General features: G+C 42.4%; 5 protein-coding genes across 12 annotated transcripts in view; 2 read left to right on the plus strand and 3 right to left on the minus strand.

Moving 5' to 3' along the window:
* Nucleotides 1-10,001: 10,001 nt before the first annotated feature.
* On the minus strand, nucleotides 10,002-105,563 carry EDAR (ectodysplasin A receptor). Its single transcript, XM_048494696.1, has 12 exons — nucleotides 105,331-105,563; nucleotides 35,082-35,150; nucleotides 34,545-34,667; nucleotides 33,299-33,480; nucleotides 26,905-26,990; nucleotides 21,012-21,098; nucleotides 19,021-19,149; nucleotides 18,776-18,850; nucleotides 18,396-18,468; nucleotides 17,249-17,408; nucleotides 13,404-13,464; nucleotides 10,002-11,387 (listed from the first exon to the last, which is right to left on the minus strand). Exons 2-12 carry the CDS (start codon nucleotides 35,130-35,132, stop codon nucleotides 11,068-11,070), a joined length of 1,347 nt encoding a protein of 448 aa, XP_048350653.1. The 5' UTR covers nucleotides 35,133-35,150; nucleotides 105,331-105,563; the 3' UTR covers nucleotides 10,002-11,067.
* A 33,341-nt stretch (nucleotides 105,564-138,904) lies between these two features.
* Nucleotides 138,905-442,490, plus strand: SH3RF3 (SH3 domain containing ring finger 3). Of its 2 annotated transcripts, XM_048494720.1 has the most exons (10): nucleotides 138,905-140,830; nucleotides 332,779-333,054; nucleotides 354,676-354,771; nucleotides 375,031-375,384; nucleotides 386,227-386,327; nucleotides 393,229-393,399; nucleotides 395,090-395,337; nucleotides 410,121-410,455; nucleotides 427,941-428,278; nucleotides 441,445-442,490. In XM_048494720.1, the coding sequence occupies exons 1-10, from the start codon at nucleotides 140,165-140,167 to the stop codon at nucleotides 441,611-441,613; spliced, it is 2,754 nt and encodes a 917-aa protein (XP_048350677.1). In that variant the 5' UTR covers nucleotides 138,905-140,164; the 3' UTR covers nucleotides 441,614-442,490. The 2 variants fall into 2 exon arrangements, with proteins under 2 accessions (XP_048350677.1, XP_048350678.1); XM_048494721.1 differs by lacking the exon at nucleotides 375,031-375,384.
* Nucleotides 442,491-480,865: 38,375 nt separating this feature from the next.
* On the minus strand, nucleotides 480,866-527,772 carry SEPTIN10 (septin 10). Of its 7 annotated transcripts, none has more exons than XM_048495287.1 (11): nucleotides 527,372-527,610; nucleotides 514,442-514,507; nucleotides 510,128-510,236; nucleotides 507,853-508,048; nucleotides 504,628-504,814; nucleotides 499,951-500,112; nucleotides 498,052-498,148; nucleotides 496,808-496,976; nucleotides 487,205-487,337; nucleotides 483,602-483,792; nucleotides 480,866-481,986 (listed from the first exon to the last, which is right to left on the minus strand). In XM_048495287.1, the coding sequence occupies exons 1-11, from the start codon at nucleotides 527,399-527,401 to the stop codon at nucleotides 481,971-481,973; spliced, it is 1,356 nt and encodes a 451-aa protein (XP_048351244.1). In that variant the 5' UTR covers nucleotides 527,402-527,610; the 3' UTR covers nucleotides 480,866-481,970. The 7 variants fall into 7 exon arrangements, 6 of the variants coding, with proteins under 6 accessions (XP_048351244.1, XP_048351243.1, XP_048351241.1 ...); XM_048495286.1 differs by having other exon boundaries at nucleotides 514,442-514,510; XM_048495284.1 differs by having other exon boundaries at nucleotides 510,128-510,239; nucleotides 514,442-514,510; nucleotides 527,372-527,609.
* SOWAHC (sosondowah ankyrin repeat domain family member C) lies at nucleotides 527,603-534,231 on the plus strand. Its single transcript, XM_048495283.1, has one exon. It carries the CDS (start codon nucleotides 527,991-527,993, stop codon nucleotides 529,521-529,523), a length of 1,533 nt encoding a protein of 510 aa, XP_048351240.1. The 5' UTR covers nucleotides 527,603-527,990; the 3' UTR covers nucleotides 529,524-534,231.
* A 39,126-nt stretch (nucleotides 534,232-573,357) lies between these two features.
* The window catches only part of CHAMP1 (chromosome alignment maintaining phosphoprotein 1), a 7,410-nt gene continuing 4,051 nt past the window's right edge, over nucleotides 573,358-576,716 (minus strand). Inside the window, exon 2 of the mRNA XM_048494788.1 lies at nucleotides 573,358-576,716. This exon is cut by the window's right edge and continues 482 nt beyond it. Coding sequence (XP_048350745.1) covers nucleotides 574,123-576,716 — 2,594 coding nt within the window. The 3' untranslated portion in view covers nucleotides 573,358-574,122.

Consider the following 576,716-nt stretch of genomic DNA (forward strand, 5'->3'; position numbering starts at 1 on the left):
TTAGAGATAAGTACTTAATGGAACATACCACTGTTCAGGTAGAGGCAGCCACAGAGGAAGCGGGCGCAGCTCCCACAAGTTATTTCCTCAATAAGATAACAAGTTCTCTTTAATGATGCAAGAATGGCAACTTATTGACTGGCAAAATAGCAGTTGATTTAATTGGAACTCTTTTTAATTCTCCCCCTAGGAACAGAACAATGGCAATGAATTACATTAAACTGTTGAAAACCTACGGTGCCTGACGGGTTACTTATCCATTTCTCCTTATATCAAGAAACCACATACTTCCAGTATGGCACCGCAAAATAAGTGAGAGTTTCCACTCTGGAGACAAATGGAGCCTGTTACGGGATATTAGAGGAAGTATGGCGGCAAAACATGTACATGGCTTTGGTTTCAATTATTACATGAGGGAGGAAATGATCTAAATTGCCAAAAAAAAACTTCCTTAACAAAATAGTATGACAATGCACAGAAAAGAAAGGAGAGATCTGTATCTGGTGTGCGCATTCTCTCAGTTGTATGACAGCTTCAATATATGCAGTGTTTTTTTAAAGATGAGTTTCTCCCCTAGAAATCAATCCTTCGTCCTAAACAAACAAATAAATATACAATGCTTTAGACATGGTCTGCCCCCTTGAACCTTTATCTGTCACCCTGTGCAGGAGGGACTCAGGAAAGATGTATGCCTTGAACACTAGTAGTGTTTTTAAGGAATATAAATCATTTGGTAAGAAAAAAAATATTTCAGTAACATGGGAAAGGTTGTCACTATCTGTCACTGCACCATGCAATATGTAGCTAACTGATTTGTTCTGTTGGGGGAATGAAAAAGTAGAGGCAGATCCCCATTTTAATTTTTGGCCCCATCAAGATCCACAGAAAAATGAACATGACATGCCTTTCTAAATTCTCTGCACCAGACACAAATCTGTTCTCCTCTGGACTTTCCCAATGAGGTCCCAGTCCACAGGCCAACCCTGTATTACGGGTAGCTGGGAGGGGAGAGTGCCACTTCTTTCTTGCATTTGAGATTCTCAGGAGAAAGGTGGGCATATAAACATTTTAAATAAATAAAAAGTTTTCATGGTATGACATCATAGATGTGGAATATTTGGATTATTTCTTTTAATGGGTTCAGGTTTCTCCTGAAGAAGTGAGAATATAGGAGGCAGCATGCAATGTGTGGATGTCAGCTACATCCAGAGACTGCTGAGAATGTTCCCTAAATGCTCATGATGGACAAGGAAGTGGCACAATTTATATGTCTTGTTCATTTTTGGAAAGGAAAAGAGTTTGTAAGCCCCTTTGAGTCTCCTTACAGGAAAGAAAGGGGAATATAATTCCAACTCTTCTTCTTCTTCTTCTTCTTCTTCTTCTTCTTCTTCTTCTTCTTCTTCTTCTTCTTCTTCTTCTTCTTCTTCTTCTTCTTCTTCTTCTTCTTCTTCTTCTTCTTCTTCTTCTTCTTCTTCCTCCTCCTCTTTCCAACGCTGTGCATATTGGTTGTGGGTCTTTAACGTACTCCTGTAGCAGAAAGCAGAATCACTTGGGAAGGTGTTAACATACAATCCAACAAATACTGACAGTTATACATATCCTTTCTCTTGCGTACTTGATGTTTGTAATGTTTTCTAGTGCCATGGTGATGGCTGTGTTTTTAACACTATATATACATACTGTTTTAAAATGGCCACATATAAACAGACATAGTGGTTGATATTATTGTTGACTGCTTATATTTAGGGTCTTCTTTTTCATTGCACATGCATGTGTGTACACATGAGTATCGTAAGACAATGTGACATCTGGAAGAGTAGCACAAACAGCCAGGAGGAGCCACAAAGAAAGTGCAATGGCCACTTGAAAACTCATTGCTGCCTGAGGAGGGGAGGGCAGCCACTGGTTCACAAAATAAATATACTATAAACCTCTTCATGGTGATAAAACTGGCTACAGCTTATTTTATTCAATGCTGGCAAAGGAAGCAGAGGCCCAGCATAGGGGGACGGATCCTGATCACTGAGCAGCACATTTGCTGAACCCAATGCACACCTTTCCCCAGCCCAGTGGTGGGGGAAGCAGGAGCAGCAAATCAGTGGGAGCCAATTGGGTTCTAGCTTCTAAGTGGTCCTCCCCTTGCTGCCAGGGGATTTGGGCCATCCAGCACCCATCACCTGGGCCCTCAATAATGGGGAGGCAGGCACACAGGCTCCACCCCCCAAAACCCCTAACCCTAACCCCCTGACAGGATAAAAGAATAACAGTTCAAATGCCTGTAACAATAGAAACCGCCACTGAGCCATGCACTAAAGGAAGGGAGGGAAGAGCTGTCAAGCGCAAGGAGAAGAGGCAGAGGTGCTGCCTCCCTCGGCCATATATTGCCCCACATGCTCTGCCTCGGCCATATATTGCCCCACATGCTCTGCCTCCAGTCCACTTTTTTGCCCTCTGGGCACCATGTGGCTGGCGTGGATGGTAACCCTTGACCTCCCCATTCCCAAGACAGCAATGGCGGCATGGGGTAAGTCCTGCACTGTACTTTTTGGAAGCTTTGGTGATTTTCTGTGTAGAAAAAAGAAAAACTTTGCTTCATATTGCTATTTTAATATGAAATTTTCTGCCTGGATAATTTGGTCAAATCCCCTGCTTATTTCTCAGTAATATTTCTGCTTTAAAGAATTTCAGAATAAGGCTGTAAACTGTGAGTTCGGTTCCCCTAGCAATTTACATCTGTTTCTAGTGACCTTCTCAGCAAGTCATCATTGTGGGAGCACAGAACAACTTTAGCAAGCATTATATAAACATAATGTTGGAAGGGGCCTCCAGTGTCATCTATTCAAATGCCCTGCACAATGCAGGGAGATCACAGTAACATCTATCCCCCACCCCAGTGACCCCTTCTCCATACCCAGAAGATGGCCCAAAAAGTCCTCCAGGATCCCTGGTCAATCTGGCCTGGTGGAAAATTGTTTCCTCATCCCAGAGTGGCTGTTTGCATTATCCTGGGCATGTAAGAAAGGGCCACAAGAGACAAACAAGAGCCTCATGATCTACCTAAGTTCACAGAATCAGTATTACTATCAGATGGCCATCTAGTCTCTGCTTAAATACCTCTAAAGAAAGAGAGCTCACCACCTCCTGAGGAAACCTGTTCATTGAGGAGCTGCTGTAATTGTCATGAAGTTCTTCCTAATTTTGATTTAATTTCAACCTGCTGGTTCTGGTTTGACTTCTGGGGCATCAGAAAACAGTTCCTCGCCATTTCTACAACAGCAAATTCAAATACTTGAAAATGGTTATCATATCACCTCTCTATTGTCTCCGCTCCAGGCTATGCATATTGAGCTTCTTCAACCGTCCTTTTCTCATAGGACTTGGTCTCCAGACCCCTCACCATCTTTGTTTCCCTCCTCTGGACATGTTCCACCTTGTTTACATCCTTTGTAAATTGTGGTGTTCATACTATTACTATAGGCTGTATTCTTTAAAGGTTTTCAATTTTCTAGTTTGCCACATTAGCCCCTACTGGGTTATCCCAGTGAGGTTTAGCCATCTCAAGTAAACTTTTTACCATAGGCAAAGCAATCAGAGTGTTGCTTTCCAGTGACATGACCACTGGTGTAATGCCCATTGGGGAAGGTGGGCAGCTGCCCAGGGCATCACCTTGTGGAGGGCATCAAAATGCTGGGTTCGTTTTTGGGTATTTTTAGTGGTTTTCCATTTTTGGCCTGCAGGGGGCGCAGTTCTTAGGCTAGCTAGCAGCACCAAATTTTCAGCGTGTCATCAATGCTGGGTTCGTTATGTGACCCCCCAAGTTTGGTGAGGTTTGGTTCAGGGAGTCCAAAGTTATGGACTCCCAAAGGGGGTGCCCCTATCCCCCATTGTTTCCAATGGGAGTTAATAGGAGATGGGGGCTACAGTTTTGAGGGTCCATAACTTTGGCTCCCCTGAACCAAACTGCACCAAACTTGGGGGGAATCATTAGGGCAGTTTCCTGATGAGACCCTGAAAGTTTTGAGATTGTGCCTTCAAAAATGTGCCCCCCCAGCCTGCAACCCCCATTGACTGCAATGCAGAAAACTCAATGCAGAACAAAGATTCTTGGGCCAATTTCAGGATGTTCTTGCAGGGAGGGCATTCTTGGACGTATCATCACCAAAATTTCAGGGTATCATCTGGAGACTGTCATGATGGCACCCCCCAGGTTTGGTGCAGTTTGGTTCAGGGGGGGCCAAAGTTATGGACCCTCAAAACTGTAGCCCCCATCTCCTATTAGCTCCCATTGGAAACAATGGGGGATGGGGCACCCCCTTTGGGAGTCCATAACTTTGGACTCCTTGAACCAAACCTCACCAAACTTGGGGAGTAGCATAAGGACAGTCACCTGAAGTTTGGTGCTGATATGTCTAAAAATACACCCCCTGCAGGCACCAATGTCCTGGTGCAAAAAAAATTGGTCATGGTGGCCGCCCATGCGGGGGGAGGCATCCAACTCAGGTTTTGCCCAGGGCTACAGTTTGCCCAGGGCTGCCTCGTTACGCCCCTGGACATGACTGTTTTGTCATACAAGATGGCCTTCTTTAGTTGCAGTCAGTCTGCAAGGCATGTTGGGAATCTGCAAGTCCTTCAATGCGATTCCCCTCTTCCTCAAGTTCCACTCTGATAATGTGGTGTTGTGTCCCAGTTTGTGCCATCTACCTAAAGTGGCCTCATGATTCTCTGTGTTGCAGGATGTCCTTTTGCCAGTGTTTTTTCCGCACCCATCCTCTGCCCTAGAGGAGGCACTGCATACTTTGGGTATCCTCTCATTACTGCTATACCAGCTGGAGAGAACCTCACATTTCTGTAAGAGTGGCAGGTTGTTTGTGTGTTTCAAGGATTTCCATAAAGGTCACCTTGTCTCTGCCCAGACAATATCCCACTGGGTGTGTAATGCTATTTGATGGTCTGTGAGGCAGCTGGGGTGGCTCATCCTTTGAATCTCAGAGCCCACTCTACTAGAGCAGTAACTACCCTCCACAGCATGGGTTTCCAGGGTGTATATCTTGGACATTTATGGGGCAGTTAAATGGTCCTCTGCCTCTACTTTTATTAAATACTATTAAATACTAAATACTACGCGTTGCTGTGGCAATTGTCCTTCTCATCACAGTCCGCAACCCACACAGATGTCCATGCAGGTCCAATGATCCGCAGTATAGCCTTTTGGGGTAGTCAAATGGAATCCCTCTTTCCCTTTTCAATTCACATTGTTATATGGTGGTGTCTTGTTTTTTTAGTATAAAGAAACCCTTTCCATTTCACAATGGAACTGTCCAGAGTGCGAATCCCGCTGTCCATGAGGCTGGTTGACACCCACAGTCCTAACTTGGGTAAGGCAGAACTGGGGCAAGCAGGCTATCCCAGTCAGGCAGCAGAGGCAGGGTGGTGAGGCGCTCAGATTGAGGCCAGCTCCCTGGGTTCTTAAAAAGCCATGTGCAAAAGAAGCGGAGCCAGTAGTGTTGGTTCGCCCCCACCCCGTGGATTTTCTTAGAAGAAAAAGGCAAACTCCAGCTTGCTTTTAGTAAAAGAGAGCTGTGGCGAATATGGGTGAGGAAGTGGGTAAGTGGCAGTTGGATGTGAGGGAGGGCAGAGTGAGGTGTGTGAGGATGAGCTGGATGTGTATGAGAGTATGTGTGTTGTGTGGTAGCAGTGGGTGAGGCACAGAGAGTGAAAGTTACCTGTGTGTGAGGGGGAGGAACCCCACCTGACGTCTCACATGACAAAGTATGTATGTGTTTCACTTCCACTCGTATTACCTAACAGTATTACCTATTTACTGTTTTCAATGCTCATCTCTGGCCATCAGCGCGAACATTCTAAGCCCTCATACCAACCCCTCAGGCCACAGACATGCTGCACGAACATTCTAAGGGTGACAGTTAAACACAGCCAGCTTCATGGCCTGGTGTGCCAGGAAAAAAATGTTTTACCTGGCTCAGGTATGGACTTTTGGCGATTTGAAGGTCCAATTACCTGCCCGCAACAGGGAGGGACATCATGTGAAAATTTGGGGGCGATCCGTCCAGCTGTTTCCACGTTAGAGCATGAGTAAAAAAGTCACTGTTAGCTTTTTATATAGCTAAAAGTCACTGTTAGCTTTTTATATAGGAGGGGAGTGAGCATCTCTTCCACTTAGGAACAGCAGCAGAGTTGAAGAAAAACGTTCTGAGTATGTGACTGTCCTGCACAAGCGCAGTCCCAATGTGTGCCTACGCAGAAGCCCACTTGTGAGTTACAGGTAAGTGCAACTGTACGTTCTCAAAAAAGGACATAAGATTAGTCTGACGTGATTTGTTCTCAAGGAACCCCTGCTAGCTCTTAGTGATGACAGCCATTCTTTCTAAATACTCTAGGACTGATTGTTTGATGATCTGCTGATTGTTTGATGATCAGGCGTAGACCTCAAGCTGATGGGTCAGTTTCTCCTTTTCCCCCTTCTTGAACATCTGGCCACCTCCAGGCACCTCACCTGTTCTCCAAGAATTCTCAAAAATATCTGTGAGTTCTTTTAGTACCCTTCGATGCAATTCATCTGGCGTTGAGGACTTACCAGTAGTTGCATTTAAAGAAACTAGGTGTTTATGTACTACTCTTACTCTAGGCTGCAACTCCCTTTCTTCATCATGTGTTGTGTTTTTCCCATGATGCACTCCACATATGATACTGGAGGACAGATGAAGTGGGTGCCAGGTGATAAATATATAAAATTAGTCTAAACTTTAGAACGAAATTAACACCATGCACATGGCAATGCTTTATCTGATCTTATTTATTTATAATGTACAACAGTAATAAGTTATATATACAGACATACACAAAATTGTTACAATAGAAGCATTTTAACAAGAAGTGCAGAACTAGCCTGTTTTCCTACTCCTTGTGGGGTGCTTTTGTTTGGCAACATGATGAAAGCTTCATTAGATGCGAAATGAAACAATTTAAAGTCAAGGGTTCATAGCGGCAACTGATTTCCAGGGCTCAGCAAACACCATTTGGTTTTCTTCAGTAAAGTGATGATATATTAATATTAAAAACACACACTAGTAGACGTGTACTTTAATTGTAAAATAACACTGTAAATACAAATTGGAGAAAGGATTTCTATTCAGGATGAAAAATGGGAAACCAAAAATTACTACAGACCATAATCCAGTAAGGCTGTTCTGAAAGCAGAAGCTGATTTATGATTGTGATTTGTTTCCAGTCAGGAGCAAATAATAGGAGGAAAGGGTACCGCCAAGCATGCAGGTGTGTGTACTGATGCACTGTGCCTCCATCACTGCTCAGCTGTTGTTGTTTTTTCCTTTGAATAATTAGGATTAAGAGGAAGATCCATGATTTCAGCAACTAGAACACAAGGACTCCTCTACAGTCAGATATCTCTGAGGGAGACAGGCAGCCCCATCCAAATCTGGAAGTGGCAGGACCCGGCACCACTGCGGTGCCGCCCTGCTGCCTCCAATAGAGTTTTCCAGCAGTGCAGGGAGCTCAGGAAAGCTCCAAAACTCCCCCACTGCCAGAAAGCCCCATAGGATTTAAAGGACGTATGCTACCAAAAAGACAGCATACATCCAAGGACAGGCGTGCCATGCAAACGACTCTAAACCCCTGGAAGAAGCCATCTAATGTCGCCCCAGGAAGTGCCCTGCCCCTCCCCCACACTGGCGTCTGAACAGGATGCCAGCACAGCTCTGTTGTGATCCAAACTTTTGGGGTTTGCAGGGGCAGTGCTGCGGGACATGCAGCCACATGCATCTGCTGTCTCCACCAGGGTAAGTGCCCCAAGGAGGGTGAATGTGCCGGCGGAAGGCTGCACGGCTCCCTTGGGCTGTGTGTCTTTAATCCAAAACTCTAAGCTGGATCAAAAATAAGAAGAGACTGACTCTGTCCACCCCAATGCTGAGGATCACCCTATGCATACAACAGAACATGGGCCATCAGATAATAATGTTAGAGTTTGGCGATTGGACCATTGGACCAAAGAACCAGTCACAAAATGGATCTTTGTTGCAGCCTCTATAATTCTCCCTCACCCCTAATGCTCCTGTGGGTTGGGTTACTCTCAGAAATCATGTACAATAAGGTGCAATGAATGGGAGAATTGATAGAAATCATTTGTTCCCTTTATGTGAGTTGTAGCTTCTTGTTGATTGTGCAGAGCAGGCTAGGATCCAGCCCAGTGACCTGCTATAGAATCTTCCTACAAATACAGTAGGCAATATTAGTAAAAATAAAAAAAAACCCACAGAAGTGAAATGTAATCAACATGCAGCTTTTGCTAATGAATGGTACGAAGAACCTCATAAGTATTTAACGCAAAGAGGACATTTCAGGGATATTAAGAGCTACTTAACTCTTTGGCTATGCAAACTGTGTACCAGAAGCAGAGATGCTAAATGGCAATATTAAATATTCATCACATTGATCCTATTATAGTGGAATCTGTTTTCTATTGTCTTTTTTTGTTGTTGTTCAGGGCCAAGGAGGTGGGGGGGTAGGGCTGGTTATTATTTCGGAGAACATGAGTTACAGTTTTATATCACTTTTGCTCAGTTGTGCAACTTGTAATTAAAAATATTGCTTTTGAAGTTATGGCATTTATTTTAATTTAATAATAACTTACTGAAATCTGTCATCGCAGCATTTTGTGATGAACTGAACTGTAAATTAAGTAACTTGCTCATTAAAACTACTACTGGCTCCTGGTCTCTGCAATTAAGAGCTTACAAGAACTTCCTGCCAATAAAACGAAATAAGGATTTCTTTTTTAAACCCAGGGCACGAGACCTCCTACCACAAGCACAATGCAGCAGTTTGCCATAAGGTTTGGTAGAGCCTGTTCTTCCTTCTCTTCTCAGTACATCCCACAGTGGCAGGGCCCCAGGCCTTTAGGAGTCTGCACACATTCTGTTTCCACAGTTTCAACCAGGACATGTTGCAAGCTCTGCTGGGGAGAGCACTATATCAGTTCCTTGGCTGGTAGACTAACAATAATTAAGTGGTACTAAAACATAAGCGTTGATATTCTGGCTTCTAGAAGTGGCTGCTTTATGCTGGATACAAACAATTGAAATTGTGCTAACATACTTCTTTTAAATACAGAAATACAATCAATATCTTTCTTATTTTTAGTAGGCCGGTATGATAGAATTTAATTCAGTGATATAACATTTGTGAAAGCAGTCATTGAACCATGAGCTCTTATAAAGTAGTTTTCTAACTTTCTATGCTAGGGAACACTTAGGGTTCCCAGGCCCAGCCAACAACCAGTAGAAGACTAGCAGGCAGATAGGAGGTGGCTGTTAGCAACACCAGGCCTCTCTAGGAACTGTTGGAAACTATGGTAAAACAGAGTTTGGGGTGATTCCTAGAGAAGACTGGCCTCATTTTCAATGAAATCCATAGGCCTGGTGCCCATTTTTATTTAATTTTTCTCCTGGCCTTTCAGACTAATGAAGGGAAGCCAGAGCTGGGGGCAGGGGATTCTCAGCCCCTACTGGGAGACTGACAACCTTCAGAACACTTGCAACAGTAATGCCTTCTGAAGAATTTCTAAACATCTGCCATAAAATTATTTTATGTTATGGAAATGATGGTATGTTTATTAGCACCCACTCAGTTCATATAAAGTATTTTCCAACTTCTAATTCTTATTCTCTCTGCATGTAAAATGTAAATGAATTTAAGGACATTCTCAACATTGACTTATGTTTTTATATTGTAGTGAAGAGTTGCAATGATGGAGTAATTGTTTTTTAATTTATTGTCAAAGGCTTTCACAGTTGGAATCACTGGGGTGTTGTGGGGTTTCCAGACTGTATGGCCATGTTCCAGTAGCAGTTTCTCCTGACGTTTCACCTGCATCTGGGGCGGCATCTTCAAAGGATCTCCTCTGAAGATGCCAGCCACGGATGCAGGTGAAACGCCGGGAGAAAATGTTACTGGAACATGCCCATACATCCCAGAAACTCCACAACACCACACTGTTTTTAAATTATTTGGCAGCAATTATTTATCTTCTTAGTGACAATTTGCTGAATAATTCCTATTATAGCTATCTCTGAAAAACTATTTTGGCTAAAATAGATCAGAAATGCAAGGAACGAAATGTATATGTATCTTTTGTCTGGGTAGCTGACAAAGTTGAAATACCGTCTATAAGACATCTGATTCTTTTTAAAAATAAAATGTAATAAACTTAACTGTACACACTTTATCTCCTACACTTAAGTACTGAATCTCCTTCCTCTGTATTGACCGAAGTCCCTCACATTCCCACCTTAAGGATTGATTCGTTCCTTTCTGAAGCATCAGAGATAGCTACATAATTATTTTACTTAATGAAGCACCATATTCATAAATAATGTCTGCTGACTTTATAATTAGCATATATTTTCATTAGTATGTATGGATTCTGTGCAGACCGCACATGCCCGAGCCATACTATGTGTTGAAATGGGAAAACTTGGACTCAAACATGATACAAATTGCAATTCAACTAATCTAAGCCACTATAACTTCATTCTCATGCCTGCTGACTTTTAAAAACCCTACGTGTTACACAGAAAATGAAACTGATAATCATGTAAATGCTAGGTATAGCAAAACTGGCAAGCTTCTTATCTGCATCCTGCAGTACTGTATCTGATGTTGGGTAGCAACTGTGGCAGATTGAAGCAAATCAAGTCAAAGCAATTAAGCTGGATATCTTCAAAGCCAGCACTGACATTGGCAGCTGATCAGTATCTGTACTTGTGAGTTCGGCTGGAAATTAATATTAATCTCTCTTTTTTCAGGCCAAATGATTCCAATTCAAGAAGTCTTCAAGCTGAGGTCCTTCAATTTGATCAGTGGCAACCAGTAACAAGACTTGGCTCACTATATTCTCAAACCAACCGAAATGCTACTGAAATCTGAAAGCCATCAGTGCTTCCAAGAGTCTGTCCCATTCTGGGACCCATGGCTCCAGGGTTCTGCATTTTCCACAAATCCTTTTGGAAATGAAGATCACGAATATGCCCATCATGAGTCTGTAACTGGGTCAGGTTTGGGCATCACTTGTGCCCACTCCAAGATATCTGCACAGAGAGACTCCACAGCATCCAACCGTTCGATCTGTACTAGTTTTGTCAGCAGTTCTGGAATACTGTAGCCGGCGGTACTAATACGGTCAAAGAGCTGCATGCCATCCGTCATGCCTCCTATTTCATCACGCTTCAATCCAAAGCTCTCGGCAAGGTGGCGCCATGTCTTCACAATGGCTTTCTCTGTGTTATATGTAGAGCTGAGCATCCGGCTGGTCTTCTCTAGGCAATCAAATGGAAGCTCTGTGGGGCTGAGGCCTGGAAAGAGAATTTATTGTAGGAGTCAGTATCCCCTCTTCCAAATTGAACATTACATACAGGTGTGTTCAATTGTGTCCTTAGTATAGTGTAGTTACCAGCCTGCATAGCCCCGACCAGAATAAATCAGAATAAAACCATACTCAGAATAAAATACCATAAAAGGAGCAATATTGTAAAAGATGGCAACAAAAACCCACCCTCCTCTGTGTCCACGAGAGGCCTAGATCGAATGGGGCTGATAACAATCAACCCGGCTGGCCAAACTCCTGGCGGAACAGATCCGTTTTACAGGCCCTGCGGAAACTTTGCAAGTCCTGCAGGGCCCTGGTCTCTCTAGGGAGCCTGTTCCACCAGGTAGAAGCCAGGGCTGTAAGAGCTCTGGCCCTTGTAGAGGCCAGCCAAATATCCTTCGGGCCAGGAACCACTAATGGGTTCTCCTCCGAAGAGCGAAGAAACCTAGCGCGGCAATGAGGGGAGATGTGGTCCCTCAGATATGTAGGCCCAAGGCCGCTTATAGCCTTAAAGGTTAAAACAAATACTTTGAACATGACCTGGAACTCGATGTGTAGCTAGTGCAGATGGTATAGGACCGGTGTAATCCGGTCTGGGCTAGATGCTCCAGTAAGGAGTCTGGCTGCCGCATGTTGCACGAGTTTCAGTTTCCAGATTACAGTCAAAGACAGGCCAGCGTAAAGTGAGTTACAATAATCAAGCCTGGAGGTGACCGTTGCATGGATCACTGTGGCCAGGTCAGAACGGGAGAGATATGGGGCCAGTTTTTGTGCCTGACGCAAATGGTGGAACGCCACCTGAGCTGTCCAAGTGACCTGGGCCCCAAGTGACAGTGTTGGGTTCAAAGTCCCTCCCAGGCTTCACTCCCAGCTGGCATAGTTCTACCCTCCCACACCCCCTCATGCTGCTTTGCACGCTTCCCCCTTGCCCTCCTCCCTGTTCCTGACCATTCCTGCTTTTTATCCCACCATATCATTTCTATTGCCTGTGGCCTCCCTGCTCCTGCATATCTTTAGATCTTTAGATTAGAAAAAATTAAATAACCATAAAAATTAAATAACCATATTGATAGACTGATAAATCAATACTATACTAAAAAAAATGTAAAGATAATGATAGTCGATCAGTCCAAACACCCGATTTTCTTGGGTTTGCAGCACATTGGGAGACAAATGATCGTGAACCTGGGAAGCTTAGCAGTTCTTCTGAGGAAATAATGGCAGTTCATGTGGTTCTTTTGCGGTTTTGCAGTTTGCACACTGCCATTACTCCTCCCCACTTCCTGCCATGAAAGACAATCAGGTGTTACAGTCAAGCCTTTTCTTTAATAGTTCACCTTCTTATGTCAATCTATCAATAGATTGATATATCAATCTACTGATGTTGATCAGTTGATATGTTGATCTATTGATAGATTATTATATCAATCTATTGATAAGATTAAAGATAAAAAATTAAAGATCATATTAAAAATTAAAGCACGCTTGTGCAATAGAAAACCCATGAAACATTGCCCCCCTGGATGTAAGCAAAAAGCCAGCTGATGAGTAATGCCTGTCCCACTGCAAGCAGGGCGGTGGGTAATAATGCAGAACATGCCCTGAAACAAAAACTCCATAGCCAATTCTCTTTGAAGTCGCAAGAACCTTGCTGTGTGTAATCGGCCTCTGTTTTCTTCCTATTTCGCCTTGCAAAAGTACGTTCTAATTGAAACCAGTAAACAACTTTGATACAGTTATAGAACTGTCCAAGTTTTCAGAAAGATAGTTGTCTAAAGGTCAGCTTTGGTACCAGAATAAATTTTAATTCCTCAGAAGTTCAGCCAAATTGCTCCCAAAATTAACTTTAAAAAAAAAAATCCCCTCACAGTTGAATCCATCTAAATCTATTGACTATGATATATTAGTTGCCTTGAAGCTCCAGCCTTTTGCTTAAGAATGGAAACAATAGTGTTATAAATGAATGTTTTTTGCTTTATGTATTCTTTTTTTTTTCACCCACCTTCTGCAACACCACACACGTTAGCATATAGATCCAGAATCTTTTTCCTCCGGCTTTGAATCTAAGGAAAATAAAACACACAAAAATTGTCTTTTTGAAAACTGGACTTAGTTGTTTCCTCAGAGATGTGTGAAGAGATAAGAGACATGTCAAGTCAGTTGTATGTATTCCTAGTTACAGAAAAGGGACAGAGATTTAATGTTAGAAGCAGAGTGCAGCTTCCTGAGAGTCTCAGGGATTTCACTTTTAAATAAGTTGGCTAGCATTTGTAGATATGCATTTAACGTGTGCAGACAATATTTGTGACATCTGAGGAGTGTTTTAACATAATTTTTGGTGGCAAGAGAGCCCAGAAGAGCTTCAGTGATATTGAGGTGTTCTGTGCATCTTCACATTGCTAATAGAGTCAAAATATACAAAATAAATAACTACAAGGCTGCAGCAATTCGTAACCTTGAGAATATTTTACTTATTCTTTTTATTGTACACAGTCCTGGACTAATTACAAAGACAGACCTAAATTAATTGAAAGAAGAGTAGCAGTAGGCCAAATAAATGTACTTGTATTCTATTATATTTGTGGCAATTTTAGGGGAATTTTATGGCAATTTTGTGGCAACTTTAGGGGAAGCTATGTATATCAAAAGAATAAGAATTCTTGTTCTAGAAGCCTCCTTCCATATTGCATACTTTAGAGGCCCCACAAAAGTTAAAATGGTGGCAGATGGACCACTAGACTTTCCAGGAAGAGTTCACATTTCTCTCACACAATATCTATCACCTGTACAGGTTATATAATTCAGTATTTAATTCTTCTTTGACTAGACATTGCCCTGAATGTTGGCAAGAAGAATATACAAAATAACATTAGTACAGAAATTCTCTGGGTTGCAGCAGGGTTGAAGCAGCTGTGCTGAATTAAGCAATTCTACCTACACCTTCTAAAAGAGGGTTCTAATCTCAGCTATTGGCCTCAATGAAAATCTGTTTTACCAATAAGCATGTTTAGAAGAACTTCTGGCTGGAGTAAAACCAGGTTTTAATTAAGCTGTTGGTTTTTAAAAATTCATTTAAAAATAACTTTTGTGGACAGATGCCAACACCCAGACCTTGACCTAAATCTGCACCGTCACTCTCACAAATACTGCAGCAGTCTCATCACGAACACTATGGCCTGTTGTGCTACAATCAACGGCTGGACTTGCCACTTTTCACCTGAAAGGAACTTGGTGCTATTAACAGTTCCAGGATAGAAAACTGACATGGTGCATGTCATGGTTTTAGTTGTCTTGCAGTGGTTTAAAGACACAGGGCAGCTGCAAGAAACAGATAGAGCAAGCTAAAAATGGTTGTAGGAAAGAAGGGTGGATGCTGATGCACAGTGGGAGAAGTATCTTATCAGAAGCATGAACTCTGTTTTGGCTCAGGCCTCTCATGATAGTTAAAAAACATACTTTCAGGAGTTTGCAGTTGGGGTGGGTAGAAATGTTTCTACAATTGAAAAGAATGAACCAAATGAAAATAAGGTGGATTTCTAGAGCTTAGCACCTATGTTTTAATCTCACTCCTTTAAAAGGGTCAAAGTTGGCTGTAGCTTGCATATCAACTTCTCAAACGATGGCATAGCTATTCCTGCTGCTGTAGTTCCTTCTGATCTCACTGAATATTTGTGGTGAAAGAAAAGGCACAGGGGGAAAAAAGGCTGACAAACAATATGGGATTTCATGAGGGACACTTAAAGGAACTTTTAGCTATGCAGAGCCTAGGAATCCACGTTTCAAATAAGGAAGTGAAGAACAAAAACAATAATTAGAAAGCAGTCTTGAGGGCTAGGAAGCTGAGTGGCTTGCCAGCTTTGCATCTAGCCCAGAAATCAAAACCAGGAAGAGCAGAAATAGAACCTTAGAGGCCAGGAGTGGTGGAAAAAGTTAGAAGTTAAAGGGCAGAGTGGAAAGGATGTTATACAGGGTTGCCAAGCATAGACTGGCAACTTGTGGGAGATAGAAACTTACATGGGGGAGGACTAGCACCTTTTGGCATGATGATTCTACATCCAGCATGGCCCAGAAGGGACATCATCACACCAGAGGTGATGCTTTAGCTACTGTCCAAGACTCTATGGTTAACCATAACATTGGGTGATGTTTTTAGTATTCACCCAAAACTAACTGATGTCACTTCCAGGTAACACTAGAAGTAGCATCATTATTTTGGGCTGCTGATGGCATCAGCTGATGCTGATAGAATAATTATGTTGGGCCGTCCATTTTGCCCCCATCTGAGCAGGGGAAGAAGCCAGAAGTATCTAGCCACCAGCAGGTAATTGGCACCCATAACGACACAAGACACTGGTTTGGCTACTTGTGCCCAAGCCTTTCCCTTGCATGTTCTCCTACCCTCCTTCCTCTTGCAATGTTGGATTCCTTTACTCTTTATCAGTAAAGCACAGTTGACCACTGTATGTAAGTTGTAATAAGTTGTAATGAAACCAGGATGACAAACAGCAGTTGAATCTCTGCTTACAGTTCTGGTCTCTAGGCACGCTACACGTTGTGTGAACAGTGGTTTAGCCATGATTAAGAGGACTGGGAATAGGGGTGGGCAAAAAAAATGGTATTTTTTCAGGTTTGGGTTTAATAGACCTGAAATTTTTTTTGAACCCCCCCCCCCCCCCCAAAAAAAAAAAAAAAAAAAGCTGACATTCCATGCTGGCTTGTTGGGTTTTTCTGAAAATTTGCACCTATGTTGCCTGCTACTTCTTAGACCCATGTGAATTCAGAGGCAGGCAAAGTTGAATGCTGGGCCCAGCCTGGCCAGATCTAGCTTTAAATTGTTGGTTCTATCTTCAAAGTCTACCTGACTTTAGAGGCGGAGCTTCAGAGGTGGAGCCAGTAGTATAAGAAGGAACTAGCCATCCAGAGGCTGATCCGGCAGGCTGAGCCCACAATTCAATGCTGAGCTTGACTTGGGCAGGTCCAGTGTTGAACTGCATGCCCCACCCCCAAACTCCATGTGGACTTTGGGGGCAGGGTGAACAGTTCAATGGTGAACTCAGCCAGGCTGAGCCTGGCCCAGTCCCTCATTCAACAGCTTGTAGCAGGTAAAGGAAGAAGGAGAGGTATGTTTTTTTTAAAATAAAAGGCAGTGGGCTGAAATAGCCCAAAAATGCTGAAAAAACTTGGATTTTTTTTTCAGATCCGCTTATATGGCTCCTCTTTATTGCTGCCTTTTTTGGGAGGAAGAACCCGGAAAATACTGACAAGGTATTTGTGGGGAAGGGGTGTTCTTATCATATTTATCAAATGCCCCCCTTTAATTGGGAGTGTTCCATTTGAATTGACACAAGCCCTATCCACATTGTAACGAACATGCATACTTTCTGCATGTATATGTGTACATCTCTTTGTAAGAAAGAGCCAATGCATTCAAGGTAGAAAAGAATCTGGGAACTAGTACCTAAATAATTGTTTCAGTCACATGTTCAGCTCTGTGTGTACTGAATGTGAATTGGGAAGTACTCAGTGTGTGTGTGAAGAAAAATCAAGTGCACACCATGCACAGATTGCTCATGTGCTCACTGTAACTTGTGAACAGGGCTCCAGAGTGATAGAAGAGCCCAGGAGTTATGTTAAGGTAAGAATATCCAGATAGAAAAGAGGCTTGGATGGATGTTTGCTGATAGTGACGAGGGATGTTGAAAGGCAAGGGAATCTGCACAACATGAAAATTGTAGGGTTTCTAATATGTCAACGGATAAAATTAAGTTTTACATTTTTCATACAGAGTCAAAAGTCCCAAAATTGACTTGTGAAAACACTTGTATTGAAAATTCAAAGGGGACTTACGCCAGTTGATTTGTTGTTTGTGTAAGATTTATCCCTGGCCAAATGGACTAGAGACAACAAGCACAGTTCTGGAGTGCCTTGCTTGTCAATCGCAGCTTCTTCATCACTGTCCATGCTACGACTTAAAAGCCGCTCATTTTCTGATGATGCATCGTTTTCACTGACAAGGAAAGCATAAGAAAGAATTGATTTCTAAATGATAGCATATAGATCTTCAGCTATGCCTTTGTCTTAACATTCATTCTATTATTATGATGACTTCTGTTATTGTTATTATGTTTATTCTATTATCATGATACAAGAGCTATACTGAGCCAGTAAAAATGTCACAGTGCCACAACAGCATCATAGCAGTGCTTTTTGCTTGAAGGAACTGGAGAACAGAAGGCAGCACAAACTTTCCACTTCAACAATCACATCCTGCATCATCTCCTAGTTTGGAAATTAAAGATGAATAAAATAAGACAAGGTACTTTTCTAGTTATATATGCCCTTGTCCTGCACAGTTCCAGATACAGAAATATGGACGCACCTGGAAAATTTCTCCTATTTGAGTGCTGTACCAATTCATTTGCTTGCAATCAAGTTTTCTATTCCTTGGCAGATATAGATTGTTGTCTTCTACAGATTCTTGTCTGTATCTAGTCATACACAAAATCTGACCCAAAAACTTGTTTTAAAGCATTCCAGCAATGGAACTTAACTTCTCTTTAAGAATGCTGTGATGCCCACTGGAGAGCCAGTATAGTGTAGTTGGACTAGGATCTGAGAAGTCAGGTTTGAATCCCCACTTGGCAATGGAAACTTGCTGGGAGCTGTTGGGCTAGTCACACATTCTCAATCTTGACCCTGGTGAGTATTTGAATGGGAGACCTCGAAGAAATACCAAGGACTTGATGTGGAAGCAATCAATGGCAAACCACCTATGAATATCTCTTACTGTGAAAGCCCTACAGGGGATGCTATAAGACAGCTTGTGACTTGATGGCAAAAAAAAAATGAAGCCCCTTCTAGATTTTACTTAGCTAAATTATGCTTAGTCCTGTTGTTGTGCTATCCACTTTAACTGAGTATGGTTTTTTTTTCATATCTGAGGACAATTATATTTCTTTACCATTTTCAGCACATTTGCTTGAATATTACATACCTTTTGACAACCTTAGCTGGTGTTGCTGTCAGCTTTCCAAATTCATCTTTCTCTGAGAAAATCACAACGTTTTCTGCAAATGTAAAAAAAAAGTTATAACTGGCAAAAACATTACATTTGTGAATATAATAGCTTTCCTTGCTTCTTCGCAAGAGCATTTCAGAAAGAATCCAGCAAAACATTGGGCTGAGTTTTAATTATTCTGAAGGAATCGAGTTAAATTCTGGCCTGCACAGATGCTTTCCCACTTATTCTTCTCCTAAATGGAATTTGTGTTCAAGCAATTAAAAAAATATAGATTTGGTGCAGGGCATTGCGTTAGAGCAACATAAGCCCCGTGGGATCTGGTGTGTAAAAAGGAATTATAAAACAGCTCGAACCTTCCAGTTCTTTTTTTTCTTCCTGCACGTTGACCTGGGCTTCCACAGTCTTCACTGAATGGCTAGTGCAGCAAGCTGGAATGTAAAGACATGCCCCTGTTCAATATTCATTCTCAGCAATGATAACACAGTACAGACCTAAAACAGAGCTACCCCCTTTCTAAGTCCACTGAAGTCAGGGATTGTGCTGAAGCCTGAAAGTATACCATTTCAAAACTGGAATTCTTTTATTGATGGGCGGTTACCTTGAGCAGAAGTTCTAGTTTTCACAATGTAAAACATGATGATCAGGACAATAGCAATAGCCATGATGAAAATTGTAGACATCGCAATGATCAGAGCAGTAGCAAGATGTCCTTGACCAGAAAGATCTCCTGGAGTCACAAAAGAGAGAAATTATTAATACACATACACATGTATACACATATATGAGAAAACTAGAAAAGATTACATAAAATGAAACCATCACCAACTTGCAGTCCAGTCCAGTTTGGAGAGGGTGAAATGGGTTGTGGGAGCAGCGTGGGCTCACACCCACCCATTTGCTAACCTTGCCAGAACAAGGGGCACCTCTGCCAGTGGAGAGAGCAAACATGCCAGTGGGCGGGCACTGCACAGCTCCATGGCACCCAAACCCGGAAGGGCCTGCTGCTCCATGACAGCACTAGGGTAGCAGAGCATGTTGATGGAGTGGGGGCGGGTGGGATGTGTTCCTGGGGGGGTCAAACCAACTCTAGTTGGCTTCCACCAGGCTTTCGGCCTAGGAGCACCCTTGGTGCAGCCCCTTAACTTATGCCATGGAAATGTGAGGCGTAAATCATTTTTTCCAATTGAGTTTTTCCAGGCACCAGTGGGGGGAGGTTCCCCCGCAGCTTGCTGCATCACCCGGAGTTCCATTAGAGGTGGCGTGGCACTGCCTCCCACTCCCCGTCCCCACCCACCATGGAGTTCCCTCTCCACCTGCATGGGCTGTAAGTTTCCAGTCTCATTCACATGTTATTGGAAGAATAAACTGCTGAATTCAGGTAGTTACTTCCAAGTAAATGGCAGCAAAATAACTCCCAATTAGACATGCATAGAATTGAGTTGATAACTTTATACTTCTCTCTGCCTGTCTAGATAAATTGCTCCTTTAAAAAAATTTATATCCTGACCATTGATTTCCACTGAGATAGATACCCAGAGCCATTTTGGGCTGGAGAAACAGCATGTGGGGAAAGGCTGAAGCTCTTTTTTCCTCTGTGTAGCAGTCTGAATTAGGACCATGTGGTGCTTGGAAACTTAAATCACAGCAGCTGGCATCTGACTGTAAGATTATGAAAGCCAAATTTGGGGAAACCTGTGGACTTGTGGAAAAAGTCCCATCTAGTTTGACTCTTTAAGCATCTGCCAGGGCTCACAAGAAGTAGCCCTTCCCTCAGTTGAAGGGAAGATGCAAATGTGTGTCTGTATGTGAAGAAACAGCAGCTGGGTACAAATATGATAAAAATGTCATGTCTCCAAAGCTCTCTCATCCAAAGGAAAGTACCGTAATGACCCAGGTAAGATGCTTCCCCTGGAATTTTGTGTGTGCGCCATACTGATTCCAAAATATCTGGCAATAGAAACTATATTCAGAAATTGCTTTTAATTGGTGTGAGGTAATCTTAATTGAAGGGTAAAGTTGTCACCAGCTTTGTACATGAACAACAAAAGCCATGTTCAGCAGGAATTCATCATTTATGCTGGAATGCAGTTGCATATTTAGACTGGGGCCACAGACTCTTGCTGGCACTGCAGGGCGGTGATATGTTTTTCATTCATTTGTTCTCATGATAATATGTTTTAGCACAAAAAAGATAGCTCCCGTGGCTGCAATGCATTTCCACATTCCAAATAAACCTCTTAGGATGTTCGAGATAAAGGAAGCAAAATTAACTTCTATACTGGAGATATTCATCTCATTTGCAAAGTTCATCAGAAATTCATCCCTGCCGAAGCACCAGTGCTCTTGGCTGAACAAATCATTTTAATCCTCATCTAAATGCTGGCATCTAGTTCCAGGGCCAATTTTAAGCCTGCTAGTGGCAGACTCGTAGATAAAAGTGGCAGACTCATTGAACTATCCTCCTCCAGAGACAAGAAGTCTCACTTATCTTCTTGTCTGTGCCCACCCCACCTCTGTGCCAAACTCTTTTCACAAGCCAGGAGATGGAAATTTGCTGAAGGTAAAAGTGAAACAGACAGGTTTTCTTACCTTTGTGCACATGCTGGAAAGGAGAACGAGTGCTTGTTCCAGAAGTACTTGGGAAACCGACTGACACCCCAGAAGTAACACCTATACCTGTGATAACAAACACATTTTCAGGGTTAACTTTGTTAAATCTCAGCCACATATTGCCATGTTGATAAGGTGACAAGGGCTTCCTTGATTAGCCTCCTTCATTTTAAAATTAACCTTACACAGTTGAAAGGCTGGGGTGGGGTAAAAATTAAAGTAAAGTAAGAACATAAATATCAACAGCTTCTGGGCAAATTTATGGTGCTGTGTTGTAAAACGAGCATTTGGCATGAATTTCTCTCTGATGCCAGCTGAATGCTAAAGCAGGAGAATTCCAGTGCCTTTCTGAGCATGTTTACTCATTGATTTTAATGGGACACTTCTGGCAAGTGTATGTTAGATTCTAGTAAATGTGCATAGGACTTAGATACAATAAAAAAGAAGAAAATCAGTGAATTTAGCTGTTCGTTAGGTTGAAACTTTAGTTGGAATTCATAAGAAAACAAATCTCTTTGGGTGACCAACAAATAACTGTATTGCATCTTTTTAATGATGCAGTTCTTCTCATGGCCAATATATCTCCTCTGTGTATACTTTTAATGGTTCTGTTTATTAGAATAATTAACAATTAGACAGAAAACCCCAAGGTTGATTTCCTAGCATAGATAGCTTTAGAAAGAGATGAGACATATGCATGCTTGGATAAGTCCATCTATGGCTACTAGCCATGATAATTAAAGGGACATTCCACATCCAGAGGCAGTAAATCTCTGAATAGTGGTGCTAGGAGGAAACATCAGGGGAAGGCCTTGGCCTTCGTGCCCAATTTGCTGATTCTGAAGGGCAACTGTTTAATCACTGTGTGTTCTTATATATCTGCAAAAGTACGGTAACTTGTTTTAAGAGATTGTTCACTTAGCTCTTGTGTTTATTGCAGCTATCAGTAGTTGCTACAGAAAATACATAAAGTGTTCAAGGAGATGTACATTTCCAAACACTTGGAAATGTAGAGCACTAGTGCCTCAAGGAACTGATGGCTGGCAAGATCTCAGTAGAGTATGTTCATTTTTTAGGTGGGGGAGCGAAGAACATCACCTTTCACACTTGATTTGTTTACTGTGGCAAGCACTGGTATGTTATGTATGGAGTAACATCGCCTCCAGTGACTGTTGCAAAAGAGACTGTCATGCATACAGTCACAAGAACAGAACAGTCCAGAAAAGAAGATGGAGCCATTTGCTGAATTCACAACAAAGGTTTATCTTGATTTTCCCAACCCTGACCCCTGAACTGCTGTTGGCTTCGGTTCCCCCAAGCTTAAAATACTGTATGGAATATTCGGGGGGGGGGGGGAGTCCTGCAGCATGCAAAGCAAGTCTAGCTAATCACAATGAGTTGGATCTTATGACTCTCTTCCTCTAAATCTTTCTTCAACAAAGACTTTTTCCAATGGAGAATTACTTATTCTGATAAAGAAAAGCTTCCTCTGATGAAGAAAACTTTGTATTTGTTGAAGGAAAACTTGGTGGAGGGAAGTCATAGGATCCAACCTAATTTATTTTTCGATTGGGACCTAAAATACTGAGTTGTATGTAGCTGAATGTCTTTTCTGGATTCCATTATCCTGACAGTACTGTTCTAACACTGGGTGGTATACACATTAGTAGCACAGCTAAGTGAAAAAGAAAGTAACAGATCGTTTATTATGGTACAGAATAGCTACATTATTCTAGCATCACTTTGGAGTATGAATCCTTGGCAAAGATAGAACAATAGTTGGAGGTACGTGGGACTGAAGAATTTATTTGGATAAATTCATGCCATATTTTTTTAAGCAAAAGCTGTTGTTTTGCAGTTCTGGAAAGTATAGAATTTTGGCCCAGCTCCACCCGACAAATTTGACAGGAAATTAAGTTCTCTAGTAGTGCGTGAAAAATGTCTCCTGAGTTATGAAGCAAAGAAATGTGCTTGCTCTAAATAAAATGTGTTTTTTTTAAATAAAATGAAAAACTATTACACAATATAAAATACCCCAGACAATGACAAAAACAAATACACTTTTTTAAACCTGGCCAATAAAGTACACAGTTCATTGACTTTGAATGAATTTTTCCTATAACTTTGGCAAAAGTAACTTCCAAGCGCCGCTAGTTCCTTAGCACAGTAAAAAGTATATGTTTTTTTTATTACATACACTTTTCATTTAAAACCCAAATTGTTCCTATTTTTATGAAACATTTTACAGAATGGTTTATTTAACTAGCCCTTTTCAATATATACATATCCTAACTGCCCGTGTTTCAAGTTATATAAATTTTGAAGAAAGGCATGCTTCCTCAGACTATTGGCAGGCATTTAATATATATTAAGTTGCTCAAATGAAACGGAATTGTTTTTTGCAATCCTTCTCCATCTTCTCTCTGTGAAAGCTCTTATAAATTCAACCTCTTTTATTAGGGTTCCCAGCTCCTGGTTGGGAAATACCTAGAGATTTTAGGGGTGGAGCCTGAGGAAGGTGGGTTTTGGGGAGGGACTTCAATGGGGTATAGTCCTCCATAGTCCACCTTCCAGAGTGGCCATTTTCTCCAGGGCGTTTTCCCCACGGCCAATATATCCTGGGATAAGGAGGTGAAATCCCGGTTCAGCCATGACTTCCGCATAATTTGGGCCTGCCCCATGAGACTTCTCTTATAACGCGGCTTTCAAAAAACAATAAAATTGGCAGTTCTTGTTTAAAAAAAAACATTGAACCTGCTCCCATGCAAACATTGCGGGAGATGTACCAGTTTATTTTTCCCGCTTTGCCGCCTGCAGCCAATCAGAATGTCAGAAAAAGGGACAGTTCGTGCATGTGCAGCAATGTCGGCAAGGAAAATGAAACTAAACCAGGGGCCATGCATAATCACCTGGAGTTCTTCCTCCCGGCCTGAACGTGCTGACGGCCTGCCGTGCGGAGGGAGGAACTGAGATAGAAACATCCCGGTATGTATGATCCCCCAGGATATTTTGTCCGTCCGGAAAACGCCCATGTGAACCGATCTGTGTTGCCTGAAGATCAGTTGTTATAGCAGCAGGTCTCCAGCTACCACCTGGAAGTTGGCAACCCTATATTTGATTCATCTATCCGTTTAAGCAGCAGTTATATTCAAGAGAAGATCTCAGTGTGTGTACACACAAAGTTATATAATTTCATCATGCAGACCACTGCTCCCTATGATGGGCTGCCCCTGCAACTGGAAATGGCTTATACTAATGTTTACGTAAACAATGTATACATTCTCCCCACCCCCCCAGTGTGATTAAAATCCTCTGTAGAGGTATTTATGTATGTGTGTATAAACAGAGGGAGAAAGACACAAGAAGAGAGGTGGATATACCCAGAAGTAGGATTCTGTATGTTGGTCTTTTTGTGATCCACATACAGAAAAGTGTCTAACTTATCCTACAAAAGGCTTTACACAAGGATCCAGTTTGAGTATCCATGGTCTTAGCAGATGTTTGGCACAATCAACTTCGACAGTCATCGCCTGTTCCCTAAGTGAAGGCACAGAATCCAGGTTCCGTCACTTCCCCAGCTCCAACAGGTGCTTAGCACTATCTAAACTGAATGTATCAACGGTCTATTGGACGCTCGTGTAGATCTCCTGACAAACCATTGTGTGTTTTAGCCCCTTGCCATGCACAGCAAATATGGATTAATGGTTATAAAGGATTTTTCTTAGGAGGGGTTACATTCAATGGTGCCAGCTTCAGTTCATTACAGAAAATAACCATAAAATGTCTATGCATCAACCTAATAAATGCATTGTAGTTTGATGCAAATAATACGCAAAGGACAACTTTGAAGAAATGGTCATCCTATTTACACATTGCTCCAGTATTCCTTGTTGTAAAATAGTATCTTCCATCTCTTACATTGTTTTCTCCTCTACTATCATCCAACAACTCCAGATTAATTCCTACTTTTTGCCTTTGGGTCATTCCTTTCTTTTTTCATACTACGTTCTAGGAGGAACGGGTGACGCTCTGAGTTATTAGTGTAGAAGGTAAATACAATACGATATTTTGAAACACACCAGAGAGCAAGGTCAACATGTCAATAGATTCCTCTGATATTGTACCTGTCTTGAGCATTTTACCCGCTGAGATTTTGTTCCTCATTTTTCAAAAGCATGGGAATGTTCATAATTGGGCTTTAGCCTCATCCATCTGACAGGCCACCGGGCTTGTGAAATTCCTTACAGTGCACTCGCAATATGACTTAAGGTAACCGAAGCATCACACAGTTGTTACAAGTTGTAACAGGTCAACAACAGTCCCTGTCCTCCCTGCTCCATGCCATACATGCTGTGTATATCGTATGCTTCTAGCAGGCTACAGCTTGTATCACTTTCAAGCAAGCCACACGATAATTCTTTTGCTTCATCCATCTGAGTTCAAGCATATATTAAGGGAATCAGTTTCTGCTTTCTTCAATTAATTTTTTTCCCATCTATTTGAACAGGTGTACACCTGTGTGCCAGAAATTATCAGGAGTGTTGCTAAGGCCCTATTTGCATTTCTCTGGAAGAAATAATTCCCCTGAGTAACGTGTATTCAAAATACATTTGAAAGCAGTGCATATTTTTATATATGAGATACTGCATGTGGAAATAAAATGTCTTCTATTCAGTAGATATAGTAAGGTTGCCTGAGATACAGCAGGGCTAGAGTTGTAGTACCTTGGAATGGAGCTTTTTGATTTACTTTATGTGAGCATCCTTGTTTACACTCAAGGATTTGTGATCACCATGTATATAGTTGTACACTGAAGTACCCACTGAACTATTCTAGCATGTTCTAGGCCTCACATATTGTTTCTATCAATATGTATGCAGAACCACTAAAGGGTATATGCTGCTGACCATGGAAATTCCTGTATTCTGACCTAAAATATGATTAAATACAGTGATGCAAGTGTTACTTTTGCACGTTTCACCAGCCATCATTAATAGAATAGGAAAGCTGAAAGAACCAGCAAGCATTAATATTGCTGAGGCCCATAATCTTATCCACTAAAAGCAAGGTTCAGTGGACAGCAGGAATTGCCTCACTATTCTCAATGTTTCATTTACTGTGGCCTCTTCCTTTATTAGCAGGAGCACGAAGTTAACATGATGGTTCTTTTTAAAATGCTGTATAAGTGTTAGGCTAAAAGATAGTCACTGCTCTGTAATGTGACCTGGTCACATTTAGAAACTGAAATGTAGCTATAGTAAATAGTTTGTTGGCTAAGATTATTAATATTCCCAATAAGTAGAATACTAAGATGCAGTGACACGTCCCTCATGAAGCACTTAAACAAATATGCAGCAGTTCATAATTTACAACCGTATGAAAACAGGATAATGCTTATGGTTTGTCTTTGTTAAGAGCAGACAGCTGTCAACACTTCCTACATGACAGGGGAAGGGAAAGAAGAGGAGGGAGGAGACATATCTTGGATTCTGGTGCTGCTTTTACGAAGTTGTGCACAAGCTTATGTAGGAAGCTTATGGTGCTGTGCATCCATTGGTGGGAAAGTGAGTACACAGCCTTGAGTCATGGCTGCTATCTTCTGAATTGCTGATGCTAAAAATACCACAGCTAAATGAAAAACTGCATCCAAGAGAAAAACCCTATTACTCTGACAAGAGTAAGCATGGCAAACTGTACTTTTCACTCAGGGAAAAATACCTCTTAATGGTCTGGTTCACAAGTGGTTGAATTTTATCACCCTGATAGTGCCAAAACCTTCCACTGTCATCTGATGTATTGCTGATGGAAGCTTTGGGCAGTATTTTAGAAGTTTCTCACTACACATTAGAATGAAAAAGTCAAGAATACTTACATTCTTTTGTGTTGGGAGGCGCCTGTGAGCATAAGAGGCAAACCATGCCATACATGTTCCTTGGCCTGTTCTCCAGCATGTAGTAACTATAAAGAAAGGACAAGACAAGACAAAGCAATATAATTAGGTTCCTGCATTTTAAGTATGGTTGAGAAGTAATTAATTACTCTGCCAGATGAAATCACTAGTTTAAATTTTATATACTTCATTTAATTAATGGCACTATCTGCTTTTCTCTTGCTTGGCTAGAAACAGCCTCTCTTTTATGAGGTTAATCGAACATTAAAGATGCATGACATGAGGCAATATCACTGCCAGAAACAACGTACATTTGTCCACTGAACTTGCAATGTAGCTCCCTGCATGCCCCTGAAATGAATCTTTCTGCACAAGGATAAAACTGAATCAAATCTAACATTTCCACTGAGGGAAAGGGGATTATTTTCACGAGTCCTCCTCAGTGGAACCCTCTGAATTGCTTTTAAAATGACTTTAATATGAACAGCCTTGTGATCTTAGGTCATGTCCTTAAACTAATACTTACATATAACGGAATGTGTCTAAATTATAAACTATATCACTGCAGTTGTGACAGCATTTTACTATGACAGGTCTTATGCTTCTGCTAATGCAAAAGGAAGAAACGTTTTGGATTTTGCTTTTACTTTTATTGTGCAATGCATTATCCTGCACAGCATCCCTTCTGGATGAAAATAATGTCTTCTCCAGGCAAAAGAATGCCTTAGAACAGTGGTTCTCAACCTTTCTAATGCCGCGACCCTTTAATACAGTTCCTCAAGTTGTGGTGACCCCCAACCCTAGCATTTATCCATTTAACAGATGGAGAACACTGATGCAAAGAGTCTTAGGCGACCCCTGTGAAAGGGTTGTTCGAACCCCCAAAGGGGTCCCGATCCCCAGGTTGAGAACCACTGCCTTAGAACTACCCCCTTGGAGTTAGTTCTAAGAGTTCATATTGTTTTTTTAAGTATTTACTTCAAAAGAGTGGTAGCAACCAGGCTAAAAATTAGGAATTAATATAAAATAAACTCCAAAGTAACTATATTTTTCACATCAGAGTCAAAAGGCAACAGGTTAGTATGTATCTATTACAGCTTTCTCATTCTATTCCCCCCTCCCAAGATAATGCACAAAGGAATGTTAAATAAGCTCATATTTGTTGGAAGTGCCTTGATTACTGGTAGTATTGGGTTTTCAGCAGCTGGTCAGCCATATGAAGGCCAGATGGAATTCCATACAACATCCCTCTTATATTTTGCGGCCATGACTTCATTCAGTCACACCTTCCTACCTTCTATATAGACCCTAGAACCTGAGGTGTTGTGCATGTGATCAAAATTCTGTCACCAAAATGCGGCTAATAAAACCAGATCGCAAGGTTTTCTGTTACTAGGAAGAGTTTATTACCAGCTACTAATTATTAACCGTCTATTACTGATGAACTGTGTACTCTCACACACACACCTTTGCTCTCTCCTACCCTGTCCCTCGCACAACATAGAAGAACAATTGAGGCGGGGAGATATATATTATAGGCTATATACAGTGGTGGGATCCAATCATTTTAATAACAAGTTCCGATGGTGGTGGGATTCAAACAGTGGTGCCGCTGCACACATGCACCTCCAGTCCCTATTGGGCAGGGAGGTTGCTTTAGTAACCCCTTCTCAGCTCTCAGAAAAAATTAGTAACCACTTCTAGAGAAGTGGTGAGAACTGGTTGGATCCCACCTCTGGCTATATAGGATGTTACTATTTTATTATTTGCCATTAATAGATTTAATGCTTAGGTTTTAGTGATATTAATTGATTGTACTGTCATGTTTTAAATTTTTGTAAGCTGCCCTGATCCTGACCCTGGGTGGGATATGCATTTAATTAATTAAATAAATAAAAGACAGAGTGCTGTGCAATAACAGTTGATTAGAGGATTAGCTTGGGTTTATGTGTATTATTTTACTACTAAACAGGGGGCAGGGGAGTTTCTTCGGCTACTATGCAATGGGTATTTAATAATTATGTTTACAAATGGCCATCAAAAATTCATCATGTACCAAAAATGAATAAAAAGTGAATTATCACCAATCCTGGTTGACCAACGATATACATATATTTTTCTAATGAAAATATGGGTACTTTGGAGCCACAGTGCAGAGGCTTTTAATCTATTCAGACAGTCATACCCAGCAGAAGAAAAACTTCATTTGTCATCATAACACTGTGTGACAAATAATTCCTTTGTTCATGTAAAAAAAAGATCCAGGCCAGTGCTAGAAGCCATGCCACTGTGCTTTTGCTTTTCAAGAGTCTTCTTCAGTACATATTTAATTCAGGTGAACTTTAAAACCTGGCTTTTTTTGCATGTGACCTGAGGCTGCACCTAGCATGTAAAATGCTAGGATATGGTTTTAAAAAAAATCAAAGTGTGAATTTAAGAAAAAAATATGGAAGAAAAGTTGGTCTGTGTGTGATTTTTATGAATTCATTTGCTCCAGACTAAAAGAATTTCCTGTGACTAAGGCGTAGGATTTTGCTATAGCAGAATTGGGTGTGATTGGCACATTGCATCATGTACCCTTTAAGAAGACATGACTTTTTCTGGAAGACCTGGGGGCCAATTTTAAAGAATTTTCCAATGAATGGTCTCAGTCATAAAAATGTTATAACTGTAATTTGTAGTTGGTAGGTAAAAACTGTATTATTATATTACTTTTGACCACTGAGGAAGGCAATGGCCGAAACACATCTATTTTAAGGGTCAAAAAAGTGTTTCATAGCGCTCTTCTGTAGATTGTGATTGTGATATTATGTGCATAAGGCAGGCTATTATGGGGCTTTTATAAATATAGGTGATTTTAATTTGTAATAAATACATATGTGTTTTTGATACTTAGCAGTTTTATATTTATTGGCCCCTTTAACTATTTCTTGCTCTTTGATGTTATTTTAGTCTTGTGAAAGGGCCTTTGCATGGTAATATCTTTAGATGTCTTATTAAGCACAATACTAGAAAGTGATTAGAGTAGTGATTCTCAGCCTTTAGTATCTTAAGTCCTACTGATCACTCTATCAAAAAACCCAAGTCTCACAATTTCAAGAACAAAAAAAAAACCTTTTCCAGAGCTGGACATTTGTGTGTTTACAAGCCTGGTGTTATTATATATATCATTGCAGGTAGACATGCATGTTGAGAATGAATGAGCTCTTAGTAATTATTATGAAAACCTTGTGTCCCGTTGGTAGTACCCATACCTCTGGTTGAGAACCAGTGTTGTAGAGCAGTGGTTCTCAACCTGGGGGTTGCAACCCCTTTGGGGGTCGAATGACCCTTTCACAGGGGTTGCCTCTCTGCATCAGTGTTCTCCATCTGCAAAATGGATAAATGTTAGGGTTGGGGGTCACCACAACATGAGGAACTGTATTAAAGGGTTGCAGCATTAGGAAGATTGAGAACCACTGTTATAGAGGATGCACACTGAGACTATTATGTGATGGTTACAAGACCATTTTACAACTTTAATACTGTGAGCAAAGGCATTCTGAAATGACTTGTCCAATCTATAGACTGGCCCTAAGAAAGTGAGGCATAAAGTGATGGAACAGAACTCATTATTTCTAATTGCTGAGCAATATATTATGAAACAAATGTGGGGGGAGGGTCAACACAATGTTTGTTTTGTAATGTTATTGAAGGTGGCAGGAAGAACCAGTAAATGAGAGAGAGAGAAAGTTGCTTATACCCCTTCCTAAGCTAACTGATCTTTTACAGCAATAGCAGCCTTGCTTTAATTTAAACTCTCCCACACACTTTTTTCATGACTAGACTTTAAAACTAGAAAAAGTAAGCAGAGTAAGCAGACTGCAAGTTCATGGGCAAAGGAAAAAAAATCAAGGGCATGGTTAGGGTTAAATCACCTCTTTATCCCACTCACCAACACTCCTATGCAATTGCAAACCCATTCATATTGAATAGCAGACATGTGTTTGAGCAAGTTTGCCATTTCTCCCCTAAGGCCCAACTGTGCTTTCTGCAGAAGTAAATCAGTTATTCTTGACAGGGGCCATATACCTTGAAGGTGATCACGAATACCGGAAGTGTATTCAGAACTATGGAGCAAATAGGGGTCATTCAGAATTTTAGGTCTTATTAAGCACAATACTTGCAGTAGTTTTCCACCTCAGCTAGAGGTGGTGAGTTTTATCCTGCCCTGAGGATAAAATCCTAGAACCTAAAGCCAGCACCTGACCTGTGAAATGTTTATAGCTTTCCCTATGGCTGATCTGTGTCATCTGATTATCTTTGTCCTTTAGACACCAAAGCTGACAATGATTGTAAGCAGGATAGGAAAAGAGGACCAATCACAAAACTATATAGGGATCTGCATGTTCTTCGGGTAAACGTTTAACGCCTTGTCTCCTTTGAATCTAACGAAGCATGGCTTGGAACGTATTACCACAGTTCTCTGAGTGCAATGCAGCTCCTGTGCCACAAGCACTTCCATTTGTGCAAGGCTAAATGAAACTATTAATCTTGTGCAAATTGAAGTACCAGAGGCTGAGGAAGTGCTGCAACCGGAGCCATGTGCATGCAGAACATGGTCGACAGGATCTAGGCCTATGGGCAAGAGAGAAATTCCATGAAGCACATCTCTCCTGATTCCAGTTTCCCCCTTCCCAAACTCTTCTATGTTGCATAGTGAGTGAGGAGAGAAACACGACTCTTCCTGCGCAGTATGCTTAGGTCTGGAGTATTTATTATTTTTATTGAATGTTTAGGCCACTCTTCCCCTTGCAGGCTCAAAGTGGTTTACAAGGTACAAAATTAAAATACTTCCAAAGCAGACGTGTGCTCTAGGTGCAAATCATGACTAACTTGGGGAAAGGAAGGCAGAAACAAGCAAACAGAGAACGTAAAAGGAAAGGGGCAGGGAGGCCAGCTCTGTTAGAAATTATCATTGTTGTCCCCAATTATAGGTCTAGTGGTACAGCTTGATCTTACAGGCCCTGCAGAACTGCAGCAAATCCTGCAGAGCCCGGGTCTCATTTGACAGGCAGGGTCCAGAGTTCAAAACACTTTTGCCCTGGTGGAGGACAACCGGACACTTTTTGGGCCAGAGACCACCAATAAGTTGTTATTCATAGAACATAACACTCTTTTGAGGGTATATTGGCAAAGGTAGTCCTGTAGATATGATGGCCCCTGATCACTTGGGGCTTTAAATCTAACCCTGACTTTCAGTATTCTGTGCTGTCAGCCATTAGCTAGGTGAACTGGAAGGTGGTGCCCTAGATTTCAGCTGTCCTGTGTCCTTATAGGCAGTTGTCAATAGTACTTATGGCTTTCTTTATTCTGCATTATGGAATACAAAACTGTACAATAATAATAACAGTTTATATGTGCATGTTCCCATGTACTGTAGACAAGATGATGATGTCTGGATTTCCTCCCAGACTTTAAATCTGTGATGCTGTTTTGAATGAAAAAAAGGTATTTGAAATAGAAAGAGCTACATAGAACAGTGACCCCAAGCCATTTTTTCCTATTCTCCCTTTCTCAGCTGTTGTTCTCTATCGCTGGAGGAAAAAAAACTGTTACTAACTCAAACAAAACCTTCCCTCCCTTAAATATCCTTCCCAAAGAGTCGGTTTTGTTATCCAGTGGACGATCCCTAGAATTGCTATTCATGAATAATGCTATTAAAATCTGTTTCTTGTACAGAATGGTCATGGTTGGGACTCTAGAATTCTTCAATACATGAGTAGCCAATCTTGTAAAACAAAAAGTAGACATGTTTTGTCTCTACTTGGTAATATTTATTTATCTGAAACATTTCTACCCTGTCATATTTCCTCAGACTAAAAAAAGTAAAAGACAAAACTTTGAAAAGATGTAGTGCATTTTAAAATGTCACAGGCATGTGCAATGCCACTGTTGAAAGAGATCTGATTACAGTAGAGTTTTGTGCACAAGCAAAGTGGCAACCCTTTTGTGGTCATGTTGATTTTCTGTCAGTCACTTAAACTGGCCAAGAAACAATATTGATTAGATTTGGTGATTTCTATTAACAATATGTAGCATGTCCATGGAGTGCTCTAAAACTCTGCATAGCTGCACTTTCTATTTGTGGGCCAACATTTCACCCCCTCCATTTCCTTCCACAAGATGCTGATTTTATATTTCATTTGCTTTAATAACATCTGTTACTTTCTTTGATTTAAAACATTATGTATGTAGAGTTAATAATCATGTACTTAATGAGATACAGAAGGTAACAAGGGTAAAAACAAGAACAAAGATGCTTATTATGGAAAGAGAGAGGGAGGGAGAGAGGGAGGGAGAGAGAGTGCGCGAAGGCGTGGAATTAATTCCTTACCCAGGAAGACAGGGTCCACATTCTGCATCATTTTCTTGATCTCCAGGGGTCAATACTGTTGCCCTAAAATACACTTCACAGTCCTTGTGCCGCCTGCATATCTGGTACCCGCCTTTGGAAAACTTTTTAGCTGGGCAAGGGACACAGCCATAGTCTTCATCTCTGGTGCCATAGCCACATGTCTATGGGAATAAGAAAGTCACTGCATTAAAATAGATGCATTTTTATTAACTTTTAAGGAAAAGAAGATACCAGTTGGCTCACTTCTCTCCATACACAATTGAGGTTTCCTCATTTGACACCTAATTTTGTGATCCATTCTCTGTTTTAACGTCAAGATTAAATGGAAGTGTGAGGGTGGGGGGAAAGAATGCCTTGCATTTCTCAGGCCTCCAGATATTTCTGCTGTATTGTTTTCAAACTCAGTAGTGAACAAAATGTGAAGCACATTCTCAGTCAACTGAATCAAGGCTCTGTCAAAATTTCCCCCTTAAGCACCTCAACTGCTGGTTCTCATACACAAGCCAAGACAATGACAAACAGGAGTGATCAGTTGAGATGTGCAAGCCAAAAACACTGGCAGGGTCTCTATGGCCAACAAGACCAGGAGAAAAATGTTAAAGAAGCCTTTGCCTCCATCTTGGCTCTCATAGGTATGAGTGGAGTTGAATTGTCGTTGGCCTTCAGCTTTGCACAGTACAAAAACATGACCCTCCCCCCCCTAAAATGTAATGGTAGCCCAAGGCTACAGAGTGTAGGCCAAATTATGTTTCTGATGCAGTATGATTATCTGAAAGTGCCTCAGAGGGAATCACGGCTTGCCTTGCTGCTTGTGCCAGCCTGCTTTAAAATTCTACTTGGAACACGATGGTGTTTATCTTGTGACAGGAATACAGAGGCCATTTTCCTAATGATGGAGAGATGTAGAATGATGATATCATGTATAAGCCTGAGAAATTGAATAATTTTCTTCACTGATACTATAGAACAGGAGTGTGTGTGTGTATGTGTGTGAATGCATTCCCTTTCTTGTTTATGCAACTGTGACTCACATTTGTGTTGCATACTAGCCAAATTTGCTTCATTCAGATTTGGTATATGGAAAAGGGGAAGTGAAACAGAATTTTTAAACTAAATTTCAATACCCAAATATAATATTGTGTGGGATCTAGTTAATGATGCCTTATGCTGCATTAATTTTCAGATTATATTCCTAGGATAAGGTGTCTAAAAAAATTCACTTTACCATATAGGGTTCTTCTCCCGGCTCACACTGTGGACATTCATGACATGTTCCAGTTGTCTGGTTGTAGTATTCATTTTCACCACAGTTAGAATATTCAGCATTAGCAGAATACACGAGTGACACCTGCAACCAATGGTAAATATTAAGTTATTTTCATTACCTAGTTATAGGTACAGCATATTTGCCAAATAAAGATAGCCCAGAAAGCAGAATCTCTGGTGTTTAGTAGACCAATATTCATGAGGACAATGCACGTACATTTTAATTCTACAAGAATGGAGGATATGTTATTGGACATACAAATTGTCTTCAAAGGAAAGAGAAGAATAACAAGAAAATTAGTTTCCAGAGAATCTCAACTTCTTCACAATGATAAGTGAATGGATGCACATTTTTTTATTAAAGTACATGAATCTCAATTAGACTTATGCAAAAACAACTGGGTACAGATTTAAAGCCCAGGTTAGTGGATTATGAATTTGATTTTTTAAATAACAGCCCTCTTTAATTTAAATTTAAATACCTTTAAATACCTACCATCAGAAAAGGGAACATGTGAGTCCATTTACATTCTCCCAGGCGTACCATATTATCCTGGTGATTTATCTGAAACAGAAAGATGAGTTAGCACAAGAAAAATACCATATTAAGCCACCATACTATAATCTGATACTTTGATTCCTGTTCTGTCTGAAGTGTCAAATTTTACAGGTATGCAGAAAAAACCCCACACTACCCCAGCTTGTAACCTGTTCAATTATTTTTTCCTGCATTCCTTAATCCATGTGTTTTACTGTAGGATATTCAATCCTGAATTTCCTGGCTCACTTTCAGTGGCTTCTTTCACAGCCTCTAGATTTAAGATTCTTTCCGCCTCTTTATTTAACGTAAGTCTCCTTCTTGATACTTCTCATGTAAAATTAAGCCAACGAGAGGGTGTCTCTATCATCATTTCATTGGCTTGCCACAGACAATTTAGGCCCATAGTTTCCTTAGCCTATGACTATTTATTTGCCTAAAGCCTAAAATGGATTTGGGAAGAAGATGAGAAGGCATACCAACATGGTTTTCAAGTTTGTAGGAGCTATGCATTCCTGTTTACAAACCATTTTTAATGTGTTCCAAGCTATCTGGGGCTGTGTGTGGTGATGAGCCTATTAATTATGGTTACAATGAATGCTTTCTGGGTGGGTAAATGAATCAAGCCTTTATTGGTAGATGAAGAGACTGGCAAGGGGAAGAAAATGAATTAATTTAAATTACTTTTAACTACTACTGACTGAATGAGAGCCAGAAATGGTGGAAGAGGCAGTGAGTCAGTAGTATGGGAGGGATAGTGATAACCAATGGTGGGGCAGATAATTCTTCCATGGTCTCTTGTATAAACTATATGGATAGCCCAATACAATGGGAAGGAGTAGATTGGAGGCTGCGGACTGTGCCGTGACACCACTCCCAAAGGGAAAATTGGTGGCACAGGTGCTGGTGGACAAAGAGAAAACACTGACCTCTCCCTGGCTAGCCCATTCCCTAAACAGACTTACACATACATTTTGCATGTGTAAATCTGTGCCACTGAACGGGACTTTACCAGGCTGAAATGCCCCTGGAAGCCAACTAAAGTTGGCTCCTCCCCTGGGAATGCCCTTGAATGCTTCTCTGGCTGCCAGTACAGGACTGAATGGCGCAGCAGTGACAGCACGTGGCCTGATTTCTGGGTTTGGGTGCCATGCTGCTGCTCCATTTCCCTACACTGCCCTAAGTAACTGTACATCACTATTGGTGTCATTTTATTCCACAAAACGGGCTCTGGTGCAGGGGTCATGCTGCATCCAATGTGCTCCACCCTCTTTGGATTGCACAGTTAAGTGCAGTTAAGGGAGGAAAGAACTCCTGGAGACTCATTTCAGTTCACAAACAACTATCTAATGCTTGGGAGAAGAGAGGAGGGTGTTCCTCTGTTCTGTGCAGTGTCCAGCAGTTAATATACATGCTTCAGTTGTTTCTGAAGATGCGTGAAAGTGAACAAATCTATTCAAAATAGAAAAAAGCTCATCTACATTGTACATTGTAATAGAACTGGTTTGCTTGTTTTTACAGTATTTTTGAAAAACAAAATCTATATAATAGATGTTAGTTGTTGTCAAGAACTTGTTTGGAAGAAGAAAACTACACAGACACTGGTTCAAAACTTTTCCTTACTGCACAGAAAAACTAAGTCGGTCTGTGGAGGACAGGGCTACCAAATGCTTTTCAATGGATCTTAAACAACCTGGAAAACCCACAACATCCTGATGGTAAACCTGTCTTCTGAGCAGCTAAGATTCTGTTATGTGTGTCTGCATAGCTATGGATAGCTCATGGTAAATTTTTTAAAATGGAAAACTGTATATTGTCGGAATCGGCAGGATCAGCTGAGTACAATGATGTACTTTTGGGGCTGAAAAGGTGCCCAGGGTCGGAGCCTGCAGAGCAAATGTCCTGGGGCAGCCTTCAGCAAATGGCAGCAGGGAGAATCCCTTCAGCTGCACACAAAATGTTGGGTACAAACTGAGGGTGAAACTGACCAGAGAGCAAAATGGTCAGGCTGGAAAAACCTCTTTTCCCTTCTGATGCTGTTGTGGTCTGGAAAACATACCAGTAGCTGTCTCTTGTTAAGACATCTTATTTTGGGTGTGTAAGTGAAAAAATGCAGTTGCCTCTTTTTAAGATGTCCCACGGACATCTTTTTTGTTCTATGCAGAATGGACCCATGGCAGTCCCAAAATACAATCTATGAAAGTTTTCAGACTCAACAGCTCAAGAACTTATTAGAGTGCTCTGCTGAGACATGGTTTGCAGCAATCACTCTGTAACTATTCCATCCTGAACCTGGACTGTCATGTTTAATGCTTGCATATTGCTTCTCAGTATTTAATATAAGCCTTTCAGTGATTTCTTACTTTAAATTAACCTTCATTAGCTCAAACCAGACCTACCTGTTTATGAGGTTACCATTTATAAATGTGCCCATTGAGATATCTCTTAAGAGCTACGCAGCCATAACTCATAGATCCATAACTCATAGCCATAACTCATAGACACGATAAAGTGTGTCGCTCTGGCCTTTTCCGCAGAAGCCCCTGAAAACATTTTGCAAACATTTGCAAAACCACCTGTTTGACCTCACTCACACCCTCAAAAATGCTTTCTGGCTGCAATTTTGTGGTTGTTCTGTTTTCTTTTACTTCTTCTTAGATTTGAAACTATGAAGGTTCAAAGCCTTGTGCTACAATTCTCTAGTGGTTGGGTCCATTTAGCTGGGTAGACACAACTCCTTAAAGTTTTTTTAAAAAATCTGACAGAAATACAATGCGAAACAGCCAAAGTGAGCTCAGAAAATAGCACCGACATAGAAGTCCAAGGACTGCAGAGAGGTATGGGAAACATATTAAATAGATTGTGTAGCAAATGAAAATCTTTTCAAAATGTTTTCAAATAAGAATTATTAGGGAACAGCATGCAAATAAAATGTTTTCAGGCAGGAAACAAAATGTTTTGGGCTAAAAACCATGCAGAATTCCATGGAGGAAATTTTTATTTCCTGCCTCAAAACGTTTTATTTTGTTTGTGCAGAAAGGACCTCTGTGTGAATTGTCTCCTCAACAGGCCTTCCTCATTCTCCTCCATAGCAACGTATGTGTCATCCATTCATAACTTTAAAAAGAATAGGGTACTCCCTACTCACAGTAAAATTATTGAGTCCATGACATGGTTGTACTTTGGGTATTGAATTTTTGCCAACTTTGTATTTTGGGAGACATTCTTAACCCTCTCAGATGGGAAAAATGTTGACATAAAAATCTCTACTTACATATAATGTATGACTGAACACTGATGAAATTCATTAATTGGCTTTTTTAAAAGGTTGTTTGAAGAAAGAGTTAAAAAAATCCTGCCCTGTAGCATAACGGAAAAAATGGTGTTGCCGCTGCAACATAGAACATGCTGTAGGGATTTAGCAAATTAAATATCTCAGATGATTGGGGTGTGGCTGTAACCGTGTGGTCCTTGCAGAACGCATTAACTACCTTCCTAAAAATCATTTTTCAAGTTTATATCACCATAAGAGCTTTTCCTGAACCTTCAGTTAAAGTACCACTGTTGTGTGTGTGTGTGTGTGTGTGTGTGTGTGTGTAACACAATGCCCAATCAAAGTCTTTTTCATCTCTCCCTCCCCCATTCTTAAGTTCTAAATAGTTTAAGCAATTATTATAGCTCTTTATCATGAAGCAGTGAACTCATATGTTCCTTCCAGCAAGAAGGCTAGCTCAGACAAGTTGCTATATGGAAAATGGAAAGGCAAGAAAGCGATATAGTTTCTTTAGAACACAATCCAACCAATGTTAAACACTTTTAAGTTCTGTTCATTTCACGGGGAAAAAAGCTATGGGATTTGCGGCGCTTAACTTTGGATGGACTGGGCCTTAGGCTACTGTGCGTACAAAAACTGCTCTTGCAGAATAAAACCGGGAACGATATTGTCCAAATACTCAGATGACCAACTTCCAGGTGGGACCTGGAGGTCTTCAAAAAGTGCAGCTGTTCTCCAGGTAACAGTGATATTTTATCTTAGAAGAAATGTCTACTTTGGAAAATGGGCTTCATGCATTCTACCAGCTGAGCTCCCTGCCCTCCCCCTCCCCCACCCATGCCCTCCACCCTAAAATCTCCAGAACTTTCCCAATCTAGAGCTGACAACCAGTGGTGGGATCCAAAAATTTTAGTAACAGGTTCCCATGGTGGTGGGATTCAAATTGTGGCGTAGCGCCAATGGGGCAGGGCGGGGCACGATGGGGCATGGGCGGGCATTCCGGGGGGCGGGGCTTTCTTGGGCAGGGCTGTGGCAAGGACGCAGCCACTGCGCCGGTCCTTGGGCGGGAAACGAATGCACGCAGGCGCAGGCTGCCACGCATGCTGGTGCACCTCCTGCTAGACTGCTTTAAGTTCTGCGCGCTACTGCTGAGAGGAGGGGCGTAACTAAGGCAAAAATCACATGGCAAAATCACCAATTAGTAACCCCCTCTCGGCACACACAAATAATTAGTAACCTACTCTCGGGAACCTGTGAGAACCTGCTGGATCCCACCTCTGCTGACAACCCTATCAAACACAGATAGGAGCCATATGAATGCTTTTTGCACTCAGAGCCTTCCACGATTACCTGAAACCAGAAATATTAATGTGGTTTCACACTGCATTTAATATAATGCTATATTCCCATTACAATTTGCACTCCCTGTCCCTTAACAAAAGTATTTGAGTTTTAATGATAATTTGTTTGATTTATTTTTTTAAACAAATATTGGGTACTTATATATTTGCATATAAAAATGAAATGAAAATAAAGCTCCCTTTTTCCTCTGTCAGGCAAGCAGATCGGCTGCAGCTGTTTTGCTCCTTGGGTGATTTTCCCAGGCATTCCTAAGCTTCTACCCACCCGGCAGATCACCTGCAGCCAGGATCTCCTTCTCCTTGGCAGTGCCAGGCATGCTCCGCTGCAGCTGTGCTCCAAGCCTTTCCCTCCAGGACTCCTGCCTGCTTTCCTGCTGCTCAGGGCTGATGGTGCTGGCATTTATTTTTCTGCCTAGAGGCAGGGGAAGGAGACAGCAGGAAAAGAATGCAGCAGCATGCCTGGAAGATGGGCAATTGCTAGGGTTGCCAGCTCCAGGCTGGGAAATACTTGGAGATTTGGGGGGGGGGGGTCTCAGGAGGGTGGGATTTGGGAATAGGTGATATTTCAGTGGACTATAACGTCATAGAGTCCATCTTCAAAAGCAGCCATTTTCTCCAGGCGAACTGATCTCTGTTGCCCGGAGATCAATTGTAGTTCCAGATCTCCAGCCGCTACCTGGAGGTTGGCAACCCTAGCAATTGAAGTTGCACTTGCCCATTTGGGGTGGGGGATGGAGAGAGCTGATAGCAATTTCCTCTTTCCTAGCTACCAATCAACCTTGTCATCTTCTTTGTGCCATTTGTTGCTCATCTAAACAAGGAAAGGTCCACCCCTCAAATGTATCTTTTTTTTTTGCAAAAAATTAAAAATCTAACCATTAAACAAAGTAATTTCATTCATAGGAAGGGAAGTGGAGGGCAGTGAAAAAAACTGAGAAATTATCAACCCCTACAGAGGGACTAGAGCCATAATTTAATTAAATGAGAGAAATCACTATGAACCATGTCTTTAAACAGATAAGAACACCTTAGGAAAACAATGAAAGGCAGCCTTTTGGCAAGTTTCTCTTCTGGATTCTGTGTAATAAATGAGTGAGCAGGTGATATTCTGGAGGAAAGAATCTACAGGAAACCATTTATCCTGAATGAAGGAAAAGAAATATGGAAGGGGAAATGTTGCTGTCAGATTATGTGAACTGTTAAGCATATTTAAATTAAGTTCCAGCTACCTGCTCAGCATTTCATCAAATGTATTCCTAAATAACGTGGTCGTAATAAGTTTTTAAAATTTGGGAAGCTACACAAAAAAGAATAAGCCCTCCAATATTTTCAATACTGTCATTTATAGAAGCTTATTATGATAAGATTGTGATGAAAAATACAGATTTTATATAGTGAGATAAGATAGATGTTCAGGAGAAATTAAACCTTAGCAATAAATAAAGAACAAAGGCAAAAAAAAATACAGTGGCTTTTATATTTTCAACTGGTTTCAAGACTAAGGGAGGAAATTAACACAGCAAGAGGGGACTGACACAATTTGAAAAGGTAATTACACAGCAATAGAAAATTTACTAGGATGAATGTATAACTATTACTTTAATTTGATATAGAAACAGAACATGTAAAAACATGCATGGTTAGATGGATGCAAAACTTAGAGAAAGAAGTATCTTACTTTATGGACAAAAGGTATAAAATAAAATCCACAGTCAGTCAAATATTAAGAGAAAATTGATATAACATGTTTTATCAGTAGTACATCACTCCAAAGGATATTGAAAAGATGGAGGGCAGCCCAATACAGAGCCTTGGGGTGGCCAGGGATGGCGCTGTCCTGCTGCCACCCTGCCATCTTCAGAGGGCTTTTTGGTGATGCAGGGAGGAGAAATACCCCCTCACTGTCCAAAAGCCCTCCATTCCATGCCCTGGGTGCCAGTATCCCAGCAGGCAAAGCTGGGGTGGAAGCCAACTAAGGACAGCTCTACCCCATGGCCATGCCTCTGGAATGCCCTTAGCCACGCTGGAGCAGCATCCTGCACCAATGGGGCTGGAAAATGGCAGCTGCTTCTGCGGTCAGACATGGCAGAATCATGCAGCTCCGGGGCACCAGTATATCTGGTCCCTCCGCCAGTCCATTTGTCCCTTCTGCCAGTGGGGTGAGCATCTGTGGCGGTGCAAAGCTTGAACCAGCTCCAGAGATGAGATCATTCCCCACCTCCTACCTGAGCTGGATTCTAGGAATTACAAGGGGAAATGCTGGAAGTATAAAAAAGTGGATGGTTCATTTTAGCATACATGGTAGATGTGTAAATTCAGAAAAAAAAATTAAGTTACAATGGATTCCAAGACTACGTTGCAAAAACCTTAGCAGAATTGTTTCAGTATTTGATTATGGCAGCAAGAGTAGCATTTACAGCAAAACAGAAAACAACAAAATGTCCAAGCTGAGAGATTTATATTTCTAAAATGCAGAGACTTCATTAATTTGGAAATAACAAGTATATTTTTTTCCCTTAAAATTACTTGTAATAGGTCTCCTGCTATGGTGGAAAGCCTCCCACTGGATCTTTTGTTGCCTATTGCACGCTATCACTTGTGGCATGATGTCACTTTTGAGAAAAACCCCGAAGTGACATCACATAACTCTTTTACCATAGCGTTTCTGGCAATTCCTAGACAGGCATGATGTCAGTTCCATGTTCTGGGTTCTCTCAGAAGTGATGCCATACATCCCCATGTCCCCACCTTGAAGCTCCCTCCAGTTGCTAGGCAACCCTATTTTTTAGCCAATTAAAGCCTAAGAAGCATGAAACATAGATGGATCTATTAACTGTTGCCGATCATTAAAAAGGCAAGATCAGCTCATGATAGCAGGGAAGAAGAGTAGCTTTTTATACCCTTTTCCCCCTCACAATCCCTTTTTTTCCTCACCAGGGGCAGAACAAGTGTGCCCAGGGCGTGCGTGAGCCCCACACCCCTGCTATGGCACCGCCCAGCCCCGCTCTGCCCCGCAATGCCCCAGCCACGGCCCTGCCCCGGGGCTCACCTAGGGCATCACGCCTCCCGGCCCCGTGGGTGCTACACCACTGCTCCTCACAACAGGCACCTTGTAAGGTAGGTGGGGCTAGCGAGTTCTGAGAGAACTATGAGTAGCCCAAGGTCACCCAGTACACTCCATGCAGAGGAGTAAGGAATCAAATCTAGTAATCCAGATTAGAACCTGTTTCTTGAAACTACTATACCACAGTGGCGCACTGAAAACTACCCATACTTAACAATCAAAGCTATGACTTCCCTCTTGTTGGCAAGAATATGAATGCCAAATGGCCTAATTTCCTTTGTGTACGTTAGGCAGAATACACAGTCTCTACATTTCACTTTCTACAGCCAGCCCTAAGGCCTAGATACATCTTTTAAAAAAATAAATAAAAAGGAAGCTGACAATGCAGACCAGCAATTTGGCTAAATGGGTATGGGGTATCATGTGAAAATTCAAGGTAAAGTCTAAACAACTAGGCAATATGGCAATCCTATGAGTGAAGAACATTTCTAGTGAGGCTTGGTATATTTATCTGGGAGAACTGGTACTTTATGCTAATGAAAGACCTGATGCTGACAGATCTACTTCAAAGGTAAATTATTTTTGGGCAGACACAATCAGGAGTTAATTGAAAGTATCAAGTGCTTTGAAGCCCCCCCCCCCCCCCCCCATTGAAATTATGGGTAAATGCTTAACACATTCTCTCTGATTTACAGACAATACTTTAATGCTTTTGTTAGTTCAATATGCAAAACTTTATTTGTGAGGAACTGTCTTCATTAGTAAGATTTTAGTGTTGGAAAAATACTGTCAAAGCATTGCCATTATAGATCTTTTGCACCCAAATTAGAAAAAAGGTCAATGTGTCTACTTTTCATCCAATCAGCCAATAGTAAATTAGTTGTGAATTGCAAAACCCAGTGGTTTAAATGAAATTTCACAAAGAAGGTCAAGCCTTTATTACTTTTATCCAAAGTCTATTGCAAGTCACAAGACAGAAGAATACAAGAGATAGGGTTGGAAATTTAAATAAAATTTAAGCATGATTGCTGTCCTCTGAATTAGTGCTCATTTTTGTTTTAGCCATGAAGTTCTTTGAATATGAGGCAGATCTCTGATTGGAGCCATAAGTGATTTCCAGGATAAACAAGAATAACTGTGCCTTCCTCCATCCCAAGCATCCCAGTTAGCATATGATAGATCATTGGTTGGTTCTTTCAATGTGGCAGGCAGATAAAGCGCACATTAATTTTCTCTTATTGTTCATTTCCTTTTCTGTTATGATTTAATTCCATTGATTACATTCCACTTCACTCATTCACTGGTCTTTCTTCAGCTCTTATTCTCCTCCTGCTTCTTTCTCTTCTCTTCTCTTCTGTGTTATCACAGTCTCAGCGTGAAGAGGAAAGACATTCTTGCTTTTATTATTTCATCATTTATGTAGTGCTTTTATTGTACAAAAGATTTATAACCTCTCTCTCTTTTTTTGCCCTCACAAAACCTCTTTTTAATAATGTTAGGCCTGTTTTTTATTCTAGGGAACCGAGGCTATCTGGTATATACGTTAAAGCCATGTGCAAATGGGATGTGTTTGGTGCCTGAAGGTAATCTAGTTGCCACCTTTTTCAAGATTTTAATGAGTAAATTTTTTACAGGTTTCAGATTGCTAATCCTCTTGTAAGGGTGTCTTTTCTCTGCAAGCTTTATGCACTTTTCTTACAGAACTCATAGTCAGTGCTATTCTGAACAAATAAATAAACCTATATTTACAAGGCAATCTGTATACAGATAATTATAGTTTCAGAAGGTACTGAAATTATTATTATTGTAAGTTTCTAGGCATAAAATAGCATCATATGAAGCTACCTAGAAGCAATGCCGTACTAGTCCCCTAATTCTTCCAGAGAAAGACATGCTTTATATTCTGAAGTCTCCCCTGTACACATAGACACACATCTCCTGTTAGTTTCTGTTGTATGGTTTTGTATTGCAAGTTACTTTGGACCCCGCACTGGGGAGAAAAATAGGTTACTCTTAATAAACAAAACTTACCCTTTAAATGGAGAAGGTCGCTTCATAAATATGAACGTCTAATGCTGAATGTAGGAGGAAATCCTCTGTGTTCGGTGAAGTTGCTACAAGTGCTTATTTTGCACATATCAGCTTCCCAGATAATGGGAAGCTGGAAAGATAAAACGTTACTTCAGTTCAAGGAGTTCACTGAACCCTTGTTCTAACATACAGGAAATAACTTTATACAATCTTTTGGGAGTCTTCGAAAACCTCCTTCCGACTGAACTCATGTCCCAGCTAGCGTGTTTGACGCTTGCCCTTTCTGGCTACTGGGAGAAAGTGGATCAGGCCATAGGAATGGTTGTGAGCGGCTCCCAGAGAGATGACGTGGCTCCCTTGAAGAGGCTTAGCAGGGCAACACTAAGCTGAATGAGAGTGTGCAAACTGCAGCTTAACCTAGGAAAGATGGAAAGTGCTGTTGCTTAGAGATTCTGCTTGCATGGCTTGTGGTTTTCAATATGTCTTGAAGAGGTGTATACATTTTGGCAGAATTTGGGGTTCTCCTGGATGTGATCCTGATCCTGGATGAAGAAATGACTGCTGAGACTAGGTAAATGTAAAGCACCAGATCATTACTGACTCATGGGTGATGTCACATCACAACCACTACTAGGTAGACTATGGCCGTTTCCATACAAACCTTGTAAAATGTTTTCAGGCAGGAAATAAAATGTTTCCACTGTGGAGTTCCATATTATTTTTTCCCCTTTGCTTCTGAAAACATTTTATTTCCAGCTTGGAAATGCTTTATCTGAATCTCCTTTTAAAATGATTCTTTGGTTTGAAACATTTTCAAAATATCTTCCCTTGCTATATGGACATATTTAAAACGTTTTATCTTTCCAGCTGCCATTTTCCACACCCCTGTGCTGTCTCCAAACTTCCTCCTTGGGGCCATTTTATTCCATCCCTGAGCTCACTCCATTCCTCACCTCTGCATTCCACGCTGTCAGGCAGGAGGCATCTTGCTTAGAGGAAAATGGTGCACTTTGAGTCCAAAAAAGACTCCTTGAGCTAAACTCAGGCATCCTGAGGACATTTTGGGAAGAAAGCTGTGCGGAGTGCCTTTCCAGGATGCCTTTTTACCATTCCCCAGGATGTTTTATTTAGGCTGTGAGGAATGGACCAGTAATAGAAAAATAAGGCAAATTTACTAAAAGGCTGCAAATGAATGCCAAGATCTTCTAAGCTGAGTCATTTTCAAATTCCAGCAACACAAGGTACTTTCATCATATGGGCAATTGCGATTCACATGACTCCAACTGCAAACATTGTTTTCTACAACATGCTTTTTAAAAAATTTTGGCAGGGACATTTTGAATGAAGGCAACCCTGACACTGCCAAGATTCTCTCCATGCTGCATTGTTTATTCAGAAGTTAAGTACCGAGGGATTTTTATGTACAGGTGTAGCATGAAAAGTATCGGAACACGCTATGCCCAGTGGACTAGGTTTCTGTATTTAATTCCTTGGTTTGAAACATTCTGTATCAGTTCTCAATCAGATGAACTTGTCTATCTAATCCAGTTGCTTGGAATCCTGCTTCCAATGAAAATCAGGTAATTTTTATCCTGGAGAGACCCTTCATCAGAAGCAGATGTGGAAAAATACTTTCTCAACAGATTATAAATATAATGGAATATTTTTACTTCAAAGCACAGTCTGTTAAAATTAACTAACCCACCTCACAGCTACCAAAGGTTTTTGAATCTCACAATTTTCCTAGTCTCATAAGGAAATTTGGATGTTGAGACAAAAAATAATTGTCTATTGATAATACAGAATATACAGGCTTTAATTTTCATTTAATTCCTTAGGGGGACCTAACACCTTTATTATCAGTATTCCATGTAAATATTACTATACTTCTTGTTTCCTTCCCTGTATTCCTAAACCCTGTCTTGCTATCCATTTCCAAATTAATTCAGAAACCTTTTACATGGTCTTCCAGGCCTGTGGGAACTTCTTTCCCTTCAGCTTCTCTTGAATCACTGACAGTACCTTGGAGTGACCCACAGGAAAGGGCAGCAGTGACTGGGTTGGGTTTATTTACCTGTTGTTCCACCTGTACAGGAGTCACTCAGGCATAAACAGCTTGGGTGTGACTGGAAAACTGTGTAGAAGGCAAATTTTATTTTAGTGATGAAGCAACCAATGCTTCACAGTGTCCCAGATCATGCAGATATGCTGATGTCAGAAAGCACCACTATTTGTTTGGAGGTAAAAAGGAAGTCTGAGATTCCTCTTTGTCAAATTTGATTAATAGGGCCCTGGAGTAAAAAAAAAATAGTTGTAGTTAAGGTGTTTGGAGCAGTGTTTCCCAAATGGTGAGCTGGGACCCAAAAATAGGTTGTGGGCCAGCCCTCCTTAATGCCCACATCTGCCCTTTCTATTACTCTCTTCTGCATTTTGGAAACCAAAATCTGACCTTGGAAACAGAATCTTCCCTGTCATACATTACCAGATTTTTTCTTCTTCACTGCAAACACGCATGGATATGACAAAATGTATCCTGACAATTACTAGAGTGATCTTCTTAGAATCTTTGTGCTGTTACAGGGAGAAGGAGGAGGTGGTCAAAGGTTGGAATGTGCCCTCCACATGCAAAGATTTAGTCTATTGGAATGCCACTTGCTTGGGGTTCATAGTGGGGGTAGCTGCACCCTTTGTGTGATGGCTGTTGGTTTCTCAAAAACGTCTTATTAGCCACTGTAGAAAATGGAATGTTGAATTAGGTGGGTGCCAAAGGCCATAGTTTGCCTAGGATGCCAAAAATCCTTGGACCATTCCTGGTCGGGTCACCGTACCAAATAAATTTGGAGTTATGGGTCACTGCATCAAAAAGATTAGGCACTGCTGGTTTAGAGAATGTCCAGTAGTTGCCCATCAAGAGAGTTCTGAGAAGTCACCATGCCTGAACAACACATGGTCACATATGCAGTCAACTTACGCATCCAACACTTCAAAAAGGACATCAGATCCTAGGCATACAGTGGGGAAGAGTACCCAATGCAACATATTGGCAGTACAGTATCTGGCATTTTTTCTTTTGAAATTACATGGCTTAAGTTGGAAGGATAGCGCTGAGAAGAAGTTAAAGACTAGATTTATATCTTGCTTTTCTCAACTATAAAGAGTCAGTGTGGTGTAGTGGTTAGGAGCTGTGGACGCTAATCTGGGAAACAAGGTTTGATTCCTCCCTCCTACAAATGAAGCCTGTTGGGTGACCTTGGGCTAGTCACAGTTCTCTCAGAACTCTCTCAGTCCCACCTACCTTACAAGGTTCTGTTGTGGGGAGAGGAAGGGAAGGAGTTTGTAAGCTGCTTTGAAGAGGTGGAGTTTGGATTTATACCCTGTTTTCTCTCCTGTAAGGAGACCCAAGGTGTCTTACACACTCCTTTCCCTTCCCTTTCCCACAACAGACACCTTGTGAGGTAGGTGGGGCTGAGAGAGTTCTGAGCAAACTGTGACCAGCCCAAGGTCACCCAACAGGAATGCAGGAGGGGGGAAACAAATCCAGTTTACCAGCTAAGAGTCCGCCACTCATGTGGACAAGTGAGGAATCAAACCTAGTTCTCCAGATTAGTGTCCACCTGCTCTTAACCACTACACCACACTGACTCCTTATGGTTGAGAAAAGCAGCTTATAAAACCAAAGTCTTTTACTCTTCTTCTTCATCATCATCATTAGAACTAGAATTTGGCAATCAGACATTTGAGGATATGAGACATGCTCATTCATGTTGTGGACAGTGGATAGTGTACCAAAGAGATCACTTTTTTATTGCAGTTGTAAGAGATACAATAACAACAACAAAAAGGTAGAATAGGTGTGCAGCAGTAGAGAAAGAAGCAACCTTGGAAGGTCTACAGCATTTAATCCCATTCCTGTGCCAGCTCACAGGCCTGAGCAGGATCTCGAGGAATCCGAAGCCACACAGGCTGCAGGCAGAATCCACGTATGAGCTCTGAAAGCAATTGGCTGTGCTGAGAAGAATCACGTGCCCTCCTAATTGCACAAGACAGGCAATACCCTCTCAGGCGACTCAAGCTGCAGTTGAACAAGTAGTAAATCACTGCTGGCAAAAGCTGGAGACACAGACCAGGAGGGAAGACTCAAACTGTAGCGGCAAACAAGGAATGTAGAAAGCAGGCACACCTGACTGCTCATCAATCATTATTCTTAAAGCCAGCAACTAATACAAGGATCCCAAATGCCACTTTTATGCGTAGATATATCACCTTTAAAAATTAACTGCCGGGCAGCTTAATAATTTTTCCCCAGATGCTCAGAACCTAATTATTCCCAGGTACAGCAAAAACTAGAGCCAATTTCACTACTAGGTGTCTCTAGATAGCCTCATAGAGCAGCAGGGGCTAGTGGGGTGTGTGTGTGTGTGTGTGTCTCCAGATAGAGGAACTGAACAGGAGAGAGGCCACAACATCTGAACAATTGGGTTTTGGATCCACAGGGGAAGGGTGGGGATTAGCTCAGAGATTAAAATAGTCTCAGCTCCCTTCAAGGCCTGGGAAATAGATCAGTGTCATATACAATATCCTGCACTGAACAGCCACAAACATTCCAAATGAAGTTTGTAGTTGCAATCTAACTAGTTTTGCTAGCCAAGCAAGAGATGTTAATTTGATAGCAAAACATCCCCCCTAAGTAGAGCTGATGTACTGGCACAAGGATCAATAGATTCTAAATGAGCTACAAAGCTGCTGGGAGTAATGAAGCAGGGAGCCCCCCCCCCCTTCTTAATATTAAATTTGTTGAGGGTCCCCCTCCCCCCCCCCCGAGCCCTGCAGGAGCTGTGAGAAGGTTTGATGTTCATCTGGAGAGTTGTCAAGATTGCTATAGCAATTTAATAGGCTGCCAACATGGGTGGTTGTTGCTCGGAGGCATACTGATGTGGCGAGGTATATTTTTTCTTTCTTTATTTTTGTCTGCAAACCAAAGATGTCTGTCAATCAAATTTTGTGTAGAACAAAATAAAAAGTGGGAAACACATACTTGTCAGTACAACAAATGTTTAGAAAATCCAACACAGGCTGCTTTTGCTGAATATTAAAACGCATGTTCTGACTGGTGAATATATTTACTGTAATGTGAATTATAAGAATTAGTGAGAAGGGTGTGTCTCAAAATTGTGCACTGAAGTGTAGAAGAAGGGGGGGGGTGTTCATCCTGGTTCTCCTGGGCCTTAGGGCTCAACTAAATATGGAGGTAGTAGGAAGACTCAACCCACCACAATCCTTAGTAGAGCTATGCCCTTCTCAGTCAATTGATTACAATGGACTTAGGAGGGCATAACTATGTTTAGGATTGTGCTGAAAGTGTGTCAAGCAAAGATAAGAGGAAGGAGGTAAATTCTCACCGGTACATTTGCTTTTTTTAAAAAAAAAGTAAGTAGGATTGCCAGGAGTCTTAGGGGCTGAAGACATTGAGGGAGGGGGCATCAATCAATAGCATTATGTCACTTTCAGGGAAAACTCAGAAGAGAAGTCATTCCACTCTAGGAATCACCAGAAACTCTATGATTTACCATACCATTTCCAGCAATTCCTAGGCCCTTTCTGCACGAGCGGAATACAGCGCCCTAGTGATGGCAAAAATGCTGTCCCTGGGGAGCTGTTCGCACAGCTGGCGCGCCAGTCGCACCGGCCCCAAGTGGCACAAAGACGCCACTTTTAAACCTCGCTCATGGAGCGAGGTTTTCCAAAAGCGGCATTTTCCTGCTGGCGCGGTGTGAACCGCACTGGCATGAGGGCACCGTTTTTGGCCCCTGTGCTGTGCGACAGGAACTTACCTTGCCTTCTGTGTGCAGCTCGGGACAGCTGCAAAGACACGCCCATGCTGCCTTCTGATCTCTGGGGGTCGGAGGACAGTGTAGGCATGTCTTTGCAGCCGTCCTGAGCTGCACACAGAAGGCAAGGTAAGTTCCTGTCGCACAGCAGAGGCGGCTCCATGTGGAGCACCCCCTGCGGGCAGCAGCAGTGTCGGGACTGCCCGCATGGATCCGTGTGAGCAGTTCCCGATGCTCCACCGGCTTACTTTAAGCCAGTGGAGAGCTGCTGCCTTGGCCGTGCGGAAACGGCCCTAGAATGAACTGACATAACTTTCAGGTTTTTCCTGGAAATGAAATAACGCCAATGGCCAAAGACAGTTCTTTAAACATTTTTATCCTGCCAGATGCTTCAGTGGCAGTGGGAACCAGGAGCCAGGAGATGGGCATCTGTCCCCTGCTGGAAACTGGCTCTGCAGCAAATGATTACTTTTGGTCTCAGAGTCCCACTAAAACAGGGGTTTGCAACCTGCGGCTCCAGAGCCACATGCGGCTCTTTCAGCCTTATACTGTGACTCGGCGTGGCCTGGAGGTCGGAGGGTAGCGTGGGCATGTCCCTCCAGCCCTCCAGAGCAGCGCTGGAAGGAAAGGTGAGTGGAGGGGCTGAACTGGAGGCGTCGTTGTGTGTGAAGGCGCTGCTTTTTACATCCCCTCCACTTACCTCTTCTTCCAGCGCTGCTCTAGAGGGCTGGAGGGACACACCCATGCTGCCTTGGAGGTTGGAGAATAGCGTGGGCATGTCCCTCCAGGGCAGCCGACATCCCCCCTCTGCCCCACAGAGCAGGCAGCTGTCTGCTATGTCGGGCAGAGGGGGTTTCCTTGCCTTGCGCCACTGTCTCCAGCAACTAGAGAGGTGGCGGCACCAGGCAGGTTGCAGCCGCCATCCCCCCTCTGCCCTATGGCTGCCATCCTCCCTCTGCCCCACAGCTGCCTGCTCCGTCGGGCAGAGGGGATTTCCATGCCTGGCGCCTCCACCTCCCAGCGCTGGAAGGAAAGGTGAGTGGAGGGGCCGAACCGGAGGTGGCTCCGTGTGGAGCCACCTCTCCGGTTCGGTAGATCTTTGGGGCCATGGAAAAAGGGTCCAAATGGCTCTTTGGGTGGTAAAGGTTGCTGACCCCTGCACTAAAAGAACAACAAAGCTATAAAAGTGTGGGTATTTGTAATGAGTAACCACAGATCCTGATGATATGTGTATTTGGCTCTGGATCTCAGTAAGGTCCATAGTTGCTCTACCTACACCTACTAATACCTTCATTGAGTAGCTGTGAAATCTTTAAAATACTTTCCTGGTAGTATAGCCCATTGAATAGACTTGTGGAAGATGTGGAGCAAACCTATTTAGAACTGCCCTCTAGAATGTAGCACAGTGTCCTTAAGGGCTATCATTGATGAAAACTTGCTTAAAGTAGTGCAAACTTTTATACTTTGGAACTACTTTTACACTTTGGAATAGTGTAAACTTTTATACTTTGGAACAAGCTTGTTCCCAGATTTTATTACAATTAAAGACACTGAATTATAAACTTTAATTAATAATGGGGATAAGCCAGACTCACTCTCTGGGATACATGCAATTAACAGATATTTATGATCGTTTTATGAGTGTAGAAAACATTTTGTGACCAAACAACCATACTGGACAATCAACATGCAATTTTTTTCTTTTGCAACACATGGTATAAGCACGCTCAATATTTTTTACATTATTTGATTTTTTGGTCGCCAAATGTATTTCAGTTGAATAAATAACTCTTTTCAACTGGTGAAACTGTGCAGGAGTGGAAGAGAAAGCTCTTCTCCCTCAATACAGCCAACATAAGAACTGAGACATCTAATTACATTCTAAAATATTGGAAAGATCCTATCACAGCTCTGCCAGTGAACCATCTAATTAGGCCTTGAGATCTGCCAGGTTTCTGCTGTTGGGAGGGCCACCAGCTATGGTCTAGAACAGACAATTCATTGGCCAGCTTTGGGAGTGCTGTGATTATGAACCACGAACTAGCCATTTTCTTTGTGATGACTAACACATGTATGAAGAAAAAGAAAAAGAGTTTGGATTTATACCCCTTTTCTCTCCTATAAGGATACTCAAAGGGGCCTACAAACTCCTTCCTTTTCTCTCCCCACAACAGTCACCTTGTGAAGTAGGTGGGGCTGAGAGAGTTCTGAAGAACTGTGACTAGCTCAAGGTCACTCAGCAGGAATGTAGGAGTGGGAAAACAAATCTAGCTCACCAGATAACAGTCCGCCGCTCCTGTGGAGGAGCAAGGAATAAAACCCAGTTCTCCAGATTAGAGTTCTCTGGATTAGAGTTCACTTTAACCACTTCACCACGCTGGCTCTCTTGTATTCCCCCCCCCTCCTGGTAGTACAGCTGGAGGATGACTTACATGTGTGAATGTGCCAATTAGATACTGCAGTCAGGTTTCTCTGTAACGTCAGGTTGGTTTAAATTGACAGGCAGCCCTACAGGAGTGCCATGGGAGTGTGCAGAGCCTCTGATGAGCTCACAAGCTGACATGACATTTGTTTGAACCAATGCCATCATGAGAACTGCACATGCTATATTTGAGTTTCAATGGCAGCTGCATACACAGTGTCGGTTCACACAAACAATTGTTTTACATGAGCATAACATGATGGTGTCCCTGCTCACTCTCAAGGAGCTTGCATGGGTGCTGCTGGCAAGTCTTAACAGGTCTCCAGGCGTCTGAACTCTGAGACATTTGACAGTGGTGTCACATTGCTTTATTTCCATTTAGGGTCTTAAATTCTGAGCCCAAGAGTTTCTGCTAGAATGTCATTTAAACTCTGGGGTGAAGTGGCTTAATAAACATAATTTCATTTCTGATTTATTTATTTATTTTGCAAATTACCCTAGAATTAGCAGGCCTTTCTGGGAAGCAGGATGAATGGTAGCAGAAATTTGCAAGACCTTAGGACTTAACTAGAAGGGTTACTGGGACTGCTACAACAGGATCTTTCCAGTGTATACGATTAGAAGTAATTCAGAGTCTCAGTTCCTGTGTTGGCTGCATGCAGCATGGGTGGAGTGGAGGTTTTTGTTTCACCACTGCAAATCTTCCCCTACGTCATCAATCATACCCAGAGGCATAGCAAGGGGGGAAAGCGACCGGTACACTGGTGCGCCCTCCGCCCTGCCCCAGAACACCCCGCCACACCCCAGAATGACCCGGAACATCCTTGCCACACTCCCACAGGGGTGAGCGCCTGGTGCGTCGCCTACCATCCCCTTGGAGCTACGCCTCTGATCATACCCACATATGCCCAAGCGGGGCCCCATGATACTCGGATCCCTTTCTCTCTCTTAACTTTAACCCCCTTCCGATCAGTATCATTCCCACCCATTGTTGCAGCCCTGAGATGAGCCTGGTATATCTCCCAGCGTCTACTACCAGGCCACTGTACTCAACAGTATACCCAACTATACCCAACAACATTCATGCTAGTGAGCCCAGCACAGTACCAGGCCTCCATCACTGGGCTGAGACTCACTACAGTTCCAAAGCCCCTCCACCCTCAGTGAGGCTGGTTCAGCTTCTGTCCCACACACCCCTCTTCCACTGACATTGAGGCCAGCAAATCCAGCATGGCTCAGGTCTCCACCACCAGTCCCACTGCAGTTTCCAAAGGCCATCCACCTTCACAGTTTTTGCCAGTGCCCTTGTTATGGGTCCTGCCCAACAACCCTCCACCCCTGACATTAAGACACCCCATACCAGTAAGTTCAGTTCAGTTCTGGTTGCCACATCTCAAAAAGGATATTGAAGAGATAGAAAAAGTGCAGAGAAGGGCAACAAGGATGATTGAGGGACTGGAGAACCTTCCCTATGAGGAGAGGCTGCAGCGTTTGGGACTCTTTAGTTTGGAGAGGAGGCGGCTGAGGGGGGATATGATTGAAGTCTACAAAATTATGCATGGGGTAGAAAATGTTGACAGAGAGAATTTTTTCTCTCTTTCTCACAATACTAGAACCAGGGGGCATTCATTGAAAATGCTGGGGGGAAGAATTAGGACTAATAAAAGGAAACACTTCTTCACGCAACGTGTGATTGGTGTTTGGAATATGCTGCCACAGGAGGTGGTGATGGCCACTGACCTGGATAGCTTTAAAAGGGGCTTGGACAGATTTATGGAGGAGAAGTCGATTTATGGCTACCAATCTTGATCCTCTTTGATCTGAGATTGCAAATGCCTTAACAGTCCAGGTGCTCGGGAGCAACAGCCGCAGAAGGCCATTGCTTTCACATCCTGCATGTGAGCTCCCAAAGGCACCTGGTGGGCCACTGCGAGTAGCAGAGAGCTGGACTAGATGGACTCTGGTCTGATCCAGCTGGCTTGTTCTTATATTCTTATGTTCTTAAGCCCAGAGTGGTTTCAGGTCTCTACTCCTGGGCTGCTGTGGTTCCTGAAACCTCTCTATTCTTGCAGTTGATGCCAACAAGGCTGGCTTAGCTCCTGGTTTAACCCATCATGGCTATCACTAATACTGCTAAGATTCTGAAAGAGGTAGGTACATTGCCTGTGCATGAGCAAACAATACTTTTGTTTGGGGGAGATTACCCCCCCCCCCCTCAAATTTCATTTCTACAGCTTTCAGATTTTTCTGCAAACCTGGGGAGTTCACCAAGTTTGGAGAAAAAATTATTTTCTCTCAGTCCACTGGTTTAGATATCAGCAGATTTGCCCACACTTGAGAAAGATATATAGATATATCTTTCAAAGCTACTAGCTTTGCATATGAGGGGAGGTCAACTAAACAGGTGGGAAGTGTTAATCTTGTTCTATCCCTGATCCATGTTGGACGCAGTCTTTATCCATATTGAAGCCTCGAAAGTCAGGTCTTTAAAAAAAACCCCTACCTTGAAAGGCATATCTCTAAAAAAAAAGAGGGAGGAAACAATCACAACCCCCCAGAATCTCATGTTATTAGAGCCCCAAAGACCAGGGTAGGCACAGTACAAAGTCAGTTATCCAAAAGGCTGAACTATTCAGATCTCTCTGGCTGATTCCGCATGGGCCAAAAACAGTGGTGTGAAAATGGTGTGAAAACAGTATAAACCCTTTTACACTGTTTTAAACCCTTTTACACCATTTTCACACTGCTGTTTTTGGCCCATGAGGAATCAGCCCCTCTCTCTCTCTCTCTCTCTCTCTCTCTCTGTACTACATAGGATTAGTCAGAGTTCTTATGGAGCTCATCAAGGTCACCTGAAAATGTGAAAACTAATAATGCACTTCAGTAGTGGGTTGATATAAATAAGGTTCTTTGAGTTAAATTATTGTGCTTAGTCAAGCCTGTGGCTTTGAAGCATTTTTAAATTTCTAACAGACTAGGGATCTGCTGAAGTAATTCATAAACTAATTCCATAGCTGCTTTTTTCCCACCGCGAGGATTAAGAAAGCTTCTATTTCTACATGGTGGACACTAAATACACATAACTGTGGATGCTATTTGATTATGTTGGTGACTGGGATGTTCAGAAGTTATAAATAACCATGTCCTCTCTGAAGAAGCCATTGAAAAAATCAAATCAAACACGGCATAAATGGAGTCTCTTTCCTTGTTGTACTGGTCTGTTTTGAAAGGAATAGTGTTGTCAGGGTTATCTTCTCTCTCCCCAGAGAGTCCTGAGAAAAATAAAATTATTTTTTTTGTATATTAGAAATTCTCCGTGAACACTGGAGACATCTTTTTGCCATTTTGACATGAGCTGGCGAAACATGCAGTTACTGTTTACAGAAGAATAGAGGCTAAGGAAACATTTGAGAATTACTGGGATTCAAAGTTAATCCTTTTATTAGTGTCTTAATTTCAAAAGTAAGGATTACTGCTATTGAAAAGCAAGATAAAAATGTGTTGTAATTTTTTTAAAGCCATCAGGCTTTCTTATTCTGTAAAGAGACAGAAAAGCATTAATTGATTCAAAGGTCTTTGAGAATACTGTTTTAGGAATTTTTGGAAGATGCTGCCAAGGTCTGTGGTTTATTAAGAAAACTTTTAAGTAGTATTCCTAAGTGCTGTTTTGTCTCTCACGTGTGTTTATACTGAATATCTTTTATATTGTTTCTGATACATTCCTGGCAAGTCAGATCCTCAGTATGTACATGACCTGAGTAGAAAAGACTTTTCGTAAACATCCCTTTTGCAGATTTGATATCACTTTTTCCTGCTTACTGCCCACTTTGATTGGAATCTGGGCGTAAATTCTGTGGAGGGTTAGAAACTTGCATCAATCTGAGACCATTGTCTCAAGCTTCAGCTTTTATTGTAGAACATTTAATATTTGACCTACCTACTATATTTGAAACCATATTTTCTGTCTTACAGCATATAATAGTGGTATCTGACATTTGATTCTCATATTATAAAAAATTTAAATAAGTAAGATGTGTTGGATAACATCTAAAAACTTAATATTCACTATTTTATAACTGACAATTAGCTGTTATGAACTGTTTGTGTTATTAATACTCAATGTGATTTGAAGCCACTCATACTGAAAATTCATTTCTACAGTGAAAAATGCTGGGACTCAAGTATGCATAGAAGTTTCACCTTGTATAGTTTTGCTTCCTTTGCTTTTATAGTTTCACTAGGACTTTCTGTCTTCCTTCTGCCCTCTCTCCCTCTCTCTGGGCATACCATGTAGCAGTATGCTTCCAATTTCAGTGATGAAAACGCTGTGGAAATTATGGGGGAAAGGCTGTGAAATGATGATTAAGCCACATGGCAAAGAGTATGTGCAGTTCTTCTACCCAGGTAGGTCCCATCCAGTTTTAAAGATTGCTCTCTAGTCTGTTTTGAATTCCTGGAGCTTACAAATATGTGACCTACATAATACTCAAAGACAAATTAGAGGGAGGGGGGAAATGTGCAATTGATCTGGCCCAGTGCCTGAGATCAATAGTTTTGAGTTCCTGATGACTTGCTACTTTTGGCCTGATTGCAATAGTTTTAATGATCATCTGGGTCCATTTATGAACTCTATCAAACTGTGGCTTGTTTTGTTCCAGTGTTAAAAAAACAAGTTTTCAAAGCAATGTTCCAGAAATACAGAACATAGCAAAATTAATACCCCCTCCTTGCTTTTTTTAGAGGTAAGGCTTGCCAATTTCAATAGCTCTGGGTTGGATCCAACTGGCTTTTCTGCTGGTGAAAATGGTAGGATAGGTCCATAATGACCAACAAAATGGCTCCACTGGGGATCATAGGACTATCCTAGACAAAAGGCATCTGTGACAGAGACTGAGAGAAAGGGGAAGCATTAGGTGAGACTGAATGAAAAAGATGGCTGGATTCAATCTGCTGTCAAGAAATCCTTAATGTTTTCATTTGACCCTCTGAAGTAAAAATTATTCTTGGTTGCTTAACTGGATAGAAATTTACTGATTGCATATATGTTCCTGGGTCCCATTGAAAGTACTAGTTTTTAACATTTAAAGCCCTTCATAGCTAGGAGACACATATCTGGACCTGTGCACCAGTTTCACTCAACTTGCCAATTTCTCTTTCTACTTCTTGTTCATAAGGAGGAAAAAAGAGTGGTGGCCCATTATTGAAGTGACGGCTGAGTAGCAGAGCGCCTATTTTGCATGAAGATGATACCTGGTTCAGTCCCTGGCATCTCTAGATAGAAGGACCAGGCAGTAGATGATGTGAAAGACTTCTACCTGATACCCTGGAGAAGTGCTGCCTGCCACTCAGAATAGAAAGACCAATGATCTGACTCAGTATAAGGCACTTTCATGGGGCTTTCTTTGTATCAGTGCTGAGTAAAGCTATTATACTTCTGTGATAGATAAATAACTCCCCCCATCAGTGTCCCTTGCAGGTATACCTTGAAACTGAAACAGATGATTGAATTAAAGATACCCAAATTTTGCCAAGCAATACCAAAATAACCAAGGAAATGGCAGTGTTTATTACAAAATGTCTAGCAGTAAGTCAAAGTACACCGCTGGCACACCTTTCCCTGCTGTAGCATTTTTTGCACAACTCTGACTGGAGCTTTACAGGAAGATAAAGGAAGGCTTCCATAACCCATTAAAAAGCCACTTTTTTAACAGGGCTGTGATATTTCTCTTTGTATAATTCACTGAACAGCAACTAGCATTAGCCTAAAGCAGCATGTAGCTTTAAAGGACTTCCAAAGGAATGACAGAAGAATTTGACAGATGCTGACACTGAACCATAAATAGCAGTCTTAGAATGTCCTAGGCATTCTGTATACTACTGAATCCTACTTCTTGACCTGGAAGAGAACTACAGAGACCCGCCCCTAGGACAAATCAATACTTGCATTAAAATGTAATATTTCCACCCATTCAACAGTAAATCATCAAGATATTGGAATCCTATTTAGATTTACTTTAAACCTCTGAGTTCAGGCACTTATCTTCTTTGTCAGTATTTAACTGTTTGTTCTCTTTGTTCTTGGGTATTCTATTTCTTGTTCTTGGGTATTCTATTTCTCCATCCTTTCTCCATTTGTGCCCCTTTTGTATGGAACATACTGCTTCCTCTGGGCATTCAATGCTAACTTCCTCAAAACCCTTGCAACAGCATCTGAACACTTGCCTCTTTTCACTTGTTCCTCTTGTGTCCCTCCTACTCTGTTTCTTCACCTTACTTTCTGGCCTTTTTATTTGTAAATCTGTGAGCGGGGTTTGTTTGTTAGAACTTTATCACTATACAGCACCTAGCTCAGTGGTTCTCAACCTTCCTAATGCTGCGACCCTTTGATACAGTTCCTCATGTTGTGGTGACCCCCAACCCTGACATTTATCCATTTTACAGATGGAGAACACTGATGCAGAGAGTCTTAGGTGACCCCTGTGAAAGGGTCATTCGACCCCCAAAGGGATCCCGACCCACAGGTTGAGACCACTGACCTAGCTTGTGAGGTGGTTTAAATAAACCACACAAAACAACATCTCTATTGTTAGCTATTAAAATGAACATAATCAAAATGAACACAATCTTTTGGTGAGTAACAAAGTAGTATTTATGCATGTGTGAATCAGCCCTTCAAATTCCCAGCTCAACAAAACCTTGAATATTATGTAAACTTATGAGTTTCCCCCAAACTTTGAATGTTTGGGGGGAGTTATTGTGCAAAATAAAATTGGTCTAACATCCTTCTCTTTTGATACCCTTACTTTTACAATAAAATAATTATATATACATTTCCTAAAACAGTTTCCAAGAAATGGGCCATGGTGATACACAATAGTACAGTTAACATGAACTTTCAGCAATCCTGCCCTCTTTTTGGCTTCGCAACTGCAGACTAAGAGAAGACAAAATATTTTCTGGCAGTTGTGACGCTTCTAGGATTTCCTCTTGTGTCACCTCTTGAACAGGCTGCCTAAGAGACATCATGAGAATCATGCCAAGGGGCATAAAGTTGATGACAAATGGAGTGGCTGAATGTTTCTCCCCATTCTTATGGTACATCATCATACATAGTACACAATATGGAATAATGGCCACAATGACTCTTGGCCTATAAGTAAATATTTCTGTTTGGCTCATTCCGCACATGCAGAATAATGCACTTTGAAACTGCTTTCAGTGCTCGTTGAAGCTGTGTGGAACGGCAAAATCCACTTGCAAACAGTTGTGAAAGTGGTTTGAAAACGCATTATTTTGCGTGTGCGGAAGGGGCCTTTGTTTTTATACCAAACTGTATGTATATTACACCCCTTCCTTGTTTAAGGTTTTAAACTAGCAAAATTGGAATTAGAGGATTTAAAATTGTATGGAGGCACAGCACACCACGTGGACAGCTGTTTATTAACAATGGAATGAAGTTAGTACTAGCATATGGACAACAAGTATGCTTATATGCACATATATGATTTAATTAAGAATGCTGTGCTTCTCCAGTACACAAGTATACAAATGCTTCTGAAATAAAGATTTGGGTGGAAGAATTTCCGCCTACAGAGAATGATTTTCTTATTTCCCCCTTCCTGTTGCAGCCCAAAATGTCCCCTGAAACGTTGCTCTTGGGGTTTTGAGCAGGAGGAAGGAGAAAAAGTTGTACTTCACAGGGGAAAATCTTTTTGCCGATGGACACTCTCCACTGGATCCAACACAAAATCAAAGTGTATAACTGGCACTGGGAGCGGCTTCAACAGCATCAACATTTAAACTTTTGCCTAGTTTGAGAACTATGAATTTAATCTCACATGCCAGTATAAGCAAATTGTTGATATATTTTATTCCACGAACCTCTGGTCAGTGAAATCAACAGTAGGATTTTTTAAGATTGTGAAAGAAGGATATTAAAAAGTTTGAGTCCAGAGGCACCTTTAAGACCAAGAAAGTTTTATGTTTATCACCCTAGATCAGTACATATCTATCTAAATGAAATTGAGTGCCATGTATTTTACCACTCCACCAAACCAAGTATGGAGGTTTCCTCTAACAAATGGGCCACTTGTTAAAAGTCTCGTTAAATTGGACAGTGTCTGACAAAGGGAACTTTGAAAGTCAAAACATTGTACTCTGAAACTCTTGCTACTAGACTCAGATCTAACTGTTCTCTTTACACTGGAGTAATCTCCAGCCTGCCAGCTCCAGGTTGGTTAGTACCTGGAGTTTTTTGGAAGTGGAATGTAAGGAGGACAGGATTTGGGGAAGGAAGATACTTCAGTGAGGTAAAATGCCATAGAGTCTACTTTCCAAACCCACCATTTTCTCCAGGTGAACTGATCTCTAACGCCTGGAGATCAGTTTTAATTCCAGGAGATCTCCAGCTTCCACCTGAGGTTGGCAACCCTACTCCAGCCTAAGATTGCAGGAATTTCCTCCAGCCTAATGCAGAATGCTGCTCTATTCCTGCCATTTCATCTCATTCTCCTAATATTCCATTCACATTGTAGTCTGGCCAAGAAAAAGCACAATATAAGGCTATGCAGAGGAAAATCAGGGCTATGTGGATTAAAACAGCTTAATTCCCATGAGCTGAGAATCACCCAAGGAAGGGATCAGTTCCTATCCCACTGTGCGTTGAGTGCAATTATATCTCACATTCACTCCCACTGTGGGAAATTCAATGCTGTTGCCATTCACTTCCATGATGAAAAATACATTGCTGTTCTGGAGGGAAATTGTGCCCCTAACTATAGGGTTCTTGCCCTTCTTGACTTGGACCCTGTAGATGGGAGCAATGTCTCTCTAAGCACTAAGTTTACAAACATGCCCACCACTCAAGGATCTCTACTATCCACAAGCCTCCTCTTCACAACCTGTTTACTCTCATAATAGAGACATTTTGTCATAGAAGTCTCTGATCCGATGACAGCTCCAGTAAACCCTAGGACAAGTAACTGCTGGGATGAATGCAGTTCTCTCAGTTTCATGCTCAAAAGAGCACAGGGTCAACATGGAATCCTAAGAAGAGCTACTCTAGTTTATACTCATTGATGTCAAGGATTTGTGGTGGGGACAAGGGCAATTTGTTTCATACAAACTGTAATCTTAAACCCAGGTATGTATACTTACTCCCACTACATCTTGGACTGAGTGTCAACAGGTGTTTTGTATTTCCTTTTATTGTAAAGAGAAATATGATGTGCTCCAGATGACTATTTGGTCCCTTGAAAACAGGACTCTTACCATGCCCTCAGTCCATTAAAAGGTTTATATAGTATAAGCTGGAGGCAGTACACAAGCAGAGAACGATTGAGCAGAGGCTCTGAATGAGAAATTTATTTTAATATAGATTTTTTTTGGCCAACTTATATTTATTGAGTGTTGTAGCCTTTGGGAACAATATGATAGAAATAACACACTAGAACTATGATAGATGTGGGCAAAGGTACTCTTAAAGTCTGCAAGACCTATAATTAACTTAGCGTTATGGCATCTTGGAAAAATCCTGAACAATTTTTTGTTTCTCCCTGGAGCACATATATTCATGCAGTGAGTAAATGGTGTGTGTAGGAGGAATCCATTCTATTGGATTTAAACATCTTTTAGAGATGAAAATTGCATTCAGATATCACATCAAACACTGATTAGCTGGAAGTTTGTCAGCAGCATCACATCAGCCTTTTCACCTCCCTTCACTGAAAAACTTCATTGAAATAATTGTGTCGGTGTCAGATTGTGTCAGATGGTGACAAGCCTCTAGTGAATTAGATATTTTTGTGACATCAAAATGTACCTCAAGGCTTCTAGTTTGCATAGTTAAACTGCTTAATTACCACAGAATTCAGTGATATATAAGCAGCCTGAACATATGTAGATTAAAATTCTCCCAACAGTTGTGTGTGCGTGTGCATGTGTGTGTGTGTGTGTGTGTGTGTGTGTGTGTGTGTGTGTGTGTGTGTGTGTGTGAGAGAGAGAGAGAGAGAGAGAGAGAGAGAGAGAACGGTTTGCCTTCAGATATTGGCAGGTTTAAATTTTGTGTATGTGAAGAACTGAAAGTCATTGGAAGAGTGAATAGCACCAGTTGCCTTGAGGAGAGTTTTTTTATAATACCAGTTTTTACAAAGGAGTACAGTGTAGCAAATTTTCCAGTATGTGATTGATGGGAAGGATATGTGGCTTTCTATGATAGGATTCTTTGGACTAATAATTATACAGCTCATTGTGGGTTATTTCACTGAGCATTACACATCCAAAGAAGGTGGTATCCTACTTTAGGTTGGAGAAACATTCTTCCAACAAGTGGTTCTTTACTGGAGGACAAATTTTGTTTAGTGGAGTGGTGGGATATAAACCAAGACGACCAAGTCTAGGGCTTTTACCATAATTAGTTTTGCCAGCATAGATTTCTTTTGGACATTTTTTGTTGTTCCAGTGATATTTCATTCTCTTACTACTTTATAAGCTGCATTTTGTATTGGAGAAAATAACGGTTCCTTTAGAGTACATCCACATCACACATTTAAACTCGATTATCACTCCCCTGATAGCTGCTATATGATCACTAAAAAGGAATAATGATAATTATGCTAAGTCCAGATTTTAGGGTTCTATAGCATGATGCCATAAGAACTGGCGTAAAACCAATGTAGCTTTTGCAGTACATATGTGCCTTTTTCTTATATATTCATTGCTATTTTACTTGCCATGTAGAATGCAGTTGCCTATAGTATAGATAGCTTGAACAATGTAAAATTAATTGTGCCAAAGAACTTTAAAGTACAGTAGGCTGTCTATTCATCTTTACATTAAAATACAAACACGTCTTATAAATATTAATTTTCTACTCATATATATGTGCTGCTGATTTGCAAACTAGAACATTTTCATACATGGCATTAATGTGCTGTTAAACTATTCAGTGAAGTACTGAGGTAGCAAATTTAATCTTTGTCAAAGTTACTTCTTCCTTTTGCCTTAAATTCTCATAATAGCTGATGAAAATTTCTGGATGTCCAAAATGCACCCTTGTGTCATAAATGCATCTGTTTACCATTGATAAACTTCAAATTTTATGATGATGCACACATCTTCCAAGAATAACTGAGGATTATTATTATTATTATTATTTATTAAACTTGCTATACCGCCCTATCCCCGGAGGGCTCAGGGCGGTGAACAACATAAAATCATACAAAAACATAAAAATCTTAAAACAGGTACATTCTACAATAGGGCCCGCAAGACCCATATACCACCCTCTTCCAAAAATGAGGAGGGGTCCCAATGATGTTAGGGACCCTACTAGCAGGGGGGGGAGGGCGGGGCATTATCGGCGGCTGGACTCTCCAAAGGCCTGGTGGAATAATTCGGTTTTACAGGCCCTGCGGAACTCTCCAAGGTCCCGCAGGGCCCAAACAGCTGATGGTAATGTGTTCCACCAGGCCGGTGCCAGGGTTGCCAAAGGCCCTGGGTCTGCCGTGGGTGGAGGCCAGCCGCGTCATCGAGGGGCCAGGGATCTCCAGTAGATTCGCCTCTGCTGATCGCAGAGGACGAGCCAGGACATATGGGGTAATGCGGTCCCGAAGGTATATTCAGGATGAACATTAAAAACCATCTCTTACTCAGGTCAGACTTCCATGGGTGTCTTTGTATGTGGAGCTTACAGAGAAATAGCAAATGTATGGTAAGCCTTCCTCAGATTAACCTGCACCATCCAAGACATGCTCATAAATGAATCTTGGAATCCATGAAAGTGCTATCTCAGCATAATGTCTTGATGTGGAATCTTTGGTGCCTTTTCAGCTACTCTTTATTTGTTCTGTCTTATTTCCACACAAGAAAGCAAAAGGGTGGTGCACGCCAAGAGCCTTAACTCTCTGAAGAACTTGTCCTCAGACATGTCAAATGAAGAAGAAGAGTTTGGATTTATAGCTTGCTTTTTAACTATAAGGAACAAGCTTACAAACTCCTTCCCTTCCTCTCTCCGCAGCAGACACCCTTGTGAGGCAGGTGGGGATGAGAGAGTTCGGAGAGAATTGTGATTGGCTCAAGGTCACCCAGCAAGCTTCATGTGTAGGAGTGGGGAAACAAACTGGTTCTCAAGACCAAAGTTATGTGGAGGAGTGAAGAATCAAGCCTGGGTTTTTCAGATTAGAATCCACCGCTCTTAACCACTACGCCACACTGATGTAGTTGTGTCTTCTAGGATTTACTAACCACATGTTTGTGCCTTCTAGGATTTGCTAAATACATGTTTGTGTCTTTTAGGATTTACTAACCACATGTTTCCCATTAACATGCCCTTATTGAAATCAGGTGGTTTTTGAGTAGCTCAGGGTGTATTGAACAGGAGCATTCACCACTCTGCTTTTGACACACAAGCCATCAGATTTTAGACTGAATGGCAAAAGGTATCATTTTTTGGCCAGGGTAATAGACAAGCATCCATTGTCTGCAAATAACTTAGTATGCCAATCCCACAAACTTGTCAGAAGGACAAACACATATTTTCTTGCATGCCCCATAGGTGATACATCTCAATTATATTTGCGAGATATGGCGCACCACAATGCACAACTATGCAAAGGTTAGATCCATCACAACATTTCTGCTCATTCTGCAACTCTTACGCAAGCAGAAACACAAGAAAAAGATTGTAGTAGTCACTGCTCTTAAGTCACACTTCTTGTATCTCAACTTGCATTTATACATATTCAAGATCTTGAGCCAGCTTGGTGTAGTGGTTAAAGTGTCCGACTAGGATCTGGAAAACCCAGGTATGAATCCCCCTCATGCCATAGAAACTTCCTGGGTGACCTTGGGCCAATAACACAGTCTCAGCCCAGACCCTGTCAAGTATTTGGATGGGAGATCTCCCAGAAATACCAGAACTGTGACACCGAAGCAGGCAATGGCAAATCATCTCTGAACATCTCTTACCTTGAAAATCCTACCAGAGGTTGCCATAGGCCAGCTATGACTTGATGGCAAAAAAAGGTCATGTGCAACATTCAAAAGGAACTTGCACCAGTTCCGGGTTCAGAATTAACTTGTGCAATATTTGTTGCATAGATCCCATGATTATGCTAGCCACCGCAAATAGATAGTATAGCATACTTGCACCTCTTGGCTATTGCATTCAGGTAGGATGGCATTAACATTTGAAATTGGTGATAATCTTGTTAGCTGGCTTCAATCATCAATTTGTCTTTGCTGTAAATGAAGCAGCTATTCCAAAACATGCTAACTGTGAGTGCTTTATAGAAAAACTCACAAGTGGCAATTCGAGAACTCTTTTTTTAAAAAAAAGCAAGATGTTGGTTTCCTGCTTACTTTAATGCTAAAAGTAATGAAAGCACAAGGTAATAGAAAGATAAAAGATTGAATAGAAATGGCAAAATATGAATATGCTGCTTCAAAAAACTTCAAATACATATATTGCTTCACAAATGTCATGATTTGATCTCTTGCAGATGTCAATGATAAAGGCTACTTTGTTCATGTACCACACCTGTTTTTCCTACCAAAATTATACAGCCTCTCACTACAAATGAAGATAATGCTATGAAATAGAATGTCATGATCACTGGGGTGCTACGGACACTTATTTTCATCTGCTTTAACTAGATTTCAGGTAGCAGAATTTCTCTTCATTCTCTTGTTCTATATTACATCATGAATTCACAATGTGTCTTTAGAGATCCAGTTTTCTGTGGTGATTTTTCCTGTTGCTCCTGAGTACATCTGCAGTCTGACTAAGATGGAAGCTGAATGCTGTTTGAGAAGTACTCTTCATCATGCTTTGGGGCCCTGCATGTTCCCCATTACTAAAGTCACTTCAGAGGGTTCACCATCAAAATTATATCCTGTCAGCCTGTCATACCACTGGAAGCCCTTGGGATGATATATACTACTGTTTCATCACAGTATAGCCGTAATAGCAAAGTGGCCAAGGCTGAGAACTTAAGTACACTTTCCTGGGTGTCAGCCCCACTGGTAATTGCTCCTGAGTACATCTGCTTAAGATTTGCTCTCACATAGCGTCATTCTGAGCAGACACGTCCCTATTGACTTGAACAGATTCATGGGGGTGAGGGGGTGAGGTAATTCTACTTAGGATGGCACTGCAAGAAATTGAGCTGTCAAAATGTTGCCTTGGCCATGAACTAGTAGTTTTAGGCAAGCCCTTATTCCTGCCACCAGTTTCTGATCTTTGATACAGATATAGTAATACTTGTGGAGTTGTTACAAAGATACTGACATAATATAACATACGACAAGCACTTTGGGCATCATAAAACTTTACAGATATGCTAGTTGTTATTTTTATATTTTCTGTCTTGTTTTTCAGCAAGGGAGTGCCTAGGGTCAGATTTGATGCCTCCTGCATTACTGTGGTACTGAGTACCAAGAAAGAATATCTTATTTCTCTGACTTTGTTTATAGTGGTTATCTAGTAATGAGACAGATGTTAAGCCTCATTGTGCTTTCTGCATTCAGACAAGATCCCCAGAACTGGGGACCATGATCCCTTGACTTTTTGCCATTATGACGTTTGAAGAAGAGAAGAAGGAGAAAGAGTAGTTGTTTAGCTTTATAGCCCCCTTTCTCTCCTATAGGGAGACTCATAGAGGTTTAGAAACTCCTTTCCCTTCCTCTCTCACAACGGACACCTTGTCAGGTAGGTGAGGCTGAGAGAATTCTGAACCAGCTGTCACTAGCACAAGGTCACCCAGCAGGAATGTTGGAGTGGGGAAATCTGCTTCATCAGATAAGACTTTGCCACTCATATGGAGGAGCAAGGAATCAAACCTCATTCTTCAGATTAGAGTCCACTTGCTCTTAATCATTGCACCATGAAGACAGCCTTGTTCCTTCTTATACAAACATGGGGAAATTTGGACAAACAGCTTACTGCCTACCAGTAAACAGAAACAAATCTGACACTAAAAACTGTATTATTCAGAAACCACTGGCTGAATGTTTTGATCTTTCATGGCATTTTATTGATGATCTAAAAATAATCATTTCCTCTACAAAAGAACTTCAAAGAGATAATCAAACATGAAATTGCTGGATTAGAATTCATTAATAAATTCAGTATTATTTCCCCCCAGGTGTCAACAGATTTTTTCCACTCTCTATTGGTGACAAAATGTTATAACTGAAGCTAATTAATTCAGCTATATCTCTGTAACTTTCCATTGGATCTGCTTCCTTCATATACAGGATGTGATTTTAGCAGGGGGAAAACAAGTTAAGCTCTGCCCTGATAAAGAGGTTGCTTCGAATCTATGTCATAAGGTGACATGTACAGTGACACCAGAGTTTTCTCACTGATGTTTATGGAGCATGCTGTCTTTTGAATTATGCTGTCAGTTCAAAGTCTAAAGGATCAAGGGAACTTTGATTCTTCTGCCCCAGTGAAACAGAAGAAGAGTTGCATATTCTGGAAGCATCATATTTTTAAAAACCTTTTATCTGCTGTGAGCTAAAGAAGCAGCTGGCCTTGTATCTGAGCTGTTGTTTCGTATAAACCCTTCTCCCTGGTCTTTGAACTGACACACGTCATCAATCAAAATCACTATGGATTTTTCCCCACTTTCTCTTCTGGATTTTATCAGAGTTATTGATGCTGTTATGATGTAGAAGAAAACAAAGACATGGTCTGACACTGGAAAAGCACAACTGTGGTACTTGCAGATTGTTCTCTGTGTTTATAGGCTGCAGGGCTGTTCTTCAATAATGGTAACCCATAATCAAATGTCCTGTTGATGATTCCAATTTAATACCTTCATTAAGTGAAGGGGGAGAGAGAAATAATCTGCCCCACAAATTTCCCAGTGGCAAAGGCATTCAGCATTTTTAAACATGTAAAATCATGACACTGCTGCATTTCTTTTGAAGTGGTGAACTACACATGAATTTTGCCCAAGAACTTCTCCTAAGGAGATAAACCTGTTTGTAGGCTCAGTCCTGTAAAACAACGGGTGCCGTCAGTTCCCATTTAAGCTGATCAGTTATGGTACCACCTCGCAGATGCTAAACTTTGAGACTGCAATTGTAAAATGGGTGTTTCATTTCCATAGCAATGAAGCAGTCACAACAGCCTGTTATTTTTTCCCCATGCTGTCTCCAGGCAAAGTCTTTTGATTTAAAGCCTAAATTTTCTGGATTGTGGGATGGAATCCCTGAAGAGACAGAGATGAGACATGTGCAAAACAGAGGGCAAATGCTTGGATCTGTGGAATGATCCACTAACAGGAAAAGACAAACAGCAACACCCCCTCCCCCATTCTGCCTTCTTCTGACTCCAAGTAAAAATTGAAGGCAGCATCTGAAGAAAGAAACTGCTCAGTGCCTGGGATAAGGTCAAAGCCAAATAAGGTAGTACAGGTGACCAGACAGAGGAGAAACTTTCCTGCTCAGATAATCTTTACTAGTAATTTACTTGGAACTCGGGGGTGTTGTATGCAGCAAGTGGAATCCACACTGACCTGCTTGTGAATCTCTGCAGTGTCACCAACCTAACAGGTAACTGTCAAAGGGCTGGCTTGGTGGCTGTGCATGTCCCTGAAGTAGAATACATTGTGCATTATAGGGTTCAGAATGTTCAACATCCAGTGATTTCGATCCCACTCTTAAAAACATTAAAATTCCATCATAATGCTTTTTTGCACATTGGGTTCAAGTTAGTTTGCACTTGAATACATGCTATGCAAATCAGTGTTATGCAAATGCAAAAACTATATTTTAGGATACTCTTTATAATTTTATTTCTCAGCAGAGTTTAGCTTAATGCATGTGGTACAATTAGCATCGGAGGCCCTGGAGGACGCTTTTAATGTTAAGTGTGATAATCATACCTGATAATGAATTTTCTGCTATGCATTGTAAAATAAGCCCATCAGTAGAAATCCCCACTCGGATGAATGGAGATGGATTTTGAGGAACCTATTTCCAATCATAAAATGGGGGGGGGGGGGGGTTAAACACACAGAGCTGCCTTTTACCAGTCCTGCTTACAAGTTACAGTGAATACACTTATGGGTATGCTTGATTTCTCCTTATATATGTGTTGGGTACATTCAGTGCATGTACAACTGACCATGTGGTTTAGACCCCACATTAATCCAAGTGCAGGCCCCTGTAAAGTGAGCACAGGTTGGTTCTTTCTGCTAAACAGATGCACACAAGTACATGCAGGATGTAGCTGTATTTACTGCAACTTATAGTGAGTCAAGACAATTAGTTCATCAACGTCAGTACCAGGGGTCTGCAACCTGCGGCTCTCCGGTTGTTCATGGACTTCAATTCCCATCAGCCCCTGCCAGCATGGCCAATTGGCCATGAACATCTGGAGAGCCGCAGGTTGCAGACCCTCTATGTCATGGTATATGAATTTGGTATCTCCAGATGTTATGACATTATTCATCAGTTCTCGCCAGCATGGCCAATTGGCCATGCTGGCAGGGGCTGATGGGAATTGTACTCCATAACATCTGGAGTGCCAAAGGTTCGCCACCACTGCCGCATGCTGATTAGCAGCAGCTCTCCGGGGTCTTTCACATCAACAGCCATATGATTCTTCTAACAGGAGATGCCAAGGATGGAACTTGGGACACTGCATGCCAAGCAGATGCTTTCCTATTGAGCCACGGCCCTTCCCTAAATCCCCTGATGAAAGAGATCCATATGTAGTGCAGTATTGTGAATGATTTATTTAACCCATATTTGAACTGCAGGACCACACAAAAACTGAATAGGTCTCGCGTGCACAATGGCAGGAATGTGTGTGGAAGAAGCATTTGCAAACAAGCTTAAGAATGGATGCGTGTTGATCTCCAGCTGAACATGACAGCAGGGAAAGCAACTGGGACAAGGTGATGAGCAACAGCCATGAAACTGGCACCCAAACACTATGCAGATCAAAGTTTGCAATGACAACAAAAGAAGCCCCGTGAGGACTAGTGCTTGAGGCACCACTGTAATATTCATCCACCGCACTGTTTTCACATCCCTTTAATCAAAGAGGGCAATACAGGAAAAGAATATGAGAGGAAACTTGATCGGAGGGAAGAACAGAGTTACTCTTCTTCCCCTGTGTGGTGCAGAAGCTTCCTATCTTGTTAAATGTTACATCTTTGTAACAGTTTTGATCTTCCTTAATTATAGGTCAGGGAAGCTTATAGAGGCAACCTGTCTTTTTTAATACAAACAAGATTAATTGCACGGTTCCTGCATCGAACGAACCACCAACAGCAGCCTAACGACAACAAAAAAAGAGAGTTTTCTTTAAGAAGCCCCTGGATTAAAAAAAATTTGAGAAGTTTTAACTGTTACAGGAAGTGGAGTGGCTGCCAAATTACTATGCCTGTGAGCTTCTCCCTCATTATGAGTCTAAATGAATGCACACCCCTCCACTTTCATCCTTTTCCAGGCACAAGGCAAAGAAAGGAGGGGGGGGAGAAAATCACTGCACAAAGAAGCGTCTCTGAAGTTTGGAATGCACCCCGGTTGTTTGAAGACCTGATTTATACCTGACACCTTTCTTTAAGCTCATTGTTGAGACTCGTCTGTTTTCAAATCAACCGCAGACTGACTGCTTCAGGTACTTCATCTCATGAGGACCACATAAGCAAAGATAAAATGCACAAGGAGTGGATCAGGTTAGAAAAGGGGGAGGGTGTGAGGAATCGAATCCATAACACAGTATATCAGCTTGTAGAGTTTGAAGTCAAGATGGGCAGATAAAATGTTCAAGGGAAAAAGATGCCACAGGAAGGCAAAAACAGGAGGAAAGGAAGGAAAGGGATGTTCTACAAGGAGGGCTGATCTGAAATGGGTTTGGCTACAAAAATCACTCATGTAGCCAAATCAGTTTTGTCAAATTATTACACTTAAAAGTAAAGCTGGCTGTAATTAGGCATTTTGGAACTGAAAGAAATAAGCAATCATATTTATTGTTATTATTTTATATACAGGACTATTGGACACCTGTGCCAACCTATAAATTCTCTAGAATGTAGAAACCAAATAATATATTTCATGCGCTTTAACACATTTTACACTTTGGGGCTTGGATTTTGTCAGCATAGTATCAGTAGTTTGGACCAAGAACCTCAGACATAAAACTAAACATGAATATCAACCGTTACTGAAGCACATGGAAACTTCTTTTATGTTATGAAGAGGCACTGAATCCATTGTAGGAACGAGCCCGCATCTGAATTTCCATTCACATTCTTTTTTTTTTACTTCTTTTCAAGTATATTTAAAAGAAGTTGGGTCTGCATCCAGATGCTCTGGAGAATACCAGAATCAAACATTGTTGTTCTGTAGATATTTTAAATTCCTTGCATGCTGTAGTGGTTAAGAGCAACAGACTCTAATCTGGAGAACCGAGCTCAATTCCCCACTCCTCCACATGAGCTGGGTGACCTGGGGCCAATCACAGTTTTCTCAGAACTCTCTCAGCCCCACCTACCTCACAAGGTGCCTGTTGGAGGCGTGGGGGGAGGGATTACTTCATATCACAAGGTTAACACATCAGCAATCCAAGGGAACTGCACTGCAACAAACCTTTTTGAGTGTTATATGTTCATCAGTTCTTGTTGCATGCATTTATGGATGAAATATTCCATATTGGTTTCTCATATCTGATCTGACTTTCTACTAATTTAACATGTTTTGCACTTTCATCCTGACCAGACCACTCTGAACAACAGTTTAGCAAGAGAACAGTTATATGGCTCAGATGCTACTATTTGCTCCAGAAATAATCAACTACTATCAAACCACAGGATGGATGCTAATGCAAAACAATTTTTGACAAGCTTTTGGTAATCTTACCACATTTTCATCAATATTTTAAACTGGCCAACAATTTCCAAGAGGTAAGCAACAGATTCATTCTATACTGCTGCTGACTTTACTATAAAACTTGAATGCTAAGATGAGGGCATTTCTGTGGCAGCACACACTTTCCCCAAAATCTTATCTGGAAAACAAATGCCTTCTGTGCCTGTACTCTGGACTTTTCCATACTAGGTTTTTTATGCAGCTTGCCTTAACTACATGGGATTTTCTGCTCCTTTACAGACAATATCATTTTGTGGTTTCTACTCTCCCAGTTTTTCTTCAACATTTTTCATTTTTTCTCAGGTGGTCTGTAAAAGCATGGGGGAAAGCTTAAAAAAAGGAAAGGGGGTAGCAGGTGACCAACAAATGATACTGTCTATAAGGGAATGGTAAACCCAATGCAGTCAATGGAGCTACTTCAAAAACCCAGCAAGGTAGAACATGCTGTGCTCCTGTTGCACTATAACTATCATTCACAACTGGATCTTCCTGTGAGGATCAGATATTCCAGTTTCCTGTTACAGCTATGGCATGATAGCTCAAGACTCAATAATGTGTGGATACAACCCTGATGTAGCACCATAACTTCCCTATTTCTGAATGAGATGAGGTAAATGCTGCACCTTTTACATGCATGTGCCATATTTTACAATCAGCAAACAACAAATATGAGAATTTCACTCATTCACATTTAAAACACCTCTAACTTTTCAGCATCTGACAAAGAAAAGGTTTGTCCAATTTTCGTTGTGCTGGCTCAGTGCTCTACTACTGAATGAAAACATGGGAAATATCTTGTGGAACAATATCATTTTTCTCCTGAGTAGTCCGTGAGACTCTGGCCTCACAGATTATTTTCTGTACCTATGCTACCACATAGTCTAATCCTGTTCAGGATAAAGATGAGAGGAGATTTGTTAATTCGTCCACCATTTCCTGGACTGTCTTTATTCTAGAATGCTTCACTTGAGTCCTAGTGCATGGGCACTAGGATCCAAGCAGAGCATTCTAGAACAAAGACAGTCCAGAAAATGGTGGATAAATTCACAAATTTCCTGTCATCTTTATCGTTAACAGGTATAATGCTGGGTCAGTTTAGGTTTACTGACTTCCCAAGTTTAGACTGTAAAGCCACTGAAAAATGTATTGTGGGAGAGTCCCTGATCCCTTATATATGCAAGATCTGGAATGCCTAGCAACCCAGTAACATTTGGGTTTCCCCAGTGGACCACTGGGGAAAAACCTACCTAAATAGGCTGAGAGCTGTTGTCCAAGATGGCAGTTGCTGCAACACAGTACAGGGCGAGATATTTGTTTATCTTGCTTTATTGCTTCTTCCCTGAGGAGACCTAAAGTGGCTTATATAATTTTCTTCCATTTTATTCACAGAAAACCCTGTTGGATAGGTTAGTCTGAGCATATGTGACTGGCCCAACATCACCCAGCACAGGATTTTTTTTTAATTTGGAAGGTCTGTTGTAATGGTGCTCCTGAAGGTTGTATATCTGTTTCTGTACTAAGTGAAAAGTATAACCCTCCTCATCATGAAGGCTTTAGGTGGGGGACCATTTTAAATGTGATATAAACCACATTATAAACCGCAGTTAAAATAACAGTACCCTGACAATACAAGAGCTCCAACACTTATCAGTTGCAGATATTGAGACAAATCATCTTCCCCTCTCTCCGGTCCCTTCCACACATGCAAAATAATGCACTTTCAATGCACTTTCACAATTGTTTACAAGTGGATTTTGCTATTCTGCACAGTAAAATCCAGCTGCAAAGTGCATTGACAATGGATTGAAAATGCATTATTCTGCATGTGCTGAAGAGGTCTCTGTTTCTATCAGCTTATATCAGCAGAGGAGGGAGAAGGAGGCCATTTTACCTAATTCCTCCCTTTTCACTGCAGCACCCTACATTGTGGTGGGTTTTGTTTGTGAGGCTATCCCAAGCTTTCAAGAGGCCTTTCAGAGCCACTTAGGGAAAGATCAGCTCTACCAACTCCTTCAGTGAACTTTATCCTCTAAATCCAGCCTGATATTTTATAATGAAGATTACAATAGCTAGCAATTTCCTGTACAGAAATGTCCAGGAATATCCATTCCCTTCTCTTTGTAGCAAAAATTTGCTGGAACTTAGTAGCGTTTAAGGAAATCATTCTGTACATTTAATGACCTGGATAATTCAGTTGCAGTAAATAGTGAAGATAACAGAATTTCCATTAAGAGCACAATAACCATGGGTCATGTATCCACTTCCATGGGAATACAGAGAAGAAAACATTAACTAGGTTTCTAGCACCTTGGGCTAAAGCAAGACTAAAAGGTGGTGACCCTAGAAATGGGCGAGCACATTGTATTCAGAGTCTTAGCCTGTATATTAAATAAGGTTGCCAACACTCAGATTGAGCCTAAAATTCTTCCACCATTATAACTGATGGAATACTACACAGTTACCCTGGAGAAAATTACCCATGGAATGCTTACCTTGGAACTCTTCTTCTGTGCCATGGGCTTGCAGAGGGTTCTCCTCAAGTTTCTTTGTTTACATCAGAGAAAACACTCCCTCCTTTCCCTGGAGTTGTTCTGCAGAGAGCTCTCCAGCCCTGGTTCTCTTAATTCTGCCCAACAAGTGATTCTTAAAGGCACAGATCTCATTACATCCAGTAGTCAAGACTGCTGGCTTAGTCTTTTAAGCTGCACTTATGTCGACATTACTATTCCAAGAGTAAACTTCCCCCACCCCACCAATGGAAGATGGAAAGCAATTCCCTGGACCACAGGCTGCTAAAGAAGGGAACTGTCCTGAAGCAGATATTATCTCCCCCTACCTTCCCTTCCTCCTGCTATTGCCACCAGGAGACAGAGGACTGTTATTACCAAGCTATCTTTATATCGATATCTTGAAATATCAAGTGAATTAGAGATCGATGTTGTGTAAATGAGCTTCTTTTCTGTTACATGAAGCAGCCCCCAACATGGAAGGAGAGAGGGGACAGGCATGCAAAGCAGCATGAGGGAGAGGGAAGGCTGGCTATGGGCAGAGAGAAGATCTCCAGCAAAGTTGTGTTCTCTGGCAAATTTCCTCACTGTGGCAGCAAAGCAAACTAAACATCGTGCTAAAAGTGGTCTCGCTTGCTGCAGAGGGAATGGAAAGTGAAAGCAGGACTTGAGGAAACAGATCCATACAAGAAATCTTGCTGCAATGAGCATTCATCCCCATCACACAGAAAGCACATTGTGTGTAATCAGCCAATGGCTGTTTTGAAGGGTGAACTCTATGGTTTTATATTCCACTGAGGTATCTCTCCTCCACAAACCCTGCCCTCCCAAAGCATTACCCTCCAAATTTCCAGGAATTTCCCTACCCAAAGCTGGCAACCTTACATAGGAATCCTTATTATATTTATGTGAAACACCAAACCTCCCAAATCCACAGTGAGGTAAGAGATAGATGTCTTTATCTGATGCCTCTGGCCCTCATAACAGAACGCCAAATTACAGGGACCCAACCTGTGCTTCTCTTTATACCACACCTAACCCTCAAGCAAAATTTCAGAAGTAGTTTCAGCACACACTAGAGAGCTGATAACAATATCATGTTGCACAATACAATTTGCTAGCGGATAATGCTTTGGAGAACACCTCCATGTGTGATGGCACACCTCTCTTTCCTCCAGGCAAGGAAAGAGACACTGTGCCCATACAGTTTATCAAGCTGCATCCTGCAAACGGTGGCTATACCTGTTGAGTGTTCTTGTTATTTATACTAATCTATACATACGTCATAGAGAATCGTGTGTGGCTGAGTTTTTCCCTGAAGAGTCGCTGAAAGAATAGGATTAATAGGGACGTTACTGTAAGTGTACAATGAAGCCCTAGTGGAATTTAAGCACAAGATGGGGATGGTTGGATGTAAATTATATAAAAGACAACAGTCCTAGAACCTTCCATCAAGTCTACATATGTCATTCTGTGATAGCAATAACCTGAAATATGTATTTTCCTAAAATGTTTCACATAGTGGAGTATAAACATGAACTTGTGTAAGAAAAAATAGAAAGCAGAACCTAAGCATTTTGAGTCATTAAATAATGTAGAAAAGCAGATTTATCCCCTGGCCCAGATTGCATTCACCCAAGAGTTCTTAAAGAGCTCAAGCATGAAATTGCTGATCTTCTCACTTTAATATGCAACTTATCCCTGAAATCAGGCTCCATCCCTGAAGAAGATGGCCAATGTCACACCAATCTTTAAGAAAGGATCTAGGGGGGACCCGGGAAATTACAGGCCAGTCAGTTTGACATCTGTTCCTGGTAAATTAGTAGAATCTATCATTAAAGATAAAATTATAAAGCATGTAGAAAAGCAAGACCTGCTGAGAAAGAGTCAGCATGCCTTTGCAGAGGCAAATCCTGTCTTACAAACTTACTAGAGTTCTTTGAGGGTGTAAACAGGCATGTGGACAGGGGTGAACCGGTGGACATTGTCTACTTGGATTTCCAAAAGGCTTTTGACAAAGTTCCTCACCAGAGACTGTTGAGAAAACTCAGCAATGAAGGAATAAGAGGGGAAGTCCTCCTATGGATTAAAAACTGGTTGAGAAACAGGAAACAAAGAGTGGGTGTAAATGGGAAGTTCTCACAATGGAGAGATGTCGGGAGGGGTGTCCCCCAAGGATCCGTTTTGGGACCAGTGCTCTTTAACCTATTCATAAATGACCTGGAAGTAGGGGTGGGTAGCGTGGTGGCCAAGTTTGCAGATGATACCAAATTATGTAGGGTGGTGAGAACCACAAAGGATTGTGAAGAGCTCCAAGCGGACCTTGATAAATTAGGTGAGTGGACTCAGAAATGGCAAATGCAGTTCAATGTAGCAAAATGTAAAGTGATGCACATAGGGGCAAAAAATCCAAACTTCACATACACGCTACAGGGGTCAGTGCTATCAGTCACAGACCAGGAAAGGGATTTAGGCGTCTTAGTTGATAGTTCCATGGGAATGTCAACTCAATGCATGGCAGCTGTAAAAAAGGCAAACTCTATGCTGGGGATAATTAGGAAAGGAGTTGATAATAAAACTGCAAAGATTGTCATGCCCTTATATAAAGCAGTGGTGCGACCGCACTTGGAGTACTGTGTCCAGTTCTGGTCACCGCATCTCAAAAAAGATATTGAGGAGATAGAAAAAGTGCAGAGAAGGGCAACAAGGATGATTGAGGGACTGGAGCACCTTCCCTATGAGGAGAGGCTGCAGCGTTTGGGACACTTTAGTTTGGAGAGGAGGCGGCTGAGGGGGGATATGATTGAAGTCTACAAAATTATGCATGGGGTAGAAAATGTTGACAGAGAGAAATTTTTCTTTCTTTCTCACAATACTAGAACCAGGGGGCATTCATTGAAAATGCTGGGGGGAAGAATTAGGACTAATAAAAGGAAACACTTCTTCACGCAACGTGTGATTGGTGTTTGGAATATGCTGCCACAGGAGGTGGTGATGGCCACTGACCTGGATAGCTTTAAAAGGGGCTTGGACAGATTTATGGAGGAGAAGTCGATTTATGGCTACCAATCTTGATCCTCCTTGATCTGAGATTGCAAATGCCTTAACAGACCAGGTGATCGGGAGCAACAGCCACAGAAGGCCATTGCTTTCACATCCTACATGTGAGCTCCCAAAGGCACCTGGTGGGCCACTGCGAGTAGCAGAGAGCTGGACTAGATGGACTTTGGTCTGATCCAGCTGGCTTGTTCTTATGTTCTTATGTTCTTATGTTCTTAACCAGCTTCCTTGGAGAACCAGGGTTGCTTGTTAACCAAGTAGGGACCAACAACTTCTCCTCTGCAGCCCAATAGCAGGCAGAGGAGAAGTAGGAAATGGGTCCCAGTGGGCCTTGGACATGGACCCCACCTTCAGGCCAGCAGTACAGATCATCCCCATGGCCAAAAATGCAACCCACCCTTTCACTGCTCATCCCATGAAACAGCACGGGGGAGCCAGGAGCATGGCTTGGCCTTGGTTGGAATATGGCTCCTGTCCCCTGATGTGTTCAAGTGGCTCTTACTAACAAACAATATCGACAGCACGTGATCCCCTTCAGCATAAGGGCCCATCCATACTGAGAGATATGTCGTCAGTGTGGAGGAAGATATTACTTCATCACTAAAACGTGATGCATTCTAAAGCCTTCTGATCGTGTTGACATCCTGATGAGATTTGTTCAACAATTTAAAAAAGCTCTCAATCCACGTGTAAAGCCAGCATCTGGAAGAATATTTTCCAGATTGGGTTGCTAATCTCTAGGTGGTGACTGGAAATCTCCCACTATTATAACTGATCTCCAGATGACAGAGATCAGTTTACCTGGAGAAAAGAAAAAAAGAGTTCACCTCGGAAGGTGAACTCTACCCCATAATACCCCATTCAAGTCCCTTCCCTCCCCAAACCCCACTGTCCTCAGGCTCCACCTCCAGGTATTTCCCAACCTGGAGTTGGTAGCCCTATTTCCAGTGCATTTTGTATGGTTCTAGCTTTTGCCCAGAAAATAGTTTGCTGAACATTGGGCACTTAGTACACAATACTGGAAGACCCTACCCCCCTGCTGGATTTCTGCTTACATAGCTTTTATGGGTTGGAAAAGATATATAATATGTAGAAGCAATATGAAATCAGTACATTTCCACACGCTGCCTCTTGCATTTTCAAGTAGTGGACCATCATGTTCCAGCTTAGCTCTCAACTAGTTTACTTTTAAGTCATTTCCACAAAAATTATTCCTTCATGCCAAGTGTATGCAGCATTACATGGTATTGGATCATTCTGCAAATGACATTGAAATACAGCCATAAATATTAAAGTTCTTTTAATGACCTACAGTGAACATTTTGACAATCAGGCTATTGTTCTGCTCAGCTAATCACATCAAAGTTTGAAATGTTGGTGTGCTAGGGAAAGAGTGTCTTCACCGTTGTTAACAACCTGTACGGTATGTTGTTTGCATTTGGTGCCAGGAGTTGTAATCGGAGATTTTTTAAAATCCAGCTATGATGCATATGAATGTATTTATCCTTGTTTTCATTCCAGTGAGGAATCCAGATACTCCAAAAAGTGAGGCAACTATGAAAATACTAACTGTAATCCTCAAAGTACTGTGGATGTCTAAAATTTAGCAAGCTGATACAGAATTAGAAAATCATTAAATTGTATGGAAGGACTTATGTACTGAGGCAGGAATTCCACTTTGTTTTTGAAATATCTAATGTTGGAGGTTTGGAACCTCTGACAGGCAGCCATAATTATTCCAGGTCAGTTATAATTTTGTGCATACTAAATTATGTCAAAGGACACCAGAGATACTCCTTGACATTTCTGTAGACATATCTCAGTGTTCTGCACAAAGATAAGACATGTTGTGATAAAAATAATAAATGAATTTCCAAAGAGTATATTGTCTCTAGTCCCCATTATGACAATGGCTAATACACAGAAGTGCAGAAATAATGGTTTATTTGTGCTTCCTGTGTTTATATATTGTGTTCCTTGTTATTTACCTCAAGTCCCATGCTGTTGCAAATGTGGTTTTTTTCCTGCTACCCTACTGCATTGGGGTGCATTTGTGCACCCTCCAAGGGCTTCTCTGGATGTTCTTCCATCTTTTCCAATCTAATTTTGTGTAAGACTGCAGCAAAGTCTGGTTGCTTTCTGTTTGTTTGGGAAAGTTTGTATTTTCCCAGCCCCACCAACGTGGCATTCATTTTCCCTGCCCCATCTCCTCAGAGCCCATTTCCTCCCCCTACCATCAGGGGGAATTCTTCAAATTCTATCCCTGTAATGGGAAAGGAACATTCCCCAATAAAAAGGGCTAGAGGTTTACTTAAAAAAATAAAAGCTGGGAATTCAGAGAATCTAATACATAGGGTTGCTGTAATGGTATCAGTGTTTCCAGCCTCCAGGTGGATTCTGGAGTTCTTCTGAAATGAGAACTAATGTCCAGATTACAGAGATCCATTGCCCCGGAGAAAAAAGCATACTCTATACCATAGATTCTAGGCATATTCTATGGTATACAATAGATTCTAGGTAAAATTCCTTCCCAAATTCTCGCCTCTCAAGGCTCTACCCCCAAATCACCAAGAATTTCCCAGGCTGAAATTGGCAACCCTAAATGATATATTGATATAATGATATTTAATTGCTAATTTTTTAAAAAAATTAAGCCCTGGTATCCATGAAGAGGAGGAATGGCTGCTTCCAGGGAACTGGGGCAAGGAAAGTGTGGGGAAACCTGCTATGCAGAAGCCATTGCAGCTGTACTGCATTGGTAGCCTCAGCAGCAACAGGAAAATCACACAAGCCTGTACCCATGTGGAAACCATCAATGCAATCCTAAGCAGCACTATACACTTCTAAGCACATTGGCTTTAGCAGATTTTAAAGGGTGTAACTCTGCTTAAAATGGCACTGTAAATCTTACTTCCCTTCATGCATAGTGCTGAATGATGTCTATATTCAGCTCATTCTCCTAAGATTGGCAGTGCTTCCTCATTGGTCCTTGTCATGCTCAGGCGGGGCTGCACCCAAATCCATTCCCACAGCAACCTGCCACCTGCAGGGGTATCTGGTTTACACTTTTCTTTTACGTTTTTCAAATAATTTTTCTACTGGTCATCAACAACCGCTGACTGCATTCTATCCAGTGCCCATGTTTGTCTGTGGCCCCACTTTGTTCCTTGCTCTAGTTTAAAGCATTTGAGGCTGTTATGATTTCTTGCCCATTTTTTCGGTATAACAACAGTCTTTCCTTTTGAGCAACAGAATCTTTCCTTTTGAGCAACAGAATACGCTCATCAAAAGTAATGCTCGGGAGGGAAAATCCCTTTTATATGTTTCCGTAGCAAACATGTTGCCCTTACAAAGGGTCCAAAGGGTCAATTCATGTTACATACTATACAATACTTCAGATATTCATGTCCGTAAATTTTGGCAACATGCCTTCAAAACTTGAGTTTTTGCACTTGTGTGTCTGAGTATGAAAAGAAAATATAACGTTAAAATTGTCCCTGCCACACACAAACACATGCACTAAAAGTAAACATGTTAGAATCTTTTCCCATATCTTTTCCACAAATTCTCCATACATTGTTATTGAGTTTAAAAGTTTTGTATGGTATGAACAGGTCTTTATTTCTGATATGGTATAGATGCCTTCTATAAATACATTGATAGCAAATAGGCCCTTTTAATAGGCCCCTCTGTGCCTTTCAAAGTGGCTTTCTTGAGGAAATTCTGTGTGATATATACAATAAATTACTCTGTTTCATTATAAATCTTGCACCTTCAGGGTACAAATCTTCCACTGCTGTGATGCAATGATTGAAGAATAAGATCATTTGACCCTCAGGCAGTTGAGGAATACACATCTTCCTGAAAGACCTTGGGATATATCTTCAGGAGGAAACCTTAATCTACGGAAGTCAGTAAGCGTTTGGCAGTGACTTCAGTGAATCTGGCCATTTTACAATGTGGAACTATGCCCTCCAGAGAAACCTACATTCCTGCAAGCATAAACACAAAAGACTCACTTGTATTTTCTTGATTTGCCAAGTAATACTTAAATTTCAAGTCATTAAATATATGTGGCATTTTTTTATTGTGGTAGCTTGGAATGTGCCCATTTCCTCCTCAGTCATAAATACATTATCACACCTGTGGTATTCTTTATGATGTGATGGTTGAGGGGCCAAGCTTATCTACACTGCTTTGAGTACATCCTTCATTCCCCTACATACACAATACCCAGAAGACACTGGAAACTTCAACAACAGGTATCCTTATTGCTTCCAACCATGAGATGACACTTACCAAAGGAAAACAACAACATGCTGTGAGGCCCCAACACCAAATACTAGATAAAAGTGAGCTACCCACTCTATAGGCCTTGAAGGAAAACAGAAACTAGCTCTTGCAGATTTATATATCACAGTACCTAGTAAGAAATGTATTTTACATACAAGTAGTTGTTCTTAGACTATTGACAAAAAACCTCAATTATGTTCAATTTATACAAAAATCTTTGACATCTTTAAATGCTAATTAGAAAACAATAAGGAAATTGTTGTAATGAATTGCCAAAGTCCTCCAACCTTCCTTTCATTCAGCTAAAGGGAAGCTTTTTGGAGGGTGGCCTTGATGTTATTATACCTTCCTGAGGTTCCTCCCTGCCATAAACCCTATCCTCCCAAGGTTCCCCACCCACCTAATTTTCTAGGAATTCCCAACTAGGAGTTGGCAATTTTAGAATAAATCGCATTGGTTCATAATCACTAGTTTAGACTTGAGAGCAACCCTCACTTTTAGATTCTGGTCACAGGCAATTAAGCTCCTTATGAGACTATCCGGGTTCCAGCGTATACAGAAACAAATTTCATTAGCTCATTGCATCAGGGAGAGGACAATTAACACCCACAAGTTCAAGAAGTTCTTTAAAGAGTCAAAAGCACTAGGGAACAGTGTGTATGTGTGTGTGTGTGGGGGGGGGTTCCCCCGAATTGTGTGGGATCCCTGGTGGGACAGCATGAAATTGCAGAGAAGGATAAGATACTGGAGTGGGTGGCATTTTCCTCTCTATTCAAGATTTGGTTGGACTGAAGTTTCCCTGGCAGAGTACTAACACTGATCTACATTCACTACCCCAGAGGTTCTTAAACAGTGCTCCTCAAAGAACTTGGTGCTCTGCAAAGCATCTCCAAGTGTTCTGCAAACAGACTGAAATAAATAGGACAAATCATTTTGAGAAAACAATATTCAAAGTTCCATTTTTAATGACTTTCAATGGGAAAAAATAAAGTTTAGATCAAAACAAGCTATTTAGAGTTAAAAAAATAATTAATGCTTATGCTATATATATGATAAAAGCCTAACAACTTGAAAAATACAGTTAGAGAGTCAGTCAAGAATGCACACACATGCTTTTGGCATAAGGGTGAAGACAGTGCTCTGTGATAAGTTTCTCCGCGACTCAAAAAGGTTTGAAAAAAAGTTTGAAAATATCTGCGCTACCCCATCATTGCAACTTGAGAAGAAGAGTTGAGTTGAGAAGAAGGAAGCTCACAATTATCTTTTGTTTTATTTTTACAGTAGTTCGGGGGAGTTGATCAGAGATACCCTATTCTAACTCTCCTATGTTGAGGTTAGTACTCCAACTCACAGCTCTTTGCATGCCACAGCAGGCTAAACATGCACAAATATGAGTAAGGACTTCTAGATACTTATCTGCTAAACAGATTGTTTGTGATGGTTCATCCAAAAAGTGAGTTTAGAAAGGGGGGAAGCACTGAAGTAGCACAAACACTTTTCTACTTTTTCCTCGGTACTTATTTTGTATAAATACAGATGTTATTTTACATCTAGAAAAAAGAGGTACCAGCGATATCTGCACCCTGTTATTTCTACCTGTTGTCTTCTGCTTTAAACCGAAAACCATCTTTAGACAAGGCCACATTACCCTGCCCATTGCAAGACTTACTGGCTTGAAAGGAACAATTCAACTCATCATTCACATATCTTTAGAAAAAAGGTGCAATGCATTGGAGACATGATCAGTACTACATTCAAATATTCCAGTCAGAATTAACACATATCCTTCATCGTAAGCACATGTATCCTTTCACATCAAGAAAAAAGACAGTTTCCTCTTAATTTGTGGCAATTTAGGGAACTGCTGAAGTATGCAGTAGTATATAAGTCACTAGATTCAACCACTTCTACCAGATTTGTTACACCACAAATGCATACACCTCCACCTGCATTTGAAACTACGATTCGTTCACTGTTTATAGATTAGTCATCCTTGGCTGCTGCAAGTCGGAAGATTAAATCACTTTATTTCTGGCAAAATATCAATTTTTTTCCTGGAATTATTAACAAGTATCTTAGGATATATCAGGATATAGCTTTTTCTTACCGTTGTGCTACTTTGCTCTCTTTGCCGTTCCATCGCAACTGGTAAACAACTTGCTTTGGCTGTCTTGAAGATCCTACCTAGGTATAGTGTTTGATGTTAGGAAGGTGGAGCAGATGACTAGATTGGGAGCATGTGTAAGGCTGAAAGAAGTAAATCAACTTCTTAATTTATGCCAAACTTCCTTTAAAAGGAAACCAGTCAGGATCTGAAAGCCTTACAGTCTAACCTAGAGATAGACAGTTTATTTGGTGTTGGGACATATTGAAAAGCACATCATGGCCTGGAGGGCAGAACTAACGTAATATTTCAGATACATCTAATTATAAAATTTGCATAGTTTTTCATTAACTCCATGAGTGCCAAGCCACAGAAAGTAGACATGTATGCCTTCATCTGTGGCTTTTAAAATTTATTTTGGAGCTCTTATCTCCAAATGTGAAAAACCACAAATCACTGCCTCAAGAATCATAAACAAACAAGCATAAATTAGGACATAGTTACACACCAACTGCATCTGAAAGCAGAGCTATGCCCTTTCAAATCCACTGACTTCAGTGAATTTTAAAAGGAGTAACACTGGATAGAATCGCATTGATAGGCACCAGTGGTATTTTGACAGGAAGGCAGAATAATTTATTTACTCCAACAAGTAATCAATCTGTCTTTCTGAGCTGGTATCACATTTGTACTCTTATCTTTGTTATCACTAAGGCTGACAGCCCGATAACTGAGGATTCTAATAAGAACCACCCTAAAGTATAATGGATGCTAGATCTTCTGAAAGTTTGTTTGCTGTTTTTTAAAATGCTGAAATTTGCAGTGTTTTGCCACACATTGAATGTGGATTATCTATTTGTTATTCTGTTGTTATGAATCTGATATATTTCCCTACATCTAAAATAATTTTCAGTTAAGGAGCTCCTTTTCTTTGATGCAAAATTCCTGGAAATATTTAAGCAACAGGGGGAAAACTGGTTTTTTTCCAGTGAACAATGGAAATTTAGGGTGAAATTTGGGGGAGGGGGAATTAATTATGTGAAGCACTTTTCTATCAAGCCTAATTTTTAAAACTGATTTAACAACATAAAAAGTATTATTTATAACTTAGCATGTATATTCCACTATCTGATGGTATTTATGGAGTTAAGATGTATAAATACCTTAGTTTCTATATGAATAATTGCAATTATACCCATGTAAAGAAAGCAGGGACATATTTTCCTTAGCCATTGGAATATGATTATTACTTGTCAGTTCTTCTAAATCAGTTTCTGTCCCAAACCTAAATCCGCATTGAAAAGAGTCAAGGGCACATTTGCCATCCAAGTAAACTCAGAGTTGTTCTGCACCCATCAATGAACAATTTTTTCCAGAAAGGGTAGATCTGATACAGATCTCTAGATCGATAATACCTACTTATCTGCAGCAACTTCTTTAAATAAAGAACAAATATCTGCTTCTTTCAAGAATCTTTGAGGGGGAACCATCCAGTAAAGATACACTCACAATTTTCTGAATCAGATGTCTCATTTTGGCCTGTTCCACACAGGCCGGGGAGGCAAGGTCACACTGGGGTGGAGCCCCGGGACCATTCACACACGCTGGTGCGAGTGGCCTTGCAGCTGCCGGGAACCACAGACATGCCTTCACGTGGAGGCACATCCATGGTTCCCTTCCTCGTTACCTCCCGCCTCATCCCTGCTTCGCAGGCAGGCAGGGCCAACTCCCTGGGCCATGGGGCGCCACTTTTCCCCCAGTGGCTCTGCGAATGGGAGTCGGGGAGGGGGTTATATGAGAATCACTCAATGAGCAATTCGTCTGTTTAAAGCGGCTGACAGCAGCAGCTGTTCGCTTGGCCCCGACTGTGGTCTGCAGTAAAACAAAAGAATAATTCATTGAGCGATTCTCGTAAAATCCACTGAGGCCAATGGCACGGGTTAGGGGCAGTTTAGAGTTATGTTCAAGGTGGGAACTGTGTGAAGTTCCTGCCCAAAACAATGGCCATTTCCCCACTCGCCTTTTGTTGCGAGCTACTAGCTCCAAGTAACGCGGGGTCCAGCAGCACTCCCCACAAACAGCCTGGGGGGGTGGGGTGGGGTGGGACTTTAGACAGGTCCCATCCCCAAAACAAGTCTGCCCCATTTTATTTTCCTCAACCCAGGATTTTTGAAAATTGCTAAACCACCCACACCAATCCTTTTGCAAAATCTGGTTGGAGATTCTCCCATGTGAACGGCCAGGCAGGAAGCGCATTATTTTGTTCCTTCTACTGTACTGTCCACAATCAGGGAAAATCTGTCTGCCATTGCCCTGCTGTTGCAGGGAGGCCCCTTTTTCTTTTTTAAATTTTGCATGTTGCACATGCGCAGCTACACAGGTGCAGCTGATCATATTGTGGGACGATTGGCATAGCTGTGGGGGGGGTTCATTTCTGTATGGCTGCATAGCTATGCATGTGTTGCAGAAAATTAAAAAAAGAGAAGTGTCTCTGCGCAAAGCTGCAAAAGCAACCTGGATTGTTTCCATGGACTCCATTTGCTGCCTGCACAGCATGCATGTCAATGGGAAAAAGGAAAATGTGTTTCTTTATAACGACTGCAACCCGCTATAAATTTGCTGTGCGGAATCGACCATTCTGAACATGGCTATAGATGCAGCAGGAGAAAGGTGTTTCTACAAACTTTACAAAATCACTCAGTGGTGAGGTGCACTTCAACTTTTTTCTCATTATGTGATGGTGGCACACCTTCTGGTACTTGCTGTGTGTTTCCTGTCTCCCTACATTTTTAGTCTGCTTCACCAAGATGGCAGCCTTGAATTTGACACCACTGAAGTCACAACTCCCTTGTTATATGACTCCCATGACGTTCTGTCATCTGTTGGCAGCCTACTCTGCCCCATACTTAGTGACTTCTGGGTCTGGAAAAGTCTACACAATTATTGTTAGGAAAACAAAATAAGGAAAAGTGCCTATTTTGTGAGCTATGGTGCTCCACTTTTTCAAAAGCCAAGGTTTCTTTAATTTTCTTGTTTATCTGTAAAGTGCACAGCCCTGGGCAATGTAAGCATCCTGCTTTGCACACCTTCAAAGCTCTCATATAAATTTAGAATTCCATTTCTTTTAATCTTTTTTTCCCTCCTTCTATCAATGAATAGGCTTACAATGATCTGTGTCTGCTACAGATGGTTTCCTGTTCCTGCTGCCAAATGTGAGAAAGCTATAAAACTTGAAAAGACATTACAGCAGTCACTGCATGAAAAATTACATTTTGGGAGTGAAAATGAAATATTAGCTTTATCCTTTAATTGCTGAACTTTAATCTTGTTCCATATATGAACTGTTTTACCCCAAACTTCATCTCAGAGTTTCCACTGATGTGACCTGGAGGACCATGTTACAGATATGGATATGGTTGGTAAAGTATCATGAACAATGACAACAGAAAAAAAAAAAAGCCAAAAATCTCCCAAAGGGGATAACAAAGATATACCACAAAAAAGATGGCGTATCTTTCAGGCCAGCTCTGTTGGCGTGCAGTGGCTGGTTGGGCAGTGAAACCAGTCTAAGGTTGGCTTTACCCCCTGGCCTGCCCCCGAAACATCCCCAGTGTTAGCGGGTCTAGGGAAGGATAGTAGCTTCTGAGTCAGGCACCACAGAATAGTGCAGTGCCCACCAACTCAGGCAAGTAACCCTTCTACTGGTACATTTGCCCCTTGCACTGGTGGGGTGGGCACCCATGCCAGTGCAGGGCTATGCCTGCTCCAGAGGTATGTGCCCCCCCACCTGCCTAGGCTGTTCAGAAGGCAATTACACAGAGTAAGAGTGGCCACTGAAATAACTTTAGATCTCAGCTAACCCAACAACAACTCTACAAAAGACGGCTGAATACATGCCACTGCACTGATATTGTTGGGTTTATACTTTTTGGTTGGTTCAATTACTCCTTTCTGCTAAAATAGATTCAAGGATTCCCTTCTACTCAGTTTTCCTTGGATAGAGGAAGAAGAAATTCTCAGTCAAAGGAATTCTCTGACAGAAATTCTCAAAGGAATGGTTTTCTCCATTAGGTCAAGAACAGCATTCCCATAACGGTATTAATATTGTGATGGTATATATTGCTCTCTATTGTTGCTTATACATTTGCTATGTGTCCTTATAGTCATCCACTGGATCCACTGGATCATACCTTGCTCAAATAAAAAAAGACTAAAGTCATAATCCACAGGAAAGCTGTTTTCAGATAATGTATGTCTTGGCTCTTTAACTCTTTTACAATATGGAGTACATTTAATAATTAAATAATATTTAAAGCAAAAAAATTGTGAACAAAACACAATGTTGAAAAAAGGAACAAGCCTTTGGATTTGTGTTCATTGTTTAATGTATATGGATTTTCCATACAAATCAAAGATGTACATATATGGTCTGATGAATTTACTGGAAAGAATTCACTGAAACAAATCATGGCTTTGATCTAAGTGCCGTTTAAATACATCACTGGGGATTAGATCATGATTTCCCCTTTCATTTGGGCCAATTAGCTGTGCTTATCATGCTTTTCAGATTTAGTCAAATACCACAAAATCTGAAGATCTCCTCCTCCTACCACACAAACACAGAACACACAAAAATGTATAAAGCGAAACTGTTACATACAAAATTTTCGACACCACAGTAGGCAATGTTATAGCCAATCAGGGTCTGTGCCCTCACTCTGCTCAGCCAAGTTAAAAGCCTTTCTCCAGTCTAAGAAGGCTTCCTCCAACTTAAGCGACTCTTAGACCATTTAAATTTGAGGAAGACTCTTTAGGCTGGAAGAGGGCTTCAGACTTGACTGAACAAGCCATTGTCATTTTACAGCAAGCCACATTTCTTGTTCTGGTTTTAAATCATACAGCAAACATTCATTTCATGAATCATCAGTTGTCAGTGTGTCCCCAGAGGTACCAAAACCAGCTGACACCTGGTCACATTTTTGAGGTTGTCAGGCCATGTTCTTGGAATGTGATTTCTGACAACACATTTTATTTTGTAGATGTACACTGAAAATGTGTTAGGCACTCACGAAATCGGGGATGCAATAGATATGAACTTGCATACACTTGTACCTAACCCATACGTTGAGTAGAAGGTCGGGATTAGCTTTGATTCTGTGTTATACTCAGTGGCAAGTCCTGGTTGACCGATATGGAATTTGTACCTAGCAGACTGGTTGCATGCAAATGGCAAACAGAATTTGCTGGCTCTAATGAACACCACTGTGCTACAGTCCACTTCTCCTACATATTACCAATAGTGTCAGCCATCTCTGCCTCCCAGTTTACAAAGCACATGCCTGAATGACAAGTGGAATGGCTAAATAGTTCTGGGGCCATTTGATTCCAAGCTTTAGCTATGATGCCTCTAGGCAGGTCTTCTGGGGTGCTTGACCTTGTTATTACAACCAATTTGAAAAGGATTGTGTGACTGTATTCTCATTCCTCATTAAAAGAACTGATTATGTTCCAATTAAGTGAGTGTGAAAACAATAAGACGCTTATAATCCAACAAGGAACAGATCTTCCCATTTAATGTTGCTTCTTACTAGAATAAGCAAGTATTCATTGAGAACTCGTAGCTCTGATGCTGTTGCATCCAAGGTAAAACTTTTTTCTGCCATATCAAAGTATAGACTTCATTTCTATAAATAAACGGCTTTAAATGAGGAAAGGGGCTTTTGGCAAGGAATTACAATCCTGTGTCTGCAGCTATTACTTGTCTCATTGTAACAGTCAGACAATTTCAATATAATTCTCTCTAGCCTTGACTGATCTGAGTTCCAATAGTTTTACAAAACACTTATAATCCCATGAAATGCTTTGACCTCTTGTTTATACCAGTGTCTGAGAGTTGTGCATAGGAACCCCTAGTTATTTCCTTTTTACGTGATGACAGTTAGATAGGTGATGATATATACCATCTTTTTTCTTCCACATAAATGCCTGTGTTACAGATACAGAGAAAAGATAATTGCTAGCAGTGAATGTTCAACACAGGAAGGAAAAATGATTTCACTTTTTTTTATTGCTACTCTGTTTTAATAGCAGACAGAATTTCTTTGCATGGCCTTAAACAAAAAGCCCTATCCCTTTAAGAGAAGCTTAATAGGCTGCCATTTTACAGGTGATGTTATTTACCTCCATGCCATGCAAAGCTTCAACTGCCCATTTCCCCACATCAGGCCTCCATTAAAGGGTCAGGTCATCAACCCTATACATGAAGATTGCTAAATAACCAATTAATGGGGACTAAGTTAAAAACATTAAATGTCTAGGTGTTGGATAATTTAAATATTGCCTTTTTATATATATTCAGAGGCACGTCGCTGAATGCTGCCTAAAAATGGCAGGTAGCTAGTCCAGACCTTTTCCATAAAGATGCTAAAATCAGTAAGAATGCTGCTTCACATCTTCCCTGTTAGCATTTGTCTGTTAGAATTTATGGATGCAACTGAGGTAGTTCTTTTTTTAAAGAACTTTTGGAATAATTTTACTGTTTTGCTTTTAACTGCTGATGGAGTTTTCTGTTTTGCTCTGCTTTATCTCTGATCTCATAGTTCTGTATGAATTTAACTTTTATTTTGATCTACAGATGATTTTAGCTGTTTGAAGATTTCAATCAAAAGATGGACTTTTATTCCTAAACATTCAATGTGTTTTGGGCTCTTAGACCTTTGCTGATAAGCATGTTCTTTCTTCAGTTCCTTTAAAGACATAAGGGTGATCAGTTCTTTTCTAGAGTCAGACAGAATAACCTTTACAATCCTTTGAGAGAATCAAAGAAAGAAAATCCTCCTTTGAGAACCTAAAATGTGTTGAACTTTTGTGGGAGGATAATAACAACTCTAGTTTATGTTAACCTCATTGCTTCATATCAGTTTGGTACAGCTGTCTTATTTCTTAAGAAGATTAAAAGTGCATTAAACGTCATCTAACTTTGGTTTAAAACTAGTGTGGTACGGCGGCTACAAGTGTGAGATGCCTAACAGAAAGCCCCTGGTTTAAATCGTATCTCAGCTACAAACTTCCTGTTACCTCAGGAAGCTATCTCTCACCTCTCTGCCCCAATCTATAGTATATTAGACTATCATACAGGGCTATTTTAAGATTTACTAAGATAATATATGTGAAGTACTTTGGACCAATGCTAAATAATTCCAAATATTGTTAAGACTGGAGTGAATCCAAATGCCAGTGCTGGAGATTTGGGAAAAACACTGATTCTTATCTTCACATGTGGTGGAATTGCAACATTATAAATGAGCAAGATACAAAAAGGAATAAGAAAGATCACTAGAAAAAAACGTTTAGGATAATACTGTGACTTTTGGCACCTAAGAATCTCTGGTATTTACTAATGCATCTTTTAGCTGTGGCTAAAATGTTAATAGCTAACAACTGGAAGCAGTACCCTCTGCCAAAATCAGAAATGTGGTTGTTGAAAATATGGCTTATAATGATTATGGGCAAAATTTCAATGCTGAAGCAAGACTATAACAAAAAGAATTGTGCACAGAAACTTGTTGCTCAGTGCTGGATCATATTTATCGATTTTTTTAACAAGAATTTTCTTATGGAATCCATTAAAAAAGAAAATATTGAATTTGATGTAATGCTTGGTCTGAAACTCTGGGGCAGCATGATGTGATTATAATACTAATAGAGAGAACTATTTATAAGTTTAAGACAGATAAAGTTTTATGTAGCTGTCAAAGTATGAATTTTGGTGTTTTGCACTGAATTTATTGACTACATTTTTTATACATGTATATAAAATAAGTTTAAAAAATGGAAACCACTGGAGTGGATCCAACCATCCTTCAAGAAGACTTCCTCTAACCCACTGATAGCGAACCTTTGGGTGTGGCATGTCAAAAATTTGAAAAATGCCTAACTCGATTCTGCTGGTGTGGCACCCTGTCCTTTACCCCTCAAATGAGAGAGAAACAATTCTTTACATATTCATTTATTTTTCAAAAAAATGCAATCCAATGTCAAATAATTACAAAACTGACTGAAACGCAAACAAGAAAAATAATTTTTGCCTAGTGTTGGTGAGCAGCAGCATGTCACCCAAAATGCCTTGGCACATCACCTTTGACACATCTGCCATAGATTTGCCATCACTGCTCTAGCCTAAGGAAACTCCCTCTAGCTTTAAGTGGCTCTTATTCCAAAAGATGAGTGAGTTAAGTTAGAGGAAGTCTTCTTAGGTTGAAGAACGACTTAATACTTGCTCAGTGGAATGGTATGATTCACCCCAGTATGGTGTGAAATGACTGGCATTCATATTCTGTATGGGTGGAGGATCTCCAGATCTTTATGGGTGGAGGATCTCCAGGATGTTATGGAGGATCTTTATGATTCTAAGGCCCTTTCCGCACACAGGCGGAAATGAGCCTCCACCGGCATAATTTATGCTGATGGAGGCTCTGGGACCATTCACACACTAGCGTGCAAGCAGCCCCCACACCCCTCCATGCGAAGCCGCCTCTTGATCAGCCCCCTCCACTCACCGTCATGTCCAGCATCGCCCTGGAGGACTGCAGGGACCCACCCACACTGCACTCCGACCTCCAGGGGTTGGAGGGCAGTGTGGGCGGGTCCCTGCAATCCTCCAGGGCAACGCTGGACATGATGGTGAGTGGAGGCGATGGGGGAAGCAGCGTCTTTCCAGCGGTGTGGTTCGCACTGCGCCGCTGGGAAGACGCTCCTTTGCAAAAACCTCACTTGTTTTGTGAGGTAAAAAGCGGCGACTTCATGCCACTTTCTGGTGGCCAGGACAGCGCTGCTGCAATGCAGCACCTCCTGTGCAAACAGCCACCCAGGGACAGCGTTTTTGCCGTCCCTGGGTCGCTGTATATCACCCATGCGGAAAGGGCCTAACACTATGATAGTTTAGTTTGGTCACTGTGACATGGTGTTTTCCATCAGTTCATCTGTATTACCTAGTTCACAGCTGGTTTATTTCCAAGTGCTAAATTCCCAGTGTCTAAATTTGCTTGCTGAATAAATGAGATAAAGATCAAACGCTGCATGATGATCAACACATCTAAGAACCAGTCACCTCTAATATACTGCTTTTCATCAGAACAGCTGTCTTTTTAACCCTCACTATATATGCCAAGAAAAATATTAATCAAAGTGAAAACCACTAACATTATATTATATATTGTGGAAGCAGTATAAAAATAGAAAACTGAATGTATTAATTTAATGCTTAGTTTAAAAGGATGCAGAAACAATTTATTGCTAAGGACACAATTTGGATAAGTTGTCAGGCTGCTTATCAGCATTGCAAATATGAATGAATTAAAACATGGTTGATATCCCTTTGCAGTAAAATCGTGGATTTGCCTGCAAGTGTGTGTGTGAAGTAAAAAAAAGTACAGCCAATGACATTCCAAATCTTTAGGATTATGCAGTCAGTTACAAACATTTCTAGATAAATGAGTAACAAAAAGAGATCAACACAACATAAGTTAGTTAAAAAATAGCTTCTGTCTTCTTCAGTAGAACAAATTTGTCGGATACCAGGAATCAAAGTAATAGTTCTTAGAAAGTTTGGGATGGAGATAATTCCCATTTTTACTTATTAAACTATTTATACCCTGCCTTTCAACTGCAACAATAAACTAGGCATATAATAGTATACTATTAAAATAGAACTACTTAAAATGCATAAAAATTAACACAATGTACCACCAATAACACCAGAAATAATAATCCAAATAGACATGAAAAATCAGAAATGTAATTAACCAATAAAAACTTAGTCTGGAGTTCTAGAAGTCACTCAGAGAGGTCTGATTTGAATATAGACTGGAGTGTTATCAAAGAAAGAGTGAGATAAGCATTCCAGGAGAAAATCTGTATAGCAACAACCAACTATCCTTTAAGAAGACTTCTTCTAACCCACTGATAGTGAAACCCTGTCTCTTGTGGTCATGAGTTTCTCAGGGCACTTGGGAGAAAAGCCTCCAAAGATGATATCAACATGGGTATAGGTTCATACACATTGCCTTAAGAACTGTGGTCCCAGTTTGTCTTGTGCCTGGAAAGTACTTGGCAGCCAATGAAATGGTCAAAGAATGGCATAAAATGACTTATGCAGCTACTTCCACTTACTGCTGCTACGTTCTGAATCATTTGTACATTCCAGGCACTTCAAAGACAGCCCCGCAGAGAACATTTAATAATGATTTAATCTGGATGAAACCAATGCATGAATTGCTGAATCCAGGTAATTTCCCCCCCTGAGAAACAGCACAAGCGGTACATCTGCCTAAGATGGAAAAATCTTTTTCCTGACCACCACCACCTGTATATCCAGGTGTAGGTGTAGATCAAAGAACATATACAAGTGGAGAGCCTGAGGGGAAATGCAACCCTATCTAACACAAGTGGAACACTTATTCCCGTATCAGGCACATTATCAATTGACTCCATTTTGTATTGATTAAGTAGCAGTTTCCTAAAACCTTCATCCACTCTCTCACTGACCCCTGATTCAAGACCACCACCTCCTCCCTAAAGTAAAATGGAAAGGAAAAAAAAAAGTCAGACGTCATCAGTATACTGATCCTACTGTAGCTCAACTCTCCAGACAACTTTGCCCATTACATACAGTATATGAGGCAATTCAGAGTCTGTGGCATTCCATAACCCAAAGGCAATGTGAAAGGTATATCAGATAAAAGCAAATGAAATAGTGTACATATTGTCACCCATACTGAGCCATGAAGTGTTAGTTTTTAATTTATATTTATCACGTATGCTGTAACTGAAAAAACAAACACTGAGCTAAACACTTCCAGGCAAGCTCTCTGGGTTCACTTTACTGAAATGAAAAGATTTGCTTCCTCATTTCCATTGGCAGAGCTATTCTGGTACTGCGGAACATTCATGAACATTCAAGATGCTAAAGAGTAAAAACTGGCAGCTCAGAGGGGTTTGGAAAGACATTTTGCTGAGGGCAGGAAGCAGAATTATTACAGTAGTGATGGGGTAAGAATGAGAGTTCTGTGCAAGCTGAAATGGTGTATCAGCATCATAAGAATTGGGTTTACATTGGATTAATGTGAGTGATGTGTGCACCAATGAGATGTGGGTTCAGATAATGTACAACAAACAAAAACAGCCTAAATCTGTGTGTGTCTTACTAACATTACTGTAATCAATGTCAATGTCAACTCGCACTTGGCATATACTGGAACTATTTGTCAAAATTACCAATTGTGCTAATTGGTATTGGCATTGGACAAATTATGAGAGTACACCTCAGACTTTCTTCCATGCAGTCCAAGCAAAGTACAAGGAATAATAATGCCATCATTAATAATTACTGATATATTCTTGTTATTGAGTTGTACAAGTGGGCATCAGTGGATAACAGGAACTCATCTAAAATATTTGTGGATGTTAAACAACGTAATAATTTCAAGACAGCTTAGAGAACAGATAAAGCTGTACACCATTACTATATCATCTGTGGAGACAAGGAAAGTGAAATTATGCATATAAATAAGATTATTCCGAGAAAGAATCATAAATCAAAACCAGAAACCATGCAAAAAATTGAACCACTGAGAGTAGTTCGGACACTGGACATGTATAAAAGATTAGACATCCTAGAATTTATGCCCAGGGGTACAAGGTTTTTTTAAAAAAAGAAAAGTACTGTCTCTTCTAATAGACTCAACAGTATCCAGACCTGAATCTTGACTTTCTTAATTTTTTCCCCTCAAAGTTTATCCCTTACTGTTAATTCTAACAATAAGAAAAACAAACTGGGAATGTCTGTTCAACTATAAAGAGAGTGACTCTGGAGCCCTTTGTTGTTACAAACACACACACACACACACACACACACACACACACACACACACACACACACACACACACCCCTCCTTTTTATTCCAGAAAGTTCAGACTACATTACAAAATTTTTGGTAGTTATAATATTGTATATAGTACTGTTGAGTGTCCATATGATAATTTGCTACCACACTTAACAGTGGTAATCCCTAAACTCAGTTACTTTCTTCGAAGTTTGTTTTGCCTAGATCTGATTGGATCAGGCTAGACTGATCTCATCTCAGAAGCTAAGTAGGATCTTCACAACACTTGGATGGGAGACCACCACAAGAGTCCAGGGACGCTGTGCAGAGGCTGGCAACAGCAAACCACTCTTGATTTCTAGAGTTCCCCTTTATCATGTCTGGAATAGAGTTTTTGGTGATTCCTAGAGCTACCCTTTTACTCGAAATAATGTAGCACCACTCACAACACTTGTCACTCCCCATGGCCTCACACACGACCGTCCTTCCAGGTATTGCCTGGGATCCCTGGAGGATACATTCCACAGCGTTAATTCAATTCATTCACACCAGAACGGAAGCAAATGCAAACTTGCAAGCTTAAGAAATTTTGCCAGTCCATGTGTTGAATCATAATTTATGAAACAAAATTAAAATGTGAACTTTTAAGCCCGTGTTGAAATGTTAATCCCTTAGATTCATTGTCATCTTTTTATTGTTTTGATATTGGCAGGCTTGATACAAAACATCATAAGCTGCCCACTTGCATGTTGGCTGTCAATGCTGCCAGATACTCACACGCACACACACACACACACCGCAAATTGTTTATCAAACACTATACAGTGAAAAGGCACTCCATGTTAACTATTAAATACTGTTATTACTTGTACATCAGTAACCCAATCGGGTTGAATATCAGTGACTGTCTGGTGCACTCTGAGCTCTTTAGGAGTTCCTGTATAGAACAGCTGAGCTATTCTTTCCTATCATGTGCTCAGCAATGTCGAGCCACAGGAGATTTCTTGGGTGTATTTTAGGACATAGTGGTGGTAAATTACCCTATGTGAATGTTAAACATGTACCAGTGCCCCATGAGAACATGCAATTGTTGATACACAAAACATTTCTTTAAGACAAAAACAATGAATATTTACTGTTAGGTGTGCACTATTATGATGGTCAAACAGAAAAGATCACCCCATGTCAAATATTATCAAATATAAATGGTCAGAGCAAATTTGAAATCTAATATGATTGGTTTGTCAAATACAGATATCTAGTATTATGAAATTGTTTGAAAATCCAAGGAACATACAAAGAATAATTTAACAAGATTTGCAAAGAAGAAGTCTAACAACATTTTTATGCAAAGCAGATGCATTTTCACTCCAGTCCACTGTTGTCAATGGAACCCTAGTGTTTTTGTAGTCCCAACTGACAGCAAAAACTAGATATTTATCAAGAACCTGGTAATCTACTGTATGTGGATGGTGGACTGCATTCAGTTTTGGTGATCATAAGTTGTATTGTGTGAGCACTTTCATACAGCTGATGGATGAAGGTAGTATGGTGTCCGCTGTTTTCTACAGGAAGTTTGCTTAAATTGTTGTAAGAAACAGGAAAGGGGATATTTAAACTTAGACATTTCCTCTGCTGGTATCAATAATACCACTTTGAGATAAGTGCTTCAAGAACTGAAAATAAATGACTGCAATTAAAATATTAAACTTAATTCCATCTGGCACCAATCTCTAGGAAGAATTGAGAACTGAGGTAAATGCCCTGGGCTCTTAGAGAAATCACCTAAGGGCAAACTCAAAAAGCAAGTACACAACCCTGAGCCTAAAGTTATATGAAAATATTTTGTAGAAATAGCCAAAGGTCCATTACTCATGGAACATTTACCTCAGGGCTAGTAGAGTGGTCTCCTAGTACTTCACTGTTTACACATGAGGAGGCAACACAGTGCCTTCCTCTCAGCTGCTTCATAGTCTCAACTGGCCTTTCCTTTTGCTGCTTCTCTTAACTCTGCCCATCACTGGTTCTCTTAATTCCGCTGATATTCTGTCCCCCACTCCCCTCCCCTCCCTCTTGCTGCTGCTGCTGGAAGTGAGAGAGAGAGAGAGAGAGAGAGAGAGAGAGAGAGAGAAAGGCTTATTTTTAAAAAGAGACTTGTTTCCAATCAAGTTTTTAAAAGCCCACCTGATCATCAGGGAGGGCAGAAGCAGAGTGGGGGAGGTGAGCTGGAGCCAGAAAGAGACTGGCCTATTTCAAAATCTTGAAATAAGCATTTAGAGAAGCAGGAAAGAGTTGGCAACATGGCAAGGGACTGGGAAGGGTGGAGCTAGGAGGCTGGCCCATCTGCCCGCTCTGGCAGTGAAGAAAATTAAATTCATGCTAGAAGTGCTCTCGCTTGCCATGGGGAGGCTAGAAAGTGAAATCGGGGCTTGAGGAAATAGATCCATACAAGAAATCTTGCTGCGGCAGACATTTGCCCTCATTGTACAACAGACACATTGTGTGTAATCGGCCATCGTTTATCTCTTGTGCTCTCATCACTTAATGACTCTCCCTCATATGAGTGAACCTTTTCCATTACAAAGCATAATAAAACAAGATGAAATTAAAGTTCTTTGGGTGAGGTTCATTCACATGTGCATATGAAATCAGGGATGAATCTGTACGTAGGAATGAAATTAAACAGAAAATATGATTGTTAGAAATAAACCCAAGGGTTAACCACTCCATGCTGATTTTAGATAATATAAACAACAATAAAGGTTTGTACTCAAGGACCTTAGCTAAAGATACTGAATGGCATAAGGACAAATAATTTCTACCAGTAAAGTAACCAGTGTGTTTTCAGGTCATAGAAAATATGGGAAAAACTCAAACCTCTTGCCCATCTTACTGGTGCTGACATACGATCCCTGCTTTGGGCTTTCTATGTTTTTTTCTTTGGGTGTGGTGAATCAGGGGCGTAATGCCCATTGGGCAAGGTGGGCAGCTGCCCAGGGCATCACCTTGTGAGGGGCATCAAAATGCAGGGTTGGTTTTTGGGTTTTTTTAGTAATTTTCCATTTTTGGCCTGAAGGGGGCGCAGTTGTTAGGCCAGTGGCACCAAAATTTCAGCGTATCATCATGGGACTGTCCTTATGCTACCCCCCAAGTTTGGTGAGGTTTGGTTCAGGAAGTCCAAAGTTATGGACTCCCAAAGGGATGCCCCCATCCCCCATTGTTTCCAATGGGAGCTAATAGGAGATGGGGGCTACAGTTTTGAGGGTCCATAACTTTGGGCTCCCTGAACCAAACTGCACCAAACCTGGAGGTATTAACGATTAATAGCTATCCAATCTGTTCAGAATATATCACACTAGGACTGAAAGATCTTCACTGGCAACCTATTCACTTCCAAACACAGGCCAAAGTACTGGTTATCACCTTTAAGGCCCTATGCATTTTGGGTCAGCTTGCTAGTTAAGGTCATCTGCAGAGGTGTACCTTAGTGTTCCCCATCCTCAGAGATGAAATGGGTGGCTACTAGCAAGAACTCTTTTCTGCAAAGATACCTTGCTTACAGAACTCCTTCCACACAGCTGCTTGCCTGATGTCTAGATTCTGCAGCTTTATAAGCCAAGTGAAAACTGGTTTATATCGCTTTGTTGGTTATATGCTGCAAGTCACTGTGAGTGGTGGTGGTGGTTGATTGTTTTATTATGATTTATTCTGTTTGTAATCATTTGTATGCCACCTTATAAATCTTGTAAGAGTATTTATGTGGGATATAAATCCTATATATCAGAAATAAATCAGAGGCTCCCTATCTTTGCTGTTTCACCACCACCACCACTCGCCCTGTGGCAGTGCCTTATGATTAGGCTTGCATAGCAGCTTTCACAGTTTAATAAACAGAGGGCAATTGTTCATGTTGGATTTCTGGTGCAGGCTATTGAACCAACATGTGGCTGGCTGAAGGATTGTGCCATTGGCTCATTGATTTCACTGGAAGAGAAGTGGGTATATCTTCACAGTTGCATCAATTTAAAGAAGGTCAGACTTTGGCATAAGGAATGTAATCTAAAGCCAAAAAGACTGCCGCCAGAGGTATTTTATCTCTTTTGCTCAGTGTTTTTGCCTGCATACTCAGAGCTGGAAAAAAATGTGTCTCGAGGGAATAATTATAAACATTAACATTTAATAATTATTTTCTCCTTGGTGGTGTTCTTAAATGAAATATTTCAGAATTTCTCAGCCAAGGAAGATTAAATTAAATACTGTTATCTTACCCATCTTGCTTATTTCCTTTTGCCCATTTGGGCCAATTAACTTCTCCATTTCAATGAGCTCACAGTTTGGCTCTTTAAAATGTCATTGTCTCCACAGCATTTATGTACTTACAATTTAGCTCATCATTACAATGCCCACCTTTCTTCATTATGAGTAAAAACGTTATGAAATTCCTGTTATATTCAGTTAGGGTTGCCAGAATAAAGCTGGTAATCCACCAGTCAGTTGGAGGCCCTTTTTCGGCAGCATTAGTGACTTCACCAGAGATCCAGTGACATATCTTTTGACACAACTGGAAGTGACATCACACCACTGGAAATGTGCTAGCATTTGACCAGAACTCTATGGCAGGGGTCTGCAACCAGTGGCTCTCCAGATGTTCATGGACTACAATTCCCATCAGCCCCTGCCAGCATGGCCAATTGGCCATGCTAGCAGGGGCTGATGGGAATTGTAGTCCACGAACATCTGGAGAGCCGCTGGTTGCAGACCCCTGCTCTATGGTAGCCACTGACTGGACCCCACCCACCTCCATTTCCCCCACCATCCAGCAGAATGGTAGCAGGAATGCAGAGGACAGCACAGACCTCCTAGCACCCCTAAATCTAGTCCTGTAGCCTTCATTTAGTAAAGAATAAGCAAATGTTCACAATTTTCCTGTGCAGATCAGCAGTATGCGTCCTAAGCAGTGCAATGCTAGTCAATTTGTTTTAGATGTTTTATTGCAACACTAGAAATAAAACTGATAAAGCAGCAGTAAGAACAAACTTTTAGTGCAGGGAATGACTATACAGTTGGCATTCCCCATTTTTCAAAACCAAGCAGAGATGGAAAAACTGAAGAGAAAATCATATCACCTAGCCGCGTATTGTGGGTACTTCGGAAACAAAGTAGTAGGATGCTAAAAGCATTAGCAGCAGAAATAATAGAAACTATATGCCATATCAATGTTTTAAAAAGAAACTAGAGATAAATGATGATCATTTCAGAAAAAAAAATCAGGAAGGTTTTGTCCTTCTCACATTAACTTCCTTGGGGGTTAAGAGCTTGGCACAACCAAAAGTAGGATAATGGCTAGTGAAGGAACTCAGCCTCTGCCATTTTGTCTCAGTTGACTACATGGGAGAGACTGGATGTACCTGATTATCAGGCCCTGACTGATCACTATGTCTGGGGGTTAAGAAGGAGCTTTCTTTTGTGTTACACTTGGTAATTACTTTAAGAATTGATAGGCTGATGCCTATAATGTGTTGCTGGCTTGATTGCTTTTGCAGCTGCTCAGTTTGCAGGCTATATACTCCAACATTTCACATTACATCCCTGTTTTCATGATTATCAATTGAATCCCACACCCCAATTATTAGGGGCTGTACTCTGCTGTACTATTTTATTCTGCTATAGGGCAGTATCCTACGTTTGCCTGGAGGAAGTTCATCCAGCCTAGCAGCTCTTTTCCAACTTAAGTGGCTCTTCCACTGGAGAAAGGCTCCAGTGGTTCTCAACCTTCCTAATGTCGTGACCTTTTAATACAGTTCCTCATGTTGTGGTGACCCCCAACCCTAACATTTATCCATTTTACAGATGGAGAACACTGATGCAGAGAGTTTTAGGCGACCCCTGTGAAAGGGTCGTTCGACCCCCAAAGGGGTCCCGACCCACAAGTTGAGAACCACTGGATGGCTTCAAACTTTGCTTAGTGGAGTGGTAAATCACGGATCATTGCTTGTCCTATACCTTTTTATAAGCCAGTGTGGTGTAGTGGTTAGGAGCGGTGGACTCTGATCTGGAAAACCAGGTTTGATTCCCCACTGCTTCACATGAGTGGTGGACTCCTATCTGGTGAACTGGATTTGTTTCCCCACTCCTACAAACGAAGCCTGCTAGGTGATCTTGGGCTAGTCACAGTTCGTTCAGAACTCTCTCAGCCCTGCCTACCTCACAAGGTGTCTGTTATGAGGGGAGGAAGGGAAAGGAGTTTGTAAACTGCTTTAAGACTCCATACAGGAAAGAAAGGGGGAGTGTTATGATTGCCCTATAATTTTTTTATTAACAGTTGAAAATTAGCCACACTAGCATGTGACATCTTGTGTTTGCATTTGTTATGTGTGTGTGTGCGCGCCTGCGTGCATTAGTGACATGGTGCCTCCATCTTCACTCTGTACTGTAACTTGTAGAGACCTGGGAAAGGAGAGCTGAACCTTAACAACATGAATAACTCTCACAAATGTTTAATGAGGCATCCCTAAGAGACAGAAATGACAACAACTCTTTATCTGGGACAGGAACCAGAAAACAGAGAGTCTCCTTAGTACAAAGGGGTAGCTGAGCTTATAATTTTTATGTGATTGCCCCTATGGTCTTCACTGTATTGGTTGACTGCAATAGAAGGAATACAGGGTTGGAAGAATGGTGGAAAACAGTGTTTTTTCCCTGTTCTTTCCCCTAACAGGGACCTGAAATGGCTTACTATATCCCATTCTCCTTATGTATTTTATTTTCACAACAAAATCTGATGAGGTAAGTTAGGGTAAGAGAGAGTGATTAGCCAAAAGTCACCCAATGAACTTCCATACAGGGGATTTGAACCTGCAGCTTCCAGACTTCAACCATCATGCCCAACCCTACTTTACAGGTTATGAGACTATGACCCTTTCAACATTTCCAGCCAGCTCTAGAACACATGGAATTGCATTGTCACCACACATAGTAAAAACCAGTTACATTCTTGGGTAGAAACAGAGGAAAGAAATATCAATTATATTGTCAGGGCATGGATCAGGAACAGAAGTATGCAAAGCCCATGCTCTGCTCTACCCAGGTGTCTAACATTCCACTAATCATCATGTCCTTATAACTTAAACACGAATTGTTCTGTTCTTTCCTCATCTCCAGCGTCTTGTAGTGATTACTGGTAGCCGAATCATGCTTTAAAAGGTTTCTAGTTTGTACAAGTCTTGTGCAGTTCAAATCAAATTTGGTCTCAACAGATTATTGCTTACTTAATCTAGTTTTGCCTTTCTAATCTACTCTGTACGACTCAAGACGGTGTAGGAATTTCTCCCTCTTCAGTTAAGGTTCTGATCTATAACCCTTCCATAGTTTCACATTATAGTTTCATTTACTGTCTCTGTCAGTTATTCCAGTCTGAGACCATTGGGTTTAGACTATGGTAACTCTGCATAGGGATTCTCTGTAAAAGTCTCTGCCTGCACAGTTGTAAAAATGGCTTTCTGCTTGAATTCAGGAATATTCCCTTGTACCTCTCCACTGTTAGTTAGGCTAAACGCAACATTCAAAAATCTAGTAGAATGTGATTATTAGGGAGGGGAGGGGTTTTTTGAGTACTGGTTAGTTGTTTTTAGGTATGTTTTTTAGGAATTTTTATCTGGATATGATGCTGTTTTCATTGTAATGTGGGAAGCATTTCTAAACTGTTGTAACCAGTCCTGGGATGTATTTGAAAGGCAGGACAGAAATCAATCAATCAATCAATCAATCAATCAATCAATCAATCAATCAATCAATCAATCAATTAACCAATCAAATAAATAATACAAATAAATAGTTCTCTCCTATCTATAGCACTCAGATTCCCCGTGGCTCTTGCTTAGCTGGATTGAGGAAGCTTTCCTCTGGAAACAAAACCATGCACGCTCTAAAACTTGTATTTACAGGTATGTAATTCCCCACATTCAATCAACCTCATCCCGGCGGGTGCTGAATTGCCTTCAAATAATATTCTTTGTTCTACGACGCATATAAAGTATTAAAAACAGTAGGTTTGCTAGTTGTGTTCTGTATAGCCCAAAGAGTGAACTACAATTTTGCCACACAAAAATTTTAGTCTTCAAGATCCAAAAATATATATATAGTATTTGCACACTGTTGCAAATGTCTTCCCTGGGAAAATACCCCAGTGTTTGATAGCACTTTCATTCATTACGGTATGGTTGTTGCAAAGGAACATGAGAAAACCTACTTTCCCCAAACGCTTCATCTGAGAATCGCACATAGTTGTTTTAGATGCATGTGGAAAGGGCGAACACAAAGAGAAAGTGGAATGTGTTGCTTTTAACACTAACATCATCTCTGATTTGGTATTTTCTCAGACAAATGCATGAAATATTAAATAACACATATTTTAGCTGTTCTTTTACTGCTGTGCCACAAAACTGCCATAATGTTCTCAAAGCACATGTCTTATATATATATATATAAATCTTACCTTGTGCAGAATTAAATATTAAAGACGATATCCAGCCAGACAATCAGTATGTCAATGCAACGTAAGCAATATCCAGTTTCACTTTTCACACGTGCCAAAGGTCATAAAACTCGCAGATGCTGCTAGCCATTGGGAAGATGAGTTATCATGGATGTTCCCAGCCCCACTCCAAGAGAGGGTCAGTGCGTACCCGTACTTTGCCAGTCCTACGCTTATTTTGAAGTCTCAGAGGAGTTCCCAGCAACTTTTTCCTGAGTTCCTTTCCTTCAAGTTTGAAAACGTTTGAAAACTAGAGAATGCATAAGGGGCTTCTCTTCTGTGGAAACTCACCTGCACCATCTAGAGGTGTACCACAGGACTAGAAAAGCCACTGGGATAGGACATGTGCTCTCTTTTTTGCCAGCTCACACTATAAAATCAGTTCATTTTGCTCCACTTTAGGGCTATTTAGTTAGACATAACTTATTTTTTTCTCTTCTTCGTTGTCTTGAATACCAGCATGGGATGCTAAAGATGATAGTTAAGCACAAGAACCACTTTGTGTATTACCAAAGAGACCCAAGCAATTGCAAACCCAGAACAAGGATGAATACCCACATGCCCCAAACCACTTTTCAGCCCTTTAAAATGCTGGTGAGTACAGGAGGAAAATATGAAGGCTGCTCCAAATACGCGTGTACTAGATTTCTAAATTTGTAGAAAACTGTACAGGGAAGGGTAATTTACTATCACGATTCAGCCTTCCTGAACTTTGTGAAGCATGTGTGATTTTGGTCTAAAAGAAATGTGGCATGATTTATAAAAGGAATAGTACTTAGAAAAAGTACCGTGCCTAAAATTTCTTGTGTGCTTAATTATATACTTATTTGAAGATGTTTAATGCCACTTTCCCAATAGTAATCTACCAAAACAATATACATTAGTAAAGAAACATACAGTAAAAACAGAACAGAAACACAAACGGAAGGAAGGGATGGGAAATGGCAGAGTGGTCCTTTTCCCTCCATTTTCAGGACAACTGGCATTTGGAACAGGGAAGTGGAAAGCCACCTCTATCTGCTTCTCTGGATAATGGCTGGAGCAAGGTTGTTCTGCATTTGGCTGTGATTTTCTTCCTGGAAAGGAGAAGGTAAAACCTGCAAGTGACCAAAATATTGTGAAACTGGTATACTTGAGCAAATAAAACCCAGGGCCACTATAATAACAAATATCGCAATCTGCATCACTTGAGATATTGTAGGGGTTTTTTTTAAATCAGACTGTTCAAAAGAACATTCCTATTTCAATGAAGCTTAAACAACATAACAAATGGTTGGATTCTTTTTGATTAAACAGAATAGCTTTTGACATGGTAAAATGTTCTGATACAGCAAACATAATACAAATGTGATTTTTTTCCTGCTGTTTTTTAAAAACCTAGCATTTAATTTTTACAGAGAATAAAAATTGTGTCCATGCCAGGAAAATCATGTCTGAGCAACTCAATGGCCAGCCAACTAACTTGGAATGATTTTAACATGATTTTATAACCCCAGCTATCAGCAAATTCCCATATTTTCGTACATGTATTCCCATTATGGTTTTGAATCACATGGGAAATGCAAACCCACATGAGAGTGCTGACCATTTATAGTTGCTGACCATTCAAGGAGAATTTTTGTTATTTTGAACTTTTGATTTTTGTTCTTCGCCTACTTAGCAATATAATACTGATAAAATCACATTAATACATGAATATGTACACAGAAAGAAGAAATAGTTGTAGTAGATGCAACATCTCGCTGAAGATTTACTTTTCGCTTCCTGATTCTGGTTTACAGGCAGAGGCTCTAGCAAAAGGGCTCTTGGGCCTTTAACTAGTAACTTATGGTTCATAGGCCATGGCATTGGATGAGCCAGCCAATTAGTCAAGGACTAGCACAAAATGTAGTTTGTTTTTATTGGGTTGTTTATTGTAAGTCACTTTGGACCCAAGTTAGGAACATATAAATAAATATATAAATAGTTAGGCTAGAGTGACAGACAAGGATCTGCGTGATCCAGGTTCAAATTTGCACTTATGGAAGATCTCTGCATTACTTTGTGCCAATTACACGCACTCAGCCTAACCTATCTTACAGAGTTGTGATGACAAAATGGAGAAGGCAATAATGTTGTAAGCTATTTTGGGTTCCCTTAAGAACCTCAGCACAAAGAAATGTTTGGGTGTGGCACAGAGCTGCCAACCTGCAGGTATGGTCTGGAGATCTCCCAGAATTATTACTGATCTTCAGAGAGACCTGTTCCCCTGGAGAAAGTAGCTACTTTGAAGAGTGACTGCTGTGGCATTATATCCTGCTGAGGTTCTTCTTCTCCTCAGACCCCGACCTCCCCAGGTTCCATTCCAAAATCTCCAGGAATTTCCCACACCAGAGTTGGCAGATTTGATTTGTTGTTCATATGCATTCGTGAAGCTCATGTGCCCTCTTCTCTTCTTTGCTCCTTAAGATTTCCATGTCATGTTTTGAGAATGCTCCTCTATTTATAAATGGCAGAGAAGCAAGAATTAAAAAAATATTTCTCTTCTCAATATAACATCGCATTGACAGGAGAAGGTGAACCTACTGGAAGATCCATCTCTTATAGGTAAGGCCCTTTCTGCACGGTCCATATACAGCCTCCCAGAGATGGCAAAAACACTGTCCCTGGGAGACTGTTCGTACAGGACGTGTTGCTGCTTTGCAGCGGCACCGTCCTGGCTTTCCCCGGGTGGCGTGAAGCCGCCCCTGAAACCCTCGCTCAATGAGCAAGGTTTTCGAAAAACAGCGTGTTCCTGCTGGTGCGGTGCGAACCACACCTCCGGGAAGAGGCTGTTTTCCCCATTGGCTCCACTCACCATCTTGTGCAGCGTCCCTCTGGAGGGCTGCAGAGACCCACCCACGCTGCCCTCTGACCTCTGGAGGTCGCAGGGCAGCATGGGCGGGTCCCTGCAGTCCTCCAGAGCGACGCTGGATGGGACGGTGAGTGGAGGGGGGCGACTGGAGGCGGCTCTGTACGGAGCCTCCTCTCCATCTGAGGGGGAAGTGCCAGCTATTCTTAGCGCAGACGCTTAGTGCTGTGAACAGTCCCTCGAGCCTCCGTCACCGGGCACAAATTATGCCGGGTGGGAGGCCTCGGCTCACAAGATGTCGCATCTCACCTTGGCTTTTACCTCTCTGGCAATCTCTGCTTCTTTATGATCATCATTCATGCTAAGAGTGCTCCTTTATTCAAATGTCTTGTTCAACAAAGTATAGACATCAAACCAATAGAGATGGTTGGCATCCTCTTTTTAAAAACTAAGACTTGCAAAATGCTCAGATATTTTTTCTCTTAATTTCTTTATTGCAAATAGAGTTACCAACCTCCAGGTGGGGCCTGGAGTTCTCCTGGAATTATAGCTGATCTCCAGAGATTAGTTCCTCTGGAGAAAATGGCAGCTTTGAAAGCTACTTTATGGCAGGGTTCCCAAACATGGTGTCATGGCTAGCCCTCCGTCCTGGTCAGAGAGCGAAGATGGACTCTGCCCCTTGGACTTGCTCTCTGGATTTGTGCTTTGGACTTTGATGACCTGGTTGACTGGTGAGCTTTCTTGCAAACCCTAGTCTGAACTCTGACCAGTGCTTCGACTGGTGCCTTAGAGACTTTTCAAGCTTGCTTTGTAAATGTTTGTAAATGTTTGCCAGCTGCAACCTGTCTCCTGCCCTTCCTTGGCAGCCAGCCCATGACACATGGTGCCCATGGGTTATTGGTTCCATGGAAACCACCAGCACCTTTTCTGGTGTCCACTAGGCTTGGTCAATACCCTAGAAATTCGTATTCAGATTTATTTAGGCATAAAATTATCTGTATTCCCAAATAAGACAAATAACATATTCGGATATACCTGAATATTTGGGTATACCTGAAAAATTCGGGTCTGATTTAAAAATTTTTTTGGTGCTTATTCATGTTTTGGCCTGCAGGGGGTGCATTGTTAAAGGTAGTGGCACCAAAATTCCAGGGTACTATTCGGAGACTCTCTTAATGATACCAACCAGGTTTGGTGAAGTTTGGGTTAGGAGGTCCAAAGGTATGGACCCACAAAGGGGGTGCCCCATCCCCCTTGTTTCCAATGGGAGCTAACAGGAGATGGGGCTACCCTTTGAGGGTCCATAACTGGCCCCCCTGAACCAAACTTCACCAAACTTCACCAAACTCTGGTGGTATCATCAGAACAGTCTCCAAATGAGATTCAGAAATTTTGGTGCTGCTAGCTTTAAAAATGCAGCCCTGAGAGGCACCCCAAGAAATTCCCCAAGATTCTCTGTTCTGCAGTGCCTTGGCTCCATTGTCCCCAATGGGGAATTGCTGTGCAGGCTGCACATTTTTGAATAGAGGCACCAGGTTTTCAAGGTGGCTCCAGGAGGCCCTCCTGGTAATAGCATCCAGGCTTGGTGAACTTTGCTTCTTGGGGTTCAATTTTGTGGGCCCCCAAAAGGCTTATTTTGTTTCTTTGCTTCTACACATGAAGCCTGCTGGCTGAGTTCTCTCAGAACTGTCACAACCTGCCTCCTCCCCCGCTGTCCGCAGAAGCAAAGTTCACCAAGACTGGATGCTATTACCAGGAAGGCCTTCTGGAGCCACCTTGAAACTCTGGTGCCTCTATCTTAAAAAATGTGCAGTCTGCACAGAAATTCCCCATTGGGGACATTGCAGCCACTGCAGAGCACAGAATCTGCCAGGCTCTTCAGCAAGTTCTATGGTGGGAAAAATTGATTAACATTTCCCACCACATACTTCAATGGGGCTTACTATTATGCCCAGCTGGCTCTGTGCTGGAGATTGGGGGGTTGGGGGGTTGTTCTGGGTAGGGGTGCCTAATTTCCTGAAGAGCTGCTGGTGTGAGTCTCCTGGAAGGAACCAGCCAACTTTGCTAAAGTTTGGATGGCTGGGCACTCATTCTGTGGGCATCAGGTTCAACTTCATCTTGGTGCCCACAGCATTTGCCCCTCCCAAGCAGATGCAGGCAAAACGTTAGGAACAAGATCTACCACCATGGCCACACAGCTTGGAAAACCCACAACAATCTGTTGAATCCGGTCATGAAAGCCTTTGACAACTTACATTTTTGTTTTCTTTATTCATTTTCTTTCCACACCTCAGTTATTTGGCTTTGGGATGGCTTCAGTTCATGGTCCCTTTGCAGGGCTGCCTAAAATGAAACAATTCTGAGTTCTGAGAACATTTTCTTATTTTATTAAGCAGCCATTTTTTTTGTACATTGAACAACTTCCTCTCCCCCTTTCACAAACCTGTTTATTGGGTTCATTAGCACTGGAATCATTTAGTCAGATGCTGCTGGCAGTTCAGCTAACCAACGACATCCCCCTGAGAATGAATGAGGTTTTTTCCCCTGCAGCCAAGTTTTCCCACTTCTCCATCATTTGTAATATTTTCCTTCTTTCAAACTTTTTTGATCTAATGACCTCAAGCAGCAAATAGGGAGATTTTATTTTCTTAAGGAAAATATGGTAGAGAGATACTTGATCACTGCCAGTGTAAAAAATTTAAGGCTTTACTTTCTGAGCAATAACAGGCCCATTATGCATGGAGAGCTTTCCTTGAAGCTCTTTGCTCCACAGTGGGGTCTCCTCACGTGCCCCACCACCTGCTATGCAACTTGACTTCCCCGACTTCTAGGTTACTCCTGGTTGGATGCAAGATTGCCATTTTTTAAAGAAAAAAACCTTTAATTTTTAGATCGCTATTTTTCATATCGCTATTAAGAAGGCTCGTTATAGTTATTTTTTCGTTTTTTAAAGCTAATTGTTGATTCTTGGAAATGTTTGTGAGGAGTGGGGGGAGCAGTAGATTGAAAGGAGTGGAAATCCCAAAACGATGGATTCACCCGTTCTCAGGAACCATGGGGCTTCTGAAATCTGCCACGCCATAAGTCTGAGTATTTCTGCAATCAAAACTCTTCCCCAAAGAAGATGTTCCTCCACTGCAGGGCAGAGCATCAGTGTCTAACTGTCCACAAAGTATAGTAAGTTGAAACCAGGAGGAAAATGTTGGTTTCCATTGCCTGGATAGCCCATGGTTATTATCAATTGCCTCTTGGCTAGAGGGTAGGTTGATGTTTGTAGAGCACAGTTTGATGTCGATCTGCCAACTTATGTAGAAGTTCCCACAGAGACCTTTTCAATCACTCCATCTAATATGTGTGGATGTCTCCATCTTCTATCTATTTGTGTAGACAGTTTGTAAACTGTTACAAAGTATGTCCCTGTTAGCAGCTTCTCAGGATGGGCATTCTACAGTTAAGTTCTGTGTACAGACTAACAGCATTGGGCAACCCAATCTTGGGAGTAGTCTAAAGTGTGAGCTGGAAGTTGCGTGGGCCCACACACATTTGCCTACCCCAATAGCGTAAGTGGACCTATGCCAGCAGGGAGGGCAAACAGGGCAGTGGGCAGGCACCACACAGCTCTGCAGTGCCCAACCTGGAAGAAGTGACCTCCCCCAGAGCCATGTCAGCATAACTGAGAATGCCAGCATGACTGGGGGTGGGCTAGGGGTGTTCCTGGAAGTGGATCTGACTTTAGTCAGTTCCACTGGGCTTTTGACCTGGAAGCACTCCCCTCCCTGACTGCAGACTTATACCATGGGAAATGATGGTATAGGCCTGTTTGGCCTATTGAGCTATTTGGGCAGCAGGAAGGTTTTTGGATTTCCCTTCTTCCTGTGCCACCCAAAACTTGGAAATGGCCTGTACCCTTTTTAACATTTTGGTTGTTCTTTCTTGTGCCTAACTGTTCATCAGGACTACCTAGCATGAAATCACTGAGGAGCAATCTCAAAAACAGCACTCTTGCAGAAATACTGGGTTACATTAATAGGACAGAGAAATTCTGATTATTTCCCCTGCCATTTGATATATGATGTAAACGATGATCTAAGACATTCTAACATTTTTTTACCAGGAAGGGGATGCTTATCCAGCCCTGGAAAGGATCAATCTTTTCTCTGTATTTTACAGTAGGAGTTCTGTCTTTTGCATTGCCACCGACAATCAAATAATTTTTAATGCTGGAGCATGGACCACCAAACGAACAGGATGCTCCGGGTATGAGATCCATTGTGATAGGACTGGGACTCAGAGGAAACGCTAGTGGCAGAATTTATACAAGCTTTAAGCAAGAAGAAGAAGAAGAAGAAGAAGAAGAAGAAGAAGAAGAAGAAGAAGAAGAAGAAGAAGAGGAGGAGGAGGAGGAGGAGGAGGAGGAGGAGGAGGAGTTTAGATTTATATCTCAAAGGGGCTTACAATCTCCTTTCCCTTCCTCCCTCACAACAAACATCCTTTGAGGTAGATGTGGGGAAGAAGCTGACTAAAAAACCAGACAGGAATTTGGGGTGTAGTTAGCTGAACATCCAGACCACTAATGCTAGAATCTTGCTCAAGTAAAGACGATGGTCCGACTCAAAGTTTTTATCTTCACTAAGTCATGCCAGTCCATTTCTGCCTAATCTCTATAGTCTTCAGTGGCTCACCACAACAGATACTGAACACAGATCTGGAGGCTCCTAATTTTTGTCCAGCTTGTTCCTGAAAAAGTCACTCTTCCTTGAGCTTCAAAACAAAATAGCATGTATTCCAAAAGGTAATATATTGGGGCTTGTTGCACATTTATCAAAAATATTGCTAAATATCCTCTTTATAATCTCTTTTCTTCATAAATTATTTGTCTGGATGACTAGAGACATCTTGCAGTTTTGATTAATATTTGAAAACAGGGTCATGTCACTTGTAATGTATCACCCTCATGTGCTGGAAACCTGTAGGATGTGTTGTAAATTCCAAACAAAAGGATATAAACCTCACATTTGAAATAAGAATGGCAAGTGAAGAATATAGTACTCTTCAATGATTTGGGATTCCAAATATAGTTCCCCACTTTCTTTTACATAAAATCCAGGGTTTCCTTTTAAGTGCACTAAAATATTTCCTGTAGCTTCTAGTTTCACATTAATATTGTATTGATTTAAATGTCAGACTGCAAACTGACTCTCCCCTCTGCCATGGAAACTTGCTGAATGACCTTGGGCCAGTCACACACTCTCAGCCTCAACTCTATTTGGATGGGAGACCTCCAAGGAATATCAGGGGTGTTACTCAGAGGCAGGCAATGGCAAACCACCTCTGAACATCTCTTGCCTTGAGAGACCTGTGGGGTTGCCATGTCAGCTGTGATTTGACAGCAAATAATAGTAATAATGGGTTGGATATAGCCAGATTTTCCAGTCAGTTTCACTTAACTCTCCTTCCTCACTTCTTCTTCTCCTTTTGTCAATCCAGTCCCTCGGATTCCAAGCACAGGGATGGATCTAGAACAGAATTTCTACTTGCACAAGCAGGAAGACAAGGGAAAGACCATTGCAGCTGTTTATGCCAAGTAGGAGGAGAAGGAGCTTTTCTTTCACAGAAAGAGTCCTTCTGTAAATGGAGAGCTCTATGAACTGAAGGGTATGGGGAAGAATCTGTAGAAGAACATCTTTTTGGATCCTGAATGTTTACATCATTCTAACTGAAATAAACATACATCTTAAAATCATAGAAACACAAATTTTGCAGCTCCCAAATTGGACTCGTGACATATAATGAAATGGAAGTGCAAATTGAACATTCAAATAAAGTTTTTTTCCCAGTGGAATCTTATTGCAATTAGCATTAGGTGTTAATTATGTATAGCACAGAACTAATAAGTATTTTAAATATATTTTCCTTTAATTTCATTAGAATACCATTTAAAGTTCAGTTGTTTTGAGATGGTTGGTCATTAAAAATATATGCTTTGCCAACCGAGAATTCACATCACCCAGATCTTAAAGACCTAAAACTTATACTTTCCGCTGAGTATTACAATACGTTCCAACAGGGCATTTCTGTACATTTAATAGCTGCCATGCTTGCACACAGACATGAAACAAAATTGCTCCTCAGAATTGCCCAGTGTATACTTTGATGTTAAATATCATCTGAATACCTTAAATCTGTATTTGACATCAGCTGATATTGATCGATAGCTGATAAGTAGTGGTATTTTCCATTTGATAGTGGACAGCTTATAAAATTTCATGTGACTGCATTGCTTGCTTGGTTTGATTGTGGTAGCAATAGGATTAAAACACCAAAATGTCCACTTATGAGGGAATATGTTGCATTCCAAATGTGAATTGAAATTTCATTTTTTAATTTTGAAAAGCACAGTTGTTTTGTTTTGTCAATACACTTGCATTTCTTTGGACTCTAAAAATCCTGATCTCTCATCAACCTCAAATACCCTCAATAACAAAAAACTGGGATAAATGTATTGGATTAGGAATCCAGTTTTATATGCTGTTCTAACAGTTGATATGTTTAAAGTTCTAATGTCCTGCTGACTCTGAGCTTAACAGAGGTAGGAAAGGAGGAAAATAGTAATTTCCTTGTAAATTGTACAGTGCAACGTGAGTTATCGTGCACAATCTAAAACGCTATAAAATACTGGGCGCAATCCACTTGAAACAACGCACATGATCCTTGGAATTTATATTTATATTTGTATATTTTATATTTTATCTACATATTTGGGATATTTTAATTTCACCCTTCCTGCAAGAAGCTCAGGATGGCATACACTGTTTTATATTCCTCCATTTTGTTTTCACAGTAACTCTATGAGGTATGGGGTCAGCCTGACCATATAGGTGACCTAGGCAGTTATTTAGGATGCCAGATTTTGAAGGGTGCCATATTGATCTCCTCCTATCCACTGGGCTCCTCAGATGCCCTCACCTGTGCAGCCAGTGGAACAGGTAGATGCATGCTGTACCTGTGCCTTCCAGCCAAGCCTGCCTGGGCAAGAGGAGCCTCTGCAACTGCCCTCATCCTTATGCTGCCAAGATACTGCCACCTGCAGCTGGGTGAATGTGGCTTGAACCAGCAGAGGTACAAGGGGCACAGGCAGCACTGGACTGCCAGCTGAGACTGCACAGGCGAGACAAACCTTCTTGATGCTTCCTCTCTAGACTTCAACTGTGGCAGCTTCTTGGGGGAGGTAAGCAGAGGCTGATTTGCTATTGCAGCTACTAAGGAAATGCTCTCTCTCCCCTGAAGGAGAATTTTAAATGCTGCTGGAAGTGAAGGACTTTGCACTGTCTCTTAACCTCAGACTTCAGAGGGGTACTCTACGAGAGAGTCAGAGAGATAGAAGGGTGAAACCACTGGGCATCCTTTCTCTACTGCTCTGATACCATCCCTCTGATGTGAAGACTGTTAATCTCACTTCCTGCTTCTTCCACACCTCCATTCGTGTGCGCACAAACACACTTATCCATCTTGCAACCATAAGGGCAGGACTGAGATCCTGTCTTCCTCTCTACTCTAGTTAGTTAGACTAGATTAGGAAACTAGATTTGTTCTATATTATAATATTTAGTCATGGAGCTCCTATAGTTTGAATAAATAAGGGCTCTGAGTTATTTTTGCTTCTCGCACTCACCATTTGGATGGGGTTCTGGAGTGCACACTAAATTACCGGATCTAGAATCAGAGGCCCCTTCCGCACACGCAAAATAATGCGTTTTCAAACCACTTTCACAACTGTTTGCAAGTGGATTTTGCCATTCCGCACAACTTCAAAAAGCACTGAAAACAGTTTGAAAGTGCATTATTCTGCATGTGCGGAATGAGCCTAACTGTTTCTTGAGAGACCAAGATTTTTTTAATTCCAATAAATGACTCCTCAGGCACCAGTTGCGTTCCCCCTCTCTTTTTTTAGTGTGCAATCATACTGGCTCCCTTTCTTTCTTGTGAATGCATTCCGTCATCACTACTGGCTGTTGGGGTGTGTATGGTGTACTGAGAGCCTCTGTTCCCATCCAGCAACACCTCTGCTCAATCCAAGTTAAATGTTTTTCTGGAGCACAAATACCTTGTTCTACCTCCATTTCTGGACACTGACCTCAATCTTTGCCATAAATGTACCTGTCATACCATGGGTATTGTGCCCTTTTCAGTTTAGGATGATATATATTTGTGCCTCCATAGAGTTTAATTGGATTTTTGCTCTTACATAATGGGCTGCAATTCTCCCCTTGTAGACAGAACCTATAAAGTCTGGGGACATAAAACTTAATAATCTTTGATATAATTTTACAATGGTACTCTTTTCAATTAGGTTAGAGCAGCTGCAAAACATGTGGAATAACCAGTTTTATCTACATTACTGGAATGATGAAATAATGTGGAGACCTAATGTATTTTATTGACCGCCTTCGGAGTACTCGAGTAATAGATCCTGTGCCATAACTACAAGCTAGTAATTAAATTCTAGCTGAATGGGAGGCTGAATGGGGAAAATATCTCTTCCCCAGTGCCTTTTCTTTTAATAAAACCTAAATCTCCCTCCCCTCGACCATTTCTCATTTTAGATAAGGCAAAAATGTTATAAATTATTTCATATGACACTGGGATTTTATTGTAAGGCCTAGCTGAACCTGAAGTCAATGAACAATGCACTCAACAATGTTCAGTAACTTTTCTGTGGGCTGGAAAATTAGGTTAGAAAATCAGTTGTAAAGAAACTGAAAGATGTTGCCTTCAGAAATTCAAGATTCACAGACCCTAGTCCCAATATGCTTGTAACCCAGTTTCTGAAATGCATATAAGTTCTCTTCCCCCCCCCACCCCCCACCCCCAGTTCACAGTCCAGTGGAACAGCAACACAACAACCCAGTATACATTGTTAAAGACACTTTTAAAAAGCCAATCTATGCATAAGGAAAACTCATGTGGGGAATAGTCTTTGCATCCTCATTCAAAAGTAAATCTCACAATGTCTCATGGGGCTTACTTTCAGAGAGGATTAAAAAAAACAGGTGAATTCTAATTTGCAGCTCTCCAACACATACTAAGATATGGTCTAAACAAGGCTGTACCATCTAGGGTTGTTGTATTTTTGCTAATACAGGTTGGTCTGAAAATCACAAGCTTTCCTCAAAGTTCCTTGGAAAGATAGGATCTGAGCAGCTGAGCAGTATAAGTGGCAGGCATGTCTCTTTGGCTGCTACATTAAACTACTACAGGGACAAATGTGAGAAAAATTGTAAAGGCAAATTTTGCTTATTACTCTGATTATTAGATTTTTATTCCTGGAACTCAATGCAGCATAAATTGTGCCTTAGGTACAATGATCTTCTCATCCATTGCATAATATACAAGTAGGTTTTGTGGTCCCCATCCTGTGTCTTGTGAAACAGTCAAATATTTGACATGCAGGTTCTGCTAAGTTTCTGTGCATGTGGTGCCTAATTTGGATCATGACTCCAACTGCATCATTTTCCTGACAGGAAACTATTGGTGTGAACATGCACTATTTTCCCTACTGGAGAAACTCACAAGTGAATATGTGGGTTTCCTTAGTGGACCAAATAATGCACCCTGGGAGCATTGCATGTCTTTCTCCATACACAGTGTTTGTGGTTTAATTTCCCTTATTAATGTTGGCTTAATCTGAACTGAGACATAAACAATGCGCAGGTGGTAAACATGACCCTCCACACAGAGTTCTTTGCAAACAGGGCTGGCTCTTTTTGCTGTCCCAAGCTCAAAGACTGCCCATTGCAGAATTAGGTAGTAGCGGTATGAAAGAGTGAGTGTATACCTGAGGCATCAGGGGTAGGAGTTCGGGACGAAGCGCACACATTGTACCACTGTGCCACTCCAAGGAAGACATCAGATGGACTTTGTAGCCTGCCCTCAACCCATATGCAAATCTTATTGTTTCCTTCCAGGCAGTGCCCCTACATTTTTGGCATGAAGACTGCTTTTTGAGTCACTTGGTGATGAACATTACAGCCATGTGGCCTTCACACAGGCATCCCTGAGGAAAAGATAATTAAAGCCTGTGTTTAGACAAACACCAACTTACCATGGTTTGTCAGGTGAAACTGTGGGAGAAGACAGAGGGAGGCATAAACTGGTTGTGAATATTTGTTGATCATAAAAAATAAAAGATACAAAAGTGAGGAAAAATAGACAGTTCAAAAGGCAGTAAACTGCTAGAAATAACTACCGGCAGATAAATGCAAAATCACAATTATTGGGGGAAATAAGAAGTCAGCTAGCCAAAAAAATCCTAGCGCAAATGATTTCTTTTAATGTGCTGTCAAAGGCTTTCATGGCCAGAATCAACTGGACATTGTGGGTTTTTTGGGTTATGTGGCTGTGGTCTGGTAGTTTTTGCTCCTATCATTTCGCCAGTAACTGTGGCTGGCATTTTCAGAAGTATGTCATGGTAAGATGTGTTTCTCTCCGTGGCGCCATGGAGACAAAACACAGCTTATTATGACATGCCTCTGAAGAGGCCCGTCACAGATGCTAGTGAAGCATTAGGAGCAAGAACTACCAGACCATGGCTGCATAGCCCAGAAAACCCACAATGCCAAGATTTCTTTTAAGCTAGATGTGTCCCCCCACAGCAAGTCCCTGAGTTAGAACCTTCCTGTGTGTTGTTACAAGCAAGCAGAGGAGGAAAGATAGTCAAGACAAGGAACAGGCCACAGGATTCTCAGACTGAGAATCTGATAAGAGTGTCTGAAGCAGGTTTGACACAGCTGACAAACCTGCCAAAGCACGAGCAAACTCACAGAAACACTCCTTCCTGTCCATTCGAAATCTTTCTTTTCTACACTGCATTTTAATGTTACACTTTTATCTAATTATGAAGCTACGCTATACTAGACAAATTTATGTCATGTGTCCGTACACACTTGTGCATGTACGTATTATTGTGTTAGCTGCCAGAGATCTCTATAGGGGTGCCTTTTAAGGGGAAATGTAAATATATAAAAAGGAACTGACTGTCTTAGAAGATTCTAAGATTGATTCTGTCAGGTTATCGGCCACATCTGCAATGTTGAGTCAGTTGCACAAGCGGTCTTGCAATAGCTACAGTTTTTAGGATGACCAGACTCAACAATGGTGGGGCTTTCTGCCAGGGAAAACCCAGAAAGGGTAAATGTTTTTGGAGGACTGTGTGACCATTTTTGCCAATATATTCTTGGAATGACCCTGTTAGGAGCAGCAGTGGCGCAGTGGCTAACAGCAGGTGCGCTCTGATCTGGAGGAACCGGGTTTGATTCCCAGCTCTGCCGCTTGAGTTGTGGAGTATTATCTGGGGAATTCAGATTAGCCTGTACACTCCCACACACGCCAGCTGGGTGACCTTGGGCTAGTCACAGTTCTTCTGAGCTCTCTCAGCCCCACCTACCTCACAGGGTGTTTGTTGTTAGGGGGGAAGGGAAAGGAGATTGTAAACCCCTTTGAGTCTCCTTACAGGAGAGAAGAGGGGGATATAAATCCAAACTCCTCCTCCTCCTCCTCCTCCTCCTCCTCTTCTTCTTCTTCTTCTTCTTCTTCTTCTTCTTCTTCTTCTTCTTCTTCTTCTTCTTCGCAAATTGGTAAAATCCAAGATGGGTTGTAGCAACCTGATTGTTTATTGTTTATTTATTGCATTTAATTTCTGTGCCATCATTCCCCTTGCAGGCTCAGGGTGGCTTCCAATATATAAAACACACAATTAAAACAGTATATCCCAATCCCATGAAAGCCTCCAATAGGTTAAGAAGAATCGGCAGGTTATCTGAATAAAGTATAAAAATGAGGGTCTCCAGCAGTGAATGAGTGAGAAAGGATACTGCCCACTCCTCATTCTGTCTTTCAGTTACCCACTGGAAATAACAAGTACCTTGCTAAAGGACAATGGGCCTTTTTCCTTAACCATGTTTGTGTGCATTTTGCTGCCCTCTTTTGGTGGACCAGCAAGGTTACTGTATCTTTTCTAAAATTACTATTTTATACTAGGTTACTGTTTTATACTAGGTTAAATTAAGTTGTATTGTAGGTTAGATTAAATTGTACAGCACTGTATCATCTGGGAATTTTTCTGTGGTGGGGTGCATTCTGAAAAAATTCTCATAATTAAAGAAAGGTAATGTATTGTTGAAGGCTTTCACAGCCAGATTCAATTTGTTGTTGTGGGTTTTCCAGGCTGTGTGGCCGTAGTCTGGTAGATCTTGTTCCTAACATTTCACCTGCATCTGTGGCTGGCATCTTCAGAGGTGTATCACAGAGGGAGGTCTGTTACACGCTGTGTCATTAATTGTACCTGCTGTTCTGTATGACTTAGGGTCCATGCAAAACAGAGAAGTTATATCAGTCCAGTGCCTGATTAAGCAATTTTTGCACTTCATAAACACAGTGTGTAACAGACTTCTCTCTGTGATACACCTCTGAAGATGCCAGTCACAGATGCAGATGAAATGTTAGGAACAAGATCTACCAGACCATGGCCACACAGCCCAGAAAACCCACAACAACCAAAGGAAAGGTAAAATTCTTGCTAAATCTGGTGTCTGTTAAGTGCCAACAAGTTGCTTCCAAGTCATGGCTACCCTATGTATCAATGTCCTCCAAAATGTCCTATCGTCAATAGCCTTGCTCAGATCTTGCAAACTGAGGTTTCTTTTATAGAGTCAATCTACCTTAAGTTGGGTCTTTTTTTATTTATTTATCGATCTATTTATAAACCGCCCCATCCGCTTTCAAATTTTTCCTAGGATTCTTGTCTTTTCCCATGAGTCTTGTCTTCTTATAATGTTATGAAAGTACAGTAGCCCCAGTTTGGTCTTTTTGGGGGTCCATGATATCCATAAAACTCTCCTCCAACACCAAATTTTAAAGAAATCTTCTTGTCAGTCTTGCATACCAATAAAATCTCATCCAATTAATAACCAGGTGCCCAAGCTCCTTTTCCCTGAAAATGCTATTCGTGCATAAGATTTCAGAGATCCTTCTTGAAACATATGTTTATCCCGAAAAACATGCAGGATTAATATATTGCTGATATAACTCAACATGACTATTTTTATTCAGAGATGGTTGTAGAGCAAGTGGTAGGTATTCCAATCAGCTTGCTAATATTAGAATTGAAAGATTTTATTTCTCTCCACTCTGTCCAGACCTGTACCAAGCTAAAATGTAAAATATAGGACACAGAATCCCATTTTTTTATATCTGTTCAATTTTGTGAAAAGTCAGGCTTCACAGAATTAGCCTGGGGTTTCTAAATCCTATGGCTCCTAATCATGTGTTTACTGCCTATTCCCAGCCTGAATCTAGGCTGATAATTTGGATTCCCCTCAAGTACCTAATTCACACTTAAATTCAAAAGATAATAGCAAATAGAAGAATACTGATTCCCAGAGAACAAAATCCACATTTCTAACCCTCTGGTGAGCTTGTTTACTTTCAGAGATTTTCTGTACTGTGAAAACGATCACCAGCTATTGTAAACCATAAATGGAGTTCCAGTAAACAACAGGAGGGGTCTTGGATTGAATCCTAATGTTTCCTTTTCATAGGCCGTACTAATGCGGTGACAGAATATGTATACACCCACACTGTACAGTTCTCACAAACTGAATCAAATACACAAAGCTCCTCCTTGCTCACTCTCTACTTTCATTATATTCCACTATTCCAAAAGTATTTTGTTCCACTCGATAGTCAGGCTACCAGTATTGTAGCAGACCTATTCTACTGTCATGAAAACAATTTCTTTGTACATTTTTATATACTGGGATTTAGTGGAGAACCACAGAGATGTTAGGCAATAATAGGCTTAGGCCTTGGGGGTGGGGTGGGGGGAGCTTGGGCCCCTGAAACTTAGACCCCTCAAGCCCTATTATTAAATTTTCACTTTTAGGGTTTTTTTTAAAGTATTTGGCTATTCATTTTATTTACAAAAATACAAGAGAATATGTGAAAGCCATTTATTATACTTAGTTGTTATACATGGTATGTGAAGGTGCAAGACAGTTAGCGGTGCCTTGTGTTCTAAATTAATTCCTTATAACTAGCCTCATTCTCACTGGGGTGAGACAGCTGTGTGGTATAGTGAATAGCAGGTCAAGAATAGGACTGAGGATACCTGGGCTCAAATGTCCCACAGCTCTGAAGTTCACTGAATGATCCCTCAGCCAGCCATTCTCTCTCAGCCAAACAATCCTTTACAAAGGATCAAGAGGTTAAAATATATACTGACCTGAGTTTCTTAGAAGAAGGGGCAAAGGGAAAGTGTGGCTGATAGGGCTTGGACAGATTTATGGAGGAAAAGTCGATCTATGGCTATCAATCTTGATCCTCCTTGATCTGAGATTGCAAATGCCTTAGCAGACCAGGTGCTCAGGAGCAGCAGCAGCAGAAGGCCATTGCTTTCACCTCCTGCATGTGAGCTCCCAAAGGCACCTGGTGGGCCACTGCGAGTAGCAGAGTGCTGGACTAGATGGACTCCGGTCTGATCCAGCAGGCTTGTTCTTATGTTCTTATGATAGACACAGTTTAATCCCATACAGTTCTTCCTTCCATGGATTTAATTCTCCAGCTTTTACAATGCCTTTTTCTGTTACCTTGTGCCATGGCAAGACCAATAAAGAAGTTGAGGTTTTGTATTTACAAAGTGCAAAAATTGCTTGATCAAGCACTGGCCTGAGATAACTTCTCTGTTTTGAATGGACCCTCAGTCTTGTAGCACAGCAGGTACAGTTAATGTCTTATACTGAATGCCTTATATGGAATTACATCCCCAGTCCATCTAAGCCAGTATCGTCTACTAAGGATGGCAGCTGCTCTCCAGAATCCCGGAGAGATCTTTTTCATTTTTACTCCTTTTTCACTTTTTCTACTCCTTGGCCCTTTTAACTGGAGAAGTCAGGAACTGAACCTGGAACTGGAGAAGTCAGGAACTGAACTTTCTGCATACAAAGTAGATGCTCTACCACTGAGCCATAACCCCTCCCCAAATCACCAGAGAATGTTAGATTTAAACTATTATTTCATGAGCACGTGGCACTTATAATCCAAATTAAGTTAATAAATTAAAACAATTTAAGCACAATTTACCTTTTTTGTGTTTCAAACTGACCTGTGTCCTTCTTCCTTCCCATCATTATATTGTTAGGTTCCCTCTCTGTAAAATGTCTGGATGCAAGCTGAACACTGGGTGGACAGTGGCTATTTCAAGTTTTCTGAATGCGTAACACCCTTTTGCCTGGATGAATGGGTAGGGTGGGTCAATGAAAAAAGACGTGTTGCCTTTTGGTAGAAAAGTCAACACTTTGGTGAGAAAGACTGCTAAAAGACTTTGGTGAGAAAGACTGCTAAAAGAATGGTTGGATGGTAGAAGGTGCTTTTTGAGATCTCAAAGGGATGGTTGTTTAGATCTAATACTGCTTATGTAGGTGTGCTTGGTTTTATGCTAGCTGCATTTGCAACAAAACAGGTTTTTTAGAAATATGCATCCAGTGTTCTCTCACCCGAAAGAAAGCTGACCCTGCATAAGGTTATCCTAAAATGTTCCAAGGCTCTGGGAAGTAGATGATATGAAATTCTGTACTCAGCTGGAGAGAAATTTAGAACATCGCCAGTGGCCTCCAATCTTGTGATGAATGCTGCTAAATTCCAAGCTGCAGGGAATTTTAAATGTAACCTAGCACAAACAATGAACAGGATGAACTACGCTCCGAAACAGTAGATAAGCATGGCACAGCAGGAGCCCGAGTTTGTGGCTTACTTCATAATAAAGTTTCTCTTTGTCCTTACCACAAGAACAAATCCACACATTTGCTTAAACAGTGACAATCCTGCTGAGATTACCAGTTGCTTTTCAGTTCTGTACTCTGCGGGTTTTTCTGATAATGTATTCCTCTTGCATTACTTACATCTACAGCATAAATAGCACAACATGTTTCATAACCAAGTGCTTATTGGCTATAATTGTAGTATGGAATTATAACTTTCAAAACATGGTCTGAGAACACCTACTGCTTACGTGCCTTGACAGGAGACTGCCTAGACCTCCTAAGCAAGTGGGATGATGGATGAAATATTTGTAGAGTGAAGGGAGGGGGGTGCTTGGAAGGATCTTTACTTTGTTCAGAACAAGCATCACCTTTTCTTTTCTCCTCCAGAACTGAACTCTGGAAAAAGAAAAAAAGGTTCTGCAGGTTTGCAGTAAAAGTATAGTTGCCAACTTCCAGGTGTCCGCTGAAATTACCACTGATCCTGGAATACATAAATTATTTATTTATTATTTAAAACATTTACTTCCCTTTTTTCTGGAGAAAATGGCTGCTTTGGAAGGGGGGCTGCGTGGCATTGTATTCTACGGAGCTCCCTACCCTCCCTACAGCATGGCATAGCGGACCGCGGACGGACACCACCTTATCGGGGGAGGAGTGTAGGCGACAGACATGTTGGATAAACAACCGGGCCAATTTAGGTGCCGACGGGATGGTGGTGCAAGGAATAAAATGCGCTTGTTTAGAAAAAAGAGGTAAGGAATGTAAGGAATTGTAAGGAATGTAAGGAATTCCAAAGAGCAGAAATAAAAGGCTTTTGAATATAAGTCCGTTTATTCAGACATCTTAGAAAGCACACACACACGATATGACAGGAATGAGACCTCCCGCCCAAACTACAGGTTATAACGTACCCGAGTCCTCCCCCCTCCCTGGGCCATCCGGGCCTATCTCATGAGAACGGAATGCTCATCCTGGACAGCAAGATAAGCCGTCCACCAAGGTTGTTGCTGCCGAATCTGGCCCGTCGCCCGGCTGGAGGCATTCCGTCAAGGCCAGCTGGCTGGGAGAGAACCAGGCAGAATTGCCATCCTTACAGTTAAGAGTGGGGAACTCTAATCTAGTGAACAAGGTTTGTTTTCCCCACTCCTCTACAAGAAGCCTGCTGGCTGACCCTGGGCTAGCCACAGTTCTCTCAGAACCCTCTGAGCCTCACCTGCTTAAAAAATGCTTGTGGGGAGCGGAAGGGAAGGCTGCTTTAAGACTCCTTAAAGGTAGAAAAAAGCGGGGTTTAAAAACCAACTCTTCTTATAAATCACACTCTCCCAGGGTCTACCCTCAAATCTCCAGGAATTTCTGAATCTGGAATTGGTCGTCCTAAATCAGAGCCTGTGGACATCTACAATTGGTGCAATATGATCAAGGCACCTCCCACTTCAGTCTCCAGAGCAGTTTTACCATTTATTTTAGTTTTATTTTTTAAAAGGCAATACCTAAAAGGCATGTGTGATGTTTTTAAAACAGGCGTTCAGCTTATCTCTAGAATGAGGAAGGGGTTGAATTCATCTTGACACAATCTAAGTCCAATTATGCCAACTGCAAAGACTGAATGGTACTGATCTCACAGTCTGTGAAGAGCCTGTGGTGACTTATAAATATTACATCTGTCTACATTCTTACACAGAGCTTCTTGAAGTAATAATGTTGACAATACAGACAGTCATGCACTGCTGACAATGGTCATTTGAAACATCTTGTCATACTATTCATTCCTAACCTGCCCAGTGATCCCTTTACCTATTTACTTATTTAGGTATTGATTGATACTGGGCTTTCTCTTCCAGTTGGGACCTAAAGTGATTTACAGCATTATTCTTCACTTTCTCCTCACAATAACATAGTGAAGTAGGTGATGCTGAGAGGATGTGACTGACTCAAAAACATTCAGTGGGCTTCCTTGAGGAACAATAGAAGAGTTTGGATTAATATCCCACCTTCCTCTCCTGTAAGGAGACTCAAGGAGGCTTACAAACTCCTTCCCTTCCTTTCACCACAAGGGACACCTTATGAGGTAGTTTTGAAGAACTATGGCTAGTCCAAGGTCACCCAGCAGGTTTCTATCATGTAGTCATAGCAGAACAGGGATTTGAACTGAGGTGTTCCACATCCCAGTCTTATCCTGGAACCACACAATACTTCTTTCTATCTCATACCATATCAGACAAAAAGAAGAAGCTAATATGAGTGCAAAAATTTAGGGAAAAGGTTCTTAAGTTAACCATCTCTCTGACTCCTAGTTTTCTATGTGAAATATTTCTTCTTCATCTAAGGAGCATTCTCATAAGCATCCCACCTACACTGTGAAGTGGCACAGTCCCACCAAAGATCTGCTGTTTGTTGCCTGTAAATTTAAAAAAATGTTGGGTGAAATTTGAAACAGCAAGCATCTATTAGTTTTCTTCCATCAGGGACTGAGTTTTGCATTTTTGGCTGTTGGGAACAAATTGCATTTCTATAAAAAGATCTGTGTATTTTTTATACATACATTAATGAGACTAGTGTTAGCTGCTCAGTATTCAGCTAATGGCCCATATGAATTCTCGCTTTGCTTCTGGCTCTAAGATAACTAGTAAATACCTACCAAAGAGGGGACTGATGATAAATGTTTCATGCTCATATAGCACAGGGAATCTAACAGAACAATCTCAAGTAAATAAGTTCACAGTTCCCCAGTGTACGTAATGCAGTGGTATAGTTCCAGAACTTTCGTCATTCTGTCTTTTCCCTGTCAGTTCTGCGCTCCCAATGAACATTAAAATCAGTTGAAAACATCTATATTTTATACATGGTCTTCTAAGAGCTGAACATTAGGCATTCCCCAAGGATTGTTCATGCATTTGCAGTGCCTGTCATAACTTGGTGTGACAGAATCTTAATTTGGTGACTCTTAAGTTTTTTTATATGCTAGGAATTAGTTGTATGTTGTATCCATTAGCGGGAAACCAAAGCTACTCAGGACTGCATGGAGCATTGTGCATGCTGAGGATGACCTATACGTTTCTTTGACTCAGGGATGACTTTACAAGCAACGGAAACACTCTCATATTAATCACAGTAGCGCTGTACCAGTTGTTTGTGAGATTCAATTTTTGCTGTGTAGTTACTATTTAGATGTGGGGGGAAATGTTTAAAACATCTCCCTGATGCTCATTCTTTTTTTTTTTTCCTCCTGAGCCATTTATATGTATTGTTCCTGTTATTTGTTGGGAAGATGGAATAAACCTCCACTGGCCAGGAAACTGGGCCAACATGCCATGCTTTGTCATGTAGAGCAGGGACCACTTCGTGTTATGGGGACCACTTCATTCCCCACCAGACCGGCACAGACTGTGAACAAAGAGCTGATTTTTTTTTTCATTAAACAGTTTGGCTGTTTGGAAACAGTTCGGGCTTGTTCATCTGGTTATTTTTATGTATATACAAAAAGCTCAGTACAGTACAGTCAGCAATGTTTCGTATATCATGTGCATTTTAAGCCCAGTGAGAATCCTGCTTTCCCCCTCTTTTACTTCCAGTTAGGGCTGTCTTATCAGCATTATAGGCCCCGGGCAAAGCAGTGTGTGAGATACATACACATACACAATGGTGGGATTCAGCAGGTTCGCATCACTTCGGCAGAACCAGTTGTTAAAATGGTGCTTGTAAACAACCAGTTGTTAAATTATTTGAATCCCTCCACCAGAACCAGTTGTTAAATTATTTGAATCCTACCACTGCACATTCATGTACATGGGGCTGCAGAGGTTACGATGTCCACTTGTTATCATAAATGCCAGTGCCACGTTATCATAAAAATTAACATTATTGTTCATTATGTTTATTGAAACACATGCTAAATATGCATTTTTCAATGACACATATTTATAGTTTAGTATGGTATTTATATATTGACAGCAAGTCACAGCATACATAGATTAGCATGGGGCCCCTATGTCCGTTGTCCCAGGCAATTGCCCAATGAGCCCATACATTAAGATCACCCTGCTTCCACTGTGTGCCATTCAGCTCCCAATCCTACAAATTAAAGGTCCCCAGCATAGCGCCCATGGGCACCATGATGCCTGCTGATACCCTTTCTGGCATTCACTAAGTGTTCTTTAAAAGTGGTTGAGGCACCTAGAGCTTTTGCCCAACAAGACTTCTTTGATTGACTCCTGGAGATTTGATTGGAAGGGGAGGGGCAGCATATTAAATCAAATAAATAAAAAAATTAATTTGTTTTGGCAGCAGCTGCCACCACAGCACCAGGATCTACACCAGCCATTCTCAACCAGGGTTCCGTGGTACCTTGGGGTGCCGTGAGCATGTCCCAGGGGTACCACGGCAACACTACCGCCCCCCATTTTTGTGGTGTCTCCCACCGGCACCAGCAAGGACATGGAGCTGGCCCATGGGGCAGGGCCTGCCACAAGGTCAGCAGCCACCCCCACCCCCCGTGCTTCCCTTCACCCTGGGAGGGGAAGGTGGGGTGTGTGGCAAGCAGGGGCAATGGGAGGAGAAGGTGGAGGGTGGTGGCAGGGGTACCGTGAGATATCAAGAGTGAGGTCAAGGGTACCCTGACCTCGAAAAGGTTGGGAAACACTGATCTACACTGTGGTACAGAAGTTAATTTGTGGCAATATTTTGTGGCTTCTTTTGCCTCCTGTGGTAGCAATTTTGTGGCTGTGCCCTCTATGTCGTGTCAGAATTCCAAATGTGCCTGCAGGCTGAACACCTGGTATAAACAACCAGCAAACCACTTATTTAGCCAGACATTTTTAAATACTGCATTTTAAATAAAATGTCATCATTTGAAGTTATTTTGTGTCATCAATGTTGTTTTGTATAGCCTTGTGGGAGGAGCAGTTCCCTCTTCTATCATGTAGTCAACTGACTCAACCACCCATATTGCTAGATAGAATGATGGCGCTTATTGCACAGACCCCACAAGGTCAGAAAATGAAACTCCACCACTGCAGATACTGTGCAGCTGCAAATACTGCAAATACTGCAGATACTGTGCAGCTGTTCAACAACCTGTCAAGACAGGTGGCAGATGAGTGGAAGTTCAGCTCACAGCGATTGTCAAACACAGTGTGTTCACCTTTAGGGGGAGGGTTGTTTGAATGCATAGCCCCATCTGAGCTTAACAACTATTCAGTATTCACTTAATTATAATAGAGACTTGGATAAACCCTGTTCCATATGAAAGTCTGGCTCATTCCGCACATGCAGAATAATGCACTTTCAAACTGCTTTCAATGCTCTTTGAAGCTGTGCGGAATAGCAAAATCCACTTGCAAACAGTTGTGAAAGTGGTTTGAAAACGCATTATTTTGCCTGTGCGGAAGGGGCCTCTGAGACAAAGTGTTATGTGAGTTCTAATTCAACAAACCCCCCACCCCCCCAGTCATGCTATGGCAAGCTTTTGTATTTCAAATCGTCACCTATAGATAAACTGTGTATGTGTTACCTTCCGGTTAAAATTAAAGAATCTTGTAACTGTAACTTCTTAAAGAGGAACAGATATATTGTGCCATAAACAGATGAGGACGTATTTATGGTGGCTTAAATTTCGGAAAGCAGAACCTAGTATTAAGTGAGTCCTCATTTGGCAGCTTGGTACACATTGACAACAAAAACCAAAGGCAATGATAGTAATAGAGATGCGACAGAACAGCCTTCTCAGGGGTGCTAAGTTAATTCGACAACTGTGTTTACTGAGGTCTAATGAGACAGCATTAAGCTTCCTGATAAATTCTAATTCGTCAGTTTCATGCTGGAATCCCCAAGTACTATTGTTGAAGAAATATTTTTATTTGTTCTTTAAAATCTTTCCCCCTCCTTTCCCAGTGCAGCTAATAAACCAATATGCCTCACTGATATATAATATATTCAATAAAACTAAATATAACACTTTATAACCACAAGGTACCAAACTAAAGAAAATGTCTTGGTTTTTCCCTTTATTACCTGACTTACTATCCACAAAATGCAAATAACTCAATAGCCTTGACAAGAGGTGGAACAGACTTGCAAGCCCTCCAGTGACAGCCCCTGGAAATAAAATCAATTCAGCGGCTGAAAAAGCCGGAAACAGCCAAATGGCAGTCTATAGATCTACCAGAGGCCACCATGTATAGGAACTAGTTAGACTGAGGAATGGACCTGGGATTTCAGTTCATATGAGGAGAACTGCTCCCTTTAGGCATACAGTTCTCTGTTGGGGAAGGACTGCAAGACTCAATAATGACTTCCAGAACTTCAGTGGAGGCCTGTTCCAGTCACTTAAAATCTTGTCCGGGTGTTGTAATTTTTGATCTTGGATTGGTGTCCATTAATTCTTTTGTGTTGAGACAGATTTATTTGGCTTTTGTAAGCAACAAAAAGGCAGACGATTGCATCTATAACATCAAGTGCTATTCTGGAATTTCATACAACTCAGGGGAACAGGGAGCATGAAACAATGTGGGTGTATACAAGCACACAATTACCAATGACGCAATACTAAATAGCTGTGCTATGAATAAAGTATTTCATACTGAGAAGCACAACTAAGCTGTGTAATTTTATGCATCTGATGCATCTGAAAATACTCCTTTTAAAATATGTGTTAGGAAAATAATACCGCCTAATTATTATCAGAGAAGTTTATTTGGAATTCAAAAAGGGTATAAGAGGCAAGGTTCACAAAGCATTAAACATTAAAACAGGAGCAAGGAGATATTTAATGCCTTAATGTTTACAAATCTAACACTTCTGCTATAGCTTTTTGTTAAAACAGGATCTGTTTATTATCATGACTAATTGAATTGTATTCAGTGATAAATATCTTATTGTACAAGTAATGAAAGGAGAAAAATAATCAAATTTAAGGATGTTTTATAACCCAAACATCACCAATAGTTTCTGTAAATTGTTTCTTTCTGCAATTGGTTTTGACTTAAATTTTCAGAGGAAAATTAACCCTATTAATTAAGGAAATTTAAATTATGCCTTCTTTTTTCTGTTAAGGAAAGAAATATATTTTACTTGGTGAATAACAATCTTGGTCGCCATAGGAAGTTTGTAAAATCCATGTTGAATCTTTGCTTGTTCACCTAAGAAACCAAATAAGGGTTCCTATAGCCCAGTGGTGGCGAACCTATGGCACGGGTGCCAGAGGTGGCACTCAGAGCCCTCTCTGTGGGCACTTGCGGACAGAGTTCATAATGTGGGAGGTGGGTGGAAAATCACACACACACACACACATCTAGGCTGGCCTGGGCATGATCCTTTACCTGGGAGTAAGCTCGGTTGCTGGCAATGGGGCTTGCTTCTGAGTAAACTAGGATTGTGATTCATCCATTTGAAGTGTTGCACGGTTGCTTCACCAAGCTTACTCCTGAGTAACGCGTGCCTTGGAGCCAACCGTTTTTTCTAAACTAAAACCTCAGTATTCAGGTTAAATTGCTGCGTTGGCACTTTGCAATAAATAAGTGGGTTTTGGGTTGCAATTTGGGCACTCGGTCTCAAAAAGGTTCGCCATCACTGCTATAGCCACTGTAGACCAAATTGCAATCAATTCTGAAGTTACGAGTTTTTATAGGAGTCAGGAGACAGCTTTACCCTTCACTCCAACAGCTGCTTATCTATCTCACATATTTTCTATTAGTATTCTCAGATCATTCAGCGAGGCACCTCAGACATGATGAAGGACAAAACAGGCACAAAATCAATTAAACAAACACACATACATGCCTATTCATCTTTCTTTCACATAACTCATAATCTCAATAACATTGGTATTCCTTACTAGGCTGATAGTAATGTTCTTGAAATTGAAATCCTTTAGGGAGCCCTAAAGACTTCTTCAAAATTGTGCTCCAGCAAAGAGGAAACAGGCATAAAACTGAATTTTTCCTTGCCAGCTACACAAACGAACCCTGTGACATATGTGTGAGGAGGACTTTGTAGCATATCAGTAGTGCACCACAAACAAAATTGGGAAGGAGAGGAGGAAAAAAACCCAGGGAAAACACCTGGTGTGTCACAGACAAGAGACCCGGGCCCACTGGGAGAGAACAGTGTGCCTAAGGGGGAGATTTTTTGCAAGGTAAAGGGAACAGAGATGCTAAAACCTCTCATTGATCAGACACTCCTTATTCATAAATATGAACTCTCTTTCGCTGCACAACATAAATGACAAGGAATTTCTATAAGACCCAACCCATCCTGAAAACATTGCAATGTTCATCTTTCGATATGGACTGGACCCAGAATTGATCCATTGGGGCTCTCCCCGCCCCAAGTATGTGGTTTATGCTCCCCCATCCTGTCTTTGTTTACTGCCTAGAATTCTTCAGGTTCTGACACATTCTGTGAGGGAGATCTGCAAACACAAGACCATGGAGATATCATGCAGGAAAATGGCACTGTGTTGAAATTAAAAAAAGGCAAAGGTAGTTTCCTGAGTAAGCACCAGGTCATTACTGACCTTTGGACTGAAGTCACATATCATGACATTTACTAGAAGATGACCCTGCTTTTCTCAACCATAAGGAATCTCAAAGGAGCTTACGAACTCCTTCCCTTCCTCTTCCCACAACAGCCACCTAGTGAGGTAGGTGTGGCTGAGAGAGTTCACAGAGAACTGTGACTAGCCCAAAGTCACCCAGCAGGTTTCATGTGGAGGACTGGGGGAATCAAACCCGGTTCTACAGATTAGAGTCAACTACCCTTAACCTACGCTACGTTATTCTGGCTCTCTCAGACTATATTTATGGAGTGGTTTGCCTTTGCCTTCCCCAATCATCTACACCTTTACCTCCAGCCACCAAAGAACTCATTTTATTGATCTCAGGAAGGATGGAAGGCTAAGTCAACCTTGAGCCGGCTACCTGAACGTGATTTCTGTTGGGATTGAACTCAGTTCATGAGCAGAGTTTGGACGGCAGTACTGCAGCACATCACTTTGTGCCATGGGGCTGCTAAGGACATAAAAGGCTCTGACAATTATGATTTATCTTATTTTAAGTCATGTTCTTAGATTAATAGTAAATGGAGATATTAGTGGGTACAAACTGTACATTAGCTCTAATTATTAGAGGTACTAATAAGTGATTTTACAGGCACACTTATTTTACAGGTACACTAGTAAGTGATTTTACAGGTATCACTCTTTCCATGCATTCTCACTCTCTTTGTAATGGAAAAAGCTCTAAAATGGATGTACTGTATTAGTTAGAAAATACTGACAAAGCATTATATTTATTCAGTTCTATTCTGCTTCCTACAAGGAATTCTGGGCAACTTATGTTTGTGCAATGTATTGTGTGCCTCCTCCCCCCATCTATTATTTTTGATAGGAATATCTGTTGATAAGAGTTACAGGATCTCTGCTATGGATGTAACTGTACCATTTCATCAACTTGCGAATATTAATTACAGTTTTTTAATCAGCCATTTGTCCTACTTATGCATATGAAGAAACAAACCAGGATTATTTTTGTTGAAAAGATTTGTGTCTGAGCAATCCTTCTGCTGTACCTCAGATTTTCCAGTTTTCTAACTTTTGCAAATAAGTTGCAATCCAGTGGGAAAATGTACCTCAAAAAGCTTCCTAAGTAGTGCAGTATCTGAAATCCACTGGATTTTGGAAAACTGCTAACACAGACTAAAGAAAATTGGATTTGTGATGTCAACGCACCTATATTATCAGGCAGTTGGAATACTTTTTCCATTCTAATGGTCCACTGTACATAGTCCTGCATTTGGAGGAATTTTTGAGCTTTTGAAGAACACTAAGGGAACATAGGCAGGATACTTACTGACACTGTGTCTCAAACAATACTTATCATGCAGTTTGATCCATGAATCATGTTTCCTCTTGTCATGTGCACTTATTAATTGCATCAACTTTATAAGATAAACTTTGATTATATATGTTTCACTGAGCACGATGGAATTTAACTTCTGAGGATCAGCATGTATGGGTGACTTTTTCCCAGCAGAAGACAGTATGGCCATGATAATGGGCTGATGGCACATTTTGGTTGTCATACAATGGTCATTTATGCACTTGTGGTTTGCTTCACAGTGAGCATTCATTCCCTTCAGAATAGATGCTCTTCGATATACATGCTTTAGTCTATTCAGAACTTACCGTGCCTCAGATCAGACTCTCATTGGGGTTTCCAAAACCAAGTAATCTGCCCCCTCCCAATTTTGCAGGGAAAATGTGGGGGGGGGGAGGCAAATGGGTGGATCCACATGCATTTTGCAGCTGAAGACTTCCCTGCAAACAACAAATTGGAGGGAAAACATTGTGAAACCACAGCTGTATGGGAAGTGGTCAGTTCACAAAAGTCCAATGTGGGCCATTTGGTGATGGCTATCTGCAATCATCGTTTCCCAGTCTTTCTCAATAGCTTGATGTACTGCATAGTTTTAATGATAATACGTGGAATTTTTGCAAGCATAGCAACAATACCTATGCTGTATACATGCACCTCGGTTAATAAACATCAAATTATCTTAAAATTCTAAAATTGTGTTCAGACATACAATAGACATTTGAAACATGTCTACATCAGCATCCAAGTGCAAGTAATAAGTCTGACTAATTGCTTAAAAGCAATTCAGAATAGGGAAATAAGAACAGGATAGTTTTTCTTTCTTGAGTAGCTGCCTATTCCTGTGGATGTTTAATTGTTTTTCTGCTTTCAGGAACAGTAATCAAGCTTTGTGCCTTTATAGCACTTTACAGTTCTTGAAGAGCTTTACAAATTTTAATTGAGAATTAATCATGGTTGTGTAGTAAAACAGTCTTCTAATCGTGCACTGTGGTTGGTATCCCACTGGTCTTTATATGTGTAGAAAAGTAACATAATATTTTGTATTTAGCAGAGACACAGTATAGGCATTATCTGGAGGAACTGGGTTTGATTCCCCGCTCTGCTGCAAGGATTTTAGATTTAGATTTTAGACAGAGGGTGTGTGTAGGATAGTGATTCCCTCACACACGCAAGGATTTTAGACAGGGGGCCAAGGGCGCCAATTCTCACCACGTTTTGTGTTCAGAATCAGTTAAAACTAAAATGGTGAAAGTGAGTGGGGGAAGGAGGGAGATTCAGCCAATCAGAATGCGGGAAACAAAGGTTGTCCGCACATGCGTGGAAGACATTGCGGAAGTGCTCACAGTACAAATGGAGAAGCACCAGACTCATGAAGAAACAGTTGGGGCATAACTCACTGGCCCTGCCTCGAATTCCAGGAAGAACCGGGGAGCAGTGAAGAGTCAAAAGAAGGACAAAAAGCCCCGCAGCAGGCACACTCCCAGATCTACCACAGGTCGTTTGGGCTGTGAAAAATCGGCCCTGGAGAGGTATTATGGGGGTGGCCCCTCTGCCTTTATGGGCCTTTCCCCACTTACCGTAAGCCCCACGCTACTTGAGGAGAGTAGCGTGGGGTTCCTCCTCCCTCCCCACGGCCGGGGCGGCCACAGCGCAGCCGCCCCGACGCTGCCGCTGTCGCGCCCCCTTAGCGCGCGGCATCCCAGGCGCTCTTCCGAACGGCGCCTGGGCGCACGCCTGGGATGCCACGCGCTGAGAGCAGCACGCGGCATAGGGGGGATGGAAGGGAGTGGGGAAAGGCCCTATGTAAACATAATACCTTTCCAGGTATTCATCTATTTAATGTGTTGTTAGCCTTTTCTGTTTGTGCAGTGATTGCTCCCCAGAGTCTTACTTGTGCACCAGTAGTTACACAGTAGTTACACAGTGGATACACCATTTGTATATTAAAATAAGAGCCATGTTTTCTTTCTGGGCCTATATATCACTCAAGCTAGTGTTGGGGTTGGCTCATAAGGCACTCTGAAAGCTTAGATTTTCTTGATATAAATGAGAGTGCTGCTTTGGTTGAAAATCTCGAGCTGGAAGTGCCACTTCGTTTCTTAATAGTGCATCATTTCTGCTTCATTAAAACAATGGATGTCAAGAATCTTGGTAATTTAAATCCATTTTAAGGTCCTTTAAATCCATTGTGGTGTAGTGATTAAGAGCAGGTGGATTCTAATCTGGAGAACTGGATTTGATTCCCACTCTCCTGTTCTCTGAGTGGTAGAGGCTTATCACAGTAAACTTGGGATGTAAGCTTCTCACAATTCTACATGAGTTCCTGCTGGCAGACTTTGGGGTTAGTCACAGTTTTGTGGAACCCTCTCAGCCTCCACCCCAAACCCTCACAAGGTCCTAAGTTAGGAGAGGAAGGGAAAGGAGGCTGCAGGGAAGTTTAATTTTGAGCCTCCTTACAGCAGAGGGAAGGCAACCCAAATTCTTCTTCTTCTGGATTCAGAATTATAATTGACAATGCTGTAATTTGGAGTTGCAGCGATACAGGAGATCGGTATGTTCAGGGTGGAAGTTTCCAGCTTGCTAATTCTATTTGGAGTCTGGGAGTTAAATGCAGGATAGTAAAACTGGGGTTTAGTTAATTTATATAGTCTTCAAAAGGTGCCAGATTTGTAGTACTATAACTGGAACAATCTGTATTGCAGGTAAAAGAATCCCCATCTCTTATTACAGTTCTCTAAAAAAAAACCCTGATTTTTTCCTTTCAAAAAGAACCTTACCCTTAAATGTTCTCCAGTACTATCGTTATGTTTAAGAGTGACAGTTTTACTAAGATAGTCCAGAGTCCTTGAAGTCTGCATTTTACGTTTCTCTGTACATCAGTATTATTTATAGTTTATCTTATTGGATGGTTTAGTCTCTGTCTGCCAAGGACATTGCTGAACATTACTCAGCAACACAAGATCATCTGACTGCTGAAGTACAGAGTGGCCTTATCCATGAAATGTGCAAAGTGGGGACTTCTGGGGAAATGGCATTTCACTTCGGGTGAGCCTTTGGGTGCTCCCAGCCACACATTGCTGAAGGGGGCAATTTTGCCTGCTTGCAGAACAAGTATTACTCAGTTCTCGCTTCCCTAGGAACCCTACATTTGATAGGGGGACTGTAAGGGGGGTTCTATTAGGCCTGCTAGTTCTGGAAAAACCTAGGACCAGCCAGTATGAGCAAACTGATGCTCTCAGAAGCAGCCTCCCCTCCCTCTCTTTATTTTTTCTTTCCTTTATTAGTCTTCCCTTATCTTTTGTTTGTTTGCTTAGTCCCTTCTTTTCTAGCTGGCAAAATAAGTTTTAAAGGTTTTTTTTTAAAAAAGAAATGTGCAAAGAGTCAAGCTCTCAGTGAGAGTTGTCCCGAGGAGCAAATGTTAGCCTGTTCCTCTCAGCTCCATGATTTATTAATATTTCCCTTAGAGGCAGCAAATGTCTTTCTGCGATTACAACTTGATTGTCTGCTGAGGAGTGGCTGTATCAATAATAGGTATGAAGGACAGGCAGGCAAGCAGACTGTGTGTGACTATTGCTACGTGCACACAGTCATTAGCAGATGATTTATGAAAAGTGCTACTCAAGGGAGGAGCAGAAGGGGGACAGAAAACCGCAAAATGTTTTCAAGCTCAGGAGGAGGGGATGGTAGAAATCAGGGATCTGCAATAACACAAAGGAAAAGGGGTGGCTTTGAATCAGAACCTCAGTCTTGATACTAAATAAATTATGGGCTCAAGAACTGGCTGCCTCCTGCCTGATCCCACACTTTCCTCTCTTCTGTATTTTTATCTCCTTTCGCTCTGTGTTTTGCACATTGAGAAATCCTCATGAATATTTTTCCCAATTTTTGGCACAGGCAATAGTAAACTCTGGGTCACATCAGCAGCTATCAACCTCCCCTGAGAATGCAATCGAAAAAGAAAATAAACTAGGACTAGCTCAATCATTTATGAATCTGGTTTACATTAACAGATATGAGAGCATTTAATACATTGAATTGTTTTTCTTGGCCTAATGACACATGTGTCAGACAAGTATAGGATTTAAGAGTGAAGCTAAAACAAACATTTGTCAGAGAAGACTAAAATCAACGTAGACTTCAACTTAATATATATATTCTGTTGCAAGTTATAATTTATTCAGGCAACATATTAACTCAGGAGTTTTTTTTACCATTTATAAACCTTTTCACTAGTTTAAATTGGCCTAACGGTCCCTGTCCCCATCGCCTTTTTTTTGGCAAGTGCATTGGAGAGGGTAAAGTCATTTGCCTTTTAAGTCTGCCAGAAAGAAGAGGTCACAAAAGGCTTCTTGTACAAGCAATCTAATGCAGTTTTTTAAAAGCTTGCTTCTGTTGAAATGTTTACTCGGGCTGTTTCCATCTCTAGTCTAATTATGGGCTCACTGGGTTTTATAGGTTGCTGCTGTTGGTTGTTTTTAGCAAAGAAATTATGGATATATAAACCAATTCAATTATGGATATATAAACCGATTCAATCTTAGCAAATAATTGGGGATCATTTCCTGAAAAGCAACGACAAAATGGGAACATGTATTTGTTCAGTGTTTCTGGGGAAAAGATTGAGCTAACATAGCTTGCAGGATAAAGAACTTGAATCGGTTTATACATGGCTTGTGCATTTCATTTCCACCAGATCGTTTGCAGGGCTACATATCGCCACAGTCTGCTTAGCAGAAACCATTCAGAAATCGACATTAATTTTTAATCGACGAAAGAGCTCGCCAATTGCATCACTATCCGTTTGCCGAAGGGGAGGCGGGATGGAAATCGCCCGCTCTGGGCAAGGCCACCGGCTGCTGTTCAGAAGAAGCTCCACTAGGGGGAAGCACACTGTCAGGAATAAGTTTTCCTTTACCGCCTCGTTTGATTTGCGCAAACTTCTTCAAACTTCCCCATCTTCTCGGGTTGCTTCAGGGGGACGTATTTCCGTTGCACTGACGCTGGGTCGGAGAGGCGAAAACAACATCTCCCCCTCCCTGCCAGATTATGGCCGGGGAAGGCTTCCGCGGTGTTTGCAGCCTATTCGCCGCTGCGCTAAATTGGTGCTTTGATTGCTGATATCTCTTTTCCTTCGGACCTGATTTCTGCTAGGCAGAGTCTCCAGCGGGAAGAACTGAAGTCAAGCCAGCGGCGCTTGGAGAGAGACCCAGAGGCACGCTCGTCCAGCTCCTAGGTGGGACCCATTTGGACTGGCTCTGCTTTTTCACGAGAGCGGCTTAACCGAATTGCACGGTGCAGCAGCCTCCTTTGCTTACCAGTAGCGCAGCAGCAGCAGCATCCCCGGGGAATAACTCCAGCCCTCTTCTGAGGAGGAGAGGGCGGGGACTGGGCGGCTGCCTGGCTGGTTAATTTTGACGGGCCAGCCGCCGTAGACTTGAAGCTCTCCGGCAACGTGGGGGGCAAAACCCGCTCACCCCCAGACCTCAGAACCGCGGGACGGAGATCCGTTCGGGAACTGGGCTCGCTGCCGGGGGCTGCTGGAGCAAGACCCGGGGCGCGCGCAGCCTGGCCTCTCTGCACCGAGCGGGAAAGAAGCGGCTGCAGAGGAGACCCCGGGCAGCTCCGGGGAAAGTGCGTGCGCGGCTCATCTTCCTGGCCCTTGGTCCATCGCCACCTCCCTCTCTCGTTTCGGGACACCCGCTGAAAGAATGGGACGACGCGCCATCGCGCGAGGACGGACGCCCGCTTTTTGAACAAGGCTGCTATGGAAGCGCCAGCAAATCTGCGCACCAAGGCGCGAAGAAGCGCCCAGCCGATTCTCGCTCCTCTGGCGGTCGCCTCTTGCCCCCTGCCCTCGGGGGAGAGGCCAGTTGCTGCTAACTGAGAGACAGAGAGAGAGAGAGAGAGAGACGCGCGCTCTCTCCCCCCTCTTGGGGCGTGCCAGCTGCGCCCCGTGGCGGACGGAGGGGAAGAAGCCCTCGAGAAGCGGGGCAGAAGCAGGTGCCTCCGGGCAAGCGGCGGCGACTCAGGGAGCCCCGCGGGGCATCGCCGTCACTCCTTGCCGTTTTGCAATCGCGTCCTCCGCCGCCTGAGCCCCTCCAAGGGATTACTCGGCCCTCCGCTGCCTGACGAGAAGGCGAGCGGCGCGGGGAAGGCGCCCCTCGCCGGCTCTCCGGGCCCTCCGGTCGGCAGCTCCGGCTGCCAGGCCCTCGGCGGGCCGGGGTGGCTCCAGCTGCCATGTGCTGCCGCCTCTCCCGAGGCCCGCCTCGCCCGTCTCCATGCTGCTAGGGGCGTCCTGGCTGTGCTCCTCCAAGGCAGCCGCCGCCGCCGCAGAGAAGCGGGCCGCGGAGGAGAGGCGGAGGCGGCAGGTTGCTGCAGGAGGAGGAGGGGGCGGCGGTGGCGGCGGCCACGGCGAGGGACCCCCGGCAGCCGCCAGAGCCGCCGTCGCCGCCGCCAGCATGGACGAGTCTTCGCTGCTGGACCTGCTGGAGTGCTCCGTGTGCCTGGAGCGGCTGGACACGACGGCCAAGGTGCTCCCGTGCCAGCACACCTTCTGCCGCCGCTGCCTGGAGAGCATCGTCAGCTCCCGCCACGAGCTGCGCTGCCCCGAGTGCCGCATCCTGGTGGGCTGCGGCGTGGACGAGCTGCCCGCCAACATTTTGCTCGTCCGCCTGCTGGACGGCATCCGCCAGAGACCCCGCGGCGGCGGCAACGGCGCCCCGGGCAGCCCCACCGCGGCCCCGGGCAACGGGGGGACCGCCGCCAGCCACAACGGGGGCAGCCCCGCACCAGGAGGAGGGAACCGTCCTGCCACTGCCGCTCCCCCGGGCTGTCACCCCGTGGCCTCCCCCGGCTCTCCAAGCACGGCCGCCGCCGCTGCAGCCGCCTCGGCCGCCGCCAGCTTGCGGGAGCTCGCCGCTGCCAGCCGCAGCGCCCTGCTCAAGGTAAGTTCGGGCCCGGTTATTCCCTTCCCGCCCCCCCCCCCCCCCCCCCCGGCTCTGCAAACGCACCGTGCTCCGCCCCAGCCGGCGGGCTGCCTGCACGCACCCGTCCACCCGGACCTGTCATTGCAAAAACACGCGCATGATCCCTGTAGCTATGCCTCTTGCCCAGGTCCCGGATATAGTTTTCTGACTTGGTGTGCAAGGTGCAGGCGAAGCATGCAGTGCTACAACTTGTTGACTAGACCAGTATAGTTTCTCCTGGGTGATTGGCAACTTTGTTGGATTTCTTGTTGCTTTTTGGAAGAAGCGTTTGACAACTGTTTCTTGGTACACAGGGGGTGAAATGAACACATCTTTTCTGAATCTTAGGGAATTGACATTTGTCTTTAGAAACAGTCCTTAGGGGTTATGGTACTAGGTGGATGGAAGGGAAGCATTGGAGGACTGAAGAAAAATCCTGTTCAAAACTACTTTGAATTTTGCTGTCTAGAAAAGGAAGAGTTCTGTGCAGTATGAAAGCTTGCATACTTGGTGAGCATTGATTGGATCTGAGAAGGGTATTGCTGTACTGATTCTGTGAGTCTGGCATAGGAGTGGGAACTTTAGCAGACTGAGCTTGTCGTGACACCTTACAAGCACAGCCAAGACCTGCCAAAATCCATTCTGCACAATTAAGTGGTTCATGAGTCTGTCTGTTTGCTTCTTGCTCTATAGATCTCTGTAGCAACACACATACTAGCATACTACAGATGCTTCATTCATAGAAGCTAACTTTTTACCTCTTCAGATAATGTGTGCTACACATTCTGCTGCTTCTCCTTTAGGTGTGGCAAAAGATACTACAGTCAGGGTTTGCTTCATAGTAGTAGTTTGATTGCATCATTTATCTTCTTCTACTGAGTATGTTGTTCAGTGTAGAACATCTGAGGGGTGTCACATTTAACTACCACCAACCGACTCTTTCATTTTGATGACAATGGGTGATCAAGGTTTATATAACTAATTTATGCATTTAATTTAAAAATATGGGTCAGCTTTCAATGTGAAAATTTCAGAGGATCTGATGGTTCTTTCAAGACGCGTCAGGTTATTCTGTAAAAAAATTATTCTCTCAGAAGGGACCGCGGCTGGTGGTGGTTTTATGTCACTCCGTGGCTCATCCCGATAAAACTCTGGATATCAGATGTGCTGAAAAGTGGTGTTGTGTTTAGTTGCTAGATGGGCACATGGTGAATAATGTCAACTACGCTGCCACTTGCTGATCTCTGTATAGATCTACTCAGCCCAGTTTCTTCAGACTCCAGTTGGTTTGTGTCAATGGATGCCATGTCTCTCCTTGTGAGAGGCTTCATGGTTATGCAATAGTGAATATAGATTCACAGAGAACTGCAAAAGGATATAGCAGAAAATAAAGGGTGGTGGAAGGAAAAGGGCAAGTACATGGATTTCTGCTGTAGGAATATTTCAGCTTATTAATTAACAGTAAATAATTTGCAAAATCTAATTCTGTAAATTACGTCTGTTGTCATTCATTGGTGGTATTTATAACACTGTGAAGAACCATTTTATTCTATAATTGAATCTTAGGAAAAGCTGCGAGTGAAGCTTGACCACTGTTATTGCACTGAAATGCTTTAGCTGATGGAGCATCTTTCCCTGACTTTTAAAGTCACTTTGCCGTCATGATTGATGGCTGCATTTCGCCTCCCTTGCTTGGGCTAATGAGTGAATGAGCACAAACGGTTCCATGAAACTGTTTGTTTAGCCTTTTGAATGACCTCACAGCTTTGTCTTTGAAATCAATGCTGTGTTACTGATTCCTACAAGGTTCATTACAGTGAAAGAAATCTGAACTAATCTGCTTTTAAAAAATCAGCGGGAGAGAGTAACTCTTCTCATAGTTGCTGATACTGCTGGGTTATCAATCTTTCCTGAAAACAAGTGGAGCAGCTCTGTCTGAATTGCACAGTATGAGATAACAACACAACTTGGTCATTGTGAAAAGCTGTGTACTGAAATGTAGCCTTTGTCTTTATCTTGGGCTGCAGTTGTTGCTTAGCCTTATAATTACCTCGTTGAAAGGCAGAATTGAAAAATCCCATTACATATTGTGGACATTTTTAAAGAAAATATGTGATTAGTAATTGTGCTACTATAATACCTATGATTTTGCCACATTTTCCACATATTTATTTTACTATTCCAGCAATACTTCCTTCATTTACAAGAAATTAACCTGATAGAGTTTATTTAATTATTTATTTTATTTCTATCCTACCTCTTCCCAACATGGACCAGGTTCAGTGTGGCTAACAACAATACAATGAATGGGGTAACAATATGTAGTACAATGAATGGGGTAACATTCATTAAAACACCAGCATAAAAATGTACAAACATATGAGTGATTAGTCTCTATTTAATAATTAAATAATTCAAAATGGCACTGTAATAGCGATTTTCTCACTTTAGTCTAGTTTAAGTGAATTAGAGAGGGGATTACTCTATCAGATCTAGATTGGTCCTGGGGAAGAGATAACGGGAAGACCTGAAGGACAGTGAGGAGGCATGGGATCTAATTGTTCCCAGCAAAGGTGACCAGCTGATGTAAACTGGCACTATCCTCAACCATAGGCCTGCTCAAACATCTCCATCTTACAGGCCCCGAGGAACTGAGCTAGGTCCTGCAAGGTCCAGGTTTCACTCAACTGAGAGTTTCACCAGGCCAGGTCCAGACCAAAAAGGCTCTGGCCCTGGTCAAAGATAGGAGGATATTTCTTGGGCCAGGTACCACCAGGAATTTTTTTCCAGTTGAGTGCAGGGGAACAGGTATAGATGAGTGGGGGAACAGGTATAGAGGGATAGATGGTCAAACAGTTGTATTGTTGGCTTTGCTCTTTTTGTTTGCCTTATTTTTGAATTCTTACCAGTCTGAGGAAGTACAAATGACAATGAAGCATCAGTTACAGGAGGATTTTTAGCAACTACTTTTGAGGATGCTTACACTGGACTTCTCCTGTGCTAGGATAGCAGCTTATATTAGATTATCCTCATGATGCCTTGAGCCTCATGTATCTATGAAAAATAAGGGAATACCTTCTCATTCCAAGAACCAACTTACCAAATAAGCACAAGGACTGCCAGCCATTATTGATGAAAGGTACAAAGGCACAGAACTAATTTGTTTCACATTTTGTATTTTGCATGTGGAAGTGTACTGTTGTTACTCAGTGAACATGTATTATAGCATGCAGTGATCAACAGGATGTTCTTTTCTGCAGTGCAGTTAAGAAAATATCAATTCCCAGGTGTGCATAAATATGCTAATATATTGCTGACATTTCACACACTGGGATGGGAATTCTCTCACACACAGTGTAAATTCCCCTTTTGAATAGAGAATGGCCCCTCTCCGACACAAACTATTTCACTGCCAGTTTCCTCAGTTCTACCCACTAGCCCTGCTCTTAGAACCCTAAAACATAATCCCCTTCTTGGCTAGAGTAGGGTCTCTCTTTCCCCAATACTCTCTTCCTGCCAACACCAGACACTAAACACATCTTTTCTCTCTGGAACTCAGAGCTGAACTCTCTCTATTCCGGTTAGAAGCTTTGACTCCTTCTAAAATTCCTCCTACTCCCAGCCTGTTACTCACACTCTGTGAGGGATTAACACTAGGTTCAGACTTTTCTTCCTCTGCCTGCTGATGAGGTCTGTCATAAGATCTTGTTGTTCTTTTATTGATTTGGTACCACCATGTACCTTAGTGTATATTCATTCCTGTGTTTATCTTTGTCTCACCTCCATCATAAATTTACTTGCTTAAGGATTGAGTGTTATCTTAAAGCTTCAATGCCTCATGTATAATATAGGGCTAATGATACAGATTTGTACAAGATCCCTGTGAAGACTGCTGAGCTTTTGTGAATCAAGTCTCTGAACTTTCTTAAAGGAAAGCATTATTACCTTTTTGAGTAAAAGTATATACACCGATAGTTTATTTGCTATTAGTGTATGTGCTATTTAATTTGCTGTTGCTGCTTCTTAAAAGAACCCTGCATCATTTGTAGGCTTTCTGTAAATAGATATATGTGTACACACATACAAACATCAGTGCAATGTAGGTGAAGCGCCCAACAGTTTGGCTTATTCTGCTCACTTACTGTAATCAGGGAGCAGATTTCATCAGGTGGTTCTAACAGTTCTTTATATAAATATTTCTAGTAATGTATCTGTTTTCATGCTGGTATTTGTTATAAATAATTCATTCACTCATTCATCAGGCAGTTCGACTGTTCATGAGCACATTGAGCCTATTCAGCAGATTACTTATGCGTATTTCAAACAGTACAGTACATTTGGTAGCATTTGACACATGTATGTTCTCGCGCAGCCCAATGGGATTTGTAGTTTCCTCCACACAGGCCTATCATCATTGCATGCCACACCGCAACAGTTTGACCAAAGAGTGAACAAACCAGTCACTTAGACAGTGATTTATAAACAAGTGGGAACCCTCAAGGACTTGCAAAGGGCATTTCCCCCTTTCCCACTATATTTCCTCTTTCCCTGTCCTGCAAGCCCCCATAGTGTTTTGCCTTTTCCTGATTTTGCCAGTCCTTCCAAGGTTCCCAACCTCCAGGTGGGACCTGGAGATCTCCTGGAATTACAACACCTCTCCTACCTACAAAAATAAGTTCCGCCTTAGGGTTGCCAGCTCCAGGTTGGGAAACTCCTGGAGATTCGGGGGTGGATCTTGGGGGGGGGGGCAGTTTGGGGAGGGAAGTACTTCAGCCAACTATAATACCATAGAGTGCACCCTCCAAAGCAGCTATATTCACAGCTCCAATCACTGGATTTAAATCACCTCAGATTTGACTAACCCTGGGGAGATTGATTTTCCCTACTACACAGTCACCAAAAAAAAGGGTGCAGATAATTGAAACTGCCAAAAAAGTAAGCAACCACAGCTACTGTGCAACCAAAAACTATTCAGTATGCTGCTTGATTCAGACAGCAATAAGATGAAGAGATCTATTATGTGATCATGGCTGTTGGAAACAATATGTTTTCCAGCTGAACAAATCCAGTCCAAAGTTCTTAGCATTCCTAATATATTGTGGTCTGCTTCTTGCTTGACCAACTCTTTGTTTTTGCAATTCTAGGATTCTGCAAAAATAGGAAGTTTATTAAGCCTCTAGTGGGTCATCATATATGGCTGTTTAGTTGCATTTCTCTTGATGAGTCACATGTAATGGAAGCTTGCCTTAGGAAGATGGGAAGATGGCATTTTGATGATGCTGATATTTAGAAATATGTTATAATACATAATAAACAGAACTTCTCAGGTTGGTGTCTCTATGATTGTGGAGCATCTTAGTAACAGCATTCATGTGCACTTACAGGACAACCTTTTCATTTTTCTGCTTCTCTTGGCTTTCCAGTTAATTCCTAGAGGTGCTGTGATTATTGGCTGGTTGCCCAGCTGGTTACACTAGACAGATGTTTTGACTTGTAACGCAAGAGTGCCTCAAGTCTGCGAGTTAGGTGGAGTTTATAGGTAAATCCTGCGAGGGTTACTTCACACACCTATGTAATGGATTAATCAAGGTTATCAGCAGAAATTGAAATGCTTAATTATGTGTGAGGACTCCGTGCCCTTTGCTGTAGAAAGTGTTTATTTTGGTATCATTCCTATAGATTGAACTGAAGGGAATTGTGGAGTTATGCCCCAAACAGGCCTATATCAGTTCTTTCTTAATTTGAATGTGGTTTCCACTGGATATTCTGCACTAGTGCTTGTTTAGTAACCTCCAATTTTTCTCTTACATGGCAGTGGTCTAATCTATGGTAAAATATTAGGTTCTAGGTTTCCGTAAAGCTGAAGCAGCTTAACATTCAGAAGGGACTCTGGCTGCTCTGTCTCCATGCATGGAACTGAATTCCCCTGTATGTACAGACTCAGATTGGGTTAGAGTCACAGCAAGTAGAGAGGAGGGGCTAATTGTAGTGCCACCTCCTCAGTTTGCTTGGCTCATTCAGTGACACCTGCTCTCCCCCTGCTGTTTCCCGCTTCCTCTGGCAGCTTCTTGCTGCAGCCCCACTGCCTTCCCCCATGCCCCCACACCTTCCTTCCCTGCCATCTTTTGTCTTCCTTACTGCCACACCAATTCACATTACTTCTCGCTGCTGCCTTCCACACTGCCTGTAGTGCACCCGCTTCTTCCTCTTCCCTACCTCAATCCTCCACCACAGACACAGGAAGTACTCTTCTGTTTGTTGTGGATTTAAGCCAGTAGTGGGATTCATCAGGTTTGTACCACTTCAGCAGAACCAGTTGTTAAAATGGTACTTGTAAACAACCAGTTGTTAAATTATTTGAATCCCACCACCAGAACCGGTTGTTAAATTATTTGAATTCCACTACTGATTTAACCTCCTTCCAGAGGCGTAGATCTAAGGGGACTGGGGGGGTTGCGATGCACTGGACAGGCGCCCCTGGGGGGGGGGTGTCGTGGCGGAAAACGCACCTGTGCTCTGGGCGCTTTTCTCCCTTGCTACACCTCTGCCTCCTACAATTTTTGTAAAAGTTTTGGCAAGCTCCCCAGGGGTCTGGCCAGAGTCTGGAGTTGTCATGTCCTTCAGCATTCCCTTTTAGTAGGATTGCCCTTGGAAGGGCCTCAAAAAGGAGCGGGGGGGGGGGCTTCTCTCAACACCCAGATCCCTCTCCCACTTATGACAGTCACTTCTCCTTTGAGCCCCTCTGGTGAGGTCTGGCCCTTCCTCCCTAGCTCTTCCAAGTTTCACTTTTTAAAGGGGATACTGAGGGTGGGACACATTCAGCCTTACCCAACCCTTTTATTCCAAGCTCCCCAGTGGTCTGCCAACCTCGGCTCCCAGTTTTCCTGTCCCTCCCCCAGGTTGCTTTAAAGGACAACACTCCTGGCCTCTCAATCTACCTTTTCATGGTCACCTCGGGCAGCTTGCCCCTACTTGACGCTGCCTCCCTGGTTTGCCAGCTTTCTCTGGCTGTGGTGGTTAGTGACACTACTATGTTGTTCTTTGATTCATAATCAGAATGAAATGAAGAGTGCCAGTAACCAAGAAGAAATTGGATTTGTTGGATCAGTTAGAAGTTGAGCCTTTCTTGGTCAAGTTTTCTTCTCATTACTCTGGGCCACTCCCCACTCACCATAAGCCGCGGGGTCACCTCTTTAAAAGACACGAGGAGGATGGACGTTCCCCACGTCACCAGTGCCCACTGCGCAGCTGCCCTTAATTTGCCGCTCTCCCACCTCCTTGTCGCGCGGCAAATTAGCTCCTCTGAAAAGAGCAACATTTTCAAAAACCCCGCAGGTGCCGCAGGGGGGTGGGGAACCTCGGCTGTTTACACACGGCTGATTCGCTCTGACGTGCAGCTTCCGGCCAATCAGGAAACAGGAACCGCCATTTTGTTTAGGGAGGGTATTCCCGTCAGAAAGTGCTCGGAAATTGAGACGTGTGCACAACAAGACGTGCCAACATTGCTCTTTTTTGCTCTTTTTTGCTCGAGCTCCACTGTTTTGCAGCTTGGCAAAGTGCTGCTGAGCACAGGGTTGTCGGCAGTGTAAACCGAAACCGATATTTACTTTCATTTTTCTGCCCAAGCAATTTGCAACAGGTAGTGACGTCAGCATGTGCAGACGTCTTAAAACAATGCATTCAGCTTATCCAAACGAACTTTTCGGGTCAGCCAATCAAAATGGAACCCCGCCTTCGGCTGGCTGCAACTCCCACGTGTAAATGATGCACACGCGTGCCAGCCAATCAGAACGCTCGATTGCCTCTTTGACTCTTGATGTGGAACCCCGTGCTATTTCCTGAATGGAAAATGAGTGGGGAACAAATGTCTCCGTTGTCAAAAGCCATGGAGGCTTTTCTACAAGGGGTCGCTGCGGGGTTGCACTCAGACGAGGTAAGTGGGGAGTGGCCCTCTGTCTAAAGTTCTTCCAATAGGCATGTTGTTTCAGAAACACTCAAAGGGGAGACAGTCTGTATAAAATAGCCCAAATCTTGTTTTCAAAGCCTTGTCCCTTTGCTTATTTATTTGCTGTTTATAGTTGAAAGTATTAACCTTTTGTCTTTTCCTGCTGATTTGGACATCCAGAGCACAGCATAACAGGAGAATGTATCTTGGCAGTTTAAGTAGGATAGAACAGTGCATAAAAACAGCTTCTGATAAGCTGCAGTGCTGACATGTATGTTTACAAAATTATTCTTTTTATGGAACAAACAATATTTACTCAACTTGCCACTTTTCTCCAATGTTCAGTAACAATAAAATATAGCTTTGTACATCTTTAATAGTTGAATACTGTACTGTATGACCACACAGAAAAGCATACTAATGGTGGGTTTGGTGTGTCCAACAATTTTGTATTTGTGTTCTGTTACAGGAGATTAGTTTTTCTACAGACCACCCTCTCAGAGAAAAAAGGATATTGAATGACGAATAAGATCTTATGTTACTCTCCTTAACCTTTGCAGCCACCTAATATACAGCGACTTCTTTTTTTTGTGTGTGTTAATTCTGCTGTATTATAGAAAGACCATCAATTTTAATCCAGTTTACTGGCATTTATAACCATCCATAGAGATTAAATAAACCTTAGTCTTTCAGCCAGGGCCAGAACATTTTATGCTCCGCTCTTCTCCAGCCTTGTGAAATTCTCTGTCAGCTAAGACCCAGGCCCTGTGGGACTTCGTTCAGCTCTACAGGACCTGTAAAGACAGAGATGTTCCACTGGGTTTATGGTTGAGGCAGCAACGAGTTTCCAACTAGCTGGCCTCCCAACTCCACTCATCCTCTCTTCTTTCCTTCCTTCTGTCTAAATTAGTATTGTAAATTAGTATTGGTGTGGGTGGGAGGGATCCTTTGATTATACATTTTTTAAAAAAAATTGGCAATGGAAATTTAATTGTATATTTATTGAGGATCATTATCAAACTTTTATTGTTATATGTTTTCTAATGTTGTTTATGGATGGTTTTATCAGCATGTGTATTTATACATTGCTATTTGAACACTGTTAGCCAACCTTAGCCTTGCCTTGGGTCGGGAAAGGGTGGGATAGTAAGTCAAATAAAATAAGTAAATAAAACAAGATTGCATTTACAGTCTTGTTTAATGTTAGGTGCTAGTTGGAGGACATTGATTCATAGGATTGTTGTGAATCAGCAGTGAATTGATGGCACTAAATACACATACCTGTTAATATCAGATTGTAAAGATTGGTCAGTACTGATGATATCTGCCTCAGAATTAGCCTAGAGGTGATGTGCTTATCTTGTGATTTGAGCTTCAGTACTCAATTTCACTCCATTAAGAAACTGTTCTTTAAGCACTGTCTATTGGTATGGTGTGTGTTTGTTTCTGCGTGTGTGGTCAAAAGCTGAGCTCTAAATGCTCAGGCTGAGAATGTTTTCAAGACATATTTTTGACAGCTAGGAAAATGCTGCCCAAATGCCCTCAGGTTAGATTGTTTAGCTATTGCAACTAGTACTTTGTGTGGGAAAAAGATCATCCTTTGCAAGCTTGAATTCTTGAATCAGTGCTACTGCTCAATTGCTTTGCAAAAATAAACAAGAAGAAAAACTGATAGTGGCTAGACCACTAGCTACATATGGAGTATGAGTTGGCCACAAAGGGGCGCAGACTGTTGCCAAGGCTTTTTCAAAGGTGGGAGACAACACCTAGGTTTGGCTGGTTCCCATGAACCAGAGGAAGGGGGAGGAACTTAGAAGGTCTTTGAGGAGCTATTCAAATTCCTCCAGTCCAGAGCCAAGGAGGACACACTCTCCACTGAGATAACTCAGAGAGAAGGACCTTTCCTCTGTAACCCCCCAGTCACAATCTTAGCTTTGCACCACTACTGGCAGCCCACCTTCTCACACTTTATAAGATGCATCATTAATTTGGTAAATCTCAGAAATAGGAAAGGTGTGTGAAAAGACTGACAGATTAATTTATAATCTGCTTTTCTCACTGAGACCGGCATAGTTTGACAGGTGGGGTCGTGTAGCCCCTATTAGGGCAGCCCAATTCAAAGGGGATGGTAGAGCAGTGGCAAGGGGTGGCAGTGCCCCTAAGCTACCTTCAGTGGTGTTTCAACTGGCATAAGAAGGGGGATTTTTTAAAAAGTCTGCCTGAAAAATCCCATTGGGAAGACCAATTTACGGCACACTTTTTGGTGGCTGCAGGCTTAGGGGGTGTTCCCAGACTGCCAGCTTAGGGGGCAGTCCTGGACTAAAAGTCCTTTAGTTGCCAACTAAAATCAACTCTGCACCTGGCAATGCCCCAGATTGTGCCCCCCCCCCCCGAAAGCCGGTTTAGCCACTTCCAGTGTGGTTCCAGCCTTCCCTTTTGATTATACCGTATGGAGGCTACAGACCCCAGAAAACATCTGGATCAGTGAGCGAAAAGCAAGCTGTAAATAAGAGCATCCTCCCCATAGTAGAGTCTCTCTCTCTCTCTCTCTCTCTCTCTCTGATAATGTGTGCCTGAATTTTTTCTCTTGTTAATTATGAAAAATAATATTTTAAAACATATAAGTAAGGAATTGTGTTTTAAGATTAGGGCTCCCCTTCTGGATCTGAGGGCAATGGAATCACGGAGGTCACCATGCCAGGGTTTTATTTGGAGAACATTTAGGTTTTATTTGGAGAACATTCAGATTTAAGAGGGAAAATAAGATATTAAAATTTGCTTTCTCTTACTTCTCATCTTTCCCAGTAGTTAGGTTACCTTGTCACAAGTGTTTGAGCCTAACTAAGGATTTACACACCATTTTCTTCTCAAATATTTATTCAGTAATCTAGAAAAATTCTACCATATTTGGAATTTCAGGAATTGTTGCTCTGCCCACCCCATGCCCTTCTGAGGAAGCAAGGCCACTCTTGACCCTCACTGATTTCTATGGCTCCAGCTTCCCACAGCCCCAGGAAGTAGAATGATAAGGAGGATGCTCCTTCTTTGAGGTCCTTGGATAACCTTTCTTCTAATTGTCCCCTTTCTCCCTTTGTTTCCTTTGTCTTTCTGTAGCTTGGAATGCCCGCCTTCCTTGAACCTTGCTTGAGCTGTTTGTCTTGTCTCTTGCCTGTTCCCCTTCAGTTATTTAATGATTCTATCTACATCTATTTTTCATGGTCTCTGTGCAGTATATCTGCGGGTTCTCAGCCTGAACACTTCCCAGAGCAAAGATTTCAGGCACTGATTCTGTCCTTTCCCTAAGAAGAAGGTTTTTAGTGGAGTTGCAATTGTGGAGTTGTGGTTGTGGAATTGCACTTCCTGCTTAGTTCTTTTTTTTTTGTTTACTATAGCAGTGGCAGTGTTGGGAATGTTCTCCTCCATTGAATTGTTATAGCTAATCTTAATTTTCATCTTTCTGTATTCTCTAGTTATCTTGCTTCTCTGGTTTGTAGCCATTTTTTTCTTTGGTGGAGCAGATGGTCTTTTAAAATGTTTACTGTATGTGGACAAATTGCCATCTACAGATAGTTGTGACCCCTGTATTTCCTGTTTCTGTTGACAAATGTGAAATCAACTCCTGTGTTCATTAGCAAAGGTTCAACAAGATGAACAGCATCCTCCTTTCAGGGGACTGCTGTCTTATCAAAATCAGGTATACCCAGTTACCCAAGATCTTCTTTTGAGAATCAGGTGAAAGATACACCTGGACGATGCTATTCTGAAACTAGTAGGGTTGATGGATATCCGTCTCAATGGCAGTCACTACAAACTGCAAGAGACCTTCCTACATACCAGGAAATATTAGAGATGTTTCTCCTATTCCTGAAAATAGCAAGGATTTCATTCATTTGCACTGTCCCAATCTTAGAATCCTCTTGCATATTCAGTGGTCCTAGTTTTGGAAGGTTTCCTATTCTCACAAGGTTGTAGAGACCCTTTATGCATGCAGAATTTTCCCCGAGGCTGTTTGCTCAGCAGTGGGGTTCTCCCACATTTTTTCATTTACACATTTCTCCCACATTTTTCATTTTCATTTTTCATTTACATTCCTGCCAAGCTGAGCTGCCATTTTGCCTCCCTGCACTTTCTTATTATTTCTTATAACCTCCAATGGGGAGGTTGCATACTGCCATGTGTGTGTGTGTGTGTGTGGGGGGGGGTGTTAATGGTCTATCCTGCGATAGACCTACATAATTTACATTAAAAAATAAAGAAGCTCCACTGCTTCTCCTGAAAGGCTGGGTGTAGAAATGCGTGAAACTGTTGTGAAAGGAAGTACACTTTAATTGGTTTCAGAAATTGTGTGGAGAGTCTGTTCTGAAGTGTGGAGAGTTCTGAAGAGGCTAAAACAAGTGCTTAAGTGAGAATCCAACCTGAAGGGAATGTACGCTGAACATGAAGGAGACCATAATTGTGTGAATGGCTGGAATTTCCTCAAAGTGGTCTCAGCAGTGCTGTTGTCATGGTGGCCTTTGGTGGATGGTTGTTAGCTAAACAGTTCTTCAAGAGCTTCATCTAGTTGCATTGTACCTGTTGCCTTAATGGGACATTCTGGTTCTGTGGCAACTCCTGGAACACTCATGTAAAATAATGACAATCTTTGATCTTTCTTTGATGATGCAGGTCACTTTTCTGTTAGCAATGTATTTTTAGCAAAACAGACTTACATATATGCATATTGTATTTGGAAACTCCCCTACTTCTTTCTTCATAAAGGTAAAGTGGACTCACACTCAACAAATTTATATGTAATATAGTTTCCAGTTTCCATCTCTACTTTCAACTAGTTTTACCAGGCTATTTCCAGATTATGAGAACAGAAGTGGAAATAACTGTACCCTCACTGTTTATGTTCTCTGGGCCCTTGTATTTTAACTTGGCAGGACTCCCACCTTCAGAAAACACCCAAACAAGGGTGAAAGACTGACCTTCCATACACCTGGATCACAGCTATAGTTACTCCACATGAGCTGCCACAGAAATGGTTTCCAACAGTAGTTAAAACACATTCAACCAGGGTTGTAACTACATTCATAGCCTTCAGGAGTGGCACAACTCTTCCAGAGCTATGCAGAACAGTTACGTGGTCACAGTGACTTTTGCGAGGCATTTTACATAGAGGCGAGGGACACAGCATTTGGCAAAGCAGTACTTAACACATTATTTCATTGAATTCACCTGTTTCCAGTTAGTCAGCATCTTCATCTTTTCCCATAGGTTTGTTTGCACAAAGACTACAATGAAGAAGATCAGATTACTTACCTGTAACTCATGTAATAATCACAGATAAAATGCCAGATAAATTGATTTAAACTCAAATACGTATCTTTCAAGAAAAATAGTGTGTTGAATTGAAGTATACCTCTAGTGAGAACCGATCAAGGCTGCATTCCTTAGGGCACTTTCCTAGGGAAGAACCCCTTAGAATAACATAGGACTTACTTCTGAGTATACCTGTTTATAATTACTAAGGGACATATTGGTATGAACTTGCTCATAGATACCAGTAGTGCAGGAGATGCCATTGTTAAATGGCCCGGTTACATGTTTCATGAAACTGTCGTATCTTAAACATTTCCTTTGAAATCGCTTTGACCTGTAGCTGGGAACATTTGTAGAGTTATTTAACAACTGAGGAAGTCTTTTATTGAATTTGGCAGGCCTCAACATAGATAAAACGTCCACTTCGGCATTGATGTCGTAGGAAAGAATAATACAAACTAAAGTGAGTCAGAAAGCGGAATTTAAATTGGAACGGAGTTGCATTATCTATGTACAGATATTTAAAAATACTTCTTATTTATTTTATTCTTCAGAATTTTTTTTGAAACATTCAGTGTCAACAGGTCATAAAAGAGGCCAAAAGTTAACAAAGAGGAAGATTGCATGTAGGCTTTTGATTGCATCTTGAGGACAGCATTTCTCAGTTTTTGTTTGTTCACAGTGCAGGGGTGTATTTTAAAACAAAAAAGTTTGTTTTTAAAAATTAGATCTTCAAATGTATTATGAATTTTGATTCCTGCTCTGTCAAGGGTTCCTGTTGTGTAAAAATGTGGTTTCTTTGGGGAAAAGACTCCTGTTTTTTCAAGCTACCTGTTTCGTATATTGTATGTGTTTTAGAAATCATCCTGCTTCCCTAAGCATTTCTGAGTATAGCACATTTATGTTGTCATGAATTCATTAAAATATTTCCCTTAATTTCTTCTTTAAGAAAATTCAAATATATTGAAATAGTAAGCATAATGACACAATAATGTAAGTGTGGGTTCATGGAGTGTGCTGCAAAGTAGGGGACATCAAATGTGATGGTGGTGAGTGGACTTGAATAAGAAATAACTGCACATGTTTTGTTGGATACAGACTGATGTGTTTCTGTTATTCTTGGATTCAGATATGTTTCAGTTCTGCAGGTGTGCAGACAGCCCACTGAAAGTTGCAATGGGGATGGAATTTAACTGCCTGAAAATTTCATTTTTAAAAAAGAATAAATTACTACGCATGGCTGTAAAATTGCACTTAGAATGAAATAATGTAGGTAATGCCTGCAACTGAAGGAACTACTGTGTAAGATTTCTGATAGTTCAGGGCAACGATTCAGTGCTCTTGCAGACCTCTTAGCCCTACCCTATGTCTATAAAACAAGAAGAATTACGCAAAATGAATGTAGCACAGGAATACTTATGTGGGGCTCACATCCTGTCCCACCTCACATACAATGCTTTAATTGGAATTGGATTTTAAATCTCCAGCAGACCTCAGCCGGTAGTTTCATGTAGATGCTAAATAACATAAAGACAGAAAATATAACTCTGAGGAGTACTTTAGCATGATGGCTGGCAAGAAGAGCTAAAATCCCCTAGCACCGCTTTCTAGAATCTGCTGTCCAGATTGGAACAAGACTTGCAGACAGGTTATCCGGACGCGAGCCCCAATGCGGCGCCCGTACTTGTTCAGCGGCCACACGAGCCCACAGCCCCATTCGCGGCCGAGGAAGGGGCAACGTGCTGCTGGGCCGGTCCGCCGCCACCCTGCCCCAATGGAACACCGCCGCCCCGACACAGCGATTCTCCGATGCCCGGACCGGCCGCCGTGTTGATACATTGACCCACCAAGGCTTCAACTGGGCGATCGGCCGATCCGTCAACGCACACGCATCAGGCTGAGAGACTGCGGGGGTGGGGCTCTGAGCACGGCTGGGCTCACCCAGTATCAGCTGAGCCTACTGAGGGGAGCTGACAGCTGGGACGAGGCAGGGAGATGAGGGGAGGAAGGGGATATAAGGGGGTGGGAAAGGATGCTCTGGGGCGTGGGAAGAGGGTGGAGGAGAGAGTTGTGTGCAGGCAGGGAAAGAGAAAGGTGAAGCCCAGGAGGGCAGGGACTGGGAGAGTCTGGTATCCCCATGGTGCAGGGGAACTCCTGCTGGAGCCCAACCCTGTGAAGGTGCAACAGGGGAGGGTGAGTGGGGAGCCCAGGAGGCTTCGTGAGGCAATGGAGCAAGGGGGAATAGGTGCAGTGAAGAGGTCAGGATACGCCTAACGCTGAGGTACCCTGTGGGTGAGGTTATTTAAGAGCTCGGCTGGGGAGGAAAACCCCTGGGTAAAGGGAGGAGGGACGGCACACTCGCCCCAGGGGGACGGGCGGTCAGGGGAGGCGCCACACAGGTGTTCTAGAAGGGTATCAGGAAGACTGATGAAAGTTTCAGGAATCAACAGGTTAGCACTTCATCTGATAGAGGGCTTCAGTGAGAACAGCCACAATGGAACTATCTTCTGATTGTGTCATTGTCTCAGGTCTGTGAAGTCATTCAGGAATATTAATTCTCTGTTCTGAGTGCTCACATGAATAATTACTACAAATCTCTTAAATATTTTATATTCATCTAGATCCTTGCTTATTCAGATTCTGTCTTCCTCCAAGATTCTTAGAGCTTAGGTGTACTAGGAGATACTTGTTTTATTGTTTCAGCAACCCCATGAGGTTCCAACCTTAGGTTGGAAGTTAAAGATAGATTAACCTAGAGCCACACACTGAGTTTCATAGCTAAATAAGGGTATGGACTTCAGTCAAAGCCCAGTATTTTATCCTGTATATCACATTGACTTTCTCTGTTTCTTTGCAACTTTTATTTCCTGCCTGTATTTTCTTCATTCTCCCCCTTCTGGAGAAGGTAGATATATGTTGCTAGTTCCTTCATGTCATTTTAGGCTTGGTTTAGGAAACATTTCATTATTGGATCCATTTAAGCTATAAATCACAGTAGTGATTTTCCAGTTACTGTATATGACTATATTAATTGAATTTTAAAATTAGTTCTGAAATCTTTTCAGACTTACGTGACAGAAAGTTGCAGTGAACTCAGAAGGACTTGCTACTAAGCATATATGAGTAAGATTGGGTGATATATCATATTTCTAAATTTGGCTTTACTTATTGGCTTGGATCCACCAGTAACTTAGTTTTTGTTAATTTATATCTGATTTTTCCCCCTTATGTACTTAGAGTGGCTTTTAACCTTGTTGGTCTCTCATCCACTTAACCCTCACATCGACAATCTTGTGAAGTTACATTACATTAGGTTTCGTTAATCTTAGAGATTGTGACAAGCCCAAGGTCACCTGGCAGTCTTCCATAGCTGAGCAAGAGATTTGAACCTAGCTGTCCTTGACCTTGATCCAATGCTATAACCACTACACTACTTCTGATGAAAGGGATTTCTGTCCATGAAGCACAACTTCCTTGCCTCCCCCATCCTGCTGCAGCCCAAATGCCCCCCAGTGCTGCATCTGGAGAACCCCAGAAACAACAGGAAGGGGGAGTTAAGAGTTTCTGATTTCTATTTGCAGAAATGTTTTGTGTTTCTTTCATTCTTGGATTCAAATTCTGCTTTCACAATGCTTCATGTTTCTAGTTAAAAATATGAGTAGTATGGTTGCATGAAGAAAGACCACGATTATTTATACAATTGATTTAAAATACATTTTCATTATTATAAAGATCTTAAAAGAATAATAAGCTGAAACAAAAATGGCATCATGACTGCCTCATCAGATGTTCAAATCACAAAGACTTTGGAATAATTTTCATTAAAAGTTTTTAAAATATTTTTTACTCATGAATTCTATGAAGTTACTTGTCGGGAAGAAAAAGTATGTAATAAGATGCTGGAGAAAACTGTCTTTGATAAAGCCACTATAATAAGAAAGGACAGAATAGCTTTCCACATGTCAAATTCTGATTGTAGAAGCATCATGTTCTGACTATAGCAGTGAACTTCTTTTAAAACAGTTCTGCTACAAGTGTGTGCACACAGATCAGAATTTGCATAGACTCTTCTTACACGAATAGAGCTTTTTTTGCAGCTAATTTATAGGGCCTTTTATCAGGAGGCAATTCTAGTCTATTATCAGTATATAGAGAGCAGGTGATGTGCTATTAAACCTGGCAAAAAAGGAAAGACAGAAAAATCACTACACAGCTATGAAATTTTTAGACGTGGATGATTTTACAGTATAGTGTTGTAAATAAAGTGGGTGTGTGTGGTGACTTTTTATACCAAGCTTCTCTTTCGAGTGCTTTGTGAGACCATTTCCGGCCCATTTGTGAAATCAGGACTTTGGAGGTTTGACAGTCTGGGCATTTGGGAGTTTGGAGTAGCTAATGTGTTCCAGAAGGTTAACCATTGAGAACTCCCTTGTCTGGACAGCTTCCTTTTTTCTTCTTCTTCTCTTTTCAGATGGGTTGCGAGACATACAGATTCCTCCTAGGCAGGTAATACAAATCTTTGGTCCTCTTTGTCATAACATGAAAGAGACCAGTATTAGACACTGTGAATATCCAAGCATATATATTTCCTGTCTGTCGTGTTACCTAGAAGTGAATAAAAAAGAATGACTGTTTCACAGTTATGATTTCATTTTCACGTCATAAAGATATCATACGGCTCTTACTATTTGGAAAGCTCATTTAGTTTTCCATAAAACATTAATGTGCAGGGCACAAATATATATCGTTCACACCTTCAGCAAGGATAAAGGTATTAATTTTGAACTATTAATGGAAAATGCAAATATTCTTTTTGCAAATAACAAGCATTAAAGTTTACCTTGCAATCCTAAGAGAAGTCATACCTTTCCAAGTCCATCAGTGGAATTATAATAGTGTATTGCTGGTTAGAAATTGTGGTGTTACAAAGTCAAACCAAGAGGATAATTAACACCAGAGCCTCCAAAGTCTTTGGCCCCTTCCACACATGCAGAATAATGGACTTTCAATTCACTTTCAATGCACTTTGAAGCTGGTTTTTACTGTCAGAATAGCAAAATCCACTTTCAAACAATTGTGAAAGTGGATTGAATGTGCATTATTTTGCATGTGTGGAAGGGGCCTTAGATGAGCAAACCAGCTCTGTGATTTTGAGTTGACTGTAGTTATCTGGTTACTTGGAATGCGTTATTTATCTGTTTATTTGGTTATTTATACTCAGCCTTTCTTACTGAGACTCAAGGTAGATTCATAGTGTAAACTAAGTACTAATTGGATGGGGCATGCGAGGAGGAATACAATAGGGTGTGGACTGCAGAAATCTGGAAACAAATAGAAATTTCAAACACGACTGAAACAAAACATGAGCTTTTAAACATGGTATGTTCGTGATGTAGAAACTAACAAGTCTGAAACATACTTACAGTGCTAGACAGCAATACAGTGATGTAAGGTCTGAGTCCCTGTACCTTTACCAGAGCAGCTTTCTGACCATTTCATTGCTATACTTTTTGATTTACCTGTGTGAAAAGTTAATTCAGCATGTCAGTAATACTATTTTCCCATCTCTGAAGAAAAGCAGGCTTCAGTGCGTGGCATGGCCTTCTAATAAACACCTGTAAGAACAGTATAGTGCAAGAGTTAAAAAAAACCATCCATGCTGTTTTCCACACGTTCAAAATATTATAGGATGGGGAAGTGAAATATCCCAGTTTGGTCAAGATTTTTGCACAGTTCCCGGTCCTAAATCAGGGCTGCCCAGTGATATTTCCCTTATCCTGGGATTTTCAAAAATCACCAAATTGGCAGTTCTTTTCAAATACCCCGTGCTGATCCCACTACCATGCAAACACTGTGGGAGCATGACCGGTTTATTTTTCCCGCCTCGCTGTTACTGCTGCTGCTCGGGTAACATTTAAGTGATTTCAGCTCAGGCAACGTAGTGAGGCACAGGAAGCTGGTGTTCTTCAAAAACAGAATATTTTATTCGAAAGTGATTGCTACAGCTCAGACAGGGGAATAGCCAAGTGCAGGACCTTTTATACACAAAGATCAAAAGAGGGCAAGGGGGCAGTCCCTCACCTTGCACCAATAAAGAAACATCAACACAAAAGAAAGGTACAGTTACAACTTTGTGAATGGGACCATGAGATCTCGCTGTCAGGTATCTTCCCGCGAGACTTTACTATAGTGCAGAAAGGGGTGAAGAGTGTCCATTCATAAAACTGGGTGAGGCTGTTAACACACCCAGGTATCTGGTTATCAGATGGGCTGCTTCCTTGAGTTATGTCCTGAGGCTCCTGCACCTCAATCCCGCAACAAAAGAAACTTTGGCACAACCACATCTACATGTCCTTTCCAGGCCCTGTGGAGACTTTTGGATAACACTGGTCTCTTTGCTCTGGGGTTTGTTCAGTGCAGTCCAGTGATAGGCTTAGGAAAATATTTTTCATATTTTCCTGGTGGTAACATTGCCTCTTCACTTCCTCCTGAAAGCAGCGGAAGGCATACTCCCCCTGCTGCAGCTAGCAGGCCGGCGGGGAAGAAAGGGGGCCGCTGAGAGGCTTCCTTGTGGCGCAGCTGGCTCTGGCGCAATGAAGCCGGAAGAGCTGGTGAGGCATGGATCAGGTAGGAAGGAGAAAGCTGGGGGTGGGTGGGTTCCCTCTGTCTTTTGTCAACGGGGTAAATGCAAAAGACCCGGGCCACGCGGAACAAACTGGAGTATTAAGTCCCGGTCCTACCTCTGCTCCTGGGAAGAAGCGGGGAGCCGTGCGAAGGGAGTAACCAGGATAAAATAGCCCCAGTATGTACGATCCTGGTTCTATCCCGGTGTAATGGTGCCATGGGGAAAACACTTATATCCAGTTTTAGGGACTACGTGTACTCTATTGACCCATGGAGAACTGGATCCATATACATCCTACTGCGATCATTGTTTGCTCAGTATAAGCATGTTTGTTCAGATCACCAGGTGCACTAGAGTGAGTCTAGCTTGCTGTTTCTGACAAGGATTGGAAAGTTGAGGCCATTTCTGCAGAAGGCTTTTGAATAGCAGCAGTGCTGAACCTAATCCAGCACTGGCAGATTTCTCTCTGATGTATTCAGTAACATTAAGCTCTTCCCTACGAGCTGGTAGAGCACATCTTGGAATTAAGCTGTGCACTTATTTAATTTGTTTAAGATAATTATATCCCGTGTTCCAACAATGCCGAGGGTGGCTCACAAAATATAAATGCACACAATTATAAAAAATAGTTTAAAAAACATAAACATATCAGATTAAAACATTGTCAGTGCCTGAGACATACAATAGTTACTTCTGGGAAAGGCACATCAAAATAATTCAGCTTTGCCCCTTTTGCAGAAGGAAGAGAGTGCAGGAGCATCCTGGACTTTTGCCTGGCAAGCTTGTCCGAAGTGTTGCTAATTTAGTGATGCTTGCCAGTGGCAATCTTTCCATGTTTTTAGCTGCTGCATTTTTAAACAGCAGTTCGCTTGCATCCTTGCACTGTTCTTTATTAGCCTCATTTCTGGGCTTTTGAAGATTTGTTGCCCTTGCTTATTTAGCAACTGCTGATGCATTTTCTTCAGTGAACATAACACAGCATAAAAGGGAATATTTATATTTTTTTAAATAAAAGGTTCATTTTCTGTTTTCTATAGCATTGCTTTTTGATATCTTATGATCTACCCTCCATGGATCTCATGGATAATTAAATATCGGAACTTTTGGGACCCCGGTGTTATGTAGCTGGAATAGCTATTTGCTGATTTTACATGTTTCCAAAGTTTCCTTGCTCAATAGTATCATTTTCAAACTAAAAATCATGTTCTGTAGTATGCTGATGCATTTTATTGACTTGTCATTAGATTAGATTTTCTTGCACTGCTGTGCAGTGTACTCAGCACTGAGAGAGTCACATTTTGGGAAGCTTAGCCTGTTCTTCACAATGTACTTCATAGTATTTTATTCCCCACAAGGTGTATTTTTATGCTTTAATTTGGAACAGTAAATTGTTACAATAAATTCTGTTAGTCTTGAAGTGCCAAAAGACTGTAACTTTTACTGTAACAGCCTGACTTGACTAGAGATGTAAAATTTCAAAACCATGAAGGAAAAGAACCCCAGAAACTGAGGTGAAATATATGTATTCTTAATATATCCTACACTTACTTTGCTGCTTGAAAAACTGAAAATATGTCCTTTGTAATCTAGCTATCATACACACTTTTGGGTACATTTATGGAAAGTAAAAGGACAGTTGTGGGCTTTACAACGATGTATGTCTGCACTGAACCCCTCAAAATGATTCCAGCCAACATTACGTGACCCCCCCATTTTTTTGAGTTCTGTGTTGTATCGAAGCGTCTGTGCTTCACAGCCTCGTGCTTGATGCTTCAAAAATTAGGAACCCCCCCACCCCCATATAAGAATGAACAGAGAAATGCTGGAAATAAATAGGCAAGGGGGAACTGAGTGAGCTCAGAAAATGGTGCCGAGGAGGAAGTTCATGAAAGCAGAGAAGCTTGGGAAATGTAGTCAATTTGGATCACACAGCAACTGAAGAGAATGTTTCTGAGAGATAATTGTTTTAAAAGGGGATTAATTTAAAACATTTTGAAGCTGGAAATAAAATGTTTTGGGGAAAACATTCATTTGAAGAAAACATTCATGGAGGAAACTCTGCAGGCTGGGCAGGGCTGATGTGCTGCCTAGCTCTGAAAGGCTCAGAACTGGGGCTGTGCTGACAGTAGTTTAGCAAAGCATAATTCAAGAGATACCCAGTCTGTGGGATAGTCCAGAGTAATATCCATCAATCCAAAAGTCAAAGGCCAGGCATACACAGCAACAAGGAGAAGCCAAGAATCAAGGTCAAGAAGCCGGACGGTAGACAGTGAGGGTCTGGAGGCAACTGTGGTGTGCAGGCAAGGTCAAGGAGAACACACTTTGCAATCATGACTGCAGTTCCCGTCAAAGGCCTTTTATTCCTCAGAGCTACTTGCCTGGGACTGCTCCTGCAAAGACTCTGGGTATTGCCTAACCTATAATATTGCTGAGCGGCACCTCTCCTGTAAGCCAATCTCAATGGTTATCTGCAATGTTGACTTACATCTGGAGACCCAGAGCTGGTAGCATCTTCCTTAGTCCTGCTGATTAGCTCTGAGCCAGAAGCCTATGTGAGTTCAGGCTCTACTAGTTCAGCTGGCATCTCTCTGCAAGACTCAGTTAACCCTTCCTCAGATTAGCTGTCAGCTGTAGCAGGGTGGGCCATGACAGAAACTTTTGGTTTTCTGACTCAAAACATTTTGTGCGGAAAGGGACTAAGGACATTTTTCTGAGAGGAGGACCCACTGAATTGACTTCAGTAGAACACCTCTGGTGTTCAGAGGTTTACTTCCTCCGAACGTGGAAATTCTCTTTAGTCACCATGGCTAACAGCCACTGATAGACCTATCCTCCACGAATCTGTCTAATCACCGTTTAAAGGTATCTATTACTGTGGCCATCACTACATCCTCTGGCAGTGGATTACACGTTTTAATCAAGTCATTAAGATTTCCTTTTGCCTGTCTGGAATTTACTGTCCATCAGCATAACTGACCTGAAGCTTTAGTATTTTCAGAGAGGAAAATAAGTTCTCTCTGTCCATTCTAAGTCGTTCATATTTTTTAAAATCTTTATCATGTTCTTTCTTAGTTGTCTCTTTTCTAAACTATAAAGCTCTAGTCTTTTCAGCTTTTCTCCTTAGGAAAGCTCGAAGCCTTAATAATGGTCTTCTGTACTTTTTCAAGCTCTACAGTATTATTTTTGACATATGATCACCAGAACGGCATACAGTATTCCCAATGAGCACCATAGATCTATACAGGGATATTATAATATTGACTGTTTATTTTCACTCCCTTTCCTGGAAATCCCCAGGTTAGATTTTGCCTTTTTTCACTGCTGCAGCTAACTGGTTTGACATTTTCATTAAGCTATCAACTACTGCCCCGAGGCCTTTTTCCTTCTCAGTCTTAGCAAGTTCAGACCCTATTAACGTATACTAAAATTGAGGGTTTTTTTTGTTCTAATTCTTATCACCTTACATTTACTTACATTGAACTTCATCTGCTACATTGTTGTCCACACACCCAGTTTGTGGAGATCCTCCTGGAGATCTTCAGTGTTGGCCTTGATTTTGACCAACCTGAATAATTTTGTGTCATCTGCATTCCTACCCTCTGCATTCTTGCTATTTTTAATCCATCAAATGACCCATCCTCATATCCCATGACTGACAAGCTTAGTCAAGAGATGGTACCCTGTCAAACGCTATTTGAAAGTCCAGGTGCATAATGTCTACTAGCTTACTATTAACTACAAATTGGTTCACTCTTTTGAAGAATTCCAAAGATTGGTGAGGCAGGACTTCCTTTGCAGAAGCCATGCTGATTCTCCCTCAACAAACTTTGTTTTAATACTTTTATTTTTGATAATAAAATTTTATTTTCTTCTAACTTACTTAAGAGAGACATAAGGCCTGTAATTTCCTGCTCCTCTCCAGTCCCTGAAGTTTTTTTTTTCAAATTGGGAAAATGGCACAAGAAGGAAAGTTGAATCCTCCCGCTACACCACAGTCCTGATCAGGGTTAGGGCCTCACAGCACTGTGGGTTCCCATGGGGAACCTTCAGCTGTCATCTGTATGTACATCCCCATGGTGGACTTCATGTTACATGTAATTGAAACCTCAGCTGGTGGGCTCTGTGGGGCAGAGCTTGGAAGGAGTTTGCAACTACTAAATTTTAATCAAAATGGTTTATTTTCTTTAACATATGACACTTATCAAACATTAACATTTAAATTAACGCTCCAAGGTCCTGTTCAAGTTTCATTCCAAGTCCTTCTAATTACAGTCTGATAATGCCAAGTCCATTCTTCCTGCTGGTGGTTGGCTCATGGAGACTTCAGAGGCTTGGTGAACTGGATTCAAGATGATGAAGGTTTTCAAAAGAACTCTCACCCATTACATACACAAAAACCCTGAAACAATAAATTCTAACATTTGCAATATAGCAAAAATAAACAGCTCCCTTCCCACTAGTTCCCAACAACATTGCAGTTACCTTAAACGAGGTAAGGGCTTGTAAAAATCATCAAGGTCCCAGCCTGGTAGCCTTGCTTCCTCCATCTTCATGAGTTTTGCAGCCTTCAGCTGCTTTCAGTCTCCACCCCTTACTGGGTCACCCCATTCTGAACATAGGGGTTTCATAATGTCTAACTAAAACCTGGGGTAGAACTGCAAGAGTAAATTGGTATCATTGTGTCCCAAATCATATGTTTCATTAAACTCTTATAACAATGCATTGGGGATAATTTATTTACTAAAAACTTTTTTTGGAATGGAGAGGCGTCAGTTAAATGATGAACGATGCTTAGAAAAAACGCAGACCTCAGCATGGAAATTATCTTTTGACAGAGCTCATAAGGAAAAGCAGGATACAGAAATGTTGAAAGGTGATGGTTGACGTGTTCAAGATGATTTTTGCTGCATTTTTGCTTTTTTAGAATTTGGTTTAATGAAGAAGGGGAAACATTGTATAAAGTACAGCAGTTACTTTGTGTTAGCACTGGTATACAAGCAATCCTGGTTTGTTGTCACAGAGCTGTTCGAGATGGACAGAATATCTAGATTTAATGCCTGACAATCTTATAAGAATTTGCACACACAGTGATTATTCCAGACATAAGAAGATTTCTGTATGTTATTTGTTGAACTGTTAAAGAAGCAATTGATGCTGGCTTTTCATGGAAAGTACTATTCTTATTCATCCAACCTATGTCTTCTTAGCTTAAACGATTTTCAATAGAACTGTCATCTTAAAGCGAAAAAGGATTAATAGCTGAGAAAAAGTTCCTTACTTTCTCATTAACGGCAAATTTTCAAGAAAGTGGGATTAAACTGTGATTTCTTCAGTGTAGGGACCCCCAGTTTAATAGATTTCCTAGCAAAATTGCGTATTCACTTTACAGTGTATTCATAGCTAATGTAGTCATAAATTCAGTGGCAGTTCCAAAATTCAAGCTTCTTCCTTGATTGTCAGCAGAGGATTTAGTTACTGTGCTGCCATCTGTGAAAAATAACTTTTATTACTGCCTGCAGGTTGTCTTTTTAGTACACAGACCATCTGGCCTGCTAGTGATGTGCATCTTGAATCCCCAAAATGTTGTGGTTCATTGTTCTTTAGCATTCCCCTTTCTTGTTTTGCCATATAAAACTGAAGTAAGACTCGAATGAATCCTGGAAATCTGTAACTGCAGATTGTGTCTTAATAGCTGGCAGTTCGGGGAATTGCCAAGAGCAAACAAGGGGTTGTACTTATCTTAACTTTGCAAGGTGGGTATTTGCGACAGAATTCAATATTCTATTTAGTAGAATTTTATTGATATCTAAAATGGAAGTGTAGTAGAACCATTTTAAAGCACAGTGTACTGCAGGAGTTTTCTTAACAAAGATAAAATTTGCTAGAGTTCTCATTGGAAACAGCTTCATTCATCCAGTAGAGAGATCAGCTTGTTAGTTACTACTTTCTGGAGCCTGTATGTGCAGTGAAATAGGTAGCAATTATGATTCTGTTATCTTCTGCCTTAATGTCACAAACCTGAGCTAAAATATATAAAACTTCTGTGGTGTCTATGGTTGAGAATGGGAATCTTTACCTGCATTCTTCAAAACATAGCCATGTATTCTCTGTGCTGTTTGGAATGCTAGAAAAAAAAAACTTTTTTAGAAGCAAAAAAAATGCAGAAAGGAAAAAAATGATATTTTAATTGTTATGGTCAACTGGTATATTTATTTAAGGAATTGCAAGGAAGTATAAATATGTAGGAAATATATAAGTAGAGGACAGTAGTGACACCAGTACCATACAAAATGAAAACTAAATAAAAACACTTAATAGAAACAACAAAAAGCATTAAAGTCAAACCAAAATTCCAGTTTCTACACAGATATTTGCCTATTTTGGGGAACATTCATGTATTTGTCCTGTTTCTACATACCCCCTTTCCTGGGTAATCTCTCACAAACCTGATTTTGGTTGTTGGTTTGGAAAGATCACATTCAAAGTGCCATAGGACACCATGTGGGCATGAAGAGGCACTTTTGTCGATCCTGCACTCATTAGTATAATTTTACTTACTTCAGCCCCACAGCTGCTTCTGCCATTAGGGGGCTTTTTTGGCTTTAAAAAATCACTCTAGCAATTCCTGGCTTATTCCCAGCTTTCAGGTTTTAAAAATGGGAATCTGTATCCCTTTACATTGTCGTTCTATACAGGAAAAGGTGGTGACTTTTTTTCTTATAGATCCACCACAAAAAGAGCTAGAGGCTTTTTAAAAATGAAAGCAGGGAATGAGTACATTTTTGTAATAAATCATTATAATGCTACACTGCGCTATTACAAACTTTTAAAGCCTCCTCCTCTAAAGCTCTAAGCTCCTCCTCCAGTAGCAGGAGGGGAAATGGCAGCCACAGAGAACTAAGGCAAGGAAAACACAGGGAAAACTTTCTGTTGGTAATCTATAGTAATTTTACTATAGAATTTCTGGCAGTTGCTAGAGCTATCCTTGTTACTTCTAAGCAGCTTTAGGAATTGGCAAGAACTCTATGGTCAGAACTTCCTGTAAGTAATCAACGTCTTATTTTCTTCTTAATTTTTCTTCCAGGACGCTGGCCACCTTCCCAGTCCGCCCCCCAAACAGAGTAATACTGAACTTTGGATGACTTGAAAGCTTTGCTCCCAACAAAATATGGCTCGACAGGATGTAACACAATCCATTTTGTAAATTTCGAATTACCCAGCAGTATTATTTTCTTGAATACAGTAGCTAATATTGTTGTTCCCTGATTATATGGTTGTTTGAACAGCCAATGTACACGTTACACACAAATGTGCAAGTCTAACCTAGTGGCCATTTTGTTTTAAAAGCTGGTTCGGGAAAATGTGATTATTATTGTAATAGTGGGAGAAGCATGTGGGTGGGTGGGGGGTGGTGGTGGTGGTGGTGGTGGGGCCAGTTACCTTTTTGTCTTAATATGCAACTAACACACAGAGGAAGGAAAAAGTCCATTTCAGGGGTAATTTGGAGTAGAGTAACAGTAAGGGAGCTGGAGGAATAATCACCCCCCCCCCAACCACTTCCATATAAAAACTAAGGACTATTGAACCATAGCTTTTAAAATTAAATAATTAAAACTATTGTGATGATTTTTTTACTTTTTAATTTTTGTTTGCTATCATGAATACACATTTTCATTTGTCCTTAGGGTAGTGTGACTATCAGTTGAAAACAAACAAACAACTGACCTGCTGCTTTATCCTTGATAGGAAGACATCAGGTAAGTCTTCCAGATCTGGAAGTAAACCTAGCTTCCGCTAACACCTTCCTGTGCTCGGTAAAATTCGGATTTGGGTATTTTGGGGCATAAAATGATTTGTATGCCCGAATCCGAATCATAGCCGATTCGGATATGCCCGAAAATTCGGGTAAATCTGAAAAATTCAGTTCCGTTTTATTATTTTTTTGAATTTTTGGTGTTTTTACAGGTCTTGGCCTGCAGGGGACGCAATTTTAAAGCTAGCGGCACTAAACTTTCAGGATATCATCTGGAGACTGTCCTGATGATTCTCCCCGAGTTTGGTGCAGTTTGGTTCAGGGGGGGCAAAGTTATTGACCCTCAAAAGGGGTGCCCCATCCCCCATTGTTTCCAATGGAAGCTAACAGGAGATGGGGGCTACACTTTTGAAGGACCATAACTTTGGACCCCCTGAACCAAACTTCACCAAACTTGGGGAGTATCATAGGGACAGTACTTGTATGATACCCTGAAATTTTGGTGACAGTAGCTCTAAAACCGCACCCCTCCCAGTCACCCAAAGAAATTTTCCCAGATTCTGTGCTATGTAGTGGCTGGCTGGCTCCATTGCAGCCAATGGGAAATTTCTGTGGGAGGGCTGTGGAGTGCACATTTCTCATGGTAAACCCACAAAACTTTCAGGGTGTCTTCAGGAGAGTCTCTTCATGACACCATCCAGGTTTGGTGACCATTGTTTCAAGGGGTTTAATGTTATGGGTAGGGTCCATCTCCTACTGCCCCCATAAGCAAAGTTCCTCAAACCTGGATGGTGTCATTCAGAGACTCTCCTGAAGATACCCTGAACGTTTTGTGACTGTACCTTGATAAATGTGCACCCCACAGCCCTCCACCAGAAATTCCCGATTGACAGCAATGCAGAAGTCACTGCAGAAAAAAGAATCTTGGGCAAATTTTTTTGGGTGCCTGCAGGGGCGCATTTTTAGACATATCAGCACCAAAATATCAGGGTATCATCAGGAGACTGTCCTGATGACACCCCCCAAGCTTGGTGCAGTTTGGTTTAGGGGGGGCAAAGTTATAGACCCTCAAAATGGTAGCCACCATCTCCTTAGCTCCCATTGGAAACAATGGGGGATAGGAGCCCCCCTTTGAGGGTCCATAACTTTGGGCCCCCTGAACCAAACTGCACCAAACTTGGGGGGTGTCATCAGGAGAGTCTCCTGATGATACCCTGAAATTCGGTGCCACTAGCTTTAAACATTCCGGTTTTTATGTTTCACCGCTCCTGCACATGAAGCCTGCTGGAGTGAGTGAGCGGTGAAACATGCAAACCAGCATTTTTAAATCTAGTGACACCAAACTTTCAGGGTATCATCAGGAGACTGTCCTGATGATACCCCCAAAGTTTGGTGCAGTTTGGTTCAGGGGAGCCAAAGTTATGGACTCTCAAAGGTGTAGCCCCCATCCCCTGTCAGCTCCCATTGGAAACAATGGGGGATAGTTGCACCCCTTTTGAGGGTCCATACCTGAACCAAACTGCACCAAACTTGGTGGGCAACATCAGGACAGTCACCTGATGATACCCTGATAATTTGGTGCCAATACATCTCAAAATGCGACCCTGCAGGCACCCCCAGAAATTTGCCCAAGATTCTTTGTTCTGCAGTGACTTAGCTGTATTGCTGTCAATGGGGAATTTCTGGTAGGGCTGTGAGGTGCACATTTCTGAAGGTATGGTCACAAAACTTTCAGGGTATCTTCAGGAGAGTCTCTGGATGACACCATCCAGGTTTGGGGAATTTTGCTCCAGGGGTTTTAATTCTATGGGACGCAAAATAGGGTGGGGCCCATCTCCCACTGCCCCCTGAAGTAAAGTTCCCCAAACCTAGATGATGGTGTCATCCAGAGACTCTCCTGAGGGTGCCTAGGAAAGTTTTGTGGGTTTACCATGAAAAATGTGCACTCCACAGCCCTCTATCAGAAATTCCCTATTGACAGCAATGCAGCTAAGTCACTGCAGAACAAAGAATCTTGTGCAAATTTCTGGGGGTGCCTGCAGGGGGTGCATTTGTAGATATATTGGTACCAATATTTCAGTGTATCATCAGGAGACTGTCCTGATGTTGCCCTCCAAGTTTGGTGCAGTTTGGTTCCGGGGGGCCAAAGTTCTGGACCCTCAAAAGGGTAGCCTCATCTCCTTAGTTCCCATTGGAAACAATGGGGGATAGGGACACCCCTTTTTGGAGTCCATAACTTTGGCAGCCAGCTCTTCCTGCACCAAACTCAGAGGGTCCCATCAGAACACCAGTCTCCCTGAAGATTACCCCTGTAATTTTGAATTGCCGATAATACTTTAGAAATGCGCCCCCTGCAGGCCGAAGCGGCGTGGAAGTAAAACACCAAAATAAAAAAAGCGCAATTACAGGTGATCCGAATCCCATGGAGTTTATAAGAACAGCAAGAACCTTAAAAGAACAAGCCAGCTGGATCAGACCAGAGTCCATCTAGTCCAGCTCTCTGCTACTAGCAGTGGCCCACCAGGTGCCTTTGGGGAGCTCACGTGTAGGATGTGAAGGCAATGGCCAGCCTTCCTCGGCTGTTGCTCCCGATCACCCTGGTCTGCTAAGGCATTTGCAATCTGGATCAAGAGAGGATCCAAGAGATTGGTAGCCATAAAATCAACTTCTCCTCCATAAATCTGTCCAAGCCCCTTTTAAAGCTATCCAGGTTAGTGGCCATCACCACCTCCTGTAGCAGCATATTCCAAACACCAATCACACGTTGCGTGAAGAAGTGTTTCCTTTTATTAGTCCTAATTCTTCCCCCCAGCATTTTCAATGAATGTCCCCTGGTTCCTAGTATTGTGAGAAAGAGAGAAAAATTTCTCTCTATCAACATTTTCTACCCCATGCATAATTTTGTAGACTTCAATCCTTATCCCCCCCTCAGCTGCCTCCTCTCCAAGCTAAAGGGAGTCCCAAACGCTGCAGCCTCTCCTCATAGGGAAGGTGCTCCAGTCCCTCAATCGTATTGTTGCCCTTCTCTGCACTTTTTCCTATCTCCCTCAATATCCTTTTTGAGTCGCGGTAGGAGAACTGGACACGAAGGTACTCCAAGTGCGGTCGCACCACTGCCTTATATAAAGGGCATGAGAAACCCAATCTTTGCAGTTTTATTATCAATTCCTTTTCTAATGATCCCCAGCATAGAGTTTGCCTTTTTCACAGCTGCCATGCATTGAGTTGACATTCCCTTGGAACTATCAACTAAGATGCCTAAATCCCTTTCCTGGTCTGTGACTGATAGCACTGACCCCTGTAGCGTGTATGTGAAGTTTGGATTTTTTGCCCCTATGTGCATCACTTTACATTTTGCTACATTGAACTGCATTTGCCATTTCTGAGCCCACTCATCTAATTTATCAAGGTCCGCTTGGAGCTCTTCGCAATCCTTTGTGGTTCTCACCACCCTACATAATTTGGTATCATCTGCAAACTTGGCCACCACGCTACCCACCCCTACTTCCAGGTCATTTATGAAATAGATTCGGATCTGTTAGGATTCGTACAGCTCAGATTCGGACCCTGCTCGTCCGAATCCATCCGAATCAGTGCAGATTCGGTAAAAATCCAGATTCGGACTGTCCGAATCTTCAACCCTATCCTGTGCAGAAGACACAGTAGCACAAGCTCAACCAGGAGAGTAGCCGTCCTGATCCCAACATGCTTATTTATACAAAACTGAGTTGAATCCACTTTACTTCTCTGTGAGGGTGCTGAAAAGTGTGTATTTGGTTGGGTTATTAATGTTTCTGTCTCTCTTCATACATTTCTCTCATTTGGTGAATTAATTTAACTCATAAATGACAGTTTCACTATGTTTTTTGTCAGGAAAAAGTTACATTAAAAAGTATTTCAGTGTAGTGATAGCAGCCTGGTTGGAGATCAGAGTAAAATGGCTGAGATTGTTTGCTGGGATGCCAAAACTCCCTGAGGCTCTCATCATTAATACTGGGAATGCTGTCATTTTGGCAGCATGTTCATCCATGGTTTCTGCACTGAGATAAAAAAGAAAATTCAAGTTTTCAGTTTGGCACAATGACAAGTGCAGAAATTACTAGATGTTGAATGAGGCTTCCTACTGAGCACAGCATGTTGTATCATATTTCTAAAGATCTACTTGCAGCGCAAATTGAATTGTGCTGTTGGGAGAAGGACTGAAATTAAGAACTGGTCTATTTCATTTTTGTACTGTTCTGCTCTTTGAAGCATTAATTCTGCCTATACATTTGATGTCTGCAGGAACTTGCGTACATGATGGCTTAATTTATATGGCTTCTGTTTATATCACTTAATTTATACCACTTATATTTTGTGGGTGGAGAAATGTCCCATTTCTGTAAAATAGAAAAGTATTACTTCAGTGAGATTTGAAGTGATCATTGGGAAGGTGTGAAATGAGACCTCATAATTCTTGTGCCTCACTTTTGCTCCTCAGATCAGCTTCTACATGATGTACCTAAGATGGTCCATTCTGCTTCTACCCATGCATGGGCATTTTCAGTTTCTGTTCCAACGCAGTGGAATAACCAACCCAGGGAGGTGGAACAGTCCCCAGTGTTATTGACCTAAAGAAATCAGTGCTGAATGTTCCTATTTTTTTTAAAAAAAAGCTGAAAGCATAGTGGATTAATTTGTAGCATTTTATTTCTTGTTATTATGACATAGGTGTGGTTTATAATAGCGTTTTGGTTTCAGTTTCTGCTGGGCATATTATTGGCCGAATCCCCACCAGGAAATTCAATCTAGATCAAATCAAGTTTAAAAATAAACTGCACCTTTTCATCAAGGTTTCAACCTCCCCACCGCAGCATGTTTCCAGTGAAGACATCTAGGCCTATCTCGATCGGCTTGGCGGGTCTCTCCTGATTGGATGTCATGCCGTGTTGGGGTGGGACCTTTTTTTTTCTCCCGCAAAAACATGCTCACGTTATGATGTCACCACGTCTCCTGCCCAAGTTTCTGGTTGGTTATCATGCTCTTGTGAGAACAGCATCACGTGCACTGATTGGTTGTAAGGCATTTGCGTCACACTCCATGGCGGGAAATTTGAACCAAGCTTAGACCCCCGATCCTCCCCTCCAAACTGGATCGAAGACATGTTTTTTGAAAAAGTAGTACTTTCAGGGTGAATTCCCACTACTTCCTTAGCACGGTTTCGGGTCACTTACTAACACGGTTTCATCGACGTCCTCCCCATGGCTTCTGTGGCAGCAACCGTTTCTGACGCTCGTTTCACCCATTAACAAGTGTCCCGGCAGAACCTGGATGCAAGTGGTTCGGGCCCCATTATCACAGTTTACAGCTGTTCCGAGGGGAGGGACAAGGTTTGGAACCTGGAGTCGTTCCCCGCCCCAGAGCGTGACGCGCATTTCGCGCAGCCAATCAGCGTTCCTCGACAGCCCTTACAGTGATGCTTGCGCAGTCTACTTCCGGGTTGACGGAACGATCACATTTCTGCGCTTGCGCAATACAAGTAAACGGTCGCCCGTTCACCGATTTAACGGTAAAACTTTCAGAAAATAGTTGTTGTACAGTAAATGACAACTATTCATAGAGGTTGCACTTTATCGTTCGCACGGGTTTTTTAATGGGTAAAAATGGGTAGTGTTTCTGAAGTGGCTAACAGGTCCCGCCTAACTGAACACCAACCAATCAGGTTAGGGCAATGAAGCGCGATCACATGGCTGTGGGGATTGCAACGATGCCTGCACCCGGGAGTGTCTCCTGCCTGCTCGCTGCGGTGGGGAGGGAGAAACTGCGATGAGGAGGACACGGATTCACAAGGAACAGGTTTGGATCCTCTTGCAATTTTCAAGTGGGAATTCGCCCTCAAGCAGGTTTGGCAAAGATGCAGGATAAGGGGGAGAATGAGTGCCAGAACCGGGATGAATCCTTGTTTGTCGACCAGGCAGTGGGGAGTTCTTCCTGAATCCTTGATACTTCGCGTGAGTATCACACAATTAATTGACCATGGGGAATCAGCCATTGTAAGCAACCAGAACCCTGTGGGGAGAACAGTGTGATAAATATATTTTCTAAAAATAAATAACATAGTTGTGAAAATGGTTATTAGGGATCTTGGGAGAAGCACACTATGGTTTACTTGCTTGTTTGGTTTTTGAGAACGAAACTCGTAGAGAGTCTTAAGACAGGGCATATGTTCTAGGCTAATGGTTATTCCCAGTGTTTATTTCCATACCTGTTTGTAGGGTTCTGTAATTCAATAATGTAGGAATACAATTACTGGACGATATTTGAAATCCTAAGAACTTCTGTTCTTAAAGCTCTGACTTCAGCTATGGGGGATAGATTGTGGTTATGTGGTAGTACAGAAGCACTTGTGATTTCATAATAACTTCACATGTTCACAGTCGGGTTTGATCATTTTAAAATTATTGTACGATATCACGATTTTGAAAAGTTTGCCCACTTTTCTGGAAGTTTCCATGATTTCCATGAATAGTGGTGTGGAAACAGAAATTCAGCAGTGATTTATTGGCTGAACTTTTTTTTTTCAAGATACAGGAGCCCTGACAAGAATGCACCTCTTATAACTGAATGCAGCTCTTATAACTGCTGAAGGTGAAATTATCTATCTGCGCAGTATTGATTTTAAATGTTTGTTTTTGTTTATTGTCACAGAATGCGTGCAGTTGCATCTGTTTTTCCATTGTTTATTCATACAATATAAGTCATACAATATAAGACTTTCTAACTTTAAGAAACAAGTCAAAACAAAAGAACTTTAACTGATGGAGTTTGTTGATATTAAATAATTAGACTTGTACTCAGCTGTTGTCATTATGAAAACTAGCTGTCTACAGATTCATTCACCAGCTTGCCAACGCCAGTTGTGCTTGGCCATCTGGTGAGACACCTCATCAATAAATGAAAAATCCTCCTATCCATCTTTCCGGTGAACTCTGGAGATGGAGGAGAGGGTCTCTAGTCTCTAGTATCACACCCAAGTTTGTGTATCACAATGAGCTTATCTAACATGATAAACATTTCCTCTCCAGATTTTAAGAGGGACGGTCATGTACCAGTGAACTTTGGACATATGATAGTAGCTTGAGAGACTCACCCTAGATACCACTTTATTCATATGTATAGTTTTTTATGAGTATATATTTTCATCAAATATTTATTTTCATCATAGTTTTTTTTTAATTACGGGACTACTGACATTGTTTGTGATCACACTGTTTTTCAATCTGTATTTCTCACATGATGAAGAATTCATAACAATTCCAATCACTCCTTGTAAAATGGAAATACTAAGGTAGGTGATAGTATGTTCAGTGTGCAGAGTTATCAGATTATGAAAATAAGAGGTGCCTTTAATGAAAGTATTGATTTCAATTTTGAAATGAAGCAGCACGTTACCTCTTGGAAGTGTTCCTGAGTTACATATGTTGGGAGAACGGCATTCTCTGTCCAGCGAAGATCTCCCCATATAAAAAGACCTTTTCCTCACAAAGCAGGATTGCCATGAAAACTGTGAAACATTATTTAGGGCTTGTCAAGTTGTGTGCTTTACAATAATGTCCTCATGCATACTTTTAATTAGTATGAAACAAATGTTAAAACACTATTACATGCTGTGGAGTGCCTAGAAAACTAAAAATATTCTGAGAATACTCCCTGTTATTTAGCAAAGGGAGCTTGAAAGTTTATTCCCCATCCCCACACCCCCAAAATCTTGTTGGTTTCTAAGGTGCTACTTGACTTGAACATAGCTGTCCCAGTATATGTGTGTGTGTGTGTGTCTAATGAAGAGGTCTGAACTATGCAGAATTCAGAAAAATTCTGGGTGGGAGGGCCAGAGATATAATTGTTCAGATGTGACTTTCCCTGGAAAAGCTTTTTGATGCATTTGTCTTAGGAAACATTTCCCCTTTTCAGTGAAACCCTAGAATTGCTATTTTAAGTGTGTGACATCAAAGAACTTGGAGGACACCACGTTTTAAACATGAAGTCAACTTTGAAAGGATTTCTAGATTTAGAATAAAAATGTTCCTAATTGATCTTTGCCTTTGCATTTATGGGTGCTTATAATTGGTAGTCATTTTTGCTATGCCCTGGAAGACAATCAGCATCACTGTGAAGTTTGGGAAGCTGCATGTTTAAAAAAAGAGCCAGAAAGCTATTTGTAGGAAGGTTTGTTAAACAATCAACAGCCTTTATAACAACATTCTGAATAGTCTTTTACAATATACCAATGCACAATTAAATTTAATTGTCATGATTGAACATTACCAAGTAAAAGTGCTAATGAGTCTTGGAAGCATCTGTATAGGTTTTCATTGTCAATGCATAAGAAGAAATTAGCACTATGTATGCATCTTCCTGTGACCCCCAGAAAGACAAAAGTCCTGCTTCAGCAACAGAAATACCCTTTAATGTTGCTGCTGAGCTCAGAAAGATTGTGTTTAATTGCAATATAATGCCTACACATCTTTGGAAATGAGCTTTTTCTGAAATTGACCCTGGCATTCTGCAGGGAAAGCTTTATATATGGCCAGCACTTGTTCCTTTCTCCAAGTGTACTGATAATTGTTTTCAACATCCTTAAGCCATGAGAAATCTATGGACAGTTTATAGGGTTTTACAGGGGCAAATTTGGCCATTATGGATCATAGGACATCTAATGCCTCCCTCCAACCTAGATTGCACCAGCCCAGTGGCAGAAAGTAGGGCTATAGACTGCTCCCCAGAATTTGACAATCAAAATGCATTCTGTTTCTGAACACAGATGTCCCATACAACCTGTAATAGACCTTCCAGAATCAGCCAAACTCCTTATAAAACCATCTAAACCAGAGGCCATCACTGCATCTTGAAGCAGTGAGTTTTACAAGTCAGCTGTGCTTTATTTTAAGTAGTTATTTTGTTCGTCCTTCAGTTTTATAAGGTGACCCGGATTGTTAGCACTGTGGGAAAGACAAAGGGGAAAAAGTTATCTCTGCCCACTTTCCATGAGCTTAATATCATAGGCCAGTGGTGGTGAATCTTTGGCACTCCAGATGTTCTGGACTACAATTCCCATCAGCCCCTTCCAACATGGCCAATTGGCCATGCTGGAAGGGGCTGATAAATTATGATCAAGGTATCTGGAGATATAGAGATTCGCCTCCTACTGGTCATGAAACTTAACATATCATATAATCTCCTAGCTGTTTTTTTCCTGCAGTAAAAAGCTCCAGATGCTTTGACCCAGCCTCATAGGGCAGCTAGGCAAGCTTCATCATCTTTAAGTTGCCATATCATACGGTAAGGAAGAGAAGGTAGTGTGGATCTCAGAAGCTAAGCAGTGTCAGTACTTAGAAGGGAGACCAGCCAGAAAGCCTCTGCAGAGGAAGGCAATGGCAAACCACAATTGCTTCTCACTTTCCTTGACAGCCCCTTGCTGAGGTTGCTGTGAATTGATGAGACTTTACACACACTGTATGGTTAAACTGGAGTTCTTACTATGGTGGGATGGCCAGGTTAACCATGCAACTGGCGTATACGGACAGCCTATTTTCTTTCAGGGTCATTATTCCGGGAGCAATTATGCAGGGGCCACATCACCTGCTACTTTTTAAATGAAAGATGCTGGGAATTGAACCTGGGATCGTCTGCGGGCAAAGCAGATGTTCTACAATTGAGCCATAGCATCTCCTAGTAGTTCAAGGCAGGTGAAGCCATGATGGTCTCATCTTCAGCAGCTCTTTAATGTTTCAAAAGTAATGCAGCATCCAGATTGTCAGCTGGCTACTCTGTTTCTGCAGAGAGACTATGCATATGTATGAAATTAAGCAGGGGATAATGGGGCCAGAGAGATGTAGTGAAAGGGTCGGGCGGAGCGGCAAATCTTTTCTGCTGTGTTCTATCAAGAACTCTCAGGCAGTCTGAGCGTTTCTTGGAAATTTTCTGGTAAACCAGATCCATAACTGGGTCATCTAAGAAGGCTTTTGCTTTCTTATAGCTTTGCACAGGAGGCAAAAGGGTTTAGACGGAGTCTTGGAGTAATTTGAGTACAGAATAGTCTGAACAGTCTGCCTCAGCAGTTCTATAGATTTCCCTGAACAGCAAGCTCAAAGGGAGAATGAATCGTAACTTGGCAAGGGTCATATAAAGCATTTCGCTGTACAACAATTGTTGTCTGAGAATATACGAGAGGTCTTGAAAGTATTTTAATAAGGGAATAAAACATACGTTGGACTCTTGCTGCCCCCTGAAATATTGGGCCCGTCCTACAGCAATTATTGTAGTGTGCAAATGTACTTCAATATCTCTTGCTCAATTTAAAAAAGTGAATGAAGGGCTGCTTCCTATAGGAACATTTCTGCTCCTTCCTTCCACAAATAAAAATTAGATAGAAAACTTTTACACGCGTACCAGCTTCGTAGAAGGTTGAAAATTATTATGAGTCACATAAAACTTTCAAGGTTACTTCATGTACTCTCCCTCTTTTTTTTCTGTGAAGTAGCAGCTGACATATGGCTACCCCATAGGGTTTTTAAGGTAAGTTCTGTTAGAGGTGGCTTGCCATTGCCTGCCTCTGCATAACAACCTCGACTTCCTCGGTGATCTCCCTTCCAAGTATTAACCAACCTGAATCCTGTTGAGTTTCTGAGACCTGATGAGATTGAACTAACCTGGGCTGTTCAGGTGGGATAAGGAAGAGGAGGGGCTTGGGTTTATACCCCTTTACTATCCTATGAGGAGAAGTAGTCGTTCCCCTTCCTCTCCCCACAGACACCTTAGGTGGGGCCGAGAGAGTTCTGAGAGAACTGTGAGTAGCCCAAGGCCACCTAGCTGGAATGTAGGAGTGGGAAAACAAATCCAGTTCTCCAGATAAGATGCCGCCACCGCTCATGTGTAGGAGTGGGGAATCAAACCCAGTTCTCCAGATTAGAGTTCACCAGCTTTTAACCACTACACCAAGCTGGCTCTCATGTAGGGGCACGTGCTCCTTGAGTCATAACAAAAATTGTAGTTGTACATGTGTTCCTTTTTATTTCTTCAAAGAATATGCACTCTGTCTATTGGGAAGATAGAATGGATATTTCTACTGGAGGTGGGAGACATCTTGAATGGGTGTCTTCTCCACCAATTGCAAAGAGGCAGGAACTAATTAAAAATATGCATCACTTCCTGTAGAGGTCCCCTAGTGGCTATGCCTCAGTATTTTTTCCTGCCTTGCAGGGAGTGCATGGTTTTTGACTAGCTCCTCAGGTCCCTAGCTATTGATGGCATGTGTGTGTTTTTGTTTGTCTGTTTAAACAGGGAAACAGGGAAACTAAACAGGGAAAGCCCTTTAGATCTCAGTTAAAAAAACAATGACTACTCAGACCCCCCCCCCCGGGGGGGACGCTTGACCAGGTTCAGCGCAGTTGGCAGGGAGGACATAGTCAGATGGCCCAGGGAGGTGATTCAGGAAGGTTAGATGCTAGAGTTCTAAAACTCCCCAGTCATTTCTTTGCCCCCCCCCCCCATATCGATGAACAAGCAGCAAAGGCAGCAAAGGCTCTCAATGCCATAGCGCACTTATTGGCAATTTTGGGCAATATAACCCGTCCCACAGATGGAGAGGTTCTTAGGAACATATTCGCACTTTTTACAGTCCCGTAACGCAATGGGGATTGCAGAGCAGTGCTGAATTTGAGAAATTTCAACAAATTCATTCAGCTGCCATAGTTTTGTATGGAAATCCTACGCACGAGTTCTATGGCGCTGAGACACAGAGAATCCGGGGGGGGGGGGGGAAATGACTGGGGAGTTTTAGAACTCTAGCATCTAACCTTCCTGAATCACCTCCCTGGGCCATCTGACTATGTCCTCCCTGCCAACTGCGCTGAACCTGGTCAAGCGTCCCCCCCGGGGGGGGGGGGTCTGAGTAGTCATTGTTTTTTTAACTGAGATCTAAAGGGCTTTCCCTGTTTAGTTTCCCTGTTTCCCTGTTTAAACAGACAAACAAACACACACACATGCCATCAATAGCTAGGGACCTGAGGAGCTAGTCAAAAACCATGCACTCCCTGCAAGGCAGGAAAAAATACTGAGGCATAGCCACTAGGGGACCTCTACAGGAAGTGATGCATATTTTTAATTAGTTCCTGCCTCTTTGCAATTGGTGGAGAAGACACCCATTCCAGATGTCTCCGTAGCCGACCAGTAGAAAGTAAGTATTAAATGGACCCAACTTCCAGTGTTGTCTGGATGGTATGCTGCATATGGCAGAAAAGATGGTATGCTGCATATGGCAGAAAAGCCACAGTAAGGCTACCTGTATCTATTGTTTGGGGGTGGGATATGCAGCTGTAGTAGTGATTCAGTGCTAGAGTAGAGACAGCAAGAATGGAAAAATCTGGAGCGTTTAATCATTTGGGCAGGCTCTTAGAAATGATGCAGTTAGACTTAGAGAAGCAGAATATTGCAAAATAAATTTTAACTTGCAATATTGTGCAAAATATGACAGGGGAGAAATCCAGTATGAAGCAGAAATTGATTTAAGCTTTATGAATTATATGTTGGACATGTACTTACCCATTTATTCATCTTCGAAGAGTGAATGTGTAGTGGACCAAGTAAACTTCTGCTATGTTCTGAGAGATTGGATTGATGCGTGTAAGCGACTTTGAATTTAATTTAGCAAGGAAGTATAATTTACTATAAAAAAGATAAATGACAGATAATGATCTGAATCAACGTCTTTAAAAAATTCCCCACAATCCATCCAGAAAAACAAAAGCTAAAGATAAATCAATTTAGTCTTTTTTGAATAGTGTTTCATTTAACTTGAATTGCCCTAATGGGCTTTATCTAAACATCTTCCATGAAAACACCACCTGTTCAATATGACCCTTATTTCTTGCCTTTCCAGTTACTATCTTTTTATGGGATCAATATTACTTTTGAGTCCATTTTTTCAGGGACAATTTACTCCAGCCATTATTAACAGTTCACTTAGCTCATAGATTTTTGTCTGCAGTTAGCTGAAACTTTAGGACACTTGCTCCATTTTTTTCCTGGATAAGTAATCTCTCTGCACAAGTAATTGTATCAAAAGTAGATGATACCATTGCTGGTCTTCAGTTATACTGCGTTGTACGTGCCATAACTCCTCTAAAATGATGGGGGCTGGAGACCTGAGAAAAGGTATCCTTTCTGTATCTGAATACTCTGTCATCAGAAACAAGATTATATATAAAAAATGAAGTCCTAGCTGCTAGTGCTTATTTTGGGCATCAAGGAATATCCTTGTATTTATTTACTGCAATCCCCCCTGCTCCAGTTATGTTTATCTATATTTTATGTACGCCATATGCCATCTCTCCAGGAACCTGCTTAAGTTGGCTTGCAATACCATAAATACAACAGAAATTATCAATATTTGTAAAAGCCAGGGGCCTAAAAACTGAACAAAACAATAATGGAGTGGTACATGGTAACTGGCAGCTGGTGCAGTATGTTAAAAAAAAAGGAGGCCCTTCAATTTAAAAAACTATTTTCCAACTATGGTTGGAATGCGTTGCATATGGTATCATGGTGAGGAGGGAGAAGGTGTGGACAGCAGTGTGAGGGAGTGGATGTCCGGGGCAAAGCTGTGCTCACTGACAAATCTGCCCCACTCTGGCAGTGAAGTAAATTAAAGTTGCGTAGTGGTGCCATTTGCTGCAGAGAGAATGGAAAGTGAAAGCGGAGCTCTAGAAAATATGTTTGTTCCAGAAATCTTGTATGGATATTCGCCCTGCAGCGTAGCAGACACCTTGTGCTTAAATCAGCCGAAATGTGTATATTCAGGTGTAGGTTCTTTTTGGGCCCAGAGGTGACATTTGGCAAACAGTTCAAATTGCTGGTTGTTGTGGGTTTTCTGGGCTGTGTGGCTGTGGTCCATTCTCTCTGGCTGGAAAACCCACAATAACCAGTTGAATCTGGCCATGAAAGCCTTTGACAATACAGTTCAAATTGCACTGATCAAAACTGCTGAACAACTAGTCCATGACAGAATATGACAACTTAGACCAATCTGGAGGCCTGCTCAAATATGGGCATGGATGTTTTGGTGAGATAATGGAAATGCTAGTACTCATAGAACGAAATCTGAGTCTAATAGTACCTTGAAGACCGTCAGAATTTTCCAGAGTATAAACTAGTGTGGGTCAAAGCTCCTTTTGTCAGATAAGAATAGAATGACGTTACATGAGCCCTTATATGCAGGCCAAAAGTTGGGAGGAGTGTTGCAGAAAAGGGCAGGTTGGGGTCAGGATGTGGAAGTAAAAAGCAAAATGTAATCAGCTGGCACATATTTTGCTGAAGATCCTTGGTTAATAATGATCTGAATGTTAGGCAGAAGGCAGTGTTTTTCACACAAGGCGAATTAGGGGGTCCACCTGCTTTTTGCAGTCAATGTGAAACCAGAGGGAAGCTGGTCTGGCACCATAAGAGTAAACCTTGAAAAAATGGAAGAGGCCTGTCAATTGCAGATCCACAATGCAATCTCATTTCTTTCAAACCAAGTCACCTGTGTTATTCAGCTTGTAATGTAATATCATATTTCGTCTGTTTCTTGATAAAATAGCTTATTACTAGAATGCATAGAATGTTTACTGTTATTAAATAAACTATTTTAATTTTAAAGTTTCCCTTTTTATTTTGGACAATCTGACCCCAAACAGGTGTAGTGAATGCCTATTTAAAACCCTTTGGCACCATTTTCCTTTTTCTTGTTCTCTGAACCTTTCCCAGCATTTTCATCATTATTTCTTTGGCTCATTTGAAACCTTGCATCCGCTCCAAACTGCAGTATTTGAAAATGCCTGTTGATTTCAGAGAAGATTAATGTATATGTAATGACCACTGTCCATCAAAAACGAAAGTGTCCATTGTAATCTTAGAGTTCAAGCACAAAATTCTGTGTTGTATTATGGCCAAAGTATATAGCATTACATTGTATGTCTGCTGGAAAGTTGAGTATTCTTATAGTTGAGAGACTGGAGATCTCAGATATGGTTACAGTTCTGAAAAGCAAGTAGCTTCTCTATTCTGAATTTTAATATTTTATGTATGGAGTCATTTGCTGAACATTAAACATGTTTAAACAGAGGGTTTGATAGTTTTCTAGTCCATATTTTTTGCTCAGTTTCTTAATTTTGCTCTGTTTCTTAATTTAAAATTTTTTTCTACATCATTAGAATCCTTTTTCTGTGAACAGGTCATGATTTTCATGCATTTTGGCAGGCAGTTCATACTTTGTTCCACTGGGCATATATAAGTACATCTGAATATGGATTACATTTACATGAAATAAGCATAAAGTAAAGAAGACTCTCTGAAAAAGATATTCCTAGTGCCCAGATGTTCCATGACATGGAAGGAAAGATTATCGTGTTGTTTCTTTCTCTTATAATGACAGGAATCATGAATTGATTTAAGTGAGCATATTAGATCTCATCATTTTGTGAGACCTATATACCTTGTGGTTTCCTCCAGTTCATTCGCGAAGGATCATTAGCCTGAAATTAGTAGGAGATGGAATTGTATGTGGTTTGTATGAGGTACAGGGTTATTCAATTACTTTAAACCACAAACTAGCTTGTGGGATATCAAATAAAGAGACAACTAAGATTCGATTTAATAGAAAGATTAAATGAACTGTTCCTTGTATCTAAATTTCCTATAGCCTGTAAGGCTGCTTTCCTTAGAAGTGTTTAAACGGTTTTCCATAGTTCAGCATCTGTGTAGTGTTACTGCACCCAGTTGGATTATGCGTACTCAGATGTTAACATTTTTTTTGCTCGGCAAACCAAAGCATATGTATTTGGAAGCAAGTCTTCAAATCAATGGAATTACTTCCAAGTAAACATGGTTAGCATCTCACTGTTAGAATTACAGTGACTACTTTAAATATTTCTACTCTAGGAACAGTGCTCAGATGGTATTTTCTCTGCAGCAAAGAAAGTTTAATCACAGCCTTCATTTCAGTATAAACCTAGTTTTCACTGAGGAGGCAAATATCTATCTAGCAAGTATAGACTTATTAATTTGTGAGATCATTTTACCTTGTTCAGTACATTTTGGAATTAAACTGGAAAAATTTTAAAAGGACCATTAGAATCAGGAAAGAATTTAGCCTCCATCCACAAAAATGCCCGTCAGCTTTCACACTTAGAAGAAAGCACATTCTACTGATCGGGAAAAGCTTACAAATAATGTTGAGGTGGAAATAAAGCTGGTCACATGGGATAGCTGTTGCAGCCTTCAGTAAAGATACCTCGGGGCTGGGGTCCTCAACCATTTTCATTCTGTGGACACCTTTGGAATTCTGACATGGGGCGGTGAGCAGAATGACAAAATGGCTACCACAGGAGGCAGAGCCAAGCACAAGAATGATTGCCACAGGAGGTGAAGTTTGCCAGGATTAAGGTTATTCATAACTCTAATAGTAACTCTTCAAAATTTCAGGCATAAACTCTACTTAGCAGTATGCTTTTTAATCTACACACCAAGTCAGACCTCTAGTAGCCAGACAAAAGACCTGCTGGATGAAAGTCCTACTGATCCCACCCATTTTCTCAAAGCATTGGTAGGTCCCAGGAAAGAAGATGAGTTTGGATGTATGCCCCATTTTTCTTTCTTGTGTCAAAATGGCTTACAAACTCCTTCCCCTCCTGTCCCCACAACAGACACCTTGTGAGGAAAGTGAGGCTCAGAGGGATCTGAAAAACTGTGACTAGACTAAGGTCACTCAGGAGGCTTCATGTGTGGGAGTGTCGATCAAACACAGGTCACCAGATAAGAGTTCACCGCTCATTTCCCCACAGTAAACTTCAGGACAGTATTCCATGCTTCCTAATTCCCCAAATGGTGGAAAGTTCTGAAGGGCAGTGCTTTTTGGAGTGGTTTTCCTCAAAGAAAAGAATAGAGTTGCCAACCTCCAGGTGGGACCTGGAGATCTCCCAGAATCACCACTGATCTCCAGACTACAGAGATCATGTCCCCTGGAGAAAATGGTTGTTTTGGAGGGTGGATTGGATGGCACCATATCCTGCTGAGGTCCCTGCCCTCCCCAAGCACCACCCTCAAATCTCAACCCAGAACTGACAACCCTACAAGAGATCATTCATGCCTCTTCTTCTTCTTCTTCTTCTTCTTCTTCTTCTTCTTCTTCTTCTTCTTCTTCTTCTTCTCCTCCTCCTCCTCCTCCTCCTCCTCCTCCTCCTCCTCCTCCTCCTCCTTCTTCTCCTTCTCCTTCTCCTCCTCCTCCTCCTTCTTCTCCTTCTCCTCCTCCTCCTCCTCCTTCCTCCTCCTCCTTCCTCCTCCTCCTCCTCCTCCTTCTTTATTATTATTATTATTATTATTATTATTATTATTATTATTATTATTATTATTATTATTAATTCAGTTTAATAGACCGCCCTACCCCCGAAGGGCTTAGGGTGGTTCACACACCAATCAAACATAATACAAGTAAAAAATTGAATAATCCCAATTAAAACAATAAATATGATAAAACAGTAGCAGTAGCAACAATAACCTGTCTGTAGTTAGACAATTAAACTGTTAAAACAGATGACGTCTGGTACTAAACCCCTGGAGGGGACTGGCAGATGTTTAGATAAGCCGATGGCACATAGGGCAACAAAGAGGGCGGAGTCAGCGGCCAGCCTCCCCAAAACCCCAATATTTTTGTAGTATTTGTTGTATTTACAAGTATATTTGTAAAACACAGGAGGAGGCATTCGTCTACAGGGCAGTACATCTGCTACTCTGCACCGAGAGAGAGAAGTCCTTATCAGTTGTTACGCCTGTGTGAGTTGTGAGCCACAGTCGCCATGACATGCCAGTATTTGGTTAGTGGTTTGTTGTTGTGAATTGAACTATCCATACATGTTAGGTATATATGGAAAATCTGCACATTGCTCAATTTGGACAAAACGGTGATCACCTCAGATGGATCATGGGGACTATGTACTCCCAGCATATGTGACTGAAATGGGCTGGAAGTTCACATGGAAAAGATCTGAGAGAGAAAGAAATCCTGTACTCACAAGATGTTTTGCTGAAATCACAGTTGTCTGTCTCTCTATGTGGACAGATTAATCCCCTCCCCCAAAATATATACAGCTACTGCCGCTTCACCAAGGATGTAGGTAAGGGGGGGTTCTCGGGTTCAACCCCCCCCCATTGCATGTTTCAAGCTTCGACCCCCCGTTTGTGGGGTTTTTGTATTTTAAAGTGTTTTTTCTGTTTTTGGCCTGCAAACGGGGGGGGGGGATTTTTAGGCTAGCAGCACAAAAATTTCAGGCTATCGTCAGATGAAACACCTGATGATACCTGCCAAGTTTGGTGACGTTTGGCTCAGGGGGTCCAAAGTTATGGACCCCCAAAAGGGGTGACCCCATCCCCCATTGTTTCCAATGGGAGCTAATAGTAGATGGGGCTACTCTTTTGAGGGTCCATAACTTTGGACTCTCTGAATCAAAGTTCACTAAACCTATGTGTTATCATCAGGATAGTCTCCTGCTGATACCACCCAGGTTTGGTGAAGGTTGGTTCAGGGGGTCCAAAGTTATGGACTCCCAAAGGGGATGCCCCATCCCCCATTGTTTCCAATGGGAGCTAATAGAAGATGGGGGCTACACCTTTGAAGGTCCATAACTTTGGACCCCCTCAACCATATTTCACCAAACCTGGGTGGTATCATCAGGAGAGTCTCCTAAAGATACCTTGAAAGTTTGGTGCTGCTAGCTTAACAATTGTACCCCTGACAGCAGGCACCCCACCAAATTTTCCCAGATTCTCTTTTTAAATCCACCCCCTTCGGCATGGATTTAAAGGGAGAATCTGAGGTCCCCAGTTTAAACACTGAAAGTGATGCTGTTTCAGGGTGGGGGATAATCCACCCCAAAACAGCATCACTTTCAATGATTTTTTAACTAGGGACCCCAGATTCTCCCTTTAAGATGGATTTAAAAGGAGAATCTAACTTAAACACCATTGAAAGTGATGCTGTTTGGAGGTGGATTCCAGCATCATAGCAGCCGCCCATGGGGGTGTGTGTGCAAACATCATATTTTGCACTGGGCTCCATTTTCCCTAGCTACCCCTCTGCCTGTAGGGGAGGGAGAAGGGACTGCTGGCTGCCAGATGGGAGCCCAGCCGATGGGGGGTGGGGCAGGGGAGTCTGCCGACCCTTGCCTCAGAGAGCTGCTTTTATAGGCACTGAGGCTGGGGCGGGGCTTGGGGAGGCATGGCCACACCCCCAGGGGCAGGTGAAGGCGTGGCCTCGCCTTAACCCCCCATAAAAAATCTATACCTACGTCACTGCCCTTCACTCAGCTGTGAGAGGTAATCCCTTCCTTAAGCTTTGATAGGTACTTGAATAGAGCTGTTGGGAAGTGTTGCCTTAATGTTATCTGTCATTGATGAAACATCTATGGTTGTTAAGATACATTAACATTTTTCTTAGTTCTTCATTCCAGTCCCCACAGCCAAAGCCATAACTTATTGCATTATTCCTTTAGAAGTTTTTAGATTGTTATGAGTTACTTTTGGGAACACATCAAGGAGACTTTCTGTACAACTCTCCCCTCAGTATTTAAGAAGCTCAGATCTAAGATCAGATTTCATTACGGAAAGACATTGTTGAATTTTCTCTTAATATGTTTCACTCACTAAACTTGCTTGAATGTTCTCAGAAAAAGTTTTCATGTTTCTTCTGTGCATGGAGACCTTGCACAGACATTTGGGCAACACAAAATGCATATTTTATTATCCATTATATTTATATCCCAATATTTTCTCAAGGAGACAGAGTGGCACACATAGTTTTTACACATGTGGAATGGATTTTTTATTAAAACCTCATGCACAGTGATTGTGTGGAGAAGACAATTGCTTTTGCAAGTAGAGGTCTACTTTTGCATGCAAACTAGTTGCTCTGGGCAATGGGCCATTTCAACATTATTTGATTTTTGAAGGGCTTGAAATCTGAGCCTAAAATGATTTCTCAAGGCAAGGTCCGCTAGCAGAGTCTGGCAAGAGACATAACTTGTTTTCAAGTAACCAAAACCCAAAACTACTATGTCTCACCAAAACAATAATCTTTTCTGGCTTATGCTTCTGATGAAACCTTGTCACTAAAATAAATGTTCAAGTACTTTTTCTTATTTAATTCAATGCTACATACTACAGAGAATGTCTGGAGGCAGATGGAATCAAGGCAAGAAGAAATAGACATCTATTTGGACACCATATGGTTTTAACAGAAGGATCAAGGATGCTCCTTCGTTCTGATTTCTAAACCAAATGGTGTTGAAGGCTTAGGCTAAATGCATAAAGCTAATTATCTTTTCTTAATTTACACTATAATTCCTGTCTCTTGAACTATCTGCAAATCTGTAAAGAGCTCGAGAAAAAGCATGTTGCCATTGCCACTAGTTATGATGCTGGTGTGATAAAAAGCAAATTATCTTTGTGGCATGTCCTAAAAGTACTACCCCGATCTCTCTGTTTACAATACTAGTGCTTTTTCATTAGTCAGTGGCTGCATTCATACGTGTGATTTGTCATTATGAAAATAACCTTGGACTCTTGCCCTTGTCTTCCTTCCTCTCATAGTGTGTAGTTCTGAAATTAAAGAGTTCCTCTTACCCAACAAAACCACTTACTCATTTTGCCTGACTAAGCCACAGACTAGGCCAGGCTTGTTTGAGAGGCCTGTGTGTGAGGCAAGGAAGAAAGGGGAATGTACAAGTTTAAACTGCATCCAAGGCTCATTCCTCTGACAACATCCAGAGTTACATATAAATGCAGCCTGTATTTTCAGCTGCTCTGGTAACCCATATTAAAGTTCATTTTTCCAATTTTCTGAAAATCTGTTCAGCATTTCACATTATTAGTGCAATCTCATACTGCTCAGAGGATGGTGGAAATCTCAATCCATGCTTTCAGTTGCAAAAAATGGCTTTTATAAGCCTGTCTTTAAGAGGTGTATCAGTGGACATCAGGTGTACTATCTGATAGGAGGAAAATGTGCAAAGTTCAGAATATTAAAAAAAATATTGGTTCCCTTTTAGCATACCGCTTGCAACATTTAATGTAAAATAAGGTTTTGAAATAAAGTTTATGCCTTGTTGGAAGGGGGGATGGCTGTGGAGACAGCATCACATTCCCCAGTTTTACATCCCCCCGCCCCCCGGGGTCAAGCCCAGGATACATGAGGCCCAGTGGAGAGCCTGATGCACCTTAAAAAAAGAGCTGCACGCCAGCTAACTATAAATAGCAGCTGGCCCTTTAAGACCCAGGTACCCTCTGACAGTTCGTCCTTTGACAGCCAGCTGTATGATAATCAGCTCTTGGGAGGCTCCACCCAGGAGTGGACCATACCCCCCATAAGGCTTTTGGGTAGAGGGAGACCATTGGGCATGCTTCAGGTCTGTCTAGGGCTTTCAGAAGGTTTGAGACCACACAGGACAGACCAACTCTTGACTCCCAGCTCAGAAGGGAGTACAGGAGGTGCCCTAGGGTGGTACCCAGCCGTCATCTCTCAGTCTGAGGCCAAGAAAAGACCTGCTTGCCAAATTAAACCCTGCTGCATGACTGGGGTTATGGGGGTTTCCTAAATACCTATATTTATTTTTAAAAAATATTAAAGTCTGCTATTTATTCATTTATACATAATACTGGGCTTGTGATTCTTAGAACAAACTGGTAATTTTGAAGTTAACAATATAATGCCTACTTAGCTAAAGTATGTAACCTATTCAAAATTTGAATTTGATAGTTTGTAGTCCAGCGTTTTTAGAAATAGTTCAACAGAACTTTCAAAATATACTTTGACCATAGCCAGTGCTAGTTCTTGTGTTGCATAAAAACAATTTATTAATATTGTTAAACTGAAGAAAGAAGAATAATTTTCCCTTAAAACATAATGGGTAATCTTGTGGTGTGTAAATACACATTATCTGATGGCAGGATGCATCTCTCGCACATTAACAGTGCAATTAAGGAGGTGTGGGAGACGGAACCAACTAGATGTTAAGCTATGGGACCTTTAAGATATGCCATTGTATCTTCAAGACATAACCTCAGAGCACTACAGCAGTGCTGTGCCCCATCTGGATGCCTGCATGGCATGAACTGCACTGATGGGTGAACGGGCAGATGAAGGGGTGTGGCAAAAGTTAGTTAGCTCCCTAAGCTGTTCTAGCTCAAGAATGCCTCTCCAAACTGGCAGAAAATTATGCCATAAAAACAGTGGTACAGCCCACTGTGGGGACAAAGTGCTGGCTGGCTCTGAGCTGTCTGCCTGTCCTTTGCCTCTCCCCATTGTGGATGAAATCCTGAGCCCTGGCCATGCTAGCTTTCCACTTAGATTTGGAGCAGGGATGGGTGCATTTGGGCAGCATTTTTGCTGCCAATCAGGCCCATGCTGAGTAAGGGGTGGTTGTTCTGTCTGCTGCAGGGGTGCCCTTCTCTTATAGGCTGTGGAGGTATTTGGGCCATGTGTCATAGTTGGGGTTGCACAGTTGCTGGGTGTTTCCTCCTCCTCTAGGTCTCTGAAGGTAGGGGAGGGTATTTGGGGGCAGGGGGCTGTAGCCAGATTGGTGGGTGGTGATTGCCTGTATGGGCCATGCACAAGATTCCAATGGCTGCCATTTTCTGAGTGGTTTGTCTTGCCGGATTGCTGTGGACTCCAACATGCTTGCTGTGCTGCCTGTACCTACTAGAGGGGGAGTGTTGTTATTTCCTCCTGTGGCATGTGAATAGGGGAGGTACCAGTGACAATGCTTTTGTGTCACCAACCAGCCACCTGTGCCCTTGGTGGCATTCAGAATTGCTCTGCCCATCTGTTCTACTTATCTGGAAACCTCAGAGTACTTATTGTGGCAGCTGGTTCTGCAAACCACTATAGGTTGTCTGTCACGGGAGCATTTTGTTTGAGACCTCTCTTACCAAATGCTGTTGGCAAGAAACCAGTCATTGCTGCTTCACACTCACTGTTACAACTACAGCTGTTTTTGTTTGCCAAGGAGCAGGAAAAGCCGTCTGACTACAGAAAGAGGGAAAGACAAAATAGCTCAGAAAAACTATGAACCTGCCTTACACTAAGTCAGATGATTGGTCCATCTTGTATGGTAATACTTGATTAATTGGAATTGATTTATGAGCTCTAATGCAAAGGTCTCATCTCAGGCCCCTTCCGCACATGTAGAATAAAGCACTTTCAATCCACTTTCTATGCACTTTGCAGCTGGATTTTACTGTGCAAAATCTCAAAATCCACTTGCAAACAATTGTGAAAGTGAATTGAAAGTGCATTATTCTGCATGTGCGGAAGGGGCCTAAGTGCTGTTACATGAGCTTTTTAAAAAACAAACAAATTATTATTCTTTCAAACTGGAGATGCCATGGATTGAATCTAGGACATTCCACATTAAAAGTGTGTACTTTAGTGTTAACTTGTGTCCCCTTTCTTCCTACAAAAAAAGCTGTGGTGTTAGTGGGAAGCAGCAGTGATAGCTCTCTTCTTGTATGGAGCTGTCACTGGAAGAAACTGGGAAGAGGCACCCAGTCTGTTAGTTCTGGTGTATGCCTGAGAACTAAGAACTACTTCAAGTGCTTGGGAAGTTCTATATGTATGTTGTCTTTTTAAGAAGCGAATTTGTGATGTACAGCCCATCCAAAGGGGGGAAAGGCTCCTAGAAACAGCATGACCTTGTGCTGGTACATTTGGCCTCCTCAGGGCACTTGTTTGTGCAGAGGGAGCAGATGCACTGGCGGCCATGCATCCCACAGCCACAAAACTCGGAAGTCCAGGCTGTGGTGGTACTGTGCTGGCATCCTTCTCAGATAACAGCATGGGGGAGCGGGACAGGGCATTTCCCGGGGGGGGGGGAGCCAATATTAGCCGGCTCCCTCCCGGGGTTTAGGGCTGGTCACGTTCTGCACCTGCCCTCTAACCATCCTTTTGATGGTGCATGTCCTTTCAACCTTATGGGCTTTTTGGTGGCAGGAAAGTTTGGGGGCTTTTCTGAACTCCTCGCACTTCCAGAAACCCTTATGGGAGGCAGTGGGATAGTGCCACACTGACACCACATCTTGCCGTCCCTGGGTTTGGATGGGGCTGCCCAATCCAAAAGATATAGAATCTCTAAGAGACATTTTTATGAATATGGAATATGCCCTGTATACAAACATTTCCTGGTTTGCAAGGCTGTCAGGAATCCCATTAGTGTTATTCCTGAGCCATATCCCTAGGCACATCAAGTCTAGGTTTGAACTCTGTGCCTGAGGGCCATTTCTACCAATTATGCATGATTATGCTGGTCTTTTCTCCGAGGACCGAGCTCATTATTATGAAAGCATAATAGTATACCTCTAGTGGTACTTTATTATTAAGATCTTGATTAATGTTGCCTTCTAAACCACATTTCTGAGTTATCACCTTTTCCCTCTGTTTAAAGAAAAAACAGACATTCATTGTTACCATGAGAAATATGTTTGCTTATTTCTTAGTGACCACATTTTCGGTGGTTACTCCAGTTCTGGGTAAGAAAATCCATTGCACGTGGTACAGAAAAGGTCAAACTCATTTGAGATATAAAGGCTGTGTTTAACTGGGCAATGCAGAAATGAGATTCATTACTTGTAATTAATCCTCAAGGTTCCTGAATGTCAGCTTACAGAGGCAGCAGTAGATGCGGTTCGTGGAAGGTAATTAATATTTGTTATTGCTCTCTTTTGGAAAGATTGCAGATGAAAAGACTATTCTGTGCCTGTTTATGACCAAGGCAATTTATTTTTGTGATGGTATTTTCCATAAAAGCTTAGAAGGGCATTCTGTGATAATTCTGGCAGTACTGTAGAAACAATTATCATCATTCCTACTCTTGTTTTCTGATAATTAGTACACACTCTTTTAAATTGAATACATATTTATAAATTGAATGTATGCATCTTTATTCAGTTAAAAAAATGAGAAACGCACTTTAATATTCTGTTGTTTTCAGAGTATTCAGCATTATTTTGTCAGCATATTTGTGCCCTGATGTTTTTCCAAATGATACGTAGACCACAAAAATTTCACAAAAGATCTCTCTAAGGGTATACTATCGATTCATTTATTGTCAAGCGTTTAAAAGCAAAGATATGAGTTTGGGATATTTCCTGGCTTGTTATCCCCATTAGATAAATAATACTTGTCATAAAATTGTTTCTGATGCTCAAATTAACCCACTAGGCATGAACAGGAAATAAACCTTAGTCGCAGTGTTTCCATTTTTTGAATGTGTTAATCACATTGGGTTGCACATGGAGCTCCTTCCCACATGGCCTCTGTATTTTCTCTAAAGATGCACTTGAGAGAATGCCATATGAAATGTCTCAGGGACTTCAGCTGGAGAAATCTACCAAAGTACCTTCTGCTTGTGTTGAAGCCTTCTGGATTATGTCCATTACAATGTGCTTGAAAATTTGGAACATCAACAGTATCATGATCTGTTTTGATATGGATGTTCATGAGATCGTTATGAATCCTTATATATAGACTAAAGTTAACATTAGAGAACCACATGACTATATTATGGGGTACCATTCTGTTTACTCTTTTTGGGGGGGTTTATAGATTCATTTTAAAAAATTGTTAATTGTAGGTTTTATTTACATTGAGTAGTTTTAAAAAGGGTAGCAGCTTAATAACTCAAACTACTCCAGACTTTTTAGAGCGTAGAAAATAAGCAGAGTCAGTACTTGGATGAGAGATCACTACTTATCTCATACCATGAAAACCTCTTGAAGTGGAATTTCATGGGGTGACCGTGAGTTAGTTGCAACTTGATGGCAAACTTAGTTTAAAAGAGCAAACTAAAAAAAGACAAAATGCAGTTGCTGGTTAAAACCCTGATAGCAGACTGGGGCATGAACAAATTAGAACTGAACAAACAGGTCAGGTTTGTAGCTTTGTGGTGTGGAGTTTGGGATAGTCAGTATCAAAAAATATCTGACATTTGTTTCTTTTACAGACCTTAATAGTTTCCTGAAAGTAGGCAATCAAAGATTGAGACTTGACCTTATAGCCAGTTGTGATAGTTAGCTAACTGCAGGTGCTGTATACCTGTCTGAGAACCCTGATTGACTGGGGTTCAAAAATGACTGCTGCTGTTGGCAATTGAGAGTGACATTTAGAAGTTGGCCACTTGTGGTTCTGCATATTAGAGGCCACCATTCTTAACCACCATTCTTAATCACATGGGAACCTCTGAGAGAAAAATAAAATTGTTTATGTGTTGATAATTCATATCTTCCTCTTGTGTGTCATATTCAGACCTATATTAAAGAAGGGTTAGTTAGTTACTCAGCTTCCTAGACTGGGTCAGAATATATCTGTATACATTTCATATGGGCTGGAGAACTGTCATACCTGTTTTAATTTGTGAAGTCACAGCTGATTTATGGCAACCATGTGGGGTTTTAAAGCAAGAGCAATCAGAGGTAGTTTGCCATTGCCTGCGTCCACATAGCAACCCTGGACTTCCTTGGTGGTTTCTTATCCAAATACAAACCAGTGTAAACCAACTTCATTTCTACAATTAGGGTCTTAATTTCCCACATCCAACTGCAAAGTCTTATCCCTCCACAGTATTGTTTGTGAGAATAAGGCAATTACTGCTAAGTATAGCTCAAATGTGAACAAATTGTCCTCAGTTCTTGTTAACCATGATCTTAATGCTTTTAAACTCAAATATTGTAGAACATGTACAGTTTTCTGGTAAGAGAAATTTATTTGGCAGAATGTGAAGGAATTTGGGCCAATCCATAAAATCTTTATTTATTTATTTATTTATTTATTTATTTATTTATTTATTTATAATGAGATTTATAAGCCGCCTCACCCCCGAAGGGCTCGAGGCGGCTCACAGAATGGCTGCACATTCAATAACAATCAATAAAACCTATCAAGTACAAGAGTGCAGCTTAATTCATTAAAACGTAAAACTTTAAAACTTAAAAGCGATTTCAATTACATACTGGTTAAAATATCAGAGCGCCCGGACTAGAGGCCAATGGAGGGAGGGGATAGGTCGGCCCAAGATGGAAACCAGGGCCCGGCCAGATGGAAACGGCAGCTTCAGTGGGGGGTGGTAGAACCGCGGCCAGCCCCCCCAAAGGCCCGGTGGAATAGCTCGGTCTTGCAGGCCCTGTGGAACTCACCAAGGTCCCGCAGGGCCCGGACAGCTGGAGGTAGAGCATTCCACCAGGCAGGGGCCAGGGCCGTAAAGGCCCTGGCCCGGGTCGAGTCCAACACGCACCATCGGAGGGCCAGGGATCTCCAGCAGCTCTGCCGCCCGCCCGTACGCAGCGGCCTGTTTGGGACATTAGGGGTGATGCGGTCCCGTAGGTATGAGGGCCCCATGCCGCGTAAGGCCTTAAAGGTCATTACCAACACCTTGAAAACGATCCGGAACTCCACTGGGAGCCAGTGCAGGCAGCGCAGCACAGGGGTGATGTGATCTGAATAACCACCACCTGTCAAGAGCCGGGCTGCCGCGTTCTGGACCAGCTTCAACTTCCGGATCAGTCGCAAGGGAAGGCCCGCGTAGAGCGAGTTACAGTAATCCAACCTCGAGGTGACCGTCGCATGGATCACAGTGGCCAGGTCGGACTGGGAGAGATAGGGAGCCAGCCGCCGAGCCTGGCGGAGGTGAAAAAAACGCAACCCGGGTAACATGGGCCACCTGGCCCTCCATCGATAGTGAAGAGTCCAGGCGGACCCCCAGGCTGCAGGCCAAAGATACTGGGGCCAACTCAACCCCCTCCAAGACTGGCGGCCGAAATTCCCCTGGTCTCTCCCCCCGGCCCAGCCAAAGGACCTCCGTCTTCGTTGGATTAAGTTTTAACCTGCTCTGCCTCAACCAACCAGCAACCGACTCCAAACAGTGCTGTAGAGCTACAGGGGCAGAGGCCGCCCCCCCCTCCATCAACAGAATGAGCTGGGTGTCATCCGCATATTGGTGACAGACCAGCCCAAAACTCCGCACTAGCTGAGCGAGGGGTCGCATGTAGATGTTAAATAAGAGCGGGGAGAGCAAGGCCCCCTGGGGGACCCCACAACTAAGTGGGGCCCTATGAGAGGCCTCATCCCTGCACCATACCTGCTGACCCCGACCCTGGAGAACCGAGGCAATCCACTGAAGGACCCAGTGCCCGTACTCCAGAGGTGGCCAGGCGGTGGATCAAAAGGTCGTGATCGACCATATCAAAGCGCTGCTGTAAGATCTAATAGAATCAGCAGGCGCCGATCCGCCTCAGTCTAGCTGCATCTTGGAGTATATCTGTGATGGCGACGAGGACGGTCTCCGTCCCATGTCCAGCACGGAAGCCGGACTGGAAGGGATCGAGCGCCGATGTGTCCTCCAGGAAACCCTGAAGCTGCTCCAACACCACTCTCTCAATTACCTTCCCCAGAAACGAAAGATTCGAAACGGGGCGGTAATTGGCCAGATCGCCAGGATCTAAGGATGGTCTTTTCAAGAGTGGGCGGACCACTGCCTCCTTCAACCCACCCGGAAACACTCCTTGCTCAAGGGAGCAGTTTACTATATTCAACAGGTGGGGTCGTAACTCCTCCCGGCAGGCTTTTATTAGCCAGGAGGGGCTGAGGATCCAGAAGGGACAAGTAGTAGGTCTAACAGCAGCCAGGACCCTGTCAACATCGGACTCGCGGAGCAGGGAAAACCGGTCCAAGCTTGGACCTGAAGACGGCGAAGGAGCCTCGAGTTCCCTTACTGTATCAAATGTGGCTGGAAGGTCCCGGCGGAGTGACATGACTTTGTCTACAAAAAAGCTCTGAAATGCCTCACAGCCAATAGCCAATTGAGAATTTGTGGATCCCTCCACCAAAGAGGTGAGGGACCGAACAGTCCGAAATAATTGTGCCGGGCGAGAGCTAGCAGACGCGAGGGAGGATGAAAAATAAGCCCTCTTCACCCTCCTTATCGCCAACTCATAGGCCTTCATAAACGTCCTATAAGTTGTTCGTGCCACTTCGTCGCGAGACTTCCTCCACGCTCGCTCTAGCCGTCTGAGTTCCCGCTTCATTTGGTGCAGCTCCCCAGTATACCAAGGAGCCTGCCGTGGCCCGGGAGCGCAGAAAGAGCACTTTATGGGCAGCAATTTCCTTGATGGCATTGAAAAGTCTGGAATTCCAGTCTGTCACCTGCTCATCGAGGGTACCAGAGGGCTCAGGGTCCCGCAGGGCATTCAGGAACCCGATCGGTTCCATAAGTCTCCGCGGGCGGACATAAATAGGTCCGTCGCCTATAGAGCCCGGGGAGGTTGGCCCGGCCGATCCATCCGGACCTTCAGGGGCAAAATGGTGCCGGACCATGGCACTCTGCTAACAGACGATACGACCATATCCACTCCCGCCCCAAAGAAGCCAGGTCAAAGTGTGACCCCGGCTTCATAGGTGGCGCCACGGTGTATTTAATAGGGGAGAGTCCCAAGCGATAAGCCATGGATGACACCAGGTCCACTGCCCGCTGAACACTGGCTGGCGTCCACATGGGCGTTGAAGTCCCCAAGACAATAGAATTAGAGAAGCGCAAAGCGCCCATTCAGCCACCGCCTCCAGCAGCGATGGCAGGCCGATGCGCCCGAATTGCGCTAGGCGACTGGGTACACCAAGAAGCGGCCAACCCTCTCCCCTGACAACCACTCCAACCCAGCACATTCGAACCCGGGAATTTGAGGGGCAGGGGCTGCCCTGAAAGCGATGGCATCCCGGATGAACATTGCCACACCTCCCCCCCGGCCCTGTGTTCGAGGCTGGTGGACACTACCATAGCCTTGAAACCGGGGTGGGAGCTGGTTTAGCGACCGTCCTCACCTTCTCACACCCAGGTCTCCGGTGATGCAGGCCAGGTCCACCTGTTGCGCCCGAGAAAATCCTACGGGGCATCCTGCGGTCTTATTATTGATGGACCTGGCATTAATCAACACCAGGCTTGAAGCAGAGTGTACCTGAGCCTCTCTGCCCGCATCCCTCGGGATAGGCCGGAGGCCAGAAGGGACCTTTTGATCCCTTGTTGCACACCAAATGCATCTCCTCCCCCTCCTCTCATATGGCCCCCTCCTACCGCCATATCTACCCCGTCCCCATACTACTGGGATCTCCCGGCTCCCGCATACTGCCCCCCCCCGCTGCCATCCCCTCCCATGGTAGAGACAGAATACAACTTACAGCAGCCTCACAACAACTATCTACTCTACTAGCCTAACTTATATATACATACGTACCCTCAAACATACATGATGTATTGTGTTTGAACTTCTTATAAACAGTACTTCCAGAGAAGAGTTAAGTATATTGGTCAATAATATAGATAATTGGGGAATACAGAATCATCCTGTTACGACTGGGATTATGCCTCCCTGATGGATTTTGGAGATGCCATTCACTCCATATGTACAGACTGGAACACTCAAGTTGCTCAAACTCATTCAGGGATATGGCACATCCCCATCCAAAACAGGCTGATGGTATAATTGACTAACCGACATTGCTCTTCTCTGGACTAAAGTTCAATTGATTATCTTTCATCCAGTCCGCTATCGGCTATAGACACTTGTTCACAGTGTTACCTGACTCAGCTGAAAAGGAGAAATAGAGAAGAAGAAGAGGAGGAGGAGGAGGAGTTTGGATTTATATCCCCCCTTTCTCTCCTGCAGGAGACTCAAAGGGGCTCATAATCTCCTTGCCCTTCCCCCCTCACAACAAACACCCTGTGAGGTGGGTGGGGCTGAGAGAGCTCAGAAGAGCTGTGACTAGCCCAAGGTCACCCAGCTGGCGTGTGTGGGAGTTCACAGACTAATCTGAATTCCCCAGATAAGCCTCCACAGCTCAGGCGGCAGAGCTGGGAATCAAACCCGGTTCCTCCAGATTAGATACACGAGCTCTTAACCTCCTACGCCACTGCTGCTCCTGTTGTTTGTTGTTTGTTGTTGGCCTACTGGTAATGTTGTTTGTTGTTGGCCTACTGGTAATGTTGCACACCAAATCTTCGAATGGCCTTTCCTAGAATTTTCGTATAGATATTAAAGATAATGGAACACCAGCACAGATGCCACAGAGTCAAGTAGCTTTCCCTTATGTTCACCTTCTGGTATTTTGCCTGAGAGAAGCAAAACCATGGTTGATGAGCTGTGAATGATAATTTGCTAGTAAACCTGAATTTAAAAATAAATTAGTTGAAGTGGTTTGCAAATCATGGTTTGTGCTAATTATAACTTCGTGAAATAGCTGAGTTGAAACCATAGCTATAGCTGTTGATGCACTATTGATCCACTCCAAAGGCCATCAGCAGCCTTCAAGGAAAGCCAAAATATGCACATTTACCATGAAGGTTGTTTATTATCAGCTTGTCCTCGATAGGATTGCCTTATGATTTCTCATGCAAAACCTGTTCCTCTGAGGTATATTTTCCTTAACAGATAAAGGCCATTTGGAACCATCAAATATAAATATAAGAGATGTAGTCTTTTGCATAGTCAGAGTCCCTTTGTATTATCCAATGGAATTTACTTAGAAGTAAATTGATGTAACAATTTTTGTTATAAATCATTTGATTGAATCCAGTGAGAGTTACTTCTGAATAAGTATATATTGGAGTAGGCTGCAGAATTATCAGAGGATTGCATTGAGGTTCTTAAATGCCCCCAGTTTCTCTTTGAACAGAATCGTTTTCAGCCCATGTGTATAGTGGAGTATTTTTTAATCGTCAAACAATTAAAAATATATGCCTTCAGAAGATATTAATTTTATGGGGCTTTAAGAAAGAAAGGAGATTGAAAATGTCAAGGAGTTATTTATGTCTTTGAATACCTAAATGAATGAATGACTAGCTTTGCAGTTTTTTCCTGGCAGCTAGAATTTAAAAGAAATGGAGGGGAAGAAAGGACAACAATTAGAAAAGAATGACTTGACCTCTATTCCAAGTGTAACTTATGTATGAGAAATGCTCCCTAAACTGAATAAGTCACCTGTGGATTAGAGGTAGTACTGACTGTTCAGCTGTCATTCATGAAATGGAAGGAAGGCAGAAAAGTGGCTGTTTACTTTAAGCATCTTTAGAAGAAAGAGAGAGAAGATTTCCATGACAACGCATAGCTCAGAATGAGCAAGCCTAGCAGCTAGCTACAATGAAAATCCCTATGTCTGGAATTCTTGGCAAGCTTTCTGAATGAATTTTTCAGCTCAGATTATATATTTTAAAAATTCGTTTACTCTGTTAAGCAAAAAAGTCATGGAAGGCATTACAGACATAATAAAGACTTATGGATCCAATGTGATCTGTACCCGGTTGCGAGACACTGATATTATAGCTCAGTATAGATGTCACAGAGAGCTGATTTCCATGATTTGGTGTTTGGGGATACATTATGGGCTCGTGTGTTCCCTTCTCCCTTCACATGTGTAAACTCCCTCCAACTTTTGTTTATCTTAGTCATACTTTTCAGTTACATTTGAACTGGACCAATTTCAGTTAGGCTTTGCTATGGTTGTTTTCAATATATGGGTTACAAATCCAGTTCAAACCACTATTTCAGATCATGGTTTGGAATCAATCATTCTGATCAAAGATTTGGACCTAGTGACAAATTATGGTTATAGCAAACTGGAAAAGGAAGAGGGAATCCATGAGAGGGTTGAATGAAGGAGGGGAAAGACATGTTTACCTCTAGCATGTTCCGTATACCATGGTTAGGAAATCATCTTTCCATGGAGTTGAACTTCTGTGTTAGATTTTCAGAGCTTGCTGATTGCTCGGTGATGTGTTGTAGCATACCAAGTCATTCAGGGAGCCAGCTAGTTGAGTTTCACTTGTGCCCTTTGCCCTAGAAATCACCTTTCTTCCACCTTTGTCTAAGTGACTGTCAAGTCTACCATCAGAATACAGCATAATGAGAATACTGCCTACTGAGATGGTAGACTTGTGATATGAACAGAGCACACTGGCTTTTAAATTCTGTTTTAATGTTCATGACTGTACATTTCTAGTCGAGGACAGAAGGAATTATAACTCTTTCCCCCTGCTGTCTTTGTGTGTGAATACGGATCAAAAGATTGTCAAACAAATAGAGAAGTTCCACATGGAGTATCTGTTGAAAAGCTATACCATTTCAGCTAAGGACTAAATGTTTGAACATTTGCTCACATATATAATCCCTACATACTCAAAACTAACATGACAGAGAAAAGGACAGCCTACGAGCTTCTCCTTAACACATTAGTTTTTTTATGTGTGAACTGTATTTTATGTGCTTTTTACCCATACATCTGCAATCCGAAAATGGCACATCTGAGCATGAGATGCATCATATTCAGCAGGTGTGTGCCAGTTTTTTGGGCCAACTATTCATAATCTATCAAAATGTCTACTTGTGAAGGCAATCTATAAGGAAATAGAAGGGGAGAAGGCAAAGAGTGTATTTGGACATATGCACTGATAGCAAGCAGAATCTTGGTCATATATTGTGATATATGCTTTATCTGTGGTAGGACAACAAACAGTTATAGTAATCTTTACTGTTATAGGTAGTAGAGCTAATAATTCTTACTCCAGTTGTTAGAAGCCCCACTTTTATCTTCCAGTAACTAATGAACAGTTGCAACTAGGATATCCTATTCGGTGTTTATTTTCATTGCCTATAAGGATATCTTGACCAGGAAGGAGAAGAAAAGGAAGTGAGACAACATTAATTTGTTCGCTACTCTTGATCTCATGTCATTTTCTCCTACCTTCCTTATTCACTTTATTCCATTTAGTATAGATTTGGCTGGCTTAGCCCACTTTCTTTGAAAGTTGCCCTCTTCTTTTGACATATAACTTACATTAATAAGTTAGATTGGAGACCTGGCATTATTTTCCAGCATTCAGATAAGAATAAGACTCTAGAGACCTAAGTATGGCCTTTATATTATCTGATTGCTGTTCAAATATGGGAGCATTTGCCATGGAAATTATTTTGCAGTGTCAAAAGGAAATTAGAAAATAGTAGCTCCATGTTTTTTTTTATATTTATATTTTTAGGTATACCACAATAAGTGAAAATGTTTTACTATGCATTCTTAGAATTAGTGACTTCTCTGTGAAGTGACATTTTTGTCCCCAAAGGAAGAGATAGGCAATGCACAGATGTTTGCTTACATATTGTTTCTCCACCATTGTTAATTGAGGAAAAGTAAAGGAAGGGATGTAGAATATAGAACTTCCTGTGAATATCTTATGAGACCTGGCAACCCAATTTTTTAGAGGGGAAGAGTACATCAGCCCAAGGCCTTCTTCTAATCAACAGACTACCTGGAGAAAGTATTGTCTGGATATTCTTGTCAGTTCCTAATTAGAAAACTCACAGCTCATAAAACAACTATAACATATTAATCAGCAAAGATGTTTCATATCAATATAGTAGACCTTTGCTGTTTGCAGAGAGGCTTTTCCATAATCTATACAAACAGAAAAAGGGTTGCATCCATTATTTTTGAATCTGCGTCTCTTTTTCCCCATTTTTTTCCTTCACATGGGTGCCCATTTTCCATGAAGGAATTGAGTTGAGGTCGAGGGGAAACAATCCATTTTCTTTCTGCCCCTTCTCATGAATCCGTTATTTATTTTTACAAGCATATGTAGCTACGCGGGCACAAACATCCCATTTTTCCTGCATTCTGATTGTCTGTTCCATTACCCAACCTACTTCCACCCATTCCCATCAGAGGCATATCGGGGAGAAATGGAACCTGGGGACAACACCTTCTTTTGGCACTCCCCGCCTTTGGGGGTGAGGCTCAGGGTGAGGCTTAGGGGAGGGTGCAGCTTGAATGGCCCTTCAGCGGCAGGCCGGCTCCTGGACCACACACTGCCGAACCCTGCTCCACAGGCCTCCCTGCAGACTGACTCCTGGTGTCCCCAGGGCCTGGGAAGGGCAAAAGCCAGCCTGCACAAATGCCAGGGGTGGGGCTCAGGGGGCAGGGCCACCCGCCGCAGCACCCCGCTCCCTGCGGGCTAGCTTTTGCCCTCTCCAGGCCCTGGGGACGGCAGAAGCCAGCCTGCCAGGGGGGGCAGGGTGCTGTGGTGGGCAACTCAGGAGCCAACCTGCTGCTGCGGCGCCCATCCAAGCCATCCCTGCCCCCGAGGGCCTGGGGAGGGAAGGAGGCAGCTCGGATGGGTGCTGTGGCACCAGGCCAGCTATTTCTTTAGGCGCCTCCCCCACACCGACTCAGCTCTTCCGAACCAGGTTGGTGCAGGGGAGGGGGTGGGTGGGTGGTGATCTTGTTCCCCCACCATTGCGCCCAGGGTCATTTGATTCCCCTGTCCCCATGGGTTCCCACCCTCTGCTAACGGAACACTTCTGATTGGTGGAGAATCTACAGCAACCACGGGAGCCCAAGCAGAACCTCCCCCTGCCATTTCTCCAGCGGGGGAAAAAGTTTAGGGCATTGAAACCATGATACATGTAAAGATGAAACATGCAACTCCCCCCTTAACTTTGTGACATACAGAATAATTTTTAAAAATCTGTTCAAAAATGGAGCAAAACAGTATGTCCCGTCCACATTCAAACTACCTATTTTGAGTACCAAAAAAGAAAGGAAGGAAGGAAGGAAGGAAGGAAGGAAGGAAGAAAGGAAGAAAGAAAGAAAGAAAGAAAGAAAGAAAGAAAGAAAGAAAGAAAGAAAGAAAGAAAGAAAGAAAGAAAGAAAGAAAGAAAGAAAGAAAGAAAGAAAGAAAGAAAGAAAGAAAGAAAGAAAGAAAGAAAGAAATGGGGCCATTGTGAGCAATGACCCCATTTGTTGTGAATGCATTCCTGTATAAATATGGGTGAACTGGCGCTCATAATTGCTGTCTTGGGGAGAAGAGGTGCTTGCGGCATATTTGGGAAATGTCGGGCTGTGAGTCATACCAGCTGGCATCTAAGCAGAAACGAAATGGAAATGAAGTAAGGCAAGACAGCGGGTGGTGGATAGGAAAAATAAAGTGTTTGGTGCCTGTGCTGTTCACTCGGGGGCGAGTTCAACCCGGGTTCGGATAAAAAGATTGCTAGTTTAGTGATTTTTTAAAAACCTGGGTTGAGGGAAATATAATGGGCCAATCCTGCTTTGGGGAAGGGACCTGTGAGAAGTTCTTTCTCAAACCAGGATATTTCCTTTCATCAACTCCTTATGTTTCTACTCTCCGGAATCCACTGAGAGGCTGGAATGAGATTTCCTAGAGTAGCAAAACAGCCAAGTTTCATGCAAAATATAAAGATATAATGATTAAAAAGGGCATGGTATAGCCCAGTCTCATCAGATCTTGGAAGCTAAGCAGATGCTTGGATGGAGGGACCACCAAAAGTGGTTTTGTAGAGGAAGGTAATGGCATATCATTTCTGTTTCTCATTTGCTGTGAAAAAACCCTTACTGGGGTCACTATAAGTCGATTGCAGTTTCACACACACTAGAAACAAAGAGTTAACATTAATCAAGAGAGTTTTCAGCTAAACATTAGGAAAAACTTCTTAAAAGTTAGAGCAGTTACTCAGTGGAACAGGCTAAGCACAGGCCAAATGGCCATCTGACAGCAATCCTGTAAATTTAGGCAGGTCATGAGGGGGAGGTCAGAAATGGTTGCATCAGTGGTCAGGTCTCATGGCCTTTCATATATGCCCTAGTTAATGCCAACAACCGGTTTGAGGTCAAAAAGCAATTTTCCTACAGTCAGATTGACCAGGGATCCTGCAGGTTTTTTGCCATCTTCTGGGCATGAAGCAGGGGTTACTGGGTGTATGTGCGAGAAGGTAATTGTGAATTTCCTGTATTGTTCAGGAGGTTGGACTAGCTAACTGTAAGGAATTCCATAGAAGCAGAAATAAAAGGCTTTTGGGTGTAAAAGACCGTTTATTCAGACATCCTAGAAAGCTCACGTACACGCCGTGGCAGGAATAACCTTTCCCGCCAGAAGCCCAGGTTATAACTCTATCCATCCCATCCCCCTCCCGGCTTCCCATGGGAACGGAGGACTCATCTCCCTCGCAGAGATAAGGTCTCCGCCGCAGAAGCTGGCCCATCGCCCGGGTTGTGGAATGTAGTCAAAGCCAGGCGGCTGACCCGCTCATCAACACCACTGAATCCTTTACACTCTGCCTCCCTTAAAAAAGACTTCTCCCCCCCAGGTTTGTGCGGAAAGGTGCGATGGAACGCAGAAATGAGGCGAGGGGCGTCAATATTTTCGGAATAAACCCATTGATTATACCCAGAGGAATACCCCACCCAAGAGACTAAATATTGTAAGCGTTTGCGATTAAGCGAGAGTCCAGGATGGCGTCAATTTCGTAATGCTTGTGGCCATCAATAATAGTCGGTGGGGGTCTCTCCGGCGGGTCGTGCCAGGCATCGGAAACGGGAGCCTCCTTGAGTAAACTGGAATGGAAGACAGGATGGATATTACTAAGAGAATTAGGCAAGGCCAAACGGGCAGTGACATCATTAATCACTTTAGTAATCTGAAAAGGTCCCACGAATCTTTTGCCTAGTTTTGAAAATTTATGCACGTCTCTGAGATTTTTGGTAGACAAATACACCCAGCCCTGCGCAGAGGGAAATCCGGCGGTGCTTATCAGCTTTGAAGCTTTTGGGAGTCTTTAGCCTGCTGTAAAGCAGTCTGGACCATTTTCCATCCCTCGGCCAGAGATGAAATCCACCTGCTGAAACTCCGGTGGGTCCAATGCTTCCGCAGGTAGTTGCGACAGCGGAGGGAAGGGCTGACCAGACACAATTCGAAGGGGTCTTTTTTGTACTGCTATGAACCGCATTGTTATAGGCGTATTCAGCAAAGCGGAATTAGCGCGCACCAATTGTCTTGGTGGTAATTGGTGTAACAACGCAAATACTGCTCCAGGGTTCTGTTCGTTCTCTCTGACTCACCGTCACTTTGAACGTGGTAGGGCGGCAACCCTTGCCGGGGCAGCCCCAACAAACCTAGAAAAGCTTTCCAGAACTTTTGAAATGAATTGGGGCCCGCGGTCGGAGACCACCTTAACGGGGGCGGAGTGTAGACGATAAATATGCTGAATGAACAGACGCGCTAACTTAGGAGCGGAGGGGATGGAAGCACATGGGATGAAATGGGCTTGTTTAGAAAATAAGTCCACCACCACCCACAGGACCGTGTTGCCATGACTTTCTGGCAAATCTGTAATAAAATCCATGGAGATGACTTCCCAGGGGCGGGAGGCCACCGGGAGAGGTTTCAATAGACCATGGGGTTTTCCCGGAACGTTCTTGGCTTCCGCACAAACAGAGCAACCTTTAATATACGTTTCAATGTCCTTGCGCATCGCGCGCCACCAAAATTGACGGCGGTCCAAATGCAGAGTTTTGAGAAAGCCAAAATGTCCAGCTGAGCGGGCATCATGACAGGCCTCGAGAACCTGCTTATGGAGGGGGGGAGGCACGTACCAACGGGCAGTTGGCGGCCAGATGACCTGGTCCTCCGCAGTAAAGACACAATCCCAGTCGGCGACGGCGCTCGGAGGTGGTCTCGGTAGGGGCGGCTGGGCTTGGCTTGGTGGTCGCAGTGGTGGTCGTAGTGGCGGGTTTTGGGCGTGGGCGGCCCCCGGCACGAGCGTATTCCAAACGAGACGCCACCTGGGATCCCAATTCGATCCAATCAGCGATAGTGCGGGGGATCCGAATTAAAAACACCGTTTCACGTAACTTGCCGTCGACAGCATCCGAGAAGTATTCGCATTTCATGCGCTCAGGCCACTCAGGAGGGAGTCGAGCAGCCGCCGCACGAAATTCACGGGCAAATTCTGCAAACGAGCGGTTGCCTTGCTGAATAGATTTGATGGTGCGGATAGCTTCATTTTCAGCACCCGGATCTTGGAAGCGGCCCTTAAGGCTTGGAGGAATCACGGGCACCGTGCGAGTATCTTCATCTTGCAGGTTCAAAAGAGTCACAAACCAGTCGGCTGCCGCCCCATCCAGGACTGAGCCGATGTCCCGTATTTTTTCGCGCTCAGACCGGTATAAATCGTCATAGTCCTCCATGTGGGCATCGAGTTGCAAGATGAAGTAGGGAAGTTTGGAAGCGGTCCCATCGAAACGGGCAGGTATTGGAGGTCTGTAGTATCCCCTCTCCATGGCCCTTGGCGCCCTTAGGGGCGGCGGTTGCGCCAGGGGTTGAGCAGGTTGAGGCAGCGGTTGCGCAGGGGGGGCCGGAATCGGTGGAGGTACCAACGCCGGTGCCGCTGGCGTTCCGGTGGGAGCCGGTCCTTGGAAGGTGGCAGGACCCAGCAGCGTCGCCCCTCTGGCGCCGGCTGTACCAGTGACAGCGTAGACTCCAACTTGGGTTGTCCTGTTCTGCTGCTTCTTCAGTTCCCTCTCCAAGGCAGCCAGCTCTCTCTCCTTGCGAGTCAAAGCATCCTGGTGTGCATGCAAAGCTGCTTTCTCTCGTTCCAATTTAGCCAGTTCGTCCCGTTGAACAGCTGCAGTAAGTTCACTTTGCGTACGCAAGGCCTGAACGCTTTCGCGTTGACGCTGTAAGTTCAGTTTGGAGTGTTCCAGGACTTTATCATGGACTGATAGATTCTGCGCATATTGCCGTTGCAGCGCGTCTTTGGCACGGTCCAATTCGAGTTGGATTTCTTTGCGCTGCTGTTCCCGGTCTCTTTGCAGGGTTTTCACGCTCTTGCTGCAGCTGTTCTCGTTCCTCTTCCCATAGCTGCCGTTCACGGGCCCATGCTTCTTGGGCATCTCGCAGTCGGCCCACTTCCTCATCCCAGCTCTCTTTCGATGGGAGAGGGAATAGATCTGGATGGGAGTGCAGGCTTTCTCCGGACTCCTCTTCATCTGAACGCAGGACGTCGTGCCCACCGGTGGCTCCACGGGGCATCTCAGATGCAGCCGCTGGTCCGGGATCTGGGGGTTCCGATCGGAAGACGGTACGGATACCCCTTCCAATCCCCGGTATAGTCCCAGTTTCAACGGTGGTCTTCGGACGGGCCCCAGTGCTATGCCACGGTGGATCTTTGGGAGCATCACCAAAGTACGAGTCCAGGAATCGTTCAATGGACTCCTGTGTTGCCGCATGAAAGGTGGTCAGGCCCGTCTCCTCCGTGACAGGTTGCATCTGAGGTTTGTAATCCATACGAAAACGGGTAGATATCCGATCCACAGGCGCTCGATCCATAGACAGCGCCCCAAACGACTCATGTAAGTCCCCATGGTCGTCTTCACGTCCCTCGTTCCAACGGAGTAAGGGAAGACTCGTGCTGATACGAGGACGGGAAAGAGTCACCAGCGAGACCCGTTCTCCCACCGGTTCCTCCAAATCCAGAAGGGAGAGCTCGGAGCCCTCTTTGGGGGCTACCGAACCTTCCACAGGAATATTCAACCTCTCCATGCCGAGACACCAGAGGTCCACTGCACTAGGAAGATAGATGAACGATAGATTCCTGCCACAATGTAAGGAATTCCATAGAAGCAGAAATAAAAGGCTTTTGGGTGTAAAAGACCGTTTATTCAGACATCCTAGAAAGCTCACGTACACGCCGTGGCAGGAATAACCTTTCCCGCCAGAAGCCCAGGTTATAACTCTATCCATCCCATCCCCCTCCCGGCTTCCCATGGGAACGGAGGACTCATCTCCCTCGCAGAGATAAGGTCTCCGCCGCAGAAGCTGGCCCATCGCCCGGGTTGTGGAATGTAGTCAAGGCCAGGCGGCTGACCCGCTCATCAACACCACTGAATCCTTTACACTAACTCTGGAGGTCTCTTCTAACTGTGTGTTTCTATGATTACAGTGATGATACAATGGCTGGAAACCATATCACATGATTGGACTGTGAATGAGGCTGAACCTGCACAACCAAAAAACAGCGCCCTAGGGACGGTAAAAACACAGTCCCTGGGACACCGTGCTTGCCCCCCCCTCCCAAAACTGGCATGAAGATGCCACTTTTGAACCTCACTTCCTGAATGAGGTTTTTCAAAAGCTGTGTCTTTCCACCGGCATGGTGTGAAGTGAGGGTGCCACTTTTGGCCCCTCCAGTTTCCCATTTACTTACCTTTCCTCCCTGCGCAGCTTTGGACAGCTGGAGGGACACGCCCATGCTGCCCTCCAATCCCCAGGCTGCTCTACGGGTTGCAGCAGCTTTGGGGCCACCCGCACGTTACCGTACAAACAGTCCCGAAGCTCCACCGGCATGGATTATCCCCAGTGGAGAGCCGTTTCCTGCCGCTGTGCAGAAACGGCCTAAGTAAAGCCATAAGTCACAAATAGTAAAGGTCTGTCACTACCCAAAATGGGAAAAGATGTATTTTAATTGTTTAGTCAGTTTATTGCAATTCCTTTCTGCAGATTTTCTGGGTGTTTGATGGATGTTTGCTATGGAGTAAAAAATAATGGCTCAAAGCCGTTGAGAGAGAGTTATGATTACTTATGTGGAAGTATATGATGTTAATAAAGCATTGAGCTTGAACATTATCTACTTTTTAGTGTCCTGGTTCTAAATGTCTTTGGATGTGAATCTTGGGTGATATGAGAGAAAAATATGTCCTCAAGAATTTAGGCAGTCACTGCTGTTATATTTAAGACTATGACTGCAATTATTTTGTTCTGCTGCTTTGATGACCATTAAACCAAATGTTATGTGCGAAAATGAAAATTTAATTTGCCACAACTCCAGCAGTATAAAATAAAGTCTTTAGAGAAAAGCTAGTTTATTCAGTTTAATATTTGATGAGGGAATTGACTTGAACAAAGGCAAATGGATTTGCCAGTTAAATCAAGTCAGATATCAGTTCTGCTAAGTAAACTAAAAGAACAGTGACATGAATAGTTAGTATACATTGTTAATTTAAAAAAAACACCCTTGTAATTCATATTTCAAAGGACATATCTTTATTGTAACACTCATTGGAATTTTATGGCCATCATGAAGCCTCTGTCCATTAATGGGTGTGCTTCTGTTATTGTGGTTGCCAACTTTCAGATGGGACCTGGAAATCTCCCAGAGTTACATCTAATCTTCAGACTACAGATATATGTTCCCATGGAGAAAATGACTGTTTTGGAAGGTGAACTCTGTGTCATTATACTTAGCTGAAGACCCTCCTGTTCCGCAAACGGTGCCCTCTCTAGTCTCTACCCCAAAATCTTGAGGAACCTACAACTGGCAGTCCTAGATGCAGAGGCGTAGCTGGACTATACTGCGCCCGGTGCGCATTCGGTGTTTTCCGCCCCTCCCCTCCCCTCCCCAGCACCGTGCCGCCCTGCTTCCCCCCCCCCCCCGCACACACTTACCTTAGTTCAGCCAGGAAAAGCGGTCTGTTCACTTCAGGTTGAAAATGGCCTGGTGGGAACTACACTTCCCATGAGACCTTGGGGCTCACAATATCAGTTTTACTGATATTATGGACTACCAAAAGGACAGATCAGTGAGTTCTAGATCAAATTAAGCCTGAACGGTCCCTAGAAGCTAAAATGATTGATCTGAGGTGATTGCATTGTGGTCAAATAATGACAAGACAAGACTGACTGGAAAAGACAATAACACTAGGAAAAGTTGAAGGCAACAATAAAGAAAAAATAAAGTCCCAATTTGAGATGGATTAACTCCATAAAGGAAATCATGGCCCTCACTTTTCAAGACTTGAGCAAGGCTGTTAACTATAGGATGCTTTGGAGGACATTGATCCATAGGGTCACCATGAATGGGAAGCGATTTAATGGCCTTTAACAAACTCAACATGAGCAATTTGAACCAATAACAATGTTCTGTAAGCCTATGTAATAAACTGAATTCATTTGTTCACAGAGACCTTCTGGTGTGAAAGAATTGCCAAGAAATACCTCTGTACCATTCATAGCAGATGGGAGGGAGCGGATTTCTGGCCTCCCCAAGCATTTGGACTCTGTGCCAAGACATAATTGTGCTGATTTGTGTGCAGATCCCAAAACCTGTGTTTGGTATGCAGACTGCAACGTTATGAAGGTTTGTTTGGCAGAGTCAGGAAACTAGAATGCATATGGCAAACAATATATTATTTAAGCAAAAATAGTGTATATTATGTTGTTGAGGATTTAAACTAATGCTTGATCCATCACATCACTTCTTATCTCCAAACTGGTGTGCATGCTTAGCCATATGTCTTTGCATTTTACTTCCTGTTACCACTGTGAATGAATGCTTTGCTCAGATCTTGTAGCTAAGTACAAACAAAGAAATTAACTTGCCTATACCATGTTTTTTTTAATTAATGTACCCACATCTGTCTCACACTCTTTGGCAACTAGTCCTAATTTCATGCAAACAAACATTAAGGAAACACTAGGTCTACTGTTGTAAGACCTCTTCAAATAAAAAGGCATCAGTTTTCATTGGGCAGTATATTCTGAGCATTAGCATCAATTGAAAACAAAATTGAAAATCCATTCTGATGTACCAGCCCTGCCTGAAATCTCACTCTGTGTAATCCTCTTTGAATGCCTATGATAAAGGTAGACTATAAATAAATGATAATGTCCTTTAAAAAAAAATTACAATCCCATCCAAAAGGGGGGGCTGAAAGGGCTCCGGGGAGCTGTGTGGCATTGCACTGGCGCATCTGCCCTTCCCCAGACACTTACCCTGGTGGAAGACAGATGCGCCAGTGGCCGTGTGCCCCACAGCCCCATCACCTTAGCACTCAGAAATTTGGACCATGGCAGGACTGCGCTGGTGTCCTGCTCAGATGCCAGCAGGGGGGGTGAGCAGGGTGTTCCCGGGAATGGAGCTGAAATTAGTCAACTCCCTCCCGGGGTTTAGAGCCAGTTGCACGGTGCACCAGCCCTTGGACGTATGCCATCCTTTTGGGTGCATATATCCTTTAACCTCTATGTGACTTTTAGGCAGTGGGGAAGTTTCAGAGCTTTCCCAAGCTCCCCGCACTACCGGAAAGCCCTATTGGAGGGAACGGGGCCTGTAAAGGTGTTTATTTGGTGTGGGGAGACTTGTAAGGCAAGGTTTGTTCTCTTGTTATTATACTATTGTTTAATCATAGTAAAATGATCTGTTTCAAAAATTAAAGATGAAGTGAAAAAGGTCTAATAACTATAATTATTCTTGTTTTTGGTTTTTTTAATTCACACCCTCCAACTGGCAGATCTTGGTGCAGATGGTTAGAATTAACATAGTAGCCTTCTTTTGATTCTTAATAAGGATATTTTGACAGAAGGCTGGATTGAATGATGCAAGGGTGGCCCTGATTGCATCAAATTTGCATTTTTCTCTTGCACAATCTGCTAGACAGAGCAATCCTGAGTCTGTTGGCTGTACTCTGGCTGGTAGCTATGACAGCACTAGTCTGCTTCTTAAAGGGTTTCGTTAGCAAGTGACCGACAGCAAAAAGGGTGTGTTTCTGGGTTTTGGGAGTCTCCAACTGCATTAGTATTTCCATAATTATGCCATAGCATTCTGTTCAGCTGTTGTATTGCAATGGCTGGTCGTGACAGACAGGACAGGCTGAATCAATCAGGGCTGGCAGGAGTAGGGGAGACCTAGCCCTCTGCACATCAAAGCCAAGGGGTGGGGCCAAGGATTCAGGCTTTTTGTTCATGGCAATCCCCTCTTAAAGAGACCTGGCATCAGTCCCTGGGCAGCTGAAAGAGTGGGTAAGAGCCCCAACATGCCCCTCCCAAGGAGGCCCAAGCAGGCCCTTGGCCAAAGTGATCCAGAGGCTTCCAGCACCTTTAAAGGGGACACAACAAGGAGAGTCTGTCCAGTGAAAGGTGTCCTCTGTTCACCAGCAAGCATGCCTCCCAATAGCCCAGCCACTCTGCTGATGTTAGGCCCCTGCGACCCCTCCCCTGGTTAGCCTTGCCAGCAGCAGAGCAGGAGAAGTCACCACTGGGTTGCGCTCAGATGTGGGGGCACCTAACACTATACTCAGCTCCCCCAGTAACCTTCAAGGAGCATTCTTGGACCAGAATGACTGTCATTCCACTCTGGGTGCTGTCATTCCGCTCCCAGAGAAATCTGTCATTGCCCAGAGACTGTGATTAATTCTGCATTCATTGTAACTTTCACATGCTGTAATGTATTTTAATGTAAAGAATGTATTATTATTAGAACACATAGGAACAATTAGTAAATTTGACATCTCTATATAGAACTGATTACATATATTTCTAAGTATTCATTTCTACGCTTGGTTTCATTTCAGTGCTTTCATAATAGCTCTTAGTCTTATTTTCAATTACATCTGCTTACCAACAAAACTTATTTTAAAACATTTGTTTCTTTAGTCTTTCTCCTTTTACTTTAATTCTTATCTGAGTTTCCCACCATATACGTTTAAATGGCATCCCATTTTTCTGAAGTTCTGGTCTTGATGTGTTGTATAAGATGTGCAATAATTGCTGAGAGGTAAAATGGTTAAGAGCAGCAAGACTGTAATCTAGAGAACTGGGTTAAAGTCCCCACTTCTCGAGGCGATCTCGGGCATCTTGGGTGGGTGATTTCCAACCTATACTCAGGGAGGCAGGACTAAATGATGTCACTTCCTGTGATGGGTTGGACTCTCTCTCTCCTCGATCCCCAGAATCGTTCCTGCCTGAGCAGGGAGAGCAGTGCTTGCTTAGGACTCCAAGCCCTAGACCTGCTACATTCTCTTCTTCTTCTCTTCATTGTCTCTTCGTGAGTTTTTGTCAACCCCTTTTGTCCTCCCTTGAATCCCACGGCTTTTAGAGCCTTTTCTCTGCGTTCAAGTCTCTTAACAGAGGATCCATGGCAGAGCAGCGTGGCTACGCCCACTCCTTCTCTCCCCCACCCGACTCCTTTGGGAAGTCAGCGGCGGAGAGCACCAGGGCAGCAACCCGCCGGGGTCTGCAAGAGCCCCCTTCCTCCAATGCCGGCCAAAAAAGCCTCCGGGCTCCCTCCAAAGCCGTGGCAGCGGCAAAGACCGGCAGCAAAGCAGCGCGCCCCGGCCGCATAAAGGAGCGCGCGGGGAGCCCAAGCAGCGCAGCCGAGGCAGCGCCCACAACAACGGGAGCACCAGCTGTCCCTCTGGGACGTGGCTGGCCATGGAGTTCCCCTCCGGGCCCATAGCAATTCCACGAGGACCCAGCGGGAGCCGTATTTGCTGCTGGGCCAACAGACGTCGCAAGGGAAGAACGCCACCCTTCCCCGGAGGCAGAGGGGGCGGGCCGCCATGATCAGCAGCTGGCAGAAGAGGGCAGCCGCATGAGCTCCAGGCTCCCAGGGCTCCTCCCCCCCCCATCCCAGTGCCAGGCAAGATCAGAGGGGATATGGAGAGAGGAGGAGCTCTCCCGCCTCAGTCTGCCTCAGCTCCCTAACCCTCCTGAGTCCCTTTTTCCTGGGCAAAACACTTCCCCAGAGGCCTTAATGGGTTTTATTTAGGGAAGACCTTATGAGACAGGAAATAGTGCAGCACATGACAAAAATAAAAAAAAGCTAAAGCGCCAAACAGAAGCGCCTTTCCCATTCTCAAAAGAACACACAGACATAGTCATATCACTCTAGTTCCTCCCTTTAGGTCCCTTAGTCCTTCCCCTATGGCACACTAGCTTGCTAAGGGATCCCTTAACCTCCCCTGAGGAGGAAGGGTGCCAGCGAAGGGGAGATTGATGAAACCTCAGAACTCATTTTCTCAGGACACAGAGGAACCTCAGGAGGGAAAATAAAGCAACAGTCGCGTTAGGATTTCTTCTAAGAAGGAGGATCTTTCCCTCATGTTAAAGGCACATCTCCTCCGCGACTGGAACTGCAGGGACCTGGAAGATGCTTTGAGGACCCTGAGGGCCCCTCCACTTCCAAAAAGACAGTTAAAGGAGTCCCAAAAGGGAAGAAGGGCATGTTCCCTCAATCAGAGGGAGACATCAGCTGACCTTCCCTCTTTCCGGGAATTCTTCGAGAGAAGAATCAAAAAGAGAGTGAAAGCTTAACTCTAGACAGCCAGTAAAGAGCTCAAGCCCCTCCTCCTTAAAAAAAAACTCTATGTACTTCCCAGAGCACATCCATAACATCATTAAGACCCCCTTGTCGACATGTCTGCCGGTTGTGGCCCTCCTAATCCAGGGGGGGCCTTGTCACCAAGCGCGGATGGGAGAAAGGGGACTCCTGAAAAAGGACCCGATGGACCGCCAGAGCCGTAGGTCTTCTCGGCAAAAGAATACCACGACATGATTAGCTCCTAACCATCAGGGGAGCCCTAAGCGCCTTCCTCCCACCATGGCTAGAGCCACCATATAGTCTGGCTGCGTGGCTTCCTCCTCATGCTAACCCCTCTCCAGAGGCTCTAAGGCTCATGCGTGGAAGGGGTAGAAAGGATCCTGTCCCAGCAGTATCCTACTGGGCAGACTCCACCTTTGGATGCACTCCACACTAGTCTCCCGTGCTCTGGCGCTAGGCACCGTGAGGGTTAGGATCGACAAGCCTGGCTGGAGAGCCTGGCTCGGCGGACTTCAACTCCAAGCAGGTAGTCTCCACTCTCACGATTACCATGGTTCCAGACTCCTTCGGAAAAGAACTAGATGCTGTTCTTTTGTCCGGAAACCAAGGGAAACAAGAAAACCATGCCCAGAGTATGTCAGGGACCTGGATCAAACATCATCTTCGCTTCAGGCCATACACTACCCTTCCGTTCCCAACGCACCCTTGCCCACCAGACATCCAGGGACCCGGCAAGCTGCTGGTTTCCACAGGCAGCAGCAGCAAATCCACAACAGGCAATTCCCAGAGACGTAACACCTTCTCCTTTCAGTTCCTTTCTATCCCCTACAATGCACTGTCAACAGGGCAGAGGTGAGCCATAAAACCATTTCAACCTGACAGGAACCGGCCAGGTCTCTTGGACTTGACACTTCAGATTCCGCCGTCAAGGCCGCCTCCAACATTTTCACCACTCAGTGGACAGGCGACCATGCTTTCACCAGTGTGGACCAAGGGAGGTCGCCACCTCAGGCTACCTCACTCGACGGTTCTCTCAGCTTTCCCAAGGTCCCGGGAGCTTCTCGAGTCTATCCATCCCAAATGCAATCTGGACAAATTACCAAAAGGACCTTCGAGAGGCCGTGAGACAACACCTACTTCAGGGAGTTCAGGCCATCCCGAACCGGTACTCCATCTTGGAACGTTCCTGCGGTAGTTTATTCACATTTTTTCACCGTTCCCAAGAGGGAACGAGGAGACTGGCATGCCATCTTGAATCTTTCGATATGTGAACCGCTTTCATCCGCTCATCGCGTCGCTTTCAAAATGGAAGTCCCTCTCCGATCTATCATCGTGGAGGCTCCTCCGACCAGACGTACATTACTCTAACCTCTACCTTGGACCTCACGGAGGCCTACCTCCACGTTCCTATCAACCCCTTACACAGACGCTTTCTTCGGTTCACAGTGGGGCCGGATCATTTCCAGTACAAATCTCTTCCGTTTGGGCTCGCCACTGCCCCCCGAATTTTCTCGAAGGTTCTCCTCGCACCCATCATGGCCCTCTGGGAACGGGGAATTCACATCCACCCGTACTTGGACGACATCCTAGTACGCTCGAATTCCAGAGAACAGGCACTTCACGATCTGAACGTTGTTATGAACATACTTCGCCAACACGGCTTCCTCGTCAACCTTCAAAAAAGCTCCCTAGAGCCATCCACACGGATGGAGCAGCTCCTAGGGGCCATAATAGACACATCTCTCAATCGCCTATTCATTCCTCCAGACAAGATCACCAGGATCCGGAAACTTGTGGCCAGCTTACTTCCCGCCAACAGAGCTTCCCTCCTACAACTAGCAAAGCTCATGGGACTGTTCATTTCAGTCATAGACATGCTGCAATGGGACAGGTTCCACGCACGAACACTACAACTGTTCCTCCGCCCCTACCAATACCTCATCATGCAGAGGAGAGATCGCTCCTTACAGATCTCCACAGAACTCCGCGACAGCCTCCGGTGGTGGTCCCACCAACCGAACCTCACCCGAGGAAAAGCCTATCTCTACCCACAAAGACTTCAGATCTTCACCGACGCCAGCCTCAGCGGTTGGGGAGCATCCCTACAACAAAGCTTCGCCCAGGGCGTCTGGTCCAGAAGTCAGACCAAGCTACCAATCAACGTCCTAGAGATGAGAGCCATTCTGCCAACCCTCCAACACTTCCAGACGATTCTCCAGGACCGTTACCTGCTGGTCAGAACAGACAACATCTCCGCCAAGGCCCACATCAACAATCAGGGTGGGTCCAGATCCCGCCGTCTTCATCGGGAAGCCACGGCCATTCTGTCCTGGGCGGAGAATCACCTCCTATCGCTGTCGGCAGAACACATCCAAGGAACTCTCAATACCCAAGCAGACTGGCTGAGCCGACAGTCGGTAGTGGAGGCAGAGTAGCAACTGCATCCCGAGATCTTCCACAAACTGACTCTGGAGCTAGGGAACCCCACTCTGGACTTGTTCGCGTCACCGGTCAATGCCCAACTGCCTCGCTTCTTCACCAGATACTTCCATCCAAGGGCCCAGGGAACGGATGCCCTAACCTCCCCCTGGCCGAAGGAACTTCTATATGCATTCCCGCGGTTCCCCTGCTGCCAAGACTCCTCAGGAAGATATGGCTAGAGGAGGCCGAAATCATCTTGGTAGCACCGTGGTGGCCGAGACGGCCATGGTTCTCTTCAATACTACAGTTGGCAATTTCTCCACCGCTTCGATTACCCACACCCATAGACATGTTATCTCAAGGCCCCATCATCCACCCCAAGCCAGGGTGGTTCTGTCTGACCGCCTGGCGCTTGAACGCCAAACACTAGCGAACAAAGGTTACTCCAGCACAGTGATAGCCACCATCATCGCATCCAGAAGAGCGTCCACCACACGCGTGTATAACTCCTCCTGGAAGGAATTTGTCTCATGGGCACAAAACAGTAACATCGACCCTCTCCACCCTTCCATCCCAGACGTTCTCTTATTCCTACAGCGTGGCTTCGACAAGGGCCTCAGGAGCTCAACACTGCGTAGATATCTAGCAGGCCTAGCTACCGTGTGGCCTACCATCAACGAAGTGCCAGTCACCAGACACCCGGACATTCTAAGGTTTCTGAAAGGTGTCTCCCAGAAACAACCTCCGGTGGTACACAGATTCCCGGCCTGGAGGCTGAACACGGTTCTATCAGCTCTCACCAAGGCTCCCTTCGAACCCGTCCAATCAATAAGCCTCAGATGGTTACGAATGAAACTACTATTTCTCATCGCCATCACCACTGCCAGGAGAATATCAGAAATTCAGGCCCTTTCAATCAACTCTCAGCTATGCATCTTTCACAAAGACAGGGTGGTCATGCGTCTTGACCCAACCTTCATCCCGAAGGTCGCCTCCACATTTCATCTCAAACAGGAACTCATCATTCCGACCTTCTGCCCTTCGCCTTCCCATCCCAAAGAAAGACTCTGGCATCATCTTGACGTCAGGAGGACACTCAAGGTCTTCATTATCCGTACCGAATCTATCAGGAAAACTGAGTCGCTATTCATCAACGTCAATGCACCAAATACCGGGGCCAGAATGTCCAAGGCATCTCTCAGTTATACATTAAAAAGCTGCATCACTGAAGCATACAAGGCCTCCAATATCCCGGTTCCTCCCGGCACTACGGCCCACTCTACAAGGTCCGCAGCAGCCAATGCTGCGTTCAGGCGTCTCATTCCCCTAGAAGACATATGTAGGGCAGCCACATGGTCCTCTGTCACATCCTTCATTAGACACTACAGATTACACACCATGTCAGCTAATGAGACAGCATATATTCGGAGACTAAACACCCACCCGGTAAAGGGACACTGCTCGGGGAGGTCCCATCCAAGATGCCCGAGATCGCCTCCAGGAGAACGGTCCATTGGTACTTACCCTGAAGGGGCCTTCTCCTGGACGGCGATGAGGGCATCTTGGCCCTCCCTGAGGTCATAGTCTCCATCATACAACATCACACTTATTGTTAGAATTCTAGTTAAAAGTTAGGTCTTCTTGGAGTTCGTTGTAGTTATATTATCCATGTTCTGTGTTATATTTCTATGTTGTTGTCACTATTCCTGTTTACTCCAAGATCTCTATTCTGCTTCACTGCTAAGCCATTCGGATTCTGGGGATCGAGGAGAGAGAGAGTCCAACCCATCACAGGAAGTGACATCATTTAGTCCTGCCTCCCTGAGTATAGGTTGGAAATCACCCATCCAAGATGCCCTCATCACCGTCCAGGAGAAGGCCCCTTCAGGGTAAGTACCAATAGACCGTTCTCCACGTGAAGCCTGTTAGGTACTTTAGCCAGTCACAGTTCTCTCAGAAGTGTCTCAGCCCACACAAATAACAGACCACCTCTGAACGTCTCTTGCCTTGAAAACTCCAAAGGGTCACCATAAGTTGCCTGCGATTTGACAGCACTTTACACATGTACAGTGTATTGCAGTGGAACCAGTACAAGCCATTTGGCATTTCTGGATATCAATATGTCCACTGGGCATTCCAGATTCTCCCATTGTTCCCATAGGTAGTTTTATCATAACCTCTCTCCTTATACTCCTGGCTGTCCCCAGTGTCCCTTGTGACATCAGCACCCCTCCAGGTACCTGCCAGGTACTGCTACAGACAAAGCCAACCACCCCAGGAGAAACTATTCCCAGTGGCATCCCTCAATTGCCACCCCAGGGCCCAGTAAGGATTCTGACTCTTCTACAGCATCTAAGAACTGGCTCACCCACCCACCTCCCCTAACAGTGTCCTCCCCTCCAAAACCATCACACCTGCCCACTATAATGGCTCCCCTCCCAACCATTCACTCCAGGGATCCAGCAGTTCCCTGCTCATTCAGTGACACCTCCCCTTCCTGAAGCATTAATTAATTAATTAATTCATTTCATTTCATTAACTGCATGCATTTCCCACATTTCTCCCCAATGGCCCAAGACCACCCACAAGCCTCCATGGCAGGAGTAGGGATTTGAACCTGAGGCTCTCAGACTCAGACCATTCTCTCCCCCATCCCCCAGTCATACAGCAGCCATCCAGGTGTGTGAGGAAGACTTGGAGGTTCTGCTGAACCCCTGCTATGTTTTCCAGATAACCATGATGGGGGCCCATTGGCACCTGCACAACCATCCACAGCAACCCAAGGGACCTAAGAGCCCTCCCTCTTGGACGGGTTGTCCTCTTGGACTGTCCTCGGGGGAGTCACTGATGGGGCAAGGAGGGAGTGGAGCAGGGAGAGGCACGAAGCTCTTGACATGCAGTCAGATCTAAACAGATAAAGACACAGACTTTATTGCAGTATAAATTGGGAAAATCTGAGGACTTCAGTTGCCATCTCACTGGGGCCATGGGGAGAAGGACTGAGGTTCCCCTGCAATGGCACACGTCGACTCAAAGTGAAGTAAAGTCACAGGGGGAACTTGGAAGGTTGGCTGGGTGCAATGCACTATTTCAGGAGGCAGACAGCAGACTCAGCAGAGGGACTCCCCACTGAAGACCCCCCCCCCCCCCCCCGGCAGTTCTACCAGCAGACTTTCATGGGATTTCTTCCCATTGCATGACAGGGGTGATGGTTCCTGGGGGCCATGGTTTCTGTTGTGAAATGCTCATCTTGAGTAAGGCACACAAATGAAATGCTCATCTTGAGTAAGGGAGCAAGGAGAATGGGGGAACAGGTTAGGGTTCTGAAATGGGGAGAGGTCATCCACAGAGTACGGACTTTTCTCTCCCCACTAGGTGTTAGTACTAAGTGCTCACCCTGTAGTGCCAACTTTCCTCTCTGTGCTTTTCCTGCTATCGAAGGGCCTCACCAGTTGGCCTACATCCGCATGGCAGAGAGTTCTGAAACAGAGCCCCATGTTGCATGCCCTATGTACTGAGTTGTAAGGCATCCTGTCAGAGATTTTTGTAGGGTGGGGACTATGACTGGGTGCCAGGCAGGGTATTTGGCTATCTCAATCACAAAGGAAATTGACTCCCTGAGCTCCCCCCGCCCCCCACCCAGCATTGCGCTGGCGAAGAGGAAAAGGCATTCATTCCACTGCAGTACACAGTTTTAAAAAACCCTCCAAACCGAGGGGTCAGAAAATTTTGGTTATCACCAAATTAAAAGCAAACCTCTTAGACCAAATTTGAATGGAACAATCAATCTTTCCCCCTTCAATTTTCCAAGCCTGATTGTCCAATTGGGACTGATGTCACACATTTATATGGAAATTGTGTTCCTGTTTATGACACACAAAATTTATGTAGCTGGGGTTTATTGCATATGCAGGGATATAAATAAATGCACTCTGGGTGATAGCATTAAAGCAGAGCAAAACATTTCTAGCAAAATGTTAATTAAAATATATGGCTTTTGACCAGATCACTTCCAGAATAAAAATGTTGGTGATCATTATTGTTTATAATTTTCAGTTGAAAAGCAGGACACTTCCAAATGCTTGTTTCTAAGATGACATCCCAAATATCTGGTGACTGACTAACCCAGCTGGCAACTGTGACTTATACAGAATGGCTAACATCTGACTATTAATCTTTCTGTAAACTCTTTTGAGCACTCCCAGGCTCCAAATTTAGCTTAATTTAGGTTCCACATTTCCTTCTATGCTCGCTTGCCCTGTCTCAAATTCCAGTTAATGTAGTAGCCTTGCATTTTTAGGATTTCATGACATAAACCACAAGCTATATCTTCACACAGTGTTGAATCTTTTACTACCAACTATGACTTTCTATGGAAATTGTAGAGGAAAATTAAAAACATAAGAATCTGTAATGATGCATTATCTCTTATCACTTGGTTACAATACAAGCCAGTGGTTGACCTGTTTGCAGAGCTGTAACTTAGAGTTCTATAATAGATTTCTTCAATAAATAAACTATCTGGGCACTGAGATCAGATGTCAATAGAGTTGCTAACCTCCAGGAAGTGGAGGTGAAGAGTTGGGGACTCTAATTTGGTTTGTTTCCCAGCTCCCCCTCATGAAGGCTGCTGGGTGACCTTGGGCCAGTCACAGTTCTCTCTAAACTCTCTCAGCCACACCTACCTCACAAGGTGTCTGTTGTGGGGAGAAGAAGGGAAAGGGGTTTGTAAGTCTCTTTGAGTCTCCTTACAGGAGAGAAAGGTTGGGTATAAATCCAAACCCCTCTTCTTAACCTGAAAGAAAAAACCACCAGTATGTGACATTTTGGGGAGAGAACACTGTGGTATTTACAGATATTCATGTTTGCTTGATTAATTGCACAAATTGTGGTTTCACTCATCCAGTATGTATTCGGTAGCGTTTCCTTGTCATATCATGAGCATTTACAATACTAATAATTATTGTGCTCTTTGGAGTTAAATATTCTCTTGCTTCCAGTATTTTTTTTCAGTAGTATGATGTTATAATTCCTGTCAGAAGTCGATAAGTTTAAGTTACCATATATGGTGAAATGATTAAAAGGTCAGTTTAGTGAAAATACTTTGGGCTGAATCCATCACAATAAGTGAGAAGGAAAGCTTTTTCACTTAGCAGAAGGGAATCCTTGGATCCAATCCTCTGTCTTTCAGCCCCAGATAAAATTGCTTCGGTATGCCAAGTTATGCAAGTATCTTCAAGTGCATTAAGACATGGTGTATCGAATTGGATTGACAGTGAAAACATGGTGCATGCAACAGATTGCATTTTGACAGTTTCTTGAACAAAGCTAACCCTTTCAGTCGCTAAGACTCCCAAGGAAACGTTTCTTGCCAAATTGTGGATTGCCGTTTAAATTATTTTTAGTCCTGATTTAAACCAGTATTTCTTTAAATTACTTTATATTCTTTATGCTTTTACAAATCAAGCGTAGGAGTACAAATATATTGAGAATGCTACTATTATATCTGTTTCTGTAATAGGTGCAGTAAAATAGCTGACAGTGAATGTAGAAGAAGTACATATAATCAGTCCATACAACATGGTGAAAAAGAAATGACATAAATAGAAACAAAAACTATGTGACAGCTCATCTGAAAAATAGATTTTGTATCAGTAGGTGAGGGTAAGAACCATGTCTAATAATGAAAAATGTAATGTTTAATTTGAAAAAAGTTAAATGCTTAAAATTAATTAAACTAAAAATTCCTTCCCTTTCTTCACACACTTTGAATACCTTAGCCACAATGGCCTCTCCATTCAGTTTCCTATTCTCCAGGAGGTGGAGGACATCTGCTTGGGTGATTCTCCACCCTTTCACCGGGAGGCAGGAACTTTTTTCCTGTGCTGAGCCTCAGCGCCATTTTGGCCAGTCCTTTTTCCTGCCTCTCGGGGAGAGCATGAACTTCGGATAGGCGCCTAGGTTTCTTCACAGTATAGCGTGTCTGTGTTATTTGTGGTTGTTTTTGTGTGAATTCCACTCTGTTTTTCCTTCCCCTCGTTCTGTTTTTGGGAGGGGAAGCGAGTATTTTTGTTATTTTTAGAGTCCAGGTAGTGCTGGTTCCTATCTTCCAGCCTTTTTTCTCCTTCACCTAAGATGGCGGCCAGATCCTTCTCTCCTGCCAGGGAGAGCTTCGTTCAGTCGGCAGCGGAGGCTACATGAGCTACATCGACCAGAGGCACACCAACCCCCGCCACAGGCCATGAGACTGACTGAGAGGCGGGCAACCCATCAACCTGCTCCGGAACCTGTCAGGCTGACTGAGAGCCAGGCAACATTTCCCTCTACGAGGCTGTCAGGCTTAGTGGAGGACAGGGTGACCGGCCAGTCAACCCAGGGCCTGGAGCACCGCCAAAGGAGCAGAGTAAAGAGAGGAAGTACACACAGAAACTAAAGCACTCCAAAGCTCCAGCGGCTCCGGTGCCCAGCCACCCAAAATGGAAAAAAGCCTCTGACTGCTCCAGAGCCCCAGCCATTCCTGAAGCGCTGGAGACCCCCTTTATGGATTTCAGAGAACTTGAGTGAAGGGGCTGAGCAGGAATGCCAGGAGCGCTTCTCAGATTGTGAGGATTGTGAAGCTGAGACCTCAGAGCACTTCTACAGGTTTTTCAAAGTGGAAGATCTCCCCTATTTAATCTCTAAAATTATATCAGCCCTTGATTTACAGGACCCAGCAAATCCTGTGGACCGTGCAGACTGGATGCACTGGTCCTGGCCTCTCACTCCATGGCTTCCTCGGCTGCCGCAAGACGCAATCTATGGCTCCGCGCCTGGCAGGTGGACCTGCATTCCAAGATGGCAGTCTCTGGCAAAAATATTAAATGTCTTTGGAAGTGCCAGACACAATGAAAACCTGCATTTGAAATATCTGCAATAAAAAGAAATTATGCTAACTGTTCACTTCATGTTCTTCCTTTAGCATTTGGCACGCTAAAAAACATAAAAAGAATGGTTTCATAAAAAAAGAAAAGGGGCCGCTCAAACTGAAACTGCGCTGTATAACAGCCAGTATTTATTGTGCCTTTGATAACTGAGGACAGCGATGCAATAAGAAATGGCAGGAACTGCAGACTGTAGCCAAGTGATTCTGGAAGTCTAGAGCAGTTAGTGGAGGGATTTATATACAGGAAATCAGATATTTACCAAGTCCTTTAACAAAGGCTTGACTGTCAAAATTGAACTGCTTCACTAAACTTTCATGATTGAGCTTAGATAAATGAATACAGCTTTTCAGATGTGGTATGATTCATGCTCTCTAATTAACAGAGAAGGATGCTAGAGAGGAGTGGCCTGTTTAAATGTTGGGTTCCTGCTTCGGTGGGTCTGCTTTAATGAGCATAGTTAGATTGCCCGCTGCCATCCAAAGCCTTCAAAGTTTCACACAGAGCAAAACAAAATGCCTCTTCCATTCTCAAAAAAATGATAGGAAGTTATAATGCCGATACCAGATTGCATGAAATGTGGCTAGATCTCGATCCTATCTGCATTGCGGCAGACATCAAATGAGGCAGTGGTGAAAGGTAGTCCTTTGTGCAAGCACTGGGTCATTACTGACCATGGGGTGATGCCACACCATGATATGACTAAGCAGTCTAGATTTACAGGATAGTTTGCTATTGTCTTCCCCAGTTGTCTACACTTTACCCCCAGCGAGCTGGGTAGTTACTTTCCTGACCCCAGAAATATGGAAGGCTGAGCCTTGAACCAGCTACCTGAAACCAACTTCTGTCAGTATATTACCACTTTGTACCATGAGACTCCTGAAAGGGAATGCATTTTTAAGTATTAATGTACAAAAATAAGAAGAAACTAATATTTTTATTTAATCATTCCCACTTCCCAGTACTAGTTCTGTTAACATGTTACAGGAAATTCACATATGACCTGCATGTATGTATGTACACCTGTTTGTAAGGAAGACCCAATGCATGTTCTCTTTACAAATGAAACATGAACAAAAAGTTGATTTCAATCACTCATTTTCAGCTGTATATGGGTTGAATTTAACATGAGGATTATTTAATATAAAGAAAACAAGTCTACACCTTACATGGGTTGTATATGCATTCACTTCGACTAGTGAACAGGTTACTATGACATTTGAAAGAGTGGTCAGTTTAGTTTTTAAATATAGGACGTGGCAGCAGAGCCATCGTCACCCCTAAACTTGGGTGTTGTATTCTGCTACTCCTTCTGTGTTGTGCTGTTGCACAGTTATGATTGCTAGAAGACTCAGACTTCCCAGTGAGTGTTGTTTTCATGATATTAAGACCAAACAGGATTTCTCAGAAGTATTGCTGTTCAGACCAGCAGTCTGCTGGTCAGCTGTACATTCATTAATACACTTAATATTTTATTTGGACAAAATTATTGATCTTCTTTTGAATACCTTTTCTTCCCCAACTCTAACCTCAATCTGGGCCCCATTTTGTGTTCCTTTCTCCATACTACAGGAGAATTCAGAGCTGCATTGTGTTCTTTCAGATCCATTGAAATTGATCAGCTAAGCAGCCTGTGTACGTCTTGTATAGCAGGCAGAGATTACACATTCACTTTGCTTTTTGGACTGGCCTAGATAGTGTTTAACTTATTCAAGGAAGCGGCAGGATTTTCCCCCAGTCTCCTATAAAAAGAATTTCTTAATTAGCCGGTCTTGGCATGCTGATGTTCGAGAATATGCAAATCAGCTGGGACTCAAGAGAAGTTTTTGGTGGAACATTTTTCAGATATATTTTCATCAAGTATTCCTTTGTGTATGGACTGAGATATGATATACTAAAGGAGAAAAAATGCAAAGAAAGTGAAGTTTTACCATTTCTACTATAGTCATAAAGTTTTATTACAAATTCCAGCTTCAGAAATGAGATGGGCAAGCTGTAAGATAAATACCTTTTTCACAGTGGGTAGAGAACTTCCTCTCTTCAGCTATCTATCTGCTTCCTGATCTACTGTGTTAAATGGATTAGGTTAAATCCTTTTTAAAAAAAAAAACACCCTACGGTATTTCGTTTTATTTGTTTGATTATTGGATTCTATTTCCCCTTGCCGTGTTCTCCCATATTTTGTCCAACCAGTTTGCTATTTGAATTATATTCTTTAGCATCTCTTTGGAGTTGGCTATATTTTATGTTGTTCCCTTCTGCACCCACACTTCCACTTTATTATCCTCTTTTGTTTTACTACTTTCTCGGGGTCCACAACCTGCGGCTGTCCAGATGTTCTTGGACTACAAATCCCATCAGCCACTGCCAGCATGGCCAATTGGCAGGGGCTGATGGGATTTGTAGTCCATGAGCATCTGGACAGCCGCAGGTTGCAGACCTCTGTACTGGAGTTTCCAGCATTCACCCTGGGCCTGGATATCTCCTGGAATTACAGCTGATCTCCAGAGACTACAAAGATCAATTTGCAAGGCAAAAAGGGTGGGCTGCACAGCATTATAGCCCACTGAGGTCTCTTCCCCTCTCCAGACACGGTTTCCCCAGGCTTCTTGCCCAAATCACCCGGAATTTCCCAACTTGCTTTTGGCAAACCTATTACCTACTTCCTGTGCTCATCACCTCATGGACTGCCACTGTTGTTTATTTGCCTGTATTTTATTTATCGAATTTAATATGCTACCCCTTAGGCTCATGGTGGCTCACATTATGTACATAAAACATTTTTAAAATCTACTAACCATAATAATAAATATTAAATAAATCCAAGCAGCAATTACATATCCAATCTCTTGTAATTTAAACCAGCAATAAGCACACTAAAGGGTCCCGATGGACTAATAAGAGAGTTGGAATCAAAAATTGAGAGTTGGGTTGTATTGAAGGGGGAGGCCTAGATGGCTAACTGTAGCTGCCTCAACCATAAACCTGGTGGAACAACTCTGTCTTTCAGGTCCTGAGGAACTGCATAAGGTCCTGCGGAGCCCTGGTCTCCTCAGATAGAGCATTCTACCAGGCTGGGGACAGCCAGATTTCCTTTGGGCCAAGGGTCACTGATAAGTTGATATTTGCTGAACCGAGTAATCTTTGAGGGACTTGCCAAGAGAGAAGTCTCATAAATATGCCAGACTGAGACCATTTATGGCTTTATACATTAGTACAAGAACCTTGACTCTGATTCAGGGCTGCACCCGAAACCAGTGCAGTTGGCAGAGCACAGGCTGAATATGCATCCACCATGAGGCTCCCATAAGGACCCTTGCTCCCGAATTCTGGACTAATTAGAGCCTCTGGAGCAGACCCATGGGTAACCCTGCATAGAGCGAATTACAGTGGTTTAGACTAGAAGTGATCATCATATGGATCACAGTGGCTAGGTCAAGAGAGGGAAAGATAGGGTGCCAATTGCTTTGGCTGGCAGAGATGGAAAAATGCCGCTTGAGTGGTATGCGCTACCTGGGCCTCCACTGTCAGGGAGGCATCCAGGAGCACACCGTCCTGTCCCTCTCTGAATGCCCCCTATATCTGTGCTCCCTTTGGCTGAAAGGTTTGTTTCTGGAAACTGATGAAGAAGGGAAGCAGAATAAAGTCGTTTCTGCATGGCAAAATTATACCTGTGTACCACTATTTTTTTAACCCAGGTCTATTTTATTCCGGGGTGTCCATTCGCATGGCTGCCTGTTTTTTTATGGAATCCAGTGAAGACCAGGAGGAAATACTTCAGCTTGTTTCACACGAGCCTGGGACTTCTGTATTTACTTTGGAAGCATATGTGAGCATGCCTGGTGTCCCGCTTTCTGATTGGCTGTTGTTTTTAAGTGGCAGGGAGATCAGGTGACTGGGTGGGAAAAATAAACCTGTCCTGCTCCCAATTGGTGTTTGCACTGTAGCAGGCTCCAGCAGGTTCACCCTGGGATTTTTAAAAAGAACCACCAATTTGGTGGTTTTGGGATACCCTGGGATGAGGGAAATATCGTGGAGCAAAGCCACTTTAGGCCTGAGAACCGTGCAGAATTCTTGGCTGCACATGGATATTTTTCTTGCTCAACCCGGGATATTTTGACCATGCAGAAACGAGCAAAATGTGTGAATTGGCTCTTATGGGAAAAGTTTCCAGAGGGAGTGAATCTTCTCTGCCTTTTCCTTTCCCAAACATCCCAGTGTGCGCTCCAGAAATCCTTCAGAACAGAGGATTGTGGGCAGTGCTGGATTTAGATGAAAAGAGGCCTAGGCTATTCCACTTGTTAGGCCCCTCCCAATTTCCCTGGGAACGCCAAAATCAGAACAGAAATCAATGCTAGTGACGAGTTATTGACCTAAGGCAGTATTGTTCTGAAATAGAGTGCAAGGAGAATTACTGAAGGTTTGTTTAGAGGCTAAAGTGCATTATGACAGCATGTGTAAGAATGGCCTATGATAGTGTCAAAAATATTATACACTTTGGCCAGAGGCCCCCCCCCCCCCTAGATTTTGAGACCCTAGGCTTCAGCCTGCCAAGCCTATAGGCAAATCCGGCACTGGTTGGGGGATGCTCATGAACAAAAAGTTTTGCAACTGAACTGAGAAAGGGGAAGACAGTTTCCCCCTCTTCATTGAGATTCATTTTGTTTTGAAGCTTTCCCCAGTCCTTAGCAGAGAATTTTAATTGGGATGGCGAGAAGAGAAAGGCAGAGATGTGCTCCTCAAGTTCTTTCCATAAGCTTTTCTGAAGTATCCAGTCCTATGATTTTACCCACATGTCTCCATCTCTTTAGAAAGAAGCTTTTAGCTTCAGAGAAACTTTAAGCCTAAGCCATATTTTATGTGCAGCAGCATCAAAGCAGTATGTGTTGGTGTGTATGCATGTGTATGACACAGGGGAATAGAGATACAGCAACCAAAGAACAAAGGTTTGAGGAAACAGCTGTTGGGCCAAGTGAATAAGTCACTTTGCAGCATTACTCATAACTAAGTATTTTAACTGTTCCTTCTCTCAACAGAAGCATGCTTGTGGCATAGTTGTCCGGTCTTTGCCAAAATCTCATATTTCTATACTTTTTGTAAACCCTCCCTGTTCCTTCTAAGTAGGGACAATGAAGTGCTGTGCAAAATTGCTCATTGCTATAGAGGGAAAAACCTTCATGAAATATGAAATTACAGTGTCAGTAAAGTACTTCTTACACATTTTGATTAAAATTAATATGTTCATTTTATCATCCCTGTAGCTTTTTTCCCTTACTATATAATTGAGCAGTGTGTTTCAGTTGACAAACTAGAAAAGTGAGGGCTACTGGGAAGTGAAGTCCTTGGCCATCTGAGAGGGCCCAGATTCTGGCTGTTCTCAGAGGGGCAGGGACTACAATTCCCAGCAGCCCCTGCTGTAGGAAGCCATACTCCCCCCACCACGGCTTGCTTCTCCCTGGTGGCAGCAAGCCTTTAAAAGGGGAGAAAGTACAGGGGCAAAGTACAGGCCATACTCCCCTCCTCCCTCCAGGGTATTCCTCTCCCTACCAGGACTATGTCCCTGTGGTGAACTTTGAAGAACTTCCTGCCTGAGAATACAGGACAAACTGTCAAGCCACACATGAGCTGGAGGAGCCCATTGGCAAAGTTGGGGGAGACTGTCTGGGTTGGGGGGGCGGGGGAGGGTATCTGAGAAAAGAGAGTCCATTTGCAAAGGTAGCGGAGCGTTGTCTGCATGTGTGTGTGTGGAGGAGGGAAAATGAGAAAGGAGAACCTGTTTGCAAAGTTAGGGAAGTTCGTTGTATTTGTTCGTAGTAACATCTTTACCGCTAGTCTTATATAGTTTAGTTCCCTATAATTTATACTAGTAAGATCTCCCCCTGCCCCTTATATATGTTGCTTAGGTCTTGCATCACCATGTAATGATATTAGAAACTTGGAATTTGCTGAAGTAGAGACTGAATGATGCCATTGTGAACTCTTAATATTCCATATGACAGTTTGATGATAGATATTTGAAGTGTGTACATTTGTGTAATGTGATCATCGTGATAGAAAATTGATCAGGCCTTCCCAGAAGATATAGGCCTATTATGGACTATAAGTCATCCCCGCAGTGATCATACATTCCCTTTGGGCAGATTTTCACTTACAGACACATTTTTTCCCCATCACTGAAATCACCCCATTACAGATCTGAGAAACCAACATCTTCAAAGAGTGGGCAAAGGGCAATGTTTTCCCTGCCTGTTTCGGGAGAGCAAAACAATCCTAGCTCCCATCTTTGTGTTTCCCTGCCTCCTCTCACCCACCGAAGAACAGTTCCGCTCATTGTTCTGCAGGCACTTCTGGGGAAACTGAGGCATGTCTTTAAAAAATAATAATAATTCAACACCAGTGTTCCATTTTGGCTGCAATGAAGTGCTGAAAAAAAAATTAAAATGTCAATCAAAACAGGAACCAGGGATGACCTGGAAAAAGAGGTGGGTAAACATGGCAACTGCAATCCAGGCAAGTAGTGGGGTACTTCCTTGCGTGTAGCCGGAAAAACACAAGGAGCAGAGCAGGCAGTTGTGGGGAAGGCACAATAACTATAATGGGCCATAGATGGTTTTAAGAGGGTGTGTGTGTGAGAGAGGCAACTTTTTGGAGGAAAGGTCCATCAATGATGACTAGTTATGGTGAATAAGAGGCAGCAAACCTCTGAATACCCAATAATAGGAAGCAGCATCTGGGCCTTTATCAACACCTTGGACTTTGTATCTTGCTTGTTTTACCCTCCATGGAAGCTGGTTGTCTGCTGTGTAAAACACTGTGCTGGAATAGATCAGGGGTCTGCAACCTGTGGCTCTCCAGGTGTTCATGGATTACAATTCCCATCAGCCCCTGCCAGCATGGCCAATTGGCTGATGGGATTTGTAGTCCATGAACATCTGGAGAGCCACAGGTTGCAGACCCCTGGAATAGATGAATCCAGCAGGCTGTACGTACTACGTGTACATTATAATAGCATAATTCAAGGAACCAATGCAATAGAGATGAATTTCAGAATTGCTGCCAGTACAAATTCTAAACAATTATACCCAATGGACTTTGAAAGGTGTTAACTGTCCTTACGATTACAGTTGGTATCTCCTGAAGTTTGTTGTCTTTTAACCTTGTTGTTTACATTCCAGCCGGTGTGTATATATGTGTGTATATATCACCTGAGGATATACTTTGTGTATTTATTGAAGTGGGCTTTTGAAAAATAAAACTTATACTGTGATAAATTTTAAGGTGTCACACTGGTTTTGCTGCAGTACACTAATTCAGCTACTACTGTAGAATTACCTCTTTGGCATTTTAAAGTGTTTGCAAACATGAACACACAGGATTTTATGTTCCCTGGGGTGTTCTTGTCTTCTATTGAGCATATGTCTATTCATCTGTCACTCTGTTGTTATTTAGACATTTTCTGATGGCACATTACCCAGGTATGTTGTATACATGTAAAACTTGCATTTGCAAAAATGTAAATTCTGTTTTAGAATACACTCCTTTCTGTCCTGAAAAGTATGATAGAAGCTCAGTGACATTTTCATGTCAGGTGAAAATACTCTTATATCAATATTTCTTAACTCTTTGATATGAATTAATGAATGTTGGGAAAAGTTCTAGAATAATATAATGGCACAACATTGCTATTCTACTCACTTAATTGAATTGAATAATCTTGCTCAGGAGACTATGAATGCAGTAATAATGTTTTGTCCTTTCCGGTAAGAAGCACATTTCCACTGTGATCTGAGACTTAAAGGAAACAGCATGTGATTGTAAAATACAATAGTTTTGCTGTACTGAGAGGCAGGAGTCAGTTTCAGAGGATGGCCATGTTGTTCTGCAGTAGAAGAGGTAGACTCGACTTGAGTACCTTCTGAGAAACCAACAAGATATTTGGATAGAAACTTACAAGAATCAAAGCTCCTGTCAGGTTCTGCTGGGGTCACATCTGAACCCAGGGCTGTCTCGCTTTTCAACTCCAGAACTGCTTTTAGTTGGACACGTGCTCCAGGATGGAGTCTCAGGATGGAACAAGAGGAGAGAGGTTCTCTTCAACCAATTTCTCCATCCTGCTCTATCATTTACTTGATCCTACCTGCTTTAAAATGGGTCTGACTGTTCCTCCCTGAAGGTTCTTAGGCCTGCCCTTTACATTCTTCTTCAAGGGCGGGCCAACCCTGGGTTCAGCCAGTCCTCCCTCCCCAGGCCAGCTGTGGGAATGACAAGCTCCTGGGCCAGTGGCTGTTCAAAGAAGTCCAGAGGGACAGGCCATTTGGAGTGGTGAGTTCAGTGGTCTGACCCCCTGGACTTCTTTAAATAGCTGACTGCTGCAACTGACCTTCTTTAAGGTCTGTGCTGCCTGTTCTCTCTGTCCATTTGTCCACTCTCCTGGGTCATCTCTGTTAAGAACTCTGATGGGTTGACTTCTGCTGCTGAACATGCGATTGAATGCTGGCTGAGCTTCTTCCATCTGGCTGACTCTTCAGTAGACTCTGCCAATGCAACTCTTCTGCAACCTGATAGGCTTTGGGACTTGCTGGCTCAGCATGCCTTTGGTGGGGCTTGCAGTTCCTTGGGGTAACTTCCTTCATCAGATACCTGTCAGAGCTTTGAGTCTTGAAAAGCTGTACCCCAAAAATCTTGTTGGTCTCTACGGTGCTATTGGGCTAAGTGTCAGGAAATGTTTGTTCAGGAACTAATGTTATCTATGTCTTCCAAAATGATCCCAGTATAGGAACACAGAGCATAAATGCAATGATTTCTTGATGTGCCATTCCTCTTACCACAAGTTGGATACATAAATACTGATGGTCTTAGGAAAAGGATATGAAGAAACCAGAAGTTCATTGCTGTCCATTCAGATGGCAACAGTGTATGTATAATTTGTTTACACTGAATCCTGTTTTCCATTCTGTTGCCCACTTACTTTGTTTGGAGAGAGTTTTTTGGAGTGTGAGCAGCCAAATAGCCCAGCTTAGCCTGACCTGCCTGACCTTGAGAACTAAGCAGGGTTGGGCATGGTTAGCACTTGAATGGGAAGCCAGCGAGGAAGACTGCTTCGCTCTGCAGAGAAAGGCAACGACAAACCACCTCTGCTTGTCTCTTGCCTGGAATGCCCTGTGGCCATGAATGGGTTGTGACTTGACAGCATGCACTTCTTTTTTGGAGCCCATTGAGGTCCATTTTTACTATCCTTATAAATAATTTTCTAATGGGTGGAATGTCGCAGTAATGAACTCCTTATCAGTTGACATGCAGGACTCACTCCTGCATTCCCATTGGTGGAAAGTTCATCCGCCCAACATTCCACCCACTCCCCCGCCTGCCTTCCCCCAACTCCCAAGCAAGCAAGTGGGGCAGCACTGGGTTGCCATGCACTTCCTCGCTGGTTCAGTCCAACATTTCACCCCACTCCCAGGCCTGCCCTCTTGCAGGCCCCAAATAGTGACTTGAGCCAGCGGGGCAGTGCCAGTTTGCCATGCCTCCCCAGCCCAGCCCAGCCCTCCCTACTCCCTTGTTGCCCTCGCCCAACCTGGCCCAAGCCTTCACATTTCATCCTTCCCTCCACCCCAAGCCTCCCCATTCCATCCCCCCTGCACCAAACCTCCCCAAACAAAAATCCAGCCCACCCACTCTCCCCCAATCCAAAACCTAAGCTATCCAAAAACCCTCCCCATTCCCCCACCACCCTCCCCCCCAAAGACAAAGGCAAAGACTTGCCTGACAAAAGAAGCAAAATATAAATATTGGGGGGGGGGGGTAGGAGAAGTGGCATGGGGCGTAGGAGAAGGCAGGTAGGCAGAAACAGCAGCAGCCCTCCCACCAGCCCAACCAGTCCCATGCCCACCCTCCCCCACCTCCTATCTAGAGTACATTTTATTTTAAGATGGGCTTTACTGCTAGCACTAAATAATTTGGTATCTTCTGCAAGCTAGGAACCCTTCCTTCTAATTTATTATAAGATTCTGAGTGAAAGAGTAGATCCGTTGAATTGGCTCATAGTGGAATCCTATGACAATCTCTGGAATGAATAATTGGCACAGGACTTCAGTGTTGGAATGAGAGTTAGTGTTGGAATGTTGTCAGCACTGGGAGCAGCTTCACATCCAAGCACGACACAGCCAGTTGCTCCCACAAATATGCGCTACAGGTAAAATTACCCATGTGACTGGCTGCATATGTGCTCATGCAGTTCTCATTCACCTGACTAAAATTTTCTACACTCACTGAGCTGTGAAATCTTCTTACTCTAACTACAATATACTGTGGACTTACGGTAAATGAGAATAGCCACATCAGCCCAGTTCAGCCATTACAGAACATTAAGAAACTTTTATTTATAAATGTTGGCTTGGCAAAATTCCAAATGCATAACCAGGAGATTGTGGAGGATAACCCAGTTAAGAAATTGATTTGCAGTTCAATCCTATGCAGAGTTACCCTAGTCTAAGCCTAATGTTATGGTGTGCTGGTTTTGGAATAGTGTGTACAGTTCTGGTTATACCTCCTTATGATATTGGGAAAAATGCAGAAAACAGCAACCAAATAAGCAAGGGGTTGTGACACCTTGGCCCCTTCAGCACATGCAGAATAATGCACTTTCAGTCCACTTTCACAATTGTTTGCAAGTGTATTTTGCTGTTCTGCACAGTAAAATCCAGGTGTAAACTTCATTGAAAGTGGATTGAAAATGCATTATTTTGCATGTGTGGAAGGGGCCCCTTCCCTACAATGAACTGTTAAAGGACAGAGAACTTTTAACTAAGTTGAAGGTGGTTTATAAAATAGAGAAAGAAGGTTAAGGGAACTTTTCCTTCTTTATCAGTAATACAAGAACTTAGGATCGCCTGGTGAAATTAACTTGCAGTAGATTCAGGACAGACAAAGGGAAATAGTTTGTCATTCAGTGGATAATTCATATTCAGAAGGCTTTAACAGGGGAATAGACTGTTGGAGGATAGCCATGTTGATCTGCAGTAGAACTACTAGATTCGAGTCCAGTAGCTCCTTATAGACCAACAAGATTTTCGGACATAAACTTTCAAAAGTCTGTGCTCCCTTCATCAGGTATTTCATTGACTCTCGAAACTGTACATCCTGAAAACCTTGTTGGTCTCTAAGGTGCAACTGGACTTGAATCTATGTGGAGAACTGATCTATCAACAGTTCTCAGACGTGATAGTCCAATAGACCCTCAATCTTCAGAAGTGACGTGCCGTTGAAATACCTGTTGTTGGGGGATCATCAACATAACTGCAGAGCTGTTAACCATGTTGCTCTTTTTGTAGGTTTCTTGGTGGGGGTTGTTTGATTTTTGGCCCATTTCAGCAGGGCTCTTTTTATGGTTAAATAACTAATGAATCTTTGCTTATGGATTAAGCTGTAATCACCACGCATTCAAGATAAATCCCCCCTCCCAGTTGTTTTTGTTCACAAGAACAATCATACTGATGTGTTACAATGTAAGATTGCAATGGAAGATTAATGGAATAATTAATCAATTATATAAACATTGGCCATAATCCATATAGCCATTTTCTTTGGTAGTGTGCAAGTGTGTTTATGTATCCCGTAGGATGCACCAAATTGCAAACTGCAAATTTGAGTTTAAAAAACAGATTGTCACGTAATTTAGAAAACTGCTACTCAGGCAATATATACAGGGAGCTAGTTAGTTATGCCAATGGCTGTGATCCAGTGCGTAATTATACAGAAGTAAGCCCAATTTATTTGAATAGGACCTTTGAACACATAACTCTCCTTTGGTTAACAGTCATTATTTTTATTATCAGTAATAAAAATAGATCAGTGAGCAAGGTTTCTATAACAGCCCCTTGGATTGTTTGCGATTTTAGCTGTGATGTAGCTTTTACATTTTTTCTTAACAACTGAAAAGTGATAATAATTAAACTCTGCAGATGGACACTCTCTGTGTTGGAATGAAGGACCATTGATCAGTAATTCAAGACAGGCAGTAAAACATGGATATTATAGACAGATCTTATGGAGTAATTTTTGAAAGAATGTGTGACAACTACCAGAGCTTGGCTGGGTGCCATTTTCCTCCAGCATCTTGTCTTTTTTTAGAAATGAGCAGTGGTCTCCATAATGAGCCCAAATGATGGTGGATGGCTGGTTTAATTCCCAGCAATTGCATGGTGATTGTAATAAGTTCTTCATTCATTACGGAATCAGGGGAATAACAGCCACTGAATTACTGCTTCTGTTTGCAACATTTTCAGATTTCCCAGTCACTGCTGAAGAGATTGCACACATCTTTTAAGTTCAGGAAAATTCAGATGTTTCAAGTTGAGTGCCTTCAGGCAGTGGAAGGAGGAACAGATTATTTTTCTCCCTATCATGGAAATGATGACAAATATGCATGACAGCAGTAACTTCTTTATTTATGAGGGGCTTCCAAAGATTACATGTTAATGTCTTCAGCTGACTATCAATGTACATTCTATATGCTATTTTACAAGTCATTGGAAGTGAAACAGACCAGGGTGAAATCTGAAAGTCACAGCCCATTGTAAGGTTATGACGCTGAATCATATATAAACCAATGTATAATAGTTAACTTACATTAATAACTTGCCTGAACTGAAGTATTTGCAGAAGGTTGCTCATGACAGGGAGGCAAGCAATTGCAAACCACCTTTGAACTTCTCTTGCCCTGAAAACCTTACAGGATCGCCATAAGTCAGATGTGACTTGACGGCAAAAAAAAGTTGATATAGAAACGATGTCTGTATGAATCATAAATGTACTGAAGTGGTATCTTCAAGAAAAGGTCTCAAATTTAAAAAGGGAGGTTAGAAAGAATGATAGCAAGCATGACACAAAATAATTCAAGATAACGGACACTTGTTTTTGTAACTGCAATCATGACATAACAGTTCCTTTTTATCATACGTTCTCTGCAGTTCAGCTTCATCAGGGTGGTCCGCCTTTAGTCGTCAACATTGTATAACGAAGGCCCCCGAGTCTGGGATGGCTTCTGAGAATTCCGTGTTTTACTTTTTAGGTTGTTCTGATGTAAAAATGGGAGAATGTTTTTGTCACGATATTCTTGCAGAGCAGATCACCAATGTGAATTTTTTTGCTTCAGTTTTTTTCAGTAGTCTTCAGTATAGCTGCCTTCCAGTTTAGTTCCAAAGGATCCAGAAAACTGTTTAGTTAGGCAGAGACTGTGACTGTGGTATTCATTCCCTATGAATACCGTAGGATCTAATAGGAATGCTTATGCATATAAATATTGGAGAAAGGCCGTTTTTCTTGTAGGAATTCCTAAAAATAATAGCTAAAAATAGAGTTTCATACAATGAATGGAAGGCAGTAGGATAGAAAGGTGGAGGAATGAAGAAGCGATTATGGAAGAGGACAAAGAAAGTTGGGTGATTCGAAGCAGAGTTACAGCCTTTCAAGCCCACTGGACTCAAAGGACTATAACTGTGCTTATGGTTGCACAGTGATTGTTTCAATAGATAGCATGTTCAAGTTGAATATAGTACTTTTAACATCTAAATACCTTTATGGTAAAGTCAGTTGCCAGATTTTCCTATAGGCTTGGCAGGCTGGAGCCTAGGGTTTCAAAATCTAGGGCTTGTTATTGTCATAGGTCTTTCTTACTCATGCTGTCACTTACCTCAGCAGAAGGGTGATCCTACCGGAAGGCAGTCACTGTGGCCCTCCCTGGTGCTGGAACATGGTGCCAGACACAGCGTCCCAGCACCCATGCCACCAGCATAGCAGGGGCGTGTCAGGGGAGGAGCTGACATTAGTCGGCTTCCCCCTGGTCTTTCAGACTGGGCTTCTGACTTACACCATCAAAAATGTCTATGTAGCCCAATGGGGGCTTCTCAGCAGCAGGGAGGGTTTTCCACTTTACCAGTCTTCCTGCACTGCCGTGAAGCCTCTTTGGGGGCCGCGGGGCAGCTGCAGTGCTGCAACCAGGCACACTTCCCAATGAATGAGGCTCCGCACATGTTAAATTCTCCTGGTGATTGCTGGCTGCAGCTTGGCAACCCTAAATGCAATCCTAAGAACACCTTCCTGAGGGGAAGCTTTATTCAGTTAATTTAAGTTGATTTAAGTAGAGTGGTTTATGATTGCTCTATCCCTAGAGTCCCCAGTCTTTTTGAGCCTCCAGACATGTTTGGAATTCTGACTTAGCATGATGGGTGCAGCAAGAAAATGGCTGCTGCAGGAGGTGGAGCCATGCACAAAATGGTTTGGCTGTGATGTTAGCTGCTGCCAAAGCAACATTTTCATAGGATCATAAAGTTGGAAGAGACCCCAAGGGCCATCAAGTCCAACCCCCTGCAATGCAGGAACACACAATCAAAGCACTCCCAACATATGTTCATCTAGCCTCTGTTTAAAAACCTCCAAAGAAGGACACTCCACAACTCTCTGAGGCAGTGAATTCCACTGTCGAATAGCCCTGAAAAGTTGTTCCTAATGTTTAGGTGGAATCTGTTTTCCTGCACCTTGAATCCATTACTCCGTGTCCTAGTCTGTGAGGTAGCAGAAAGTAACCTTGCTCCTTCTTCGACATGGCATCCCTTCTAGTATTTAAACATAGCTATCATGTCTCCCCTTAACCTTCGCTTCTCCAGACTAAACATCCTCAGCTCCGTAAGTCTCTCTTCATAGGGCATGGACCACATCCTGCTTCTCGGGTATTGCCATTGGAGTCAACTGCCTTTCGCTCATACCTGCTGACCAGCAAGCTGTAGGCCAGGTGGTGGCTGATGGTTTTCCCTGGCTCTTCTGGCATTTACTGAGCCTGCAGATAAGGTTGGTCATTTGATGGTGCCCCAGTGGGACTGCCACACAGAGTTAAATTGCAATGAAAACTGCTAAATTAAAATGTGTTAAATGCTTATTTGCTAGATGTGACTGTTTTGTATTACTTTTTGAATTGTGTTCCTTATTGAATGTTTTGTAATTCAATATTCTACGTAAGCTGCAGAAACATACAGATGCCATTTATTCTATCAAGAATGAAAAAGCTCTCTTAGAACCAATCTGTGTCAGTTACACATCATAGGTTTCATGCCCAAGTGACGGCATGATTCTCAGACCAGGATTAAAGGGATATTTTCCCTAGATGACAACAGTAGTTCACTGCAGTTCCATTTTCCATGCCCCATTTATTCTTGCCTGAAACATAAGCCTCCATTCTGCACAAGTCCTTGCCTGAATCTATACTTGAGAAACCCAGTGGTATACATATACATAAATATTTATGATCATGAAAATATTTTATGTTCTATCACTTTTGTAGGCATTAGATGAATACGGCCTTGGAGCAAAATTCATGGCTCGGATTAAAGTGATTTAGTCAAGTCCTCGAGTCCGTCTAATGATCGATGTGGATGTCTTGCAATTCTTCACGCTAAACAGAGGAAAAGACAGGGATGACGCTTAGCTTTCTGGTCTTCTTTTAAAACTGTTATTTAAAAGAGTGTAGTCCTGAGGTATTTGGGATCTAGTTAACGGGGAAAACACATGGTCTTCCTATATGCTGAAGGTTTGTTGATGTTGCTAACAAGTCCTAAATGTCAGTAATACTGAAAATTCTAGCAGGTAATACAGCTGTAAAATTAAATCTATCAAGTAAGAAATTGGTTTTCAATTCATAATTCACATTGTAACTCCTTTCAAAAGATACAGATTGTTTTGCATGACTCAGAAATAAAGATTCTTCCGAATTTCATGCCTATCCAGTGAATTTTACATAAAAGCAGAAGAACACAGATTGCCCCCATCACTCATTCTTTGTTCACATAAAATGATTTAGTGGGTTTGAGTGGGGTCTGGAATGTGAGGCTCCAGAAGCCTTAGACAGGGTTCCTCTTGGATGCTTCCTCTCTGGTTTTGGATAGAGGTCTTTTGGATTGGTCTCCCTGATAGATGTTGCCAGGATTGTGGGAATTGAGAAGGCCACTTACTACAAGTTAGATCCCTGCTGAATTTGCTTGATCAAATCATGTCTGAGGAAGTTAAGTTTACCAGTTGCTCAGGTAATTAATAGTTCTCTCAAAGAGGGCTACTTCCCAAAACATTTAAAGGAAGCAATTATTAGACTCTTGCTGCAAACCCCCTCTATGCTAGATAATGACCCAGCAAGATATAGACCAGACTCTAATCTGCTTTTTATGGGTCAGTTGATAGAGCAGTTTGTGGCACAGCATCCCCAAAATTTATGTGATGACAGATCTGTTGTTGATACCTTTTAGACTGGCTTACAATATTTACAGTAATCTAGCCTCAAGGTTACAGTAGTGTCGACCAGTACAGCTAGATGAGCCACATCCCAAATGGTAGCATGGTCTGCAGTATTTAATGCTGCCTACAGAACTAACAACATGAATAGTGTAGCGTTGCCTATCTCAGTCTACACGAGCAGATCACTTACCAGAGCAACTAGTGCAGTTTGTGTTCCAAAATCAGGCCTGGAATCAGAATGAAAAAGGTTAAGAACATGCCTTTGCTCAGAAACTTCAGTTAGTACAGAGTGCAGATCCTAGATGCTGATGGGAGCTATCAAATTCAGCCATATTACTGAGATCTTGAAGCATCAACATTGGTGGTTTTAATCTTTCAAACTCTTAATGGCCCAGATCCTACACATTTGCTGGACTGTTTTTCTTGGTACATTTGCTCATCACAGCAGTGGCTGTTTACAGTCCCAGTGTTGAGGGAAGTTAGATTGGTTTCAGCTCATACCCTATCCCTATCCACTGGAATGAACTGCCTAGAAAAGTGTGGTATGGGTCACCTCTGACAATCCGTAGAAATACTGAGTTATTCTAAATTTAGGTATTTACATCATGATTTATTTATATCCCCCCTTTCTCCCTATATGGGGACCCAAAGTGGCTCGCATCATCCTCTTCTCCATTTAGCCTCACAACAACTTTGTGAGGTTGGTTAGGCTGAGTGAATGTGACTGGTTCTGATGGCAAGAGTAGGAAGTTGAACCTGGATCTTCCAACTAGACCAACGCTCTTAACCAGTACAGCTCACTGGCTCTTACTTATACTCTACTATTCTCTCTAAAGTGCCTTTCACCACTCTCCCCTTAGCCATTTATCCTCACAACCCTGTGAGTTAGGTTACACTGACAACATGTACCGGTAATTGGCCTAAGGTCATCCAGTAAGATCCCATGGTGTAGTGGAGAGCCATATCTGGGTCTCTCAGTAGCTAGTCTGGCATTCTGACCATTCTACCATGTTGACTCTGCTATGGAAATGGTTCTGCTCTTGTACTAAGAGTTTTAGTCCATTGTTTTTGGTTTTAAAGTTTATGGTATCATTTTTTATGTTTTAATGCTTTATGGCATCATTGGTGTGCCCGGAAACTGCTTTGAGTGTATGACAGAAAAGTGCTATATAAATATTTTAAATAAATACGGCAGTTTAAGCTACATAAATGCCGCATTTTACATGGTTGGGAAGAAGAAAAAGTCAGCTGGAGGCTGGGGGTCAGAAACAGCTGTAAGACATACAGAAGCACATATCTGCAAAGACTGATGTTCTAGTCCAGTTTTGAAAACATTTTTAGTAAGGGGAACCCCTTCTTATAGCTGCATCTGACAGTAATCTTAGGCACTCAAAGGAAAATGCATGATATTTTTGCATCATGTTGAAGAGTGAAACAGCCACTTTCCTCAGTAAGTGTCAAAACTGTTTCCCAAATCTGGGCAGGCTGCTATCACTGGTTGAATAGTACAAATTGTAATATTTTATTGGTATTGGGATCATGATGCCTAACTGCATATCTTCTTGGCAACAGAATATAACATTGGGGATCAGACTGTATGTCTGTCCACTTTTATTTGGAACATTATCAAGGATATTTGGAAAGGTATCCATTAAGAAGAAGAAGTGTTTGAGGAGACTCAAAGGAGATTATAAACTCCTTTCCCTTCCTCTCTCCACAACCCCCACCTTGTGAGGTAGGTGGGGCTGAGAGAGTTCTGAAGAACTGTGACTAGCCCAAGGTCAGCCAGCAGGAGTGTGCAGAAGTGGGGAAACAAATCTGGTTCATCAGCTAAGACTCCGTAGCTCATGCGGAGGAATGGGGAATCAAACTCGGTTCTCCAGATTAGAGTCCATCTGCTCTTGACTACTACACCACGCTATAGCTGGATTAACTCCAAGAAGTTGCAAACCTCTCAGGTTTGTAGCTAAAGTACTACACAGCTCAAGTGGCATGTTTAGTTAAACTAATGCCTCTTTATATTAAGAACTATGGGAACAGATGGAACAGCAGATGTCAGGTGACATTATATTGGCAGATTTACTATATGTAGTTATTTGAAGACATTCTTACAAACCTCAGTAGTAAATAGCTTGTTTGATATAAGCAGGTTTTCACAAACGCACTTGATAGTTTCATGGTTAAGAAAATTAACAAGAAACCCCAATTTTCTCATGGGAATTGAACTAAAGTCCCCAGTTTCCCAATTGGAACAGAAAAGGTTGCTATCCAACACTAATGCCTTTTTCGCATGCATGGTTTATTACAAATTTTCCCATGGTTAAACCTTGTGTCTTGAAAACATTTTCTGTAAAATCATTCCACATACCTCCCCCCCCCCCCCCCCCACACACACACATTGTTTTCTCCCTTGTTTCTTCAGGTACATTTTTTTTCATGTGCTACTGCTGAAAGTGTATTATTCCTGATAGAGGTGGGATATCATCTGTGTGGCTGAGGAACAACCCTCCCCTTTTTTCTTTTGCACAAGCCCTTTGGTATTACTACACAGTTACATTGAAGCGGCAATTCAAAAAAAATGTCTCAGCCTCCATTTCTACCATTGAGAACTACCGATGTAAAATGGAACCCCCACCTGAAAGAACCACTACTGCTTTAGCTGCCCTGAGCCCATGAGGGGAAGGGTGGCATACAAAACCAATTAATTAAATAAATAAATTGACAGAACAGAAACATGTAGTTCCACCCCTCCAAAAACATTCTGGCTGAACTAGAGCTGCAGTAATGCACAATCATTACTGTGGCAATCCCAGGTCAGTTTCCTCCTGCAAGAAGCAACTATTCTTGTCAATTTCACTCGCTCTTAAATGTGAACACACTGTATCTTCGCTTTAACCTTACACTGCTAATTCAAGATTGACAAAGCTGATTCAGTTGACAAAGCTGATAAAATTGACTTGGCTTGTCTCTGTGCTCTAACATTACATTGCTAATGTGATATGACACAGAGGGAGACAATTAAAAATTCCTTTTGAAAATGGTGGATTAGAGGAATTATAGAATGGGTGCAGGGGAGGTTGGGCCAACTACATGGGGACATGGATAGAGGTCAGAAATAAAGGCAGTTTCAACATGGCAACACACTCAAGGGAAGCTGGCTCAGAAATAGAAAAATTCATTAAGGCAAAAGGGCTCAGGAAAACAACAGAAAGAAATGAAGGGAAAACATTTTGGAACCGAACAGAGGAAATAACAGTCAGAATTAAAAGAAAAAAATGTAGTATTTGACAACAAGATACTTTGTAAACAACTTGTGTGGAAAAAACCTAAGATTTGGTATCCAAACATATAATTTTCTAAGGGATGAAATGTTGCGGTGGACTCACAAGCAGGACTCACAAAGTGAGTGAGCAACAGTCCATTCACTCCCCCCACTTGCCTTCCCCTGACCCAGGAGCAAGACCGACTCTGCCGGGGGGGGGGGGCGAACACCCTCCCAGTTTTCCCCACCCTTCCACAATCTCCAACAACCCATCCTGGCTGGTGGGGCAGTGGCGCTTCCCAGCCTTCCAAAACCCTCCTGGCCCACCCCCACCCCACCCCCACCCCAACAACCCTTCCTGGCCAGTGGAGTACCTGTACCTTGGCGCATGCTGCTTCACTGCCCCTCCAAAACTCTCCCACCGCCACTCCCAACAGCCCTTTCTGGCTGGTGGAGCAGCAGCACCTTAGTGCACACTGCTCTGCCAGCCTTCCAAAACCCTTCCCGGCCAGTATTCCCTCCACCCCAAGCCTCTCTATTTCGCCCCCACCTCTGGCCTCACCTTTCCATCCTCCCCCACTTCAAGACTCAGCTTTTATCTCTCCCACTCCCAAACTACTCCTTTCTACCCTTCTCCTAAGCCTCGTCTTTCAACTCTCCCCCACCCCAAGCCACTCCTTTCCATCCTTCCCCAACCAAGCCACTCCTTTAAACACTCCCTCCATCCCAAGACTCACCTTTTCACCCGTCCCCCTCCCAAACCACACTTTTCCACCCTCCCTTGACCCCAAGCCCCAGGATTAGGTAGGTGGGAAACATTGCACAGGGAGCAGGGGGGTGCTGCTATGGCCCCAGTAAAGCCCACTGTAGGAGGAAATGCTAGCTCGTCCTCTATCCGCAATGGACTTTTCTGCTAGTACTTAATTAAAACAGAAGTTACATGTTGCTTTGAAGACTGACAAAATTTATTCCAGTACAAGCTTTCCTGACTCAGAAGTGTATTGAAGGCCTCCAATATCAGAGCATTCTGGAATCCAGTAGGATCCAGAAGTCTCCATGGGCAGACCATTTTTTTATCTCCTTCCCCGCCCCCCACCACCACACTAAAGGTCTTCCCCGCCACAGCTGCAGCACCTATGCTTTTGAGTTGTGCCAAAGGTTTGCACTTCTGGCACAAGGTTTGTTTTAAAGATTTTTACCTGATGAGAGACAAAGGAGTTTAGCTTGAATTACCCCTGCTATAAAGAAAACCCTTTAAAGTCCTATTTTAAAACTTTTTGTTGCATTTATTTTTATTGCCATTTTATTCATTATGTTATAGTCAAGAGACTTCGTGTCCCGAGTTGAACAGCCATTCATAAATTAACGGATGTCAGGAAGATCTATTGAGTAATCTTATCTATCTGCCTGATAATGGAAGTTTTCCATTCCCAATATATTATCTGACCTTAATAGAATGTGTGGCACACAAATTAAAATGGCAGATGTATACCTTTTAATGTAAAAATATAGAATTACTATTAAAATTTTGATTACAGATTTTAACATTGTAGAAATAAAGCTTTAAATGAAAAAAGAGCAATAAATGTTATCAGTGATGAATTGAAATGGCACAGATCATAACTCTTGTAGCCAGAAATGGCACATTAAAAAATCACCTTTGGAAATGTGTACATCAGCAGATATCGCACAGCTTACCTTCATCTTGCAAGGAACTTCAATTCATTGATTTTTGTGTTGCTTTGCTGAAGTCTCTTTTCGGCATTCTTGCCGAAGGGTTGATAGTTTCACCCAGAGCTCATCAATTATAAATGTGCATGCAGCCCTTGAACTTGATTTGCATGGGTATTGCTGTGAATAGACAAAAGAGTAAGCTATTAATGGGAGCTGGTTGAAGAAGGACTATAACGGCAAAGACCGTTTGGACACTGTGTTGATTTATGCTGCGAAATTTCAGAGCAGGATCTTACAGTGGAACTTTGCAGAAGCATTTGATTGAATGACACAACTTTTGAACTGCTTTATGTGTGGATTCAAAGTAATCAGAGTTTACCCAAAGTTACATTGAGTGTTCAGATGTCCTGGGTAGAAAAAATCATGTGAACAATGCCAAATTTATCATAGGCCATGTTAAATTATTGCATAGAACAGACCAGCCCTTAGAGGCAAATTATCTGTTATTTAAGGTATGTGTATTTAATATCGTTTAGAGTTTTACAGACGTCATTCCAGAATTCTCAGCTATACGAGTTTGGCTTTACTTCTAGTAGCTATTTCATTGCCTACTGCATTTGCATAAGAATCCAAAGGCAGAATTTAGTTTTAATAAAGGTATTGCAGTAGAATAGCTCAATGAATTAAGTGACAATGATGTATTTATTGGAGGAGTTGCTATGGTAATAAAAGCAAGGCCTTTCTCATTCTGGTATTACTTATGTGAGTAGTCTTGGACAGCTTGTATTAGTAAGGTCAAGTCTGGTTCCAGCATCAGAGACTATTATGTGAATAATGTGTAGTATGTTCTCTTTTTTCTTTAAGAATGCTACAACAGTATTTTTAGTCTTTATGTGGGTTCCTCCCCACCCCACCCCCACCCCCTTCATCCAACATGGTTTACTGTATTGTACTGATTGCACCATTTCTGAAATTAATAAAACAATTTCTTGCTTTAAAAATAAAGCACAATTCAGTAACCAGCTGCTGCTCTCAGTGCGCATTGTTTCAAGTCCTGTGCAACAGGTGGCTTCAGAATGCAGTCAGATTCCTCTTATCACATAATTGCAGCTAGATGAAAGCAGGGCGCAGAAGTAATTCATCACTGTACCATGAAAGAATCTGAGCGTAGAGGAGGGGCTTACGTGCGGCCTCTCACAATCAATAACACTATCCATTCTGGTCACAGGAAACATGTCTTGTCTGATATGGTCTGGCAAGAGCTGCTCAGCAAGGAAGCAAGTAGCAATGTTTCCTCTTTTTTCACAGTTTGCTACTAAGTGCAGTTGACCCCATAGGAGAGAGCAAAAATAAAACATTAATGTCCAGTGCTTGGCCTTAATCAGTTATGCATCTGAAAAAGTCAAAATGATTCTGTCTCCTTTTTAAAAATAATACACAGGGACATTCTTCATACACATTTTGTTCCCTCTTCTCCATAGGCAGGTAAAATGTCTTAGTATACACACATAAACACAGTGTGTATAGCATGGTGCATTTTTTGTGGGGAGAGTTTGCCCTTAGCTTTTAGAATTAAACTTGAACAGTAGTTGGAGAAAGATTGGGCTCCTGTTCAGTGTATTTTTTTTAAAGTAAAAAACAAACAATTTGGTGTACTCCTGTATTATTTGGTATACTCCTGTATTATTCCTAGATCCAAAAAGTCTCATAAGAAGCATCTCACAGATATGTCTATGGAAACAGTCCTAAGTGAGTCTGCTCAAAGGTAAGTCCCATGTTATTCAATGGGGTCTACTCACAGGAAAGGGCCATTAGGATTGCAGCTGGTGTCAGGAATTTCTTTCAGGGAAAAGCTAGTTCCATTAATAGCTGATCTGGATGGCGATTACAGCTGTCTAAAGTGGGCAATTTCATATATGGTCACACTAATTACAGTGTGCCACTAGTCACAGTATGCCATCAGAATAATTCTGTTAGGTCTTTTCACATGGTTCAGTGGAATGTTTATTAGAATATTGTATAATTAAGAACATTAAAAGGACTCTGAGCCCAAGAAGTGTAGTTTGCACCAGTATTATAAGATTACAGATTCATCTGTCCCTCTCTATTGATACTGTCTGGCAACCTCTGAAGAAAATTTTGTTGTTGTTCCCTTTTTTCCTGCGTGTGTTTTTAATTGTTTTAGATATAGCTATGCAATGTTATTTAAGTTCATTTTATTTGTTTTTAATTGTAAGCTACCTTGAGAGTCCAAATTGCGTGGAAAGGTGGCATAAAAATGTTCTAAATGAAATAAATAATATTGGCGTAACACAACTCTTCCAGATGATATTCATAAAGCATATGTATCCATATATGTATTTTGATATAGTCAAGAAATTACATATGTGTGCAATATAAATTCATCTTCTGATTATCATTTCAAATATTTGAGGCAAAGAGTCCTTCAGATGCTTACTATTACACTATCTGTTGTTCACTGTTGTATCTTCAGTGCAGTCCTTCATGGCACTGTGCAGGAGCAGGCCAGCTGTGGAGAAATGATCAGAAGTATTCTAGATGCTTCATAGTGCTTTGAGCACTCTACTCCCTCCCATCCAGCGCTGAGAGTGGGCTAGTTTCCCACCCAAACAGCCATTTGCAGGGCAGGGAAGAGCTTTCCTCCTCAGTTGTCTCTTCACCGTGGTGGGAGCACAATGTGTTGTGCATAGCACAATGTGTTGAGTCCTTACCAGAAGATAAAAAGACTCTGGGCAAGGTTTTGTTAGCTGAGGGTTCCAGACAGGGAAAACAGCAGTTGAGCACTGTCAGATATATGGCTGACACTGCTAGAAGAGCCATGGCATCTGGAGTGGTTCTGAGGAGACATGCTTGGCTGAGATCTTTTATAATAAAATTTGGTTATTGTTTACACTTTAAATCTATCCCTCCCTGTTTTTTTCCACTACCGTCTTTGGAGTGCTCTTCACCTCTGCTTTCAGCCAAGATTTCAGTGCTGCTCCAGAAGGTTGCCATCACTTACCTTACTCCACCTTTTTCTGTAAAAAAGATTTTATTCCAGATGTTTTCTCATTGATAAGAAAGGTGGTGGAAAGCTCACCCAATCTGGATGACTGATGGTCAGAGCTCACCCTATCTGGATGACTGATGGTTTGTCACTCCTTCCTACCAATCCTTATATCATGATTTGTTTTTCATCTCTCAAACATTAACTAACATGGGTTTGATAATCCATACAGAAAAATCCCATTTAAACCCTACAGAAACCACAGAGTTCATTGAGGTGGTTTTGAATGCCATCGTACAAAAAGCTAATTTACCACTTTCACAGTTCAAGGCCATTCACTCCTTGGTCACGATTTTTTCTACTAACAGTCTTCAAAAATGCACTCTGCATCCAAAACCTTCTTGGATTCACAGCTTCCACTACCTCTATAGCACCCGTGCTAGGTTGAACAGGAGATATGTACAAAACTAGTTCCTTAGGAAATTCAAACTTATCATAAATTCCCAATGTCATAAACTGTCCATACACAGGTCTCTTCATTGGTGGGTGGCTTGAGATTATTTAAAGATGTTGACCTAGCTACAATTCCTCATTATCTCACTATCTACACCAGGGGTCTGCAACCTGCAGCTCTCCAGATGTTCATGGACTACAATTCCCATCAGCCCCTGCCACCATGGCCAATTGGTCATGGTGGCAGGGACTGATGGGAATTGTAGTCCATGAACATCTGGAGAGCCGCAGGTTGCAGACCCCTGAGCTACACAAATGCTTCTTTACTGGGTTGGAGAGCTTCTTGCAGCTTCTTGGGTATTTGGGGAGAAAGTAAGTCCAGCATGCACATAAATCTTAGAAATCAAGATGATCAGGTACGCTCTTGTATCTCTCTCAGCCGCAATCATGGCAAAAGTTGCTAATTTCTATGGAAAGAATGGCTGCACAGTTTTACATCAACAAGCAAGGGAGGGGCAGGTTCCGTGTCTCATTGTGCTGAGACCTCCAAATTGTGGCAGTGATGTTTCCCTGTCAGCCATCCATGTGGATGAGGAGGGAACAACACCACTGCAGATGTCGTGAACAGTATTGTTCATTCACAAATGATTCCTCAACCCTCAATATTTAATTCCACCAGAAGCAATACAAAGTGTTTTCTTTTCTGCTCCAGGATAAAAATGAGCCAGAATTTGCTGGAGAATGATTTTCATCTGCACTGGTCAGCCTACCTCAATTATTCTTTTCCTTACCTTCTCATTCACGAGACCACAGCAAAGATGGACTCCAGTTGGTCATCAGGGATCCTTATAGTTCCTTTTTGGTCAAACGGGTTCTGGTTTCCCACTTTGTTCAGTATGTGTCAAGGGAATTTCAGGGCTCTTCCAACTGAGGGCAATTACCTAATGATAGATACAATTCTCCATTACGACATCCCTTCCCTGCACTTTATGACTTGGCTGATCCAGCCCTGGCACCAGATTTAGATAAAGCTGTGGCAGTGGTACTAACATCATGCAAACCCTCCATATGAAGGTTGTATAATTCCAGGTATATATATTTTGTCTCCTGGGCACAATCTCAGGTGTATGTCCTGATACCTGTCCTTTGTCTGACATTTTTTGGTATTTGTTGTACTTAAAAGATACCGGTTTGGCCTCTTCTTCTGTCAGAGCTCACTGTTCTGCAATTTCTGTGTTTCATGTTCCTGTTGGCCCTTGCTCTGTATTCTCAGCACCTGCCTCTGAAAGATTGTTAAGAGGCCTAACTAAAGGTTTCCCTGTGTTTAAACCATTTCTGCCTATTTGGAGTTTGTGGTCTTATCACAAATCATTCAAAAACCTTTTGAGCCACTGGCAATGTCTGATTTGTTTTTGTCTTATAAGGTTACCTTTCTGGTCGCTACCTCCTCAGCCATGAGAACAAAAGAGATATCTGCTTTCTGAGGAGACTCTCCATTTACCAGGTTTCATCCCGATAAAGTGGTCTTACGTCCAAGCTTAGAATTTAGGCTTAGAGTGTTGTCCCTCTAGGCCTAAATTCTGTATGTCCCAAGACAGTACACTTCTGTATTTTCCCTGAATCTTCAGTCCACAAGTGAACTGTCATTCCATACAGTTAATGTTAGGAGGGCACTCCTTTTTAATCAACCATTAACCTAACCTTTTACGTCTTTTTAACTAAGTCTTCGGTAAGTGGCCAGTGGGAGAGAAGGCAGCATAGTATAGACCGAGCTTGTCAGATCTCAGAAGCTAAGCAGAGTCGGTACTTGGATGGGAGACCACCAAGGAAGGTCCTGCAGAAGACCGCAATGGCAAACCACCTCTGCTTTTCACGTCTTGAAACACTGCTGTTGGGGTCACCATTAGTCAGCTGTGATTTGATGATACTTTACACACACAAACATGTGGCTAGTGTTTTTCTGGAGGAAATGTAATATGAAAGACCTAAAGTTTACTATGTACATAATTAGGGACTGCAGTTCATTTGCAAGGAGGTTTAGTTTTTGAGAAGCAGTTTTGAAATGCTGTAACTTACGAACAGACAGTAATAGTCTTGCTTTCTTTGAATTTGATTGTTGAAATAGTTGAAGGTTATAGAAGAGATACTTTCTTTTGATTTATTACCTTCTTGTCAGGGTTTATGAGCTCTATAATTTCTGTGAAGAAAACAATCTTTTAAAAAACTGTTAAATTTAAATTCTGTCTCATGTTCTGTTTTATATCCTATAATTTCCCAAATATAATTTCTTTGAAGTAGAATGTGTTACCTGCATTGCATACTAGTGAGCGACAGTTGCGCAGTCTTATACACCAATCAGAAAAACATCCAAATACCCACGTTCTGTACATGAGCGAACAGTGCGTCCCCTAATTACAAGGTGGGCACTATTTCCTTCCAGTAGTGATGTCTTGAGCTCCATTGTGCCTCCAGCCTTGTGTAATATGCACGTTGCAGAGGGCATGTGGGGGATTACTATTGGAAGGGGAAACTGAAAAGCAGTACTTTGGATCCTGGCCAATACTCAGAAATATTCTCCAGTTAAAAGCAGCAGCAAGTAGTAAGTTTAGTTTCACAAGCCAGGAGTATGTTTATTTGTTGTTCAGTACCCAGAAATACACAGGATGGTTTTATGAGATTGACAACGCAATCCCAAGAGCACTTCCCTGTAAGGAAGCCAGAATTATTAGGCTTTAATAGGATTCTCAGTAGCCCTGGAAGGAATTGGGATTTTTTGTTTAGTTTAAATCCCACAGACACTGATGATTTGTACTGAATCTTGACTGTTCCTTGTAGTTGCGATTGTTTAGGGCAAAGGATTAATCACCACAGATCCCTGAATATATTGTTAATATATGGTTCTTTGTATTATTATTTTTACTTTTGCTGTTTTTTAATTAAGGATTTTGTATGTTTTACTCTGTTGTTTTGTTTGGTTTGGTTGTATTTTTTTATTATAGTTGTCAAGGTCAAGGCAGTATAGACATTTCTAAACTGTCAACCAATCAGTAGAAAACTTGCTGTTCTCTTTCTCAACATAGGTTTGCATGTTTGGCTAGCTCGAAAGTGGACGTGTCAACCTCCAGAAAGGGGGCAGAGATCTCCCAAAATTATATCTCCCAACTGTAGAGATTGGTCCTCCTGGAGAACATGACTGCTCTGGAGGTTGGACTCTCTGACATTATACCCCTCTGAGGTTTCTCCCCAGACTCTGCCTCCAGACCTCTAGAAGTTTCCCACCCCAGATTTGGCAATTCTATCCAAAATTCATTTTTTAAGCTTGTGGACAATTTACAGCTCAAGGAACAGTCAGAATTAATTAATTCTTCAACATATTGTCTTCCTCCTGCAGAAAGTCTTTGACATAAGTGTATATCATAAACTGATGACACAGCTCTATCTCACACTTCAAGCTGATCCTAGAAAGGCTATAGAAATCCTGAACCTGTACCTGGAGGCCGATTTGGTGTGGACGTAGGCTAATAAACTGAATCCTAATCCTGACAAGATGGTAGTTCTACTGGTGGCCGGAATGTCTGAGCTGGGATTTAAGGTGTCACCATAGTGGATGGAGTTACGCTTCCCTTGAAAGAACATGTCTGTAGTCAGGGAGTGCTTGTGGATCCGGGCCTGCTGCTGTATAAGCAGGTGGCAGCTGTGGCAAAGAATGCCTTTTATGAGCTTTGACTGCTTAGCCAGCTGAGGCCTTTCTTGGACAGAAAAGATCAGGCCACTGTGATGCATGTCCTGGTTACATCCAGATTAGATTACTGCAATGTGCAATGAGGCTGCCCTTGTAAAGTGTTCAGAAACTTCATTTGGTGCAAAACCTTGCAGACAGGTTGTTGACTGGAGTGGGTCATTGGGAGCATATCTGTCCAGTTTTCCCACCTATACTGCCTTGTTTGTTTCTGAATACAATTCAAGGTGCTGGTCTTGACTGTCAAAGGCCTATATAGTTTGGCACCAACATATCTGAAGATTGCTAATTACTAAAGAACATTATGGTCATCTTTGGAGTCCCTGCTTCAAGTTCTCCTGCCTTCTGACATTAGGTGAGTATTAGCCTGGAAAATGTCTTCTCAGTCATGGCACCAAAGCTCTGAAACTTTCCCCCCAATGAGATTCAACTGTTGCCATATTCTGCTAGCAGGTGAAGATTTGTTTGTTTTGTTTGGCATTCCCTCAATGATTATATACATACATAGGCCTTTATTGGCATCGTTCCCTTAACGATCCCTCTTTCCTTGCCAATTTTTTGTTTTATGTATATTTTAACAGTTTCATATGCATTTTAATTCTGTTTTAAACTCTTTTTAAAGTTTTATATGTTTCTAATATAATTGGTGTATAATGTATCCTTTTTATTATAATGGTTTTATAGCGTAATTTTATCATGTATTTTTTAATTTGTTAGCCACCTTGTCAGCTTTTTGTAAGGATAGAAAGATGGAACATGAATTTTGAATATTAAGAAATTCATTGTTTCTTGCTGGTCACATGACTCTGCCCCTAGTTATGGTGTCATCCTAAGAAATGCACTGAAGAGGACTCAATCCACTTGGGATGTCTTAAGTAGTCACTGAGCCGTACAGCTCCATACCACAGCACAGCAAACAAGTTAGTCCATTCTGATTATTTTGAGATGTTTTGCATTATCTGTGACTTAAACTGTTTCAGAAGAAATCAGAGAAGGTCCTCTAGAATTTTAGAAGCCTAAATCATTGTTGTTTTTTTATAGGTCAGAGTTGTTTTTCCAACCCTGATACTGGTTTAAATCCAATAAAGCAAGTCAAACTAATGTTGCTTCAGTGAGAAAGGGAGGGGAGTACTGAATCTGTGTTCCAAAAATAAAATATACAGAGCCAACGTTTATGTAAACCAACTTCACATTTTCATGCATAGTAAATCTGACCTAGTGTAACTCCATGGACTTGGAACAATATAGTGTGGTTGTTAATCATAATAATCTTATGGTGGAGGTTGGGGATACTGCGGGAGAATGGAGCCCACACCTGCTTACACAGAATATTTTGGCAGTATAAATAAGCATGCCAGCTGGTTCTGAATCAGCTGTGATCACCCTTACTTGTAACGTACATTGTTCATGATCTTCAACATGAAATTTTGGACTAGCCAAGTTTCATTGTATACTGTACTATGGAAACACGGGTGAGAAATGGTCAACACTGGTGTTGGGCAGATGCTACCTTATTAAGGAGGAGGAGGATACCCACAGGGACATTTTACTCAAGTCAGCAACATGTCACATATTAGCAGATTTGTTTATAATGTGATGTTAATGTAAACTATGTCATCGCTGTAGTTGTAATCCACAAAAAATATGTATTGTGCTAGACTTCTAGAATTAATTTTGCATTATTTTCATGTGTCTGGAACAGTCCATTAAAGGTTTATATCTCTCATGAAATATGGATACATTCATATATGTATATGTCATGCCCCCACAGAAAGCTTTGTTATTTTTATTAAGTTTAAGTTTCCCATAGATAGCATGGGTTTAGTCCTCTGTATAGTCTCCGAAGGGAGGGAATTTTAGTTAGCCCCTGTCCCTTTAAGAAGTTTTCCAAGAGGCAGTCTTTCTGTTATCTCCCAGCAATGCCCCTGTTCAGTTCAGTTCAGTTCATTACAGGTGCCCAAGGAGTTAGGAGGCAGTAGTATTTTTCCACATCAAAGGTGTACTGAGAGCACAAAGTTGAGATTTACAGAGAATAGTAGCCAGATAAAGACTTAAAGAACTTAAAAAAGTGGACTTTCCTGGTAGCAGTCAAGGAAAGAATAAAAGTCTACAGCTTCTACTGTCCAGTGAAGCAAGTACTTTATTTTAAGCAGACCCTGGGAGCAGTTAGGGTCTCCATTCTTCTAAATATTAAACCTTTTATTTGAACTATTAAACCTTACTTGTGACTCTCCCACTCTGTTCTGGCTGGGCACAGGGCATCAGAAACAGTTTTGGTGGGGAACAGAACAATATATGTACAGATATATGCACAACTGTATCTTTTTAAGCGTTTAATCATTTCCTGTCCTCAAAGAGTCTAGAAAACTGTAGGTTGGTGAGAGTGTTCGGAATTTTTTATTAGAGGTTCCTACCTGCTCTTCAAAATACCATCTCTCACTACAGTTTGTCTGTAGAGTAACAGAAGTGTATTTATAATGACTCAGGATATGACTGAGGTTGGTTTCACGTGGTGACAGCAGATATTGGAAGGGAAAATTACACAGTATGTCCAGTTTTGTCAGATCTAGGAAGCTAAGCAGGGTCTGTACTTGGATGGGAGACCACCAAGGAAGATTCTGTAAAGGAAGGCAATGGCAAACCATCTCTGCTTCTCACTTGCCTTGAAAGTGCATTACTGGATCACCTTAAGTTAGTTGCAGCTTGATGGCATTTAAGTATTATGTAGCAGCAAGCAGTATGAGAGCAAGTGTAAACCATCTCCATACACCCCATTCCTTTGCTACTTGCCGCTGCCACTTCTCCATCACAGCTATGCAGAGCACAGTGGTAGAGATTGCATGCCCCTCCAGTTTAGCAATACACTCCTTATTAATTGAGCCATGGTGTAAAGAAAGCTATTGCGCATCTCAGCTTGGACAATAAGAAGCCCTTTAGAGGGGGCAAAATTATAGAACTTAACTCTGGTATTTTGATGGCAGAGTTCATTTTCTCTCCTTCCTTTCTTTGGCGGTGAGTGGTGTGCTCCTACTGTAGTTTTTCCACAGTTTCCCTTTTGAACCAGATTGAAGGATGAGGTTTCCCTTTGATCTAGCTTAAAGGGGAAAGTACTGGGAGATAAAGGACATTGTGTAGGATGTTCCCATTTAAATTTAAATTGAGTGCTTCCTTCTAAGTGGGGAAAATTTGCTGTGCAAAGGCATCAAAAGATCATATATAATTATTATAGTTTTTACGGCTAATAAAATAATGCTAATAAGATGTTAATGCTGCCAAGTGCAGGGAGGAGGGATTAGGAATTGCAGCAGTGGGAAGAATATTAGGGAAATCCTTTCTGATCTGAACCTGTTCCTGTAGGATAAGCTCTGGGGAACCTGAACAGATTACTTTCCCCATCTCCTTCGGTTTGTTTCTCTTTGATTATCTTTCATGTGAAGTCAGCATTCTGAGAACAGTGAACCTCCTCAGTCCTTGACAGGCTCTGGGTGGAGCAAGGATTTTTTTTAATGTACAGATGAATATTTTTCTAAGTCACGTGCCAGCCAAGTATTCAGAAACCAGGTGTGCCCTTTTCACTTTTTCACAGTAGACATTTAACCATGATGTTTATGATATTTTCATTTGAGGGAACAAACTTGGAGAAGATATGTTTAACTCAGTTAGATGTTCACACAAAGGCATCCAAAAGCCACTCAAACTTTTCTTCTCAGATAGATATCCTCCACCCTTTAAGAACATAAGAAAGAGTCTGCTGGATCAGACCAGAATCCATCTAGTCCAGCACTCTGCTTCTGCAAAAATTGAACCTTTCTGTGCCATCCAGTTGCTACACCAATCAGGGCGCAGGCTCACAGATGCAATCAGGTTGTTTTCCCTGTTCCTAAATAATTACTCCCGACATTGAAATGTAAATATCAGTGGCTACAGACAAACCTGTAATTTTTAAACTCTCTTTTCCTGTGCAGTCCCTCACAGTTATCAATTCTGGACTGGAAAATTTCTGGAAATTTGGGAGCAGTGCTTGGGGAGAGCAGAGTTTGGGAAAGAGGGAACTCAGCCAGGATATGATACCATAGAATCTATCTACCAGACAAAACTGCCATTTTTTTTTCTCCAGGGGACTTAACTACGTATTCTGGAGATCAATTTTAATTCTAAGAGAACTTCAGGTACTACCTGGCGGTTGGCAACCTTGTGTACAGACCGCAGATTTATAGTGGATTCATAATCTTCTTTGGGATCAAGCTCTTTCCTCTCAGGCAATATTTCTTGCTAAAAATTTCCAGTAGTTACAGTGCCATATTAAATTTAACACCTTCTAAGCCCATAGCCCATGGAGTTCAATAGACTTAGAAGAGTGTGTGTCTCCGTAGGATGGTGCTGTAATCACCTTGAGGGAAAGAAATACACATTTTACACTGACCCCAGAGAGGAGTTGGTTGGCTGTCCATTACTATTTTGTTGTATGCATCTTTAAAAAAAAAGATATTTTAAGCGTAACAGTTTTTTTCTTCTGGGATATTTTGTTTCAGATCATGTCTCACTGATGTGTTTTCATAAAGATTATCCAAGCTTTGAGAAGATCTCTTAATTATTGGGCATGCATTTTAGATGACAGGCACATGGTAATCTCTCCCTTTCTTCTCTATCTCTGTCTTAGTGTGTGTTTCAAATAATACAGCGATACGATATTCCTCTGAGGAAAAGGCTAAACGAGAGCTTGAAATACTGCCTGAAGAAAGGTTAGACTTCCCTAACAGTGGAACTCATTTGTACATACATAATTGCCAGAATCTAGTGTGTGCTCATTCACTTTGATTCACTTTTCTGTTCTCATGTATCTGACTGGCAACATACTAAAAGAGCAGAATGTCACAGCTGATTAGAAAGAACAAATATTCCAGGCAGCATTCTAAATTATCTTTTAGTAGTGGCAATGCTTGCTCTGGGTTCTCTCTGGGGCTATGAAGATGATTCAGTGAGCTCTAATTGAAACAAATACGTGGGAAAGAAAAATATACTTTCTGGATTAATGGTGCACAGAGTTATATCCTTAACCTGGTTTCCTTTGGGCTTTCATTTTAAGTATATACACTCAGCGGATGATGATTCCGCAAAAATAATTTTCCTCTTTCTCTCATGAATTAAAAGACATGAGCAGCCACAGAGGTATTTGGCTGAAGAGGATGATTAAGGTAATGTTTATCTAAGACAGTTCATTACCCATATTACGTTTTTAAAGTAGTCATTACAAGGTAATTTCATAACATGTATATTATGTTTATCGGGTGGGGGGAATTTCAGCAGAAGTCTTCAAATGCATCTCTGTGGAGGCCCCTGATACTTGTAAGTTGTTCATGTTTAAAGTTAGATGCCAGTCCTGTTTTACATATAAGGTAGCATTCCTGCAAGAATAGGGTTGCCAGCTCTGAGCTGGGAAATACATGGGGGGTGGGGTGGAGCCAGGGGCAGGCAAAGTTTGGAAAGGGACCTCAGCATGATATAATTCCATAGAATCTATCCTTCAAAGCAGCCGTTTTCCCAAGGGGAACTGATCTTGGTTGTCTGGAAGTCAGTTGTGATAGCAGGAGATCTCCACCTGCCACCTCCACCCGCCACCTGGTGTTATCTCATTCCAGAAATTATCTCTCTCCAGGAATTATCTCATTCATTTGGGCAAAACACAATCAGAAACTGTGCTGGGTAAGGAAGAGATGGAAAATAATGAGTATGGATTCAGTCAATCAAGTAATCTCACTACATTTCAGGGAATTTTTCTCTATATCGTTTTATAGGGGCAACCCGTTTGAATAAACTCTTAAGGCCAAACTACACACTGTATTGCTGCAGTTACCTGAATGTTTTTAACTAAGAGCAACCTGTGAGTTCCAGAACTAGGGTGGGGGGGTTGTGTGTGTTGCTTAACCTGACTGTTTTCAGCTCAAAATTATCCCTGTAGCTGCTTTTAGTCCCACAAGGAAAAAACTATAGGCAACTTGTAATATTTCTGGATCCACCGATAAACCAACAGAATGGGCAACAATTTAAAATAATTCTAATATCTAACAACTAAAACATTTTATACACCAGTCTCTAAGTCTTGTTCTAGAACAGCAGTTCTCAATCTGTGGGTCATGACCCCTTTGGGGGTCGAATGACCCTTTCACAGGGGTCGCCTAAGACTGTCGGCATCAGTGTTCTCCATCTGTAAAATGGATAAATGTTAGGGTTGGGGGTCACCACAACATGAGGAACTGTATTAAAGGGTCACGGCATTAGGAAGGTTGAGAACCACTGTTCTAGAATAAATTGAGATAGTCTGTTCCTTATCATTGTAAAAATAAAAGCAAATGTCTCTACATCAGGGTTGCCAGTCCTCCATCACCGTCTTCTGTTTCCCACCGTCTTCTGTTTAAAAATGGCTGTTGAGCCCACAGTATGATGTCACTTCCATGGATGCCCAGAAGTGATGTTAATCCTCTCTTGGAATCAGTGGAAAATTGTGGTTTTATCACAAAGTTTCTGGAGACTCCTAGCAAGCTGTGATTTCACTTCCAAATTTTCCCTGGAAATAAACTCATGCTGTCTCCAATGACCACCCACCATTGTCTCCTCTCCAGTCTCTCAGTGGTTGTCAGGCTGTTCCTATATTGTACATTTTGTCACAATATCACCATCTCTTCTACCCTTTCATGGGGTGAAATCAGCCTGGAGGCCATTTTGCGCAGAAGCAGAGCCAAAAGGGAGCAGGTTATTCTGCCCCCTACTGTTCCTTCATGAAAACCTTTTGCTTGCAAAGTTTTCTTTCAGTTAATAATGTATTGACGTTGGAGAAAAAATAACTAGTGATTGGATGAAGCATGCTGCTTGGCCCTATAAAAGTTTAATTTAAAAAATCAACAGGGTTCCTCCAATGCTAGAAGAATTCCGTAGTCTGTTATGAGATTATTCAAGGACTGCATGTGTGCTCATTATTTGTCTTTCAGTAGTTGCTACACAGAGGCCGTTTCTGCATGGGCCAAAAAAGCCAGCAAAAGGACTGTAAAAATAGTGTTATAAGCAAGGACTTACTTGCTTTCACATCCTGCATGTGAGTTCCCAAAGGCATCTGGTGGGCCACTGCGAGTAGCAGAGTGCTGGACTAGATGGACTCTGGTCTGATCCAGCAGGCTCTTTCTTATGTTCTTATGATGCCGCAACGCTCCAGCAGGCCCACAATGGTTTATTCGAAAATCGCTGACCGAGTGAGTCTTTTCAGCAACCATGCTCTGCAGTTGGTGTTGTGCGAAGCGCCCGCCAGGAATTGGTGCCGCAGAACTTGCTCCCACAATGACGACCCACACTGGCCAATCCTAGCACCGAATGCCTGTGATGACTACCCTGGGAAAAAAAGAACACCGTTTGCACAATGCAGCCATGCAAAGCTCCGGGATTCAGCCGATGTGCTACCTGTCTATGGAGCGCCCGCCCATGCAAACGCTCCATTTCTGTAGCATTTCCAATAACACTGACAGCACAACGCTGTAATTGGCTGTGCAGAAACGGCCTTAGTAATTCACTTCTGATTCCCCTTTGTCCAAATAATTAATAAAAGCATCAATTGAGAAAAGCAAACTTGTAATCATGGTTAAACTTGACTTTGTATGTGAGCACACTTCTTGTACTAATCCTTCACAAAGATACATCACTGCAAATGTGTGTTTCTTATTAAAAATTATAATATGAATTGTGGTGGAAAGCTTGGGATCCCTCAGAGTAATCCATGAAAGAGGTGAAATCTCACTCTCTATGCCTTCTAAAATAGGACATTAAAAAGGCCACCATGAAAAATAAGGGCCATTATAGGGGAGGCAGAGTTCAAGCACTCATATGAGACATTTTATAAGTAATACAAAATAGAATAAGTGCCTTGCTTCAGCAGCACAGTTCACAACCTATAATGTTCCACTTGTGTTGCAGGCTGATCCAGAGTATTGCACTAATGTGGTATGGGTTGACATTGCTGACCCTGTCAGATGTGACAGAACAGTCCTTCGTACAGGAGCCATGACAGAATGAGGTTAAAAATGACTCAGCTGTATACAGTTGTGATCAGATAATGTTTAGCTGAACTACTGTAACCCCACATGTCTGAGGTAAAACTGTGGGATTGAAACCAGCATACACCCCAGTCCATTAGGCTTGCTTGTACAAATGCTGATGTGGTTGCACCAGCATGTGTCTTGCTGTGCTTTGTTGCAGCTGTGCATATCTATAATTCCAGGCTGTTTGTGTCCTGCACATGACATTTGGGAATTAATGCTATCTCTGTAAATGCGGTGTTACAGAATAGCAAATCTACAACAATCTACCCAGCAGCCTCACTTACTTCTTTACATATCTTAATTCTAGAGGTGTGTTTCTATATGTGTTTCCTTGACCCTCTGTTCATCAAAGGCACACACACTGAATGGCATTTGGAACGGCTGGGAATTAAGATGAATAGTAATCGAGGTATCAAGATTAAAGAAGGTGCCAACAAGCTGGCATGAATGCAGAGAAGTACAAAGCTGATGAAAAGGATTGTGTGTGCCAAACCTGGAAGGGCAAACTGATTAAACTAAGCTTGTTTAGTCCGAGGGACGGGAAGATGAAGGGAAGGCTATAAAGACATTTTTCAAATTCTTCAAGGGCTCTGAAATAGACATGTGGGCAGTGGTGGGATTCAGCAGGTTTGCACCACTTCAGCAGAACCTGTTGTCAAAATGGTGCTTGTAAACAACCAGTTGTTAAATTATTTGAATCCCACCACTGCATGTGGGTAACCTCTATCAAGAGAACAAGAAATGATGGTGTTAAAGCATAGAGGGATAGATTGAGGTTGAGTTGCCCAGAGTAGTTGTGGGATCCACTTTTAAAATACAGTTTGGACAGGCTTCTGTTAAAAAGTGCTTCAGGCATGGGGATATCCTGCCTCAAGTCAGGGTGCTGTGATAAATTCCATTCGTGCAACTGCATGATTTGTACCTGTTTTATGTACCAATTCCACTTGAAGCTGTTTTCTGAAAACATTTTTTTTCGCAGTGTAGCAGTCTAGGAAAGAATATAAAGTGGGTCATGTCAGAAGAAATTTCGTTCTGTTCTGATTTTTTTTCCTACTGCATAAACCAGAAAAATGCATTAAAGGGAGCAGTAATGCTGATGGAATGCAGGAAAGCATCTTCTTGGTGCTAATGAAGCATCAGAAATTTAATCAGAGCCTGGATCATTTTTGTACAGTTCTTTTCCATCTGCCAAGTCTGTGCTACAAAAGCGACTAAATCTGCTTTCTCCATATTTTTTTGTTCTGTTAATTATAGGGTTTCACGTAAACAATAGCTTTGAAAGGATCTGCAAAATTCAGGTGGTTTGAAAATCCCTGTAATCAAACTGTCATCTCATTTTGTTCCCCCTGTTATTGTGCTTATGTCAATTCTGTATCACATTTGTGATAGTGGGAATTATTTTTAAAAACATTTTTTTAATCTGCCTTTCTCATTGGGCTCCAGGCATATCACAATGTCTTTGTAGCTGTTTTTGAAAGATCTTGGAGCCGGCATGGCGTAGTGGTTAAGGAGTTGGACCAGGATCTGGGAAACCCTGGTTCCCATCACTGTTCTGCCGTAGAAACTTCGACCAATCACATACAATCAGCCTGAACCCTGGCAAGAATTTGGATGAGAGGCCTCCAAGAAATATCAGGGATGTGGCATGAAAGCAGGCAGTGGCTAGCCACCTCTGAACATCTCTTGCCTTGAAAACTCTGTGGGGTCCCTATAAGTTGTGACTTGACAGCAAAAAAGAAAGAAAAGATCTACAGCGGAACCTTGTTTTTCGTTGGTAATCCATCCGAAAAGAATCGATGAAAACCGAAACCGATGAACACCGAGGCAAACTTTCCATAGGAATCAATGTAAATCCAATTAATCCATTCTGGGCACTCCAAAAAACATACCACATTTTTGGTGAATAAACATAGTGTTTAATGCTGAAAACAGTAACAAACAATAACACTAGGACCAGCTTCAGAGCCAGTGGACCAATGTTGCACCAGAAAGCTGTCCAAAGAGGTCTGTTTCTGACGCCTCTTTAAGATTTGTCTGAAATGGGGCAAGACATTGTCATTAAACAAGTTGCAGACACGGCCTGCAACAGCTTTGTCCGGGTGATTTTTCTCCACAAACCCCTGCACCTTACTGCAAATCGATGAAAACCGGGGCAAATCGATGAAAAACGAGACAAATTTTTCACTGAAAAAATCGATGAAAACCGAAACCGATCAAAACCGAAGGCAATGAAAACTGAGGTTCCACTGTACATTATGATAAAATCTTTGAGGTTGCTGAATTGGAGCCAGAGAGCATCAATTAACCCAAGTTTATTTTGTAATCCAGAATCTTGCTTTTCCTTATTTAAGAATAGTGTATGGCTCTTTTAGGGTATATTGCATTAACGAGGAGCACTTGACCAACTGTACCCAGGCTGGCCAAATCTTCTCAGATCTCAGAACCTAAGCAGGGTTGGTCCTGGTTTAGTATGTGGATTGGAGACCACCGAGGAATTCCAGGGTTACTATGCAGAGGTAGGCAGTGGCAAACCACCTTGTCAGGGTGACCGTATGCTGGCTGCAACTTTGTGGCACTTTACGCACACACACACACTTGACCCATTAAGATGGAAGAGTGAAGGCCCTGGTGGCTGGTTAATGGTTGGAAACTTGTTTGGAAAAAAAAAAAGCATTTCTGCTCATATTCTTTTTGTACTACAGCAAACTATGCCAGATTGCAACTGGGGAAATACAATGCCTTGTAAAATTTGATTATTCATTTCAGTTCTCTGTATAGAAAGATAGAAGTAAGTTAAAGCTCATTGTTTGCCTCAGCTTTTAAAGGAAGTTTGGCAACTATACTTGGAGCTTGTGGTTTATCTTAAGATTTATAATCCACTTTTTAATTCAAGATGATTTCTAAAATCCAATAAATATATATTTAAAAAGTCACTAAAATATCCAAGAAAAATACAGTCTAAATCGGCAGCAATATTTTAATAGCAAGAATGGGGTCGCCAAACCTCCAGCTGGGATTTGGAAATCTTCTGGAATTCTGAGCAGTTTCCAGATGACAGAGATTAGTTACCGTGGGGAAAATAACTGTATTGAATGTGAGCTGTGTGGCATTATATCCTGCTGAAGCCCCTCCCCAGGTTCCACCATTAAATCTCCAACAATTTCCTGATACCAAGTTGGCAGCCTAAACAGGAAAAATGATACAAACTAAAGTTCATTGCCCATTCCTCATTTATATCCTCTGAACAATACTATCAGACCCTTATAAAAGCAAGTTGCATTAGTTGTATACAACCTACAAGGTCAGGTCTTAAAGGTATCTGATTCCATGGAACCACAACTCAGAAGGCCCAGACCCAGATTCTAGATTTAAGAAACACTGGTTAACAACTTCTGTATCAAGACTAGTTGAACAGAGGTGGCCCTGGAAAAACATTCAGAGTTACTGATATAAATAGAAGGAAGTGTTTTATAGTTCAGTCCTGTTCAGAGTTCTCCAGTCTCAGCCCACTGAAATCAGTAGTCTCAGACTGGAACAGCTCTGTGTAGTATTGCGCTATGAATATGGCAGTATGGACTCCTGCTTTCTAAAAAGAAGCTCTTGAGGTGGAGGGATCCTGTCCATTCATTTACAACTGAGAAGACTTTATATTTTCTGGATGAGGTAAGAACGGATTGCCCTGTGTTCTCACAGATTCCCAAAGCCCCTTGAGAATTGTTGGCTTAGTCAATTAAACCCCCACCCCCATATGAATATTTAATGCAAGGATTTACAAAAATAATGGATGGGTAATATCTTTTTAGGAGAACTTTTCTATCTCCAACAGAGGAAATGGGACTGACTATGACTATGCAGGTAATATCTGAAAACAAAGAATATGACTTTCTTCTTCATATGCAAATATATGCAGTTCTTCTGTATATATATCCCTCATTCCATGTATTATAATGAGTGTGTTAGGCTTAACTGGGACTAAGCCCCATTAACTCAAGTGGGACTTTCTAGTCAAAGGTGACTATGTACAATTGCACTATTAGAGTAGTAATTTTTCTTTTAGTATATTTTATGACCTCTTTGACATAGCCAAAATCATTACTTTGTGGAATAAATTTTAATTCTATTCAGTGGCTATCCACTGGTTTGTTGAAAGCTCCTTGTACCCATAAGTGTCCTTTTAACTGATAAAAAATGATCCAATTCAACAAAGAATATATGACCATTTGGAAAGCCATCTGTGATGGACAGTAGGCTGTCCTGTCCCAAAGGGAAAATCAGCCACTCATCTGAGCCCGTAGGAGTGCTGCTCCAGCATCCAGTCACTTTTGAGAAAAAGACTGAGATGTTGGAAGGAACACAGGAGAAGAAGGAGTTGAGTTCTTCCTTAGGGAGAAAGCAGTGACAGGTCTGGCTCAGAAAAAAAAGAGCAGATAGTGAAGGGTAGCTTTGCCTGGCAGTGTGGCGGAGCAGTTTAGCTGTATCTCTGGGAGAGAAGAGAGTGCTGGATTGTTAGGCCTGTCTCTAGTGATGAACAGACTTTGTACAATTTAGTTTGACTCTGGAGAAATGGCAGGCTAGTGTGAGTGGAATCTTGAGTGTGAGGAGGATCCAACCAATGACTAATCAATGTCAGTCTGTTTGTGCCTGAAAGCACAAGTCAAACTATACTCTGAAGTCATAAAACCAGTTTAAATGTTTGTGCCTCAGCCAGGTTTCTTCTCTGTCTACATGGAGACCTGTGCTGCTGGTTTGTTCCTTTAAAACTGACCTGTAAATGAATAAATCTTCTTAGTTGTTTGTATATTAATTCAGCCTCGGTGATCTCAATAATCTCCTTGTACACCACAAAACTTACTTCACAGCAGCAAACCAAAAGCCTGTATACTTTCTACCTGTGGAACTCTTGGAACGTGAGGGGAAGGTGTATAGTTCAAAAGGAATCCAGATCCCAATATTCTCAGGAGGCTGTGTACTCCGCCTCAGTAGGGAAAAAAGGCTTGTCAAACGATCTATAAGAAACAAAAAGTATTCATGTCAGCTATTGCCTGTTTTTTGAAACTTATACTAGCCTAACAGGAGGCGGTTCTAGAAATGAAGCATGGGGGTAGCTTAATATAAATGTTCAAAATCACCCTTTAGTGTCTTTGAGAGTAAAGAAGTATATGATCATCCAGAGCAATCTTAGGACCATGAAAGTCCTGTGAATTGCTGAATAAAAATGAGGCAGTCTTAAACACAGTATAGCAAACAAGTTATACTAATTAAATGCTGTAATCTATCTTCCCACAGTTCAAAACACCTAAATTCTTCTAACGTAATCAAGGAAGGAGATAATTCTACAACTTCTAGTTTAGCTATTTGATGGTAATAGATTAATTTTTGTTGCACACATAGCTCATCCTAAACATAATGACCCTTGATAGCAAAGTGGAGATTGATTTTACTGCTTTATTAGAGACTTCAGTCAATGCAAATATGCCTTTTGATTGATGAGCTATATTAGAGTTTGTGATTCTCTTTTGAACTTTTTAGCATGACTTGATTTCAAATATAGCACTTACTTCAGATGGACTACGACACTCTGATGAATGATGCAAGCCAAGGAATAAATCATAGCGCCTAGCTTCATGAACTTTGCTAACACATGCACTTGTCTAGCTCCTCTATTTTCCACACTCGTTTGAATTTCCTTCCTTTCAATATTTGTGCTTCGAAGTCTCACATCTTGTTATGAGTTATGGGTTCTTGAATGTTTGATTTACTGGCTAGGAGTTATTAGAAACACCTGTTCTTAACCTTGGGTAGCTTCACATTTCTTTCAAGACTGATGAAGCTAGGTCATTGTTCATTCATACAAAATTTGAATTGTAATGGCCACTGGGACCTTGAAACTTTGCAAATATAGGAAAGGTAAAGGAACTACTTTAAGTTTTCTCTAAGTTGTGAAGAAGTAGTGAAGGTAGTCCAATAGGTCAGGCATTTCATTTTAGTATAGGCATAGGAGTATCTTAAAATTCCAACCTCTGCTATGGCTTTCTTTGCCAAACTGGATTCAAGTGTCTGTCCTTCCCCATCATATTTCTAAAACGGAATACCACAAATAACTGAGATGCAGGAGACACTTTCAAGTATGCCATTTAAACAACCTTATCTGTACCAGTAGCTTTTAACATTTTCAGTCCTGAAAGGACCCAGTTGTAACCTTCACTTTCAACTGGTTTCTACATTTACTACTTTAAAAAGTTTGCTGTTCTTGTGTTTTTCCTACTCCTCCATTCTCTCTTCCTCCCCATTAGTTTTCCTTTTCTATTTCTCCCATTCAGAATCTCCTTCCTCTTTCATCCTTCCCTGAGACTTTTTCCACGAGTCATTTACTATGGCCGTATCTGCACGGCCCGTTTACGACGGCCTGGGGGCGCCAAAAAAGGCGCCCCCAGGCCGCCGTTCGCACAGGCGCCGCCGCTGCAACGCAGCAGCGGCGACCTGACGCCTCTTCCCTCCCCCCAGGGCGGCGTCAAGCCGCCCTAAACAACTAACCCTTTAAAGAGGTTGTTGTTGAGAGGATCGTCTTCCCTGTGGCAGCTGATGCGAACAGCGCGAAGACGCTTTCTCCCATCGCCACTTACTGTGCCTTCCTCGCCGCCTGCCGAGCGTCGCAGCCCATCGCCCACACTGTCCTCCGACCCTCCAGAGGTCGGAGGGCAGCATGGGCGGGGCTGCGACGCCCCGCAGGCGACGCAGGAAGACACAGTAAGATGGGGCGGAAGGCTTTAAGGCGTGCTCCGCAAGCGGAGTCGCCTGCCTCTGCCGGCCTCTTCGTTGCCTTCCGCTCGCGACCGCTTGCGCTTAAGGCGTGCCGAAAACTCCCGCCCCCCATGCCGACGGAACTCCTGCCGGCATGGGGGCGCGAGGGGGCCGTGCAGAAACGGCCTATGTTACATTTGTTACATTTTATTCTTTGAATTCCACACTTTCTTCCCCACCCTCTGTTTGCTTCTGGAAATGTTTTCCATTTATTTTTCCTCAGTTGTTTTCCCAAGTACTTTTACCACAATCTTTTTCTATTCATTTCTGGGCCACATTCTCTTGAGTGTGCAAACATGTTGATATGGTCTATATGTCCCTCCAAATACCGGACCCTACCCGTGCCCCATGTAGTCACCCAGTCTCCCCTTCACCCATTTTCTCTTTCCCCTCCTCTGTATTTGAAAGGATTTTTTTCCTCCTTGTCACATCAAACTCGTGATGTAACATACAGGCAGACACAAGCAGGGTCAATTGGATCATCTTTGTCAATTTCATATAGCACTTGCACTGGAACATTCAGTCAGAGATATAAGCAAGCAGGGTTGATTTTGTGAGAGGGCTACGATATAATGTTTGGGCATAGCTTTGTCAATTTCATCTTGAATTAGAGATATAATGTTAAGACAAAGATACACTGTCTGCAGTTAGAAATGAGTGAAATTGACAAGAGAAGTCACTTCTGCTGGAAGAAATTGACAAAGGACTGCCGCAGTAATGATCATGTGCAGATCTAATTTGGCTGTAAAATATTATTCTTTGTTTGGGAGAGCGGGTTCTACATGTTCCTGCTTTTGCAGGTAAAGATTCCTGCTCCATTTTGTGCAAATGCCTGGCTTTTATTCACACCCTGTGTAGTTGTCCAAACTCCCTTTTAGCCATTGTCTCCTTCTACTCCTCTATTTTGAAAACATTTTTCCCTCTTTGTCAAACTAGCAATGTAATACTAGGGCAGAAAACAAATTGATTTTGAAGCTGGGGACAATTGAAAAGAGGGTTATGAGTAATTGCAGCATGTAATAGGAGGTTGCTGTAGATGAAATTTGGCTGAAAAATGTGGTTCTTTGTGGGGGGTCTACATATGTCTGATTGTTTATAGCACATACTTCAGGAATTATTTTGGCTTCCATTTTGGGTGTCTAGTTCACAACAGTAGAAATGGAGGCTAAGACCTGTTTGAATTGCTGCTTCAAAATGTAACTTTGTGATAACTCTAGAGCACCTACACAAAAGAAAGAATAGGAAGGAGGGTTGTTCTTCTGCATCACAGAATATCCCATCACCATCAGGGGTAATACATTTTCAGCAGTTGAATATGAAGAGATAAGAGGCAAGGGGAAAAGGAGGTATGATAAATGGTTTCACAGAAAATGTTTCTGAGATACAGGGTTTGACCACTGCGGCAATCTATGGTAAGCTATGCATTCAGAAAAGGCCTAGCTCTCCTGCTTTTAAACAAACTTAAAGCAACATCAATGAAAAGAATACAGTGGTTGTGGCCCTTGTGTGATGAATCTTATTTTTTCTTACCCTCACCAGGCTGAAGACCTGTATTTGAGGGAAAACTTTGGCCAGTTCCACACTGTCTAGTGAAGCGGCTGCAAACCAGCATATATGATGCTGGTGGAGCCCCAGGACCATTCAAATGCTCTTCATGTGGAGGCGCCTCCTGTTTTTTAAAAACTTACCTTCTCTCCCTGCGGAGCTCCACAGGGATGAGGGGACATGTCCCCACGGCCATGATGACGCCACGGGGGTCAGAGGGCAGTGTGGGTGTGACTCTTCATCCCTGCGGAACTATGCAGTGAGAGAAGGTAAGATTTTAAAAAACAGGACGCACCTAAAAGCGGCGGCTCTGACTCAGTGCTGTTCGCACGGCATCAGTTGCAAAACGCTGTTTTTCAAAAAACTTTGTTCATTGAGCAAGTTTGAAAAACAGCATTTCCCTGCCTGTTGGGGGGGGGGATCATGGTGCTGCCTCGTTTCGAAGGTGGCAGCCATGCGAACAGCACCCCAGGAAAGGTGTTTTTACCATGCCTGGGGGACTGTTTTTGGCCCGTGCAGAACAGGCCTTGGAGTTGCTGTTAGTTCATTGTGAATAGAGAGCCCTATTGAACAGACCCGAGTGGGAGTCTGAGTAGTTTGCTCAGGATTGCTCTCTATGTGGCAAGACATAGATAAGCTTTCATCACTAGTGAACCTGCTGCTTTATCAGCCACTCCAAAATAATGAGGAATTTCTTGAGTGCTTACTATTTTCTGAACAAGAAGCTTTACTGAGTGGCCATTGTATATTCTCTTATCATGATGAATCTAACAACAAGTATTATTTTTACCTTTAGGCTACATCATGACTTATCCTCATTCATCGTGTGCTAGCTAGCACAAAAGAGGGACTAGAAAAACTGTTAAATAAGAGAGTGTCTGTAATATATGCATAGTTCCATGATGCATGTAACTGGATGATTTAAATTTCCACATTCTCTATTCTTGCCATAATTTTCTCAGCCAAAAATTCTGGGAAAAGGCTTGTATTTAGAGGACATTGCATCTCATAAGGCAGGTCACCTGGGTTTGAATGTCTTTTATGAACGGGGCTGGAAATTAATGTTCCTGCCATGAGCACAAGGTGTATGATAACCTAACCTGTGACAATTCCAGCAATGTAATAAATGGTGCTTCACTCTTATTTACTGATATTTCACTCAGATATGAATAGAATCCGACCAAAGAAATGTTGAATTAGCTCCATCCTGCCCTTCTGTGTCAGCAGGCAGTGAATTATTAACAATAAATAACCACTGAATGGAAGAGACTTGCAAAGCATTCTGTTCTATGGCTCTGTTAATAGAAATGAAGGAATTTTGTTTAAGCTGCCTGTCTCAAATTCTGGGAGGCTGTTAAGGGAAAGCAGCTCTTGAGCAGGTGGCAAAGGAAGTCTCTACAGAATAGTCAGCTGGGTTTAAATTTGTTTTTCTGGTCCTCACTTTAGTTCTGTTCAATAAACAACAGGATGGGTTTGATTTAAATCACAATTTCAGTCATGATTTCAATCACTAGTTAGTAAGAATTGATTTATATAATTTTTTACATAAAGACTAATTTTTGCAGGCATAACCTTAAAATAAACAGCAAGGTTTCATTTTTTCAACTCAACTCAACAACCTTTATTGGCATAATAATACAATTCTATCAACAGAGAATTCAATCACCAAACAGGTAATGAATATAAAATTATGAATAAATATCAATACATAAATTGAAACCTAAAACAAGGGGGAGAGGGAGAGAAAGGAATTAGGCAAGTTGACACTTGAATCTCTGGGTTATATATAGGTCAAGAAATTTGGCTACTGGATCTGTTACCTCACTGCTGGTGTTATCTAATCAAAAGATGATCTTCTGCAGATCAGATGTGTGCTTTTTTTTGCTAACAGTGGAGATAGCAATTTTGTTCTAGGTGCCATAAGGAGGGGACAACATAATAAAATATTTACTTTAGTGTCTGGACAGTCCCCATTACATGCACAAAGCCTTTGCTGATAGGGAGTTTTGTCAAACCTCCCTGATAGCACAGCTGATGGGAGAGCATTACAGTGGGCCAGCATCACTGCTCTACGAGACCTGGGCAGGATTAATTGATGAAGATATTTAGCCCCTCTGCTGGTGGGCTTCTGCGAGTAGCAGAGAGCTGGACTAGATGGACTCTGGTCTGATCCAGCTGGCTTGTTCTTATGTTCTTATATTCTTATGAGCAGGGGATACCTAGGGCGAGAGGGGAGCAAGACCTTGTGGCCTTTTCAATTAGAGTTTGGTGCTCCTGATCCAGTAGCCTCCTTTTCAGGAGTTGAAATATTTCTTTGGATGAAAATATGGTCAAGGAATCCAGAGAGTAGCCCAGCTTAAGAATTTTGGATTCGATATGGCCCCACCATTCAGATTGATGGAAAAGCTGTAGTGACTTACTAATCAGAGTGGTGGCATCACAATTGAAACACCAACGTAACCAGAATTTAAAGGTGACAAGCCAGGCCCTTGTCTCCAGTAGATGTTGTCCGGTTTAAGGCACAGAGCAGCGTAGGGCACACAGTGGGGCATATGCAGGAGTCTATACAGGAATCGTGATTGTACCTGCTCAACTGTGTTAGACCAGTAGCCTATCCAAAGTGAGACTCCGTACAGAAACTGCTGGGATACCTTGGCATTAAACACTTTAATCGCTGCAGATACATATTGTTTGCCCTTGTTGTAAAAAAAAATATGATGGCCGCAACGCTGGCCTCACAGTTCGTGATCGCGTGGTCTCTGTGGCTAATCCAGCCTCCTCTAAAATGAAGGTGCAGACCCAGATATTTTAAACATTTGACCTATTCCAGCTGATGGCCTCCTAATAGCCATCGAGATGGCTTCCAGGATCTTGAAAACAAGACGATTTTAGATTTTTGAAGATGTAGTGTTAGGCCATTGTTAAGACAATATTCATTACAAGCCACTAATAATCGCTTCAAACCAATTTTAGTAAGCAATAAGAGGACAGCATCATCTGCATATAATAATAGAGGGGTTTGATGACCAGCTAGGTTTGGGCAATGTGAATTAACTGATTTAAGTGCTGGTGATGAGTTGTTTAGGTATAAATTAAAGAAGACCGGGGCAAGGACACAGCCTTGTTTAACTCCCCTGGAGATTGATATTTTAGATGTGAGCAGTCCCTCTTGATTACATTTGACTTGGCACTTGGTGTTATGGTGAAGGGCCATAATAAGCAGAATCAGTCTGTCCTCAACACCCATTTTGGCCAACTTGGCCTATAGTTTGTCTCTGGGGACAGAGTCAAAGGCCCCCTTGATGTCCAAGAATGCCACGTACAGAAACCTTCCAGGTTTATTGCAAGTTTCAGGTATAAGTTGGTTCATAACCATGATGTGATCAAGAGTAGATTTACCTTTACTGAACCCTATCTGTTTGGGGCCTAATACCCCGTTCAAGGCAACCCATTCATTCAATCTACTGAGTAGAAATTTGGCATATAGTTTCCCAGGTACTGATTAGAGGATGATCGGCCTGTAGTTTGTTGGTGAGGCATGATCACTTTTTTGAAAAATTGGGACAACTATAGCCATTGCCCAGGCTTCTGGGATTAGATCGGTTTTGTTAATCATTGTAAAGAGGAAGGCCAAAAGTGGAGGCCACCAATCAACACTTTTTTTTTCATTTTTTGAAAAATAACTTTTCAGATTAGTTTTACCATTATATCAAAAAATTACTGATTTGGTTTCACTATTAGAAACATAGATAAATAATTATAAAATTATTGCAAAGTGAAGTATAACCAGTTTAATAGGTTAATCGTGCATACTTGGACAAGTTTTCTGTTGTACTTTATTGAAAGCAGAAAAATAATAATTACCCCAATAACAATTTAAATAGCTTTATTTAACCCAAACAATAACAGTATAGCATATATACACTTGTATTTGCTTACACATCCAAAGGCGAGGGACGGGGGTGGAAATGGCTCTTTGGAGCCAGTGCAAGATCATGCCAGTGTATTTTCCCACCCTGCCAGTGCATTTGGCAAATGTGCCAGCAGAGTGGGCAACTTGGAAGACAGGCGCTGTGCCTGACCTGAAAAGGGGCTGGCATTCTGCCCTGTGTTGGCGTCCAGTTTGATTCCAGCATGGGGAGGGGTTGGGCCAGGGCATTCCCAGGGGAGGAGCCTTTGATAGTTTGCTTCCACCTGGGTTTTCATGCTGCAGGCACCATAGCTAGCACCCCAGACTTATGGCACCCAGAAAGGCGGCATTAAGTACATTTAGCCTAATGGAGGACTTTCAGCTGGCCAGGGAGGTTCCCCCCCCCACCTCTCTGTACTGGCCCAAAGCCCTCTACAAGTGACAGGGCAGTGTGGTAGTGGTGCCTCAGGCTCTGGAAGAGGTTTTATGTTTGTTAACTGAGGTGGTTAAACAAAGTGCCTTTAAAGAAATGTAGACTATCAGCCTAGTCTACACATGAAAACCTTAAAATGCTGTCTTCTGTATCTCACTCATCTTCAGCTTTGATTTCTTGTTTGTTCATAATCTGGAAAAGAAAAACAAGCTTTTCAACATTATTGATTTCCAAACAATTTCTCAATTTGGAATGAATGACTCCAAAGGAAGATAATATTATTTTTATGCCAGGAGAAGAAACTACTACTGTTAAAAGTGAAATGATTAATTCAAAAGTCTCTAAATCCAAATGTTTAACATATGACCTCCAACTGTTCACTGGTGTGATTTTCTTTAAGACATCATTGGCAAACATATATTTCTTAAATGGTTCTCCTTTATCTGTGCAGTTTATTATTGTTGGCATCATAGATGGATGATTCTTGGATTCCCATGTCATAACTAATTCTTGTTCTTAAGCACTTAAGATTTGACCCTGATACTGGATATTGACAGTATTTACAAGAAAATGAGTTGGAGACAGTACTTTAATTTGTAATTTAATTCTGTCATTGTGCAGTTCTGTTTTATGTGCTCACTCAGTTCCTTCTGAATTTCAACAGTATCAGCAACAAAACAGCTATTTTGTGTATTTTGTTTAAAGCTTCAGAAATGGGTTTCAGGATTCTCAGCATATCTTTAATTATAGATTTCTTCCTCCAAGGAGAGAATAATATGATAAACCCCAGGCTATAAACACAAGGATCCCAGACTTGTGTAGTATTCTGCTTGAAAGGTTTTACTTTCATTTTTTTCTAATTGTCCCTTTCTCCTTCTTGTGCTGATATGTAAACTTATCACTTAATAGTAAGGGTTTCATACTATGTACATCAAAGGAATAAGGGGCTAAGGTATTTTTCACAACTCAGTTTATAACATTTTTGCAGTGGAGAAGAAACATGTTATCTCTTCAGTTACTGAGACGGACTGTAGTAGAAATGTGTATTTTTTTAAGAGCAGTTAAAGTAAAATATTGTTTACCTTCAGAGTAAGGCAAGAAAGACCTAGGAACAGGAACCTGATTGGCTGTGGCCTCCTGCACTCTGTTTGGGCAAGTAACAGCATGATGCAGAGACTGGGGAAGGTGAAACTCCTTGTCACAACAAGCTAAGAGGCTTTTGGTTGGTATCCTTTGTGCTGTTAAGAACTGTCTGTCTTAACTGAGTGAAAACTAAACATCTCTGAGGGGATAATTCTGTCACAGTATGTGACAGGAACTATTGTTAACAGCCTGTGTGCTGGATGAAAGCAATCAAATACCAAGACAAAGTATACTGATGAGAAGAGTTTAATAATAGACTAGGTGGATAGCCTTTATAAAGATATAAGATATACCAGATTAGGTATATCTTCTAGTGAGAGAAATGTTCCAATGTGGGCCTGAAGAATTCGGATTTGGGCCTGAAGTGGGCCTGAAGAATTCGGATTTGCTTTGGTTTACCTCATTAGAGAATTTATGTTCTATTTTTGAGGGTTTTATCTAACTGGGAGGGCTTTGTGAGGGTACTGTGTAGATATACCTAACCTATGTTAGGAGCAAGTATGTGGCTAACCGTTAGCCAGAACATCTAAGCAAAGGAATTGTACAAATTTTGAAACATCTTTGAAAATCTAAGTTAAACTGAACTAAGTACTCTTTAGTGCTGTGCTGAAGAAATCAAACACTCCATGCCAATTTCTCTTGTGAATAATGTAAATTTATTCCTTTTGCCTCCTGGCTAGTTTACCTCATCCTTATCCATCTACAAGTTGTTATTCTCCATTTACTATCTCCTCTGTCTATAAAATAAATGTTATTCTGTTTAAGTTTACTTCTGCCTCAGTATTATTATTATGATTATTATTATTATGATGATTATGATGATGATGATGATGATTATTATTATTATTATTATTATTATTATTTGTGCCTTACAAGGAGTTTTGCCAAGAAAAGTTTTTAAAAGTTGATGGGCACCTTTCACCTTCTGGGTGTAAACAGGGATGAAAGAAAGTGCTTCTACCTTGCATTACCATTATTAGAGGCATCTCAGTCTCTGGCCGTTTCCCCACTTAAAAAAAAAGGCTAAGGCAAACCAGTCTCGCTTGACCCGCAGTTTTTCAGCGCGAGTTCGTACACCCCACCGCAGCTTGTGTCTTCTGAAAGCTTCGCTGTCTTCCGTGGCGTCAGAAATGCGGGTCTCTTTTCTGGTTGGCTGGAGCCCCGCTGTGGCCTGATTGGACAGTAGCGTCCACGTCACTAGGAGCGGCGGCCTGCGCTCTACGAGGGTTTTTCAAAAAGACGCTCTTGCAAACAGGAGTGGAAATGATGCACACTAACGGGGTTGAAGAGCTCCAGAATCAAGGTGGCTGTGCTGCCGCCGCTGCCGTGGGGAGTGCCGTTGGACCGCTGGTTACTTGCTGTAAGTAGCCCGCATCAAACAGGGAGTGGGGAAAAGGCAGGAAAAACCTTGTGAGCGGTTTCCCTGCCTGTAAAAGTATAGAAGGTGAAGGGGCTGCATGTCGCATCACAAATTCACAGTTCTGAGAAATGCAAAACCAACTATCTGTGATAAATCTTCTAGATAGAAAAATTGCTCCAAACAATCTTACAGAAACCTCTGGAAGAGTGTGACATTATGAATGGATTAATGGAATTCATTTACCAAAAAATTAAATAATGCATGAATATACAGCCTCATGCCACTTAATTAAAAACTAATCCTTATTTTTTGATGAATATTTTGGACTGAAATGTATCATAAACAGAAAACTATTTTTAAATAGATTTTTGCTCAAAAAAATTTCATTTTTAAAAATTCAATTTAAATCCAAAAATCCATTTTTTTATTTTTTTTAAAAAAGTCATTGCTTTTTCATCCATTTTAAGGAACAGTGACTTGTGGAAGCAGACTAGTGGAGTCCAGAATTTCAATTTCAGTAGTCAGTAACTAGGAGCTTACTGCACTCTGACCACAAACCTGCTGGGATCTGCTGTTCTTTGTCCTGACAGATTGTCAACATCAAGATTGGTCTTACATGGGAAACCTTCTGGTGTGCATGCCAATGCCACTTGTGAGCATTTCAAAGAATAATATCATCTTCCTCAGTGAGATGATCAGTAAGGGTGGCAGACGAGCTTGCCTCAAAAACAGTTTTGCTTATATATGTACCAACACAAAGCCTCATGGGTGCATGAGATGAATTGTAGAGGACACTGCCAGTTCATATGGGACAGTAGAAAAGGCACAACATATCTTGACGTACCCTGCATGAACAGAGTACCCTACATCCCAGAATTTTCTACAATATGCAGAAATTTGACAGCAGACATGCCAGGAATTCATAAGCAGTGTGGAAAACACTCTCTAAAGGTAGAAAATTTAAGAGTTGCAATAAATACAAAACAATCTGAAATGTTATACATCATGTAAGACAAAATTTAAGAAAAAGTAAATTATTATTATAAAGAAACAGTACAAGAAGTTAGGAGGCAGGGGAACCATCAATAGATTGACAACTAGACAGCTAAATACATTTGACGGAATCTGTATACTTTTATCCCACCCTGCCTCCACAGCACTGCAGGTGATTCTGTCTTCCGCAACTGTATCCTCAGTGCAACCTGTGAGGTAGTTTAGACTGAGAAAAAGCGACTGGACCAAGGTCATTCAATGAGCTTCGTGAAAGAGATGGGACTGTGTGTTACATAATTCTGCGGAGGGGGTGGGGAATCAAGATTTTTCCCAATGTAGCCTGCAGGTCATCTTCAATTTTGCAATTTAGATCTTTTATTCTAGAACATATAGAACACATTATTATTAATATATGCTAATTATTTCCTTTCTTTACATAAAGTAAGGGTGGTATAAAGAGAAAAAAGAAACATGGTTTTCAGATAGTTATTAACATACATCAGGAATTCAAATCTATGTAGTTCCCAAGTGACTCAATTAAAATATTATTGAGCCTTGCTTTTATGATGCTCCTTCAGAAGTTGTGAGGAGGCTCTTCGCAGCTTCTACTTTGACAGCAGAAAGTAGTACATTTACAATCTTAACTGAAGCAGAATTTCTGGACATTTGTGGGCAAAGATGTCTGTGTGGTTTGTTCTTCGTAAAAAAGTGTTTTATTTGTGAAGTTAGTTGCAGAAAATTTTGTCTGAATAAGAAGAGAGAATGCCATATATCACAGTATTGATTATCAAACGTTAGACATTGATGAGTTGAATGTATTGTTGAAGGCTTGATGAGTTGACGTGACACAGACGCCTGTGTCATTTTTGGCTTTATAAGTGGTATAATCCTATGGTTACCAGCCCGAGTCTGGCAACCAGTGAGATTCACTGGCATTGTTTATTCACATCACTTCGCTGGATGAGCCAGTTTCATGCCTTCTGAATGAGATAACTAGTTGTCAGGTGTTTGATCACTTTCCTTACACTCTCATGACACTGGTCAGAGGAAGGAACTGAAGGTATGTGTCCATCATCCGTAAATATCTTCCAGAGGTTTGCAACTCTCTTTAAGATAGAACCTTGGCTCAGGAGTCAAGTTTCTGCTTTGCATGCAGAAGGTTCCAAGCTCAGTCCCCAGCATGTCCACTTAAAAGCTAGCTTTGAGCCCAGATTGACAAGATTTTTGGGGTATAAGCTTTTGAGCCCAGGCTTCCAGATGTTGCAGTGTGGGACTGAGGAATGGGCAGCCACCGGCGCATCTGCCACCTACACCAAGGTAAGTGCCCTGGGGAGGGCAAATGTGCTGGTGCATGGCCACACCACTCACCAAAGCCCTTTTGGATGGGGCTGTAAATCTTATACTCCCAAAATCTTCTTATTCTAAAAGGTACTATTGGACAAGTCTAGCTCTTCTATGGCAGACAAATGCGGCTACCCTCTGAAACTATCCTGCTAAAAGAATAATCTTTGTAAGTGATGTTGAAAACCTCTATCTGGGATCCTGGCAAACCACAGCCAGAGCAGACAATATTGACCTTAATAGGCCAGTTGTATGACTCAATATAAAATAGATTTATACTCCTCCCCACCACCACATTCTGAATCAGACTCAAAACAATTAACTTGAATCAGACTCAAAACAATTAACTAAGCAAGGAATATGCTGTTACTGCATATTTGTGACTGGCAAAACACCAAAATATTTTTCAGTTTCTAAATATTTACATGTTGTAATACAGTAAAGTATGTGCTTTATTATATTACTGTATCCCAGTGAGAATTTGATACATGCTTATTTTTGGTTGGACCACACCTTGCATCCAGCTGTTGTGCATGATCTCCATAAATAAAAGTGATACTGTATATTTCCTGCCAGGTTTTATAAATCAGAACGTGCTAAATCTTTTCCCCTGGTATTATTCATATACAGTTTTGTAATAAAACTTCTTCAAAACACTTCAGGGTTTAAACAAAGCTGTAAATAAATGCAAACAATAATTTCACAAGTGACAAGTAAAACACGAGACTACAAACTCTCATGGAATCTATTGTGTGTTTTTAGTTAATATCACTGCTGGAATTACGAGTAGTATTTAGTGTGATATAAATATTGCAAAATTGATTAATTCTCTGTTGTGCCTTCAGGGACTATTGATGTTAATCATTGGGTGTATGTGGCTGTGAAATGCAGTGTGTGTGCAGAACCAGATACACAGAACTGGCAACCTCCAGGAGACACTGGGTGTGGGTGGGTGGAGATTCACTGGAACAGCATCCCGTAACATCATGATGTAATTTCTGGCTATGTAACCAAAAGTAATGTTGCCATGTCACCGAATGTTCTGGCATTTGCTCTAAACTCTGTGTCAGGGTTCCTCATCATTGTGCCTTTGAGCACCACCGTGCCCCAGGGGTGTAGCTTTGTAAAACAGCACCTGGGGTGAGCCCCCCCCCCCCCCGAGCTGGGTGCTACACTCCCCCAGCTGTGTCCCTCCCCAAACTCCTCAAGTTTAGGGCAGGGGCGCAGTTGAACTACCCATCCTCAAACTCCACATGGAGCTTGGGATTGGTGGGGGTTTGTTACATGCTGGGCTTAGCTTGTCTGGGTCCAGCTTTAAACTGCAGGCTTCATGCACCAAGGCTGACTGGCTCCAGCTTTATACTACTGGCTCTGCCTCCCAAGCTCCATCTTTGGTCACTTGCAGTTTAAAGCTGGATCTGGGTGCACTGAGGCCAGCATCACATGGGTTTGTGCTGCTCCCAGGCTCCATGTAGAGTTTGGAGATGGGGTGAGTCCCACTTTCTGGGGTTGAAATGCACCCCTGCCCTGAACTTCATGGGAATTTTTGTGGGACAGAATGCAGTTATGAGGGGAGCATGGCATTGCAATGTACCCCCCAGAAAATGGTGTCCAGAAATCTAACCTCCCAATGCCCTCTTGCTATTCCACTGGTATCCTCAATACTATTTCTGGTGCCCATCAAGTGTTTTTATAAAGGTCCAGGTGTGGCTTTTACCTAGCAACACTACTGGTTGGCCATTAGAGATTTGATTGGCTATGCGGAATTTTAAAAATCAGCAGCAGCTGCTATCACAGCTCAAGGGTCTTTTCTGTGTGATTGAAAGTAAGCTGCAGTAGCCATTGTCTGGCTAGTTTTGCCTCATGTGGCAGCCATTTTGTGGCTGTTGCCCACGATACTGTATCAGAATTCCAAATTTGCCCACAGATTCAAATAGCCTGGGGACCTCTAAAACTTAGAATATTAGGTGAATTATACTGGCAGCACAGGGACACCACTTTCAATTACATGGCCAGCAGTAACATTGTAGGAGAATGTTCTGGTTGCTGCGTTTTTCCTCTCATCCTTGCTAGAGCGAGGGCAGGCAACAGAGGATGGAACTTTACCTGGAACTACCAACTCCACATGGGAAATAGAAATTCTTTTGCGTACAAAGAATCATTTCAAATGAGACATAGCATTAGAAAGGCATAGCAATGGTACTCCAGAAAGGGCAGCCTGGATAGTTACTGCTGAATTTACTGCTGGAGTAATGACTAAAGACATGGGTATGCAGGTAGTAATAATGATCTGTGTTCTGTCTTCTACTATAACTTGCAACATCCAACAACTCAGGGTCTGTTTGGGTAAGGGAAAGCCAGTAATGGTTCCATCTGCCCTTTTCACCTTGTTTGACGTTGTGTAAAGGCTAATTGGGCTGTCGAAGATTCTGACATTTTCCCATGATTGCAACAAAGTGGATTCTTGACATACAAGCTGCAGCTCTCAGAGGTAGGATAAAAGTATGTCAGGACAATCTCAGCCATGAATGGGGAAAGGGCAGTCCAAACATGACATTAAGGCCAAATATATATAATTCATAAAGGTTGAGGTGTATTAACAGCCATTCTGAATCACACTAATAAATTGTTTTGTTAGACTTTTTGAGCTCTCTCTGTTCTGCAATTGTGGCCATTTGATTTTGGGCAAGGAGTGGAAGTATCTTATCAACCAAATAAACAAAAAGCAAAAATGGAGCTCTCGCTTAAAGTCCTTGAAGATAGGCTTCCAACCATTTTATCAGTCCTTGGTGCAATCTTGGAAAAACCCCTAGAGGCTGGGAAGGCAGATCTATCCAGTAATTAGCGGGTGAATGCTCCGTAAATTCTTACACCTGGTGTACATAACATATGACCTATGGACCACATGCGGCCCAGTGGATCCCTGTTGTGCAGCCTGGTGCTTTGGGCGCATCAGATCACAGAGTCCAAGCTCAGCATTCTGAGCCTCCCAAGATCCTCTTGTATCCCAGCAAGAGTGGGACAAGAGGTTTCTTGGGCTGCCATTTTGTGGCTGTTGCCCACCATGTTCCTGGGCTTCCACCCTCTACCAAGCCTTTTGCCATGTCCCAACAGAGTTCTCTACACAATGATATTAGGTGAAGAACTATTGTTGGAGACAAATACTGTTAATTGAATGACCAAGATGATCAAAGGGGTGCTTTCTTATGTGAAAGGAAAATTCCTCTACCTGTAGAAAGATGTCTTTGAATTCCGCCTAATGTGTTTAGAAATGTAAAAGCTACCAATGTACTTTGCACATGACTTTTTATTATTACTCTTAAATGAACCAGAATAGTACAGATTCAGCATTATTAAATTCTTCTGGTACAGCGATGTTTAGATTGTGGTTAACAGAGCATTGCCATAAAATGGCAGTCAAAGTCATTGAAAGCTTTCTCGGCAGTTTAAATTTGGTGTCTATATTTCAGAAGTTTGTTTTGTTTTCAGCAAAGCTGTTGTAACAGGAAAGAACAATGGCTTAGGACTCCCTCCATCCACCTTTTTTTGCTGATGCAAAAAGAAGAAGGCATCTTCATTGACCACATTAAAACAATATGCTAAGAATCATAGCACTTGCATATCAAAACCATGTGAAATGGAGGCTTTAATATATCAGGGAACTGGATGAAGCTGAGTGCAAATGTTAGCTGGGTCCAACTCTTAGTATGGAAGAAACTAATGAGATAGCTTCATTTGATATCAGTATGTATTAAGCCTTGCCTTTTGGGTCCAAGTACAGACAAACTCTTTGTACCACTGGATTAAATTTACATCCAGTCTACAGGCACAGCCAGAGTTAGGGATGAATAATCAGGTTCTCACTAGTCTCCTTTTCAATGACCTACTGACAGAGAACTCAACAGAGAAAGGTGGAAGATCACTGGCTTAGTATTGAGGTTCTGAAGTACAAGGAGAAACTTCTCTCTAAATGCTGGTGTGGCTGCATTGCTGGTTAAGGATTGGTAATGCAAGGAAGGAAAAGAGCTTTGCTGTAGGAAGGCAAAGCAGAATGTTAACTGCTGTACTAAAACCAGATTGCAGCTGCTTCTCCTTATCACCCTAGGATTGGCAGCAACATCAGCAATTGCAATTTGTAATTTTTAAGGCATCATGGTCTGGTTGGAGGAGATAAGACAGGAGTAGCAGTGATTGGCAAATATTTGGTTGAAAGGGAGAAATTACAAGTGCAAATGAACTACTGAGTGGAAGGGTAAAAGGGTGTGTGTGTGTGTGTGTTATACATTTTGCCTAAATTAACATTTGGTTATGAAGCTCTTACACCCCAATATGGGTGGGGGTGGGGTGGGGCAGAATGGCCATAGAAGGTGGGTGCGGGCTCGTGCTGACGTGGTTACCCACCTGGCCAGCTTAAGTGGCACTTGGCTCCTGGCCAGCAAAAGTGTAATTTGCCAGGAGGGCAAATAGGGAGGTGGGCAGGTGTTGTGGAGCTCCGCAGTGCCCAACTCGCCTCTGGCTACTGCTTCCAGAGTTGCATCAGTCTAACTTGTAAGCTGGCACAACTGAAGGCATCCTGGCGGTGTTCCCAAAGGCAGAGCCAATATTAGTCCTATCCATCTGGGCATCCTCCCTTGGATTACCATGACGGCCAGCTATCTTTATTTACTAAGTCACCCTAGACTGCGACGAGCTGTGACTCTGGCTAGATGTAACGTGATTCCTTCCGCCAGAAGATACGGCAGAGAGAATCATCTCACAAGTTTTTACAGAAACTGTAACTGAACCCTCGGATCGGAGGAAACTGTCCATCACATCCTTCACCATTGCCCTTTTTATGACTCTGTGTGAAAAAATTTGCCTAGACAGTATTGCAGATGCTGCTAAAACCTTGTTTCTGCTACAATTCAATACAACTCCGCCACAATACTTGAACCTACGGCCAGATTTCTGTGTGCCGTTGTCATCACACGTTCTGAATTTTTTGCTAAACAAAATTTTTAATTTTTTAACAGCTGTGTTCAACTATCTTCATTTTTTATACTTTTAAAAACCATTGTATACTATTTTTTAAAATGTCATTAAAGGTTTCATTTCACTAATCAGCTCCTACTGGAATGCTAGTGGTGGAGAGGACAGACTTACATCACCCTTTTGGGTGGCATACCTCATACCTCATTTCCCCCCGTGGAGGGGGTTTGGAGGGGCAGGGGTTTTTTTTTGTTCTTCTGCTTCCTGATGCTGCCTTAGAGCACTCTGGAGGTGGTGGGGAGGTGTGGGATTGGTGCCACATCCAAGTTCTGGATTGTGCTGTATGGAAGTCTTGTGGCATTATGTTATAGGTGTTGTTCTCCTAACACGAAGATGTATATTGCCAAAAAAATGGAATGTTTTCTGTGGCCATTTAGAACATAAGAGATACCTTGCTGCATCAAACCAGCCATCCAAGTACTCCAACATGCTGTGTCACACAGTGGCGAAGAAGTTTCCCCAGAAGGCCAGCAAATAGAGCTTAGAGCCCAAGGCCTAGCACTAGTATTCAATGATTTGCTGGCTATGAATGTGGAGGTTTCATTTTTCCAAAGATACATATTTCTTACTTCTATTAGACATTAAAAGTTTCTACTGCAGCTGTTAAGGCTGGCATTTCTGTCACTGTTAGCTAACTTGTTTTCCATTGATCGCTTCTCAGCACAATTTCCTTAGTGGACAGTTGACATTTTCTAACAGTTTTTTATCTACTCAACCTCAGGGACTCAATAGAGCTAGAAGCATAGGGCATTATTTTCTTTCTTATGTTACAAAGCTGAATTATGCTGAACTATCTAACCTTTATATATATATGTGAGAAACCTAACCTGTAAACTCTGATCTCCTATGGACATTTTGCTACAGTCCCAAATGTCATGTAATTTGGTATAATTAGGCCATAATAATAAGGTTTACGTCTTCAAACTGGAACTTTTTTTTGAATGAGCATTGCAAAATAATAGCAATGTGCTTGCTGTGTGCAGTTCTATGTTTGCATTTTTCTTTAAAAAATTATACTCAGGTGCAATGGACAGGTTGATCCTGTGCAGTTGGCCTGATGAACTCTATTTTCTCTTTTTGTGCCTTCAAGTCACAGCTGACTCATGATGGCCTTGCAGGGTTTTCAAAGCAAGAGACTTTCAGAGGTGGTTTACTACTGCCTGCCTCTGCATCACAGCCATGGCACTCCTTGGAGGCGTCCCATCTAAATACTAACCAGGGCGGATCCTGGTTACCTTCAGAGGTCTGATGAGATCAGGCTAGCCTGGGCTATCCCCATCAGGGCAATTAACTCCATAGCAGGCTGATATTAGTGTGATTGTTAGAGATCAGGTATCCTTTCAAAAGCAAGGTAAAAAGAAACAAGACCAACGTAATGCAATTCTGTCATGATCAACAGTCATAAATACAATATTTAGTCACCACTGCTGACCTTTTATATGCATGAAAGATATGATCAGGATATATTGTTTTTAACTGTGTATTTATATGTCGGAAGCCGCCCTGAACCTGCAAACGGAAGGGTGATGTATAAATGGAATAAAATAAATAAATAAAAATAAAGACACCAGTCTGGAAGCACCAACAGCAGAAATTCTATAGAGATGATGCATAATGTCTGGAAGAATAGACAGAAGAATTACATATATGATGGGCTGTTTCTAATCCTCTAGGGACCCAGTCTGTGATATTCCATTTTACCTTCTTTGCCACCCAACTCACTGAGTTCCATTCATGAACATTAGGAGCCCACAATATTGATGTGTCACAGCATTGGAGGAATTCTTATGTGGGACTTACTATATTAAAAGGGCTAAGTTCTGACCTGGATAACCTCAGGCTAGCCTGATCTTGTCAGATCTCAGAAGTTAAGCAGGATTGGCCCTGGTTAGAATTTGGATGGGCAACCTCCAAGGACTACCAGGGCAGTGATGCAGAAATGGCAAACTGCCTCCAAATGTCTCTTGCCTTGAAAACTCTACAAGATCATCGTCAGCTGTGACTGGATGGCAAACATGATTTCTAATTCCAGGTTCTCAGGAAAAGATCTTAGAAAAGCCATGTCCTGAGAAACACTGTAGAATGGCCAATTAGAGTTACTGAATCTGCATCTCAGTCAAATAATTATGTGATTTATTCATGTCCCAGGATGTCTTTGATACCATCTAGCTACTTGGTAATATTCTTTTTGTTGATTCCCACAGCAGAACAACAGTGGGGATGAGGACGAGTTATTTCCCCATTTCTACAGCTCCATATGTGTTCATGCTGTTTCTGTAAAATGTTCGAGGGAGGAGCAGGGGTAGTTCTTGACAGAGCCAGTATGGCATAGTGGTTAAAAGCATAGTGGTGATGTAGTGTTGGCCTCTAACCTGGAGAACCAGGTTTGATTCCCTGCTCCTCCACATGAGTGGCAAACTGTTATCTGGTGAACAAGATTTTTTTTCCTCATCATGCCTACATTTCTGCAGAGTGGCCTTAGGCTAGTCACAGTTTGTTCAGAACTCTCTCAGCCCCACCTACCTCACAAGGTGTCTGTTATGGGGAGAGGAAGGGGAAGGAGTTTGTAGGATGCCTTGAGTCTTCTTACAGTAGAGAATGGCGAAGTATGTATCCAAACTCTTCTTCTTCTCCTCCTCCCTCTGCAACGATGTTCTGTGACAAATTGGCTCTCTAATTTTTAACAGACATCATGCTTCTGTGTGGCTGCATGAACATCTGGACCCTACGGTTTAAAAACCAGTATGTTTCATTTGGCCCTATGTTTATGGAATTCTTGAATAATTCTGAGAACGCAGTTTTTCTTCTTGACCTCTTTTTCATCAGATTCCTCCCGGTTTTCCTCTTGTGCTGAATGGACTCCTACGCAATTGGTTGCTTGCTGCTGCAGAGGGGTAAATGCACTATACTAGTGATGGCGAACCTATGGCACGGGTGCCAGAGGTGGCACTTGGAGCCCTGTCTGTGGGCACGCGCACACAGAGTTCATCATGTGGGGGCAGAAAATCACCCCCCCACACACACACACACACACCTAGGCTGGCCTGGGCCACTGAGCACGAAGTGCGCATACTGCAGTGAGCAGGGAGGACTTGGCTGGCGGGCCTGGTGCCTATGCTGCAGGTGGCTGCTGCCCAAGGGGGCGGGCACAGAGGAGGCAGAGATGCTAGAGAGGCACAGAGCGATGCGCACAGGACTTGCTGGAGGCTAGAGCAGGCTCGCCTCTGCTCGAGCAGGTGGGGTGGAAGAAGAGGGAGCCAACCGGTTTTTTCTAAACTAAAACTCAGCATTCAGGTTAAATTGCCGGGTTGGCACTTTGCGATAAATAAGTGGGGTTTGGGTTGCAATTTGGGCTCAGTCTTGAAAAGGTTTGCCATCACTGCACTATATTGATATACTGTGGTGTTCTACCAGTGCAAGGGAATTTAGTAACAATCCTTTTATCACTCAACTGTTGTGACTCAACTATGAGACTGCACTACGGATAATTCTGATTTGCTGTGATGCTGCCATGCATGATATATTTCTGACTGAGCTGGCTCTTGTTGCTGAACAACTTTATTCATTGCTGCTGTGTATATCCCTAGCCCACTGTGTGTGGAAACCTTCAGTTTTCTTCTTAGAAGTAATTCTTGTGTAGGTCATACCTGTCCATCTAGGTGTATTGGATTTTATAAAATCAAACAAGTCAGAATCTAGATTAGGTTAGTCATATAAGAATCAATAGAAAAGAGATTAGATGAACTCTGAGAGATTATGTGAAACATATTTCTCAGTGATCACATATATTATATTCTTATTTCTGGAGAATCATACCCACAGGGAAGATCTGAACATGATTCCTGTAGTGAGGCAGTATGAAATGCAGGGTTTTTGAAAGGGGGTATTTTGGTTACTTATATTTTTATAATCAGCAATAAATTATGCTGGCTCACCAGTTCTCTGTTTTAAATTCTTCAGGAACATGTTTATAATCATTCATTTCCCACCATTGTCAGCACGGAATCAGGGGCAGCTTCCCTGGAGCTTCAACTGGATTTCTTTCTATGTGCAAGATTTATGATGGTTTAATGAAGTTAGCTCTGGCATGACTTTCCTACTGAGAGAATATTTGAGCAGACAGGTTCACACATTTTCAAATAACTCCATCACAACTTAAAGAAAGATGCAGTGAGAGATATAAAATGAAAGGCAAAGCCAGACATAAGCTATACCGTAGATATCTTGTGTTCTTTGCCAAGTGTTCACATGCTTGGATCTGGGAGAGTGCGCAAAACTGAAGCAACTACTATATAAAAGTCTGTACATATATTCTGATTGGCTGATGATATCAGGATAGGGCCAGGTTGAACAGGGATAGGAGTGGGCCTTTTGAAAACTCACCGAGCTGTTGGTTGAGATAGAAATGTTCAAGTGATTTTCGGGCAGTCCCCCCAAGAGAAGATAATGGTTGCAAGTGGAACCACATAGATCAGTGATGGCGAACTTTTTCGAGACCGAGTGCCCAAATTGCAACCCAGAACCCACTTATTTATCGCAAAGTGCCAACATGGCAATTTAACGTGAATACTGAGATTTCAGTTTAGAAAAAAACGGTTGGCTTCGAGATGCTTGTTACTCCAGAGTAAACTTGGTGAAGCACCCATGCAACGCTTCGAATGGGTGAATCACGACCCTAGGAGGGTTTTCTCAGAAGCAAGCCCCATTACCAGCAACTGAGCTTACTCCCCAGGTAAAAGATCGTGCCTAGGCCAGCCTAGATGTGTGTGTGGGGTGTGTGTGTGTGATTTCCCCCCCCATGACGAACTCTGTGCACGCGTGCCCACAGAAAAGGCTGTGAGTGCCACCTTTGGCACCCGTACCATAGGTTTGCCACCGCTGACATAGATACTTCCTTTTGAGCAACAATTATAGGTAAATTAACCTGTATTTTGCATCACAATTTCAACCTGACCTGTGTCCAAATCTGTTATAAAAGGATACTCTGACTAGACTGCCTTTCTGCTACTGCTTAAGCTGCTTGCTTTTGGGAATGCAGGGGCTGAAACAGGAGGCTTAGAGCTCTGCCCAGTTTCTGTCACTCCGGAATGTGCATAGTAAATTTTCTGAACCTTGCAACCTTTGAGACAGAAACTTCCCAATTCATCTTACCTTTTCTCTATTGCTTACATACTATAATTCCGTGGGGGGGGGGGGGTTTACAATCAAGGTGCAAAGTAGTCTTCTGTTTTCATGATTTTGTGTGCATGAGCGAACTTGTTTTTGAAATATGTGTATATGTGTGAGTAAGTGTGTGTGTATGGCAGAGAGAGAGAGAGAGGTAACTGTCTTTGGAGAATCTTCTGTGACCATTTCATAGTTTTCAAGAATCAAAAATTCTGGCTTTTTAAAAATTAAAAAAGAAATTAGGATGTCACTCCTCTGAAACAACAGAGCATGGAACTGTTGCTAATAATTATAATACAGTTATTCCCAGGAAGAACTACAAAGGAAAGAATCACAATTGGTTGATAAATCATAGTCCTTTCCATGTCCTCTATGATGACTGACTGGGTTAGCCAGGAAGCAAATTGTTGGGAGAGAAAAAAGGACGTGTTATTTCCTGCTATGATTTATTTTAATTCTAACTGAATAATGATAAACTCCCACAGAATGACACAAAAATGTTTTAAGAAGCATGGAACTATATAAAATATTAAATGTTTAATGGTTATACTTCTCAGATTACATAGAGCATGTAAATAAACAAATTAAATTCAGGGAATTAAATTCAGAGGATGGGAAGTTGGAAGTAAAGCTGATTCAACTTGAACTGGCTGAAGAGTATAGTCCTCCTGAAGGAACACACTCACAGTTTGGATGATCTTATGCAGAGCCTGGTAATGGAAATCACCTCGAAACAATCTACAGACCCACTAAGAAAATTCAACAAATGTTCAGCAAAGGATAAGAGGGATCCTCTAACTTCTGCAGGAGTCTACCGTGTACCGTGTAGCTGTGGACAAGTCTATGTAGGGACCACCAAACGCAGCCCAGACACGAATCAAAGAACATGAAAGGCACTGCAGACTAATTCAGCCAGAAAAATCAGCAATAGCTGAAACCAAGCAGGGCACAGAATATTATTGGAAAACACAGAAATTCTGGACCTCTTTGATGACCACTGTGTCAGACTACACAGAGAAGCCATTGAAATCCACAAGCACATGGACAATTTCAACAGAAAGGAAAAAACCATGAAAATGAACAAAATTTGGCTACCAGTACTGAAAAACACTAGAATCAAGACAGTGACTAATGAACACCACCCAGACAAAGGATGTCTCTGTTGAAGCAGCAGTTACTCAGAGTAGACCACCTTGTAGGATGCAACGTAGAAAGAACTGACAGACACACAGTCACCAGTGCAGTTCTATTTATTGCTATCAACTAACAAAGTGCTTCGCCAGACCACAGGTGGCTCGCCAGACCACAGGTCCAGGCACACATCTCTCTGTTGTCTGTGCTAACTATATACATGTCTGGTGCCAATCAGTTACTCTTGCCTTATCAGGTTTGCACATGGCACACTCTGTGTACCCAGCACCAATACTGCACACGGCACCAGTTTGGAGGAGGGTACAACTGTCATTTAGATTTTGCTCATCTAAACATTTACACATGTTCTAACAGTCTCCAGGCAGTGAGCAGTCAAAAGGCTAGTGAACACCACACAGGACATCACCCATCACTCTAGGCAGTAAACAATCAAAGGGATCAATAGGCCAGGCTACTACAATGCAAATACCCTCACTAATTGATTGTGCTATCTTCATGGTTAGTCACATGCTAAATGGGTGGATCCCACCCAACACATTCAATTCAAGCTTGCTAATTGCACCCTTTACACTTGTTAACAAGCAAATGGTTCTTTCTCCCACTTTGGACATTCCACAGGTATATATACTCCGCTTGCTTTACTACCATCAGATCCTCTGAAGATGCCAGCCACAGATGCAGGCGAAACATCAGGAGAAAATGCTGCTAGAACATGGCCATACAACTCAGAAACCACACAGCACCCCAGCCAGCCTACTTAGGCTGGTTCACAACCTGCAGACTTTTCTGGAAAGAACTGGCTTAGGGAAATGGTCATACATGCCTTGGTACCATCCAGGTTGGACTACTGTTAAGCACTGTACATGGGTCAGCCTTTGAAGGCAAGTTGGAAGCTTCAGTTGGTTCGAAACTGGATGATCAGTATGTTTACAGGACCAGCTACACTGATCACATTATTCCTAACTTGTGCCTGCTGCAGTAGCTTCCAGAGTGCTTCTAGGCCCCATACGAAGCAATTATGTTAATCTTTACTGGGTCTTACAGAGAGATTGACCAAGAAAACCTTGTCATGAAAACCCCTTGTTGTGGAGAAATCTAATCAGAAGCTCCTGCCCCCATTCTGGTTGTTGTCTTCTTTAGAGTCTTCTGGGATCAGCTAAAACACCCTTATTCAAAAAGTAGGGATGCCAGATGACAGCCAGCAATCTCAGAGAACAAAAAGGTGATGTGCCCTGAGATGCCAATATTTATTTATTTTTATTTATTTATTTATGGGATTTCTATACCGCCCAATCCCCAAAGGGCTCTGTAATATGATGTAAGCACACCTACATCACTTCCAGTAAAACTCAGAAGTAATATCATCATAGAATTTTTGAAAATCCTAGAGTGACCAGAGACATCACTTCTGGGTTGTACCAAAAAAAGATGTTCCCCAACCCCATTCCCTCCCACCAGCATTTCACATCCCAGCACACACAGGGAAGGTTTTCTGGGAAGTCTATAATGGAAAACCTGGAAAATCTATCTAGAAGTCCATTTTTTGTTAAATCTCTCCTCTGTGTTAATAGGTTTTTAATGACTACCTATGTAAATAAATTGTATGAATATTAGTGTTTTTGTACATCCTGAATATATATATATTTTACGTAGAAAGGTGATTGATCAATAGCCTGATAAATGGGTTTCCCCCAGTAATCTTTACAATAATGCTTAAAGCCAGAGTTATTATTCCCATGTTGCAGAGGGCTGTGCACATGCATGAGAGAACTAACTGTGTCTTGTCTAAGACCTACAATTTACCATGTTCAGTATCCCAATGTCTGAATCACCTGGTGTACAAATTGTTCTCTAATTATGCAAATCAAGCACATTAATTATTGCACTGGCACTCCAGTTGTTTTGCATCTGATTCTGAAAGTGACTCTGCAAGAATGGGGAATAATAAGTAACAGCATATTTTTATCTTATCAGTGTATCTCATCTTACTATTCATATTTCATGCCAGGTTTTTCTCTTGCTTTTTTCTCAACAAGGACGAAACTTACTGGGGTAAGAGGTATCAAATAAACCAGTCATAGCTAAGACTTCTTTTATTGGCTAGAACCATAGAAGATCCGAGCCCGGAATTCTTTTTTAACAACAAGCAGACAAAACATTGCTGGTCCATTTTGCCTTGTGTCCCTCAATCTACACAGGTCAGACAGATGGGCACTGGGGGGCATGGCCTGAATCAGGACAAAACCTGGACTGCTTTTAAATGGGGATTTTTTCCTGAGGTAGATGCTTATGAATCTCTACATGATTTAATGCATATTCAGAGCAAAATCATATAGGGTAGCTAACCTCCAGGTGGAACCTAGAAATATGCTAGAATTGCATGTGATCTTCAGACTACAGAGATCTGTTTCCCTGAAGGAAAAAGGGGACATTGGAGGGTGAACTCCAAGTCATTATACCCTGTAGAAGCCCTTCTCCACCTCCAAACCCAAATTTCTAAAAATGTCCATGCCTGGAGTTGGAAACCCTAGACTTATGGGTATCCAGGGTCTTTCCCCTTTAGAATGGAAGAAAGAAAAACTATCTTACGCCAGCTTGAAAGGGAAACAACACAGTGGATCTGGGCAGAGCTGAGCCTCCAGGTGGAGGGGCAAAATTCCATGAAACCTTCAAAATGGTGATGCTAAGCTCTATTACCCCTCTTGAGGCCTTCAGCAGGGCTTTTAAAAGAAACAACTGAGCTGCAGACCAGCTGTCAAGATGGAGAAGGATTCAGAGGCGTATCTAGGCAAACTGGAGCCCGCGGGCAAAACCTGAGTTTGGCACACACACCCCTCCCATGGGCAGCCGCCCTCCCCCACCGTGACCAAACAATGATTTTTTTACACCAGGTCGTTTCAAAGTCACCATCACATTATAGAACATGCCCCAACTCACAAATCTGAACACAGCAATGGGCCATGCCACACAGCAAAAATAATTTTTTTGGAAAACATTTTCAAAACGCTTTCAAAATGTTTTATTACCGCTATGAAAACATTTTATGGTATTGTATCCAGTCCCCCCAATTGGGGGAAAGAGCATCACTTTCAATGTTATTTAAACTGGGGACCCCAGATTATTTAAACTGGGGACCCCAACTGGGGACCCCAGATTCTCCCTTTAAAGTGGATTTAAAAGGAGAATCTGGGCTCCCTAGTTTAAACAAGTGATGCTGGAATCCACCCTCAAACAGCATCATTTTCAATGGTGTTTAAACTAGGGAGCCCAGATTCTCCTTTTAAATGCACCTTAGAATTTTGGGGTGAATTTTCCCCCACCCTGAAACAGCATCACTTTCAATGTTTAAACTGGGGACCTCAGATTCTCCCTTTAAATCCATGTCAAAGGGGTGGATTTAATAATAATAATAACCTTTAGGCATTGAGAGAATGAAAGAAAGAGAGAAAACAAGCATTGGCAGAAAGGGGGGTTGATTTAAAAGGAGAATCTGGGGAAATTTAGGGGATGCCTGCTGTCAGGGGTGCAATTATTAAGATAGCAGCACCATAATTTCATAGTATCTTCTTGAGACCCTACTGATGATATCACCCAGGTTTGGTGAAGTTTGGTTCAGGGGGTCCAAAGTTATGGACCCTCAAAGGTGTAGCCCACATCTCCTATTATCTCCCATTGGAAACAGTGGGGGCTGGGGGCACTCCCTTTGGGAGTCCATAACTTTGGACTCCCTGAACCAAACATCACCAAACCTGGGCAATATCATCAGGCGAGTCACCCGAAAAATCCCTGAAATTTTGGTGCTACTAGCCTAAAACTGCGCCCCCTGCAGGTCAAAATGGAAAAACACTAAAAATACTAAAAAACCCACAAACGAACCTACATTTTTGGCGCCCGCTAAAAGGGGGCGCCCGTGGGCAACTGCCTACCTTGTCCAATAGGCAAAAACACCACTGGGGGGATTTTTATGGGGCTGGTGCATTTGTGTGTCAATGCAGTGAAGGGAAAGGGACTTGGAAGTGGTGGTGCTAGCAGTGAGTGACATAGCACGGGACCTGCAGACGCTGTCCTACAGGCCTGCTTCCTATTCACTGTTGCTTCTACAGCATGGACATTACCTGTGTGACACCAGTCCTGGACAACTGGATGGCCTGACAGCCATCTAGTAAGTTTGTAGCTAAGCTGGGAACCTAAGGATAAAATTCCAGTTCAGAGCATGTGGTCCAGACCATTACATTACTGAAGTTAGCATTTCTTTAAAGAAGAAAAAGAGTTTGGATTTATATCCCACTTTTCTCAACTGTAAAGGGTCTGAAACTAGCTTACAAACTCCTTTCCATCCTCTTCCCATAACAAACACTTGGTGAGGCAGGTAAGGCTGAAAGAGTTCTGAGAATACTGTGACGAGCCCAAAGTCACAAAGTAGGCTTCATGTGGAAGAGTGGGGGGATCAATCCCAGTTCTCCAGGGCCCTTTCCCCACTCACCTTTGCCCGAGGTTTGCTGCGGGCCGGTCAGCCTTAGCGCACATTCCTGGCCCAGCACCCCTGAAGTTTCCCACTTCCACCCTCACAGCCTCTGTGCGGAAGCTCCCGTCAAAAGACGCCATTTCAAAAGGCGCCAGGAATTCCGCGCGTTGAGGGGGCGGGAGAGAGGCAGCGTCAGGGCGGCTGCGTTCTCACCGCCCCTGAAGTGGGGAAGGGAGCTGGACCCCACGCTACTTGAGGAGAGTAGCGCGGGGCTTAAGGAAAGTGGGGAAAGGGCCCAGGTTTGAGTCCACTACTCTTAACCACTGCAGCATGCTTTGCCCTATTTGATTTTGAATACTTTTGATATTTTGAATGAGCATGATATTCACCAAGCTACAGACTTGTCTCATGTCTCACGCTGACTACATAACCAAATTGTGTGTTTATTAGTGATATCCTCAGAGTCATTATCACTTGTCATACAAGCCAGGCACTGGTTCCAAATTTCTCATAATAAATGACTATTGCTTTAAGTCTGTTCTGAAAAAGGGGAAGCAACGATCAAAATGCATTTCGCTCCCTGCCTGAATTATGGCTAAATAATTAAGACAGGGAGCTATTAGCAATGATTCTGGTTATATTGATTCCATTAACAAATCCTTTCATGAAAATGAAACAAATCTTTCAGTAAGAACCAGAATAAACATGATTTTTTGTAAGAGAGAGAGAGAGAGAGAGTTTACACTATGCCACTGGGGTTGCTTTGTAATTTGGCATTTTCATTTTTATTGATTTTCTTCCAAGAGAAGGGAATTGTTGCTTTTGATCTTTGTGGTCAATTTATAGGCATTTATTTCCATCTTGCTCCCATCCTTTGAAATTGCATGTCAGCACAGCAGATTTGTGAGTTTTCCTTGCCATATTTGGATTACCCTTTGGGAGGAATAAGATTACACGGACGTGCTTGGTGTGTTTGCTTATGACAATGTTTTTGTTTCTTCATATTTTTCCAAGAAGTAGGACAGTCACATAAGGGCAGCTGCTTTCAAATCGGTTTGTTTTCAGAGGAGGCAAGGATACAGAAAATGTTGCAGGGGGCTTGTGAAAAACCTGCCTATCTTTTACATATTTTGTGGCTGAGGAAAAATGACTTGGCAGCCACAGTCAGCATAAACGGTTCTTGCCCCAGGATACAATCAGCATAAGCTTCATAGTCATATAAGCACAGTAGAGTTGTTTCTCTTTTCTGGCTTTGGCTTCCAGCATCCAAGGCAGCTGGTCCCGAACTGGAGATCTGAATTCAGACCAAACCTCAGTGTGAACATGCTTCCATGTATAGAATATGCTTCTTGAACTTCTATAGAAATCTATATTATCCAGAAATGCTGAAGGTATGGGCAAAACATCTGCTAGCACTGCAGGGGGGGAAAGCAGCCTTGAAATATCTGCAGTAAATATCTGCAGTATCCCTAAACCTACTTTACTGCTTTTAAGAATACATAATGCATGACTTCTAACTTAGCATGTTAAACTGTCGTAGCCTGTATCCTGCAGCTCCACTAAGCAAAGCTTGAAACCTTCCTCTTCTGAAAGAGCCTTCCTCCAGTGTAAATGAGTCTTCTTCCACTACTTGGCAGGAAGCAGGCTGGCGTGATAGTGGTGCCTGGCCCTGCCGCCTTAATCTCTAAAAATAGATGGCAGCGCCTAGCTCCAGCCCATGGAACCAACTTGTCTTTCATTCAGTAAATCCACGAATCTGGCAAATGATGTATCTAGTTAATGGGCAGACCATAATTAATTTCACTTGTCCTATCAAATAAAATTGTGAATTAGTGGAGATGCCTAGAGCAATAAGCAATTTGCTATAATTTGATTGGCAATATATTATGATTTAATAGGATGCTCCATTACTGATCTTTTCTTTTTCCTTTAAAAATGGGACTAAAAGGCAGAGCAGTTGTTGTCAGGTTCCCACCCACCACCACCACAAAGAAGAAGAAGAGTTTGGATTTATATCCCCCTTTCTCTCCTGTAGGAGACTCAAAGGGGCTGACAATTCCCTTCCCCCTTCACAACAAACACCCCCTCACAACAAACAACAAAGGTGGGTGGGGCTGTGAGAGCTCAGAAGAACTGTGGCTAGCCCAAGGTCACCCAGCTGGCATGTGTTGGAGTGCACAGGCTAATCTGAATTCCCCAGATAAGCCTCCACAGCTCAGGCAGCAGAGCGGGGAATCAAACCCAGTTCCTCCAGATTAGAATGCACCTGGGAGAAAGATAATTTTTTAGACGAAGAAAAAATAGAAAGAATTATGGACAGGATGAAGAAGTTAAAGATTGAAAAATATGTGGAACTAGAAGGAAAGATTTTACTTAAATGGTACAGAACCCCAATACAACTAGTCTATATGATTAAAGGATTAAGCCCAAAATGTTGGCATTGTGGAGAAAACGGAGCATATTATACTCATATGTGGAAATTGATGTAAATAATGATTTACTAATTGTGGGGATAATAGATGATATAAGAGTGAATAGAAGTTTGGAATCAATGTATAAGATAATGATTAGAGCAGCACACACAGTGTTGGCGTTGGGCTGGAAAGATAACAAAAATGGACAGTTTCAAAATGGTTGGAATACATATGGGAACAAATACAGTTAGAGATCTTTGAGAGACTGACAAAAATAAATTATGGAAAGAAAAAATGGAAGATATTATGAAACTATGGACATTGTATGAAAAATGGATGGAAGAAACCGGATTTAACAAAGAACTATGGAATAAGAGAATAAGAAGAATGAATCTCCTGCTGCTTGCATGAAATAACCAATAGAAAAGGGGGGGGGGAGAGAAAATGGAAAAATGTATAGATGGAATGAAGATATTGATTGTAACAAATGTATAAATATTCTATACAATAAAAATTATTTAAAAAAAAGAATGCACCTGCTCTTAAGCACTACGCCACTGCTGCTCCTTGACAAATTTATTCTATACATAAAACCTCTACTAGATCAACTAGGCAGTAGATCCACCCCATGGACACACACTCTATTTCTGTGACCCTTTTTTATTTTTGAGGAAAGGGGATGTTTTTAATTGGGGCCTGTGTAATGAATCATATTGTACATACTGAGGAGGAGATATACCATCTGTGCAAGGTGCTGCTATCCAGTATTTTCAGTTTCAGTCGTTCTTGGTTTGATACAAATTTTGATTTCTCAGGGCAAAAAAAGAAAGAAAGGGAGGCCAGGCCATGTCACATGAGCCCCTTCTTGCACTTGTTCCTTCATGAAGAAGGGTCAGGGCAACTTTTCTTAAGCAGTCTAGCTGAATTAGCCCAGGGGGGCCAAGACAGTGGCAGCAGCAGTTAGCAGTGAGAGCAGCTGGCTCCAGCTAGAAGCAAGCTTTTCTGCTTGAATAGGCAGTAGGGTATAGTGGTTAAGAGCAGTGGACTCTAATTTGGAGAACCAGGTTTGATTTCCCACTCCTTTACATGCGCTCTTATCTGGAAAACTGGGTTTGTTTCCCCACTTCTGCACATGAAGCCTACTGGATGACTTGGTCTAGTCACAGTCCTCTCACAATTCTCTCAGCCCCACCTCAGTTGTGAGGTATCACAACGTGTCTTTTGTGGGGAGAGGAGCTGAAGGGAGTTTGTGCGATATCTCTTGGTGATTTGGTGTTTGGGTATAAATCCAAACTCCTCTTCTTTGTCTTCAGTTACCATCCACCTCAGAAGTGGCTCTGGCTGGGTAGGACTGTGGCAGTGATGGTTTCTGCTTCTCAGATAGTCGTTAGTACAGCAGATGCGAAAAAACAGCTTCTCAGTCTGAGTTCACTGAGCACCTACGTTGAACCATGAATTGCTGTTACTTGGATTGAGACCACACAGAGTTCTGGATTGATATTCAAGGAAATCTGAGAACCTGATACAGAGGTTATTATGTCATTATGGTGATACACTGATTCTTTTAAAAGCCTGCTGACAGGGAAGACATACCCAGAAAAAAATGGCTGCTGTGTGGGCAGGACTTGGGAAATATGAACTTCCCTACCCACACAGAAGTCATCCAAGTGTTGCTATGATCTTTCCCAAACTTTGCAAGTTTGTGAAAGTTGAAAGAAAAGTCCAGAAAACACTGGCAGGTACTCATATGCACCACAAGACAAATTAGTTGAAACTGTAAGCAGAGATCAAATTATTAGGTATGTAGAGGAACAAGCTTGCTGAGGAAAAACCTACATGGCTTCTGCAAGGGACGTTTTGCCTCACCAGCCTTTTGGAGTTCTTTGAGAAAGTGAACAAGCATGTAAATAATGGTGACCTGATATATGTTATATACTTGGATTTTTCAAAAGCTTTTGCCAAGGTACCTTACGAAAGACTCCTGGGTAAACTTAGCAGTTGTGGAATAAGAGGACAGGTTCTCTCCTGGATTGAAAATTGGTTAAATGGCAGGAAGCGAAAAATAAATGAATAGAAAAATAAATGAATAGGAGGAATAAATGAACAGTTCTCACCATAAGGGAAGGGAAGCAGTAGGGCCCCACATGGAGGAGAAGTTTGGATTTATATCCTTCCTCTCCTGCAAGAAGGCTCAAGGTGGCTTACAAGTTCCTTTCCCTTCCTCTCCCCACAACAGACTCTTTGTGAGGTATTGGGGGCTGAGAGAGTTCCAAAGAACTGTGACTAGCCCAAGGTCATCCAGCAGGAATGTAGGCGAGTGGAAACACATTTGGTTCATCAGATAAGCCTCCGCCACTCAGGTGGAGGAGTGGGGAATCAAACCCGATTCTCTAGATTAGAATCCACCTACTCTTAACCACTACACCACACTGGCTCTCAGGATCAGTATTGGGGCTTGTACTATTTAATTTGTTCATAAATGATCTAGAGCTAGGAGTGAATAGTCAAGTGACCAGGTTTGCAGAAGACGTACAATTATTCAGAATAATGAAAACCAAGGATGACTGTGAAGAGCTCCAGAAGGATCTTCACAAATTGGGTGAGTGTGCAAATGAAGTTCAGTGCTGGAAAGTATAAGGTGATGCCCACTGGGATAAAACAAATCCCAACTTCAAGTATAGGCTAATGGGGTCTAAACCTGCTGAGGCTTTGGGAAAAGTGTAGTCAACCCCGCAGGGTCGTCGCTAAGGAATAGGCGAGACGCGGAGGAGGTTTCATCTGGCGGAGAGCGTCAGCAACAGGAAGCGCGGGATTTCGTGATCCTGACAACTCTCCCTGTGCTGGTCTCTGGCACCTTTTATTAGGGTTTCATTGTGGGCGTGTAAAGGAGGTGGGTAGGGAGATGAGCGGGAGACGGGGAGACCTGGAGATCATCATGTGATGCATGATCTCACCTGGCTACGTGCGGAGAGGAGCGTAAGCGTCTGAGCCTAATCCTCACCTGGGGGCAAGACCATTGTCCCTGCGCCCGGTGACTGGAGCCAGACAGTTCATGACCCGTGACTCATAGGGGGATGAGGAGTGGGGGTGCGGTGCGACCAGCAAGGCCGTAGGTCCGTTGGCGTCCCAACGTTCTACCACGGTGCTGCTGGGTCAGCAGTGCATTACTACATCAAGATCTTGGTGTTCTAGTAAATAACTCAATGCAATTGTCAACCCAGTATGCTACAGTGGTGAAGATTATTAAGACAATGATTGAAAATAAGATGGCCAATATTGTAATGCCCCTGTATAGATCTGCGGTGCAACCTCATTTGGAATATTGTGTACACATGTGGTCACTATGCCATTATGGTGATACACCATAGGAAATTCCTGAAAGAGAAAGAACAGAAGAGGGCAACCAAGATGATTAAGGGACTGGAACACTTTTCCTATGAGAAAAATCTGACGAGTCTAGAAAAGAGACAACTAAGGGGGCACATAATAAGAGATTTATAAAATTATGCACAGGGTGGAGATGGTTGACAAAGATAACTTTTGGTTCTCCTAAAATACTAGAATTCAGGGCATATAATGACGCTGACAGGCAGTAAATCCAGGACAGACAAAAGCGAATAATACAAGTGATTAAAATGTGGAATTTGCTGTCCAAGTGATGGTCGTAGGCCCAGGCAGCTTTTAAAAAGGGATTAGACAGATGCATGGAGGTTAGCATGATCCATGATGACTAGCTGTGGTGACTAAAGGGAATGTCTATGTTCAGAGACAATCAGCTTCTGAATCCAGGAGCCAGAAGACATCATCAGAGGAGGGCCTCAGCCTCTATGTCTTGTTTCTGGGCCTCTAGTGGGGTTGGTTGGCCACTGTGTGAGACAGGATGCTGAACTAGATGGACCATTGATCTGATTCAGCAGGGCTCTTCTTGTGTTCTTATGCTATAGCGAAGTAGAAGGAAAAACTTTCCAACAACATCAAACCCAGGGCAAAGAACTGACGTGGAAACAAGCTACTTTGATTTAATTAACTTAAATGTAGCTTTGCACACAGTCATTCAGTTTTGTTAGAATAACTGGGAAATGGGAGAGGTGTTAAATGACAATTCTTTGGTGACTTGTTTATTTACAGTCAATTTTTCTCAGTCTGACTTAAGGCAAATTTGGACCTTTTTGCCTCACAGGGTGCAAATAGTAGCAGTCAAAGGTGCCATATCAGTGCTTTGGGACTGACTCCAATGTTCAGAACACCAAGCCATGAAAACCAAATGTTGACTTCAGAGCTAGTTAGCATCATAATCAAAAAGTATGTGGGAATTGATTACAAGTCTTGTATTTATTATTGTTCCCCTTGTTCTGCCGGGAAGTGGCGTGATTGAAAGGTTGTTTGAGCCTAGATATCTTGAAAAGGTTAGCAGGCATTAAATTCAGCCTGCTGTGTAGCTTTGACCCAAATGTTGTATGTAACAAACTTTTCTTTTCCTTAGAGAGATCTAGTGAACTGACATGAAAAGCTCATTTGCATTGTAGATGCTTGCATCTTCTTGAAGCTTTTCCAGCTGGTTCTCTAAATATCACTGCTTTTCATGATCAGAGAAAATATAATGATGGTTGGGTTTTTCCTAAGTGAAGTAACAAAGGAGAACAGCTCTTCATGAGAGTCTTTATCTGTAAAGAGCTCTCTTCCTTTAAAGCAGAAGACAATTTGAAATGTGAGAGTGCTTGACCTCTTCCAGGATTCAAAGCTTGTTGGAGGCACAGGTCACTGTTGTAACAAGCTGTCTCCTCGACCCACTCAACACTTATCAAAAGCTGAGCTGATTAAAGACCCCTCTGGCAGTAGGCAGGCTAACGTGCACGGGAATGTGCCAATCTGTACTGTCAGCAGGATTTAGACTTTCAAGAGGCTCTTAATCATCTTTATGAAGAGTGTGTATGCCAATGAATTGCAGTTAATGAGTCACTACATGCGGTGGATTTGGGTAAAAGAATAAAAACCATGAGGTGATGGAAATGCCGTTTGGGGGTGAGAGGGAAGGGGGAGAATTAGCTTGTCTACAATATCAGTGATTTGCCATTGTAAGGCAATATTGTAGCTTTTCAGATTTGAATGTGATTGACATTTATTCAGTTTCGCCCTTATGTATTTAACATTTGAATTGCTATTACTCAAATTATGTTTAGAGAAATCCATATGTATCTGTTAAAAAACAGAAATGATGGGTAATAAACAGCTAATAAAACTGGTAGGTTGCTCTTTTTTATTACAGCAAATGTGCAAAGCATTTTTTAAGAGGAGGAACTTTTATTTAAATGAGGAATGACTTGGTGCTTAATTATAAATGCATTTACTTGGGTGAAAGTCCTAGAGTATACAATGAAACCAGTTTGATTAAAAGTATACTTAAGACCACTGTCACCTTGCTAGAAAGGGACTCTGTCAGTTACAGGTAGCAGCAAGAACTAAATAGGATATCTGTTGCTCAGCAACTACTTTTTGTCGGTTGTGAAGAGATGAAACTCACCATCTGTACAACAGGTAGCCTAAAGCAGCTCAGCTGTGTGAACAGTGACAGGTAGTGAAGCATAGCTGTGAGACCTGAGGTAAAGGTTTCTACTCAGAACTTGGCCAGTGGCAGGCATGTATTCTGCATGTGCGTTTTTCTGAACAGCGCAGGGTAGCTTACAGTAAATAAACCTTAAAAACAAAACATCGGAAAACACAGAATACTGCCAATAAATCAGCAGTCAAAAAAACAAGCAGAAACAAATTACTACTGTAAACAAGCAAAAATTAAACAAATTATCCTACTATTGTGCCAAATCAAAAGGAGAGCATCAAATTAGCAATAGCCAGCCTTGTTTATTTAGAAAATTTGTTATGCTCCAGAGAGCCTGCATGAGGTGGCTGTTGGAGTAAAACATTATCGGACCTTAAAATAGCATAAAATCATTACAAGTAACAAGCATGTTGTTGAGGTTTCTTCTATTGAAGAAAAAACCCTAGCTATTAAATGTCTAGCTTTAAAAATCCTACACAAATGAAATCAATTGTTTTTCTCAGGAAATGGAGCTGCAAAAGAAATATGCCTTATAAGGTTTTCTGAAATCTGCGATAACACCTGCAGCAGGTTATGTCAGAGAATTTGACCCACAACAGAAAATGCCTCAACCGTGGAGATGCATACTCCTTGGAAGGAAGGGATGACAACCAGAGATGGCTGTGACGAAATGCAACTGATTCATGCAGGAATTGTGGTGAGAGGTCATACAGGAAGCAGGGAAGACAAAATTGCTAATGAGCCTCCCCAACCTGGTGTCATCAGTCCAGAGTTAGGTGCCTGTGTATGGTGTAAGAGATGATGAAGTCCGTTTGCCTCAGTTCTTAGGCCTAGGTGGGATGAGACTGGGATTGCCACCCTCCTGGTGGTGGCTGGAGATCCTGCTATTACAACTGATCTCCGGGTGACAGAAATCAGTTCACCAGGAGAAAAGGGCCATTTTGGGAAGTGACCACTATGACATTATTCCCCCCTGAAGTCTTTGATTAAGCAGAACACTCTTTGGTCGATTCCCCATGGGGAAAATCATCCTGGGATTGGGCCGGGACCATAAAATACTAGTACCTTTGAATCCCTGTCTGTCACTCCCCACCACAGCCAAAGTCTGGAGTTGAAACTGTAATCAGAGACCAAGATCATCTTGGCGCCTCTTCTGCTCCGCGTTTCCGATTGGCTGTTGCTTTAGGGTGGAAATGTGAACGTAACGGCTACGTAGCTATGTCATCACAAAGCATAGAGCTTCACGGCCAAGAAGAGCACATAAACATGCACCTATTAGTTGTATGGTCGTGGCTTCATATGCAAGAAGATTTTTTTTTTAAAAAAAAAGGTGCATTCCTGCCCACCCTGAGTCTTCCGTTCTGTGCATGCCCAGGAGACATAGCTGTGATTGGCTGCCAGAATGAACAGAGACTCAGGGCGGGAAAAACGATTCCCCACGATACTGGGCTCATCCCGTGTTCGCCAGAAAACGGCAGAAAAGATGTATCTTCCTGGCGGTTTCTGAAAAACCTGGATTAGGAGCAGCAGTGGTGTAGTGGTTAAGAGCAGGTGCATTCTAATCTGGAGAAACCGGGTTTGATTCCCAGCTCTGCCGCCTGAGCTGTGGAGGCTTATCTGGGGAATTCAAATTAGCCTGTGCACTCCCACATACGCCAGCTGGGTGATCTTGGGCTAGTCACAGCTTTTCAGAGCTCTCTCAGCCCCACCCAGCTCACAGGGTGTTTGTTGTGAGGGGGGGAAGGGCAAGGAGATTGTAAGCCCCTTTGAGAGAAAGGGAGGATATAAATCCAAACTCCTCCTCCTCCTCCTCCTCCTCTTCTTCTTCTCCTCCTCCTCCTCCTCCTCCTCCTCCTCCTCCTCTTCTTCTTCTTCTTCTTCTTCTTCTTCTTCTTCTTCTTCTTCTTCTTCTTCTTCTTCTTCTTCCAGAGCTGACATGGGACTGAGCCGAATTTGATCCAGGAGCCATGGGGAGTTCTCCCGTTGTCCCAGGACACCTACCAGGGCTATCACATGTTATTTCCCCTGAGGGGAATTGACCTTAGTGGTCTGAACCATTCACGTTTTCTCTGTTATCGAAGCAAGTATTAATTCATTGACTGAGTCAACGATCCTTTTCCTGATGGGCAAAAATTGTATTATGAAACACTTATTGCAATGAAGAAAGGAGGAGGTGTTCTTTGTGTCTGGATTCGTGTTGGCTATTTATTTCACTGCGAAGTACAATTCAGTTGTAAATGGTAACTCAGTATTGCAGGAATTTATACCCTTAGAGGAGCTCTGCAATGAAACTGTGGACTGAATAAAGTTTTGGCTTCACAAAAACAAACCAACCTAATCGCTGGGGCTATCAGACATTCTGGCTGCTTCAGCAAAGGCTCTTTCAGCTAATCTGATCTCAAGGAAATCATTTAGGCTTCTTTATAAAATTCCCAAAGGGTATTTTAAGAAGGTGCCTCGTGAATTTCTGGGCAAGAATGTAAAGGCACATGCTGGTGCAAAGCTAGATTTGTTTCATGATCATGAGCTGTGAAGGTAATAAAAAAGTTACCTCCTGGGAGCCATGATAATTTATTAGAAAGCACAAGATAAAACATTCCAATAAAATCATAAGGAACCTATAATGTGTCAAATTACGGATTTTGAACACTTCACGTATCAGCCTGACTTGAACTCTGTAATGCTTCACAGCTTTGCTCACAGCCTTTGTTATAATTTTGAGCTAGCTAACAGTTTGTGTGATTAAACTCGTACATCTATGAGGTAGTCGGATAACTTATTCCTATCTGCTTTTAGGCTGGCCTATTTGCATGTTGGATAGGGCCTTGTATGGAACATTCGCCCACCTGTTTGCTCCATAGTGGAGTTTGCATTTTTTCATTTACACTTGAGGAAGTGTCCTATGTCCTGCTGATTCCTGCCGAGCTGAGCCACAATTGTGGTCCCACCCCCACCCTTGTTTCTTTGTTGTTTCTGCACCCTCCATTTGGGGAGGTTGCCTGCCACCTTTTTTGGTTTGGTTTGTTTTTGTTTTTGTTTGTCCTTACAGTGGTCTGTTGCTCCTGTGATAGGCCTCAAGCATTTAAATATTTAGAAAGGAAAGAAGCTCCACTCCTCCTCCTGAAATGGTGGCCAGAAGAGTGGGTAAAACTGCTGCTGTGTGGGTGGGGAAAGGCAGGGAGGAGCGAGAAAACCTGGAGAAAGCTGAGCACACGCTAAATAGCCTTCACTTTCTCTGTTAAGACTGACAAAAAGTCACACTTTAACAGGAGAGTCTGATCTGAGAGCCTGGTGAATTCTGAATAGTGGGAAGCATGTGCCTTACCAACAGTTCAATCTGAAGGGAATTCAAAGGAGACCACAAGTGCATAAATGTCCATATAACGCTGGGTGAAAGGGCAGAACAGACTTGGTGCACATGCCGAACACACAGTGCGGGTATAGCACAAGCCAGTATCGAACCTAAACTGCACATTGCAGGTAGTTCTGCAAGCACCCCTCTTCAGGCTTGATTCCCCACTCATTCCTGCGAAGCCTACTGGGTGACCTTGGACTAGTCACAGTTCTCTCAAAATGCTCTCACAACCCCACCTACCTCACAAGATCCCTATTGGGAGGGTGTGGCAATTTTTAAGTCACTTTGAGATCCCTTATGGTAGACAAAATGGGGTGTAAAAACAAACTCCTCTTCTTGTGCTGTTTCCTTTGCAACTATTTCACTTCTCAATGACAAATGGTTGGTCTGGCGTGGCTGAATAAACAATGGCTTTTACTTGCTGACTGTGTGAATTAGGCTTCTTTAACTAACTTCAGGTTTTCTGAAATGTTCATCTGTCATATAGGACTTCAATAAACCACAACTGAAAACAGAGAAGGGTAGCAGGGAATATTTGAAATCATCAGCTCCAGAGTCTTCCCTTACAGTGAGGCAATCTGGTAATCCATACTTTCTAGCTTTACACTGTGGTTTGGATCCTAACTATGTTTTCCATTGATGGAAGGTACCTTTGCCAGTGAAAGATGAGGAGAGCATTTTTTGCTCATTCTCCCCACCGCTGGAAATGCCCACTTCACTCTCCTCCTACTGGGGCGGGGTGTGTGTGTGTGTGTTCCACCAATCCCTGGGCGGAGATGGCTGAAAAGTTCCAAGGCTGTGGCCCCTTTCCACACATGCAGAATAATGCACTGTCAATCCACTTTCACAATTGTTTGCAAGTGGATTGTTCTATTCTGCGCAATAAAATCCAGCTGCAAAGTGCATTGAAAGTGGATTGAAAGTGCATTATTCTGCATGTGTAGAAGGGGCCTCATTGCCCATTAATACTTCTGTAATGATGTGGCTTAACCTTTAATCTTTTAGTTTTTGGGACAGCAGAAGTGAGCCTTTGAAGAATGTCAGTGTGGAGAAATACATTTTACTTTGGAGGTTTGGGTAGTGCAAAACATTTGCATTTAGTTTTGAATAGTATTTCTCTCTTAGCAGCAAATATGCAGAGGGGGGAACCAAGCTACTCAGCTCAAATCTCTAGCTAAAGACAATGATACCTAGCAGGGAAAAGATATTTGGGAGGTATGAGATAGAAGGTATCTTTCTGGATACTTCAGGAATGGCCTGTCTGACCCACAGAGGGTGAAGGATACATAACAAAACCCTTAGAACCAAGAGATGGTCTCAATTTGGCAGATGCCATCTGTGAGCCAACACTCCAAGGTTAATGGAAAGCGTTTAAAACATTGTAACTTCTGCTTTAAGCAGCCTGTCAATATTATTATTATTGCTGCTGCTGCTGCTGTGTTATGTGTATAATAATAATAATAATAATAATAATAATAATAATAATAATAATAATAATAATAATAATAAAGAAGAAGAAGAAGCAGAAGCAGAAGCAGAAGCAGAAGCAGAAGCAGAAGCAGCAGCCTTTATTGGCATCAAGCAGCCTGTCTTAAAATAAGATCAGCTAGTGCATGTATAGTGTGAGGGATTGCTCCCTCCTCCTCTGACCTTGGACCTTTTGGCGGAAAATCTACCTGCCTATGGCTCCAAGCGGGAGGCAGCACTCTGCTGCTGCAGGAATGCCTGAATAGAAGTTTGCTGCTCTTCTCCGTGGCAGGCCTGCACATGTGCAACCCCATGTGTGCCTGCACAGAAGACCCCTCAATGAACAACAGTTTCAGATTAGTGCAACGTTGTTTTTACAGGGGATTTTTTTTATACCTTGCTCACTGTTGCTGTGCTGAGAGTATGCATATGAATATTTTCTTTTTAATGCTGGTAGTTGTTCTCTGTACCACCTAGACTTCCATCATCTGAACAAGCTATTTAAAATGAAGGGGGCAATCAATTGGCCAGTGGCTAATCCTCTAGTAATATGCAAATGCAGAGAGCTGTCCCCATGGGAGCCAGACATAAGTAAGGAACCAGGATAGTAAGACATGCAGGCATGAGGTAAGGCCTTAGAACAGCAATTCTGGGAGCTCTTCTCCTCTCAGTGGGTAATTCCTACAAAAATAATACAAAAAAAACTAATGGTGGAAGATCATGAGAACCTACATGAAGATCATCTGAGGGTTGGGAAGCCAGGAAAGTGACATGTCATATGGAGACTTGGATGGCAGCTGCTGCCCAGACACTTTAGGGGGCAAGACAAAACAGTATTTCATGTAGGCAGGGCTGTTCTACCACACCCTGTCCTGTTCTTATTGGTGTATGACAAATATTGAACCATCACTCTTTCCTCCCACTAAACTATGTTAAAGGATTGATACTACAGATGAAGATATTCCTAGTTACCATGCATACCGTATATACCGGTGTATAAGACAGGGGGTATAAGACGACCCCCCCCCCTTTTCCAGTTAAAATATAGATTTTGGCACATACTCACCGTATAAGACTACCCTGTAGCAGAGGTGGTGGCAACACCCTGTGTGGCCTCGGCCTCAGGAGAGGCAGGCCTATCATCACAGGAGCGGGATAGAGCCCGGCAGTGGCGGCACCCCGGGTGGCCTACCTTGGCCTTGGCGGAGGCCGGCTGATCGTCGCGGGGGCAGGACAGAGTGGCGGCGGCGGCACTCCGGGTGGCCTTGGCCTCGATCGTCAAGGGGGCGAGGCGAAGAGCGGACGGTGGCGACGCTGGGATCCGCCCCGGCTGGAGGCCAGGTGCGACGGGGGCAGGACGTCTCCTGAGCTCCCTCCCCCTCACTCTACCCTTTGAGCTCCTCCCACTCTTCACCAACTCCATGCGCGTTCTCCCAATCCTCTTCCCGTCTCTCTGTCCTCCACACGCCTTCCCTCTCAGCCACAACACCCACTCCTTCCCCCGCCTCCCACCACACCATCCCATCTCTTCCTCTTTTCCTCCTTTTATCCCCTCCCCTTCCCCCAGCTGCCCTAAAACCCCTCTGCCTCGTCGCTGGCCGTCACGCGGGACTTCTGGCCTGTTAGGCCACTGATCCCCGCTGGTGTTGGGTTGTCAACGGGGGTCCCCCCCAGAGGAGTTCCCGTTCCCCGGCAAGCCCGGGGAGAGGACGGGGGAAGCCCCGCTGTCGAGGGGCCGTCTTCGGGGGTTCCCTCTGCTGCGGGAGTCCCCTGGCCCATCTGGCACAGGAGCGGGGAATGCCCCTGTGCCCTCGTCGTTGCCAAGCTGGCTGCAGGGAGCTCCCTTGCCGGAGTGGCCAGTCGATCGGCCAGGCGGTGGCAAGTCCGAGCAGGGGGTGGGGGATGCCCGGCTTATAAGACGACCCCCGACTTTTGATAAGATTTTCCTACATTAAAAAGTCGTCTTATACACCGGTATATACGGGCATCTTCACTGGATAAAGCCTGGAGAAAGATGAGAAATTGCCTGAGAAAATTAAGTTCTTCAATTGACTGTATGACATGAAAATATTTAGCCATTATATAAGTAGCTTCACTAACAAAGACAGAACCTACATGGCAGTTTCTCTGGAATGAAAAACAAAATCTAAAATGTTCTGTTTTATTTTGCCCTGCAGCATATTATTCATAAAATCCAAAAACTGTAATGTTGCCATGAAACAATGTGGAAAGGGCAAAGCTATGTAAAAATATATCAGAAAGTAAAGGTGGTTTTTATTTTATTTTGCTTTAAAGCAAATGCTTGCCAGATCACGGAACTGAAATAGAACCCCTGAAAGTGAAAATCTTGGCAGAATAGTATCATGTGATGAATTATAAATGGATGGTTTTATGTGTGTTGAATGAATTAATACTTTTTCTCTGACTTCAAAACACAAAACAACTCTAATTTTGCTACTTAAGCACCTCCATATCTGGATTTAATGCTGTTGTTTGATGCTGATTTTATGGGCCCCGAGGGAGCTAGTGTTAGTATCACAGAATGTCTGTTTTTATTAATCTGGCAGGGTACACCTATAGTGTTTTCACATATCAGAAAGCCAGCCAAACATCAACCTAGATTCTTGCCAAACGTGAAGATGCTTTGAGAGGATTTGAGGCTTTCTGAAACTGCTTCAGCCGTGATAAACAGAGAGGATTCTCAGTCAGCTATTCCAGGAAGAAGTGTAAAGGAAGCTCAGGCTGCCTCACCTTCATCACTGGCTTTTTCAGGATAGCTAAAGATAATTCCTATTCTGATGTCTCGTACAGCATGACCCAACAAGCCGTGCACAGCCATTTACTGAGGGCTGTCAGGTGCTCGACAAACTGTTGTGTTTTTTGCAGTTCTCCTGGTAAGCATCCTACATGGCTAATAGTACACATTCAACATCATGGGTCACGCAGGTTGTGCGTGCTGTAGATGATCCTTGTCAGCTTTACAGCCTCCTCTTTATATATCTGAACTAGTCAGCTGGAGTCCGGCAATATAGTTCTCCAGAATGCATGCCAGACCCTCTCCAATTAACTATTTTGATAGCAACCAGCTGTCAAACCCATGTTCTTTATCCATCCCCTACTTTTCTTGGAACTGCTATTGTAAAAAGCTTGTTGGTTGGAGCTTCAGCTGTCTCCCAGTAGAGAACACGGAGCCAAATTCTACACACTCTCATTGTGCAAATATGCAACCTCACTGAAGATAATATAGTTTTTCGAAAACCAGAAATTCATTTGGGCTCCACAGTGTGCATAATGTTTATAGTATATATTAAACAGGAAATAAGCTTTAAACTTAAAGATGGGAGATAACAACATGCTGTCGTGATTTAATGAAGAAAGTGGCATTTCATTCATCAGTGAGGGGCATGTTAGAATTGAGCCAGAGTGCCTTTGGACATCTGTATCTTTCTTTTATAGCCAAATTAGCCTGATTTGCACATCATTAAATGAGGATCGTGGATGCCAAGCTACAGTTGCTGGATGTAAATCATTATAGAATATTTCTGTTCTGAAATCGAGTCTTTCCAGTGAAAAGTATTTGAATTAGTTTAAAAAATTTGGTGTGGGAATTGCTAGGGTTTATTTAGTTCTTCGTTTCTAGTCTTCAGAGTTATTTCTGCAACCAGAAGATCCCAAAACTTTCTGTTTTATTTTGTTTTTAATGGACATTTTCAGTATTAGAAAAAGTTTGAAACCTGCATTGGTTTATGTATTTAAAAAGATGTTACAGATCTAACATCCCAATCCAGACAGGGGAGGCTGGATCGGCTTTGGGAGGCAACACAAACCTGTGCCAGCATATTTGCCCTCCCCAAGGCACTTATCCTGGTGGAGGGGAAATTATGCCAGCGAACAGCTGCTGTAGCCCCTCTGGATACCTGAACGCAGTACTCAACACTATGTCAGCACTCCCACACTACTACCAGCCCTGCCGGTGCAGAGGGAGAAGTAGCAATAGCATTCCCAGGGGTGGTGGAACCAACCTTAGTTGGCTTCCACCCCTGGTTTGCACAATTGCACTACATCCCCGGCCCTTGAACTTACACCAACCTTTGGGGTAGTGTAAGTTCATTAAGCCCTATAGATGACTTTCCAGCAGCAGAGATTTTTTTTTGCATGTTTCACCCTCCCAGCACTGCCAAGAAGCCCTCTGGAGGTGGCAGGGCAGCACTGCAGTGGCACCAGCCATGGCAGCCCAGCTCTGGATTGGGCTGCCCAGCTTCTAAAATGAACAAATATTCAAATCAGATGAAGAAGAGGAGGAGGAGTTTGGATTTTTATCCTTCTTTTTTATCCTGTCAGGACTCTCAAAGTGGCATACAAACGCCTCCCATTCTTCTTCCCACAACAGACGTCTTATGAGTAGGTGGGGCTGACAGTGTTCTGGGAAAACTGTGACTAGCCTAAGATCACCCAGCAGGCTTCATGTGTAGGAGCAGGGAAATAAAATCCAATTCACCAGATAAAAGTCCAGTACTCATGTGGAGAAATGGGTAATCTAACCGGGCTCTCCAGATTACTCAATCACTATACTACTTCACTGTACAACCAATAGTTTATTTATGTATTTAAAATATTTATATACCACCTTATTTCTTTAGACTCAACACAAAGCAACAAATTGCAAATACACAAAAATATAACTATCAAGAAGATAAAACAACACACAGAATAAAATTATAGGCAGTCCTGATACGCTAAAAAAAATAATGCCCTCTGAAATAGAACCATTTTATCCACCTTCCTGAATGTAAAAAGTGAAGGCACTCACTATATTTATTCTGGTGTACCTTTCCAAAGGACTGGACTGCCACACACACACACAAAACAACTATGACCTGTTTATTGCCAGACGGTTAATGAACCAAATAGCACTTTAAGAACTAATAAATTTACTGTGACACAAGGTTAGAGGTGACTTTAATGCATGAAATGGTCACCCTAGGTAGCAATTCACATGGGGTTAAAGGAACAAAAGGTTTTACAAACTGGAGAGTGGGAGCCTAGAAAACAGATCATAATCAGACATTTTTAGTCCATATCTGTTAATAAATATGTGGTACTCCAGACACCTCTGCTCCAGAGTGGCCTTGAGGAAATGGTTCTATTCACCTTGAAAAGAGTTTGTAAAGGGAAGCAAGCCCTACTTGTTCCGAAATATAAAACAACCATTAGGCCTTTATATTTTATGCTGCTTATTTAGATCCTTGCTTTAAATGGCAACTCAAGAATTATGTTGGCCAAACCACAGGATTTCCCCAGTGTTTTTAATGGAACTGTGCCATAGTATATTTTGGCACAAGATCCTCCCTCCAAATTAGTATAATTCAAGAGTAACGTAAAGTAATTTAACCACAATCTTGTTTCTGAAATGGAAGAATTTGTGGCACAAATAATTTTCATACGTTTGCATGGAAAGCATTTACGTGTGTAAGACTGTCATCGTGTTTAAAAGAGAATTAATATTTAGCATTAGTTTCACAATAGTGTGTGGCCTGGCAAGTTCACCACTGCCTTGCTAATTCTGTACGTAAATAGCCTAAAAATGGTAACTATGTTCTCAGTAGCTTAAGATTAGAACTCCAGCCCAGATGCTCAGGGTCTGGCTTCCCATCAGCCCCTACCAGCATGGCCAATTGGCCATGCTGACAGAGGCTGATGGGAATTGTAGTTCCTGAACATCTGGAGAGCCGCAGGTTCCCTACCCCTGGTCTAAGAGCATCAGGAACATAACGGGGGGGGGGGGCATGAGGGGGCGTGAGCCCTGGGCATCAATTGAACCAGTCACATTGGTTTTTTTGGCCACCCCCTGCAGCATCCCCTCCCAGCCAGATCAAAGAGCAGATCTCCATCCTGCTGTTGACAATGGCCAGGTCCACGCCTCCCAGATGGCATCTGTGGGAGGGTGACGAGAGGTGAACCAATCACATAGGGCTGGAGTGGGGGGTGATAGGCAGTGCAACCCCAGCAGGAGCAACCCTTGCTGGGGCAGAGCAGGGGAGGAGTAGCAGCTACAGCAGGAAGAGTGAGTGAACATGTGGGGCTGTTGGGCTCCTCCTTGCTGCTCGACCGCATGTGAAGTTGGCTGGCCAGCCAGGAAAAGTTGCAAATACTGTGATATAGTTTCTTGCTTTTATTGTTTAGGGGTAATCTGCTTATGGACAGGATCCTTAAAACAAGACATTCCTCTTTCTGTTGCTATGGTCTGTGTGTTTTTGTGTTGAAATCAGAGGAAAACTTCTGTATCTCTTACGTAAATATGTCCTGAAAGTAAAACCTGCGGTGTCCATATTCTCTTGTAATTGTGCTTTGGATTGCAGCTTTTGTTTGTGATTATCCACACATTGGCTTTTCCAGACATAATCTCCCTGGGGAGAATGAGTTCATATTCTTTTGATGAGTTCATACAGTTTTGTGAATGATCAACCAGGAGATTTTTCAGTATCCTCGGCCTAAAATGGAAATAAATTACTGCGAGAAAGGTGGGATAAAAATTTCAAGCTGCTCTGTACACTAAATATTCTAGATAAGTTAATCCTCCCCATGAAGCCTGCTGGGTGACCTTGGGCCAGTCCAGTTCTCTCAGAACTCTTCAGCCCAAAGGTGGGAAGCGGCAAACCTGCCTCAGAATTTCTCTTGCCTTGAAAACCCTATGAGGTCACCATAGTAATTCATATTGCTGACTGGAATTCAGAGTAGATAAATTATTTCTTGGAAGCTGAAGAGAAATTGCTGAAGAGATGAGGTAACTATTTATGATAGTCAGTAATCAGCATTATGATGCAACTCACTTTTGAATAATTGTTCCTGAAGTTATATGTATCCTTCCTTGGCTTTCCCTTTTGTACTGAAAAAATGTGCATCCAATCCTATGTTCACTCAGCATTAAGTCCTATTGAGTTCAGTAAGACTTATCAGCTCCATTGAACACCTCAAGACATTTATGAACAAGTATGCATTGGATTGTGCTGCTAGTTATATTTGAGTTGAGTGGCAATCCTCTGTATGTTTACTTAGAAATAAGTCCCACCAGTGAACTATGCAGTGCATTTCTGTGCATGGTTACTCAGACGTCACTCCTTTTGGTTTCAGTGGTTCTTACTCCCAAGTATGTGAACCTAGGATTGTAGCTTTAACAGAAATAGAGGAGAGTGTTCTTTCCATCTAAGTATGTCATTTTAATTACTAATAGATTTTTTCTAGTTATCATTCGCAAAACTTGTGAATCAATCCTCAGAGCTTTCCTTGTCAGCCTCTGTGAAAATTGATAATGTATGAACTCTCAGGCACCCTGCTTTTAGCAATTGTTTGCCACTCCAAAAGTAAAATCCAAAAAACTAAGAATATAAGAATAACTTTTACTGGTTATTCTACTTTTGTTTTTTTATAAAGAGAGTGTGTTAAGCTCAATATGGTTTCATGCTAAAAAAAACATATTGGAACTTGAGGGGTTTGCTTTTTTACTATGTGGCTAATCATTCCTCTGCATCACAGACTCTTGTAATACCCTAAACTTTCATTGACATTTTAAGAGAATGCAGGTTTGTTATCTAACAATAATAGTTACTGTAACAATAATAGTTACTGTAAAAAAGATGTGTAACTCATTTCATTTTAGCCTTTATTTTGCAGTTGGTAGTTTGCCAGATTGTGCTTTTAATTTTAAAAAAGATTATAATTTTGGAATAGGTTTTTAAAATGACCTTTTAAAGAGTAGGGTCCTTTTGTTCACGTTTTTAGTACTGATATAGGACATTGCCCAGGTAGATGTTACTTTTATGTGTTTATTTTTTAAAGAGAAGTTGTAAGATGCAAAAAAGGTGCAGTTCAAAAAAGTTATGGAGCTTGACTTGTATTTCTGAGCTGATATTATGCTACAGTTATCTAAAAGATGGATGTCAGATGTTGGGGGGGAGGGGACAATTTAAAAGTATACGCCAGGAACCATTTTCTGTAGATAGCCTCTGAAAAACATTGCATATGGATTTCTACACTTAAACTGTGTTTTCCTTGATTCAACAGCTCAGGTGATGGCCTGGACCTTTTTTCAGATGAATGTGAAGCTGTTAAAGTGTGAGCTTGTTGTGACTATAGATTTATTTATTTATTCATTGAAATGTTTCCTTGAGATTCAAAGCAGTCTACAGTGCTCAAGTACCTACCTGTTCAGTGAACTGTTTGAATGTGTGGCCTTTTCTATATGCACAGCTTACCACTGGTTTTCCTAGTGGTCAAACCTTGTGTCTTGAAACGGTTTCTGTGAAATCATTCCACATATTTCTTTTCCCCTCCCCCCCCCCCATTGTTTTTGGATTTTCCCCCCTTGTCTCTTCAGTTGCATTTTTCCACGTTACTGCTGAAAACATTATTTCTCATGTGGTGAGATGTCAACCATGATGGAGAACTACATTTTTTGGCCAAATCTGATCTGAAGTAATGCGTGATTGTAGCAGTCCCCAATGACATGCAGCTGTGACAGACTTCACAAAACATAGCGGTTTACAAAGTGAATGTCAGTCACTGGAACAAGGTTGCTATCACAACAGAGTGGGGGGGAATTTCCTAGGAATGGGAAAGTGCCCTAATTGCTGGAACAACCAGCTGACTCAGAGAGGGAGGAGGTATCTCTCTGAGGGGAAAACTTTTGTGAACTTTTAGAGCAAGTCCCTTAACTTCAAGTCCCTTAACTTGCATGTGCTAAATATCTACTCTGAGGGAATTTCAGTCAGGGAGTGGAACTGACTTGAAATATACCGAGTTCAGAGTGTAGTGAAAGCAGAAAATACACAGACAGGAAAAAAAATGGAAGTTTTATTTAGTGGTCAAAGCTGAAGGTGGAATAGTAGTGAGATCAAAAATGACTATAAATAAAATAAAAGGGAAGGTACTATACCTCCTGGGCGTAGAAGAATCCCTAAACAAGTTAGTACAAGAATTGTACACACAGGTGGATTCCCAGTTTGGCTATCAGTGTTCTGCTAAAGTTACCCCAAGAGGGAGATTTATGTGAAGTGGGTAGCTAACAGTGTCAAGGCTGTGTGATTACTGTGTGAAAAGGTACCAGCCTGTTAGAACCCAAAGTCAACGTGAATCCATTAGCAGTAACATCTAACTGAAACATCTTAAAGTAAAAACGGAACCATCTTAAAGTGAAGAACTTCTCATTACATCTAAACAACTGAAGAAATTTATAAAGCTTGATTAAGAACTGTGCCTGTGCCAAAACTGATATTTGTACAGTTATGCCTGATTTCCATCCATTTGAAATATCTTCTAATACCATCTAGTTTGTTTAATAAATGTTACTTCTGTTTGACGAACTTGCCTCAGTTCTCTGGTACTTTGTCATAAGGGAAAAACATGCTCCCTTCACCTTTCTGGAGTTCATGAGGCTTGAAGATATGCTTTAAACACCTCATATGATATCATCAAAAGGTGGGGAACTTGCCTCATAGACAAGGTGGGGAACTTGCCCAGTAAAGTTAGGAGGCTTCTTCAGCCTACCATAAAGAGTTAGGAGGGTGAAGCAGCCTGCCAGAGCAGCAATTATTCCTACATCTCTTTTCCATTGCCCCAATGTTTCAGCATTCTATAACTGATGTAATTCCCCCACTCCCGCTTCAAAATCCCTCTCTGCCTTACATCACTAATTCTGTATGAAATTGACAAGCCACCCTGTTTCTTTGTATCTGAATGTTATCATATGTTCTATGTGAAATTGACAAAGCTAATGAAATCGGTCCTGCTTCTTTGTAACTCTGGCTCAACATTTTTGTAACTCTGCCTCAGCATTACATTGCTAGTTTAATGCGACAAAGAGATTCTACTGGAGGCAGAGGACATCTTGCTGGGTGTTTTCCAACTGGATCTCAGGGAGGCAGGAACTTGAATCTTATCACTTCCTGTAATCTGTTTGGATGCTCATCTTGGTCCTCAGTATTTTTCCTGCCTCTGCAGGGAGAGCAGCACTTTGGTAGAGCTCCTCTAATTTAGGCATTTTTTGCTGTTTTTTTCTTACTGTTTGTCCTTGTCCTTCTTTTTTAAGTGTTTTTAGTCTAGTTTACAGAGGGACTCCTTGGCGCAAGCTGGGATTTCCCTCTCTCCATCTCTCTCTCTGTTTCTCCTCCCCCCTCCTTACTCTTCCCTCCTTTAGCAGCAGCATCATGGCAACCCTTCATTTTTCACCGCCCAGGGAAGTTTTCTCTCGGTCCTCGGCAGAGAGAGTGGCCAGCAAAGCCTTGCACCCCCAAATATGTCCCTGCCTGTTGCACTTCCCTAGGGCAGTTTAGGTCCTATAATTTTCTCATGATTTTTGTCATGATTTTTGTTTCCTGAAAAGAACCCATTTTATGCTATTGACCAAAACAAGTATAAGGCCGTTTCCGCACGGCCCTTTTATGGCGCCCTGGGGACAGCAAAAACGCCGTTCCCAGGGAGCCATTCGCACAGGCGGCACTGCTGCAACGCAGCAGCGCCGACCTGGCTTCGCTCCCCCTCCCCCAGGGCGGCGTCAGGCCGCCCTAAAAACAACCCTTTAAAGGGTTGTTTTTGCCCCAACAGCGTGTTCCCGGCGGCGCGGTGCAAACGGCACCGCCGGGAACACGCTGTTTCCCTTCCCTTTCCCACTCACCTTGTCCCCGTCGTCGGCCTGCTGGCCTCCGAAGCCCCTCCCTCACTGTCCTCCGACCCCTGGAGGTTGGAGGGCAGCGTGGGCGGGGCTTCGGAGGCCAGCAGGCCGACGACAGGGACAAGGTGAGTGGGAAAGGGAAGGGGGCAGAGGCGGCTCCATGCGGAGCCGCCTGTCGTCCGCCGGCCTCTCCTGAGGCCGCTCGCACTCTTGCGTGCGAACGGCCTCCGCCCCCACGCCGGCAGAATTCTTGCCGGCGTGGGGGCGCCTGGGGGGCCGTGCGGAAACGGCCTAAGATAACTATAAGGCCAGTGATGAGAGTCTAACCCTAGATACCAGTGCAACTGCAAGAGAGGCTCCCAACATACACTAGGTCCCTCCTTTGCAAAATTTTGCTATCCCTCTCTTCCTCCCTTTCTATATATCCTTCCTCCCTAATTTTCCAAACCACTATTTCTCATTTTCCACATGTGTACACCTTTAGCTCAAAGAGTAATTTCTACTCCAAATTGGTGAAGCGCTGCTGAATATTTAGCTTTCCTCATGGTGAGGAGTTCTATCTTGCGCAAAAGCTTCTTCACAAGCAAAACTTGACTCAGTAAAAGACAGGGCCTTCACTGTGCTGTGTTGTGTAACTTATTTCTACTTATTGTTATTTTGACACTCTATCAACACGAAACTGTTCCACTGAATTATTTCTTGACCTTCTCTTAACACTGTCAGAGAAAGTTGCCAGTTGTTCTGTTGAGTGTGGGCATGTATGTGAATCTGTCAAGTGAGAACCACTTTATCTGCTGAGACGTTTATCAATTTCTTCCATCTTTTTGTATTCCGAGTGACTTTTTCCCCCTACAAAAAGTAACAGAGCAGTTATCACATGATTGCGCCGTTTAGTTGCAGCTGAGTGGCTTCAAATTATTGCTCCTGGGACAAAAAGTTCCACATCATGGTGTGAATGCTGTTTTTTCTACTGTGCTGCTCCCCCCAGGCCCACACTTCTGCCAGCTGAAATTATTTTAATATATATTTCAATAAGAGTGCCCCATTCCATCTGGATACAGTTGATGTGATTTCCGAGAAGCTGTTATGCATGACAGAAGCCATAAGCTGAAGCATTGTCCCACCTGCCTACATGAAGCATCCATCAGAATGCGCCACAGCTCCTCTAGAGTTCTGTCACACGTCTTGCCAAGAGTGAGATATTGCCATGATGCTTTCAGAGCAATGAGCCACAAAATTAGCATTATATGCTTTAATTATTATTAATGTTTTCTACTGGCATTCTCTGTTTCATCGCCACATGACTGTCTCTGGGGCTTCTCCCCCCCCCCCCACACACACACACTCCACATGTTGCTTGCCCTGAACTAGATAGACTAGGCTAGCCTGATCTCGTCAGATCTTGGAAGCTAAGCAGGCAGGAAATGGCAAACTGCCCCTCTCAATATATCTTACCTTGAAAGCCCTGTGGAGTCACAAGAAGAACTAGGAAGCTAACTGACCACCATATTTCTTTTTTTCTTTTGCCACCTGGTTGTGATTTAAGAAAAAAAGAAATACGGTGGTCAGTTAGCTTCCTAATTCTTCTTGTACCCCTCCCGCTGGACTCTATTAGAATGCTTTCTTCCCCAGCTGTTGGCATCTTCTTTATCCATAGGAGGATGGTTTCCCTTGCAGAGGTGTTAATAATGTGAAGAGCATTTTTAGGGTGCTTTTTCCTTTTGTGGAGGTGCTCTAGAGTTACTGCACAGTTACATTTTGAAGGAGCAATTAAAAATGTCTCAGCCTCCATTTTTACTATTGAGAACTACCAACCGAAAATGGAAGCCAAAGCAACTCCTGGAGCAGGAACATGAAGGAACATGAACATGTAGCTCACCCCCAACATACAAATAACCACATCTTCCACATGATCATTATTGCAGTTGTCCCCAAATGCTTGCAGCAATTACTCCTAGTATTCTTTGCATTGTCCCCAGCTTCAAAATTGCTCTCCTCCCTAATGTTACATTGGTAGTTCTATTGTTCTATGTGAAACAGACAGCGCTGATCCAGTCGCCCCTGCTTCTTGGTATCTTTGCCTGAACATTAAGATGACAATTTCTATGTGAAATTGACAGCACTGAACCAATCAACCATGCTAGTTTGTATCTCTGCTTCAATGTTGCATTGCTAGTTTGATATGACCAAGAGAAAAAATTTAAAAATTCTTTTTGGAGCAGGAAAAGGGAAAAAATGATTAAGGAGAAGTTGGGCAACTACATGGGGCATAGATAAGGAAAGGTGTATGCACAAAACCTAAGCCAAAAAAACTACTGGAACAGGTGGCATTACCTGAAGGAACTGAAATACATAGCCCCCCTCCAAAGTATTACATTTTCCTGCCACATAAGAGCTGCAGTAACATGCAATGATTACTGTGGCAGTCCCTTGTTAATTTCCTCCTGCAAAAGCAGCTTCCCTTGTCAATTTTACTCCCTCCCAACCGCTGACACAGTGTATTGTCACTTTAAAGTTACATTGCTAATTCAAGATGAAATTGACAAAGCTGATACTATCAACCCAGTTTGCATCTGTGCCCTAACATTACATTACTAATGCAATATGACAAATAGAAAAATATTTAAAATTCATTTTTAAAACCGAGCGCAGTTGGGGATCCACACAGGCACATAAGACAAGGTCAAGTCAGGAGATAGCAGACAGAAGCCGTAGCACAAGCTGAAATCAGATTGGGAGACATGCAAGCAGGAGCCCTAGCAGGAGCTGAGGTCAGGGTGGGAGACTCAGGGTTCAGCACAGCAAAGTCAGTGATACATGCACTTAGGAGATATGTTGCTATCACGTGGCAGCTCTTCCCTTTGCCTCTTTTGAGCCTTGCAGCTGGAGATGCTGTTCATCTGACTCATGCATCAGACTTGCTCCTGCAAACATAGCTGAGGCCTGACTGACGCTGAGCAGCCAAGCGAGAGCAGCATCTCCTCTCATGTAAGTCACTGCACAGCTTTCTCCAGTGCTGCTTGCGGGGATCAGAAGAAGTCAGGGGAGGGCATGCCTGTCGGGTCTCCTGCATCTGGTCTGGTGCTGGAGGGCTGAGGAACTTCTGAGCTTGTGCCTGGCTGCAGCTCTGAGTCAGGAGCTTCATGGACTGTCTCATCTTTCTCTGGTGCCTCTGCTGGTGGTTGAGGAAAGGGTTTGATGCTGGTATCTAATTCCTCATTTGAGGAGTCCTCAGGGTCCCCTCGCACAGCTAAGCCTGCCTGAGCCATGTGATGGGATTTGGCAAGTGCCAGTCACACAATCCAGTAATGAAGGAGTTAATTGTTGCATGCAAATTAGTTAGTGAGGTCAGAAGTCAGTGACCAGGTAATTGATACCTATTGGTTGGGTGGGCTACATGCAGGTCTGCACGTAGGCTTTAGATATATCTTCCTTGTGTTGCACTCTGCACGTGCTCACTCGCTCACTCAGCTCAGTCAGTCAGTCTGCTCAGCTCAGTTGAGTTCAGTCTGTAGCTTAGTAGCCATGTGATAATCTAAGCAGCAAGCTGGCTGTTGGTGCTAGCTAGTAAGAAAGATGTTTATTGTTTTTCTTCCAAGTTTCCCTTCCCTGTAGTAAGTAAACTTTATTTCAGTAAAGCAACTGGTCTCTGCCTCATTATTGCATTAACTCTGCTAAATAAGCATTTGTCACACAACAAGGTTATGGGCCCAGCAACGCTTCATGCTGAGGAGAGACTGTAAGAAACAGTTGCTGCTGAGTTAAGAAGAGGGAAGTTTTTTTCTTTGTTCAAAGCTCCTTTTTCTGGATTACCTTTTGAGTTTTTTTTCTTCCTGCCTGAATTGGGGAAACCCCTGCTGTGACGTTTGCTGACTGCAAAGAAACTCCGACCCGCTGGAGACCGAAGAAGAGATGGCCTCGTCAACTGACAGGGAAGTAACCTTACCTAAGTTAATCCCACAAGATTTCTTAATATGGAAAGGACTGTGGAATGCACTCTAAGAATCTCTGCAGCTAAATGATATTTTGGAGGATGACCCTCCTGACAATGAAGTAGAGAAGCAGACCTTCCTTAGAAAGGGATCATGGTCTTAGCTATGCTTTTAAGATCTCTTTCCGAAGAATTCTCTCTTATTAACGAGTGCCTTCGGACAAAAAGAATTATGGAATGGTCTGAATGCAAAGTACTGCTCAAAATCTTCTTCAAACAGAGAATCATATTGAAAAAAGCAGTTATTCTCATTTCGATTACGAGAATGGAGATCTGTGTGAACATTTAAAACAAAGTGATGAATCATGTGTCCTTGATTAAGTCTTCTGGGAGCACCGTTGATGACTCTGACATAATTGCTTTAATCTTAAGTGGTCTCCCCCAAATCCTATAAAAGTGAAATATCAGTTTTGGAAGCAAAGAGGAGGATTTAGAGTTAAATTATGCTGAATTTCTTCATTGATGAATGCATTAGTAAAACAGAAGCCAGCAATCCTGAGCTTGGTGTTGTGATGTATGGAAAAACTTTCAAACAAAGAGAGAGTTTAAATATTTACTTTCAAATTGTGGAGAGTTTAGCCACATTGCCAAAAAAACTTTGTAAGAGAAGAGCTTCATCCCAAAGCCCTTGAAAGGACAGTCATAAACAACCCAGGCATCCCAGTGGTAACAAAGGAAATGGGAGGGAGGATTCCTCATCCGACCAACAAAAAGAAAGCATGAACAGAGACCAACTTACATGGTTGCCAGCTCCAGTCCTGAAGACTGCAAATGATTTATATTTACTTGATTCAGGGAATCAATTACCCACATTGTGAACAGCAAAACCTATTTTGTTGAAATGACACCATGTAATGATGAATTGATTCAGGCCAGTGGCCTGCCTTTAAAGCTGAAGGAGAAGAATTGTTAAAATCCATGTTTCAGATATTATTGTAAAATCTTATTGAACCACACACTCTTTTTTGAATGTGATGTATGTCAGTAATTCTCCTGAAAACATAATATCTGTTCCTCGCCTAATTAGTGCTGGTTTTGATATTGCGATAAGAGATGGCAATTTTGTGATAAAAGATGTTAAAAATGACACTGAGTATTATGCCCAAAAGCATGGAGTTTTTTACTATCTGAGAGGATGCTAAAACAGAAATACAGAATGTTTCTGAGGAAGGAGAAAAGATTTTCTCTGTGACTAAGAGCTGTGACCATACGAATTGCCTTTATATGGCATCTCAGATTAGCTCATAGAAATTTTGATTCTGTTAAACATGTTTTTTTGGACTGTGGATTGAGTAAAAGAGTGTGAACTCAGCAGACAGAGATGTGAGATTTGCATAAAGCAAAGTCTACTGCGCCACAGTTGAGTGCTGATTATGAGGCAAAAGAGACTGCAATTCTGGAGAGAGTGCACACTGATTTGATTGGTCCCCTCAAGCCCCTCTGTGGGGTGCAAGATATGTTTTGAGTTTTGTGGACAGTGCAAGTCGTTTTGCTTATGTTTACTTGATAAAGAGGCGAAAGACCAGGTCCCGAAGTTTAGGAATTATGTTGCTGCTGTGAAAAACAAATTTGGCAGAGCCCCACAAGTTTTGTACAGTGACAATGGGACTGGAGTATTGCAGCAATGAGTTCCAAAGATACCTGGAGTCAGAAGGGGTGCAGAATGCCAGAGCAGTAAAATATTCTCCCTGCCACAATGGATTGCCTGAGAAATTCAATGCGTTCTTTGATGGATGCTGCAGCTGTCTCCCTAACTCAGGCAAATCTGCCAGAGCAGTGCTACAGGGGAGAAGCAGTGAATACCTACAGCTTATCTTTATAACACTTGATTTTGTGTAGATCAACTAACAAGAGTCCCTTTGAGATGTGGCATGGAAAGAAACCAGGCCTAAAGCACCTGAAGCCTTTTGAGACAAAAGTCTATACATACATCCCCAAAGCAGAGAGAGAAAACTAGGCCAGAGAGCTAAGCTTGGTGTTCTGAGTCGAAGCTTCAATCAAATTCTAAAAGGTTTCAGAGTAATGCATCCAGAGACTTTTAAAAGTGGAAGTTTTTTGAACGTTGTTTATGTGGGACGAAAAGAACTGTTTTGAATGCAGCTAAGCCTGTTGACCCCACAACAAGGGGAGCCAGTCCCTGATGAGGAGGAAGAAGTAAACTTTAATGAATGGTCGTGTGAGATACCTGAAGAATCCCACAGCCCAGTTGGCAGCCCACTCAAGGCTACATGCGCTGAGGAGGCTAACCAACCAGAAGGGGGGGAGCAGGAGAGGAAGACAGAGGAGGAAGAGAGCTTACCTGCTGTGAGGAGGTCAAACAGAGCAACAAAGGTGTAAAACCAACGAAATACACTGACTATGTTCTCCATGCAGAATGCTATGAAGCAATTGAGCCGCAGGCTGGGAAGAGATGCTGCAGTTGCCAGCTGAAAGATAAATGGATGGAAGCAGTACAAGATGAACTCAATTTCCCTGAAGCAGAATCAAACCTGGATTCTGACCAGAGTTGCCCCTGACGGAAAAGCAGTGGGGGTGTAGGAGTGGATTTTAAAATTAAACGTAGTGCAGATGGAAGCATGGAGAAATATAAGAAGCTGCGCCCACCGTGGCAAAGGCTACAGCCAGAAACCTGGACTAGACTATTTTTTGAAACCTTTTACCAGTTGTGAGCTATTCAACTGTGAGAACACTTTTTAGCATTGCTGCCTCAAGAAAGATACAAATGCAGCATTTGGACATAAGAACCGCCTTTTGAATGGAAAATTATCAGAGGAGATTTTTTATGGAATTACCACAGGGACTACAGGAACAAGAACAATCAACTTGTATGTAGACTTCAGAAAAGTCTTTATGGTTTTAGATCAAGCAGCAACAAAAAAATCTTGGTATGATACTCTAAAACAACTACTCAAAGATCAAGGATTTTAAACAAGGAAAAGCAAAGATCCATGTTTGTTCACCAGAATGAAAAGATGGACAAAGTACCAGTATGTGCTAACTTTGTGGATGATCTTCTGGTATGTTGCCAGACCTGTGAATCTCGGCAGAAATAGCCAATACCTTGAACCAGTCTGTAGAAGTCAAACAGCTGGGAGAAGCAAAGCAATATCTGGAATACAAATAGAGAGCCCAAGATGGGAGTATTCTTATTCACCAGAAATTCAAATTCTGGACTTTCTTGATTCAATGAACATGAAAACTGCCAAAGCAGCAAGCACTCCAATGGATCCCGGATACCTGAGTGTAGATGACGGTGAACCACTGGAAGATGGCCATTGCTACAGAGAAGCAATTGGAAAACTCCTATACCTAAAGTAATATCATACGACCTGATATAGCATCAGCTGTTGGAATTCGGCAGAAGACTAAATTCACCCAATCACCACGATTGGGAAGCTGTCAGGAGAATGGCAAGATATCGCTGACTACTGTGGACTTTTAGAAACTAAAGAAGTTTTAGCCTGTGATAACCCGACTGGTGGGATACATGGATACTGATTGGGCAGAACAGAGTATGACTGCAGATCTACAAGTGGAAATGCTTTCTTCTATGGTAACAACTTAATAAGCTGGACAAGTCAAAGCAAACTATAGTTACAAAATCAGCGGCTGAAGCTGAATCGCCTCTGCTTGTGATGCCTGCAAGGAATTGGAATGGATGCGTTAATTTGCTATTGGACTTTGGGTGTGGATGAGACTTTGCAATCACTATGTATGAGGACAATCAAGCATGCATTGCCCTAGTGGACAATGGGAACATTAGAAAAGGAAACAAACACATTGTAGTTAGAATCACCTCCTTGAGAATGTCACAAGATGGACTGATCAACATCAAGTACTGTAGGTACAGAAGAGATGGTGGCTGACATCTTTACCAAACCACTGAACACGATGAAGTTCAAGAATCTTAATGAGGATTTATGTTTGATTAATGATTGTGAAACTGTCACTTGAGAAGGGTTTGATGGGATTTGGCAAGTGCCAGTCACACAATCCAGTAATGAAGAGGTTAATTGCTGCATGCAGAATTAGTTAGTGAGGTCAAAGTCAGTGACCAGGTAATTGATACCTATTGGTTGGGTGGGCTACATGCAGGTCTGCCGTAGGCTTTGGAGAATATATCTTCCTTGTGTTGCACTCTGCGTGCTCACCGCTCAGCCTCAGTCAGTCAGTCTGCTCAGCTCAGTTGAGTTCAGTCTGTAGCTTAGTAGCCATGTGATAATCTAAGCAGCAAGCTGGCTGTTGGTGCTAGCTAGTAAGAAAGATGTTTATTGTTTTTCTTCCAAGTTTCCCTTCCCTGTAGTAAGTAAACTTTATTTCAGTAAAGCAACTGGTCTCTGCCTCATTATTGCATTAACTCTGCTAAATAAGTATTTGTCCACACAACACCATGGCATACATTTCCAGGGATGGAGCTGAGTTTAGCCTTTAGGGCCCAGAACACCACAGCCAGGGTTTAGGACTTACACCATCCAAAAGGGTGGCATAACTCTATTAAGCCCTACAGAGGGCTTCCAGGCAGCTAGCGTGCTTTTTTTTCTTTTAGCCATGTCTACACACTGCCTGGAAGCCCAGTGGAGGCAGTGCAGGGCATGGAAGTGGTGCCATCCCCAGCTGCCTCAGGATCAGGATTGGGCTGTTAGAGCTGTAGCATTGTTAGCAATCCTCCTTTTCGTTTTTGACCTGAGATTTTAAAAATCTGCTCATAACTATATTGTATTTACTGTGTTGTACCATTGAAACTCTGCTACCGATTTGACTTTGCTGGTTTATGACATTCCAGCTGTATACAGACAAGGTGGTTCGCACTCCACTCTCTGTGGAAGAAAGGAAAGCTGCCAAACAATCTAGGATTTAAATCTCATACAAGCTCTAGAGATAACAGGGCTTTTTGAGAGCTAGAACTGGGGGCCGGGTCAAAGGGAAACTAACTAGCCTTAAAGGCTGAGGAACAAATAGCAATTTGAAGGAAGGATAAATTAAGAATCAAGTACAGAAAAGAACAGAACAGGGTTAATGAGACCAAGGAACTGAAGAAACTACAAAGCATTTAAGGGACAGATATGGCTATTTGCTGTAGAATACACTTCAACCGTCCCTATTTCTCCCTCTTTACCATGGAACTCACTGCTTCTGAGGGACCTCTTGAAATATGGGGCAGAAAAGAGCTAGTCACTCTTTTGCCATACTGCTGTGGGAAAGGTGGTTCATCTTCAAGTCAGAAGTCTTATGTCTGGTTAGCAAGAAACTTGCTTTAATTCACTTTCAGCTCTTGGTTTACTGATTAGCTGCTGTGTATGTGTGTGAATAAAACTTGTTTAAAATTTGTTCTTGGGTTCTGAGTTATTTTCCTCTCTTGCTGGTCACTCTAAGCTTAATCAGAAGGAAGAAAAGTAGTAGAATTCTTTCCCTTATCTTCTGTGTGCACATGTGTAGTCTACTGTCAGGAAGAAAATATTTGGCTAGCCTACAGCAGCCTGTTAATATAACAAAATTGCTAGGTGATGTCAACATCTATTTTGTGATCCAAGAATTTGGGGTACCTATGAAAAATATATGCCCCTGGCATTCAGATAAATACAAGGAAACCTATTTTCTGGTTTCCATTCCTCGTAAACCTCTGCCCCTTTTTTTGGCTTTTTCATGATGCCTTTTTTTAAAAATGTTGCTGGTATAAGATGCTTGAATTATTCAGAGTACAGCTTCTGCCTTCAGCATTTCCAGAATTAAAATCTCTGAGTGGATAAGGGGTCCATTATATCTGTATCTCACATGCTTGCACATGCACACTAAGGCAGCACCATCCACTTCATATTGTGAAATATTTAGCTCTTTCATTGTGCACCAGGACACTTATACCCTTGTGAGGGAGGTTTCACAGTTTTTTAAACGATCTTCAGTGAACTGGCAGTTGTTTAATAAAGTTAACTATTTTTGTAGCAGAACTTGTTTCATTTCATCTCCAAGAATTTTTTGACACCGACATCTGTCTGTGAAGAAAACTGTGTTCTCACAATATCAGGATTTTCTTTTCTTCCAAAAGAAATGAAACTTCTCATGGAACCAACCACTGATAAAGCACCAGCAGTACAGATGCCAACACAAGCTCCTTCCACACAGCAAACGTAGAACAGCTTGCAGTCAGGAGAAAGGAACCCATTTTCTTGTTTTCGTGTTTACATGCATCCATGCAGGCAGCAATTGGAGCCCATGGAAACAATCCGAGTTGCTGTCACCCCTTTGTTTGGAGATGCATCTGTTTAAAGAAAACTATTTCCCACACATGCGTAACTGTACAGGCGTGCACGAATGGATCATTCCCCCCCCCCAACCATGCCAATGCCCCAGGATATGACCATCTGCACCTGCGTAGCTACGCAGAAGCAAGCTGCAAAAAAAAATTTAAAATGGAAAATGGAGGTGAATAAATCTCCTCCTGGCCAGCTGTTTGGTGATGAGCAGCTGTAACCTGGGATTTTTGAAAAGGATCGCTTGTTTAGCAATTTTCAGAAAACCCAGTTTGGGGGAAATAACATGGGGCTGACTGATTTGAGGGGTGGGATCAGTGGTGGGATTCAGCAGGTTCACACCACTTCAGCAGAACCGGTTGTTAAAATGGTGCTTGTAAACAATCAGTTGTTAAATTATTTTAATCCCACCACTGGAACTGGTTGTTAAATTATTTGCATACCACCACTGTTCCCCCCCCCCCCCATGGGTTTTTAGCATCCTACACCCGTGTTTATTGGTTTGTGCAAAAGGATCACAGTTTGTCCAAGACAGATCTTTTTTTTTTCCAGATATGAAGACAAGACATTAAATGCATCCTGGCTTTTGAATGTTTTATATAGCTGTGTGCAACAGAAAAAGTTTTATTGAGTTTCACCATCTTTTACAAATCTTACATTTATTGGTGAAATTTGTTGACTCATCAACTTGGTGAAATTTGTTGACTCATCAACTTGGATAGAAAAGTTGTTGTTCTTTAGTTGATTACACAACTTGTCAGCATCATATGACATGTCATTAATACACTGACTTATTGTACTGCTTGACAACAGAATCTTTTCAATTTCTTGTATCTGGTCCTAGTTTTTCCCCCCACTATTATTTTACATGCTGGCATGATTAGTTTTTCACCCAAAGTGTGACTTCGTAGTCAAGTGTTTTTTTGCTGCATTTGTAAGTTGTTTGTCACAGATCAGGCCCAACAGATCAGGCTTGGATCACCAGTCTATGTAAAACCCACTGAAAAATAGCTTTCATTGTAAAGATGGGCTTTTTAAAAGTCCATTGATGTACTAGTGCAGGGAAATGTCTCAGAAGATTTAAATTCTTCATTAGCATTATCATCATTAAATTTATAGGTACTGTCTGTTCTGGAATCCTTCTCTCTCACATATCCTCTTAAAAAATCATCATATAAGATCCTCAGACATTACTTAATAAACGTGTATGACATTTATTTTAAATAATGGGATAAAATAATCACAGGAAAAATGCAGGGAAAAGATGTGGGGGAGATAGACTGACATCACAGACCAAGTTGGACAACTCCATTAATTTCTTGAAAAACCACTTCACCCTCCCTTTCCTGCAATAGTGTTAATGGCTCCCCTATTGCATGTCAAAAATTAAGAATGGCTTCAACAACATAAACACAGTCCTACAGCGCACTGCCAGAGAACTCAGAAAGAGTCTTAACTAGATTTTTGTTCAGTCTCTGCTCATCCTTTTGAGAGTGTGTTGCCTGAATTTGAAATAATTTTAAAAATAAATCACAATCTCTCAGGAAGCCACTGTTGATCTCTCATGGAACCCTAAGGTTCCATGCAACCCTAGCTGAGAAACCCCGGATAGGAGGATTCTTGTTTTATTCAGGTTTCCTTTAATTCTTGCTTATTCAATTGTGTTTGAAAAAATGTTGCATACTTTTAATTTTTAACGTGGTCAGTTTGATCTCTGTAACCCATATTAAACCCCTGTTCAGTCCATGTGTTCCAGGAGTGGAAGGAGGAGAAAATAGCAGTTAAACCCTACTCCTTCAGTTTATTCATCTCAGCATGGTGGCCCCTCAGTAGCAAGTATGAAAGGAAAGAAAAATACAATCATGGATTTAAGCCTTTAAATGGTGAGTGGTAGAGGGAGCTTGAGCACTAATCCTCAAATAAGGTGACCCACCTAGCAAGTTTGTTGGTGGGAGGGGTAGGCATGTGGGCCTGGCTTGACTGGAGACCAGGAACAATTGAATAACTTTCTCGGCACCACAATGGTCAGAAATCAGTGCTTGTGAGCCTTGCTTCCCCACATATGCAAATGTTCACTCTCAAAAATCTAGGTTTTCCCAATCGTGTAACAAAGCAGGAAAATACATACATTACCTTGTTCACTCAAAATGACACCCACACATATCAAGGGAACTGTGCATAGTATGATCTCCCATTGTGTAGTTGGTTCATAACAGTTGAAAGGGTTTTGGAGGGTGTTGAATCAGAAACTTTAAGAAACGTTGGGTGGTATAGACATGGAGTCGAAAAAAGTGAGGCAGATCTTTAAACAGGATCAGGAATAGGAAGAATTGGCAAGGAAGAAGTAGGAGGCCAGGCAGCTGTGCCAGTGTGCCAAGGGAGCATAGGATTGCTAGCTAGATAGTGGGAGCTAAATTTCCGATATTGATTTCAACTAGCCGGCCAATTCGTCAGTTGTACGCTTCTAGTTACCATTTAATTGCCTCATGATTGTTGTTTGTCAGTTTGCCAGCAGGTACTTTCTTAAATGCTGCTGTTTGATTTGGCTGAAACATAAATGTGGAATGATAGAGTTGCTAGCATATCATTAGTCCCTTTTCACAATATTAATGCCTCAGGCTCTCTTGTCAGCACTGATGGATTATAATAGAAAATAAACCTTCTGAGGAATTCAGCATTGTACAGAAAACATTGAAAAACATAGAGATCAGAAGTGTTCCCCCCTCTTCTTGCAGTTGCCTTGACAGGCTTTAAATCCATAGTAAATGGACAGTTTTATTTCTTGCTAATATAAGAATACATGGGGAAATCAATGTGACTAATCAATTTTCTAGTGCATTTTTTGAAGAGGAATTGCTTTATTGAAAAGCTGCATTTTCCAGGCAACTTTATGTGAGAGCAGTACAAGAAATTCTTGAAGAGAACTCAAGTAGGAGAGAGAACGATGTAACTATATCGTGTCAAGAGAAGTATATTGGTTTATAGTCACAGAAGACCTAGGGAAAGATGAGGAATTGTTCGGTTCTTCCATTTCTTAAGGCTATTACACACAGTATCCCAGGGAAAAATATTTACCAGTGGATATACACTCAGCAGGAAGGCAACTAATCTCATACTGACACAAATACTTACCTGATACATGTGTTTACAGTCGCTTTTTGTTGCATTTCTCTGTTACGTGTCTTGATACTTAAATATTGTCAATCTACATCTAAAATGCAATGTTATGGTGCAACCCTCAGCTACAAGACAAGATTTTCTGTCTTCTTTCCAGTATTCCAGCCATACCCTTCCTTCATTGATTGTGCTGTGAATATTTCCCCTTTTGTTCCAACACTGAAATGGGAAAAGGATCAGTATTGGTACAGCAGTTACAGTATAAAAGGAGTGTAGGCTGAATCTGAAGGAGGGGGTTATTAATTAATAACTTGATTATGTTCTTTTTTAGTCAACATTAGTCTAACTGTTTACATGCTCATCTTGCCATGTTTTATTGTTTCTTTCACTTCTTTATAACCTTGGCTTTGTGCCCCTTTTGGGGGCAGAAAAGCAATATACTGTGTTTTACAAATAAGAAGAATCTGACCATGCAGCAAGTGCTGTGCAGGGGAGCCACCAATCTGGTTTCCCCTTCTTCCTGCGCCTTTTCACTTAACAGCCATGGGCTTCTGGTTTCAGCACTTGAAAGATGCATGGGGGAAAACAAGATCTCCTCCCCTACTGCCCTGTGGCATTTTAAATGGTCAGCTTCTTCTGTAAAATGGTGTTGGTGGCCACAGGTTGAAGTCTGGCTGTCACTGGCATGATTCAACTGTGTGTGAGAAACCTGTGCTTGACAGTAAGCAGAGAGATAAGAGAAGGCATTCTACAAGTGGGCTGCCATAATTTTTGTTGTTCCTCAGAAGTAACTAATTGGCTCTTGTGTTATTTAAGGGCAGTCAGCAGAAAACTTGTTCAGCTTCTCAGTCAGGGTAATGAGATTTCTTCAGGATTTACCCTTACGCTTTCAAGCATAAAATACATATTTTTGAAAAATATGTTTGTAGCCATAATGCTACATATTTTTAAAAGGAAAGCTGGGATTTTCGGGAAACTGCATTCATTATCCAGAGCCCTATTTTATAAGTTCTGTGAATGTCCCACACAGTCCATGCTGTTTGTATCCTCTCTGCTCCGGTCCAAATCTTCTTCCTGAAATGATGCAATGGATGATTTATGATGTTTTAATTTCTGTCAGTTGATGCTTTATTGTATGGATCTTTACTCAGTTTACCATTTGCTTTTAAAATCTTTTTTTAGCTGACCCATGAGCCATTTGTCTAAAAGACAGGCTATAAAATATAGATAAATAAATTATTTAAATGCTACATAACATCTTTCTTTTTTGTTGCAGAATTCCTCTCAGCTTCCATATGGAAAGGCTCTGTATGCTTATGAGGGAAAAGAGCCAGGTGATCTTAAGTTTAACAAAGGAGACATTATTATATTGCGACGAAAAGTAGATGAGAATTGGTATCACGGGGAACTGAACGGAAATCATGGCTTTTTCCCAGCGAGCTACATCCAGTGTATCAAGCCACTTCCACCAGCTCCACCTCAAGGCAAAGCACTTTATGATTTTGAAATAAAGGACAAAGATCAAGACAAGGACTGTCTAACCTTCACTAAGGTAAAGTGAAATGCCACCTGCTGACCTAATTAATGTATGTGTGGCTTAAAATGTGTTTATTTTATTTATTTATATTTTAGGCTTTTATACCGCCCCATCCCCGGAGGGCTCTGTTCATAGCTCTGTAACCAGACAGCTAAATCCTTGATGATATTTTCATTTTTTAAAGTTAATTGCATGTCTCGTTGTCTTGATATGTTGCCGGGGGGGGGGGGGCAAATGTCCTCACAAAGAAATAAAAGTTGACAAGCCTTCCTGTGGTCTCATCACATTCTTAAGCTTGGTCTACACATTCCACAGAGCTGGTGAATGAATTGTACCATTTTAGATTATAGGTAAAAGATCATATTTTTCAATGTTTCTTTATGTAAACAAACTCTCTGGAAATAGAAAATTAGCATAGGTGTGAGCTTGGTATTCTGAAACCTTCATCCATGATGTACTGATATTTAATTCAGGAGAGCAAAATTCATAACTAGTATCAATCCCTTCACTTCATTCCACAGAGATATAATTAAGATGCTTACACGCTCAAAAAGGTTCTTAGTCACAACAGAGTGATCATAAAAGTCAAGAATGAGAAGCAACAGAAAGTGCCATGCTTCATAGCAGTGTTGTTCCTTCACAGTTTATCTCGGTCCATCCTACGCAATCCCAACCACAGAACTGGCACACTGGGAATAATGCCTAGAGCAAACATAAAACGACTTCCAATTTCATGTTCAGTTTCTCCAGTGTCAGAAAAAACCCTCAAAAGTGTGTAATGTTGGTGGCAGTCAGAGCTGCTGAAAGTCTGCTGTACTGTGCATTAAGCAGTGATCTGAAACTACTCAAGAACTATTTTGATGAAACACTAAAACAGTTGCTCTCAGTTGTTATACCTGAGCAAGAACAACAAATTCTGTAATCTGATATTAGAGTGAATTTTCACACATTCTTTCCTCAAATTATCTTCAGGAAGCAACTTTCAAGGTGTCATTTTCTAATGGTGATATGATTCTTGAAAACAATGAAGAATAAACATTTTCCAGGATATGGTTAAATAGGGATCTATAGATATGGAGATGTGTTCATAGAATACATCAGGGATCTGTGAATATTATTAGTATGTGTAATTGAAAGAATGTCAACATTCAGCGTTCCTAAGAGATGCAACCAAAGAAGCTGAACAAAATATAGAAACTTCATCTCCCAGTCATTTGCGTAAAATCTTTATCGCCTCCTCAGTTTTCATAATGGGAGTAACTTTTCTCGGTGTAAATGACTACTGATGCTTGCAATACATAAAAGACGATTTTCTCCTGAGTATATGTGGTATGATTTTCAAACGCAACAGGTTCCCCCCCCTCACACACACACACACACACACACACACACACACACGGGTCAAGTAAGGTTTCTAGTTGCTTTCCTCATCCATCTTTGATCATGTTACCCTCCTCTCTTCATGCTACCACCCTCCTTTACCGGTGGCTGCTTTGTTTTGCCTCAGGGAGAAGTGATTGCCTCTCCACAGCATTTTTTACTCTTTGGCTCCTTTCCTTCTGCACACCCCGTCACCTAGTAACTGGGTCTTTGTCTCTTGTCTTCTCTGACAGTGGATAATCTATTTCTCATCTAGGGACTTCACTCTGTCTTTATTTCATCAGGTTTTTCTATGCTAATTGTAGCTGTCACCTTACTGATGAAGCTTCCTGTTCAGCTGGGTTTCGTAACCCACACACTTCTGAAGTCACTCAGCTCAGTGCCTCATGAATGACATGAGCTATCTATTGCTACAGATATGATTTATCAGTCAGGAAAAAAAATTCAGACAGAACATTTTCATTTCAGTATGACTGAGAAAGAGGGGGAGAACCTGTTTGCCTTCTGGAGTCCCTGAGCTGGATTTCAATCTCATTCCCATTAATGATATTCCACTGAAGTCAGTGGGGGGTTATAAGTGTCAAATCCAGCATTAATATGAACTGAATGAGACTGCTGCTCTCCCTTTTCTTTAAACTACTGTCTGATTTGCTTATGCAAGACATTTAAAAGGGGCTCCATTAATGAATACTGGATAAAGGATTTTTCCTCCATTGGCTTGAACATTTTAACAGGGGAACTTGTTACTGCAAAAAGCTTAATGCTCTTTCTGTATGTTTTATAGTGGAATCCAAAAACTCAGAAACTTTTTCCTACTCATCATATTTCTGATCAGACTCCTACACTTCTAGACTTCTTTCATATTCTCATGGTGTAGCCTCAGTAGGCTACTTCTAGTTATTTCCATTTGAGTTCCAAACTACTGGAGGCTGAATTTGATTTCCAGTTCCTAGGTCCATGTTTGCAAATCCAACTATAAACATTGGTGTATCCCAAAATAAAAGCTCTGTATTCCAAAATAAACTTCAGTCTATCACATATCATATATCATTGGACTCTCCAGAGCTTTTTAAGTGTTATCGCTATTTGTAGTTAGATTGACATACTGGAGTGAAGAACCTATTTCAGAGTCCAGATTTCATAACCAGCTTTTGTTCTCAAGAATCCTGAGACCAAGATACTTCTTAGTATGTGCAGAGTCCATTTTCCTTGAAAGGAAATTAAAAAGAAAGTGAATTGTATCAAATAAAAGGTAGCTCTGTCCGGGCAACAACAGTTACTCAGATGTATGGGAAGCCTTGGACTCTGCTCTGGCAGTTGATTTGTCATTATGCTAGTCATTTGGGAATCAACCCATACAGAAATCTTGCCAGTTGCTGCTGTTGGTGGCATATGACACTGGTGGTTTTAAAAAATCACATTTTATTTTCTGTTGTGTTACTTGTTGGATTTTATGGGATGATTGGTCCCTTCTGCACAACACAAGTAAGACATCCTGAGGACAGAAAAAAAGGTGTCTTGGGGAGGAACTCCACACAGTGTTGTGAGCCAGTTCCTGAGCATTGATCTGGGCACTGAGGACTGTGATGTGGAGCCTGAAGACATTGTGCATTCAGAACTAGCTCCTCGCTACAAAATGCAAGAAGCAGAGTCAGTTCCAAGCCCTTCCTTGCAAGGTCAGGCAGAACCTGATGCTGTGCAGCTAAGAGAGCCTTCAGGAATCTGCTCTAAGGAGGTTAAGGTGGAGACTACAACTGCAGAGTAAAAGGAGAAGTGCTTGCATTGCTGCAAGGTATGGCAGAAAGCTCTGCCAGATGGAAACTGCATCTGAGGAGGATTGAGCTCTTGCAGGATCCCAGCCTCATTAGCCAGAACTTTCTATATAAATCTTGCTATGGGCTTTACTCCCCAGGACGCAACAAGATGTCCCCAGGACGCAACAAGTATAAGCTCCGCATGCCTGGTCTTCCTCTGACCTCTGGCTGTCAACCTGCCGGCCTGCCTTGGCTCTGGACTGCCTTGACCACACCTTTGCCTGCTGCCTGCCCTCACTCTGGACTGTTTTAGACAACGTCTCACTTGCTGCCTGCCTGAACTCTGGTCTGTCTGGCCATGCCCTAGCTAGCACCTGCCAGCAGTACACACAGCTTTTTCCCCAAGATGTCCACAGGATGCCTTATTTCAGCTTTAAAAGTCTCTCTTTTTTTAAAGTTGCTAAAATGTGGATTTTTTTCCCTGAAGTTGTCTGCAAATCGTCTCCTGCTTGTTTTGCAAAGCTGAGGAGGCATCTTATTTTTCCCACCCGATCATTAAAGCTCTCTTGTCAGTTTCCTCCACCGCTTGTACCCAAAATTTTATGGTGCTGGAGTTATTTGAGCCATTTGAGGAAGGGTATTTTGCTCTGCAGGCTCCACTGCTAGGTCTCTTTTCAGTCTGAGAAGTGTATGGTTGTACTCAGCTCATCCTGCTGATTCCAGCAATATGTAGTTTTCTTTTTAAAAAAAATTCGATCCACTATCTTTGAAGATACAAACATGCAATATGAAAATCAGCTGTGATTCTCACATCATATGTTCATGTCTTCAAAGATATCTCATTGAACATTTTTAAAATAAGGAAACACTATATATTTCTAGAATCAACAGGACGAGCTGAGTACAGCCATGTACTTTTTGGGCTGAAAAGGCACCCAGCAGCGAAGCCTGCAGAGCAAACATCCTGGGGAAACATTTCCTCAAATGGCTGCAGGCACTGAGAATTACTGCAGCACCATAAAATGATGAATGCGAGCGCTTTAAAGTCAGGCGGAAAGAAATGGCGTGGGTGGGAGCCTCTTTCTCCTCTGATTCCTTTTTTGTCCATGCAGTCAAACCAAAAATGGGGAGGCATTAATTTTTAAGATGTCCCCAGGACGCCTTATTTGTGCTTTGCAGAAAGGACCATTGTTTGCCACCCCGAGGGCTCTTTCTGCACAGAAATGCAGGATTAAAATATGCTAACGAAAGATTTTTTTAAAAAAAATCATGCAGTTGGCAAAGAAAGAAAATTGAGCTGGCCTGCTGTTCTTGATGGCAGTGCAAACTCTGCAAACACGATGAACACTAAAAGCATTCCATTCTCTACATGGATGATCACAAAATTAACTGAATGCAGAAAGGACAAGATGCTGCTAGCCCTTAATGCTGTTTCTTCAATTGGTATATTTAAATCTGTTTACCATTAGTACAATATATGGGGAGCCCTGCAGGAGTGCTTTTAGTTGCTCCTCCTGTGCTCCTGAAACACTGCCCTATATGGAATCCTCAGTAGGAGACTTGTTGATGGTCGGAGTATGCTCCTAGAACTGTGTTGCTGTTGCCAAACTGGAGAGATCAGAGTGGCTCTTCAAATCCTGAAATTTAGCTATATGGGAAACTCTCCTAGGGCCTGGGTATGTTGGGGTAGCGAAGAAACAATCTCCACTCTTGCGCTTCAGGGCCAGCCATAGTGCAGCTTCCGTAGGAGCCTGAGTTTAAAAAACCATGTTGCTTAATTTTTTTTATTTTTATTTATTTATTTTTTCGATTTATAAACTGCCCCATCCCCAAGGGGCTCTGGGCGGTGTACAACATTGATATATATACAATTAAATAAGGTTCACAATAGTAACCACACAACAATCAGTATATAACTAAAATCCATTAAAAACTATTAAAACAGCGGTTGACACATCAATGACAGGCGTCCTATAGCCCGATTCATTAAAATCTCCCCAAAAAGAAGAAGGAGAGGCCAGACTCCTCTCTAGGAGGGTAACATAGATAACCAAAATTCAGATGGTAAAAGAATGCATAAAGCATGAGGGGGGGGGGAGGCGCCAATCAGCGACTGGACACTCCAAAGGCCTGGCGGAACTCACCAAGGTCCCGCAGGGCCCAGACAGCTGGAGGAAGAGTATTCCACCAGGCAGGGGCTAGGGCCGTAAAGGTCCTGGCCCTTGTGGAGGCCAGCCGCATCATTGAGGGGCCAGGAACCAGCAGCAAATTTGCCTCTGCTGACCACAGAGGCCAAGTAGGGGCATATGGGGTAATGCGGTCTCTCAGGTACGAGGGTCCCAGGCCGCGTAAGGCCTTAAAGGTCAAAACCCACACCTTGAAGATGATTTGGAATTCCACTGGGAGCCAATGCAGCTGGCGCAACACAGGTTGAATATGATCACGGAAGGCGCCCCCTGTGAGCAAGCACGCCTTCATGTTGGACCAGTTTCAGTTTCCGAATCAAACGCAAGGGAAGGCCCGCGTAGAGCGAGTTACAATAGTTAAGCCTGGAGGTGACCGTTGCATGGATCACAGTGGCCAGGTCTGCCTGAGATAGGAAGGGGGCCAGCCGCCGGGCCTGCCGGAGATGGAAAAACGCAGTCCGGGTTACAAGGGCCACCTGGGTCTCCATTGAAAGAGACGAATCCAGGTGGACCCCCAGACTGCGGACGGAGGGGGCCAGCGCCAAAATGGCCCCCTCCCACTCCGGCGGCTGGAAGTCCCCCACCTCCCCCCTGCGGCCAAGCCAGAGGATCTCCGTCTTCGATGGATTCAGTTTCAGCCTTCTTCTGCAACCAACCAGCGACCGCCTCCAAACAATGCTGAAGAGCTGCAGGGGCCGTGACCGCTCCCCCCTTCATCAACAGAATGAGCTGAGTGTCATCAGCATACTGATGACAGATCAGCCCAAAGCTCTGTACCAGCTGAGCAAGTGGCCGCATATAGATGTTAAATAATAACGGGGACAGCAGCGCTCCCTGGGGTACACCACACTGAAGTGAGCACTTCCAGGAGGCTTGGTCCCCGCACCACACTTGCTGGCATCGGTCCCGGAGAAACGAGGCAATCCACTGAAGGACAGTGCCCCGTATCCCGGAAACGGCCAGGCAGTGGGTCAAAAGGTCGTGATCGACCATATCAAACGCTGCGGTAAGATCTAATAAAACCAGCAGCGCCGATCCGCCTTGGTCAAGAGCGTACAGAGCGTATGTGTGACAGCAACGAGAACCGTCTCCGTCCCATGCCCAGCACGGAAGCCGGACTAATCAGTTTTCTTATAGGGAAACTGTCCTTTGGAGCTATATTTGGGGAACAGATAAAAAGCAATCTGTTTCCTCCTCAACCCAGCTAAATGGCAGTTTCCATATGAAGTTATATTGTGCAAATGGGCAGTGCAATCCTAAAGAGGTGGGGGGAGGTAATTGCAGTATGGCCGGCCATAGTGGAGCTGCACCACATCTTAAAAGGCTTGCTGTGCCATGGCCAGCAAGCAAAAAGCAACGCTGTCCTTTCCCCCATATGCAGCTCAATTAGTCGCACTGCTGTTCTGGCTGGTGTAAATCAGGCCCCTTCTGCACATGCAGAATAATGCACTTTCAATCCACTTTCACAATTGTTTGCAAGTGAGTTTTGCTATTTTGCACAGTGAAATCCAGCTGCAAAGTGCATTGAAAGTGAATTGGAAGTGCATTATTCTGCGTGTGCGGGAGGGACCTCAGTGTTAACAAAATGAGATGTTCCCAGCCCAAAAGTATTCAGGAAGCCAACTAAAACTGATATTACCCCTCAGCATGTGCCCTACAATGCCCACATCTTGCACCAGTAGAGCACTGGTGCCACGAATAATTGGCACTGAGACGTTGCTCCACAGTGTGGCTCCCCAGCACCAATCGAAGTGCCCTTGCGCCAGTGTAAATGCCACTTATGCCAATGCCAGATTCAGCGACCTCCTGAAGTATTTCACCCCTCACCCCTCTTAGGATTGCACTGTTTATTAAAATGCACAATGCTCTGGCTGATCCTGAAAGCAGCATGGTGACTAAATGGGGTCCTAAGCAGAGGTACAAGGGTCTAACTCTATTTAGGACTTCAGTGTAAGAATCTCACATTCAGTTCCCTTGGGAAATTTCACTTTTGGACTGAGGATAAAGGGCAGGCAACTTTAGCCTTCCCAGTTTTTTCCCTATTTCCCTCATCTTTGAGGAAGGAATAGAAAAACGAATATGTTCTGCATCTTGCAACCAGTTTGCTCCTAACGAACATCTCTTTGGCCAGTGCCAAAAAATGCAAAAATAACTACATATTCCATGTTTTGGGCTCTTCAGTTATTTTTAGTACTTCCTCCAATGTAGGTTAAATGTCTACTTCATTTTACTTTAGGGTTGTTGTTTTTTTAAGTGTGAGGTTACAGAGGGAATGACTGAGCTTCCTAACTTTATAATGGTCAGCCTGGCTGTCATATAGTGTGTGGATGGGTGGGTGGGTGGCAGCCTTTAACAATCAAAAGGAGAACAGAACTTAACATGAGCCCTTAACTCATATGAGGTCTGTATGTTGTAAAAACAAACCAGAGTACGAACTAGGCAAAAATGAGCTGAGATGTTACCCACATAACAAAAATAGAATTGTTCCATTGGCAATAAATATGCATTATCAGAACGCTGGCTGGATCTGTAGCAATTTATTCTTTTTCCCCTCCCTTTTTAAATGGTACTTTGTTATTACCAGATGGTAACTAATGACGGTAGTGACAGCTGAACACTATGTGCTGTGATGCTGTTCTGCCATTGTGCTGTGATGCTGTTCTGCCGTGAAATTTTTTATGTTACTCGTTTTGAAAATGCTGCCTCCATAAAATGTCATGAATGATTCGTACTATGTGCCCTTTTTGTGTTAGCAAAGCATGCCTTGGAGATGTTCCATCTCATGTAATTTTCCCAAAAAAAGAGTTGACATTTGATTAATTTTTAAAAAATAAATCAATCTTTCTTGAAATGATTGATCTTCAGTGTAGTTTCTGACAGTGGAATTGTGCATCTTAATGCCATTGAAGAAGCTGTCTTATCCATTTTGGTTACAATAAGCAAAAGAAAAGATTAAAAATTGTCCTGCAATACAGTCGGATGGTGTTTTTAAAATTGCGCTTGTTAGATTTTGCACATTGTATGGAAATCAGTTTACTGTGTTGCAGTAGCAGATATTGCAGGAAGTGGCATTTATTTCAATAAGTAGATAGAAATCAGATCAAAGATAATGTATTCATTCAGCACCCTCTTTCCCACAGCGGACAGCTAGCTACTGCTTAATAAAGTCTCCCAAACAGGGCTTAATACCAGCTCTCCACCGTTGTACCTCACCCCAGCAGCTGATATTTAGTGATAGAATTCCTATGAACTTGGAGGTTCCATTCAGTTGTCATGACCAATGGTTATAGAAAGTGCCATAAAGTCCCAGTTGACTTATGGCAACCCTGTAGGGTTTTAAGGGAAGAGACATTCAGAGGTGGTTTGCTGTTGCCTGCCTCTGCATCGTGACTATTGTATTCCTTGGTAGGCCACTGCGAGTAGCAGAGTGCTGGACAAGATGGACTCTGGTCTGATCCAGCAGGCTTGTTCTTATGTTCTTGGTGGTCTCCCATCCAAGTACTAACCCAGGTCAACCCTATGGAGCTCTCAACATCTGACGAGATCAAGCTAGTCTGGGCTATTTAAATTAGGGCTGTCATGATTTGTAGCTGTTGATAAAATTGAATTTGATTAATCGTTTTTCTAAAGTCATCAAAATAAGCAAGCAATCACCATAATTTAGGAACATAAAAAGAGCCCTGCTAGATCATATCACTGGTCTATCTAATCAAGTATATTCTTTTGCAAAGCAACTAGTTACCCAGGAGGGCAAACAAGAAAAATCAACTTTTTAATTTATTTTTTGTTAGTTTATATTATACCTATTTCACTGAGGAAATGGATTACATGCTATTAAACAGTACAATCAGAGCATAAAACAACCAATGAATAAGGCAGTTGGCCTGAGATTACAGAATTAGAGAACAATGTGAACAAACTATTTAAAGCAAGGTATGTTATAAACAATACAGAAAGTGGATTAAAAGTTAAGGACAATAAAAGCAGGTGACATCCACTCATTGAGTAAAGAAGTACTGCCCATCAACTTCGTTGGAGGCACCTGAGTTCTAATATTATGAGTGAAAGAGAAAAAATTATCTTTATCCACGTTCTCCACTCCATGCTTAGTTATATGAAGCTCTTTCATTTTCCCCCAGTCATCCTTTTTAAAAAACTGAAGAGTCACAGCCCTTTAGCCTAACTTTATTGGCATCAAATCAAATGTGGGTACAGTAAAGCAGTGGCTGGGGTCAGGACCATGGTGCTGCTCCCAAAAGGAGAATTGGTGGCATGGGTGCTGGTAGATGGAAAGAAAATACTTATCCCTCCCCTGTTAGCCCAGTCCCTAAACAGACTTACACAATTTATTTTGCATGTATAGGTCTGCACCACTGAAAGGGTGCACTGTGGACTGAAATTCCAGTGGATTGAAATGCCACTGGAAGCCTACTGAAGTTGGCTCCTCCCCAGGAAATCTCTGATCCACCCACCCCACCCCACCCCCACCGAATGTCAGTGCAGGCCTGAACAGAGTAGCAGCACCAGCTTGGGCACTACGCTACTGTTCCACTCCCCTGTGCCTGTTCTGTCTGTATGCCATTATCTGTGCTAATTTGCACAGCACAGTGGCTGCTGGCACCAGCACAGGTGTCATTAGAAGTACAATGCGCCTTCAACTTCCTCCCACCTTGGATTGCGTCGCTCCACCACCTTTGCTACAATTAGTGAACTGGAGGCTCCCTTGCCGTCTTCTGGCCCTTGTTTGGCCCAGTTTTCCCTGCTCTCTGAAGCCGCTGTTGACAGGGCCTTGGCTGCTGTTAGACCTACTACCTGTGTTCTGGATCCGTGCCCTTCCTGGCTGATTAAAACCTGCCGGGAGGAGCTATGACCCCATCTGTTCAGGATCATTAATGACTCTCTTGAGCAAGGAGTCTTTTCAGATGGGTTGAAGGAGGCAGTGGTCCGCCCACTCTTGAAAAGACCATCGTTAGATCCTGGAGATCTGGCCAATTACCGCCCCGTTTCGAATCTTTCGTTTCTGGGGAAGGTAATTGAGAGAGTGGTGTTGGAGCAGCTTCAGGGCTTCCTGGATGACACACATCAGCTTTTGATCCCTTTCAGTCCGGCTTCCGTGCTGGGCATGGGACGGAGACCCAGGTTCTGCTCATCGCTGTCATGGATACGCTCCGGTAATGCAACTCTGACCGAGGGCGTGATCGGGCGCTGCTGGTGTTGTTAGATCTCACCGCAGCATTTGATGATGGTTGGATCATGACCTTTTGGCCCACCGCCTGGCCAAGCCTCCGTGGGTCCTGGCAGGCACTGTCCTTCAATGGATTGTCTCTGTTCTCTCTCGAGGGGGCAGAGAGTCAGCAAGTGTGGTGCTGGGACCAAGAAACTTCCCAGAGGTGCCTGCTTCATTCGCGGTGTGCCTCAGGGTGCTTTGCTGTCCCCACTGTTATTTAACATCTATATCGCGACCCCTTGTTCAGAAGTTGATGCAGAGCTTTTGGATCGATCTGTCATCAGTATGCTGATGACACTGAGAGCTCATTCTGCTGGATGGAGGGGAGCTGCTCACCGCTTCCCAAGTGCGTGCTCTACAACATTGTTTGGAGGCGGTTGCTGGTTGGTTGCAGCAAGAGCAGGTTAAAACTCAATCCCATATCGAAGCACGAGGAGATCCCTTTGGCTTGGCTTCGAGGGGAGAGGGGGGTTGGAGGATTTCCGTCACGTGTGGGAGGGGGGTCACATTGGCACCAACCACCTCCGTCCGCAGCCTGGGGGTCCACCTGGATTCGTCTCTTTCAATGGAGACCCAGGTGGCCCATATAACCCGGGTTGCGTTTTTCCATCTTCGACAGGCCCGACGGTTGGCTCCCTTCCTCTCTAACACTGACCTAGCCACGGAGATCCATGCAACAGTCACCTCCAGGCTAGACTATTGTAACTCGCTCTACTTGGGCCTTCCATTGCGTTTGATCCGGAAATTAAAACTGGTCCAACATCCGGCGGCTCGTTTGCTCACAGGGGGCGCCTTTCAAGAGCATATTCAACCTGTGTTGCGCCGCCTGCATTGGCTCCCAGTTGAATTCCGAATCATCTTTAAGGTGTGGGTGTTGACCTTTAAGGCTTTGCGCGGCCTGGGACCCTCGTACCTTCAGGACCGCATTACCCCATATGTCCCAACTCGACTTCTGCACTCAGCAGAGGGCAATTTACTGGAGGTCCCCGGCCCCTCAATGATGCGGCTGGCCTCCACTCGAGCCAGGGCCTTCACGGCTCTGGCGCCGGTCTGGTGGAACACTCTCCCTCCAGCTGTCCGGGCCCTGCGGGACCTTGGGGATTTCCGCAGGGCCTGTAAGACTGAGTTGTTCCACCGGGCCTTTGGAGAGACCGGCCACTGAGGATACCCCTGCTCCCTCCTCCTTACCCCCATGGGCCCTAATACCATCAGGACCCATTATTCCTCATTAGGAGGGTTTCGTGAGGGCGCGGGCGATGTTTTAAGATATTACTGTTGTTTTAATTATATGTATGTTTTTAGCTGATGTTTTATCTGTACACCGCCCTGAGCCCTTCGGGGATAGGGTGGTATACTAAATTTAAATTTTAATAATAATAATCATAATCATAATCATAATCATAATAATAGCACGGTTAATCATCTTGGTTGCCCATTTCTGTACTTCTTTCAGTTCTCAATATCTTTTAAAGCTTGTGTTAATGAATTCTATAAGTTCATAATGTATTGTGTGAAGAAGTACTTTCTTTTTGTGTGTCCTGAATGTTTTGCCATTTAGTTTCATGGGATTCTGCGAAGTTCTAGGATTACGAAATGGTTGTCAGAGAAGTCTTGGTTGTGCTTCCTTCTCATGCATATGTATTACGTGCGCCATTAGTTGTCCTTTCTCTAAATAAAAATGCCCTGAACGTTATAGCACCTTGATCCTTTTGGTTATTTTTTAATAATCTTTTCTGGATTTGTAATCTTTTTTTTTTTTTTTGAGATTCAGTATAGAGAACTATATCTTTTGGAGCCAAAGATCCAAAAAAGAGATCTCGTAGCACAGAGCTTGGCTGCTTCCACTTTCTTGCTTCAGCTGTCTCTACCACTTAGAAAGCTGTTCTGGAGTTCAGTTGCTCCCCAGAAGCAAAATGGGATATGGCACTGTGGCGTGCAATAAGGAGGAGGAATCATTGAAAAGCATTGCACAAGTCAGAGTGTATTTACATTTGTGCAAGGGTGGTGAGTAGTTCATTCACATAGGGCAACAACATACATTTATGTAAAGAGATTAGAGCACTGCAATTTCATCTTTAAACCCCTTTCTAATAATTTTAATCCTGGAGTTTGCTTTTTTTAAATCAGTCCCATGGCACACTGACTTATGATTCATTAAGATTCATTGAGTTTGCTTCAGTATGTGCACATTGTAACTCATTTACCATTTTGCTGCTCAATCTGCCTGCATTTTCACCATCCTTGGGGAGAGGTTGAGTAAAATTCCAGAAGGCTGTAGAGGTCCTTGACCTTTACTGTGATGAGCAAAACAAGAATGACAATGTAATCCTAAACAGAGTAACCATTCTAGGTCTATTGGAGTCAACAAGTTTAGAAGTATCTTACCCTGGGGCACTTTCAAACTTGCAGAATAATGCACTTTCAATCCACTTTCACAATTGTTTGCAAGTGGATTTTGTTATTTCGCACAGTAAAATCCAGCTACAAAGTGCATTGAAAGTGGATTGAAAGTGCATTATTTGGCATGTGCAAAAGAGCTCTGTGTGTTTAGGACACAGTAAATTGTGCAGAAACCTGAACACTGCAGAACAGATTTATGCAAAGGGGAAACTGTAGGAGCCGCATGGTGTAGTGGTTAAGTGCTTGCACTGCCACTCACACGGTCAGGAGGTTGAGCCCCCTGTGGGTCAGATATCCTGGCAGCTGGCTCATGGTCAACTCAGCCATCCATCCATTTCTTGGTCAGTAAATGAGTACCTAGCTCATAGCTAAAGGGTAAAGAATAGCCGGGGAAAGCAATGGCAAACTACCCCACAAAAGAGGCTTGCCTATGAAATCACTGCTTGCAGTGGTGCCTCAGGGTCGGACACAACTGAAGGGGAAACTTTACCTTCTTTTAAGGGGAAACTGTAGAGTTCAATTTGTCAGTGCAGAATTTGCTTAGAAGCTGGTAAAACCCCTGTTTTAACCTGAAATATTTCACAATGGCAAATTGGGATTTCCAGGATGCTTAATTTTATTTTTTTAATTAAACATAGCCATGAGAACTATATCAGTAGTTCCTTCGTTATCAGTGTGGGGAGTAGAGAGACAAGTGTTTCTCACATCTGTTGTTTGCACATATAATGTGACATCCAAATCTGCTTTCAGTCAAAACAGGATATGGTACGATACATAGAATTTCTCAATATGACGCTCCAAAGCACATTATAACACTGGCAACAGCTGTGCTTTTCTACTGCTAATTGTACATCCTGAGTGCTCATGAGTGTAATCTCCCTGACCCCTTCCCCATTTATGCCAATTCCTCAGCTGCAGTGAGGTTGAAAAGGGGCAGATTCAGCTTAGTCATAGCACTGTTGAACATCTCTGTTCTTTGAAATGTGTCTTCCTACATCACACTGTTCATCATCACAGTGTCATCTTCTGAAAGAGTGGAAGAACTGAACAAATCAACAAGAAAGTCAATTTTTGTTAACATTTTGAACGAGTAGATTCTTATAGGCCGTTTTTGCACTGTCAAAATATCCCAGGGTGAGCACGGAAAATATCCCTGTGCAGCCGGGAATCTTGCACGGCTGCACAAGGTCTGCCCCGGTGTTGCCCCATGATATTTACCTTAGCCTGGGATTTTTAAAAACCGCCAGTCTGGAGGTTCTTTTAAAAAATCCTGGTGTGACCCTGCTTGTGTTTGTACTGTGCAAAAACCAATCTGGAGCAGGACCGGGTTATTTTTCCAGCCCAGCTGCCTGGTCTCCCACTTGACATTCATTCAAGCTACCACTCGAAAACAACAGCCAATCAGAACAATCACTTGGTCTATTTTCCTCAGTACAAGCTTTATTTTAAATCAATTAGCAGACCTATTTCAGTACCGGCAGAAAATGGTGCCTGGGGCAAGACCAGAGTTTTACACACGCACACACACACACACGCACACATGCTCCCCATGTCCCCGGGTTCTAGTAGGAACATGGCTGGAGTCAATAGCCTCCCTGCATAGAAGCGGAGGAACCTCGCCATTTGAAGGGCTTCACTTTTCGATGACTTAAAAGTTCGTGTTCACCACTCCCTCATGAAACCATAGAGCTGTGGACCAGAGAGTCTGGAGGACTCAAGATAATTAAGGATAGGAGACGCTTTTTCCTACTGTTTTACAAATAAGATGATTTCATTCCCCACCCCCTCCCCCCCAGTTGCTGGCCTCTCCAAATGGCCACGGCCTGGGGCGCTTATTCCCTGGTTTTCTCCCTCTGACAGCAGAATCTTACTTTAAACCATTAAAAACACAGATCAATTTCTTCCATTCCCACAGCACATACACAAAACACCAATCGGGAGCAGACCAAGTTTATTAGGAGTCTTTCCGGGTGGGTTGAAGGAGGCAGTGGTCCACCCACTCTTGAAAAGACCATCGTTAGATCCAGGAGATCTGGCCAATTACCGCCCCGTTTCAAATCTTTTGTTTCTGGGGAAGGTAATTGAGAGTGGTGTTGGAGCAGCTTCAGGGCTTTCTGGAGGACACACGGGTTTTCGATCCCTTCCAGTCCGGTTTCCGTGCTGGGCATGGGACGGAGATTGTTCTTGTCGCTGTCACAGATACGCTCCACATACAACTTGACCGAGGCGGATCGGCACTGCTGGTATTATTGGATCTTACCGCAGCGTTTGATATGGTTGATCACTATCTTTTGTCCCACCGCCTGGCCACCTCCGGGGTCTGAGGCACTGTCCTTCAGTGGATTGTCTCGTTTCTCTGGGGGCAGAGTCAGCAAGTGTGGTGCGGGGACCAAGCTTCCCGGAGGTGCCCGCTTCATTGCGATGTGCCCCAGGGAGCCCTGTTATCCCCGCTGTTGTTTAACATCTATATGCGACCCCTTGCTCAGTTGGTGCGGAGCTTTGGGCTGATCTGTCACCAGTACGCTGATGACACTCAGCTCATTCTGTTGTTGGAGGGGGGCAGTCGTCGCCCCGGCAGCTCTACAGCACTGTTTGGAGGCGGTCGCTGGATGGTTGCAACAGAACAGGTTAAAACTGAATCCATCAAAGACGGAGATCCTTTGGCTGGGCCGCGGGGGGAAGGTGGGGGATTTCCAACCGCCGGAGTGGGAGGGGGCTACATTGGCACCGGCCTCCTCCATCCGCAGCCTGGGGGTCCACCTGAATTCGTCTCTTTCAATGGAGACCCATGTGGCCCATATAACCCGGGTTGCGTTTTTCCATCTTCGACAGGCCTGGCGGTTGGCCCCTTTCCTCTCCCAGGCAGACCTGGCCACTGTGATCCATGCAACGGTCACCTCTAGGTTAGACTATTGTAACTCGCTCTATGCGGGCCTCCCCTTACATCTGCTTCGGAAGTTGAAGCTGGTCCAGCATGCGGCGGCGCGTGTTCTCACAGGTGGTGCCTCTAGAGAACATATTCAACCTGTGCTGCGCCGCTTGTACTGGCTTCCGGTCGAGTTCCGAATCATTCATAAGGTATGGGTGCTTACCTTTAAGGCCTTACGCAGCCTGGGACCTTTGTACCTTCGGGACCGTCTTACCCCATATGTCCCTACATGGCCTCTACATTTGTTAGAGGCCAATTTACTGGTGGTCCCTAGCCCCTCCATGATGCAGCTGGCCTCTACCCGGGCCAGGGCCTTTACAGCCCTGGCCCCTGCCTGGTGGAACACTTTACCACCAGCTATTCAGGCCCTGCGGGATCTTGGAGAGTTCCACAGGGCCTGCAAGACTGAATTGTTCCACAGGGCGTTTGGAGGGGCCGGCCGCTGATGCGCCCCCCCCCCCTTTTCCTTATACTCTGGGTTCTCCGCTCCTCTGTTTTATTTTCCAGGGTGGATCTATGAAGTTTATGTTTTTACGTTGGACTCCAATGTAACGTTATTAATTTTCTGTTTTAATGGGGTTTTATTGTAATTACTGTTTTATTGTGTTGTTCACCGCCCAGAGCCCTTCGGGGGAGGGGCGGTATATAAAACCAATTATAAATAAATAAATAAATTTTCCCTTTCCAGCCACCTGATCTTTCCGCCTGGCATCCATTCAAGTTGCCACTCAAAAACAACAGCCAATCAGAACAGAGGACACTGGGCATGTTCAGACATGCTTCCAAAGTAAATCCAGAAGTCTGGCTTGTGCGGAGCAAACTGGAGCATAACTAACTCCGCTCCTGGGCAGAAGTGGGGAGCTGTGTGTAGGAAGAAACCAGGATAAAATAGCCCCAGTATATATGATCCCGGCTCAATCCTGGTGTAATTGTGCCGTGCAAAAACAGCCATAGATTTTCAGTTATTCAAGCCATGGATTCTAGTACCCACTGGCGTACTTGCCTAGGGACATGGGGTACCCCTTGTCCCCGGGCGCATCGATTGAGGTCACATGGGAGGTGCCAAAACATCCTCCTACACAGCGAGTGATTGAGCAAGCCCTAGCAAGCAGGCACTGAAGCAGCCAACTGCTCCCAGTGCCTGTCATACCCCCCCCTCTATACGGTGGCCTGGAGTGTCCAGGGGGCGGGGGAGAAATCCCACTGGGCTCCCAGGAGCAGGACTGGGGAGCTCCGCCTCCCATCCCTCTGACCCAGCGTGCCTTATTCATCTTAAATTAAGTGTGGCATTACTCAGAAGCCTTCTCCCCGGCAGCCGGGCGCCGGCAGGCACAGAAAAAGGCAAGCTGAGCAGGGAGCCCAGCAGCAGCAGAACTGAAGATGATGCTGATATTTGTTTGGTAAACCTTCTGATGGGGGGTGACTTGTGAGAGATTTACATGCTTAAAAGTTAATTCCCCTTGCACTGTTTTGGAGATGTTTCTCAGGCTAGCAGCCTACCTCACAGGGTTGGTGTGAGGACACAATTGGGAAAGTGGTGGGGAGAGAGCCATGTATGTTTTGCTGGGGGTAGGAGGTGATTTGTGAGAGATGATGCTGACGTGTGTTTGGTAAACCTTCAGATGGGGGGTGACCTGTGAGAGATTTACATGCTTAAAAGTTAATTCCCCTTGCACTCGTTTGGAGCTGTTTCTCAGGCTAGCAGTCTATCTCACAGGGTTGGTGTGAGGACACAATTAGGAAAGTAGTGGAGAGAGAGCCATGTATGTTTTGTTGGGGTGGGGGGTGTTTTGTGAGCTGTTGCAAAAAATCATTGATTGGTCGTCGTGAAGGAGGGTGGCCACCTATGCTGGGCCGGGGCCGGGGCCGGGGGGTGGGGGGGGCAAGCGCAGGTTTTGTCCCCAGGCTCCAGTTTGCCTAGATACGCCTCTGCTAGTACCTGTATAGTCACCTAATTCTGAAGTTACTTAAATCTGGCAATGGAACCTTTGAGTGGGCAAGAGAGATCTTTGTACAAATCTGAACAATGTCCCAAGTTTGCAGAAAAATCTGAAATCTTAAAAAAGCAAACAACTGGAGAGTTTTTAAAACCACAAAATGACAAAAGGAGCACTTTAACAAATCGATTCCCTCAGTGGCCGTTGCTAGGCAAACCACAGCATTCCAAGACATGGTTTCTGTGAGTAAAAGGCAGGGGCAGGAGTCAGAGTCCTTTCCAGTGCTGTTTTATCTTTCAGGGGAGAACTCGTTGACAGGCATGGGCTCAATACAACCACTGGGTGACTTGCTACCTTCTGACTTGCTTGACTCATTGAGGTCAGGCCTGAATGGTGTTTCCAGCTGCAGGTTGAGAAATTTCTTGAGATTTTGATGTGGATGCTGATATGGGAAGGATTTGGGGAGGGCAGGAGCCTCAGCTGAGTATAATGCCATTGAGTCCTCCCTCCAAAGCAGCTATTTTATCCAGGGTTACAGATATGTGTTGTCTGGAGTTCAGTTTTAATTCTTGCAGATCTCCATCTCCCACATGGAGACAGGCAATCCAAGGCTGGGTGACTTGATACCACCTGACTTACATGACTCACCTAGGCCTGGCTACTTTCCACTGTTCAACAGCAGCTGCCCTATAAAAGCCAATGTGGTGTAGCGGTTCAGCTTAGGGTCTGGGAAATCAGGGTCAAATCGGGATCTTGCTGTGGAAACATGCTGGGTGATTTTGGATCAGAGTCAGTCCCACACATGCAGCCTAACCTACCTCACAGAGTTGTTGTGAGAATAAAAGGAGAGGAGAAGAGAATAATGTAAGCTGCTTTGATTCCCCACAGTGGAAGAAGCAGGGTATAGATGAAGTAAATAAGTAATAAATCTAGCTGAAGATGGGTGGTGGGGGTGAATGAAAGTTAGGTTGGTGAATGGCTGAGAAGGAGAGAAGGAGACAGGGAAAAGGGAAAGGATGTTGGGTTGCCGGTAAAAAGAAAAATAGTGCTGGGTGGAAAATAAAAGGGAAAGTGAGTTGTTACCCCACAAATCCTTGGGGGTTCCATATCATCCAAGTGGGCCTGGTCCAGTGGCCAGCACCACACAACTAGGCCACAGTTTTTCTTGATAGAAGATGCTGAGGGGGAGTGAAAGGGAAAGCTTAAGACAGAGAGGCAGATAAAGGTGTGTTGGCTGCTGGGTGGGTAGGAGGGAGGGAGGGTTGCTAGGAGGGAGGGGTATGAGGAGAGGATGCACTTCAGAAGGATATGATGCCATAAACTCCGCCATCCAAAGCAGCCATTTCAACCAAGCGAACTAGGATAGCTAACCTTCCAATGGGGTCTGGAGAGCTCAGATTATGTTCCTCCCTGAACCTTACCCTCCCAAGGCTCCATCCTTGAATCTCCACCAATTTCTCAGCCTGGAGCTGGTAGCCCTGACTGGGGAACTGATCTCTGTAGTTGGGAAATCTGTTGTGATTCCCTGAGATCTCCTAGCACCCCATGTTGGCAACCCTAGGAAGGAAGGAAGGAAGGAAGGAAGGAAGGAAGGAAGGAAGGAAGGAAGGAAGGAAGGAAGGAAGGAAGGAAGGAAGACAGGAAGACAGGAAGGAAGACAGGAAGGAAGACAGGAAGGAAGACAGGAAGACAGGAAGACAGGAAGGAGGGAGGGAGGGAGGGAGGGAGGGAGGGAGGGAGGGAGGGAGGGAGGAAGGAAGGAAGGAAGGAAGGAAGGAAGGAAGGAAGGAAGGAAGGAAGGAAGGAAGACAGGAAGGAAGGAAGGAAGGAAGGAAGGAAGGAAGGAAAGGAGAACTAAGGAGGAACAGGGAGACAGGAAGACAGGAAAGGAGACAGGGAAAGAGAAGGAGACAAGAGGAAGACAGAGACAGGAAAGGAGGAGGGAGGGAGGGAGGGAGGGAGGGAGGGAGGAAGGAAGGAAGGAAGGAAGGAAGGAAGGAAGGAAGGAAGGAAGGAAGGAAGGAACTATAGGAGCTTTCAGGAGAGGGAAAGAGGAAATTGTAGAGGAAGGAGGAAATGAGATGTCTTCTGCAAATCCTTGTGGGTCCCGCTTGGTTTATTTCTAATATTGAACTTGATCCTCAAAATGTGGATCAAAACATTCACAAGGTAAGGTAGAGCTGGGGGAGATTTTTATACAAACAAACCTGGTGGGAAACCTAGACGGAGGATTTTAAAATATCCAAAATTAAATTTAAAAAACAGTATCTTGCAGAGTATGTTACAAGATCTCAGCACTCATTGTAGGGGTTTCTTAGTAAAGAAAAATATATATTTGTTGGTGGAGGTGGGCACTTTTCACCAGCAGTGATTGGCTGGTTGGGCATACTGGGCTTCCTCCCAGCTCCAATCACTGGTATTCAGCAATCTCAAAAATGTAATGGCAGGACCATGACGAGAGCAGACTACTGAGAGTGCTGCCAGTTTCAGGAGAGAAAGAAGAAGCCAGCTGGGGGCAGGGAGTGATGGTGTTAGACATGGAGACTGAAAACCAGCAGTGCCCAGTATCCCTCTCAGCCCAAATATCACTGTTACCCTGCCCCTGACTCTCTCAGCCTCTTATTTTTCTTTCTGGTGGCAGAGGAGGCAGCAGCAAGGAAGAAGTGATGGTGGGGAAATTGAATTTCAAACATGATTTATACAAACAGAGACAAATGTCCTCTATGTAATTTCAGCTGTAATTATTAACCTGCTATTCAGTTCCTGGATCAATGAGTTGAACATTTGGAGGAATTCGTTAACCTCTTTCTTTCTTTGCATGCATGCCAGAATTTTACTATTCCTGATGCAGCTACTGAAACCCTTGCTGGTGTTTCTACATAAGAACATAAGAACTAGCCTGCTGGATCAGACCAGAGTCCATCTAGTCCAGCATTCTGCTACTCGCAGTGGCCCACCAGGTGCCTTTGGGAGCTCACATGCAAGATGTGAAAGCAATGGCCTTCTGCTGCTGCTCCTGAGCACCTGGTCTGCTAAGGCATTTGCAATCTGTGATCCAGGAGGATCAAGATTGGTACCCATAGATTGACTTCTCCTCCATAAATCTGTCCAAGCCCTTTTTAAAACTATCCAGGTTAGTGGCCATCACCACCTCCTGTGGCAGCATATTCCAAACACCAATCTCACGTTGTGTGAAGAAGTGTTTCCTTTTATTAGTCCTAATTCTTCCCCCCAGCATTTTCAATGTATGCCCCCTGGTTCTAGTATTGTGAGAAAGAGAGAAAAATTTCTCTCTGTCAACATTTTCTACCCCATGCATAATTTTATAGACTTCAATCATATCCCCCCTCAGACGTCTCCTCTCCAAACTAAAGAGTCCCAAACCCTGCAGCCTCTCCTCATAAGGAAGGTGCTCCAATCCTTCAATCATCCTCGTTGCCCTTCTCTGCACTTTTTCTATGTCTTCGAGTTGTTCTATGTTCTAAAGACAAGAAGCATTTTCTACCAAGTTAAAAGAACCACAAACATGTCAAAGATATTTATTTGCATATGCTATCAGAATGCGTGTTGCTGTTCCTACTTTGCAAGTGGATTAACACCATTACATTGTGTGTTCACTTCCCATTACATTAGTAATTGAAAAGGAGGGTTGAAATAGCCAACCAGTCATGTTTTCTTCATTTGAAAGATGTGGTTGCTACCTGGATATGGACTTCACTGAGTGGGAAGTTTATGGGGTGCTTATGCAGAAATCAGCGCATTTCCCCAAAGGAATAAGGAAGTCCATATTTGGTGTATCATATTGTTAACTTTGTCATTTTAGGATGAAATATTGACTGTCATCAGGAGAGTGGATGATAACTGGGCAGAAGGAATGCTGGGAGATAAGATTGGGATATTCCCTATTCTGTATGTGGAGGTAAGTTTTTTGCCCAGTGCTTTTTGATTTAGAGACAAAGCAAAGGTTTGCTTTCCAAAACAGTTTTCACAGTTTTATTATCTCTTAGTGAAAACTGTTTTGAAAGGGAAGAAATTTCAACGCATAGAATTGTCACAGTGTTCTGATGGGAAGCATCCAATGGAAAAAAAATCTCACTCAATCTAATTTAAATCAGTGTAGCCAATATGCTGTTGAAAACTGTCAAAGACTGAGTATTTGGCTTCATTTCATTTGATGCATGCAGAATATGAGAGACAACCATCACAGCCAAAACAACCTGAAATTTGCTTTGCAACCACTATAGAATAGGAATGTATTTTGTCTAAAATTGTATGTCCCTTTCTTGTTGTGTTTTCCATGAACCTCTCTGTAGGAACTTAGAATCATAGAATCACAGAGTTGTAAGAGACCACAAGGGCCATCAGCTTCAACCTCCTTCAGTGCAGGAACACACAATCAAAGCATTCCTGACAGATGGCCATCGAGCCTCCCTTTAAAAACCTCCAAAGAAGGAGACTCCACCACACTCCGAGGTAGTGCATTCCACTGTCAAACAGCCTTTACTGTCAGGAAGTTTTTCCTGATGTTTAGGTGGAATCTCTTTTCCTTCACATTGAACCCATTACTCCTGGTCCTAGTCTCTGGAGCAGCAGAAAACAAGCTTGCTCCCTTACCGACATGATATCCCTTCAAATATCTAAACATGACTATCATGTCACCTCTTAACCTCTGTGTCCAGTGTGTGACAGACTTCCCTCTGTGATACACCTCTGAAGATGCCAGCCACAGATGCAGGCAGAACATTAGGAACAAGATCTATCAGACCACAGCCACACTGCCTGGAAAACCCACAACAACCAGTTGAATCTGGCAGTGAAAGCCTTCGACAACAGTTTAGGAACATCATCACCTCTCAGACCAGCACTGCCATCAGCCAACTCCTGAGATGGTACCTGCACCGCTGGATCTGGCTTCCTCTGAGCATATTAAAATGCAGTTCCTGCCACCAGCACTCATTTTGTATGCCAGCATATCAACATTTTCTCAGGCAGACATTTCTCTTTTCTTTATTGGCATTTTGGCCACTACTCTGATATATTCAGGAGGGTAGCCATGTTGGTATACACTAAAGAGCTAGGTCTAAGTTCTGTAGTACCTTAGAGGCCAACAAGATTTTTGTGGTATAAGCCTTCAAGAGTCAAAGCTCTCTTCATCAGATACAAGTAGGAATGGCGATTTGTGATCCCTTATATCCCAATCAGAAGGTGGGAGAGATGTTGCAAAAAAGGAAGTCAGGAAGCAAAGGTATAATGCAAAATGTAATCAGCTTGATGAGAGCATGGGAGAAATTCTTAGGGGTAGAAAATTAAAATCTATTATGAGATAAGAATCCTATTTCCCTATTCAGCCCTGGGGTGATCAATTTGAATTTGTGTGTGATCTCAAGTTCAGTAATACCCTCATATGTCTATTTTAAAGACATAAAAAGATCAAAAGCTCCCCTAATATGAACAGTTCACTCTGGAATAAAAAATTTCTATGTTTCAAACAAAGATGTCAATTGGGGGGCAGAATGCATATTACGATGCTCATAAAATGAGTGAAGACGTTATCAACAGTAGACAAGAGAATGAGATAATGGATATGTTCTGTTGGTTATCCACCACAGTCCATTCAAACCAGGTGATTTTGACATGCATAATTACGATTGTGCTGCAGGACCCTGATCATGAAAATACTACAGCTTGTCCTAAAGAATACCTGGTAATGGTGACTTTAGCCAAGGATATTCAATATGGAGTTAGATTAGGTGACCTTTGAGATTTATGGCAACTTTAGATCATTATTATTCAGCATAGAACAAATATTTCCGTTTAATGCCTCACATTTCATTTTTATAGCTTTTCCCCCAAAGGCTAGAAGTTATGTTTAATGGTGGGGTTTTTTTTGGAATCTATTTAAAACCTCATTTCATATTGATTTGTATAGCTGGCTTTTTTTAAAGTATGTCTGAATGTAGAGTGATTTGATCTGTCAGCTGTCCTATTATCCCATTGTTGGATAGATTGGGTGTATTCTGATGCTACTCAAGAGATAATCACTAGAGCATCAGAATATTCTTGCCAATTACTACAGTGGTTTGGGATCTGCTGCTTTTGCTGGGCTATCTTGGACACACATCGCTCCCCAGGATTTTAGTGTTTAATCCCAAAACACTAAATCACAAAAAAAGCAGGTATAGAAAAGCTCAAGCAACCAAAACACAGTTTGTACAACTTGTACCGCTGACTTATGTATTAATTCAAGTTTAAATTGATAGGGAAAGCAAAACTTTAAGAACTTACGTAGAAGAAGTGGATAAGAAGAAAATTCCACAAAAACAGCAAATAGAACTTGGGGGCTCATCTTGGACTATCCTTAGAATTGAATGCTATATGAGTCTGTGCTTTTGTATAAAATGTGTGGCCTACTTGCATGTCAAGAGTGCTTGGATCTTCACACATGTTTCAAATGCTTATGTTATTCGTTGCACTGCCGTTGTAAGTTTCAGCCTCAGTTTCTGTAGCCCAGGTATCGTTTTTCTGTGTTTGGTTGCTTCAGCGCAAAGCCGAACGCAGATCTGTAGAGTGTTTTCCCACTATTGCCTTCTCCAGTTAATTTTTACAGCAGCCACATTCATTGAAACATACTTCTCCCCAGGAAACCTTTTTCCTGACATGTCAGCACATGCGGGTCTAGACACTGACTCCCCCAGAGCTGCTCCCAGGGTCACTAGGAGAGCCTTTGCTTAATAAATTCTAGTACTCAAGAGGCTGGATTTTAGCATTCTAAACTTCAAACTGGTAGTTACCATAACAAGGGATTAACTTCTGCTTTTTTTGCCATCAAATCACAGTTGACTTATGCCCCCCCCCCATGAGTTTTCAAGGCAAGAGATGTTTGGAGATGGTTTGCCATTGCCTACCTCCTTATCACAACCCTGGTATTCCTTGGAAGTTCCCCATCCAAATACTAGCCAGGGTCAGGACTAAGGGTGTGTGACAAGCCCAAGGTCATCCATCCACCTTCCATGGTGTAAGTGAGGAGTTGAATGTGGGTTTCCCAGGTCCTAGTCCCGTGGTGGCGAACCTTTGGCACAATTGGCCATGATGGCAGGGGCTGATGGGAATTGTAGTCCATAACATCTGGAGTGCCAAAGGTTTGCCACCACTGTCGTAGTCCGATACCTAGTTTTGCACCCGGTGCCGAGTGAATGGCACTGAGTGGGAGGCGCCGCTTTTAGGTGCATCCATTTCATTTTAAACTTACCTTCTGTTCCCCGCACAGCTCTGCAGGGATGAGGGGACACACCTCCTGCCCTCCAACCCCTGAGGCATTGTTATGGCCCCCGGGGGGGGGGGTTGTCCCCTCATCCCTGCAGAGCTGCGCAGGGAAGAGAAGGTAAGTTTAAAACAGAAAGGACACGCCTCTATGCAAAGGTGCCTTTGCAGACCGCAGCAGCTCTGGGATCGCCCGCATGGAAGCATGTGAACAGCCCCAGGGCTCCACCAGGGTCATTTACCCTGGTGTGCAGCCGTTTCCCTGTCCCATGCGGAGTGGGCCATTCTCTTCAAGAGTCACTATATTAGCACATGAATAAGAGCAGCCATGCTGGATCAGACCAATGATTAATTCAGCACCATTCACACAGTGGCCAGTCAGGTACACCTGGAAGTTCTGTTCTGTATTCTCTCAACTTCTTTATAATTCCATTACCCCATATGATGTCCCCCAGTTGTCTTTCCTCTGAACCAAAAAATCCCAAACTTCTTAGCTTTTTCTAACAGGTACGGTGTTCCAGTGCCTTGATCTTTTTGATTACCCTTATCTGCTCTTTTTATATTCAAGGCTGCAATACCCTTGTTACAACAACCAGAACTGTTCCTCTGTACTCCAAATGTTTGTGCGCTATGGGACATAAGAACATAAGAACCAGCCTGCTGGATCAGACCAGAGTCCATCTAGTCCAGCATTCTGCTACTCGCAGTGGCCCACCAGGTGCCTTTGGGAGCTCACATGCAGGATGTGAAAGCAATGGCCTTCTGCTGCTGCTCCTGCTCCTGAGCACCTGGTCTGCTAAGGCATTTGCAATCTGTGATCCAGGAGGATCAAGATTGGTACCCATAGATTGACTTCTCCTCCATAAATCTGTCCAAGCCCTTTTTAAAGCTATCCAGGTTAGTGGCCATCACCACCTCCTGTGGCAGCATATTCGAAACACCAATCTCACTTGCGTTGTGTGAAGAAGTGTTTCCTTTTAATTAGTCCTAATTCTTCCCCCCAGCATTTTCCAATGAATGCCCCTGGTTCTAGTATTGTGAGAAAGAGAGAAAAATTTCTCTCTGTCAACATTTTCTACCCTTATGCATAATTCTTATAGACTTCCAATCATATCCCCCCCCTCTCAGATGTCTCCCTCTCCAAACTAAAGAGTCCCAGCCCGCTGCAGCCCCTCTCCTCATAAGGAAGGGTCTCCAATCCTTCAATCATCCTCGTTGCCCTTCTCTGCACTTTTTCTATCTCTTCGATATCCTTTTTGAGATGTGGCGACCAGAACTGAACACAGTACTCCAAGTGCGGTTGCACCACGGCTTTATATAAGGGCATGACAATCCTTGCAGTTTTATTATCAACTCCTTTCCTAATTATCCCCAGCATGGAGTTTGCCTTTTTCACAGCTGCCATGCATTGAGTTGACATTCCCATGGAACTATCAACTAAGACGCCCAAATCCCTTTCCTGGTCTGTGACTGATAGCAGTGAAACCTTGAAGTGTGTATGTGAAGTTTGGATTTTTTGCCCCTATGTGCATCACTTTACATTTTGCTATATTGAACTGCATTTGCCATTTCTTAGCCCCTCACCCAATTTATCAAGGTCCGCTTGGAGCTCTTCGCAATCCTTTGTGGTTCTCACCACCCTACATAATTTGGTATCATCTGCAAACTTGGCCACCACACTACCCACCCCTACTTCCAGGTCATTTATGAATAAGTCAAAGAGCACTGGTCCCAAGAGTTAAAGAGTACTGGGACATTGCAGTACTGTCCATTTGGTGTGCAATCCTTTTCCTAATAGTCTCTTAACACATCCTAATATTCCCTTTTAACCAATGTATAAACTAAGTCAGCATTTTCATGAAGCTACCCACTATTTCCTCAAGATCTCTTTTCACATTATTCATTACCACTTATGACCCATCAGTATATGGTCAAAACTGTAAATTTTTTGTCTACTGTACACTATTTAATGTTAAACCACATCCCTGCCACTCAGCCAGACTGGAGATATTCTTTTGCAGCTACACACAATTCAGTTGGGGAATCGCCATCATGAATAATTTGGTGTCATACACAAATCCAGTCACAGTGCTGCTCACCATCAATTCCAGATCGTTTACGAACAAATTAAATAGCACAACACTGTTCCAATACAGTTCCCTGTGGAAACCCACAGCTTTCATCCCTCCACTGTGAAAATTATCCCTTTCACTCTTGCTCTTTGATTTCTGCTGTTTAACCAGTTTCTATTGCCCAGGAGAACCTATCCTGATAAATCCAATCTTGAGGTCAAGTTTACCATGTTCAGGATTTTATAGAGAGACCCCCCCTCACCCCATTGCATACAAAATATCCATAAGTCACTACAACTCCTGTAAAAGAAACATGTGATTTCTTAGGTCATTTGCTTACATTAATACCCACTCCCCACTTGTGTATTAACACAAGCCTCCTTCGTGCTCTGGATTTCTGCTCCATGGCTCCCGCTCCAATGCAAGTAACATGTATTTCCTCATGGGCCTTCCTCTTGGAATCTTCAGGGTTTGTTTTGTTGTATGTATTCTTGTAACACAGCCTCTGTGCATGGACTGAAGGACCCCAATAGCCAGATGGTACAGAGGACTGCAATGAGTGAGTATAACTGATAAGAGATGCAAGTAAAATTGCCAGTGAGAAGAACAACCTTATTTTAGCAAGGCAGCCAATCAGAAGAATGAGCTGAGTGTACCAATAGTTCTGTTACATGATCTGATTACCCATGGAAGTAAAAGAAGTTGTCAGCTTCTAATTAAAAGCCTGTAATAACATATGTGATTATTAATAAGAGTTCTGTGGGAAAACATGACTGAGCAGATGAACGCAAAGAACAAACGGTACACAGCAGCACCTATGACTGCAGTTGAAATATAATCCTACATTTAACCCAGTTGCACTTTCTTCCTAAAAAGAAAAGGAAAAGGAAAACATACTGGCCAGTCAGAGAGCTGGGAAGTACTTCTGCTTGCCTTTTGCCTGCTGAAGCAGATGGGTGAACCATAAAGACAAGTTATGAATCTCTCAACTTCCTCACTCCCTTAATATGAAAAATTGGCCTTTATCAATTTTAATTTACACCATAGTGTTCCTTTCAAGTTATCTACGTTTAATAAAATATTGTCACATCTTAGGATGACGTTACACTCACACGCCATATATCAAAGGTAGGGGGTCTTCCTAGTTCATATTGCCAGCAAAGGATTCATTGTTTATTGCAATGTTTATCTGATGTAAAATAATTTTGCTTCCTTTCTTTATGGAAACAACTTGCTTTTGGTATCAATAACTGCCCACCAAAGAAGCCAAGAAGTTTGGAGAACATTTAGATATCCTTATTCAGTTTGGGTAACTTAGAGGGTAATCCTGAGGATGGGACTGAATGCACTCAGAAAGAGGAATTTTCAAGATACCCCAGCATAAGGCCCAGTTACGCCAGTGTAGGCCCCCAGCGCTGCACCTCTTTTGGTTGCCTGTGCAGTAGCTGTACATCAACACAACTGAGACAAAGACCCTCAGTGGCCTATCTACAAAAAATGGACCCCGGGGCAAGAACTGATCTTGTACCCCCCACCCCTGAGCATCCGGCAAATGAGGGGGTCTCCGTGACTGCCCAACCCTTCACCTACCAAACACACAGACGAGAACTGGAGCCTCGCCTCCCCATTCTCCCAGCCTGCGCTCACCAGTGCTGTTCCTGTCCCAGAGAGACATAAAGGGAGGGAGAGGGAGAAAAAAAGGAGAGAAAGACAGAAAAGGGGGAGAGAGAGAGAGAGAGTGACCCCCCCCCACCCTCCCAGATAGGCTATTGCAGGCCTTGCTTGCATGGTTGTGGGTGGTTCTAGGGCAAGGACAGAGTTAATCGGCTCCCTAAGTCCTTTCAGCCTGGGAAATGCCCTGACAGAAATTTAAAAGTTATGCCAACAAAAACATGGCATAGCTCATAGGCACCAATTGTATGCAAAAACTGAGGTAGTCTCTGGAGTCCTCTGCCCTTCCCCTATAACCATTCAATAAAGTGTGGTTCCCTGCGACAACTGGGTCTTCTGTTGCTTTATGTTTTACCACATCCAGAAACACAGGCAATATACTAGATAAAGCATGGGCCAATCTTAATGGTGCAAAATCAGAAAAAATTTGGCCACAAAGAACATAAGGTTTGTCATTTGCTTGCAATAGTACCTATAAGTGTTATTTTTATTATACTGTTTCTATGTATTACCACTGAGGAAGGCTAAATAAGTTGAAACACATATGGTCCTTTGTTGGCCACTGACATAATTGTATCATCAACAGCATTTGGGTTATCTACAATAATTTCTATTAATTTGTAAAGGCAAAGCCTGAATCTTGCATCTTGTGTTTTTAACTTGTGTATACAATGTAATCCATTTTTATTTTGATATAGAGTTTATAGTTTTACACTCAACCTTTGTGGTGCTCTCTAGCAAAGTGCAGGTACTAAAATTCCAGCAGAGTTGATGGTGCCTATATTTTAAATATCCCCTGGATCTCAGATTGATTGAGACCAAGGGGTCCAAATCTGTCAGCCTCTGAATAGGTTTCCCCCAGCTGTTCTAAGCCATTAACTCTGGAGGACATAAAGGGCCTGGAAAATGGCAACTGTACAATGTGTGAGGGTAATGGCATCAGGGCTGGAGTGGAGAGGAACAGTTCAGCTCAGTGATGGATCTTTTGCAACAGGAATAATAGAATCACAGAGTTGGAAGAGACCCCAAGGGCCATCAAGTCCAACCCCCTGCAATGCAAGAACACACAATCAAAGCACTTCTGGGAGATGGCCTCACTTTAAAAACTTCCAAAGAAGGAGACTCCACCACACTTCAAGGTAGTGTGTTCCACTGTCAAACAGCCCTTACTGTCAGTAAGTTTTTCCTGATGTTTAGGTGGAATCTCTTTTCCTTCACCTTGAACCCATTACTCCTGGTCCTTGTCTCTGGAGCAGCAGAAAACAAGCTTGCTCCCTCATTAACATGACCTCCCTTCAAATATCTAAACATGGCTATCATGTCTCCTTAGGAACTGAAAAAAGATATCTGCAATGAGACTTCACCAGGACTGTAGTGTCTCTTTCACATGGAGGTCAAGCAAGTGGATAGGACCATAAAAAATTGACTTGCCACTATTTAAAAAAAATAACTGCTGTCTTGTGGCAACAAAAAGTAATGTTGGTCAGTTTTACGGAGGGTCTCAGCTGATGGTGAACTGAAAGGACCAAGTGGTTCTCAGCAATCTCAGAGCCATTTAGGTATGCAAATCAAGGGGAAGAGTGAGAATAAGGCCCTTTCTGCACAGAGCCAAAAACAGCGGCCCAGGAACGGAAAAACACCAGTCCCTGGGGAGCTGTTCGCACAGGGGGGCAGCGCCGTCCTGTGCGGCCCCGAGCGGCATGAAGGCGCTGCTTTCCACCTCCCTTCCCAAGGGAGGTTTTTGGAAAGCGCCACCTTCCCATCGGTGCGGTGTGAACTGTACTGCGCCGAAGGCAGCGCTTTCCCGTCACCCCCCACTCACCTCCTCCAGCGTCGGTCTGGAGGGCTGCAGGGACCCGCCCATGCTGCCCTCCGACCTCCAGGGGTCAGAGGGCAGCGTGGGCAAGTCTCAGCAGTCCTCTAGAGGTAAAGTCCTGGAGGACAAGGTGAGTGGGGGGGGGTGCAGAAGAGGCGGCTCTGTGCGGAGCCTCCTCTTCTGTGCTGGCCTCTGCAGGGGCCGCTCGCACGCTCCCGTGCGAACAGCCCCCTCCCCTCCACCGACATAATTTCTGCCAGTGGAGAGGCGCCCTTTCCACTGTGCGGAAAGGGCCTAAGCCTCAGGCTTTGTATCAAATAGTGGAAAGGGGGAAAACTAGCAGCATGGCTATTCCATACATTAAGCTCCCTGCTGTCTGTGCCTGGGGAAATGACAGACATAATGGAAAAAATGCTTTGGGTTCAGTGCCTGGTTCCAGCTAGCTGCTATTTAACCTAATGGCCTCAGAGCTAGGATCAACCACCATTTGAGAAGTAAGTGCCTGGGATTGCACCCTGGAGGGATCGCTCATCCGTACAGATGTGCAGTTCTTTCTACGACCCTAGTCCTTAATTAGAGTGGCTGGAGTATAACTAGAATGTATAAAATAATTAAACTGCAAAACTGAACAGTCTTTATCAAATAGGCCTGTCTTTAACCTCAACACTTAAAGGGAAAATATGTTTGCCAAACACGGCTTCTGGTTCTGCTTGCTGTACCAAAAGCAGATTGTATCCATAATGTACCAAGGTAATATGATGTTCCTCAGAAATAAACCTTCTCTGTGCAAATTCCCTAACAGAATGCTTGACAGAAAACAAACAAAACAAATCAGCTTTCTAGCTGTCTGATTATTACCTACAGCAATAGGTAGCCAGTATTAACTAAAGCCCCACGAATATAAATTTCATATCTGACAAGAGCTATAATTTTAAAACAAGGATTTAGTAACTGTTGTTGAAACGTTGACTGCTTATGGAAGCTTAATGGCTGGTGATATTCTCTTCTTGTAATGTTAGATGCAGGCAGTTTATCTGATTGAATGATACACTATGGGCTTCTCGCAGCTGTAACGTTTGTATTCGGCCAATGCATCAGGTCTAAATGAATTATTGTAGAGCAATCTTGAGAGGAATAGGCAGGCAAAACCATTCAGAGAACTGAAGGTATAAAGTCTACTATCCATCGTAACTCATTCTGTCACTGATTAATATCATTCTGATGGTAAGGCCATTGCCTTCTGTAACCGTGTAAGTTTTTTTAAAAAACCCATAAGTTCATGGGTTTTATTTCATTGTAGTACAGTAGCAGAAAAGCAAGATATTTTCAAGACTTTTCCTTGCCTGTACTGTGAGCCTTTATACTAGCAGGAATATCCAGAGACAGGGAAATGGGAAAGCATGTTGCCTTCTGTTATGTTATAGAAGATTACTGAAGAAATTTTCCTGTTAGGAGAAATGGAGGACAAGGAAAAGTAGAGGTTTATAAGCATTGTTTTTCTGAAGGGCCCAATTTTCTTCAAGGCACATATCACTTCTCAGACATGTATAGGTACTTGTGTCCTTTGGAGCCACCAATCATGAAGTAATAAGAGGTCACTGTAGTCTGGTGTCTGATACCTGCACACTTTTGATGTCATGTGCAATATTAAGTGAGCAGGATATACAAGTCATTTACACTTCCTGTTTTAATACTTTGCCGCCAGCAGTGACCTTACTAGAAATATCTAAATCTTCTAACAAGTAACCATCCTCTCCTATAAGCCAGCTAGGAACCCACACCTCACCAGCTCAGAAGACAGGGAGGAATTAGCAGAAAATCAGACAACAGTGGTATAATCTGTTCTTGGCCATCTGGTAACTGATCAGCCCTACAGTTCTTACCATACCTTTTTCAACATAAAAATGATAGGAGATTTGAGAATTCATCTGTCATTTCCCGGACCATCTTTGTTCTAGAATGCTCTGTTTGGACTCTGGTGCCTACCTAACCATCCAATGCACTCGGAGCATTCTAGAACGAAGATGGTCCAGGAATTGGCAGATGAATTCTCAAATCTCCTATCATCTTTATGTTGAAAAAGATATGGTGATGGAATCTGCCCAACTATTATAATTTCAGAAATAACTCTTTTTCATGTCTTTCCATGAGAAATTGTGCATGTTTTTCCTATACCAGAACCAACTTTTTTGTGAAAATAAAAGTATGTGGGATGAAGAATCAGGTACACTACCTTGATTGGAGCAAGGGTAGGATAAAACTTTCTCTGGTTTGTTGGATGTAGCTAAATAGTATAGCAGAAGCCTCTAGCTTGTGAGTGAGTGAGTGAGTGAGCGAGCGAGCGAGCGAGTGTGTGTGTGTGTGTGTGTTCTGTGGTTGGGAGGGTTCCCACTATAATAATTGGCTTAGTCTTTGGCTTTGGTAACAGTGCTGATTATTGTTCCAGAACCAGGGTAGTAAGTCAGTTAAATAATTCATAGTTGATATGTTGTTTGAGTTTTCAATTAATTGAATAGTTATGGAATACTAAACATAGCTGCAGTCCTATAAATTTGGATAGTGTGCATCAAAGTGGAAACGTTCTCACTGCCTAATTCAGTAGGACAGTGAGAAATGGGAGATGGGATGTCAGGCAATATGTATACATCCGGTTGTCACTGGTGTGCTAGTCAGCTTCTAGTTCTTTCCCTGCCCAGTTACCCTGTTTGCTGTCCTGTTTTGGCAGCTGTCCACCCATAAATATTGCACAAATTCTGAAAACAACTTCTGGCATCCAGTGCAGGATGGATAAAGGATAACAGCAGGATTCTAATAATCTTGCAGGTGGGTAAGAAAGTCTCAAGAACCACCCCCCACCCTTCCCAATGGACGAAATCCTTCCTAGTCCAAAGGGTCTTCCACCTATTCTGGAACCATGAATTCCAGTAAGGTCTTGAATGGGTACCGCTGAAGAACATTCCAGAGATTTAGTTGTTTCTGAGTGTGAATACTGGGAGTTTGAGGATGAAGGCAGGCCTTTGAGTTTCAAGAAGGACTCTTCTCTTGTAGAGTGATTAATGCTTCCTTATTCATTTTAAAATCCTGAGAGGTGAGTCAGTTTCGTGAAGCCAGGTTGGTAGATGCAGTTGGTTCCTCCCAAATGCTATGAGGGTATATCTCAATTTAATTCTCTTCCTTCTTTGTTTCACTCTAGTATCAACCACTGAGCAGCAAATTCAAAACAGCAAATGTCAACTCTTCAATTCTTTGTGTAGTAGATGCTGGCATTTAAAATAGAAGTTCTGACAGAATAACCCCATAAATCAAAATACTGAGACATATCATAGAGGCTTTAATGCAGCTAGATTGTGCTGTCTGTCAGCAATCCATAAGAAAGGAAGAACCCAGGATATGTTTCTGTCTTCAGAGGTGAAAGAATTAAACAGTCAGTTCAGGGATTTTTTCCTCAATGTCTTCAGACTGTCATTTTTGAAATTAAAGATTTTTTTTAGTAATGTAGCATACCAAAGCATGTAGCATGCCAAATGAAGGTTATGAACCTGGATGACTATAGGATTTTTGGCTCAGATACAATACAACTGTAACATCTCCTGTCCAGTACCATAGTTGTGAATTCCCAGTTCACTACGCAGGGATTAATGTTCACTGTTGCTACATGCATCATTTATTTTCATTTTGCAAGCTCGTGATGACATGCTACCCCAAGCACGCACTGTTCATTAAAACACAACATTCCTTTGGCCTTGAGATATCATAAAAATATCACTGCAAGTAGACAATAAAGATCTCTGTTAAAGATCACACTGATGCTAAGTAAAGAGCGGGAAGAGAAAATAATATCTGTGTCAGAATCTCTGCAAATGTCCCTAGCTGCCTTAGGCGTTGTCAGCACAGAGGACATGTGTTTTAGGCTAGAACAAACACCTGAATAGTTATTATTTATAAATGTATCTCCCTTTATACAGCATGGGCATATTTTAGCAGGTGCAGTGAAATGTGCATCACAGCTATAGAGAGACCAACAGGGAAGTTCTGTAGCTCACTGGTGGAGCAAACTCTTTAAATGCAGAAAATGCCTAGTTCAACTCCATGGCATGTCCAGTTAAAAAAAAAAAATAAGAGTAAGTTATTTGGAAGACCTGTTCCTGAGACCTCAGAGAGGCACTGTGCCAGTCAGAGTAGAAAGCATGGACCCTGATTTTTTAAAGAATAGTTTCTATTGTATCAACAAAAAAATTCAGAAAAGAAAGTTGAATAGTAGATAAAAGAAGAGAAAAGATAAGAAAGACTAACAAGGAGAAAAGCAAAGAAAGGGAGGAGGGTGTTTCCAAGAGCTCAACAGCTCACACAGACTGCGGATTCTAGATTTTTTCAGAACTAGTGAATCCAGACCCTTCCAGTCCACCTGTGAAATTTAAGGTCCCCAGTATCTGGGGAGGTGAGAGCTAAGAAAACTTGTTCTACAGCCAGCAAATGGGTAGTCTGGGAGCTCTCGGAGGCTCAGAGTGAAATGCCATTCTACCAGAAGTCCTCAAACAATAAACCTTGATAGACCAGTGGTCCAGCTCAATATAAGGTATTTTCATGTGTCTAAACTTTTATGAGCTGAACCAAGAAAGCATCTGCTTGTGTTACTGGATGATCATAATCAAACATAAATTTAAGTGCACCCATTACATTTAATTCCTTGCTGAACTATGGCCTTGTACCTGTACCAACAGCCTTCAGCACAGACAACCAATCCCAGGAAGGAAGCACACAGAACCACATTCTTCCACATTCTTCCACCCAAGGGGCCAAACTGAGGTTCTGAAATGCTGGCAGAACTGCTGGGCTTCAGTACTCTGTGTTTATCTAGCCAAGTACAGCCTTTATCTTTTCCTCACCCTTCCTTTTGTTTCCTGGAGCACCAGTCAGGTAGACGTTGCGGGGATAGTGTTGGCACTTATACCCAAAAAGGCAGCTTAACTGTGGGTGGTAGGAAGTGCCATCAAGTTGCAGCTGACATGGCAACCTCGTAAGGTTTGCAAGGCAGGAAGCATCCAGATGCATACCGTCCATGGGGACATAGGGTATCCCATGTCCCCGGGTGCATGCCATTTGATCACGTGGGGGGCTCCAGGCACCGCCTGGGTCCTTGCACAACCTAGCTGGCACCCAGCGGCTCCCTCCATGCTGCTTAGGTGGGCGCCATGGCTGCAGGCCAGTTCCTGCCCCCCCCCCCAGCCTCCCTACTGACAGGGAGGCTGGCTGTGACTGCAGTGCTGGTATGAGCTGCCCACTGCTGAGCCCAGCCAGGCCAGGAGGCCTGACACTAGATCCTGCCCTCCTCCGCCTCCCTGCTGACAGGGAGGCTGGCCACAGCTGTGGCACCTGCTTGAGCCGCCTGCCTCTGAGCTGCTGTAAGTGGGGCATGGGGAGCTGGGCGGGGGGATCAAGGAGACGGGCATGCCCCAGGCTCCATTTTTAGTGGTACGCCACTGCATCCAGAGGTAGAATGCTGTTGCCTGCCTCTGCATAGCCAGTCTGATTTCCTTTCTAGTCTCTCATTCAAATACTAACAAGTGTTGACTCTGCTTATCTTCTGAGATCTGATTAGATCAGGCTAGCTTGGGATCCAGGTCAGGCCAGCATAGCCCTAGTGTATATGAAGTATCTTATGAATAGTTTTATATGCATAGGGGAAATTTGCTCTGAAATATACAAGACGGGTGTGGAAGTCTGTTTTCCAGGGTGGATGAACTAGAAAAATGTGTACTGGTCTCTATCCGGCCATAAATTAGCAAATCCATAACAATGGACAGTTTCCACAATCAGTGTTGTGTAATACTTCATTTTTCATGACAGTCTTTGCTGTTAGTAATATTTCCATTGGAGCCTCCTTTGTCCAAACAGCTTGAAAGGAGGGGAAGGTTGTTTTTTAAAAGTTCAGAATTACATGTTAGAATAAAACAGATGTAGAATTCTCCAAGGGTGAATATGAAATAGAGAAATGTTCCAGACATCATAGTGCAATACGATAATCAAGAGATCTAGTTAATCAGTCTTCTGGTAGTGGAGATAAACTAAGGGTACTCTTCCCCGTGCAGAAGTCTGTGTGCCGCTGCTTTCCCCAGTAATTTGATGAAGGGAGTGGAGCCATTCTTGCAAAGGAATTCCTTTGTTGAAATACAGGAGGAGCATTTGTTGCAAGAGTACTGTGCCATCATTGCTTCTATTGATAACTGAACAATTATTGGACTAGTCTAAATAGTAGACCCTCACCATTCACAGATTTGCAACTGGTTAAGATTTGCTTAGTGGTTAAGAACAGGTGTACTCCAATCTGGAGGAACCGGGTTTGATTCCCCGCTCTGCCACTTGAGCTTTGGAGGCTTATCTGGGGAATTCAGATTAGCCTGTGCACTCCCACACACGCCAGCTGGGTGACCTTGGGCTAGTCACAGTTCTTCTGAGCTCTCTCAGCCCCATCTACCTCACAGGGTGTTTGTTGTGAGGGGGGAAGGGGAAAGAGTTTGTAAGCCCCTTTGAGTCTCCTTGCAGGAGAGAAAGGGGGGGATATAAATCCAACTATTATTATTATTATTATTATTATTATTATTATTATTATTATTATTATTATTATTATTATTCATGATCCTCAGCTAGTCTTGAATACATCACCTCCTCCTCCTCAGTTTATTCAGACATCGCATGGAGAAGGAGAGCAGGTGTGAACATGATTACTCCACCCCTGCCTCCACATGGTATTCTTGACTGAAACAGTCAGCACCTGATGACCTGTGTGGCCCAGTTAGGTCCAGATGACATACAGGGCCATCAGTGGCAGTAGCCACAGCATGAATTGTCTGAACCAGGTGGCAGCCACCACTGCAGCAGCCACTGTCATACAACTTGCATTGCCTAGTCCCAGATAGTGTGTGACTCACCTAGATGACAGTGGACACTTTGTGTGCCCAGCTAGCCCTGTGGCAATACTGCTGCCAAACCAGACGCTACACACAATCAGTGCTGATTGCCATGGAGAGGGATTTAATTTTTTTCAATTCCTTGGCTCCATCATCCATCTAAAGGGAGACTACAACCAAGTAATCAGAAGGAGATGGAGATTGGGAAGGGAAGGGAAGCCCTAAAGGAGCTAGAAGATATTTCTAAGTGTTAGACTGTGTGACCAAGATCAAGCTGATTCATACCATAGCATTCCCTGTTGCTGAGTATGGGTGCGAAAGGAAGAAAACTGATTCATTTGAAATGTGGTGTTGGAGGAGAGTCTCATTCCATGAACTGCCAAGACAAATAGTGGGTCCTAGATCAAATCAAGCCTGAACTCTCCCTCAGCCCACTCAACCGAGGGTATTGTACTTTGGTCACATTATGAGAAGACAAGACTGGAAAAGACAATAATGCTAAGAAAAGTTGAAAGTAGCAGGATAAGAGGAAGACTCATCATGAGATGGATTGATTCTATAAAGGAAGCCACAGCCCTCAGGTTGTAAGACCAGAGCAAAATTGTTAGTGGTGAGACGTTTTGAAGCACATTGATTCATAGGGTCTCCATGAGTCAGAAGCTACTTGACAGCACTAAAGACACACACAGTGTGGAGGGTGAGGGTTGTGGCAGGGGTGGGGTCTTTTCCAGACCATTTTGATCTCCAAGTCTGCCAGTATTTCACAGATTTCACCATTCCTGGTGTTCCTAGGAATAGCTCCTCTACAAATGGCAAGAGTCCACTGTGAAAAAATACAATAGGGCTACACCAAACAATATGCCAGCAAACCAAAACAGGGAAAAAGATGACAGGTAGTTTCGCTGTATAAGCTTCATCTGGGAGATCTATAAAAATAATTTCACAGTAAATGCAAATAGTAAAAGAACCACACCATAAAAATATTACAAACTATTAATATTAATTTAAAAGACAGGATAAAATAAGATCAAGACACATATTAATCAGAATATAGAATAAGATAAATAATCTATACACTAGACATGAAGGAACACAGTACAAATATATAAATATGTAAAATAAATACTGATCAGAGTTTCTTTATGCTGAGCTTTTCCACAGTTACATTACTGAGTGGAGAATCATGCTGTCTACTGTGTATGTTCATAAAAAGCTTTTGGCATGCAAATTGTAGCATTTCGTCCAAGCTGAAGTATTAATTTATACTAAACAGTTTATAAGAGTATAGTTCATAACAGAGATATGCTTTCTGAAAGCAACTGATCAAAAACCAGTCTATTTACACCCTATTAAGTAACCTGAGAAAGATAACTGAATTGAATTTCTTCCGAGTCTGAATTAACTAGTCCAGATTTTGGGTGTTCTTTCTAACTGCACTCTGCTATTAGTTTTTATATTTCCACATTGGCTTTAGGTTTTAATTTCCAAGGAATAGTGAAGGGGAGAGACAGTAAGCGGTCAAAATGACTCAGCATAATGTATCTCACAGGCAGATGTACCCACCAAAACACTTAACATGTCATCATGCCAAACAGCATTGTCCAGGGTCAGTCTTCACACACTTTTGTCCAGTTAACTTTCTGGTGCACTGCCTTGAGGTGAGTTTCAATTCTCTATAGTTAGGGATGCATTTTACCTCTATTCTAGCTATCAGGTGCTAGTATGACTGCAAGAAAGAGCAAATGCAATTTAGTTGGGAAGATTCCTTCAAGGAGGTCTGCAGTCTTTTAAGAAATTTCTGGAAATTTATTGTGCTTTCCATTGCTTCTGGAATAGAAACACTGTAGCCTTTCTGCATGACATTTTAAAGGGTGGATCATTTAAGTTTGAAGTACAATTCCTGAGAGTTTCATCTCAGTTTTTGGGGAAATACATTTGCCATTGAAATCAATGTAAACGTCACCTGTATCAATATATCTAATTTTGAACAATGATCCTAGAGTGTCGATAAGAAAATATGCAGTATGGGGTTATGTACAGATTGGAGGAGGCTCTACAAACCTGGGGAAAACCCCAGGTTTATAAAAAACTAAATGTTTTAAAATTATGTGTAAATCATGCAAACAAAGCCTGCTTTTCTGAAAAGAGAATGCCATCAAGATCTTGCGAGACTACATTGTGAGATCTTGGCAGCCATTTGATGGTTGCTCAGCAACCCCCAATCAACGTTGCTGAAGTTTCCAAGCTTTGATTATTGTCAGCATGGGGAGAGAGAGAGACAAACCAAAATAGGAGGAGGGGAGAAACAAAAAAGAACAATGGAAAAATTGAAAATAGGATAACAAAGTATAGGTAAGAGATAGACTAATTGACTTGCCAGGGAGAGAAACACAGTAATAGAATGGGGGCCCTCCGTGGAGGGAAAACTAAGAAAAGGACAGAAAAGAGAGGGACAGACAGGTGGGTGCACAGGTAGGTAAGTGAGTTGGGTGCGTGGGTTCAATAGAATCATGGAAATTAGATCCCCTTTGAAAACCTCGTGGTTCTCCCAGTTGTATAATAATAACCTTGAACATTTGTCCTGACAATATGAAAGAATCCAAACAACTTGTTTAATAAACAAAGTGAGCTAAGCTCAAAATTCCCAAAATGGTACTCATCTCCCTAATTTACATGCCTGTTTACCAAATCTTGCATATACTTGAATAAATAAAATTTAATATTTTAAATTGCATTAACTGTAAGCAATGTGTTCTGTTTGGCTGTTAAATTCATGGTTGGACTCTGGTGCAGTCTCTAACATCTACTTCATTAAGATTTTTCACCTTCCAACAGTTCTTGTTAACATGAAAGATTCTCACAAAGGCTTACTTTTTTCCTAATTAATTTCCCTATAGGAGAAAGCTTGAACCCTGTAGATCAAAACAATGGCTAGGATTCAAAGTGTTATTTAGGCTTCTCCTAGCCCAGTGGAATTTTGACTTTTCTGGAGAGCTGACCCCCTCATCCTTCATCAGTGTCAAAAGCAGCTTGATGTGTAGCATGGGAGCCTGCTGTTTAGAACAGTTAGTCTAATTTCTCTTGGACTCTCTGAGCTAGTTTCACATTTCTTTGGATCCTAGCCAACATTTTTGATGGGTTATTTATTTTGGATTTTTGTTAATAGCATCCTAGACTTCTGTCGTACCACTACGAACCTTGTTCTCTTCATGCGGTAAGGGAATATGATCACACTAAAAGCCCCAGTTCAGGGTAATAATTCTTCACTGATAATATCACAGAGCATTTGGCACTGCTGAGTAATTAAAGCAGTGTTAAAATTTGTACTTTGCATTCATAAGCAAATGTAGATGAGCAAAAGCAAGTAATGTTTATGTAATTCTCCAAGTGATGAAATGTTCCAGGGCAGCATTATAGTTTAGTTTCCTGCAGCTGAAAGAGAGCATTTGACATTTACAGCCCAATCCAAAGACTGGGGAGGTGGGTGGGGGGGTCCATGTATAGGCGGTACAGGCTCCAAGCTGATGGATTTGTCCTCCCTAGGGAATTTATCCCAGCAAATACACTGACAGGCAGATGCCACACCCTTGAGGCACGCCCAGATGCAGTGCTGGATGCCACATCAACGCTCCCATGCCACCGTTGGCCCTGTCAGCACAGCGGGGGCATACCAAAGGGGTACGTAGAGGTGGAGGCAAAGTTAGTTGTCTTCCACCCTGGGTTGTGGCCAGTTGCATCATGGCTCCATTAGGTCTCATGGAGGTCTTTTTGGCTGTGTGTGTGTGTGTGGGGGGGTTAATTCTTCAGCCAACCTGCACAATCAGATTTTAATAAAATTTGAAAAGCCCTCTGGAGGTCGCAAGGTGGTGCGGCAGTGGCGCCCTCCCCAGCTGCCTGGGGCTGTGTTAAAGTCTTTGCTATATTTATTTACAAACACTCATGCAGATACTATTGGAAACAAACGTACTTCTAGAGCAGATAGATAGCAGATCTGTCAACCAAAAATCAGATTCCCATTTCAGAACTCTTGAACCCCATGGTGTTTTATGTTCACTCTCCCAAGAATGCACAGATAACATATGGAACATGAATCCTTTGAGGGTCCCTGAATTCTCAGTGGGATTTCACACTCTTCACAGAGTTATCAAGGAACCAGTTTCATGCATTAACTTTGTCCAGTTGTTCATTGAAATAACATGCTGGAGTTATTCTACATGTCCAAATTATAATATGAAAAGTATTTTTTATTCAGTCTTGGTATGCTTCAATTCTTTTCTTCAAGTCTGTGAAATATTCAGACTTAGAAAGACGGGACTACCAACCTTTGTAGGCCTGTGTTGCTGAAGATGCTGTAGCTGTGATCTGGGCATGGAAATGTGATTTCTAGGAAGATGTAACAGCTCTGTAATGCCCACTTCTTCCCTTCTTCTTTTCATTTTTTTTTCATTTAGCTCAACGAATCAGCTAAACAGCTTATAGAGACGGACAAGACCAATCTAGCTGCTGCATCTGGCAGTGATGTCTCTTTGCCTGCTGACATTAACCTGGCAGTAAATACAGCCCAGTGCTGTACCCTGAACAGTGCCGGAGCAGTCAGTGCCATTCAGCGGCATATTGATGGCAAGAAGAACACCAAGAAGCGCCACTCGTTTACCGCCCTCAGTATGACACACAAATCCTCCCAAGCCTTGAATAACAGGCATTCCATGGAGATTAGTGCCCCTGTCCTGATAAGTTCGAGCGACCCCCGTGCTGCTGCCAGAATTGGAGATGTGGCTCATCTCTCATCCAGTGCTCCAGTCCAGGTAAACTGTGGATAAATTAAACATAAGGAACAAACCACTTAAAATTAACTTAGAGGCTTTGGCAGTCAACTAAACCAGATGATGAGTTCTTACCCAGATTCCTAAGAGGTCACCTTTGTGATCTAACATCCAGTGGAGCAAAACTGGGGCAAAATTCTGCGGGTAGGTACCTTAGAAAGAAGTACGGTGCACAGCTAACTGTGATCTAGAGAGACTGGTATGGGAGGAAGGTTTTGCACGGTACCTCGCAGGTAGTGAGTCTCCAATCTGTAGTAGGTCTGTAACCTTCTTGAGAGGAACTGATCCTGAAAGATTTGACATGATTTCCCTCATGAGTCCTTATTTTCAGGACTTATGATGCTGTAATGTTGGCATGTTATAGAGGAAGTCCTGTGCCCATTGGTATTGCAAATATCAACAGGTAATTTCACAGAGAGAGAGAGAGAGAGAGAGAGAAATTTTTTGAATGGCAGGCTGAGGAATCCAGCATAGTGGGTTGTTTTTTAGCTAGTTCATGTATTTATTTATTTATTTCATTTATCAACCACCTTTGCTGTAAAGACTCCAGGCAGATTATAAATATTAAAAACAAACAATACAGTAAAATGATCTCAAACAATTCTACTGGGCATTAGATCTGCAACGCTATTTCCTGTATAAAAGTGTCCTTCTGAACAATTATGTTTTGCACATTCTGTTAACTGATGGCCATGTGAGAGCCTTCCTTTTAGCTGGAGGTGAGTATTCTATTGAGATCCATGGCTGGGAGAGAGTATCACAATAAGCAAAATGGTTCATGCCTATTAGTCTATGTGGTCTGTAGTCGTTCACTGAGGAAGTGAATCCCAAGCAAAAGACAAAATAGCTTCTCTAAGATCCTTTCAAAGACGTGAGCTCTGATGTAAGCAGTTCTTATCTGCAGGGCAAAATTTGGCATTTGGCCATTAATCCTGCATATATGGCAGGAGGCTGGAAAAGACTTTTACAGGCTCTAGAAACCTTTATAATGAGAACCTGAAAATGAATGATGAAAGGTAATGTTTCTGCCAGGCTAAGTTAACATGGACATCTGCCGGAAGAACAGAATCCTTTAATCTTTGCCCTGTGTTCCTTCATATGAGAATGTTCCCTGCCCTACCCATCACACATGGCTATTTTCAAAAAGCAGCTGGAAAACACTGAGGTATTTGTAGTACTCTTATAACACTATTTGCTATATTTATTCCTATGACTGTTCCAAAATTTTTGGTTGTGAATTCCACTCATGGGTCTGTTCCGCACATGCAGAATAATACACTTTCAATCCACTTTCAGTGCACTTTGCAACTGTGTGGAATAGCAAAATCCACTTGCAAACAATTGTGAAAATGGACTGAAAGTGCATTATTCTGCATGTGTGGAAGGGGCCATGGAAATGACCACACTCGCCACAATCCAGTGAGCCCCACTAGACATGTTAAAGGTATCATACGTGCTCAACAGCAGCATCTTCAGACTAGAGCCAGCATGATGTAGTGGTTAAGACCAGGACCCAGGAAACCCAGGTTCAAATTCCTACTGGTGCTATGGAAGCTTTCTGGGTGACTTAGGGCCAGTCACTCATTCTCAGCCCTTATCCTGGCTAGTATTTGGATGGGAGATCTCCAAGGAAGGCCAGGGTTGTGGCACTGAGGCAAGCAATGGTCAACTACTTCCAAACGTCTCTTGCCTTGAAAATTCTATGAGGCCACCATGAGTTAACTGTGATTTGATGACAAAAATAAGAATGTACAAACTGCATGGCAACTACTCGTATTGCTCCCTTGAGATTAAAATTGCAGTTCAAAATGGTTGTTTGAGACAAAACGGTAAAATAATATATGTTGAACACAATCTTGCTTAACAAGATGAGTAGAATAGAAACAGAGGTCACATTGGTCAAAGACAACCTCTGATAAAGGAAAATGGTGGGTGAATGTCCTCAGAATGGGAAAGGCACTCATTTGAGGCCTGAACCTGTGAAAAATTTGCTTGCTTTCTGCTTGTTTTGCATTTATTGAAGGATCATGGTAAATAAACACTCTTATTTACAAAAGATAAACGCCTGACAAGAACAGACTAGCAGTGTTGCAGATGTGTCACCACAGTATAAAGTCACATACAAGGGATGCATTTAGAGATACTGCTGTGATAGCTGTTGGACTTCAAGGTGTACTTTGTCATTTTCGTAAATGGTGCAATCTCAGGAGTTTCCTGCTAGTTAATTGTAAGCATATGGATCTCTTACACTACCCTAAAAGCATTTGAAAATAAGGGATGATCTTAAAAATCTTTTCCCTGTTTGAAGTCATCATTTTTCAACTTCAACATTCAGGAAAATGATAGTATACGAACGTTGTTTCTAGTGGAGTATTGCAACAGCATCAGTGCGTGTGTGCATAAAAATAACCACAGTTCATTCCTTCAAGAGCATTTGCATCTGGCATGGTTGATGCCTGCACGTCACCTGCCACCCATTAAACATTTTTTAAAAATGGCTTTCAGAAAAGTGTTTGTTTGTCCTACAGGCTGCTCTAACATGCCAGTTAAATTGATTTGTGTCAGGAACGTACTAAGGCTGCTCACCGGTGATAAAACCGAGCCAAAGTGAGGTTAGCTTCTAGATTAGCAATGGAGCTGTGCACAAGCGAGCAGCCCCGCATGATGAGGGAGTCCCTCTTGACTCTCTAATCTTACTGAGGCCTCAGGTGGCTCATCCTCCCTCCATTTGCACCCCTTATGAATTATTCTTCCTAGCTATTTAGAAAGGTCAGGGGTCAGCCTGATCCAAACCCCCAGGTCTTCCTGACCAAAGATGCATCTCATAAATAATGAAGGATGGTCTTCTACAGCCCACCATATAATCTCAATGGCAAAGAAAGGACTCAAGAGCACTATGCATTATATGTGTTTTGCACAAATTCGGGCTTTGAACAGGGAGCCAGTTTGCTTACACAATGCTTGATTCTCAGTGGAAGGGCACATATTTTGCAAACAGCTACAAACAACCTTTAGGCAGTGTCATAGGGCTCCAAAGAGCAACAGCAACACAAAACAAGCCTTTCTAAATGATTTTCTAGTGTAAAGGGAGCAGAGTCTGGAAGTCCTGATTCCTAGACATCAGAAATCAAATCAAAGCAGATTTCTTACTCCAACATTTGGAATGAAAATGTGACGTTGGGAATACGGGATGTAAGAAGCATATTGTTTGTATGTAGCCGAGCGAGAGAAAAGCAAGCCAAGAGATGAGGTTTGGCTTTATGTCATAAGCATGGCGGACTGGAAGAGGCACCTTTGGATCGCCTTGGTGTGCACAGGGTGGACGGAGGCCATTTCATTTCTGGCTTTGACTCTGGCAAATGGTGCTTTTGTGGGTGAAAGTGATCGTTTAAGCTTGTTTCATGTGAACTCATAAATTATTTTTGCATCTTATTAAGTCCACATTTTAACCCACCATTGTTTTTTAACTTTCAGACAAAGCCAGCCTGATTATAACCATATTTTTTGGAAAGTAGGGGTGTACCTATAACATGCCAAAACTATGTTGCTGATTTCTTACCACCACTTTCTGGAACACATTCAGTACTGTTTTCATACATCAGAAAGCTTCTCCACTCAATTCAACCAATTTGTGCCCAACTATACATCCATGTGGAGAGTGCAATGTACAAAGTTGCTGATCTGAATTCATCCTACAAACCAAGCTAATTGGGTGAAAGAAAGAAACCACATCCTCTATACTTTGTTTTCTAGTTTCCTCACCTTCCTTTCTCATTATAGAAAAACAAACGGGAATCTACATGGTATTAAGGGGAGGAGAAACCCAATTCCCCATCTACCTCCAGCATGGTGTAGTGGACTCTAATCTGGAGAAGCAAGTTTGACTTCCCACTCCTCCACATGAAGCCTGGTGGGTGGGTGACCTTGGGCCTGGTGGGTGATCTTGGGCCAGTCACAGTTCTCTTTGAACTCTCTCAGCCTCACCTACCTCAAAAAGTGTCTGTTGTGGGGAAGGAAGGGAAGGAGTTTGTAAGTTACTTTGAGACTCTTTACAGTTGAGAAAAGCAGAATATAAATCCAAACTCTTCTTTTTCTCCTCCTCCTCAGTCTCCAACTCCACTTTCAGGCATGCACACGTGCCTGCCTCTGTGCCACACCAACTCTGGCTTCTCTCCACCTGCTGCCTCCCTCCACCTGCTGCCTCCCTCCCTCCCATCCATCTCCTCACTTGTGCTTCTTCTATACTAGTGGCCTGCTTGTTTATTTGGGTTTCCCTCCACCTATCAGCATGTCCCACCTACTTTGGCTTCCCTCTACATTCCTGCCCATTTGTCCCTGCAGCCTCAGGGGCATGGTGAGATAAGTGAAAAAGCAGGCAGAGAAAGACAGAGAAAGGAGGCCGTCCCTCCTCACCTGCTCCACCACCACCACAATTTTGCACAACATTTGGATTGTTACAGCAACTCAAAATGCTGTCTGAACTTTAGCATTTTTCTGTTATTTGCATATATACAGATGTTTGGAGAAGATATGGCCAAATTTATTTTTACATGACTGATTTTTCTGCAAAATGAGCCTCCAAGTTGAAGGACCTCCAAGTTGAAGGAAACCTATATTATATCTGTGCCTGGCCCCATTGGATTTTTTTTTTTATCCACAAGCGGTCCAGGTCCTGATTGTTAAATATAAAGACTGGTCAATCCACCCAAGCATATAGCTGCAGCTTCTCATGTTGCATATTCTTTAGCTACCTAAATCGCAAGAATTACTCCAAGTAGCCATGACTAGATCACTAATAGCCCAGGGCAGAAATATATTCTGCTTGTGAATGCATCCATGAGGATAGCTACATGGACAGGGGTTTGTTCTTATGTTTGAATTAGCCCTAGGACTGTACTGGTGTTAGCTGCTAAAATTGATAACTTAAAACAGCAATGGGGATATGAATGTATTGATGTATCAAATAGGCATACAGACTATAGCAAGGTGGATTAGAGTAGTGGTGTACCTTATAATTAGAGCAATGGTGTGCAGAACCATGATGAAAACCACTGTTTGGACCATGAAAGTAGCATCTTCTTATTTAGAACCGTAGCACATAAAAATAGGAAATGTCCAGGAGTCAGTTAGAGTGCCAGGTTAATGGCAGCGCTTCCTCATCAAATCATTGAAGCCACATGAACTAAGGAGTAGAAACAAAGGTTTTAGCATTCCACGGTGTGGAACTGCTCAGTCTCATTAAACATAACCCAAGTGAAAGGGGAAATGTCCTACCAATTTTGCAAAATCTACATTTGTAACTCATTTTAAGATTATAGTCATATGGATGTTTATTTCAAACTGCACCACACTGAATTCTGCAATACTGAGCAAAAATGCACAGGATGTAAGTCATTTGCTTATCTCAGTAGGTAGTAGTAATTTCATAGTGTTGATAGTTCATACTTCCAACTAAATATTCTTATCTGGCCAGGGTAAGCTACTCAACAGGTGAGCAGAGACTAAAAAACTCTTTGGTCTGAGTCCTGCAGTCCATATCCTCCCTACTTTCCAGCTTCATGAACATCCCGTTGCGATGACTACGTCTCTCTGTCCCAGCATTGAAACAAAAGACCTGAATGAGGCTCATTTTCAAATCTCTCACCCTGTCTAGGCTAGGAGGGGGTTAACAGTGGCGCAGATGGCTTATTCATTTATAGGCAAGGTAAATCTAGAGCAAGAGATTAATGTTCATCACCTTCTGCAGTAGACAAGGAGTTAGTGGGGGCCCATCTGCAGCTGTAATTATGTTTATCTGTGTATATAGGGTTGGGTCTTTTTAATATATTACGCCATTAAAAGAAAAGCATTCTGGAGCCATTGGATATTTTACCTCCCACTTTGGTAATTAACATTTGATGAGACCACTTGATCTTGGCGGTAGCTCTTTCTTGCCAATACTTGGTAGCACTCTGCGAATTAAGTGCTTCCACATTATTTCTAAGAACATTAAGGCCGGGAGTCATGGCATGACCCATTGTTTTATGGAGTCAGTGAATTTGACAGAAATGAGTACCATGAATCTCAAGGACCATTAGCCTGTTTTCTAGCTCAGACATTTCCACAGGATGACATATTAACTTATATGTATCAAATATATGCACATTTATCTCTTCTTAGAGAGATCTGAAAATATATATTTCAAATAAGATATGAATTACACATCCCGTGCATTCAAAACACATTCCTCATTTATTATCAACTGTGGCAAGTTGTATTTAAAGTCACAATAACATACTGTGTTTCATAACTGCTTAATCTAATAGAGGCAACACCAATTTTTCTTTCAGTAATTTTCATCTGTGTTGATGTTTTTATCACTTACATCATGGCTTCCGCGCTGCATCAAAAAGACTTCCAGAATCTGCAAGAAGATTTTTTTTAGAAGTTTTCTAACATGGTTTTTATAGCAATTCCTATTTGACCAATAAGAAAAGCAGAGGCCTGGTTTGGAAATTCATGCTGCTACTGCTGTTTGACATTTATTATTTATGTATAAAGTATCCAGCTGATCTTAAACTCAAAGGAATTTGCAACTGATCACTTCCTGTATTGTCAAGTGAGATTCTGTTTGCAGCACCCATGGTGGTTCCTGACTGGGGAGGGAGAACAAAAAGTAGAGTCCTCTTATCATTACAGAAAATAGTGGATGGGAAGGTCATAATGCCCACCACCCCTTCCACTCCTAAAAAATTCTAAACAACCACCAAGCCTCGGGGATGCATTTTGCACAATTCTCTCATGCCACTGGATAATATCTGACAGCTTATTATTTCTCAGTCAAAACAAGCTACTACTGTAGCCTGCTTAACTGTTCTACTATTTCCTTAACTGTTCCACCCTCTATTTTCCCCTTGGATTTTTGAGAGCAGCAGTGGCGTAGTGGTTAAGAGCAGGTGCACTCTAATCTGAAGGAACCGGGTTTTATTCTCTGCTCTGCCGCTTGAGCTGTGGAGGCTTATCTGGGGGATTCAGGTTAATCTGTACACTCCAGCACATGCCTCCTGGGTGACCTTGGGCTAGTCACAGTTCTTCCAAGCTCTCTCAGCCCCACCCATCTCACAGAGTGTTTGTTATGAGGTGGGGAAGGGAAAGTTTGTAAGCCCCTTTGAGTCTCCTTACAGGAGAGAAAGGAGGGATATGAATCCAAACTCTCCTTCTTCACCACTTTGGGAATGAAGAATGGTCAAGTGTACTCAGCCATCCTTAATTCCAAGAATGATTGAAGGTCTACAGATGATTCCCGTCTCCTTACTGCCTTGACTAAGACTGGAGGAAAGCAAGGGGGCAGCCAGTTAAAGATCCCTTTCAGTAGATATCCGCTTCCTTTCCCCTATCCCAATACAGAAAGTCAAGGAGGAGGGCAGCAGCAGATTTGGGATAGCGATTTTGCCAATGGAGGGAAGACAAACAGTGTGGGAATTGAATGAAAAAGGGGATAACTGGTAATTCTCCAGGATTTTAGTTGGAAAGGGAGGAAGAGAGGAGCTGTGAAAGCGGGAAGTAAAAGGAGGGCAGATGCAAAATATTTTTATTTTCTAGATTCTGGAGGCTTTCTTTTATACAAGTTGTTTCTTTACTAAACAAGCAAGAAATCTGTTCATGTATAAGCAAAACGTCATTTCTTATAATGTATTATTCCTATAAAGCACAGTTTCCTATTGTGAACAATGTTCTTGCTTGTTTGTTTTTCATATGACTAAAAATGTTGCATGCAATGAACAGAATGTATGTACATGTTTTGCTTACCACATAAAAGGCTGATTCCCATGGAGATTCTGAATATGCGTGAGTGATTTTTGGGAAAGAACAAGATTAAGTGAAGTATGTGCGGGATTCTGAGAATAGCAAACACAGCCCTTCCCACTTCTCTGGCACACATCTGTGACTTCTGAAATTGTCACGTTGGGTTTGAAGGAGCCATGTAGACTAAATGCCATAGGCTATATGGGACTGAAATGAGGGAGAGAAACCATAGGAACCCCCCCCCCTTGCCTACCAGTGGCATTTTTAAGAGGCTGCAGAGGTCAAACGAGGTGTAAGAGATAGTTCCACTGGGCCACTACCCACTTACCTCACGAAACTGCAACGCCGCTGCGACCCCGCAATGAAAAGCCTCCGTGGCTTCTGACCACGGAGACATTTGTTCCCCACACGTTTGCAATTCTTGAAATAACGCGGGCAGCAAAGAGCGGGAGTTCCGTTGCAATGAGGGGAATGGAAGGCGCCTCCGGATTGGTCAAATACGTCGAGCGTGTGCGTCATGAGTTACGAAGTTGAAAGTAAAGGCGGCCAGCCGAGGCGTGAGTCTCCAGCAGTGTGATTGTGGCTGGGAAGAGGTTATTTTATGATAGGTTACAGCCTGAAGGGCGTGAGTGTGAACGTCTATCAAAGAAGGCGCTAACAGCCCTCTATTAAAGGCGTCGTGCACATGCTGAGCGTCAGCAGTAAATGCGTTAAGCTGCGGCTTTCTGTGGAGACACGTCATCAGCAGTGTTTGGAAGTGAAAGCAGAAGCCGAGCTTACGCCACGCCTCTTGTACTTCCTCATTGCGCCGGGCGCCGACATTTTCCCATTTGCTTTCGGCTTGCGGGCTTTTTTGAGACAAGATTGAGAGCGTGAAGGCGTGACTTCGACTGGAGGTGTCTGACACCGCGTGTCTCACAATAAACATCATTACGCGCACTTTTGAAGCGGGGACACCCTACTTAACAAGATGGCGCTCCCTGTTCCCTGATTGGCGTGAGCTCGCGTCTGGCACAGCGAATCAGCCGCTGTATAAACAGTCCGAGGAGTTCCCCACAACCCTGCGGCACTCTGCGGGGTTTTAAAGTGCTGCTCTTTTAAGCGGAGACTGAATTTGCCGCCAGCATAGCCAAGGGAGGTAGCGGGAGAGAGGTAAATCCCTGGCAGCCGCGCAGTGAGCGCCGGAGATGTGGGGAGCGTCCAGGACCCCCGTGGCTTTTAAAGAGGTGACCCCGCAGCTTATGGTGAGTGGATAGTGACCCACTGTCTCGCTGGTGCTGTCTTTGTCTTGTGAGACCTGAAGCAATGACTTTGGCTTGCTAGCCCATTTGGGTTTGCTTTTACTCCCTTCTGATCCCTTCTCCTCAATGCAGCCTTCAGCACCTTCACCTGACCCCCTCATCAACTTTTTGGGGGACTGAAATGAAGCTGTTGGGGAAGGGGGAAAGATCTGGGAGTACCTTTCACTCATTGTTCATATGATAAGAACATAAGAACAAGCCAGCTGGATCAGACCAGAGTCCATCTAGTCCAGCTCTCTGCTACTCACAGTGGCCCACCAGGTGCCTTTGGGAGCCTGCATACATGCAGGGATGTTGAAAGCAAATGGCAGCGACTTCTGCTTTGCTGCTGTTACTCCCCGAAAGCACCTGGCTATCTGTTAAGCAGGCATTTTGCAACCTCAGATCAAAGAGGATTAAGATTGGTAGCCATAAATCGACTTCTCCATAAATCTGTCCAAGCCCCTTTTAAAGCTATCCAGGTTAGTGGCCATCACCACCTCCTGTGGCAGCATATTCCAAACACCAATCACACGTTGCGTGAAGAAGTGTTTCCTTTTATTAGTCCTAATTCTTCCCCCCCAGCATTTTCAATGAATGCCCCCTGGTTCTAGTATTGTGAGAAAGAGAGAAAAATTTCTCTCTGTCAACATTTTCTACCCCATGCATAATTTTATAGACTTCAATCATATCCCCCCTCAGACGTCTCCTCTCCAAACTAAAGAGTCCCAAACGCTGCAGCCTCTCCTCATAGGGAAGGTGATCAAACTTTCAGTACGAGTAATATGCAACGAAGAATGCATTGGATTTAAATATAGGTGCCCCACATTCAAATCCATGCTCAGCCTAGGAAGACCTTGTCATTCAATTTAACAGGGTCTTTGTGAGAAGAAGGTTTTATCAATTTTAACTCACCATGAATACTGGGAGCTAGGTGACAAAGAAATATAAATAAGTAACAAATGTATTAGGAACACTGAAGCAACAGTTCAGGGCTCCATGAATTACTATGTTCTCTGAAATGCTTTGGTACTTGGGCAAGGGAATTCCTAACTTGGGGCATCAGAGTTTTTCTTCTCATAGGCCATATCCAGCCCCTTAACCATTTGGGAGTCATCACAGTGTAGAAGAAGTGCGTGTGCCTTTTTCTTCCACTTAAAGCATGGGATCAGGGTCTTCCATATATACATGAAAGCATGATTTGTGCACTCTCTCCCCCCTTTTTGGGGAGGAGAAATAGGCAGCTTTATATATCGACTTGAACATTAAGTTCCCATGAGACACATTGGCATTTTGCAGATGTTTATAGGGATTGAAGCCTTTCTCCAACATTCTCCAGTTTAAGAATCAGGTGTTGGGATAGATCTATATATCCCTCCATATCTTTCATATACCAGTTGTCTGACATATATAGAAGGATATATACTTGCCAGATGCCACTTAGACCAGATGAAGAGTGTCACTGGGATGGTACTGGAACTGGGCCAAGGAGAATGGAAAGCATAATTACATGCAATTCATATGTCCTTGCCAGTATCTTTATTTTTAGCAGCAGGCTGGATGAGATCCAGTGTACCTCTTCCTCCTGATTCTTCTCTGTGGACTTTTGTACTCCTTTGAATATCCTTGTATTTCTAGTCCTCAGAAGGACCAGTTGCATACAACTCACCCAAACCCAATGCTCAGCATCAAAAAGCAGCACAAACATTATGGTGATGATGCAACCATCCTTAACCACTCGTTTTTGTACCCTTTCCAGGATTCATCGTTAGCTGGATCTGCAACGATGGCCGGACCAAGAGTAAGCAGCATCAGCGGAGATCAAGCAACACCACCAAAGGTCCAGCTACCTCTAAACATGTAAGCTTCAGTTTTTGCCCTGAATACAGCATTAAGAATCCACAAATCATTTTTGCTGTTTCATTTGCAGTATGGAAGTCTTTATATGAGAACACTTCACACACACTTATCACTGTCCTGGACGTGATGCAGCCTTTTGGCAAAATTGAAAAATGTACAGTGAAAGGCCAGGTCACCTTCTTTACCTAGTCCATTTTAGCTTCCAAGGTATTTATTATGGCTAAATGAATCATTGTGTGGCAGGCTGAGTGCCTATCAGCAATAGAAAATCTGCTCCAGTAAATTAAATCGCTTATGAAATGATGTTCCCATACAATTGAACACCTGAGTCTGTCATTGTTAGGAAGAACGGTTTCTAGGATAAAAACCATCAAGTTATGTATTCTAGTATAATTAAATGAAGACAAAATTAATATGCTATGTGCAAGAGAGTGTAGGTTGAATAAATATTACTTGAAAGAAAGAACTAGATCAGGAATAAATTACTAGATCCGGAATAAAATTTAGCAAATTTATTATACAAACTTTCCATTGAATGTGCTTTACATTTGAATGTAGTTCAATCATCTTTATTCTTTCAACCAAAACTTGTTTCCAGTGCACAGTATGTCTACCCTCATCCAATAAGCACTGTATTTAATAATTGCTTTGTCCAGACAAGTGATTCATGGAATTATCTATAACAATTCACTTGGCTTTTCTTTAGAAGGAAGGATTTTTCTGTATTGTCAATATATTCACTTGATTTTTTAAAAAAGCATTACTTACAAATGCTTTCAGTTATATACTGGTATTATATTACAATAAAGTAAAAATGAATATGCTATTGATCGTTTATGATTAGGCATATAATTATCCGTTTCAGCTGTGATTCCACCATAATGGCATGGCTGTGGGAAATGCTGTTGTTTCTTGAACCCAAGCAGAAGCAGTGTCTTCTGCACCGGTTACCTGGAGGTCAGATATAGAAGATACTTTTTTCTGTCAGAAGCTCTTTTTCTGTCAGGTAAATGAAGTACCTTATGGTGGTGGCGCTGTGGAAATGTGTTCCTGAATTTATTCATTCATAATTTGTTTATTAGAACATTCTATAAAACCTTTGCCCTCCTGAAAATGGAGCCAACATATATTACTAATCAATAAAACAATGCAAAACATTTTAAAATATCATGTCACCATAAGTCATAAAATCATACTTGTAGAAATTACTTCAACTGGCAACTTAGGAGTCTGAATCTCCAGCTGCTGTGCATACCTAAGGTCCCAGGTTCCATTCCCTAGTATCTCCATTTAAAATATGGTTGCCGGCTATGGTTTGAGAAATTCCTGAAGATTAGGGTGTGCAGCCTGGACTGAGTAGAGTTTGAGGAGGGAAGGGACATCAATGGGCAAGGACGTAGGAAAGGGGGGGTTCTCGGGTTCAACCCCCCATTACATGTTTGAAGCTCTGCCTCCCCGTTTGTGGGTTTCTTGGGTTTTTTAGTGCTTTTTCGGTTTTTGGCCTGCAGGGGGGCACAGTTTTTAGGCTAGAAGCACCACAATTTCAGGGATGTTTTGGGAGACTCTCCTGATGATACTACCCAGGTTTGGTGAGGTTTGGTTCAGGGGGTCCAAAGTTATGGGCTCCCAAAGAGGTGCCCCCATCCCCCATTGTTTCCAATGGGAGCTAATAGAAAATGGGGGCTACATCTTTGAGGGTCCATAACTTTGGACTCCGTGAACCAAACTTCACCAAACCTGGGAGGTATCATCAGATTAGTCTCTTACTGATACCGTTCAGGTTTTGTGAAGTTTGGTGCAGCGAGAACAAAGCTATGGACTCCCAAAGGGGGGCCCCCATCTCCCATTGTTTCCAATGGGAGCTAATAGAAAATGGGGGCTACACATTTGAAGGTCCTAACTTTGGACCCCCTGCCCCCCCGCACCCCCCCCCCATAAAAATCTATACATACGTCCAGAGGTGGGATGCAGCCTATTCGCACCTATTCGGTAGAACCGGTTACTAAAATTTTCTCAGTTCGGCGAACCAGTTATTAATGATTAACTTTGGCTCCCAGTTGAGTTCTGAATCGTCTTCAAGGTGTTGGTATTAACCTTTAAGGCCTTACGCGGTCTGGGACCCTTGTACTTATGGGACCGTCTTGCCCCATATGTCCCAACTCAGCCTCTGCGCTCGGCAGAGGCCAATTTACTGGTGGTTCCCAGCCCCTCAATGATGTGGCTGGCCTTTGCCTGTTGGAACGCTCTCCCTCCATCTGTCCAGGCCCTGCGGGACTTCAATGAGTTCCGCCCGGCCTGTAAGACTGAGCTGTTCCATCGGGCTTTTGGGGAGACCAGCCGCTGACGTGTGCCCCCGCCCCTCCCTTTGCTATAACATTGGGGGACCCTGTCACCCTCCCCTTGGGGGGGGGGTTGTAAGCTGCTGGACGCCATCTGCTGTGTTTTGTAATTTGTTTTAGAATGCTGTATTTTAACAGGGAGTGGTTTTAACATGTATAGAGCCTATTTATTTTTTTATTGATTTATTGTGCTCTACTTATATATCTATGTTGTACACCGCCCTGAGCCCTTTGGGGAAGGGCGGTATAGAAGCTTAATAAATAATAACAACAACAACTCCACTAGGGACAAGGGGGTAATCTCTGTCCCTGGATACAACAAATCTCGGCAAATGGGGGATGCAAAATCGCCCCCCCCCCCCAGGGCCCCCTCAGCGCCCCTGCCCCCATGGCACCCCCCCACATGTGTATGAACTGTATGAAATAATACAATATATAGTAATTCTGTTTTTTTTGTTCACTGGTATAAAGGTTGGGAAAGTATTATAGGTAAAGATTTTTCATTTTCTTTTTTTTCCCTTGAAATTTATATTGGAAAGAGAGGAGTTTAAACTACTCTTTTGGATTAAGGATTTTGGATCTCTCCCTCTGTTAGTTTTCTTTCAAGTGGAATAGATAAAGTAGTTATAGGAATCTGAAGGGGAAGTAGAAAGTAGGGAGGGAGGAAAATATGGGAAGGTAGGATGCAATATAGGATGTTTTAGTTGGGGGGGTTGAGAGAGATAGACAATTAGATATGTTTGTAATATGTTAACAATTGTAAACAGTTTTTCGTTTCTCTCCTTACTTATGTTATTATTTAAAATAATCAATATAATTATATAAAAAAGAAATAATACACTACCTTTCAGTATATTGCTTTTTTTTAATACTTTAAACAGTCATTATTTGCATCTAGAGCAAGCGGGGAGGGTAACTGCACCTGGGGTATCGCCGCGTGCCCTGTGTCCTTGCCACAGCCCCTCCCAGGAATGCCCCGTCCCCGGAATGCCTGGTCACTCCCCCATCGTGCCCCGCCCAGCCCCATTGGCGCTACGCCACTGTTTGAATCCCACCACCATCGGAATCTGTTACTAAAATGTTTGAATCCCACCACTGCCCAAGTCCCTGTCAATGGGGTATAATGCCATAGAGTCTACCTTCCAAAGCAGTCATTTTATCCAGGAGAACTGATCTCTGGAAACCAGTTGTCATTCCAGAAGATCTCCAGGCACACTTGGAGACTGACAACCTTAGTCCTTTGAAAATATGACAGAAACAGGCCCTAGGATCCCATAAAGCTACTGCCAGTCACAGTAGATAGTACTGATCTTGGTAGATTAATGCTTTGTTTCAGTATGTAATAGTTTCATTTGTGCCAAAAGCAGCCATTTTTAAACTGTCAGTAGCCTTCAACATTTCATTTGACCACGTTGTAGAATATTTTATATAAACAGCAAGAAAGGAAAAATAACCACCTTTCTGTTCTTAGTGCCTGGAAGCCACACTTCACTTCAAAGCAATTGTATCTCCAACTTATAATAGACCCACAGAGATGACATTAATCGTAGTACCATGAATTCAGTGTTATAAATTCAGACACAGTTCAGTCCCTCAGGCCAAAGTTAAAGCAGGAAATTCTGGCAGGCAACTTTTAGCACTGAATATCATAGATTAAAACTGTGTCCATTAACTAGATCCCATCCATAAAACTGCAGAATGTCATTTTATTGCTGCTTTGAAGGTGATTTTTTTCCCTTTTCTCTTAATTTTATCTCTGCTGCAAAAATATATCGTAATCTGAAATGAAAAGCAGCCTCTTACAGAGGTTTCATAGCTGGATAACACTGTTAATGTCAATTCTTTGCCAAAAGCACATGCCAAGGAACAATAGAAACATTTTTTTCCTAGTTAACTAGGTCATTTTTGAACAAGAATAGCTTTTCCATGTTTTTGACAACAGGTTGTCAAGAACAACTCTCTTCTATCTTTGCGCAAGTTAACAAATGTGAAGTCTGTCTGCAGAAATAAGATTCTGCTAGCACCAATATAGTAAAATCACCACCTTTGTAAAAAAAAAAGGCACCATTTATGTCAGTAGTTAATTGAGAAGCAGAACTTGGTGCAGAAAGGATTTCTTATAGCAAGTCTAGTTCAAAGTCTGAAGGATAACGATTTGAAACTTTGGAATAAAGCATCCTGTGTAGCAAATCTTTACTTGGGCTAAATCAGCCAGCCGCATCCTATACAAAACCAGTTACTAAATATTATTTTTAAAAGATCCTGCAATCCCTGATTATCACAATATGGCATGGGCTTCAGTGACTGGTTGCAATAATAGACCTTTGGATTGGGTCATGATGCTTGATGGCCTTCTCCATGTTCTCCCAACCACTGTTCTTCTCAACAAAGGCTCTTACGGAGCTGACTGGATTCTGCAGAGGATTTTCACAGGTAGAAATGGGTTAATTACCCCCTGCAGGCCGATTCCCCGCCCTCCTTTTCCTCGCCCACCTCTGGCGCAAAAAATTTCACCAGAAGTGTTCTCGCTTTTTCCGCAGAAAGTGAGGAGCAACCACAGAGCATACGAAGGAAACACACTATCGTGCTGGGGATAAGATTTTTTTGCCCCCCGACGCCTCTCTCTTGACATACACTCACAAAAGCACGGACATGTGCCAGGATGGCCAATGTATTTACCGATTGGTCCCAACATGCTTCTGGTCCCACCGTGCACCAGAGTTCTGGTGGGTAATTGCCCAGGGGGTGCAATTTTCACTGATTCCTTCCTCTTCCTGCAGATTTTCCAATGGGCCCTTCATGTTCTTCCTGGAGATTACCTGCCTCCAGGAACAGCATTTCAAGAAGCAGCAGGAGGGTGGGAAGTCCCATTCTGCTGATGGGAATCCTTTCAGTTTGCAAAGGTGTATTGTGGGATTCCACACAGGCACTTTCCCCTGTACCATCGCTACTTCTGCTTCTCCAGATAGGCAGACTTCCAACACCAGAGAAAGAGATCAGTGTCCCTTTCCCTTGACAAGGGAAAATTTGAACCACACCTTGGCCCACCGAGAAACAGAGAAGAGAATCAGGCTCTAGGCTTGTTGTGGGTATGTTGTCCAGAATGGCTTGCCACACAGTTAGACAACACGGGCTTCTATTGCTAGGAAGATTCATTGTTTCGAGACCCAGTTGTGGTGTTGTGATTAAAAACGGTGGATTCTCATCTGGAGAACCGGATTTGTTTCCTCCACGCCTTCACATGGAGCTTGCTGGATGACATTGTCACAGTTCTCTCGGGACTCTTTCAGACCCACCTACCTCACTAGGTGTCTATTGTAGGGAGGGGAAAGGAAGGCTATTTTAAGCCACTTTGAGACTCCTTCAAGTTAAAGAAAAAATGATGTATGAAAACCGACTCCTCTTATGATCCCAGACAGTATTACATATCCCTTTCAATTGGGTCACTTCAGGACTGTGATGAGGGCAACAAGAAATCTGTCATAATTGTACCAGAGTACGTATATGGCCATAGTACTACCAAATTAACATTCCTCAGATTGTTTGCGGAAGGCATTCCAGAATATCTGCATATGCTTTCTTGAGTCTATTATAAAATCGAAATTATTTGACCAAGACTTTATACTTCAAACACATGGTGAATAGAGCCAAAATATGCCTAGAGGAGTTGTTACTGAATGCAAGTGTTCTTATAATTACTACTGTTTGTTTCCTGGCTGTAAAACAGTTTTTTAAAAACCAGTCCTGGTATTGTAAAGAAATAGAAAATCAACAGGATTTATTCTTCAATTATATTTCCTATAGAGCAAAAGTTAAAAAAAACAGTAATACAGCATTGTTATTGGCAGACATAGTCCCTGTGTGTATAGTACTCCGTATTCTTTTTCTGTTTCTTCTTTCCTTTTTTATTTTAGTGTATTTTGTGAGGCTGCTCTTCTTCCATCACATTGTATATTACTTGTATTACAAAAGGATTTTTTTCAGAGTTTGGCACAAAAACTGCAGTTCTCCTTGTTCTTAATTCCCTTCAAAACTGCAGTCTCGAACCCATAAAGCAGTGGTTAAGGATAATCTTCATTATAAGTTATTGCTAATAATTTCAAGATGCACTTTCAGAGGATTCCTTGTAATTAATACTTCTGATTACCTCTGTGGTTTTTTAAATGTTTTTTAAATGTGCAGCATGCCTTGGTTATGACTTTTTTAAATGTTTTCATTTCTACGTTTCATTTCAATACCCTCCCACAAGGAAAAAGTTATCTATGACTGTCTGCCTTATTGAAACCAATGTAAACAATTAGTTGACAAATCATTAAACTCCCATTGCTTTCAGTGAAACTTGTGGAAGTCAGTGCTAACATTAGCTGGATTTGGGCCATTCATTGTTTCCCTGTTTCCCTGTTCCCTGTTAATATTCCTTGCCATTCTTTACTGTCTTGAGTTAAGTATTGTCTTGCCCATACTAGAGAAACATGCATTTCTAGTTAAATAGGCTTTTTTGATCTGTTGAAATGCAGCTCTGTGTGTTTCCAGTCACAACTGATGTCACTTCTTTCCTTCAGCTACCTGGCGTTATACGCATATAAGCCCCAGAAGACCGATGAGCTGGAGCTTCGCAAGGGTGAAATGTACCGTGTCACTGAGAAATGTCAGGACGGCTGGTTCAAAGGGACATCTTTGCGAAACGGCATGTCTGGAGTCTTTCCAGGCAATTATGTAACTCCGGTTTCCAGGTGAGAGGCAGTGGGACGTTTATGAAAATGAATGGAAAGAGCCATTAAGTCGCAAGGCAACCTTATAGGATTTTCAAGGCAAGAGACAAAGAGAGGTGGCTTGCCATTGCTTGCTTCTGTGCAGCAACACTGGACTTCATTAGTAGTTGTCCACCCAAGTACCAGTTGTGACAAGATCAGATAGCATTTTAATATTATTATAATACAGGAGGGGTGTGTGTCCTAAAAGCCCAATAACAACAGCATTCAACAATTCAAAAAAAACCCCAACCTTTTCCTGATGTATGTAGTCCTGACCTATGTAGTCAGTCATTTATTTGTAGTATTCATCTTTCCCTTCCTAAGCCACAGGCTTTGACAGGAGGAAGTGACAAAAAAACAACTTTGCTCCCAGGCCCTTCACCATTTTACCCAGAGCCATGTTGTCCCCTTTAATGCATTCTGAGCTGTACTGAGCAGTATCATTTGTCCCCACATGGATCAGCAAAAAAGATTAATCTCTGGGCTTGATGAGTCTTTCTGCCTTTCTGTCACATCCTGGATGCATGTACCTGGTAGATGGCATACCTCTTAAGATGGCACGTCTGGTCAGTACACTTTAGCATTTACCCCTCTCAATAAGGAATTCCCAATTACCAGCACACTTCTCCTCCTGTATTGGGGAGTGGAAGCTCAAGTCTCCTCATTCACAAGGGCCTGAGAAATTTCCTTCAAACCCTAGGAAGGTAGGGAGAGCAGCCCTTGTTCCAGTGTCCAGCATCAGTATATGTGGGGAAATCCAGGAACCAATTGCCTAGCAACAGAGGCTCAGAATGTCTTCTGATTTTCCTGCTCCTGTGTATTACGTCTTCCTCTTGTGCTAGATGCTTCTCCCTCCCTGCCTTTCCCTCCTCCTCCCCTGTGGCTCTCTCAAGAATGCTTCGTGCATCCTGTTAATTAACGTGACCCCTTCCCGTATAAAACAGAGTGTGGACAAGCGTGCCTCAAGTCCTTCTATTTTCTCCTCCAGTAGGGTTACCAACGTACATTTGCTACAATTGTAATTGCTGCTACCTTCTGGTAGGAATGTAAACATGCCACAGACTCTGCATTTCACTGCCTCACCTGCTCTCTCACCAGCCATGCTGCTGTAAATCCACTGCAGACATGGTTCAGTTTTCCTTCCACTTCCATGAAACGCCCCTGCTAGACTGCCTCATAAGACTCCCTGCTGGCCGAAGCAAAGGATGTAAGAACTTCTCAGCTTCTTGCAGGGCCTCCAGGCTAAGATTCTCAGGGAAAGAGTTATTCAGCTTGCACTAATGGCTCACAGCTCTGGCAGGGGGGAGCCTTACATAGTTCAAGGCTCAACCAGTAGAGAGCAGAGCCAGCAATCAGCCCCAGGCAATACAGACCCTCCCCAGTCAGCTACAACCTTGGCAAAAGAAACAAGCAGAAACAGCAATTACTCAGACACCATTCTCCAGCAGGCTATACACATCTTCATACCCTCAAACACTGTCCACCCCCCCCCCCCCCCCCCCGCAACACAGTAACCTCAGCTAAGTCTCCCCAGCAGTTAAGGAAAGGCTAAACCAAACAAACAAACACCACTCTAGCAGCTCTCTGTCCTGCTCCTTCTCGAAGCCCAGCTGACTGTATGCCTATATTTATTTGCATTTAACCTTGTGTTTCCTGTTTTTCTTTCAAGAGTTCCTACAGGGGCTGGTCAGCCTAGGAATCTCGTGGGAGGGTCTCCCACCGCAAAAGGCTCTCTGGGAGCTGTTCATCCAGGAGGTCCAGCTCTTACGAATTCTACTACCATTGTCAGACCTCCTGTCCCAATAACAACCCCTCCCACTGCACCGCAACTGCCAACAGCCTCTCCACAGATGAATAGCTGCTCGAGGTATTCGTCCCAACCAACGGTCATCCAGGCTCGTGGTTCTGCACAAATGGGTATGTATATCCCTTGGTATGTTTATTCCTTTGGTCCTGATCCTGTATCTCAGAGGCACAAGGAGTCCTTTTGTCTCTGTAGGCTTCCCAAGGGAATCTTCTGCTTACAACTCAGCACATAATAATAATAGGTTTTATTTAGGGTAGTATTTATTGATTGCTGGAAACTGCATCTTGTTCATCGGGTTGTCCTGTTGCCACAGCCGAAATCAATTACAGTGTTCACAAATATTTACACAAATTCATTTTGGCTCACAAAACATTCTGCATACAAAGGAGGTTAAACCTCCTTAGTCTGTTTGGCAAACAAAGCATGACTTAACATTTTAAAACGTTTTATTAGCATTTGAAAGATGAAAGGAATTTATTACGCAGGCCAAACACAGGTGATAAATCCAGAGATCTGAAATGTGCTACCTTATTTTTAAAAAATGTAAACATGCATACAGTAGTCTGGCTTTTTTCTTGGTGGCATTTGTGATTCAAAGGCGAATTCCTTGCATATTGATTAATGATGCATTTATAGCACCTGGGTTCAATGCCTAGTAAATAAAAGTAAGATAATTGTGTTTTCCTGTAGTAATTCAGCATCCTCAGAAATATTTTCTGATGGCCACTGGATTACTTCTCTATTGTGTAAAGTTGTCCTTACCAAAAAAATTTCTGTACCATCAAGTCACAGCTGAGTTATGGAAACCCTGTCAAGGTTTCAGGGCAAGAGCCTTTCGGCGGTGGTTTGCCATTGCCTGCCTCCACATCACAACTCTGATGTTCCTTGGAGGTTGCCCATTCAGATACTAATCAGGGCTGACCCTGCTTAGCTTCTGAGATCTGACAAGATCAGACTAGCCTGGGACTGTCCAGGTCCTGAGCAACTACATACAAACACACACAACCCCCCACCCCCACCCCCCACACACAACTCAGCCTCTGGTAGAGATGTCACATTGCAAATGAAAGGACTACTTCAATCAAAGGATGAGCACTTTATTCAGCCCAGAAGTTTTCATTGAAATTCGTACATTACTTTTTTCCACCTTTAAGGAGGCTCAAAGTGGCTTATAATCACCTTCCCTTCCCCTCCCCACAACAGACACTTTGTGAGTTAGGTTGGGATGAGAGAACTGTAACAAGCCCAAGATCACCCAACAGGTTTCATATAGGGAATCAATCTGGTTTAACCAGATTAGAGTCCACTGCTCATGTGGAGGACTGGGGAATCAAACCTGGTTCTTCAGATTAGAGTTTACCACTCATAGCCACTACACCACTCTGGCTCTCCTTTTAATTAAAAAAGTCCATCAAGCTTTGACAAAAATGTTTTCAGTAATAAAGTTCTGCATTTTCAAGCTAAACATCAGAAGAAAGAGATTTCTAGTCTTCTTGGAAAATTGGGGATGAGGTGCGTTGGGAGATTTTTAAAATTACTCCTTGATATTTTGTAAGAGGTATGGTATGACAAATGAGAGTTTGATGACAGAGGAACTTGATGGCCCATGCCCATTGCAGAACCAACAATGAGACCACAGCATCTGAATCAGTGGAGGGCTTCAAATAATTTAACAACTGGTTTCGGTTGAGCAGGGCGGGCGAAGCAGCAACAGCCAGTGGGCCTGCAGCAGCCGACGGCAATCCACAGACCCCCCTCCCAGCTGCTGCGCCCCCCAGCTCAAGTGGGTGGGGGGCCAGGGGGCTCACTGGTGGGATTACCAGACAAACTAGACAAAAAATTAGCTACTAGTTCTACCGAACCGATGCAAACTGGCTGAATCCCACCTCTGATCTGAATATAAGGATATATGGGCTATATGGCCTGCTAACTTAGGGTTATGAAGATCTGGCTATAGGTAATCTTGTTGTAATGTGTTGAGAGATATTTGAGAAAAGGAATGAGAAATCAGAAGGAAATGTTGGCATGCTGTTTCTTCGCTGTGCCAGCAAACAGAGCCAAGTCTGCAATTTGAAACCCAGCAATTAATTAGCATTATCTTTGGACGCTTGCAGGCAGATTTGCACCATGAAGAACTGAACACATGTCTATACATTTAGGAGAAGCTCTAATCTCAGCATTTAGTGAACTCATAAAAGTGAGATGTTATAAGACTGGTGTAATTTAAGATCTTGAACTCTCTTGGCTGCTACCCTTCAAAAGTCCCAAGCTGTAAACTGTGGGTCTATATTTTGTTTTGTTTGTCTTGGATCCCTGGAGTTAAATTATGAGTAAAAAGTTACTCAGAATTTAAATCATGAATAAAAAGAGGCAGTATTCATTCAGTGACCAAAAGGATCTCCCAATGAACCAAAGTGAACTAGAAGAATCCTATGGGTGCTATTCTTACCCCAAATAGATTTGAGGCTTTACAGAATGAGCTGAAACTGTCTAAATCTATATTTGAACTGAAGTCACACTTTTCCTGATTGAGTAAATTTTGCTGCTGCAAATTTGGAGACCCTCTCCTACGATTTTCTTCAGAATGTAGCTACAAACTTACTAGATTGCCAAAACATTGCAGAAGATGTACAGTAAATTGGACTAGGTTTTTAATAAACTCTGTTTATGTAATATTTCTCAAGTTGGACACTGGAGTATTACAACAAGTACAAACTGTCCAACTGGGACAGAAAAACCACTTGTTCATGAGGATTATTTGAAATCTGTGGGTTTAGGCACAGTTAAATATATGATGTAATGCGTTGTTTCAGTTCTTTGATGATCTGTTACTGCGTCGTCATTTAAAATATATTTTTTCTATTAGTAGTTCTGTGATTAGAAACTTTTAAAAATGTATGTAAGACTTAATAAACTACCTCATGAGGAGATTGTACCTAAAAAGTTATGGGTCTCTGAGGCATCATAGGATAAGGGAAGAATTTGGAAATCGGCCCCTTCCAGAATTCTTTAACCTCAACAAGTTAATTTCGCTTACTGGGGTTTTTTTTGGAGGGGGGAGTTATTTCTTTTTCTTGTTTTTGGTGAGGGTTTTTTGGGGAATTTTATTTTTCTGCATACCTAGGACCCCACCCCCGCAATTTTATTTATTTATTTATTTATTTATTACATTTTTATACCGCCCTCCCCCGAAGGGCTCAGGGCGGTGAACATGAATATACAAATAGAGCACAAATAAAATAAATAAATCTCAAATCGTTAAATAAATCATAGTAAATGGCTCTATAGTCTTTAAATCATTAAAACCCCATTAAAAGCAGTGTGTTAATATCAAATATAATAAATAATACAAGAGGCGACCTACTAACCAATCCCCTAAAAGAGGGGAGGGACGGCAGGATCCACAGATGTTAATGGTGGGGGGGCATCAGCGGCCAGCCTCCCCAAAAGCCTGGCGGAACAGCTCAGTCTTGCAGGCCCTGCGGAACTCATTGAGATCCCGCAGGGCCCGCACAGCTGGAGGGAGAGTGTTCCACCAGGCGGGGGCCAGAGCTGTAAAGGCTCTGGCCCGGGTAGAGGCTAGCCGCATCATGGAGGGGCCAGGGATCACCAGCAAATTGGCCTCTGCAGAGCGCAGAGGCCGGTTCGGGACATATGGGGCAAGACGGTCCCGCAGGTACGGAGGTCCCAGACCGCGCAAGGCCTTAAAGGTTGAAGAAACTACTACCATGGCTATGGGTGGTATGCTTTGGCTGCATTCACTACCATAACAGGGTCAGCTAATTCACAATTAGAAGAAGTGATGCTATATATGATATATTACACAGTAAGGGGCAGGTCAGGTGTTTTGTAAAAGGTAATTCCTCTTTGTGGTCTCTGTGGATTTCACAAATGGGCTCTGCACCTGCACAGAACTTTATTTCAGAAGATTTTACAGCTAGATTTTTAAGCACAAGACCCTCCCTTCTTGCAAGCCCTCACGCTGTTGTGAGAGCCCAAGTTGCAGCTTCCTGCTCAGTTCTCTTTCAACCACAGCAGCAGCAGCAGCATTGATTGGAAACATTCTCTGTCAGGAATGCTCTGTGCACTAATGTTCAAAGTTTTTTCTCCTGTAACTTCAATCTTTCTGTTCAGTACTTTCTTCCTTTCCTTCTTTCATCAGTCCTCAACTTTTTCATCATTTTTTGGGGGGGAAATGGGGAGAAATCCCCCCTCCCACATTCAGCACAAAATAAGCCTCAGCCTTGACGTATTCGTTCTATATATCGGTGGATGATTTTAATATGTTTTGTAAATGATGGGTGTACTTTTTTTTACTGTTAATTTTGCTTTTTTTAATATAATGTTTATGGGCTTGTTGTAAATCAAATCTTTGGACTGCAAATAAAAATCAAATCAAAGCCTAAGCCTATGATAAATGTGCTGAAAGGTTCATCAGTCTTCCCAACCCACAGTAGCCCAGCCTCACCAAATAATTACCTTAAGGGGAAGGTAGGAGACAGAAAGAAGCAGCCCAGGAGTGTCCAACTTATTATGAAGGCCGAATATGATATAAATGTGACTTGTTTGGGCTGGGTCCTGGGAGGATGCTGTCTCAACTGGCCGCAAAACGGCACTGGTATGGGTGCCTGGACTGGTGGCTGCCTTGAGAGGGTTTATCAGCCTCACAAGCCAGCTGAAGCAAACCCCCTCCCTCCCACTTCCAATCTGACTTGGTAAGCTGGGTTCACTAGGCCAGATCAGAAGCGAAGGGAGGGGTCTCAGCTGCCTCTCAGGGGGCCTCATGGGGCCGGATCTGGCCCCTGGGCTGCATGTTTGACATTCCTGAACTAGCCAATGATTCCTTGGCACAAATGAAACATTAATTGAGCAGACATTCCGCATACGCAAAATAATGCATTTTCAAACCACTTTCACAACTGTTTGCAAGTGGATTTTGCTATTCTGCACAGCTTCAAAGAGCACTGAAAGCAGTTTGAAAGTGCATTATTCTGCATGTGCAGAATGAGCCCTTAGTCACCAAAAAACAGCACTCTACTGTCTCCTTCTTACACTATCACTCACCACACCCATTCAGGCCTTGACATGTCTACCAAGCCACATACTGGAGACTGAACAGGAGAGTCAAGTTGATGAGGAGTCAAGATGTCCTTTAGCTCTGCCTCTCAGTTGTTTGTACTCTCATGATTTCTTCTTCATTTCTGGAGGATGTAGTTGAATTCATTCTGTTCAGAGTTTAGGATGAGTGGTATTGACTTCTTTGGAGAACTACCACCTGCTTGCAACAGCCTCTCGTCCTTATTTCAGGAATCAGGTGTTTTCTTCTTGGGGTTGCTGACTTCCTGTTTATCTGTTGCAATAACAGCTTTCGGTCCTGGCCTTGTAGCGGAGATTGGTTTTCTGCTCTCTTGGTAGAAAGGTTCCCAGTACTTGCCCCAAAAGGTTGTGTAGCGGCATGGGCAAGAGGGAAACCATACACAAAGATTCATTCTGGTTTTCTCTGGTATGCTGAATGAGAATTTCTTACTAATTCTTCCTTGGTACCTCTCTGGCCTTTGGCGTTTTTATTCTCTTTCTCTCACACTCCCATATTCAAGGTTGCTCAGCTAAGCAGCTCTGGCCATCTATCCATGTATGGTGTCCTTTGCTTTGAGCGTATATTCCCTTTGGATTTGGTTTTTCATTACACACATGTTTCCCCCTTTTCAGCACTCGCCTTGCTGTCAGATCAGAGAATATCCTCAGTTTCTGAAAGTACTTTATATGAGATGTTTTCTCCCCCTTCTTATGGAAAGTGAAGGAATGCATTTACCATTCTCAAGTTTTGTCGCTCCTCTACCCTTCCTCACCCAGTAGCTCTTTCACTGGTTGGGCCACCATTTCAGAAGTGCTTCTTTTTATTATTATTTTAACAGTGAGGATCTATCACTGGGGAGTTGAACCCAATGAAATTGACAAGGCTGGTCTAGAGAAGTAATGCTAGAAGAAAGCAAGCAACAACAACAACAATAAAAAGTAGCAGGCAACCTCCCCAAATAGAGGTCAAATGGAAACGACAAGGAGGCAGGTGGACAAGCAAATTAGCGGATCAGATCAGATAGGGACACTTCACAGGGGGAAAACATGTGTAATAAAAAAACATGGGGAAACCCCCACTGCAAAGTTAAGAGAATTAACCATGGAGTAAGTAGTGCATGCATAAATGGCCTCTGACATGGAATCCTATTTACTTTGACAATAAACGGAAATACTTCTGCTCCATCACCTCAGTCCTTGAGCACTTATCCCTCCTGTGTTCTCAAGCACGGAAGCCCTCCACTCTGAGAGTGAATCTGGCTGCCACTTCTACTTCAAGATCACACATGGAAGAAGGCCAGTCTTTTTTCTGCCAAAACATTTTAAAGGCCTCATTAGGTTTTAATCCCCATATCTTGTTCCCTACTCGTAAGACCCTACTCGTAAGACCATATCTTGTTCCCTATTCGTAAGACCTGCAAATTATGATTGGTCAATGAATGGAGAACTCCTTTGGTTACCTGTATCCTTTTGCTACGATCTATGAAGGTTTCCTTCTCTGTGACCTCCTCTGTTACAAGATCCAGTGAGATGTACCTGGGCACTCTGATCCTGCACACTTGTACATGCACAGGGATAATGTAATGCTATGAATTGGCACTATCTTTCTGCCAAAGGTTCAGTCAGTGGATGTCTGTAGGCTACTGGCATTTTATTTTGACACGATAGCTCCTCTCAGAAAGCACCCTATCTTTTTGTTCTGCTATTCTGGCCCTAAGGAAAAACTGAAAGGTCTCTTCACAGTGCTTTGGCACTGGGATGTCAACCACCATCAAACTGGCTCATAAGTCACTCCCAGGAACTATAAAATCATATCCCATGAGAGTTACAGCAACATCCACATCCTCCAGCACAAGTGTCTCTTTCTGCCAGAACTCTGGAGCTTTTGGTAGGATTACAACCTACTTTGCTGACACCACTCCAAGTGGCAGCAAGAGAAAAATGAAAAAACACAAACACATGCAAACATCAGCAGTACATGCTGTATGATATTGCTTCCAGAAACTTGATGGCAGTGGGCTCTAGGAATTGTTGGAAACTCTGTAGCAACCATACAGTTTCCAGCAATACCTGTCATAATTTCTGTATTTTCCCTGGAAGTGACATCTTAGCACATTATGCCTCCACCCCTCAAGCTTCCACCAGTTTTCCAAGTGTGGCCTCGTGGTCTCAGATTTTTGCCTTTGTGAGACAAAGGATTCCAGAGCTCATAAGAATGACTCTTTTGACAGGGCCACATTTAACACTCTCTCCACTTGACTGCATCTGGACAGGTAGGTCAGCTTGCTAATCTGTGCAATGCCCAGAGACCATGAAGAAGTAAAACAGCTTGCTTACCTGTAGGAAATGCTCTTCAGGTGGCTATCTGTGCTGTCACTCAACCCACCCTTCTTCCCTACCACAGGTTCTTGTAACTTGCTGTGGCATTATTTTTAGAAGAATTGAATGGGAAAGATTTTGCCAATAAAAGCCTAATTCTAGGATGTCCTACATCAATAACTTCTGGTGGAATGGCATTTCACTCTGGTTGAGCCTCTGAGTGCTCCCAGACTATACATTGCTGATATTTTTGCCGGCTGCAGAGCATGTTTTTTTTTAGCTCTCATCTCCCCAGACACCAGGGATCTTAAACCTGACCTGTGGACTGGAAAGGTCTAGATTTTAGCCCCACTAGTAACTGAAAAAAATCCAGAATCAGCAATGTGAGTGAGCCGTTGAGCTCTTGGAAACTGCCTTCCCCTTTCTTTTGTTTTTCTTCTTGTTAGTCTGTCTCTCGTCTACTTTTTTATCATTTCCTTTTTATCTCTTTTATTTTTAATAATAAGTAGAATGTCCTAAATCAAGGCTTGTGTTTCTGCACGGATGACTACAAAGTGGTAAGAAAACTACTTTTAATGCTGAAATGAATTTCACCCTGATCCTAAAATTTCAGAGTTGTATGCTGAATGTCTTGGCTGCAGATTTCAAAATGAGTTAGTATTTTCAAACTCTCTTTTTTAATATACTGTTGTGCTATGTTGGCAAAATGTCTTCCACTATTATAGTATGTGTAAAGGATTCAATGGTGTTGATGAGCGGGACAGCCGCCTGGCCTTGACTGCATTCCATAACCCGGGCGATGGGCCAGCATCTGCAGCGGAGACCTTATCTCTGCGAGAGAGATGAGAACTCCGTTCCCATGGGAATCCGGGAGGGGGGATGGGATGGACAGAGTTATAACCTGTGCTTCTGGCGGGAGACTTTATTCCTGCCACGTCGTGTATGTGAGCTTTCTAGGATGTCTGAATAAACGGTCTTTTACACCAAAAAAGCCTTTTATTTCTGTTTCTATGGAATTCCTTACATTGTGGCAGGAATCCTAGTTCATCTATCTTCCTAGTGCAGTGGACCTCTGGTGTCTCGGCATGGAGAGGTTGAATATTCCAGAATCTGTGGAAGGTGCGGTAGCCCCCAAAGAGGGCTCCGGGCTTTCCCTTATGGATTTGGAGGAACCGGCGGGAGAACGGGTCTCGCTGGTAACTCTTTCCCGTCCTCGTATCAACACGAGTCTTCCCTTACTTCGTTGGGACAAGGGACGAGAAGACGATCATGTGGATTTGCATGAGTCGTTTGGGGCGCTGTCTATGGATCGAGCGCCTGTGGATCGGATATCTGCCCGTTTCCGTGTGGATTACAAACCTCAGATGCAACCTGTCACGGAAGAGACGGGTCTGACCACCTTTCATGCGGCAACACAGGAGTCCATTGAACGATTCCTGGAGTCGTATTTTGGTGATGCTCCCAAGAATCCACCGTGGCATAGCACTGGGGCCCGATCGAAGACCACCGTTGAAACCGGGACTATATCGGGGATTGGGAGGGGTATCCATGCCAACCAGCTTCCGATCGGACCCCAGATCCCGGATCAGCAGCTGCACCTGAGGTGCCCCGATGGAGCCACCGGTGGGCACGAGGTCCTACATTCTGATGAAGAGGAATCCGAAGAAAGCCTGCCATCCCATCCGGATCTATTCCCCCTCCCATCAAAGAGAGCTGGGATGAGGAAGTGGGCCGGCTGCGAGATGCCCAAGAAGCATGGGCCCGTGAACGCCAGCTATGGGAAGAGGAACGAGAGCAGCTGCAGCAAGAGCGTGAAAACCTGCAAAGAGACCGGGAACAGCAGGCAGCAAAGAAACTAACTTCGAACTGGACCGTGCCAAAGACGCCGCTGCAACGGCAATATGTGCAGAACCTATCAGTCCATGATAAAGTCCTGGAACACTCCAAACTGGACTTACAGCGTCAACGCCGGCGTTCAGGCCTTCGCGCACGCCAAAGTGAACTAACTGCAGCTGTTCAACGAGACGAACTGGCCAAACTGGAACGAGAGAAAGCAGCTTGCATAGCGCGACTTCAGTGATGCCTATGACTGCGCCATAGCGAGGAGAGATTTAGCCTTTGGAGAGGGAACAAATCCGAAGAAGCAGCAGGACAAGAATGCCCCAAGATTGGAGTTCCACAGCTGTCACTGGTACAGCCAGCGCCAGAGGGGCGACGCTGCTGGGTCACTGCTACTTCGCGCAGATCTGCCACCTTTCCAAGGACCGGCTCCCACCAGAACACCTAGCGGCACTGGCGTTGGTACTCCCCACCTCCACCGATTCCGGCCGTACTCCCTCGCTTTGCCCGCTGCCTCAGCCCTGCTGGCGAACCGCCCGCCCCAGCGGGCTTACCAGGGCCGGTGGAGAGAGGATATTACAGACCTCCAATACCTGCCCGTTTACGATGGGACCGCTTTCACAGAAGCTTCTACTTCATCCTACAACTTCGATGCCCACATGGGAGGGACTATGGCGATTTGTTACCGGTCCTGAAACCAGCGAAAAAATACGGGGACATCGGGTTCCACGTCTTAGATGGAAGAGCGTGCAGCCGCAAAACTGGTTTGTGACTCTTTTGAATCTGCAAGGGGAGGATACTTTCGCATACGGTGCGGGCGTTCCTCCAAGCCTTAAAGGGCTTCCGCTTCCAAGATCGGCGGATGCTGAAAATGGCGCCATCCGCACCATCAAAATCTATTCAGCAAAGGCAACCGCCTCAAGCGTTTGCAGAATTTGCCTGCGATGAATTTCGTGCGGCGGCTGCTCGACTCCCTCCTGAGTGGCCTGAGCGCATGAAATGTGAATACTTCTCGGATGCTGTCGGCGGCAAACTGCGTGAAACGGTGTTTCTTGTTCGGATCGCCCGCACTATTGCTGATTGGATTCGACTTGCAGGGATCTCAAGTTGGCGTCTTTCGTTAGGATTACGCTTCGTGCCGGGGGCCGCCCATACGCTTAAAACCCGCCGCTTCGACGACCACCGCATTGCGACTTCGCCAAGCCAAGCTTCCAGCAGCCTTCTACGAAACCACCTCCGAGCTGCCCGTCGCCGTCTGGGATTATTGTGTCTTTACTGGGCGGAGGACCGGGTCATCTAGCTGCCAACTGCCGAAAAAACAGAAGCCAACTGCGCTCGGCGCCGCGCGCACCCCATCTGCCAAGCCACAACACGCAAATCCGGGCGCTTCCAACGAGACTCGCTGTTTTCACAAGGCAGATTATCGAAGAAGCTGCACCCAGAGGAGGCCGAAGCAGCTGCTTGCCCCTCTTCAGCCCCCCCATGGATATGGGTTAAAACTCCAGATCTGCGGTGAAAGTGAAGGCGAAGCGCTCCCATTACGATTCAAGATTTCTGGCCAACGCCCGCTAAGCATACTTTCGTGATATAATAGCCTCAGCCCTTGTGGTAGACTTCTGGGTGCTCCCATTGCGTTTAATGCTTTGGCCCCAGCGGGTGGCGGAGGAACTTAGGACCTACGACCGAGTCCCTGGCTAAAGCCGCCATACCGTTCACCCAAATGTGGACGGCAGTCCTCTCGGGGTCGAGAAGGACGGCCCAGTTCAAAACGCATAACGGTCCTCCTCCGCTCAGCCCCGAGCCATTGGGGAGAAAATTAGTTTTATTCTTGGCAAGCCGGTACGGCCAAATGACTCCATAGTTCTGGGCATGCCGTGGTTTGTTGTTGCATGAACCAAAATTCATTTTGGAAAGAAAGGATCTTAGAATTCACCCTGGACCCTCCCTGCGGAGAACACATGAATTGGGGGGGAAAACTCACCTTCTCCTGACATCCCCACGGCTTCATCCAGCGATGCAGCAGCTCTAATTGCTCCGGATTCTACCGGCCATTCCACCGGCTTACCAAGATTTAGCCAGAGTATTTCCAGGAGCAAGGAGAATGCGATCAATTGCCACCCATGTCAGAGACACTGACTGCAAAATCGTTATTACAGCCAGAGAAACTTAACTGCCCAAAGGTAGAATCTATCGCGATGAGTCCCAATGAGGAAGAAGGAACTTCGTGCCTTCTTAGACAAGAACCTCGCTTCGGCGGGTTCATACGACCGGGCTACCAAAACACACACATGCATGCTCCTGTATTGTTTGTTAAAAAAAGGATGGGTCTTTAAGGCTCTGCACGGATTACAGAGGACTCAATGCGGTTTCCCTGTCCAATAAATACCCTTTGCCATTAATCAAGGACCTTTTAGATGGCATTGGGCAAGGGACGCATTTTTACTAAAGTTGGACTTAAGAGAAGCTTACTACAGGGTCAGGATTGGGCGGAAGGCTATGAACATTTGACTGCATTTAACACGTAAATTTGGACAGTATGAATACTTAATAATGCCATTCGGGTTAAGTGGGGCCCGGAGCTTTTATGGCCCTTTTATCAACGAAGTTCTCCATGATTTCTGTTATTATACAAGGGAGTAGTGGTGTACTTAGATGATGTTTTAATTTATTCACAAACCATGGAGGAGCATATGAAGCATTGGTCCGGGAAGTATTGAAACGCTTGCTCAACAACTCTCCCTCACTTTGCCAAACTTTCTAAATGTTGTTTCCACCAAGAGCCTCTATCGACTCATTTGGGTTACCGGATCTCTTCCGAGGGCTAAAAATGGATCCTGCTAAGATTGAAGCAGTCCTCCAATGGCCTGCCCCTACCAATCGAAAGGAACTCCAATCTTTCCTAGGGTTTGCTAATTTCTATCGTGACTTTATACCCCAATTGGCTGAACTGACTCTCCCACTCACAGACCTCTTACGCACGAAGGGTAAAGATCCACAGGCTGCCAAGCCCGGGGCCCTCCTTTCCTCGGTCTAAAGAATGTCAGACAGCCTTTCAGCCTTTAAAATCAGCTTTTACTACCGAACCTTATCCTAAAACACCCTGACCCAGATCTTCCGTTTGTGGTTCACGTGGATGCTTACTCGGACAAAGCGCTTGGAGCAGCCTCCTGTTGCAGAGGAAATAAAAGATGATAGGCTGGTTCCGTGTGCTTATTTATCAAAAGAAATTCTCCGGTGCTGAGCTCAACTGGACTGTAGGGGATGATAAAGAGATCTGGTGCCATCAAAGTAGCACTTTCCACTTGGCTTTTCACTTTGGCTGGAGGGGCTAAACACCCTTTCAAGGATTTGGTCAGATCAACAAGAACTTGGCCGCCCTCTCCACACCCACTCAAGATGTCCGCGAAAACAACTCCGTTGGGCCGACATTTCTTTTCTCGTTTCTCTTTTCACTGTCCATTTTTTTCCCGGAAAAACCAATAAACTGGCTGATAGCGCCTTCAGCGCCCTGCCCGGGGAGGTTCGAGTGGAGCTGCCTTCACCGGGATATTCAAGACTGTTCTCTCCCCTCCCACTTGGGGCTGGCTGTCACTTTCGATCTCAGACGTCCACTCCTCCTTCTCCACTCCATTCCCAGCCTGGTCTCTCCTTTCCTAATGGAGAACTCGAGATAAGGCGGGGCTGCGCGAGCCACCAGCGGAGGAAAGGTGACTCCCAAGTGCGCCTGGAGAATGGTGTTTGGCGGCGCGGGGATTGTTGGTGCGATGCCTCCCCCCCCCTCCGGTAAAGCAGGTTCTCGAGGCCTGTCATGATGCCCGCCTCGGCTGGACATTTTGGCTTCCTAAAACTCTGCATTTGGCCCGCCCGTCAATTACTTGGTGGCGCGCGATGCGCTAGCGACATTGAGACATTATATTAAAGGGATTTGCTCTGTTTGTGCGGAAGCCAAAACCGTTCCGGGAAAACCCCATGGTCTGTTGAAGCCTCTCCCGGTGGCCTCCCGCCCCTGGGAAGTCATCTCCATGGATTTTATTACGGATTTGCCAGAAAGTCAAGGCAACACGGTCTTGTGGGTGGTGGTGGACTTATTTTCTAAACAAGCCCATTTCATCCCCATGTGCTTCCATCCCCCTCCGGCTCCCTAAGTTAGCTGCGTCTGTTCATTCAGCATATTTATCGTCTACACTCCGCCCCCGTTAAGGGTGGTCTCCGACCGCTGAGCCCCAATTCATTTCAAAGTTCTGGAAAGCTTTTCTGCTTAGGTTTGTTGGGGGCCGCCCGCAATTGCCGCCCCCCTACCACGCTTCCAAAGTGACCGGTGAGTCAGAGAGAACGAACAGAACCCTGGAGCAGTATTTACTGTTGTTACACCAACTACCACCAAGACGAATTGGTGCGAGAGTTAATTCCGTTTGCAGAATCACGCCTGCGTAATAATGCGGTTCATAGCAGTACAAAAAAACCCTTCGAGATTGTGTCTGGAGAATCGATCCTTCCCTCCGTTGTCGCAGAACTACCTGGCGGAAGCGTTGAATCCTCCGGAGTTTCAACAATGGATTTCATCTCTGGTCGAGGGTGGAAAAATGGTGAACCAGACCGCCTTACAGCAGGCCTAAAGACTCCCAAAACTTCAAGCGGATAAGCACCGCTTTCGAGGATTTCCTTTTACGTGTAGGCAGCCAAGTGGGTGTATTTGTCTACCAAAAAATCTCAGAGACGTGCATAAATTTTCAAAACTGGGCAAAAGATTCGTGCAGGACCTTTTGGGATTACTAAAGTGATTAATGATGTCACTGCCCGCATTGGGACTTGCCTAATTCTCTAAGTAATATCCATCCTGTCTTCCATTTCCAGTTTGCTCAAGCTGAGGCTCCTTCGCTTTCCGACATGCCTGGCACGACACTGGAGAGACCCCCACCGACTATAATTGATGGCCACAAGCATTACGAAATTGACGCCATCCTGGACTCTCGTTTTAACCGCAAACGCTTGCAATATTTAGTCTCTCTGGGTGGGATATAATATTCACTCTGGGTATAATCAATGGGTTTATTCGAAATATTGACGCCCTGCCCTCATTTCTGCTTTCCATACGCACCTTTTCCGCACAAACCTGGGGAGAAGTCTTTTTTAGAGGGAGGCAGAGTGTAAAGAGGATTCAATGGTGTTGATGAGCCGGACAGCCAGCCTCGGCTCTTGACTGCATCTCCATAACCGGGCGATGGGCCAGCATCTATGCGCGCGGAGACCTTATCTCTGCGAGAGAGATGAGAACTCCGTTCCCATGGGAATCCGGGAGGGGGGATGGGATGGACAGAGTTATAACCTGTGCTTCTGGCGGGAGACTTTATTCCTGCCATGTCGTGTATGTGAGCTTTCTAGGATGTCTGAATAAACGGTCTTTTACACCAAAAAAGCCTTTTATTTCTGTTTCTATGGAATTCCTTACATTATGTAACAATCCACATCCTGCAGTGCTTATATTACAGATTATGCATAATCAAAGAATTTGGACATAAACCCAATGTTAAAACCTTTCAAATGCCATTGATTTTGGTGAAACTTCTCAAAATATTTAACTGAACTGTGCCTCTTGCTAGTTACACTGCTGACAATGTATTGTTTTCTTATTGCAATCTTTCTCACTTCTGCTTTCTAGTTGTGCACCCTTCTGTTCAGACACAAGACCGACCCACAGCAACAGTCTCACCACTGAGAACCCAGAACTCTCCATCCCGTCTCCCAGCAACTGTGGTCAGACCACACTCCGTGGTGTCTCCACAGCACATCCACCACTCCCCGGTGCATGTCATCCCAGGAGCACAGTGCGCCAGGCCCATGATTCCCCTGACTTCAGCAGCAGTGGCTATTACACCTCCCAATGTCACTGCTGTCAGTCTGAATGGAGATGTGGGAGGCGGGCCCATCAGCAGCTTAGCAACTTGCAGCCCAACCAACTCAGCCTGCAAAGCAGAGGAGAGGAAAAATGAAAAGGTAATGGACTTAGCTGGTATAACAATGCAGTGGGGTGGAATTTATGTCCTTCAGTGGAACTTACAAATTCAGGGCACAGTAAATGGTCAGGTAGCATCTATTGCTGCACAGTTGTCAACGCAAACAAGTGTAGACCTATCACCTGAATTAAGGAGCATTTTTAGCCTAGCATAAGAACATAAATTAAGCATAAATACTTTGAAAGATTCTTAATATAATGTGCCCTTTTGGTCTTTTCTAATTGTTACATTTGCAATTAGTCTGTTTACTTCTATTTGGAGAGGGACAGAGAGAGTTATCTTTTTTCTTATTGTCCTGTCTTTCCCCTGTTCATCTTTAAAACCATTACAGGTTTAATGAGCTTCCTAGGTCTGTGTTTTATAGCCTGCTATTATCCTTTGCAATTCTGTGCATGGAGAACCAATAAGCCCTCCAGAAGCATCTTGATTCATTCTTCATATTCTTCACAGATGGGTGAAAAAGACAAAGCAGAGGTCTTTCCAAGATTTCCAAGTCATGTGAATTAGTGAAAAGAGGTCTTGAAAGCTGAAGATCTGTAGCCCAAAGCTATTCACACACTTGTTTTATTGATTTACTTTTGGGATGACTGCTCGGTTGAGTATCCACCTGCACAAGAGAAATCAATTCAGGCCTCCATCTGTTAGTGTTTCTCTCTCTCTGTTAGTGTTTCTCTCAGTGCTGGACATGCTCTTTATCTACATCTTTACGAGTTTGAAACGGCACCAAGAGTAATCAGAATGAGTGTCATGGTTTTCAGCACTGTATGGCCAAGTCAAAGGAGCATATTTCTGAGTTACATAGAATATGTTGTGTGTGGTTCAGGCTCCAAGAGCCAGAGGCACAATAAAGCACTGACTTGAAAATGGCGGAGTCTGTTTTACAGTATTGTAAACTACTCTATTTCTTACGGAAAATTGCATTGTTATGCTTGAGGGAAACAGAGAAGGAGAGAACTGGATTAAATATGATTCGTCGCCATATGTGATTGATACACCGTAGGCTCTGGCTTTTAGTATTCAGTCCTGGGAGCAATCTTTCAATGTCAACGCATTAAACGTGTTGTTAATAAAAGCTGGTGCCAAGCTGCTTTAAACATGTTCAGCCTGTTAGGTCCTTAACAAATGCAGTGTTTTGCTTTCTCATACAGTTTACACTTGCTAACCATCCCCATACATCAGCGCTGACGCCCATCCACTAGAAACCTTACAGAGCCCATTGATTACACTCTGCCTAGAAGCAAACGACAAAGATATTTAAGCACCCAAAAGAATGCCTGGCTTTTTCCGGTTGGCTAGCTGATTTTTATGCACACACTTATACACATCTGCTTTCAGGTTGTATATTATAATTCAAAAGCTTGGACTTTATTCAGCAGGAACCGAGCTGTGCTCCATAAATGGCAACTTTCCTGGTCACCCCACCACCATCATGCATTCTCTGAAATTTTGCCCAGTGTGCCTCCAGGAACATCACGGTAGGGCGGGGGGGATTCGCAGAGATTTTCCTCCCCTTCATCCATAAGTGGAAGTGCCTTCTTTGAGCAGAACAGAGATATACAAGGCCATCCTAAGCAGGCAGTCGCAAAGCTACCAGGGGGAGGGGGAGTGCGCCACGCACCAGGCACACAGCTTTGGGTCACGTGGGGGCGGAAAATTCCCTCCGACCCCTCCCCATTCCCCCCCACGGCACTTCCCCATCACACTTACTTTAGCAACCCGAGCAGGCTGGAGAAAAGGCCTGCCTGTTCTGGTGGGAACTACATTTCCTAGGAGACCCTGGGAAATGTAGTCTCCTACTCAGAGACAGAGCAGGCCTGATCTTCCAGCCTGCTCGGGTTTATAAAGTAAGGTATCTGTCAGTAATGAGGCCGGGGGGGTGAATTGAGAAAAAGCCAGAGTGTGCACCGGGCGCACTTTGGCCCAGATACGTCTCTGTAAGCAGGTATACTCAAAATACTGCTGAAATCTACTCAGTGAGGCTTACTCCCAGGAAAGTGTTGTTAGGATTTCAGTGATGGGATTTAAGCTGTAAAGAGGTTACAGAAAACTATCAGCCCACTCAGATGATGATTAACAAAGGCTTTTGATTGACGATCATATACTGTTGAGCAAATGCATACAACCCCTTCTGTCTAATTTATCTTTAAAATTAAAACAGTGTTCAAAATTTGCGCATAACATTTTCCATCCATCCTAATGAGCTGTATTAGCAGTAGCTTCTGCATTCGGTGGTTTTTCACAAAATGACCCTGGTTTTTAAGCCAGTAATTTCATCACCTATACCCAGAACAAACAGTGTTTCCAGAAGCCATAGGATAATTTCTCTTTAACACACTGTTTCCAACTTAAACTACATTTTAAGTCCCCACGCCCCTGAAATCTGGCCTGCATTTAGATAGATAGTTTCCAGAGTGTGCCATAGTCTCCTGGACTTCATACAAAAGCCATTCGCTCATATACATATGAGCAGGGTATTGCCAACTGCAGGGCTTTACATCAGCTTTTCATACACAGTTAATCAGTTTTATTTCTATGCTCTCACAGAGCTGCACCGAGCCAAGCACTTTGCCTCTAATTTAGCTCACCATTTAAATAACCAACTTGCTCACAGTTCTTAAGTAAACAGAGATGGTTTCCCCTTGACATCATCCTTCATGGCATTTATGAGCCCCACAAAAGACTATAATGCATAGTCTATATAGCCGGAATTTCCATTGGTTCAATATATTCTGCAAGGAACAATTAAAAACAACAAATTCCAGCACTATGACAATGCAGCGCTTTTGAGAATGCACATGAATCTGCAACAGTCCTGTGCCTTCCTTGCTGTTGGCTCCCCTCCTTCTCAAAAGATAAATGAAGGCCATTTCCCCACTGAGAAATTAAAGCTGGATACAACCAGGTTTCAAAAGAAACAGCACCTTTTCATCACGGTTTCTCCATCCCCACTTCAGCATGTGTCTAGTGAAGACCTCGATGTGTATCACAGATTTAAGCAATGTAACACTCCACATGAAGACGTGATTGGATCTGTTCTTCCTCGTCCTGATTGGCTGTTGTGTTGTGTTGGGGCATGAACTTTTCTTTTTTAAAGTTTCACGCAGCTACATCACTACGTAAATGCATTGGAAGAATTTCCCTGCCTTCTGATTAGCTATTGTGCTGGAGCGGGAACACTACTCCGCCTCTGATTGAAAATTCATGTTATTCTTCTTTTTGTTTTTATGTTTGAATGGAGCCACACATAAACAATTTATCAAAATCATTATACCGTAGCTTCCCATTTACGTTCCTGCGTAGCCACACCCAGCACGGCACAAAAAAAAAAGGCTGTGCGCGCTCTGCGCACAGCTCACTGTGCTCTGATTGGCTGGAAGGTTTGAAGGGCGGGAAGAATAAGCCGTGTCTGTCCCCTGTTTCTCGCCACTGATCCGGCTTCAAAGTGTAATTAGGAAAAAAAAGGTGCACTTCAATGCAGGTTCTGAAAAAATGCAGGATAAGGGGGGAGTGCGTGCCAGAACCGGGATGAATCCGTGTTCGGTACTTACGCAGTGGGGAGTTCTTGCTGAAACCTTCATATTTCACATATCACACAATTAATTGACCATGGGGAATCGACCTTAGAGAATGCGGAAAGCATTGTTAGCCAACTGGTAACAACTGGTGCTGAGTCAAGTTCAGTGGCAAGTTTGGCTTGGCTCATCATTGGCCCACCCTCACACATTTTGGAGGTGGAATGACTTTCAGCAAAGTGGTAGAGGAATAACAGAAATGAGAAATGAGTAGACTCTAGTATGGGTGTGGGGAGTTACAACAGGATGATACTAGAGAGAGAGTGCAGGGAAAAAATCGCAGCAAAAAAAGACTCACGACCCTTCTTTGGGGAGGTTTATAGATAGGAAGATTGGATAATCATCAGTGAAGTTGGTGAAGCTTAGTATTGCTAGGAGGAATCTCTGTCCCATCCCTCAAAAGCCTGTCTCAAAGTGTTATAAAAATGATTCAGTGGTTCTGCCAGCACTAAATAAAATACATCCACGGTAAAAGGAAAGCCTTGAAACAATCCAATTTCCAGAAACATGGTTACTCCTACAAATATTATAAGCCATAACAGGGGGAGAAGGGAGGATGACAATTAAAAACATGCATTAGCAGCATAGGTTTTAGCTTAGAAATTGTATTCATTTCTTCCTTGCGATAAACGTCATACACAATTAATTGGTTATCAGTTAACTACAGTCAAAGGACACCTAAAACCAATGCTCTTGCTGAATTCCTTCCCAGTCTTTGTACTGAATTTTTCCCATATTGTTTGGATGCAGAGAAGATTTATCCAAGCCACGTATATTATTTGTTAAAGGTTTCCTCTAAACTAGGTTAACTGTTGCTTGATAAAATAATTCCATGGTAGCCTATGCAGTGCCAGATTTAGATGAAGAGAGGCCCTAGTCTACTCCACTTGTGAGGTCTCTCCCAATCCCCCATCCTTATGAACAGAAGAAGATAGAAGGGTGTTTTAAACAAATTATTTATTACTTTATTATTCTTTTTGGTATTATCAGTATTATTCTGAAATGGAGTGCAAGGAAAATTACTGAAGGGCTGTTTAGAGACAACAGTGTATTATGTGTAAGAAAGGCCTATGACAGTGTCAAAAATATTATACATCTTGATATATGTATATATTTAGTTAATGTTTTGCCACCTCATAAAACTACTTATTTGAATGAACGAATATGGTCCCAGTAACTTAATCTGAGAAAGCAAATCACACTGGGCGGTTTTTAGTGCACAGAATAACACTAGTCTAGCCACATATTTCAGTGCATTTAGATGAGAATAACTCTCTGTATTTGCATTGACAAGTACCTAATTATTTTTTCTGAAAAACTAACTCATTTGGATTTTGATGAGAATTTTGATTAAACTCTTCGGAAGCGTCAGACACAGCAACTTCTGCAGTGATGGATAAGTTGTTGCTTCTGGGAGAAGTTTGTTTAATTTATCATTAGCTTCAGTGTGCCTTTTATTGTCTTCTGACAGCTGTAATATACCCCAAACTATTTGCAAACCAACTATCCAAAACCATCATTTATTCTAAGTGAGCAGTAAAATTTCTTCAAAGTACTTCACATAGAACAGGATTGCTATATGCAATTGATTTCTATGTGCACCTCGGTTTCTCCTGGCCAAAACCACATCTAGACTTAGCTACTTATCCAATGCAAGCATTTCTGCTTTTTAGTCTGACTTGGATTTTTGGGTGATCCCTCTTGCTCTGTGCTCTCTTGTTATGTTAGGAATTTGTCCAGTCCAACTCTAGTGTTGCACAACCTGTTCTGAGGGTATAGAACCTAATTCTATTTATTTATTTATATCTCACCTTTTCTTGTGCCTGGAGGTGGCTTCTAGGTCACAATTAAAACATTAAACCAAGGCCCCTCTGTCAACTAATAAATAAATGCTGTGTGTTAGAACCTCATAGGAATGGTACGAAGTCTTATGAGGAGGAAGTTTGCAATTGGTGGTTTATGTATTGTCGAAGACCTTCATGGGTGGAATCAACTGACTGTTATGGGTTTTCCAAGCTTTGTGGCCATGGCATTCTTTTAAGGATGCCAGCCATAGATGTGAGGGAAACATTAGGATCAAAACTACCAGGCCATGACCCAGTGGCATAACTAGGCAAACTGGAGCCCTGGGCAAAACCGGAGTTTGATGCCCCTCCCCAGCCGCATGCCTTGTGCAACGCGTACCCTCCCCATCCCCCTAGTAGCTACGCCCAGTGTCGTATCTAGGCAAACTGGAGTTTGGCGCCACCCTCCCCCACCGTGACCAAACAATGATTTTTTTACACCAGGTCGTTTCAAAGTCAACATCACATTATAGAACATGCCCCAACTCACAGATCTGAACACAGCAGAAATAATTTTTTTGAAAACATTTTCAAAATGCTTTCAAAATGTTTTATTACTGCTATAAAAACATTTTATGGTGTTGTATCCATTCTCCAGTTTAAACAAGCGATGTGGAATCCACCCCCAAACAGCATCATTTTCAATGGTGTTTAAACTAGGGAGCCTAGATTCTCCTTTTAAATCCACCTTAAAGGAAGAACCTGGGTTCCCAGTTTAAACAACATTGAAAGTGATGCTATTTTGGGGTTGATTCTCCCCCACCCTGAAACAGCATCACTTTCAATGTTTAAACTGGAGACCCCAGATTGTTCCTTTAAGTCCATGCCAAAGGGGGGGGGGATTTAAAAGAAAAATCTGGGGAAATTTGGTGGGTGCCTGCTGTCAGGGGTGCAATTGTTAAGCTAGCAGCACCAAACTTTCAGGGTTCCTTTAGGAGACTCTTCTAAAGATACCACCCAGGTTTGGTGAAGTTTGGTTCAGGGGGTCCAAAGTTATGGACCCTCAAAGGTGTAGCCCCATCTTCTATTAGCTCCCATTGGAAACAATGGGGGATGGGGGCACCCACTTTGGGAGTCCATAGCTTTGGACCCCCTGGACCAAACTTCACAAAACCTGGGTGGTATCAGTTAGAGACTCCTGATGATACCACTCAGGTTTGGTGAAGTTTGATTCAGGAGGTCCAAAGTTATGGACACTCAAAGGTGTAGCCCCATCTTCTATTAGCTCCCATTGGAAACAATGGGGGATGGGATATCCCCTTTGGGAGTCCATAACTTTGGACCCCCTGAACCAAACCTCACCAAACCTGGGTGATAGCATCAGGATAGTCTCCTGAAACATCCCTAACATTTTGGTGCTGATAGCCTAAAAACTGCATCCCCTGCAGGCCAAAAACCAAAAACCCACTAAAATACCAAAAAAATCCCACAAACAAACCCTGCATTTTAGCGCCCACCACAAGGGGGCGCCCTGGGCAATTGCCCACTTTGCCAAATGGACATTACGTCTCTGCCATGACCATACAGTCTGGAAAACCCACAACAGTACAGTGGATGTAATTATTCCGCAGTTTGGGAGAAGGTGTGGCGACTGATGACAGTGGTGACTGGTGACAGTGAGTCATCGCCACCATAGCTAGCCTTTTATATAGTATGATATCATCATATAGATTTAACTCCAGAAAATTATAAAATAAACACAACAAAATAGCACACAGCTGAGTGCATTGGTTCTCATTCGTAATTTGTTCTATGGTATGTACCATTGCCAGGTTTTGCTATGCATTGATAAAAACTAAAGTATAAACCATGCACTGCTGAAGTTTAGTTTTCTTTCAATACACAGTATGAACTGGGGTTTATCCAATGCACATGACCTTCCCACTCCAGATTCTCAGTGCAATTCTAAACAAAGTTACGCCTTGCTAAGTCCATTGCAATCACTGGACTCAAAAGGGTGTGACTTGTTTAGGGTTGCACCATTTGGATCTGAAATTAAGTGATTTACTAGGCTTGTCTGAAAGATCCTTTTTTGTTGTTGTACTTACAGTTTCTTTGGTTCCCATGAAACATGAGACAAAAGAAAGTTTGGATGATGTTCTTTCCTTGGAGCAGTGTCTGCTGAAATTATGGTAGAATATATTGTTGTTAGAGTCTAGGTTTTCTAAACTGAAGCTATGCTTTTTAAAAAAAACCTCTAGATAAGACCTCTCCATAGAGCTACTAACACACCTATTGGTTATAAGACATATTGTAATCAATTAGTGTGTCAGATGGCTCTTGGACAGCAGCCAATTTGGGAAGCTGCCACTGGGAAGAGACCTTGAACTATACATGGTAAATTAAAGGGTCTATCTCTTCCTGAATCCAAATCATCTTATATTCTAACAGCAAATCTGAGAATATTTAAATTCAGTGATTGAAGCTGTGAATAGGCAAGACAGATACAAGCCTGAAAAATGCCCCAGGTTTGCAGAAAAATCTGAAATATATTTTAAAAAACATTAGAAGATTTTTTAAAAACCCAAAATGATAAAAGAAATGCCTGTAGCTTTAACCAACGGATTCCGTTAGTGGCTGTTGCTAGGCAACCAAAGCATTCCAGGCTGTGACTAAAAGACAGGAGGAGGTTCCTTTCTAGGGCTGTTTTGGCCTTTTAATGAGGTCTAATTGGGGCCTGGCCTAGCTAGGGTTGCCAGCTCCAGATTGTGAAATTCCTGTAGACTTTGTCTGAGTAGAGCTGATTTAGGGGAGGAGAGGAACCTCGGTCAGATATAATATCATAGAGTGCACCCTCCAAAGCAGCCATTTTCTCCACAGGGACAAATTCTGCCATCTGTTCAGTCGTAATTCTGAGTTATCTCCAGGGTTAGCCTGGATGCGGTCAACCTTATCCCTGGCTGTGAAAGGTCACTGGCTGATTTTTGGACTCATAACATGCTTATAGGTTTGATGTAGAGATAAAATGAGGGAAGGAGAATAATGCAAGCTGCTTTGGTTCCTCTATGGAGAAAAATGGGGTATAAGTTAAGTAAATAAATAATCAATATAGCTGAAGATGAGAGTCAAATAAAAGGTAGGTTAATGAATGGCTGAGAAGGAGTGAATGAGACAGAAAAAGGGAAGAGGATTTGGGGGCTGCTGGGGGGGGGGGAGAAAAAATAGTGTATCGAGGGGGGATAAAGGGGAAAGTAAGGCACCTTCCCCAAGTCCTTGAATATTTCCTAGGATGCAAGTGGACCTGTCCCAGTGGTCATCTCCACACACCTGGCCCATAGTTTTCCAAGGTACAGTCTATCAGGGAGGGAAAAGAGAAAGCTTAAGACAGAAGGGCATATAAAGATAGATAGGCTTTTGGGTGGGAAGGCTATAGGGTTGCCAACTCCAGGTTAACTCATTTCTGAAGATTTGGGTTGAGGATGCTGGCATTTAAGTAGGGGAGAGACCTCAGAAGGGTATGTCATAAACTGCACCCTCCAAAGCAGCCATTCCTCCAGGGAAACTAGGTTTGCCAACCTTCATGTAGGGGCTAAAGAATACCCAGAATTACAGCTTCTCTACAGATGATAGAGATCAGTTAGTGATGGCTGTAGCTGGAGATCTGTTGTGATTCCAACAGTTCTCCAGGTTGTCAGCCCTAGAAGGGGAAGCAGGAAAAGGGGAGAGGCTGTGGGGGTTTTCAGGAAAGGGAAAGAGTAAATAATGGTGGTGGAGGAAGTGAGATGCCTCCCACAATTCGATGCATTTTCCCGCTTGTATGTTAAAATCAGTGGTGGGATTCAAATCATTTAACAACTGGTTGTTTACAAGCACCATTTTAACAACCGGTTCTGCTGAAGTGGTGCGAACTTGCTGAATCCCACCACTGGTTATAATTGTTAAAATGAAAACTACAGGCCTTCTTTCTGCTTTGCCCTGGGTGTTGTAAATTTCCTTTGTCTCATTGGTTTCACAATCAGGGATGTTTCAGATTGTAAAATGCTTAGACAGAGCAGTAAAATCTTTCCCATTTTCATTTCCATCCATCTTATGTTCCAACTCAGAACATAAGGACAAAATGCTGGAAAAATCAACTTATGAATATTTCTCAGGCAAGCAATTAACCCAACCAAACGTATGAATCCCAGCTGTCAAAATATAGTATGCTCTGTAATAAAGCAGATTTGTCCTTTGCTGTGTCAACTTCTGTTACAAATGCAACATGACATTGTACCAAAAAATTCTTTTCTTAAACACATTTTATGTTTAGAAGTACTTTAAATGCTGGAAATCTACGTGCCACTGATGTTTTTGTCATGTTCTCCCCCAAAAGCACATTTTCATTATCTGAAAGTTCCTCTTAAGTGACCATCAAGTATCATTCCAAGTGGTTCTGTGGAATTCAAAAAGTGAAGCTTAGCAAATGTCAGCTGGAGTTCACTATTAATTAAAAGTGCTGTTTCTCAGCATTACAAGATTCCTACAATAAAAGCCCTTCTGAACTAGTATTTGCAGGCACCTTGAATGAAGTCCATTACATGTGACAATTACGCACTTGCATTTTGTGGGTGTGTAGGTGATCCAAAATCTGCCATAAATTTCTTCCCCTTACTGGCTTCTTCCTCTTATTAGGATCTTGCAGCAAGACAGAAATCATGGAAGGCAGATGAAAAGAAACACTGTCACATCAACATGCTGATATGAAGGCCCACCACTCTTCCCATAAAAGGACCCTGAGAGAAGAGCCATTCTCTTGAATAGAATAGGAGATCAATCATTCTCATTTACCTATTTTCCTCTTCACTAGAGAAGACAGGATGAGAAATATAATTTGTCCCATAGTTCATTCACTTTGGGTGACCCTTGAAATACTTAAAATAATGGTACAAATTCGTAAATGGGAACTTACGTAGAGCTCGCTCTTCAGTATTTATTCCTTGTGAAACCCATGTGCAACACTGTTTAGGTATATCCCTTAAGTTTGATAGGAATGTGACATGCAAGTTTGATTATAGATCTGGGTTGCACTGGCCATTTGCTTCATAGGGAAAGTTTCAGGTGCAGAAAGGCTACAATAACAAGCAGAACCAAGTCCCACTAGCTCTGCTAATGCTGCAGTATGCATTTGGGTCGGACCTCTCAGTTGTAACAGGGAGTGGTATTCATCTCACCAGCTTCCTCATCCTATATGAACACCATTTGGCAGAAGACATGGCACTGTTTCATCAGCCATGTCTGAGATGAGTGTCCTCTGCCTTACTGACTTGGAGCTTCATAGGGACCACTCAGCTTGGCTCATTCCTGGGTCTTTTTTACATCCCAGCTCGCATCATAAAAGTATACCTATATTAAGTGGGACTTTGGGTTGAATGTACTCTCAGCAGAAAACCCTGTTGTTGTTGTTTTGCTTTGTTGATAAGCTGGGTACATTTCCTGTTCAATGTAATGTGATTGAGAGTGATATAGTGAAGGAAATTTGGGTGCTAATTTCCAGGAAGAGAAAAGCCCAGCACTTTGGAAATTTATGGCAGTAGTTAAATGAGGAGCCTGGGGAAGAAATGACTGCCCACAAGAGCTAATCAGTTGAGATATGCAATTGTTTATTTATTTTTTGAAAGTGAAATGAAGACCACCTAATAAAATCTCCATTTTCACATCATTTTTTTCTGTAGAGCTATACATATCCAAAGTGTCTGTCATTTAATGAGATAAAAGAATGTGAGGCTAAGTGGTTTTATTTGTTTAGCTTCCAAAAAAACCCCCACCCTCTGCTGAAAGCCAGGAAATTGGACTGAGTGCATACATGTAAAGTTAAAGTATTACTATGCTGCAATCTGCATTTCATCATTGAATCTTTTATTAGCCCTCCAGAATATTCAGTGCATTAGCTAACTTTTCTTTCCTACATGTGTGGGTGTAGAAGTCCCAGTGGTCAAGAAACCATTTTTCTTCTATAGATGTGAAAACTTGAGAGCCACACTGGTCAGTAATATCACCAGTTGAGTGCTCATGTCATTTCTGTTTGCTAGAAACCCTTATTTATCTATGCAACATTGCATGATTTCCCACACATTTCAAATACATGTTTCTCTTTCCTTTAGTGTTTCCAAAAAAAAAATTCAGGTCATGTTTCATTAGATTATGCGCAACATTTCTGTTAACCTTTTACATTTTATAATTTCTTCAGCATTTATACATTTAAGTATTTCAAAACTGAGCAATTTTTCACAAAGGCTTCCTAATTAATGTAATAATTGATTACATGACTGAGCTTACTCTTTTGAAAGCAACCCCTGTGGCCTGTTTGAAAACTAAACGTAGAATAAAAGCATTCCACTGGGGTATCAACTTAAAAGACAGGAACTTTTATCATATTCAATTGATTTATATAATCTTTCCATTTAAAAAAAACCTCAACATCTTCAAAAGTTTTGTAACGCCTTTTTAATGCAAATGTCCTGGTGACTTAGAAACTGAGATTGCTTGCGGCACCATTTTCCTTTTTTTCTTTTTTAATTAAATATTTTTTTTCAAACTTCATCAACTACAAGATGGTGGTCCCGCCACCCTACATGAAAATAAAATAAAATAGATATGAAATACAAAGCATCAATCTCTATTCCCCGCAAAATAACCAATAACTCATACAGTGACACTTAGAAAAGAAGATATCACAATAGGAAAGTAAAAGAAAAAAATTCTAACTGGTTCCCATTCTGCTTCACTCTAAATGAACCATTTTACTTCTAAACCAGCTTATATTATCATTGTTCCCATCTTTTTAATAAGGTTAGTTTCACTAATCTTTTTTTATACACAAGCAATGTGCAACAACCAACCAAAAGATAATATATGTAATCGTTCGCTTTTACTAACATTCTCTGACTTTTTAATTCCTCATTCTACCCTGTATTATATACAACCATTTTCAGATTATTTAAACATTTATAATTATCCCCTTTGATTAAACTCATCTTGAATCTATAATCTATAGTATCTGTCTTCCTTTCTACCCCTCCTGTTCTCCCTAATTCTCAATTTAATCTCTTGGTATTATATTACTCTCTAAAAAACAAAAAGGTAGAAAGGACAGGCAACAGCAAGAACTTTCAGTTTGTCTGGAGTTGTCTTTTATTCTTGTTGACAAAGTTCCTTGCATCCAGAATATCTGTGATCATGTGATAGGATCCATTGAAGGTGAATCCCAACCCCTCAATCAGGATCAATCTAAAATGAACTTTCTTCTTTTTCAGAACATCTTTTTCAGAACACCAGGAGCAGCAGTGGCATAGGAGGTTAAGAGCTCATGTATCTAATCTGGAGGAACCGGGTTTGATTCCCAGCTCTGCCACCTGACCTGTCGAGGTTTATCTGGGGAATTCAGATTAGCCTGTACACTCCCACACGTGCCAGCGGGGTGACCTTGGGCTAGTCACAGCTTCTCGGAGCTCTCTCAGCCCCACCTACCTCACAGGGTGTTTGTTGTGAGGGGGGAAGGGCAAGGAGATTGTAAGCCCCTTTGAGTCTCCTACAGGAGAGAAAGGGGGGATATAAATCCAAACTCTTCTTCTTCATCATCATCTGTAAGAAATTTATACTCTTCATCAAAATCTCACATGGCAATTATTTCATAAGAATTAGATCACAATCTTGAAACTGCATCTTATCCTGATAAGGCAACTGAAGGATCTCTTCTTTAAATGACCTTTGTGTCATGCACATGACACAATCTTGAGGGAGATACTTATTTTTGACTGCTAAGGATCTTACACGATAAATTTTATCCACCATGGACTCTATTTCTGCAACAGAAGAGACATGAACTCTGCTAACTCTAGAAAAGTATTTTCTAAGATTTTCTCCCTCTTCTGGCATTCTGCGAATCCTCACTGTGCACTCCTTTTGCTTTAAATCCAGCCAGAGTAACCTCTCAGTTTGATGACTAATCTCTTTCTGATTTAGTTTTAACCTTGTCTCTAATGGTTTAAATTCTTCTGAGAACCTTTTTAAGATCAGTAGCTAGTCCTTTAATGTCCTTCCTTTTGTCTGTTATCTCCCCCATCATCTTCATGTCCAACATCTCATTTCACATTGAAGATACCAACAGCTCAGTTTTTTGGATTGGGTCCTGTGCACTGCGGTCAGATGTAGCATGTGTTCTTTTCTTGTCTGCCATCTTCACTTTCACCACTTTTGCCAGTAGATGTCCTTTTTAACTCATTAAATGTCCTTCTTGATTCACTCAATTTTGATCAGTCCAATCTCTGTGTAAACTCCTCTCTTCTCCCCCCTCCTTCCAAAATATTGCCAACACCCAGATAAACTTTTCGTTTCAAGATAAGTTATAATTACAGTTCATTTCCTTCTATTGTTCCATTATCTATTTTAAACAGTTTTAGGGGAGCTTTCAGTTCAGGCAAAATGGCAGTCATGATTAATGTCATTAAACCAGCATACAAACAGATGGCACTGATACTTCAGCAGCTCTGTAGCTCTTGCTGGTTGCAATATAAGGGGCCAGCAAAACATCCCTCTTGTATTCCATTCTATCAATCACAATTCACAGGAAGTATTGTATTACTAAAACTTAGGACAGCTATGTTGCCTCTCCATCCTCTATCAAGATGACATGAAGCAGGCTCCAGTGGGAGAAGTGGACCAGGCTACTGGCATGCTTCCATTGCCCTCAACCCCTCCTTCCCACCTTCAGGAGCTCCTTTAGGAGCAAAGCACTTTTTCTTCCAGCTTCGTATAAATTACAAATCTGGTCTTGCTCCCAGTTTTACATTCCAGGCAAAATAATGGGGGGGGGGGTCACCACTATTGGGAAAGGTGTTGCCATTAGCAAAGACAGGAACCGGAATCCCCTTGCTGCGTCATTTTCCTGAAGTGACTTCACCATTTTGTCATTCCCCTCCCCCATCATTCTACTGAAGTATGTATTTCTTGTGAGCACAGCTTCAAATGGAATATTCACAATACAAGGATAAGTTGGAAATGTTGGAAATTGCTCTTCCCAGCTGCAGCAGCAATGCTGGAAGAAACATAAGCAGAGTCAGGTGTTTTCTGTACCTCATTCAACCACCCTTTCCTACCCACTGTCCCCCCTCCCCACAAATATACAGACATGCTATTTCCCCAAGAGAGAACACCTCCAAGTTGATATTCATTCTTGTAGCAGAAAAGGATACTCTGCTTTTTTACCCTACTGTGACTTAAGCCCTTTCTGCACAGGTGGGGGTGCACCGACATAGTTGCAGTCGGTGCAGCCCTGGGGCCGTTCACACACCGTTCTGTGAACAGCCCCAGTGCCCCAGCAGCCTGAGGGGCCGCCTTCGCATGGGGCCGCCACTTTTTTTTGCTCTTACCTCCTCACAGCTGCCGTCGCTGTACAGAGGCCAGGGGACATGCCCCCATGGCCATGGTGATGCCTCCAGGGGTGAAGGCCAGGAGGTGTATCCCCTGGCCTCTGTACAGTGATGGCAGCCGAGAGGAGGTAAGAGCAGGAAAAAAGCGGCACAGGGAAAAATGCCGCCTTCCATCCGGTGCCGTTCATGCTGCTTTTCAAAAAATTCACTCATTGAACAAGTTTTGAAAGCAGCGTTTTTGCGCTGTTTGGGAGGGGTGAGTACGGCACATAGCTGTGCGAATAGCACTAAAGAGACGGTGTTTTTACCATCCCTAGGGCGCTGTTTTCTGCCCGTGCAGAAACAGCCTAAGAGTGACAATATTTGCCTGGTAATAATCTCACTGAATAAACCTGCAGCTTCAGGAAAGTGATTTCTATTGAAGAAACAGCAGCAGTGAAGAGAAAAGAAAATTAGCAACATGACCTATTCCTGAACCCAGTCCCCACAGCTGCTTTTCTCACGTTAAAGAGAATGTCAGGAAATCCAACAGGTGTAGTTTGACCCTCCAAGGCATGAAAGTAACTCCAGAAATATACAAGATAAGCATAGTGACAATCAGGAGCTCATTGTCCTGCTTCTCCTCAGACGAGAAATATGAAAACATCTGTCAGCTATGCCCTGCTGCTGTCCATTAAAGAGAAAAGTCTAGAAAAAACTATACACAGAAGGGACACAAAGCAACACTGTGTGTCTAAAGTACCATCAAGTCTCAGCCAAGTTATGATGACACCAACAAGGGACTTCTGTAATGTTTATTTACTAACATGTTATTACACAATCCATATATCAAAACCAGTAGAAAAAAACATATTTATAATAATGTCCAAATCTCTGAATTAAAGCAAAAGTCTTGGACTGTTAATGCGCAAGGCTGCATTGATTCCTTTGATACTGTTCTTGTATGAACAGTTTCTGTGCGAACAGTCTCTTTTCTTCTCTTTGCCTAAATGGCAAGGGGCTTTCAAGGCAAGTGAAAAGCAGAGATGGTGTTTTCATTCTCTTCCTCTGCAGAGTCTTCCTTGGTAGTCATCCATCTAAAGTGCCAACCCTACTTAGCTTCTGAAATATGGCAAGAACAGGTTATACCAATCTGCCATTCATAAGTGTGACATTAGAAGGCAATTAGAAGGCAATTTCTATCCGCCAGGACACTCTATTGCCAACCTAAAACTCACCATTCTTCAAAGGATCTTCAAAGGAGACTCCAGTGCAAAATTGTGGAACTTATCAATAGTTTTCATTGTATTAGTGTGTTAAACAGTGATGAAAATGGGAGGGATAACCAGCCAGTTTGGCCTGAGGTTTTGGGAACTAAGGAGGGTCAGCCACAGGGTCAGTATTTGAATGGGAAACTGCCAAGGGAGACTGGGATTGCTACACGGAGGAAAGTTATGGCAAACCAGCTTTGAACATGTCTTGCCTGGAATGCCCAATGGAAGGGTTGTCCTGAGTCAGTTGCTACTCAACAATACATTCTTCTTAACCATCAAGAGGGAATTTGCCTGACTTAACTGGCAGACCTTGTAACTCCAACTATAGTTGGTGTGAATAATCCCTATGCTTATCTTGTGTATCACACATTATGTTTCTTACATTTTACCCCCACTATTCACAATCTCTTCCTTTGTATGTTTAAATACATCTATGGGCTGCCTCATGCATGGGGCAGGGTGGTCTGTAGTCCACAAATGTTATACTTCAGTAATGGTATAATCCTAAAAATTTATTCCTGAGAGTAGCCCCACTGAATACTCTTCAGTAGCATTCAGAGTAGGCCTGTTTATTGCTGTGTTGTAAATTGTGATGTTAAAAACATCCGGAAACCTGGGCAATTATATATATCAGATTATTTATGAGCCAGTGATAATGGTGAAACATCCATGATTTTTTTCTACAACACCTGACCACAAATGAGAGAAGATTTTGCATTTTCAGATAATTATGCCTAATATGTTTACTTCTGAATGTGTTGTTTTTATAATAATGTTTGTATGACCACTGAGGAAGGCTAAATCAGCCAAAATGCATTTGGTTCTTTGTTGGTCACTGACCTGTGTTATCAACAGCAGTGGAAATGTTTACAGTCTTTATTGACTTTTAAGGTATAGCATAGTTTTCAGTGTTTTTAATTTATATTTGTGTACATATGATAATAAATATGTTTAATTTGTGATTTTTTAAAACAAATATTTATTTATTTATAGATTTTCAGCTCAACCTTTTGTGATTCCCTATATTGTTTTAGTTAAGGTTTTCACCCCATCCAACCACCTTTTTTGTTTTGTTTTTGGCTTGGTCTACAGGTACCACAAGGCTTCTTTTTTCTTTTTACTACAGCATACTAACATGGCTTTTAAGTGGATATTTTCTGGATGACCCATTTCTTTTTTTACCCAACAGAGATTCTGTGTTATCATTTATGGATCTGGTTAGCTTAGCAAACATGATTTGCCAGCGATGATCGCATCTTTGTTGAGGTTACTGCATTATTTCCCTGTGCTTTTTTAACAAGATGGATATTGACATTTTACTTGGGCTCAGTATTATTCTAAATCTTAAAAACTACCTTTGAAGTTGAAGGGGGTGTAAATCACATGGTATTCAGTTAAAATCCATCGTCAAATTTCACTCTGCTTTTTATTTATTTATTTTATACGCAGAAAGAAAAGAAAAGTGGACTTTTGAAACTTCTAGCAGGAGCTTCAACAAAAAAGAAACCCCGTTCTCCTCCGTCAATGTCCCCAACTCATGACCCCCTAGCAGTGGTGGAGGGAATGCTGCAGGGTGCGATAGGACCTGAACTATCTTCTCTGTCTAGCCATGGAAGGGCAGGCTCGTGCCCCATTGAAAGTGAAATGCAAGGAGCAATGGAGATGGAACCACTGCACAGAAAAACAGGCTCCTTGGATTTGAATTTTTCTATCCCGTCTCCTATAAGGCAGCCGCCTCCTTCGATGGCAGCCATCCGTCCAGAGCCGAAGCCATTATCTCGAGAAAGGTACCCAAACTTACAGGATCCTACCTCTTTCTCGCATATCTATTTGCATGATTTTAGCTTGTATTAACATAAAAATAAAGGTTAATGTGCGCACTGGGTCATTACTTCATAAATGACCTGGAAGTAGGGGTGGGTAGTGTGGTGGCCAAGTTTGCAGATGATACCAAATTATGTAGGGTGGTGAGAACCACAAAGGATTGCGAAGAGCTCCAAGCGGACCTTGATAAATTAGGTGAGTGGGCTAAGAAATGGCAAATGCAGTTCAATGTAGCTAAATGTAAAGTGATGCACATAGGGGCAAAAAATCCAAACTTCACATACACGCTACAGGGTTCAGTGCTATCAGTCACAGACCAGGAAAGGGATTTGGGCGTCTTAGTTGATAGTTCCATGGGAATGTCAACTCAATGCATGGCAGCTGTGAAAAAGGCAAACTCTATGCTGGGGATCATTAGGAAAGGAGTTGATAATAAAACTGCAAGGATTGTCATGCCTTTATATAAAGCAGTGGGGCGACCGCAGTTGGGAGTACTGTGTTCAGTTCTGGTCGCCACATCTCAAAAGGATATCAAAGAGATAAAAAAAGGGCAGAGGAGGGCAACGAAGATGATTGAGGGATTGGAGCTTCTTCCTTATGAGGAGAGGCTGCAGCGTTTGGGACTCTTTAGTTTGGAGAGGAGACGTCTGAGGGGGGATATGATTGAAGTCTATAAAATTATGCAAGGGGTAGAAAATATTGACAGAGAGAAATTTTTCTCTCTTTCTCACAATACTAGAACCAGGGGGCATTCATTGAAAATGCTGGGGGGAAGAATTAGGACTAATAAAAGGAAACACTTCTTCACGCAACGTGTGATTGGTGTTTGGAATATGCTGCCACAGGAGGTGGTGATGGCCACTAACCTGGATAGCTTTAAAAAGGGCTAGGACAGATTTATGGAGGAGAAGTCAATCTATGGGTACCAATCTTGATCCTCCTTGATCTCAGATTGCAAATGCCTTAGCAGACCAGGTGCTCAGGAGCAGCAGCAGCAGAAGGCCATTGCTTTCACATCCTGCATGTGAGCTCGCAAAGGCACCTGGTGGGCCACTGCAAGTAGCAGAATGCTGGACTAGATGGACTCTGGTCTGATCCAGCAGGCTAGTTCTTATGTTCTTATGTTCTTACTGACCCATGGGGTGACGTCACATCACAATGTTTATTAGGCAGGCTATGTTTTCAAGATAATTTGCCATTGCCTTCCCAAATTGTCTACACTTTAGAAGGGTGAAGAAATACAACTTAAAATTCATAGTAATTATAGTTTTATTTGGAGGAGTGGCCCCACTGACCCAAAAACACTATGCCATGTGGTCCTCTGAAATATCTAGACACACTGCAACTGTCCTGAGCAGTGGCGTACCACCCACAGGAATGGGGGGGTCAAATTACCCCGGGCACAACGGCAAGGGGAACAAAATTGCTCCCACTCCCTTCCTCCCCTGCTCCGACCCGGCTTGGAAGAGCCGCAGGGGAAGCACCTAAGGACAGAGCTGGCCCGCTGCCACAAGCTGGCCTGCTGCCGTAGTGCCCATCCAAGCCTCCCCAGGCCCTCTGTTTTAGGACTTACCCACCAAAAGGGTCAATACTCCTAGCTTCTCTGCCTACATACTTTTCTACTGTTTGTTTCCTGGTGCCCAAAGACTGGTCACCATGGGGCTAGCTTGCCATTTGTGTACTCAGCAGAGCAGCAGTGATGTAGTAGTTAAGAGCAGGTATACTCTAATCTGGAGGAACAGGATTTGATTCCCCACTCTGCCGCCTGAGCTGTGGAGGCTTATCTGGGGAATTCAGATTAGCCTGTACACTACAACACACGCCAGCTGGGTGACCTTCGGCTAGTCACAGTTCTTCTGAGATCTCTCAGCCCACCTACCTCACAGGGTGTTTGTTGTGAGGAGGGAAGGGAAAGGAGGGGATATAAATCCAACTCTTCTTTTTCTACTCCTAGAGAAATGTCAGTTAAGCAACTGACCACCTTCTTTCACCTGGTATCCATTTTAAATACTATGCTCAAACTGTGGTGGTCTGTATGGCATGGAAAACTACTACCAGCACTGAAAATAGTACAGAATTTAAAAGTGAAAAGTCTACACACATACTCTCTGCATAGCAGTGGACTGAGCAAGAGTGGTGCAAAGATATGGTACTCCTCTCCCTCACTTTATAAGTGTCCTGGCTGATCTTGTTGAAAGACAGGCTCTTGAAGCTTAAAAATTACAGTTTTGCAAAAGTGGCCTGTTACCTTGGAATCTTTGTTCAAGCACCCAGCCCCTTTGTCTGCTCTATATGGGAACAGCAGTCATCAAAATGAAGTTTTGGTGTAAGAACCCCTTCCTCCAGATGTAGTGAGCCAGAACAGGCCCACCAAAATGAATTCTCTCTCTCAAGGCCAGGGGATTTTATCACTTCTGTTCCTCCACCCTGGCTTGTGGGTCAAATAATATTTTCCTTAAATCTCAAAGAAGTTACAATCTAGCCTCTTTCCCCACCCCAGGAGTCTTCCAGGTGTCAGATTCTACCTGATATGTGATCTGACCATTACATTGTCTGCAGCCAGGATGGCTATTAAGCACTGCGGAAGCTTTGATGGTTGGTACTTTGGGGATATTTGAAAGCCATTGACTTCTTCTTCCTGCCTGCTAGAGGAAAGAAAAGCTTTAAAAATGAAATGTGAGGGTTATGTCAAGTCCAAACCCAAAGTTAAAAGGTATTGCTCCATAATTCGCCACTGCTCACTTTTCCTGGTTCTTTCTGTCTGATCAACAATTGTCAAGATTTTGTGAGAGATTCCTTGCACTAGTTTCCAACAAAATATTTCAGCTACTTTAGCAAACTCATGTCCAGTCCAAATCTTGAACATAATGTTTTGAAACAGAGGCCAGAATTCAAATCTGTCAGGAAACCTTCTCCTAATCTCTGTGAGACAGTGACTTTTTCTATTTATTTAACAGAGAGAAATTTGCTGTTAATTGTCCATAAAGCCCATTCTTCCTCTAGTCCACAATTAAGACCTGACACTTAAACAGGGGATGGATCTGACACAAATTAAATACTGTCTGCACCCTGAAATTTACTATGTCGGTGTGATTCCATATTTTATGAAGAGTTCTTGTTTCCCTGTCTTTGGTAGACAAAATACCCAGTGATAGTTAAATTCTTGTTCAGTCTCTTTGAGCTGAACCTTCTGGGAACCACATTTAAACTTTTTGGATCTGGAAAGCCCTACATCAAGTTTAAAATAGCCAATTATCTGCCTGCCAGAGATTAATGTGAATTATCACTAGGCAGGCAAGCTTTACAGATTTTTTTAAATAAATTTGTAAGACTCCTCTGCATGGCTACTTCCAATTCAGAGATGTTACTAAAGGCCTGTCCTATCATATTGATAAGTGATGCTGATTACTACATTCCTTTTTTTTATACAAAGTATAACAATATGGTGTTTTCTTAGTCCTAGGAATAAATGTAAACCAAGACATCCAGAATAATGCACTTTCAATCCATTTCAATGCACTTTGCAGCTTGATTTTACTGTGCAAAATAGCAAAATCCACTTGCAAACACTTGTGAAAGTGGATTGAAAGTGCATTATTCTGCATGTGCGGAAGGGGCCTAAAAGCAAAATTCTAAATTATGGACCATAACATGCAATCATAGGCCTATCTATATGTATGATTTTATTACAATGAACCACAAGTGGATTTATACAGATGGAAGCATTAAAACATTACAGATAGTTCTAATTGCACTGTGCAGCAGTTAAGAATTTGATTCTAAGTTTTAGGCGTTCTGATTTCCGAAATCTTAAGCATGAGAATAACCTCTAATTGAAATAACCTTAATTATACTCAGCAGGCAAGATTTTCTAATTGATTTATGAATTAACTTCCATATCACTGGTGTATCCGCATTCTTTAACTGATCATGTGGCTCTTTATGCCTGTAAATGAGGAATATTAATTACCTCGGCACACTAGGAGGATTATGCCATCACTGCAATCATCTGAGCAGCGACATTAAACACTTGCCTAGAAGTTCATTCCAAATCCATTTGAGCTCATTAAAGCACCAAATTGCTCAGAAGTATTTTTTTAAAGGATATATTTAATGTTACATTTCACATCTGGCGGAGCAGGAACTTTTACATCTCCGAACTCTGAATTGTACTATATTTCATCTGTAAAGTAGAGCAGATTATTTTGATCCATGCAGGTCTGTTGATGGGAGCAGGGCGGCTGAGTTATCTTAGGTGTTTTCCCCATGCCAATATATCCCGGGGAAAACCGGGATCATACATACCAGGATGTTTCTATCCCAATTTCTCCCTCCGCATAGCAGCCCATCAGCACGTTCAAGCTAGGAGGAAAAACTTGCATAGCCCCCGGTTTAGTTTCATTTTCCTTGCTGACATTGCCACATATGCGCGAACAGTCCCATTTTTCTAATGTTCTGATTAGCTACAGGCGGCGAGGCGGGAAAAAGAAACCGGACTGTCTCCTTCGGTGTTTGTATGGGAGTGGGAGTGGCATGGTCTTTTAAAAAGAACTGCCAATTTTATCATTTTTTGAAAGGCACGGGTTAAGGGAAATCTTGCGGGGCGAGCCCAAGTTAGACCCAGAGGACATGCGGAAGTCATGGCCGAACCGGGATGTTTCACCTCCTTATCCCAGGATATATTGGCCATGGGGAAAACGGCTGATACATAAAATCAAGAGTTGATTCAAGATTTATTCAGTAGTTGTGTCTTGAGGTCTACATACAGGGATCTCAACACAATAGACTTGTACATTAGACAGTCATTGTCTATTGCAGCTACCCATATCCTTGTTGAGAATTTTGACATTTTATTTATTTTGGTGGCAAACGTGGTTGAGAATGGACCTTTTGAAAAAGATTTTTATCAAATTGTAAATGGAACGAGTTCATGAAATTCCGATTTCCTCCTTTCCAGTGCAGCTTTTACACTCATGTCAAGTTCTTCCCTTCATTCTCCATAATGTGTGGTAAACATTAATCCTGTTCTGTTGTCCCATGTTTGTTATAACTTATATCAGTTTGGAGCTGTAAGTTATAATAAACATGGGCCTGCTAATGAAAATGGCCACCCTATATTGTACTTTTCTCACTATCATGTGTAATTAAAACGTTATCTGGCAGTATTGGGGGTGATGATGGGTGCAGAGTGATTGTGGGGGGGAGAGAATTGGCTGCTGGGGAGGCTCCATTACCAATATGAATGCTTGTGCATTTGCAGTAGCTATGAATCCACAAAAAGGCATCACCCACCTCGTATGGCAGCAGCCAGATTCACACTTTGGGTGATTCCACACAGCACGTTACCAGCAGAGCTCGACTTGTGTTGAGCTCGGGTAGTCCGCACAGCCGAAGATCTCGACCCAAATCCGACTCTCCTTCGACTTGCCTAAGCTGGATTTTCTCGATCCTGCTCGGAGGGAGTACTTTCTGGTGAACTTGCGTCGAGCCCACGCTTCTGCGGACAGTCTGTTTAGCTCAACTCGACTCACCCCTCCAGCCAATCGCATTGTTCCTGTCTCTGCCCAATCAGGGCTTTGTTTCCCTTTAACCAATCACGGCGCGTTTTCAGCCAGCCAATCACAATTGGCCATTCAGAGCATGCGTAGAGCCGTCGGAATTCCACGTTGTCCAAATGCCAGTCTTCCAGCACACTCACTTTTCTCACCGGCAAATGAGTCCTGACTATTTACTTTAGTTCAGGGGTCCTCAAACTACGGCCCAGGGGCCAAATGCGGCCCCCAGAAAACATTTATCCGGTCCTCCAAGTGTTTTTGCCACGCACACCCACCTTCCTTTCAGGGGCTTCCTCTCGAGCAAGCGAGCGTGCACTTGCAGCCTTGCAGACCTTGGTGCATGCAAATCCTTGCAAGGATCCTCTCAACCGCAAGCCCCACAGGAGGCGAGAGGTCTCTGTTCCTGGGGTGCTGCAGTGTCCGGCACGCAGGAGGCAGCCCCCTGGCATGGCAACTCCTGCAACCAGGCGCCTTGAAGGCGGCAGGGGGGTACACCCACCAGTCAACCCTTGCCGACTGCATCTGCAACCATGACTACTGGCCCTGCTCACCATTGTCGTGCACCACTCTGCAGCCTTGGTCATCCCGTCCAGCTTCAGTCTCCTAGGCTTGTTTGACGGCTTCGCCAGTACTGGAAAGCTGGGAGGAAAGGGGCCCCTTGCCACCGGCCTTCTCCCCGCCTCGGGCCACTCGCCAGCTTGGACTGCTCGCGATGTGACTTGGACCGGGCTTCGTGGGTACAGGTAAGGCTGCAAGCGAGCAGTCCAAGCTGAGCGAGCGAGCGAGCGAGCGAGACGGGGAGAGGCCGATGGCAGGGGCCTTTCCTCCCTGCTTCAGGTACTGGCAGGCGGTCAACGAGGATACTGAAACCAGACGAGATGACCGAGGCTTGGGAGTGGCGCATGATGACGGTTGGCGAGGGTCGCCTGGTGGGTGTACCCGCCTGCCACCTTCAAGACACCTGGCTGCAGGAGTTGCCATGCCAGGGGGCTGCCTCCTGCGTGCCAGGCATTGAAGCCCCCTAGGAACAGAGACCTCTTGCCTCCCGTGGGGCTTGCGGTTGAGAGAATCCTTACAAAGATCATACGCGCTTGCTCGAGAGGAAGCCCCTTGAAAGCTCACACGCACGCAAAGGTGGGTGCGAGCTGGCACGTCAAAGATGTGTTAAAACGAACAACAGAGATTCCCACTGGGAACAAAGGGAGAGATGCCTGAAGGCCCATTGGATGCAATGGAACCCAGGAATGCCAGTAGACTTGCATGGGCTTCATTGAGGACTATACATGGCTGTTACACAAAAGAAGATGCAGAACAAATTTGGAGAAGCCTGTTTTTTGCCTGGCATGACATTGCCCCCCAGGGTGGAATGGTGGCCTCTGGGACCAGTCACCTCAACTGCTGGGGGTCTCCAATGCCAGCCCCCAAAGGGAATCAAGAGACTGTGGCGCTAGTATCAGTGTTGTGGGACTGGAATGGCTTGTGCTTTCAAAGTAAGACCCTGCAAATCAGAAGGGCTTTGGCTAGGGCAGGGGGTCCCCACAGATACCATAATACTCATGATACCTTTTCTGGGACCCCCCAAATGTATTTATAGAGTAAGCAGGACTTGCGGGGGGGGGGGGGTTGTCCTTGTATACTATTATATGTATTTTTACAGATGCGAGCATCCGTCATTCAGGAATGGCTGCTGGAGGGGATGATTACACTCCAGAATGGGTATGAGTTGGACTTGGAACAGGCAGTTTGCAGGGAGGCTTGGGGGGGGGGGGGGTCAGGGAAAGGTCCCTTTAACCAATCACGGCGCGTTTTCGGTCAGCTAATCATAATTGAAGGAATTTCACGTTTCCCGCCATGGGAAAGGGAACCAATCGGGGCAGTGGGGTGGATGATGCACAGAGTCTGGTAAGGAGAGCCGAGCTCGGCAATGTGCGGATTAATGGCGAGTCGAGCTCATGTGCCAACTTTTCGTGGCAGCTAATCAAATGCAAAGCAAGAGGAGGCGTGCCCAGCTCATCCTGACCTCTGAGCTCGGCTAAGGAGGATCGAGTTCTGCCGCTGTGCGGAACGACAGCAAGTCGCATTCATGATGAGAAATTCCGGCCAACTCAAGTCAAGCTCAACTGAATGTACTGTGGGGAATCATTCTTTGAACAGCAGACTGGAGCTTTGTGAATGTGGTTGTTTCCACACGAGGTGATATCTTTTTGTGGATTTATGGCTACTACAGATGCACAAGAATTCACATTGGTAATGGAGCCTCCCAGCAGCCAATTCTGTATCTTTCCTCCCTATCCCTTGTACCCATCATCACCCTCCATGTTGTCATAGGGGAATTCTTTGGAGATCCAGATTCTAGCTGGGACCAATCCTGCTTAGCTTCTGAGAGCTGACAAGATCTGGCTAGTTTGGGGCTATTCAGGTGAGGGCTTATAACAGTATACCTGCTATCATTTTTAGCAGCAAACACTGGGAGAGGGGTAGATAGCAGGCATAAGGGGATAGGTTGAAAAAATGTTACCCAGATCAGGGCAGTGAGTTTCAGAAACCGTGCCTTTCTGACCTCATGTTTTACAAACATGCTTTACTCAGATCTTTTCTGAAACCACAGAGCAAAGCAGGTTGTGAAAAGCACGATGTCAACCCTACAAGGATCAGAGAATGTGACAGAAGAAACATAGATATAGGACAGTGTTTATGGGTGCCTCCTCCCTCAATAAGCTCCAGTCTGAGAAGAGCAGATATTCATGTGGAAGCAGCCTTAGAAATAAAAAAAAAACAGCAGAAGCATTCAAAGGAGGAATTAACTTCAATCACCAGTTTCTTTAATATATTCAAACTCTGAATCTGAGATTAAAATAAATTGGGAAAAAAGTAATTAACTCATGATAAATGCAGAGCGGTCCCTCTCATTTTCATCAAGTCATGCAAACAGTACACCATCCCAATCCAGAGCCCTCCAAAATGGCTTCTTGGCAGCATGGGGAGGCATAAAACAGAAAAAGCCCCCCACCCACCCATGGAAAATCCCTCAATTGGGCTCTATGGGCCTATGGCTATGACAATCAAGCTCCTGGTACCAGCATTCTGGAAGGCAAAGTCTGGGTGCAAAGCAACGAATGTCAGTCCCACCTCTGGCCACACCTCTGGAATGCCCCTGCTAATCCATCGGAGGTAGCAGGGGCACAGGAACACTGGCCACCATGGAAGGCATTGGTGGCTGCCACTGGCAAATTTGCCCCTTTGCAGGGGTAAGTGACCCAGGCAAATCTGCCAGCACTACCTCCATAGGCAGTTTCTGCCCTTCCCCCAGATTGGGGGTGTGAGGGTTAAATGTCAAATGCAGGGTAGGAAAGGGTCACAATCCCCATAAACAACCACAGTGATGTGCATGACCTAAAGTAACCAATTAAAAATACCTACTTAAATGGGTGTGGTAAAGTATCCTGAAATTACTTGCTAATGTCAGTTAGGTATTCTATCTTTTGATTAAAGAGATTTTTCAGTGTGTCTTGACATAATGGAAAAATAACTTGTACTCATTAAATACAGCAGATAGCAGAAGCACCTGAGCTAGCTTCACAGAAAGTATACTAGCACTAGGGTTAAAAATCACACCAATACTCAAGAACTAGAGTTACTAGCCTTGTGAAAATGTGGTCCTGGGTTTTGTGACATGGTTGGACTTGCACTTTTTACTGGCTGTTATGGCCTTTACTTCCTGTGGCATTAGCACTTCCAAAAGAGATGTGAGAGATCAGTGTTTTCCAAGGCGTTCTTATGTACCCGGAAGTGCTTGTGGCATAGGAAGTAAAGGCCATAGCAGAGGAAAACCTCTGCCAATGTCCAGTACTCAAGGGGAGCTGAGTCACAACAGCCAAGCCTTTAAATTTGCTGACTATTGGTTCTTCATCATCATATGTTAATGTATTGCAGTAAGGTTCTGTGATGGGATGGGATCTCAAACCCCTCCATGTTCCTTCTGACTGGAGCCCACAGAGGTCAGAGGAGTCCCTGAGGTGCCAATTGCACCCCAAGTAACCACTAACTGACACCAATTACTCTTAGGAGTGTTGGGGACCTGCTTTCACGCATCATTGTGTGAAAATATGCATGGAGTAAAAATGTTGACATACTTGAACCAGGGGGCATACATTAAAAATGCTGGGGGGAAGAATTAGGACTAATAAAAGGAAACATTTCCTCACACAACATGTGATTGGTGTTCGGAATATGCTGCTACAGGAGGTGGCCACTAACCTGGATAGCTTTAAAAGGAATTTGGACAGATTTATGGAGGAGAAGTCGATTTATGGCTACCAATCTTGATCCTCCTTGATCAGAAATTGCAAATGCCTTAGCAGATCAGGTGCTCAAGAGCAGCAGCAGCAGAAGGCCATTGCTTTCCCATCCTGCATGTGAGCTCCCAAAGGCATCTGGGGGGCCACTGCGAGTAGCAGAGTGCTGGACTAGATGGACTCTGGTCTGATCCAGCAGGCTCTTTCTTATGTTCTTATGTTCTTAACATTAATGCATTCTCACTGCTTTATAGCCGTTGTTTGTAACTGGATTTTCTTGTGTGAAACAGAGAAATCCAGTTGCAAATTATTGTTACAGTACATTGTGAGTTGCATTATCCATCATGAGTGAAAACAGCTGTCATCCAGTACTCTGTACCAGTGTTGCCAAATAGAGGTCCTCCTTATTTGTTGCCCCCCCCCCCCGCCCTTCTGCCAGCAAGTGCAGGGCCAGTCTATCGCAGTAATTGAACCACTGATGTGAATTGTTGGGTGAAGAGTGTTCCTTTACAGATGCCCTTTGGAGAATCCTGGGGGAAGGAGGGGAGAAGACAATTCCTCCAAATCTCAGCACCAAATTCTTGCTGACTGCTACAGTTCCACATCCTTAATGCAAGTTGCCCCATGCACATGAAAAGCTAGAGATAAGGATGAAATTGAAAAGGCCGAAGGAGCGTCAGGTGACAAATGCTTAAAATCCCCCTTGCCTGCTAGTCTTAACCCCCCAAGCTCTTTTTCTGCCAGATGGACTATAACACTAGAAAGGAGCTCAGCTAAGTGGAGAGTGCTGGGGAGGGAGTGTAAGGAAAAGTCAAAGGCAGATTCAACAATCTCTACCTGAAAGCCCTTGCAATCTTTTAAATTACATATCTTGACTCTGACACATAAATGAATCCACATTTAAAGAAAACCACCTTAAATAAGCAAAAGTTACCATATATTGCAAGAAAGAAACTCCATCATACTGCACAGCACCCAAAGATCCAAAGCAGAGGCGGAGCTACAAGGGGACCGGGGTGTGTGCATTGCACCGGAGGCGCGCCTAGGGGGCAGCAAAAAATTCAGGTTCGTTTTTTGTATTTTTTAGTGTTTTCCAGTTTTTAGGCTAGCAGCATACAACGTTCAGGGTATCTTTAGGAGACTCTCCTGATGACACCACCCAAGTTAGGTGAGGTTTGGTTCAGGGGGTCCAAAGTTATGGACTCCCAAACGGGGTACCCCCATCCCCCATTGTTTCTAATGGAAGCTAATAGGAGATGGGGGCTACACCTTTGAGAGTCCATAACTTTGGACCCCCCTGAACCAAACTTCACCAAACCTGCCTGGTATCATCAGGAGAGTCTCCTAAAGATACCCTGAACGTTGTATGCTGTTAGCCTAAAAACTGTGCCCCCTGCAGGCCGAAAACTGGAAAAACACTAAAAAATACAAAAAGCACAAACAAACATGGGGGGCAGCAAAACTCAGATTTTGCAACAGGCTCCATTTTCCCTAGCTACGCCTCTGGTCCAAAGCCTTTGCTTGTCATCTGCATCTTAGGAGATTCTGGTGAATCAGACAAGTTCTCCATCTTGTCCAGCAACCTGTTTCAGTATGTTGAAAAAGTTAAGGCTCCTAGCACTGGTACCCAAAGGGTTACTCCCTCTCTCTGTAGTCCCCATGGCTCGTCGCCACTGACAGATCTACCCTCGAAGAATCTAACCCCCTATTAAGCCAGCTATGCTTGTGGCCATTACTACATCCTCTGGCAATGAATTTCCATAATTTAATTACTCAGTTAATGAGTGCAAATTTTAAATCTACAATTAAAAGCATTAATCTCCCTGATTAGTTAATTAAACCATGCTGTTCTAGATCAGAGTCTTACTGGGCTTTCAGTATTCTACATAAGATGGAACATACGAATCTGATCAGATTTTCTGTTAGTGCTTTTTAGGTAGCTTTAGAACTTGAACCAAGCTCAGATTCTGTGCCTCGTTTCCTCTTGGACGCTGTCCTTTTCCACTGCAAAGACAGCTCTCCGCTTTAGAGCATACTACTTCAGCCTTAGGCACTTCTGTAGATGAAAGATCAACGTGGGCTGAGAAGGACCGCCTCCGCTATGATTGAAGAATGGCATAAGCAGAAACAAGCCTTAGGATCTAAGCAAGAATATTTTTGTTCCAAGTGAAAAACATGTAATTCAGAGTGTTTTGAGTCATGAAAGCTCAAATTCTCTTTTGCCAACATAATGTGGTCCAATGCATTACAGCTGTTTTGCACATTCCATTGCACACATTTCATTGCATACATCAGTATACAGTGTATAATTCTGACACAATTTAAGTTGAGAAAGTGCTCTAATCTAATAACGTAATTAGTCAGCATCGAAGCATCATGTCTAAAATAATGTGAATATTCATTTGCATAATGGCTGAAATTGGCAATGCTTCCTAAAGTGAGTGTAGCAGATCTGGCTATAACACTGTGATAGATTCTTTCTCTGCAGCTCACATTTCAACCCCTTATTATTTGCTCTCCTACACATAGGAGAAATGACAGCTAGATTTAATAGCTAAGAAGAAAGGTGACCAATTGATTCTGGATGGCTTGTGAGCACTAATGCATAATCTACATGGCTGTGTTATCTTGTCAAGATAAGACGATTCTCGTCAAGTAGTATAAAGCACTGCTCAGAACAGCCAAGCCAAACATGCTTATAAGCAAGGTGGCACTCAACAGTGTTTAAGTGGGTGTTTATTTAGAGCTATTTATACCTGACCATTCCATTCTGTGGAATCTATAGAAAAATTTACAGCAAATTTTATCATCATAGAAAGTAGGGCAATCTTTTTTTTTCCAAAAATTAAATACTCCAGAGAAGGTATTTTTCATATGTATATAGATATATATGTGTGTCCTTTAACTTTAGATGAACACAGTTGAAATACTTTAGAAGAACACAGAGGAGGTCCTCTGAAGTAGCTAGGAAAGATCATGAGGAAAAATGTGGTTCTTGATATGCCCAGATCAGCGCTCAGTTGAGAAACTGCCAGGGGATGCTCTGAGATTTGCAAAATAATAAATAAAAAAGCCATTGCCTGTCAAAGACAGCTTTTATCTAAACTAGAGCAAAACCCACTGAGGAAGCAGTCATGCATTGTACTTACAGGGGAGTTTTGAAACACAATTTCATGTGGCTACTATTTCCAGAAGTCACCACTGTGGATTTCTGACCACACCACGGTTGTCATCATGGTACAGTCATCTTCAATAAGGCCTTTCCTTTTGTCTTTCAAGGTATCGCGTTGTGGTTCCATATCCACCTCAAAGTGAAGCTGAGATTGAACTGAAAGAAGGTGACATTGTCTTTGTGCATAAGAAAAGAGAAGACGGCTGGTACAAAGGAACATTACAACGAAATGGCAGGTCGGGCCTTTTCCCGGGAAGCTTTGTGGAGAGTTTTTGAGAGCCTGCACTCTGGACTTGAGAGACCTTTTAGAGGAAATTCCATAGCACAAAAACCAACAGCAAGGAGATACTTTCCTACTATCCACTGCCATAATAATAACTGTAATTATTGTTCCCAGAGACCCCCTCCAGCTCTTTGATACTCAGCCCCAGAGACGGGTCTTTTACTGTGCTGCCAATACTGCAGTATGTTGGAGCAGTGCCTTCTATTTGGAATCAAAGGCCGAGAGGACGTGTGTTTGGGTTACATCTAAAACTCAAACCCAGCCATTGCTATACTTTGTGTAAATTATAGAGAAAATATGTTTTAAAAAATTAAGAAACTGGTTTTATTGCAGTAATTTATTTGTCCGAGCTGCAGTGTTCTTATTACTGGCCTATGCAAGAGGGATTGAGTCACAGGACAGAGCCAACAAAATTGTGGAGCGAACTCATTTTCTCAAGTGGGATTGAGGAAATATGCAGAGGAAACAGAACCCCACTACATTCACACACTGTCCAGCTAGACAGAATTAAAAGTCCAAAATGGCTTTCTAGATACATCAAAAATATTGTGCATAGGAACATATCAGCATCTTTTCATACAACCATCTGGGTGCATAGCACCCATAGCACTCTAGTGCAAAGCTAGAGAGGATGGCTCCCATGCTGGACGTGTGGGGGGCAAATGTCTCTGCATACTTGTCTAAGACTCTGCTGTAATTATGAAGATGTGCATTTTTTCCCCACTGGTTCCTAACATGTTCTGAAAGTTGATCCTGTAGATGGCAAAGAGCCAGTGTAGTGTAGTGGTTAAGACTGGCAGGACTCTAATCTGGAGAACTGGCTTTGATTCCCCACTCCACCACATGCAGTCTGCTGGGTGACCTTGAGCCAGTCACATTTCTTTCAGGACTCTTTCAGCCCCACCCACTTCACAAGGTGTCTGTTGTGGGGGCGTAAGGAGGGAAGACAATTGTAAGACAGAAGCAGGGTATAAAACCCAACTCCTCTTCTTCATCTTGACACAATGTAAGAATTGCCATGTGTCCAGTGGTTGTATGAACCTAGCTTTTCAGTACCTCTGTGTTCAACAATTTCAGATAGAAATCCACCTATATGGCATGCCAGACTTCCACAGCTGAGAGTCTATGGTCGAATCCCCACTTGAAATTTGCACGCAGATCCAAACCTGTTTGTTATGAAACCGTGTCCTCTTCATCGGAGTTTCTCCTTCCCCACCACAGCAAGCACACAGCAGACACACCCGGTTGCAGAACTTAGCAATCCCCACTACCAGGCGAGCTCGCTTCGCCGGTCTCCCCTGATTGGCTGGCATGCCTTGATGGGGCAGGACCCTTTCCCACTGTGGAAACGTACATTGTGGGGGCATGATCAAAAAAACCAACGTGTAAAAGTTTAACGTTTAACTGTGCAAACAGTTAATCGTTACCTGTGTAAACCATTAACGATTCAAAGTTACACATTTGACTGTTTAACGTTTGCGTCCCCTTCTGCTGGCCGATCGCAAAAGCAAAAACGAAACCAAGAAAAGGCTGTGTGTGCATCGCAGCGCTGATTGGTTGCCCGAATTCCGCATCACACTCCAGGGCGGGAAACGAGTCAGGGTTTCAACCCTCATCCCTCCCCTTGGATCAGCTCTGAACCGTGTTAATGGGGTCTATGCCACTTGCAACCAGGTCCTGCCGGAACGCAGATTAACAGGGAGAACAAGCACCAGAAACGGAATCTGCCACGCAAGCCATGGGGAGGTCGTCCCTCAAACCTGGTTAGTTCATGTTCTGAAACCTGGCTAAGACGGTAGTGGGGATTCGACCTATGTGACATTTTTATTTATGAAGGGACCTCTTTTTGTCTGTCTGCATGTAGTATTTTAATTTTTATATCAGTGTTTCAGATACAAGGGCTTTTTATACGTATTCTTCAAAATGCAATGAGGATTCACAGTTCATACGCCATGCAGATAAGGGAATCTCTACTTTGCATATATATAGCACTACTAATTTTAAGAATGGGTAACATGATTTAATATACCACAGATAACTGTTATTACCTTTATCAGATGTGCAAAAGTGCTTGCCAATGTTATAAGGATTACGAGAATGGTGTTATAGCTTAACCAATATGTAGGCAGGACCACATGCTGAAAAAAATGTATTAGTCATGCTTATGGCTGTACAAGGCTATGTGCCTGCAACGGCTTTGGCATGATGAAGGAATACTTCCTCACAAAAGCTGGTTGTATAAAGAAAATATCTGATGTGTACATAGGAGAGATTCCCTTGAATCCGGTTGACAGCAGTTGTGGCTTCACCAATCCCAAAAAAGCAACAGCTACCAAACAGGAAAAAATGATTCAGAGGGGTCCAAACAACATTGCTGTTCACTGTTCCCTCATCTTCTGTACAAGAACAGGAGCAGAAGAACGATGGGCAAAAACTAATCCAGTGCCGTAACAACAGTTTTCGTGATTCTGCTCATGCAAGCTCATTGTTGACTTTAGTTTTGCTTTCGCTGGGCAACATGACATGTCAAACAGCTATAAGCAAAAGTCATTTTTACACGCAAAAGACATATTTGAAATGAATGTTATCTTTTACTTAAAGAACTCTTATGTTTACATTTTACTTTACCATACTAAAAGATACTGCTATAGATGTTTTGTATCACTTACCGTGGCTAATGTCAGATTTCCTGTAGATGAAAGGTTTTTACTTTCTTGCTACATGCAACCAGATAGGGGAGGAAAGCTCTTGTGGGACATTGCTAAATACAAAGGCCTGTCCCTCACACTCAAACATGTTGTATTGGACGCCTCTTCAAAGCACGGTACACTGTCTAGACAGTGATAATTATTGGAGATTTGGGAGCTTTTCCAGGAGGGTTCATTTTAATTGACTTCCACGTGGCAATAAAAAGAACACTGCAGGTTTCTGTAAGCACAGAATCTTAGGATTTTTCTCTCTCTCTCCCTGTCTTAATGGTGGAGAGAAGATGGCTGTATTTACCACTATTGAACTGTGATTTGTTACTGTAAAAAATGTATAGTTCTGAATACTGTTTCATTTTCTAACCCAGTTCAAGCTTCATGATAAAATAGTTCAGGCAATAGAATTTTCCAGGATCCAGGAACTTAAAGGTGCAATAAATAGGAAACAAGAAAATAAACATGTAATGTCAGCTGGTCACATCCGTTAACATTTTTATTAAGAGGTGGAGTAATACATTTCTAGGTATATGTGTACTCTTTCAGGTGGTGCATATTAGAGATATCACTGAAAGCATTTTTGTTTAATTGAACTGCATGATTTTTATGCAGCATCCTTGTGATATGTTGCAAGCAGACACCATAAATAACATCTGCCATCTTGCCTTCAAAATGTGAGGTCATTACTTTGGACCTTCTTGTTTTTTCATGACCACTGATTCTAACAGCTGCTGAAACAGCAAGCTCAAATGGGTTTTGATTCCACTAAAGCACAGGTGTCAAACTCGCAGCCCTCCAGACGTTATGGACTACAGTTCCCATCATCCCCTGCCAGCATGATTTGACACCTATGCACTAAAGCAAAGTAAACCAACATGACACAACACCAAGAACAGATCCTTGTGAAAATATTTAACATTAGGTCACATTTTGTTAGGAAGCCCTCAGTTGCAGAAATGGTCAGCACCTGAAAAGAACCAAATGATATCTTCAATCATTTTGCAAAAATTAAAAAAAAGATGGAAGAATACAGTTCAGTCTGGCTCATGCTTCAGTATCAGGGCAACATCTTCAGTTGCGTGTGTAAAAAGTATTAGTGGTATTCTTTGTGGTTCCTGCATAGCAGTTTTTCAGCTGGCGTTCTGAGTGCCAAAAACTTTCCTGTGGTGAATTGAGTGATCAGCACAGTGCATGATTCCACTGACTGGTGAATTTAGCACCCACTGGCCCATCCTGTCTTCTGCTAAGGAGGGAAGTGGTCAGAGCTGGGGGCCTTCTACAAGGCCACACCTGACCATACTTACCGTAGAAGGGAAATTCTGGGCAGCAGATTCCAGGGAGAGAGTAATATTGCTTCTTTCAGTATCTGTCCAACATTTGAAAAGGTCCACAAAGCCTGAGTCTTTTAAGTCTTCAGTGGAAGAGATTTAACCCCATTCCTTTCCTATTAAAAACCAATACATGGCCTTTCCCATCCCATTTTTTTAAAAGCAAGGGAAGTTAAGGAGGGGGGAATTTAGCGTTGATATCGCATCTCTGGTGGCTTTCTACCCACATAATTTTAACTGTATTTTCCTTTGTATTTTGAATGATATCAGTAAGGGAATTTATGTAGAAAGGGAGAAATAGTAGGCAGAGCAATGTTAAATATCCCCTCTCTGATGACTACTGTTTCATTCTTCCCTGAAGTGATTTTGCTTTTTGGGATGATGCTCTGGAGAAGTCTCGTGTATGTTAGTATGTATTGTGCAGTTTGTCTGGAACACATTCAAACAAGCAGGAAATTAGCAGGAAAAGTAACTGACTTTTCACTCCCACTGCGAAGTGTGAATGTTCTCCTGTGAAGGTGTGACTTTCCTTCTTTGAGAACCTGGTAGGATGGGGTGTCTCTCGCCCCCCTCCCCCACTTCTGGAGAAGGGTTGGGGCAAGCTGAGGAAGGAGCCTGAACTGATACTATTCTTTGCTTTTTATCATCTGGTTGTTTGGACCAAATCAAAGAGGGAAAAATTCAGTTGGCAAATAAACACAAATTTTAGAACACCACATTTTTATACCTTGCTTCATACCATTTTTAAAGGCCTAGACAACTTCCACCTTATAGGTATATTGTAGACAACCATTTGTAGTGGACCAAAAATGGTAAACATTTGCTGTAGAAGTAAATAAATCAGTCTCTTGCATTGCTTAAAAGGAGTTTACACAAAGATTATCAAATTAAAAGGGGGTACACTACCAATCCAGAGAACCAAGTAACTCATTCCATCTACTTAAAGAAGCATCATGCTTGTTTTCTATGGCTGGAGCCACCACTGTATGAGAAACCACTTCTTGAAACTGAGGAAAGTCTCAGAAGCAATTTATGATGAGGCATGGGGGTCTGCTATTTAAAGGAAAAGAAGTCACAAATCCTATTAGGCACACAAGCCCTTGCACTCCCTAAAATAGGTCTTTATTTGATAAACTGGAAGCCAGCTCTTATCTAGAAATTGGTTTCTTTGCTGTGCTGAGAATATATAACAGCCAAGATGCTTGGTTCTTGTACACTGTGTTCAGCCAGCAGCTAAAGCTGCATTCATCCCTCTGGGGGTGGGGGGGCAGTGATCACCCTTTGGTAGCAAATTATACTGAGTCTTAAAGAAAAGCTGCCACATATCTCTGGGTACATGTGTTAATCTAGGAACTCCACTGGGACAAAACCTTACACAATTGCTGATTTGCAAATAGCTGTCCCAAATTTAATACTTCAACAATTTGGCTACCAGAGCCCATATATATATGTATACATTTTTTGTTCCATATTAAATATTTAAAGAACCAATCAGTCATATTTCAGTTGAAGATAAAAGCATTTCTTTGAACGGTTGGTGCTCTAAAAACACTTGTTTCTAGCCCACAGTTCTCATTTATCATGGTAGTTTGGAGCAGCTTCCTGGGGCACATCGCTTTCATGCAAGCAGCACAAATAAGGAATGCAAAAACAAGCCAAGAATTCCAGAAAATGACCTCTGTGATGTCTATGAAGCACATGGAAAAGAATTCCTATCATGGTCTATTGGTAAAACAGCATTCAAAGGTCAGAAAGCATGGGGGGTGTGGGAGGGGGGAGCGTGTGTGTGTCCGTGTGTGTGTATTTCTGAAAGCCACAAACTGAGCTGGCAGCCTTGTTTTGTATAATGCCAGGTATAATGTACTAGAGAAAGTTTCTGCTAACTGAACAAACTCTTTGTACTTTGCACAGATGAGAAAGTGGTTTTTGTTATACATGGGTGTTAACCTCTAATTTAGAAAATGTCAGCAATTATGAGTTCAAATGAACTGCCATGACTGTGTTTCTCATCCTTTAAATAAAATATCCATTCATGTAACCTGCATGAAGTGTGCTTCTTTTACTTGGAAAGGAAGTGAAGCATATTGGGGAAAGGTTTTTTTAAAGAAGGTATGTAGCACAAAGAAACAAATGCAAACATTCCAAACGCTGCTTCTGGTGGGTTTTCCGGGCTGTGTGGCCATGGTCTGATGGATCTTGTTCCCAACGTGTCTCCTGCATCTGTGGCTGGCTTCTGTGATACACCTCTGAAGATGCCAGCCACAGATGCAGGTGAAACGTTAGGAACAAGATCCACCGGACCACGGCCACACAGCCCAGAAAACCCACCAGGACCAGTTGAATCTGGCCGTGAAAGCCTTCGACAATACATTCCAAAAGCTGATTGCAAATAATTTCTCTAACAAAGGTATAAATGAAGTAAATAAGTCATACCTGTTTTTTTGTTATTATTATTATTAATAATAATTAAATTTAATACACAGCCCTACCCCCAAAGGGCTCAGGGTGGTGTACAATAAAACCCAACAACAAACAGTAATAAACGTAATATAACAATATAAATCAGAAGGTAGGTTAAAATCCATTAAAATCAGTAGCAGCATCATAACTTGCATAAACCCGTTTTTTCAGAGATGGCATCCAAACCCCGACTCTCTGCTCCATACCCCCCTGGGAGAGGATCGACAGATCGCCGTAGATGATATGCCCAGATGGTACACAGGGCATCAGGAGGGGCAAACTGCAGAAAGGGCTTCAACTGCAGCTGACCAGCAGGTTATATTGTAAGCATACACAGTAGTGCTAAATCACAAAACAATTAGGGAGAAAAAATTGCAGAGCTGAGAACCAGAGAACTGGATTAACAGGATTCAGCAATGCGGGCAACATTTTGGAGCAAGCGTACTTTCCAGAGTACACAGAGTTGAGAAAATAAATGGAAACTTGCACATTATGCCTGTCACAGCATTCAACCTGTCAATAATTGTGCCCAGGAGTGGACTGGCATCCCGTAGCCAGTGTCAACAGAACACTGAGCAGCCATAGGATTCTTCCATTCATCTTCTGGAAGACGTTCCTACATATGAAAATTTGCCATTTGAATGTGTCATCCATCCAATTAGCAGAAAGTGTCTGTCAGCAATGTCCAAATGCAATCTGCAATTATATGTGTATGACTCCTGGCAGTGTGCTCCACGTTACATGGGGAATCTAGGGCATGCAGGCACACAGGAGATGGGAAACTATGTGGCTTTCTAGCTCTTACAGTGAGCAATATGCTGATTTGATACTAGCTTACCTTGCAGAGTGAAAGATCTTGGTTTTTGTTTGTTTGAACATTCCAGTTTTGTTTTTAAGAATCTTTGCTATGTCCATTTCTAAATTCTTCTGGAAAACAAATCCAGCATTTGTGGTATTTTCATAGTTTCAAGAGCACTTCCTGGCCTCAGCAGCTCTTTAGAACAGAGCAAAACTGGCAAATATAATGTTAGGCTAGAAAGTGCCAAAGGAAATATATGATCTGGACGAGCAGGAATGCCAGTATTTGCTACAGTTTGGAGAAAAGCCTTGTCCTCACATTGTAGATGTTCTTCTATCCTAAAATAACTTGCCGAGTATTTACAGATGGATTTGTAGTTTCTTGGTAAAGAGAACAATCTGCTACTTTTTCTTCCCCCACGTCTGCTCCACAATTTCAGTAATCGTGGAAGGGAGGGGGAGGCAACGTACTTCTCAGAAAGGAAAGACATATAGTGAGTACTTCCCAAGATTACAAGATTGACAAGGCAATTGTCCAGTGGGCAAGACTGAGTTCAGCAACACTCTTGTCCTCTTCTGCATCAGACAGGGGCACAAGGCCAGTGCAACAATCAGGTGCATTCATTTTTTAGAGGGAGTTTTGACAGTCTGCCTGTGCCTTACTAACTTTCACTTTTCCAAGACCGGTAATGGTAAGCAGGCTCATACTCCCATTTTAGAGGTGGTGAATTCTCCAGGTTAAAGTCTCATTCAAGGGCACTAATTGAATTAAGGACACATTGCACACCCACTGTCTGCCATGCATCTCTTTGCTTCTCAGCAGGGTCTCCCTGCGTTTTCTAATTTACACAAGAGGCAGTGCCCCACTGTTCCTCCCAAACCGAGCTGCCATTTTCCCTGATCCCTGTTTCTGGGTTGGAAGTTGTTCGCTGCCTCTTTTCTCTTTTAAGACTCCATTTCAATTATCTATCACAAGGACAAGAGATCAAAAGGCTCCACTGATCCCCAAGAAATGCCAGCGAACTGCTTCTTCACGGGCAGGGGAAGGTATAGTGGAGCAGAAAAGCTGAGCAGAGCAAAATGCATGCTAGTGTGCTCCACTTTCCCTGCACATTACCCCTGCTCCTGGAAACCACGGGCCTTCGCTGAGCTGCATCTTGATGAGATCTGAAGAGGGGAGAAATATGCACAATTGAGATTCTGACCTGAAGGTAATGTCTGCTTAACTCAAAGAAACCAAATGTGCGCAAACACTCAATGTAACATATGTGGGATTCAAACCTTAACACAAGCATTAACACAGTGTTTAAGATACATCAATGCTTGGGTACATATTGTCAGGTGTGATGGACAGCACAGTAAAACAGAGGATTAAAACTTCAAGTCTGTCAATGGAAACAGTTGCTATCACAACGAAGTGGGGGGGGGGGACTTCCTAGGAACCTGAAAGCTCCCTGACTGGGTAAGCAGACCTGCTTGGTGGAGTAACCAGCTGATTTAGGGAGGGGAGAGGTATTTCTCTGAGAAGAAAAGTTTTGTGAGTTATTGGATTTGGATTCCTGCAAGTTAACATCAAGTCTCTTAACTGTGTATGTTTAATATCTACTCTGAGGGGACTTCAGTCAGGGAGTGGATCTGACTTGAAATATACTAAGCGGACTGAGGTTGTACACATGTGCATTGCCCCTTTCAGGCACAACGGTAATTACGTTTATTGGGAGGGGATCACCATACACTGCATTCTCCCCATACACCAGATAAAACAATGACTGGAAAGAGTTCTGGAACGCCCCCTCTCCCATCACCCCAAGGTCTCTTGCCTCCAGTGTTCCTGTCAGTCTTTACCTTTTGAACTTTTGTTTTTCAGGTCTTGATTTACCTCTGGCTCTCTGTTTCTCATTTTCATTTAATTCTCACACAGACTGTTTTCAGTCACAATTCTGTGCTGTGCCTCTTGCACATGCTGTTCTCTTCCATTCTGCCCAGATCCTTCCCTCTGGAAGAGCCTCCTCCTGCCCCTACTATTCCTGGGACTGACAGTGCTAAGATGGTCTATTTATCAATTGAGGGGGTTGCTATAAAAACTGCAGGGCAGAAGGCTAGTTTTATCAAGATTCCTTTTTCCCCCTCTTTTATTTCCTCTGATAATTGTCTGGGATCTACGTTAATGAAAATGTAAATTGGCTGCCACTGTGCTAAATGACAATCAGCTTTTGTTTGACAGAGCTGAAAAGTATCTTATTGAGAATGTTGGCACCAAACAATCTAAATGCAAATTTAAGTGGGGTTAGGGGAGGGCGTTTTAACTTCCAATGAGATTATTTGATAACACGGGGAGGTGGAATGAGCTTCTAGTTCATAAAAATCATCAATGTGTGTAACAGTTCAGCAATAGAATCCCATGTATCTGCATTATTCTAAATGGGCCACACAAAACAATTCTATCTTCCTTTTCTAGTACAAATAAGGTTTTAAACAAAACCTAGAGACTGCAAAATTTCAGTCATATTCTAACCATCTGCATATGTAACAGGTAAGCCTGGGAAATGACAAGGCAGTCCTCAGCTTCATCCTGTTATTTCTAAGTTTTGTTCCTTTTTTTATTCTTACTTATACAAGCAACGAAAGATATCCCTTTTGTGCAATCAACATGCTCCACCTCTGAGATTAGTGGTTGTTTATTTGCAAAGGCTTTGTCAAAAGCAAATGTTGGCTTGCAAAAGCAAATGTTGATTTACCAAAGAGTCACATGATCACTAGCAACAACCCATTGGGTTTACTAGCTAAATTAAAATAAATGTCTGATTTAACTAAACACATAATCTATCACATTACATTGCTATCTACACATTGAGGACTTTCTCATGAACATCTGCAGTTTTAGATGAACAAAAATCAGACCAGACCAAAAGCTTCCTGCTTTGTTTCCTTCCAATGGTACCTCTTTAGAAGGATTCCCACAGCGTGCAGTTATTGTAAAAACCAATTAAGATGACCTCATATTTTAGACAATGAATTCTGCAACAGTTCTCTGATCTGGATCTTGGCAGGTTCTGTGGTTTACCTACAGGAACCAAGCAGCCATCATTTCACCCCAGAGATGATGCCTCTCTTTTTTGTTCATCCATTTTCATGTAAAGGACATTTGTAAGAAAAAATTAATTATTGGCATTCAAACGTCAAACTTCTAACCCAAATTGCCTTCAAAATGTTATTCTTGCTCAGCAAGAGTTATTAATGCAGACGGTTGCTGTAAAAGTTATGATTGGGGGAGGGGGGGAGGTCACAACTACCAATCAGATCATGCTTGTGACATAGTACATGATGGCCTTACTATCAGATCCAGAAGGGGATCATGGCTCAGTGGTAGAGCATCTTCTTTGCATGTGAAAAGTCCTAGGTTCAATCCCCAGCATTTCCAGTTACATAGACCATATAGTATGTAACATGAAATACCTTTATCAGAAAGTTACTACCAGTCAGTGTGAATAATATTAATCAGTGGTCCAAATGAGTATAAATTACCTTGATGTGTTCGTATTAAGACAGCCTATATTGCATGAAAAATTTTGAAGCACCACTAAAAGGCAACACATTATTTACTACTGTGTTTTCACCATGGTGGAGTTTGATGGACAGTTTAAAATTCCACCTTCCAGGAGCTTTTCCCAGTTGCTTTTAAATGGCGGACTGGAATGTTAAAATGGGGCGGGGGGGGGGGGGGGGTTTAACTGCTAGCTAATTGACAAGAGTTTGGGTTGTTGGCTTAGGAAGGCTTCTGGTTAGGTAGCAAGACTATTAAGGTATTTTGAAGATAAGTAGGGTTTGGATGATGTTCCTGTCAAAATCTGGTAGAAGTTTTTGTTTTTTGTTATAAGCCTGAGTAAAAAAAAAGAAACCTGCTTCCTAACTGATGCACTTTCTCGAGCCCTATTTCTCTAGTGATTTTGTTATTGTAATATTGAGATGGCTGGAGAAACAGAAAATGAAGAAACAACTAAACCACAGATACTCCTGCAAGAAACCTGTTTCTCAGCTGTTTTCATCAAGACTACTGAGTGATTCCTTCAAGTCTTATAATGACCAAGGGAATGCTGAGTGGCAACTTGAGTATGGACATTGCCCTCACTGAGGACTAGAAAACTAATGGCTCTCCCGCATATGCAAAATTATGCACTTTCAATCCACTTTCAATGCACAGCTGGATTTTACTGTGCTGAATAGCAAACTCTACTTGCAAATACTTGTGAAAGTGGATTGAAAGTGCATTATCCTACATGTGCAGAAGGGACCCAAAAGCAAAATTCTAAATTCTGGACCATAATATGCAATCATAGGCCTATCTATATGTGGTCCCAAAAGCCTAGATTGTAAAAAATGAAAGTGTGCATATGGGGGGTGGGGACCAAAAGAAGTTTGTAGTGTTTGAAATTTCTAGATATAGAAGACAGGGTGGCATCACATTACATTTCAGTTTTCTGTCTCACTAATATGCTTTGGACTCTCTGGCATTACAAGCTTCTCTCAGCTTTCTGTGCCAATTAACATTTGCTGTTTAAACCTACTTTTTGCATGACTTTTTTCTTCTTTCTTCTCCTGCAAGCCATATCTCCTATAATTTAAAAGGGACTACTTTGCTTGCAAGCTCCACAGCACATATTATATAGGACTGAGAGTTCACCTGACATGGCAAGAACTTAGAAAATGGAATAAAAGAAGGATTACCATCACTGGAAGGACCATTATCTGGAAATACCCCATTTCCTCCTTCAGGCTTTTCCTCTCTCTCTTCCACTGTAAAGGTATAGAATGAAAATATTTTGTACAACTGAATATTTGGTTATAGCGCCACTTGTCAATCTTCTTTCTAATTCAGTCTTCCTTCTTCAAGCAAGCGCTACCCTCCAGAGTATTCTAGTTACATCCACTGGCTCTTTTAAATAGAAGCCTTGCTGTCAAGATGTCAAGAAGTGCTCTAAAAATGGCTGAAGTGAAAGGAAGTAAAATCAAGAAAGCCAAAGTGACAACCCAACAACTTAGGGAGGCAATTAACAGGCAGGATTCAACAGACAACTCATAGTAAAATCTGTCTGAAACATCAAATTAGATTGGTGAAAAAACAAACCACCCAAACTCCAGAGCAAGTGAGGATTCATTAAAGAGATGGCACACCAAAATAAGAATCCTTAATTTGGCTATCCCTGGTTCTTGGGTGTTTTAATGAGGGCTCATTGCTACAGACCTGTTTGTTTTCTTTTCCTTAGGTTGCTCCTCACCAGAGACTATTGAGAAAACTCAGCAATCAAGGAATAAGAGGGGAAGTCCTCCTATGGATTAAAAACTGGTTGAGAAACAGGAAGCAAAGAGTGGGTGTAAATGGGAAGTTCTCACAATGGAGAGATGTAGGGAGTGGTGTCCCCCAGGGATCCGTTTTGGGACCAGTGCTCTTTAACCTATTCATAAATGACCTGGAAGTAGGGGTGGGTAGTGTGGTGGCCAAGTTTGCAGATGATACCAAATTATGTAGGGTGGTGAGAACCACAAAGGATTGCGAAGAGCTCCAAGCGGACCTTGATAAATTAGGTGAGTGGGCTAAGAAATGGCAAATGCAGTTCAATGTAGCAAAATGCAAAGTGATGCACATAGGGGCAAAAAATCCAAACTTCACATACAAGCTACAAGGGTCAGTGCTATCAGTCACAGACCAGGAAAGGGATTTGGGCGTCTTAGTTGATAGTTCCATGGGAATGTCAACTCAATGCATGGCAGCTGTGAAAAAGGCAAACTCTATGCTGGGGATCATTAGGAAAGGAATTGAGAATAAAACTGCAAAGATTGTCATGCCCTTATATAAAGCAGTGGTGCGACCGCACTTGGAGTACTGTGTCCAGTTCTGGTTGCCACATCTCAAAAAGGATATTGAGGAGATAGAAAAAGTGCAGAGAAGGGCAACAAGGGTGATTGAGGGACTGGAGCACCTTCCCTATGAGGAGAGGCTGCAGCGTTTGGGACTCTTTAGTTTGGAGAGGAGACGGCTGAGGGGGGATATGATTGAAGACTATAAAATGATGCATGGGGTAAAAAATGTTGACAGAGAGAAATTTTTCTCTCTTTCTCACAATACTAGAACAAGGGGGCATACATTGAAAATGCTGGGGGGAAGAATTAGGACTAATAAAAGGAAACACTTCTTCACGCAACGTGTGATTGGTGTTTGGAATATGCTGCCACAGGAGGTGGTGATGGCCACTAACCTGGATAGCTTTAAAAGGGGCTTGGACAGATTTATGGAGGAGAAGTCGATTTATGGCTACCAATTTTGATCCTCTTTGATCTGAGATTGCAAATGCCTTAACAGACCAGGTGCTCGGGAGCAACAGCCGCAGAAGGCCATTGCTTTCACATCCTGCATGTGAGCTCGCAAAGGCACCTGGTGGGCCACTGCGAGTAGCAGAGAGCTGGACTAGATGGACTCTGGTCTGATCCAGCTGGCTTGTTCTTATGTTCTTATGTTCTTATGTTCTTATGCTCCTGGTTATCCCACAGAGACATCTGCTGTCATTTGTGCATTTTCTGGCCACAGGTACTTCCTGCTCTCTGAACCTGAAGTTAGTTGTTGTTTGGGTGAAGTAGTTCTTGCGCTAGCATTAAACAAGCACACAGGCTAGTTTGCATTTTACCTCACATAACTCCCTGTACCCATCTTGACTGGACAGCAAAAGTATATGTGGGGGAGGGGGGGTCGTCTCTACGGCTTTAGAATCTCAAAGCCACTGTGTACAAAGGTCTAGTCATGAGCCAGGATAGATGAAATCACCTGAAGATACAGACAGTTCAAATTCTGTTTTTGCCCTGAATGAGGAAACATCTCCACCCTCTTTGTTCATCATATCTTCAATTATAGAGTGTTTTGTACACACATATCTTGTCAAATATGAGGACTGGCCACAAACTATGGGACAATTAACACTCACCCATTTCTCATCATTGACACTATTTATTCACGTATCAACTCTTGAACATCAAATCTGCATTCCTCCACAAATGTTGCATGTCCACATTTCCCCCATTTGTAGGCACTGACTTAACAAGGGTAAATTCATTAGTGGCAAACTCTCTCCTCTATGGAATTGCCCTCTCACACCTTCTCATGTTTTCTCGTCTCCCCTCCCCCAGCTATTTAAATGATTAGATTTTTGTAACTTTGCAGAAATGCAGAATTGATGCTCAACAGACTACATCATAGTTTCCCACAAAAAAAGTTTCTGGGGGGATGTGTACATGTCATTTTTTTTCTATTAAGAAATGTTCAGGATGCCTTAAAATGATAAATTATGGAGAAATACACACTCTTCGAAAATAAAGTTGGGAAAGATGGATTGTCTTTAAAATAAATTCCTATTTCTAGCTATTAACCTGAAACAGTTTTAAAAAACTCTCCTGGGTAAGGGAAAAAAACCCTTGAGTATTTTAAGTGTTCATTCAAGGCAGTGATAGGAATTTTTAAAACTACTTGGTAAACAAAGAATGCCACCCCAGTGTATGTTGCAAACATAATACGGAACAATTCTGGACAAGGTCAATTCAGCAATATTTTGCTGTTTTAATTTACTACAAAACCATTTACTATTAACATGCACAAGCTGCTCCCACAAGTCCTACATATGAACAAATGTCCTTGTCATGGCCAGTCCTCCACCCTCGCCTCTGCCCCCTCGCCAGAAAGCAACGTTTTACGGCTTTGAACACAGCTTGCCACACCCCGCTCTCAACCTCTCCACCAGTAGCGAAGGATCATTCCTTGGCTTTGAGAATGACAGCAACTGTAGCTCAGATGAGGAGGAAGCTGTCAGCAAAGCAGCATCAGATCGCCTAGAATAGATCCACCAATAGAAGAGAGGAGAGAAACACAAGCACAGCAACTCAACCAGGAAGCACCACCCCACACTGACAGCCCAGTGCCAGGACTGTCTGCTTGGCTCTCCGGGGATCCAATGCGCTCTCAGAGCCCGCCCCCAGTGCCTCAAGCAAGCATTCACAGATCCCAGGATCTTGTCAACATCCATAATGGAAACTAGGTTAAATTGATCCATAAATAGGCCACATGGGGTATTAAGACCTTTCTTCTGCTTTACCTGTGTTACAGATGACACCTAGATCAGAGTGTATCTCAAACATGTTTCAGCAAAAGAATTTGACAAAAGTATCACAGCTAATTGTTGGCTGCTGGTCAATGCCTCCCACCCCACGCCCCAGCCCCCCAAATCTAACTCAGCAAATAGCACATAAACTTCAAACCTCCCAAATATTCTCATGAATATTACTAATTACCCCAATCCATATGTCCTGTGGCAGAGCAGCCGCCTCACTATTCTCATGGGTTTGAGAACAACTCATAGTGCCAAGGCCCTGATCCAAAGGGGTGTGCGAAGAGCAGCTGTGAGCCCACGTACACATTCACTTTAGAAAGTCTGCTAGCCAACCATTGGATGGGAAAAGGAAAAGGATGAGAAGGCCCCCTCCAGCCCTCAGCTTCCCCTCTGAATCACTAATTTGCAGAGCTCTGGCTTTCTTTAAATGCCAACCCAGCTGTTAGGCCATGAAGAGGAATGAAGCTTCTTTGTGTCACTGCTCATCCAGCTAGTGATCCTGTCACAGCAGCACAGATGACTCCGAGCTGAATCAGAGTGCGTTTGGTCAATTTTGTAATTTTCCTCCTCAGATAAACATATGTTCGGAATAGAAAATTCACCCCACCCCCACAAAAAAAATCCATGTATAGCTCTCGGTGGTAACGTTTAATTGTTCTTTGATTTTCCCTTCCTAGACTTTGTGCTCAACAAAGCCTCAAGGAGGCTAACAAAGAATACAGTACAGAACAACACCACATTCCTCTGTGAAGCCAAAACATCTGCCTCGGTCCTGTATGACAGGTTACCTTCTATCCTGAGGTACTCTAGCAAAGCCAGTGTGTTCACTAACCCTCCCTATACCAAGTTCAATAAAGGTTACTATCCCTCAACAGTCCATTAGTCATAAAGTGCCATTACTAAATGGTTACATTGTGATTTATTTTGCCATTAGTCTTATCTGCCTTTCTAAAGCAAAGTCTGTAATGAATATGCAAAATCTAATATATTTTATAATCGTTGTTTGATAAATGAAACCCTCAGACAGCAAGTCTTAGAAAATTATGCTTATTTCGGCTCATTTCATGAAGAACTTTCCACCCTTTACAATTTGACCTTTGTGGAACTCTATGTGTCTCCCCCCACCATCAGCATCTTTGAAAATAAACTGAATACGGAAATTTCTTTCCTGCTCAGGATGTTATAATCATCAGCTCCCTAAACATTTTGAATGGGAAAGGAGAAATAATGCAAGGCTGCTCTTGTATCAATAAATCCACTGCATTTTTTCAAAGGACTAACTAATCTATAGAAGATGCAATAAAATCTGCCACGCACCTTCAAGCTACCCAGGGAACCATCAGTTTCAATTAAGAATAAACATGGTGGCAGTACAATGGAGGCAATCCAAAAACTCAGTTTAGTTTCATTATGGTATCAACCAGATGAGCTTTTCCTTTCTGCTTGCACACCAAGAGATCCTCTGTCATCACAAATCATCGAACTTTGTATACCAGATTTGTTGCAGTTAAAATACATTTGTAATTGAACAGAGGGTGAATTTTTGTATTTGTTTTTCACTGCAATCAACAGCATTGGCACACAGAAATAATTCTGAAATTCACATGTGAATTTGCTCACAGCCCAGTAATGTAAATAAAAGTGTTTCAGATGTTCCAGGTTCACACACTGATCAAAGAATCTTTTTAATGTCACAAAGTATTTCTTCTGTGTTTAGACATGACCATATTTCTTATCAGCCTTGCTGTTAAAAGTAGCCGCTGCTGAGTTTCAAAGAAAAATCTTTTAAAACTGGTTAATGCAAATGGGTGGACGGCACGCTGCCAGCGCCGCCTCTCACTTAATAAAATTATAGCAAATCCAATATGTTACTCTCAACTCTCCCTCTTTAATGCCCTACTCAAACATTCATCATAGCCTAATAAACGTAACTCCATTTCCCCAGTTATTTTCAGAACCTAATCTTCAAAATATATCTTCATTTTCCAGGAAACAGCACAGACTTCTTAATACTTATTTAAATAAGAGACATTGTGCATCAAAACTATTGTTTATTACAGATGCTAGCATACTTTCATGATTTAGAGCAACACTTACACCGATGACAGTCCCAACCCTGCAAAGAATCAAATGCGGAGAAGTCAGTCATTCAACTAAAGGTTTGCAACCTGAAGAGTGACGTAGGTATAGGTCAGTGACGTAGGTCAGTGACGTAGGTATAGATTTTTAATGGAGTGGGTTCGAGGAGGCCCGCCCCCACCCGCCCCTTGGGGCGTGGCCATGCCTCCCAAGCCCCACCCCAGCCTCAGTGCTTATAAAAGCAGTTTTCCAAGACCGGGGACGGGTAAGTCCCCTGCCCCGCCTGTACCGCCCCTCTATGAGCTGGTCTCCCAGCCGGCAGCCAGCAGCCCCTTCTACCCTCCCCTCCAGGCAGAGGCATTGCTAGGGAAAATGGAGCCTGGTGCAAAATCTGAGTTTTGTGAGCCCCCACCCCCCACCCCATGGGCAGCCACTGTGATGCTGGAATCCACCCCTAAACAGCATCACTTTCAACAGGGTTTAAACTAGGGAGCCCAGATTCTACTTTTAAATCCACCTTAAAGGGAGAATCTGGGGTCCCCAGTTAAAACAACATTGAAAGTGATGCTGCTTTGGGATGGATTTTATTTCATTTCACATTTAATTTACATCCCGCCCTCCCCCAGAGGGCTCAGGGCAGCAAACAACAGTAGTGAACAAACAATAAAGCATAACATAAACAGCAACAATAATTAATCATAATACAACAATATCAACTGCATAATAATGCATCACAGTGATATACTATAAGCAATAACCAATTTAGGCGTCAATAAAATAGATATAATAATAAACACAATCAAGTTTAGATTTAACGATGGCGATTTGACATATCGGACCTAGCAATATCAATAGCAAGAACAGCAACAACATAATAATAACAGTAGCACAAAACCAGTGGATCAATAGTAATAATCACAGTACTAGATCAATTCATTAACAATAAAATAGGTTTCCTTACACTAAGACTATAATTACCGAAAAATACTATATATTGCCACAAAAATACCATTACTACAATACTATCACTACAAAATAACAGTACTACCTAATTTGCTCTAAAAGGAAACAAACGACACTTATCTAGCCTACAAACCCCTTTCTACCCCACCCTGAAACAGAATCACTTTCAGTGGTTAAACTGGGGACCTCAGATTCTCCCTTTAAATACATGCTGAAGGCGGGGATTTAAAAGGGGAATCTGGGGAAATTTGGGGGGTGCCTGATGTCACGGATGCAATTGTTAAGCTAGCAGCACCAAACTTTCAGGATATCTTTAGGAGACTCTCCTGATGATACCACCCAGGCTTGGTGAAGGGGGTCCAAAGTTATGGACCATCAAAGGTGTAGCCCCCATCTTCTATTAGCTCCCATTGGAAACAATGGAGTATGGGGGCACCCCCTTTGAGAGTCCATAACTTTGAACTCCCTGAACCAAACCTCACCAAACCTGGTAGTATCATCAGGAGAGTCTCCCAACAAATCCCTGAAATTTTGGTGCTGCTAGCCTAAAAACTGCAGCCCCTACAGGCCAAAAACTGAAGAACCCCCCCCCCCACACACACACACTAAAAAACAACAAAAACACAAATGGGGGGGCAGAGCTTCGGAAATGTAATGGGGGGTTGAACCCGGGGGGAAAACCCCTTACCTATGTCCTTGGCTATGGTCTATGCCCCAGAGTTAATTAGTAATGTATAAGATCTGTAGATATCTTTATTAAGAATCAAAAGGGTCATAAATGTGTAGTTGTAATAGCTTTTTAGCCTCCTCTTTCCAGTGGAATTTGAGAATGACTGAGGAACCACCTGAGAAAGATTGGAGATTCTCTGGAATGGCATTTCATGATGTGTGAGGGGTTGGAGGGAATTTTGGGGAGAATAAGCAAAACCACCAGCAATCACTGCATGTTGACCTCTTGGGATCCAAGCCAAGGAGAGTTCAGTTAGTTATGGTTTACTGGCCCTGCTGATTTATTTTTTATCGGTGCAACAAAAAGCCAAACTTCATGAACAAGAAATTACACTGCATGCCTGTTCCACTCCAGATTATGGATAGAGATGACATGCTTAAATGTTCTCCTACATTAAACAAAGCATTTGGAAAAAAATTCTCCTCTGTTCTGCTAATTTGTAACATGCTGGGGTGGGGAGAGGAAAACTAGTGAAGAGCACTCAAATATTCCTTACCTGCAATCAGACTGTGATCTGTTCCCATAGACGCTTATTCTCTGCACATGTTTACTGTTCTAAATTGTACTGAAGAGAGGTTGGGAAGGTTTTTCCCTCCTGAAAAGCAAGACAGATTTTACCCAAAGTATACTATATAACGTTGTGGTTGAGAAGAGGCAAATGACCCATCTCTCCTTCCCAAATACTGTACCTGGTTGCTTGTGAAATGACAAGGATCTTAGGCTTCATTCAATACCTGAAAGGAACATGTTCCTTGAAAATGAGACTACTAATCTCATGTATACAAACAAGCAGTTACTTGTTCCAAAGAAGTCAGATCCTTAAAAATGCCACACTTTGCATTCCTCATACAATCTCCCCCTGCCCCACTGGATACAACATCCATATTTCAGAGGAGTTTTATCATGGCCTCCCGCAGTTGGGAGGTGAAACAAAAAAGTCAATTAGATCAACCATTGAGCTAGGACGTACTGTTTGAGTAATGGCCTGAATCGGCAGCCTGCGCAGCTGAGCTGGTCATGAAGTGACCCAGCCTGCCACTTGAGTTGGCCTGTGCCACAACTATTAGTACCAATTTATCATTACCAAGGGAAAGGGAAAGGGGGAGGGGAAAATGAGAAAAGGCTGAAGGAAAACAAAAACCTATACAATAGTTTCAGTGTAGTTTACCCTAGAGGCGCAGCTAGGGGAAATGGAGCTTGGGGGGAAATCTGCGTTTTGCGCACCCCATCCCCCCCATATGGGCGGCCACCCTCCCCCATTATGACCAAAAAACTGTTTTTTGCACCAGGTCATCTCAAAGTCCAACAAGCATGTGCAGTAGGCAAAAAAATTGTGCCCAAAACTAGCTGCCTCTGGGCCCTGCCACTGTAGGCACCCTCTATTGCTGATGAGAACTGGCTGTTGCCAAAGATCTGCCAGGGTTGGTGTGGCATCTTCACTGCTGGGACCTGCTGCGGTCTGCTGCCGCCTTGCTGCAGTTCCTTGGACCAAAAAATGCCAGCCAAAGAGCCACCACGTTCAGCCTCTCTCTCCTTGCCACCTTCTGAAATGCTCCACAAAAAAGCAGCCAGTGTCCATGCCAGCATGAGAGCAGCTACCCATAGCCTGGACCTGAGCACATGGCACCCAAGGGATACAGCAACACTACAGAACTGGACAGAGCTGGAGGCCAAGTGTTTCTATCGTGGCAAGACCTAGGTTCTTTGCAGAATGATTGGTGGATGTAAGGCCGTTTCTGCACAGCCACGCTGCAGGGGTGCCTCGGCATAAATGACGCCGACGCGCACCCCCCCCCGGGACCGTTCGCACAGACGGTCCCGGTAGGGGTGGGGAAGACGGCGAAGCCTGCACAGAGGTTGCACCATCCCCCGAGTGCCTTACCGTCCCCTCTGGCCTTCTGGCGTGTCACACAGGCCAGGGGACATGCCCCCCTGTCCTGCGTGACAGCTCTGGAGTCGCAGGGCGGGGGGGGCATGTCCCCTGGCCTGTGCGACATGCCGGAAGGCTGGAGGGGACGGTAAGGCGTTCGGGAAAGGGGGGAAATGGTGCCTTCCAGCTGCTGCCGTTCGCATGGCAGCGGTTGGAAGACACTGCTTCGGAAAAACCTCGTTCAGGGAGTGAGGTTTGAAAGCAGCATCTTCGTGCAGCAGTGCCACCCATGCGAACAGCTCCCTAGGGACGGCGTTTTTGCCGTCCCTAGGACGCTGTTTATGGCCCGTGCGGAAAGGGCCTAAGATAAATAAGGATGTAAATCATTGCTTTAGGGTACATGATCTGATGTTATAACACCATGATGTGATGTTATAACACCATGATGTGATGTTATGACGTTATAACGTTGATGCTTCTCTTAATAACATCATAACATCATAATCTGATGATATAACATCATGATGTGATGTTATAACATGATGTGATGTGACGTTATAACATCATGATCCAATGTTATAACACCAGGATGTGATCTTATGACATTATAACATTGATGCTTCTCTTAATAATGTCATAACATCATAACATAACATCATAACATAACATGATCTGATGTTATAACAACATGATGTGATGTTATGACGTTATAATGTTGATGCTATAACATTGTGACGTTATAACATGATCTGATGTTATAACATCATTATGTTATAACATCCAGATGTTATAACACCATGGCGTGATGTTATAACGCAGGGGTAGGGAACCTGCGGCTCTCCAGATGTTCAGGAACTACAATTCCCATCAGCCCCTACCAGCATGGCCAATTGGCCATGCTGACAGAGGCTGATGGGAATTGTAGTTCCTGAACATCTGGAGAGCCGCAGGTTCCCTACCCCTGTTATAACACCATGACTAGTGTGAACTCACCATAACAGCATATCATGATGTTATAACACCATGATGTGATGTTATAACATCATGATGTGATGTGATGTTATAACACCATGATGTGATGTTACAACCTCAGTAGGAGAGAGTTATAACATCACATCAAGATGTGATGTTATAACACCATGATGTGATGTTATGACATCATGATGTTATGACTTTATGTGATGTTATGATGTCATGATGTGATGCTATAACATAATGATCTGATGCTATAACTCCATGATGTGATGTTTATGACGTTATAATGTGGATGCTTCTCTTAATAATGTCATAACCAGTGGTGGGATCCAAAAATTTTAGTAACAGGTTCCCATGGTGGTGTGATTCAAACAGTGCCAATGGGGCTGGGTGGGGCAAGATGGGGGCGTGGCTGGGCATTCCGGGGGCAGGGCATTGCTGGGCAGGGCTGTGGCAAGGACGCAGCCGCTGCGCCGGACCTTGGGCGGGAAACGAATGCACGCAGGCTCAGACTGCCACACATGCCAGTGCACCTCCTGCTAGACTGCTTCAAGTTCTGCGTGCTACTGCTGAGGAGCGGAGGAGGGGTGTAACTAAGGCAAAAATCACGTGGCAAAATCACCAATTAGTAACCCCCTCTCGGCACACACAAATAATTAGTAACCTACTCTCGGGAGCTTGTGAGAACCTGCTGGATCCCACCTCTGGTCATAACATCATGACAACATGACATAACATAACATCATGTTGTATCATCATGATGTGATGTTATAACACCATGATGTGATGTTATGAAGTGTTATAACATCATGATGGGATGGTATAATTTAGGGATATGAGCTTTTAAGAGCCAACAGACCCTTCAACCAATCTGATGAAAGGAGGGAGTTTTGACTGTCAGAGGATTATACCCCCAAAATTTTGTTGGCCTCCTACGTCCCTTCCACACATGCAGAATAATGCACTTTCAACCCACTTTCAATGCACTTTGAAGCTGGATTTTACTGTTAGAACATCCACTTTCAAGATCCACTTTCAAACAGTTGTGAAAGTAGATTCAAAGTGGATTCTGTTGCATGTGCGGAATGGGCCTAAGTGCTACTGGACTCCAATCTATTAAACACAGTGATAAAGTACAGGTTAGCCACCATCCTTGTAACCATTCTTGGGACCACGACAGCATGGAAACAGATTGTGAAATCTTATGAGATGGTTGTACAAAGAGAAGGCCCATTTGACAACCAATGCATTAAGTGCCCTATGTTTATTACTTTAAACGTGAGAGGAAAAGACAGATAAGATGTTGTCCTGTGTAAAGTGGAAGGCAGAAACCACTTGTCTCAGAAAGCTAAGGCTGGGATGAAGCATAACATTGCTCTGAAGAAAAATAGTTAATGATGGGATCTGCCTCTGAGCACATGATTCACAGGCATGTTTAGTGGATGTGACAGCCAAAGAAAGGCAGTTTTTAATTAGAGCAAATTCAAATCATTGTAGCTATAGGTTCAAGGCTTTTATTTTTTAGAAATAACAAGCATTAAACTCCAGGAAGCAGCCAACCATCAGATTGAAATTTGAGTTTGATTCCTTTGGGAAGAGGGTGAAAAATAGGCAGTTGTTAAAGGGAGAAAAAGAAATGACCGAGTCAAGGACTTTCTTTAAAGTTTTTGTCTTGTTCTGCTGTTTATGAGTTAGATGGCATGGCCCTCTCTGGTAATGCATGTATGGTGTCTTCTCCTAGCATGAACACTGGAGAAAGATTATAGAGAACTGTAATTTTGGAATAAAAATACCATGGTAATTGTCCAGAGAGGCAGAAGGGATAGAGTGAATCCCAGGTCTCAGATAAGTCATTTTATCCTTATTCAGTACCACTGAAATTACCACAGTACCATTGGATACCTATTTATTGCTGTGGGCTAATGTGGCTACCCATCTGGAATAAGCATTACTTGGTATCTGAGGAATATAAAAATATAAATATAAAAGGAATATAAAAAGGATGCAGATGAGTCACAGCTGCAGCTACAGTTTCATTGATCAAATTGGGATGATTGGTGATAACGGGGCATTCCAGAATTTAGATACCACATAGGTGAATGGGATGTACATGAGACAGTCTGCATCATAGGTTATGGGCTCACATGGAAGAATCAAAATCATGGCTGTAGTTCACCTGTGTCAAGCTGAATAGTACATCATATTATACATAGAAGATAGTAAAATAGTCCCAACATATTGGATTTTTAAAAGATATCTTTACAACAAGAACCTACACAGCAAAACTGCCCTTTAAAAAAGTTACTTACTGTTTCTCAGAGTGATGGCTCCTATATTCTCTGATCTTTCAAGATATCTAAAGATTTTTCCAAACCCAAATTCTCTAGAATGATATCAATTTGGTTGAAAATGTATTAATGACACTTATCAGGCAGGAACATTGTATTGACAGATTATGAAGGAATTGGACCAGACTTGGCCAACTATGATAGATTAAAATAGAGACAGACTCCCTCTGAGAACCATTTTCCTAACTTAATTTGTCTTGTCATGTCGCCAAAATAACTTGACCCAGTAGGAGGTTAAAAAAATTTGATTTTTATCTAGTGCTCTTCATGAAGAGCAAGCTACATGGAAAATGTTGCCTAGCAACCCAATATCTATTCCAAAGCAGAGCAGAAAAGAAATTGCTTAGTGGAGCCTCCATTACCTCATCATGACGGACACAGAGCCACTCCAGCCCAAGGGTTGAGAGATACAGTTTCCTAGTTACAATGTTAAATGTGTGTCTCTGATACTCAATGTGGCTTAATTTGAATCGGATTTATTTTAAGTAAAATATCCTGAGTTTTGTTCTGTCTGGATTTTGAAGTTATTCCAGTATTATCATCTGAGTTCCCAAGGAAAAAAGGGGGCATAAACTGAGGAAATATATGTATTTAAAAATGCCTAAAGGCTGTTTCCTGTTTTGACAGAGAGAGTGGCAGGTACAATCCTAAACAAATTTAACCAGAATTGTCTTGTTGAGCTCAGTGGGGCTTATTTCCCAGTAGGTGTATTTAGGATTGTTGCCTCAGCCTGGTGGTTGAATGTCACTTCCCACCATTGCAGAAGGTCAAGAATAACCAGATGTTGGCAGCTTCAGCATATTTTTAATGTTCCAAGCACCTAAGTACCATTGGTTGCTGGGTACTTGTAGGAGACACCTTCTGGCATCAGCAAAAAAATATTCTGCCTTTGATCAATCTCAATCCTTTCAGTCTTTCCAAACATACTCAAATCCCTGTCATCACTATTTCCTGAATAATCTGCATTGTGACAGCTGTCCTTACCCAGTTTCATGTTTTCCTTGTGATCTCCAGATCTCTTTATGTTCAAGGATTAGCAAAAAAAAAATCAAGATGCAGAGTTTGGGGAATGCTTAAGGTGTCTAGATTTTCCCGCAATGACAGGAAAACCTTTAAAATGTTAACAGTCCAAACTATAAGCCATTCAAGATATTAGGTTGGATTCTGTGAGGCTTTTGCTCATGCAAGAGGAAACGGCCACTTTCGGGGGGGGGGGGTGTTTTTCCTTTCAAGAAGAATGAGGGATTTCTGGGAATCACTGAGGATGCTGGAGGGAGGGGAAAGGCAAGGGAGATTGTAGGATACAACCCAGATATTGAGATGGGGCTGAGGCGGCTGTCAGAAGTAACTCAATAGAGCCAAGTATCCCATTTCAGCTACGGAGATCTGCAAGAAGAGACAGGGTTCCGAATACCATCTCCTTAGATATATCAGCAGTGGGCATAAACCAGATGTACAGGTGCCACCCTCTTTGCAATACATTGCTTTCAATGGAATGCCTGTGTGAATCCCCCCCCCCCCCCCCGTACATTTTACTTCATTTCAAACATTGGGAAAATATCCCCTCCAACTGAAGCAGTCCTCCCAGAATTTTCTTGCTGCTCCCATTTTATAAAACTCCATGTGTTCAAAATTCTGAACATGGGTTAGCTTATGCAGAAACTCCCTGAATTGTTACTACCAATCATCGTTTTGTTCTAACTACTATACACACTCTATTTTCTTAGTAACTTAACCAAGGTTAAATATCTTTTTTAGCCTTAGAGAATGTAACAAATTTGGGTATTTAATATGTAAATAATACAAAGATTAGAAGTAGACTATAAAAACCTGTCTAGTTTTTAAAAGATTATCTAGGGCATCTCATACAAGTTTATACTGACTACGCAACACAAGCAGTCTAAAGATGGCTGCTCAGCATCATCTACTGGTGAATTGTATGCATAGCTATTTTTAAAACAGTATACATTGCAGGAAAACAAAAGCCTGCCATGGGAATATATTGAAAATTCCACCCACCCTTAATTACAAAATGTTTTTATAATGTTACAGACAACCTACCATCTTAATGTTAAATAGTTGCTGAGAGTTGCCTATTGAAATTATGTAATACAGCTCACAATATTTGCAGCTTACCTTTAAAAACTTGAGGCATCAGCTAGTAGTTTCTAGCAAAAAGTTCTCAATATAAAGACAAGGATACACCCAGTGGTGGGATCCAAAAATTTTAATAACAGGTTCTGATGGTGGTGGGATTCAAACAGTGGCACCACAGCACACATGCACCTCCAGTCCCTATTGGGCAGGGAGGTTGCTTTAGTAACCCCTTCTCGGCACTCAGAAAAAATTAGTTACCACTTCTAGAGAAGTGGTGAGAACTGGTTGGATCCCACCTCTGGATACACCCATCCCTGTGGGCCATCCTAGCAATCAGCATCAATACTATGCCAGCCAATGCCCAGGAAGCACAGCCATATTGCACGGGAATCTGACACTCCTTCTTCAAAGATGGAACTGCTGCCAGGAAGCTGAGCGCTCCCCAGTCCCAATTTATGGCAGCCAACAATCATGGCTGCTGAGTTCCACAATAGGGCTCCCAGACAAAGTTTTCACCTGGGGCCCTCATATGACTTTGATCCAAACCAGGCATCATAACAAAAGACACCACTTTCTTTGATGTTACCATGAATCTACAGCAATTAAAAAGTCAGCCTATGTGCCCTTCTGTCCATTTATGGAAGGCATAACTTGACCAAAAAATAAAGCTAGGAGACTCAAAATTGGCTTTCAGCTTCAGGATTATTGTGGGAGTTCCAGGGTCAAAATTGAAAAGCATGGGAATATCCTGGCCCAAGTGAGACAAACCACCCCCACCCCCTCTACTATCTGAAATGGAAGCTCAGAGTCTCTGTTTGTGGCAGGCAGAACCCGTGAGGAAACAATGCTATGTGTTTGAAACCTGTCCAGCAGCCCCAGAATGATGGTGGAAGTTGCAGTGCCAGAAATAAAAGGAATCAGAACACCCTGGACCAAGTTATCTTCACAATAGGCAACGTGTAATAAAAGAGCTTTTAAGCAGCCTGCCAGGCTTCTCTTGGATCCTCAATCTGTCATGGAAGCTTGCTGGCTTACACACTCTCGGTCAGAATTACCTCATGGGGTTGTGTGAGAACAGGATGACTGGAGAATAATGCAGCCTTGGGCCCCATTGGGGAGAAAAACTGGGCATAACATTTGTTATAAATCTAATTTTAATTAATTAAAATATGATGTTACTTGTCATACCGCAAAGTCGCCTTTACAAAGGGCTATTAGATATTTCATCAACACAATAATTATGATAACAATTGTGTGCCTGAACTGGGAGTTCTAACTTCTATTCCCCATGAAGACAGATTAATGTTACCACGTGTGTAAAGGGTGGAGAAAGGGGGAAGCATTCTTTCACTACTTTGTCAGACTATGGCAAAATATTCGCTTTTCCTGATTCTGTTCATTACGCTAACAAAAGCAGGAAAAGTGAATATTTCCCCATGGTCTAACACAGTAGTAAAAGAATGCTTAACAAAGGTCTGCTACTATTAAATACATTATGTTGCCAAACAGGATAGGGATGAGGAGTTGCTGAGAAAAAGTCTTGAAAATAAATAAATTATGGGTGGGAAGAGATATGAATGAGAAATGTGTGGAAAAGGGGAGAGAAATTAAGGGCCATGCTGGTAGGGGCTGATGGGAATTGTAGTTCCTGAACATCTGGAGAGCCGCAGGTTCCCTACCCCTGGTCTAGCTGATAGAGTGCTTTTTATTGTACTCAGACTTCCCTGCGTCCCTAACATTAAATGCATTTACATAAATGAAAGACGTTCAGCTGGACACTGGCTTCAGGGGCCTTCCAGCTGACTTCAACCTCCTGAATTTTGTCCCCCCCCCCCCCCCCGACAACTCTGGAAGAAATTGTAGGTATGGGAAGACTGCAATTAAGAACAGCTAGGATTTAGTTGCATATCTGTTCCACATTAAATGTGCCTCTACTCTCTCCTTTTCCTCAGTCTCTCTGGCCTCTTCTGCACATGCAGAATAATGCACTTTCAATCCACTTTCACAATTGTTTGCAAGTGGATTTTGATATTCTGCACAGTAAAATCCAGGTGTGAAGTGCATTGAAAGTAGATTGAAAGTGCATTATTCTGTGTGTGCAGAAGGGGCCTGAGTTCAGCAGCTATACTAAAGAAGTTTGTCCCCAACTTTTCTATTTTAGTAGCAGGAAATCAAGATATTTAGTACGTAGGTTCCCAAGGAGAGGCAATAAGTCAGAAAAGCTAAAAGTCCTGTTAAACATGATCAGAGTATATTGAAGACCTTTAGAAACTAGATAATCTCAACTTTGGAGAAAGCTCTTTGCTGAGTACAACTTGGTAGACTGGCTATCCTGACATTAAAACAGGTTAGAAAATTGCAGTAAGATAAAGCTAATGAGTCATAGCTCAGGAAGCAGGTAACATGCCCAGGTAGCCATTTTGCATCCTTTGTTTCTTCAGTCACAATCCACTTCTTCCAACAAGTTTCAGAAAGTAGCTGTATTTGTCTGCAGTGCAACAGCTACATTGGAGTACTGACTCTTGAAAGCTCATAGCCTGAAAATCTTATTGCTCTCTAAGGTGCTAATGGACTCTAATCTAACTGTACTTCATCCTACTGGCATCTGAAAGTCCAACTAAGTTGAGATTATTAAGGAACATTATTAAGGCATCAATCTTCCAAAAGCAAATGGAGCAGGAAATTAACACAACACCTAGAAAGGCCAGCTTCAACTTTAACTTTTCCAAACCTCCAAAGAATATGAAGTTTAATGCTGTTTCCAAGAGGCTGTTTTCCCTCTAAGTATTAGAACTGATACATACAAGTGTTTCTTATCCGGATGTACTTGGATACCTATTTCAGCTGATACTGATTTTTACTAAAACCCAGGCTTTGTACCATATCACCAAATGTCCATAAGTACAAAGCTAAAAAATCGAGGGTGGAAATTTGTCTGCCTTTTTGGTCTGAAGACGAAGGAGGTTAAGACATCATGCTCAAGCTTATTTCTGCCTAGAATATATCTTCTTAAACAAACTTCCCTCAAAATGGAAATCCTATCTTGAAACAGAAACTGCCCCTAAGGATCTGGAAGCAGAACGGTAATTTTGTAGTTAAATCCAGGGAAGAAATTTTAGTCAGAACTGAAGACTCTGTGTAAAAGAGGGTCATCCAACTTATTCAGGTGAGCTGGTTAGTGACAAGGAGTTTTCAATCAACTGAAGACAGGAGCTATGGTGGGAAGGAGAAAGTCATCCTAATATAGATTAGATATGTTCACAATAAAGGAATTTTGCAGTACATACAGAGGACAGAGGGTGAACCAATTAAATGCTGGAAAAGGTCAAGGCAGGGTCAAGGACCATACATAGCTGGGAATAGCCATTAATGGAAAACTGGTTTTGAAGCACAATGCCACCTTAAGAACTCTACCAGTTTCTTTTCTGTCCAGTGGTAGGTTTTCATCTACAAATGTAGTCATCTCCTTATTAAAAAATACAGCACAAACCCCTTAAAAACTCTGATTTTATATGAAAAAGGAGCTGGCTCAAACTAACCATTCTAAATCTCAAAAGGGAATACAGCATTTGGGGAGGAAATATTTAAGCAGGAGATCTCCATTTGCTGAAGCTGTTTACACTCATGCCTCTAAAATATTTTGATGATATAGAATGTCCACTTTCCACCTACTGAACATACCCCCTTATTGCTATGCAACAAATAGAAAATTATGCATATCTTTGGAGATTCCCCCATCCCACCCACCAACTGGCTTACATGGCTCTAATTACAGTTATGGGGCTCAGGTGCAAACTCTAAATGACAAGGTTCTGATTGCTTTTCTAGCAAAATAGTCTCAATGACCTGAAACAGGATCCATTAACACGCTTCTATGACACCAGTCTCCATAATTCTGCCATCTGCCTTAATTTATCACATCGATCTCATCTACAAACAAATGCCCTAAATCAAACACCACATCTTCCTAGACAGTGGAATGCCCCAACTTCTAATCAATAGAAAATAATTTAGATGACTATAGATCCTAGCTGCACGTTGGACAAATATCTCTCCCGCACCCCCCACCCTCTTTCTGTAGAACAGGAAAAAATCGCTTCTGAGGAAAAATTATAAATTTACATCTCTTTTCCTGGCAGCCTTCAATGGAAAATGGAACACAAAGGTCAGATTTGGCAGTCAGCTAAAATCTGAGTTCTTAATTGTAGTGTTGGTTTCAGCATTTTAGCAAGGAAGATAAAACAGTAGCTAAACAAGATCATAAAAGGGTTCTTGGCATATTTATTTATTTTATTTTATTTTATTAAACTTATAGGCCGCCTATCCCCGAAGGGCTCATTTATGTACCTAAATGTACAATCAGCATTTTCAGTTTTTAGATCACTCTGTTACATATTAACCTTCAAACATCATGCTGGTTTTCTGATCTGAGACAACTGCCTGAACAGAATGATTTGGCACAAAACAGACCTAAAAGCCACATCACAAATGGCTTTTGAAACTCTAATATTACAATGCAGTTTGCCATGCATCATACAGGCTGATGTCTGAGACAAAAGGAATGTAAAGTCTCCTTGGGCTCACAGCACTATTCAATTATTCTTTAGATCTAATGAGGACACATCTACATATTGAATAACTGCTATGGAAATTTTATATCCTTCCTGTTAACACCAAACCACTACAAGATCTCATCAACGACTAATTTTCAAGTGCTGTTTTAGAATAGTCTTGTTTGTTTATATTTTTGACGCTTATGAGAAAGACATGTGGGCATGTCAAAAATACCAAAATGAATTAAGTGGGCATTCTTGTCATGTGCTTTAACTGACATAAACAGTGCAATCCTAAGAAGAGTTACTCCAATCTAAGCCCATTGATTTGATTGCACTGTAAGTCACTGAAAATCCAGTGAATCCAGTAAGGGGGCTTCCAGTGAAAGACTTCTGGAAAAGGAACACTATAGATGGAATGCTGGCTGCAAAGTGTAGTTCCAGTTGAGTAAATCACTCTGGACTAAAGAGAGATCGGGAGATAAACCACATTCCTTCAAGCTCTCCTCTTGAGTAAGCCATGAGAGCAGAGGCTTCTGTGGTTCATTCCAAAGCAGAGAGCCTGGAAGCAGGGAGCAGGTGAATTGTTTGTGGCTACGTTGAAGATAACCTTGGACAATAAGCACGACCACCCTCACTTCTTAGCTGCTGAAGGATACTGGCTGTTGTAGGTTTTCTGGGCAGTGTGGCAGTGGTCTTGTAATTTTTGCTCCTAACGTTTTGCCCACATCTATGGCTGATATCTTCAGAAGTATGTCACAGTAAGAGAATAAAAACAAACTAATGATCACTAAAATGGAAATTTGGAGGGCAAAGTGTTGGAAAGGGAATGGAATACTTTTAGCTTTACTGGAGTTGAGAGAAAATAATTTGAGATTCAGAGCTATTCCTGAGACATCCGATGAAGATATTAGACAAAGGATTATAATAGCCTTCGCAGATTTTTTGGAAGTGACAAAGAAAGATATAGAGATGGAAATTGATTAGGACTATAGAATAAATTCTAGATTTGCTGCAACAAGAAAGGTTTTAAGACACACTCTGGTTCATTTTGTAAGAAAGAACAGATCAAATCTTGAATAACATATTAATACAAATTTGAAAGTAGACTATATGGATATAATTTTTGAAGGGAATTTCAGTTCAAATTTTGTACAAGAGAAAAGAATGCACACTGCTAACTGAAAAATTAAAACAAAAAGGTTATGTTCTGTTGGGGGAAACTGGAAGGTGTATCTTTTACTTTTAAACAACACAGATTCAGGCAGAAATTAAGTCCAAAAGGTACTAGAATCTCTTGTAAGGTATAAAAAGAGAGTTTTATGAAACAGAAACGTTGGAAGATTTAAAGCAAGACCAACAAAAATTAAAGCCACCTCAACAAGAACACACTGGATAGGTAGACAAGGGCCTCTAATAATCACAAGCCTAATCATGGATTACAAATGTTTAACATGGAATATAAATGGCACTAATGCTCCACAAAAGAGGAGAAAAATATTTCATCTTTTGGAAAAGTTGAAACATGATATAATGTCTCAAAAGTCCCAAGTTAGAAAAAAAAGATAGAAAATATTTGTCCCATAAATCTTTCAGTGAGGATTTTACTTCAGCCAGTACTAAAAAGAAAAATGGTGTGGTGTTGTAAATCACATTTGAATCCTAAATTGGTAAACTGACCATCATGGGAGATTCGTGGGGTTAAAACAATGGTGTTGGCTCCAAATGACATCAAATTTAGGCTCCAAATGACATCAAAGGGGTATTCTATAAACATCTTATAAATAAGCTCATAGACTTTCCATATGAAATCTGACACCTGTTGGGAGATTAGAGTAATATTACCACAAATCATGGATAGATTTTCTGAAAGTATTAAACATATACAAGGCAAATTGCCAAAAACCTTTTTTAATTTGCTGGACAACAGGGGATTGGTTGAAATATGGAAACCGAGTACACCTATTTCTCAGAAAGACACAGATCTTTTTCAATAATATATATGATTTGGGTTTCTAGAGACCTAGCTATTGAGGTATCAAAGGTAGAAATTTTACAAAAGGCATTTCAGATCATAATCCTGTTTGCTTTCAGATGGAGACTGGCAGTGCAATCCAGGGGGAGAGTAGTTGCTTTATGGAGGGTCATTTGATATACCTTTGAACTTAAGAAAAAGAGACAAGGGAAAATACAAAGTATTTTAGAGGAAAGTAAAAGAAGAAAGAATTGAAAAAAATACCCAAGAAACAAGCATATATCACAGAATTTTGCAACAATAATAATCTTTGTTAGCAGTAGGAGAAATAGAAATATTGAGGCATGAAAAGCCAAAGTATTTTGAATTTGCAAACAAACCAGGAAGTTGGTTAGCATATAAATTAAGAGAAAGAAAAGAAAATGATACTGAAACTGGAAGAGGGAACTGTTTTAATAAATAAATGCAATGATTCAACAATATTTTATAATTTCTATATGACTTAATATGAAGGTCAAAAGGCTGATAAAATAAACATCTTATAAAGCAAAACTTACCATATATACTCGTGTATAAGTCGACCCGCATATAAGTCGAGGCACCTAATTTTACCACAAAAAACTGGGAAAACTTATTGACTCGTGTATAAGTCAAGGGTGGGAAATGCAGCAGCTACTGATAAATTTCAAAAATAAAAACAGATACCAATAAAATTGCATTAATTGAGGCATCAGTAGGTTAAATGTTTTTGAATATTTATTTCAAACAAAAACAGTAAACTAGCTCTGTAAGTGGAAAAGAGGGTCAACAAGAACATTATGGTCTCAACAATAACTGTTTATGTTAGCAGCACCAACATTTCAGAGTATCTTTAGGAGACCCTCCTGATGATACCACCCAGGTTTGGCGAAGTTTGGTTCAGGGGGTCCAAAGTTATGGACCCTCAAAAGGGTAGCCCCATCTACTATTAGCTTCCACTGGAAACAATGGAGGATGGGAGCACCCACTTTGGGGATCCATAACTTTGGACCCCCTGAACCAAACATCACCAAACCTGGCTGGTATCAGCAAGAGATTATCCTGAAGGTTCAGTGAAGTTTGGTTCAAGGGGTCCAAAGTTATGGACCCTCAAAATGTAGCCCCATCTACTATTAGCTCCCATTGGAAACAATGGGGGATGGGGAACCCCCTTTGGGAGTTCATAACTTTGGACTCCCTGAACCAAACTTTACCAAACTTGGCAGGTATCATCAGGAGTGTCACCTGATGATACCCTGAAATTTTGGTGCCACTAGCCCAAAAACTGCGCCCCCTGGCGGCCAACAAAATAAAAACCCTAAAATATTTTTTAAAATACATCTCACTCGTGTTTAAGTCGAGGGGGGCATTTTCAGCACAAAAATGTGCTGAAAAACTCGACTTATACATGAGTATATACAGTACTTAAGAGTACAGAAGAACAGGGACTTATTATGGAGGACACTATAATAACAAGAGAAGTGGTGCAGGTTGTACCAAAAAATGAAACCAGGGAAGGTTCCTTGTACAGATGGTTTTTTGGAATTGTATTGTAACAGCCTAATCCAGAGCTCCAGGAGGTTGCAGATGACGCTGCTACTGCACAGCCACGCTGCCTCCAAATGGATTGAGGTAGTGAGAAAAGGCCGGTTGCCTACGCATCTGCTCCCTCCACTGGCACATCTGCCACTTGTGCTGGCCAGGTGAGTACCCCCAGCAGTGCAAGTCTGCACCAGCTGGAAAGGTGAGCCCCCCCCCCACATCATCTGGATTGGAAGATGAAATTTTACAGCATTTGCAAGATACAATGAACTCCATTTTGCAAGGAAAGATGCCGAGTCATGGAAAGAGCCTAATATAACATTAATACCTAAAGAAGGACAAGACCTAACTTTGTGAGAAGCTATAGACCAATATCATTACCGAATAGTGACCATAAGTTGTTTATAATTTTAGCCAAAAGTGTGAAAATAATTTTACATGAGTTCATTCATGAAGATCAATGTAGATTTTTTTTAACTTGGAAGACAGTTAAAGGACAATGTTAGAATGGTATTGAATATTTTGGAATATTTAGAGAAACAATTAAAAATAAGCTGCTTTGATTTTTCCAGATGCAGAGAAAGCATTAAACATTTTGAATTGATCTTTTTTAAGGTTTTAGAAAATACATATTTCTGAGAGAATTTTATAAAATGGGTGAAATTGACTTATACTTCACAGTCAAACAAATAATTGTTAATGGAAATTTAGCTAAACCATGTGTGATACAGAAAGGAACAAGACAAGGTTACCCATTATTCCCTCTTGTTTATTCTAGCACTTGAAGTATTGAATATACATGACTAGAAGAATACCGATGCTTCGCTACACATACTTCATCACAGGCTCTCTATGAATTTCGGGGTGACATTCAGCATACTTCTTTACAGCCTGTTTGTGAACTTTGGGGTGACATTCAACATATTTCCTCACAGCCTGTCTGTGGACTGATGGGTTGGTTTTCACATATTTTGCAGCAGCTCCCTGTAGTTGTCTTTTTCTAATGCAATGTGTAAATTGCTTTCTGTGTTTAATTCCTCTTCTCCCTTTAGCAGTTTCAGCAGAAGGAACAGGTTTGTATGCATTGAGGAGGGTGGTGTTAGAGTGCAGTTGGCGTACCAGTGGATCAATTGTGTTTGTTGTTTGGTGGGCATAGAAGTCAATGCGACAAATGGAGTTAGAGCTTCAAAGTGCCCTTCATTAAAATGTTCTGTGAAACGAAGCTATATATATAAATGCAAAATACCACTGACTGAATGACTGACTGACTGACTGATCAAAAGAATTCAAAAACCATCGAAAATACCATGTTGAAGGACATGGAACTCGTGGTTTTTAACTGTCACTCTTAGAATGTTCGTGCAGATGGCCAGAGTTGAACAGTAAATATCTAATAAGTCAAGTGGAAGTAAATATTTTGGAAAATCCTTTCTTAGCGAGCACCTGAAGCACATAACAAACTGGTGTGCCAAATTTCAACTTTGTAGTTTTCAGATGGTTTTGAAGGTTCTTTTGGTTGAGTCGATTAGGTCAGTCCAAGCTGATATTTGGCAAGGTTTTTATATATATAGATGAGAGGACTGGGGGCATAAAAATTATGAGAAACGAGCCTTTGCAGATGATTTGGTGTTGGTTTTGGAAAAAAACATAAAAGAAATTGAAATTTTAATAGCAAAATTGAAAGAATTTAATGCACTAGTGGGTTTTTTAATTAACAGAAAACAAATGTTTTAACCAAAAACTAGGCCACTAGATCAAAAAAAGCTGATGAGCAAAATGAACTTTATAGTGGAAAAATTGTAAAACTTTATAGTGGAAAAATAGAAAAAAAATCTGGGTATTACCTGAATAAATATGAACTGAATGTTATTTGAAAATAATTAGGTTAAAACATGGAATGAGGTTAAAGAAGATGTGTCAAGGTGGAATAAACATCAGCTTCCACTGCTGGGAGGATTTCTGTGACTAAGAATAATGTTTTATCCAGAATATTATCTTCATTTCAAACAATACCTGTGTTAGCAATTGATATTCCATTTAAACAACATTTAAACAACAGCAGAAGGATATACCAAATTTTGTTTGGCAAGGGGAAAAACCTCAGATTAAGTATAGAACCTTACAAAATGAAAAAGAAAGAGGAGGACTAGGTTTATCTGATCTGACATTACATTTTGCCACCTGTTGTTTGGTTTGGATGAAAGAATGGGCTCTGTTGAAAAAAACAAAAGATTGCGGAAACCAGAGACATCGTATGAGATGTGGATGGCATGTCTATTACTGATATAAAGTTAAAGTCAAGAAGGACATTAAAAATCATTTTATTAGACATGCCATTCTGAAAATAAGGGACAAATATAGAACATAAGAACATAAGAACTAGCCTGCTGGATCAGACCAGAGTCCATCTAGTCCAGCATTCTGCTACTCGCAGTGGCCCACCAGGTGCCTTTGGGAGCTCACATGCAGGATGTGAAAGCAATGGCCTTCTGCTGCTGCTGCTGCTCCTGAGCACCTGGTCTGCTAAGGCATTTGCAATCTGAGATCAAGGAGGATCAAGATTGGTAGCCATAAATCGACTTCTCCTCCATAAATCTGTCCAAGCCCTTTTTAAAGCTATCCAGGTTAGTGGCCATCACCACCTCCTGTGGCAGCATATTCCAAACACCAATCACACGTTGTGTGAAGAAGTGTTTCCTTTTATTAGTCCTAATTCTTCCCCCCAGCATTTTCAATGAATGCCCCCTGGTTCTAGTATTATTATTTCATTTTTTCAGTTTTAAGCGAAATGTCTATCAGAGGTATTCAGTTATCAATAAATAAATATCGATATATCGATATACAAATCCAGGTTGGGTCAGAAAACACTGTTATGGCTCTCATTGTGGCAGCAAGATTATATGTGCAAAAAATAGAAAACTTCCTCTATAGCTTCAGCAGAAAAATGGCTTGGAAGATATTTGAATTGACCAATTAAGAACCCCATCCAAAGGGGAGGGTGAATCCGCTATTGGGAGTGCCAGGCCAGCCGTTTTGTCCTCCCTGGGGCACTTATTGGTGTGTGGCCGCTGCCACATCCTGGCGCTGGATGCCATGCCAACATCCCAGGGTCACAGTGGCGGCAGGGGGCAGGGTGGAGCCAACCTTAATCAACTTTCTCCTGGCCTTTGCTGCTGGGCCACAGTTTGGATTTAAGCCATCCTTTTGGATGGCACGTCCATCACAATCGATAGAGGCTTGTTGTCAGCAGGGAGACTTTTGGACTTGGCGAGCCTCTCCATGCTGCCATGAAGCCTCTATGGGAGTGATGTGATGGTGCTGTATTGATGCCACGTCACACCACCTCCTGTTTGGATGGGACTGTAAGCTTACTTCTTCGGTTAAAGAAAAGAACTTATCTAAGTTTATTGATAACTGAATACCTCTGATAGACATTTCACTTAAAACTGAAAAAATGAAATAATAATTTGCGGATCTGAAGATTAGGAAAATGAGAATATAATTGTGAAACATGTGAATCTTACTTGATAGTAATAATAAAAATTAACTGAATCATAATTTTATAACTGTAACTGGAGAGCAAGTTTTAAATTTTTAACCATTATTTGGTGCAGATAAAATGAGGAGCCTTCCCTTTCTGTTTGTTATTGTTATGTCTGTTTTTGTCTGTCTTATAAACATTATAATAAAAAAAATTACCCCCCCCCCCAAAAAAAAGCTGTCCATCCAGTAAGGAAGATTCACTTGTTCATCACAACGTTTACTTGATCTCAAAAGTAAGTGGAGAAATAAGGATGTGTATTCCATCCAAAAAGTACCAGCTGTGCCAGCAACTGCAGGTGGACTGGAGAATATCGAACCAAGAGGACAAAAAAATGTGTCACACAGTTCATATAACATAGAGATTGGTATGGTACAGTAGGTAAAACTGAGCAATGATTCCACAGTACTAGCATCTTTGGGAGCATTCAGGGAAAAAAGTTTGGGAGGAATATTGCTTCCGTTTGAGATGAACATTTGTTTCCCCTTCCTATTTCCACATGTAAAGCTCTCATCTGGCTACAACAGTAAAGAGATGGGCAAAAGCCAAAGAGTTCTTGTCTCGCACCTTGAAGCCATGTCTGAGCTGCTAGCTGAATCCAAAACCAGCTCAAGTTACAGAGCAAGATATACCGGATTACATTTTTGCGTATCTGTTATTCAAACTGTATTTTTTCTATTGCTACAAGATGATTCGGGGAGAAACGCAAATAAATATTTTAAGACTGCAGCGGAGGGAGCACCAAATGTACAGAGGGCAGCCTTGCAGTTTCACAAATGGTTCTCAGGAAGGACTCTTGGGATCCAAGAGCACAAAGAGTTCAAGGCATCAGGAAAAGAAGTGCTAAACCTTCTTTCCATTGGATGAAAGAATGAAAGCCAAGATTTAGGTAGAAACCAGCAATCAACAGTCTTCTCTCCTGTAACACATCCTCCTTCTGTACGTGTGGGTGTGTGCACACTTGTTTTGGTGCTAGAATGTGATAGCCCCAATGTGAGCATACTCCTAGTTTCAAGATCATAGTGGATCAGGTACAGCAGTGTGCTCAATTAGTACTTGCACAGGAAACCAAAACACGGCAACAACACTATACCAACATCAATCATTACTAAATAATTATCAAGCACCTCTTTTATTCAGCATGTAATGCAGTTGAATACGTATTTTTTAAAAAACAAACAGGAGTGCAGAAACCTAGGAGAATTACAGAGGCAGCTGTTGTTCATTAGTAAACAGGAATCAGCAGAATATTTGCAACTATTTTAAACTATCAGTTACTTGAAGTCGTATGACAACTTTAAAAGTTACGGTTACATTTACATTGCAATTCTGTGCAAGGTTACTCAGAAGCAAGCCCCACTGAGATCAAAAGAACTTACTCCCCAGTGAAAATACATAGGATTGCAGCATTTGAGACTGTTCTCAGTGATTTGAAAGCCAACCATTTGATTTTAGACAGCAAAGTCTTGAAACTGGAAAGTGGCCAGGGAATTTCCTGTATGACATTAAAAGTGAATTTAAGTTGTCAGGACACTCATTAAAACTGGGCATTCTTTTAAAAATCCTAACGTCCATTTTATGGGCAGCATATCATGAAAAACTGCTCCAACAGAACACATCTCTTTAACCACACTGGCTCTCAATATGTACTTTTGAGTGACAGCTACACCTGCATGAATAGTGAAGTACTGGAGGGAACCATGATCCATCTTAATTTGAAAACTTAGCATTATCACAAAACTAGAAAGTGCATTTATAAAAGTATTGTCAGAAAAAAGTGGTTGTTTAAACAGGTTTACATATTTCATACAATTCAGTAAATGCTTCAAAAGTAACATTAAATGGTGTACAGTAAACATATCCCAATAGGTCCTTCGAAATGCTTACAATATACGTTCACTGAATACTTCTGTACTACAGCATTCATAGGTGGAATGAACACGGTTTAATGGCACAATGATCTCTGGCACTGCACTTAAAGTGCCATGTGACTTGGCCAGGAGTACAGTCTTAAGTGCATATCAACAGCTTCTTTTAAAAAGTCCATTTAAATATAATTAATACAACATCAACTTACAGTATGCATTATTGATTACACAGTTTAATATATTTTGCCTTTGTTAAGCAGTGGTCAGTTTTCAAGTTAGCTTTTAATATGAAAACGGGGAATATCCAAGTCATCATAGACTACTGTGAACAAGCTCTTCTCATAACTTCAGCTTCACATAAAGCCAGAGCTGAAACAAACATAGAAAAAAGCATATTAGTTGTTCTTTTCTCCATGAAAGAAAAGCTATTTAGAGTACAGAAAGTTTTGTCTCAAGAAATCCATTTTACTTTTATAAAAGGCCACTGACTCAAACATTCAGAAATATGAGACGATTATAATGACAGTACCATTTCAGATAGAAGGCGGGGTTTACATGTTTGAATGCTCTCCCAAAATCCAAAACTCAGTTTCACATGGTTTTACTTTACTATGGTAAAATGCGTTAGCTTTCCACATGAGAAAAGCAAACCAGACTGAACTGGAAGAGGGCTATACAAATCCCATTCTCATGATTTGAATTCATTCTGATATACACTATTACCATCTTCTCACCCTTAATTGAATCTAATATGCTTTAGCAGGTACTCTTTAAAATATACATACACACATACTTTAACCATGGTAATAACTCCATTGTTGTACAAATTATACTCTGTGTATGTTTTGTAATACAAATGTGTAATACTAAATTAACAAAAATATCAATTTACAACAAAGAAAATAAAAAAGTTGCATCATTAATTTTTCATTCCAGTAATGTACAAATAAAATTAATTTTCTGAAGAAACTGTTTTATCTGTTTTCTTATTATTGACACCTTCTGAATTCAAGGACACAAATCTTATTTTTCCAGTTAATCACTGGTTGTGCATACAAGATTTATAACCAACTCCATGTTACAACTTTCTATTTCCTTTTTAAGTTGTTAGGAACTGTGCTTCATATTGCATAAAGCATATATACCTCTATAGAGTCTTTAACGGAGTTTTTGTTTTGAGCTGACAGCCAGGCAATTTACTCCTTAATAATTAATGAATTTTGAGGAGAACCATGGACTGGATCCAGCCTTCTTTTTCACTCAATCACCCCAAATTCCCCTCCTCCCTCATCTCTCCAGTTTTTCACCCATGCAGGTTTTATGGTTTCCAGATGAGCCTCAGGTGGGGGAGGGGAGAACCGTTCTCCTCCAATTTGTACCAGCAGAAAAAGCTGGGTGGATCTAGCCCAGGAAATGCAACAATCTTCACATTCCATTTCACAAATCACAAGGTTAGTCATAGACCTGTAGTATTTTCTACCATGACTAGAAAACTAAGAACTATGTGGTAAATTTCAGTAAAGTTACTAGGAACGGAAAAAGATGCAAAATCTGCAAAAATGAAGATATCATTGGTTAAGTATCAATTCTGTTTTCAGCATCTGTGAAGACTAACATACCCTAACCACATAACCTTTATATATTGCTTCCAAATACTATTTGTTGTATTCCCTGTGAGCGAGCCTTTCCCTTTCTAACGCCTCTCTCTCTCTCGCTTCCTGAATATTCACAACTTCCTGATCTCTCACATCAAAACACAGGAGCTCAAGTCGAAAACCTTGATCCCTTAGGGAGGAAAAATAAAGAGAGTTCTCAAAAAAGCACTCGAAAATAACAAGATTATCTCAAAACAATTCAAAACAGAATAACTATCAATCAAACATACTCGGCTAGTAGTTCATATGTTAATACTGTCTAAAAGGTTTGTCTGAATTGAATTTCTTTTTACTATTAAGTCCTAAACCATATGGACTAGACTACTTACTTCTTGCGATCCTTATCTTTTTTTAAAGTAACAGTGGGTGTAGAGACAAATGCCTGCCCTTGCAGTATGTCTGAGGCGGCCTTTCTTTTATGGAATGCCAGGATTTCCTCTTCCAGAAGCTTTCTTTTCTCTTCTACTTTCATCCTCTCTTCTTGGTGAAGTCGTTTCAGATGTTCAAACTTCACCTGCAACTATTAAAAGTGCAAAAAAATATTCAATTCCACCACAAGGTGGCAGTGTATCATTGAATCCACCTGGGATACTGTGAAGACTAATTTCCACAATTTCTGTCCTCAACTCATAAGATTTATTGTTGTTTGTGCAAAAGTGCGACATAACCTTTTCATAAGCTGAATGTCTTAAAGAAGCTTTTATGGCAAACACAGATCAGAATTTTTATCAAGCATTTTCTATAAAAAGAGCCCTGCTGCATCATGCCAGTGGTCCATCTAGTCCAGGGGTCTGAAACCTGTGGCTCTTCAGATGTTCATGGACTACAATTGGCCACGCTGGCAGGGGCTGATGGGAATTGTAGCCCATGAACATCTGGAGAGCCACAGGTTGCAGACCCCTGATCTAGTCCAGCATAATGCTTCATGCAGAGACCAAGCAGTTGCCCTGGTAGTTAGAGGTGTGTTGCATTGGTATATGGATGGTTCCTTTACTTAGCATGGTTAATAGCCACCAATGACTAACCTTTATGAGAGGGAGATACCATGTAGGGAATATCCAATAACAAATGTCCCGTCTTTGACAAGTCAAAAAAATGGCAATGCTTTAAAGGATTTCTGGTTCCCCTTAATCTATTTTTCCTAGTGAATGAAACAGTGACTGTGGGTCAACAATTTACAGCCATGAAAAGGAAGTTGTTGTTGGATCCTTTGTCAAACCTTGACATCATTCATCTGGGCATGTTGGGCATATAACCTATTCCACAACATTTGAACTTTTCTCTGTAGAATGAACCTTGAATAATACTTTAATGTGTGATCTCAAAAATAACACTCATCATACCCCAAAACAAGATGCCATATATACTTGCGTATAAGCCGAGTTTTTCAGTCCTGTTTTAAGGCTGAAAAATGCGGGCGAAGAGGAGACCCCCGCAGCCGGCGGGCTCTTCAGGCCTCTGCCAAGGCTGGGGGCGTGGCCCAGGACGACCTCCATGCGGCTGCACAAGCTGCTTGTTGCTGCCCTCCTCGGAGGGTGAAGGGAGAACCCCTGAGGCACCATTTCCCATAGAAATTAATGTAAATCCAATTAATCCATTCGAGGCACTCCTCAAGAGGGTTTGAGGAAGCCCAGCCAGCCAGGAGGCAGAGGGAGCTCCTTATTTGGGCAGTGACATCAGGGGGAGTCACTGCCCAAATAAGGAGATCCCTCTGCCACCTGGCTGGGGTTTGAGGAAGCCCAGCCAGCAGGGAGGCAAAGGGAGCTCCTTATTTGGGCAGTGTCATCAGGGGGAGGCAGAGGGGGTTCCTTATTTGGGCAGTGACTCCCCCTGATGTCACTGCCCAAATAAGGAGCTCCCTCTCCTCCCTGCTGGCTGGGCTTCCTCAAACCCCAACCGAGGTACCACTATATCTATTTTATTTTATTGGTATCTATTTTTATTTTTGAAATTTACCAGTAGCTGCTGCACCCACCCTCGGCTTATACGCGAGTCAATAAGTTTTCCCAGGTTTTGGTGGTAAAATTAGGTGTCTCGGCTTATACACGGGTCGGCTTATACATGAGTATATACAGTATGCTGTAACTTTTGGAACAAACTGACAAAAAAGAAAAAGCGCGCAAAATGATTTGGCCCTTCACAAAGATAAATAATCTCACCCTGATTAACAAAACAGAAGCCTACTAGTTTCAGGGAAGCCGTTTTCAGAATTAAACTGAAATGTTTACCCTGGTAATGTTTCCTGTAAAGGTATCTGGTATTTCCATTCTTTTGCTTCTTGTTTTCACAGAAAATAGCAAGAGAGATGTTGTATCGATAGAAAATTTCTCCCCTGGAGTTCAAGCGCTTGTATGCCGCACTGCACAGTTTTATAGTTTCTTGCCACAGCAAATAGTGTGGAAGAAAAGGCGGACAGATGCCTGACAGCACTGTGATAAGGGAACCAATGTTTTAATGAAATGATTAACTGGATTGCTCTCTCTCAGTCAAACAGATGTATGTTAGCCAAAAGTCAGGGCAAAGTAGTAGGAAATCCATCATGTCAGTGCCACTAACAGCCCAATCCAAAGGATGTGGAGGAAGTGACCCTGGTGCCAATATTAATGCCACTTGTGTTGGTGTAACAGGAATTTATGACAATGCCAGGGCATATACACTAGCGCCAGGGAGTGGCATGGGAATGCGACAAAGGGGTGTCTGCGAGCTGTCATGGTGGCTCACCTTTGCTTTAGAGGATCATGCCAGTGCCTAGGGGTAGGGCTGATGTCAGTCAGCTCCCTAAGCCCTTTCGGACTGGGAACGCACACATTTTCTAGCGCAAAGTTACGCCACTAAAATCTATGGTGCAGCCCATAGAGCTGCCTTCTTAGACTGCAAAAAACCCCTCCCCCATTGGTGCAGCCCTGTCTCCACAGCCAACTGAGCAACTGGCCATTGAGGAGGTAGCCAGCCTAGACCCCAAGCAGTGGCCAGTGGATGTGTTACTCCTCCTTCATGAACACCTTTTCAGACATACACATCTCCCAGCAAGTAAGCCATGTGGGGTGAGATGCTGTCTGACAGGTTCCAGATACATGGACTTAACACGAACCCGGTACACCCTGAAAACTTGCACATTGGGCTTGCTCCTAGCACTCTGCACCATGAGGCTGACCTAGTGCACAACAGCCCTCTAGGAGAATCAAGTCCATATCCCACTGTGGCCAAGCTTTCCCTCCAAATTTATTTTGTAGGCTGTGTGGCTGAGCAGCCAGGAACCAGCAGCTGGGAAGCAGCTGTTCCCCCAACCAAACTGTAGCAATAGTAACCCCTTTCTTTTCTCTATATATGTCCCCAAGTACAGCCGAAGTATATATATGGACTTGGCTTTTACTGTCATAGCAAAAACAGGTATTGGGCTGGAAGCAAGATTCTGTACTGGAAGCTTATAAAACGTCACCAGGAGGATTAAGTTCACACTGGAGCTCTGTGATCAGCATGTGGTCTTCTCAGCCTTTTGCTCCTCAACAGAGTTCATCCCTATCCTACTTGTGTCCAACTTAGAATCTGGTCATCCTGCTCATAGCAAATCCAATCCATGGCAAACTCAAAGACGGAGCCATATATACAGGGAAAAGAACAACACATCAGGCCAAAGTTCTGTGTGATGCTTCTATTGCTACAGTTTGTAAAGCTGAGGAGTTAAGCTACTACCTTAAACACAGCTTCTCTCTCCAGCAGAAGAAAAAACAAGGAGTAACCTACATTGGCTAAAACTGGGCTTACTTCTGCGTAGGCCTGCTCAGCTTTGCTCCTACAGTGCCAGTTGTATATGCTGGTCTCTCTGCCTCCTGCAAGTTTATTCTTTGTAATTTTTACTGTTAAATACACATTATTGAATCTGCCCATGCTTCCACAGTAAACCGAAAGAGCATGAAAGGAAGTATACTTACTTCTCGTTCAGCTTCTTTCAGCAATGCTTCTTTCTCTTTGACCCTCTGCACAAATGTCTGCCTCATCTCTTCTTCTTTCCGCTGCAGTTCTCCAAGGAATTCGTGCCGCTTGGCTTCATAGGTTTCCTGAAGACTAGAGGCCATAAAATGTAAACAATCTTTATCATAGGATCAGAGGGCAACAGCAAGCAATTCCTGTCACACTCTACTCATATTCCCGGTTCTGTAGGTTTTAATGTTAAAGTCTTGGAAAAAGCTTGTTGAGATCCTCTGCCACCCGTAACGACTTCAGGTTGCAAGTTCAATCACCAGTTAGAAGGATCAGACAGTGGGTTACGTGAAAGTCCTCTGCCGGAGAACCTGGAAGGCAGCTGCCAGTCAGAGTAGTGACTTTGTTAGGATCAATAGTTTGATGATATAAGGGAGCTTCAGGCATGTTCATGCAATCATTATGCAAAAACAGACTGCAAATGAGCAGAACTAATGTGCATATTATAGTATATGCTGAACATGGGTCACTTTACCTTTCCAAAAGTTGTCAATAATGGGAATCAAGAAACTTGTTCCAATTTCTTTTCTGTGCTCTCTCTCTCTCTTTGCCATCAAGTCCTAGCTGACTTATGGCGACTCTGTGGGGTTTTCAAGGCAAGAGGTGTTCAGAGGGGAACTGCCATTGCCTGCCTCAGCTTCATGCCCCTGGTATTCCTGGGCAGTCTCCCATCCAAACCCTTGCCACGGTTGCGGCTGTGAGTGTGCGACTGGCCCAAGGTCACTCAGCAAGCTTCTGCGACAGAGTGAGGATTCGAACCTGGGCTTCCCACATCCTAGAATGACCCTTCAGCCACTGCACCATGCTGACTCTAGTTCTCTATTACAATACTGACCTTCTGAATACCTTGTAACAGCTATAATATCTAAAATATTTCCAAAGTTATTATCATAAAATATTTGTTCCACACAGATGGCTCCAGAAAGCTCTTTACATAATGGTGTCCACTGGAGCTTTTCCAGGTTTCTACTTCAAGCTACGTGCAGGCTCAGAAAACAAACAGGATCGCCATGATTCTTTTTCAGTGCATTCTGTGGATAAAAACGGCTCACATCTACCACAGCCTAGATGCCGCAGTTGGCTCATTCCATCTCAAGATGCTACGGGGGGCACAGGCCAGCTCCACATGTATGGATGATTTTCAGTTGGTGAGACATAATGAAGTTGACACTACCTAGTTGTGCTCAGCCAAGCTAGTCTGGGAAGTAATTAACATCTCTTTGAGGAAGCTTCAGATGTGGATATCAGACCCCTTCTGATGTCAGACCGCTCCTGGGAAATGGACCTGGACCTGAATGACCTAAATAATTACTGCCCAGTACCATTTTTGAGGAAGATACTCTAGTGACTGATGGGTACGCAGCTTTGGGTGGTCTTGAAGGAGGATTACCCAGGCCTATTTCAATCTGGATTTGGATGTGGATTTGAGATAGAAATAGCCTCGCTTGTCCTGGCTGATGATCTTCACTGATAAGCTATGTCATGTTAATTCTCCAGGTAACAGAAGGTGCCAAGAGGTTCACTAACCAAGATACTCTTCTGCAGAAGTTCTCCAGGTTGGAAGTAAAGAGAACTATGCACCGTTTGCTTTTAGTTTTCCAAACCAACGCTTTTAGTACAACACAAAGGACAGGCTTCCATGAATAGAAGACACCTTCAGATCTAACCTTTACTATTTAATACTAGAAATAAACTAAATCCTTTATCAAGGAAGTCTCTTCACACATTTCACCGTAAGACAAACTATACAAAATTCAGTCACTGAGCACAGAAACACAATACTGGCAGTGGAACCAAGCACTCAATTTTTCCTATTCTAAGAACTATTGTTTGCAGACTTTTGTTTGCAGACTTGACTCAGCCCACCATCATGCCCTAAGAGTCAGGCCTCTGAAATGGACAGGAAGGACATAGATTGAGGTACCCTTGTTTCCTGAGGAGCACTCAGCCCTTTCCTGAGGCTCAGTGCTTCTCTTTTTTCTCCCTGGCTTGATTGTGAATCTTATCTTTTACTGTCCTTCCCAGCCCTGGATCCACCCTCTCTCTCCCACCTGGACTAATCATAACCCCTTTCTTGTCCATAACTTGTTGCATCTCCTGCTCCAGGTGGCGCCAGTTAGTCCTCTTCTGCCGTGCTCCGCGTGTTGCATCAGTTTGAATGGTATTGTTTGCCTGCCTCCTGGAGCCGACCAATGACATCTTCAGCTAGGGTTGGGAAGCTCCACCTTGTTCTGTCTGCTGTTGGGGCCAGCTCTCATCCCAGCTCTTCGCTGGGAGAGGGTGCAGCAACCCTCAGTCCTCAGCCTGACTCCCTCAGCAGCTCTGATTTCTTCTGTGACAGGGATGGAAGGCTCTGTGCTCCTAGCCAGGTTTCCAATGTCAGTGGCAATGCTGCGCCTGGGTCAGCTTGCCTATGCAGTGGTTTCAGTAAAGGCATTGCCAGTCTTCTCCTCAAGATGATGGTGGTAAGTAGGCTTGTGGCCAGAGAGAAGCAGAGTTCCTCAACAGGCAACTAAGCAACAGGCAAACAAGCAACGTATTATACAGCACATCCCTAAAGCCACCATTTCAATTTCTGAATATTTCCATCCCTTTTTTGAGGCTGAATACTGGGAACACGATACAATCTCACACTACCAGCACTTCATGCATCACTGTACGTGCAGGGAGATCATTTGTGCAAACTGCCACCTTACCACGTACACATTATTTTTTTCATGGCGAATGGTGGATCAACTTTACGAATGCTGAATGTTTTCATGAAACACATAGTGATAGGAGCTATAAAAGAAAAGAATAACTCAGATTTGGTAGACAAAGCACACTGCATGGGTGGTCATGTGATTTCATTCTGAGCCCCTGACCAGCATTTTAATCCTAAGTAATGAATTGACATTTAAGCAGTGAGAGGTTCGCAAGGACCTTAAGCCTATTAAGTAACACAACTTGGCCAAAAGCGTATCAGAACATACCCAATTCCAGCTCATACTAAAGGAAATGCTATTTAATATTTGTGTATTTGGAGACCACCTGAGTGGCTACTTTATCTGAACAGCTGTATCTATACACCTCACTAATAGGGTGACCCAGTTTTCTGAGAATTATTGTGACAGCTCAAAGACTTCACAGAGGATGTCCTTCTGTATTGAAGCTGTCATTCTGTAGTTTGCTTAGCTTTCTACTATTCCTCTTATCTACATGCCAATTTGTATTCTTTCCTCTGATCTTAAGGGCAGAGAGTTAAACTTTCCTCTCAGACTGTTAGAGGTGCCCTTCCTTTTGGCGCACTGACAGTTTTATGCGCTCTCTCAGCTGTTACCAGTGCAAAGTCAGGTTCTGGTTTGAGAAGAAATTCTGAACCAAGCAAACAATAAACTTGCTGATCTTAAAAAGTTGAAATGTTGAAGCAGGATTTCAATTTCACTGCAATAAATACAAAGGCAGACGCTGGAACTGTTCCCAGTCTTCCACTCATGGCAACTTCAAACAGAAAAGGCGTCTTTTCATTTAGAAAACATTTTTCATCAGCTAAAAATGAAAGCAACTCTGCTATTACAGTGCTACCAATTCCTGGAAGCAGTACAAGCCCACACCAAAGCGGCATCTACACTGGCAGGGAGGGCAAACAGGGTGGTGATCAGGCACTGTACAGCTCTGTGGTTATAACTTTTACGTCCTCAGTCTACTCTAGATAGTCAAGTTTAACCATCTTCTCAGCACCCGACCCAAAAGAGGATGCCTCTTCCAGAGCCGGGCCAGCATAACAGAGAATGCTGGTGTGACTGGGGGCAAGCTAGGGGTGTTCCTGGGGGCGGAGCTGACTTGAGTCAGTTTCCATCAGGCTTTCAGCCCAGGAAAAACCACCTTTCCTGCTCGCAGACCTACGCTACATAAAAGTGTAATGTAAGTCCATTCTGCCCTATGGATAGTTTTCAGGCAGCCGGGGTTTTTTGTGTGGGTCTTCCTGCACAGTCTGAAACTTTTTGAGAGGCAATGTGGCACCTCCACTGGCCTCAGCACCCTCTGGATTGGGCTGTTAACCTCAGAACTGGTGCTGGAATCATGGCATTATTGGGTCACGGAAAATCACTCTGTCAGTTCTTAAAAACAGAACTAAAATATCTATCACCAGATACCAAAATTTGTCCAGACTACGCTATAAAGCTACCTACCTTCCTCTATGAGACGTCTGTGGGCTATCTGTATAATGTTTTTGTAATGGGACCCTAAAAACAAAGGTGTAGATCCATCAAATTCTGCCACAGCTCAAAGAGTCCAATTTAATTTTATTCTTATTTGCTATACATATTGGATGTTTCAAGTACTGATATTTATGAGTTCCACAGTTCAAATTAATTTGCACTTTTCCGACAGAAATGTAACATCACTGGAAAAAAAAACATTTCATCTCTAAATTTTTGGTTTGTGGTTTAGTACATATCAGTGAGGAGCCGCGTGACGTAGTGGTTAAGTGCTTGCACTGCCACTCACACAGTCAGAAGTTTGAGCCCCCTGAGGGTCAGATATCCTGGCAGCCGGCTCATGGTCAATTCAGCCATCCATCCAGTCCTTGGTCAGTAAATGAGTACCTAGCACAGTGGTTCTCAAACTGTGGGTTGGGACCCCTTTGGGGGTCGAACAACCTCTCACAGGGGTCGCCTAAGACTCTCTGCATCAGTGTTCTCCATCTGTAAAATGGATAAATATTAGGGTTGGGGGTCACCACAACATGAGGAACTGTATTAAAGGGTCACGGCATTAGGAAGGTTGAGAACCACTGACCTAGAACATAGCTAGGGGGTAAAAAATAGCCGGGGAAAGCAATGGCAAACTACCCCACAAAAATGGCTTGACTATGAAATCACTGCTTACAGTGGTACCCCAGGGTCAGATACGACTGAAGGGGAAACTTTACCTTTATCAGTGATGTGTACCTCAAAAGACTGCTGTGAGGATAGAAGTGGGAGACAGTGTATACATCCTTGAACCTTTAGGACACAGGACAGGATAAAAATGTGAACAAAAAAACCTGAGGAATGCGCAGGAGCATCTAAACAGGTGAAGAGAAGGACAGGACTTCTCTTGCCCCAACATCCCATTTTGTGACATGCAGAGACAGATTTTGGCTAAGGGAGGAGAAGCTTTTCAATCCCTTCCCAAAATGTTATTTTGTAAGCATGGGTAACTGGTTCTCTCTTGTTCTTAAAAGTTTCACAACAAAATAAATATTTGTTACACACTGTGTGGGCAAACAAGAGTTTGCTGGATTTTAACTTCACTGGGTGCTCCTGGGTCATGCCTCAACTGCCTTCTACGCAATAACTTGAATTACTTAAGCTATAATCACAAATAAATCTTGTTCCTAGCTTATTTTTCAAGACAAGAATAAGTATATAAACTATTCCAACTCTGAATCCAATAACAAAAAAAAAATACTGATCAGGCACTGAAAAATGATGTCCAGACATAAGAACAAAGTAACCCATCAAATGGGTAATGCTAATTAAATTTTAAAACACAGTTGCGGGAGTTAGTAATTAGGCCACAGGTATTTGAGAAGAATACAGAAATCAGATAAAAACAGAAACTCAGCTGTAGATCAAGAGTCTTGGATAACATCTGTACTTGTGTCTCTCAACACAAAGCAATACTACATGTTTCCTGTGCAAACATTTCAAACTAATTACACACCCAATGGATAAGACTGCTTCAGGGGAACAACACTCACAAACGCTCTCTTAGCAACTGCATCCTTCACTGAAAGTAGCCCTGACTACTTGCTGCCTCTTCTGAACTACTTCTTATGTGCGCATGAGAACTCATTCCAAAAGGATGCAAACCTTAACAGGGATGATGTCTTATGCTAAAGTGAATTAGGAAATGGCCGGTGAAAAGGCTAGTTCCAGTAAAGTTGTGCAGCTAGTGAATGACAGAGTGCATGATATACATCACCCACACTAGCTGCTAAATTACTGCCTATGTATGGAAAACTAACACAAAAAAGAACGCTCCAAAGAACTACTTTATACCGCAGTTCATTTAAAAACCTAATCTCACTACACATGTAGGGTATTCCAAGCCCACAAGTTCTAAATCAGTGATTACCAGATTTGTGGAATGAGCAGGCAGTGGCTCTATTGTCGCTTCAATAGAAATTAAAACTGCTCAGCAACTTGCTGGAGCCCAAGTGGCTGCGACTACCAACTGCACAGTACAGAAAGGCAGCTGCAGATGTTCTGACTATTTCAACTTGAGGGCTGGTGCAGCTGCTTGAGGCATTTCAAACAATTAGTACATAGTTCCGCTAAGCAGTTGTCACAAACGCTATCAGCTCAGCCACCCATTCCCTATCGGCAGTGGATCGACTAGGCGTTCCAAATGAATCCTGAGATTATAATCGTATCATGTTGTCAGTTTCAATTGGTTGTGCTCCACTGAACATTCAATTTCACAAACGATAGAAGCTCACATCAAAAACCAAACCGATTTTGAGCTATTTAACAGACATCACTGAAAAACAAACTTCCCACTAGCCCTTTATCTAATGGTCAAGGTCACGCCTCTGAGTGGGTAAGGAAATCCACACAATAGGGTCATCCACAGTGGCAACTGAAGATTTCACCAAAAAAATCTTGACTTTAGAAAGGAACTGTTTGGAGATTAAAAACAAGCTCATGGGAATGAAGCCTTTAAGAGATGCCACCAGGACTTAATTTCAACCCCATCACAAACCTGAGACCAGACCATTAAAAAAAAGGTCCATTTTCTGGACACCACTGTAGTACAACATAACAGGTGCACAAACACCTTATCTCAAAAAGTCACCTACTACTACATTCATTTACACACTTTTAGTTATCACCGCACATTCCAGTTCTTTGTACACACAAGGATTCACCATCAGGCATTATTGGGAATACAATACACACTCATATAAATGGAAAAACAAAGACAAAGGCTGGTCATCAGAAATCACATTTCTGTTGGAAGCTGACAGACTCTGGGGTCAGCTCCCAGATCAGAACAGTTCAAAGTATCCCCAGCGGTCTACACCTTATTCTGGTTACTGGAACTTCTTTCTCAAAGGATGGTTGGCCTTTCCTTGCCTATAGACTCCCAGCTCAAAAAACAGAATCTTGCCAAAAATAACAGACCATCAACTACAATTATAATAACAGAGACTCAAACTGAGGGATCAGACCTCGTATGAAACCCAAATGTGATTCTTCCCATATCCACTTAGACAATACTATTAACATCAAACATGCTGCCTAGGGCTCATCATTCAATTTGATGCAGGCCAATAAGTGTCAATGAAGCCTTGCTGCTTTCAACACAGGACAAAGAGCACACTTCCTATACCACAGGTGTCAAACTCATGGCCCTCCAGATGTTATGGACAACAGTTCCCATCATCCCCTGCCAGCTGATGCTGGCAGGGGATGATGGGAACTGTAGTCCATAACATCTGGAGGGCTGCGAGTTTGACACCTATGTCCTATACAAAAGAATAAACCAATAAAAATCTGCTACAAAAAATGGCGATATTCAGAAACAAATGGGAGGGAACATTTCTGTCCCCCAGGAAACATGGCTGCTTATCTAAACAATCACCTTCTTCAGCACAAAGGATTCCAAGGGAGACTCCAACAAAAACGGCTAAACTGGAATTCATCATAAAGTCTGATACCATCTCCCAAGGAGCTGGGATTGCGCATCTGGTGTTAACCAGATTAACAAACCTGGCAACATTGTGTTATCGCTAATTACTGCTACAGTGAATGGTACCTGTACTTTTCTTGATTACACCAGAATTTGCATAATTATGCCCCATCCTGTATTTCCTGGTCCTTTGACTTCACTATTAAATAAATGTCTGCCAAGTTAGAACCAACCACATGAATCTAATGAATTTAAATCTAGTTCACAGTTATCAGGTTAAGAGATAAGCTACCAAGTGGTCAAGGGCAAGTAAAAGGCCACACACAGCTTCTCATACGCAGCAACTTCATTGTACAGAAACTGCAGGACTTCTATTCTCCTTGATGGGAAGATCTGCCTCGCTTCAAAGCAAAAAATAATAATCTCAGCATGGCCTATCCATTTCCAAATTAATTCCAGAGATTTCCAACACAGACAAGCAGAGCATATATACATTAAGGCACAATTAATGAATCTTAAGGCAGATCCTGTGTATAGCAGAACTTTAAGTTTGAACTGAGACATTAAAATGTAGTGTAGGCATATTCTAAAGAGCTATTCCCAGTTGCGTTGCAGTCATACATTCACCAGCATTTGATATAGAAGATATTTAGTATGATGGAAAGACGTGGGTCTATAAACACACAGTTAAACCTGCACTAAGAAAGGCAGTCAATTATATCTCTCTGTGTTTACCAAGAGAACTGTTGCTTCAAATCACCCCTGACTAAGAACTGCTGAAGTCTGCAACAAATTGCCCAAGCAGTTGTGGAATTTCCTTCCCTGGAGATTAGGTCTTGGGGAAACACAGAACAGTGTATGTCAGTAACTATCTTAAGTCTTGGCAATCCTATCATTGGCCACAGTTTAAACAGATACCCTGCAAAGGATAAGTTGATGCATGTTTATTAAAATACTTTCTTTTTTTATGCAGCCTAACAACAACTGGTATTTCCATCTATAACATGTTGAAAAAGCCTATCTTGCATTATCACCAATACCCATCAGCACCTGCAGGGCAAGAAATCTAGCCAGTTAAAAGCGATGCCAACCTATTTAATCACTGCTTCAACTCTTTCTGATCTTTAAGGGTATTCGTAGTGCAACTTCTGTTTCAGATATTAGTAATAGGACAGGAAGAGCAGAAATAAGAAAGCATAAAAGAGAAACAATTGAGAGAAATGTTAGAAAGAAAGTAGCTTACTTACATTATATGTAAAGACAAAAGAAAAGGAAAAGATAGAGCACAGGAATGGAGAACGGGAACTGCCAAAAGGACTTCTGGAAAAAATCAGAAAAGATCTTTAGGTCTATCTAACTTGAAAATAAATGAGAACACAAGCGGACTGCATGAGCACTCAATAATTCACCAGCAACCACCCTTTGAGAAAGCCATTCCTGGCCACAAATGTCTTTCCCAATTAAATTAGGCCCTTGCTTAGTTCAGAGGTAACAACAGTTGCTGCACAACCATTGAAGGCAACAACGGTTCACTGAGCACACACTCCAGCACCTGACAAAACAGAGAGAACACTGTCTGCAGGGTCATGTTCAGCCCAGCAACAGACTTGCTTGGCCATTAATCTGCCACTTTGGCCAACAGTCAGCTACCTCCCAGCAGATTCCACCTCCTCTAACTCTTGATGTCTTTCACTGCCAAGCCATTATGATCCAGAATGAGGTCAATGTTAAAAGCAAAATGTCACAGCTTCTATTTAGGTTTTCACTCATCATTTCATATGCAAATATTTCTACTGACAATTTTTAAAATGATCTATTTGCCCCTGAGCTGCAAGGAGGAGACTGAATAAATTCTATTGAAAATAAAATAGAGCAAAGATTCAAAGTTTTACCTGACAGGCTGGTTTTCTGGACCTGTGTCTCGGAAGCCCATCTCCTCCAATTTGCAACGGCGGTACAGCTCATAATGGCGCATGTGAGTTTGTTCTCTTAGATCTTCCATATTTGTACAAATCAGCATCTCACGGAGTTTCACAAAATCACAGTGATTCTCACTTTCCACTAAGCCATGGAAGAAAATATTATAACTGCCACATGGACACACTAAAACTCTGTCCAGTTCTCTATTTTTGGTAACTCAGGAAGGATGATGACAAGCATAATTATTTATTTACAACATTTCAATGCCCCCTCTGCAGAGAACCTGCACAAGGTAGGTTACAATATAAAGGCTGTTACAAATTGCTAGACTATTAAAGCCAACATGAAAATAAAATCCATCTCTGAAGGTTATTCTTTACATTCTATTTATTTACATTTAGCATTTATTTACATTTAGTATTATTGTGACGCATAAACCAGCCCAAAAACTAAGGAGCTGTTTAGGACAACAACAAGCAAGTCACCATCTGTTCATGAGATCACCGCATTTCATAAAGGAGATGATTAAGCTAAAAGGTTTTCATGCAAACGTTGATTAGTCTGTTCTGGTTTGACAGTAGAAATCATTGCTGAAAAACACTATTTGACTGTAAGACAGACACATGATGCGATCAGGTCTACTGGTTTTACAAAATTCAAAACATTATTTGCTTATCACAAATCTTACAAAAATATGCTGTCCATTCAAGCTCAACTTGTGCTGCTATTTGTGAGATTTATGTAAAATATATGTTGGGATCTGGGTTTCCAGAACCTATGTTTTTAACTAGACATTTTTAGTCTGCATAATGTGTGCACTAATTAAATATATTTTAATAACATGGCATTGTTATTAACTTATAGAAATACTAGCAGCCAAGCCCATTTTATGGCTTAATAAAATGGACTCTAGTGGGAGGTGCCCAGGAACAGGGCCTGGAATGCAGAGAGGCGAATTTGCAGCCAATTAGTGGGCAGGAGACACTTTGTGAATCCAGCCCACCCATTGGCTGCGGGTTTGTCGTTGGACGTTCTATCCCTTAACAGATTATTGTTTAAGATTCATTCAAGAACTTCCCAAAACTATATTTATTAAGGTGTTGAAAAATGTTAAGTTAATCAGTTAAGTAGTAGTCAGCCAGATAAAGGAACTGTAATCTGTTGATAGCCTAAGGAAACTAATTGTGAATAAGAAAGAAGAAGTATTCTCATTTACCTTGCACAATGCCCCAAGGATATTGGCGAGCTTTTACTGTTTTATTTCCAATCTTTATCTCTTCTGTACTCCCCACTACAGCAAATGGCAAATGTCCCTAAGAAACATGAGATAATAAATATGTATTGCTGGTAATCAGAACAATGAAGTAAAAAGTTACAAAATATAACATGTAACTTAATATCTAAAAATAGTGTAATATATGAAATTGTTGAGAGCTTCAAGGAACACTTTGGTACCATTTGATAAATAACCATGGAAAAAAATCTTATTATTATTCCTCTTGGTACTGATAGAGCAAACCTGACATTTTTTGTAATGTTAGGTCAGTACTGTGATCTTTCTGATTTTAAGGAATAGCTCCCTATCTTCACATAGAACTAGAAAAACAGGAAGACTGTTGTCTTGCTTGTTTATAAATACAAAATTCAACTGAAAGTCAACCCTTTCAATCAATTTAGAGTGATGAAAAGCTGTAGGGACAATGGTGGCATATCCCATATATCCAAGACTGTATCAGCCAAACCACTCACTACTGAGTGGAATGTATATCCTAATGTCCTACAAATACCTTTTAGAAGAGATCTTTGGTAACTGTCTCCCTCATCAAGGAAGCTACAGTCCCATGAGTTGGATCTTTCCCCATGCTTTGTGAGTATCCAGTACAACTTTTTTCAGACATTACTATAGAGTTCTGGGGTCCTTAACCCTGCCCTCTTGCTTAAGGCGTTTCCTGTAAGAATGATCCCATCACAACAAATGTCCCTCCAACCCAGACTTCAGAGCAGGAGGGAAGTTTGTAAGCATTCATTTCCTTTTCCTTTCTCTGGCTTCTGCCCTGAGCACTCCTGTTCGCCCTGGCCTCCTCCCAACCTATTTTAAGTTGTCTGTACTCTCTGCTCATCCATGTCTTCACACAAGATTGCTAGTTCTCACAAGACAGCTCACCAACCCTGACTGCAGCTAGGTCACATCTATCTTCCCTGCTCCCTGATCACCCAGCTGCTGTGGTGGTGCTCAAAAAGTAAGTGCGGCAAGGTTGGTGGTGATTTCTCCCCTTCTCACAGCAGCTGACAGTCAGGAGCCAGGAAATGACTAGCACAGGTGTAGCAAGGGGGAAAAGTGCCTGGTGTACTGGTGCATCCTCCACCACCGGAACGCCCTCATCACACACCCCACAGGGGCATGCGCCTGGTGTGTCGTGCACCCCTCCCCCCCTGGAGCTATGTGTCTGATGACTAGATCTTTGTTCCTGTGTTTGTAATCATTGATATTCTTACCAATTAGAACTTCAAAGCCCTTCACACATCTGTCTTGTGTGAATACCATTACTGGAAGACAAAAAATTGGCAAAAACATTTCCCGAGACGTATGAAAACATGACTTAATCTTCATATGAACACCGGGACAGATCTGAGCACCCTATATTAAACTGCTGACTTTTGAAGGGTTTTTATAATTGTTTTAATTGTGTCCACATGTGTTTATAATGTTACATTTATTCTGTAAGTCTTCCTGAGTTCCATGAGGGAGAAAGGCAGCTAATAGAAGTTTTAAATAAAGACTGTTAATTAAAAGAAGGCTGAAGATATTTGAATCATTTCTTAATCTTTCTTGAAACCAAATTAAATTTCCAAAAGTCTCATTTAAAATCTCCTCATCTCACCTCAGAGTTTTATCTGCCAGTGACCAAACCTTTACAAGCAGCCCATCTTACTACCTGATAGTAATCTGGTTTTAGAAAGGCTAATTTTTAAAAGGACAAACACAACAGCTGTAACAAATGCTAGCCTTTAAACACTTTAGAAGAACCACAAATAATCAGCACAACAATGGTAAAACAGTGAAAGTTCACATGGATTCTGAAAACATTATTTGCAGGCTCAGTCAAGTACTTACATTCATAGTAGCATTGATCTTAGCAATGCCCTCGTCATCCGTAGGAAACTGATATATCTGGACTCCATTACTGACCAGTTCACTCATGATTTTGATCTTAAACTTCTGAAGTTCGGTTTTAGAAATTGCATCAGCTTTGGCTATAACTGGAATAATATTCACCTATTATAGACAAAAGACATTTACAGTATTGTACTTTTTCTGGACACTTTAGGCTCAATAGTTCTCACTGCTAAAGTGTGTATTTTAATTGTTTTATATGTGTTTTAACTCTTTTTAAAGTTCTTTTAAAGAAGTATATTTGGGAAGGGTATTTATTCTAATGGTTTGATAGCTTTTTACAGTAACTTTACTATGTATATAACTTTACCATGTATGTTTTAAATTGTTAGCTGCCTTTTTGGCCCTTGCAAAGAGATACAGAATTTGTAAATAAATAACAAATAAAGAGGCGAGCTGCTTTTTAAACAGCAGATTAGCTATTAAGTAGAGAAAAGAGCGGAAGAAAACCAACAGTGCATATGGTTCCTATTCAGGTGTATGGCTAATTTAACTTCTGGTCTATATTTTCCATATTAATATGAAGATTTTAATATAGTTTTAAAAGCAGAACAAACAAGGACACCTTTAAAATAAACCAGTGCTAATTCTACTGAAACTGCACTACAATTAACAAATTAAACATGCCATGTTTCTGCAAGAACCTGTTGTTTTGCCTTCTTGATTTACAATACAAACACATTACAATACAGCAACTCTGAAGAACTGACAATATTTCAGAGCTTCTAAAGAAGTTTCTAGAATACCTCTAAACATTCATACAGTTTCTTCTATTTCTGCCATTCAGTTCAACATGCAGAAAAGACTACCTCCACTGTTTTTCGTAATATAATGTACATTTTGTACTCTGTCCACGCTTGCAGTTGTTTCCCCATAAGCAGCTACAAGGTCAAACATAAAACCTAAATCTTCCATATCTATTTTTATACTGGGTTTTTAGCTACCTTGGAGGCCCCTTTATGACAACATATCATTTTACTATAAGAATTTCTCTAGTTATGCCGCGTGAGAGATTCAAGTTAAGCAGGTTGGTTAACATAGTGTGAATGACAGGAGGTGAAGATGACACTGGAAGGGGCCAAGCCACACTTTCCTTCCAGTCATCACCTTGGCCTGTTTTCCACTTAACTAAGCATTCTATTGCCATCTGGACTAATAAAACATGTTCCTATGTGATTTTTTTAACAGTAGCAAAAGCATGAAAAACTATCAACATTTATGATTTTTTTTCAAATGAGTTACTGGTTTCAAATCCACAAACTTTATTAAAATAATTTGTTGGGTTTTTTAGAGCAGATTTGTCTGAAGCTGAAAGGCAGCCTATCACAAAAGGAAGATATCGTTGTTCGGTCTCCCGTATTACTTATTCTATTGATTTAAGTAAACACTAATTTCTCCACAAAAGTATTAGATTGCTCCCAGTGATTAAATATTGATTAAAATGGCCATATAAGGTTTCAGGGGTATTTGTAGTGTGGCTTATCTACAGCAGGAAATTCAGCTGTGCATCTCAATGTATATCAAAACATAACTTCACAAAACATATTTATTTAATGTGCTAGTAGTTACCTATTAGATCTCATTAGAACACGACAATCAAATGAGATGGATAATGTTGAACAATGCATTCCTTTATAAACTATAGTGGCTCTGTTTGCAGTCAGCTTCTGACTAGTTCAATATCATATAATTCTCGGTGAGACTATAAACCAGAGACTAGGCTATACCACCCGGCTTGCAGATAGGGCTTGCACCATTATGCTCTTCTCCATTGAACAATAACAAATATTTTCATGCAAAAACCAAAACGTTGTGGGGAAGGGTTCTAGCCAAGCATTTTAACTGACATCCAAATGTTTCAAGTACTGGGAATTTGGGGAGAGTCAGCATCATGTAAGCAATTATAACCTTGAATGTGAGGCACTATGATTTATTATTTTAAAACAGGTTACTCTGTCCTTAAAATTGCATTTTCACTCCCTCTTGAGGACTTGTTTCAGTTAACGATATTGGATCTTAAAAGTATGATAAACAGTTACTTTAATTAGCAAGGAACATCCTGTACTATGAAATGACAGCAGAAAAAAACTGCTGAAGTAAATGTTAAAGCTCTGCCCGAAACAGCTGCAATGTCTAGTAGGATCCATACCAAACCAAATCAAAAACAACAAAGCTGGAAGTAGACACAGGTCATCAGAAAGACTTGTGAAAGTTCCAGCTATATATGTACTTTACTGTCTTATTCTATTTACAAATAGTGGCAATCACTGACCATGCATGGCCATAAGCAGGGCAATCTCATAGTTAGCAATGGCATATAAGCACCTATGTCAGTGATGGCAAACCTTTTCGAGACCGAGTGCCCAATTTGCAACCCAAAACCCACTTATTTATTGCAAAGTGCCAACACGGCAATTCAACCTGAATACTGAGGTTTTCGTTTAGAAAAAACGGTTGGCTCCGAGGCGTGCATTACTCGGGAGTAAGCTTGGTGGTAGTCCGTGGCTTTGCTTTGAAGCAACCATGCAACTCTTCCAACGGGTGAATCACAACCCTAGGAGGATTTTCTCAGAAGCAAGCCCCATTGCCAACAACCAAGCTTACTCTCAGGTAAAGAATCACACTTTAATACTTCGCATGAAAATCAGTGGGGTTTAACAGTGCTTAACAGGGTTACCTACACTGCTTCCCCAAAATTAGGTCTTAGGTTTAATGCTAATAATTGCGCCCAGTGGCCCAGGCCAGCCTAGATATGTGTGTGTGTGTGGGGGGGCTCTGTTTGCATGTGCCCACAGAGAGGGCTCTGAGTGCCACCTCTGGCACCCGTGCCATAGGTTCGCCACCACTGACCTATGTGCTAACAGAATTCTACCTGCCGTAGCCTGTTAAAAAAAAGAGTTCAACACACACACTAGGTCTTGTGGGCAGTCATAATCTCAGATGTAGAACAGATAATAGGGCAACCCATGACAGGGCTTCATTTAGAACACACAAGACAGCAGGTCACACACTCTGTTGAATGAAATTACCTTAAATTAATCCTTTTTTCATTAGGTTACACCAGGGATGTCCAACTCTGGCACTTCAGATGTTCATGGACTACAATTCCCATCAGCCCCTGCCAATTGGCCATGCCACCAGGGGCTGGTGGGAATTGTAGTCCGTGAATATCTGAAGCGCCAGAGTTGGACACCCCTGGGCTACACCGATGCAGCCTTCCACCGCACAGGGAGGCTGTAAATCCTTAGAAAAGTAACCAAATGAGAAAAGGTCTCTTGTCTGACATGGAAACTGAGAAATTGCTCCAATACAAATCTTGGAAGGTTGATATTAATTTAAATTCCAACAGTCTTTAAACCTGCTTTAATATTATCTGATTTTAGAGGTCATATACTTAAAAGCAAACAGTAGACTTTGTGAACAGCTTTTGCTACTAAGCAAAAGATAAACTTCAACATGTGTCTTAGATCACAGATACGCAGCTTGCTGGTACCAGCTAGTTCCATTTCTTTTCTTACAGCCACTGCCTCACTGAATATACAGAGCAATTGTATTGAGCTGCAAAACGAACTTGACAGTATAAATGCTGAATGATTGCCATTGTCCTTCATTACAGTGCAGCTTTGCAGCATCTGGTATGGGGATAAGATCAGCCCACCAGCATGTCTAAAGGCAGTTTATATAGTCACTCACAGCTATTTTGATGATTTATACAATTTACATTTTTTACTTGACTCAGTGCACAATTCTAAGTATATATACTCAGAAGGAAGTCCCAATTACCTACTCTCTAGTAAGTGTGCTTAAGACTGCAGCCTGACATAGGATTTTCAGACCTACATGTCTGTAATGATGTATTAGTGTGATGTAGACAAGTCCTTAAAAGGCAGAGAATGTAGGATGTAAACATTCCTAGATTATAGGTGTTGTGATCGTTAGGATACCGAAGGGAAGACATCGTCTCTTCCTTCTAAGCCAGCCTTTCTCTATGCCAGATATTGCAGTGATTGTCTTTTTGTTTTTTCTAACTTTCAAAATTTTACTAAACAATTACAAAAATAATGAAACCACAAAAAGAAATACAACTTCCAACATTATACCAATGAAAAAAAATATGAAGCACTCCACTGCAGAATTACAAATAGACTCATATCTCAATTACCCATTAGAACCTAAAAACGATCCAGCTTTAACACAGCCATATTCTAACCAACCTTAACAATCCATAAAGAGCCTTATTACTCTTTCACATTTCTGCTATATTGAACTGAATCCAATTAAGGACTGAGCACCATCATTTATCAATACTGTCTACAGGTTCAGAGCTGCAGGTCTGATCAAGATCTGCAGTCTAAAGCCCCATCGTACTTGACTTCACCTCCATAATCTGTTCTATTTTTACTGAAATGTTATTTCAGTCTTTTCAATAACATGATACATCACAAAAGAATTATAAGTAGGATAGGATAGTACAATGGATAATACATTAAAATGTCATGCTGAATTTACTTGTGTAAAGCTACCATATTGAAAAAGATCCTAAATGAAATGTAACAGATAAATCTATTAACAGAGAAGTGTGACTACTTTTTGCTAAAGTTAATCTTAAAATCTTACCTTGCTATCAAGGTTTTTCATGGTTAATAAATCAAGAGTTTTAAGGGAGTGCCCTGTGGGAGAAATGCAGTAAAGGCACACATGGATGCGAGTGTCGTGGTAATTATTTAAGGAGCGTTTAATTTTCAGCTCTTCCTGGAGATAGGCTTCAAACTGTGCATCTATATAGTCCACTATTGGCTGATAGCTGGGAGGAGAAAAGATAGGTTAAAACAAATAAAGAGTTTCATTCACGTTAGGAAAAGAGCTGGTTTTTATACCCTGCTTTAAGGAATCTCAAAGCGACTCATAATTACCTTCCCCTCTCCACAAGGAACACCTTGTAAGGTAGGTGAAATTGAAATTAGAGTCAGCTACTCTTGTAAAATAACAGTTCATGATAAATCTTTTTTTTTAGGAATTATTATTACTTGATCAAAAAACTAAAATGTGTACCAATTAACCCAAATTTTATTGCAATAACTCCAAAGGGATTTGTACATAAGAGTTCTAATCATGCTTTACTTTCATTCATTCTAGTAACTGGGCATCATTAACTTTCATGGGATTGTGCTAATTGTTTGGAAGTAAATTACTTCCCAGAAAATGGCCAAGTTGCAAAGAGTCATTGTTCTGGCCCTGCAAGCAATTTTTTTCCTCAACAGCCCACTGTTGTATGGCCAATTCCTTTTGAAAATTAGGGACATTTCACAGATTGCGATAGGGCATGTGGGTCAGCTATTCAATGAAAACAATCAGAAATTTCACTGGGCACACACACACGTCTTCGAGCAAAGCCTGATGAGGCACTTTTTCAAGCACTGGGTGCTTTATGAAACAAAAAATTACTATTTTTATAATGAGTTTAAAGATAAAAGAAATAAGGCCAATCTTCACAATAAGAAACAAATGATGGAAAACCTATCATGGTTAGTTTACATGACAGGGTGGATAAAATCAGTGATTATTATTTTTTAAATCCAAGTTGAAAAAAATAATAAAATGCTTTTGGAGTAAAAAATTACCTAAAGGTAGTTTAAATAGTTTTTTGTTTACAATACATTATAGAACAAATGTTATTTGCCATGAAATAGGATTGGTTCTTAATTATGTAGCACGAGGTTACACATTCATGCAATGTTTACATTATTTTGTAAGTTAATTCCATTAATCTATTCACAATGTCACGTTCTGCCAGAGGTTTCTGTAAGATTATTTTGGGCAATTTTTCTGTCTAAAAGATACTATCACTCATGCTTGTGTTTGTAGTTCCCAAACTATTGATTTGTGTCTGCAGAAATAACATGGTTCTTCTTCACAGCAAATGTTATAAAATAATTATTTATTGTAATTATGTGTTCCTGCACTTCAGGGGGTTGGACTTGAACCCCCTTGGGGTTTCTTCCAACTCTATGATTCTATGGTTCTAATAAACAAACAGAACTGAGAAAAAGACCTTAATCCTATTGCTTTTTTGCAAATCTACATTCAGGAATCAACCCCTTACTTCTTAAGTGCTAAGTTTACAGAAATTCAATGAATAGAAGATTGTTTGAAGTGGAACTGATCTGCACAAGAAGCTAAAGGGGGGGGGGGAGAAGCAGTAAAAATGAAAGTAAAACCTTTCGAGCAGAATACTTCACAAGTCTTGGGATCTTTGTGTGTACAGGTGTATAGGTGACACTCCTGAAGATACCAGCCAAGTTTGGCAAAGTTTGGTTCAGGGGATCCAAAGTTATGGACCCCCAAAGGGGGTGCCCCATCCCCCATTGTTTCCAATGAGAGCTAATAGTAGATGGGGCTACATTTTGAGAGTCCATAACTTTGGACCCCTTGAACCAAACTTCACTGAACCTGGGTGGTATCATCAGGATAATCTCTTGCTGATACCAGCCAGGTTTGGTGACGTTCGGTTCAGGGAGTCCAAAGTTATGGATCCCCAACGTGGGTGCTCCCATTCCCCATTGTTTCCAATGGAAGCTAATAGTAGATGGGGCTACCCTTTTGAGAGTCCATAACTTTGGACCCCCTGAACCAAACTTCGCCAAACCTGGGTGGTATCATCAGGAGGGTCTCCTGAAGATACTCTGAAATGTTGGTACTGCTAACATAAACAGTTACTGTTGAGATCATATTGTTCTTGTTGACCCTCTTTTCCACTTACAGAGCTAGTTTACTGTTTTTGTTTGAAATAAATATTCAAAAACATTTAACCTACTGCTGCCTCAATGTAATTTTATTGGTATCTATTTTTATTTTTGAAATTTACCAGTAGCTGCTGCATTTCCCACCCTTGACTTATACGCGAGTCAATAAGTTTTCCCAGTTTTTTGTGGTAAAATTAGGTGCCTCGACTTATATGCGGGTCGACTTATACACGAGTATATACGGTATTCTAAAAGTGAAACTTTTCTCTGGTTGTAATTATTAAGATTGTACCAGTAAAAATTAGTCTTTATGAAGAAAACTCTGATTGAAATCTTGTCTTATTGAATTGTTCCAGTTGCGATTTAGATCATTTAGACCCTGTTTGTTTAAATGTCAATTAAGGGAACAAACAGATGAACATTAATTCAACATCATGTTCACTGTGGAAATGTTCTCACCGTAGCTGCAACGTTTCTAAAGTCTACTCTAACTGAGTTGTCTGGGTAGCCCTTATATCAGCCACAAATAAACGACCTCTCTTTTCCAAGCCGTGTAGGAAACAGTACCATCTGGCTGGTCTTAAATACCTCACAAAAGTGACAAATGCACTAAATCAGATTAACCAGGCAGATGCTTGAGAAGGAGAGGAAGGGGCCAAGCAACAGGATCATGCCAAAAGTCCCAAGTTCAATCCCTGGCAACTCTAGGTAAAAGGATCAGGTAGTAGGTCATATGAAAGACATCTAAGATCTTGGTGAGCCACTGACTGCTTGAGTAGACAATACTGACTTTGATGGACCCAGTCTGGCAGCTTCAAGTGAACTTTTGGAAAGAGGGAAATCCCCTCTAAAACAAAGTGGCCTGCCTGTCTGTTGCCCCTTCCTCCATTCTTCAACCACTTTGAAATCAGGTATATGTTTCTATATGGCAGCAAAGTTGAGAAAAAGCAGAGCTGCCGAACAAAAGAAACACATACTCCTGTTTATAAGCGTACCTGTAAAAGCTGAACATCAATATCCATATCAATATCCTGGAAGGTTTTGGTGGCATTTCACTGTGCAATTTCTGATGCAATTATCTGAGCAAGGAGAAACTAACCTGTCATCTCTGTTTATCTGGTCACCAAATCCAATTGTACTTATAATGGTCAACTTCAACCGAACGTTGCTTTCCTGAAGCTCGTACGCCTGAGCCTTAAGTCTTACATTTGGCTGAAAGTGTGTTGACGAGCGTTCTTCAAAACTGGTATTAAACAAGCTATCAATCAAGGTAGATTTTCCAAGTCCTGTCTCGCCTAAAATTACAGAAGTAAAAATGTCTATTTGCATGGTAAAATAATCATACAAACGATACTCCAACATGACTACATTTCTCCTATTAGAAAAGAATGCAACATTTGCTTTAAGGGTCAAGCTACAGCAGCACAATGTGAGGGGCTGATGATGGTATGAGAGTCGGGTCAGGGAAACATGACTCTCAAAGTTTGGCCCTCAGGAATGGATTGAATCAAAGAAACCCAGTTTCTTTTCGTGTTATTTTATCACAATGACTGACCATTATTCTCCATGTGGAAACCCATGAAATTTCAGAGAAAGACACTTCAATTAGTGCATCTTTCTCCCTTTGCATTTATTATCCATGGTTCCTCAGAACCCTGAACCCATCCACAGGTTTCATTTATCAATCTGCAGCTTCAGTTATCTCTCTCTCACACACACACATGCACAAAGACCTAAATTCTCCTACTTCAAGCACTGCCATTTCATTTCAGCCCTACTCTCCTCATGGGAAAAGATGTCAGGATTCAGTAATTCACAGCAAACTGGTCAACATCAACAATAAGTTACCAGCCCACCATGAAGCAATTCAGATCTAGAAAAAACAAACCATGCTGAAAAGATGCTACTATTTTCACACTGCTTGGACCAAGGAAAAATTTATCATGACAAAGTAGCTCCACTGGCTGTTCCCTGTACTCAGAAGACTAAATTTACTAAATAAATATGAGATGAACTTGATACTGTCATTCTAAGCAAGTTGGCTTTGGGCAATCTAAATTGATTGCCACACTTAGGCCCTTTCCGAACAGGATAACAACAGTAAAAAACCCGTTGTGGGCGGGAATTTCGCACAGATCCCACCCCTAAAGCGAGTCTGCCCCGTATTATTTTCCCCAAAGCGGGGTATTCAAGAATCATACTATCCGCAATTCTTTCTTAAAATTCCAGGTTGCAGCCACTTCCAAGTGAACGGCCAGGCAGAGAGGTGCTTTTTTCCGCTGCATGTTCCTTTAAAAAATGTTTTTAATTGCCCATCTGCATAGCCACGCAGGTGCAAAGGGTCATGACATCAGACAGCATGGCTGTGGGGGTTCACTCATGCCTGCCTGCATAACTACACATTGGTGGGAGGTAAATAAAAAATAATACGTGCCCCTGTGTGAAGTCGTGCGCCTCAGCCAATTCGCTGACTGACCGCGGGACAGCTAGCCATGCGAATGGCTTGGGGCTATGCCGGGTTCATTTATCCCAGCTGCAACCCGCGTTGTTGTGTGGAAAGAGCCTTAGAGCTACCTAGACAGCATATTCTCAAATACTGGGACAGTAACTGCTTCACATCAAACCCAACTTAATTTGCAACAGGGAATCCATGATCAGATTCCCAATGTGTTCTTTAGCTGCAGAGGTCTGGGGAAGAAGTTACAGTTTGGTGCTGTAGTATGCACAATACAGGTATTTACTCTTTTTTCCTACTGACCTTTCAAGCAGTCTGGGTATGTGGGAGGCCCTCACCTCTTTCATCCTGGCCCTAAGCCATATCAACCTCACCCTACCACACACCCACTGTTTTCTGCATTTAAATTACTTGTGAAGGAATTCAGGAAGATTCCCAACACCACATTTATTCTAGGCCAAAGAAAATGATTTTTTAAAAAAGGCTATGTGTGTATTTTTCTAACTTTACTTAGCCTTCACAAGCAAAAGTAGAAGCTTTGTACAAAAAGAAATGGAACAAGATTACCATTAATTAAATCAAACACGATAATCATAAGGTACTTCACATTGAAGTGCATGATAAACAGCTACACGTTTCAAATAGGGCTGGAAACCACACGAATAAATGAGAACTATGATAGATTATCCCTCATTTGCTGCTAATCATAATGGAACAGTAACTAATAAAACAGATAATCAAAAACTGATCATGCAGACAGTGTGAAATAATTGTGAATGAAATTGTCACTTGACTATCTTACAGACAATATCTAAGGTGATAAGCACTTTATCGTGTATCTGTGATACAAACTTTTATGACAAGACAGACATATCTATTCTATAACTCACATTTTTACAACCACAGAAAGGTTACTTACCAATACAGAGAATATTGAAGCAGAAGCCCTGATGGACTGATTTGTTAACCAATTGATCTGGTAAACTATCAAAACCAACATGACCAGACAAGGATAAGGATCGACAATTCTGCTGCAGGAAAGGAATACAAGAAAGTTGTTTAAGATTTAAAGCTGAATAAGATTTAAGACTGTCGCACACAAAAGAATCACTAGAGTCAGTGCCAAGTCTAGGCAAGAAAACGCCCAACGTTTTAACAGTTTGTATTTCGTTTAATGTTTTCCTCTAAACAAACTTCACTGTGGGCAGATAATCTACTAATGAAGAAAGCATCCACAATTACCGTACTCAGAATCATGAGATCAAAGCATTTAGGCTTCTTCCAACACAGCAGATATTTTCAACTTATTGACTTCTTGAACTAATTATTCAAGGCCAATTCATACCCTGGCCTCGGTATTTTAGAGGCTTACATGCAGGCTTGTCAGATTGAGATATACCACTGTCAGTTCCATCCAAAGGGTGTGGGGACCAAATGTGCCAATGGGAATGGTGCAAGCCACACCGGAGAATTTGCCCTTCTCAGCAGTGGGACACAACGCTGAAGATATCGCCTGCATCCCTGCACCTCTATCTCAGGAATTCTGGGTCCAGGGAGGAACTGATGACAATTGGCTCCCACCTGGTCATTGCCCAATTGTGCCAGTGGCTGGAACCTAGAACCTATGACACCTTTTTGATGGTATAAGTCCACTAGGCCCAATGGGGGCTTCCTGGTGGCAGGGAGGTTCTTTTGCATTTTCAGACTCCCTGGGAAGTGTTCTTGGAGACCTTTCAGTCATCAGGAAGTCTCCTTGGAAGCAGTGGGCCACGGCAGCCGCAGCACCACTGCCAGGCCCATTAGAAGGAGCTGTGTATCTTCTTGCCTTTTTATTCTAATCCTTCTTTGTGTCCCATTCCCTTTTTCCATCCTTAAGACCCCTTTTTATTTTTCTACCACTTCACAATTTATTTCTCTACCATTTACCTTTAGAATCTTTCCTTTTTTATAGTCCCTTTTCTCTCGCTCTAACCTTGTATGCTCTTTTCTGTCCCTTTGTCCCTCAGGCTTCCCTCTTTCACACACCACATTCTGCACTCAGATGTCACAAACAAATCATGAGCACAAGTCAGAAATTCTTGGGGTCATGACACACACGTGCTCTCCCACCTCCTCCCCTTATGCAGCATCACAGCAAGACTAAACTTCCTTGTTTACCAGGGCTTCAACATAATGGAACTTGCTATGATGTGTGGATTTGGGCACTTAAACTTCTATTTGCTTCTTTGCTAACAAGATGTGATTTTAAAACACGGTTCAATTCAGTTTGCAAGCAAGAAACAGTGAAACAATGAAACAGTGATTTGTTAACACTGTATGTACGCCCACTGTCCTTCTGCAATGAGAGCTCAAGTCAGGGGTTCTTTGGAGATTTCCCATCTAAACACTGAATAATCATACAACTGCTAAGCATCAGCAAGGTTCACCTGCTGGAAAATGTGCCTTCCAGCCATCAATGTGGATATCACAACAAATCACTGTTAGACTGAAGACTTCCTAAGCCAGGAAATATTTAATCTCAGCGTAGCATGTGAGGGAAGCAGCACGAGTTTGGCTTGTTTTTATCATGAACCATAGTTTGTTTGTGCCATCTGAATACAGCAACATAGTCCCGGGGAATATGGCCACAAGGCAAAGAGAATCAAAGTATTCAGGAATTCCAGGTCTACAAGTCAGCTTGGAACTGTTCCATATGTTATGACTGCAGCTGATAAATAAAACAACAGTAATCCCCACTACAAAATGACTGGACATAACAGAAGAAAACACTTCTCACAGCCAAACACTTACCACGTGGCTATCAAAGACAAGTACATGCACATCTTTGAACACCATCAGGAAACATTACTTTTCACACGTGCATGTATCCTAGTCCTGAAATATACAATCATGTATTATGGCTACACATTAACTCTATGTAGAGGCCTGCAATTTTTAGCTAGCCAGCCATTATTTTTAATCACCTACTCCCCTACCCTGAATGTATAGTATGCCCACAAACTTTGAAGAATATTCTCACTATGCACTTGAATCTGCAGAAGCAGAAACAACAAAAATTACTTGCACAGTGCAGAAAAACAACAATGTGCAAAATAATCCTGAATTATCAACTCACAAGCAGTGAAGCACACACAACCATCCATCCAGGTTAAAAAATAAAATTAGCTGGACAGAAAAGGTCAGTGAACAAACTGAACTGCCACAAATCATTTAACTAGCTGACCACCTGGCATATGGCAATATTACAACAAACTTCCAAGCAATCCCAACACACAACTAAAATAAATGATTGAATAGGATTTCAACTTCAGTTACACAAAGTTTACTCCAGCTTACACAGCAAGAGTAACTTGGGAAGGTCTCCTATTGATACTTTTCTAGTCCTGTGGCCCAAGTGTAGGGAAGAACAAAAATATTTTTGATGTTATTAGCCTTTTTATGCTCTCCCATCAAAAATTACAGCACAATTTTTCCCTTGAACTACCACCACAGCATCATAGAAAATGTTACTGTGGAGAGAAGGCATTCCACTTTGTTTCCAGCTGGTACAATTGAGAACTAGCAGCAACAATGTAAAGAGGAGAATTAAATCCTCCTGATGCTCCCATTGCTCATTCTCTGGTGATATCACAGGAATCTTTCTTACGTGTTTTGTGAGGGCTTGTATACTTGCAACGTCTGAATTAACAACTCCAGATTATATATCAGATCAATCAGCAGAGGTTTCAAGTGAAGGAGGCAATTAGTCATATTCAAGAGCGTATCTAAATGAATTTTACAGCTCTAATTCTGAGGATACACAGGTACCAGTACCTTTCCTTTCCCAAAGACTCCCTCAATCAACATAGCTCTTCCATCTCAAACAGAAGGATATTTGTTTGTTTATTGAAATGTCTGTACCCTGCCCTTCTCACTGACAAGAGAAAATGGTTCCATCAACATCACTGGAAAATGCAGATAACATTTTAGGACAAAGTATTCTCCACTTGTTAAAGGGGTTCAAATGCTTTCTTTCCTTGCATTAGACTAAATATACTCAGGAGACTAATATGCGTGCCAACAGACTATTTTGATTTCCTACCTCAAAGAGTGTTTTTTTTGTGAAAGTCAAGTTTTTGTGGAAAAGGTGGCTCGCAGTATTTAAGAACACTGGTGAAAAGAAACTTTTGTGACGGATCCCTAAATATACCGTATATACTCGAGTGTAAACCGACTTTTTCCAGCAAATTTTTTATGCTGAAAAAACCCACCTTGGCTTATACTCGAGTATATACAGTAATTCCAAGATGGCGGCTGGAGCTGGGGCTGCTGTGGGGATCCGGTAAGCATGTTGCTGCTTTTTTTCTAACTCACCAGAGAGCTGCAAAAACAAGCTGTAAGGACAGCCTGCATAGCATTACAACTAGGGTGTGTGTGTGTATGTGTGTGTGTGTGTGTGTGTGTGTGTGTGTGTGTGTGTGTGTGTGTGTGTGTGTGTGTGTGTGTGTGTGTTAAAAGAAACAGCATTTCTCTCCTAAGGGTTATTGGTGCATTGTATTAGATAAATACAATTCTTCATACAGTAGTTTACTGCCAAATACTGATTGCTGAAGACAAAGACTTTCTTTGGATCAAAGTTTAGGCTGGCATGGCTATGAATCCCAGAATTATTCTACATTTGGAGGAAAACAGTGGTTCATTTGTGTTCCTAGAGTTCTAGAAAGCTGCTCACCCCTAATGCAAACTCTGTTAAGCAACTCTATCTCATCTTGCTCCCAAATCTTCTGTTTTTAGCTGCTACTGAGTCAAGTTTGAAGCCTTATACTCGAGTCAATAAGTTTCCCAGTTTTTTGTGGTAAAATTAGGTGCCTCAGCTTATATTCGGGTCGGCTTATACTCGAGTATATACGGTACCTCTAAACGTTCTTCTAAGGGCACATATTTTTTAATTTGTGCTCTAAAAACAATCACAAATAATCACTACAAGAAAAATGCCTTGGGTCTATTATTGATGCTACTGATGGTACAGTATACTCAAATAACATTACCAATGAATAATCTAATTACACACTATTGAACATTTTGAGCAATTCTGTTTCAATTTCTGCCTTGCTATGCAGACTAATGACATTCACACAATGAATGACTGGCCAGCTTTCCATCGCTGATTCTGATATTAATATCAATGTAACATATCACCAAGAATGTCAATATACAGTGAATACTTAGGAAAGCCATCTAATCCTTTACTCACTCTCTTTGCATCTTGATTATCACAAGGGGGATTAGAGTGTGCTCTCATTCCAAAATCAGGTGAATACTGCTGGAAAAAAAGATCAGCAATGTGTTAAAAGTGACAGAGAAAATCAACAGTACAAAAGACAAATAAAAACCACAGAATGAGAAAAAACACATATTGCAGGCAGTTCTTTTAGTTACTTGTGTAAAGCAGGCCATGATACGCTTTTTTAGACTGAAGAAACAATCTAAACTTTTAGGAGCTGGGCTATTTTTCTCTGAAAGAGAGAGATGCCCAGAAGTGAAGTTGATCCCTTAGGGACCTGAGAAGGAAAAGAACCAGGATTTCCAGTATAATCAGCTCAGTCTATCCTACAGTTAGAGGTCCTCTCCCAAATATATGTAATTGGAACAAACTCAATCCTAAACATGTTTCTTCTTTAAATAGTTATGTCTGGAGAAGCTTATTTTATGCATTACTTAACATTAGCATGGTAGTTTATTAGAACTGGTCTGATAGTCATCTCTTACTGCAGTTCAATGGCAACCTCTAAGGCTTTAAAGGATGTGGAATGATGCCATCTGTATGGACCTGTGCCCAAATGCCTTTGGACAGTGCACTTCCCCACCCCCCCCCCCCCCCATTTCATTTCCACCTTTGGGCAGGCAATGCTATCACCAGCAGCCAAGATGATACTAGTTGCTGGGGATGAATGGTTGCATACAGAAACATTCATAGAGCCCCTGGCAGTTGGGCTCCACCCTGAGGAGCTGCCATGTTTTCACCTTCACCGTGATGGGCACCTGATGTTTGGAGCTCTGCCTGGTGTAAGATCCATTCACAGTAGCAGGAATTTCCCTTCTCTCCCAAGACATCTCACAAGACAATAAAAAAGCTTTGCAAGAAGCTGGGAAGTTTCCTGGGACATGGGCGGTGAGCCGTGCAGGATACGAAGGGGGAAGGGAGCTGGCCTCCAGCTGGATGAACAATAGATAATCTGGATGGGAAAGGTGCCACAGTGAAGTTTCTACAAGCCATAGTAACTAGGATTTGTCAAGCCCTGGGACAACGAGATTGACAACGGCAGAGTCAGGCTTGTATTGGGTCAAGAAATCAAGCAGATTTTTTTCCCATGCAGTACTCTGCACTGAAACTGACATGATGAAAAGGAGATGTAATTTCCTAATTCACAAAGCCCGGGCAACAGTTGTAAAGCACGACCAGCAGATTGTTTAGTAGTGTTAGTGCTGTCTTTTAAAAAATGTTAACCAGCTCAGTGGACAAACACAAGAGCAAAGGTCAAGAGCAAAGGTCAGTATCTCTATTGAGTTTTACTTACACACACACACACACACACACACACACACACACACACACACACACACACACACACACACACACACACACACAGAGGTTCAAATAAAGTAAGGTCCCATTTTTATCTTCAACAAGAACCATCCCAACTCAGTCTTTTGTTTTATATCAGGAAAATGGGATTCTATCTGTCTATTATATGGTACAAACTACTTTATCTTTCATTTCTTGAGCTCACAAAATACCACCTTGGTCTATATTCATTATTGCAAAACATCCTTCTAATGTCAAGTTCATTTTTTCCCTTATCAAACTTTTAACTGAAATAATTGTTGCTATTGTGACACAAAAATAACACAAACTTTTTAAAATTGCTTTTCTAAAATACAAGTTTAAGTAGAATTCAGAGACCTTTATAAGACATATGGATCTGAACAAGTCTAAGGAAACATGTTAAATCATTTTCATGATCATTTTTGGATCTCAGATAATTTTCTAATTTTACCCCCCCACCCCCCCCCCACCCCGAAAACACACATCACTGATTCCAAAGAACACTTACAGTGCAGTACCAAGAAAACCTTCCTGGAAATAAGTCCCGCTGAAAATACCTGCCTAGGACACTACAAATACAATATAGGCAGTCATTTGTGTTGTCTCTGTAGAAAAATGCAGCAGATGGTTGGAGAAACTCATGAATTTATTCCGATCAACTTTATACATGAAAAAATAAGATTTTCAGATTTAAAGTGTTCTAAACTTTATTGGTAACAAAAATGCAATTTCCTCTGGTAGCTAGCAACTGAACTAAATACGAGAGGAGTAATTCTTTCTGCAACAGAGAGATCATGGAATGCAGTAAACACCACTGCAAAGAACAGGATGGTATTAAGAGCGCTAATTCGCTAGATCCAACCATCATTGGCTTTACAACAATGCCGTAACGTTCATATCAAAAGTACCAGGCAGTTTATTTCCCTAAGTTCTTGAAGTTCTGCCAGAGAGGATACTTGCAGATGCACGTTTTAATCAGGAAACTGACTCAACATTTACTAGAGATATTTAAATCATCTATCAAGGCTATGCACGCTTGAAAATCTGAATACTCTTGCTACAAATCACATACAACGCTTTTATGTTCCTTCAGTATTCTGATTGCAAGTGTCGTGGCTCACTTTCTGTTAACTACTTTTTGTTAAAAAGAATAACGTCCACATGACCATTACCAGCAGAGATCATTGGCTTGATCTGCTTATACAGTGGAACATCGGTTTTCGTTGGTAATCCGTCCAAAAAGAATCGAAACTGAAACTGATGAAAACCGAAGCAAACTTTTCCATAGGATTCAATGTTCTAGGCACACCAAAAAACATACCAAAAACACATTTTTGGTGAATAAACATAGTGTTTAATGATGAAAACAGTAACAAACAATAACACTAGGACCAGCTTCAGAGCCAGCGGACCAATGTCGCACCAGAAAGCTGTCCAAAGAGGTCTGTTTCTGACGCCTCTTTAAGATTTGTTTGAAATGGGGCAAGACATTGTCATTAAACAGCTTTGTCCGGGTGATTTTTCTCCACAAACCCCTGCACCTTACTGCAAATCGATGAAAACCGAGGCAAATCGATGAAAACCGAGACAAATTTTTCCCTGAAAAAAATCGATGAAAACCGAAACCGATGAAAACCAAAGGCAATGAAAACCAAGGTTCCACTGTATTATGTACACATGTAATAGTGTGCTACAGATTTCAGTGACAAATCAGGGGAATCCTAATCAGGATTATATCCTTTTTAAGCCACTAATATCTTGTAAAGCCCTTTTACTGTACTTGAAAATACACTTCACAAACACTAAATAATGGTACAGTAAAAGTAATAGTTCAATTATAGTACTAACTAGCGGGGCCCAGCCATGCGTTGCTGTGGCTTACTGTGGTGAAACGGGAAAGAAACAGTAGCAGCAAATCAATTGCAGAGGCCAGCAGTACGTGCTCATGGAAATGTGCAGGCTGATACTGTGAGATGTCATTGATGTGTGTGACCACATTCCTTGGGGGGGGGGGGGAATGGAAACCCCTCCCACACATCTAGGCTGGCTGGTTACAATCTTTTCCTGGGAGTAAGTTGGGGTGGTGGCAATGGGTGTCACTTCTGAGTAAACCCTCCGAGGGGCGCGACTCAGCCATTCAAAGTATGTCACGGTTGCTTTACCGAGCTTACTCCTGAGTAATGCGTGCCTCGGAGGCAACCTGGTTTTCTGAACTGTAACCTCAGTATTCAGGGAATCAAGGTTGGCTGTGTCCTCCCCCCTCCCTTGCATGCCACCCCTCACTCTCTCCCCTCCCTCACTTCTCTTCCTGTGCATGGCACCCATCCCCCAACCTCCCTCCCCTTTCCCTTTGCTAGAGTGGGTGGGTCATATCCAGATGCTGGGGCCCCTCCCTCCTCTCCCTTGCATGCCAACCCTCACTCTCTCCCCTCCCTAACTTCTCTCCCCTTGCATGCCTCCCCTTCTGTCCCTTCTCTATCCCACCCTCTCTTCCCTTGCATGCCACCCCTCCCCCTCCCTCCCTTCCGTCTCCCTCTGCTAGGGTGGGCGGGTCATATTCAGATACTGGGCTCGCTCCCTCCCCTCCCTTTCTTCCCTTGCATGCCACTCCTCACCCTCTGTCCCCTCCATCACTTCTCTTCCCTTGCATGCCTCCCCCTCCGTCCCTTCCCTCTCCCTCCGCTGAATGTATATGAGAGTAGGTGTGTTCTATGGTAGCAGTGGGTGAGGCACAGAGAGTGAAAGGTACTGGCGTGTGAAGGGGGGAACCCCACCTGATGTCTCACACGGCAATGTGGGTATGTGTTTCACTTCCACTCAAGTTACTGCCTATGTACTGTTTTCACTGCTCATATTTGGCCATCTGAGTGAACATTCTAAGGGCATGAACATTCTAAGGGTGACAGTTACACACAGGCAGCTTCATGGCCTGGTGCGCCAGGAAAAAGATGTTTTACCTGGCTCAGGTGTGTTGTTTGACAGCAGGAGGTACATAAGAACACAGTTGGGGGAAATTTTCAGAGCGTTTGGGCCAGCAGGTGTGGGGTTATTCTCGAAGCAACAAACACATGGTTCCATTTTTATATATATAGATAGTACAATAAAAAGCTACTCGCGACTGCATTATAGTTTGAGTCTAAATGTAGGTGTCTAGATTAGAAATGTTTGCACAGCACTGTCCGTTTGAAATTGGCATCAGTGAATCATCTCATGGGTGGAGTGGCTTCAGAGTGCCAGCAAGACTGAATCAGATCCAACACACGCAAGCTAAATGCTTCCTGAATCCCACAAACAAACATATCTTGTCCATACTGCATCCCCGTACAGTGTAGTAAGTTATCCCAGGTCATTTCAGCACGGTCAAAATATCCTGGGTTGAGCAAGAAAAATATCCCTGTGCAGCCAAGAATTCCACACGGTTCCCAGGCCTAAAGTGGGTTTGCCCCATGATATTTCCCATATCCCAGGGTATTAAAAAACTGCTTAATTGGAGGGGTGAGCCTGCTACTGTGTGAACACCAAATAAGAGCAGAACCGGTTTATTTTTCCCGCCCAGTGGCCTGATCTCCCTGCCTGACATTCATTCAAGCTGCCGCTCAAAAACAACAGCCAATCAGAAAGTGGGACACTGGGCATGCTCAGAGATGCTTGCAGCTGCCACTCAAAAACAACAGCCAATCAGAACACGGAACACCAGGCATGCTCAGATATGCTTCCAAAGTAAATACAGAAGTCCCAGGCTTGTGCGAAATAAGCTGGAGTATTTCTTCCCGGTCTTCACTGGATTCCTTAAAAAAAAGGGCAGCCATGCGTACAGACACCCCGGGATAAAATAGACCCAGGTTAAAAAAAAAACCCGGTGGTACATAGGTATAATTTTGTTTCCAGTAGAAACGACCCCAGAACGCTTTTCACAACAAAACAACACTCACTACTGATAGCACACTTAATTCCAGAAATAACTTTTCACAAATAAACACTGTTTATTTGCAACAGTGATTCTGTGGAATAGGCATCTACAAATTCACTAATCATCCCAGAAGTGATAGATGTTCCTGGCCCACTGATAAGAAGCAGCAGTTAAAAATCCCCACCTCCCCTTACCACATCTGAACTGTGGAAGCAGAAGGAAAGAAACCAGCAGCAGACTTCTTCAAACCTCAGCTCAGGTGAACTAAGAGGCTACTTCTTTCTTCAGTTTTTTGAGTGTACCAAAAGGGAAGGTGTAACATCTTAAAATGGTATGTGGGTCTTTCTTTTAATTGAGAGGTAAGTTGTAGAAGAAAGGGGGGGTGAAAGGGGAATGAGAAAGCGTGGTGATTGGTTGACACTGGAGAGTGACTGTGGAGTGTCTGTGCTGAACTGAGAAACAATCAGAGTGTGTATAAAACTTGGGAGAGAGACAGTAATCTGTGCTGAAGATTGATAGGGAGTCAGTCTGAGCTAAACTGAATCAGAGTGTGTACAGAACTATACTTTGTTCCACAGAAAGTGTATATTCCTCCTCCTTTGTTGTAGCATGCTCTGCCTGGGTCCTAGTGTCTACCTAACCCTGCTCCCCCCAATCTGTTTGAAAGTAAAAATACATTTTGCATAAATGCTCTTGTGTCAAAGTACTATATTCAATTATGCACAAAATAATGGTTTTGACAAAGGCAGCGTGTAAAAATGAATGGAATTCATATATGCAATCAGGATTACATTCAAATGCAGAAGCATATAATTTCCCCAACCTCTGCACCTCAACTGACCGAACTGTCATCTTTCTGTGGAACAGAATATAGTCAGGAAGTGTGTAAAACTTGAGAGACGGTATTCTGTGCTGAACTGAGAGTCGATCAGTCTGTGCTGTAGAGAGAGAGGCTGTCTGTGTTAAATGTATATGAAGTACTAGAAGGGCACCTGTGCTTCGCTACGCATACTTCATCACAGGCTCTCTATGAATTTCAGGGTGACATTCAACGTACTTCTTTACAGCCTGTTTGTGAACTTTGGGGTGACATGCAGCATATTTCCTCACAACCTGTCTGTGGACTGATGGGTTTCGCATATTTTGCAGCAGCTTCCTGTAGTTTTCTTTTTCTAATGCAATGTGTTATTGCTCTCTTTCACCTGGTGGGCTCCAAAAGACGTCATGTGGAAGCAGCCGTTGTATTTCTGGGATGCAGAAAGAAAGTGTTCTGCCATTGGATGCTGATGAGTGAGAAGACTGTGAAGAGGTTCAGGGTAGGGTTGAAGGGCAGGGAGCTGGACTGTACCGCCACTCCAGCACATTCTTGGGGACTCATCCCACCACTTCAGAGCACGACACCAAGCACAGGGTGATCAGAGGCCGAGACCAGTAAACTTGTCTCCACAGAAATCAATCTGATGTCCATATGCAAAACCCGACAAATGTTTAGTAGTCCAAGGTGATAGTGTGGTTTGTAATCTATTTTGACAGGGTACCCGTGCTTCGCTACGCATACTTCATCACAGGCTCTCTATGAATTTCAGGGTGACATTCAACATACTTCTTTATAGCCTGTTTGTGAACTCTGGGGTGACATGCAGCATATTTTCTCACAGCCTGTCTGTGGACTGATGGGTTTGGTTTCGCATTATTTTGCAGCAGCTTCTTGCAGTTGTCTTTTTCTAATGCAATGTGTTATTGCTCTCTTTCACCTGGCGGACTCCAAAAGATGTCATTTGGAAGTAGCCGTATTTTCAGGATGCAGAAAGGAAGTGCTCTGCCATTGGATGCTGATGAGTGAGAAGGCTGTGAAGAGGTTCAGGGTAGGGTTGAAGGGCAGGGAGCTGGACTGTACCGCCACTGCAGCACATTCCTGGGGACTCATCCCGCCACTTCAGAGCATGACACCAAGCACAGGGTGATTGAAGGCCGAGAGCAATATACTAGTCTGCACAGTAATCAATCTGATGTCCATATGCAAAACCTGACAAATGTTTAGTAGTCCAAGGTGATAGTGTGGTTTGTAATCTATTTTGATAGTATTTGGCTGTAGCCGTGTTTATAACATGAGGGTGGGTGGAAGAGTAATTTTTCATAGCCTGTCTGTTAACTTCTGGGTGACATACTTTTTTGCAGCCTGTTTGTGAACTTTGGGGTGGGTGATATGCAGCATATTTCATCATGCCTGTCTGTGGACTGATGGTTTTGTTTTCAAATAGGTTCACATGCATTGTGGAAGGCGGTGTTAGAGTAGCACATCCTGTGAAGGACATGAAGATGGTGACGTTTAACTGTCATCCTTAGAATGTTCGTGCAGCATGTCTGTGGACTGAGGGGCTGGTTTGCCCTTAGAATGTTTGCGCAGATGGCCAGAGATGAGCAGTTAAAACAGTAAATGTGTAATAACTCGAGTAAAACTGAATATTTTGGGAAGTCCTTTCTTAGTGAGCACCTAACCACATAATGAACCAGTGTGCCAAATTTCAACTTTGTGGGTTCGGTGGTTTTTGAGTTCTTTTGATGACTCAGTCAGTGAGTCAGTCAGTGGTATTTCACATGTATAGATAGAACTGCCAAAGAAATAGGTAGAAACCTTGAGAGACTAGGAAAGAAGTCAAATTCTATTATAGTCTCAGAGATGTAAATTAGATCAATGTGAAGTGAAAGTCCCCTAGGCAGAAGTTGTTGCCTGTTTGTTTTATTTATTGTATATTATTTCTTGAAACTTTTAAACCAAAGAACATACATAAATAAAATTTTATTTTGTTTAATGTAACCTGGAATCCCACACTAGTAATTTCCTCAGGACCATTAGCCCTTTGAAACTGATATAAAGCTTGGACACAGTACTTGAGGAGAAATTATAAGGGGATCTGGAATTAAATTCCTGGTGGCGACAAAATTAGAAAAAGAAAGGAATAAATATTATATTTATTTGTAAAGAAATAAGAGTGGGCACCGCAGAAGGGGAGAAAGAAACAATGGTTCTTCTTTCACTTTTGATGTGATTTGGAGAAGACAGGAAACAGTGCAAGAAACCTGAACTGCTATTTCTTAATTTCTCTAAACACAGGTACAAAGAATCTCCTAGCCTCTCCCTAACATTCTTTCCGTGCATGGTCAACATTTATCTAAGCCAAGATTTGTGGGACCCTGCCACTGAAGACAATAAGTCAGTCACTCATCTGAGTGATAATTTTGATCTGATATTGTCCATCACAGTACAATGAAACATACTTACTAGAGAAAGTTGTAATAGATAGGCACTGCTCTGCATTATATACTTGAGTCACTCCAGCTATCTGCTTTAGATTGACATATTATTTGCTTTAGATTGACAGGTTCTCATATCACAGTTATTCCTACATCTTTCTAGATTCCTGCTTAAAAGGCCACATCCGTGCTAAGATTGGCCAAGAAGTAATATGCCATCTACTAGGAATATTTACAGTGGCCAGACCGATGGGTGATTTTTGTTCTTTGGAACTGGCTCCCGGTTACAAGAAATGCTGAGCCCTTTATCTTCCTCAACAGGACTTTCCTTTTCAAGTTGGATTTTAAGGGAAAACATTGATGCAATGCTTTTTGAGAGTGATACTGTGGTCATAACTGATTTGACTAATTATTATATCAGTTATCAACAGATATTTACAAACGGCCATGCTTATAAAAATTGGCACAGAACTTGTTTAAATGAATATGCTCTACAGAATACAACGGTTGGGGCTGCAATGCTTCTCCCTAGTGCTGGCTTCTCACCGAAAACCATCCTTCTCAAGCTGCTTTTCATTCTAATCAGAAAAAGATAATGGGTACAATTGCATAAGTTTTACCTGGTGGGACTAAAAACAGCTTAGGTGTGACAATTTTCAGTTGAAAAATGGCATGAGAGGAAAACAGTTAAGAAGCATCTCACCCATATGCCTACCTTCTGCTTTATATGCAATTAAGTCCCATTTCATTCAACAGTACTTACGCCCAGGTAAATGCACAGAGGACTGTATGTGGCCTTACTGAATCATTTATAATGTGTAATATCGTGTCAATGTTTATTCTTCAGGGTTCTACCTTCCACTTTTTCTTTGTGTGTTCCCTCATATGTCTTGCTCCAGTTCTTTCCCAGACACCCTGTTTCCCCGAAAATAAGCCCTATCCCGAAAATAAGCCCTAGCATGATTTTTGAGGATTTTTTAAATATACCCTACTCCTGCTTGAAATATAAACCCTACTCCAAAAAGAAGCCCTAGTTACAGATTTCCCGGCACAGCTGATCTGGTCGTGTGGGGGGCGCAAAATCATGGGGGGGAAATAAGACATCCCGTGAAAATAAGCCCTAATGCATCTTTTGGAGCAAAAATTAATATAAGACCCTGTCTTATTTTCGGGGAAACACGGTATTCTGTTTCAGGTAAAACACACTTTGCAGTTACATCAGAACCACCAGTTTATAGTTTGCTTTTGCCTTCTAAAGAGAATCGGCACTTCAAATGATGGGTTTCCAATTACTGTTTGCAAGTAAATGTTCCCACTAAAAAAAAAAGCCAAACCACAGCTGGAGTTCGACACATCCCATCCAGTCTCCAAATGTGACCTGAGCAGTCTCTGCCACCTACTTTAAAACATCCTATGAGCATACAATTTTTAAGCACCCATATTAAATTTCAGAACGGATTCACTCCATCCAACTTCCAGCCACTGTGTTTTCATGTAGGATGGCAGCTCAGTTACCTGCAAGTTAAACCTCCAGTGGTCCTACCTGGGCTCTAAATGGAACTCCCTCTCGGGAGTAAGGCCATGGATTGCAGCCTTAGAAGCATACATTTAAGCATGCTAATGCATCCATGCAGATAACCTAAGGGACTTCAGCTGGTTCAGGCAGTCCCAGTGACTGAAGACCACACGCCCTGTCCAAGTGCACATAAGCCAGTTCAGGACACTGTGAAGCCTGGGTAACAAACCAAAGCACAGCAATTACCCCCCCCCAGCACATTCCTGGCACACAGTCCCCACATGTCTGCAGCAAGGTAGCAACTCAGGTTATTCCAGCACCTCAAAGCTGTAACACAGGAAATTGTCCAAGCATTTTTTATTTGTAATCTTTAATTTAATATTCTTTAAATAAATAATAAAGACCTTTCAATAAAAGATGCTATAAAACATTAATTGGAAGTCTTCACACTTTTCCCACTGTATCTACATTATTTACGATGGTCCATAAACAGACTCTCATCCCATGCAACACAGTCTATGCTACTTCTGCAGTTTGAAAAGGGAAACCTCAGAACATTCCACAGTTTGTACTGCAGCTAGAATGTTGGGAGAGAAAAGGCAACTGAAGTCAAGAAACAGATGGAGAGAGTTTTGTTTATTTTATGACAAGAGCATAGTGGTAATAGGGTTAGAGGTGGTTACATTCACAGTCCACTTGCTATACATAACGGAGTGCAGGCAAAATACAGAATACATACAAGCTGCTTTACACAGAGTCAGATCTTTGGTCTCCACCTTGCCTGGAAGCAGTTTATAGAGTTTTAGGTCTTTCACACTGTCTACTATCTGGTCTGACAAGATACCAGAGACTGACCTCTCCCCCTCAAACTTTCTCATGTAAATCAGATGCTCTACTGTTGAGCTACAGCCCCTGCCATAGGAGGAACACAAGAAACCACAGCACAAAACATTATGTGACATTGGTTGCTGTGGGTTTTCTGGGCTGTGTAGCAGTAGTCTGGTAGATCTTGTTCCTAACGTTTTGCCTGCATCTGTGCTGGCATCTGCAGGTGTATCACAGAGGGAAGTCTGTTACAGAAGTCCCTCTGTGATACATCTCTGAAGATGCCAGCCACAGATGCAGGTGAAACGTTAGGAACAAGATCTACCAGACCATGGCTACACAGCCCAGAAAACAAACAGCAACCAGTTGAACCCGGCCATGAAAGCCTTCGACAATTCATTATATGATGTTATTCATAGGCCTCATATCTGTAAATGAGACACAATTTGCATAAATAAGCATGTTGAGAATCTGTGAGGACGACATGCATGTAGTGTCTGGCATGTGCTGTGAAAGTTGTGTGGCTGTTGCAGCACATGCTGCCATCACCCACATTTTCTGTGACAACACAAAGCGAGCATAATTTTCGCAAATGTTAAATTGGCTCAGTTGATAAGTTTCACATATACAATAAAGCTGATCATTTCAATACTCGCCCAGAGTAGCTCTCACAAACATCAGATAAGGAAGGAAATTGTTTCCTTGGTGCATCCCTGCAGACTACTGGGAAGTTATAATTAAATGCTCCTCCATGCATAAAATACAAACAAATCGCACTGCACACCAAAACCTAAATGTCACGGAGAAGGACTGTGGTGTGATTTTTCTCCCTGACAAATCATTTTCTATGTGCACGCAACATTATCAGATCTGAACACTACCACCTTAGCTGCTGGTGTGAGATCTAGATCTGAACAAGAGGCTGACACGCTGATCTTGTATCTGCTTACATAGAATTATGTTTAATGGGATTTACTCCCAAATAAGTGTGCATGAGATTAAACTATGCTTCTCTAAACCCCATTGAATAGATCAGTTTCGTTGGATGATATAATGTCAAGACTCAAGGGTGGGTGGAACAGTAAGGGAATGATGGAAGAAAGGAACTCAGTCATTTTATTACAGACCAACTGACAGAAGTCATAATAAGAATTATCTGATTAAGAACTAGAAAGTAGAAGCCTAGAGCTCTGCAAGAACAATATGAGGGGGAGACACTGTAGATACTTATTAGAAGCCACAGGGTTATAAAAGCTTGGATCTTCTGAAATTCCACCATTCCACAATGTTATGACATAACAAAGTTATTCTAAAAACACTAAGCTCCTTTATGAAGAGAAAAAAGTTCACAAAGCAACAATTTTGGTGAATTTATAATACACACAACAAAAAACATAAGGACACTTCAAGATTATTTAAATATTGCATGAGGGTAATGTGGAAGTTGATGAGACAATATCCTGCAACATGCTGGCCAAAATCTGATAATCTGCTTAATTTGGGAATAAGTACCATCCTAATCAGCAGGATTTACTTCCAAGTGTTTGAGAACAATCTGCTATGGTAAGCAGTACTCCTATTTTTGTTTGAGGAAGGTCATAAGGAGACCCTTGGGGTACCAGTGGTGGGCAACTTTTATTCAACTCTGCCCCTCCCTTTTCAGAGAAAGGGACTAGTTTTTCTTTGAAGAGTGGAAAAAACACACGCCTTTATTTGGCAACTGGAAGAAGTCCCTCATAAGAAAGATGAGGGAGCAGCCAAAGGAAAAGCCGCTTGGAAGATCCCTCCACGAGCAGACATGGAGATCGTCACGGGGGGGAGGAATCCATCTGGCCGCACAGCTTTCGAGAAACTCACAGCTTGTTCCTATACAGCATTTAAGCGCGCCCTTTCCATTCAATGGGTTTCAGCGTCGCTCTGCATTAGGGTTCAAGCCTTATAGCACAATACTTTTGACGCACGAGTCCCATTGAGTTGAATGGGTCTCGCTCCGGATTCAAGAACGGAGAGGACCGTTGACGCCCCGGCTATCCCCCTCCCCCCTCCCTTCACTCGCGCGCGCGGGACTCACCAACTGCCGCGCCACATCGGAGGAAGCCATGACAAAGGGGGAGGGGGCACCGCACGGGGGGGGGGGGGAAGCGAGCCGAGCGCAGAACCCCCGACTCCAACCGCAACAGCTGGACTATAACCGGCGACTGCGAGAGGCCTCGGCTAGCAAAGGGGCGGGGCACATTCTTCGCCTGCCGCCTTTCGATTGGAGGAGGCGGAGAGGGGGGCAGTGCGAGCGCGACCACGGTGGAACAGAAGTCGTCCAGGGGCGGGGTCGCCAGAGGTTCCTCCCCCAACTGAGAAGGGGGGGTTCGTAGTGTGGTGGGATGAATTTAGGGAGGAGGAAGAGGAGAAGCTTCTTCGGCTGCCGACTTTAAAACTGTGTTTCTAGGCGCCTCCTCCTCCTCTTTCTCGTAGGGTTCGCCGTCACGTGGGAAGGGAGGCGGAGACGCGGGTCTTGTGTGGGACTATAATGACGGCTGGGCGGGCAGAGGAGAAGAGAGAGGCAGACGCTGACGCCGCCGTGATTTGAGTCTTGCCGGGAACCCTCCCTGAGGCTACCGAGCTGCCGAGGCGGGAAAGGGTAGCAGCAGCAGCGATGCCGCACAGAGGCAATCCCGGGATCCCGTTCTGAGGGAATGGTGGAGGAGGTGCAGGGAATGGCCGCTCCGCCGGAGCTCCACCAGGATGCGGTGCTGCGCTTTCTCGCCGAGAGCGGCGGGCGGGCGCGCAACGCCGACCTGTTGGACCACTTCCGCGGTTTCCTCCACTCGCCCGACCCGGAGCGGCGCGCCCGGGCCCGCGAACACTTCAAGGATCTGGTCAACGCCGTGGCCGTCGTCAAGCAAGAGCCCGGCTCCGGGGCCAAGTACGTGCAGCTGCGCAAGAAGTACCGGGGCGGCGGGGCTGGATCCAAAGCAGCGGCTGGCGACAGCGGCGCTTCAGTGACGGACCCCGAGCTGGCCTCGGAGACCCTGCCCGCAGGGAGCAGCGGCGACGGAGATGCTGCTGCTGCCGCCCCTGAGGCGCCTGGAGGGGGACGGGACGCCACCGCGGAGCCTGAGGCGGCCTCATGCTCTCCCCCTGGCGCGGAGGAGGAGTCCGGAGGCCCGGACAAGAAGCGGGTCTCTCCCCCGGGGCGTGAGGGCGACCGGGAGGCTGAGGAGGAGGAGGCCCCGCCGCCCAGCCTGGCCGCGCCTCTCGCCTCAGGCGCCCTGCCCGCCGCCGCCACTCCGAGGAGCGGGCTGAAGACCTTCCGGGAGCGCATCATGGGCAGCTCCCCTCAGGCGAAGCGCGGCGGCGGTTTTCTCCCTCGGGCGGGCGGCGGCAGAGACCGGGACTCGGATAGCGGCTCGGTGGCGTCGTCGTCGGCCGAGGAGGAGAGCAGCAGCAACGGCGGCGGCGGCGGCGGCGGCGGGGGCTCGGTGGCGCTGGACCCGCTGGAGCACGCCTGGATGCTGTGCGCCTCGGACGGGCGCTGGGAGGCCCTGGAGGGGCTGCTGAGCTGCGAGCCGTCACTGCTGTGCAAGCGGGACTTCATCACAGGCTTCAGCTGCCTGCACTGGGCCGCCAAGCACGGCCGCCACGAGCTGCTGGCCCTGCTGGTCAACTTCGCCCACCGGCACCGCCTGCCCGTCGACATCAACGCGCGCACCAGCGGCGGCTACACCGCCCTGCACCTGGCCGCCATGCACGGGCACCTCGAGGTGGTCAAGCTGCTGGTGGGCGCTTACGACGCCGACGTGGAGGTGCGGGACTACAGCGGCCGCAGGGCCGCGCACTACTTGAGTGGCGGCACGGCCGAGGAGGTGCGCGGCCTGGTGGGGGCCCTGCAGGACGAGGCCGACGGCGGCGCTACCAACGGCAGCGGCCGCTGGAAGCTCTCCAAGGTGCTCCCGTCGAACCTCATCACCTACAAGCTGTCCCATCACCACCACCACCACGGGGAGGAAGGGGACTCGGCCGAGGGGCAGGGCAAGGGCAAAGAGTTGAACCGCAAAGGCTCTGGCAGCGGCAGGATCAAGCCCCGGCTCAACAAAATCCGGTTCCGCACCCAGATCATCCACACGACCCCTTCTTTCCGGGCAGATCCTGAGGAGGAGGAGGGTCAAGAGGAAAAGTCCCTGAAATCCTCCTTCAAGCTTAGACCCAAATCCAATGTTTTTGGATAAAACAGTTTCTTGTGAACACCTGATAATGGAAGGGTGTGTGACTACCTCTAGGGCAGCTTCTTTTGCCTGGATAGGGCTGCTTGAGGATAGTCTCCCCATGCAATACCTTCAGGTGCTAGACGGGTACAGGGCTAAACAGGATAGATATTCTGAACAGGTGTCTTGAGGCTAATGTTTACTAAAGTGCCATATGGTGGCTGGAGTTCTAATGGATCGCTTCATGTCTGATTAGTTCTGATTGTTTGAGTTCTATGTTTAACATGTGTGGTTAAAGTTTTGTACATTGGTACAGTACAAAGTGCTGCTATTTCTGGAGATCGCACATGTCACTGTGGTTTTAACATGCCTGGGCTGAAACATATTAGAATCCTGGTTAGAGATGACATTACTGAACAGTTCCCCATTAAAAAAAAACAAAAAACCTTTAGTAACACTTCCCCCCTCCCCTGCATCAGGGAGATGCTTATTTTCTTTGGGTGACACTGTTGTTTGTGCGGAGAGCTATTCAATTTCATTAACTCCTCTCTGTGTCTGATATGCAGCCAATACACCAGTTGTCACTTTGACCAAGAATTAGGTCTAAAAAAGAAAAACTGTATATTCACAGCAAATGTATGAGATCGGGAATCCATGATCAAGTTCCTTTAGCTGTGGCTGAAAGCAATAGGGAGTGATGATTCCCAATATGGCTCAGGGCTGCATTGCTAGGAAAGGGGAATGAATTCATTTCTTCTTTATGTCATTTCTTGGTTGAAAATCTCCATCCCTAGGCTACTTTAGTCTGATGGGGGGAGAACAAGCAGTAGAGATAACCTGTGTTTTTTCCATGTCCCAACAATGGGGCTAAAAGCAGTTTAGAGAAATGGTGTGGGAGGAAGAGTTAATCCACCCTACCACCTTCAAGTATCACAGGTGATCGATAACCCAATCCATGACTGCTTTTACAACTAATCCAGTGATGTATGCTGTTTCTCCCTTGCATCTGCCAGTTCTACCTTCTAGGTACCTGCCTTCAGGTTTTCTTTAACCTGAGGAGAAAAAAAAACCCTCTAAAACTGTATGGGAGAATGGGCACTTTATATGGCTGATCGTGAACACGTGGGAAAGTTAAAACATCCCCTTCCTGCATATTGTCCCCTATAAATGCCCGTTTTTCCACTGTTACTATTAAGAGACATGATAGCAGGATCCCATTATTTTTCTGATAGTCTAATTTTGTCCCTAAGCTTTTTCTACTTGAATATGCATGTAAGAGCATTTTTTAAAAATAGCTGTATGATATATAGGCTGAGTATATGACTAAGCCATGAGGAGTCAACTTTCGTGTAATACTGATTGTACGCTAAAGCTGATCTAAAGGTACATTTTCCTTTATTTTATCAAACTGCATTGTAATTCTAAAATTCTTTACCTGTTGCTCATAATCCCCTTGAGAGTAGAGGTAGTATACAAATTTTAGCATAAATATTATGCTGGAGATAGGTTGATCAACTGTTCGGTTAAGATGAAACTGAAATAATTGAGTTGTAAAAATAATGTGAATGAAATGGATTTCTTTCAGTGAGTAGTTGCATTCTACCAGTGCTGGTGTGTCAATTGTGAGTTTTGAGAAAGAAAGGTTCTTGTTTGCCAGTGGGATGCCTCAGCAGACAAGGCCTTGGGTGTTAAGTGGTATTGAGACTCTACATCAACACCAAAAAAGCCTTGCATACTAAATTTGAGTTCAGTAACTATAAACACTTTGAGGACTAATGGTAGTCAATTTAACCATTAATTTGTTCAGCAAAACACTTCCTACACTGAAAGTCATTCAGCCCTGGAAAAAATCTTGGGCTAGAAGAGGTGAGCAGCAATGATTCATAGGCATAGTATGAAATATTATGTTTTCTTTAAATGCTTTTTCCAGCACTTTTAAAAACACTTATGCTCACCTGGATTGCTTCAGGAAGAAGCCTAATGTACAGCATTGCACCTGTAGATCCACTGTGCCCTGTTTACAGTTTGCATGCTTACATTGGGGATAGGAAGTTGTTTCTGAGTGCTTGACCCTGTTATTAGCTACAGTGGGGTTTCCTTGCTAGAGGCTTGTTGTTTGTGTCTGTCCATGCACACATTCATACTTGCATACAACAGCATGCGGAAATCTAAAAGCACATGCCTGAAGTTTGTTACAGAGTGTTTTAGAAGTTTTCTTTAACTTGAGTCACACTTGGGGAGTAAACAGATTTGTTTTCTTTAATTAGTAAATCTTCTGAGTAAACCTTTGTTAGAGAAGCATTAGCAAACATTGTTTCTAATTTGAAACTTAACATAGTCTGTATTTTAGTTCAAAGAATGATTAAGAATAATGTCTTAGAAGTCTTTGCCATGAAAAGATATTCTCGTTATTCCAAAGTCAGCAATTTCTACAAAATCCAAATTACAAACTTGTTCTATTAGCACTTTCTTTTCCAGAATAAGGATACTGGGGCTGGTCCTCAGATGCTGCTGATGAGTATATGAAAGTCAGATGCTGCCAAATAAAATTTAAGACTTGCTAAAGCATGTATCTTGATTAGCCGGTCAGATACTTTGGAGCTGGTAGTTTTGCACTTATTTGAAAGTAGCTGAGAAACTTTTCCAAGACCATGGATATAAAGACCTTTGCTTCTGAAATCAGTGTAGGTTCTATAAACAGTGAAGCAGATTATGCAAGCCCTCTTACACTGCAACTTGCTTTTCAGAATTTTTGCCAAAGTAATAATGTGCAGGCTGTAAGCATTTGGTCTTCTATTTTCATGCCTTTCTTTTGGGATACTATGGAAGAGGCGTGGCAACAGGGGTTGTGCGACTTCTGCTGTTTTATACATCCGTTTGCAGTAGTGTCTAAAGTTGTCAAAGTAAGCACTACCTTAACTGCCAGTTAAACTGCCACCATGCATTTGCCCATGCGATGCGCCATGCGTTTTCCACCAACACTGATTTGCTCCTTTTTGTAATGATAACTTTATATTGTATATGGCTTTCAAATTGAATGATGGAAAACTTGGCAATTAACTCATCCAAATCTATGCCAACTGGAGTGTGACAAGTTTATCTGCATTGAACTGAGACTGCTCACATGTGCACACGCAACCGGGACGATCTAAAATCCTTGCTTGAAGAAATTAATCATCAAGAACTTAATATACAATCTGCCACACTGCATAGGTGCTTTTTAATGTATACAAACTAGAACAAATGTAAAGGCATTCTTTTAATTTATAAGCTATAATTAAATGTGCCTTTTGTGAAATTGTGAAAAGAGCATTCTGAGCACTTCTGCTCACATTTCAGCATGACGGAGGCCAGTGGCAGCTCCAGCTTTCTGCCCACACTTAACTTATTGTAGCAGCATCAGTGTTCCAAAGTGTCTGTCTGCACTATAGCACTAGATATTTAATCTTGTAGCAAAGAACGTAATGAGACAATTCTGCTGTGCAGAACTGTGTCCAAAGTAGAACATCTTTACTACAGATTTCTTTAAAATGACCTAAATGTTTCTAACTTCAGTTTTTCCTGTGTGACCTCCAAGAGGGACATACTCTACACCATTCTATTTTTAAATGTTGTTTATCTACTTAGGTAAACTAGTGATATGATGGATTCAACGTTGTATTTTTGTAAGTACCTGTCTATGGAATTGTTGATCTATGTCTAAAAACTTGTATGTGCTGTTAGTCTCAGTTTCATCATCATAAGAAAATACTTTGTGCTTTAGATTCTTGGAAAGGATTACTCTGTTTTACTGTAGAAATTTCAGCAAACTTTGTTCCCTGAAGGGTTCTGTAATTAACTAGAAATGCCAGGATTTGGTTATTATTGTGATATAATGCCTGGTTACAGTATACTGAAACAACAAAAGCATGCTAATAACATCAGTAGTAAACAAAAGAGCCTGATTCTAAATTCTCACTTGGAAATACACCCTATCTGCTCTGGTTTTATTTTTATATGTAAAGTGCTGCTTCTCCCAGATCTTTAGGGGAAGGTAGAGTGTCATTTTGGGATACTGATGTCTTCTGGTTTACCAGAAATGTATGCTTGTACACTACACGTGTAGTCCGATTCTTACAAGTAGAATGTTTCACAGAGATCAAGGTGACTTAACATCATTAGCACAGTTTGGTGATGCAGGAAAAGCTTGTGATGTTCTGCTTCAGTATCATTCCACATATTCACATTATGCACAAAGTAATTCCCTAAACTGGAATCCCTTTGTTTACCTACTGATTTCACATTCTTTTATACATTCTGCATTTTTTGTTTGTTTCTCACATCAAAAGTGTTTTTCAAAGGAATTTTTTTACTGATTCTTATGATCTAACTTATGCATCAAAACCATTAATGTGGATAATGGGCAGAACACATGTGGTACAATATAGGAGCACTTCAATTTCAATTTAATAGAGGAGGCGTCTATTTAGCTGTTCCTTTCTGGGAAGATGTAAAATGAGATTGAGCATAATTTAATGTACACTATAAAATGTTCAGCTGAAGTACTAGGGATTTCTTTCTCAGTAAGCACATAGGATCAAACTGTACTTTTGTTAACCTTATATTGAAAATGAGGAAAGTAGTTGTGTTTCAAGCTGTATTGGCAAATACAGGTTTTTTTTAAAAAAAAATAGGTGCCTGGATGGATGAGTAACTACTAAATATTTTACTAAAATAAAGTGTCATAGTTTTATTTTTAACTGGTCATGTTTTTTTCTTTGTGTTTTTGTGACTTGTGTTTATAATAATGACTTGTAACCTTCTGCTTAAATTGGTTTAAAATGAGACATTTGTTTGTCTTTGACCCTTGTAGTGGCAAAAAAGTTGTTAGGCAACTAGTGCTTGTCAACATTTTTCAGTAGGGCAACCCTGCATATTTCTAAATATCCTTGAAGGGCTCATGAATGATCCTAAATAGAGTTTAATCCTTCTCAGTCAATTGAAGCCATGGATTTAGAAAGTACAGTGTTTAGGAGTGCACCATTAGTTTGAAAGTGTGCAAGAGCATCACTGCCCTTGTACAGATTTTTAAAATATCTTTTTCAATTGTACTTTTAAGATGAGAGTCTTCCAGTGGTATGTTTATTTTGAGGCTAGTAGTTATGAATACCACATATGTACTTTCTGTATCAGAAGAACACTGATGTGTTAACTAATGGTCGCTGGCATTTGGAATGCTGTGTACACTTCTGGCTGCCCCCTCTCAGAAGAATGGCATCCAGTTGTGAATGATACACAAAAAACACAAATAAACTGCACAAGGTCTTGGAACAGCTTTTATATAGAAGGCAGATTTCAGTCTGGAGAAAAGACAATGGGAGGCAGAATATGTGAGGCTTTTAAAATAGCACATAGTGTGGAGTGAACTTACACTACTAGAACATAGACACACACATGCAGCTAATGGACAATAGATTTAGGACAGGTGTATACTTTATACTGGTGGGAGTCCCGTGTACACAGTATAGTAAAAGTACTGCTTTAGGCAGCTTTAAAAATAGATTAGACAAATTAATAGAAGAACTTCCACCAGTGGATATTTGCGATGATGGCTAAGTGGGAACTGCATATTTAAGAGTAATAGATCTCAATGCCAGTGAATAAGGAACCATTACAAAGGGAGGTTTTGACCTACATGGGACTTGTAGAGCATTTCGTGGGCCAGTTGTAAGAGCAAGAGGCTAGATTGAGCAGGAATGCTGTTAACTACAGTTCTTTGTTTTTGAAATATTTATCCTATATACCGAGAACTGTCTTCAGTGGCCCTAAATATACACAGAAAAATACACAGTAATTAATTTCACAATTTGTTTCTCTGAGAATAGTAGTTACAATGTAGTGTTTTACTCTGTGCTGGAGGGATAGATCCCTACCTTTTTAAGTAGATGGGACATGGTAAAGTTTTATTATGTGGTAATTTTCTATAATATTTTTTTAAATTACTGTGATTTTATTGGTCTACTTTTAATGATCTATTTGGTAATCTGTCTTAGAGAAAACAGAAAAACAGGATATAACTTCTAAAACTAGATGAATAGCCCATTTAACGTTATTAATTATTCTAATTATTGCAAGCTAAGTTTGTCATTAGGTCAATTTTCTTTAGTGTGTTTAAGCACATGTAATTGTGAACTGTATTGTGGGCCACCAGCCAACAAGTATAAGGACTGTTTGACTGTAAATGCTCTAATGGCTATAATAATCATAGTGTTTTACTTTATGTGTGTTTTGAACTAAAAATTAAACTCTTAAGATAGTTAAACAGATATACTGCAATAGGATAGTTAAACAGATATACTGCAATAGGATTTAATTCCCCCAGTTTACCGTACATTAACTTGTACTACCTTAAGAATTCTGTCTTAATTTATGATATTTGGGCTACTGTCGAAGGCTTTCATGGTATATATACTCCACTTGCTTTTCCAACATCAGATCCTCTGAAGATGCCAGCCACAGATGCAGGCGAAACGTCAGGAGAGAATGCTGCTAGAACACGGCCATACCGCCCAGAAACCACACAGCACCCATTTGGGGTACTGTTTTTTACTTATTTCTTCATTCAATGAAGAGACACAATCCAAATCACTGTATTGATAAATCTAATCACATTTTATTTGTGAACTTACTTGAGGCATATTCAGTTGCCAGAATTAATTTGTATGTGGCTAACACATCTGTTCATCCAAAATAAAAAAAACAACTATAGATTGTGAAGTCGAAAGCGAATGAAATGTAAAAGGTACAGACTGACATTTCTGTAACAAGTTCAAATGCATGCGAGATGCTGCCACGGTGGATGATCATTCTATTTAAGAGATGTTACCACAATCTTTCTAGATGTGCCATATTTATTCATCACCTATTGGTGCTCTTGTGTTCACTGAACTGATTCACATTTGTGCTTTTCACAGAAGTGTGAGGCTGTAGTTCTTCCATTTCATTGGCTTTTGACCAATTTTTTACTATTGTTTCTTCCGCCCTCTATGCCATGTACATATAATCTGCCAACTGCAACACACTTCATGTGTCTGATTAAAGGAGAACTAGCCCACAACTAGCTTATACCACAATAAACACTTCTTTCACTACTTCCATAAAATTCTGTCGGAATTCCTAGAGGAAGAAGACTATTCATGGTTTTAAAATACAGCTCCCCTCCCTTTACAAAATGAAAAATAACTCTTTAATAAACATACTTTTAAGCTACAATGAGCACAGGCAAGCTGCTTGTCAGAGAGTTAATCATGAGTAGTTCTAATGAGTAGTTCTAATTTTAGTCTATTTATAAGGGGGGTGGGGGAATGGATTTGTGGCATAAATTTTATCCTGGAGAAACTATGTCAAAACAGTGAAATGGGAGGGAATATACAATATGACTTCTTTCCACACCATGGCTGAAACAGCACTCAACGCAGGACCTGTGCAGAAGTCTTTAATAGTCTGTACAAGTGTGTGTGTTAATTACATTATCTTCTGCTTTCCATTCCATGTTCTCAAAGTGGGTTAGAATCATATTGGGTTAGATCCTACAGATTGGCCAATGAAGGCACTTCCCTCCAAAAAAATGGAACCCTACCCTTAGATCAGGGGTATCCAACTCTGGCGCTTCATATATTCATGGGCTACAATTCCATCAGCCCCTGCTGGCATGACCAATTGGCCATGCCAGCAGGGCCTGATGGGAATTGTAGTCTATGAATATATGAAGCGCCAGAGTTAGACACCCCTGCCTTAGATGCTCAGTATCTAGCATCAGAGGGCGGCTCCTGCCAGAAAAAGTTGCCTCTGCTAGCAAAGCCAATCAGATTCATGGAGTCTGATGCATCATTCAGTGCAAGGATAAAAGCCAATTAAATATCATTTTGAAAAGAACACAACTTTTATTGGAAATACCATTTACTAGCAATAGAAAATAATGACTTTTGAGGCAGGCAAAGTTCAACAGACTAGAGCGAGATTGAGCTCTTTAAGGAGAAAATTCCTGTCCTGATTTTCACAGGCCATTTGTGGCCACAACACATGCATAATGAGCAGGAGGCATACTGCTGTCTGATGACGTCCTTTGTTTTTTAATGGAAGTTGCAAAATTTTCACCCCCAAAAAAGTTAGGTCATTGTAGGTGCCTGGTTGAAGATTAACATGCCTACCTTTGGTCAGGCATTCAATGTATCCTGGATCTCGCTGAGTTTTTAAAAGTAGCTTTTAATGCCTCATAAAGCAAATTGTGCAGTCCTAAACTAGTCTAATCTTAATCCTTTAAGTCTATTCAGTGGAAATTGTTCCCAGAAAGTATTTTTAGGACACCACTGTAAATTCCTGAAGTTCTGGAGAAAAATGAGAGAGGAATATAAAAATGCAATATCCTTGTCACTGGTTGAATGGCCTCCCAGTGTGTGAAATGCAAAATGCTTTTTTTTAAAAAGACCCTTGTATCAGTCAGCATGAAACTTCAGTTCATTCTGTGTCTTAAATGTTTTACTAAAGGACACTAGGTCTGGAGCAGGTTCCCCTAAACATCTTTCCTATTAAAGTTGTTTGCTGTAGTCTTGATGTAGCAGCAAAGCAGAGGTGACTCAGGATTTGGATTCCCCCCACACCTCTGTTTTGTATTTTCTAAAAAATGCATCTTCTGTTTGTCTTTTCTCCATTCAAGAACTTGTACTATATAATTGCTGGAAATAAGGTAGCCTGAATGTTTGGGGGCGGAGCCTGGGGAGGACAAGGATCTCAGTGGGGTACAAGGCCATAGCACCCATCTTCCAAGCATCCACTGTCTCCAAAGGAACTGATCTCTATACTCTGGAAAACATGCAGAATAAGAGGCGGGGGGGGGGGGGGGGGAGAGGCAGGGTAAAAGAAAATGTTGGGAATGCAGTTGTCCCTCAGGGCAGTTTTTAAATCTGCATTGATGTTCAATAGGAGCTTTGTTGGGAAGGTTTTCAGCACCTGGGTTTTATATAGCCCCTTTTCCTAGAAGCACTAAACATTTTTACTGCTACTTGACTAAAAAGGGCCCCACTGTTAAATTGTAATTTAAATTAAAATGTAAGGGAATTATTTTTAATTAAGAATCTGCAAGCCTCTGGTGGCTGATGCAGTTTAAACCATGCTAGAGCTTCAAGGGACTCTATTACTTTTTCGAGAAGCGCTAATTCTTTTACCTTTACCTGCCTGAAATAACCTTAGGTATTTTGAAGGAGAGGGTTGTAAAACTTCATACCAGGCTATTAGGTTCTGTTAAATCTTTGCCGGCTGCCTTCATCCCTTCCCCTCTTGTCTCTTAGGATTGTACTTGCTAGCAGTCTTCTTTCATGTAGTTTTGCAATCAGAATAACTCTCGGTTTTGAAAAGGAAGTAAATGGTACATCACCAAGAAACTGAAAATATTCAACAGGAATAACTCAAAAAGTTAGAAAAACACAAGCTGTGCTTGAATTCCTAAAGGCAGGCATTGCTGGTATGCTGCAAACCCAAGCACAAAGACTGTTTACTGCAACTCTTTACTGCTCAGAAATCCTTAGTCCCAGAATATGATCTGAAGACATATGAAGCAGCATCCTTGATAAAACGGTTTAGGTCTCTTCCCAGCATCTGGGGTGCGGGGTGGGGGGAGACCTGTCAAAAACTTAGTTCAGGCCACCTTTTGTTCAGGGATGGAAATAAAGCACAATATAAATTTGACTAATCATAATTAGGCACTGCAATTTTTGTAAATGTTGTAAACTCAAAAGATTACAGTTCATGCTGTGGGACTCCCCCTCACATGGGGCCCCCACTTTGATCCCGTACACACGCACACCTTAACATAGGCCTAGCAATGAGAAAAAGAGTCTAAATCTAACTTATATCAGAATGACTGTGAGTCACACTGCAGGCATGTAAGGAATGTGAAGACGGCTCTGCCATTAATCATACAAAAGCCATCTGGGGGGGGGGGAGGGGTTTCAGCCAAAAGGCCTTTCCCCCAAAAAGGATGCAAGTGGCCCCCTGCTTGATAATATGGACCTCAGGAACAACCCAAATAATCAAAATAATGAGCAATGGATCAGTCCCAGCTATTCCCTCTTTATCTTAAGGACTAAACAAGAAGATCTCTCCCCTGTTGTTTCACGTAAAACACTCAGCTATAAAGGAACACTTCTCTTTGGTACTTTTACCTTTAATGCAAATGAAGAAAATTACCCTCCACAAATGAGGTGTTTTTTTTCATCGCTCCTGCGTTCCAGTGCCAACACCCTTTCCTTCCTCTAGCTTAGCAAAAATGTATCAAAAGTTATTTCTCAGCCCACTCAATATGAAGCTGGTTTTGGATTTCCACCTGCTCCCCAGTCTGTATGGTTGAATTCTATACTGTTTCACCCCCATTCTGTGACCACTGTCCAGTCTGGCCAGTTTCCCTCTCCCACCATCTTCAGGAGGCAGGTTTGTATGTCTTTGATTCTCTCATTTCATTTCCTCCCTTAGTAGCAAGTAGTTTGTTAGGGAAAATGTGTTCGTACTTCTCGTAGCATTTATTTCCTTTCAGCATCACTTCTATTTTTATTTAATGGATTTAACTCGGATCTCTTTCTGTTAATTCAATAAATGTATTTTCTTGTTTAAGAAGCTTATTCCCCTTCATTTCTTTAAAGTGTTGTTCTGTGTCTTGAACCCGGTATACACATAGTTAAGATCTCAGTAATTAACATCTCATAATACATGTGTTGTTAGCAGAAGGACATTTTTGCTAGCTACAGGAGCTGCACCTTAAATGGTGAGTTGGGTAACATCGTGTTTTCTGTGACCATTATGTCTTTTTAAAGGGGAGTGGAGTTGCGTGCTCCTATGACTTTAAGGGAATCGGGTCATAGGATTCAAGCCAGAGAGTACCATAAGTAATCTATTGCCAGATATTTTGAAATAAAATATGATGTTTGTGTCAAATGTCCAGCTTTAGCTACCAAACCAGATACAAAATAGCAAATGTTTTAAAATCGTTAAAGACCACATGAAAGCACAGATGAAAAGGAAGAGGGGGGGTGTGTGTGTGTGCCAGCACCGTTCTTCAACCATACAGTTGAATAAGCAATAGTTATTAGTTCATCAGCAACTGATGCAAGAAATTAGCTAAGCCATAAGAGTCAAGGATCAGGTGGCTCTTCAAAGGATCCAAGCAGATGGCTGAAACAAATATTTTCCCAATCCCATACCTTGAAGGCTGCCTGCTGACTTTGGTTGCACGTTGATTACAATAGGATAGCTTTAGGTTGCTAAATGTGGAGAGGACAATGAAACAGTGCTGATCGTTCAGCATTTTATGCAGCTTGTGTGAAGCTTTCAGTTGCTGTCAGTTTTGCTTCCCTTTTCTATCTACTTCTACCCACACCAAAATATAAGGTTTAATACTTCTATAACTGACAATTGAAGAGCCATTTTTAATGATGGAGGCCTGTGGTCCCTGTATCTTTTTTGGGCTTCACTTACTGATTATCCTTTGTTCAAAGGCAAATTAGGATCCAAGGTGACACACTTTTCCTCTCATCCCCGGCCCCCAGAATTTCTTTCTTTCTTTGTTCCATTTATATCCCACCCCACACCAAAGTCCCAGGGAGCTTACGTAATGGGGTTAAAAGCCCTGTTAAAATATAAAACATTAAAAAACCACCATAAAAACATCCTTTAAAACAGTCAATAAAAACATCAATAAAAAATCCCCACCCCTCCCACCTCCCACCCTTCAGCTGGCATTGATACTGGGGACCCTGGGAGTCACACATTGAAGACCTGGGTAAAGAGGAAGGTTTTAATCAGGTGCTAAAATCCATAAAGTTTCTGCGCCTGGAGAATTTCTGAAGGGATGGTGTTTCACAGCTTGGGGCCTGCCACAGAAAAAGCCCTCCCACCACATCTCGGCAGCAGAAGGGATCACCCGGAGGGCCTCCCCACTTGACTTCAGTGGCCAGGTCGGCTCATATGTGTGTAGGTGGGACCCAAACCATTTAGGGCTTTAAATATGACTGTCAATACCTTGCATTGGGCCTAGTAGCAAATAGTGAGCCAGTGCAGTTCCTTCAAGGCCAGCATTATATGCAACCAGCCAAGTTGACCCATCAGCAGCTCCACAGCAATGATGTCAATGGCCCTCTTGATTTCTCCATCCCACAGTGAAACCAGGGCCTCCACAGGAAACTCCCCCAGAGCTCTCAGGAATCCATCAGACACCATTATTCTCCAGGGGCGGGCCATTGTAATAGGGCCCACATCCCTGCAGTGGGAAGGAGTAACCAGCAGTCCAAATTTCATCATGTAATTATCTGTCCATGACAAGGGGCGAGTAACCAGCCATCCAATCAACGGAACAACCCCTACTCCACCTGTTGCAAATGCCAGGTTGAGATTATGCCTTGCTACATGGGTTGGTCCAGACACAAATTGAGATAGCCCCATGGTTGCCATGGTGACCATGAGGTCCTGAGCCGCTCGGTCAGAGAAATCAACGAAATAAATGTCAAGGGTCTACCACTCCAATGATAGACCTTCAACATTAAAATAAAAACGAGAAAGTTTTTCTGATAGTTTTGAAATCTTGACCCAAAGACTGGGAGAAACTTCTGTTGTGTGGGTGAGGGAAGACGAGGAGGAATGAAAGAACCTGAAGAAAGCTTGACGCACAGAGATCTTCACTTTTGCTTCAAAGGGATAGAAGAAATTGCACTTTAACAGGTTTTGGAAACAGTGAGAATTCTCTGATCAGAGAGCATGGTGAGTTCCAAAGAGGGGAAAACGCGTGTAACCGAGAATCAAACCTGAAGGGAATGCACACTCAATATGCTGAATTTATCTTTTCTTTTGCTCCTTTTAGCTTTAATACTTTGGCATCTGCCACCTTTCACACAACTGTGTGTCATTCTGTTAGCTTGTACAGGGGATGAAGTCTTGCAAAGAGTTTGGTCTGATTTCACAGCTCATCCCTCACAGAGCTTATTTTGCTCATCCCCACTATTATTGTTTTGGAAACCTCAGAAGTACAAAGGGTACACAGTCCTTGTATTGCTTCCTGTGAAACTGGCAGTCACAAAGGAAAAGCCAGGTGTGGCTAGATGAGATTCAAGAGCAGATCAGTTTGGGTCTAAATAGTCAACAACACTTTGAAGAACAGCTGACTGTAGATTCTTCACCGTATACAGGGTAACATTTAACTTACAGCAGGTCATCCTGTAGTTTCCAATTTTCATTTTAAGAAAAACGTGACTACAGTGCCTAGTAGTTAAAGCACAGTCTTCTTTGTTATAATTATTGAAAGCATAATTTTAATTTAGTGCAAAGTATGTATTCTAGAGTGTCACTGGAATGACTGCAGCAAAGACTTAACACGGAATCTAAGTACAGCTAGAGCAGGAAATGGTGATAATTCACTCATTCAAGTCTATCTTTGGGAAATATTACTACACCTACACTCTAAACAAAGAAGGCATTTTTATGTTAACCAGGGTGGGAGGAGATGGTGAACATTGCTATTAGGATTCTCTGGAGGAAGGAAAAAACCTCAACAGGCTGGTCCCTTTTCCTTCAGTAACTGATGTATCTTTTTATGATCCATTGAACATATCTGAAAACTTGTATTTTACTTATATCATGAACCCTTTCATGAGGATTTCTTCTCCCATCTACTGTTTACAAAACAAATATACAAAAAAATACATCTCTGAACCGTAGATTGAACTACCAAAATTCCTATCTCTGTGTGTGGAGCTTAATGTGTTAACAACCACCAAAACTGTCCTCATTTGTCTACTCTATATATGAACTGGGGGGCAGAGGCAGAGCGAGGGGGAACTGTGCCCGAGGTGCGCGCGCGCCCTGCGCCCCTGCCATGGCGCCATCTGCCCCCGCCCCAGAATGCCCCCAGAATGCCATGCCATGCCCCCACCACGCCCCCTCTGTGCCCAGCCATGCCACCCTCCACTGCCCCACCCGGGGCATTGCGCCCCACCCGGCCCCATTGGTGCTACGCCACTGCTGGGGGATCTAATTCTTATAAACAAAGGCGCACTCAGGTAATACACATTGGTACAAAAATAACCTCACTAACGCTGATGGTATCTGAACTGGTGGTGACTGACCAGAAAAAGGATCTTGTGGTCATTGTGAACAGCTAAATGCCAACATTATCTTGGTGTGTAGAAGTATTAAACAAGCCAAACGCTCGGGTCTGATTTGTGAAGGAAGCCTTGGTTTCAGGCTGGTATTGTTACAGTTACGGGTCTATGGTGTGTCCGAATTTGGAATATCAAGTACATTTCTAATAATTTCATATCAAATAATGTATTATCCAGCTAGAAAAGATACAGAAAGGGACAACCAAAATAATTGGGTGGAGCACCTTTTAAAAGGTAATGATTTGGAGGTTGTTCAATTAAAATAAAATAGTAACTTAGAAAAAACATTATGGAAATTTATGAAACCATATATGGGACAGAGAAAGAAGATACAGATAATTTTTTTCTGTCTCCCATAATACTAGAACTTGTCAGGATCCAATGAAGGAAGGCCACAGGATACAGTTAGTTTAGCTGGTTTTACAAGGAAATTAGGCAAATTCATGGAGAATCGCTCTATATCACTGGCTATTAGCCATGACAACTAAATGGGCCATCCATTTAACCAGCGGGGGGGGGGGGGGGGGAAATGACACGTTAGGGGCAATGACAGAGGGCTCTTTGCCTTGCTTGCATGACTTCCAGGAGCATCTGTTTGGCCATGTAATGAAACAAAATACGGGACTAGATGGATCATTTGATGTGATCCAGTACAGCTTCTCTTATGTACTTCTGAGCGTAACTTGTGAAGTTTTGACCACCATAGTCACTTAGAACTTAGTTTTCTAGAATGCCCCCTTTTTAATTTTATATAATTATAATGTGTTATAATTTTAGAGTCAGGTTTTGGGGGCGGGCAGGTAAATGCGGGTATGTGAACAGTTTTGGGGGGTTTTTTTGAGGCATGGTGTTCCATTTTATGATGTGCAGATTGCACAGCCCTCTGCCTTGTCATCTTCCCTCCCCTATACTGAGGTCACACGTAGAGGGGATAAGTAACAATGCAGTTTTTAAAATGCTCCCAGGAGCATAGACAATCCTATGATAAACATTGGAAGGGTATTTGTATTACTACGATTTGGGAGTTTAGGATTCCTCCCCACAATCCACAAAAGAAATCTAACAGTCATCTTTCAGTTGATTGGGAATGGAGGGACACAGACATCGCTAACACAGCAACACAAGCCAAAAGCTCTGAGTCAGACGGTGTTGCTGCTATAGCAACCTTTTGATTCACTCCACCCAAGCAGTGTAGTAGCTTCCGTTGCATGAGCACACCACTGGCATGACAGACATGATGGTACTTGAATGATTTTCCACCAACAGTAGTTGAATGACCTTCCCAAGCACACACAGAAGTGCCACTCAAAAACACTCAGATCCATTTGCCTCTTCAAAAAAAAAGTTGGTTAGATCATAAGATCCCACAATATTATTAAAGAATTATTTAAACATTAACTATTAATCAAGCAGGGGCCAAATATTATGACATATAACATCCTAACCATGTTGACTGTTTTTGTTCAAACCCAACTTTCTCTGTTTGCTGAAAACAGTATTTGCCTGAGGTATATCAATATACATAATTCAGAAGTCCTGATTTTGATATCACTATTCACTAACCAACTTTACAGCCTCTTCCTTACACCAATTGAACTTCAGAAAAGATGAAGGTTGTGCACATCAATTTTAGGAGAAATGCCCATTCAAGTCCCCCAGATGCCTCTAAATTCCAACATAACTCTACAATGATGTATTTTGATGAGTGTTTCAGTTTCCTCGGATGCTTTTTAGTTTCTGACTCTTAAAAGTACTTGTACTCAGAAAGGGCTAAATATACATAGGAAGAGGTTGTGTGGATAGGGTCTAAGCAGTGGGTGCAGGAGAGGATAACCTTAACTGGGACTTAGAATGTGGGTCTCCAGGCCAGCCTGCAAGCTCATCACCTTGATATGATCTATTTATGAAATAATTTTCTTTCCTTTCTTGACCCGTGAGATGGCACGTGTGGTGTGGGATCAGCCATAAATGGTCCATGTTACAGGATTGTTACAAGTTTACAGAAATTATGCTTGGGTCCCAGTCTCAAGTTTTCTCCTTAGCTTTTCCAGTTCAGATAGGCTTTTCTTTTATTAGATGTGCCCTTACTACTGAGATCTTGCAGTCTGGGAAACCCTGATTCCAATCTAACCAGAACTGTATACCTTGTTATCCACAAATCTGAAGGCAGACCACTAGACGTATAGTAACCTCCCACAACTCAGGGCAGATTCATGTTACAAAATCCACATGGATAGTCATCACATGTAGTCTGGTAAACCCCATCATAATGGAATGTCTAGCATGACAGCTTCCTAATTTGGATTGTGGATACAACACTTAAGTCCTTGTGGACATCAATTTTAGGAGAAATGCCCATTCAAGTCCCCCAGATGCCTCTGGATTGTGGATACAACACTTAAGCCACCAGGGAGCCACAGTTTATGTGTACATACAAGTTTCCCAGTGGAATGAACAGTTGTTCCTTAGAGCCATTTCAGGTCAGGAAAATGGCAGGGGAATGAAAGCATAAATCCTCCTGTTTCTATAGTCTCAGTCCAAAGCAGGTTCTTATGAACCTGAGAACTGTGTTCCTCTCCTAGCACCATCTGATTGAAAGTCTTTGTGACATCTACCAGGACTCTGTAATATGTGAATCAGCCCTCATGGTGCAGTGGTTAAGAGCGGTGGCCTCCAGTCTGGAGATCTGGGTTTGATTCCCCACTCCTTCACATGAGCAGCAGACTCTAATCTGGCGAACCAGGTTTGTTTCCCCACTTCTGCGCATGAAACCTGCTAGGTGACCTTGGGCTAGTCAGATGTTGTCTTTGAACTCTCTCAGTCCCACCTACCTCACAAGGTGTCTGCTTGGGGAAGGTAATTGTCAGCCATTTTGAGATTCCTTAATGATAAGAGAAAAGGGTATAAAAACCAACTCTCCTCCTCCTTTTCCTTCTTCTAAGCCTATTTTGCTGCCTAACTGGAGTTTCAAAATAGGTTTCATGTATCTGCAGGCCACAATGTTATGGTTGGTGAGTTGTGTTCAGCATTTTGGGCCATAGTGGGCATGCCCGTATTAAACCGCTTTGAGGGAGAAGATGTAAACTTGATCATCGAAGGCTTTGTGACCAATTACAGCTAGAGAATGCAAGGACAGCATTCCTTGGACCCAGTGTTGAAGAAACAGCACAGTTTCAGCAGCACATTCTTCCAGCTCAAAAATAAATGAAGGGTGTGGCTTTGCTGCTGGTCAAAGCAAGTAAAAAAGTTCTAGTTGGAAGTTGCAAGTTTTAAGCAGATATACTAATCTTGATAGCATTAATTTTGGTTTTTCTTACTCTGTTAGTTGCTGTTTCAGTAAAATTTACAACAAATGAAGAAGAAGAAGAAGAAGAAAAGAAGAAGAAGAAAAAGAAGAAAAAGAAGAAAAAGAAGAAGAAGAGGAGGAGGAGGAGTTTGGATTTATATCCCCCCTTTCTCTCCTGTAGGAGACTCAAAGGGGTTTACAATCTCCTTGCCCTTCCCCCCTCACAACAAACACCCTGTGAGGTAGGTGGGGCTGAGAGAGCTCAGAGAAGCTGTGACTAGCCCAAGGTCACCCAGCTGGCGTATGTGGGAGTGTACAGGCTAATCTGGATTCCCCAGATAAGTCTCGACAGCTCAGGCGGCAGAGCTGGGAATCAAACCCGGTTCCTCCAGATTAGATACACGAGCTCTTACGCCACTGCTGCTCCTACACAAGTACACAAGCACTGATATTTTCAGCTTCATTCTTTACCACTGTTGATTGATTAAACAGTGGAACTTACTCAGAGGAGTCTTGCTATTTCACAATAGAAGGGACAATTCCCCGCTTCTTATTTTTCATTGTGCAACATTGTTTCATTGTTTTCCCACTCCTACACATGAAGCCGGCTGGGGTGACATTGGGCTAGTCACAGTTCACAGTGAAGACTTCTTTGACTGGGAAGATAGAATTTATCAAACGTGAAAAAGGCAGAGAGAGTCTTGAGTTGTATTCTGTCAAGGTATAACTTCCTGCCTTTCATTGTGAGAGCTGTCAGCCTTATCACAATCACACCAACTCCCTAATATTATATATACACTATTGAAGATGCAGGAAAAGGTCGAGATGTTATTACATCAGAATTAAACCTATGATGGGAGGTCATTCCTTTATTGTGATTTTAATGATTTTGAAAGTTAAACTTATATGTTTAAGAAACGGCAGAATATTAACCTCAGTTTTGTGGAAATTTGTGAATCAGATTCAGTATTTCCTTATACATGAATTTCAGTCTGACTATTTTCTATTAAAATTAGTTACTTCATTAGCAAAAGAGTGAAATGTACAATGAATTTACACACAAAACAGTGCAGTGAAGATAACACTTACCACTCTCGCAACAGACACATTCTAGCTCAAATGGGGGCCTATTGTTTTGACGGAAGGAACAAGTGCACACATATTTGCAAGTGCTCAGCTTTGGCTAGATGATAATCACCATGGTGTAGTAGTTAAGAGCAGGTGGACTGTAATCTGGAACACCAGGTTTGATTCCCCACTCCTCTACCTGAGCAGCACTGGATTTAACTGGATTTGTTTCCCCACTCCTACGCATGAAGCCTGCTGAGTGACACTGGGCTAGTCACAGTTCACAGAACTCTCTCAGCCCCACCTACCTCGCAGGATGTCTGTTGTAAGGAGAGGAAAGGAAAGGAGTTTGTAAGCCCCTTTGAGTCTCTTACAGGAGAGAAAGGGGGTATAAATCCAAACTCCTCCTCCTCCTCCTCCTCCTCCTCCTCCTCTTCTTCTTCAAGTTTGCCAGTTTAATTCTGAATTTAATTTTTAGTTTGTAGTTATGGGAAGTGTATCAGATTCTTTGTTTGCTTCTTTCTTCTCCAATTACTTGTCAAAGGGGAAGGAGTGCCTTGTTAAAAGGCAACGGAACCTTTTCCAAGCATCCTGTTTGTGTGCAAGCATCTGTATCCCATTAGGGAGCATCACACCTTGGGCTGGAGGAAGTTCCTCTAGTGCCTCAGGAGCTTTCCTCCATCTTCAGTGGCTCTTCCACTGGAGGAAGTCTCCTCAGGCAGGAGGAAGCCTTCAGACTTCGTTTAGAGTAGGAAACAGACCATTATCCAGAGACAATCCTTCGTTCCAGTGCCAGTATTCAAACCAGTGGCAGGTAAGCAGACATTTTGCCAAGCTGCCTACTCTATATTTATGATAAATACAGATTAGGTGATTTAGCCAAATGAACCCTTTCAAATGCACTCCTGATACTTATATAGTCAACTTATTTTTCTGCTGCTTGTAAACTATGATGCTTATGATAAGGACTTAACTGAAAAGCTTCTACTTTTGCAAATTATATCTTTTTATGTTACATATTTTTTTTAAAAAAAATCACTATGAAAGAGCTCAAGCAACCCCATGGAATATATCCTTTTACTGTTCAAAAGTATTGGAGATCTTTTCACAATTTTTGATTAAAATGCGTGTGGAACAAGCATTTCTTACATGCCTCAAAAATTAAAACCAAAGAGATAAAAGGTGTCGCCCTCACTGTGCTATTTCCTTTATTAGTATTATTATTCACATTTTTATCCTGCCCTTCCTCCCAGCAGATCGCAGCATCATATATGGAATTTTAATTAAGATGTTCATTAAGGCCTAGCGAAGCAGCTCATACAATATGGTAATGAAAGCTCAAAACTGTGAGTTCCATTTCTTTCAGCTGGAGAGCACTGAAGCGTGTGCTTCATGCTGCTCAGTGGGACTTAAACACTCTGAGCCTTGATTGGATATTGTCGTTGATTCAGAATTTCTGCTGGAACCCTCGCTAGAAATGGCGTGGACTGTTTCTCTCAGTGGCTTCAAGTAAATGCTGAACAACAGTAGAGATCTCATAGAGCTCTAGTTAGTCCTTTTGAAATTCACAAGGTAGGGGTGTTAGTCCTTTTGGTTAGTTAGTCCTTTTGAAATACACGAGGTAGGGGTGGGGGCAGTGGTGGGAAGTAACAGGAATCAGGCCAGTACAAATGTACTTGGCAACAGCATTCCCTCAGATTCTCTGCTGATTGAAAACTGAAGAGAAATGGCTGAGCTAGAGCCTCTTGAGCAACAGCTGTGGAAGCTGTTAGGATATTTAATTTAGTGGCTTTCAGATTCTCCGCCAGCTGGATAAACTTTGTCCTTCGATCTGCATGTCACGTGCCCTGGGTTGCCCTGTCAGTTTATGCACGGGACAGGCTTATCCAGTCTTATTTTTCCCTATGTGATCTGAAGACCAAAAAGATCTGAGGGGAAAGATCAGGCTCTTCTAAGGGCAGATTTAAAAAACAAAAAACAAAATTAGAAACCTTCCATAGCTGTTTTCAGGATGGGGAAGGGGCTGCTGAGTGAGTGGGTGAGGAACTCTTTCCTTCCACATGCCGCTTCTTTCATACCAACTGCAATACGTAATGATGGTCTGCGTGTGAACTGATCATCATGTCTCAGTAGTAAACACTCAGTTTACATTAATTATAATGTTTTGCAATTGAGGCAGACCATATGTTCTTCTGCAAGGCATTCACTGTAGAATACTGGAGGAGAGAAATGGAAGCAGTCTACACTCATATGAATGAGGGTCACATATTTTTTGCAGAATACAGTTTCTTCTACTAAGCCCTCAGTACAGAACAGACTGCGAATTTAGCCGAAGAAGTGCTAAATGAACAGCTCTTGTTAATCTCACTCTCCCTGCAGAATTTCGATTAATGAAAAAAAAACCCTAATTTTAACACTCATTTTTAACACTTTCAGATCTTGGTTTATCTGTCCTTTTTCCAGGCTTCTGAGTGTCTGTTTTCAGTCTGCATTAAGGCTCCACCCAAGAAAGCAAGGCTGTGCTTGTTTGCATAGCAGATGGAAGCTGTCATGCTAGAAATTCCATTATGATGGGGTTTACCAAAAACACAGCACTTAATAACCAGCTATCATGCCAGCAAATAAATAAAACCACAGGCCAATCTTCTGTATCAGCTATTTTAAAAAAGAAAAGAAAAGAAAGAAAAATCAAGTGTTTTTTAAAAAGGAAGGGGGGGCCCAACATCCCTCAAGTCTAAACACAGCCTTTTAAAATGAACAGTTCATTTCGGGAGAATTCTGCTTAATTTACCAGCAGGCTGTTGTCCCATGCAGCTTTCATAGAATGACACAACATTTCTAGGCTATCAAGTTACCTTTTGCTCATTCAGTTAGCGCACCCTCCCCACTCCCAATCATTCTTAGCCTGAAGAGCCTACCCAAGGGATTTTGGTGCCAAGTCTACCACAGTCCTCCTCCTTGGCCACACCATGACCCTGGGATGTACATGGAACTTCCATAATCCAAGTACGTGCAGAACCAGGTGGACAAGGAGCTACCACCTCCATCTGAGAGGTTCATTGTTAACTGATGTGAGATTACCAATGTTTATACTGAGGAGGGGGAAGTTAGCATGTAATTCCTTTGCAAACAGATTGTCAAAATACAATAAGTTTAGAAGTGGGTTCCACTTCAAAAAGTTGGAAACCACAGATGTTGAACATATTAGTTGCACTGAAGGCAAAATGTACTCCACTGCTCCATCACTTTTTCACAGTGACAAAATATTACAGTTTCAGCCCTAGCAGATGTATGGAAAAGTCTACAGATTGCAAGTGCTGCTTTTACGACTTGCAGAAATTCTCATGTCAACTAAGTGCCTACTTGTGAGTTGTTTGCAAAACACTGCACAGATAAAATCACTTGTGTGGACACCACATTACATTCAAAGTCTAAACTAAAGCCCCCCCCCCCCCCCGGGCTCTGTTGGTTGTTATTGCTTGGGTGAGTTGCTGCTGATTTCTCATCAAGAAGGGGCTTGGAGCAGAGGTGTAGCAAAGGGGGAAAGCGCCTGGTGCACCAGTGCGTCCTCTGCCCCTGCCCCACCCTGGAATGCCCCTGTCCCACCCTGGAACGCCCCCTGAATGCCATCGCTACACCTCCACAGGGGCACATGCCTGATGTGTAACACACACACACACGGGTCCCCTTGGAGCTACACCTCTGGCTTGGAGAATTCTGTGGCACACCATGGCTTTGTATGTTGGGCTATTGCTAACTGTGAGAGGTGGCTTGGTCAATTTGATGGTAAATGCTCGCCTGATAGCAATATTTGCCACTTGCCCTGAGAAATATGGTGGTTAGGCTCTCCTTGAAGAAGTTATTCTTAGATCCTATTAACTTGGGCAACAATAGACAGATTTCTAATCTGCCTGATGGGAGCAATGAATTTGATTGACAGGATAGCTCCAGTTACAGATTCTACTTGATCATCAGGATTAGTATTTGCTACTTCATCTTGGGAACTTCTACCCACGGGAGGATTGTCACCCTCCTACGGTGAATAACAATATAAGAGGGAATTTTTAACATCTGTGCGCCATCCTAACCAGTTAGGTTTTTAAATGTTGATATATAGTTTAACAATTGTTTTACATGTATTATATGAATATGTTGCTACTAACTGCCCTGAGCCCAGCTTTGTCTGGAAAGGATGGGATAAAAATCAAATTAATTAATAAGTAACAAATAATCTCATTCAAATTTCTGATTTGACTTTAGGACTGAAATTGCTATTGTCACCCTACTCAATGACCTTTGGGGCAGATTAGAAATCCCACTCTACCCCTTGTCCGAATCTCCCTTCTCCATCTTTTTTGTCTCAAGTGACACTCAGCTGTTCGCAACATTCCATCTCTCAGGGAGCATATTTAGTCTACATCCGTTTTTACATGGGTTTCCCCCCTTTTTCTCTTTTGGTTAATTTAAAAAGTCACATTTTCAAGCATATACAGGGAGACTTCTGGGTAGGCAGAAATCCTTGCCTTGTCTTTGGATGGCTTGCTTTTTATGCTTTCACCATATGCTTAGAAGCCACTCCATTTACTGTATGATATAATCATACAGTTGTGAAAAAAGTCTTCTGCTGATTATTTTTTGTGCCTGTCAACATCTGCATATCTCATGCTGTCTCTTTCCTTTGGCATCTATGTTAGGACAAGGCAAACAAATTATCATTAACTTTGCTCATGTTTTTTGAAGGTTAGCCCAACGTAGGGTGATATGCACCACAGCCCCTCTGATGATCTGGTGTTCTGAACCTCAGTCCCAGAGGGAACAAGTTTACCCAGCACCCTTGTCCTATTCCTGCTTTTTCATTCCTCTCTGGCTGCTTCAGAAGTCAACAAGGAAGTCTTCCCTAAGTAACCGTATGTCTTACCAACCCTGGCCACCTTCGCGGAGTTTTAGAAAGCGTCTGGGCTTCCAGGCTCACCTGGTTAGGGTGGGTCTGTGGGTCAGTGGAAGAGCATCTGCTTGGCATGAAAAAGGCTCCAGATTCAATCACAGGAATCTCCAGTACAAAGGATCAGGCAGTAGGTGATGTGGTTTGCCTAAGGCCCACCAGAGCTGCTGCCTAAAACGAAGTAGACAACTCAATTCATTTATGCCCTGCCTTTCTCCTCAGTGAGGACCCCAAACAGCTGACAGCATTCTCCTCTCCTCCATTTTATCCTCACAACTTTGTGGGTTAGGTTAAACTGAGAGCGAATGACTGGCCCAAGGTCACCCAGTGAGCTTCTGTGGCACAAGTGGAGATTCAGACTCAGGTGTCCCAGATATTGGCCCAACACTCTTAATCACTACACTACAATGCTGACCTCGCTGGACCAAGGGTCTAATTCAGTATGAGGCATCGTCATGTCTGTGTGTTGTACTCTGTCCAGCCAGGCCCATCATTCTCGGAGGCAGGGCGGCTACTTTTGCAACCAGTTCTTCATTCCCTTCTGCAGCACAGCTTGGCACTCTAATCTCAGAGTTCCTTTGGGTTCCTCCCTTCTGTTGCAAGCAGCCTGCCTTCTGAGGCAAGCCTTTTCGAGTGTGATGTGGGTGAATGGTGCAAAACTTTATTTGCATATTGCTCCCTGAAGGATGCTTCGGGACAAGGTGTGTGCTGTCAGCCTTTACTGTAAGCATTCCCTTTGACAAGCTCCAGGAAGACCAACCAAAGCTGGATGAAGCATGCACAATGATGCATCAAGGGTGATTAGGCCTGCTGACAATGGCCTTTAATATCTGAGTGTAGTACAATGAGCCCGGAGCAGAATTGTGGAGAAAACAGAAATAAAATATTAATGTGCGTGTATTGTGCCATCAAGTTGCTTCCGACTTCAGAGTGACACTATGAATTAATGAGCTCCAAGAGATCCTATCACTAACAGCTTTGCTCAGGTCTTGCAAACGGATGGCTGTGGCTTCCTGGATAGAGTCAATCGATTCTTTGTCCTCTTTTCCTGCTGCCTTCAAATGTTCCTAGCATTATTGTCTTTCTTAATTAGTCTTGTCCCCTCATAATGTGACCAAAATACAATAGCCTCACTTTGGTAAATTTTAACTTTTAGGGAGAGTTCAGACTTCATTTGATTTAGAACCCACTTTGTCTTTTTTGGTAATCCACAGTGCCAGATTTTGATGAAGAGAGGCCCTAGGCTATTCCACTTGTGAGGCTCCTCCCAATCCCCCAAGATGGAAGAGCGTTTTAAACACAACTGAGTAAAGCTGAGAATGATGATGGGTGTTTAAAATCTCACAATTCACAATTCCTCCTCTAAGTGACACAAGATGTTATTGTTAAATACCATAGTGATTTTAAAAATGCATACATGTTTGAATTGTGGAAAACTTTTGCCATTACCAAACTGTGTAAATGTTTTGTGGAATAAGTCCTAGAAGGACAAAATCAATACAGAAATCAGTGCTAGTGTTGAGTTACCAGCTCAAGACAGTATTATTCTGAAATGGAATGCAAGGAACTTTACTGACAGGCAGGGACATAGGTATAGATTTTTTATGGGGAGGTTCGGGGGTGGGGCCACACCCCCACCCGCCCCTAGGACATGGCCACGCCTCCCCAAGCCCCACCCCCAGCCTAGCGGTTATAAAAGCAGCTCTCCAAGGCCGGGGACGGCAGACTCCCCTGCCCTGCCCTGCCCTGCCCTGCCCTGCCCTGCCCTGCCCTGCCACCCACCAGCCGGGCCCCCAGCCGGCAGCTGGCAATTTCTTCAGCCCTCCCCTCTGGGCAGAGGCATAGAGGGAAAATGGAACCTGGTGCAAAATCTTTTGTCCCCCCTGGCAACCGCTGTGATGCTGGAATCCACCCCCAAACAGCATCACTTTCAATGGTGTTTATACAAGAGAGCCCAAATACTTTTAAATCCACCTTAAAGGGAGAATCTGGGGTCCCCAGTTAAGCAACATTGAAAGTGATGCTGTTTTGGGGTGGATTATCCCCCACCCTGAAACAGCATCACTTTCAATGTGGCGTAGTGGTTAAGGGCAGGTGCATTCTAATCTGGAGGAACCGGGTTTGATTCCCTGCTCTGCTGCTTGAACTGTGGAGGCTTATCTGGGGAATTCAGATTAGCCTGTACACTCCCACACATGCCAGCTGGGTGACCTTGAGCTAGTCACAACTTTTCGGAGCTCTCTCAGCCCCACCCACCTCACAGGGTGTTTGTTGTGAGGGGGGAAGGTCAAGGAGATTGTAAGATCCTTTGAGTCTCCTACAGGAGAGAAAGGGGGGATATAAATCCAAACTCTTCTTCTTCTAAACTGAGGACCTCAGATTCTCCCTTTAAATCCATGCCGAAGGGGGTGGATTTAAAAGGAGAATCTGGGGAAATTTAGGGGGTGCCTGCTGTCAAGGGTGCAATTGTTAATCTAGCAGCACCAAACTTTTTAGGGTATCTTTAGGAGACTCTCCTAATGATACCACCCAGGTTTGGTGAAGTTTGGTTCAGGGGGTCCAAAGTTATGGACCCTCAAAGGTGTAGACCCATCTCCTATTAGTTCCCTTTGGAAACAATGGGAGATGGGGGCACCCTGTTTGGAAGTCCATAGCTTTGGACCCCCTGGACCAAATTTTACAAAACCTGGGTGGTATCAGTAAGAGACTCTCCTGATGATACCTGCCAGGTTTGGTGAAGTTTGGTTCAGGGGGTCCAAAGTTGTGGACCCTCAAATGTGTAGCCCCCATCTTCTATTAGCTCCCATTGGAAACAATGGAGGATGGGTCACCCCCTTTGGGAGTCCATAACTTTGGACCCCCTGAACCAAACCTCACCAAACCTGGGTAATATCATCAGGAGATTCCCCCAAAGAATCCCTGAAAGTTTGGTGCTGCTAGCCTAAACAATGTGCCCCCTGCAGGCCAAAAACCGAAAAGCACAAAAATGTTTTAAAAACCCACAAACGGGTGGGCGGAGCTTCGGACATGAAGGGGGGGGTTTCAAACCCGAGAAACGCCCCCCCCCTTACCTACGTCCTTGCTGACAGGTTGTACAGCGACTACAGGGAATTGTGACAGCATGTGTAAGAAAGGACTATGACAATGTCAAAAATATTGTACATTTTTGCCAGAGACCCCCTAGATATTGAGGCCCTAGGCTTCAGCCTGCCAAATCTACAGGTAAATCTGGCACTGATAATCCAATGGCAGGATGACCAAGAGCTACCATTTTCCTTTTATATGACCCTGATCAAAACCAAATGTCATAACAAAACAATCACTCAGCTGGCAGTTACCATGTCCATCTGTCCATCCATTTGTGGCAGGCGTAATGTATCAGGAAATAAAACTAGGAATCTCAAAATGAGATGATCATGGGAGGTCCAGAGCTGAACATGAAAGGAATCAGAATATTCTGGTCCAATTTATTTCAATTCAAAAGCCTTTATTGGCATACAAAACAGACTAATTTAAAATACAGTTAAAATGATAAAGATAACTTCACATGGATCAAGAATTCAATTTACAGACCTCGGCCAGGAACTTTGCCACTGCGAGACAACCATTAAAATCATTACAGTTTAAAAGAATAATGTCTTTATCTGACTCTGGGAGGGCCTCGATAGGATCGATGACCTGGGTTAACAAACTGGATCTTAATTTCTGGTATAATGGGCAGTGTAGAAGGATATGCATGGTCCAATTTATCTCCCACAGGCTATTTGCAACAGAACCTAAACTAAGTTTTAATTTACATTTCTCATTTATTACCACTAAGGCAGAATAGCATTTTATAATCATGCATGTAAAGAGTGTGTATGTGGGGAAGCATCTTTTTACTACTTTGACAGATCATAAGTTTTGCTGCTATACTGCTACTAAATACACCCTCTGTTGCCAACCAGGAAGGATAAGAAGGAGATGAGACCAAAACAGAAAAATAAGGGGGGGTGGGGGGAAAGGAAAATTAGAAGTGGGGATACAGGAATGGCAGATAATGACAGAAGAGGGCAAAATGAAAGAGGAGAAAAGTATGGAAATTAGGAAGAGAAATTAAGGAAACTATTACACATGGGAAGAGGACCGCAACACACTAGCTGGGCTTTGTAAGATGTGGGCCTGCAGAAGTTGGGTGGAACTAAAGGACGAGAGAAACCATAGACTGCTGGACATAATGACCTCATTAGGCTGCATCCTGGCAGTGGCTGTAGCTTATCCTGGCTGGTCTTGCCTGACTCCAGTGCTGGTTTGGCTTATGGATTTAGCAGGATCTCAGAACCAAGAGTTTCCCTCAGTGTCCTAGTAAAGTCTGCAAAACGCCCAGCCAGCAGAGCCAGAACAACTCCTGTTGACTGTGCTCTGCCTTCCCTACCTCCTAGTGGCTGCAGTGCAGAACTGCATTAGAAGTATTTTTTTAAAGTAAATGCATTTTGTGACTGCAGCATGATTGGCTTCAGGGGCTTTCCAGCTGAATTTGGTCCAGGGGAATTCTGACTTCCCAGTTCCCTCTTCTCAATGGCCCTAGTCCATCGTATTTGTGAAACTCCTCCAACACCACATTTCAAATGAATCAACTTTTTCGTGCCAGCTTTCTTCACTGTTCAACTATAGTAATGGGGAATATTATAGTATGAATTATCTTGGTCACCAACAACACAACCTTAAATTTAAGGATCTTTCCTAGCTTCTTCCTGGCTGCCCTTCTCCCTCAGTCTTGCTCTGATTTCTTGGTTGCAGTCACTGGTGTATCTAGGGGGAGCAGTGGGGTCTCAAGCACTAGGATCAACAAGCACAGTGGGGTCTCAAGCACTTCTATAAGTACATTTGCACCCTTCCCCCCATTGCAACCTGGCTCGGAACTCCCCACGGAGTTCAGGACTGAAACACAATTGAAGGCTGGTGAGTGGGGCCCAGGCTCATCCCACCCCCATCTCCACGTGGAAGTTGGGTGTGGGGCTGGCCCCGCCTGATCTTCATGTGGAGATGGGAGCAGCAAGGGCCCATTTGAGCCCAGCTAACGTAGGAAGTTCCAGAGCAGGACTGCACATAACATAAAAACCAACGCAATTACTACTGAAGAACTATGCAATTTTAAGGCTGGTGTTGAAGAAAATGAAATTGTTCAAGATTTTCTGTTCTTAGCACAATTATTAACCAAAAGGGAGACTGCAACCAGGGGTGTATCAACTTAAAATGGAACCTGGGGCTAACAAGACCCCCCCCCCCAGCTGCACCCCACTCCCCTGCTGGGTATGAGGCACAGTTGAAGGCTGGTGAACCAGGCTCACCCTGCCTGCAATCTCCACATGAAGGTCAGATGTGTAGCTTGCCTTAATCCCGTTTGAGCCCAGCAGAAGCCAGGCTTGGGTCCAGCTCTAAGCTTCAGCTTGCAGTTCAGAGCTAAATCAGATCTTGGCCTCAGCTGGGATCAGACTGAAGCCAGCTACTCTCATCCCTCTAACTTTATACTGTTGGGTCTGCCCCCAAGCTTCACCTTTAACACAATATGGATCCATAGGTAATGACTAGAGACCTCCTGGGATTACAACTGATCACTAGGTGACAGAGATCAGTTCACCTGGAGAAAATGGCTGCTTTGGAAGGCGGAGTGCATGGCATTATATTCCATTACATTTCTTTCCCTCCGCAAACCACACCCTCCTCAGGCTCCCCCCTCAAAATCTCCCGGTATTTCTTAATCTGAAGCTGGCAACCCTATGCTCTCATTACTTCTGACTTGAAACTGTACGTGACTGAGGTACTATAGGACACCATTCTACCAGTATTGAGCCTGATTGAAAATATTGGCACACCATTTCATACTTTTTGAATGAGCAATGGTTCCATATTCCAAAAGACCTGAGTTTAAATGGTGTTAAAGTTTTCAATACATATCTCTGCCATTTATAAGGCACTTTTTGTCAATATCGTGAAATTCTGTCAGATTGTCATATTTTGTAACATTATTTTTGACCGCTGAAGGCGGCCAGTGGGTCGAAACGTGTTAGGGTCTGCAAGTATTGCATAAGACTTTGTATGTTATTATGTGGTGATTTTCATTGATGTACTGTTGGGAGCCTATTTGGGGCCTTTTACTATGATATTTTGATTTTAATTTGAATAAACACATTTGCATTTTTGCTACATAGCAATTTAAAAGGTCTAATTTTATCTTAATTTTTTGGTTCTTTCCTCTGGTATTTTTCTGTTGGAATCCTATGCTCTCTGCAGATGTCAAACAGGGACGGCAAGCCAGCTATACCCCCCTCCCTCCACACACAAAACTGCAAGAACTTGAGTGTAAGGCAAACAAAAGGCACAACCAGTATTTTTATTTATTTATTTATTTATTTATTTATTTATTTATTTATTTATTTATTTATTTATTCATTCATTCATTCATTCATTCATTCATTCATTCATTTATTCAATTTATATATTGTTTCCACACTTCGATGCACTGGGTCATTCAGTGTCCATTTGAGGGCTGTGTTTGGGGAAAAGGTTGGGTTTAATTCATGGAAATAAACAAATATAAAATGTAGCCAGAAGTTGTGTTTCATCAAAACAAGAATACCAAGTTAAAAACCATTACCTGGTAAATCCATGCATTCCTGTTTTACTTTAATGTTAAAAACAATTTTTAAAGTTGTACTGTGATACAGGGGAAAGATTTCTTTCAGAAATGCTAGTCCAAAGTATCCCCGGCTCATCAAATAAAGTGTGGATGCTTTGCTTTCATCTAGGCCAACTTGATCTAGGCAGGGAAGGTATGTTGTAAGCTTCATTATACAGGTCTCTCTTGGGCCCGCCTTACATTTCCTGCTCCTCAAACAATTTTCTTCTCTGTTTCCCCCAATACTGAGAACACAAAGAAGGCATTTGATCAGAACATATATACTGCTTCTATTTCCCAACAGCACTGGCTCCCTTCTCAGACCCCCAACTCAGCTTAGACCAATATAGCAAAGGGGCAGGGGAGGGCTGCTATGTTTAAATCTATGGTGGGATGTGAGGATGAATCTCTGTGAATGTTCTGGGGGAGACACAAAGAGTGCAGGGAATGAGATTCACTCCAGGAGCTGCATGTTTATATTTGTGAGACAAGTAGAAGAGCCATGTGAATGCACCCTCTCATGGGCCAGTGTCTGAGGAGATGCTTGGGAATCCTGAGGGTACTGGAGTATGATTAATAATAACGATAATCCTTACTTTACCTTTACTTCAATATATTGCTTTCTAATTCTAGCTAGGCAAGAGTAAAAAATCAGAGTAAGGGGCACAGCAAAAAAGTCATATCAATAAAGCCTTCTTGGTTAAAAAAATGTTTATTGCTCCTTTCAGAAAATAGGGTCTCTAAAATATTCAACTTTTGCCTTTTGAAGAGCTACTTAAGAGTTCTGAAAAAAAATTCTCATTTTTGCCTTGAGCCAACTCAGCTTTTTCTGAATTCCCCCACTCCATCCCAGAAAGCAGAGATGTTCTGTTTACAATACTGATTATTCTTAGCTCAGTTGTCATGAAGCAAAGCCAAGATAAATCCCTGTGCTGAATCTAGTACAATCTCTGCTTTTGAACCTTTTGCTTTATTCTTTACCATTTCTGCTGAACCAGCATTCACACACATCATGAAAAGAAAGATTTACACGAATTGTCATTTCCCTGTGACTGAGGAAAGCTAGCACTGCCCTCACAGAAAAAATATTCATACAGTTATTTTAAGCAACTGTTAGACCAAATATCGCAGTTTCATCCCCTAAGTCATATTATTTGCTAGGGCTATGGGTACTATTTGATTTTCACTAAGGTCCGAATCCAGAAGATTTAGGAGTACTTTAATGTTCTTGATTTACTGTGCAATTCTAAACACTCTTAAGTCAATAGCCTTAGAAGGGTATATGTGCTTAGGAATGCACTGCTAAGCATGTTTACTGGTATGGCCTAAAGTGAAATGATAGAGTTTATAGTTTAAAGATATCCCTTTATCTTAAACTGTGTCAAGGAACTGATAAACTATGTAGGTGTCCTAAGATCATATGACTGTTGTAAGTTTGAAGAGAAGGCTTAAAACACTGCTTTACAAGATGTTTTAATCTTCATATTAAAGTTGTTTTAAACTTTCCCTCAATCTGGTAGTCTTTATCAGTGGGCCTAGCTATGTTAAATAAAACCATGACTGATTAGCAGTGTGACCCATTATAAACCACTGAGGCTGTAGTTTAAAAGCATACTTATGCGCAGTTAATCTAAGGCTACTCTATCAATTAGTGAGCTCCCAAACGTCCTACTGCTAACAGCCTTGCTGCCTTCTACTTTTCCTAGCATTATTGTCTTTTCCAGTGAGAGGACATTTCAGAAGTAAACTTGTCTGAAGATCTCTCCTACTAGAGTTTTATCACAAATTTGCTAGAGCCTGACTGAGAAAAAGGTGGATATAAATAAGATTAGGTGTGGTTTATTCATACAGCTTGATATCTGCCTCAGGCAGCCCAAACACAAACTGGAAATTTTGGGCATTCTTGTATGATAATGAGAAAGGGGTTAGCTGTTGATCCCTCCCCTCCCTTCCTTCACTTGCATGCCACCCATCCCCTCCCTCACCTTCCCTTGCATGCCACCCCTCCTTCTGCCTCCGCTAGGTTGGGTGGGCCATGCCCAGATGTCAGGCCTCTCCCCTCCCTTCCTCCCCTTGCATGCCATCCCTCCCCCTTCCCTCCCTCCCCTTCCCTTGCATGCCACCCTCCCTCTCCCTCCGCTAGGGTGGGTGGGCCATGGCCAGATGTCGAGCCCCTTTCCTCCCTTCCTTCCCTTGCATGCCACTCCTCCTTCATGCCTTTAGCAGAATGGTGAGACAAACACTTTTGCAGGTTGGGATATATTTTCTCCACTCTATTCCTGGTTCATCCTAGAGTCCAATATCTAAGCTGTAGGATTGGAACTGCTCTTCTTCTATGATCTCTGTGCTAAAAATGGAGTTGTTTGTTTTAATAATCACCCTAGAGGTGAAGCACCTTGTAATTCTTTATCAGTATAGTACATTTTAAATGCTGCCTTCCACCAAGCAGTGCTCAGGGTGGCATCTTTCATTCTTCCCGTCTCCGTTTTATCATATCAGGTAGGTTAGGCTGAAAAGATGCGACTGGGTCAAGGTTACCCACCAAGCTTCCATGGCAAAGTAGGACTTTGAACCTGGGCCTTACAGGTCCAAGTCCAATATTCTACAACTACACTATTCTGCAAGACAGGAAATGGAAAAAAGCACAGCCAACATGCCATTTTTATTAGCGCAAGAAATAAGAACATAAGAAGAGTCCAGCTGGATCAGACCTGTGGTCCATTTAGTCCAGCATCCTGCCTCACACAGGATAGATATTAGATAGATAAGATAATGTAAAAGTGCCATTATTCATTAACAGTTCACAGAAGTCAACACAATTTATTCTATCATTTAAAAAAGTGTTGATGGGTGTCATGACACTTTTGGACGCCATGTAGAGGATCCTTGCCTTAATCCTTGTGTCAACCAAATATTAGTGATTCTTTATGTAAGGAGAAGCTAAGAACAGGATGGTAAATACTTTGATTTTTAAAGGAACAAACATATGTTGAAAATGGTTGTGGTGGGTTTTCCGGGCTGTGTGGCCATGGTCTGGTTGAAGCTTGTTTCGAGTCCTTTGGTTTTAAACTACTTTAAACTACTGGATATTTTGCAGTTAGTGTGGTATATCATCTCACTATGCTTTGACCTTTGTTTTATGTCTTTACAAATAACCTTAAGACATTTGACATTTGACAGAGTCTGATTAGAATAGGTCTGGACACAGTGTTACAGTTGTGCAGTGCTGCTGTTTTCTGTTAGGCTACTTTTAAAAAATGTTCCTGAAAGTCTGTATTTAACTCTGACACCGTCACTGTCAGATTGCATTTGGAGTTGGATCATGTAACATCACACCACCCCAAATAAAGTTAATGATGTTGACTCCTATAATGCCCCTGGTCTGCCAGCCAGAACTATTGGCATTTGAAAGGGATTAAGAGAGAGCCAACACTGTGGATATCAGGAAAATAACTGAATAGCAAATAAGTACCATTAGTAGACTGAATAGCCCAGCTTGCCAGAGCTTGGCGCTAAGAAGGGTTAGCCACCATCAATACTTCCATGGGAGACCATCAAGAAACCCTGGAATTCCTATGAGGAGGAAGGCAATGGCAAAGTGTCTCTGTTTATTTCATGCCTGGAATGCCCGACAGATGGGGTCACCATGAGGCAGCCTTATTTTACTCCAGTTGGGCTGATGAGTTAGACATGGCCTTGTTCGCTTTTCTACTTAGCCTGTCTTTGTTGCAGTAATGGCCAGAAATGTTTTTACTGGTCCTTGTAAAGGAAAACAGGATAGAGGCTGGTCCCATGACAAGGTGGTGGGGTCAGACATACAAACCCATAAAGAAACTCGTTGGCAACAATCTTAAAATAAATATTGTGTTTAAAAGTCATTTTTTTTCACATCTTCTTTGCAGTTCTAACTTAGGCCACTGCCTTTTTTTAAAAAAAAGAGCAGTACACTGAACCTTGATTTGGAATTTATGTCTGTAAATTTCATTCCCTGTCAAAAGAAAATTAAATTAATTCTGGGGTGGCCCTTCAAGATTTCTGAATGATAATTAAATCTGTTGACACCAAAGCCTTGGCTGTGTCTTGTTTTAAAATAATAACAGAAAAAGGTCATCATAGACAAAAGCACATTGTTTTCTCTTGAGACAAAAAGAGAAAGTTATTTGAATTCAACCCACTCCCTCATTGAGTTGAAGGTACCTAGAATGTGGATCAAAAAATCCTACAATATGTCCAGGGAGAGATAAGGAATTTTTGTACAAACATGGGGAAGGTTTCAGATTTGTAGAAAACATGGAGGGGTGTGTGTGTGTTAAAACTCTCCAAAATTATAGAAGTGACACTTTTAACTTGTTGTGAATGCTAATAAAATCTCACAAGGCCATGTAGTGAGGCCTTGGCAAACATTTTCAGGGTTGCTGTCAATCTACTTTTCCACATTGGCAAGTGGAGGAAGAGAGGCTGAAAAGGTAATAAAAAGTAAGAAAGGAACTAAAATGAAGGGGAAAACAAAAAAAGAAAGGTAAGTGAGTGAGGTAGGAAAAAAAGGGATAAACTTTGCGGGGTGAGGGAACTAAAGATGATGTAGACAGCAAAATTAATTTTTTTTGGGGGGGGGGGGGAAGACCAGGAAAAGGTGAAAGACTATAGGAAAAGAAGAGATAGCATGAGGAGGTAACTGGGGGAATAAAATATTAATTGTGGATCTCCTGCTTGCTTGTTGAATATGTATTTCACTTACATAGAAGCCAGCATTTCTGAAGTATTCCACAGTTTGAAATCATCAGATAAAATGGCCTGCAACCTTTTTGGATTTGTTTTAACTGATAAAAACTCCCAGCAAAACAAAACTCAGCATACTTAAAAACTAGTGAAAGAAGGCATAGTGCCTATCAACAAACTCCATGCAGTTTTAGGATACATTGGTAATTTCCAAGAAGTTGTTACATAATCAGGGATTAACACAGTAGTTTCAGAGGCTGATGACTCATGATCATCATGCTGAATTAACTTTTGGTTCACATCAGAAAGTAATCTCAGGGTGTTTAAGTCACTGGCTCTCTCATTGACCCCCAATCTCCAGAGGATATTTATAACGCTGGTAATGTTATTACTCTTATATCCCCCCCCCCCACTCAAGAAACCTTCAAATTAGTTGTAGGCATATGAATGGCCTGTCCAGCTAACTTTGCCAAGTTCTATGGCCTGATCTTAAACTTTATTGTGACAGAGGGACACAAAAACAGGAATAAATATCCCAGGACAAACCAACTCTTTGCTTTAGTGGTGAGATCTGATGTTCCCCACTGAACTCCCACGCTTTCTGTGCCCCAGAGTAATGCGATTGTGCCAAGATTTCCACTTGCATAAGAGTCCACTCCCTCAGTGCATTTTACTTACAAGGATCATCCAGTCCTGAGCAGCAGATTTTCAGGAATCAGAGGGGGCTGTTGGAGAAAGTGGGGCGAACTGTGCTTCTGCAGGAAGAAAGTTAGTAGGACGCAGCCTCATATTTTCCTCAAGCAGTATTGCTTCATGCATTTATCAGAACCTTAAAGATTAAGCCAGCTTGTCCGGATTAGGTTTAAGAAACTCTGACCTCTTTTGATAACACTGTTACAAATGAAGTGGTGGCAGCAGCTGAACATTCTTAAGCACTCTGGCATTGTCTCGCTGGAAATTCCTTTGCAACAAACTCCCACATATTGACAAAAAGTTCACTGCTTTGGACTTCCTTAGCATAGATATTTTTTTTCCACTGGTAGCCAAGAGAAATTACTGTTATCAGCCGAAGACTAATCCGAAGCATTTAATCGAATTGACTGAAGTGACTGGCTGAGCGCTGCTTATTGAAATCAATGATAAAATCTCTACCAACTTTAGCACAGTTTGATCCAGGCAGCAGTCATAGGAGCTTGGGATTGTATTTGGCTGCAAGCTCCACACCATTCAAATTCACGCTCTCCCACCCCCAGTAATTTTAAAAGGGTGTGCTGTCTTTTGCAATTTCTGTTGCACAGTGATATATTGATATTTAGGAAGGGAAACAGTATACTGCAGAAGGAATTCCAGAGTTTACCAATGGGAGGTGATACTATTCTCTTGCTGCATTTCTACCTATTCCAAGACAACTGTGTGGGTTTTAAACAAGTAGATAGAAGACTGAATTACAGTCCCATCACCCTCCAGTTTTCCCTGTGGAAATAGATAAGGACCAGAGGACTTCAGCAAACCTTAACAAAGGTAGCACACTTCTATGTTAGCAGATCCCCAGAGTTGGCATGCATGAGCACTGTGTCATCCACTGGTGGGTTTCCTAAGCATCCTAAGAAACCACTGGTGGGTTTCCTAAGTGGTGCTTCTTCCCCTAAGCATCTTTTCCCCACAGCAAACATCCAGTTCTGATTTTCCTCCATCTTATTGGAGCAGGCAGTTCTTCAAAAGAACCCAGGAGGCGTCACCTTTGAGTCTACATTCAGAAACAACTGCCTTTATAGGAGGAGGCTGTTGGCTTGCAACTCTTCAACATTTTGACCTGGATCCTATGACAGGATTCTTTGCACAGGTGGTTTCGACAGTAGATGGTGATTCAGCTTCTGCAAAAAAACTTCAATTTTGCAAGGGTTGGGGTTAAGTTCTAGCACAAGAGGAATTTAGGGTTGGCAGCTCATGGGGAAAAATGTCCTGTCCTTTTAATAGATGCATGAGTGCATGAAGCGCCCTCAGGTCATAGCTGACTTGTGGAGACCCCATAAGGTTTTCAAGGCAAAAGATGCAAGAGAGGTGGTTTGCCACCTGACTCTGATAAGCAAGTCTGGACTTCCTTGGTAGTATCACGTCCAAGTACTGGTGACTAGAAAAAGATCTAGATGAAAAATGCACACAGAAAAGGCCCCACTGTCATGAGTGCTTCTAGGAAAAATGTGCACCTGATAAATAACATTTCATCAATGCTCTATTAAAGGGACGGGATTTTTCTTCAGGCCAGTTGGCAACTCCCATATATGACTCAGCAGCAACATTAAACTTACTTAATATGACAGAGAAAAAAACATGTATGGTATGGATGAACCTGGGCTCCTTAATTTTGTGGCTAGCTCCTGGGTCCCAAAAATTTGCCACGGTTTGCCCTTTTGCAACATTGTCTGTGTGATGTTTCTACTTAACATATGCTCAAACTTCATACAACTGCAAACCAATGTTTTCTAGACTCTCACAGTACAGTATATTTAATGCAATGTGAAGAGCTATGCAATTTCACTACAGTAAGTGAACTGGAATCATTAATACAAACGAGCTCTGAAACTTACACATGCAGAAATAAGGCTTCCCTTGAAAACCCACGTTTAAAACTTGTTATCTATGCTGGTGAACCACAACAAAGTACCAGCAATTGTCTGTACATGTGCTTTCCCCATTGTGGTCTCCATTGTATGGAGTGGTCTGCCTGAGGTCAGGAAGGTTCCCAGTCTCCTGGCTTTCCACAAAATATGCAAAACTGAATTATTCAAGAGGGTTCTGCTTCACAGGGCATTCATGCACTTGCATTCTGCCTCTCCGCAAGCTTACCTTTCCTTCACCTTAGACTTTCATTTATGCATTCTTTTTCTTAGCCTCCCCCAAAACCACCGAGCTGCAGATCAGAGAAACTGCTGTTTTCAAATGCTGGCAAAACACGATCTTTCCTATGATTTTCCTTTCCCTGCAAAGCTTATCAGTCAATTAAAAAACATAACTCTTCTTCCAGGTTTTGCAACCTCCCAGAGAAGGAGAGCAGGATGTAACAGGTGGGCAAAATGCAGACAGGGCAGCAGAAAGCTTCGCAGCAGAAAGTTCCTTTTTAAACAGAGAGCAATAGGGAAATCCCCACAGCAGAGCACCCAGTCGCTTTGCAGACAAGCACAAAAAGCCACAGGTATTGCACTCTCTCCCATTGAAGATCCGACCTGTATCTGCCAAGATGCATAGGAATGGCAGAACAGGTTCCATTTGAGTGCAAGATTTACAATTATATACGGAAGGCCCATTGTCACCAATTCTTATTGATTGTCCTCTCAACCAGAGATAACAAACTGAAAACATTACTATACATGAACCAGGAATTGACTTATAATGTGCCAAGTATGCTTGGCTGGCAATTAGGATTAGAAATAATTGGAAGAAGATACTCGAATATAATTATCACTGAGTAGATAGTGCTCTCCTTACTGTTGTGGTACAATTTACCATATTTAAACCTTTTCAAAATTTGTAGTGGCATTTTAATGTTTTGTAGAGGTGTTTTATGTATTATGCTATTGCATATTTATCTGTTGTGTTTATTCTGGTCAATGATCACAATTAATAAATCAATTCTGTAGGGTTGCACTGTGTAAAATGGTTCACAAAGTTATTTGAGTAAATGATTAGGGATTGCGGTCTATATATTACTGTATAAAGCTTGATGTCAGTGGGATTCTACCATATCACATTGTTTAATATGGCATGTTAACACTGATTTGCTTCAGTTGTTTTTTAGATTACTGGCGGGTGACAGATTTCTATACGCCTAATCATATTGCAGGGATGTAGAATGGTATGGTATAGCCCAGTCTCAGGGGCTGGTACTTAGATGGGAGACCTCCAAGGAAGACTTTGCAGAAGACAGTGGCAAACCATCTCTGCTTAATCACTTGCCTGAAGATCCTATGGGGTGGCCACTGCACTGCAACTTAACAGCACTTTATACACACACCACTGCATTTTTAAAATTGAATGTCCCAACCTGTTGATTGTATTGACTCTGTGTAATCTATATCCAGCCCCAGTGAGAAAAGTACACTATACATAAATAAGATTTTGAAAAATAAACAAGGTACTGTCCTGTATGTTTCTTTCTTGACCACTTCCACATTTTGAAGGTTTTTTTTAACCTCCATTCAGATTTTTTACTTTTCTACTTTGTCACCTTTTATGCTCATTACTTCCTTCCCATTCTCCCTTTCTGTCTCATGTTGTGTCCATAGACCTCACACCAGTGGTGGTGAACCTATGGCACGGGTGCCAGAGGTGGCACTCAGAGCCCTCTCTGTGGGCATGTGTGCACAGAGTTCGTCATGTGGGGGGCGGAAAATCGCCCCCCCCCCACACACATCTAGGCTGGCCTGGGCTGCTGGGCACAACATGTAGGTAACCCTGTTAAGTGCTGTTAAACCCCACTGATTTTCATGGGAAGAACTAAAGCGCAATCCTTTACCTGGGAGTAAGCTCAGTTGGTGGTAATGGGGCTTGCTTCTAAACCCTCCTAGGGTTGTGATTCACCCATTCGAAGTGTTGCACGGTTGCTTCAAAGCAAAGCCACTGACTACCACCAAGTAATGCGCGCCATGGAGCCAACCATTTTTTCTAAACTAAAACCTCAGTATTCAGGTTAAATTGCCATGTTGGCACTTTGCGATAAGTAAGTGGGTTTTGGGTTGCAGTTTGGGCACTCGGTCTCGAAAAGGTTCGCCATCACTGCCTCACACTTTTTCTCTAGCACACTAAAGACTATGGGAGGACAGAGAAGTTGAGGTGAGAACAATAGTTTTGTGCAGGATGGGAAGGAGCTAAGCTCTAGGATTCTCACACAAACTCCAAAGCAGTTATTACAGCTTAAATAGTGATGGCTGCCTGAGCATGCAGATCATCTTAGTAACTTTATTTAATTAAGATATGGAGCTATTATGGTTAGGCTCAGAGCCTGGCTCAGGTGTTCATGAGTCTGGTAGATCTTGTTCCTATCGCCTTGTTTCAGTTTTTGAGCCTGGCTGGTATTCAGAGGTGTATCACAGAGGGAAGTATGTTACAGTGTCCAGACTTCCCTCTGTGACACACCTATGAAGATGCCAGCCACAGATGCAGGTGAAATGTTAGGAACAAGATCCACCAGACCACAGCCACACAGCCCCCAAAACCCACCACAACCAGTTGAATATGGCCGTGAAAGCCTTCAACAATACATTAATTAAATATGTTTTTGAAATTAATTTGCAACAGCTCCACCAAATGCAAGTGTATGTAAAAAGACCCTCACTATGGGAAGTGGCATGTAAGAATTGAGAAAAGAGTATGGACACTTTATTCTCCCAGGAAAACCCACTCCATCCTTCTATACTCTCTCACCAAAATATGACAGATTTTGAATTAATCTGCCATTTCCTGGACCGTCTTTGTTTTAGAATGCTCTGCTTGGGTTCTAGTGCTTACCTACTTCTGATCCCAAAGCACTAGCACCCAAGCAGAGCATTTTAAAATAGCAACGGTCACATCTACAATATCTCCTTCTCCTTTATGTTTATAGACTCCAGTATTGGCAGTAATGGGATCATGGTAACTTGCAGATAGTAACTGAGGTCATCTACCACAAGTTACAATTGGATAAATATCAGTAAGCTCAAGCAATTACACTGTTATTCTGTTTACACAAAAGAAAGTCTAGGTTTTCCCCATGTGTGTGCTATCAAATAAAAGAGGGGACCATCTTCCTTTCCAGTAAATATATTATCTGAATATTTTCTTAACTTTGATCTTCCACCTTGAACTTTTCACTTAATAGGCATTTTACTTAAAACAGAAAGCTTCGCAGCAGAAAGTTCCCTTTTAAACAGAGAGCCATGGGGAAATCCCCACAGCAGAGCACCCAGTCGCTTTGCAGACAAGCACAAAAAGCAACAGGTAATAGTATTGCACTCTCTCCCATCGAAGATCTGACCTGTATCTGCCAAGATGCATAGGAATGGCAGAACAGGTTCTATTTGAGTGCAAGATGGCGGAGGCTTAAGGCTCCCTATGGTAGCCATATTATGATACCATCTATTACCCTTACCTTGAAGGTGCCTGCAGGCTCAACAAGATTGGGGATCTCTGTGTGTGCTTAAAAGTTGTCATGATACACTGGCTACAGTTTGACCATGGAATTACCAAGAGCCACCATAAACTTAGCAACAAAATTTGTGAACTTTTTGAGAGTAACACACACTCTGCCTAGTACACACGACAGGCTGAAAACAACCCAATGAGGTAGCGATACAAATGTAAGGAAGACATTTCCGATTTATCATCTCATAGATTATATGTATTTTTAAGACAGAGCATTTAGACAGCAAAACTGGTATTTCAGTATTGCAAATTTACATATATGAATTTATGTTTCACCGAGCTTTGATTCTATGACTTCTACTAAGTGAGATCTTGCTGTGGAAGTTCTTTCAAAAAATCTTACTTTTTTGGAGGGTATATTATTTAGGGTTTTTTTTTGGGGGGGGGGGGTTCTATCAAGTACCATGAAACATTTTAAGATGTTTGCCATTACCTGCATCATGATTCCTTGGAGGTCTCCCATCCAAATACTAGCCAGGGTCAGGGCTGAGAGTGTGACCAATCCAAGGTCACCCAGAAAGCTTCCATGGCATGACTGGGGATTCAAATCAGAATTTCCAAGATCCTAGTCCTGCACCTTAACCACTACACCATACTCCAATATTTTTATGCCCAATAGACAGCTTTTTAAAAAAGAGCTATAGTGACAGCATGAATTTCTCAGAAGTATCTGTGCACCACTTCGTTTTCCTTGAACTTATAAAATCTTATTTCTGTACAGTACTGTACATTCAAGCACTGTCATGGAATAATCCAGTTCTGTAGGTTTTTACTTCTGCAAAGACAAATACTCTTCTGTATTTCAGCCGCACACCTGTTCTATGACAAAACAAAATAAAGATTGTATGTCTTCTTATATAACGCATCACTGTGACCTCTCTGGGAATTCAAGCCGTTTAAGTAAGTTTACATGAAGACAATGGGCCCATCTACTCGTTTGCACTCTTTTCCACTGAACGATCTAAGCAGAATTGTAATTGTACCACATGCTGGACTGTTTTTGTTTTAGACTGCTCCGATTGGGTCGTAGTACATACCTAACAGAACTAGGTAGGCACTAGGACCCAAGCAGAGCATTCTAAAACAAAGACAATCCAGAGTGTGGTGGATGAAGTCGATCTTTTGTTGGAATAAATAGTTAAATTAAACCCAGATGCATTCTTCTCAATTCCAACTAGAATGAGACTAATGAGGGTTCCTTCAGCTATTTTCAGTTTAAAATGTGCATATTTTACACCAGCAACCAGGTAGAAACAAATTTAACAATCCTGAAAAGACAGGTAACTACTTGACTAAACTTAAAAAATGGCTCATCTGTTTGGCAGTATGAGCAACTATGATATAAACTTCAAAGAAACTTCCAGCTGCCTTCATTTCAGCTACCTGCTGAGATAGCACTTATCCAATAGCCAATATCTACATACTAAAAGAACTCCGAGTTTCATCCAGACATAATTTTTTTCCATAAATACCAACGGGATTTAGCAAAGCCTTTCTATGTATGAATTACGCTAATGGTTTCATGGCCCTATTATCACACACACTGCATTCAAACAACAAATTAAAAACAAGGACAGTTAATATTGGGCAAGCTCTATTACAATGGATGGCAGTTTGCTGTGGGTTCCCTGGCAATGCAAAAGCAAAGGATACGTATGCTATCAGAGGCAAACACAAAGTTTATTAATGCTTTGGATTCTAAATGCACTTAGGGAACCTGAAGAAATATAGAGGCATGGACCTTAAGAGCCAATTATACATTATCAAGATGACAAAATTGAGGCTTCTTCTGCAAACATACAGAGATTACTTGGGAAGCGACTGTACTAGCCCTGCAGGCTGATGTAGTCAGCTTCACTTTTAAAAAAATAAATTGCAAGGGACAGTCTACATTGAAGATGATATTCTATTCATGATTATTTGAGGCCCTTTCTGCACAGCACAAATAAAATGTCTTGCAGACATTTTTAAAAGATGTTTTATTTTGGGGTTTTTTTGTCCGCATAACACAAATAAAGCATTGGCAGGGAAAGCATTTTATTTCTCCACCCACCCACCCTTTTGGTTTCTCCACAGCGCTTCATGCCTCAAGGCTATTTTTTTCCCTTCTCTTCAGAAGGTTTCTGACAAGTACTTCACATTTGTAGAATGTCCCTCACTGAAGTTTCTCTGCTTCAGAAATTATTCAAGACACATCCTTTCAGCGTACAAAGTGCATTAATCATGTCAGTTTTTCCTTATGATCCCGCACACATGTTGTTTTTTCTTTTAAATGAGATGTCTTCGAAGCTACCAAGTCAGGATCTAAGAATCAGCTGCAATTCTCATATCTTGACATTGTAGCTTTAAATATATCTTATTTTAAAACAAAAAAATAGACATGTTCACAGGATCACCAGGAAAAACTAACTTTATGAATGCACTTTATACGCAGAAAGGATGTGTGGATGAGCTGCAAGCAGAAGAAACTCCGTGGGAACATTCTGCAAATGGCAGCTGCATGGAGCCTCCTGAAGAGGGAATAAAATGGCTGGTGTGGGCTGCTCAGAAACCAAAAGTGAGAGCTATTTAAACTCAGGTGGGAAAAATAAAACACTTCTTATTCTGCACAGCTGAGAGAAAACTCTTGACCCTGTTTTGGGGAAAAAGAATCACTAAGTTAGAGAGTTCTGAAAACCATGGGTTGAGCAGAAATAAAATGTCCTGAAGCTGTGTTGTGTGGAGTTCTTCCCTAAAACACTTTCCCCACATCTTCAAGATATTTATTTGTGCTGTGCAGAAAGGGCCAGAGTTAAAACAAATTAATGAAACTTCACAAACCAAAAAAATTAACAATCCCAAATGAAAATCTTTATTGTTAAAAGAATTAAAAATGTCTTTAAAATGCACTTTTCTTGGGCTATAAAGAAGCATACAGGGCACAGCAGATATGCATTTAAGCAATACATCTGACATTAATATAGCTATTTCACAACTACTAATTGGTGCTTCAAATAAGAAAATGGAAGCACAACTACTTCAAAAAATCTAAGCAAACAATTCACTGGTGAGAGAACTGGGATTTCCCCCAAGAAACACCTAAACATTATTACAATTTACAATTCCAGCAATATAATACTTCATGCAAAAATTTAAACAGATTACCATTTGAAGACATAACTACTTCGTAAAAGGGCTCACCACTAAATATTTTGCAAGTATAAAATTAGGAATTGTACAGTTGAACACTATGGACATTGGCAAAGCATCTGCTTTTCTAGCTTCATATTTTAAGTTTGCAAAGTGTTTATTTTTTGTTTAAAAACTGATACTTGGACACAAACTTATTAATGTAGTGATGCTTGAAATCTGTTACTATTCCTGCTGCCTAAATATAAGGATCGCCATCTAACAGGAGGTCAAACACTCTAGAGTTCATTAAATCAATGGCTTAAGCTTGCTTAAAACTGTCTTCAATTGTGCCCGGTGAGTTTAGGGCTAACACAGCTCTTATGTAGTAACAGCAACTTCATTTCATTTTGCGACAGAAGCTCAACTACATCACAAAGTACAATGCAACATGTCTGGAGGCTTCTCCACTTCCAAAACAAAAATTACAGATTTTGTTCATTAGGAGGCTCAGTAAGCGATTCATTCAATGGATCAGGGCCATCCATGGGGACCTCCTTGGCCTCTTCACTGGGACAGCTCTGACTGGGTGGCTCAGTGGTCTCTTGCTGTTTCCTATTGGCCTCTTCATTATAACGACTCTGACAATGGGTTAAATGTTTCTTAAAGCCTCTGGGAAAGTTTGACTCAAAACTGCAGCGTGGACATTTAAGCAGACTCTGACCATGAGCAGCGACATGATTTTTCAGGTGAGTTTCCAAGAGAAAAGCTTTCCCACAAATGTCACACTTGTATGGGCTTTGGACATTATGCTTGTTAACCAAATGATGCAATACGGCACCTTTTTTCATAGCTCGGCAACAACAAATTTTACAATAGTATTTGCCTTTGCCACGTTTCATGTACTTTGCGATTTCTTCTTCTGAGATGAAAGCTTCCTTCTCTTCTGTAAACTGCAGCACGCACTGAGGCTGTGTTGAACTGGTTGCATCAGCCTTCGTCTCTTTGCCAAAATCAGATGATTCTGCATCAAGCTGCTCCTGATCACTGAAGGATTCTTGCTCTTTCACCTCTGATGTATCCATCTCAGCGTTTCCACTGTCGTTGCTATTTAAGTCTGCACTAGGAGTGTCCTGGTTTTCTTTCTTGGGTTTCTTCTTTGGACAAGTATACAAAGCATCTTCTACAGGTTCCTTATTTTGCACAGACTGTTCTTTTGGAGCCAACAGGCCACTAAAAGGATTCTCATCTTCTGGATTTTCAGTTAAGAAATCTTTATTACTAGATTCAGTACAAGGCTGCAACTCTGAAAAGTCAGGCGGAGCAGAAGGCTGGCTAAACTCAGAGACTGTCGTTTTATTGACTTCTGAGGAAACCAGAGGCATGGGTTTGAGGACATCAGAACTGAGGACCTGCTTCTGATCAGAAGACACAGAAGGGGAAGGTTTCTGGAGTTCAGGAGAAAGAGAACGTTTTGGAGGCTCTGTGAAGAAAGTCTGTCTTTGTTTCTCAGGGGAACCTGGCGGTGGTTTCTGGGGTTCAGCGAAGGCAGCAAGTTTCTGGATTTCAGAAGTTACAGGAGGTTTCAATACTTCATGAGAAAGGACAGGCGGTTTCTGAGGTTCTGAGAAAGGAACATGCTCCTGTATTTCAGGAGAAATAGCAACATGTTTCTGAGGTTCTGCAAAGAAGGCGTGTTTTTGGGCTTCAGGAGAAACAGGAGCAGGCCTGTGAGATTCAGGATAGAGGGCATGTTTTTGAACTTCAGGAAAAGGCATATGTGTTTCATGGAAGAAGGGTCGCTTCTGTACCTCAGTAGCAATAGGAGGGACAGATTTTTTAGGTTCAGGAAACAAGGCCCGTTTTCGGGGTTCAGAGAACAAAGCACGCTTCTGAAAGTCGGGGGACACAAAAGTACCAGATTTCTGAGTCTCTGGAAAGAAAGGAGATTTTCGAGGCTCAGAAGAAAATTTCCAGGGATCAGGAGATATGGAAGGAGTTGGTTTACGTTGCTCAGGAAAGAAGGAAGGCTTCCAAAGATCAGATGACATAGGAGGGCCAGGCTTTCTAAGTTCAGCTGGCATGGGAGGAGGGGGTGGTGATGGCCTCCAAGTATCAGGAGACAAAACAGGTTTCCAGCCCTCAGGATAAACTGAAGAAATGGGTTTCCAAGGTTCCGAGGATGCAAGACTAGATTTCTGGGTCTCAGGTAAGGAGCTAGGTTTCCAAGGCTCAGCCACAAACTTCTGAGGCTCTGTGGACATCATAGTGGCTGGCCTTCGGGACTCAGAGGCAGGCCTCCTGGACTCAAGAGTCATAGACGAGGAAGGTTTCGAAGACCAGGGGGAGATACCAATTGAAGACTTCTGTTGCTCTAGACAGCTACTAGGGGCAGGTCTCCAGGGATCTGGAATATTGGGAGGCCTCCAGGGATCTGCAGAAATTGCCGTTTCTGCTTTCCATGGCTCAGGAGAAAGTGCTGAAGTGGGTCTCCGCATCTGAGGAATATGTCTGCGAGACTCTGAGGGCAGAGAAGTGGCAAGCTTCTTTGGTTCAGGGGACACTGCTGGAGAGTACCTGCGGGGCTCAGGAGATGCAGCGGGAGAAAATCTCTGTGATTCAGATGGAACCACAGGTGGAGAGGAAGGCAGTGCAGACTTCTGAAGTTCTGGGGATACTGGTGGAATTAGTCTCTGTGGCTCCAGGGATACAAGTGTTGAAGGCTTCTCTGGCTCTGTGGCAGAGATGTGTTGCTCTACCTGTACAGCAGGGAGGGGCTTCTGTACATCAGTATATATAGCTGAGGCAGATTTCTGTGGCTCTGGGGACATAGTGGAGACAGGCTTTGGTGGCTCTGCAGACTCAGTTAGGGCAGGTTTCTGTAGTTCTGGAGACAATGAAGGTATCTGTTTCAGTGGCTCTGATGACAATACTGGAACAGGTTTTGGAGGTTCCAGAACTATTGCAGAAACAGGCTTCTGTGGCTCTGGGCATGCAACAGGAACAACTTTCTGTTGTTCTGCAGACGTAACTGGGGTAGGCTTTGGCAGTTTAGGAGATACATTAATATCGGACTTAA

The sequence above is a fragment of the Sphaerodactylus townsendi genome, linkage group LG04 (assembly GCF_021028975.2).
Source record: "Sphaerodactylus townsendi isolate TG3544 linkage group LG04, MPM_Stown_v2.3, whole genome shotgun sequence".
NCBI lineage: Eukaryota > Metazoa > Chordata > Lepidosauria > Squamata > Sphaerodactylidae > Sphaerodactylus > Sphaerodactylus townsendi.

What these genes read in the sequence shown, in the direction of transcription:
- EDAR (XM_048494696.1), bottom strand. Translation starts at nt 35,132, where the DNA reads ATGGTACGCCTGGGAGAATGTAAATGGACTCACATGTTCCCTTTTCTG. An exon ending in TGTGGACCCTGTCTTCCTGG is followed by an intron (nt 26,991 to 33,298) that starts GTAAGGAATTAA and finishes CTTTCTTTATAG; the next exon opens with TTACTACATGCTGGAGAACA. An exon ending in AGAAAAAAAAGAACTGGAAG is followed by an intron (nt 18,469 to 18,775) that starts GTTCGAGCTGTT and finishes TTACATTTGCAG; the next exon opens with AAAACGTTGTGATTTTCTCA.
- SH3RF3 (XM_048494720.1), top strand. Translation starts at nt 140,165, where the DNA reads ATGCTGCTAGGGGCGTCCTGGCTGTGCTCCTCCAAGGCAGCCGCCGCC. An exon ending in GCCGCAGCGCCCTGCTCAAG is followed by an intron (nt 140,831 to 332,778) that starts GTAAGTTCGGGC and finishes TTTTTGTTGCAG; the next exon opens with AATTCCTCTCAGCTTCCATA. An exon ending in AGGAGAGGAAAAATGAAAAG is followed by an intron (nt 410,456 to 427,940) that starts GTAATGGACTTA and finishes TTTTATACGCAG; the next exon opens with AAAGAAAAGAAAAGTGGACT.
- SEPTIN10 (XM_048495291.1), bottom strand. Translation starts at nt 527,401, where the DNA reads ATGGCTTCCTCCGATGTGGCGCGGCAGTTG. An exon ending in ATAATCAAGATGCAAAGAGA is followed by an intron (nt 510,240 to 514,441) that starts GTGAGTAAAGGA and finishes CCTTTCCTGCAG; the next exon opens with CAGAATTGTCGATCCTTATC. An exon ending in CAGATAAACAGAGATGACAG is followed by an intron (nt 504,815 to 507,852) that starts GTTAGTTTCTCC and finishes TTCTCCTCCCAG; the next exon opens with CTATCAGCCAATAGTGGACT.
- SOWAHC (XM_048495283.1), top strand. Translation starts at nt 527,991, where the DNA reads ATGGTGGAGGAGGTGCAGGGAATGGCCGCTCCGCCGGAGCTCCACCAG.